The following is a 576,716-nucleotide window of genomic DNA, read 5'->3' as shown; positions in this document are numbered from 1 at the left end:
GAAAGAAGCATTAATCCAAGTGGTCATCGCGCTCATAACTTCCAGGCTTGATTATGCCAACATTCTGTACGCGGGAATCCCCGCCTGTCACCTTCACCGACTTCAGCTGGTGCAGAATCAGGCTGCCCGGTTGATTTTCGGCCAGCCCAGATATGAACATGTCACCCCCCTTCTTCGCACTCTGCACTGGCTTCCTGTCTTGAAGCGCTGCATTTTCAAACTGGCATGCACCACATTTAAGGCACTCTCGAACGCAGCCCCGTTGTTCATATCCTCAACTTTGTCTCGCCACATCCCCTCTCGAGCTCTTCGCTCTGCGTCACTCAACCTTTTGGATGTCCCCCGTTATAAAAGGAAAAAACATGGTGGCCTGAGTTTCTCGGTCCTGGCTCCATCGACCTGGAACTCCCTACCGCCTTCTCTCCGTCTCTGCCCTAAATATGATGTGTTTCGAAAATCTTTAAAAACTTTGCTTTTCCAAGCTGCTTTTGACTAACTCCCCTTCCTAGGTCACCGTTCATTGTTTTTGAGCGCCAAGAAACCTATGGTGATAGTGCGCGGTACAAATAATTTTAATAGAACATCGTGGGCATGCTCCATAAAAACGCTCCAAAAGGGGAGAAGACCCAAGGGATACCGCATCCGAAGGCACCTGTTAGCCCCCAAGCCCAGGACGACGAGTCTGCCCCATCACAAAAGCATTCCTTGCCTCCCTTTTCAACACCCTGAGGGACGACTTCCAGGCCCTGAAGCAGGAATTGGCAGGGGAGCAGCGGGAACTCCGCCGGGATTTGGACGGCCTGGGGGAGCGTGTGGCAGTGGTGGAGGAGGCAGACCAGACTCGCAGCAAGGCGGTGAAACAACTCCAACAAGAGATCATCCGTCTCCAGGAACAACAGGTAGACCTACAGGCGCACTCCGAGGACCTGGAGAATCGCTCTCGGAGGAACAACATACGGGTCCGGGGAGTCCCGTCAAAATCCGAGGGGAATAGCGTGGTCACCTACCTTCAAGAGTTGTTTTGAGAGATCCTTGGGGAGTCGGGTGAATTCGACATCCGCATCGACCGAGCACACAGAGTCGGAATGACGCGGCGGGCACCGCCCCCCCCCCCCCCGGACATACTGGCCTTCCTCCCCGACTTCGCGCTGAAGGAACGCATCTTGAGGGAGGCCCGAGCGAAACACCCAATCCAGTTTCGAGGGGACGCTGTGGCCCTTTTCCAGGACCTCTCGGCCATAACCCTGCAGAAACGCAAGGCCTTTAGAACCGCCACAAACTTTCGGAGAGACAACCGAGTGCCATACTCCTGGGGCCATCCATTCCGCCTCATCTTCAAATGGAAGGGGTCTCTGCATCAACTTAGATCTCTCCAAGACACCTGTGAGTTGTTGGGCATTGAAACACCAGAAGAAAGCGGATCGAGAGATGCCTCACCTGGTAGACTACAGGACGGAACCACGCGACGCATCGGAGGAGGGTGGCAGACCATAAGACGGCGGCGGTCGCCCAGGTCTCTCCCGAGGCCTGACCCCACCACAGCTGCTCAGGAACGAGAGGCGGCGATACAGGAGGTGGTGGACAACACGGCGACCAAACTGTAAGAGGCTGATAAAGGGGAATGTGCTTCTTTTACCATAGCTACACATGGGGGGACGGGCGGGGGGCCGCTGAGTTAGACGCCGCCACGGTACCCACTACATTGACTCTCTACGGACCTGAACATTGTTTGGATAGGCCCGAGACTATGAGTAGCAGTTTTCTGCGGGATTGTTCTATGGGGGTTGGGGGAGGGGGGATGGAGGTTGGGGGGGGAATGGTGAAGTTGGGGTAGGTAGTTGGGGGAACAGACCGGGATTGGGACTGAGGGTGGGACCCAGTGTGCCAGGGAATTTTAAGGGGCTGCTTCGCCCTTCGTTTCGTCATTGGCTCCCTCTGGGAAATTGGCATCACATAGCCCGGGATCTCCGTGCTCTCCCATGATGGAGTCCAGTTTGAAGGTACTAACTCTTAATGTTAAGGGCCAGAACAATCTGATTAAGCGGAGGGCCGTGATCTCATACTTGGAGAATTCCGGTGCCGACATATGCTTACTGCAAGAGACCCATCTCTTACTCAAAGATTGGCATAGGATGCGCTCGCGCGCTTTCCCTCAGCAGTTCTTCTCCTTGCTCCCGACAAAGAAGGCAGGTGTTGCCATTTTGGTCTCCAGAAGCTTCCGCGGCTGCGTGGGGGACAAGGTGGGGGAGATTAAGAGCAGATTGCTAGCACACACTTTCCTCGTGGGGGGACAGCGCTTTACTATTGCCTCATTCTACGCCCCGAATTCTGGTCAGGAATCCTTCTTGAAACAAGCCGCTTCCGAATCCCTTCAATCCCTTAACTCGGCTCTGCTCTTCGGGGGGGACCTCAACTTAGTAATGGACTCAAACATGGACAGGTCAGGCCATCGGTTTGGGGACACAGGAGCCATAACAGCTGCTGGTAGGGATTGGCTACGCGACAAAGGTCTTGTGGACCTATGGCGATCCTCCCACCCCACCGCATCACACTTCACGTTCTACTCTCACGTCCACCACACTTATGCGAGGCTAGACCACTTCTTGGGCTCCTCTGAATTGCTCCCCATACTTAAAGACATAACCATTACCCCTGCGGCGTTATCTGACCATGACGCTGTGGAACTAACACTACAGGTCCCTAGGTCCACCCGCCCTCCTGGTACTTGGCGGCTGCGAGAGACCCTACTACAACGACCGGACGTTACCAAACAACTACACGCACGCCTCACCGACTATATGGCCACTAACGACATTCCCGGGACCCCAGTGACTGCCCTGTGGGGAGCCTTGAAGGCGGTGGCCCGAGGCGATCTCATTGCCATTGCGGCAGCAGAGGCCAAGGACCGTAAAGAGAAAAGAGACGACCTCACAGCTCGGGTCTCTGAACTCGAGAGGGTCCACAGCCGCACCGGCGCCCCATGGAATGGAAACAATTGAAGGCCGCCAGGGCCCAACTGGCCAGCTTAGACACCGACCGTGCGGAATTCGCAGCTCTGCGCCTCCGCCATTCTTACTACGTCGGGGGAATAAAACTGGCCGCTTGCTTGCTGGCGCCCTGAGGGCAAAGGCTCAACGCTCCCAGATCACTAGCCTGACAGATGACTTCGGTCAGGACATCTCAGGTGAGACCCAGATTGCGGAGGCGTTCAAGATGGGACTCTGTCTCATCGGAGGATGTTAGTAACTATCTAGAATCTGCCAATATAACGGAGCTGTCTCAGGACAATGTGGACTCCTTGGAACCCCCTATCCGCCTGGACGAAGTCCTAGCTGCTATCTCCCGTCTCCGCCCTCTTAAATCCCCGGGGCCAGACGGATTCTCATCCGGGTTTTATAAAACTTTCAGCCAGTTGTTAGCTCCGGTCCTCACCCGGCTCTTCAACTCCTTCGAGGGACCGAGCTCTATTCCTCCAGATATGCTGGCGGCCGAGATCATTGTGCTACCTAAACCAGGCAAGAAGCCTACACGCTGCCCTGCGTTCCGCCCCATATCCCTACTTAACCTGGACCTGAAGATCTTTACAGGGATCTTAGCTGCGCGCCTAGGCCCGTGCCTGCCCGGAATTCTGGAGCCAGATCAATCTGGCTTCGTCCCAAATCGCCAATGCAGCGACAATACTAAACGTATACTGCACCTGATTGATAAAGCCCACTTCCAGAACTCGGACTCAGCGTTGTTGGCTATCGACGCGGAGAAAGCGTTCGACCGAGTGGACTGGCTCTACCTCCAGAAAGTCCTGCGACGCTTCCGGGTGGGAGATCGCTTTCAAGCCTGGATAGCGAGCTGCTACTACCGTCCTCAGGCCCGCGTCCGCATAGGCGGTCTGCGCTCCGACCCTTTTGAGATTCAGAGGGGCACGAGGCAGGGGTGCCCCCTCTCGCCCCTCCTATTCGCCCTCTATGTAGAACCTCTAGCGCAAAAGATCCGCGACAATCCCAACATCCATGGGATGTCCTTCGGTCGGGAGCCCCACACGATAGGTCTCTATGCAGATGACATCATCGCCGCCCTGGATAGCCCGGACTGCTCTGTCCCCGCCTTTCTAGCGGAACTGGAAGCCTTTGGGGCCGTCTCCGGCTTCAAAATCAACGAAGGGAAATCCCTTATATTACCCATGGGCAAGAATGCCCAAGCGCACACCACTCCACCTGCCTACGGTGGAGGAATCCCGTCAGCAGCACAGCTTCCCTACCTGGGCGTCACGCTTACTGCTTCCACAGCCTCCACGCTAACTCTCAACTATACGGCCCTGTCCTCCCGGATCCGATCCGACCTTGCACGTTGGGCCAAACAGCCACTCTCCCTACTGGGCCGTGTCGCAGCGATCAAGATGTCGGCCTTGCCCAAGATTCTGTATTTTTCCCAGACTCTCCCAGTGTTCCCCCCTGCGGGCACCATCCAAGCCCTCCAAGCCGCCATCCATCATTTCATCTGGGTGGGCAAACGAGCGCGCCTACACAAACACCTAGCCCGGACGAGGGAGGACTGGGTGTCCACAATCTGTTGCAATATTTCCAGGCTGCGCAACTCCGATATCTGGTAGAATGGTTCCGACCGGAATCGGAGAAGAGCTGGTTATTCCAAGATAGGGCAATGGCAGGCACCTCCCTTTGGAAGGTCCCTTTCCTTCTCAGGCAGCACCGACCACGCTATCTCCTAAAGTCTCCTATAACTCGCACTATCATGCAGGTCTGGGACGCGGTCAAAAGAGGACTTACCACCTTCCCCTCTCCTCTAACGCCTGTCTTGGACAATCCGGAATTCCCGCCGGGCAACGCCCCTGGGGCCTTCCCACAATGGCGAGACATAAGTAGCTTCTTCACTGGTCACCTCTTCGACTTGCAGGGCTTCCTCTCCCTTAAAGACATTACTCAAAGCTATGACGTTGTTTCTCCTCATCTATTTCAATACTTCCAGCTCCGACACTGGCTTACCCAATCCGACGTTGCACCCCTGGTAGGCAGGCCCATGACTGTCTTCGAGAAGTGGCTGGTGACGAAAGACTCAGACAAGCACCTCATAACGGACCTTTACAAAATGCTTACCCCCACTTCCCCACCGGGAAAGTCAGCAGGCCAAAATTGATGGGAGGCAGAGCTCGGGAGGGCCTTATCACCCCAAGAATGGTGGTCTGTCTATTACAGAGCTGCCCACACCACCCGCAACACTGCATCCAGGGAAGCGGCGACGAAGCTGGCCATATACTGGCATCTCACACCGGTCCGGCTCCATAAGGGTAATCCTACACGAAGCGCGCTATGTTGGAGGGGCTGCGGGGAACTGGGCACCCTGACTCACCTCCTCTGGGACTGCCGTGAAGTCCAGGACTACTGGAAGGCTATCTTGGACGAGATTGACTCCACATTCGACACTGAAATCCCCAGATTCCCAGCATACGCCCTCCTGGGCCTACCCAATGCACTCACCTTCCCCCTAAAATCTCAGAGGGGTCGCCAGATGGGGATTGCCATGCAGGCCGCAACACAACACGTCCTTTCCCTGTGGGGCTCCACCACCAGACCCACTCACACGGGTTGGCTACATAAAATATGGTTTACCCTGGGCATGGAGCGCATTCACGCCACGCTCACACATTCCACGGCCGCCTACCAGAAAGTGTGGCTCCCGCTGCTCTCCCTTCTCTCCAAGGAATTCAGTGAGATCACATGTCCCAAGTACTTGCGCATTTTACGACTCACAGAGACTACGAATGACTCCGCAAATTCATCTGAGTGATGGTACCGACCACTACACGAATACGACTCTGCTTATCCCACTTGTTCGGCACACTGGGTGGGGTGGGAGTGGGGAGGGAGGTTGGGGAGGCGTGAGGGGGTTACAGTTGGGGTTTTTCCTTCTTATGATTTCATTGCTGCGCCGGAAGGAGCGTTCTACCTCCCAGCACTACGTTATTGTTTCACCGAATGCAAATAACCATACCTGCGATTACTGGACACTGCATATCTCTCTACCTGATTGCCTAATGTGCCAACTACGTATCTCTTGCAATGTTTTGTGTACTGATGCTCATGAAACCAATAAAACAAATTTGTAATTAAACATGAACTGAGAAACATTCCTGCCCCTGCAATTTTACAATGCTATGAACTAAGAGGCAAGTCAGGGGTCACGTGACCCCATACGTGGGCTAAATTCTTGTTATACGTGGAGCAAAACTACAGTTAATTAAATCAAACAAAAGAGAGGTTTTCATACAGCAAACATCCTGAACTTATGTATTTGAAAGTGCTCTTGTGTATGCTAATGAACAAAAAGCAGGCTCCGTGAAATACAATGTTTGCCTAGGATCACACAATTTGGTCAAGCAGGGAAGCCGGGATTTATCCCAGGTTTTCCAGTTTCAAATGGTGCAGGTCAGCCACCAGATGGTTGTCTCTTTCTGACATCAAATGTAAATGCTCTGCCCTTAATTCTTGGATGCCACGATTAGAGCGGAGGTGTCTAATGTTTTCTGAAATAAGAGCTACTTATGTTCAATGAAAATCATCCTGAGCTATAATATTATTCGTTTTTAGAATTGTGTCCGGTTTATGCCTTAAGTATGTATGCAGGGTCCTAGAACAAATCTGAATACACAAGTCTAGTGTTGCGTTTCTAATATAGTGTTTCTGTATTTATTCATTGCCATAAATGCAGGTGAGCAAAAGAACAGCCGACACATGTTTCACCCTTGTGGCCCGCAAGCGAGGGGCTATCTCAAGACAAATATTCTTAGCACGATAATATCTGTGTGTCGTGAAATAGTGAAAGTAATTCAAGAGAAATGTGGCCGTACCAAGGTACCGGTAACAAGAAAAAGTCTCTGCAGTCAGGCGCCTGACCGCAGGGACTTTTTCTTATTACCGGTAGCTTGTGTATTTGGATTTTTCCCAGGAACCTGGATACATACTTAAGGGTAAACCTGTCACAATGCTAAAAAACATTACCTTATACTCTGGTGGCCTTTGGCTGAAACCACTTAATAGGTTCATGCCATATCAAGAATTGGGTCATGTCCCATTGTGCGTGAACTCTGGCAGCACTGGCCCATCCCCCTGGCAGCACTGGCCCATCAAGACGCCCAAGGGCATTCGCGCGCTATATAAAATTATAAATCAAATCAATCAAATCAATCTTTCAGCTACAATATTATTCGAGTTGTAATACTGGCCACATCGGACAAGATTACATTAGTGGCCACCATGTACAAGATTACCAGCAGTGATTATTTCAGTGCATGGGGTATACGGTTGCCAGCAGTAATGGGTAATACATAACAGCCATAGTCAAAATGCCCAGGCATCGAGCTACTAATATTAGTAATGTGCTACAGGATTTATCATTCAAATATCACCTTTTTTTAATATATATTTCGAAAGATTAAACCATTTTTCTCCAAACATCACCTTACGAGTTCTGAAAATACACACATTTTCACCCGAATACACGTTTCAATTTTGGTATACATATATTATATTGGAGCAAGTAAAAGTTTCAAGTTTCTGATTTAGTAGGCTGGACTGCACACAGGAGAAATACTTACATGAAGCTACCGGTAGTTCACGAGCCACCCTTAAGAGAAGCTTGGATTAGAGCGTGGGGGACAAGCATAATCTACATTTTATTTTTGACAGTTGTCATATCACAAACCTTGCCCAAAAACATAAGAGCGCTTCACAACAGATGGAATGGAATGGAAACGAATTTATAAAGCGCATGGTTGCCCGTGGGTGTCCCAGCGCTGTGAGTAGAGATATCAACAGATGAAGCGGATGCTTAAGGACCCTTAGGGAAAAGAAAAGTTTTCAAGTGCTTGCGAAACTTCTGGAGGCTGGGCTCGGTGCGGATGCTAAGGGGAAGGGAGTTCCAGAGTGTGGCGGCATTGACGGAAAAACGACGTCCTCCTGTACGTGCCTTTTTTATTCTAGGAACATTAGCGAGGTACAGGGAGATTGGATTGGCACAGGGAGATTTGCCAGGATTCACAGGACACTGAGTCGCGGCCAGGATTTGAATCGGGTTCCTCTTCTTACATGGCTGGCATCTGTAGCCACTAGACCACAATGCCTCCTGTGAAAGCTCGGCTTGTTTTGGGCTTGAGGTTCCAAAAGAGTCAGACATCTGGCTCTTGCCTGGCTCGAGCATACGGTGTCTCGTCCACCTATACATATTACTATCTGGGCTCTCCTTTCTACATAGCAAACAGGCCCTTTTAAGGTCGTTGTTCGCAGTCTGCTGCCCAAGGAGAAACTGCAAAGTCCTTTAACCATCACAATAAACTTTTAACGAGCACCACATAGGATCAAAAACAGAGACAGCGCCCTTCCAACCAAGCACAGCATAGCATGCTTTCATGTAGGCAAGTGCCTCAGTGCCCCACGGAGGGGTAGCAAGCACTATATATGTGTTGCAATACAGTATAATACGCTACAACCATGTGGTCGTCAGGGGCGGCTCCTCTCTTTGAGCAGATGAGCGTTGCCCCACAGGACACAGCAAAAAAAAAAAATGCCAATAACGTTTATTTATTACCATTTTATCTTTCAGAAACCGACCGATTGTGAACTGAGTGATAGGATGGAGCATGGCCAGTGATGCCAAGTGGCAGCAGGGAGCTGTGCACTTTAAAATGTGCATGTCACTTTGGTTCTTGAGACAGCTAGCCAGACATGCACATTGTAAACTTCTCTAAGACAGATGGTGAAAGCACAGGCCTCCAGTGCTCTTGAGAGCGCAGAGCGAGGCCGCTCCAACCAACCCTGGAGCTGCTTTCATGCTAGTGAGAGAAGCCCCAGGATTGGTTAGGGGATTTGGATGGGTCCCGCGGAAGAGAGAGGACCGCTGGAGGAGGACGTAGCGTCGCACCTCAAGGTAAGTGTTTTATTTCCACATTTTTTTGCTTCTCCCCTGTCTCCTCCCCCCTATCTCGGTACATGGCAGCTGCCACTGGTGGTTGTGGTCGTTTTACGGTGTTTGTTACGCAGAACACACGTCGTCCTCTCTTGTAAAGCGCTTAATGCCTTTAGTCCAAGGCGCGAGATAGAAAATTTCAAATAGATAAATAGTGCAGTTTGTCAGGAATAACTTTTCCCTGCGCTGGTTTTGTCATTTATGATTTATGATTTTCTATGTCCTTAACAGTCTACATGGCTCTGATAGTCATCAGTCATTTCATAAATAACCGCTAGAGGGCAGCAACACTCCATAAATGACAGACTGCCTTGCAGAAATTGAGCACAGGCTTCAACACAATTAGTCTTGTTCAGTCCCATAGTTTGTAAAAGAATGAGGGCCAAATGTACGACCCTTTTTTGAGATCCTCCCGTTGGCGACCACAAAAAATGGTAATGGCATGTACAAATGCTATTTTGCGAGTCACTGACTCGCAAAATAGCATTTGTGACTCTCGCTATTAGGAAGAGGCGTCCCTTCCTAATAGCAAGTCACCATGCCATGCACTGGTGTTTTGCAAACACATTTGCGGCCGCAAAACACTCGCAGTTTACCCTCTACTTCAAGTAGGTGATAAATCACTTGCAAACGGGAAGGGATCCCAAGGGGACCCCTTCACCTTTATGAGTGTGTGCTGAGCCCAGCAGGCCACCATTTCTGTGAGTGCTAGCCATTCCCAATGGGCTCGCAAATTGCGCTTGCCTCATGAATATTGATGAGACATGCAATTTCCAACTTCATTGGGAATCGCAGACAGTGTCTGAGACACTGTTGTACATTGCATTTGGCGAGTCGCAAAGCGACGCACTTTGCGAGTCGCAAACTGCAATCGTCGTACATCTGGCCCCGAGTGCCAGTAAAAGCTCTCCTCCAGCGGTGCTATGAAAAATCGGCGGGGCGAATACCAGGGGTGCATTGTGTTAAATGCACATCAGACCTCTTTAACCACTACCTGACTCGTCTGCCCCTTTATCTTACTCTTGCCGGTTCCTGTTTTCTTCCCTATGCTAGTTTCTCCCTCTTTCTCTTTCTTTTTCCCCATTTTGTGTTATTCTCTCTCGCTCGTGGGCAATATCTAATTTGGAAAAATAAGTGTCAATCCCCAAAAATGAGTGCTGTGGCCCCCACCGCCAACCCCCGGCTCAAATTCAGCACTGTTGAGTCTACCCTCCGCAACACTCAAGCGCCATGGTTGGGCTGGAACTTGGTCCTGTTTCGGCAACCCTAGATGCCAACAAAACTATAAGGAATTTTGAAGCATATCTTTCAAGCAAGGGGCATAGGTTACAAAAGAGTAAATGCAAATGCTCCCACAAACGACTGCTTATTCTGTCTTCATGCAGATCTGTGTTTACATTTCCCCTCTTAACCCCTTAGCTGCGGCGGCTATTCCGCCGCAGCGCTAGTGGGGAGGGGGGGCCGCACGGCGCTCCCATACTCGTGACGGGACCGCTCCGTCACGAGTATGGGAGCTGTGCTTGTGACGGAGCGGTTCCGTCACGGCCCCGCCCGCTCAATGAAACGCGCCACGCAGGCGCGAAATCAGTGCCGCGCAGGCGCGGCGAGCGGGCCGTGACGGAACCACTCCGTCACCAGCACAGCCCACCCGAGGCTCGTGACGGAGCGGTTCCGTCACGAGCATGGAACGGGTTAAAGGATTTCTTGTAGTGTCAGAGAAAATGGAACCAAATGGCCTTACTTAGAAGTACAAAAATACAATAGGGGTCATAGGAGATTTAGAGACCAGCAAGAGTTGACTCCCTAGTTATTTAGAAGTACACATGGTGAAAAGAAAAAAAAAATTGTAAAATCCCATTATTTTGTGGCATTAGAAGTTTTTGTCCCCCTCTATTTTGATTTTATGGGCCAGCACTCCACTGCGAAAATGGTCCCAGAACCACAAAATGACATAACATTTACTCACTTTTTATTAATGTGAAACTTTAAAAAATATTGCAAGCAAGCAAGTTATAACGTAATGGCACTCGGAAGGGTATTCGTTATTGGTGGTTTAAGGTTACTTCAATATATGCATGAGAAACATTGCACGCGAGTTAAACGTATGAACTAAGAACAGAGTCAGGTGTGGGGGAGTTGAACAAGAACAAAATATACATATATGTTTGCTTTTTTCCAACAATACCACTTAAGGATGTGATTAGGAACAGGGGAGACTGTAAATATACAATATACAAGTAGTGGAGGGTCTAAGGGGAAAATATTTAAAGACCAGGGAACATTATACATTATACCCCCATTCATAATATAGCTAAACAACATAGGCTGTAAATATGCCAGTGTAATTTGCGTAATATCAGGAACTTCATGTAATTTTTGTTACACAAAATTCACCATATTTAGCCATTACAACATGCCATGCAATTACGCCACCATTAGCTGCTAAATTATAGTGCAGGAACAAGGAAAACAAGATAAAGGCCAGCCGCCGTTGTTCTCTGTTCTTTAGGGGCGTATTTACACGCCCCTTTCGCCACCGCAGTGTCGTTTTTTTGATGCTCCGGTGGCGTTGCAACACTCCCCATATTTTTAAGGTGGCGCTAACAGCCAGATTCATGAAGCAAAAATCGGCTCGCAAAATCGGCTCGCAAAGGGCCAGATTCTGCGAATCTGGCCCTTTGCGAGCGCTTTTTTTGCATTTGGGATTCATCATCCCAAATGCAAAATTTGCAAATTCTGAAATCGCTAAATTGCGAAGAATTGCATTTAAGGAATCTCTGTTTGAGATTCCTTAAATGCAATTCATGAACCATTTTAGAATTGCGAATTCACAATTTTTGGCCGCTATTTACCGCGAAGTCTAAATTCGTGGTAAATAGCGAAAACTTAGAAAAATGCACTTTAGTGCATTTTTCTAAGTTGTATGTTACACACACACATGTTCTTTGGACATGTGTGTGCGCAATCCCAGTGTAAATCACCATGTCAGGGGTGCTACAGGGTGTCCTTTGGACACCCTGGCACCCTTGAAATCGCTTCCTTATTTGCGATTCGCTAATAGGCCCATAGGAATGAATGGGGAGTCAATCCTTATTTGCGATTAGCAATTAGTAAATCGCAAACAAGGAAGATGTAGAAATCGCTATAAATTTTGCGATTTCTACATGCATCCCGTTTTGCGAGTCTTTAATAGCGATTCCTTAATAATCGCTATTAAGGACTCGCAAAAGAGGAGCATGATGAATCTGGGGGTAAACCACTTAACGTGGAATAACGCCACCTCATAAATATGCCTATTTCCGCCGCAGTCCGCTACGGCAAAGGGGCGTGCAATGGGTGTTGCAGTGGGCGTTCCACCACAACACCCATTGCTTTTTGTCACTTCCCCAGATTTACAAGGCTAGGGCAGCGCCAAAAGCTGAGACCAGGGAATACCTGGTCTTAGGATGGCAATATGAGGAGAAGTGATTAGTTTCTCCTTGTTTTTTGCTCTTTCTATGTGTGCAGCACACATAGAAAGAGAAAATCGCCATTATTGATTGTTTATGTGCAGGAAGGTGACCCTTCCTGCACATAAACAATCGCCCTACTGTGCCGGCACCCCTGCAACATGGCGCAAGGGTGCCTGCGCTGGCGTTACAAAGCGGTACAAAAGGGGGTGGTGATGGACGGAGCATCTGAACCAATCAAACACTCACACCCAGTCAACAGATCTGGGTTTAACCCATCACCGTTCTTTAGCCCACTCTGCCACCCCAGTTCAGACATGGCCATATGCAAATCAGTCTGACCCTGTGCCTCATGGGAACAGTCCAGCCCGAACCGCCAAGCCATGCCTTCCCTGGACCGGAAACAAGCTTCCGAGGACCGGTTTCTGGCATTTCAGCCGTCTTCAGCCAGGCTTGCTTGAATCCAATGGCAAAGGGAGCAAGGGACTCACGTCTGAGCATACCCTGCACTGGCGTTAGGCAGCTTTTCTTGCGCCAGCACTAGGGGAACACAGGGCTGCGCCTTAGTTTTGTAAATGCCGCGCATCCCTGCACATAAAAACTGTCAGAGTGCGGGCTGCCAAATTTGGCGTAGCACCGCAATCCAGCATTTTCTTGTACATATGCCATGAGTTTTTTTGTGCTATTTTTTAGCGCAAAAAGCACCCTTACATCAAAAATGAACACAAGGACATATTGTGAGGCCGCATTTTTCGCTAAAATTTTCCTCTCAATGACAGATTTACATTTCACATAATTTTCCTGACATTTCAAGAAATTATGTCAAAGCAACATTTGTGAATTTTACACTCCTGTACATAGCACCTCAATCTCTACGGAGTGTGTAAATCTAAACAAAGCATAGTAGAGAGAAATTGTATAATGGATGTACCTTTCTGTGTTTTTCTGATCACCAGCACTGAAGCGCAGTACTCGTGGAACACATGTCGCAAAGTCACGTATACGATGTCGGCGTGCTGAGAGGGCAAGGGCGCTTCTTGGGGTGTTCCCAGGGTACACTGTGTTACCCGAGGCTATTTCAGGTTGGCATACTGGGCAATGGGGGAGTTGTGAAATTGTTTTTAACCCCTTCCATGCTCCCATCGGCTAACGGCCGCCGTGAGCACTACCTTCGAAGTGCTGCGCACGTCCGTTGGCCGACGCGACCCCGCCCACCTAATCAAACCGGCACACGCCGTGGTTAAGCGGTTAATGGTATGATTTTCGGGTAGTGCTGTAAACATGTTCAGTTAAATGTGGACAACTGTAGGCCAGGTATTCTCACCTCCCATTGGCCAACGGGATCCTGGGGTTGTTGGAGGCAGGAATTCAGGCACCCTCAGAAATTAGGTCTTTCCTGATAAATCCACCATTCTGCACCCAATTCCACCAGTAATTGCTCTTGTCTCCTTGATTTTCAACTACAGGTTTCTCCTGCTTTCTGCTGATCTTGTAGTTGTGATAAGGCTGGTACCTCATGTTCTAGTAATTGCTAAAACAAACATTATGAGGGTGTAGCTGTACCAGGCATATCGGGATATATGAGCTGTTGTTGGTACACATGGTGTACAACAACTTCATAGTCTCTTAGATTTTTTCTTTTACTTTCCTGTATTATTTGGTTGAGCCTCTGGGAGGGTGCAAGCTGCCTGGTTGCAAGAGACCTATTGTGGGACTACCTTAAACTTACAAGGACTTACAGCCCTCCATTTGCTTACCATTGGTTGATTTTACTGTCACTTACATTTGCCTGCTTCTTCTTCACGGATTAATTGTCCCAGCTTGTCCATCTTGTGTTTGTCCCTCCATTGAAGCAGAGCCTCTTTACCATCTCTCTGACTGGCAGGCTTCTGTCCTTCCACTGCTCATTTTTAGGAAATAGTTTTTTTTCATTTTGCTTCAGCACTCCATGAGAGTGTATGTGTTTTCCAGCTCTCTTTTTTTATGAGTTTCCATTTGTTGCCATATACCAGCCGCCTGTGCTCCATGTTTCTGTGCCCAGTGTGTTGTAAGCTCTGTCTCCTGTGCTTCCTCTCCATCTTAACTCCCTGCTTCCATTGTGTGCTGCTTTCCCATACTCATGCCAACCAGCTCTCTGTTGCTTTCCACCACCCACTCCTTTTTGGCCCCTCAAACCCACCAACTTTTTTTCAATGTTTTGTTTGGAGAAATCCAGGCAGGAAATTGCTGACAGATGCTCCACCTTAAAAAATGTGCTTCCGCACACCTTCTTTTTCAGTTTTTTTTAAAATGTATTGATCCATCTCAGATCGCTAACTAAAAGAAATTGCAACTGATCATGTTGTAGGTGTGCCTGCACAATGATGCGTCCGTAACATACCCACACATACAAAACGACAGGCCGCGGTGACAGCGTAATCCTACTTTTTTTATTTTTGCTTCTCTTTCATTTACTTTTGGCCATGCTGCATGACGTCTTGCTGATGCTGTGCACAATCCCCATAAGTCATCGGCAAAACCAACAGGTGACATAAAGAAACCTATTGGCTTTGCCAATGTTTGTTTTTCTTTCCCTCTACTGCTGTTTGGATGATTAGCCATGCTCCCTGATTTTTTTCTGGAATTGAAGTTTTTTTCTTTGCTCAAATCTTTTTATTGCAAGCAAGTTTAATCTTTCTTTCACTTTAAAAAAAAAAGAGTCACTTTTCCTAGATTTAAATTTTCAGTTTCTGATGCTAAAGTGACAAGTTCTTTTAGTCTTTGTTGAGCTCCAGGATGCCGCAGAACTGTAACTATCGGAAGAGCGGAGAGGCTTCCAACAAGGGACCCAGCGGAAGGATCCCTGGACTGGTACTACTTTTGTGCACCTCGGAAGTTCGGTTCAGAGAGAAGCATCCACCCCTGTTCATGCAAACAGCAACCTGTTCCAAGGCAATATGAATGTTCCAAAAAACAAGGGAAACCCAATTTAGCAATTGGTCAGGGACCTTGGGTACTTATATTTTTTCTAAAGACAGTGGTCCCTAGACAGTAAAAAATTAAATGTGAAAATAAATAGACTAAATAGTTGCTATATTCTTTGTCCAGCCGGACAGAATTTAAAATATGATATGTCATTTGGGGCCAGATGTAGGTAATTCCAGATTACCGATTCTTAAATACCGAATCATACCGATTCGGTATTTAAGAACTGGCAATCGGGATGTAGGTATTTTTACCGATTCAATTACCGAATCGGTAAGATTCGGTAATTACCGAATCGGTATTTACCGATTCGGTAATTGCCATTGATTCCTATGGGCTTTGAGGCCCACAGGAATCAATGTCAATTACCGAATCGGTAAATACCGATTCAGTAAAATTACCGAATTTACAAGGGGGACAAGGTGTCACTTTGACACCCTGTTGCACCCCTGATTCTGGCTTGTGTGCAATGTGACACACATACATGTATGTGTGCCACATGGCACTGGTGTACATGCACAGATGTGCATGTACACAGAAATTCATTATTTACCACCAAGTATTATTTGGTGGTAAATAACGAATTCCTAAGGGCCTGTGGCACTGTTTTCAGTGCCACCTACATCTGGATTTACAGAATCGGTAAATTTACCGATCCGGTATTTTACCAAATCGGTAAATATACCGAATCTGTAACTTTACCGATTCTGTAAATTCAGGCCCCCTACATCTCAATATCCAAATACCGGTCGGTAACGGCCGAAATCGGCCGTTACCGACCGGTATTTGGCGACCTACATCTGGCCCTTAGAAGTCAGTATATGTACAGATTCAAGTGGGACGCAACCTGCGTCCTATAACCACATTTTAGCAACATGACATACAAGGAAGGGGTTCAGGCAAGGGAAGGTCTGTGAGCATTGAATTATTGCAGACTAGTAAAAACAAAAGTACACTAATGCGACAATATATACAGCGTGGTCAAAGGCATATAGTGTATGTATTGTCGATGGCGTTTCGATCCCTATGTGGGGATAAAGATGGGTTCCTTGCTCCCAGTTGAGTCGATGCTCAAGGTGGCACCTTGAGCATCGACTCCGGCTGGACAAAGAATATAGCAACTATTTAGTCTATATTTATTTTCACATTTAATCTTTTACTGTCTAGGGACCAAGGCAATATGCAGCAGATGGTAATAGCTAGAGGTTATCTAGAAAGATTTTATACCCTTAAGCTTGACTGCTTTTTTGTGGTACCTGCTAAATTGAGAATGGTGGCGGGCGATAAGATTTATATGTTCACTCAGCACATGCTGGCTAAGAATAACTGGAGGCTGGAGCTTCAGATCCTAGGGTGAATGCAATCTGAGTGGGTGAATGCAATCTGAGTGGTTTAATTGTATATACTGACTTCCTGAGTGATTTTCCTTCATATTCAGGAGGAATGTATATTTGTCCCTTTTTTTTAATACTTTTTTTTACTTTTTTAACCTTTTTTTGTATTTTACACAATTTCTTTTCATTGCTTGATGGTGGTGAAACAGCCAAAGTTTTCTCAAGGCCACACCTAATTATGTGTTTGAAAAAACAAGGCTCAAGTGCGCTAGTTCCTTACAGGAGGTCATAAGTCAAATCTTGTTAACAATGAAAATGAGTAAACGAGGAAATAACATAGCTCATATTGATACACTGTCGACCGGGATTAATAATGGTAGTCAGAATCACTAGTGTGCTTTTTTTATATCTCTTTTTGAGAATCTCCCAGTGATTTATCAAAACATTTTCTTGTTGAGCTGTCCACTGGACTTCAGTGATATCAATGTTTGTGATGTCATCAGGATCAAGATCATGTGGCTTAATTGATCGGGTCGAAGCTCTTATGATATCACGCCCTGTGATTCCATTAAGTTCAAAGGGTCTGCAATGTTTCTACCTCTGCCCCTGGCACTTTGGTGAATTGTCATCCATGTATACAGCGAATCTGTAATAACACTTTTATTATAATTTTATTTTCCGTTGACTCGGCTGAGTTTGCTCATTCCGTCGAGTCTGGGGCGGACGGGGCCAGGTTGCAGTCACCAGCAGGGGGAGGAGGAGTAGTGGACACTGAAAGTGTGCATGTCGGTTTGGCCGGCCGTTCATTGCCAGCCAAACAAGCATATGCAGTTGGATATCCCCAGGCTGTTCCTTGGAGATATTTACAGTGCTAAGGTGCACAGGCTCCCAGTCCCTCTTGGACGTGAAACCGGCCCTCTCCGCCCAATCCCAGTGCTTCTTTCATGCTGGGAGGCATAGTATGAGAGAAGCGCTGGGATTGCATGGTGAGCTGGAAGCCTGTGCTCATGGGAACTGTAGTGCCGAGAGCAGAGGAGCAGCAAGGCACAGCGCAGGAGCAGATGGTCAGTGTATATTTATTTATTTTTTATTTATTTTCCCCCACGCAGCCCCCGCGCTGCGCCAGCACGTATAATGGGCAGCAGCCGTGACTGTCTGTGAGATAATATATCTAATGTGTAATGGTTCAGAGTACTTTAGAGATGTAAAATAATTCTTCATGCATTTCAATAATGCAAACACTGCACAGAGTGTAGAATGACATACCAAACAACCAATTGCATGAGCTGAGGGAGACATACTCATCTGGGTGGACCCAAAGCCTACTTGATGCATATATTTCATAATTTGCAAAAATAGGTCTCGCAGAGAGAAACAAAGTCCGGACAGCGACTCGGCACTAGTGCTATTCCGATCTCTCCCTGCAGTCGAGGATTTTAGTGATCAGGCCTACCCGACGAACACTGGACCGTATTCCCACTCTACAATACGGCACCTACTTCCCTTGATGGAATCCTAGGATCCGCTTACATTTATTCCGATCATACATACCCTCTGCGGTCCTGTTTCATTGTCCTTGACATTCGTTTCTGAAAACCCGTCCGGGTTCGAATTATCACCGGCATTGAAATTCGTAGCTCTCTCAGCCTTGAAGAAGTCACGGTATTACTCCCATAGGTGACGAAACACGTGTCGGCTGGTTGCTTTTTTGTGGTTGCATTGATTAAATACATTTCAAATCATGATTCTGGTGTGGACCACAGATTCTGTTCTTGACACTGGATATCCCATGACTACACTTTGACCCCCATCTACGTGTGCCCAGGACTTTATTTCTCATTCATTTGTGTGGGTTCTGGACTCGCATAACTACGGGGGGTTTAGGGTGTTTTGCTCCCCCGACCTGGTAGCACTATACATACACGTAGCTTAACCAACATACGCAGAATTAGCTTGAGCGCCATTCTTCCTGTCGATACTAAAAAATCCTTACACAGATACAAGGTCTCGCAGAGAGTTGCACTGTCAAGCCATACCTAAAAGGGTCGAATGGGTTGGTGGTGGTGCAGAATCCAGGAGTTAATGGTGACGCAACTATATACTATTTACGATCCTATGATCCCCCTTCTGGTCAGGTCTGGTCTTATTTTTGGGGGCCCAACAGGGGCTGCTCAATAAACTGCAGGTTTTGCAGAACGCTGCAGCCCGTCTGGTCTCGGACATCCCTAAGTTTGCTTCCGTTTCCCGGGAACTGGTGAAGCTGCACTGGCTCCCAGTGCGGAAACGGATAACCTTCAAATCCTTGTGCATTGTCTTTAAGGCGATTCATGGACGTGGTCCATCATTCCTACAACAGCACTTTCAGTGGTACAGACCGAACAGACAGCTTAGGTCGGCCAGTCAAGGGCTGATCAGGACCCCACGTAGCAGGAAAGCATGCTGGGGGGGGCAGAAGTTTTGTTCTGGGGGCAGCCACTGCTTGGAATGCTCTACCAATTGCATTGATACAGGTCACGGACCTGTTGGCCTTCCGGAAAAAGCTAAAAACGTGGCTGTTTACCAATTAATAACAGGTTTCATGGCGAGGGGCGCTATCACTACAGCGCCAGGACACCGTTTGGTATCAGCGCGCTCTATAAGTGCCTTAAATAAATAAATAAATAAGGAACAAGCAATTAAAATGTATGCTCCTAAAACATACCACAAAATGAATGAAAAATATATATATTTTATTGAACACACCAAAACAGTCAACAGTGAACGTTAAATTCACAAACATATCCGAATCGGGTACAATTTCGTGAGCATTTGCTGTGAACATCGTCATTTCCGCAGTGCTTCAATACACATCTTATGTCACTGCCTGAAAGTTTTGCCACACACACTTTATGACACACACTTTATATGTTCTCCACTCCATATATTCAAAGTTTCATGTATTTATTGTATATAGTTAGGCCAAGCCGCGGCTCGTGCAGGTATGAGCGGTCGGGCCGGGTGGGAGGGGGATTTTGACAGACGACCACGAGGGAAAATTAAATAAATCATTAATTTTCCCTCATGGTCGTCTGACGAAATAAGCCCCATCACTCTTACCTGCATGGGCCGTGGCTGGTTAGGCGGGGTCTGGTGGCTTAGTGGACTAATGCGTTCACCATAAGGGTCTGTGTTTGATCTCATGGTCATTGATTCAAACTACGGCGGGTCTACTCAGCTTTTCATCCTTCGAGGGTTGATAAAATGAGTACCATTGAATTGGATAACAATAAGCATCTGTTATTCAGCACTAAGATACCCTTCTGGGTGAACGTACATTTTACAAATACACATGTTATGTTATGTTATGTTATGTTATGTAAAGTTATGTTATGTTATGTTATGTTATGTTATGTTATGTTATGAAGTTATGTTATGAAGTTATGTTATGTTATGTTATGTTATGTTATGTTATGTAAAGTTATGTTATGTTATGTAAAGTTATGTTATGTTATGTTATGAAGTTGTGTTATGTTATGAAGTTATGTTATGTTATGTAAAGTTATGTTATGTTATGTTATGTTATGAAGTTGTGTTATGTTATGTTATGAAGTTATGTTATGTTATGTTATGTTATGAAGTTATGTTATGTTATGTTATGCTATGTAACGTTATGTTATGTTATGTTATGTAAAGTTATGCTATGTTATGTTATGAAGTTGTGTTATGTTATGTTATGTAAAGTTATGTTATGTTATGTTAAGTTATGTTATGTTATGTTATGAAGTTATGTTATGTTATGTTATGTTATGAAGTTATGTTATGTTATGTTATGTTATCTTCTCTGCTGTAACCTGTGTCATGGTCTCTGTCACTACCCAGGTGTTGTGGAAACTTTGGAGAGACCTCCGAGCCGTGGATATTCCTTGTTACTAGGAAGTTTTATCTAGCGCTACACATTTCTCCAAAGGGTGGCCTCACAGCGCTTGCTACTGTACAAGACCCAACATTAGCAGAAACAAGCATGAAAACAAATACATGCTGTGGATGTGCAAACATAAGGGGCATGGCTTGGAGGTACTCTTCCATACCCATACTGGGCAACGGTCCGGTCATGACAGGTCAAGGGTCACAGCGAGGCCATGGCAGGTGTCTTTGTTTCAAACAACAGTTGGCCTTCGGAACCATGTCGTTGTTTTCTGATAGGTGCCATACATGGGACAGCAGGGATTGGCACCTCCTTGGGTGAAGTACGATTTGCCTCCATTGCCCTTTCCGCCATCTTGTGCTGCTTGAATGACCAACCTGGTGCCCAGCTGCCAGGGCCAGACTGGCCATAGCGGGTACCGAGCGTTTCCCCGGTGGGCCGCAAGGGTGGGGGCTGTTTTTGCTGCCGTGGCCGGCAATATCGGGCCCCTATGACAAAAACCGGCCGACACCGGCACTAGCAAACAGCTCGGCGGCACCCACCCCCCAACGCTTTCCCCCAGGGGGGCTGGCCAAACAATTTGCCAGGGATCGTTTTTTAGGTCGAGCCTGTCCCATTCCGCAGGAATGGATAGGATCGAATTCAAGTGCTCGATCGGCTAGTGAAACCACTGGCGTTTCTTCACAGTGCATGTGAGGTCACGTGGCCACAAAGCGGGTCACGTGACCACACAAGCACGCGCATCTCCCTAATCTGCCTGCCTCCCCTCGCTCGCATTCACGCCCCAGGCTCTCCCACCCCCATCCGGCTTCCCGGCTTCCCTCCGCGCTCGCTCGCATTCACGCCCCAGGCTCTCCCACCCCCATCCGGCTTCCCGGCTTCCCTCCGCGCTCGCTCGCATTCACGCCCCAGGCTCTCCCACCCCCATCCGGCTTCCCGGCCTCCCTCCTCGCACTTAAAACATCTCGCGCGATGGCTGTAGATCCATCTACGCAGACGGCATGCTCCCTTCCAACACCTACTGCGGTGTGCCTCTCCCAACCTTGTACTGTCTCAGTGTTTGGAAAAATTTGGTCTCACTTGTGAGTACTGTGTTTTTTCAACAAGTCATCAGGGCCATGTTTTAATGTTCCGTTAATTATCGGCACAGTGGTAGTTGGTGTTTGAAACACTGTGTGCATGCCTTCATCATGCTGTGCTCGCAGCACGTGTCCATTGCATATGCAGCTTACCTCATCTTTGGATCCAAGCGGACCAGCTGGGTGAACTTCCGTGACTACATGCCTTCTGTGATGATGAGCAGCTGTAGTCCCAAAGGTGTGGTTGGACGCTTTCCCGCATGGAAGCGCCTTGAGCCACCCGACGAGCGTCACCACTGTGTGCCGCCATCTCGGGTTTGGTGGCAGCACTCAACAAGCATTGGCATAGCCAATAGGTCTCGCTTGTGGGACCTTATAAGTATTTAGTTACAAGGATATTGTGCTGCAAAACAAAATACTTATAAGGTCCCACAAGCGAGACCTATTGGCTATGCCAATGCTTGTGTTCCCAGTCCGTCCCTGCCAGCTGCAGGAGAGCTTTCGTCAGCAGACTAGCAATGCCTTGGTCTACTGTACTCTGGATGAGTTGCTGGTATTGACTTATAACAATATGGCCACTTCTGTTCATCCGCACAGATACATTTGAGGGGGACTAACATACACTACTCCACAAGAATTATTTGGCCCACAATTTGCGCCTTCATTGCAAATCATGTTGTGGGGCATATTTACAAGAAAATGGCGCAGCGCGGTGCTGCAAGCAATTTTGCTGCGCTGAGCTACCTCATTTTCTAAGTTGAGGAATGCGCTGAATTTACAACAATAGTGTACATTCCTGTCATCACCCCTGCGCCGGAGCAAAGAAGACAGCCTAACACCACTGTAGCACCCTTGCACCGTGGTGCAAGGGTGCCTGCGTTGCAGGGATAATTGTGCGGAAAGGGGCACCTTCCTCTATGAAAATAATTATCAATGGCGTTTTGCTCCTTCTATGTGTGTTGCAGAATGCACCACACATAGAAAGAACAAAAAACTAGGGCAAATACAAATATTTTTCCTCCTTGCACCACTCTTACGCATCCCCTGGGGAGGTGCAAGATTTTGCCACTACCTCACATTTACAGATCCTTGTAAATCTAAAGCAGTGTCAAAAAGCAATGGGCGTTGTGTGGGAACGCCCACAGCAGCACCCATTGCATATCCATTGGCCATCAGAAAACTGTGTTGAGGAGGACCATATTAACAAGGCGGCGCTAAGCCACGTAAAGTGGCTTAGCGCCGCCTTGTAAATATGGAGCAAGGCACGGCGCCACTGGAGGATCTCAAAAAGTGATGCTCCACTGACGTAATGCCCTTGTAAATATGCCCCAATAAATGGGAAGGCCATTAAAAGAATAGAGTGCAGAATGTTTGTTTGTTTGCATGACAAAAGAAAGGCAAACAAATTGAATAAAGCAGAGACAACAGAGTGTACTTGGTTAAATGCCTTCTGGTGGTTATTGTGATAGATTTGTAGCCCTGATATTGCATCTGCTTCTGGCAGTCGGAAAACGCGTGAAGTCATTGCTAGGTAAGTTTTCATGATTGGGCACAGTATTGTGTTTTATGTGAGTATTTTGAACTGGACCATCTGTGAGTAACAATGGCACTGATTTCCACCATTTTATTATTTGCATGTACATAGCTGAGGGAGATTTAGAGCGCACACAGTAATCTGTGGTGTTCCACCACAATGGGAAATCACACATTTGTTTTTATTTATGTATCAGTTTTAGGGTGGGGTGAGGGAAAAAGTGCGAAAAGAAAAAAAAGGTAAAAAAAAAAGCGACGGAGAAAAATATGCAGGAAGGGGCAAACGCAAAAAAAGTAGGGAACAAAGGGAGAGCCAGAGGTACCTGCCCCTGTCTGACAGGAGGAAAGAGAAGATGAGTTTGGGGTGTAGGTGGTGAATGGGGAAAAAGGGAGGAATTTTCAGGATCTGTCATAAAAAAATAAAATCTGTGTAAAAGCAGGCATGTCAGATCTGGACTTGGGATACATTACAAATGAAGATTAATATACACAACTCTATGCAAAAAGAAGATTAAAAATGGCAAATAAATAACATAATAATTGTCAAATGGCGAATAAGTGGCACAATGGTTCTCTACGCGCGTTTCGGCGACCAGCGCCTTCTTCTGGAGTTGCCACGTAAATTTCTAGTAGCCTTTAAAATGGCATGTATAGCATCTCAGACTTGATGTTTAGAGGTGCAGGCGCGGTGTATTTTCTCATGTAGGGATAAGATAAAGTAGTTCCTGGTCGCCGAAACACACGTACAGAACCATTGTGCCACTTATTCGCCATTTGACAATTATTATGTTATTTATTTGCCATTTTTAATCTTCTTTTTGCATAGAGTTGTGTATATTCATCTTCATTTGTAATGTACTACGTATGATTTTTAATTTTGTCATTTCATGATTAATTTTCATGTGATTTGAAAACTGTATTATGTTATTGATTTTCGTATTTTTAAATCAACAATAAAACACTCACTTTTATAGTAAATTGTAGCCAATTGTCCTTCTACATTAAGTTCTGTTCAAAGTATCGGTTGCCTAGGTTGTTTTTTGTCAAATGATACCTTTTCCCTGACCTAGGAACTATAGTATCTATGTCTTCAGGGGGTCCTTGTTAAATATACGCCAGAAATAGTTGTTATACCTTCTAAAAAGTCTTTTATCAAAAGAATCGTGAAAAAAGACATCTTGGTAGGACTTTTTCTGGAGCTATAATTGCAGCAACGGGTACCTTAACTATTTCCGTGCGTCGGACGCCCCCCGGCCGTTGGACATCATGGTGGGCTTGTTCGTCGGAGGACCGGGGGTTGTCCGATTTGCGCATGTGTAGAATTCGCCCGCACAGCGGGGAAATGTGCGCCGCAACCAACGGGCTAACTGGTGGGATTCATACCAGTTTGGCCATATACAGCGTATATATTGCGACTGCCTCGTCACAGCTTGTAATTAAATGTCTATGTGTATGTACCAGATGCAAAACCTCTTCCATTACAAAGCCTAGGAATGCCTCCTCGATGGGTATTTCACCTCCTTGACAATATTCATACTAACTTTTAGAAGTTTCAATCAGCAGTGATGAGTGTAGTCAGGAGCCATGTTGCCAAGTTCAGGGATGGTTGGCACAGATGCTGTAGCCTGAAGATTTACTTGACACAGCAACTTCTTGAGGAATAATTTGACCATGTGAAGGAGATCCGTGGTCCTTTACTGCAGCGTCCGCTCCATCATAATCACAATTATTCTGATTTGAAATGTTGCATTTTGGTCAAAACCTTTGGGATCAGAGCAACTGGTGGAAAAGTGTAAAGAAATGTTATTGATCATTTATTTGATTAAAGAATTGCACGATGTCTTTGGTTTGTGTTCCCTGGATGCAACGTTTAAGATTTTCTTATTTTTTTTCTAATTTGGCGAATATGTTTCTTTGTGGAAAACCCCAGTCAGAAAATACTGTTTGAAGTTTATCTTTATATGAGGTCCACTGATGATTGCCCTGAGAGATCCTGTTGAGAGAATCTGTTTGGAAATTTGTAACTTATGCAGAAAGCAAGAAATGCTACTTTCTCTATCTACAGTACTTCCAAATGCTCTAATTGTGTCTTGTGGTACTTGTACATGGGTGTTGCGTGAAGCTTTGCACAGGGAGTTTGGCATGCTTTTAATTAACATCTATCAGATTAACAGATTAACATTAACAATTAACAGATTAATATCTATCCACATCACCAGCCCTACACCGCACCACATGCACCCAAAGAAATGTGGAATGCACGAACCCTCTGAAATGCTAGTAGAGCTGGGGCAAAGTCAGCAAAATCTAGGTAAATCCTCAAACTTCCTAACAGTATCATCTGATAATTTCTCACTTCCTGGGAGGGATGTGGACGTGGGGGAAGGGGAAGGCAAATGTCTGAGCCTTTGAAATGCCAGAAGAACTGGCCTGAATTCAGTAAAATGCCCCCAATCTTTGCAAACCTAGTTATGATCCTGTCTGGCTCTGTTTCAACATGCTCTAACATTGAATATTAATGAAAGAAATAGCTTCATGGCTAGACCAGTTCATCCCACCTGAAAATATAACATCAGGCACTTTCGCAATCATTGAAGCAAGAGCTCCCGGCCTGGCGTGTCAAGAGTATCCTCAAATATCACCGACCGTTCGGTTTGTGGAGCGAGACCCATCCACAGTGGTAGAAATTAATCAACATTACAAATGTAGTGGACACTCAGAGACAATGATATATTGCCTCTGGCATTTCTTTATCTCTCTGTCCTGACTCCTGATCTTCCATGTTCACACACCATCCCCTGAACCCTGAAGGTAGCTCAGTAGAATAATGCATCTGCCGCAGAGATCTGTGTGCACCCCCCATGTCACCCGTTCACAACTGGGCTTCTTGACCCACCCTATCGACTTTCTGAGGTCAATAGTACGCGTGCAAATTAGATACCCAATAGTACACCTGGATTACAGCATCTTGCGACTTAGGTGATAAAGCGACATAGAAGCACCAAGTCAAGAGCTGTGGGCGCAGAAAGCGTCTTTGTGTTCCAGTCATGCGCCACTGTCCTCAGAGCACAGGCCGGCCTGTAATCTGGATGGACGTTCCCCCACGCACCCAATGGAAGGCAAGATGGAGTACTTGTTAAGGGTGCACGGTGCCTTAGTCGGCACGGGAAACTTCATATCCTGAGTGGGCACCTTGGCAGGCTGGACAAAGTTCATATCCTTAGTTTGCAAAGTGGAGCAGGATCCGGTCACCTGTGCTTTTGTGCTGGCACGCGGGCCCTGAGCGCGTCCGCTTCCCAACCTCAAGTCTCGATCAATGGTCTTTGACTTCCAGACATTCTGAGAGCAGGTTCTGTGCTGCGCGGTATCCTCCTTAATCTGAGTACTTGGTCCCTGCTCCATTGACTCGTCTGCGATCTTCGGTGTCAGGGACTCACACCCTAGGGTTCTACGCTGCTGGCTCCCCTGGAGCTGGGCAGAGCTTGGGCGATTTCGACCCTTGGCGGACTTGGGACGAACTAGCCACCTTCGGCTCTCCGGGTCTTCCTCGCTGACCCATGGGGAGCAGTCCTGCAGAGACATATTGGGGGATACTGACTTCACTCTGGACCTATAAGAAAAAAAGTAAGACAGGACAAGTATCAGTCTTGGAGTGTGGAAAATTTAGCTCAGGTTAGTCATGAGATGCAAAGTTACAGGGATTCCTAAAGTACTTAGTGCATGGAGAACCTTCTAGGGAATTTTCACTGTTTAAAACTTAATTCACCAGATTTGGAAGGCATGTAGCGCCAGGCTTCATTTTTGGTCTTTTAGCTGGTTTTGTGTGATTTTTGTGTCCTATTTTTGCAGTTATTAAACAAAATACCACATTCAAATATACATAGATGTCTTATGTTTCTATCTGATAGATGATCATATTCGACCGAAAATGTTTTAAAACTGAAATCCGCGTCCTGATTAGCAAATATTTTACAATATTCGAGGGCAATTGGATAGGTTTAAATTCCGAACATAAACACCTGTGATTGGATGATATTGTAGGGAAAGAGTGCCTACTCTTATGGACTGCACACTAAAATGCAGTATATTGGGACAATTATAGGCCTTGAAACAAGCAGCCCTGCTTTGCAGTTTTGATTCTCCTACTTTGCCTAATTGTTTGATCTTGTGCAAATCCTGTTCTCCCTTGTTCCCTTAAATGCCATTATTTGAGAACTTAAAACCAGCTTAATACTCGAAAAGGACATATCCTCATCGCGATAGACCCCATCAAAATGTGTAATTTCTACACGGTTACTATTTCAACATTTGTGTATATCCATATGTGGGGTAGATGACTGTGTTTTACAGGTTTATACGTGGTTGCCTGCTTGTTTTGGAGGTACTACCCTGCTGGTTCATGGCCTCTTCGCTGCATCTGCTCATATCACTCTGAATTAGCATAACCAGAGGTTAACACAATCCCTCAAAAAGTCAGGTTGGTTGGACACCCAGCAACACTCATCCCAGAGCACACATGTATTTAATGAAAGCACTGCTTTCAGTCGCTAACAGGTTGGGTACGCCCACTTTGCATGTCACTAGTGATAAATATCGCTGACATGCAAAGCGGGCCCCAAACCAGTCGCTGTCGCTAACTGCTGAGGGGAAAAGTCCCGCTAAAGCGGCGATATTGCCCTTGCTAATATGCCACTAAATGCTCTCTTTTGTGGAAGTGTAGGCGAGTAGATATGCTTGTCAGAGGGCTGTGTTAAGCATTTGTTATATACACTCAGGCAGGAATGACTAAATCTGAGACCAATTGTTTGTAAAAATATTATTTTTTGTATGTTTATTACTTTGAACCAAAGATAATCTGTTGCAGTAAAATACGTTTTGCAATATCACAATTTTTCAGTATAAAAAGTGGACACAGTGCATTTTTCAAACAGTTCAATGTTAACCTATGGGAGGAGTACTTTCATACAATATCTACCTGGGGTTGTGACATTATTCACCGAAAAGGATCAGGAGGGAATCGTACAATATAGGTGGAGTGTCCCCCATTCCGCTGAGCACTTCTCCTGCTCTCAAGCATGACATTAAAGATGACATCACAAGTGGTGAATAATATAATGTATGACATCCTATGTGAAATCAACAATGACCTCATCAATGCCGTCATTGATATTGGCACAACTTGCTAAGAATGTGGCATGCAGTTGCCACTTTAGCATCCCCAAAAAAGTTCATGAGATGGACTGGCTTGTTCATAGCTAAAATAAGCATAAGAGCAGCATACAACATGACACCAACAAATATAGGGGCAAAGAACAGCCCATCCAAACAACTGTCTGACCTCCTTTCTATGGAACTCCCTGGCTTCCTGCATAGTCATTGTGCCATATCCATGTCCAAACATCAGATCACTGCAGCAGCATCTGAAGCATCAATGAATTTGAGCCAATGTTCAGGAAGATATAGATAGTAGCATCAGCAGATTCTGCAGGCCTATACATAGAGAAGAATCTGTCGTAGGTTTTCCATAAAAAATCCAGATCCCAACACACACCTCGGATACAGCCGCCTCCCGGATACACTGGGGAGCCCAGGTGGGTCACCTAGGGATACCAGGAGTGGTTTCTCAGAGGGAGAGATCTCACCACATCTATCCTCTGGAGCTCAGAGGTGTCCATCTACCTCTGAGGTGCTTCTTGCCAACATCCAAAACAAGATCTTTACTGATCCACACAGATATTGCAACAAACTTTTATCAGATAAAGCAGGGTGAAATAAGATTGATAACCCTCTTCCTGGATGTGTCATCGGCTAAAGATTGCTACTAACGTGAAATCTGCTCATCATAATGATCCGAGAATGCAGAAACGGAGACCCCCTCAGCAGGCCATTTCAAGAAAACCACAAATGGGTTAACAACAAAGTACGGAACACGCTACCCAATTCTATCCGCAGTATAAAGACCTATCTGCCTTTCCATAAAGCTGTCAAAACATTCCTCTTCCCTCCGTTGTAAGTTGCCTTCTGGCCACTAGCTGTGCAGTTGTCTGTACTCAGCGCCAGAGCGCCCCTTTGCTGGGTAAGCCGTGCGCTCTATAAGCCGTTATAACATAAAATAACATATTGCACCACATCTTCTGTAACTTCCCAAAACAGATCACAAAGTACATAAGTTGTCTCCAGATAATAGCAAGCAGAGGTGAAGGTGGATGCACTTGTTACCGATTGATCAGGCAAATGTCTCAATCCTTTCCCTCCTCCGTCTTTCATCTCGACTGAGCACATAAAATTGACACACTCCAAAGTCTGAATGATCTTGATATTTCTGGAGTGGCCTTGCCAGTGGTGGTACACAGATTTTCTCTACATATCATAGCGTCCACACAGGAGACTGCCGCGCGGACTGGACCTTCTATGCAAGTTTCTGGGACGTATACTCTTTCCCAATTCCCAATCTTCTATCACTAAACTTGGTGACCTAGCCATTCCAAGGCATGAAGTACCTTAAAACACGACTCTTCTAAACTTATGTGTTCCATGAACCTTAGTTGTTAAGTAGATCCTAGTGGAAGGATTACTTTTTAGGGTATTTGTCATACCATGCCAATCCAGAGGAGGCCGGGTTGGCCAATGGGACAAATTCTCCCAACACTGTGCAAAACTACCTGCTAGTCAGGCAAACACCGTTTACCTTTTAGTAGATCAGGACCGAGACGGAAGGCAAATTCAGAGCATTTGTGTTCAGTGTTGGAGACACCAGCACAACTCTTGCATCAATAAACAACCCAGTATATTTCAAAGACCAATTGAGTGAAATCAAAACATATTTTAGGATTAAAATTAGGCTAAAACTACAAAAGTTGAATCAGTCACTGCTAAGGTGTAGGTTCCAAGTAGTTGTCAGATTACACATGGCTTCACCATTCTTCATGTGCAGTCCTCTCAGATGGCCACTGGAGGCTCCTTCCCCATCCAGTCTCATAGCACGACTCTCTATCTCCAGGGTACCTACAGCCTTAAGTGAGGCCAGAGGGGCTGGATAAGAGTCAGCCGCCTTGTGCCTTCAGGCACAGTGAACATCTTCCAAGCTTCAGACACGTCTGGTAGGGGTGTCCTGGCTTGCATCTCCACTGCAAATAGACTCTTGTTGATTTCCAAATCTGACTAAGCCACTCGACTGCCTCCCCCTACTTCTCAGCTACCAGTCCTTGGGGGTTGACCCCAGAATCCTCCCCTTCTTCTGGAATGACCTCGTTCTAGAAACTAGTTCACAGTGAGAGTAAGTTGTCACTTCCTTTCAAGTTCCAACAAACAGTCTTCTCCAAGTACAGTGCCAGAACAGTTGCAACTGGTCGACTGGTCTGCTTCACAAAACAAGCATTAAAAATGCAATAGGGTTCGGCTTTTATTAAGTTAAAGCCATTTGCTTTGCTATACAATACCATTAGCAAAGCAAATGGCTTTAACTTAATCAAAGGCGAGACCTATTGCATTTTTAATGCTTGTTCTGGTAAGGTACCCAGAATGTGGAACACACTCCCTATTGACCTCCGATGCAACCCCTCCTGCTCTTGCTTCAAAAAAGACCTGAAACTCCTTCTCTTCAACCAAAACTTCACTGAGCAAGTCAATTAACCTAGGCATCAAAAACCTAGTGGACTCGCCTCTCACTTGACCTTCAAGGATGGTGGTTATCTGACTGTTTCAACCTCCTGCGTTTTCCTCCCCTTCACTGTATACATAAGTATTATGTCTTTGCTTATATCTTTATGCATCCTCATGTCCTGCGTTGTAATTCATTTTGTTTTCCTTTGTGTATGAAAAGGGCTCTGATACCCACGGGTCTAGCTAGCGCTATATAAAACGTTATAAATGAATAAGGACATCCACTTGTCTCTCTGTGTCTGTCACACTCTCTCCGTGGTGTCATTTTCTTTTTCAACCCTCGTTCTCTCCATCATATCTTCTTTTGCTTTCTGATTTTGTTATTCTCCTCGTATTCCTCCTGCTTCTTCCTCTCTTCTCACACTTTGAACTCATCTTCACGCTCTTCTTCTGTTTCTTTCCCCTCCTTTCACCTTATCCTTCTATCATCCTTCCATGCCCTCTCATACATCCACAGTCTCTTCCTCTTCTCGTTCTTTGCTTTATCGGCTTGTTGTAAATCTTCCTCCTCATCCTCGCTCTTGGTCCCCAACTCGGTGCTTTTATCTGTTTGTGTCTCCCACTCCTCCCCCTTCGGCCGAGTGCCGGTCTCTCTGCTCATACCCTCTCGTCCTCCCTTGGCAGCTGGCAGAGATGCACATGTGACTGTGGTAAGCAGTGAGTGTGCAGGTGAGCCGGTCCAAGGGAGCCTCCTGCAGCTGAAGGGGGCGCCGGGGCGGGAACGGGAAGCTTGGCCCTGGCAGCGCTGAGGAAGGACGGCAGAAGCCCTGGGGAGGGCACTGCGCCTGCAAGCGACCCCGGCTAACCTGAGTGCGGCTGCCGGAGGGTGAGGGGAGCCCCAGGGAGGGAGCCTCCCTGCCTGTCCCGAGTGGGGCTATAGGAACGTGGTAGGGAGACACCTCAACCTGCACCCTGGAGAACGCCCATCTCTCTTCAGGAGGAGAACGGGGGCACCCCACCTTCTCTCACAACACCCACTGCCTGTCCTGACTGAGGCTGCGGGGCAGGATAGCCCCTCACACAGACCCACCGCACTCGCCGCCGGCCGGCAGTGTTGCAGTGGCTGCAGCGAGCATTTATACTTCTCTCACCTTTTCCTTTAAAAAAACCACATATATTCAGTGCCCTGTGGCGCTGGCACTCAGACAACCCTCTCCCATCACCAGCCTGTGCCAGTGCTGGCAAAGGATCCACCTGACCCGCAGCGCGAGTGAAGCCACAGCTTTGAGGCGGCTGCAGTGCATGAGACACCCTGGAGTGCGGACAGTGGGGGCTGGAGGATCTGTGTGGAGTGGGGCGCTCGGTGTGATCCTCAGCAGACCATGGGCAGGGCAATGTGAAGAGAGCACAGTCATGTCACGTCTGTCCATTAGATTCATCAACCACAGGTTGCGAAGCAGTGATCTACCGGCTGTAAAGCACTTTAACACCCTCTCAGTGGTAGTAAATGCTATAAAACTATCACAAGCTGCCCACGTGGCTGCTTCTCATGAACACGCGCTCGCCATGACACAGCCTTTTGTCTTTTAGCCCCGTCCCTTTCAGACTGACTTCCTGCTGACGTAAAAGGTTTCTTATCTTCTTTATGGGGACATCTGTTTTGCCCCATAAAGAAGATAAGAAACCTTTTACACCATCAGTAAGTTGAGGAAGCCAGGCTGAAAAGGATGGGGCTTAAAGAGAAAGAAGAATGTCACTGGGACCTCTTCTCCAATGGCTGGCCACCGTTTAGCATGAACGGTGACGCCAGCCAATGGAAAAGAGGAGTGGGGCTTAACCTTGCTAGTGAAACTCACTCTATGTCATTAAGTCTCGCCAGCGAGATTGCGCATGTGCGCAGTCTTACGCTAGCTGAGACCTAAAAAGACTTCATGGTGCTGTTTTAAGGCCCGGAGGTACCAGGGGACTTATTTACAAGGCCCTTGCACCACTTTTGGATCATTTTTAACTTGGGACAAGTGACGCAAAAGTGGCGCAAGGGACTTGTAAATCTGCCCCTAGGAGTTCAGCTGACACTGATCCTCTTGTTGAAGAAAACATTAGAGGCTTGGTTGGGGAGGGCACACTCCCACCCACAGTTCAGCAATCTCTCATTCACTTCTAGGTCCAGCCACGTGGATTTGCGTGATTAGTTGTCTTTTCCCTGTATTCAGACATCCAGCTCTTCTCTGCCTCTCGGAAGTCTGACAAATTTCACCTCAGTGGCTAAAATGCCACAAATTAATCTTCCACCGCTTCAGGTGGTCTTTGTCCCAGTCTCGTAGTTGACAGCAAGCAGATGCATGCCTGTACCCAGGGCTAAATTTGAGCCTGTGGTTTTCAATGCTCGGCACCAGCACTTAATTGTCAATACCGGCACTTATGACAATCTGGCACACGGTGGCGATGTTTGACTAATTTAGAGAGAAGTAAAACTACAGTTCTTTATTAATTTAATATAATTTAAAAACAAGCATTTAAAATGCAATGGTCTCGGCATTGTTAAAGTTAGAGCTATTGGCATTGCTCATGACATTATTTTTGTTTATGTTTTTGTTTTTAAAACATAAATTAATGGCATTGTCATTTACAATGCCAATAGCTTAATCTCTTGCAAATGCGAGATCTATTGCATTTGCACCCACACACAGAGCCACACAAACAAAGCCACCCACACACACATACAAAGCCACCCACACAGAGCCACCCACAGAGAGCCATCCACACAGAACCACCCACACAGAGCCACCCACACAGAGCCACCCACACCCACACAGAGCCACCCCCACACACACAGAGCCACCCACACACACACAGAGCCACCCGCACACACACAGAGCCACACACACACAACTAATAGTTGCAGTGATATACATTTACAGAAAATAGACTTTATTGTCTGCATTCTTCATCTATTTAGCCCCAGAGGCAAATCAAACAGCAAAATAGGTTAAACCTTCTCTCTTACACCCAACACAGTTCAGATACACCATGACACACAGATTGCTGTCACAGAACATCCAATAAATGTATTCCATTGTATTCAGATTCTCATTTTGCTCTACCCCAACATAACATTTTAGACATCCTGACAGCACCAAGCTCTCAACAGAGCACCAAACGAATGTAGTTGGCACATTCCTCTCTTCACAGGATTATTCACCATATAACGGCTACCTCCAGCATTTAAGCCATACAACTAGAATCCGTGTTGCTCAAGACATTATTGATCAGAATTGGCAAGAAACAACCGTTCACCCCAAGTGTAACAAAAGTAGAAGCAAAATCTACCTTACAATCAGCTCATTCTGAACAGCCATTACTAGATCGGATACATTATATTGTTTTAGATTAACCAAAACAAAATTAACAATCTACTGGGCACACCAATATTAATATACCCCCAAAAAATAAAGAAAAGCTTTACTTTTGCATTACGATGCCCTTCCAATGGTTAAGTGCAACACGGAGACTCCTAACATACACAATTGCAGTGATCTTCGTTATATCGCAAGCTATAAGCTAAACGTTTGCAACTGAAAGTTGTCGTCTCGCCCGTACATATCTTACATACTTAGTGTCCTACTAAAACTCTGCTATATATACCACTTGGACCTCCAATGCCCCCAATTAAAAAAACACATCTATGACCAAGTACTTAGACGTTTGGCAAACCCCAGCCGTTCCCCGAAGAGATCACTCCTAGGAGCTCACAACACCCAGAGCTAGTACACTTTAAGCAAAGTCCCGATCCAAGCCCCTTTATCTCCCCAAAAAAGCACCCGCAAGAGCTTGCTTTACAATCCCACTGAAAACTTTCTCTCATAACTCCAAAGAAAACCAATAATAGTCACAAAACACTCGCCCATGACCTCGCCAAGCCCAATAGCTCCACGTGACTGGGTGAACTTTTTTCGGCCTCCCCACGGGTCATTTGAACTTCAAGAGTTTTCTGAACACCCCCCACAAGGGCCCATAGTCTACCCGTTGCGCACCGTAAGCGTAGACGCCGCGCAGCAGGTCCTCGCGCAGGCCCATTGTGTCTAATGTAGGCGTCACTCCACCTCCTCGCTGGTCTCAAACTCTTCTTTGGTCATGTCCTCGTCCTTCAAAAGTCTCTTCCGCGCCGAGCTGGCGGAGGTGAGGCCCGCGGTAGACGACATGTCTGCGGGATGGTGGCTCCGGACCCAAGCGGAACACCGGCGAGACTAGAAGAAAACGTAGGCGGAGAGCGCATGCGCCTTACACGTGAGTCAGAAACAGGGAGTCTGGGACTCAACCCTCTGCACGTGACCAAGGTGTACAATGCACTTCATGCAAATACGCTGTTCATCTTGCAACACAAACACAGAAAAGGGCAAAAACATTAGTGGGGCTGTATGAAAACCACTGTTTAAAAAAAAGATCTAAAGTGCTACAGTGTTACACAATATTGGGCGCCGTCCATGAGCGCCATGTTGGTAGAATAGTGGCTTTGGAATCCACAGCTATTCTTAAATAGACGAACTTAAGGACTAGATAAAATATGTTTTATTCTACGGACTGGTAACATTTCCTTGCCCGAAAATCGCTCCGTACATCCTGGCAACAAAGACGAAAACGGCTCGTAGTAAAAATGATAAATAAATAAAAAACGCCCACCACTAGAAAAGAGGCGGGGCTTAAAAAAAGAGAGAAAAACGCCCCCGAATCTGCTCAAGACGGGGCTTTAACCGAGTGACGCCCCTCTCCTCCAGTGGCTGGCCAGCATTTACGAGGCCAGCCAATGGAGAAGAGGGGCGGGTTCAAGCCCCACTGTAGAAAACATAGAATCTCGGACTCCGCCCACTGCGTGGGACGCTAGTCCGAGACCTAATGACTAATATCTGACGCACAAACCATTCTTAGGGCTTTTGGGGCCTGAAATAGTCTGATTTATCACTCTTATAGGCGTGTGATGGTTAGTAGTTGTATTGGTACTGTCTACAAATGCCAACAGATCCGGGTCGGGCAAGAGACTCCCGAATTTTGAAGACAAGTGGCTTTTATTTGGCTAAAATTGCCTTTCCTTCTATAGAGGTCAATGGGGTAAATACATTCTTCCAATTCTTATTTTTTTTAATCTCCCAATTTCCTCTTCTAAAATATTGGCATGTATGGTACTATAATTGGCAGCACTGGCAGGGGCAATGAGTGGTGCAAGCTGCAGGGGCCTGCTGACGAGGGCCCTGGCACTTATATTATTACAAATTAAGCACTGCCTGTATCAAATCCAGTGCTTCAATCGGAAAAACCATCAGATATGGCACACAGAAGAATTGGGGAAATACTTCCTTATTGTGAATCTCCAACCCCAGTTTAGAACAGCACCCGCAATTTACATCTAAAAACCTGCTGAGTGAATGGTCAGTTTAAAGCTTTCTAAAGATTACACTTACCCTGGGCTTGTTCGCCCATGATTCCCTTCCATTGGCCACGAGGCGGTTCTCACCTAAGCTCGTTTGCTGACCTCTTTTTTTTTGTTTTTTTAACAGAGTTTTATATAGGCAAACTTGAACCGGTGTCGGGTATCAGAGCGATTTACATAGCACCAGTTGCGTTACATTAGGATACATTTGTTTTTGTTAGGCACCGGGAGATTAAGTGATTTGCCCAGAATGACAGTATGTTCAGCGTCATTGCGGAGACTCGAACCCGGTTCCCCAGATTCGAGGTCGACCGCCCTAGTCGTTAGGCCAACTCCTCTCCCCAAGACCTCTGACCTTAGACTTCATTGGAGCACATGCTGGAACCAAAGGCCTCATTTATGAGGCCTTGCGTCAGTTTTGCGCTTCCGATGCGTCACTTTTTGTGACGCATCGGTGGCGTAAAACATGCCTCCTGTTGCGCACTATTTACAAAGTGACGCATCTAAGCAGATGCGTCACTTTGTAAACCCCTGCGCTACATTATACCTGTGTCAGGTTTAATGTATAAAGAGGGGGCGTTCCCCCACAAAAAGCCTCGTAATAGTGACGCAGTGAAATCTATGAGATTTCACTACGTCACTTTTAGGACGCTGTTGCGTCAAAATCTGACGCCTGCCTCACAGCAGGCGTAAGACTGACGCAAGCCCTTTCACATGGGGCTTTCCCCATGTGAAAGGACGCATTGCTGGAGTTGCGTCACTTTTGTGACACATTCCAGCAATGCGTGACTTTTGCGCTTACAGATACGTCAGAAATACTGACGTATCTGTAACTCCTTGCGACATGATGTGTCATACTGTAAATGTGACGCATCATTGGTGTCGCAAGGAGGGCGCAATGAAAAGTGACGCATCGCTGTTTTCACGCTGCGATGCGTCACTTTTCATAAATGAGTCCCCAAGTGTCTTTCCCCATACTCCAGACCCATCTTTGCTGGTCCTTTGAAGGTTGGGCTCAGCCAGACTCCCTCAGACCTCTCTTACCTCTTCTCAGTGCCTCCTGTCACCCTCTCTCCTCCCTCATCCATCTGTGAGGTCCTTCAAATGGAATCAGCCATTTTGAGGCTCTCCCATGCAATAAAACAGGTTGTTGTGCACATGCAGCAGAAAAACTAAATACAAGGAACTTTTGTACCATAAAGTAAGCACATGCACTGATAAACCAGGTAGTGGTTTCCCAATGCACAGAGTCAAAATACCAGCAGTATCTAGCAGGTAAAAAGGATACATCTTGTGAAAAAAAGCACATTTTCCACATATGGGGGTTGCACTTCTGCAGTGTATGCTACAAAAACATTCCTCTGCTTCGCATGGTACAAGGTTGTGTGGACTTCATTGACTCCTTTAACCCGTTGGCTTCTGCCGTCGGCCAGCGGTCGTTGCGTTCACTTCCTTGGTAGTGCTGCGTACGTCCATTGGCCGACGCTGCCCCACCCGGTTTCCGAACGTTCAGCACTGGAGCTGAACGTTCGACGCAGCCAACGGGTTAAACATATAATGCAGACATTTTATGACTGAGATCCACAAACTCCACCAGTAGAGCCTTCAACATGCCTAACTGCGGCATCACAACCGATTGGTACCCAACCACCTAGAAGGCCTGTGATGCCACAAGAGCATCATTTACAAAGAGCTTCTTCCCATGTACATCAGCTGGAGCCCCTGCTGGGCAGAGGTGTAAGGAGCAGAAAGGGGAAGGAAATGTAGAGAAGAGGAAGGTGACCATGAGAAGAGGGCCTTACCGGCCTTGTCCCTGGTACTAGAAAATTGAATACTTCTATAGAACCAGATTATGTTTCTTCTGAGTCCAGGTCTAGGGATTCACCGAAAGACTATGGGACATATTTACAAGCCCCTTGCGCCGCCGGAGCATCACTTTTTGTGATGCACCGGTGGCGCAGTGTGGTGCTCCATATTTACAAGGACACGTAAAGCCACCCTGCATGGCTTTCTTGCCTTGTAAATACGGCCCCTTTCCCGCAGCACTTAGTGTGAAAGGGGTGTTCCATGGGTGTTGCTGTGGGTGCTCCCAGGCAACACCCATGAATTCTGCAGCATTCCCAGATTTAAGTTTCTTAAACCTGTGACTGCTTCAGAATCCTACCCCTCCCAAGGGGAGGTATAAGGAGGTGCAACGAGGAGAAATATTTATTTATCCTCCTTTTTGCCACTTTCTATGCGTGCTGCATTCTGCAGCACACATACAAAGAGGAAAACACCTCTCTTGATTGTGATTGTGCAGGAAGGTGCCTCTTCCTGCACAAAAACAATCATATCTGCAACACACGCACCCTTGCGCCATGGTGCAAAGGTGCCTGCGTTGGCGCATGGCAGCCAACTGTGCGCCAACGCAGGGAAGAGCTCAAGGATATGTCATATTGTTGTAAATAAGATGCATCCCTTTGCTTTCGAAGTAACACAGTGCAGCGCAGCCAAATGGTTTGCGGTACCATGCTGCGTTACTTCCTTGTAAATATGGCCCTATATTTGGAAATGGCAGTCTTTGCCAGAGGGCATCTTTCAAGTTTGACCTTCTAATGACCGTGCATTAAAAGCCAGCTCCATGTCTGATGACCTCTGAGAAGAAGGGACAAACTGAGCCCCTGGAGCTCCAGGCAGACATGATAGGCAGGTATGGAGCACGGCATAGTGCCTAGATAAGCATCCAGAGGAGCACAAAGACATAATATGCAGCTACTCTAAGGGGAGGTGAGCTAAAATCTATGACCACCATTGATGCGTTGATGGACCCTGCCAACACCAGGATCCAACCACCCACACAACGGAGCTGTTCTTGGGCACTACGGCGGGCTACGCTGTACCTTCTTTAGGGTGGCGAGGCAAGCCTGGATCCTAAACTTGCCCTTCCATGCCACAGCAATATTTGCAAAGCAGGTCCATGAAGGTTTCAAGCAACTAAAGGATCCAAAAATTGGCAAATCACCGAAACCATCTAAGATCTTCTCAATCACCTTACAGGAGGCAGACTTTTGGGGTCAGAGGAGGTTTTTAAGACAGTAGGTTTTGCCCCAGAGGTAAGATAAAAGCTGTGGTTCTTTCCAAACCTATTAGCAAACACCATAGCACAGCAAAAGATATCACACATCACAAGGCCCATTCAGAAATGTGGAGGTGGTCCAATCAACTGAGCACATGACCAAAGACGACATACCTTGCTGGCTCAGCGAGAACTCCCCACCCTCGTTAACTGTGCCAATAGGGGAGAAATGGCATCATTTGCCAACTTGGCAGGACAGTAATACAGTCTTATGAGTGTGAGGTATCATTTGTTGCAGATATTCTTTAGACATCCTGACAAAACCTCCCTGCATGCCTCCAAAACCAAAACAAACTGACACTGCTGATCCCTTCCTGAAAAAATCTTGAAAATGTTACTGAAAGATGCAAAAAAGTTAGAGTCAAAATCGCAAAGAGGCAGAGTGGGTTTACGCATAGTCTTTCCTGGTATGGAAGAAAATAGATGATTGGCCTCTTATTCAAGGAGTAGAGCTTACGCATAGTAACTCTGCAGGAAATCTTTTATGCCTTTCATCTGAATATCAACCTCACATCTATTGACTCACAAGAGACATCCTTCCATATCCATGTCCCCTTATGATGCCTCTTGACCTCCACTTTGTAGTCAACAACCCATCAGTTCAAAGTTCTCCCCTTTGGCCTCGACTACACAGCTCGAATTTCCACAAAAAGCACAGTATGCACATCACTGCTCCTTTGGCCTGTCAGTATGCACACCCTACCTGTAGGTAGGCAGCGATAAATAGACAGCCCTGATGAAGACCCCAGCCCTGGACAGGCTCTTGACGAGGGCCAAAACATGTTAGTGAATCAGGGGCAAGCAACTGAGACACTAATTCTCAATGAAACCCCACATTTTTTATATTCATACCCCCGGTACCCTTGAATATACAAGGAATCCCCTTTGGGTATACCAGAAGGTACTTTAACAGATTTTCACTCCTGAATTTCTGCTTTATCCAGATAAATCCTTTAATAAGAACTCCCAAATTTGGTTGAGTCCGCCCTGGTGGTATCATCCTACCAGGCTGTGGATAGGTGCTGATAAAGCGTGCCACTATTTAGTGGGTGAGGCGTCTACTCCAATTTTCTTTGGAAGTCTCATTTAGACCTTCAAGTGGCTTTTTCACCACCTATTTTCAGTCCCTTCCATCCTAGTTGCCCTTTTGTGTGTGAGATATGCACATATATCTCTAACAGTAACACTGGTCACCGCATCCTCATCTCTGCAAGAGATCAGTGGAGCAGGGACCACATACTACAGGTCATGAATGAAGTGACACCCATCTTCCATGTCATGGTATGAACCATGGGCAGAGAACCTCCCACCAGGCAGGCAGGTGCAGAACGGATGACACATGAAAGAACTGTGAGCCACACCCCCTCACCAGAGATGCCTACAGCTACAACAATCATCTCCAAGGGAAAGGGCTGAACCCGAGCTACAAGGCTCCTGGCTTTCTGGGGGGCAGGGGTGCTTAGGAAGGCTCCTGCGGTACTTTGCTGTCATCGTAAGATACTTTTCGTGGCATAATGGTGGTAATTCCTGGCTAACAGTGGACCCCATGGAATGATGGCATCTACTGCCAGCAGCATATTGCTGGCCTTGGCATTATGTTGATAATTACTGCCCTGATAGTTGTAATTCTAAGATAGTTTGGGCACTTGCGGCACGATGGAGTCCATCTCTAGCACATGTCTGGCTCTGGCTTAATGGGGGTGTTTCTTAGCATTCAGTAAACCCCCGTGATATGATGGTGCCCTCCCCCATCAGTGACATGAGGCTGTCTGAGACATAATAATGTTAACGGTTGGCATAGTGTGGGAATTTATACTTAAATACCCACTCCCAGGAAATGCTGGGCCCGATTCACAGAACTAACTTAAGACAAAATCCTAAACGTACTACTTTTGGTATTCACAGAAGTTAGGATTTTGTCTTAAGTTTGTCTTAAGACAGACTTAAGACAAAATCCTAACTTAAGTCTGTCTTATGTCTGTCTTAAGACAAACTTAAGACAAAATCCTAACTTCTGTGAATGCCACAAGTAGTAAGTTTAGGATTTTGTCTTAAGTTAGTTCTGTGAATCGGGCCCGCTGGGTCTGGCATAACGGGCGTAATTCTTGCTATAGTGAGACCATCCATAGCATTTTGGGGACATAATACTGGGTCTGGTATCCATAGCTAATGGTGGTACCAGCTACTGACGTAAATGATGTGGGTCCCGGGCTCAATGTGCCACCGGATTCAAGCTAGCCTGGCTGATGAGGGGTGATACCCTGAAAGCGGTCCTAGGATGCTTAGTTCTGGTCCCGGGAGGACTTGGCTTGGCAATTCGGACTGGACTGTTCCCATGAGGGAAAGGGTCAAGACTGATTTGCATATGGCTGGGTCTAAACTGGGGTGGCATGGTGAACAAAAGATCAATGGGTTTAACCCAGATCTCTTGACTGGGGGTGAATGTTTGATTCATTCTCATTTCCACCCATCATTTGTGTGTCTTTTGCTTTTTCGCCCTAAGTGTGCTGGCTATGCCCAGACGTGAGTCCCGGGCTCACTGTGCCACTGGATACAAGCTAGCCTGGCTGAAGAGGGGTGAACCCCAAAACCGGTCCCAGGATGAGAGTTTCTGGTCCAGGGACGACCTGGCTGGGTAGTTCGAGTTGAACTGTTCCCATGAGGAGCCGGGGTGAGGTTGATTTGGATATGGCTGAGTCTAAACTGGGGTGGCGTGGTGGGCAACAGAACGATGGATGTAACCCAGATCTGTTGAATGAGGTGAATGTTTTATTTGTTTTGCATGAAGTCCATCAACAATTGTGTGTGTTTTGCTCTGACGTACATGCGGCATTGCTGCTATATTGTGCCCGCCCATCCACAGGCATGCCAATCACATGGGGGTAAATCTGTGGATGGCACTTTAAACAAAAGACGCCCCTTGCCTCTTCCTGTTGATGGCAAGTCCCTCGGAAGCCATTTCAAACCCTTTCATCTATAAGTGTTTGCACTCCTCGCTCATCAACTTGCCCAGCATCCACCTGCCCATGAACTCATCTAGCCACTCATCCACGCGCCGTCACTCACTCACGCATCCATTCCTCCATTCTCGGATCCACACCACCACGCGCACAGACTCGGGAGTAGATGTAGCCGCACTCTCATGTATAAAACAGCCCTAGTGGCGTTGACAATGCTTGTTTAACTTTCTCGCTCCTAGTGGAAATCTGTGAGCACGTCTCCCCTTCAAGCTACAAAATCTCCCTCTTGTCTGATCCAAAATGTTGGCATGTTGACTCACCTGAGCCCGTCGGTGCCAGGGGTGCCCCCGTCCACAGGATGCCAGGGGGTCTGTCACTCGAGGGTCCCTCAGACGCAGGTGCCACGGGGTGCAGGTGCCCCTCCTCTGGGTCTCACTCACCCCAGCTGTGGTTCCTGTCACTGTCACTCCGTCTCACTGTCCCCTGTCAGGACTGTTGTCCCTGCTATGGGCCAGCCAGGGTCGCATACATTGTGCAGGACAGCTCTACCCCTGCACGGTCTCACCCACCCCGGGAAGGGTATCTTGTCTGAGCGTCGGTCACTCCCCTGTCCCTCCTGAGAGTGGCGCGGGGTCTCATACACGGAGCAGCTCTGCTTTACCTCTCACGGTCTCACCCACCCCGGCTAAGGTTCTCTTCACTCCTCTAGCGCCTCGCTCCCAGTCGGCGCTCTGGTGCCAGGGCTGCTACTCCTCCCGTGAGTGTCAGAGGGTCTCAAACACGGAGCAGCGCTGCTTTACCTCTCATGGTCTCACTCACCCCGATGAAGGTTCTCTTCTCTCCGCTCCTCTAGCGCCTCGCTCCTCTCTCAGCGCTTTGGTGCCAGGACCCGTGAGCGGCAGAGGGTCTCATACACGGTGCATCAGTGCTTTACCTCCGCATGGTATCACCCACCCTGGCTAAGGTTCGCTTCGCTCCTCTAGCGCCTCTCTCCTCTCTCAGCGCTTTGGTGCCAGGGCTGCTATCCCTTCCGTGAGTGGCACGGGGTCTCACACTCCGAGGTGCCAGGACCCGTGAGTGGCACGGGGTCTCACGCTCAGAGGTGCCAGGACCCGTGAGTGGCACGGGGTCTCACGCTCAGCGGTGCCAGCGCTGCAGGCCTCGCCTCTGCGCTCTGCCACCAGGAATCACCCACCTCCGTCCGGAGCCCTGTCCTGCTCCAGCCGCTGCCTTGGAGACTCTGTTTGCCCGCTCCCTCCCGGCAGGAACCGCAAACAGAGGCGGGATGGAGGGAGGGGCGGGGGTGCCCAGGAATGCGTGCTCTGGGGAGATGCCAGGCCGCCTCGGGCCTGCAGCAACGCCCACTCGAAGGAGGCTGTGCCCAGCCCCCGGGGACCGTGCCCCCCTGTACCCATCACTTATAAACTCTTCCTGAAGGAGGCCGTGCCCGGCACCCCGGGGCAGCACCCACCCTGTACCCATCACTTATAAACTCGTCCTTATGGAAGCCGTGCCCACCCCCGGGGGCTGTGCCCACCCTGTACCCATCACTTATAAACTCTTCCTGGAGGAGGCCGTACCCAGCCCCCCGGGGACGTGCCCATTCCCTGGAGCTGCCACTCCAGCCTGTTGTGCCATCACTGACAAACACTCCCTGGGGGAGGCGGCTGAGACATACGGGACTTTTGATATCCACTCACCTGCTATGGAAAAATACATTTTATTCCGCTTGCATCTCGGTGAACTATTTAATAGTGGTAATTTATTTCACATGACATCAATATCGCGTGTTTATTCACTGCCATTAGATAGTCTAATGTTCGAAAACTAAACATGGCAGCTAAATTCCATTGGAACCATTTGTACCTGAAAATTGAAATTTCTGGGTGCCTCGCTGGAGCCCACCCTTTAACTGTATCCCCCCTCCAAACCTGAGACTCTTGGCAAATACCAGGCCTAAGGCCCTGGGCCCAGAGCCCCCGACATGTGTGCCCACCCCGCATACCTGAGAACAGAGCATGCCATGGTAAGTGCCAGCCCACATGTGGTAGGGTTAACCCACCCTCCCCCCCCCCAAGCCAAAGGCCTCCTCCCAAGACTGGGCGCTTTCCTAACATCAGGTCAGGTGACCGCCCCACCCCTGACCTTAAGAGCGCACCCCACATCTGAGGACCCTGCTTCATATCTCCCTTCATGTACAGTCTGTCGGCTTATCAACCCCCCATTCTTAGGAGCCTTAACCCCTTGAACGCTGCTCGTCATGAGCCACGGTGCTCGTGTGCTCATGACAAGCTGAGCTCATCATGACCGTTAGAACACTTGCACGCTGGGGAAATTCCCCTGCTGTGCGAACGTTCTACACAAACGGGTGTGGTCATACGAGCTGAGCTCGTCATGAGCACCGGGGCGCTGTGCGCGCCCCCCAGCACAGCCGGGGAATCCGCCCCGCATACAAGGGGTTAAACATGATCATCCTTTCCAAAACTCCAACCCATCCCAAGAGACCTATACCTGTTTTAAACTAATTGTTACAACCACGATAATGACCTAGGTCTAGGGCAATACATTTTTCATCAAACTTGGGTATCTCATGTCAGTCATTTACAACAACCTCCCACCTTTTTTATATGCAGGGTCGGGGATACACCAGTCAATAGCCCATCTTAAAAAGCCCGTCTCCTTATCCAAAACAGTAGAACAACCCACACCAACATGTGATATACAAAATTGTGAGCAGGCTCGATAGCACCTCACGGGCGCACCACCAATGGGACCCCTGGTAGGTACTCACCAGGACGGCCCTGTTATCATTATTGGTGCTATCGTGCCTATAGAATTGGTGTCCAAATGAAAATAACTGTGTTAACAGTGATAAGTGCAGTGGAAACGATACAAACAACACAACTAGTGATGTCACACAACATATAACATATAACATAAAAACGCATACAGCACGAACAGACAACTTTATTCTTGTTCCTTTATGCTGTTTGCAGACATTAAAAAAGTGAATGTGGCTACTACCTATAGAGCCACTTTCTACTTGCCAACATGTTTCATTGCCTAGGTACTTGTCAGGCAATTTCTTCAGGGCATATACTTTTTACGCCACTGCATTGGACACCAGGGTTGCAAGCACTGTTATAAAAGACATAAAACGAGTTTTACTTTACTGCTCAACGTGCATATTCAAATAGCACCACTGCACAGAACGCGCATCCGCCATCATATTTACCCTCTATCAGCAGATATCTCTCCTACCAGCCGAGAGGTGTTAAAAACAAGATCCAGTTAACTCCATTCGCGAGTCACGTGATACCTCCTTCCATAATTTATAACTGAAAAACACCATAACAACATAAAGGTTTCTTGAGCGTTTCCCAGTCAGCCTGTCTCTAGATCACTGTACTTTTCAATATGATTACAACCCTCCCTTTAGCCCTCTCCGTGTACGTTACCGATATGAGGAGTTTCGCCGGCTTTCTCTCGTCCCTCGAGCAAGTTGCCACTCGGTTCTTCTCTATTTACGCCCTTGTGAGAGCTGATTGGTTAGACTAATCTCGCGATATTCAGCGGCCACGCTAGAACTCCTTGAAACCGTTAAAGATCTGGTGGGCAAAGCAAAAGAACAAAAGTGGATAACATCTAAGGAGGCGGAGTTCCTTGTGAATACCAACCCCAGGACTCCGGCCTTCTATATCTTACCGAAAATACACAAGCCGACCCGGCCGCCACCAGGTCGGCCAATTGTGTCAGGAATACAATCGGTTTTGGAGCCACTGTCACAGTTCGCCGACTATTTCCTTCGCAAATCTGTAATCACACAAAAATCCTTAGTTAGAGACACTATGGACATTCTCAATGTATTGAACGACATAACTTTTGATCCAGCAACAGAAATGCTAGTCACCATCGACATCGAGTCACTATACTCATGTATCCCCCAAGATGCCGCACTTGTAGCCGCAGCTCGGGCATTAGCGAAACAGGAGTGGTTCTGTGGGAGAGGTGTGGCGCCGCGGCCAGGGCGACTGACTCCGGAAGCTGGGGACCACGGTTCGATCCCCGGCTCCGGCGGCAGGTTAGCCCAGCACCATGTGACTCTGGCAATAGCTCGCTTAATCTTCCCGACGGCCCCCAGCGCCTAGAGACCCTTACGGGTGATTGTGCGCTTTACAAATGTGGACTTTTATGATGCCCCCCAGAGTTTTGTCTTACAATGCATAGAGTTGGCACTAACCAGAAACTTTTTCTGTTACAAAGATAACATGTTTCTTCAAGTAACAGGCACCTCGATGGGCGCTACCATGGCACCGAGCTTGGCCTGCATCTATGTCGGTCAGTTCGAGGAGCACCTCATCGACTCTAACACCAATCCTTTCAAAGGCCAGATGCGCCTTTGGAAGAGATATATCGATGACGTGCTCTGTGTCTGGACAGGAGATGAAGGATCTCTCCTTGAATTTCTAAACTGGCTGAATATACAGGATCAGAGTCTCCGTTTCACTTGGACATACAGTAAAAGTAAGGCTATATACCTGGATTTGGACATTGAGGCCACAGAAAACGGCTTAAAAACTAGCGTCCATCAAAAACCCACCGACAGAAACTCCCTGTTGTCATATGAGTCATCCCATCCGAGGGCTCTGAGGGATAATCTGCCGGTGGGTCAGTTCCTCAGATATCGTAGGAACTGTTCGTCCACTGAAGAATACAATGAACAGTCTAAAATCCTGAGTGAGAAGCTGCAGGCCAGGAAGTACCCCCAGAGAGTGATCAAACAAGCAAGAAAGAGAGCTCTGAATACGCCGAGAAGTGCTTTATTGGAGACCAATACAAGAAAGAGAGATGACTGCATCCCTGTCATCATGACATTTGATCCTCTTGCAACAAAAGTACGACAATCAATCAGGAAACATTGGTCATTACTATCAAATAATGAATTCAAGATGCCCCCGCCACGCTTTTCTTTCAAGAGAGCTTGTAATTTGAAAGACAAGTTGGTACATACGAGAGAAAAACCACGAATGGATTCTAGGGAGAGTGCAATCCCCAAAGGCCACTATCCCTGTGGAAACTGTTCCGTTTGCCCTCTGACTGTTAAAACATCGACCATAAAATTGCGATCTGGAAAAATGTGGTCGTTGGGCCAATTTAGCAATTGCAATACCACCAATGTGGTATACAGACTTTGTAGTGATCAACTCACAGGCAGGTTGATTGTTAAGATGATTTATTAGAACAAGTGCTGCGCAGCAGCTCTCACAGCCAGTAGATTATCAAATACAGTTGGAAGTTCAAACAACATTCTGAATAGGAATACAGGAATGGAAGAGATAGAACACAGAGCCTGGATAATTCTATAAAGACTAGAAGGCAGACCTAACAAAACACTACATTATCCTCTCTCCTACAAAACAAAAGCAGAAGAAGGAAAGAACAGTAAAAGATCCAGTACAGAAAAAGCATGGAAATTAACGGAACCTGGCAGGAGTGACTCGAGTACGAGAACTCCTACGAGGTAGGACAGTAGCAGAAGTAGAGGGCAATGTAGGAACATCATGAGAAGGTAGAACAGTAGAACTCTTACGAGGCAAAACAGAAGAAGAAGAAGTAGAAGGCAGAGGAGGAACGTCATGAGGCAACATATGAGTATCATGAGAAGACAGAAGATGAGCGACAGATTTGCCCACTTTAACAACCCTGGCTACATTCCACCAGTTTTTCATGTTGACTCTCACAGAATTGCCGCAGACTTTGTCAATGACAAATGGTTCAGAGAACTTAGGGTTACCCTTGGTAGAGTGAGTGGGTAACTTGATCCGAATTCTATCACCCACAACAAATGACTGAGAGACGACTTTGTTCCTAGAGTCAAAAACATCCTTCTGTTTGGACTGGGCATGCAAAACATTGGATCTGGCAACTTCATCAACATTGTCAATTGAATTCAATTTCACCCAACGTGACATCCACCCAGGGCAAACCTTTGAACATGGTTTTCTCCCACGCAGCAGTTCAAATGGGGAAACCTTGGTGGAGGAGTGGGGAGTGGTACGATAGAACCACAACATGGACCTGACTGCGTTCGGGACATGGCAGTGTTGAGCAATGGCCCACTGAATGCAATTGTTGAGCACCCTGTTCATGCGCTCAACGAGACCATTCGTCTGAGGGTGATAAAGTGCACTCCTCAAATGATCAATGCCACTCAGATTAACAAATGAACCAAATTCCTGACAAATAAATTGTGGGCCATTATCACTTACAATGGAGGAAGGAAAACCTTCACGCAAAAACAAGTCTTTCAAAAAATCAATAATATTCTTGGATGTGGCTTCACTTACAAAGCGGACCTCTGGCCATTTAGAGTAGTAGTCAACTGCAACTATCGCGAATCTGGAGGCAGGAGGAAGTAAATAGAACGGACCAACCAGATCGATACCAATCTTTTCCCACGGCCTATCAGGAAACGGGATGGGTTGAAGGGGGGGGGGACGTGTTTTCAAACATTTTTCAGCACTAGAACAAACCACACACTCAGCAACAACAGTGTCTATGTCCTGATCCATCTTGGGCCACCAGTAATGTTCTCTAACCCTTCTTTTGGTTAGTGTTTTGCCAAGATGACCCTCATGCGCACCTTTGACAATCCTAATTCTAAGGTCACTGGGAGGAACTAGTCTATCACCACGCATGAGGATACCACCCTCAATAGAGAGTTCATCAGAAACTTTGACAAAGGTCTGAAGGGACACATGAACATTCTTCTCCCTGGGCCACCCTCCTCTGACAAATTTGATCACTTCACAAAGCAGAGTGTCACTGGACAAATGTTCCCTCCACTCTCTTTCACTAATAGAGCGCATATCATCAACCCCAACAAAAGCTACAAAACAATCCTCCTCATCATAATCTTCCTCACAATCCTTGTCAGGGTCAACGTCAATAGGATTCCTAGAGAGATAATCGGCCCTTATGTTCTTATTGCCAGGTATGTAGCTGACCTCAAAATCGTATTGGAGTAGTTTAGTTGAAAGTCTGGCAATCCTAGGAGAATGGTCTTTAATCCGAACACCAGTAAGGATAGAAACTAAGGGACTATGATCGGTCCTCAGACGAAAGCGTTTACCCCAAATATACGGATTAAATTTCCTAATCGCCCAACAACACGCTAAGAGTTCCTTTTCAATAACTGCAAAGTTGGATTCCGCTCCACGAAGAACTCTCGAAGCATATCCAAGAGTGTGCTCAACACCATTAACCTCCTGAGTAAGGACAGCCCCTAAACCAAATCCACTGGCGTCCACGGTGATAGTGCACAACAAATTGGGATTAAAAGGCTTCAAAACTTTAGACCCGATAAGTTCTTGTTTGATCCAAGAAAAAACTTTTTCACAATTTGCATCCCATAAGAAAGGAACCTCTTTCTTAAGCATGTTGGACAATGGTTGAACTTTTGTGGCATAATCAGGTAAGAATCTAGCGTAAAACTCACAAAGTCCAATGAACGACTTCAAACCACTCTTGTCTCTGGGTGCAGGACTGTCGACGATGGCCTTAACAAGGCCAGGTCTGGGTTCTACACCCTTCTCAGATAATACATGTCCAAGGTATTCTACCTTGGGCGCTCTAAAAATGCACTTTTCTTTCTTTAAAACAACACCCGCACTACTCAGAGCTTTTAAAACTTCCTTCAGAGTTTTATCATGGTCATCACAACTTTTACCATGAATAAGCACATCGTCTTGGAAAACGACCACACCACTGATGTTTTTTAAAATATTGGTCATGATCCTTTGAAAGACAGCTGCCGCAGAGGCCAACCCGAAGGGCATACGGCAATATTGAAAAGAACCTATAGGGGATACAAAAGCAGTACAGTGTCTGGAAGCAGGATCCAGGACCACCTGGTGATATGCGGATGCTAGATCCAGCTTGCTGAACCACCTGGAACCATCAATAAGTGACAACATGTTGGGGATCTTAGGCAGTGGAAAGGAATCGACCCAGATATTCCTGTTTAGGCTGCGTAAGTCGACACAGACACGAAGCTCCCCAGTCTTTTTCTTAGTAACCACCAAAGGAGAAAGCCATAGGGAGGATTCAATGGGTTCAATTATTCCCCTGCTACAAAGGTCATAAAGTTCCGACTCGAGTTGCTCTCGCACACTGAATGGGACGTTTCTCAGTTTGTGTTTAATTGGGATCACATTGTCCTTGACACGGATGGTGTGCATGAATCCTTTCACTTCCCCCAACTTATTGCTAAAAACCTCAGGAAAACCTTTAGCTAAAGTGCAGACAAAATCAACGTTTTGAGTGGAAAGGACATCGTTTGTGGGAGAACTGTCATCAGATTGAACAACGGCAATGGAAATGGGATCTTTGGTTCCAGGGCGGAGAACCATCTTAAATAAACCTTGGTGGAACCAACCAAGGATGTTCAAACCTTTGACTGAGACATACACTTTGCCAAAAATTTTCCTCCCTCTGAATTCAATGGAATCTTCAAAATATCCCAATAGTTCAATCTTCCTGCCCTCGTAATTTAAAGGTAGTCTATCTGGAGGAGAGAGTTTGCGATCACCCCAAACCTCCTCGAAGAGCTCCTGGGTTAGCATAGTTATTCGGGCCCCGGAATCAACCAACAGGCAAACTATCTTATCTCCTATACCAAAATCGGAGTAAGGATCCACACATTCTGACTCAGGATCTTCAATGCTAACCACTGCTACCATGTCTCTCAGATCATCTTGAATACTAGTATCGTCCTGAGGGAAATCAGATACATAAGCAACCGAAGTGGGGGTATAATTACTGTTCCACTGTTTACCAGATTGAGGGAAGGAAGAGTTTCTTTTTACATTTTGGCACACTTTTGCAAAATGTCCCACTCTGCCACAAAGTCTACATGTGACACTCCTGGCTGGACAAGGACGACCAGACTTTGAATGAGGAAAATTGCCACATTTAAAACATACATTGGTTTGTTTGAAGAATTTGTTGTCGGCACGACCTAAAGTGCCCATCTTATTATCAACAACCTTTACAGAACTGACTACAGTTTCATCTTTAGCAATGGACGAGGGAGATCTAATATCCAATTCCTTGACAGAAAGTTTAGAAAATTCAATACTTTTTGCTACTCGCACAGTCTCCTCGAGAGAGGGATTATCAAGTGAGAGCAACTTCTGTTGAATATTTTTATCTAAACATTTGCAAATGTACTGGTCTCTTATCATTTGGTCCCTAAAATTTTCGAACTCGCACTCCGCACTCAATACTCTAAGCGTAGAAATAAAATCCTCCACTTTCTCCCCATGTTTTTGCTCAGATTTGAAGAATTTGTGCCTGACAACAACTATACTAGGTTTAATATCAAAACGCAGTTCAAGCAGTTTTACTGTTTGATTGTAGTCATCCAAATCTTCTTCTTCAGGAGCAGGTACCAAGGGGGGTAAATGTTTAAAAATTGCACGTCCTTCAAACCCCAAACTGTTCAGCAGCAGGTATTTCTTTCTTTCCGCCCTGTACCTGGACGCACCAATAGCCCCTAAGTAAGTGGTGAAAGCGTCAAACCACTTTTTCCAGACGATTGGAGGCTCACCTGGAAGATCAAGAAATGGTGGAGGAGGAGAAACCGCTTGTAAACTCATGTTTGTATGGATGTTAAAGTTTTGCCCAGAGTGCTGGAGGGACACACAGTCAAGAATAAATATTGATGCTAAATGTAAGTAGGAGAAAACAAAAACCGTTTCTTGCTTCGCGATGACAAGTGACTCAAATGGCTACTGTGACTGGGACGGACCAAAACTGTCTCCTCGTTATGTGACGATAATAGCTAATGGCTCTCAATTGGCTCTCAAACACTTTGAAGTGTATAAACTGTCTCCTCGCTCCGTGGTAACAAAAGTGAGATTGCTGCCACTCACCTCGTGAAAGTTTACCTCATGGAACAGTTCCGCACTAGGCAACTGCAATGTCGCGCCTCTGTTTGCGCACTGGAACTCGCTTATCTTCTGCTGCACGTTAGCGGTGTGGCAATAAACATTGAAAAAAAAAAACAAGATGCTCACAAAATGGCCTCCAACGTTGCGTTTCAACGTCAGGACGTCGCGTTCCAGTGACGTTTCTGGAAGTAACTTACGCCAGTTGTGTTAGGAGATACATTTACTCCAGTGGCTGGGCGTAAATCAATACGCCAAAAGCGTAGATAAGATACGCTTGGAGCGCAACTGACGTGCATAAACAAGCTGATCGGAGACTGCTGCTGCTTCCTGTGAGAAGACTTAAAAGCAAGTACAGTACCTTTTACTTATTTTCTTGAATTCGGCGAGGTTGAGGGAAAGAGCGGTTGAACCGGTTCTCACAACTGCTCGACGTCTTCTCGAGAGGCGATCTGGTTCCTCAAAGCGCTCGTCTTCCTCTGGTCTCAATGTACGGCCGAACTTCGGATTCGCCGAATTTCACTCCATGGATGCACGCGTGGAGGCAGACACTTGTTCAGGAATCGTCGCCACGTTTTTTGTAGTGATCAACTCACAGGCAGGTTGATTGTTAAGATGATTTATTAGAACAAGTGCTGCGCAGCAGCTCTCACAGCCAGTAGATTATCAAATACAGTTGGAAGTTCAAACAACATTCTGAATAGGAATACAGGAATGGAAGAGATAGAACACAGAGCCTGGATAATTCTATAAAGACTAGAAGGCAGACCTAACAAAACACTACAGACTTCAATGTCAATGTGGTTTGGAATACATCGGCCTAACCACACGTAAAATAAAATTGAGAATACAGGAGCACCTGAGTACAATCAGAGCTGGGAAGCTCACGACGAAGCTGGTACAACATTGCCCCAGGAACAAACACACTTTTACATGGGTGGTATTGGAGAAAGTAACAGGAGATGCACAAACAATAGAGAGAGTGTTAACAACAAAAGAAGCCAGATGGATCTACAGGGAGAAGAGTGAACAAAGAGGATTGAATGAACTCCTGGAATGGAACAAGCTACATTGAGGCCATCTTGGGTGTTCCTTCTCGTCTGTATGGGTGTCCCATGAACTGGTTTGGAGGTCTGTCCACCCTTTCTTCATATACCAGGTATGTGTCCTGGGAGTGAAATGATAATAACAAGGGTCCCTCTAGAGATCTGGATCACACAAGGAACAGATATGTACACTATATTGCCCTCGAGGTAGGATCATACCAACCCTGATAAATGCTCTAAACACACAGATAATAACAACAGATGGTGTTATTGAGCATAGATAGGTCCTTTGGTCAAGACAGATTGATATGATGTTCGTGGTAACTGTGTCAAATATAAATTTACCGATGTATATAAAATATCTTTTTGCGGCTCTTTAATATAAATATTGAGTGCTGATACAGTTGAGACTATAAATAAATAGTTAATACACAGTAAAGGTCAATAAACACACTTTTAAATACTCTGAGATTTCGGGGAATACTGAATGGCGTGATCTCGCGAGATCATCTTAGTATTCAGTAATCTAAATAGTATGTAATGTGACTTAGCCCGATCTAAGATGGCCGCTGAATATCGCGAGATTAGTCTAACCAATCAGCTCTCACAAGGGCGTAAATAGAGAAGAACCGAGTGGCAACTTGCTCGAGGGACGAGAGAAAGCCGGCGAAACTCCTCATATCGGTAACGTACACGGAGAGGGCTAAAGGGAGGGTTGTAATCATATTGAAAAGTACAGTGATCTAGAGACAGGCTGACTGGGAAACGCTCAAGAAACCTTTATGTTGTTATGGTGTTTTTCAGTTATAAATTATGGAAGGAGGTATCACGTGACTCACGAATGGAGTTAACTGGATCTTGTTTTTAACACCTCTCGGCTGGTAGGAGAGATATCTGCTGATAGAGGGTAAATATGACGGCGGATGCGCGTTCTGTGCAGTGGTGCTATTTGAATATGCACGTTGAGCAGTAAAGTAAAACTCGTTTTATGTCTTTTATAACAGTGCTTGCAACCCTGGTGTCCAATGCAGTGGCGTAAAATTATATGCCCTGAAGAAATTGCCTGACAAGTACCTAGGCAATGAAACATGTTGGCAAGTAGAAAGTGGCTCTATAGGTAGTAGCCACATTCACTTTTTTAATGTCTGCAAACAGCATAAAGGAACAAGAATAAAGTTGTCTGTTCGTGCTGTATGCGTTTTTATGTTATATGTTATATGTTGTGTGACATCACTAGTTGTGTTGTTTGTATCGTTTCCACTGCACTTATCACTGTTAACACAGTTATTTTCATTTGGACACCAATTCTATAGGCACGATAGCACCAATGATGATAACAGGGCCGTCCTGGTGAGTACCTACCAGGGGTCCCATTGGTGGTGCGCCCGTGAGGTGCTATCGAGCCTGCTCACAATTTTGTATATCACATGTTGGTGTGGGTTGTTCTACTGTTTTGGATAAGGAGACGGGCTTTTTAAGATGGGCTATTGACTGGTGTATCCCCGACCCTGCATATAAAAAAGGTGGGAGGTTGTTGTAAATGACTGTGACATGAGATACCCAAGTTTGATGAAAAATTGATTGCCCTAGACCTAGGTCATTATCGTGGTTGTGACTTTTTGAGTGGAAGGCGACCTAGGCCTATATTTCCCTCTTAGCTCCAGTGTTGGTGTGCTTAAACTAATTGTTAACAAAACAGTGAAAAAGCTATCACTAGTTGAAGGCAAGGCGACACTTACAGAAAGAGCCCACGGATGATTTGTGGTCCAGAGTTATGATAAATCCTCTCCACAACCATACTTAGGCACGGGCTTCAATAGAAAGAGGAAAGAAAAATATCTTCACTTTCGTTTGGGCATTTTATCATCTTTACCGCATCTTCCCCCATGGAAGCGACTTCATGGTCAGTCAATATGCCGCTTATGCGAGGACGCCAATGAAAGCGTTTTACATCTGCTATGTATATGCAGAAATCTACAGGCCGAAGGGCGACAGTTACTAAAGCCGCTCTTTGTAAGCAAGCGGATAAGATCCTGCAGACAAGCTGTGAAGGCATGTTTTGGAGGTGGAGATGTACAACTAGCGTGCCGCTTTGTTCAATTCATGGAAGCGGCTGGGGCAAAAGCTCTTGCGTCAAGTAACCAGACTGCTTAATCACTGCGCCACACGGCCCCTTAACACTTTCCATACTCATGACAAGCTCAGCTTAGGGTTCCTGCGGCCCCACCTTATATCTAGGGCCTGCAATAAATCTGCAGGTTCGCCCTAGCTCAGAAAACCCCTTGTTATATCTGTGGGCCCCAATACACAAATGTAGATAGACCCCATTCTTTATATGTGTTCCCTAAACTAGTCCTCTGGACTCAACCTTACATGTAAAGATGCCACAACAGACATGCAGACCCCACAGAGTCTAGATAACTCTGCCCCGTGGCCCGAACCCACCCCAAAATATATGTCTCGTATATCTCACACTCCAAACCCAAAGCAAATCTCTTCTATTTCCACCCCAAACCCAGTGCTTTAAATGGGCCGGTCCTGTCCGGTACGGAGTACCGGCACTTTTTTTTATTTTGAGAGGGAGAGTACCGGCACTTCTCAAGAGAAATACTATACTTTTAATTGGAGAGTACCGGCACTTGCCCGCATGATGAGCCAAGCAGCACTGGGGAGAACGCAATCTGTGCTACACCTTATGGTGTGATCCTCTTTCCGGATCACGTGGCACATTGGTCCCTTTATACTCACGCCCCTTTCAGGGCGGAGCGCAGCAAGGCAAGCCCCCGGTAGTTCAGGCCACAACCCCTCGAAGGGCTAACGGGACACCAACGCGGTTTTCCAGGAATCTCCCATGAGGCTCCTGGGATTTGGCTCTGGCACCCCTATTGTGACCTGCAGAGGTACCCTTTTGTATCCTTTGGTACCTATTTGCTTCCAGTTCGCCCTGTAACTCTGCCTGCAATGAAAAAGAAAACATTACAACCTTCTATGTATTGTGCCTGCCTCCCCACGCCGGGTAAGCGTTAGGGTGGGAGACGGCGTGACCAGGACAACAAAGAGGATGCCAAAATGGCAGGGGAGGTCTTTATAAACCCCTTATCCTCAGCGCACAGGACGTGACGCACCTAGCGCGCCACAGGCCAGTCTGGGGGAACTCCTCCCTCAGTCCCCACAGCTAGGAAGGGGGTGGGTTAGTGCCCAGATGGCACTAGTGGGCCGCCCTCTTGAGTGGCCCCCTGCGTGGGCCACGGGCAGCCGCGTTTCAAATACTGCCCAAACCTAGTCCCAAACCCAAACATTTGTCAGGCCCACTATGGCTGACCTAACAGCGTTTGATCAGCAGGAGTGGAAGCAGACGTGGTCTCTGCACCGAGAGCTGGTCTTGGTCGCAGCTGGCTTCTTAGGGGCGGGTTTGCCACGGCTAGCCAGCTTTTCTCACCACGGGGCCCCCCAGCAGCCGTGTCGTCTGTCCTGGAGCGCATTTACGCCGCACTGGCACTTGGGGCCTTGGTAGGCTATTGTGGCCTCCTCCGGCTGCCCTCCGAATGTAACACCCAGAGACTGCTAGTGAGTGACTGCTGAGACGCGGCTGGGGCGCACTGAACGGGACTGCCGCCATTGACTGCTCTCTCATCAGCCCTCTGTCTCCCTGCTTTCTGCCTCCTCTCCTGATCTCTTTTCCCTCCTTTAGTATTTTCTGCTTTTCTGTCACTTTCACTTTCTCCTTTTTTCTCCTCTTCTGTCACTTGCTGCATTTTGTTTCCCACTGTTCCCTTGTGTCACTTCTGCGCCTTTTCCTCACTGTGTCGCTGCAGCTGCTCGCCCCACTGCATCCCCGATCCTGCCAGCACCGCTTTCCCTTTTTCCACCTCCCAGCTGTCCAGTTATCCCCCTCACGCTACTCCATGGTCGCCGCAGCATGGCCGCACAGTGGGTGTGCTGCTGGTGCACCCAGATCATCCACCGCTATAATGCCAACACCCTCCACTTCTCAACATTGGACACCGTACTGTCTGCCACCTGGGATCCACGAATGACACCCAGGCCCTTTTTCCTGCGGTAACTGCAGCTGCACCATCGCCTGCCACCGCACACCAGCCCCACCTACTGAACAACCGACAAATAGCGGACCCGACTGCCTCAGCTGTATCCTGCTCAACACACGCTCCCTCCACAAACACACCATGGAGATCTGGGACCTTCTCGACTCCATCTACCCTGACAACACCTTCCTCACGGAAATCTGGATAAACTCCACCTCTGTCCCGGACATCGCCACCGGCATCCAGGATGGCTACAAGATCGTCCATAAGCCATGTGGAGGCATCGTCATCGTACACAAAAGCACCCCCAGCCTCACCACCCACTCGGACAACTATGTGACCAACATGGAGCACTTCCAGGTTCAGACCAACCTGAAAACCAACCTCCGCGGCACCTAGATCTACGGACTCCCTGGGCCCCACCCACCCTTCAGCGAATCCATCATAGCCTACATCTTCCTCGGTAACCTAAACTTTCACCTGGACAACCCCAACAACAAGAACACATCGTCCCTGCTGGAAAATCTTGCAACCATCGTACTCAAACAACGGGTCACCTCCCCAACCTACTCAGAAGGACACCCTTGACCCCCATCTTTTCTGCCAGTGATAACCTCACCTTCAGCAACACGTCTGAGCTACTTTGGACCGACCACCGCTGCGTCCAGTTCTCCTTCACCAAACCCACCGTACACCATTATGCAGAAGTTGGAAGAAGGTCACCAAAGAACAGCTCACCACCTCCCTCAGCAAAACCCCACCTCTGACTTCCGCGGACGCTAATACCTCAGCACGCAATCTCCCCCGATGGATCTCCAACTGCATTAACACACTGACTCCCCTCAATAAAGCTCCATGCAAGCCACACTCCAAAAAATCCAGCAGGTTCTCTCTCAACCTTCCTGAGTCCAGAAACACCTGTAGACAGCTCGAGAACACAGTGCTCCAGCAGACCCTGCTCAGCTGGACTCCCATCACCGCTGACAACACCCTCAAGATCATAAAGAGCACTCTTGAACCCCTGTCCGCACCACATTTTCAACAGAGCCGGCTCCTCCGTCACCCCCAAACTCTGCTGCACCATCAACTGCTTCATCAACTCTGCCACTTTCCCAGAAGACTGGAACCTTGCTGAAGAAACGCTTGCAGACCCGAAGGACCTCAAGAACTTCAGAACCAGCTCTCTGCTCCCCTTCACAGCCAAGGTCATTGAGAGGGCCATCAACGCCCAACTCTCCGAGCTCCTCAAAGCGAACCACATCATGGACCTCTCCCAATCCGGCTTCCACAGCAACCACAGTACTGAGACTGCCCTCATCTCTGCCACAGACGATGTCTCCGCACCCTCCATGACGGAGGTGAAACTGCAACCCTCATCCTCCTGGACCTCTTGGCCACCTTCAACACTGTCTCCCACCGCACCCTATGCACAAAACTCCACAATGCTGGCATCTGCGACAAAGCCCTGGATTGCATCCTCTCCTTCCTCACCCGCCGAACACAGAGAGTCAGACTACCACCGTTCCACTCTGGACCAATAGAGATCAGCTGCAGAGTGCCTCAGGGCTTCTCCCTGAGCCACACACCCTTCAACATCTAAATGGCCCACTCGCAACCATCGTCAGGAACCAGGGACTCAACATCGTCTCCTACGCTGACAACACCCAGCTGATCCTCTCCCCCACCAAGAAACTCACAGTTGCCAAAAACAACTTCTGCGACAGGATGAAGGCTGTTGCCACCTGAATGAAGGACAGCTGCCTCAAACTAAACTCAGAGAAAACGGAAGTCCTCATCTTGGGCTCCACTCCCTTCACCTGGGATGACTCCTGGAGGCCCGCAGATCTTGGATCCCCCCCACAGACCATGCACGAAATCTCAGCATCTTCTTGGACTCCAAGCTCACCATGAACTGCCAGATAAACGCCGTCTCATCATCCTGCTTACTCACACTACGCCTGCTTTGAAAGATCTTCAAGTGGATCTCCACTGAGTCCAGAAAGACAATCACCCACGCACTCATCAGCAGCAGACTCGACTACGGGACGCACTCTATGTCGGCATCACCCAGGAACGCCTCAAGAAAAGGCAGAACGGCCTTTTAGCTCGGCTCCCGCAGCCCTCCGGCCTGATCATCTATCCTGTATAATATCCTGTCCGGAGACGACACATTATCGGAGAATTGGCAACGGAACACCTCGCTTGTACTCACCATTTGGCCCGGAGGTTTCGACGTGCAGCGGCTCCGAAGTTGTGCCCTCCGCAATACCGGGGCCTCCGTAGAACCTGGACCGGGACCTAGCCTGTGGGGTCCGACGACTGTCGGCCCCGGTCGAGAGAGTGAACCAATGATGAGAGCCGTTGTGCGAAAATCCCGGCGATCCTGATCCGGGCCTGCCCTGGTGACCGCGCGGCCGATGTGGGTGAGATGCACCGGGGACTGATTCTGTGAAGGGGTCCTCCCCCCGCCGCTGATTGTCCGGCGGCCCTGGACCTCAGCGCCCGGGCTCTGCTTGTTGGGGGCGCCGGTGCTGGTGTAGGCGGAGACCCGCATTGGGCGGACATCATTTCGGCACCAAGGCTGCCATTGCTGGGAACCCCCCGGAGCTCTGTAAAGTCCTACATTTTTGAACTGTTTTTTAGGGGTCGCGGAGGGCGGCGACTGGGCTGACTTCGCGAAATGGCGGCCGACCCTCTGAAACATGACTCGCCTTGTTGCGGCGGGCTTGGATTGCCTAATTGCGCGTGGGTCCGGTCTGGTGAGCGTGAGCTTACGGTCAGAGATATCCTGGAAGCTCTGAGATCCCTGCGCGCATCCCTGGCCCCCGATGTCCCTGTGAGTCCGCCACGATCTGCCGCCATTTTGAGCAGCCGTTTCTTCTTGCCGTCCTCTTGTTTCAGTGACTCCATTGCCTCACCCCCCTCGATTGCTGCAAGTGTTGCTGCCGCTGATCGAAGTTCATTTGGTGTGCCGGTGCCTTTGGAGCTCCCTGTTTTTCGAGGTTCTGACCCCGGAGACTTGGACATTGTGCAGCGGCCCTGTTCGGCTCGGATGTCTAGAAATATTGGTGGACTGCCGCCTGCACCTGCTCCGATGGCTTCGCCTTTGTCTATTACAGAGACCCCCTCGCCTTCCCAAGCGGCGAAACTGGACTCCTGTTCTTCATCACCCGTGCTGCGATTGCTGATGCATTTACACTATCTGCTCGGACTTTTGCTCACTTGCGGACCGATTTACCCCCCATGTCTACATGGTAGTCCACATTTTTTTCGATTGTGTGCTGGTCTTGTATTGAGTATCTCATTTTACACAGTCATGTGCTGGGTGGGATTTGTGGTTCGGAAGGGATGGGGGTGATATGCACGACTCCTGGTTGATTATTGGTATACGACTTAGTGGCGCAGTTGTTTGTACCCATAGAGCGGTGGGAGGTCCCCTCCTCTGTAAGTTTTGTGGCGCTTGATGGGGTGTCGTCCTGGTCTGTTTTTGCTGCGATTGTCTGGTTGGGCGGAGGGCGGCGGCCGACCGTATTGATTTCTGTTCTTATGCTCCTCCCTCCTGTTTTCTTTATTTCTGTTTCTGTTTCTTTTTGTCTCGTTCTTCTCTCTTTCTTTCTTGCTATATTTCGGGTTCTGGTTTAGGGCGACAGGCACGCTGTCTGAAGGGTAGGCCATAGCCTTCTACAGGGGTGCAGGGTGGGATGGGTGGGTTGGGTTCTATTTGTTGTTTGTTTTATGGTTCTATGGCCCTTTTGTATCTCTTTATAGTAATGCCGCGTCCGTCCCTGCCTCCCGTGGTGTGTTCGGGGTGGGGTGTGTGGCGTTGTTAACCCTCCTTTTATGGTTCGGTTGCTTTTCTTCTCGATTGCTGTACCCTCGCTGGTGCTGATACTCCTGTTTTCTCCTGTACTCCCGCCACTGGACGCCTGTGTCAGCGTGTCTTCTTTCTTTCGTTTTTGTATTTCATTTCTTTTTCTCATTGTTCCGCCTTGTCCTCCTCCCCTCCCTCTCCCCCCTTTCCCCCCTCTTCCCCCTCTTTTCCTCGCCCCCGCCCCCCTCCCTCCTTTTTCCTAGAGGTCACTATGACGGGTTAATTTTGATGTAATGTTTCTCCGATCCCTCTGTTCTGGCTTAGCTGTGGTTTGGGTGGTGGGCATGTAACGATGATAATGCTCAAGTGTCGATTATGTCTAAATTATCCTGATCTTCCTGTGTAAATTGTGTTGCCTCTCCTGTATTGCGGCCCCATACCCCCTTATTGTCGCTGAGGCTGGTTCTGGGACTTCGGACGTCTCTATATTGAAAGTGAGCCTGTCGTACGCCTTATCCCCATATTATAAAATTAACCTTTTTTGCTCCTGTGTCTTGGCCCTCTGGTTCCTAGGTATATTCCCTCCTTTTTACGATTGTATTGCCTCTGCTTCTTGCTGATTGACTCTGTAATGTTTGCCTTGGAACTTCTGATTGCTTTACGTATTGAGGCCGGTTGTAGGCCTAGACTTGTATATCCTTTTGACGCTAATAAAGGTTTTAAAAAAAAAAAAAAAAAAAGAAAAGGCAGAACATTCAGTGCGTCTCTGCCAGACTCATTCTCAATATCCCCGCCACAGCCATATCACCAGCCACCTTAGAGACCTTCACTGGCTCCCAGTCAACAAAAGAGTCACCTTCAAGCACCTCACACATGCCGACAAAGCCCTACATTATGCGGAACCTGCGTACCTCAACTACCGCCTCCCATGCCACACACCCACCAGAGACCTCTGTTCGGCTCAACTACCCCTGACTACCGTCCCACATATTCGCAAGACCACAACCGGTGGAAGATCCTTCTCCTACCTCGCAGCAACAACCTGGAACACCCTGCATCTCCATCTCAGGCAATCACCGTCACCACCCCAATTTAGGAAGGACCTCAAGACATGGCTCTTCAACTGAACCACAGTGCCTTTAACAGGTCAGCACTCCCCCACCCCACACCCCAGCGCCTTGAGACCCTTATGGGTGAGTGGTCGTGCCATACAAGTCACTTTATTCATTGAGTTTATTGGCATCTACCACTCCATAAGAGCACTCAGCATTCACAGCTCAGCCAAACACATTTGAAATAAAGGCTCTAAAGCTGTGAATCCTGTCCTCTGTGCTGCATCACCTTAGGCCTGGGATAAAAGTGAATTAAGGAGGTGAAATTCGGGAAATGCAAGCACGTTTCATAAATCATTTGAAATGTCTCGATATTTCGTATTAGAGGTTTTTTTTGTAATTTTTTTCTGCTGTTGACTGGTTTGCACACAAAATGTCTCGCTGAGAGACACCTTTTCTCAAACTAGTTTCCCGTCAATGTCATTCAAGGCTTTTTTTAACGTAGTTTTCAAGCTCCTGTAGATAAAAAAACAAACGCAAGAAACCAGCAAACTACATTTTGCTCTGAAAGTGTAATTTTGTGGCATTTTAATGTGATTTTGTGGGAAATTAAGCAACTTCGCGCACACCCCAGCTATCTCACCCTTACAACAACTTTAAACAGGCATTCCAAGGAGAGCGCTACAACCTTCAGATTACATCTTGTAACTGTAATTAATGGCTCCTGTTGTTGACTAATGATTTTAGGTAGCACTTCTATCTAATTAGCTAGGTTTCTGTTCTTAAGTTCCTCTGGTCGTTTGTAGTCTAATGTGCAATATCCAATTAATCGAATGCTGCGACTGAGTCCAGTAGAAACTCTTTGCGTATCGTGAAATAGAATTTCTACCAAGGTGGAAAACCCAGAGCCCTTGCGTAAAGCCTATTGTTCATGTATGTGGATGCAGTGGCAGCTAGCTTGTACCGAGCGTGGTGAGGCGGGGGCACAAAAACATAAATAAATAAAATAAATTAACTTACCTTCGCAGCACAACGTCCTCCCCCCTTGGGTGTCTCCCATGAAGCTTCCGATGCAGGAAGCTGCAGTACCCAATACGGGCGCTGCTCTCACAGCATGAAGGCAGCACCAGGATTGGATAGAGCAGGCTCTCCCAATGCTCCTAAAAGCACTGGAGGCCTGTGCTTTCTCTAACCCACCTGTCTAAGGCAGCTAGGTTAGAGAACTTTAAAACAAGCATGTCTGTCTGGCCGTTACAAGACGGCTGGCCAAAGAGACGTGCATTTTAAAATAGACAGCACCCTGCTGCTGCCACTCGGATGAAAAATAAACTGGTAATAAATAACACTTTATTATCATTTTATTTTTCATCTCTAGGGCTTGGTTAGAGATGCTCCTCTGCGCAAATGGAGGAGCCGCCAGGTCCGGACTGGCCGTAGCGGGCACTGGGCGTTTCCCCAATGGGCCGCCAGGGTGGGGGCCGGTTTTGGGCCTCTGGGGGACGTTTTTGTTACGGGGGCCGTCAATATCGGCCCTTTGTAAAACAAAATAGGCCGAAACCGGCCCTAACAAACAGCTCGGCCACACCCCACTCCCCCCTCCTGGGGGGCCGGCCGAGCAGTTTGCCAGGGCCGGTTTCGGTCCCCAGTCCAGCCCTGAAAGCCGCCCCTCTCCAGCTGTGAGATGGCGGGTCCCCACTTCTAGCATGTTGCTCTCTGCACAGTACACAGTCACCTGCTCTTACTCTCAGATAGTGCTCTTCCGGGTTTTCAAAGCTATATGTACAAAACAATTTTGCAGTCACAAATGGTCCAATTCGCAGAATCAGGCCATTTGCTACTGCAAAATAGCATTTTGTAATGTAAAACGCCAGACTTCGATTTGGTAACTTGTTACCGAATCGCAAGTTGGTTTAGGAATTCAGTATTTGGAAGGGGCGTGTTTAGGGCGTCCCTTTCATATATCAAATCGCAGTAGTATGTATTAATGTTTTGCAACCACATTATGGTCGCAAAACATGATTTTTTATGGACTACTAAAAGTATAGTGGTACCACAGACTACTGTCAACTCCTAAAAAATGAAGCTTTTTTTTTAAACGCATCCCATTTTCCTTTAAAGAAAATGGGCAGCACTTAAAAAAAAGAAAACAGTTTTCTTTATTAAAAGAATGGTGGTTTGTTGGGCCAAGCACACCACCATCCCAGTGATGGCTATCATTCACAATGGGTCTCAAACTGAGACCTACTTCATTAATATTCATGGGGTAGGTCATTTTGCGACCCACTAGGAATCGCAATCTAATGTACGTTCTCTTACATTAGGAATTGTGATTTCCTAATTTCTATTCGTCAAGGCTTCAAACGGTGCTCTTTGATTCAGAGAGGCGTCACTGGAATGGGGGTTGGACACATTTCAGGAGGGAGATGGAGCTGATAATCATAAAGAGTAGGGCTGAGGCCCGTGGGTAACCTTTTGATATGCATATCACTGCGGCTGAACCCTAGGTGTAAACTCTAGTCCAGTGGTCCCCAAACTTTTTTCGGCGGGGGCCAAATCAACTTTCCTATCTGTGATGAGGGGCCGGGGACATTTTTTTTTTTGCAGCTGCCCTTTGCTGGGCCTTGGCGCCACCTGTTGGTCTGCAAAAAAAGTAAAACTAATAGAAAGTTTTCTCGTGTTTATTTTTTAAACTACCACAGCTACTCCTTGATATAGATTAGATTCGCAAATAAAAACACAAGCTGAAGATAATTCTTTTGCCACACAGTGAAATAAAATTAATACAGAATAATTGTAATAAACAGGCTGACTTTAGGGTGGTCCTGAAAGCATGCAGGCCCTTCAATGGCAGATAAAAAAACACAAGCAGATTTTAAAAACACAATCTCACATACTTTTAACGAATTGGGGGAAACAACAGCAGCCCTTGCAAATGTATGCTGGCTTCGAACCGCACACACTTGTGTCAGAGGTTTATTACATTATTTGCAGTTATTACTGCATTACTACATTTATTGCAGTATTATCCTTCTGTGTTTGGTAACATGTACACGTCACCTTTCTCTTGTAACACACTATTTGCTACCTCTTGTTTGCTTTCAATACTTGCACAAGTGCCATCATTGCCTAAGTAACGTTTGTTCTTGTGTTTGAGTGTCCTTCATTTATTGCAGTATTATGCCTAGTCTACTTGTACTGTGTACGTACGCTTTTGTAACCTGCACATATGTCACTTTTTTCCTCCTGTAATGCACCGTTTGCTACCAATAACCCCCGTAAGCCTGGGCCTACACGTGAGAACCGTAAGGGAGAGATTGTGGCCTAAGGAGCTGGGTCCTGTACCGTAATCCAAACCCAAGGCCACGAATCTCAGCATTTGGGTGGATGAAAAATTATCTTTTCACAAACAAATTTCAGCAGTGGAGGGAGAAACTGCAACGGTTTGTCAGACCTTATCTACCCCAGAGCAACCTCAGATCAGATGGGGAGATGTTGGCTATTTTTCCCAGATTTAGGAAAGTATGTATGGGCGGTAAGTCTTTGGCTACCTATAACCCAAATTGTGGAATGCTATGCCATTAGCAGTTTTTCAGGCTCGGTCGGAAGAACTGTTCAGAAAAAAAAGTAACACTTGTTTTTTTAGTTCAGACATGTAGGAGGGTTTGATAACTACATGAAGGCGGGTAGATGCTGTTAACTAGCGCTGGGACACCTCAAATGAAGTAGCTATGCGCTCTAGAAATTATATTATTATTACTGTTTGGATGGAGCTACGATCTTTCAATAGAAAAGTAGACCCTCTGTCTATGCTACAAACAAAGGCATGCTTCGGGCATTCTGGCTAGGGGACACATTACAAATCTAAAGTGTGGGAGGAACTTCAGTTCACCAAAAATGCCTGGGGTAGCTGACGTGATGTAAATCATGCAAATACAGAAAAACACAAGCGCCCCCAAGGCACCACGGGACGTGACTTGTGTTAATATGCTCCTCGACCTCTATCACATCACAGGAAGTTTATAACCATTAATCCTGATGCTTTCACGTGAAGTTTGAATTTGGAAGGCAAATGTGTTTTCAGCATTCTCTTGTGACGCGTTGTGCTTTTTTCTGGATGGGAATATACTTTATGGCTGCCAAATGTAACGATTAACTTTGTTGTGTCCAAATAGGTATGCATGTTCTTCAGAAGTCAGACATAACATAAATAGCGGCATTTCATGTTAGCGGCATTTCATTTTTCCTCCCGTCGCGCTCATCCTCATTTTAGTTCTCTCATTCCTTGGACCCACTGCCACCCGCTCCATCCACGGTAGCACTCACCGACCCACAAGGCTCCCGCACCGCTCCCCGTCCCCGCGCCTGTCCCGGACACCAGTCTCTTTCCCGCGCACAGAAACGCGTGATGCAAGACGCGCACGTACGCCCAATTCACAGGCGCAAGATGAGCGCATATGCCGTCCAGTGAAGTAGTTGAGGCAGGCTTTGGTCTGCGCATGTAACTAATAACTCAATAACCCTGTTAACCCTGTGTGGATGTGGACGCACCAAGAGGGCCAATCCATTTCATTAGACGGGCCGGATTTGGCCCGGGGGCAGTAGTTTGGGGACCCCTGCTCTAGTCACTCCCATGACCTGTGTTGTGCGGCTATCAGCTTTGGAGTCACTCCTGCTACCAGATACTGTCTTCTGGAGGAAGAGAGAACAGAGGAGAGGGCGCTTCAAAAGGAAGCAGACCTCCACCATAAACTTCAAAGACTCAGACTCTAAATCACATTTTGTGTCTGGAAATGAACCATACGAAGGAGAGCTTGAGACCCCAAAAATTGTAAACTGTCAAGCAGCCAGTTGGGCTGTGCGAAGAGGGGAAGCTCTGCAAGAATTCTGTCTGTCAGCAGGACTGGGGGCCAAGGTTGGGCAGCCTCCCAGCTGGGCAAGGGACCTCACTCAGGGAATCGAACCACACCTGCTTGGAGCACCAGACTCAGGCTGCTTGCTAAGATCAGTGTGTGCCCTGTGAGGAAGAGGAGAGCGTTGGATGGAACGAGGACCAGTGGGGACATCCTAGCGAGTGGATCCACGAAGTGAGGTGTGAGAAGGCGGATGCTGCACTGATCGCGTTGTTGCCCGCTAGCAGGGAAAAGTTGGCGACACCCTTATGCCAGAGGAGGGCCGCCTTAAAGTGAGCCGTGATTTCTGCTGCACCAAGCGGGTCATCACCATTGTGCAGTGTCAAGTCGACATCCCATGTGCTGGGTGGGGCTGCTGTGGAGATTGCTGCATTAGCGATCGTGCCGTAGCCCCTGTGTGGTGACAAGTCGACAATTCCTTATGCCAGGTGGGGCCACCAAGAAGACTGCTGCTGTGCCGATCAGGCCAAAGCCCATGTGCAGAGATGGAACGGTGGCCCTGTATGTCAGAGGGGGCCATTGCGATTAAGCAAGTAGCATGATCTGGTCAAGACAGTCAACGGAGGAATGAGGCCTGGTGGCGACAAAAGTTCCCTCAAATTTTTTTCCTCTGTGTGCGGCAGTGGAGAGTCTCTGTGCGCTGCAACCATGGCTATGTGCGCCAGGAACCAAACCGCGCGTGTCTGCGGCGCCAATTGGCACTTAAAATGTTTAGTTTAAAAAGTGAAAAGATGGTGCATTTCAACACATACAGGTCCACAATAAGGGTCTTAAGGGCAGTTTGCAAATTGGATAAGCAAGCCATGACATAAATTGGTTACACTGGCGAGTACACTTCAAGTTTAGAAAAGCACAAGACATAAGCAATCTGAAACCTTAGTCCAGCCTGAGGCGCATGATATTGGCATGTAATTCATGCAACAAACGTCTTGTAAAAAAATGGCAGACTCACAATTCCAAAAATGGATACCCTAGTGATTTGTACAACTTAAATTACTTTTTAAAAACGCCTTTTGAAGCAGAGGCAATTTCAAGAGGGAGACAGCCCGAATTGGGTCTATTGGCATGGACATGTATGAATACAGCAGTGTATAAATTAGTGGTACGCAAGGGCTTGTGGAAAGTGAGCAATCAGACAGCAGCACGAAAATCTGTGCCCCTTTTTCTTCCCTCTGTTCCCCTCGCTGTCCCCATGCTCTCTTTGCCTGGTCTTTCCTTCTGTACCCCTTGCTGCCCGTGTCTCTGCCCAGTTTTCCCTTCTGTTACCCTCGCTGCCCAAGTGCCTCTCTGCCTGTTCTGCCTTCTGTTCTTAGCGGCCCCTGTATTTCCGTATTTTGCCTCTGTGCCATTAGTTTTTTGTACCCATCTACCCTCTGTGCCACTCGTTTTTCTGCCCCTTTTGCCTTCTGTTCCACTCGTTTTTTGTGCCCATCTGTCCTCTGTGCCACTCGTTTTTCTGCCCCTTTTGCCTTCTGTTCCACTCGTTTTCCCTCGTTTTTTAGCCTTTCCGCCCTCTGTTCCACTCATTTTTTGTGCCTTTCTGCCCTCTGTCCCACTTTGTTCTCCCCTCGTTTTTTTGTGCCATTCTGCTCTCTTCCATTCATTTTTTGTGCCTTTCTGCCCTCTGTTCCACTCGTTTTTTGTGCCTTTCTGTCCAGTGTTCCACTCGTTTTTTGTGCCTTTCTGTCCTGTGTTCCACTTTGTTTTCCCCTCGTTTTTGTGCCTTTCTGCCCTCTGTCCCACTCGTTTTTGGTGCCCTTCTGCCCTCTGTCCCACTCGTTTTTGGTGCCCTTCTGTCCTGTTTTCCACTCGTTTTTTATGGTTTTCTGTCCTGTGTTCCACTCGTTTTCCCCTTGTTTTTGTTGCCCTTCTGCCCCACTCGTTTTGTGCCTTTCTGTCCTGTGTTCCACTTGTTTTACCCTTGTTTTTGGTGCCCTTCTGCCCTCTGTCCCACTCATTTTTGGTGCCCTTCTGCCCTCTGTCCCACTTGTTTTGTGCCTTTCTGTCCTGTGTTCTACTCGTTTTTTGTGCCTTTCTGTCCCGTGTTCCACTCGTTTTTCCCTTGTTTTTGTTGCCCTTCTGCCCCACTCGTTTTGTGCCTTTCTGTCCTGTGTTCCACTCGTTTTACCCTTGTTTTTGGTGCCCTTCTGCCCTCTGTCCCACTTGTTTTTGGTGCCCTTCTGCCCTCTGTCCCACTTGTTTTGTGCCTTTCTGTCCTGTGTTCTACTCGTTTTTCCCTTGTTTTTGGTGCCCTTCTGCCCTCTGTCCCACTTCGTTTTTCCCGGTTTTTGTGCCCCTTTTGCCTCCTGTTCCGCTCGTTTCCCCAGCCGCTGTGGCTTTTGTTTTAGTATTGCTGTTAATCAGAGCCCCTTCACGGGCTCCGATTAACAGCAATACTTAAACAAAAGGCCAGAGTCTGCCCCGCGTTTACTAACAAAGGGGTAGACAGTTTCCAAACACAGCGTGTACTTTAGCACACGCTGTGTTTGGAAACTGTCTACGCTTTTGTAAACGCGGGGCAGAGTCTGGCCTTTTGTTTAAGTATTGCTGTTAATCGGAGCCCGTGAAGGGGCTCTGATTAACAGCAATACTTAAACATAAGCCACAGTCTGCCCCACGCGCTCCACAGCCCATCAGCCATCCCCCGTCTCCTTACCTGCACTCCTTACGCCCGCACCAGATTCAAAAGTGCCTGATGAGTGATGATCGCGCCGCTCGCCTCCTTAAAGCGGCCGGCGGCGCGACTCTCTCGCGGGACGTCCTGTGTGCGCGCTCCACGCGGGACGGTGCGCGGTGACGTCAGGGCAGGTGCGCGCGTGCGCCGCCCTAGAGGGAACGTAGGTGGCGACCCCACCAGGAATGAGCCGTGACTGAAGACCAGTACCTTAATGGTCGAACTCCCCTTCCCCCGCCTGTAAGAGGACCCAAAGAACTGGCCCGTCATTTAGAGAAGCCCCCAGCCAATGTCGTTGCAGGACAGCGTGTGAGGAACTCGATGACAGCCAACCGCAGCCCTCTGGGCAGCGTGTGAAAGATTTACCAGAGATAGCCGCAACAGCTTCAGTTCCTGTGAAAGAGGTGAACTCAAAGAATCCAGTCGATTCAATCCTGTTAGTGCGGGTTTGGGGCCGAACATCACAGGGAAACTCGCTTGCCAGGTGGCACAGGGGTACAGGGACACTTTTGAATATAATTAAGAGTCAGAGTGGAAATCCAGAGATTGAAACTACTAGTGTAGCTCAATCTGAATGTCACCTATATTGAATGAGGAATAACCACTATGCTAGCTTGAGGGGAGTGGGACTCAGGGACCAGCCTATGACATACCAGTGCCCGACCTCAGGGGAATGTATGTATTGTTTGCAAATGGTGTATTTTACTGGTCGTAAATACATACTATTTTTTTTATTTTCATTTGACCTGATAATCATTTATTGCTGCTGCTGCACATATTTTGATTGTAAGCCTTTGTTCACCCCTGTGTCTACCTCCCTGCGAGGAGCCTTGGAGAGTCCAGTGTTTAAGGGGTACTTGGCCCAGTTGTTCAGGATCCATAGTTGGTTGGGACCCAGGACATCAGAAGTGAAAGGCCTCATCTGCCACAGTTGAGCCCAGTAGCCCCTTTTTGCCCCTTTGCCCTCTGAACCTTGTTCTGACATATATAAAAATTGAATTGTGAAATAAAATCTAAAAACATTAATGACATGTTTATTTTTTTTTAATATATTTAATTAATTAAAACATAGGGGCCCATTACGATTTCGGTGGGACTGACACCGAAGTGCTGGTCCCACCGACATTTCTAACCGCATTCAGATAACTGCATTAGGATGCAGTCGGTCAGACCTCATTGGCTCAGGGACCAACTGACAGCTTCCGACTAGCTCAAGAAGCCCATCAGGCAGTCGGTCCAATCGCATTCTCCACAATAGAGGTGATGTCATCTCAGGCACGTTGTGGGGAAGGATTACGATCCACCTTTCTGCCAATCATTTCACGTCGGTTCTTCTGACTTGAAAAGGCTGGTGGAAAGGCTTTTTTGGGCCCCTAGCAGGGCTCCTGTACCCCATGGCCCTCCGCTATGAGTCCTGAGGGTGCACCTGTGGTACCCCCTTAAACATCCCTGCACCATGTGGCAGAAACTGCATGGTGCCTACCATAGGGTGCATGGATGTTTACAAACATGCCTTTTGGCATTGGGGCTTGTGCTGCGAACCTTTCTGGGCCACAGCACAAGCCTCAATGCAAAGAGGCATGTTTCCAACCGCCTCCACGGCGGTCGGATCGTAATTTGGTGGGAGGTACTGCCGACTACCTAACAGCCAGTTCTGTTCCCACAATGATGGCAGTTTGACACTCGGGACATGAAACGTTAACGATGTGAAAAAAGAACACATATTCCATGAAACGAGTTCTCAGTTATTATGTCAAAAGGAGCAATGGCCTGCTGTGCTAAACAGCTTTGTATTTGCAAACCCTGCAAACCATAAGGTTAATGTGAGCTGAAGCGTACTCTGCAATACACTAAATTAATCTTGCGAGCAGTGGCGGTTGTTAAAGTCTGAGAGTGGTGAGGCTGGAAGGGGCAACCTAAGATGGATTGAGACTATTTTTAAATTGGTGGCGATTTACTGCGCAATTTCTTTTTTTTAATGGGATTAAATTAGTTCTCAGACTGATTGACAGAACCGAGCTACACATGTAGGAGACGTGCAAAGCTTTTTCATTTTACAAATGATTGGCAGCAGTGAGGAGTGGCCACTTAAGTTTGCATTGCGCATGTTGGTTTGGGCAGCTATCTTCCTACGGCCAAACTGACATGTGTAATTCAGACCTCCCCAACTCAGTTATCTTGGACAGCTGGGTTGGAGAGCGGCACAGAACTACAGTGCCTTTTGGAGCGTGGAGCCAGCCCGCTCCAGAAAATCAAGACACTTTAGAACAGCGTCTTGATTGGATGTGAGAGTTGGCTGTGGGCTTGGCGCTTGGAGGACGTGCTGCAGAACTAGGACGTACTGCAGAACATCGAGTGGCAGTGTAAGGTAAGTGATGTGTATATTATTGTGTATAGGATATGTGTATTATGTGCATTTGTTATTTGCATCTTTTTTGCGCCCCCAATGTGATTTGCCACCAACCGCCATTGTAAATGACGGCTGTGACTTGGGGCCGACTGCCTTTCTCCCTCCGGACTTGCTGGTTGTGGTGACCCTCTACCTTGAATGTCGGACTTGGACCTTGGTGCTCCCCGCCATTTTCTTTTTATGGCTCTCTTCTTCTACTCCCCTTCTCCTGATCCGCCATTTTGGCGATCTCTGACCTCTTTCTGTATCCCGGCGACCTTTCTGTTGTCTCTCCTGTGCCTCCGAACCACTCCTCGCTGTCTTGCTCGTTTTGTCTCGCTCTTGCTCGCCTGTCCTTTTCTGCCTTCCTTCTCCTTTCTCTCTGTCCCCCCTCTTCCTTCCCCTGCCCCTTAAATTGTTCTTGTCTCTTACTTTCAGCCTCTCTTACAACCATCCCACTGCTTTTCGTTACCTCACCCAGTGCCTTCGTTTTTGCCATCCTCGAGTTTTCTCATTTCCCTATCCACTGTTTTGTAATGTGTAATTTTGTGTAACTTATTGTACTGCTGTGATTACTCTTGTAAAGCGCTCCGATTGGTGTTGTGACTGCGTCCCCCCTCCGACCCCACTTAATGGAACTCTGCTCTCCTGGTTTTTTGGGTCTTGACCTGAGAAAATCTACTATTTGTATATCTTTGTATATAGAGATAACTCTAATCACTAGTATATGTAGTAGACCTTTGTACTCTCTACCATTCCTATGTGACTCTTAGAGTATAACCATTTGTATCCCTTCCCTATGTATATAGAGATCACTCTGATCACTAGTATATGCTGTAGACCTTTGTACTCTCTACCATTCCTATGTGACTCTTAGAGTATATCCATTCGTATCCCTTCCTTATGTATATAGAGATAACTCTAATCACTAGTATGTGCAGTAGACCTGTGTACTATCTACCATTCCTATGTGACTCTTAGAGTATAACCATTTGTATCCCTTCCCTATGTATATAGAGATCACTCTGATCACTAGTATATGCTGTAGACCTTTGTACTCTCTACCATTCCTATGTGACTCTTAGAGTATATCCATTCGTATCCCTTCCTTATGTATATAGAGATAACTCTAATCACTAGTATGTGCAGTAGACCTGTGTACTATCTACCATTCCTATGTGACTCTTAGAGTATATCCATTGGTATCCCTTCCCTATGTATATAGAGATAACTCTAATCACTAGTATATGCAGTAGACCTTTGTACTCTCTACCATTCCTATGTGACTCTTAGAGTATATCCATTCGTATCCCTTCCTTATGTATATAGAGATAACTCTAATCACTAGTATGTGCAGTAGACCTGTGTACTATCTACCATTCCTATGTGACTCTTAGAGTATATCCATTCGTATCCCTTCCTTATGTATATAGAGATAACTCTAATCACTAGTATGTGAGGTAGACCTGTGTACTATCTACCATTCCTATGTGACTCTTAGATTATATCCATTTGTATCCCTTCCCTATGTATATAGAGATAACTCTAATCACTAGTATATGCAGTAGACCTTTTGTACACTCTACCATTCCTATGTGACTCCTAGAGAATATCCATTCGTATCCCTTCCTTGAGTGCTCCTCCTTGTGTGACTATAACTTGTACATTTGCAATTTTTTTCTGTTCGTATCTTTTATGCAACGCACGTAATCATGAGTCCTTATGTATCGCAACTGGTTCTTATGTAAAGCGCTCTGACACCTTTGGGTAATGTTGGCGCTATATAAAATCGCATTAAATAAAAATAAAAAAATTTTACAAAATCTACACGAGCCTGCCGGACTTGGGAAGCCCCCCAACTCTCAAACAAAGTCAAAATGGGAAGACCATAGCCTGCTTCTCCACTCGCAAAGACCGTTGGGGTAAAAGCAACCCTTTCTCCTTCCATTCCCTGTAGTCCCCATGCCACAGTGCATCTGCACACATAACAGCTAACCTGACTTTCCATCTAGTGCACTAACAGCAGGGCAGAGTAGGCATGGTTCTTAATTCACCCTTAAAATTTGGGGAGAGGAGTTGGCCTAACGGCAAGGGCGGTCGACATCAAATCGGGGAAACCGGGTTCGAGTCTCGGCAAGGACGTGCAACGTCCTGTGATTCTGGGCAAAATACTTAATCTCCCCGTGCCTACCAAAAATGAATGTGTCCGTCTGTAACGCAACTGGTGCTATGTAAAGCACCCAGATACCTTTGGGTCACGTTCGCGCTATATAAAACTCTATTAAAAAAAATTGAACTTGTCACTCATGGATATAAATACCTCTCTCAGCCAGAGATACAATCTAATGTTACTTACTGAAGCTATCTTTTTTGCCTAAAACAAAACCCTTTCCTCAAACACGCTCTATGCGCATGTTCACACACTGCCTCTCACACGCATGCATCCCAAACATACAAACGTCTGAACTCATTGCCGTCATATTGCGTAATGGCCCGCTGGGGCAAATTAAGCTATCAGGAAATACTTAACGTTACACAAATTAGGATCTACGCTATTTACTGAACACTTATCCACACTGAGTCGCTGTTTAGTTTAAGCGTGCATTAGAACATTGTGAAATCACCAATGCTGTAGAGATACTCTGAAATTCCTTACATTTTCACTTCAGCTAGACCCTAATTAAGTAACAATAGATTGGGGCGGTTTGTGGTCAAGGGCTTCCGGGCGCCCGCCCCCTTTATCCCCCCCAGGGCAGCTCAAAATAAAATCCTATTTTTTGAAGCTACAGTGCATCCTTTGTTTAACCCCTCCGCTGCGCTGAACGTTCCGCACTGGTGCGGAACATTCTATTGCGCAGGCGGGCCGCGACATTCAGCAGACGTGCGCAGCACTACCGAGGTAGTGCACGCGACGTCCGTTGAACGTGCGCAGCACTTAAAGGGTTAATTTAAAAAAACACTGTTCCTGCACACACTTGCTGAGGCTGCTGCATTTACCCGGGTTATGTTTGTTGTCTTTAGCAGGCCTCCGCATTCTCAATACCTGCCCGAGGCCCAAAGTCTACACTATTTGTCAGGCTGACGATCTTACAACCCTGAGGCCATCAGCTTGGCAGAGACATAGCTTGCAGGACCAATCTCCACCCCATGATGATGTGGTGGTAAAGCTAAGCCTGGGCATTTAATGGCGAAGCCCTGTAGAACCAGGGTTTCCCGTCAATCAGGGAGTGGAGAGCATGGTCACTCCACCCTTTCCCAACTCGTCACATTCTTCTGTGCATCTTTTTGCCGGCAGGCTGTCCCCCCCCCATTAGCCATCGACAAATGTCGACAGTCGGTTTACGATGGGGGCGTGAGAATGGCTGAAATCCAGCCTTACTGCTGGGTCTCCCAATTAGTAGTGGTCAATGACTGGTTGACGTGTGGTTGGATGACCAGGCATATCGAATCAAACTCTCCCACTTCGGCCTAAATAATATTATGTGCTCCTATATGGAGATGCGCTCTCCCAATATCTCCCGATGGTAATAGCAGTGAATTTTTAAATCTGGCAGTCCGCGTTATGCTTCCTTGACTAGGATAAGAAATCCAACCTTTACACCCCGCTGTAGATAGGCAGATGGCACCACCACTCAGCTCAGTTGAAGGGTTTTGCGGCCCGGGACAAAATTGGTATCACCACTCTCGGGGATGTGTGGCACGATGCACAACTGTATTCCTTCAAGGATCTCCAAATGCAAATGGAAGGCGGCCAAACTTCCCACCCCACATGCTTCTGCAGCCCACATGCAGGCTTTGTTCATAGGGTCTTGCCCCCTGATTTTCCGATTTTGGCAGAGAATTGTGGAAACACTCTCGAAGGTGTTGAACCGGCCAATTGTACTGAAACTCGGACTGAGGTTCTCAGAATAGTGGAGGATCTGGGCGGACCTCGTCATGACCGGATGCCACTGGGGGTGGCCACGATCGTTGCCAAGAGAGACATTGCGCAAAAGTGGAAGTTTCCCCAGGCTCCTGCCCTGGAAGAGTGGAGATGGGAAGAGGTCTGCTGTGCTAAAATGGAATGACCGATTAATTAGGCACAGGGTGTCCAGCAGAAACACTCGAAAAAATGGGGAAAGTAGTGGGCGTTTTATGGAATGGATGGAGAGTGACATTGTATGGGATGTTCAAATATGGATGAGTCTCAGAGGATCCGTTGATTGGGCATTACTACAACTACTATATGTGTATAATGTCATCTTGAAAATTAATAAAACTTGGTTTATCAGAAAAATCTAAATGCATTTAATTTAATGTTAATAAATATATCTAAAAAGACAATATATTTATCATTTTATTTTATAATGTTATAATTTTTTAATTTAAAAAGAAATTAACATTGATTTTTATTACAATATAATAAAATCACATTAAAATAATTCTATACATCACTTTTGAACATTTTGTATTACAATATATATATATATATATATATATATATTTACTTTAGGTGGTAGGTGGAGATCTTCGGATGGTAAAGTACGGGAAATAGTAAGAACATGTTATAATTTTTTTTTTTAAATACTAACAATATTTTTACATCAACAATGTATGTCAAATTATATTGGGTATGGATTTTAAATATAAGAAACCAATTCTAAAGCAATATTAACTTAGTTTTGAATTAAATATTTAATTAATTAAACTACATCAAATGAACAATATTTTTTAAGATTTGTTAAAAAAATGCCATCTAAAGTTAAATGATTATACGTATTTATTATGAAATAATTATTCAAAATAATTCTATACATCACTTTTGAACATTTTGTATTACAATATATATATATATATATATATATATATATATATATATATATATATATATATATTTACTTTAGGTGGTAGGTGGAGATCTTCGGATGGTAAAGTACGGGAAATAGTAAGAACATGTTATAATTTTTTTTTTTAAATACTAACAATATTTTTACATCAACAATTTATGTCAAATTATATTGGGTATGGATTTTAAATATAAGAAAACAATTCTAAAGCAATATTAACTTAGTTTTGAATTAAATATTTAATTAATTAAACTACATCAAAGGAACAATATTTTTTAAGATTTGTTAAAAAAATGCCATCTAAAGTTAAATGATTATACGTATTTATTATGAAATAATTATTCAAAAAGTTAGCTATACAAATTTTAAAAAATTACATTTAAATATAATGTACATTTATTTTTAACGTAAAAAGTTCTTAAAATAATTTAACATAAAATAATATTTCTGTTTTAATTATGTTTACATTTTTAACACTCCTATTGTAAGTCCTTGTCTCCAATATTTTCCATAAAAGGGTGTTGCATTATTAGTGGGTGGCCATGTGTGGTGCTGACTTGCTACTGCTCCTTTTTGACAGTAACAACTTACACTTGCAAAGTTGGCTCCACCCTCTTTTTCAAGGGGTGGAGATGTTGGAGTATACACTTTTAAGTAACTTTACTCCCAGATTTTGTGAATATCTAAAAGTCGTAAAGATACTCAAATGTGTAAGACTAAATTACTTATGTAAATTACTCAAAAATGTAAGTTCCTGTTGTGAATAACCTCAGTGAGTCTACGCTTTTGAGTAACTTTGCATTTATAAATGGCGTGTAGCCAAAAGTAGTGGTTACTCAAAAGTGTAATAGTAAACTTACACGTGTAACTTACTTACAAGTTTGACTTACCTTTGAGAATAGCCCTGAATGTATATGTGCATTTGTGCATGTCTGTGTTGCATGCATTAGCACATAAAAGAGACAAACTGGCTTTACCTATACTTGTTATCTTTGGTACACAAAAGCAAGTTGACCAAAGTCAAATAAAAAACGATTGTGCAAATAGGCCTGTGCTTCGGCACTCCCCAGTAACACTCTTAAAGGTGTTGGGGCAACAGCTAGTGGTTGGGTGTTGTGGAAGTCGGACTCCAGTCCCTCTCCTTAACACAAGGCATCTGACCTGCCGTGTCCATACAGCTCACCATTCCCTTGCACCCTCTTCACCTCCACTCCAGTGCCTTGAAGAGATTTTGTGCCTCATTTATGAAAAGTGTTGCATCGCTGATTGAAAAGAGTGCTGCAACACTTTTAATTGCGCCCTCCTGGGATGCGCTGTATTTACAGTACGGCGCTCCATGCCACAAGGAGTGACCAGATACGTCAGGTATCTGGTGGTGCAGTAATGACGCTTTGCTGGTGTGTCTCCCAAAACAGACACAACTCCAGCAATGTGTCATTACACATGGGTGAATCCCATGCAAAAGGGCCGGCGTCAGTCCTTACGCTAGCTGTGAAGCAGACATAAGGATTTGACGGAGTGAACTCCTAGTTCGAGCCTTTTTACGGGGGAACGCCCACCCTGCTTACATTATACCTGACTCAGGTATATTGTTGTGCAGGGGTTTACAAAGTGACGCATCTGACTAGATGCGTCACTTTGTAAACATGGCGCAGTGTGGCGCATTTTTTATACTGCCGCAGCATCACATAAAGCTTCATAAATATGGGCCTCTGTTTATAGCATATGCGTACATTCCAGAGCAACTTCTAAAATATCTGCTTGCAAAGAAGGCCCGGTCTACAAATACTTACTGGGTGAGTGTCACTTTGACAGCAACCAGTTGACATCTGCGGAGTGACTGGCAGCATTTACATTAAGGTTATTGATGCTGGGTTGGGCGAAAATGTGACACGGCTGCTTTGGAGAGACTGGACTTCCGGGTCTGCCTGCCAGGAGATAATTATTTTTCTTCAAACTGGCAGAAGTCCTAAAAATGTAAAGAATGTGTCATGAAAGGAGATCTGATAAGACCAGACAAGCTACAAACATTGACATCGCATCTGTACACACTGCCACAAAGAGCCAGATATGGAATACTGGGCGCCACCAGAACAGGGCATCTTTTATTGACCTCTCTATTGGGCATCTCTTCCGGGGCCTGCCTCAACATGCTTGCTGTAGCCTAGGCTCTCAGTCGGGCTCAGATGCCCATGCCACAGGGCTTAAAGGTGTTGGGGCAACAGCTAGTAGTTGGGTGTTGTGCAAGTTGGACTCCAGTCCCTCCCTTTAACACACGGCATCTGACCACCTGTGTCCTTACAGCTCTCACCATTGCCTTGCACCCTCTTCACCTCCACTACAGCGCCTTGAAGAGATTTTGTGCCTCATTTATGAAAAGTGTTGCATCACTGCTTGAAAAGAGTGCTGCAACACTTTTAATTGCGCCCTCCTTGGATGCGCTGTAATTACAGTACGGCACACCATATCGCAAGGAGTGACAAGATACGTCAGGAATCCTGACGTATCTGGTGGAGCATTATTAACGCATTGCTAGAGTGTGTCCCAAAACAGACACAACTCCAGCAATGTGTCATTACACATGGACGAGTCCCATGCACATGGGCCTGCGTCAGTCCCTACGCCAGTTTTAAAGCAGACGTAAGGATGTGGCGCAGTGAACTCATAGAATGTGCATTTTTTACGGGGGAACGCCCACCCTGGATACATTTGAACTGACTCAGGTATAATGTTGCGCAGGGGTTTACAAGGTGACGCATCTGACTGGATGCGTCAATTTGTAAATATGGCGCATTTTTTACGCTGCCGCTGCATCAAAAAAAGTTTCATAAATAAGAGCCTCTGTTTATAGCATATGCTTACATTATAGAGCAACTTCTAAATTATCTGCATGCAAAGTATGCCCTGGCTACAAATCCTTACTGGGCGTGTCATTTTGACAGCAACCAGTTTACGTCAGTAGAGTGACTGGCAGCATTTACGTTAAAGTTGTTAATGCTGGGTTGGGCAAAAATGTGCCAAGGTGTTCAGGGCTGCTCTGGAGAGTCCGGACTTCCGGGTCTGCCTGCCAGCAGCGGATTCTTTTTCTTCAAACTGGCAGAAGTCCTAAAAATGTAAAGAACGTGCCATGAAAGGCGATCTGATAAGACAGGACAAGCTGCAAACATTGCCTTCCGCGTCTGTACACTCTGCCACGCAGGTCCAGATATGGCATTCTGGGCGCCACCAGAACATGGCGTCTTTTATTGACGTCTCTATTGCGCATCCCTTCCGGGGCCTGCCTCGACATGCTCGCTGCAACCCGGGCTTTCAGTCGGGCTCCCTCGCCCGTGCCCCGGTCTTGTGTACCGTCCTGCATCTCTGGTTACAGACAAGGCCTCTCAGAGAAAGGGGGCTGCCCACAACACCATGGTCCTCGGAGCGGCGCGCCCTGTGCCAAAGTGGCCCTTATCGCGCGCCCTGTGCCAAAGTGGCCCTTATCGCGCGCGCTCCCGGCTGCGCAAACACCCTGAGCCCAGCGCTGCCTTCCTCTCTCCCTCCGGATATGTAAACAAGTTTGAGTGCACGTATTTCATCCGCTCTCAAAAACCTGTCACTGAGTTTTCGGATACAATGGGTGCTTTCTCATCCTGTCTGGGGCGCCAACGGCTGATCCAGCCGGGCACGGGGTTCCTTTCACTTGAAGTGTCGTTGCGCTCTGACGAACGGTGCCCAAGTGTTACCGCCAAAAGCTACGAGCGGGCCGTGGGCTTGCACAACTCTGTACAGTGAGGCAAGGCAGGAGGGACTGACTATACAGACATGCCTTGCTACCCTGGGTAGGCAGAGACGTTTTAAGGCATGGGCCTTGCGGGCTCTGGCCCAGGGCCCCAGCCTTTCAGGCCCCCCCTGACAGAGCCAACTTTGTTCAGCAGTGAGTATTGCCCCCATGACCTTTAATATTTCGGAAACAAATTGTTTTAAATACAGTTTTCCTTATATCTATTTTTAATGTGGGTGACGTGAGAGAGTCTATTTGCACAGAACTATTGGGTTATATTTCATGCAACATCCATAAAAAAGTTCTTTTAGATCAAAACAGGACCTCGCATATGAGAAATGGGAGGGGGGGTCACAGAGATTATTTACATAATACTAGTGAGCTGCTGCTGTGTCCTAATATTGAAAACAGGGGTCACTATCCCTCAGTGTTAGATGTAAACACTTTAAGAATTTGGAGAGTGTGAATGTGCACGGTTAGTGATCTGGCCAAAGAGGGCACGAAAGAGCTGAATTTGGATCATAAATTAAAAGTTTTCCGCACGATTGCCCCCCAAAATGTGTTTGGCCAAGGGCCCCTAAAATCCTTAAGATGTCTTTGTGGGTAGTGTAATGTTTAAGGACTGCAAATGTGCAGTCTAGTTCTTACGCACGTAGCCGTGCGTTGGCGCGGCCGTGACGTATCACGGCCGCGTGATGTATAAATAAAGAGGGCGTGGTCACGGAGCTAGTCCGGACCACGCGGAGAACTGATAAGCGTGTCCTGGGTCCTATGTCCTCGCGCAGCGTTGAGGGCGCTGCGCACCACAGCCAAGGGCCCGACAATGGCGACGAGGGCCTAGAGAGCCCATTCAGTGCCTCTGAAGCACTTTATGCCCCGCTCTGCCGCCGATCCTCGGTGTCCCCGGCCAGGATGGGCCGCAGCTGCCAACCACACGTGGAGTGACGAGTGCCCCGTCGTGCATGGGGCAGTACACGCCGAGGAGCCTAGTAGTCGAGGGTGCGGAGGTGCGCCTGACCCAGTGTGATGCCCTGAAGAGCGCAAGCCACAAAGGAAGGTACCAGTGCCGCCCAGTGCATAACAGAGCCACCTACCCCCTGCACCACCTGCACCGGAGGGCGAAGGGGACAGTGCACGCCCAGGAGGCCCCTCATTCCTGCCCCCTGCTGACGCCACATAGCTGCGGCGCGCCCCGTGGGTGTGATCCACCGGCCCCGGGCGAGGAGGTGCACTGTGCCCGAAATTGTCCACACCTGTGTACCCAAGGCAGTAGGGGGCAGAATCTCCCTCCACCATGGCATCCATTCCGCCTATTGAGCCTTTCACCGTCGACGGTGCACCGACGTCCCTGGCCCCGAGATGGAAGGACTGGGTTGAAAGACTGCAGTTTTACTTTGAAGGGGCGGGTACGGCGAGAGAGAAGCGCAGGGCGCTCCTCCTGCATCTTGGTGGGAAGGATATCTATCGAATTTACAAGACTCTGGTTGAGGCCACCCCCCACACCTATGTTACGCTCCTCAACGCGCTCAATACCCATTTTGAGCCAATGCAAAGTAAAGACTATGAGCGTTTCATCTTCAGGCAGGCGCGACAGGAAGCGGAAGAATCCCTCGACGCATTCCATGGTCGTCTGAAAGAACTGGCGAGCACGTGCGGGTTCCGCGACGAGCAAGAGGAAATTCGCGGCCAGATCATTCAAGGTTGCTACTCTTCCGACCTAAGAGAGAAGATCCTCCAAGAGGACGGGAAACCATTGGCGGACATTCTGAAACTAGGCCGTTCTAAAGAGTTATCCCGCGCGAGAGCGTCCCACATGGAAGCAGCGCTCCACAGACCGATCAAGACGGAGCAAGTCCACGTAGCGGAACACGTCAACGTGGTACGGCCAAAACAACGCCCTGCTGGGAGAGGAAGGCAGCCAGAACGCCGAACGGAATGTGGATACTGTGGAGGCACACCACACAAGGCACGTGACTGCCCAGCGCGCGGGATAAAATGCGGTTCATGCGGACGCATGAACCATTTCGCATCAGTGTGTAGGTCATCCAAGCCCAAACCTGAAGCGGCTCACGCCATAAGGGAGGACCCGGAGAGTGAAGACATGGACGACGATGCTCACAGCTATCCAGTGCACTATGTATTCGCCATTGACCAGCCGCTGAGGAAAAAACGGCGGCTCCCGAAGTGCAGGATAATGATACAACACCAAGAGGTGAGAGCGACCATCGACACAGGGGCCTCAATCGAACTTATGGCGGCGAACGTCTACAACCAGCTGCGAGACAAGCCGACACTGAAAGCAGCCAAGATCAGAGTTTTCGCCTATGGACAAAAGACGCCCATACCGCTAATTGGGTGCTTCCAAACGGAAATACAGCACTCGGACAAGAAAATTCAATCTACCGTCTACGTTACCAAAGAAGGTAGTGGGATGCTACTCAGCGGTCAAACGGCTGAAGAACTTCACCTGATATCCTTTGCCATGGCGGTACTAGAGGAAGAACTGGACACGATCCTCGAGGAATTTGCGGACGCCTTCAAAGGCATTGGATGCCTCCGTGGAAAGGAAGTGTCTCTACATATAGACCGGTCCATTCAGCCCGTAGCCCTCCGCCATCGACGGATAGCATTCCACCTACGGAAGAAAGTGGAAGAAGAACTGGAGACCCTCGAAAAACAGGGCATAATAGAGAAGGTCAGTGGGCCCACCCCATGGGTGTCGCCGATTGTGGTGGCACGGAAACCTAAACAGCCAGGACAGGTCCGCATCTGCGTTGACATGCGCCTGCCCAATGCAGCAGTGAAAAGAGAAAGACACCTGACCCCCACCATCGACGACATCCTGGGAGAATTAAATGGAGCGAAATGGTTCTCCAAGATGGACCTAAGGTCAGGATATCATCAGCTGCCCCTGCATCCGGACTCCAGATACATTACCACCTTCTCCACCCACGTGGGACTCCGGCGCTATCGAAGGCTCAACATCGGGATATCAAGTGCTGCCGAAGTCTTCCAAAATACAATTCGTGAAGTATTGAGTGGGATCACAGGAGTCCTAAACGTCAGCGATGATCTGCTGATATATGCTGATACCGTGGAAGAACATCACCGGAGGCTCAGAAGCGTACTCCAAAGGATCAAGGAATCCGGACTCACTCTGCACCGGGAGAAGTGTCAATTCCTACAGAACACGATCAGTTTCTTTGGATATACGTTTTCCGACAAAGGAGTGGCCCCTGACCCTGAAATGTGAGAGACGTGCAAGCAGCCCCAGCACCGACCAACACGTCAGAAGTTCGGAGCTTCCTCGGGATGGTGAACTTTTGCGGGAGGTTCATCCCCGACCTTTCTAATCTCACCAGACCATTAAGAGAGCTCACAAAATCCACCACCCCTTGGCAGTGGGGAAAGGAGCAAGAGGTGGCATTTCAGAACACTAAGGCGGCTCTGTCAGCAAACAAGACCCTGTCATACTTTGACCCCACCAAAGCAACGAATATAGCCGTCGATGCCAGCCCGTACGGATTAGGAGCGGTTCTGACACAGAGCCGAGGAGGTGAGGACTGGTCGCCCATAGCCTACGCAAGCAGGTCGCTGACGGAAACAGAACAACGGTACTCTCAAATTGAGAAAGAGGCCATCGCAATACACTGGGCCTGCAGGCACTTCCATGTCTACGTCTATGGACACCTGTTCACTGTCTCCACCGATCATAAGCCTCTGCTCCCATTGTTCCGAGGGTCAGTCTCCAAGCCTCCCCCCAGAATCGAAAAGTGGATTCTACAACTCCAAGAATACGATTACAAGCTGGAGTTTAAGCCCGGTGCGACTAACCCGGCCGACTACCTCTCCAGGCATCCCCGAGCGGCAACCACCCAGGAAAAGGAAGATGCCGAAGAGACGGAGGAGTACGTGAAGATCATCCTGGAGCGATCACGACCACTGCCCATGGGCATCAACATGATCGTGGACGCCACCCGCAATGATGAAATCCTCCAGCTAGTGATTACCGCCATGAGACAAAACGACTGGAAAACACTCCAGGCTTCAATGAATCAGAGAACTCCCGAAGCCAAGCGTGCTCTGTAAACCATCCTCAAAGTGAAGGACGAACTGTCAGTGGACAGTCAAGGATGCGTCCTCCGAGGGCCGAGGCTCGTGATGCCAGCAAGCCTGACTCAACAGGCAGTCGAACTAGCGCACCGTGGCCACCAGGGAGTAGTGAAAACGAAGAGCAGACTTAGAGCAAAAGTGTGGTTCCCGGAAATGGACACGAGAGTAGAGCAATTGGTCAAGGAGTGCCGCTGGTGCCAGGCAGCAGGTCCACCCGAACCACCACCCCCAGTGGTCACCGAAGAGAACCCGGAAAGGCCCTGGGAGCAAGTGAGCGCTGACTTCGGGCACCTTCCGGATGGACGCTACATGCTCGTTGTCATTGATGACCTGGCCAAGTATCCAGAAGTAGAGATAATAACCTCGCTTACTGCCAAGGAAGTAATTGCAAAATTCGAGAAGATCATCGCCACTCACGGCATCTTTGAAATGGTCAAGACTGACAACGGACCGCCGTTCCAAAGCCAAGAGTTTGCTGACTACCTCAATGAGTGGGGGATCCATCACAAGAAAATCACCCCCAGATGGCCTCAAGCTAACGGAGAGGCAGAAAGATTCATGAGGACTCTCAATAAAGTTATTCGGATTGCCCATGCTGAAGAGGCAGCGCTGGAGAAAGCCATCTATACGTTCCTGAGGGAATACCGGCTCACGCCCCATCGCACTACTACAGCCGCCCCGGGGCCATCAGCCATGGGCAGAATAGTCCGAGACACCCTTCCTCATCATCACACCTGGACCCCAACTGAAGCAAATCCAAGGCAAACTTTGCTCAACAGAAAACGCTCAAATGAATACGCCAGTTTCAGACGGCGCGCCAGGGAATCATCCATCTGGGAAAGAGACCAGGTCTATGTAAGAGACCGATACCCAGGGAGCAAGTTCAGGCTCCCGTTCGAACCCCGACCCTGGACAGTCACACGACGGTCAGGTACAATGGTGACGGCCCAACGAGACGGAGAAACAGTCACCGAAATGTGTCCTTCTTCAAGCATGCCTCCGTCCCACCTGGAGATCGCCCAGTCAAGGATCGAGCAGGTCGACGCCAAGTACTACGCCACCCAGTACCAGTTCCCCGGCGAGTGGGCACGAAGACACGGAGGGACAACCCATGGTGAGCCCACCGGACCCGGAAAGGCCCAGTAATGAGCAGTCTCATCCCTCGGAGAGCGGGGTGTCACCCATCAGAGCCAGACAAGACACCCCACGAAGAATCCTATTCCGAGGAGAGGCTGCCGGTTATGGACTGAGGAGAAACCCTGCCCCCTCCTCGCAGTTGGCAGACTTTGCTGTAGGGTGAACTCGGGGAACCTGATCGTCAGACTGGTAACAGGCCTGCCGGCCATTCTATTTTGTTCACAAATCTAGAAGAAGCAAGTGACTCTCTTTTCAAAGACTGTTGGTGTTAAGTTTTGTTTTGTCTTAATAAAGGTTGAAAGGAATGTAATGTTTAAGGACTGCAAATGTGCAGTCTAGTTCTTACGCACGTAGCCGTGCGTTGGCGCGGCCGTGACGTATCACGGCCGCGTGATGTATAAATAAAGAGGGCGTGGTCACGGAGCTAGTCCGGACCACGCGGAGAACTGATAAGCGTGTCCTATGTCCTCGCGCAGCGTTGAGGGCGCTGCGCACCACAGCCAAGGGCCCGACAGGTAGGGTGACTAGATCTTCAAAACCAAAAACCGGGACATTTTGTAAACATAGAAGAAGGTCTGCAATTTTACATCAACGGAGCTGCACTGAATGACAACTCTTATCAACATAGGAACACAGAAGCACTTCTATTGCTTGAGCTGCTTGGCCAGTTGTTTTTGCGTCAGTTTTTAAATTTTTTATTGTCTGCAATCTTCTTGCCTTTTTTGCTTGCAGGTCTGTCTTGTCTATGGCACTATGCGAATTGTCTACTTTATCTTTTCCATCACAATCCGTACCCCTGTCTCTCCCCTTTTCTCCAGTTTTAGACTTATTTTTATCTCTACTTTTATCTTTCGTCTTCTCCTTATCCTTGTCCTTATCCTTGTCTTTCTCCGTCTTGCTCTTTAAACCTCTTGTCTCGGGTCGGTTCACAGTATTCCCAATATTCATAGTGTTCGTGGTGTTCATGAAACTTTGCCCTGCAATCTCCCCGTTTGAACCCACAGGACCTATAGGGACTGTGACCTCTGCCCCCCTGAACCCGTTAGTACTACAGTGGTATTAACGTCCGAGACATGGGTTCCCACAGACTCCTCCATTCTACTCCTCCTCCCTTTTTCCCAGACAATTTTAAAGAATAAATCGCCTCTGCCTGATTTCACCCTCCTAAGCAGACTAAGCAGGCTCAGCGATCCGTTAAATAATCTCACTTGCTTGAGTGGTCTGGGTCTGAATCCTTTTTCAAAAATCAGCACGGGCAAAACATGCCCGAGTTGGTTACTAAGATTTGAAACAGCAAGCATCAGTAAACAGTAAACATCACCATTCACAATTTATACAGTGGCTAAATATCAGTATCAATGCTCAGCTCCCAGCCCTCACAGCTCTCACAGCTCTCACAGTCTACGTTCTCTTCAAAGTTGGAGCCCAGCCTTTTTTTAGCGCGGACATGACATGACCCACTGAATTCAAGAGTAAACCATACCCGGGCCGTGTGTCACCCAGTCCAATCCAATTCAATCCTATCTAGCCTGGCGGTTAAATCAGTAACAGTTAAGAGTCAGTAGTATCCAGTAATATCCAGCGCTTCAGAACAGAAGCAAAAAAAACATACTTCACAATTTTTATCAAAACTAAGCAAAAAACCGGCGAAACACACAAACAATGGAGAGAGAGTCAGCAAAAGCAGCAGGTGCAGTGAAAAAAAAAAAAGCACATCGGCTTCATCAGTATTTTACACCTTCAAAAAAGAAATTTTCACAGTAATCACGGTAATCTCTCAATGCCTCAATGTCTCAATGTCTCAAATTGTTCCCATTGTGAAAATATAAAATGTTGAATTGCTACAGTTTTTTTTTCCAATCTTAATCCAGTCAATTTATAATTTTGCTGAATAACAGTTGCTAGGAAAGTCAGTAAAAAAAAAAAAAAAAAAAAAAACGCTGCAATCAGTCAGTCAGCACACCTACACTTTACACTTTTTTTTTCCTCCTCCTGGTGATTCACCGGCTCTCCCCACGGTCCCAGGGCTTTTCTCCAGCTGGTATAATGCAATGAAGCTGCTCGCCGCTCACCGCTCATCCTCACCCTCAGCCGCTTGCTTTTCTGCAGACCACAGCGATTACCGGCTACCCAGGTGCTATCCAGGCGCTCCCGAGCGGCAGTAAATCCGTCTGAAAGTTCTCACAGCACCCGCTGGCAGAGCTAACAGTGCCTCTCCTGACAGCGTTCTCCCGGCACCATCCCAGCACCACCAGCAAGGCAGCGTCAGCCTGAGCCTGAGCCCCGCGAAGGAGGAGAGCGAGGGGAAACCAGCATCCCGTGTCCGACAATCCAAACGTCAACAGGCGGGTCGGTAGCAGGCTTCTCACAGCAGGTACGGTCTCTTTCTTTTGCAGATTTTCTACAGATTCAGGTTCAGAAGCTTCTCAAACACACCTCATCTCGTAGTCGACATCTCGGCGCTGGGTATAAGCACACAGAGCTACAGAGCTACGGGGGTTATGGGCCAGCCAGCCAGCCTCAAGCTCCGCTCACTCCGACGCCATCTTGCCTCTCCGCATATCTCTCACTCTTTCCTAAAAACTGCCGCAAAAACAACTGGCCAAGCAGCTCAAGCAATAGAAGCTCAACCATTGATTTCAGATATATTTAATCCTGTTGCCACTGGGATCCGTTGGAGTCGTAGGCTCCGCTATTGTGAATACTAAACTAGCAAGTAATTTGATGTGTAAAACGAACAAACCCATCTATATGGTTAATTCGATAACAGTACCTGAACATGTTACGACACCAGCTAAGGTGGGGAAAAATATAGTTATTTCCGGTAAGGTGGAGCTTAAATCGAGTATAAAAACAGATTATAATTCTGGTCAAGTCCCAGTGATACCCAGTGTAGAAACAACCCAGATCTTAGCTCAAGAGCTGGGAGTGATACCTCAGTTACAACTGACACAGATGGTATACGACTTCAATCCAGATCAAAACAACAGCAAATATAAACAAGGTTCGGTTATTGATGGTCCGGTCGCAATTGCCGAATCTGATTCAGATTCAGAAATTTATGAAACCGGTGCCTCTACCTCTAGGGAATTGCAGCAGCTAGAAGAGCATGAGCAGATAAATGGCGGATCCCCTGAACCATCGGATAAGGAATTTGACTTATCAGACTTATCAGAACCAGAGCCCGAACTAGAATCCGAGCCAGAATCAGTACAAACACAAGAGTCTGAATTAAAAAAATTGAGTCCTGCTTCAAAGGATAGTTTGTTTAGAAAGAACCAGGAAAGAAGAAAACGAAGACAAAAAAGACAAAACAAATTAACCTATGAGGATACTACGGATCAAGAGAGCAATACTGAACAGATCAGACACAGACCCAGGACTATTCTTTTACAAGATGCTACTGGCTCGGCCTCTAGACAATGTCCTTCCAGAGAATCCAAAACATTTATGATCTCACAACCCGAACTTTGGGATGGTAGGAAGTCACAATCAGAACCTTCTTTGGGTGACATTTTAAAATCAATTAAGAATCTTAAAGAAGACGTGAAGCAGGATAATTAAAAAAAACTACACCGTCGTTCACACTGCCATTCAGAAGCTTCAAGGGGCAGTACAAACAGTGGGAGCTACATGTCTTGAAATTTCGGATAGGATGGTATCAATGGAAACACGAATGGAAAATATCGAACAAGATGAATCGGCTCTACAAATATTGGGGAAAGAACAGGATGGTATTGTTAAAGATTTAATGCAGAAGATGGAAGATCAGGAGAACAGAGCGAGACGTAATAATTTGCGTTTTTTGGGGATACCTGAGAATGCAGAGGGGAATGATCCCAGGGGCTTCATGATAGCACTTTTGAAAGATTCATTTCCAGAGTTACATATGTGGGACTTTACTAAAGAAATACAAAGGGCCCACCGCTTTCCCATGACTCTCTCTAAAAAGTCTCAGACAACTGTACAATATCCTCGGGCATTCCTGGTTAATTTTGGTAACTTCCTACTTCGCGAATCAATTTTTGATTTAGCCCGCCCTACCAGCAAAAGAGAATACAAGGGCTTCTCATTTTTCTGTAGACCGGATTTCGCTCATGCAACTGTGGAAAGAAGGTGGAGGCTGAGACAACTAATTTCTCCATTTGAATCAAAGGGTGCCACCGTTTATCTACAGAACCCGGCACGATTAAAAATCATAATTAATGGCACTACAAGAATCTTCTCCAGCGAAGTACAGGCAGAAGTGTATTTAAAAGAAATCACCAAGGCAGACAAAAGCAAGAATAATAAGTAGATTACTTATTTACAGTCACACACAAAACCATTGTACTGATTCTGACTGTTATTAATTTGTTTTTCTGAGTAATAACAGATGCCAACCAAACACACGATGATAAAGATTCAGGTAGACACGGGGGTTTAGGCGAGTGGCCGCCTAGAGCTACCAATCACACTGGTGCCCATAACCTGGTCCAATTTGAACCAGGTAACCTCAGTAAGGGGTAGTGGGGGGTGGGATGGCCTAAAGGGAGGGTACAGCTTGTTTTTTAAAGGGGCATTAGGGGGAATAGTGTGGGGGTGGGGGTACAGGCATGAAATTAAGTTAGAATATGTGGAATTTATAAGAATTTATTTGCTTGGGGAAAGTGGCATTGTCAGATCCTTTTTTTTTGTGTTTCAATGAGTAAAATCAAAATAATAACAATTAATATTTGTCGATTAAATGACCCTAAAATACGGCAAAGAACTGCAATGTATCTCAATGCAATTGGAGCGGAAATAGTTTGCCTTCAGGAAACTCATGTTGAAGCCTCTCAAAAATCGATTCTAAAAACTTTAGGCTATAGGGTGATCACGGCAACAAGTCAGGCAAATAAAACACGGGGAGTAGCAATTTTGGCACGCGGTAGTGGTCTTCAATTTGGTAAATCAATGGCAGATAATTTTGGAAGATGGGCCATTACCGAATGTCAATATGGTACAGGAAAAAAATTAACCATCTGTTCGGTTTATGGGTGTGTAGATGATGATCCTGCTCCTTTTATATTGTTGAACAATGAGCTGGCACACTGGCCATTACCATTAATTATCTGCGGTGACTTTAACCTGAATCTTCCAGCAGATTGGGGGCAAGGGCCAGGGCCAACCAATTTTATTTATCAAGGAAGGAAACCAAGAGTGTATAAAGCCCTTGAAGAGATCTGTAATACACATGGTATTATTGATTGCTGGCAAATGCACTTTTCAAATAATCCAGGTTTCACTTTTTTCTCTAATCCACATCACAAATTTGCGAGACTAGATTATATATTTGCTACACAGTCAATAGCCACAAACTGCACTATAGATAAATTGCCGAAAGTCTTGTCGGATCATAACCCTTTAATCATAGGTATAGATATAGGCAAGATACAATCGAATCATAAGAGCTGGACTTTTGAAAGGGCTTTACTGCTTAACGAAGAATATTGTCAGCAAATAGAAAAATGGATCCCAGAATTTTTAGAATTTAATATTGGTAGCGCCCCGCTGGAAATCGTTTGGGATACTCTTAAAGCAAGAATTAGAGGAGAAACTATTAGATTTTCTATCAAAAGCAACCAAAATGAAAAATTGTTAATAAAAACTCTACAAAATAAATTAGTTAAGAAAGAGGAAGATTTGGTAAGGGCAATTCAGGGAAATACTAACGTGGACAAAGCGTTAAGAGAAGTAATCATCACCAAAAATCAAATTGTAGAAATTTTTACATCTAAAGCAATTTGTAAAGCCACGCAAAATAAGGAAAAGGTGTACGAGCTTGGTGAAAAAGTGGGGCATCAATTGGCTGTTCGTACAAGGCAGGATCATACCGATAATACAATTAAAGAGATCAGAGACCCTGTGAAAGGCCTCATTAAAGATACTGACTTAATCAGAGCAGCATTTAAAAGATATTATGAGGAGTTATACACCGAGACTTGTAAAACCCAATCACAAATAGAGGAATATCTGGATTCGGTAGATGGTCAGCACCCTCCCCAATGGATCAAGATACTCTGGCAGAGAAACCTCAATGGGTTGAGATACTTTTATCAATACATAGTTTGTCACCTGGTAAAGCAGCCGGGATTGATGGTATTCCATCAGAATTTTATGCCAGGTTTAGTAAACAACTGAAAGGGATTTTCACTAAGCTATTGACCCAAGTGTTTCAGGCTGGTCAACCACCAGGGTCTTGGGCACAGGCAAAGATTATTGTATTCCCTAAGAAGAATAAAGATCCGACCGAGTTAGGGGCTTACCGCCCGATCACCCTAATTAATAATGACTCTAAAATGTATTCTAAATTACTGGCCAGTCGGCTTGCTCCACTAATTCATAAAATCATTTCAGCTAGGCAACATGGTTTTGTTCCAGGCCGGTCAACTATCGAGCACATCCAAAGGGTTATCACACTCTTTGATATAGCCGAAGTTGCGGGGGACCCTATGGCCCTTATATTGCTAGACGCTGAAAAAGCGTTTGATAGGGTCTCTTGGCAATATTTATGGACAGCTATGTCAAGGAGTGGGATAGGGGAAACATTTATTAAGGCAATACGTATGTTATATGTTAAACCGGAAACAACAGTTATGATAAATGGTGTGGCATCGGATCATTTTAAAGTGACCAGAGGGACAAGGCAGGGTTGTCCCTGTTCTCCCCTAATATTTGCCCTATTCATAGATCTGTTTATTCGGAAACTGGAGCAAAATCAAGCTATAAGACCAATGGTGACCCCCAATGGAGCAACTAAAACATTAGCCTATGCTGATGATATTGCTATAACTACAACTAATCCAGAGGAAGCCATTAAATTAATTGAACAAGAGGCAGGGAATTTTGGGGTAGTTTCGGGTTATAAACTGAACTCAAATAAAACTCAAATTGTAATTAATAAACAACTTAATTATTATGATAATAGGGTAGTAACTAATGCAGTTATCTTGGACTTAATATTACCTCAAATCTTGATAACCTGGTTAAAATTAATCTTAATCCACTGCTGAAACAAACGGATCAAGCTTTGAAGAAACTGCACAACTTACAGCTAACCATTATTGGAAGATGTAATCTTATTAAAATTGTATTTTTTCCCAAATTCCTATACTTTTTTAGATCCATATGCCTAATGTTTGATCAACAAATCTTTAAAGAAATTGATGGAATATTTTCTCGTTTCATTTGGGGATATAGTAAATCTCGTAGAGCCATTAAATTCCTCTATCTCCCCAGAGATAGGGGAGGACTTGCCCTTCCAAATTTTAAACTTTATAGGTGGGCGACTATTCTTAATTATAGCAGAGCACTCTTAACCCCAAGCTCGCTATCAGAAGAATTGAATGGGGTCCCGACTCCACAGGAACTTATTCTAGGTGTAGAGACGCGAAATCATCTTTGGCATTTGATATATGATTGCCACTTTAAAAAGGTTCGTTTTAAAACCCTAAAGGGTATCTATATTGCATGGGGTAATATACGTACAATTCTCGGGATTGGTAGATTTTCGCATTATACAACCATATATCGAAATCATAACCTCCCTGAGATTTTTTCCGATGCATGCATGGAACGGTGGGTCAGGCTTGGTATCACGACACTTGGTTCATTTTACAACTCTATCGGGTTTTGTACATTTGATCTGTTAAAAAAGAGATTTGGTCTGGATCATCGTGATTTTTTTAAATACCTACAAATTAGAGATTTTATTTTAAAAAAGGGTGGTGGTAACTCCGCATTTCGAAAAATACAATTAATGGAAACGATTATACAAAATAATACAATTAAAATTGGGGAAATTTATACTAACCTGATTACCATGCTGCCTGGTGATTTGGATAAACATATCCAAATTTGGCAGGATCAATTAGAGATTCCCGAATCCGCCATTCAGATGGGTTTCGATCAGTGTCAATCAATCTTAGTCTCAACAAAACTACAGGCACAATACTACAAGACCTTTTTTCAACTTTATTATACGCCTAAAAATAGCTAAGTGGAGTACAGGCAAGGGGACTCAATGTCCGCGATGTTCATCACCAGAAGCGGATTTAATACACATGTTAGCAACTTGCAGGGAACTTTTTATTATAAAACAGGAGATATCCACTTTTCTTTCTAAAATCTTTCAAGATAAGATAGAGATAACCACCGCCGAAATCGTAATTGGGGCAAGTGTTGACACACGGCCACCGCATGTAAGGGGCTTGATATATGTGGCAATGGCTGTATTTAGAATTTGTCTTGTATCAGCTTGGCTTGATGCATATCCGCCTACATTCCAACAGTGGCAAACACGCTTACTGGCGACTTATAGCTTGGAAACTGCAATATATAAACGTAAGGGTCAAAACAAGTAGAAGTTAGGATTTGAAATTTGGAACCCCTTAGCACAATGGATTGAATATACGGGTTAAATAAGTATGTATAGGATGTAACTACTTTCTTCTTAGATCTGTACAAACCATATTTTTGTTTAATTTGTGTTCTCATTCTGACCTATGCTTATAATTATGTTTATGTTTATATATTTATTTAATGTTCATGCCTGTGCTAGGGAGGGGTGGGGGTGGGGGGGTGGGTTGCTGGATTAATGTAAAACATCAATAAAGACTGTTTTAAAAAAAAAGAACACAGAAGCACTAAGAAAATAAATAAAATGTAATTTCTAAAACCAGCATCATACCTGTTATTTAAATTGGTTCATTTAAACAGCTGCTAACTAGCACAGCTTTAGAACTCCTAATAAGTGCTTCTCACTGGTTTCAGTCGAACCCCTCTAAAAACCGGGACATGAGCCAAAATTGCCCAAATCTGCCAGGACAGCTGGTGAAAACCCGGGACTGTGTGGGTAAATCCGGGACACATGGTCAGTTCCCTCCACAGACACACCACAGAGATCTGGGACCTCCTCGACTCTCACAAGAACATTTTTTATAAAGAGGGTCCAAGGGAAAGTTTATAGACCTTCGCGGATTCAGACCTCCGGTTCCAGCTCTTGTCCAGCCCGGGGTACCAACGGACAGGATGGTGCCTCATGTCCTGAGCTGTGGCCAAGTTAGGTGAGGAGTGCACCTGTCAAATTACGGGTTTTCCTCCAAAAATTCCTGTGACCTTTCATATAAGCACGAAGACACAGGATAATGTAGGTTGTATCTAATCCAACCGCATTGACTCGAGAATAATATGTTGCATTTAGTTATTAAATTTCACATTCAATTTTTGCAGTAGCGATTGATCATCTAGTTCCTGAGGAAGGCCGAGAACATACTTTGATCGACACGGCTGATACCATTAGACCTTACTTTGGACTAATGCAGTTATTTGTTTAAGCTGCACACACACTGTTTTTAGTTTGACACCAGGGTAAATCTAACCAAAGGTGTTTGTCTTCCTGGTAGCCAATTTTAAAGCACCACTCACTCTATCCCTGCACGCACTGCAACCATCACCCTATAAACCATCTAGATTGCTTTGCCTCTATTCATTTTGGTTTTGTTTGTACCTCCTCGACTCTGCCTGGCCTGACATTGCCTTCCTGGCAGAAACCTGGACCAACCCCAGCTCAGCGCTGGACATCGTCACTGCCACCCCCGACGGCTACAAGATCATCCTCAAGGACCGTACCATCCGACCGAGGGGAAACATCGCCTCAGCCACAAAAACACTGTTCTCCTGACCACCCACTCGGGTGACCCAACAACCTACATGGAGCACCTCCACTTCCAGATCCAGACCAACCTGAACACCACCCTCCGCAGCACCCTTGTCTACAGACTACAATGCCCCCAGGCTCCCTTCACCGAAGCCATAATCGACTTCATGGCACCCCAGACCCTCGCATCCACCCACTACCCCATACTCAGCGACCTCAACTTTCACCTGGACAACACCAATGACCAGGACACATGCTCAACCCCATCTTCACCGCCAGTGACAGAATCACCGTCAGCCACACCACCGAACTCCTCTGGGCCAACCACCACTGCATTCACGTCTCCTTTACAAAAGCCACCGTACGCCACCATGCCTACCGCTTCCCTGCTGAAGCTGCAACAAAGTCACCAAAGAACAACTCACCATCTTCCTCAGCAGAACCCTGCATTTAACATCCACAGATACCAACACAGCAGCATACAAGACACTGAAATGTTGCTGAGCAGTCGCCATGTTTCAGACGGACGCTCAGCGAACATTTTTGTTTTTTCAGAAACAAACTTCAAAAAGAGAAGTTTGCTTTAGAAAAAACTGCTCTGCTGGAGACCACCAGGGTTTCACAGGGTGGGTGGACCATCCATTTGGCACATTTGTGACTGAGTACCCTGTCTGCCAAACTGTGAATCACACCCATTATGTGGAGTTGCATGGTGGGCAAAAAAACAGATGGATTGGAATGCGGCTGTAAAAACTGTCAGGCTCTGAGGATCTTTTTTTTTTTCAGCTGAGGCATGACACATACATTGGAAAAGAGATGCAGCGTTAATGTACAATCTATATTTTCAACAACCTGTATATTTACCTGGTAAAGGCCAGCCTGACTTTTAGTGCCAGCAAAGCTAGGGCATTGCTCACAATGGTGCAGCAGGTGCGGTGGCACCGGTGACCAGGTTTGCATGACATACACCAACTATGGCTGGTTTTCACTTCTTAAGATGGTCATGAGGTCATCTTCATTGAGCATTAGGTGCTGGAACTAGGCTATGGTATAGGGTGACCTCAACCGCCCACAATATGTGACCTTCCCATGCCCAAGAAACAGTGCCTACTTTAAGCCAGTGCTTTCCGGTACTCAGCACCGGCACGTAATGGTCAGCTCCGAGCCTATGACAGTCTGCCACGTGGTGGCGCTGTCTGGCTCATTTAGGTATGAGTACAACAACAGCTGTGTGCACTGGTCAGTTTCTGTGTTTGTAATGTCATCCCCAACGGATGGGGGCAATGTGTGGTGCAAGCTGCAGTGGTATCCCAAAAAGAGCCCTGGAACTTATTCCTTTACAAATTAAACACTGCCACCAAGAAAACAGCAAAGGTCAATTGTGGTTTCAAAGCTATTCATGTGGAGGGCGTACGTCATGCTCCCCTCACTATGATTAATGCAAAAACAACAGTTGCTGGACAGAATGCAGAACAATGTCATACATTCACCCCAGTACAGAGATCTGGGCCTAAATCCATCGTTTTTTTGCTGCTCAGCATGCCATTCCAGTTTGAACCCAGCCATATGCAAATCAGTCGTGACCCTGTGCCCAATGGGAATAGTCCAGCCCGAACTGCCAAGCCAGGTCCTCCCTGGACTGGAAACAAGCATCCAAGGACAGGTTTCGGGCTTTCAGCCCTCATCAGCCTGGATGGCTTGATTCAAGTGGCATGGAGAGCACGGGACTCACGTCTGAGCATACCACTCGGGGTGACAAATGCAAAAACAACAGTTGATGGACAGAATAATGTGCGCAAATCTTGTGTTTTTTTAACTCTTCTTCCAAATGGTCCTGATTAAAAAGAGCTTCGATAAAAACTTGAAACTAGACTAATGCTTGGATGTAATTAGGTCTTTGGTGCCCTCTGCTGATATGATAGCTTACCTGCATCCGTAGCTGCACCAATGGCTAAAATGTATTTAGCTATTATCTAATGTTCAAAAGGATTTATTTATTTATTTTGAAAGTTTTGTATAGCGCGAACAAGATCTTCGCAGATATCAGAGCGCTTTACAGCGGAGGGGAGCATGTATACGCAGATACATCAGTCATGTTAACAGTACATGAAGTGATATCATAAAACAATCAAGTAAATCAATTTAAAAGTCAAGAATAACAACTATAAGTGTTCGAACAATTAGTACAGATGAGTAACGAGTCTTTGTAGTTATTCCTCAGTAGTCATTCAAGTGTATTTAGCCATGAGGATCGCTTTTACTTCTCTCTTGAAAAGTATGGTGGAGGTGATAAGCCTTGTTTCAGGGGGGAGCGAGTTCCAAATCCTGGGAGCCATTCCTGAGAAAGAGCGTTTAAAAGTTTTTTCCTTGCGGAATCTTTTAGGCTTTAGCAAAAGGTTGTTTGTGCCTCTAGTGTTTCTGGAGCCTCCAGAAATCGTCAGCTTCTGAGCGAGGTATCTAGGTGAGCTCAGGTGGACCGCCTTGTGGGTCAAACAAGCTATTTTCAGGTGTATTCTGGCTTCAAACGGCAGCCAGTTCAATGATTTGAAGTCCGGGGAAATGTGTGAGTGTTTTTTTGATCCAGTGATAAGTCTCGCTGCGGCGTTTAGAGAGGCTCTTATGGGTGCCGTAGTCGCTAGGGGGAGGCCGCAGAGGGCGGTGCTGCCATATTCTATCCGAGGTATGACTAGTGATTGTACCGCAGTCTGGAAGTCTTTGGCTGGAAGGAAAGGTTTAAGTTTCCTAAGGGTGTTGATTTGGTAGTTTGCTCCCTTAGTTGCTTTGTTGATGTGTTCCTGCATGCTGAGATTGGTGTCAAGTGTTATGCCCAAAGATTTCGCTGAGTCCACGATGGTGGGTTGGACATTGAGCGCCGTTAGGTCTTTAAGCCACATTTGTGCGGTAGTGATCTTCGCTGGAGGTGAGATCAGAAGGAACTCTGTTTTTAGGGCATTGAGTTTGAGGTGATTAGTGGCCAACCAGGATTGGGTGCTTCTGATCGTTGAGTTCAGGAGTGTGATGTCTTTGGGTGATTGCAGTTTGAGATAAAGTTGGGTGTCATCAGCATACATGTGGAAGTGTACATTAGATTCTTGCAGCAAGGTTGTGAGAGGTTCCATAACTAGGTTGAACAAAGTTGGGGATAGGGAGGATCCTTGTGGTACGCCTAGCGATACGGGTCTTGGAGCGGACATCAAGTTGTTGCTCTTGAATTTCTGCGATCTGTTTTGCAAAAAGGAAGTGAACCATTTGAGCACAGTTCCAGATAGGCCCATTCTTGTGTTTAATAGTTCGAGTAAGCTCTCATGTTTGACGGTGTCAAATGCGGAGGAGAGATCAAGGAGGATGAGGAGGCAGGTATCGTTATGGTCTAGGATTTGGAGGGCGTCGTCGATTATGTGAATCATGGCAGTTTCCGTACTGTGATTAGCTCGGAAGCCTGATTGATGAGAGTTGAGAAGATCAAATTGAGTAATGTGTTTAGTCAATTGTATTTGTGCGCATTTTTCCAGCAGTTTGGCCAGAGTCGGAATGTTGGTAATGGGACGGTAGTTGTTTAGGTCAGAGGGGTCGGCTGTAGGTTTCTTTAGCAAAGGTGTTACTTGTCCAACTTTGAGGGAGTCGGGAATGATCCCTTGTTGAAGTGAGCTGTTGATGATTTTGGTCCAGAGTGGAAGGAGCGCCGGGGTAAGGACCTTGACAGCATTAGCAGGAAGGGGGTCCGTGAGGTGATTGGATGGTTTCAGAGTGCTGAGCAGTTTGCCAATTTCTTCTTCCGTGTAGGTGACAAAGGTTGACCAGGTTGCATTGTTTTTTGGTTTAGTGGGTGTTATGCGGTGGGGTTTGGGATAGAGGCTTGCGTCCATAAGGAGATCATTCTTTATGTTGTCAGTTTTTTGGTTAAAGAAAGAGGCGAAGTCTTCGCAGGAGGGAGCTTTGCATATAGTGTTGAGAGGTTGGGGTTGTTCTTTGGTTTGTGTTCGGATAAGCTCAAACAGCTTTCTCGGACGATTTTTGGCTTGGTCGAGCTGACGGCTGAAGAAGTCTGATTTTGATCGTTTTATTTTCCTGAAGTAGGCATTTCTCTTTTTCTTCAGGTTTTTTAAGTTCAGTGCAGAGGGAGCTGATCTCCAGGAGCGCTCTGCCATTCGCATGGCGCGTCTATCGTCATTGAGACTCCCGTCGTACCAGGGATTGGAGATTTTTGTGGTGGCTTTTTTTAGCTGCAAGGGTGCGACTTCATCAATTATTGCGGTCATATTGTTAAGATAGTGATCAGTCAGGGATTGGACGTCCTTAACGCCAGCCGGAGGAAGTAGTAGGTTGCAGCTGTTTGGGGGCAGAGAGTCTGAGTTTAGTTTTTTCATGTCTCTTTTCCAGACTTTGGGCCCGGCGGATTGAATAGGGTTAAATTTAACTTTTTCATTGATGAAGAACGTGATAATATGATGGTCCGACCAGTCACAGGGTTGGATAGATTCGAGTTGGATAGAGGCCTCTTTGGAGATGATAAGGTCGAGGGTAGAGCCTTTCTTGTGTGTTGGACTGTTGCAAATTTGTGTAAGGTCTAGGGCGTTAAGGAAATTCTTCAGGCCTTTTACCACCGCATCCTTATGATCGTTCCAGTGGAGGTTGAAGTCCCCAAGGTATATTTGTGTGAGTTGCCGCCCTGAGTTGGTTGAGATCATGTCCATGATTTGTTGGGAGAAGGTGAGGTTGTCACCGGGTGGGTGGTAAACGCCGTGAAGAGTGCAGATCGGTTTGCCCTCACTGATAATATCTAGGCTGATGTATTCATAGGACGTTGGGGAGGGTAGGGGAGGGGAAGGAACTTTCAGGACAGAGAGGTTGCTCCTGTATATAACTGCGATTCCGCCACCTTTTTTATTGCCAGACCTGTCAAGTCTAGTGATGTGGTAGTTGGGGGGAACCAGAATGTCCATTATAGGTGTAGAAGATTCTGTTAGCCAAGTTTCAGTCAGGATGATTAAGTCAAGATCCAACTTTAGGATGAGATCGGCGATAGCGGTGGAGTGTCTAGCGGCTGATCTGCAGTTTAGGAGAGTGCATTTGAGACGGGGTGTGTCAAGGGTGGAAGGATGTTCTGGAGCGAGGGGGACTTTACTCAGGTTACTGTGGATAGCGACTCTGTTGTTCAGTGTGGGGGGTCTAAGGGGATTGGAGTGAATCGTAGGTATGGCAGTGAGAGTGTCGGGTGTGTTGCTGAGGGGAGCTGAGTCATAGGAGCGGAGGAGGATGAATGTGTCTAGGTCCGAGAGAGGGTTGCAGGAGCGATGGGGGCGGTTTTCACGATTGAGAGCAGGGATTGAGGTCCAGTGCGGTGGGGGTCGAGTGCGAGAGTTCGCCGCCCGGGTGGGGGACCAGTTGGGAGGGGAAGTGATGGTGGAGACGCGTGAGTGATGTCTAGGGTGTGTTCTGAGCAGTTGTTTGATGATGTGAATGTCTTGTTTGATCTGGTGGAGGGTGTTGGGTGGGGGGTGGCTGGAGTGTGATAGACAGAGTAGTTGTTGTTTGATGATGTGCATGTCTTCTTTGAGTTGAAGGAGTGAGGCCGTAATGTGGTCCGCAGTGGGACATGTGTTGGAGGTGGGGATGGGAGGGTCAGGCGTGGATGACATAGGGGAAAGGTTGGTGGTGCGGATGAGAGTATTGGTGGAGGGCGTAGAGTGAAGGGTGGAGGATGTGCACTTATTAGTGGTGGCGGGGGTGGGTGTTGGGTAGTGGGGGGTGAGCCTGGGAGGGGAGTGGGATTGTAGATGGGGTCGAGTTGAGTTGATGGGGGTGGCGTGTTCTGTGTGATTGGTTAGTGGGAGAAAGTGGGGGCTGAGAATGGGTGGGGGTAAAGGGTGGGGTTTGCCTTTGTGTGTGTCGGTCTGATGTTGATCTAGAATAGGCCTGTTGCTGGAGGGATCTGTGGCATCAGGGGTGAGAGGGACGGGGATGAGAGGAACGGGGATGAGGGCTGGTGTGTAGGTGGAAGGGGTGGTGTGGTTGTTGTAAGAGGGAGAGAGATCTATGTCTGTGCTTGAGGGATGTGGGGTATCTACGGTAGGTGGGATGAGGGCTGGTGTGTAGGTGGAAGGGGCGGGGTGGTTGTTGTAAGAGGGAGAGAGATCTATGTCTGTGCTTGAGGGATGTGGGGTCTCTACGGTAGGTGGGAGAATGACTAAGGTGCCGGGAGTAAAGGGGTGGTGCATGTCTTTTTGGGTGGGGGCTGTGGTATCAGGGGTGGTGAAGGGGATGAGGGCTGGAGTGTGGGGGGAAGGGGTGAGGCGGTTGGTGTAAGCGGGTAAGTAATCTATGTCTCTGCTCGACGGGAGGAAGGTAGATACGGTAGATGTGTGAGACACTGGGGTGTCGGGAGTAGAGAAGAGGTGCATGTTGTTTTGGGGTTGGGCTGGGTTAGAATGAATGTGGTTTGAGGCTGTGGTGTCAGGGGTGACGGGAATGGGTGTGGTATGGGAGGGTGACAAGGTGAGGTTGTAGGGGGGGAGAGGGTAGATGGGTGAGTGACTGGGGTGTCGGGAGTAAAGGAGAGGTGCATGTTGTTTTGGGGTTGGGCTGGGTTAGAGTGAAAGTGGTTTGAGGCTGTGGCGTCAGGGGTGACGGGAGTGGGTGTGGTATGGGAGGGTGACAAGGTGAGGTTGTAGGAGGGGGAGAGGGTGCCGCTGGAATGTGTGTGTGTGGGATCTATGTCTGTAAATGTGGAGAGCGAGGTAGCTGCATTGGGTGGGTGAATGTCTAAGGTGCAGGGGGTGGAGAGAAGGTGCGTGTCGATTTGTGGTTGAGCTAGGTTAGAAGTGTTGTTGTTGGGGGCTGTGAATTCAGGGGTGATAGGCCTGCGGGTGCTATGAGTGGGGGTCCGATGACTGGCGAGGTGCTGTTTGAACGTGGGGAACAGCTTGTCTAGTAGTTCCAGGTTCTTGTCAGTGGATTGAATTAGGATAATTCCGTTATTGTATATAGTTATGGTTGTTTTGCCCGGGAAGAGTTGTGATGGAGTGATGGAGAGTTTTAGGCCATGCGCGAAATTCCTGGAGGTGGCGACGGTGAGTAAGGTGCGGAACGTGTTTCTCCATTGGGCTCTGCGTGTGGTGTGGAAGATAATATCAATGTTCAGTGAACCATTGACTGGTGAGAAGTAGGTGTCTGCACAAGGAGTTTCCGGGTGGGACCTCAGGAGGTTGTGTTTAAAGCGTTTAGCGGCTTGTTTGGTGAGTGAAGGTGGGTAGTTGATTTTGTATGTGTGGTTGCCGATAGGTTCCATAATGGGAGGACAGTCTAGGTAGGTGTAGGAGTGAGGGTGTAGGGGGGAGGGTGCACTGTCCTAAACAGTTGCAAGGGCCTAAAGTGATACTAGTGCGTGCACATTAATGTTATGCGCAGAGTACCGCTGCAGACAATAATAGTGAGATAATTGGGAGCGACACTAGTGCGCGTATTTGAGGTAGTAATTGGTACATACAGGATTGACTGACACTAGTGCGTTGGCAAGGTATTTGAGGTAGTACTCGGTGCATACAAGATTAACACTTGAGGTGGGTGCGAGTTGCACAAGTATAGGGTGCGCAATAAGGATATAAGGGTGCAGAAAAATGCAAGCAGATAACACATATGCGGTAGTGGTCAGTGTATACGGGAAGGGACAATGTATGTGCAGGTTACATCAGTGACAGGTCTATGTGAGAATGTAGCACTGAGAAAAATACATGAATAAAATAGACTGTGCAGACCATAAAGAATAACTCAATCGAGGGAGCCAATAGTGCGTAGTCAAAATAAGTAAGGTACAGTGACAGAATACAATTGCACACATAGATTTAGATGACACAGACTAAATGGCACAGCAGGTGGTATTAGCGAGCAGCAAAAGAAAAAGAGAAATGTATGAGGTAGCAAACGGTGCATTACCGTTGACGATAAAGTGGGACGTGCAAACTACAGTTAGGAATATATAGAGTATAATGCTTCTGTACGAGGCAGAAATATATGGGTAGCAATTGCGTTTGCAATTGGTGCAGAAAAAGTGAGGTGTGCTGGAAACAGTTAAGGAATATAGTAATACATATCACTGCGGTCAGGAAAATAGGAAGTATCAGTCGGTGCATTAGCTACAAGTAGCCCTTAGACTAAGCAGGCCACCTCAGTGGATGACTAGTCCAAGATGGTCGTCCGAGTATCCTATATGGAGACAAGCTTCCCTTGTAGTAGTCCTTTGTCTGTTGTGGATGTCTTTTTGAGAGTTTTGTTACCCTTTCTCTCCTCTGGGGCCGATCTGGTTAGTCCCTCATCTAGGATATTCGTCAGTCCACACCCAGACATGTTCACACTCCCAATGGTGCATCTTTACGAATGCCAGCCACCACCAGGCCGCAAATACAACATTGGAACGCCTAGCCGTGATTTTTAGAAGAGTTCATTTGTTTTTAGAAGAGTATTTGTAAAGCGCACGTTCACCCATCGGTCTCTTGGTGCTGAATAACAGATGTTTCTTGTTACCCAACTCAATGGTGCTAATTTTATCGACCTAAGAAGGATGAAAGGCTGAGTGGACCCCCTGGAATTTGAACCTGTGACCATGAGGTCGAAAACAGGCCCCTGCATGAGAGGGACAGCTAGAGGCAGTCAACAGACACACAGCTGGGTGAAATTCAGCAGTGCAGAAGGGAGGTGCAGGCACGCTGATGCCAGGGAGCTGCAGCAAGACACAACGCAGGCAACCATTGGAAGTAAAGCTGTGGCTGTTTCACTACTGGGATGCTATCAAGGAATGACATCTGTCATTTTCTCGCCTCTTCTTTTCCTCTTTAGTGGCCACTGTAGCTTTGGATTTCTGCCCTCTCTCAGTCTCACGGTCATCTTCCAGCTTCTACTATAAAATACTCACCTTGGAAAACCACCTCCAGAGACCTAAGGAAATCCCTGGACAAGTGCCTGGTCACCTTTGACCCGCTTTAAGACATGAACAATTTGAATGAGCTAATATCTAGCAGAAATGTTAATCCACTGCCAAGATGCTAAATGATGTTGCCTGACCTAGCCTATAATCTCTCTCTCTCTTTACTTAATCTCATCCATCTCTTTCTCTTCTCCTACAATACTCCCAGCCTATAAGCTATTGTATAAGCAGCAAAAGGGGGGCATCCGAAACACTCACCATGTACCACTTACCTTGTAACCTTACAAGAAGGTTTTCCAAACAAAGTAAACCCTGTTCACTGTATGTATATTTATAAATGTTATAAATTTAAAATTAAAAAAAAGAAACTGACACTTTAAAAAAAAGATATATTCATATCATTTGCAGAAACATATATAAGCCATAAAATATCCTTGTTTATACAGTCATGATAGTCACTTGTATCCAATGCTGGCTCAGTGATTATTCAGTACAACTGTAAAGAACACAAACCTTTTGAACCTTGGTACACTTAAACCATGCACCCCAATGCCACCCAGCACACTATTCCATCAACATTTCTCTCAACGAAATTTGTGACCCATGAGTGGACTTCGCTATAGTGGGATTCCCTTTCCCCCCAACCGTCTGCCATCGAGAGTGCAGACCCTATGTCAGTTGCGAAGGAAGCCAACGACAGATCAGCGTGATAATCTACCATTTCCATACATCGTGATCTCTCAAACTGACACTTTATTACCTATCCATTTTTCTTTTCATGGTATTTTTCCCAATTTTCCTTTCAGCTCGCTCAAGTTTTTGTTTCTTTCCTCAGCCCTCTCTATTCTTCATGCATCTTTTACACATACTTTTGCATCTCTAGCCACCCTGTCACCTACTCATCCACCATGCACCAAATAGCTCTATTCCTCTCCCCCTGTTTTCCTCCTACTCTCACTTGACCTCCATGTTATGGTGTCCCTCTCATGCTCTTTCCCCCATTATTCACCTTTTCTGTTACTGCCTCTATCCTTTCACCCAAAGAAGATGGGTTATCTTGCCATCTGCTTTGTTTTGTCTTTTTGTTATTTTTCTATCTACAGATGCTTCCATCTTTCTTACAACCATCTCCACATTCCGCATTTCTTTCTTCCTTCCTCCCCCTCCTTTCTGTCATTTGCTCTTGCTGTTTCATATCTTACTTCATTGTATATGTTGCTTTCTTTTGGTGTTCCTCTTATTGCACTTCTTCTCATCCCTGGTATCTTCTGTGATAGTTTTCTTCCTTTACTTTCCTTTCATGGGTCTTTATTTCGAGTATTTCATCATAAAAGACAACATTTAAGATAAATAATCACCATTCTCTAAAACACTTCATGATAATTTAAAAAACATTTGAACAGTGCATTTTATACCTACAATACAATTCGCTTACACAAGAAATACAAAAATACTGAAATATAAAAGTGCTAAGAAGGTGCAGTTATCAACATAATACGCAAATTAGTTAAATATGAGTAAAAGCTTTCCTCGGATTCAATTTTCTTTGGACAAATACGATAAATACCAAATTCAACCCTTATCATCGCGGTTTGGCTCTAATAATCCACATCCAGCCCAAGAATGTTTCTACTGCAATTACCACTGGCTCCCTTGTGTCTGTCCTCATAATCCTTAAGGCCTCTAGCCCCGCCCGCGTACCCAGGTTTTTACACATAGGTTTGAGCCACTTATTTCGAGGGGCTAAATAGGCAGGACATACAAAGAAAATGTGGCCAATTGTCTCCCTCTGTTCAGCACACCAAGGACAGAACTCGTCCACTTGCCCATTCCATTTTTTTGTAAACGATCTTATTGGAAGGGAGCCAATCCTCAACTGGTGATATAGCTTCCTATGACTACTCTTGGTGATGGTGTCCCAGTATTCTTCTAGGGATGGATCTAGTTTATGTTCCAAAAACTTGCCGGACAGAAAAAGAGGTATTAATCTGGTCTATATATTGCTGGCAGACTGTGAGCCAATATATTTCCTTATAAGCTTTTTTAGATGGAAACAGAGCATTTGCCGGATCGGTCCACAAATTGCTCAGACCCATGTTTTCTAATAATAATCTTACTCTTTTAAACCACGGAATGTTACCTGAGCCCACCACAGATCTAACATCCAGGATTTCTTTGGCAAAAGTGCCAGTTCAGGGGTTGTCCAGATTCTCCTCCATAAAGCCACCGGCTTGAAGCGTGCCACGTCATCAATTGCGTGACACCCTAAATCCAATAAAAGAGGCTTTATGGGACTCAAGCTAGGGAGGCCTACTAGAGTCCTAAGAAATTTGTTTTGAAGTCTAACTAACTTGGACAGGTCGGCTAAACCCCATAAGTCCGCTCCGTACAGGATCCCTGAACTTATTTTGGCGTTATAAATTTTTAAGTCAGGGCCTATCCTTTTAGTTAATGAGGACCTCTGTTCTTTGATTAGGCATCCCGTTAGCTGAGCAAATTTAAGAGAAAGCGTATCCACATGAGGCTTCCATCTAAGCCTACTCTCCAGGACAACCCCTAAGTATGTCATAACATTTACCTGTTCTAGGTGTAGTCCATTCATAGTAACATACCCATTCACCGGTCTATTTTTTGTTAAAACCCTAAATTTAGTTTTTGTTATATTAACCTGTAGGTCGTTGTCTTTACAAAATTCCTCAAATTTGTTTAATGCTACCTGCAAGCCCTTCTGAGTTTTTGACAGGATTAAGGTGTCGTCCGCAAATATAAGTAACGGAAACTTCACGCCACCCAAAGCAGGAGCATCAGTTGGACAAGCTTCAAAGTACTGCACGACCCTGTTAATGAACAACAAAAACAGGGGCGGCGCTAGTACACACCCTTGACATACCCCACGAGACACGGGGAATCTCTCCGTGACCTGTCCTTGTTTACCCTATCGAACCTGTGCAAAATTTGCTTCATACAACTTAATCACCAAATTTAAAAGCTCCTGTGGCAACCCCATATTTCTTAGGGCCCCCCACAACTTGACTCTGGGAACTAAATTGAAAGCAGACTTACGGTCTACAAAAGCGGTAAAAATAGTGCCACCTCCTAGCCAAACGACCCTCCAATAAATTAAGATAAATCTAAAAACCTGCTCGATCGTACTAATACAAGATCTAAAACTGGCTTGTAGGGGACTCAGCACTTCCTCCAGTTCCATCCAGGACTGGTTCTTGCCAACACCATCCTTGCAATAATTTTCTGGACTGCATCTATTAAACTTATTGGGCGGTAGTTCCCTGGTATTGAGCGATCTCCCTTTTTAAATATAGGCAGGATCTCAGCCCCGTGCCAGGAATCTAGAATACATGCCCCCCTCACAATTGCATTAGCAAGAAAAGAGATATAAGGCACCCAGTTTGTTAGATCATATTTAAAAAGGTCGGCAGGAATACAGCCCATACCCGGGGCTTTACCACCTTGCACCTTTCTCAATGCATCCTCTACCTCTTTCTCAATAAACAATAAAGTTTGGGGAGATGACATAGGCAAGGGAGATATATCACCAAGAGTGGGGTCGTTCTCCTGTTCCAGTCCCCTAAACTAAGACTGGTAATGCTCTACCCAGTCATGAGGTGACACGTGATTTTCTGGGACTTCAAAGTGCACAGAATTTCCCCATTTTACAATGTGCCAAAACTTAGTCTGGTTTTTCAACCTGCTAGCCTCAAAAAGCTCTTGCCAGTGCTGGTCGTCCCAGTCTTTTTGCGCCTTACTTTGGGCTTTACGATAGTTTAGCCTGGCCTTCCTAATATCTGCAATATTACGGAACCTAATTGCTAACACCAGTGAGCCATGGGCTACACGGCATGATTTGTTGTACCACGAATTCCCAGACTTTTGTGTTGGACATTTTGTAGATTTACAAATTTTAGAAAAATGGGATTTTAATTCCATAAAAAGCTGCTCATGGAATGCTGTTGTCTTCCCTATTATATCTTCCTGAGTGGGAAGTGATCTCAGGGCACCCAAAGTGCATGATACCTCCTGGGTGATCTTTTCTAGTGTCTTGGGGTCACTAATGACCTTGGCCCATCATACCCTGCGCCTATCATTTGTAAGCCGGGCGTCCGCAGTAGCTATCTCAGTTTGTTTATTGGTCTTGGGCCCCCCACCTAATTTAAGACTCAATGCAAGCAGGTTGTGATCGCTCTCTGGTCGATCAAGTATTGTCATATCATCAAGTATAGACCAATGCTCTATCCTTAATAAAATATAATCAATTCGACTTGAACAAATAACATTGTCAAAGGTAGCCCTACCAATCCTGTCGGAAGTTGATCGTCCATTTACTGCTCTCAAGCCTCGCTCCAGGCAGAAGCCCATCCACTGTAGGGCTGCTTCTGTCCACTTCTTTAAAGGTTTCAAGTCAAGGTGGGGAATATTCCATAGAGCATCTTCCTCAGCCAAGAGAGACCCGCCTTCATGGTTTAGGGGTTCAAACGAACAGTTAAAGTCCCCTGCTACGACCACGTGGCAGTCCAACCCCACAGAATTGTAAAAAGAGTCAAACTCCAGAAAGGTTGCCGAACCCCTCCCTCCAGGTTGACTTCTCACATACACATTAATAATAAGCAAATCTAATTGGTTGGGCCGTTTCAGTTTGATAACAAGAATATCAGGGCTTTCTTCCAATACTTCAAGTGGTCTGTAGTTGAGTGATTGTCTAACCCAAATGAATAGGCCTCCAGAGGGTCTACCTTTTTTAGCTCTTACCGCCGATTTGTGAAAATTTAAATACCCAGGGCGGTGGATGGAGTCCACAGCCCAAGTCTCCTGGAAAATCAGGATATCATGATCTTCCACTAATTCCGACCATTCTGCTATTGAAGTTATACTCTGTAAGCCTGCAATATTCCAGGAGATAATTTTGAATATATGTTTGTCATCGGTGGGGTTTACCTTTTTATGGATATTAACCGGGGTCGAGGTCATGTTAGCCAACCCTCCCCCACTTGATGCTCCATAACCCGGGGACTATGGAACCCTCCTTTCGGGGTTCGCTCATCCAATCGGACTCCCATTATATCCACCAAACCGATTTCGCCTAGAGATAATGGGGGTCGGGATGGCAAACTTAGACCCATACCCACCATATGAGGGACACTATCAGAGATCATCAATCCTGCTTCAGTTTCCAGAACCCTACTTTTTATTCCTCCCAACGTTTTATTACAAGGGACTGGACCTCTTTAGACCCTTTGGCATGAATCTTAAGTCAGTCTACCCCTTACAACCCCGAGAGTATTTCATAGCGATTGGCCAGGGGAGGATAAAACTCAGTTCTACCTTCAAGATTCTGTCTATGTGGTCTCTTTTCTTGACTATAGTTGGGGTAACTTATTTGGGAGGGGGATACTCACGTATAAAAATAATTTAAACCTATCGATTGAATTTCCCCCACCCCTCCTATCCCTGCTTCATAGCAAATAAACCTGACCACCCTAGGATCTCAAAAATTTACAATTATGCAATCTCCCTCTATATCTTTTGGTCTACATCCCACCCAGCTCACCCTTCTTACATGTACAATTTCTGCATTTGTGTAGGCTGGGAGTGATCTATTCCTGTTGAGCCAGTGTATAACCTTGTTTTTCAGCTCTCTATGAGATTCCACCTTGTCTTCATTAATCCCCGGGACTCCGGCCAAGATTACCGTGTACGGGACAGATTCAGGAGGGAAGTTGATACGGGGGAGATGCTTTTTCCCACTCTCTTTACCTTGGGCATTAATCCTTTTAGTCGTCGTCTCATCTGCCCGTTCACTGTTTACACGGTAATTACCTTCCTCCCTACCCAACACTTTGTCACCCAACCTAATAGGGTTTGAAGGATCACTCAGTTCAGTGGGACGCTCGGAACTGAGATGTGTTCCTATTTTTATCGCTACCAACAACGCTAACTATGTTTGGAGGGCAGTCCTTAGCATTGATCCTGGGACCAGGATCCTGGTGTTTATAAACTATGGAACTGGGTCCCTGGAAACTCTCCACAACTTTTTCAAGCATGCTAGAGTTCGCTCTAACAACTTTTTCTAGTTTTCCCAAATTCACGTTTATTAACTTTATTCTCTCCAAAAGTGGTAACAACAAGGATTTCACTAGTTGTTCAATTTGATCAAAAAGGCCATCATCTGGTCGTTTAGCAACTAATTGAACTAGCGGTTGATCAAACTTTTGGGAACTTATATCCACAGTGGAGTTAGGAAGGTACTCATTACTAGTTAAGGAGGGGGTCTGCCGAGAGGTTTTGATTATTTTCGCTGTTCTTCCTTTTGGGGGCCACCTCCACGCTATCTTTTCCCCAATGTTTGCTGAGCCTTGATACCTTTACTCGCTTTTGGCTCAGCAGTCAGATTTTTTTTATACTGGGGAGACTAGGTAAAGATGGCACTGTTGTATTCCCCCGCCTAATTTCTATAGAAGGAAAACTCTCTATAGATATATTCAGAGGATTGGCAGCAGCAGATCCCTCAGAACCTACCAATATTAAACTTGTTCTAGGGCTCACATCACCCATGGCGTGCTTAGCTAAATGTTGCTCCGGTGTGACCGCAGACTTATTGGTGCCCAAAGATGAACGTTTGGAGAATAACGGGTCTAGAGAAAGGCGTTTCTCGGTTAAGGCAATCTCGTGTTCCAATACAATAAACTAGTCGAGCGTAGGTACCAGTCACTGAACCCCCAATAGTACTGGGCACAGCCTTTCTTCCTTTCCCGGAACGAAGCGCCATTTGGCTAAAGTGCTCAAAGAATTAGGATGATAATAAAAAAGAGCAGGTATAAGAACTATTAACCAAGTAAATAATAAATATTAAGTAATAAACCAGATCTAATTTTAAAACTTCTAATTACCCTAAAATCAGTAATTTGTAAAAATATTAAATCATTAAAACATCAAGTCTTACAATATAGATCTTGAACTTAGAGGGGTGGCCCAGCCCAGCCTCAATCGGCCTCGGACGGCCTCAGACGGTCCCGCCCTTGTCCCGGGCTTCTCCCGGCGTGCGTCCTGCGCAGCGAAGGTCTGGGTTAGTTATATAGAATCAGGCAGGGGGCGGGAAGAGGCACTCAGCTGTGCGTGGTTACGGGGCTGCTGGTCCTCGCAGTCCCGTCCCACTCACTGCGGCGAAATCCCAGAGCCCAAGCCTTCAGGACACAAGTGCAGGCAAAAACAATAATAGCACCAGAGTCAGGGTCAAAGTCCAGGAACAAGAACACGAACAACCTCTGCAAGCGGCATAGTTTTCATTCCTTTCCCTACTTTTGTCCTTCTCTTTTTTCTATTGTTTCCTCCGTTTTGCCTTTTATTTAACACACCTCTTTTAATACTGCTCCAAAAGTTGGCTGATTTATACCGCAAAATGTGGAGTTTCTTGCCACATAATTTACTCAACCCTGCCACTTAATTTGGCCCTCTCCTGCCGCATTATTCTAGTAGCCCTGCCCATAGTGCATGCAAATATCTGCTGAGGAATTATGATGTATTCACAGATCTAATTGCAAGACTGGCTGAGGAGAACCTTCGTTTAGCAAACGTCTCTATTCTCTTGGATTCCCTGTGAGGGGGAGTAGTAGGGGAAATATTGGGGTTCAAGCAACTAGTGGATGCTTGGACTGTAGGAAAGCTTCCCTTTTTGACATGGTCAACCCCTTTTAATTATTTTTGTGTATTTTAATATATATGTTAATTGTTTATGTTACAAATTGTTTGTCTAAATATTGTTAATGTTTTTAATATAGTTTGTACATTTTTTGTAGTTTTTAAATGTAATGTAATCGTTTTTTGTCATTTTTAGTACAGTAGTAGGATGTGGGGTTTAATGGGGCACAGGGTGGGACGTAAATTAATTATAATTTATTAATAATTAATTTTTAAATAATATTCTTTTAGGTGGTAATAATTTATGTTAATTGTATAATTATTATTTTTTTTAAGTTAACTTTTAGGTTCAGGTTGTGGGTTTTGTATGGGTAAAGGGTGGGAAGGTAATTAATTATAATTATGGCTCCCTGTTTTCCGTTTTTACTGATTTTTACAGATAGATCCAGAAAGAAAATATTTATTTTCTTGTCTATATTTATTTTTAAATGTAGATAAAAACGGAAATTGGGTTGCTTTTTGAGTAATTCTAAATACACTTTGCCATAACTGCCAGGCCTATGGCTGTGTGGATTGATAGGTTAGGGGGCTAAAAAAGAAAGGAATTTTAATAAAGAGGCTGTAACAGAAGTAGATATGCACAAGGTTTGATTCTGAAATTTGCATTTTTCCATTTAAGTGCATTGATTTATATTTTGCAGATGTTTACAGCATTGAAGCATGGTAGGCCTTCAAGTATGAGTGCATATTTACTGGTTAAATAAATGTGGAAATATACTAATTTCAGCTTAATTTTTCCACAAAACCTAAAAATAAATATGGATAAAGACAGTTAAAATTCGCAAACAATAAATATGGATAAATACAGACAGAAATGCCCAAAAAATAAATAACATAAAACCAGGAGCCCTAATTATAATTAGGACTCCCGGTTTTATGGTATTTATATTTTTGTTATTTCCGTCTGTATTTATCCATATTTATTTTTTGCTAATTTCACCTGTATTTATCCATATTTATTTTAGGTTTTGTGAAAAAATGAAGCTGAAATGTGTATATTTCTGCATTTATTTAACCAGTTAATGTACACTCTAAGCCTGAACGCCTGACAAGTTTCACAATATATACACAGTCAGATGATAAAATACGTACTGCTAAGAAAACTTGCACATTTTAGTATCAAGTTTGTGCAAATCTACTGCTGTTTAAGGCTCTTTACTAAAGTTCCTTTATTTTGTTAATCCATTGTCTGTCAATCCGCACAGCTTTTGGCCTGGCAGTCATGATTGACAGTATTCAGAATCACTCAAAGACAACCCAATTTCCGTTTTTATCTGCATTTAAAAATAAATACATACAGTTAAATACATTGTTTTATGTCTGTATTTATCTGTAAAAATGGAAATCAGGAAGACTTATTTATAATTCATTGTTAATTAATTTGTACTTATTACTAATCATTTATTTGATAATTATTTATGTAAATTGTATAATTAATTTTGTTTTAAGTTAAGTTTAAGGTGTGGGTTGTGCATTTTGTATGGGTACAGGGTGAGAAGTAAATAATTATAATTAATTAATCATTTATTTTTAATTATTAATAATTATTTAATTGATAATTATTTATGTTAATTGTATAATTAATACTTCTAAAGTTGTTTTACTTGCGGGTTGTGGGTTGTGTAAGGGTATAGGGTGGGAAGTAAATTAATTATAAATAATTACAAATTATGTATTATTATATGTCATTATTTAATTGATAAATAGTTATGTAAATTGTGTAATACGTTCATCTTTTTTTGTTTTGGGTGTGTTGTGGATTTTGTATGAGTAAAGGGTGTTTGGGAAATTAATTATAATAATAATTAATGTTAATGTATAATAATTAGTTAATTGAAAATTCATTACGCATATTGTGTAATTATATTAGGTGTGACTTGTATTTGTAAGCGTAAAGGAGGCTTCTCCAACAAGTAGCTCATGAGCTACTGGTAGCTCTCCAGCTACCTGTGAGTAGCTCTCCTGTGTGCAGTGCAGCCTGCTATATTAATAGAATTTATTTGGTTGAATTGATGCATGTATACTAAAATTGAAAACTGTGTATTTGATATGAAAATGTGTATTTCAGAACCCGTAATTTTCACAATATATTTAAAGCTGATATTTGAATGATAAATCATGCAGCATTGGGAGACTTATCTCTAATTACTTATTAGTAATATTAATATTAACTTGGTGCCTGGGGCCACCGCAGCTGTGACTGTTATGAATTACGTTGGTAAAGATGTTCCAAATTGACTAAGCCTTTTTCACATTACTGCTGGAAATCCTGCACCGAGGTGATTACGGCTGGTAATCTTGCATAGCGTGGACACTAATGAAATCTTGTCTGATGTGTAAAACGCAAACACTATTAGAAGCTCGGGATGATTGTCATTGAACATAATTAGCTCTTGTTAGTGAAATGGTTGGAGACCCCTGGAGTAAAGTGTGGCCAGTGCAGCCTCGATTAGCCAAGGCCATCACGAGAATGATCTTCTATTTCATCTGGAGCTCGAAGATAGAGGTGAAGAGGTAGATGATGTTCAAGACCCACAATAAGGGAGGCAAGGGAGTGCCGGACATCGCCACCATCCTGAGGGAATCTTTGTGTGCCACTGTATGAGGAGCACCCTGAGAACCGTAGATAAAAGCCATGCCAACTGTTGGATGGCACACTTCTTCCTGTTGCCAACGTGGAGTCGCCTCAGATGGGCAAAGTGGGTGAGTACTGTCCCCTACAACTGGGACACTCCATGATTCTACAAGGAAGTGGAAAAGTTTCTCAAGGAGTTTAGACTGGAGGCTTCTGACCTGGCTGATAGGACTCTGAAGATCGTCCAATGCCAGATACGTACAAGGGACATCAGTGAACCGATCAGTGCTCTCCCCTCTGCCACAGCGGACTACGTGTGGGAGACCATCACCTCCAAGTGCCTGACGTACCACCACAAGGATATCACCTGGATGGCCAGTCAAAGAGGTCAGCCAGTGAGAGCCTTCAAGCATGCAAGAGGGCTCAACTGATACAAGTTCTGCCCAAGAGGGGGCACCACAGACGAGATGACCTACCAAATCTTCTGCGAGTATGCAGAAGCACAGCACCTGCTGAAGGCCCGAGCCATAGAGTTTAGGGCCTCCATACCAACATCATGCATCACCACAGACTCAGTGATGTATGGTCTGTTCCTGGTGACACATGCACTCAGAAATCCCCAGGGCTGCTTGAGGCTCCTGTGCTGCTTCAAATATGTTCTTCTGTTTTCCAGAAACCACCTGGTAGTAGGCAAGAAGGAGACACAGCCCTGGCCTGCCGAAAGATGATCCACAGTCTACTGCAGGATTACGCTGCACTGGACGGATTAGAAGAGGACAGTCAAGACGAAACCTGAAGACCCAAAGGGGTCCCTTGTACCCTCACACAGGCACTCAGGGGAGGCCCTGAAACACTCAGGCAACGACGAAGACAATGACACCTGAGGACCCAAATAGGCCCCCCTGCCCATACCTGGGGGGTGTGGGCCTGGAGCGGCCAGTAACCTCTTTGTACTTTTTTCTCTTTAACGCAGGAACCAGAGGGCACAGGGGAGATGTGAATGCGAAGGAAGACAGGTGTAATAAATGTAAAGTGATTTACTATAATTTATTTGACTAACATGACCTTTTTCCTTAGCAGGTAAAAGGTCAATGGGCTAGCTGGTGCACTTGTTGTCAAGTTTGTTACCAACGACTTACGAATATATGGGCTTTATGGAAAGTGACGATTGATGGATCTGAACCAAACACAAACTCCTGACAAAGAAAAACAATACTGCGGTGGACCTTGGGCGCGGTAAGTGTCCAGTGTGGAAATGGTCAGTTAGTAGATGGAGGCGGATTACATCATTCAGGGACCCCATGGGGTGCGTCCGGAATCTCCCTACTCGCTGCGTTTCATTCATACTGACTCAACTCTGGCAGAACTACTTCACAGCAGGGCAGAAGTCAGTAGTGTGGAACGAGCTCAGGTGGCTGGGTGGTGGGTGCTCCACACACTCCCTCGGGTCAACCATGCTGGGGCAGCCACTAGTAGGCAGCAGAGCAAGAGTGAGGCGGAGCCGGAGACTGTGGTCTGCCAATAAGGCCACGCCCCCACTCCTCACCGAGCTGCTATGAGAGCATGTTTTAGCGATCCCGAAGTACATCATTGTCGCTGGACACCCTCCTGACCTTCACTAGGCACGTCCTACCATGGGGCATTGGAGGCTCCGCCATGGAGCACATTGGAACTACGGCCCGGCACAACCGCGGAAGCTTCACTGGGATGCAGCCATGCTCATTGGTGTCTAGCCACACCATCTGTACAACCTCTTTTAATACCAAGTATACAGCATAAAGGAACTGGTAGGCTCTAGTGCAAGGGAAGCAACTTTAATACTTCCTATGGCTGGGCATTTGTGAGTGATCATGATCCCACACAGTGATGTAATATATTTTTGTAAAAAGGATGTAGCTCCTCACCTACACTAGGTGGCATGCTTCATCCTTGGGGTTACACTTTCATCAGTACCCATGCTTCATCTTTTGGGCACTCCATCATCACCATCCTGGTGCTAGACAGGCTTACCTAGAGCTCTTGAAGTTATTTTGTGGATGTATTAGAAAATCACTACCATCTCTGTAATTGCCGTTAAAATTGGATTATGGTAGGTGTACGCCTGACATGTTTATTTATAGTCCCCAATCACGAATTAAAAAAAGTATTGATTCATCTATAACTTTAAATTTAGATAGTGGACAATAGAAGATTGGGTTCCTTGAGTGTTAAATGTATGGACATCATTGAATATGAGATTGGAAGCTTCTCCGTAATTATATGGGTAACCCCTAAAGTGCTGAACTGATGGTTTAAAAAGAAAATGCTTACAATCTAGTTTGTGTTGAAGAACTGTTAGACAGCAAATGGGGACAGAAATAGATTTCTACTGGGTTTTGGCCATTATTGAAAGTGATGTGGCAGTGCTTATTGCATATTGTTTTTTTTTTAACCATAGGAGACTGCAGCTGTTTCATATATATGTATATGTGTGTGTGTGTGTGTGTGTGTATTTATATATATATATATATTCCAAGAAAAATAGTACCAGTTATACTGGCATGCTTCCATATCGCTGGTGGTGCTTAGAATAGCATCACCGCTAGCTCATTTTAACACTCCCCAAACTTACATAAGTAAGAGAGCGAGCACTCAAAAGCAGGAAGAAAAGAGAGATGCCTTTCGGCTGCTTAGCAGCCTTTCTCAATCTAAAAAGCGCCATTTTGGTGCTCAATTTATACCTCTAAAACCAGGTGCGGCCGGCAAAAGTAAGAGCGGCAGGGTGGGTTGCGATGTGGAGAGCACAAGGTAAGTAATTGAATTTTTTTATTTAGTCTTACCTATCCTATCGTCTGTCGACTTCCCCCCCACCCCGCCCCACCACTCTTACTTGTGCTGGCCAGCCACGCCTGTCTAAAACAGTAAACATAGACAATGTACTTTACACTTCTCGCCCGCAGCAATTCATACAAGTATACCTTTTTCAGTTCAAAATAATTATTGTGCATGCAAAACATTTAATCCTTAACTGCATCTAATTAATTATTTTGAGCAACTCAGTTCAAGTAACATAACATAGAGAAACCTCAAATACGTGACTATCCCATGACGTTTGGCAAGTGCCACTGAGCACTCTTTGTATCGTCATTAAAACTCCACATCCCATAATGCTGCACAACACTTTCAATAACATTTTCAATGCAGAAAACACGATTTGGAATTGCACACAACACCTCAGCTGCAGTGGAAGTGTTTGTTTTTGTGGAAGTCATTATCTGAAAATTAACGCACTTAAACAGCAGCTGTTCTGAAGTATAATATAATCACCCCTCTGATGGTCCCTGTATGAAATCTAGATACATTTCTAAAGCACTTAGGTATATTATTATCCACTGGCATACATTGTGTCACTTTTTGATATGTTTTAAATCAATCAATACTGCAGGACACCTTTCTCTTTAAAATGTAGTTTTAATGGACATTTTGTAATTATATAAAAACAACTGACAATTTAAAAGACAATGAGCTAAGCAAATTAGCATGCTCATCTGTCAGTTTACCCATCAGTTTATATAACCATCACATCTCAAGGCATTCCTCAAGGCACCAGTGGTGTCATTGAGATCCTGGTGGGTGGCCCGCTGGACCACTAAGTCCGCTTAGGCCAAGGACTTGACTTCCATGATGGAGGACCGTCTGCCAGAGTTAGGGGTCCAAGCCTAACAAGAAGGAATGGATAAGAGCCTTGAGTAGACCACCCGGTGTGACTGATCCACTCAAGTCACTGCAATTTACCAATCGGGGGCATTGTCTTTTAAACCCGCTCAGCAAACGTGTTTGCTCAAGAAATAAACTTTCAAAGCAGATTTAGTTTCTTGACGATAAAAATACAATAGCCTTCTTTCTCCCACATTGGGTTCTTGTTTCGATATATCTGCATGGGGAAACATCCTTTACAACAAAACTTTTACAACGCAGTGCTTTTACAACGCAGGTTTTACAATGAAAACCATTACAACGCATTGCGCTAGGGGGCGCTCTAGGATAGGGAATAGATTTAATTTACTATCAAACACCTTCCCTAGTGTCCACGGGACTGGAGTTGGAATAGTAAATTAAACTATTTACTATCCAGCACCCCAAAGCGCTATGCGTTGTAAAGGTTTGCGTTGTAAAAACTGCGTTGTAACAGCATGCGTAGTAAAAGCATGCATTGTAACGTCATCCATCCATACCCATGGGACTGCCATATCTGTTATCAATCAATCAGGGATTTCCAGAGTGCACTACTCACCCGTGAGGGTCTCAAGGCGCTGTTAAGAGGAAAACAGTGAAAGCCCTTCCGCCCTAACTGACATACACTATGACAATATCACCTGATGGCCCAGTGGCAGATGGGAAATCATGTTAGAGGTTTCCAGGGGTGAAAAGAGCTGAAGATCAGCCTTCAGAAACCTTGATTTCCAGCCAGCTCTTAAGTGGTGGAGGAGCAGCAAGTTAGGCATGATGGGAGTACTGTGGTGGCGCTCCCATTCTAACAACATCGAAATGACCCCCGATCTTTGTTATATCAACAGGTCTATCCACACCTGAAGTTTTGCGAATTCTCAGCAGAAATGGTGCAACAACCCTAAAAGAATTCCAGCATATTTTACTTGGTACTATTCACATTTTGTAGGATCCTCAAAATCATTTCTAATTCTGTCTTGTCTCTCCTTCCCCCCAATCACATCTCACTTTGGTCCCTAAACACGTCACTGTGGCCCCAATCTCATGCTACTTTGGTCCTTCACTCACTTCAATTTAAAAACCAATCACTTTGCGCTTGGCAATTTCCTATTAATAATAAGGGATGATCTTTTAACATGCAGACGTTTCATCATCATCATTTTTGGAGTGATTGCTTACTCCCACCAAAGGAAGTTTCACCCTAAAGTTAAAAAAACAGTTAAGAGAAAGAAGCATTGGTAGCATTATAGAGCCGTTATGGGCTCATCGTCACTTTGGCGAGTGTCTTGCCAGCCCACAAGGTCGATGGGGTCCAAGATCTTTTTGCCTTGGCATAAGACCATCTGCCTTACTTAGTCATCCTCACACACATGGGGGATCTATGTGCCTTCAGCATCTGCTGCTGTGGAATATGTACTAAATGCATATTAGAATGCCGCACTGGAGCCATGAAACAAACTCAATGGCCCAACACCTCAGGGCATTTCTCACTGTGGCCAGTGTTTGTTTCCCTGCCTGGGTCCACCATGCCTTGCAAAGTAGACTTGGGCATGGAAGATTTGTGACCTTAGCCATAACCTAAATAGGACAGGGGGTCCATGACTGTGAAGTGGTGAACCTACTGATTTTGATTTATAACTGTGGAGCCTGCTAAGGTGCCAATGTCAGAAATTCAGTTCCCTCACCTCTAAATAATGTTGGGAGCCATGGATTTGAAGGGGGAAGATCACCACCAAGTTATGTCTTCGCTCACTTTCTGTCAATCTCTAAATGAGGCACTTAGTCGATCATCTCCACAGGGCTTCTAAAAACCAAGTCAAGGCTTCAGGGGCCAGGGCATGGAGTCTAAAATCCATTGGGCTGCACATTGGGGAAGATATACCTTCAGCCAGGCTAGGAGATGATCACCCATGGACTGCAAACGTTTATCGACCCAGCACTCTAGAGTCAGGTGGGACTGCAGAAAAGGTCAAGACACTACAGAGCTCTGTACATCAGGGGCCTCCTGTCACAACTGTAGAGGAGCAAGAGGTTTTCCATATTAGAATACACTTGAATAGAATTAAACTAGATGACCATCCTCTACCTAGTCAAGCATAATTCACAAAAGAAGGTGTGAATGAGGCCTTCAAAGAATGTGGTTGGACATCCTTGTTGCAAGCTGGCACAGGCAGCATGATACATATTCAGAACATTACTGGTAGCCAGTGCAGGTCACCTCCTATGTCAACACTGTTTATAATAAGGAACATTGCATAAGACAGTTTATAGGCTTACAACACTAATTGTACAGGCTTCTTCGAATTTTATAATCATAACAGAATTACTCTAATCTGAATTGGAAGACTGAAAGGAAGGCTTCAATGTTTGCGGTGTGGTCCCAGCCTGGCGTGGAATGGCACGGATCCCATAGGGTCGCGGCTTCAATATTGGCCTGTAAACGCAACCTAGGTTTGCATGCTTCACTCCCTCGGGCAGCTGGAAGGTGAAGGACCGAAGAAGGTTGGTGAAAAAGATGAAGAGCTCCATTCTGGCCAGTTGTTCTCCGAAGCATACACGGTGTCCTGCGGAAAGAAGAAAGAGTGTGAGATCTCACAGATGAACCTCCTTGTCTGGCACCAAGATGTGGATCTGACAGTGCTTTAAGAACTACTTCTGAGATCTTGTTCCAAACATTGGTGTTTCAGACATATTTGTTTCAGCTAAGGGAGATGCAGTCAAGGGCTTTCTCAGAGTAAATTCTGAACTCTAAAGAAAGCATGAAAATTGGACCAAGTAATTACCTTTGGCTAAAAGTCAAGCATTTCACCCATCACTTTTCGGAAACAGCGTCATCGTAGATATGTAACATGTTCTTCTGATGAGTACTTCTAAACACAGATGCCTCATCTTTAGGACTCATGCCAAAGCATCACCTCCCAAGGTGGTGGGACTGTGGAATGGCTCAGATCAAAAATCCTGGAGAATGTCCTTCCCAAATGACATAGCTGTCTTAGGCAGTAGTGCTCTGTGAACATGTAAACTGACGCCCACATTGCAGGGTGCCAGATGTTAAGCATTGGCACTCCACATGACAGTGAAGTGGTCACCATCATAAAATGAAAAGCATTTTAATAAACAAATGGTGGTCCCTAATGATCAAGGAACATATAGAATCTGAGTCACAAAGTTATTTGTGTGTGCATGGAGACTTACACAAATAGACTTTTTAGAAGTGAAAAAACACATTTCTAATTCACAAAAGTGGGTTTTGTACTCATAAATGAGTTTAATGAGTGCAAGATTTTCATGTGAGTTAATCAAGGGGCAAAAGTGAAGAGTGAGCATTACAGAGTGGGACTGCCCTGCCAGTTTCTGAACATCCACACACAACTACTGGTTTGTGGAGATACATAAACGTCTCCCAACTCATTCCAAACTAGAAAGGTGGGATGAGGAAGGGAACACCCCTGAAATCAAAACATAGGAATCTGAGACATTGTACTTCAGTGTTACTTAAAATCTGTTCTGACCAAGATGGAACAACCCTTTATCCTCCCCCCGTTAAATCTAAAAGATCAGCTATGATGTCCACAGGGCTCTTTTATTACCATCAATGTTTAATATACACATGTTGGCCATGGTGTATTTGCTACATTCCACGGAGCTCAGTACCATATGTACGGTGATGACACCCAGCTGACATCAAATTTAACTCTATTAACCTCCTCAGTCATCAGCTCAATGTCATCTTAAGGATTTTGGGGGTCCTGAGCAAGACCTATTTTGGGGAACCCTTTTCAGAAAATTTTTGAATTGTATTACCTATTTTGGTATAACTTAAGCCCACATGGTGCCAAAAAGTGTTGAGTTAAATGTTAAACTTTGAGAAACTTTCAAAAGTTGAAATATGTGTGCGTGGGACACAAAGGTCCTTCAGATGACATTGGGGAGAGATATTCAGAGGCGATGATAGGCAGAGACAGGGATAGACAGAGGTCAAATCATGAGAAAGATCATGTTCTCAGGGGGCCCCTTGGATGGTGGGGGGCCTAGGCAATTGCCCACCTTTCCCACTGTGTTAAAGGCTCTCTGCATCAGCTCTATCACATCCAGGGAATCTTACAAATGCCTTTGCCACCATCTGGTGGTTAATACCATCTAACTTCCTGAAGTTTACTCCATTAAAGACTGAGTCCCTCGTTACCAGGAATAACCACAATATATAGAAGCCAACTAACGCCCTTCTGTTCCCGACTGGCTGAAAAGCTCGACATACTGCGAAACCGCCAGCACGATATATGCCACACTACAACCCCCCAGGTCCAGGCCTAAAGACATCATGCAACCCCTCTGTGAATATCTTTCATCACAGGAACGCAGGGATTCAGATGGACTGGGAATGTACTGCACATGTTACCTCTACTACCTTTTCTTTCTTATTGATCCCCTTAATGATTAGTCACAGTTGTAATACCTATGCTGAGCTCACCATCAGTTAAAAACTTGATGAGAAGACAATCATCACTTCTCAGAGAATACCAACTCTGCTAAAATACAAAAGCCCTGACGAGAAACATGGTACCCAAATGCACAGGATTCGAAACGCGTCGGCATATGACAAAAACACAGAGGAACGCTTGAATCTAATTCCAGACTGTTAATTGAGGAAATAATTCCCCTTCCAGAAAAACCAAACAAACTTTTTCCCTGTGTAATTACTGTTACTTGATACAGACATTAGAAGGAAGTCTAGGAACACTAAATCAGTTTTTCCACCAATTTTGGTGTGAGAGTATTTATGTATTGGATGCATTTTTTGTTCTTTTTCAAATAAATGTTGATTGGGATGCATGTTGTATAGTAAGTCTTATCACTGATGTGTATTTAAAATGTTTTGTAAAACGGTTATGTACAGAATGTAGATATGACTAGACGCTTGTCTTTTTCATGCAGAAATAACTAATGAAGAATTAAAATAATTTGTAAAATAAAAAGGTATGAATAAAATACCGGTACAAACAAAAAGTAATGTGTTTGGCCACGAAGCAAAATTATCAATGCTTAAAAAGAAAGTAAGGTACAGGCCTCTTCCCCTTTTTTGAACGTGTTCAAGATATGGGCATAAAGCTCCATTCATCTTTTCCGAGACATGCTGTATTCAGGATATGTGGTACAAAAGGGGGTGGTGATGGACGGAGCATCTGAACCAATCAAACACCCACACCCAGTCAACAGATCTGGGTTTAATCCATCACCGTTCTTTAGCCCACTCTGCCACCCCAGTTCAGACATGGCCATATGCAAATCAGTCTGACCCTGTGCCTCATGGGAACAGTCCAGCCCGAACTGCCAAGCCATGCCTTCCCTGGACCAGAATCAAGCTTCCGAGGACCGGTTTCTGGCATTTCAGCCGTCTTCAGCCAGCGTAGCTTGAATCCAGTGGCAAAGTGAGCAAGGGACTCACGTCTGAGCATACCCTGTTCCCATGAGGCACAGGGTGAGACTGATTTGCATATGGCCATGTACCGCTTTGTTCGCCATAAGTTGGCAGGGTATGCTCAGACGTTGAGTCCCTTGCTCACTTTGCCACTGAATTCAAGCAAGCAATGAAATAGGTCTCGCATTTGTTAAAGTTAGAGCTGTTGGCATTAAAAATGACAATGTTTTTTACTTTTGCTTTTTTATACCATTGGCAATAGGGCTATGCAAATATAATAACGCCCCTGCAAATAAAAAAACAAAGTAAAAAACATTATTATTTTCAATTAACAAATGCGAGACCTATTGCATTGCAAATGCTTGTTTAATTTTCCCATTCTATATGCTTACCTGCCCAAAACGACGGTAAATGTAGTGCTTGACCAAAAATAGGTAACATAGCACAACATTACCTGTTATAACATTACAATGATTGGAACATGTGTATGAAGATGCATACACAAGCCATGGCACAGATTGTTCACGAAAGATGGAATTGCAGTCCTCCTCCTAACCTCGGGGACTTCTACACCTCAGGGCCTTTTCCTCTAGTTATGCACATGAGCTTCATTCATAAAGATAGCCACAGACGCTTTACCCTTCAGCTGTGAAGTGCCTTGGGCTACAAGCCAACTAGCCTGGCATCCCTCCCTTTTCTAACTCACCACAGCCTCACTGGCCATAACCTAGGACAATCTCTAAAAGGGTGCAATGAAAAATCAGGCAACTGCTCTGCAGCTAGGTAAAAGCTGGTTCTGGCTTCATCGGCTTCAATGCTTGACGCAGGAACTACGACTGGCAGGGGGCTTTGTGCCTGCGCTGGGTGGGCAAGGAGCGCAGGCAGCTGAGTGTAGGTAAAGCAATGCTCCACAAAGTTGTATGTGTGCCTACAGGTAAGAGCGTGTGTTTTTTTGTGTGTGTGTGGGTGTGTGTGTGTGTGTGTCTGAATGTTAGTGAGAATGAGAGAATTAGTGAGTGCAAGGGAGTGTGACAGTGAGATAATGAGATGTGTAAATGAGAATACATGAGGGTGGAGGGTGGGAGTGTGTTACAGTGTGAGGGTGAAGGAGTTGAGAATGAGTTTGAGTGAAAATGAGTGAGTAAAACTTAGAGTGTGTGACAGTGAGTGAGTGAATGTGAGCAAGTGCAAAAACTATGCTTTAAAATTACCTATTTTATTCTTTTTTTTTTCTCAGGGAAGCCCCACAATATCCTCTTAGAGGAAGACAAGCTCGCCCACTGGAAATTTCAGCTAATATCGTGCTTCAGTTCACCAAATTTAAATAAAATGACCAGCTCCCACTGCCCTATGGATGCAACTACCTAAAGAACTTCACAAGTGGTGGGTAGTATGGACACTTTCATCTCAAAATCTCAGGTGAGATTGCAGAGTACTTTGGGAGTCAGCATGGAATCGTGGTGGCTGGCTAATTTAGTGTGTGAGGATGGTGCAAGGTTCAGTTACAGTAAGCTAAACTGATATCCATCAAGGAATGTAAAACTCTGGTGCCACTGCTCCTGATGCATTCTGTCCCCAGAGTGGTTCCTCTTTGGAGACTGCTTCTTGCAAAGTTATACAAGTCAACAATGAGGGAGACAACTACCTGCCAAAAATGGTAAGAACGCTTCGTTGTTCACAAACTGTCCTTGGTCATCGAGGAAGTGGTCTGGGTTGAACCGTTGAGGGGTCTTCCAGTGTTCAGGGTCACGCAAGACGGAAGAGATATTTGGCAAGATGATAGTTCCCTGCAAAGAAGAGGTGGGAGAGGTAAAGTTTAGTATCTGCGCTTGTGGAGGATGATTCAATTAATGTAATGCTTAAAGTTATGAATTTAAGAGACATAAAAAAATTTAAGAGACATTGAATATCTACAGAATTTGATTTAACCGCATCAATGCGGTGCATATGTACCGCTGTGCGCTGAAATATGCAAAAACCCATTGTTCATGACGAGCTCAGCTCGTCATGAGTGTACGAGAGGTGTACCTCATGGCGAGCTGAGCTCGTCATGAGCATCGAAGGGGTTAAGATATCCAGCAATTGCCTATGGCATAGCTGTGACCAGGTCACATCTCAAAATGATAACTTTCAGCCAGTATTGATCTTCCAGGCAAGGCGCGAGGACTTGTTTCTTCTTCCCCTTTGCAATCATTGATGCTTGCGTCGTTGAGTGAGAAGTAAGGCATTGACAGTGTATCAGAGAACTATTAACATGACCACTTTGTACCTTAGCGATGGGAATGCCGTGTAGTGTTATCCCCTGTATGCATTGTCGTAAAGGTCCAACGGGTATGATACTCCCATAGCGCTGGATCTCGTGGATCACGGCGTTGGTGTACGGCAGCCTTTTCCGGTCCTCATACTCAATCAGCCGCTTGCATCCAAGGACAGCATCTAACTCACGGTGGACCTTCTCTGTGGGGAGACACCAACATACATTCAATAATGATATTTTGGTCCATGCACCAAGGCTCATAAATCTCTGCTGCTGTGATTTTCATTTCATGTGGTTTCTAAACCATCTTATGTCAAAGCACTGGGATAAGTCCAGACAGTGGGGGAACGGTGGAGGAACATAAGGGACCTTATGGAGACGCGAAAGGATGTTTTCATGTCATCGAACACATAAACTATAAGGCTGCTCATGAAGTTCTGGGTCCACTACAAGAAGCTCCAACTCCAAAGTAAATAAATAAGACCACAGGCAGTTCAGAGCAGGGCAGCCAAAATAGTGTTAGAAATGTACAAGGAATTTCATGAAGAGACAAGCACACGTTGATACCTGGACAGTCTTGAGGAGGGGAGGGAGGGCTCAAATAATAGTCATTTAAAGACCCTAACTGATGAATACATTAGCGGTCACATGAAAATTAAGGCACCGGATAACCACGGAAAGAGAATTCAGCAAGGAGGGATCCAACACTGAAAAGACACGTGCTCCCCTATATTCTTCATTAAACTGACAGTGTCAACAAATAATGTTATATTATATTCTGCATGTGATGTTCTTGAGGGTTTTCTTATTTGGTAAAAAAGACACAGGAGATAATAAACTGGTCTTATAGCATAGGAATCATGCTAGATGAAAATCAAAGAATGAACTACTGGTTGATCATTAAAAGATAAAAAGTACACACAGGATGAATTCTATGGTCCATAAAGGAAGAAGTTGAAGTTATCAACAAGGGTGAGGACATTGGCATGACCATTTCTTTAAGGGAAAGACAGTGGATCTTTGGAACTAGTTCAAGTTGCTAGGGGCCTGGATAAACTTGTTGAGTGGCCTGATTCACAAAAGTTTTTCTATGCACCTAGGTTACCATTCAGTATGTCCTTTGGTATTCAAATGTCTTATTTTGGGAGGGTACGTTTGTGTTTTGTGTTTAGAAAATGAAAATGTACCCTTGAAAGTGATTTACTCACACATACTACTGCATCAGTATAATATTATGTGTGAGCAAATGTATCTTCTTGCTAACAGGCTCTCCCCTGCAATGTATGTGCAGTGGTGTGTAACTCAGAAACTGTGCACAGGGCAGAAGACATCTTATCAAGGACACAGAATGTGTTGTCACAAAATGGGGGTTTACCTTCATGCTGTCTTATCTGTGACCCCCTTCCTCCCTTTGCGTCGTGCTCCATATTGCTTAGAAAATAGGAAACCATAGTGGAAAGGGCCTATTTTCAGCTTAAAAGACAATATGCACACTTTGACTAGTAAATGAGACGCCCTTCTCTGCCTTTCCAGAGTCCTTGGAAGATGCACTTTGTCCTAATTGGAAGACTGCTCCTATCATTCTCCATTTTAATTGGGAATTCGGGGAGTCTAGGCAATCCTTGGGGCCAGTATTGCCTACTGTTTTCTCTGGCACCAGGGGCTGTATTATGAATACGGTGTACTTTCCCTGTTTGCACTATGGTGCGCCTTTCAAAAGGTGCAACGAGTGTGCGCCAGGTGCAAACAGGCATGCTGCTCCTGTTGTAGTTGTGACAATCCTTCTTCAGAATCAAATTCAGAATTCAGATGCCAAATTTTGAAGACCCTCTGCATAGAAATATTATGTAACATTGCACCTGTAGCAATGATTTTGAAACAGATTTCCTGACGGTACTGGAGGGCTCCACCACTTTTGTGGCGACACCTGAACCATCCTTCAGGTATTCCAAATGACCTCTTTATTACAGAGCATGTTGTTTTGTGAGCACGGTTGTATCTCCGCTGACTCCTTGTACCTGGGTTTAAATATGCTGTTTACGATCCAAGGGCCCGATTCACAGAATTAACTTAAGACTAAATCCTAAACTTACTACTTTTGGTATTCACAGAATCCACTTACTACTTTTGGTATTCACAGAATGGATTTACGACTACTAACTTTAAGTCCGCACTAGGGCCGTAAATTCCGGCCCAGGGACGGAGCTTCTGGCCCAGAGGCGGAGCTTGCAGCCCGGAGGTAGAGCTTCCAGCCCGGAGGCGGAGCTTCCGGCCCAGAGATGGAGATTTCAGCCATGGCTAAATCCCCACCTCCGAGCCGGAAGCTCCGCCTCCGGGCCACAAGATCCGCCTCCGGGTCACAAGCCCCGCCTCCCCGCCGGAAGCTCCGCCCCCATGCCGGAAGCTCCGCCTAATTGCATTTCCTAAAAATCCGTTGTGCGACTTGTCGCAATTAGGAAATGCTTCATACATACAATTTGCAATTTTGAATTTCCTATTTGGGATTCCTTGTTTGGAATCCACAAAATAGGGTAAACAGCGTTTACCACGAATCATTTTCCCCGCAGGGAATCACAACGTGGTCGTTACAACGATCGTGTTGTGATTCCGCATACCATTACTCCGCAAGTCGGAACAACGACTTGCGGAGGGGGGGGGGTGTTGAATTTAAAATCCAACACCTTCCCTAGTGTCCGCACTGACTGGAGTTGGAATAGTAAATTATACTACTCCAACTTCCAGCACCCCCTCTCCGCAAGTCGTTGTTCCAACTTGCGGAGTAAAGGTATGCGGAATCACAACGCGGTTGTTGTGACGACCGCGTTGTGATTCCCTGCGGGGAAAATGAATGCGGGAAAGGAACATATATTCACAAAATAGTGATCACCAAAAGTAAGAAATCGCAAACAACTACCAAATTGCCTTTCGTACATAAGGAAAGGGGGATTGACAACTACAAACCGCCAGAAATAATGATTTACACCATTTGCTAATGCAAAAATATTTCATATATCTGGCCCCTGGAGCTTGACAGAAAAAAGTCTGCCAGGGTAGTAGACATAATGTGTCGTCCACCACCCTGACGGATAGAGTGACAGTCGACAAGTTCTAGCCCAAAGTTCTTCACTGCAGGTGAGATGCATATATTTGTAAATGAACAACAACGAAAAAAACCATTGTAAAGTCTTTTAGACCCAAGACCTATCGGTCTCGACAATGTTTGTTTAAACATGGATAGATCCTTCTCTAGGATATACAATCTGTTACATATGGTGCATAATATTTCAGGACTACATCTTGCCAGGAAGACTTTAAACCAGCATCAGGTAATAGCAGATTCTACCTCTGGTGGGAAATGTGCTGGTGTCACGTAGAACATCAGAATGAATGTATCAGATTTCCCTTCAATTTAGAGCAAAAGGCAAAAACGGTGATGCTTTGGTATTTTTAGTGCAAAAATAACACTTTTTTTCAACTTGGCAATGCAGAAGAAATTGTCAGGTTGGAAAGTATATTTTTTCATGTTGTTTTGGAAGATGTATGTATTTGTTCCTCAAAAAACAAGACCCACAGAAGTGGATTGAAATGCATGGATGTACCTTAAAAGAGTCTACACAACCATGAATGGCATCACAGTAGGATCTCATCTGGGAAGCTCAAGAAAGCGTCTCACCTTGGATGTGCGGATGAACCACCATGTAGAGTAAGGCCCAAAGCAGAGTAGTGGTGGTGGCCTCTGTTCCAGCCATAAAAAGATCTGCTACAACCTGAATCAGGTTCTCCTCATTGAAAGTGGAAGTGGGATCGTCTGCAGACTTCAGGAGTAAAAAATATAGTTTAGAAAATCGTTAGTTAAAAAATCAATAGTTAAAATATTGGTTGGAAAATAGAGATTGAAGGGCATGACATAACAGGCTTCCCTTTCTTCTAGGGATGTAAGTTATGTGAAAGTGTGAAGCACCTTTGCCTCCAAGATGTTTTCATTATATGAAGGAAAGCTTCCACCTGTATGTTCAGTTGACATCTAGCTGTTAATTGGCAACTATTTCTGTCTTAGATGACTTGTTGTACTATGATACTACATATATATATATATATACATATATATATATATATATATCAGTCTAGCTTTCTACACACACACACATACATGTGTGCGTGTGTGTATATATATATATATATATATATATATATATATATATATATATATATATATATATATATATATATATACACACACACACACATCAAGAAAAGCGGCTCCACAAACAATGAAGAATGGATCCCACAGCACTCCAATGAGGTTTTTCGTTGCTTCTTTATATAAGGCAGAGGCACAAACACCACAGTGTTTCGATGCATCCAAAGCGCCCCAGTCACTACGCTGACCATGTATTCTCCAACTTTTTTTTATACATTTTGTGCTTCAATTCAAACAATAAAGATAGTAAACATAATCGGTGGACTCATGTCAGCACATTATCGGAGCAGCCATATTGGAGTGTTGTTCAAGCAAAATTAATCAAAATTAAACGCATTCTAAATACATTCTGGCAATACGAATTTTCAGTGCAAACATTCTCGCATAACTAACTAAATTCATTATCAGACCTGCACAAAATTCTACATTAATCTCATATCTGATTAAATTATTGTTGACAATTCCAGAGGTCTGTTATATGTATATTGTTTAACAAAAGTAAAGAAATGTTAGCTTTCAATGTTTTGTTTCGTTCTGCCCAAGTGGGCCTATGATATTCTCAGGTTGCCCATGTGGGCCTACTTGATCTAATGTAAAACTAAAAATATAAGAAAACTAATATCAAACTTGTAATCACTGGTACTCCAGTTTGCTTGCTGTTTCTCAGTCTTGTGACTCAAACTTGCTGCTCTCAACTAGAGTATAAAACTCCTAACACGACGCCCGTTATTGTATCTCTAATGTAGCTCCTCCTGTGGACAATTATACAACATACAGTGTTATTAAAACCTTTCTACAAATTCAAAATAACACAAAACAAAAACTTAACTACTCTATCCAGATTAAGTTTAAAACATTACGTGATCATGGAGCGTGCAACAAGACAGTTTAGAGATGCACAAACAGCTCGTCATCAATATTCAGCCCTGTCGGTTCCATACTGTCTATTTCAAGGATGCTTCTTGATTCTAATCTCCTGAGCTCTTTCTCTCGGTCTCCATCCGTCTTCCCTTTTGGCACGCTGCCAATAGCACTATATTTTAGTAGTTTGTGGTCTCCACAATGGATTTTGTGGAAATTTCAAGCTACAGGGTAGCTTGGGTCATTATTTTTAATTGCTCTCAAATGCTGTAGAATCTGTTTGTGGACTGGCAGTATCGTGCGACCCACATAGTATTTTAGGCATGGGCACTTCAGGGTATATACTGCAAAATATGTTTTACATGTCAGATGTTGTTTAATCTTCAAGGTTTTACCCAGTGGGGGCGTTAATTCCACTAGGTTCTGACCATTCACACAGGCTTTGCACTTGTTGCATTTTTTAAAACCTTTCTTTGGTTTAAGCCATGTTTGCCCTGTTGTAACCGCTTTGCTTTTCACTAACATGTAGCACATTGATTTTGCCTTCCGGAATGTGACCTGTGGTTTCTTAGGGAAACCCTTCACTATAATGGGGTCATTTTGAATTAGGTGACAGTGTTTTGCTAGTGCTTTTCTGAGTAAGATGATTTTGTCATTGTAAGTTGTTATGGATCTGGTTTATTCTTTCTCTTTTTCCCTAGATGTAGTAGGGACCTTGTCTGAAAATAAAATGTCCTCCCTCCTTATTTGTGACACCTTTTGTCTTGCCTCCTCTAGTATTGGTGTTGTATATCCCCTCTGTTGGAGTCTGGGTGTCATATTTCTCTGTGTCTGGTTGTAACTGTCTTCTGTGCTACAAATTCTTCTTACTCTTAGTAATTCACCAAAAGGAATACTTAGTTTTAAGGTGTGAGGAGGAAAGCTTTTAGCGTGCAGTATACTGTTGCCTGCTCTGGGTTTCCTATACACATTAGTAATCAATTTTGAATTTGGTACTGTGATCTGCACATCCAGGAAATTCATCACTTTATTGCTTATTTCGCTAATGAATTTCAAATTCAAGCTGTTGGAATTTATTTTCTCTACAAACGCCTTCGCAGAGATTTCACTCCCCTTCCACAGTCCAAACACATCATTGATTTACCGAACTCACAGCACCAGGGGTTCTATCCAGTCTTGTAAGTCTGGTCCATGTAGCACCTGCTCCTCCCACCAGCCCATATGAAGATTAGCAAAGCTGGGAGCGAAGCAGGTGCCCATGGAAGTTCCCTGAAGTTGTTTATACAGTTCATCATTAAACCAGAAGATCAGAAGATATTGTATTGCAAACACCATTCCATCATTTCTAAGATCATAACATTATGCCTATAGTATTTCATGGCCCTTCCTCGCAAAAAATGCTGTGTGGCCTTCAGGCCATCTCTGTGTTGAATGCTCGTGTAGAACAAGGTTACATCAAGTGTCATCATATACATGTCATCTTCCCATATAACATCAAACATCACTTTAAGGAATTCCGTAGTATCCTTGATATAAGACGGGAGATTGTTGACAGGTGGCTGTAAAAAACTATTTACATATGTAGAAGTATTTTCTAGCAGGCTGTCAATAGCTGCTACTATCGATCTTCCTGGTGGTCTAGTTTTGTTTTTATAGATTTTGGGGATGAGATAAAACACTGGTATTTTGGGGTTCTCTTTCCTCAGGAATTTCCATTCATCCCAACTTAACAAACTGTCATCCCTCCATTTTAGAAATTGTTTAGGGAATTTGTCAATTACCTTCTCATATTCTGGCCTCGCAATTTTTGCATAACAATCATGATCGTTCAGTTGTGCATGGGCTTCCTGCATGTACAATACTTTATCCCAAAGGACAACATTTCCCCCTCTATCAAATAACCTCACTATTAGTTGTCATTATTGTTCCACTTGCTGATCACATGTCTAAATTTAAACTTATACATATAAAACCTACTGGCGGTCGCCAGTATGTAGTTATAGTTAGGACCTAGTTTCCATAGGAAAAGTATTTTTTGAGTTGCCTATAACTTTGACATTGTTTGACCAATCTTCATGAGATTTTCCCCAAAAAGTGTCAAAGTAGATTCTTTGTGTCCTTGAAAATGTGTAGGTGATCCGTGCAGTGGGGACCGAGAAATAGGGGTGTGAAAAAGGGTGCATTTGAAATGTTAATTCCCATTGGAACGCATTGTAAAACCTACAGCCCGAACCGGAATTACACCAAATTTGGCAGAAAGGTAGATGTTGTTACACAAATTGTGCTTTTTGTCATTTGGTGCAAATGCATCCAGTAGTTTTTGAGAAATGTAAGCCGGAATTTATAGATATATCTCTGTCCGCGGATATTTCACAGTGGTTTCGTAATTCATCACGGATGCGCGCGCCATCGGGAATGCTGTGATTGGCTGGACACAACCTGAACAGAAAGTTGCAGCTGCTATTTTATCGCTCGAGAATGGATTCTGGGACTGAAAATTTGTGCAAGAACTAACCTAAGGGGTCAGGGTAGAAATTCTTTGACCCCATGTTTGAGAACTGGGTGTGTCAGTGACACAAGTTATGGGTCCAAAATAGACTTTTTAATCGTATGCAATATTCATGACAACAAGGCGACCGGCAGCATGGCCCCTGTTGGACCCGGTCCTTTGGGCAGGTTCACCCCGAGACTTTTTGCTTTTTCCTAGCCTGTTTCTGGAACCTGGGTTGGTGATTTTAGGCCTCTGCGCACTTTTTCACTGTGGTACAGTGTAAAGTGCGTGTGCTCTCTGTGTATGTGTGGTGAGTGACCTGCCCTCCCATAGGAATGAATGGGGAATAGGTATGCCCATGGTAGTTCCTGATGTGTGGGGAGTGCAGGGTCGAGTTTGATATGTGTGAACTCGTGCGAATGAATGCTGCGTAATGGTGTATGCAGCATTATTGTGTCTAGTCTAGAAGCGCCACTTTTAGAAGTTGGTTTATTTGTGTAGTGAGTCTGCTGGCACGTGATTGGGTGGTGAGCCTGGCCCAGGAGTGCCTGGGCCTGCTTGTGGATTTACTGTCTGGTTTGAGTGGGACAGGGGCTGCAGAGCCCCAGGAGGGGGTCGGAGTCAGGCCGTGGATGAAAGGGCACATCTGCTGCCAGGGAGGCTGGAGGAGATAGGGCGTGATGGTGCAGGGCTGTGCCTGCCTGACCACCCTGCTGGCTCCCCCTCCTGCCGGCTAACTGTCACCTCTGACCCTGATGCTGACAGGAGAAAGAAACCAGAAACACCCAGTGCTCTAGCAACCCCCAGAACTGGTTTAGACCGGGCTCAGGGCCGACTTGCACAAAGACTTCAAGGGACTTCAAAGACTTTTCTGTGTATAAGAAGGGGCTGTGTCCCCTTCCAAAATGTTCTTGTTTCTGACTTGAATCTGCCAGGGGCGTGCTGCTGCTTGGGCTCAGGGGAATCCCTGAGCCCTGCCCCAGCCCCTGGACACTTGATGGACTTTCCCTAGGGATCTTTGCCTATGGACCCCTCCTTGCAGACTCCTGAGGACTTTGTCTTATTTTTGCTAGGGCTTATTATCGCCTAAAAGCGCCTGGAAGCGCTTGGTCTGCTGTTCTAGCGCTAGGAGCGCTGTGGATTGTGCTCTAGCGCTAAAGAGCGCTTTATTTTTGTTCTAGCGCTGGAAGCGCTGTATTTTTGCTCCTTGTGCTGGAAAGCGCTTTTGTGCTTCGCCGGTGCCCACTCGGCATCTGGCCCGTAAAAGAAATCAGCCCCCGCCTGCCTGCCTAAGGAGAAGGGCCGCTGCGCTGCCCGCAGCGACCCGGAAGTGGTTGGCCGGCCGGCCAATCCCAGCGCGGCCGGCTGGAAGTGCCCGCCCCCCGCAGCCCGGGGGGAAGAAAGAAGAAGGCGCCCGAGAGATGGCGGCCGGTGCCGCCGGTGCGGGGCTCCCATTGCTGTGGGAGAGCCCTGCAGGCACCAGCCAGCCGTGAGGAGAGAGCGGAGGGGGCGCAGGGCACATTGTCGGTGCCCGCCCCCGCCGCCAGTGAAACCGAGGAGAGAGGACGCCGGCGGAGGAAGGAGGAGGCAGCCTGGAGCTGCTGCCCCCCCCCAGCAGAGAATCCCCGTGATGCCTGCTGCCCCTGCGGAGGAGCCCCGCCGAAGACAGCCCGGTGAGTGAGAGGGCTGAGGGCTCCGTGATGTGGCTGGCGGTGCCGGTGGGGGCACAAGGTCCAGAGCGGTCCCGTGTGGCAGTGGACCGCCCCCACATAGAGATAGTGGTGCGGGAAGGGCGGCCCCGGTTGGCAGCGGGTCGCCCCAACGTGGGTTGGAGCCCCAGAAAGGCTATGGGGCATTGCGTGTTTTGAGCCCAGCGAGGCTCCAACGACGGGTGCATTTTGTGTTCTTTGAGCCCAAGAGGCTCACAGCGCCCCATTTCTGCTGAGGAGCCCATGAGAGGCTCAGAAGCGCCGCATTCGTTTGGAGAGCCTAGATAGGCTCAGATGGGGCATCTCTTTGTTTAGAGCCACGGAGGCTCAGAGGGGGCATTTCTGTGTGTAGAGCCCCGAGGCTCCCTGCCCCATGATGATTAGAGCCCAGTGAGGCTCTTGGGGGGACACCAGTGATTATAGAGCCTGTGTGGCTCGAATGTGGCTCCAGCGACAGGCGCAGTTTTGGTCGCAGTTTTGGCTGATGTCCCAGCTGCCCAGCAATTAGTGGGCAGCTGCACCGTTTAGGCGCAAGATGGAAAGTGAGTCCCTGAGAGGGACAGAGATGGCACAGAGGTGCCCGGCCAGTCACAGCTGCGCAGCACTTAGTGCCAGCTGCAGCGTTTAGGCCCTTGTGAGTGTTCCCAGGTGCCCAGCAAGTAGTGGGCACCTGCATCGTTTAGGCCCCTGACATTGAGACTCAGGGCGTTCTAGCCCCAACAAGGCCAGTTGGCCTAGGGACTGCCACAGGTGGTGGCTTATGTAAGGGTGCGCACAATTGTATGGTTTTTATTCCTGCACCTCTGAATGTTTTTAGACATCATGTGACTTTTGCGCTATCGTATTGTTATGGTACCTCTGAATGTATTTTTATTGCATCATGTGCTTTATTCTTAACACCGCTGAATGTGTAGGTTTATACATTATGTGTGTCTCTTTACTACTCCTCTGAATGTGTTTCATACATCATGGGTAATGTGTTCTTGCTTAGACCCCTAAATGCTGTGTGATACTTAGGTGGTTGTTCTTTTTAGTACAGGTGGTCCTAGTGAGGTCCTGGTCCCCTGCGTGACAGTCTCCTAAGGGTTTAGGGTTGCGTAGGTGGTACTTACCTGTCCCCAGTAGTTACTGGATGTGATCTATAACTGTTACTTTGTGTTACAGTGATTTTATACACTTTTATTCTAAGTTCTATAAGTACTATTTCTATTTCTAAAAGTGCTGATTATGACAGTGGCCCATGTGGCCCTGTCTTGTAAATAATCCCTTGTGAATATTGCCGTGCCAGTTGGCACCATGTACATGTGTGATTTCTATCTGATGTGATTTTTTTACAATACAGAAGTTATTTTAATATAACCTTGTGTGGAGTTCCTTTTGTGGTGTGCCTAGGATGTTGTTGCTGTTGTGCGCTGGCGCAAATGCTTTACACATCGCCTCCGAGTTTAGCCTTGCTGCTCGTGCCAAGCTACCTAGAGGGTGAGCAGGGGTTATCTTGGCGGGTGACTTCCTTGCCCTGACTAGAATGGTGGTTTCTGCCTGGCTTTGGCGTCAGCCTTAGCCTACCAGAAATAGCCAGTTCTAACAGCCCCCATGTACCATTGTGGGGACATGGCGAAAATCGCAAGGTCATCACAAAAATTTGTGAATATATATATATATATATATATATATATATATCCACAAGAAGTTGCCATTAGCTTTGGGGCGCACACAGTAACACAAGTGAGGCTCTCTTCTTCTTTTACTAAGAGGTCCTTTTTAATTCATTAGAAACCGGCATGCTTCCAAAATTAACTGTGCTAGGTCCTACGCGTTTGGAGGCTCCTGCCTCTTGATCACGGACCGGAACTGATTAGGGCAGCTGCTTTGTTACAAGTTCCGCTTTTTACTGCAATACCTGCCCCCAGGTGGACTGACTCACGTGTTCAGCCTGCAGGCATGCCGGGACTTGTGGTTCATTGTCCATAACCTTGTCTCGTAGCAGCTGACCGGTAATCCTGTTCTTTTAATAGTTTTACCCTCCAGTGAAGAAGAGAAGAAGAGAGCCTCACTTGTGTTACTGTGTGCGCCCCAAAGCTAATGGCAACTTCTTGTGGATATTTTACGGCCAGCCTGGGTCGTGGGAAGCGCACCGCCATGAAATTCAATACATGGACTGCAGCGGGACACCAAAGCCTCGCAATAGCGGAGAAACCAAGACATCTCAAATCCAGAAACCGGCTTAACTTTCATGAAACCCACTGGAGGGTAAAACTATTAAAAGAACAGGATTACCGGTCAGCTGCTACGAGACAAGGTTATGGACAATGAACCACAAGTCCCGGCATGCCTGCAGGCTGAACACGTGAGTCAGTCCACCTGGGGGCAGGTATTGCAGTAAAAAGCGGAACTTGTAACAAAGCAGCTGCCCTAATCAGTTCCGGTCCGTGATCAAGAGGCAGGAGCCTCGAAACGCGTAGGACCTAGCACAGTTAATTTTGGAAGCATGCCGGTTTCTAATGAATTAAAAAGGACCTCTTAGTAAAAGAAGAAGAGAGCCTCACTTGTGTTACTGTGTGCGCCCCAAAGCTAATGGCAACTTCTTGTGGATATATATATATATATATATATATATATATATATATATATATATATATATATATATATATATTACGCTCAAGCTTTTCGAAGCTTCAAAGAAAAGATGCAGCACTCAAGGAGGGGTATGAATCACGGAAGGATTTATTAGAAGGGAAAAACGCACAGACGCGTTTCGGCGTGAGCCTTCGTCAGTGTGTCAATGTGGACTTACAAGCAGCATGTTAATAAAGTTTCTTTGTAATCACTGACAATGACATAGGACTAGACCCTTAAACATCACTGTGGGCGCCATCTTGGAGTGTTGTTATATCCGACATACTACCACATACGAAGATCGATTTATCATATATCGATTATCTTTGTGTTCGTGTTATCAGGGTATATTGTATATACATATCACAAGGTTAAGACGTGAAATAAAGCCGTGGATCGGCTAGTGTCCTATGTACAAGATGTCTCATCATGATTAATACATTTCCTGTATACTGAAAATAACACCACGGTTCGTCAAAAAGTTCATCAAAAGATTGTAACATCACAATTCATCAAAGATCAATATTAGTCAGTTCAAAATTCAGAATTTACAAAATTTACAAAATGCAAAACTCAGATAAAGCAGAGGGCAAAGCAATATAGGACTGAGCAAAATTCATATCAAACAGAATTCCTGTAAGTCAGTGGAAGGAAAGATTTCCCAATTAAGCATTGGAAACTACAAATAGTATACGTCCAGTAGTGGAATAGTAAGGAGGTGCTAATGAGAGATCCCTATTCTTTCATTGAGAAAGGTCATTCCCAGAAAGTGATCAAGATGTTGTAATGTCACTTTCCTAGATGGAATGCCATTATGCCATATATATATATATATATATATATATATATATATATATATATATATATATATATATATATATATATATATATATATATATATATATATATATATATATATATATATATATATATACACATATATATATATATATATATATATATATATATATACCTATTTGTACCCACTCGTTGGTCACTGTCACACACTCATGTATGCACTCACAAACTCACTCAATCACTTATACACCTATTCATACACCCACTCACACACTTATACATACAGTCACATACCCATTGAGATACTCATGCACTCACTAACATACCCATTCAGGTACTTATGCACTTATTTACAGACTCACTCAGAGAGTCACACACCCATGTACAGACCCACTCAAAGACTCATGCACCTGCTTAGAGACCCACTCATAGACTCATGCATACAGTCTCATACCGACTTAGAGACTCTTACACCTTCTTACACACCGACCTGGACATTCATGTACCCACTCACAGACCCACCCAGATATGCATGTACCCACTTACAGACTCACTCAGAAAGTCACGCACCGATGTACAGACCCACTCAGAGACTCATGCACCCACTTACAGACCCTCTCACACACTCATTTATGTTCTCACAGACCCACTGAGTCACCCATACACCCACTTACAGATCCACTCATACACCCACTCACACACCCATACAGTCACTCCCACACTCAGTCACAGACCATCTCAGAGACCTATGAACTCTGTCAGTCACTCATACACTCAGAAACTCACACCCCCACTCACAAAATCAGTCAGATAATCAGACCTCCACTCACCCAGTCAAGGCTCATGCATCCACTCACAGTCCCACCCAGACACTCACCCTCCCAGACACAGACCCACTCAGACACTAATGCATGCACCCATTCACTCACCCACTCAGAGAAGTATGCTTTCACTCACAGACCCATTGAGACACTCATACACCCACTCACACACCCACTCAGAGTCTCATGCACCCAGTCAATTATACACTCAGAGACTCATGCACCCACTCACAGTCATTCTCAGGGACCCACACACACACACACACTGAAAGAACCACTCAGACACTCAGTCATAGACCCACTGAGAGACTCATGCACTCACTCACAGATCCACTCAGACACTCTTGCACACACTCACTCACCCATCCAGACACCAACTTAGACACTCGTGTATCCACTCACAGATCAAAACAGTCACATACTTACTTACAAATGCCCAAAGGCACTCATGCACCTGCTCACAGATTGAGTGAGAGACTTACACAACCAATCACAGTTACAGAAGTATTGATAGACTGATGCACTGATGTCATCAGTGATGTCACAAGCAGTGCATTGCGGCGGTGCGTGTTATTGTTAGCTCAGCTAACTATAACGGCTGAATGTCAAAAAAACAAACAAAAAAAAAAAACTATAACGTCCCTGTAACCTTTGTTTTTTTCAGTGAATTTCTACGTTTTTTCAAAAATTCTATTTCCGAACTATAACAGCCCTGTAACCTTTTTTTCAGTGTATATATATATATAGGCCGTCCTGTATTTTGCACTTTTGCACATGGTGTTTTAAGAAATAAAACTTAATGAATAACTTATCTGCTGCGGTGCCGTGACTTTCTTGCTGGAAGGAGAGGAGGCGGAAGAATCAAAGTTATATATATATATAACATGTGTGGCATGTTTTCTGGGTAATACATTCATGTTACATGCAAACCAAGCATAAGGGGTATGGCACCATTGACAGAAGTCACACTCAAGGAATAGCCTAAAAATGTTATTTGGAATGAGGAGTGTCAAAACACTTTTGAAACCCCGAAAGAGGCTTTGTGATCCTGCACCTGACTTTAGCAAGGAGTTCATTGTTCAGACAGATGTTTCTGAACATGGGATTGGGGCAGTGTTGGCACAGGTGAATGATAAGGGCCAGGATCAACCAGTTACCTTTATTAGTGGGAGACTCCTCCCCAGAGAGCTTTGTTGAAGTGCCATTGAGAGTTAAGCCTTTGCTGTGGTGTGGCCTCTAAATCCCTAAAAGAAGTGAATTTATCCCATAGGCTGCCAGGAAAACGGTCACAGTCACTTTCACCTCTAGACTTGACTATTGCAATTGCCTTTATGCAGGCTCATCCAAGCAGCTACTCCATAAACTGCAGAAGGTACAGCATGCCACTGTTAGATTGGTATGAAACTTCCCAGCCATAGCTCAGCCTCAGGGAACTACACTGGCTACCAATCCATAAGAGGATACTATTTAAGATCCTCCTGCTGGTTTTCAGAGCTTTTCATTCCACCGACCCCAAATACATCACTGCCCGTTTCAGCCACTACAAGACTTCGAGGGTGCTTAGATCATCCAATGCTAATCTTTTAAAACTCCCAACCTCTCGACTTAAAACCACGGTTGGAAACGCCTTCAAGGCACCAGGCACCAGGCACCAAAGTCTGAAACCACCTCTCAATCTCTCTGTGCTTCATGGACACTGAAGCCACATTCAAAAAGAATCCGAAAACCTGGCTCTTTCTGGCCCAGACCCTCTCTGCCACTCCTCAATGTAGCCCGTCTATGACCTCCTGCTCTCTCTCTCACAGTATCATCACTCCGTATTTATCTGGAAACTTAGCTCAGTGCCAGGATGCTCATGTGCAAGCGACAGGGGTGCTCTATAAACACCTCATTAATTCATTCACAACTTTTTGTAAGTATGCTAGACAAGCCGGCTTTAGTGTGATGATCAAGCGCTATACACATTCACTTGTTATACATGTCACCTTATGACCGGTACACATTTTTAAGTCCTGTCTTTGGTATACCTGTGGAGTGCAGGTGCTACTGGAGTAAATTATGTATTTCATCTTTTTGGCGCTTGTGAAATCACCTTATCTCTTGACATCATGACATTAGAAGGCTACCGCAAAGGTGACTAGCAAACGCAGTTAAAATTCATGAAAACTCACCATTTTGACCTGATTTCAAAAAGTTATTTGGGGTGGCAAGCATCACGGGTTTAGGTGGATCGTATGCTGCACTCACTTGCATAGTGAGTTGTTGCATCATTCTGGTACACGTAGCCTTAACTACAGTCCATAGAGAACCTTCATTACCACACTCACAGGAAAAGAATTAGAAGGGGACATTGCTAATAAAGGCAAACAAATGAGTACAACAGAGATGAACAATGGCAACAATATGCAGCAAGAGAAAATTAATTCACTGTTGTGAGGCATGCAAATGTTCACTATCAAAAATATTGTACATTCACTTGTTTACTATGGCCTGAAGTTGTTGCAGTGAATAATCACATTAACCTTCCTGACACAGTGACTTACTACAGATATCTGATGCAGGTAATAGTCAATCAGGTCTTGAGGCTCGTTGGTCATGTTCCTCTGGTGTCTCCTGATCTCCTGCAGGATGAATGCACGCAGGACCTTGGCATCGTGAAATATCCGCTGGTGAGGCCCAGGGAGGCAGTGCATCAGCCAGGGGAAGAGATCGTAGACCTGCAAAGGTTCAAAGAAAAGAAAAATAAATTGAGCAAGTGAATGTGAGGAGATACCAGTGTGGCTGCGTAATGTACATATTGCGCTTTTACACGAAGTGTATGAACAAAGAGAATCATTCAATCTGTTATTACCAATATCTTGTTCTGATTAGTATTGTCACGCGATCCTATTGCAGAACTCATTAGTTGACAGACGCGATTGCCATGAGCAATCATTCGTGTAGCATACTAATCTTTGTTGTATCACAGCAAAAGGGGTGTCTGCATTTTTTAAGGAGCAGGTCTGTTGCGAGAAATCCTCGTGAAAAGGTGCAAGAAGCAAAGAGAAAGAGCAAATACAATGGAAAGAGAAGGAGCAATAGGACTCCTACTGAAAAAGGCTGCTAACTATATTTAATTATCGCTGTAATTGTTGTCATGTGTTGAAAGGAAGCTCCAATACCCCATCTTGCATTGATGTCGCACTCATTTGCATCAATCCATTCCCAGATCTGTGGGTGCTCACAAGTTTTGAAATGTTATTGAATGTTGACTTGTTTTGAATGACCAAATCTAGTGATGAGCAACAAAATCCTAAGGGGATTAACATAGCCCCTGGTTCGTCAGTAGTTCTTCATTTGATTGTAGGGTATAAGTGCTACATCAGTTTGCTGGTAGCAGAGGATGGTTACATCTGGATTGGGTTAACTGAATTTGGAAGGAGCTTTATGGTTTGGATCACAAAACGAAATTGTCCCCAATCTCTTCTGCACTCCAGAATTCCAATGATTCCTTGTGGCTTAATGGCAGTGGTCCTGTGCTCCTGAGGCTAATCTGAGTAATGAGGAGAAATTAGTATAAGTAGGGTGATATGTCGTGTTAGATTGGGCCATTGAAAGCAGTGTATTACATGTTTTTTGCAGTGCATTATGGGATTGGTATGGGGGTTCAGTGTCATGAAATATGTATGAAAGTTGTGAGCACTTCAGCTATGGAGCTTTGATTTGGGCACAGTATTGACGTTGGTCATTGTGATCGTGATGCTTTTGCCTTTTTTTCGAGATGCACTTTAGTGGTGTTCAAATTGTGTGTAAAAGGGCTTTGTGCGACCACTAAAAATGAACAAAAAAAGGATGGATGAATGCTTGAATTAATTTATGCCACTGGTAATTACTCGGGCCGCATCCCAGCGCATTTTTATTTTGCACACCATGCCACCTCAGTTTGGACCCATCTATATGCAAATCAGTCTTGACCCTCCTCCAGGATGTAGCAAGGATGAGTGTAATGGGAGGCCAGTGTTGCTGGATTCTATATTGACCTGCTGTGGTGAGACACTTCAATGATCCTACCGAGATGGTGTGGGATGGTGTAATGTGGGTAATGGGCCTCTTTTTGCGTGTATGTTAAGTTAGCATGGCTTATTAGGAGTTTAAACGCCATTTTACCTTGTGCTGCTTTTTGCACACAACACTGCTTAGCTGTTTTTGCAGACTTCGCTTTCACGAAGGTCTATACATGGGAAAAGGTTTGTTTTTCGACATCTCTAGACATACATCATCACCCCAGTCTGTACAGTGAGTGCTGAGCCGCCAAGGTTATCATAACGTGCAAGCCTGTTTATAGGCGTGTCCATGTAACACATTCTAGACACAACATTTTTGCACCTGCAAGCCGAGTAGGATTCTGGCGCCTTTATCATAGCACACTTGCCATTATTTCAGACACTTGGAAGATTCCAGGCATGCAGAGAGACTAACCGGTCCTGATGTAATTTACACTTACTGAGCGGACAGGTAAATGGCGTTCACCCTAACAAAGCTCAAGAGACCTTCTATAGTTTTTATAATACATAGTCCTAAATAGGGAGGGTGTTTAAACTAGGCGCTTTTATCACCTGTTTGCACTATCATTGTAATATGATTCTTCCTTTTGTATTTTATGGAATTGTAACCATGCTGAACATATTATTGTTAATCATATGTATGTTTATGTTTGCTAAAATACTGCGCTTGAGATCAAGTCATTAAAATAAATATTGTAACCTTATCGTGTCTCTTTTTTACTCCTGTTGTGGACTGTTATGAGAGTATAACAAAAGAGTGTTCTCACTTCCCACCATTCCTGAGATTGTTCTAAGTCGCATGTTCTAGGTTGTCTAATCATTGGTTTCCTTGCTATAGGACGAGGAGCTAATGTGACACTGATTGCTAGTCTGGTAGGGGATTTTGGGTACTAATGTGAGTTTTTGGCACACCCTAATTCACTGAGGTCCTGAGTCTTTGTGCACAGTTCTGTGTCTGAGCAGAATCCCTGCAACATGGCGCCATCAACGAGTGAGGTCTTATTGTGAGACACTTGAGTAGTGCTTATATCAGTCTACGACCCCCTCACTATTGTTTCCAGTTGACGGTAGTGACGGATAAATAACCTACCTATAGTTACATAGGTTTCTTCAAGCTTGATCAAATTAAAATGATTACTGTTTAATTACTACCCAGTGGTGCCTTTTTGTATTGCATTGTTCTTCACTATTACTGTTTCGATAAGGCTGCGGTTGATATCCCAGCACACAGTCGTGTAGCTGTGCGTAATCATTTGCAGGAATACCTTGTTTCTATGGAGGGACAAGCAGTGGTTTTTGTAGTCTCTGCTGACGTAGCGTACCCATTTGAGTGTATTACTCATGGGTCACAATTCCCACGGTTGATGCTAATTCTGGTGTTTTTCACACGTACACCCCTGCTGATGCTCCTGCAGCGTACGCTCCATATCGGACAGTGGAAATTCCAATTTCTGTTTGGCAGCATGCCGTTTGGTTTAATGGCGCCCTCACACACATTATTACAGCAGTTAGACAAGGACCGTTGTCCATTCCAGGCGCTACTTGGCCTCTTTTAGCTGCATACACCCCACATCCTCAGGAGGGTACGATGACAGCTCAGCAACTGAGGCCCCTATATGCCTCTGCAATTGCAGGTATAAGGGGTCTGTTTCATTACGTTACACGCAACCTCCCAAGTGGGGCTCCGGGTGGTGCAGCGCATCCAGTTGGCGGTGGCGGACTCAAACTTAGTCCTGTCATGATTAATGCGGTCATGGGCAAGCATCCCCAAGATAAGGAGGAAATGCCTTTTTGGCTTGCCGAGAAGTTTGAGTAACTGGAAGCAGTGTTCCTTAATACAAGTCCTGTTGAGAAACACAGAATACTCACGGTTAGTTTGCAGAAAGACTTAGTGCCTGACGTAAATGAGTGTACAACTTGGGGGTTGATTTTTGCAGCAGTCTACACTAGGTGCTTTGGCACCCCGTCGATGACTATACTGCCCTCTGTAATCAAGCGTGTTCAGGATGAACACGGACCAGAGGCGGCTGTGGAGTTAGGAATGAGGCTCGTAGGAACGTTTGACATGGTACGTGATCTCGTCCTTGCTACTGTCAAGGGGGATGCGGTAAGTTTCCAAGTGTCTAATGCTCTGCGCAATGTCCCTGACGCCGATAAACCCCGTCAGTTACCGAAAATTATTACGGAGGCTTATAAGACCGTTGGCCGTAATAGTTTAGGTGTTATGCCTTTCGCTAAGAAAGAAAAGCAGCAGCAAACACAACAAGGGTCATCTGATAAGAATGACCGCCCGAAAGTTCAGGAACAAAATTGGAGTAAGAACAAAAAACAGGGTAAGCAGCAGCAACAGAAACAGGGTCCCCGTCCGGCTTCGCCTACACCTGCCCCTGTTGAGCGAAATATGATTTGCGCGACCGCAGTACTATTAAGTCACCTGATAGGTTTCAGGTTCCTGAACAACGTTCTCCTCACTCTTTGCAGGAAACATCGGTAACAGCCACCGGTGGAGGAGGCGGCGGCAGAGGTCAAGGTGCCCAACAGAGCCATGAGCAGCCTCGTAGGGCTGACGGAAAAGGCAAGCAGGACGAGTCACCGCTTCAAAGACCCCAGTTTCAGAAGAAAAAGGTTGCTGCTGTAACAGCGAGATATGCCACAAATAGTGAGAACGCAGCTTCAGAAATAGACATGGGCGCAGGCACTCCTGGTCAGCGTGGCGGAGATTACCATCATTCGAGAGGCTCTGCGTCCACTACTGAGGGTGACAGTGACTGACACATTCGTTGTAGTGGAAACAGCTGACACTAGAGTGGCTCCCCCTGAAAGACTTTATCAAATTGTCACTGTGATTGAAGGAGACATAGAGCGTACCATAAAAGGTTTTTTGGGGGGAAATCTAACAACTACCTATGATATTTTGTTGGAGGAGGTCGACTGGTCCCCACCTTTTGTCTTAGCCACTCCACAAGGGGAGGAGGTGATCCTCCCTGCTTTCGCACACACAGTGCCGAAGGAGCAGGCTCTGCAGTTTGCAGAAGACTGGGCTAAGGTGCTTGCGCTGGCGTTGTACCGTACTCATTGTGGTTGGGACAAATTATCCCCTCGACATGAGATCCCATTGCGATCGATGCCACAGCCTCAACCCCAATACCCCATCTGGCGTGAGGCGAAAGCCTCTGTTGCCGAAATCCTTGAACAATTGGAATATCAAGGTGTAATTGAAACGTCTGTGTCTCCGATGAACCCACTTTTTACTATGACCAAGCCGGATGATTCGTACCGTTTGGTATTGGATTACTGCCACTTAAACTCACATTGTCGTACGTGTCCAATGCAGAATACTCACATTTCTGCTCTGATGTATAGTCTTGTGCGTAAAAGGTTCAAAACCACACTTGACAAATCCAATGGCTTTTTTGCCCATAATTTGTCCTCCCTTAGTAGTCAGTGGATGAGTTTTACCTGTGGTGGCAAACAACACTAATTCCTTCGATTGGCTATGGGCTACAAGAATAGCCCAGGCATTTTTGCCGCCCAAATAGTCTCTCTCCTTGAGAGACTCGACGCAGATGCATGTTCGTATGTGGATGACATTTATCTCACAGACGACGAGTTGTGGCTGCATCTGGGCCATGTAGACCGCATAATTTGCCGTTTTGCGGACTTTAGCTATAAATTTACCTTTGCGAAATCACACATTGCAGAGTACAGAGTACACAGTGTTGTTTTTGGGCTACGAGCTCAACAATGAAGGTGGAGGTTTGGCTCTTCACTTCTTGGAGAAATGCAAACTTTTGCGGGCTCCCACAACACTGAAAAAGCTACAATCTCTACTGGGTTTTTTGAATTTCGGATGTACATACATTCCAGAATATGCCCAGCATATAAAGTCGCTTTATGCGTTGATACAACCTACTTTTTCCAAATCATGCTGGCTGCCAGAACATTCAGCCATCTTGCAATTTTTGCAGGCTGATCTACTTGAATCTAAATTCTTGTCAACTTGTGATAATCATGCTAACCTGGTGATAAGAATCGTACCAGGGTCTGTGGGTTTCACGTACCTCACTTTTAATGAGGGAGACACAGTTCCTATCGCTTACAAGTCACACCTGTACACTTTGGCCGAGTTGCTGTTTTCCACTGTGGAAAAAGTTTTGACAGCAGTGCAAATGGCGATTCTTAAGGAATGCGCACTGTAACAGGGAAAGCGCATTGTGGTTGTTACATTGTATCCTGCCTTGGAGGCAGTAATGAAGGCCAGTGTACCAAATTCCAAGGCCTTGCACCCTCGGTGGATACAATGGGCTACATCCTTGACATCCCAGGATGTAACGTTTATTTTTGAGTCCTCTTTGCAGACTCAGGAGTTCTTGCAGTATGAGTTTGACCATCCTGCTCCTCTGACTATGCGCCCACTTGAGGATTTTCGTTGTATCATTTACACTGATGGAAGTGCTCAAGCGGCTACGGGTTCTAGACACGCGTATTCCGCGGCCTGCGCAATTGTGGTTGGTACTATGGTGGATGGTGAATTCAAGTCCGATGTCGTGCATACACAGACGTTATACCGCTTAGTTGGCAGAACTACGTGCTCTGATGCTTGCGTTGGAGTACGCTGACCCCAGTGTGACTACTCTAGTTGTGAGCGATTCTTTCTACTGTGTACAGTCTTTCAATGACAATCTACCCTTTTGGACTCAAAATGATTATTGTGACTCCAAGGGTCGCACAATAAAACATAAAATGATCTGGGTTTGAGTGGCTGAGCCCAAAGAAAGATTCCCACTCGTTTTTGTAATTCATACTTTGGGCCATCAGCGCGTTGGGGTTCACGCTGTTGGAAACTGTCTCGCGGACGAGACTGCGAAGAAAGCAGTAGCAACATTTGCAGTGGCAGCGGTTGCACGTTCCAAAAGTAAGATTGATGATGAAATCTTGGCAGCTATTGCCGCTACTGAGAAGGGAGGTAATTATCCTAAGGGGTTCCCTTCGAAGTACTCTTATCATTTAAGTGCTGATAAAGTTCCTTATGTGATAATTAACGACATTGGTGACAGGTTGATTCCCAACGCGGACCGCAGACAGGCTTTGATTACAGCAGCTCACCCCGGGATGGCTTCGGCGCATGCCGGCATGTCAGCTACTGTATCTCTCCTCCAGCAACGATATTGGTGGCGGGGTTTGTACAAACAGACTCGTGATTTGTCCTTCAATGTGGCATTTGTCTGCAAATTAAACCTTCTTCTGCTGCACGCCCGTCCCAAACTCAGTTGTACAGATCTAATAAACCACTTGGGTGTGTTTATTTGGATCACTGCGGTCCTTTCTCCTCTGATACTGCGTATAAGTACATCTTAGTAGCAGATGACTCTTGCACGCGCTTTGTCTGGGTGTGGCCTCAAAGGAGCACTGATGCTAGAACTGTCATAAGGGATTTGCGTGTCTTTGTGGGAATTTTTGTGTGTGGTACCTTCCTTTCGGACCAGGGTCCAGCGTTTGCCTCTAAGGCGTACAAGGATGCCATGGCTTCATTGGGGGTCCAGGTCAAATTTTCGTCTCCATACCGACTTGAGGGTAATAGTGTTTTGGAGCGGATGAACCGTGATTTAAAGCAATCATTGACAGTGAAGGTTTTAGGTGCTGGCAGAGATTGGCTCACCCACCTCAATAGCGTACAACGTGCACTAGATAATCTCCCTAGAAGGTCTCTGGGTGGGCAGACCCCATACAAAACGCTCTTTGGCATCAAGATGTTTGTACCGGACCTTGATGGTCTAGACATGGCGGCGGGAGCCGCATCCTTTGACGTAGATGAACATTCTAATGTTTTGCAGAACCTACAAAAAAACAGAGACAGTCTTGCACAGGAACACTTGCCCTCCACAACTGAAGCTGTGTTGCAGATTCCGGTAGTCGACTGGCTACCCCAAGTTGGCGACCTGGTCCGGGAGAAGATCGACAACAAAAAAGAATTTGGTCCTTCCTATCGCGCTCCAGTTGCCGTGCTTGGCATGCAGGGTACAAGAACAGTCATTTTACCTCCTCTTCCTGGGCGGAAGGGGAACAGGTACATTTCCATTGACAATGTAAAACCACACAGGGTGGCTGATCCTCTATAGTATGACGCCTGCGGTTTCATGTCCAGCAAAGGTGCGACACTCTGTTTTGGCCCTGGATCCTGCCGTCGGGCCTGATGTTGAAATGAGTCCACTTACAAATCCTTTATTGAATTAACCTGCTGGTGATCCTCTTAATGACTCTGAATATACTTACCCCACTGACTTGTCTATGCCTAATTTGGAGACCCGTGTGGCTAAGCAATCCCGTTTTTCTTTTGACACTAGCTCATCCACATCTAAGTCCGCTTCGAAAGTAATGATTTTTGCTACCTGGTTTAAAAAACATTTTTTGATTCCTCCTTGGATTTATATTTGGCTGGTGCTGATTGCTATTTTTTTGTTAACGTCCATAGGATTTGTGGTATATTTTTTCCGTTTTATTAATGGACACTATGTTGAGGAAAGAACTTCAATTCGAGTGATTGATGGAACTTTGGCTCCCCACTCCTCTTCGCACATCATGAAAAGGGACCAGACATTTGTGAATATAACTGCTTGGCCCGTTTTAGATGGGATTGCATGGGATGCTGTAAAGTTCCAGATACATGGTAACAAAGAGGTTATTAATGTTTCCAATGAACTCTGTGTTTCTATGGGGGATGTGGTTAAACAAAATATTCGCTCTGATGATTGGGATGTTAAAGCTGTTGAGGCTTTACTTACTGATTTGAAATATTGTGCTGCTTTCGATGCTGAAGATTTATATTTGGAATCTGCAAATTATGGTGATTTGTATTGTTATTAGCATTTTGGCAATCACTTTTTGCATAAAACTAATTCATTTAGAAATATGGTTAATTACACACAGTGGGAACACTGTCCCGCGCCAGTGGAAGGCAGCTCGAAAACGTTTTTGAAAAAGTTTTCCTATTTTACTGATTTTGATCAATCAAACCCTAATGCATTTAATTTTAAATTGACTGAAAAGCCACACTAAATTACTGTCTTCGAAGTCCTTTATTGACCAGTTGGCTGTTGGGGACTATGAGCTGTGGAAAGATACTATTGATCTTAAATCTGTTTGGGGTTCTAAAAGTTAGCAAGTGCAAGGCACTGAGCCTTTGGATCGTGCGTGTCTCATCCCTAACCATATGTTGTTTCTGAATGACACTATTTCACAAACCACCTGCTTTAGATTGGCTACTTCTAAAAAATGAAATGCTCCTTCATTTCCTGATTTGGGTGAATTTCCCCATTGGAATAACTATACCAGTAATTCCCCTGAGTGACTTACTAGCTCTGTTTAGAAATTCCTCTTTTAATGTTTCCAGCATTAATCCTGAAGTCTGGTTGCTATGGCAAAAAAGTGCAGATTCCTGCCAGCACCATTTTCTGGGTCTGACCCCTGGCTATACAGAGGTTAGAGTTGATCCCCACTTTCAGACTCAACATTCAGTCACCACCTATTCTGTAGGCAAATTATGCCAGAGTTGGCTCAGACATTAAATGATTTTGTGAAAGGCCCTGTGGGTGGCAGATCTAAAAGATGGATATATGCTGCATATAATGAGGTTTGGAAACTGTCACAGATTGAAGCTGCTTCTAGGCTTAGATCTATTGATCAAGCCAATTTAGAAAAAGTGCCTACACTGGTAGGTAATAGCATTAACACCGTTTCTTTCCGAATTTACACTCTGGATAATATTGTGTCATCTGTGGTTGATATAGTGCAAGAAGATGTTGCAGTATTGTATCATGGGCAAAATCAATTGCGTTCTGTTATGCAGTTTGCCTGGACTTTGCAAACGTTAAAAAATGGCTGAGTTCCATGGGATTACATGAACACGACTTTGTTATTTCTGCCTTTCAATTTGACTGTAAAACAGCAATTCATGTCGATGAAAGATGCCATGTTTTCACTTGTGCATACTGAAAACCTAGAACCTTTGCCTTTCTCTGTAGCAGAAGCCAATTTGGCAGTATGGCTCATCCATGGGTTAATAACTTTACCGTTCTCACTTTTCAAATTCGAGAATTGCATGAAACATTATGCCATAGGCAGATTTGAACCCCTGGGTGGAGCTTATCTTCATGAAGTATGGAATCTCCCATTCACATATAGATGTTTGAGGGATGGTAAAGAAGTTTTCTTAAATGGCGAAGATTGCACCATGACACCAGATCATTCATTAACATGCAGAAATCTTCAGTTACACGGCTCTTGTAATGTGCTTGCACCAAATTTAGTGTGTGTCCTGAAGGGTACTCCAGTTCCGGCCATTACACCTACATTTACATTGCTTGCCAATGGTAGTTATTTATTATTAAATAATGAAGAGTGTTGTGGGATGCACGCTGGTATTGCTTATATCGTTACCGTTTCCCAGCGTGTAACTTGCTGCAAGAATGTGTTGTTCCCTCCTCCGCATGGCAGGCTTGATGTTTCCATCTGGCCCTCGATTCCGACCTTGAAAGCAGAGTTCAACAAGATGAGCAGAATAAGAGCTCTTTTGTCCCAGAAGGAATTCCCCCTTACATTTGCGCGTGAGACATTCGTCCTTCACGTTGCAAATACTCGTACTAAGGTAAATGCCTTATTAAACATGGACCTGCCCCTGCATTTCGGTGCTTTGATTCACACTATCTTGAATGCCTCGTCGACTACTGGCCTGGCGCACTTTTTTAAAGTAGTATGCTCTGGCCTTGTGATCTCATTTCAGACTGTTTTCGGTGTGATCCCTGCATTTTTTCGAGTGTCTTTGGAGGGTTCCCCTTGCTCCTGGCTTTAGGCGCCGGCATTGTGCTGCTGTTTTGTTTGCTACGAAAAGGATGTGCAGTTTGTGGCTCACGACGTTCTGTCCCGGCTGCTCCATCTTCGTAACCGGATGCTAGAATACTATGGATCGCTGCCTTTGGCAACACTAAGTGTGGCGTATAGGTTAACATTCCGGTTCTCTTCCTTCACTTGCGTGCAGCCTGTTTTCCATTGCCCGGATTGTGATTTTGAATGGGCCCTGGATTTGTATCTCAGCAACACGGTGTCTCCTGACCTGGATTTTAATCTACTAATGAGTCCCTTAGTTGCTCATGAAATAGATTGTTCTAGTTCCGGGATTATGGCCTGCGCAGCGGCACATGAGGTTCTAGGCAATTGGAACATTTGGACTGCGGCCAATGACTTTCTGGATCGCAGTTATCTTAAAATAAGCCCGAGTTGTCCTCTGATGGTGCTAGAGGCTCTTGCAATAGAGGAACATGTATGTTCTTTCCCTTTACTTAATTGGATGGCTGAAATGTTCATGGATGATAACAACGACTTCCTACTGGAGGCGATTGCGACAAATGGTGCTTACACGTTGTTGGACTGAAGTACGGATTTTTTTCTGCTTCATAGACACGTAATTGAACTCGTGAATATTTTCCTTTTTCAAGTCCTCATTTTTTTCATTACATGTTTGGGGTCTTTTTTCACACCATAGCCACCTGTGTTTATTTTCACTGCTTTGATTATTTTCAAGTCTCGTTCCCTGATATCAAGTTTGGCAAAATTTCTGAACTTGGTTCTGTCACATTCTGTCTCGTTCAAACTCGTTCTGTGAAGTTTGCCCTGAGTACTGTGTGTTCCCCGAACATGGGGAGGTGGGTGTAGTGTGGTTTATGGGCCTCTTTTTGCGTGCATGTTAAGTTAGCATGGCTTATTATGAGTTTAAACGTCATTTTACCTTTTGTTGCTTTTTGTACACTACACTGCTTAGCTGTTTTTGCAGAGTTAGCTTTCACGAAGGTCTATGCATGGGAAAAGGTTTGTTTTTCAACATCTCTAGACAAACATCATGCCCCCAGTCTGTACAGTGAGTGCTGAGCAACCATTATCATAACGTGCAAGCCTGTTTATCAGCGTGTCCATGTAACACATTCTAGACACAACATTTTGGCAGCTGCAAGCCGAGTAGGATTCTGGCGTCTTTATCATAGCACACTTGCCATTAATTCAGACACTTGGAAGATTCCAGGCATGCAGAGAGACTAACCGGTCCTGATGTAATTTACACTTACTGAGCAGACAGGTAAATGGGGTCCCCCTAACAAAGCTCATGAGACCTTCTATAGTTTTTATAATACATAGTTCCTAAATAGGGAGGGTGTTTAAACTAGGCGCTTTTATCACCTGTTTAGACTATCATTGTAATATGATTCCTCCTTTTGTATTTTATGGAATTGTAACCATGCTGACCATATTATTGTTAATCACATGTATGCTTATGTTTGCTAAAATACTGCGCTTGAGATCATGTCGTTAAAATAAATATTTTAACCTTATCGTGTCTCTTTTTTACTCCTGTTGTGGACTGTTATGAGAGCATAACAAAAGAGTGTTCTCACTTCCCACCATTCCTGAGATTGTCCTAAGTTGCATGTTCTAGGTTGTCTAATCATTGGTTTCCTTGCTATAGGACGAGGAGCAAATGTGACACTGATTGCTAGTCTGGTAGGGAATTTTGGGTACTAATGTGAGTTTTTGGCACACCCTAATTCACTGAGGTCCTTAATCTCTGTGCACAGGTCTGTGTCTGAGCAGAATCCCTGCAACAATGGAATGGTTCATACCATTCAGAAGTACTGGTTTAACACCAGATGAAGGTGCATAGCAGAGAGTTTGTTTCAGCGATGCATAATATGCCAGCCGTTAAATGCCAGCAGAAGGACAGTTGTGACCATGTGTCACACAAGAAAGTCCGATGTCCCTTTCACTCGCATTCATGTTGACTTTGTTAAAATACCTGTTTGCCAAAACCTGAGGTACATCTTAGTTGTTGTCTGTTTTTTCTCTTGCTGGGTCGAAGTTTATGCAACTAGAAGGAGCCATGGCCTTACAATAGTAAATTGTTGCTGAGGGATTTGGCCCCTCATTTTAACATGTCTGTTTATTTAGAATCAGATTGTGGTGCACCCTTTAAAAATAATGTCATGGAGTTACCCTGTCTACCTCTTGGCAGGCCAGAAGAGTCAAGAATGGCGAAACAGGTCAATGAAATACGTTGAAATCCAGAAGCGCAAAACTGCACGCCTCTTCTTCCCTCAAAAGGTCAGATGTACTCCCTCTTGTCTTGATGAGTCTCAGGTGCTCACTCTCCACCCATGAGGTGTTTATTGGGAGACCTAGGAGTTCCCTTTGTACCCACAGGTGCACTTGTAAACATCCCGGATGATATTGTTCTTGAATATTGCAGAGGGCTTGCTGATGTGGTGTGTCCCATATTTCGTCAGGTTGACTTTGCGACCCCAGCAGCAGAGCAGGGACAGTGCCACAGTCACAATCCCTGAGATGGGATACTGGTGAAGAAGCACATGCGCAAGAACTGTTTGGAGCCTCATTGGAAGAGCCCTGACCAGATAAACCTTGTGACCAACACTGTTGTGAAATGTGCTGGATTGCTGCAATGAAACCAGGCGTCGCACTTGAGGAAGGTGGGAAAAACTCTAGAAGAAGTGGTGACAGCGGCCATTGATTCACCAAGTCACATCCTAGACAGACATGTCTATCCTCTAGAAGATGGATAACAAATTGACTCTCTGCAAGTAGCATCCAAATTGGGCAGTCGGACCGTCCGCATGCTTGTCGGCGATCTCCTGACCACCGTAATAGCGGACGGCGGTCTGACCGCCCAGCATCATAATGTTGCCCTTAACTCTTAACACCAGCACTAATAACAGTCCACCACATGGTAACGCTGTCTGTCTAGTGTTGAGATGAGCACAACAACACTGTTTAATATTTCAATATACAATGAAAATGATTAATACTTCCCACCCATGCCAAATTGAAAGCTTTGGGTGGACTGGAATAGTCAATTATCACACTTGTAGGAGTGCGATGGTTAGTAGTTATGTTAGAATCGTCACTGGCAGCACTGGCAGGGGCAATGGGTGGCCTTCCGAGAAGGGTTGATATCAAGTTATTATATAGAGATAATTCTGTAGGTTAATTAGGTGAGAACATACATTTTAGGTTATCAGATGAATATTAAAAACTTTTTTTAGATCTGTATATTTTTGACCTGCCTCTGAGGGGGTGACATATTACCACCTCAAAGTCACCTATGCATTAGCCTGTAGTGAGACAATAAATGTGTTCTATCCATAGGATTTTCTTGAACTGTATCTTTTGACTTTTGATGTTTCTTTTGAAAATGTGCATCTTGTTAGGACTTTGTATACTTCCTAAGGAAGCAAAAGCATGGGGACCATGTCTAGATATGTCGCACACATTACGCAAATTAACCAAACAATGGAGTTAATAAATTTACATGTAGATTAAATAAAGGCGAGAATAAATTTACAGAAAAGCTCAATGAGTGAAAGGTAAAGTTCAGTGAGAAGGCGGAGGAAAAGAAAAGGGTTATGCTGGAGAAGTGAGAAAAACAGGTGAGATATTCAAAAGTGCACTTAAGGCTTAGTCTTGATAAGGCAAAAAAGGAACACATATGCATGGCACGTGAAAAGAAACAGAAAAAGACAGCAGAAATAGTAGGTTGGAGTAAGTGTGAGAAAGGTATATAGCATATAATACGATGCTTACTGGACGGGAGCCCATTATCAAAGGAAATTATTATGTGTGTGGGAGGACAGCCTATTTGAATCTCACCCGTAACTGGGTGGGTAGCTGCTACTTGGGCTTAATATTTCTTTGTGTTTATCACATGCGTGAGATGAGTGAGAAGAAAAAAAAAGGTTGTGAGGGGGAAGAGATGTAGTGCAGGTCAAGTGCTAGAGTATATATTTGGTTCTATGACTCCTGCAGCAGGTGTAGCTTTAAATGATGTGAAGGTTAGGAAACTGTCTACATGTGTGGGCAGATTGGCTTTTAACATAGCAGGTCCTCTGACAAGTATTAATAAAGAATGAATGGCTATGCGAGCTATGGTTGTGCAAAACAGGCTGCTTTAGGTATATTATTAGCAAAAGACGGTGGAGTCTACCACATATTAAAGATTTGGTAAATATGCACAGGATGGATCTGGAAACATTCAAAATATAAAATTCAGAATGATTATGTCAGGAAGACTTATTAACACCAAAAAAGGCCATATTTAGAAAACCAACTTTTTGCTATGGGGTCAAAGAATACCCCTTAAATAGGTTATTTAGTCAAATTTTTTTTTAGTCCTGCAACAATCAATCTGCATCAAGCTCATAACTTAATTGATTCTTGACGTTTCGACCCACGTATTCTGTGGAAACTGGTCTTCTACAGGACAACAAGGAAAGGATACACCCGGATAAAATCGCTATGGTGAGAGGAGGTATTACTATAAGGCCTTCATCCTGGTAGCCACACAGAATTGGAACCATCCACAGTCCTGGCTTGGAGTCCATTGACTATAAGCTTCAGTGCAGTGCATCATCGAAATAAGTTCTGAACTTGATGTAGTCTGATTGTTATGGGGCTAAACAGGGATTTGACAGCTTGCCCCACATGACAGGCTTTGTATTTAACTCTTCAGAGGTTCTTATTGTTTGAACATGTGCTGTACATTTGTATTTTGTTGTGCCCTAACTTTCACAAGCATACCACCAATCTCACCTTGTGTAACACCTTTATTTATAATACCTTTGAATTCTTAAATACAGTATTTTTGCCAAAGTGGTGTGTTGTTGTAAGTCATTACATAACCTGTTTAAGGGGGATTCTTTGACCCGTAGCAAAAAGCTGGTTTTCTAAGAATTTTCTTTTTATGGTTTTAATATGTCTTTCCAACAGAGTCATTCTGGAATTTTATGTGCATGTTAAAGGTTCAGCAAAGCTGCACATGTGTGCCTAATAACAGTGATCAGATTAACAGGTATGTTACTAACATCAATGATTGTCATGTGCGAATTAAAGATTCTTGAAAAACAAGTGCTTGAGAAACAGTTCAAGGTTTTTTAGAGATTGGAAAAAGTTTTTGAGTGGCTCTGCAACATACAAGGAGCCATTCTATATAGGATACTAACACCTATAATAATTATTTTAATTAGCGTAGTAGATGTCAGATGTCTTTGGTTGAAGGAAAGCTGAATTGTGGAATTAATGAGAAGCTGTCAGCTCCGAGCAGAAGAAAAAGGAAGAGAAGAATATGAACTGAATGATATCTGATCAAAGTTCTTTGATTAAATGAGGAGAAGGAAGCCAGATGGGAGTACCTGAAAGCAGAGAAAACTATAGTAAAAAGATATGTAAATGATGAAGAAGTGTTGTGATGATTTAAAAAATCATCAGGTGTTGTTGGTATTGCAGGTTTACCTAAAACTCATAATTGTATTAAAATTCTGTGATTAACCTATGATGAATTTGAGATATGCTCTTAAGGTGTTACATTTATTTTAACATTGGATTATGTAGGCCTAGATTTCAAAATGGTTGCTGCTGTCAACAACATCTTCCTCTGCACTCAGTCATCTCCCTGTCTCTCCCTTTCCCCACCATGAACTGGACTCAGCACATGATTGTTAGTTTGTACATGAGTTTTGAAACACAATGTGACACTCTCTCATGTACAATATGATGCTTTGTTCTCAGGCTTAATGTTTTTTGCTGTATTGACATCATCTATTGGCACTACAATGTGATTCTAATGAAAACCTGACCTTGATATTGTAGTAATATTTGTACTAACTATAAGGTGTTTCAGGAGCACTGGAGATGGGAACTGCAATATGATTCTGTGGGATAATGCTGACAAATGGGATTTCAAACTCTATTGTTCTTTCTTTAGTATAATTGGATGGGACCATGAAACCTCTGCACATTCACGCAAAATGTATGAATCTTATGGGTGTGGGACTCACTCTACCTTGATCTTTTAGACGGTCCACTGGCGGTCTGACCTCTGATTTTCTGTATTTATTCTGAGCTTCATGCTATTTCATTGAATTGAACAATTGTTACTTACCTGTAAACAGGTGGTTCTCCAGTATTGGTGTCTTTCATAGATTCACATGCTTGAATATTCCCCGTCGTCGAAGTGGGAGTCCCACGGTAATAAAATAGCAATAAATGCTAAATATATATACATATCATAATAATATATAATACAAGAAAAGAAAGGAAATACACTGAAATCCTCTAAAAACCATTCCTACATAGGAATGCAAGGCAAAGAGAAAAATCATTTGTAACACATTAGTGTCATTATGTTAGTCCAAACTGCAGCCAATCAGGCGCCAGCACCCTCTAGAACCTTCTCCTCAGAAGCTCAAGCCCTCAGATTTTCGTAGCACAAAGTAACTAAGAGCGCATGAGGAGAAGAGAGCCTCTGAGGGGAGGAGGGTGGGTCGCATGTGAATCTATGAAAGACACCAATACTGGAGAACCACCTGTTTACAGGTAAGTAACAATTGTTCTTCTCCAGTATTAGGGGTGTCTTTCATAGATTCACATGCTTGAATAGAATAGAAAGCAGTAACCTCCGAGAAACTCAGATTGCTAAGCATAAGAAGCATAGAACCAGACAGTACTATAATAAAAATAATACAGTACATAACAGCAAGCAATCACAGGAGATAATAAGGAGGAGGGAACAGGGGCTCACCTTACTGAAAAAGATGGCGAAGCACTGCCTGCCCCACTGCGGTATCCGCTTCGTTGATGGCATCCAAACAGTAATGTTTGGTGAAAGTGTGCCTGCTGGACCATGTCGCTGCACGGCAGATCTGATGAAGTGGTACACCAGCAAACAGGGCGGTGGACGAAGACATCGCCCTCGTAGAATGAGCCCTCACTGAAGACTGCAATGGTCTGCCCGCTTGTTGGTGGCAGAAAGCAATGGCTGAGGAAAGCCACCTGGCAATCGTCGGCTTGGAAACTGGATGTCCTCTGCGCAGTCGTCCATATGCAATGAATAATTGGTCGGACTTGCGGAATTGAGCAGTCTTTGCAATGTAAAACTTAAGACATCGCCTGATGTCTAACGAATGTAGGCGTTGCTCCGCCGGAGATTTAGGGTCTGGAAAGAAAGTCTTAAGGAACACAGGCTCATTCAAATCAAAATCCGTAGGTACTTTAGGTAGGTAAGAAGGGTTGGTACGCAGTGCCACTCCATTCGGTTTGAACTGTAGATAAGGGGGCTTGACAGTAAAAGCGTGAAGGTCGCTCACGCGACGAGATGAGGTCAAAGCCAGAAGAAGTGCCACTTTCCAAGTGATGAATTTTATGTTGGCCTTATGGATAGGCTCAAATGGTGACTTCATAAGTTGAGCTAATACCACATTGAGGTGCCAAGCTGGCGGAGGGCGACGCACAGGTGGAAACTTGCGGAAGAGCCCTTTGAAAAATTGACGTATAACTCGTGATGAACAGAGGGATGAAGAGCCATCATGTCAGAAGCGAGATATAGCTGCTAAGAAAACTCTCAGAGTAGCATGAGAGAGTCCTGACTGAGCGAGACTCAAAAAGAATGGAAGGAGCTGTTCAGGAGTGGAATGAATAGGATGGATATTGGCTGAAACGCACCAATGACAGAACCGCTTCCATTTAAGTTTGTAAGTCTTAATGGTAGACGGAGCTCTGGCTTGAGCTAGAATGTCTCTGCACTCCTGGGATATGTTTAAGTCCGCAAACTCAAGGTACTCAGGTTCCATGCCCACAATTGAAGCGTTGAGGGATCTGGATGACACACAAGGCCCTTGTCCATCGTTAAGAGGTCTGGACGAGGACGTAGAGGAATGGGCTCGCACTGGGACATCAGAAGCAGTTCCGTAAACCATGCCTGTCTGGGCCAACGAGGTGCGATCAGCAGAATGTGGCAAGGCTGCCTGCGCATCTTCCACAGTACCCGCTGTATTAACGGGAGCGGAGGAAAAGCGTAAGCGAATAGATCGCACCAGTTGATCAAAAGGGCATTCCCGCAGGATCCTGGGTGGGGATGCCAACTTGCATAAGACGGGCATTTCCGATTCTCCGGTGTTGCAAAGAGATCCAGATCTGGGTGACCCCATTGGCGGAACACCAGATCCAGAGTCGGTTGGTGCAGTTCCCATTCGTGTGTTGAGGACGTGGATCTGCTTAAAGAGTCTGCTAGAAGATTTGACACCCCCGGAAGGTGGACAGCCGTCAGGGTGATGTGATGGCGGAGAGCCCAGTCCCAGATTGACTGGGCCAAACGGGACAAAAGTGGAGACCTGGTCCCGCCCTGTTTGTTTACGTAGTGCATACTGGTGGTATTGTCCGTTTGGATCAGCACTGACTCTCCGTGAACAACTGGGAGGAACGACTTGAGCGCTAGAAAGATCGCCATCAATTCCAGCCTGTTGATATGCCACTTGCGCTGTGTTGGTGACCACTTGCCCTTGATAGAGAGGCCCTGGAGATGAGCGCCCCACCCTTCCAGGGAGGGGTCCGTTGTCAGCGTCATTTCCGGAGCGAGGTCGAGGAAAGACACACCCATTTTCAGATTCGCGGGCTGCGCCCACCAACGAAGGCTCATTCTCATGCGTGCTGTGACGGCAACTAGGTCGTTGAAAGACCCGGAGACCTGGCGCCACTGTAAGTCCAGTTCTTCCTGAATAGGACGTGTGCGCAACCTGCAATTTGGGATCAGTGCGATACATGACGAGGCCATTCCCAAGAAGGATTTTAACGTCCGAACAGAAATGGACAGTTTTCGGCGAATGAGTGCGACCAGACGAAGTATTTTCAGACGTCGCTTGTGAGAGACAAATGCTTTTGAAAGCGCCGTGTCCAGGATCGCTCCCAGGAAGGACCTGATTTGCAGGGGTGCAAACTGTGACTTCTCGACGTTGATGGTCAACCCCAGAGACTGAAACACCTGTTGGCAAAGGTGCGTGTCCTGACCGAGTCGAAGTTGGCATTGAGACTTGAGAAGGCAATCGTCTAGATAGGGAAAGATCTGAACTCCCTGTAGACGCAGGTGAGCCACCACCGGGGCCAGCACCTTCGTGAACACACGAGGAGCTGAACGCAGTCCGAAGGGTAGAACTTTGAACTGGAAATGCATGGTTCCCACTTTGAACCGTAGGTACTGGCGATGTTGTGCGATGATGGGGACGTGAAAGTAAGCGTCCTGAAGATCTATGGTGGTCATAAAATCCTCGCTGGACAGAAGACGCAGGACCTCCAGTAATGTCAGCATACGGAATGACTGAGACTTTAGAAACTGGTTGAGAGCCCTCAGATCCAGAATGGGCCGCCAATCTCCGTTCTTCTTGAGTATGAGGAAAAAACGAGAGTAAAATCCCTGTCCTCTTAGATGTTTCGGGACCACTTCGACTGCCCCTTTTAATACAAGAAGACGGACCTGATGGTAAAGCTCCTCGAGATGCGGAGGAGGTGGGCCACGAGGTGGGGTGCAAGGAGGAATCTCTGTGAATTCCAGGGAATGACCCCGTTTGACAATGTCCAAAACCCATTGGTCCGAGGTAATCGAGGACCACTGGGAATAAAACAGAGAGATTCGTCCTCCAACACTTTGAGAGCGGCAAAAGTCATTGACGTTTTTGATTTGCGCCACGATAGGACGACTTTCCTCTGAATGTTTTGGCGGGTTGTTGGCGAGACTGCTGATTGGAGGTGTAACGTTGGCCGCCCTGATTGTATGAACGGTATTGCTGACCACCTCGAAAATTGGAGGAAATGCCGCGTCCGCGCGCACCTCGAAAGGACTGCTTGCGAAATTGTAGCGTGCCTAAGGACTTTGCCGTTTCGGTGTCCTTCTTGATGGATTCAAGGGCATCATCAATATGGGATCCGAATAATGATTCACCATCGTATGGCATATCCAGTATCCTGGCTTGAACTTCCTGCCGGAAGGAGGTGGACTTCAGCCAGCCTTGACGCCGGAGTGCAGCCGCGCTTGCCAGGAGGCGGAAGCCAGTGTTTGCAATATCGACAGCACAGTCGATGATTTCTTCCGCAGCTCTTTGTCCATCGCGGAGGATCTGCTGTGCGTCAGCCTTGGAAGCATCAGGAATGAGTGCCACATAATCTGCAACGTCCGACCACATCTGCCGGTCATAACGACCCAAAATGGCCAAGGCATTGGCTGCTCGGACAGACGTGGAGGCCATGGTCGAGAACTTGCGGCCAATTGCATCCAGGCGCCGACCCTCTCTATCCGGAGGGGCTGTGATTTGGGACGCCGGATTACGTGCTCTACGCTGTGCTGCCTGAGTCACGACAGAGTCTGGCTTAGGATGTGAAATCAGGCAAGCTGGAGAACCTGTAGGGGCCTTGTACTTCTTCTCAAGGCGCGGAATCTGAGCAGGTAAGGAGTTTGGAGCATTCATTAGCTTAACACCCTCTTTCCATACAAAATCAATTATTGGGATTGTGTGCACCTGCTTGAAAGGTTTGTCTTTAAAATTGTATAGAAAACAATCCTCCTCGCGTTGAGAGCGTGGGAGTTTGAAACGTTGAGCCGCTTTATCCATTAAAAGATGGAAGCTGGCGATATCCACAGATGGAGACTCACTCGAGGTACCAGGTTGAGGAGAGGGCGTATGCGCCTGGTAATCATCATATTCAGTCATATCCTGGTCGCCTGCATCATCATCGGTGTTGTCAGCGACTTCACCTTCCTCACATTCCGCATCCGCTTCCTCCGCATCTGCATGGTGCGGATAGATGGTAGTATGGATGCTGACAGACCTATGAACCTGAGAAGGTGCAGGTAGTATAATGGACGGCAATGCAGGTGAAGGTAGCGCCACAGTAGCGGGTGTTGCCTGCTGTGTTGCAGGAAAACGGCGATTATAATCATCCAGCATATGTTGGAGATTAGATATATAAGACAAAGGAATGGTAGCCACAGGAGCTTGATTGAACTGTTGTTCTTGAAAATCTGGGCCATTGTCATCATTAGAATCTGTGTCCTGACATTTTATAATCAAGTCAGAGGGACTACGTGCTGCTCCAAACGTGCCCTCTTCCTGATCCGACTCAGTGCCATGCTCTGTACTTGTTGCAAACATTGGAAATGGTGGCTGAGGCTCTGGATCAGAGATCTGTTGGCAAGGTACCGTAGTGCGAAGGTGCGACGATTTGACTGTCTGCAATGGCACTAACGGGAATGACGCAAACGACAGTGGTTCCGCCGTCGTCGGAACTGTCGTCGGTAGTGTCGACGAGGCTGATTTTGCCAATGTTGATGAAGAAGAAATCTTCGTCGACGGAGTGGTCGTCGACGGTTTTGTCGTCGACGGGCGATCCACTGTAGCTGTAGCCGTCGACGTGTCGATCGTCGACGCTGGCACTGACTCCGTAGACGGAGTCTTCGTCGACGGGCCAGTCTTCGTCGACGGGCCTGTCTTCGTCGACGGGCCTGTCTTCGTCGACGAGGTCTTCTTCGTCGACGGGACCTTGGTCGACGGTGGCTTCGCCGACGAGGCTTTAGCCGACGACGTCGACGACGACTTCTGGTCTTTCGTCGACGTGGACTCTCTCTTCTTCGTCGACGAGATGGGAATCGTCGACGGGACAGGTGCAGACGACGATGAAACCCTCGTCGTTGTGGCTGTCGACGAAACTGTCGTCGACGAGGAAAAAGCTGAAGAGGTAGTCAGCGTCGTCGTCGAAATTGCAAGCAAAGCTGCTCTCGTCGTCGGAGCGCTCGTCGACGCGTCCGTCGACGGTGAAACTTTAAGAGGCGTGAAAACACCTCGAGAGGTTGCCAAAGACGCCTGAGAGCCAGGTCTCGTGGGCGTAGCTGTGGTAGGAGTGGCAGAAGACATCACAGGAGCCACAGGCAAAGCCAATTTAGGTTTCTTGAGGAAAGGAGAAGGAACCTCCTGAACACTACCACGCTTTGAGGCTGCTGAAGAAAAACCAGAATGCAAACTTTCTGCGTCGGACACAACAGAGTCCTTGTCCTTAAGACGCTGCAGCCAAAGGAGAAGACGGCCTTCCCTGTCCTTTAAAGTCTTAGTAGAAAAAGTTCTACAGTACTTGCAGTTGGCAGCCACATGATCAGGATATAAACAGTAAATACACTTCTGGTGGGGGTCCTTTTCAAAAAGGCGCAGCTTCCCACAAGAAGAGCAGGGTCTAAATAAAGACTTCTTACTTGACATGTTGAGAAATATCTGAAAGTAGAGTTTTGAAGAAGAAAACTGAGCAGAGCTCAGGGAGACTCCCTTCACACGACCTGCGGTAGAAAATCTGAGGGCTTGAGCTTCTGAGGAGAAGGTTCTAGAGGGTGCTGGTGCCTGATTGGCTGCAGTTTGGACTAACATAATGACACTAATGTGTTACAAATGATTTTTCTCTTTGCCTTGCATTCCTATGTAGGAATGGTTTTTAGAGGATTTCAGTGTATTTCCTTTCTTTTCTTGTATTATATATTATTATGATATGTATATATATTTAGCATTTATTGCTATTTTATTACCGTGGGACTCCCACTTCGACGACGGGGAATATTCAAGCATGTGAATCTATGAAAGACACCCCTAATACTGGAGAACATTTACTTACTGATTGGTTGTATCTATTGCCCTTTGCATTCTGTTATGATTGAAATCTTTAATAAACCTTCATGGTTTTGAATTTAATACTTGTCCATTCTTATTATGAAGCCTATGTGTTTTAAATCTAATTTTGAAATGTTACGGAATGTTAACTTGTTTTGAATAACCAATGAGGAATAACATCCTAAGGGAACTATCATCGCTCTCGGTTCATCAGTAGCACCCAATTTGACATTAGGGTATAATCGCTACACCATTACAAATAGAAGCTATGCCCAAAAGTCCATCTGTTCGCAATTTGTCTTGGTCAGACATGTTAGCATCTAGGTGTATTCTAATCTCATTTTGGGGCTTTTTTCCTGGTAACCCTCTCACTGGGCGGCTCATGTTGGAGACCCTTCTATTGAGGTGCTAGAGCCAGAGCTGCAAGTCCAATCAGAGCAGCAGGACATGAATGAGGTCATGATACGGTTTCTGATATCCTTAGTCTCAGCTTTGAGAGAATGGTAGCGCAACATGCATTAAATAACTGGGGTCAAGTTTTATGCTGTGGTGCTATGTGCAAGGTATATCTTCAGTTCTGTTGTTAATACTTTATGAAAGAAAAGGGTCTCAGTTTAGTGAGACTTGAGTCCACATGATGGAATGTGCAACTCAGTCAAGAATCTACTTCCCTGCAGCACCCTCCCTACTATTCTCTTATCGCTAATAGCGGGGCATTAACATGAATGAGAAGAAGAAGGCTGTTCTATAGGAGATTCAATTGGATTATCTTCAGGGTGGATGTCTGCTGTTGTATGTTTCAAGAAATAGGTCATCAGCAGATCACTTTAGTGCTTCACTGGAGAGAACAGTGCAACTAAGAAATTCTCAGTATATCTCTATTTGTCCAAGATGGACAAGTTACTTACCTTCTGTAACACCTTATCTGCTAGAGTCATGATCTAGCCGCAAATTCCTTACCTCTGAACATCCACGCGTCAGATTGGATCCGGAAGATTTTTCTTGAGCAGTACCCCCGTGCGCCGATAGGTGGCGTTGGTCGACTCCGCCTGACGTCATCGGCGTAGTCTCTTTCATTGTGACGTCCGAGTTGTTAACAGAGGCGCCACCTTGGAGCCCTGAAATTAGTACTTTTCACGACTTTCCAAGCCACAAGCATAGAACCATGAAGTTGACTGACAATGGTGTGTTTAGACAATCTAGGGCCCTGAAGGGGAAAGCCATGACATGAGGAACTGATCTGCAGTGCAGGGAGGATGACTGGGTCAGTAAGGAATCTGTGGCTAGATCATGTCTCTACCAGATAAGGCATTAGGAAGGTAAGTAACGGGGGGCGTGGCCAAGAGGCAGATGGGAACTGACGCGTGAGCACGGAGCTCCGCGCCGACCCCGATCCTGTAGAGGGGCTATACGAGAGCCCCCCAGTGACTGCTGGAGAATGGTGAAGGTGCCTGGAAGCTCCGGCACTGAAAATTTGGCAACTGCAGGATGCCGTAGTGGGGAGTTCAGTGGTGGGCTGCCCGGGCCGCGGAAGGGACCCAAGATGGCGGCGTGAGGGCTTTAAGCTCCAGCTGTTTGTGGGAGCTGTGCAGCTTCGGGGAGAGCCTGGCGCTGCGGGACTCGCCTAGCGCTGACAAGGATCGTGTCAGACAGCGGGAGTGAGGAGACAGTGAGGCACAAAGGACCCGGGACCCCGACGGCTCTGGCGACCGCATACACCTAAAATGGCGGCGGCGCCGCCTAGATTGAAGCTTGTAGCGGCGAGGACCTGAGGTTGACAGAGGGGCCAGAGGACTCACCTACTGCTGCGGCGTCTGGGGGCGGCTGGCAGGAGGCCTGCGTGGGCGGAGCGGCTGAGGAGGTGAGAGGAGTTCGGCAGCGGGCGCCCCCCTTCCCTCTTCCCATACGTACTGAGAACGGCAGCGGAGTCGCTGTGAGAGCACGGGAGGAGCCGCAGGCGAGACCGGGTGCTGCCAGTGCACACAAGGGAACAAATCACCACAAATGCCAGTACTGAGCTCTATTTGACAATTAAATTTGGCTATAAGGCCAATGTAAGTGTATCATTGGTCCCACGAAAGGTCAATTTCTCAAGTTTGTTTTATTTTCAAACCTTATTCTTATTTTACAATAAATACAAACAGAAAAACATAACTCACCAATAAACAAAATGCAACAATACAACACCTATTATTTAACAAATCCACTACTTAACAAAAGACACCACAAACACTCAATACTCTCTACCAGCCATTCCACACTCTATCCTGATTCATAACCCACTTCACACATTCATCCAGTTAACCCACGGAGAGAGCCCACTTGAATTAGAAAAGGCTCCCCCGGAGCGAAAACAAAGCGCACTCCGTCAAACAACACAGGGATTTGGAACCAATTATAATGAGAGAATTGCACAAAATTACAATCAACACAGTTAGACAAAAAACTTTGCGTGCATTATAAACAACCACTGAATTGGAATGTGTTTGCTTGACTTAAGAGGGCGCAAGGTTGGCGCGTTTCGAACCCTTTAATTATCAGGGCTCTCCTCAGGACCATCAAGATCTATAAGACACAAAAATAAAACACACATACTCTTACTACTCAGAATCATAAAATATACTACCAAAGTATGAACACACCCAACCAGTGCTGAAGCTTCTTACCTTATTCGAAAAATGGAGCTGCCTTTACAGTGCATCTGAAAGCAAATAATACAAAACTAAAATGAAAATCGGACAGTCTTATGGCCCTCAATCTGTCAGAACAAACCGTGACTGCAGAACATAGATGGAAGCCCGCATTCGAGACAGGACTTACATGGTGATGTTGACCACATTCTTTAATATGGCAGTCAGGTGCTTCAAGTGCTGGGTGTGTTGTAGTCGATTGTGTTCATGAATCTGCAGAGTGAGAAGATTTAGCATATGACTGTACTCATATAGGAAAATTATGTAATCCTGAACTCGAGTGTATATACCTGCTGTACGAACCAGGTATGTCCACATTGAAACGCCTAGTGGCACGAGGCAATACAATCAATGACCCAGTTTTTGGAAATCCATCTGAAAGAACAACCGGGGAACTAAGTTCAAGGAGGGATAAATAGGGCATTGTAAACACGATGTTGCCTAACTGACAGTCTAAATCCGAAAATAACAGTTCCTATGTGAGGCTTCACTAACGTGGGTCCCAATCTCAACAAACTAAAGAATACGTATGTGACAAAGACCAATAAAAGCCATGTACCTGAATGTTAGGAGGAAAACACTGTCCTAGTAGTGTTGCGGCGTCTGCAATCCACTGGAATCATCCACGGCGTCAAGTACCGCGAGAAAGTTCGGTAGCAGCAGGTGTTCTGGGAGAGGTGATTCAAGCCGTGAACTTGTGGCCATGGCAACTAATCACCAACTCTAGAATGCATCGCTAACGCTATGGATGCCAATTCCTAAAGCTTGTGCGGGCGATATCCTGAGTCCGATTAAAAAGAGCTGCATTCAAGCAGAGGGATGATACAGGGACAAAAGCAGAGAAAAGCCGACGTTGCCGATAATGACAGGGAATTATTTCCTAATTGCATGTTCTTTGGACTTCCAATGGTTCACCAGGGGGGCATTTTCCACATTCCTCTTGATCCTTGATTTGTGCTGTGTAACTCTCTGACGGATCTCCTGACTTGTTTTCCCTACGTACAATTTAGGATCCCTGCCCCCTCAAAGTCGTGAAAACGGCCAAGGAGGCTTTGACCCCGCATCTCACAACTGTCTTGAACTTAGCCAAATCTTCGGGTCAATATCCCTTGATCTGGAAGGCTGCAGTGATTAGGCCCATCCTTATAAAGCCTTTCTTAGATCCTTTAAATCTAAAAAACTTCTGTCCCATTTCCCTCCTGCCACTCCCTGCTAAAATCCTTGAATCCCATCTGAACTCACACCTGAGTGCCTACCTGAGGGACCACCAGCTTCTGGATGGTTCCCAACATGGTTTCAGACGGGCTCATAGCACGGAGACCGCTCTCACCATGGTGTTGGATAATATTCGAGTTCAGGTTGATACAGGGCATACCACTCTCCTTGTTCTACTCGACCTCACCGCCGCATTCGATACCCTGTCTCCTTTGAGACTGGTGGAGCATCTAAGGAGATAGGGGTTGGTGGCCGGGCCCTGGACCTTCTCGCTTCATTCCTTAGTCAGCGGTCTCAAACCGTTTGAATGGGCAATTTTTACTCTGAGTCCTCCCCTCTTGTCTGCGGAGTGCCTCAGGGCTCCTCCCTGAGCCCTACCCTCTTAAATATCTATGTGGCCCCGCTGGCAAGGGTGGTGCAATCTTTTGGACTGGAGGTGTTGTCTTATGCGGACGACATGCAGATCATGGTCTCTATTACACAAAAGATCAGGGACTCTGCGCAAAATTTTAAAGACTGTATGACAGCTGTCTCATCATGGATGATCCAAAATTATCTTAAATTAAATGGTGAGAAGACGGAGGTCTTGATTTTCGGGGACAACTCTGACATCTGTTCAAGCGAGTGGTGGCCCAATTCTCTGGGTACCTATCCCACTCCTGTCTCCCATGGGAAAAATCTTGGAGTGGTGGTTGATGACTGCCTCTCCATGTCTCGTCAGGTCTCCAGAACAGTGGCCACTTGTTTTGGACGCATTTGTGTCATAATAAAAACTTCCCAGTTTCTGTCACTTGAAGCTCGAAAAAAAGGTGGTCGTGGCCCTCATATTGGCCAGGCTGGACTACTGCAATGCCCTTTATCTGGGAATCAACAAGGGTCAGCTGAGCCGCCTACAGCTGGTACAAAATGCCGCCACTAGGCTGCTATTGAATCTTCCCAAGCGTCACTCGGCCTCTTCTGCTCTCAGTTCGTTGCACTGGCTTCCGGTGGACCGTAGAGTCCTATTTAAGACCTTATGCCTCACCCACAATGGACACAGCCCAATGGGCATAAAGAATATCTTCAATAGGTATGCTCCTTCTAGGAATCTCAGGTCAGCTAATAAAAATCTGCTCGTGGTTCCCAGATTCTAAAAGATGAGATGGGGTGGAAGAGCCTTTTCACAGGCAGCGTCCAGGGCGCGGAACTCTCTCCCTGTTTCCCTCTTGGGTCAACAAGTTCACCCTATCTTCCGTAAGACCCTTAAGACCTGGCTGTTTCCTGCGAGACCAGTCTGAGTATGTATGCTGCTTGTGTCTGTAGGCTCGTTCTGTACAGAGCGCCTTGATGCCCTTGGGCTTAGTTCGCGCTTTATAAATTCTCATTCTTTCATTCATTCAGTTCCCCGGCTGTCCTTTCAGATGGATTTCCAGAAACTGGGTCATTGATTGTATTGCCTCATGCCACTAGTCGTTTCAACGTGGACATACCTGGTTCGTACAGCAGGTATATACACTCGAGTTCAGGATGACATAATTTTCTATGAGTACAGTGATATGCTAAGTCTTCTCACTCTGCAGATTCATGAAGACGATCGACTACAACATACCCAGCACTTGAAGCACCTGACTACCATATTAAAGAATGCGGTCAACATCACCATGTAAGTCCTGTCTCGAATGCGGGCTTCCATCTATGTTCTGCAGTCACGGTTTGTTCTGACGGATTGAGGGCCATAAGACTGTCCGATTTTCATTTTAGTTTTGTATCATTTACTTTCAGATGCACTGTAAAAGTAGCTCAATTTTTCGAATAGGGTAAGACGCTTCAGCACTGGTTGGGTGTGTTCATACTTTGGTAGTATATTTTATGATTCTGAGTAGTAAGAGTATATGTGTTTTATTTTTGTGTCTTATAGATCTTGATGGTCCTGAGGAGAGCCCTGATAATTACAGGGTTCGAAACGCGTCGACCTTGCGCCCTCTTAAGTCAAGCAAACACATTCCAATTCAGTGGTTGTTTATAATGCACCCAAAGTTTTTTGTCTAACTGTGTTGATTGTAATTTTGTGCATTGCTGTCATTATAATTGGTTCCAAAATCCCTGTGTTGTTTGAAGGACCGCGCTTTGTTTTCCCTCCGGGGGTAGCCTTTTCTAATTCAAGTGGGCTCTCTCCGTGGGTTAACTGGATGAATGTGTGAAGTGGATTATGAATCGGGATTGAGTGTGGAATGGCTGGTAGAGAGTATTGAGTGTTTGTGGTGTCTTTTGTTAAGTAGTGGATTTGTTAAATAATAGGTGTTGTATTGTTGCATTTTGTTTATTGGTGAGTTATGTTTTTCTGTTTGTATTTATTGTAAAATAAGTATAAGGTTTGAAAATAAAACAAACTTGAGAAATTGACCTTTCGTGGGACCAATGATACACTTACATTGGCCTTATAGCCAAATTTAATTGTCAAACAGAGCTCAGTACTGGCATTTGTGGTGGTTTGTTCGTTATTGGCTCAGCCTTTCTGAGTGGAGTCAAGACCCTTGGTAGTTCCTTGGTGCACACGAGGGGGCAGGGATCTGCGCGGATCAAGTCACGGATCCCCCCCAGCATGCTGCCTGCATTGCGGGGGGCCCTCCGGAGGAGAGGACGGTAACGGCCATTGGGGGAACTGCCAGGAGCTGAACCCTGGGGCCAGCTGAGGTGTTGGATAGCTGTGGGCATTGTGGAGGCCACCTGCTGGCGGGGACACAGAGCGGCCAGGAGAAGGCAGAGCACGGGAGGCAGCTGAGCTGGTGCTGGGAGCACCTAGCGCCACCCTGTAGAGTTGGGGGTCTGGGAAGGTGCATACCTGCGGAATCAACAGGGCGCTTACGTCTCGACAAGCAGGACCCGGGTGCGTACTTGGCGCTGGGGCTCAAGAGTGGCGCCGACCCTGTGGAGGGTGCGGGGGGACTATGTGACCACAGGTGATGAAGCCTACTCACTGGACATTGGGACTCCAGAGGACAGCTCAGCCACAGCGGGGAATTTTGAAGAATGCAGTGACTGAAGAGCTGGGCGAAGTTGGCTGCTATTGCTGGACTGGGCCTGTGCCCTCCCCATCTTGGCCTTACCAGACAGCAGCATTGAGCAGGGCGAGAGGAGGAAGTGAAGGTATTTGGAAAGTCGGCGGATAGCTGCAGAAGGGCGCAGCAGTCCTGCAGCCTGGAGAAGATGAGAGGGCGGCCATCAGTGAGGGACCGTGGCGGGGAGTGGACCGGGCGGCGCCGCAGAAGGGGACATGGGCTGGAGTAGGCAGTGAGAGGAACGGCGTGGCGGGTCACACAGGTGCGGGGTGACGCTGCATCTCTGGCAGGTGGGCACAACGCAGGAGGGAAGGGCCCGACCACTGCTGATTTATGGGGCGGAGCCTTGCGGGACCCCGCCACGCAGGGGACACAGTGGCCATTGAAGGCAGGCCTTCAGTGAGCCGCACGTCTGGGCGGAGGCCTTGGAGGCCCAGCAGGAAATCGGCCTGAACTAAGAGCTGGACCGGTGGCAGTGCCGAAGACCAGCAGAGAGCAGAGTGCGACTCTGACTGGGGTGTGCCCCTGGAAGGGGGTGCTGAGCGCCGAGGGACGGGCAGATTGCTGCACTTGACCTGGCTGCGGAGTGGGACCCGCTGAAAGGTCGTGACTTTCAGTGGACCTCCCCTGGGGAAGTGCGGGATTAACCACCCGCGGGAACATGAGTAGGCCAAGAGGGAAGCAGGTGGGAGCACCAACGGAACAAGAAGAGGAGACACCTGGAGAGACTTCCAAGGGAATGCAAGTGCAACCGGAGGGGATGCTCCAGTAGCAGGTCGATCAAATACTGGAGGCTACAACGGATACCAGGGAGGCACTGCATTTGGACATTGCGCATGTGACGCAGGGATTGGGGCTGCTTCGGGCGGACTATGCCAAACTGGCACAAGGTAAAACAAACAGAAGTGGCCGTGGAAAACCTGGGGCCTGCTCAGAAGTCGATGTAGGCACGGATGACGGACTTTCAGACCAGGCTGCAGACGCTGGACAGGCGGGCAGAGGACGCAGAAGGATGGAACAGAAGAAACAATATCTGTGTGGTGGGGCTGCCTGAAGGAGCAGAGGGAATCAACATGGTGGACTTCATAGAGGAGTGGCTAAGGAGAACTGTTGCACCGGAGGGTCTGTCATCTTTCTTTACATTGGAGAGGGCTCACAGAGTGCCGGTCAAGCCCTTGTCCACTGGGAGGCCGCTGAGGCGGTGGTGGACAGACTGCTCCATTATAAGGACAGGGATCTCCTTCTGAACAGAGCAAGGACGGCGGGCCCCTATACAGTGGACAACAGCAAGGTGACACTGTTCCCTGACTACATGCTCAAAGTTCAACACCGGAGGGTGTAGTTTGTGGCAGTTAAGAAATTATTGTGGGATGAAGGTATTCAATACTCTCTGACGTACCCGGCCTGTTTGAAGATCATGGTGGATGGCAAGATGTCCTTTTATGGTAGCCTGGAGGGGGCCTGGGACTGGCTGGAGTTGTGCAAGGCGGGTATCGGAGAGCCAGGAAGCGGCGTGGGAGCGGGGACAGAAGGACCGCATCCTCGCAGACTGCGGCGCAACCGGAGACGTCAGGCAGCAGCCCAGAGGACGACAGAGACGCAAACGGAGAAGGAGAGGGCGGCAGCCCTGCAGGCTGTCACGGCCATCTCACAGATGAAGGGGGTACCCCCCGGCAAAGTCGGAGTCGGACGGAGGGTCTCTGGAAGAGGAAGACGTGCATTCGGAGGCTGGGAGCCTGAAGTTGCCACAAGTGACTGCTGGGACGGCGGATGAGATTGTAGATGGGTGATGCAGACTCTGGCTGGACATGGGAAGGGTTCCGGCTGGGGGAGGGGCAGGGAGGGGGGCCAGTAGGGGAAGAGGATGGTTCGGACTGACTCGATGGAGCCCGGAGCACTTTGGGGGGGGCGGTGGAAAATGTCCTGTAAAAGACTAAGAGAAGTGAGGTCCCGGAGGGGACTGGCATTTTATACTGGGGGTTAAGCGCGGGCTGGAGGTCTATTGGGCGTCCGGCTCTCTGAAGCTGAGGGCTCACCTCCCGTAAGTTTGGGTGGGAGTAGCTCCCTAAGAGTATCGGGGGAGTGTTTTGAATGGTAGTTTGGATGGGTTCTAATGTTGTAGCGCCTGTTCTGGGAGAGGGGACTGGTGGGGGGGGCTGGGTTAGGTTTGGGGGAAATTAGGAATACCGGTGTGCTCTTTGACAGAGGGCGGGTGCGGGGGAGGGTCTGCAAGACTCATGGGGACATTGCATGATCTGAAATGTATAACTTGGAATGTACAGGGGCTTCACACCATGCAGAAGCGCCATAAGGTGCATGCATACCTAGTAAGGCGGGGAGTGCAGGTGGTGCTCCTCCAAGAAACACATATCAGCCGTTCCGAGGTGGCGGCACTCAGGAAGAGATGGAGAGGGCAGGTATTTTGTACGACTTATTCGGCATATTATAGCGGCGTCCTGGTGTGGATTAGTGCGGGATTCCATTTCAACCAACGCAGCAACTGATTGACCCAGAGGGGAGGTTTGTGGCGGTGATGGGGAGGCTAAATGGAGTGGATTTGACATTGTGAAGTGTGTAAGTGTGTATGCCCCGGATGTTGATCAGCCGTCCTTTTTTGAGACATTATCGGGGAGCTTGGCGCCCTACTTAACCGGGTGACTATACCGGGAGGGTGGGGATTTTAACTCCATAGCAGATGTGGACAAAGACATGTCCCACACTGAAAGCCTTGATCTTATCGGTGGATATAGAGGAGGCATTTGATAGCCTGGAACGGCCGTATATTTTTCAGGTAACGCGCAAAGTGGGGTTGGGCGAAACGTTTGTGAGGTGGATCCGCATATTGTATGACTCTGCGACGGCCCGGGTGCGGACGGGGGGACAGTGTCGGGGCCCTGTTTCAGTGGGACGTGGGACGCGGCAGTGCTGCCCACTATCCCCGCTCCTGTTTGCATTGGCAAATTAACCACTGGCGATGCAGGCCAGATCGGGGAAGCACTATGCTGTGATAGAGGTCCGCAGGGAAGTACACTATATATCGCTTTATGCGGATGACCTGCTGATGTTTCTGGCTGACCCTGATGAGGTAAATACGGGGGCGATGGAGCTGTTGCGGATGTTTGGAGAAGTGTCAGGGTTAGGTGTGAACTGGGAGAAAATTGCCTTTTCCCGGCTTGCAGGGCAATGGTGGCTCTCGCAGGACTGGAGAGACTGAGGTGGGAGCCTTGTTGCTTACAATACTTGGGAATTAACATCTGCCATGAACAGGCGGATCTCTTGGAGAGCAATGTGAACAGGGCAGTGCGAGGGATCAAAGGGAGTATGGCGTTTTGGGGCACTCTGCCGCTCTCGGTTGTGGGTAGAGTGGCGCTGCTGAAGATGATAGCGCTGCCTAGACTTGTATATTACTTCAGGACGCTGCCGGTCAGGATTTCGGGCTCAGTGTTCAAGGCACTGCGGTCCATGGTGGGGGGCTTTCTGTGGGGAAATGGTAGACGGCGGGTGGTTCTGACCACAATGATGAGGCCTAGGGGCGCAGGGGGATGGGCAGTCCCGGACTTTGAAGGGTATTATTTGGCGGCCCAGTTGCAGTGGCTTACGCAGGCAGTAGCTAGGGAATTTAGGGGGCCGGATGGGCCAGAGGACAGGTGGCTGCCGAGGCATATTCTCTCATTTGTGGTACTTGGACAGTGACTCGACTCTTTGACGAGTGAGGAGAAAATGCTCAGGGCAAGCTGGAACGGATACAAGCGTAGGAGTGGTGTTCCGCGCCCGTATGCGCCGGAGATTCCCCTGGGCATGTGCACGGCCTTCCCACATGGGGGGGACTGGTCTGCGTTGGCGGAGTGGGAGGATTTAGGACTGCAGATGATTGGCTACTTATATGAGGAAGGGGCCCTCCTGCCTTTCCAGGCACTTCAGGACAGATATGGCCTGCCTAGAGGTGGCAATTTGCTGCATGCAGCTCTGGTGGCTGCAATTCAGAAGTACTGGGGGACGGGGCTATTGGAACCCCACACGTCCTTGACGTGTCAATACGTTGTAATTGCAGCGGGGACGGTGAAAACAGTGACATGCCTTTACAGGCGAATGGTGGAGGATGGACTGCAGCCACTGACACAGCTGCGCGAAAAGTGGCAGGTGGACTTGGGAAGGGATATTCCTGAGACGGCATGGACCAAAATAGTGGAAAGGGCATGGAAAGGTACAAGGAATTCCAGGTTTCAGCTCATTCATTTCTACATTGTACTTAGGGCCTACCTAACCCCTGAGCGGATAGCTAAATACTTCCAAGTAGCGAAGGCGTGCTGACCCAGGTGCAGCACACAAGCAACAGATTTCCAGTGTGAGAAGTTGGCCTGATGTGCAGTGCTCACTATTCTAGTGATCACTATATATCAGTCCAAACAACCCTTATTGATGATTGGTTGTAAGTCAACCTTATAGACCAGCTATCCTAGTAGCATGGATACGAGCAGTCTAAGGCTAAGACTCTAGAGGGCGTGTTAAGCCAGCTGTTTTACCATCACATTACCCCTTGAACACCCAGTGAAAGGACACCACACAAGTGTTATGAAAATAAACAATGTATTTATTAGAATCACAACAACCCTGTACTCTTTATGAGGACAGGGTGCTAAGCACACAACAAAACTCTTATGAAAATACTTAAGTTAGCACGTTATACACAAATGCCCGAGGGGCACGAAAAACCATATACTCTAAAAGTGGAATGCGAATTACTAGCAGGTAAGTAACGATTCTCAGAGGCTTTGGGATCGCTAGGACTGGACTACTGAACCTTTAGATTACTAGCAGGAGGCCTAGGGAACTCGGGTGCAGAGTGTGCACTCTCACGCGGGATGCGGGACAAAGTCTATGGAAGCTAGAATTCACAAAGTTAGTGTTTACGGGCGAACCCGACCTGGTAGGAAGAAAACGACAGTGGATCCTGACCCTTGGATAGTGAGGCTATGCTGGGGCACCGAAATGCCGAAGTTACCTAGCCCAGGGGCTGCAGCTGCATAGGTCTGAAAAGACGTCGGGAATCCTCGTGCCGGACCAGGAGCCTGGAAGAAGGAAGTTGCTGGCAGGCGACCAGTGAAGAAAAGTTCGATGGATCCAAGCCTGGATCAAGGAAGAAGAAAACCTGAAAGCAGAGGGGACCAAGTTCTTGAATCACTAGCCAGTGATTAAGTGGGCACCAGGATGGCACCGGGCGAAGTCACCGCAGTCAGGTGAGTGGGCGCTGCTGGGCTCTGCAGTCTCTCGGACCAGGAGGCGTTGTCGGCGACCAGGATGGAGGTGCGAGCTGTCCCACGAAGGTTCTTGCTGTCGACGTCGCTGGACCCAGGATTGGGCAACAAGTCTTGGCAAATGCAAGGCCCACGCGGTGGACCTAAAATGGCGTCTTAGCCGGACCAGGAGGGTCCAGGGTACTTCTCCGATGGAGGGAAGCAAGGGCCAGTCTGGAGCAACCAGACTAGCAGCAGTATTGTCGTCGGGCGTCGTTCGGAAGGCCACAAGCCAGCGGGCTAGTAGCCAAACAACGCGGTGAGCAGCAAAAAGCAGAAGGGCCCCACGCCGATCGTGGAGATGCTGGGGGGCTGCTCTTCGGTGCTGGAGCTGCTCAGGGTGGGGGCTTCTCGGACCCCAAAGCACTCACCAGGAAATTACTCGGTGGGCTTGCTGTGCAGAAGTCGTGCAGTCTTGGTGATGGCCGGTCCCTCGAGGTCTCGTCGCACCCACGGTTCTCAGCTGTGCTGTAGAGGTGGGTAGAGGTCAGAGGTGCCAGGGAAGCCGGGTCTCGTCGAGCTGGGCAGTCGGATTCCGGAGGAAGGACGTGCAGCAGACCGCAGTGTTCTTGGATGGTGCCTGCGGATGCAGGGTGACTACTCCTTAGCCACAAGGGAGAATCTTGAGGAAGAAATCGTGAAGTCCTTTCGTGGAAAGTGGTATCTTGATTCCAAAGATGATCTAATTTGGAAGGGGGCCAGTCCCTACCTTTATCTGGGAAAAGGGGGCTGGCACGCGACTAAGTCCTGCCCTAGGGGTGGGACCAGGAGGGGGGTGGTTACACCCACTTCCTTGGCGGGCTTTTCCCCAGCACAGGGTCTGGAGTGTCCCTGGAACTGGTTCAAGCCAGCCTATGCACAGTGAGCACCGGGGTGCCACTTGCAGTCACCTTCCTCTGAAGCCCTGCCTACCTACAATACACAAAATCCTGTCTGGGACGGTGCTGGCACCGCCCCTGGCAGGAAACCCTTTGTCCTTATCTCCTGCTCTGGGAGGACTCCCAGCAGCAGGAGGGCAGACTTGTGTCTCGGTGGCAGCATCCATTTTGTGGATGCTAAGGCTCTGTCTGACTTTAACCGGGGTTACAGGTTACATACATGTCGTGTCCCTCTAGAAGGGTGGAATGCTAACCCCGTCGCCAGAATTGGCGAGGGGTTAGTATTCCAATTCGTATGACACCTTACTCGACATGTTTTGATAAAGCGATACCAGAGTTGGCATATAACCGCGAGGATTATAATGCACTTAAGAGTATATGGTATGCGATATCATGGAAACGGCTAAGGGATGGATCCCGAAAGCCGCAGACAGGCTCAGCTCATGCCAGAGCACCATCTCACACGATTCCAAGCACTCTGCCTTCAGGATTGTTAAGGCCTGCCATAGGAGTGACTGATAGGAGATCTGTGTGTCCATTTTAAGGTTAGATATAGGTATACTATATCTAAAGCAAAGGGTGATTACACCACCTTGCCCCAGCTGTCGTGCAGCCAGTTGTGTCAGATTTGGATGGTCAGCCAGGGGTGGCATAATACATGCTGCAGCCCCTGGTAGGCCCTGGGTACACCTATGCCCTGGGTACCTAAGGTACACTGTACAGGGACTGATAAGGTGACTCAGTATCCAATTAGATATGTACCTAAGGTACATGGAATCCATTTTACAGAGAGAGCAGTAGGCCTGGGGTCCTGAATAGCAGGGCCCCAGGTCAACTAAGTCAGAAAACCAGCAAAACACCAGGCAAAAAGTTGGGGGCAACCATAGTCAGGGATCTACCTTCCTACATCCAGCATATGCTGTGGAGCTGCCCGCAGCTCGGAACGTATTGGGAGGAGGTGACGGAGGTCCTGAGCGGGTTGACGGACAGACAGATATAACCTGACATGGGTGCATGCATACTGCACTGGTTTCCACACAAAAGCGCACTAAGATCACAAGCAAGTTTGTGGACTTGGGGTTGTTGCTGGCTAAGCGAGAACTGACAAGGCAGTGGAAATTCAGGTAGGGCCCTAGTGTAGAACGATAGAGGGCGGAGCTTGTGAAATGGGCATCCAGTGAGAGCATGGTTAGAATTCAGCAGGCCAGAAGAGTGAATAACGACTTAGCGATGGAAGCCGCACAGGCATGGGAGGCATTGGTGGAGCTGTTGACGCGCCCGGAGGCGGATTCAGACGTAGGCTAACAGGAGGGTTCTCAGGAAACACTCGGACCACAACACACGTAGTTAGGTTTGAGCAGCCCTCGGAAAAGTGGGAGCGGGAGCAGAACCTATGGAACTGGGAGTATGACTGAAGTGAGATCAGAGACCTACATTCCCTAGCACGAAAGGCTTTTGGATTATTCTTGTTTATGTTGTTGGAGCACACCGGGGGGGGGGGTTAGGGGATGAGGGAGGGCAGGGCAGGAACATGCGGGAGACACTAAGTTGAGGGATCATTGCACCATGGGATGACATCAAAAGTGTATATTGGAGAAGACCTTGATTAGTAACGTGAACGGGACGTAATATAAAATGATGCGGACTAATAATGCTGATGTCGTCTCAACTGTGGATGCTGAATACTCATGTAATGTATCTCAAATTGTGCTTTCCATTGGAAATATGCCATGTAAAAGTGGGTTGTGTGTGTTAAAAAATCAAGAGAAATTGTTTTTAAAAAAAAGAAGGTAAGTAACGTGTCCATTTCATAGAGATTCCTTACCTGTGAACAGATACCCAAGCAATACCATACCCGGAGGAGGGAATGCGGAACAATTTATGCTAGAAAGTCCTGTAGGACCGAACGACCAAAGAGGCCCTCCCTATGGACCTGATTGTCCATGCAATAATGCTTGGCAAACATGTGCAGGGATGCCCACGTAGCCACCTGGCAGATGTCAAGAACTGGGACACCACGCTGGAGAGCCGTGGTGGCTGCCTTAGCCCTTGTGGAATCTAGAACCCATCGGGAGATGGCCCTCTTCTCTACAGAACCTCCCTTCTTTGCTCCAACGTACCCCACAAAGAGTTGATCGGCCACTCGGGACTCTTTAGACGGTCAAGGTAGAACGATAACGCTATTTTTTGGGTCCAAAAGATGGAGACATTCTTTCTCAGAAGGCTGCAGAGGAGCATAGAATGTGGGCAAGGTGACAGAGTGCCCTAGGTGGAAAGGTGTCACTTTTAAGCAAAAAGGAAGCCCTAGTGCGGAGCACTACTTTGTCTGGGAAGACAGTCAGGTAAGGAGGCTGAGAAGAGAGGGCCTGCAATTCGCTCACCCTCCTGGCAGAAGTTATTGCCACTAAAAGGGCTGTCTTGATAGTGAGCAGCCAGGGGGAAAATTGTGCAGCGGGCTCGAATAGTGCACACATTAGATACGTGAGGACCAAGTTAAGGTTCCTCTGGGGCATGATGAAAGGTGAAGGGGGAAACAAATGTGTCCGCCCCTTCAGAAATAAATGTACAATAGGGGACTTGAATAGCGACGGTTGGTCTGGCAACCGTAGAAAAGCAAAAAGGGACGAAAGGTAACCCTTCAGAGTGCCCAGAGCAGAGGCCTGTTGGACAAAAGACAGTATGAAAAGGAGAATGTCAAAAAGGGTGGCAGACATAGGGTCGATAGGCCGTTCACTACAATATTTACAAACTTTTTGCCATCGGCCAGCGTATATCAACTTAGTAGAGGGACACCTAGCTTCCGGAATAACATGGCATACTTCTGGAGGCTTTACAGGATCGGATGGAGGACCCTCCCCTGCAGCTGCGACAGAAGATACCCCCGAAGGGGCAGCCTGATCGGAGGATCAGCGCTCCTTTGCAGAAGCTCGGGAAACTAAACTCTCCATGCCCAGTCTGGAGCCACAAGAATGACTTGTTCCTGGTCACTCCTGATCTTCTTGAGCATTCTGGGCAGGAGTGGTATGGGTGGAAATGCATAAAGGAGGCCTGAGCTCCACTCGAGACGAAAAGCGCCACAAAGCGAGAGACGCTTGGAAACTCTAATGCGCAAAACTACAGACATTGCACGTTCTTGACGGAAGTGAACAGATCCAACCAAATCTCTCCCTACCCCTGAAAAAGTTCTTGCACCACCCCAGGATGGAGATGCCCCTCGTGATCTGCTAGGCATCAACGGCTAAGTTCATCCACCCTGGCGTTCAGGGAACTGGCCAGGTGTTGAACCACCAGGGACATGCCCTGTTGTTCCAGCCAAGATGCAGGGCCTCCAGACAGAGGGTCCATGACCCCACCCCGCCTTGTTGGTGCAGTACCACATGGTGGTGCTGTCCATGAACACCTGAGCCAGCCTGCCCTTGAGGGATGGTAAGAAGGCTATCAGTGCCAATCGGATAGCACAGATCTCCAACAGGTTGATGTACAGCCTGGCTTCCGTCCGCGACCAGAGTCCTCTGATCTCCACCTCCCCAAGATTGCCGCTCCATCCAGAAGTGACGTATCTGTCACCACTGTGAGATCTGGGTGGGGAAGGGAGAGGGGTCTGCCTGTGTCCCATTCATGGTTTGTCAGCCACCACTGCAGATTTTGTGAAGTTCCCTCTGCGATCTGGACAAGGTCGTTGAGATTTCCCCAGTGCTGTGCCCCTTGGAACGTCAGGTCCCACTGCAGAGCCCGCATGTGCCATATGGCATGATTCACTAGCAGGATGCATGAGGGCATTAAGCCCAGCAGCCTCAGAGTCAGTGTCATTAAAATCCAGGATAGAGGCTGAAACATTTGGTATCATAGCTTGAATATCTCTGACTCACTGCTCAAGCATGTCCGATGTAGGCGAGTGTCTGGGAGGGAGTCAGGTTTGACTTCAGCACGTTGATAGTGAACCCTTGCGAATGCAGGAGGTTCGCCATAGCCTGGAGGTGGGAGACGACTGCCTGGGGCGAGCCAGCCTTCAACAGCCAGTCGTCGAGATAGGGGAAGACTGGAACCTGTGATCTCCACAGATGAGCTGCAACCACCGCCATAACCTTGGTAAACACCCATGGGGCACTGGTGAGGCCAAAGGGGAGCATGGCAAACTGAAAGTGCTCGTGGCCCTCCGTAAACCGCAGGTAGCAACAATGGGCAGGCAGGGTGGGAACATAGAAGTAAGTGTCGTGCAAGTCCAGTGCTACCATCCAGTCTCCTGGGTCCAGGGCAGGCAAAACCTGAGCCAGAGTGAGCATCTTGAACTTCTCTATTTTTAGGAAGTAGTTGAGGGCTCAGAGGTCGAGCAAAGGACGAAGGCCTCCATCTCTTTTGGCAACTAGAAAGTCATGGGTATAACAACCACAGCCTAACAATGGCACCAGAACCCTCTCTGAGGCTCCCTTGGCCAAGAGAGTCGTGATTTCCTGTCGAAGTAAAGCAAGGTGATCCTCCGTCAGCTGATCATATGTAGGAGGCTTATAGGAAGGGGTAGTCTCAAAGGGGAGGGAGTAGCCCCTTTGAACTATCTATAGAATCCACCTGTCCAAGGCGATGGCCTATTCTGCCACCAACTGGAAGGCCATGTTTGGGGAGGGTTGGACTAGAAGGGTTTGGAGCAGGAGGAGGGAGGGAGTTTGTGGACTGACCTGACCAATAGCCACCCGAGCCACGGGGTCAGGGCGAGCGTTGCCATGGCCACGTAGAGGTTGCTGAACTTGTGCGGTCCTCTGGCTATTATAGTAAGTCCGAATGAGGTCGCACACTGCTTGTCCCATCAGCGTGTGACCCCGGAGCATGATGGTCGATGTAGTCAGTATCAGCGGGTGCGCTTCTACCCGAGTTTAAAGTCTTGAGGGTGTTCACTGGTGTGCTTGCCATCCCTGGACACGTGTTTCGCATTCATTAACGCTCATCAGCAGGGATTAGGCGTGTGCACGGGGTTGCTGCGTGGGCTGCCGAAAATATTCTTAGGTCCAGATACCTCTTAAGGCGCGCAGGTGCGTTGTCTCGAGGTCGTCACCTCCACCGGCTCAAGGGAGCCTGTATAAATAGTAAGTCCGAATGAGGTCGCACACTGCTCGTCCCATCAGCGTGTGACCCCGGAGCATGATGGTCGATGTAGTCGGTATCAGCGGGTGCGCTTCTACCCGAGTTTAAAGTCTTGAGGGTGTTCACTGGTGTGCTTGCCATCCCTGGACACGTGTTTCGCATTCATTAACGCTCATCAGCAGGGATTAGGCGTGTGCACGGGGTTGCTGCGTGGGCTGCCGAAAATATTCTTAGGTCCAGATACCTCTTAAGGCGCGCAGGTGCGTTGTCTCGAGGTCGTCACCTCCACCGGCTCAAGGGAGCCTGTATAAATAGTAAGTCCGAATGAGGTCGCACACTGCTCGTCCCATCAGCGTGTGACCCCGGAGCATGATGGTCGATGTAGTCGGTATCAGCGGGTGCGCTTCTACCCGAGTTTAAAGTCTTGAGGGTGTTCACTGGTGTGCTTGGCATCCATGGACACGTGTTTCGCATTCATTAACGCTCATCAGCAGGGATTAGGCGTGTGCACGGGGTTGCTGCGTGGGCTGCCGAAAATATTCTTAGGTCCAGATACCTCTTAAGGCGCGCAGGTGCGTTGTCTCGAGGTCGTCACCTCCACCGGCTCAAGGGACTAGGAGGGTTTGGAGCAGGAGGAGGGAGGGAGTTTGTGGACTGACCTGACCAATAGCCACCCGAGCCACGGGGTCAGGGCGAGCGTTGCCATGGCCACGTAGAGGTTGCTGAACTTGTGCAGTCCTCTGGCTATGATAGGGCTGGCGTGGCTGGAAGCCTGTTTCATAGCCACGAAAGGAGCGAAAGGCGGACACAGGACGGGATGATACAGAAAGTCCCAAGGACTTGGCCATAGCCCATGTCGCCTTGAAAAGGTCTAACGCCGTATTCGCCCTATCTCCGAAGAGACGGGAGCCATCAAAGGGCATGTCCATAAGGTTAGCTTGGACATCTCCAGAGAAGCCAGACATTCTCAGCCAGGCGTGATGCCTTATGGCCACTTTCAAGGAAATCGCTCTGCCCAGCGAGTCTGTCGTGCCAAGCCACAGCGGATGGTAAACTTTGTTGCATCTCTCCTGTCTGCAACAGCTTGGGAGTGGATAGTCCGGGCCTCCTCCGGGACTTGTGGCAGCACATGTGCAACTGTCTCCCATAACGAATGGGAGTAACGTCCCAAGAGGCATGCAGTGTTTACTGACTGCAATGCTTGGCAGCTGGAAGAGAATAGTTTCTTTCCGAAGCTATCCAGCCTTTTGAATTCCCTATCCAGTGGTGCCAAAGGGAATGCCCCACAAGAGGTAGAAGCTTAGACCATCAAGCTCTTGGGTCGGGTGAGATTTAGAGAAAAGTTGGGTAGCCCGGTGCAGGGCGGTGGCAGCGGGCGATTGTTCTATTCCCAGGGTCCCCTGTGCTGCTGGGCTTGGACCAAGTACCCAGAGTACCATCAGTTAAAGCCTCATTAAATGGCAGCAGGGGTTCCGAAGTGGAGACGCCAGGATGCAGGACCTCTGTCAACACATAGGTCTTGACTGCCACAATAGGAAGCCGCAGCTCCAAGACCTCCGCAGTCCTACGTACCACCATGGCAAAAGAAGCGCCCTACTCTGTAGCCAGGTTAGGAGGGACCTGGAGCATTCCAGGCTCTGGAGAGGTATCCAAGCCACGGGCATCACCCAGTTCCTCACACTAGTCCATTTCTTCAGTGTAAGGCATCATAGAGTCTGATGGCTCTGTTGGCGCCAGCCTCTGCATCGGTGGATGCCCGGCAGGCTCTGTGTCATCAGTGATGAGAATGGGGCTGAGGCGGCAGGCGGGCGCCGGCGACATCGGGATTCTCAGTGTCGAATGCAAAGTCGGGAAGGGTCAGCGTTGCTGGCGTGGAACCCAATGGAACTCCTGCTGAGCCTGCAGGGCCCGAAGGCATGCCAGCATAGTCAGACCACCCACAAAAGGCACACATGGTGTCATAAAATTCTTTCAATTGGGCGGGGGTCACTCCCGGTCCCAGAAAGGGAGGGAAACACAGAGCCGACACCAGCACACATTCTGCAGAATGAGGCCTCGCATGTCAAGACTCCTCTGTCACGTCGGGTGATGGACGAGGTGAAGTCAAACCAAGCTTCGACTTCTCGTGCTTCTGTGGTGCTTCTTGCCCGACCCCTTTGAGGACTTTGAATGGGAGGATGAAAACTTGGAGCCCCTGGAACGGTGCCCAGAACTTCCTCTTGACCGAGACCAGGAACGAGACCTCCAAGGATACCTCCAAGGTGTCTGACACCGGGCCGTGAGCAGCTTTAGGGACCGCTCCCTCATAGCTTTAGGCACCATGGCCCGGCAGTCAGAGTATGACTTGGGGTCATAGTCACACTCCAGGCACCATAGACGGATGAGGTGGGGATCCGTGACGGACATGGAGCGGTGGCCGGCGCCGCACGGTTTGAATCCCGATGTCTTCTTAGACATGATGGAAACCCTACACACCAACAAAAAAAAATGAGATGTGGGGGAGAGAACGTGGCCTAATGGCAAGAGCGGTTGACCTCGAATCTGGGGAACCGGGTTCGAGTCTCTGCAGGGACGCTCAACATCCAGTGATTCTGGGCAAATCTCTTAATCTCCCCATGCCAAACAAAAAAAATAAACGTGTCTGTCTGTAACGCAACGGGTGCTCATGTAAAGCGCTCTGATACCTTCAGGTCAGGTTTGCGCTATATAAAACTCCCCCCAAAAAATAAAATAAGTTTTAAAAATCTGTCAAAAAATGACATGGGTAGCTCTCTTCGACGGATCTGCACTGGCTGGCATGGAAGAAAAAGAAACGGCTTAAGCGTGCCAAGGTGGCACCTATATTGATGACACGGATGTCACAATGACGGAGGTAACGCCAAAGGTGTCACATGGATTCGACCGACACCACCTATTGGCACGCAGGGGTACTGCTCAAGAAAAATCTCCCGAATCCAGTCTGATGCCTGGGAAGTTCACAGGTAAGGAATCTGCGGCTAGATGTCTCTATCAGATGGACTCATTCAGGTACTCCTTTAAGAAATGCTGCAGAACCAGCTTGATTAGTTATGGACCAAATTATCAGTTTGTATCCTAGAAGGCTACCTGTACTCGACTTAATAATACTATTCATTGAGGGTTTTCCAGACACATTGTTCTTGGGATGTGGGGACATTAAAGAGGGGCAAGTACCATACACAGACATCTTTGTGACAAAGGCCAGCTCCTTACCCTGCCCCAGATATTCTGTCGAGTGTCGATCAATACGTCAATGGTAGTGATGAGCTGGCGGAAGACCGGATCCTCGATGGAGAAGTGACGACCAAAAGCCACAGCGCAGATCACATTGGCCATAGAATTGGCGAGCTGGCAGGCGGGGTCCACTGGATTCCCTGTGGGGCGTACAGACACAAACGTATCAAACACACATCATCGATGATATCTAAAAATACAATAATTGAGGGAACAATAATGAAACCTTGAAAATATAGCGCATTTGTATATTGATAACAAAAGCACAGCCTGTGTTTTCTTTCAAATTATATGACCAGGAGTGTTGTGCTCTTTTTGCAACAACCAACCTTATTATGGGAAAATGAGTCAAACTCTTTTATGCTACAATATTTACATTTGCAAGAAGTATTACCAATTACCTACGAAAGCTTAAGAAATACCACAAATGTTTGTTCCATCTAAGCATAATCTGGTAAAATATTCAAGATGACTCTACTGAAAGTTGTCCGCCATCAAGCTCAGACAATTCAGAATTGGCAGTCACAAGGATTAGCTGGGCTATTTTCAGAAAAAGAACAGATCCAAAGTATGTGGGAATGACCAGCTCTCCATGTACCCAAAGGGATCTACCAAGACTTCTCTCACTTGGGTTAAGCATTTGACTTATCTTTGGCACACTTCTCTGATGAGTTTAAATGAGATGCAGTGATTTATTTATTCCAGATTAGCATAGAAGATACTGTGCCTAAAATAGTAAATTAACTTTGATGTTTTCCATCTTGGCATCTTTCTATCTTGCTTGGCAAAAGACTTTCTCACTTTTCGGGTTCACCTTGGATAACCATTGAACTAAAGTTACATTACGGTGAAGGGGGGTCCTAGCCTGGGATTATTTTAAAGACCTGCGAGTATAGAGTCCCTACCTATAACGCTTTACACACGAAATATCCTTGGGTCAGACCCGATGATATTTCGTGCGTTAACCATTAAACTAAACATATGTTTAAAAAGCTGCTAGAGAACCAACCATTTGAGGTGGGCTTTTATAGAGTGTTATTGGGGTATGTATGCATAGAATATTGAGCGGCTGAGAGGGGAATTGATGGCCAGACTTAAACAGGATGTGGGGGTTTGGTTCAACTATCAGGATCAGAGGAACCTTTTAGTTCTTTCTGATAAAAATGAGTGAGCAGTTTGATCCAAATAAAAGGAACATATCTGCTTCCTTCCATGATGGCATACCAGAAAGTTGCCCTTATTTTTGAGGTGATAAGAGTCACCTGAAACAGATATTGTTCTTCCACTGTTTCTTATAATGGTAATTCACATATGGCTCTTTCAATAGTACTCTTCCTTACAGATATATTTATTTCATATATGGCCAAATGTACAAAACCATTTAGCGGTTGAATATCCTGCTATTTGCAAAATCGCAGGGTTTGCGACCGCAAACTGGTTTACTGACTTGTAATTAACCTCTCTTGCAGTTTGGGAAGGCTTTCCAAACCACAAAAGGGGTTTTATGACTCATTCCTCATTGCAGTTAGGAGAGGGATTAAAAAAGGTATCCCTCCTTAATTGTTTTGTGATTCACAATGAGATGTATCAGTGACGTATGACTGCAATTGTGGTCACAAACCATTGAAAAGTTAGCGACACCTCAAAGGAGGTGGTAACTCATTTGTAAAGGAGAAGCACCTGCCAATGTCTTCTAATTTTTAAAGGTGACACAACGAAGAATGCAAAAAGTGATGGATGGAATGCTTGAATTAATCTCAGCCACTGGTAATTACTTGGGACGCATACCAGTCCGTCGTTATTTGCACACCATGCCATCACAGTTTAGACCCAGCCATATGTAAATCAATCTTGACTCTGCTCTAACGGGAACAGTCCAGCCTGAACTGTCATGCCAGATCCTCCCAAAACCACAACACAAGGAACCTAGGACTGGTCTTGCCCCGATAAGGGCTCATCAGCCGGGTACAGCTTAGTTCCAGTGGCACAGTGTGCACAGTACCCACTTCTGGGCATACCTGACCCACTTAGGGGGACACATTGAAGCATAGAAAAGTATACAAAAAGTGATGGATAGAATGCTTGAATGAATCTCAGCTACTAGTAATACCAGTCCATCAATATTTGCATACCTTGGGGAAAGGCAAGAGTGAAAGCTACTGACAGTAAAGGCCCTTGCATCCTGTTTCTTTTTATACTGCCACTGACTCCTTGACCCCCTAGAATAGAGGAAGAAAGGACAGTGCCAGGGATATCAAAGGGCAGGCCAGGAGTAGTAGGGGCTACCCCCGGCTACCCCTAATTCAGGTCCATGCCTTAATGCGTATTATCAGGCAAACTCTTTAAAGATGGCTGGTGTAATCAATAAAGGCCATTGAATTTTTAGTGTTCTCTTTACTATTAACTTCATTACTTCAGATGCCTAGGCTTTCGGCTCTATTTCTACTGCTCGTAGACCTTAATCAAAATGGCGGCCAGAGATAATGCTGTGTTTCCTTTTCTGAACACTAGTTATACCTATGGACTGTAAGCAGCCTACCTCCCTCCTCCTTGAAGAACTGGAGCAGATGCCATGCCTCGTGCTGTACATGTCCTTCCAGGCTTTTTGTCTGTGTAAGAGCAAGATTCCGCAACGCCGTCAGCCCAAACCGCCGCTGTTGCCTCCAAGTCTCACCATTGGAGAAAATAATTCCTAGAAATAGTAGTGATAAATGGTCGAACTTTTAAAAACAGGAGAAAAATGCTTGAACATTCCCAAACATGTATGTGCATCCACATTTCACCACTCACCATCTTGCTTCAGTTTGTAGGCACATGATAGGCGGTCTATAACAATTCCAACTTTCATAGTACAGAAAAGTTCTAAATGAGCAATACGATTCATTGTGTTTTTTACTCCTGTTAACCTGTTTTTAGATTGTTTTATTGAAAACTAAACACTGGACGCACGATGCAAATCAAAGTAATTTAATCAAAAACTGTGGGCCATATTTATGACCCGGTGTGCGTCGCTCGTGCACTACGCAATGTGGTGCAAGAGTGACGCAAACCTTAATTTAGATTTTTGAAGACATGCAAAGCCACTTTGTATGGCTTTGAGTGGCTCCAAAAATCTTGAGTAACGAAATGTATCGATAATCTCTGCTTTACGTTACTCTGCCCTGGGTAGGTGTTCCATGGGCAATGCGGATAAGTTACTTACCTGTAATCCTAGTTCTCTTCCAGGGGTATCCTCATCAAAGTCATAAGCACTGAATATTCCCGCCGACGTGCGGGGACCCCGGAAATAATATAAAAATATATATGGAAATCACATATATCTAGCTCCACATATATGTATGTTCATATATCATTTTTTCTCACACCAATGCAGCCCCAAAACTGAGACTGAACAATGTAATTACCCATACATAGACTGAATTAGCAAGTATATAAAAAACACATTAGGTCAAATAGCACTTGAACTCTGTGTTTTAATGAGCAAAACACTCATAAATCCTGAAAATTGCTAATAAATAGACATTGTTAGCCCACAGGCTGCATTGTAAAGCAATAGCATAGAAAATGAAAGCATTTTCAACAAAAACATGGCACCGTGCCTTTAAGGCAGCCATGACCCCTGGCTTCCCATCATGGCTCAAGGGTGACAGTTAGGTCAGTTGTTCTTTGCATAACCCTGAAGTCAGGGCTCAACAATAAACTATAAACACATTGACCACATCTCATTTACCTGGGGAGGCGGGTGGGTTGCTTATGACTTTGATGAGGATACCCCTGGAAGAGAACTAGGATTACAGGTAAGTAACATATCCTTCTCTTCCAGGGGATCCTCATCAATAGTCATAAGCACTGAATAGAATAGCAAGCCCATCAACCACCTGCAGGTAAATGAGAAACACATGACCCAACCGAAGATTGTAACAGCCGAAAAATCAGCCGTTAAACAGATTCCGCAAGGAGGCCTGGACTACCTGGGTATCTACTCTAGTGTCTGAATCTAGAAAGTAATGTCTGGTAAATGTATGGACGGACCTCCAGGTCGCCGCCTTACAAATCTCAGACATGGGCACATTATGAAGAAAAGCTGTAGTAGCCGCTTTCCCTCTAGTGGAATGTGCCTTGGGAGAAAACCCTAGGGTCTTCTGCGCCAATTGATAGGCAATCTCGACACATGAAACTATCCACCTTGAAATAGAACGTTTCGAGGCTGCATAACCTGGTCTGATCGATCCATAGTTGACAAACAGTTGATCAGACTTACGTATAGATTTGGACCTATCAACATAGAATTTTAAAACCCTTTTCAGGTCCAAAGAATGCAAGGCCCTTTCAGCTTAGGTGAACTACAAAAATTAAACCATTACAGAAAATAGTGTTTTGAAAAGCAAAAAAAGGTTCTTGTTAGAACCACCTTTCTTGGTTACAAAATAGAAACAGTTATGTTGTTTGTCATATCTATATCCAAAAGTTAAAGTTTGTTTGTATATTTTTAAGTGAAGTGAAATGTAATACAATGTTGTGTAGCATCCAGACATGATGCACTGCATTCTGTCAAAATCAAGAGAAAAAAAGACTATCTCTACCACACTATAGTGTTATTTTTCTCCCCCTTCCCCCCCAGAACCAGCAGACTTTTCACAGTCAAGCACACTTTTCACAGTCAAGCACTAAAGCTAAAACAATGCCACCTTACTGCAAGTGTCTGCATTGTGTTCAGAACATTTGGTTCTACTGTACAAGGACCTTTCTAGTACACAAATAATGTTTTAACACTTTTCCAACTGCACAGTAGAATACAGTATACCCCCACTATGCGTGCCTACGGACAGGCCGCCTCACCCAATCCCGTGACTTGATCAACACCCTATGGAGCGGCCAACCCCCGTTATTGGTAGACCCTACACTGGAACCACCATGGGCACCCACCTTCTCTGCACACAGTGTGCAGCTAGCCCCTGCGCTCAACCCGCCATGCAGCGCACAACACTCCATGGAACGTTCTCCCTAAATGAACCCCTCTTGAAATGCTAATTTCTCGACACTGGCTTAGCAGATTTATACCAAATCACAAAAGCACTCTTTCTGAGCAAAATTCAAACTTTTTGCCAAATTACTTGTAATTCCAGATAGCCATTTTCCTGTATTGGTGAGTAGAGGGTCTCATGAAAATTAACAAGGAAAATCAAATTGTTTTTAACCTTTTATGTTGGATCCCCCATGGCCAAATTGGCACCAACCTTTCCAGGTAAGAGTCAAGTAGAATGAACTTTATTTTTAGGAAAGTCACATGCAGATCCGTCAAAAGGCAACAAAGTTCTTATAGAAACAAAAAATGCCTTTCCTTTAGACAGGCTGACCTAACCATAACTAGACATAAATTAACTACACCCAGTCGACCACCACTGTGTAATAGTTGTGCATATACTCATAAGTATATCTATATATATTTGCCTAACTGCTTTAAATGTGCACATACCGAACCATGTGCAGTTTTCCAGCTCTGCCAACATTAATATAAATAAACAAAATAAATGACAGTACTCCATCAAAAAACTGATGTGTCTCAAGCTGTCCATTGCATTTGAAACATGTGAAATGTTTAAATTCCACTAGATGTCAGCGTTGTCTAGTGACCAAAATCACCTTGTATCAAGCATTACAGGGTGACGTCTGAATGACAAGATATTAATAATGCACGTTGAAAACGGCGGCACGCTGAACGTCAGGAGCAGAGAAGTGGGAAAGGGGAAATTGGTTCAGGTGCGGTAGGGGGTAGCGTTGACATTTCGATCCGGCTTATCAGCAAACGAGGGAATTTAATACCTCAGCTACCGCGATGGGTTAAGGACGTCGATCAGATCATCTCCAGTTAAAATTACGCTGTACCCTGGATTGCCTGATTCATTCAGTAAACTTTCGCCACAAATACGGGCCTGAATATTAAGTTTCATGGATGGTCTGGGCACCACCGTCATGGTCTATATCTACTGAATAACGGGATTTGTCCTTAGTTGGCCCTTGCAACTTTACGGGCATTGGTGTAACCAGGTTTTGGACTCCAATTGAGCATTGCAAGATTGATGAGGGTCACTCCACCTGTCCCCTTGTCCTGAGGAAGATCTGCATAGCTGAGGTAATAAAGTCCCTTGTTTGCCGATAAGCCGGGCCGAAAGGTCGACGCTACCCCCTACCACACCGCGACCAATTTGCCCTTCCCCATTACCCCTGTTTACAGCCTTAAGGGAACTCTCCTTACAAATTCAAATTAATAATTTGCATGTGGCCAGGTTGCATCTAACTGTTTATTGGATATCAGTTTTGTACAGTCTTGTAAATATATGTCCTTTACTTTTCTACACACTTTGAGCTCTCTTCACTCCTATATATACACTTGAGCACTCTTTCTTACACATTCCCTAGAACATTCTCCTACCTTCCCTACCTTCTTGACCCTCTAATGATTGTTCCTTTAAATGACTAAATAAATATATTGTAATTATACTTAGTGGTTTTTCTGCACATTTATTTTCACGATTTACAGACGTTTGGGAGCTGATTAATGCAAGCTCAAATAAATTGATAATTCTGTTAATCTAACTCTTCCTTGAATAATTGGTCCAGGGCCATTGTTTCTTTATAATTACCTATACCCAGGTCCAGGGACCATTTGGGAATCCCCATTGTTTATAATGGGGTTTGAACTTGCAGCACCTTTCAGGCATGAACATTATTAACTCATTGCACAATTCTGGAACCAAAATAAATTGGCGCTAACATGTGCTATGCAAACAAGGCTCAAACCACTCATATTACTGCCTTTAAAAAAAAAATTTCAGTTAGTAGTACAGAACAAGTTACTTACCTTAGGTAATGCCTGTTCTGGTGGAGTCTCTATCCAGCCGCAGATTCCTCACCTTAGAATATTCCTCAGACGTCACACTGGATCCAAATAACTACCCCTGGGTGCCGGAAGATGGCGTCTCCGGCTCCACATGATTATCGTCCGCGTCGGATGTGACGTGTACTGGTCTATATTGGTGCAACCCAAGCATACTGACATCAGTTACTTTCGTAACTCTTCCGAGCCAGCAGACGTGAAGCCAAAATCAGATTGATCGTGAACAATATGCAGATTCCTAGATTGGGATCTTTCTACTGGGAAAATGGGAGGGTCGTGAGGAATCTGCGGTTAGATAGTGTCTGTACCAGAAATGACGTTACCAAAGGTAAGTGACTTGTTCTTCTGATAGAGACTTGCAACAGCAGATTCCTCACCTTGGAATAGATATCAGGGCAGTACCTCCCAGGAGTTGGGTCTGTGAACTGGATCAAACCAGAAAATCCTGGAGGACCCATCGGCCAAAATGCCAGTTGCGCTGGACCTGGCTGTCACAACAGTAGTGCTTCATGAACGTATGAAGGGAAGTCCACATCGCTGCCCAGCAAATGTCCAGGACAGGCACTAACGGTGTGAGCCTCCTCTGAAACAAGTGGCAAAACCTAACTCAACGAGTCCCATAACGCCAAGCTGTGGCGACCGAGCAGGCAAAAGGCAGAGTCTTCTGTGGCCAGCCCAAGGGGGCGGGCGGGGGGGGGGCAGAACAAGACACTATCAAGGGATGTATCTGGACAACTGGCTTCTTGGAGCTCATCATACCAGTTGTCTCCCTGATAGGACCGGTCAACGGCATCATCATAAGTGCCATCATGGGAACCCGTGCCAAAAATGTACTGAATTAAGTGTTCCCTTCTTGAAGGCAAGGTAACCGTGTAAGAATCAGGGGCGAAGAAGCGGCATCGAGCTCAATGTCGGAAGGGGGTGGGTACATTGCCAGTTGAGAATCAGACACCGGTTGATCTATCAGCACCAGTAAAGCAGGCATCAGAGGGTTGCATGTCAGCATGGAGAATGGCGCAGGTATCGGTATCGGTGCTGTGCTCAGCATGGATCAGGGAGTGGACCCAGTGGGTCCAACTGGCACCGAGGGAGGTCCGGCCAGTGGAGTCAGACACCTCTAAATTTAGTTTACATGAGTGGCTGGACAATAGTCAATCTTGAACAACTTAGCCAATAGTGACAACCATTCACCCCATATCATCCCCCCTTTTCCGCATCTCTTTATCCGTATCCGTGTTTCCTCGAACCCCAGCTGCCTCACTTCTGCCTGCCTCTCTTCCCACTTGATGAAAGAGAGGCCTCACATCCATACAGACATATAGTCTTTCAGCAGAACAGGAACCGAAGCTCCAAACAACCAGCAATACAACAATTAGACTATGAATTCAACACAGCAAAACACCAGAGCAAATGTATCTCCTATAACATTCTGAAGACCATATACTTAACTGCTTAACCCCCTCACCAGACTATCCCACTCTTCCAGCCTCCATCACCAACGCAATTTTAAATTAATGAGTCCCAGTTTGCAGACTTAAGGATAACCATCAAAAACTGGAAACTATTTTTTTTTTTTTGCAGAGTTTTATATAGCGCGAACTAGAACCGAACCGAATCAGTTATCAGAGCGCTTTACATAGCACCAGTTACGTTACATGAGGACACACTTTCATTTTTTTAAGTGATTTGCCCAGAATCCCAGGGGGTTTTTGGCGTTGTTACCGAGACTCGAACCCAGATCCCCAGGTCCGAGGTCGAGCGCCTTAGCCGTTAGGCCAACCCCTCCCTAGTAAGCTTTGACCCATCCTTGTGCCAAAAGACATTCTCCCTTCCCACCAAACGCCCAATCACATACCACCTCTACCAGTAAACTGGACAGAGCCTCACCACTAGATACCTTATCAAACTTACTACCCTCCCTTTCGCCCTGTCATCTGTTTTCGACTTGTCAATCCATATCACGAAACCCCATCCGGTGTACACTCCAAGTCCACCCTGATTAAACCTCCCACTTTCCGTTCCCCTAACAGTTATGAAACCCTAAAAGCTCAAATAAAATCCCTATCGTCCACATGGAAAATATCACCACCTCAGACCCATCAGAACCAACCCTTGGAAGCACCACCATCACTTTTTGTTGTGTTGTTAATGATGACAATCTTGGTAACCTCCTGCCCCTCTGGCCTAACCATCCAGTGTAAGCCCACATACTCTACTCCACTCTGAACAAGTTAATGCTTTCCACAATTTCATTGGGAACTCCTGGGACATATCTTGTCTTAAAGATATTATTATATTTCAGACAGCTCAGGACAGGAACCCTCAACATTTGCAAGACCTTCAAATCCCTAGTCGACTGCCTGTTCACAGTACTCGCCACTGCCATGTTATTCACATTGAGCACTTTCTTGTTCCTGAAACTTTCGACCCTTGGTGCCAAAGGAACAACCCATAGGAAAAAAACAAAAAAGGCAATGCTACGTCCTTTCTGCCTCAACCATGCAGGCAACTACTCCACGCATCATTTTCCCGGGGAAAAAAGCTCAAAGCCATCTCCATCTGATGCATCTCAAAAAATGTGGACTTTCCACTCTGCCTCTTCTCCTACGCCAGACAGAAAATGTTCGACTAAGAGCTCTACCAACACATACTACACCGGCAAGTCTGTTCACCCTACGATGGGCAGTGATAAGCCTAAGTGGGACAAACCAAGTCTCCTGCAAAAAAGTTTGGCCTGCTTGTACCACTCTACAAGGAAAATGTAAATGCCCTAGTAGCACATACACATCGTTCACCTCTACCTTGATCTTTGACAACATCTCTTCCAGCACATTCCCCATTACCCTTTTCTTCTCCTCTGGAAATCTCGCTTTCGTTCTCACAGAATCAATCTCAATTCCTAAAAATGATAGAACTGTGTCTGGCACCACTGTCTTCTCCGCCAAGGGCACACCCAAATCTGCCATCAGTGCCTTAAAACTTGCCAACATCTGCTCCGCTGGAGGACAGACTACTATTGTACCCCATGATCGACAAAGCGATCTCACTCACCTATAAAAAACTCATTAATAACATCCTGGACATGTTGGGGCCCCTTCGGGAAAAGTGGGAGTCAGATGTGGGGCTGCTGGAGGACGATGACTGGGGGGAGGCCCTACAGTGCCCCCGGGAGGTGGCGATTCGCGCCCGGTTCCGGCTGGTCCAGCTCCGCATCCTGCACAGGTCATATACTCCGAGAACCACACAGTACCGCATGGGATATGTAGACTCCCGCTTCTGCGTACGGGGGTGCGGGGAGGAAGGGACCTTCTTCCATGTTCTGTGGGACTGTGCGAAGATCAGGGCTTACTGGTCCAGCTTGACAGGCATCATGTCGGAGGTGGTGGGAGCAGAGGTCCCGCTGGAGGCCCGATGGCATGTGTTGGGGGTTACTAGTGACATCACCTGGCCGAAGGGGGCTAAGATTTGGCTAGCCCTGGCGAGTATGATAGCTAAAAGGAACATTGCGAGGCTGTGGGGTAGCGATCTATTACCAACGGTGGAGGAGTGGGAGCGAGACCTAGATTGGTGCCAGCGAGCGGAGAAGGTGATTTACAAAAGTAGAGGTTGCCCGAAGAAATGGGAGAATATATGGGAGGCCTGGAGGCGCTATAGAGGGGAATGGCGGGATTCGCAGTCGACTGCGGAACCAAAATGAGGAGGGCTCAGGGTGGAGCCGCATACCGTTAATTATGCACCAATAACAACTGGGTCTAGCTCCCCAGGGCCGTAACTGTATTATGGTAGGGCGCTAAGGTCTGCATAGAGAGTGGGGTGTGTGGAAGGGGGTGTTCTATCCTTACATGTATGTTTTGGGGGATCAAAATTGGGTTGTTCTAGGGGTGGGTCGATGCTGGGTGGGAGGAATGGCCGTAGCGGGTGGGACTGATTTTCTTGATATGACTATGGTTGATTGTGTCAATGCTTGCCAATGATTTTCTGCTGCTACCTGATGTGTACTGTTGCGGAGCTGGTTTGTTCAATAAAAAGACTTTAAAAAAACAAAAAACTTGCCAACATCTGCTGGCAGTCGCTGAGCTGGCCGCACCCACAAAAATATGATCCAGGTTAATTAGTCATGGATGTTACTCCTGCAACAAATTGAAACAGCAACTACAAAAAAATAAGTAAACTATTTTAAAAAAGCTTAAGACATTGAGCAACCCATCAACAAACCACCAGCCTTCAAATTGCATGGCCGGCAGTTCAGAATCATCTGGGTGCACTGCCAGCAAATGAAATGCTGATTTGATGATGCTCATTCCCTCTCTCACCACCGCACTAACAGCCCTTACAAGCTCAGTGGCTACGCCTACAGATGAGTAAGTCACAGACGTCAACTCTTCCAAGATTATATCATTAAGTGGCTGGCCCTCTGCCCACAATAAATGCTAAATCAAATGAAACTCTACCCTCTCTTCCTTAGGCCACACGCCTCTTGGTGGGAAAACTGCCTTAATGACGTGGGCTGAGGCACAAGTGCCATTTTCCTGCAAGCCGAACCACGCTTGCGTTAACCACGTATATGCCTTAACAATGCACATGCGTGGTTAATCAAAGCAAATCAAATCATTTCATTTGTAAAACGCGCTACATACCCATGAGGGTCTCAAGGCGCTGGGGGGAGCTGCTACTGATCGAAGAGCCAGGTCTTGAGGAGTCTTCTGAAGGCCAGCCGGTCCTGGGTCTGTCGTAGGCTTGTAGGGAGAGTGTTCCAGGTCTTGGCGGCGAGGTAGGAGAAGGATCTGCCGCCAGTGGTGGTTTTCCGGATGCGTGGGACTGTGGCGAGGGCGAGGTTGGTAGAGCGGAGGCTGCGGGTGGGGGTGTAGAAGCTCAGTCGGTCGTTGAGGTATGCTGGTCCGGCGTTGTGTAGGGCTTTGTGTGCTTGGATGAGGAGTTTGAAGGTGATCCTGTTGTTGACGGGGAGCCAATGCAGGCCTCTCAGGTGCATGCCTTTACAACGTAAGTATTACAACGCAGTCCATTACAACGCATAGTGCTTTTGGGCGCTGGATAGTGAATAGTTTAATTTACTATTCCAACTCCAGTCCCCGTGGACACTAGGGAAGGTTATTGGATAGTAAATTAACCTATTCCCTATCCTAGAGCGCCCCCAGAGCAATGCGTTGTAATAGTTTGCGTTGTAAAAGTTGCGTCGTAATGGTAGTGCGTTGTAAAAGTTTCATTGTAACGGCTGTTCACCATCAAGGATCAGTCGTGCCGAGGCGTTCTGGATACGTTGCAGCCGTCTCAGGAGCTTGGTTGTTGTTCCTGCGTAGAGGGCGTTCCCGTAATCCAGTCTGCTGGTGATGAGGGCCTGGGTGACTCTTTTTCTCGTGTCGGAGGGGATCCATTTGAAGATCCTGCGCAGCATTCAGAGGGTGTTGAAGCAGGAAGCGAAGACGGCGTTGATCTGCTTGGTCATGGAGAGGGCGGAGTCGAGGATGACCCCCAGGTTGCGTGCGTGGTCGGTGGGTTCTGGGGCTGGTCCTAGCGCTGTTGACCTCCAGGAGTCGTCCCAGGCTGAGGGGTTGGGGCCGAGGATGAGGACCTCCGTCTTGTCAGAATTCAGCTTCAGCCTGCTGTCCTTCATCCATTCGGCGAAGGCCTTCATTCCTCTGTGGAGGTTGGCTTTGGCGGTGTGGGGGTCTTCGGTGAGGGATATGATCAGCCTAGTATCGTCGGCATAGGGGATGATGTTGAGGCTTTGTTGTCGTGTGACGTGGGCGAGTGGTGCCATGTAGATATTGAACAGCGTCTGGCTGAGGGATGATCCCTGTGGAACGCCGCAGATGATGTCGGTGGTCTTGGAGCGGAAGGGTGGGAGGCGGACGCTCTGGGTTCTGCCGGAGAGGAAGGATGTGGTCCAGGCCAGGGCCTTCTCTTGGATTCCGGCGTCATGGAGGCGTGCAGTTAGGGTGCGGTGGCAGACCGTGTCAAAGGCTGCTGATAGGTCCAGAAGGATGAGGGCGGCTGTTTCTCCTTTGTCCATAAGGATCCTGATGTCGTCGGTGGCGGCGATGAGGGCAGTCTCGGTGCTGTGGTTGCTGCGGAAGCTGGACTGGGATGGGTCCAGGATGTTGTCTTCGAGGTAGCGTGTCAGCTGTCTGTTGACGATCTTCTCCGTGACTTTCGCCGGGAAGGGTGGCAGGGAGATGGGCCGGAAGTTCTTGAGGTCGTTGGGGTCCGCCTTGGGTTTCTTCAGTAAGGCGTTGATCTCTGCGTGCTTCCAGCTCTCTGGGAAGGTTGCTGTCTCGAAGGAGATGTTGATTGTTTTCCGGAGATGGGGTGCGATGGCTGTGCTGGCTTTGTTGAAAACGTGGTGAGGGCATGGGTCAGATGGGGATCCGGAGTGGATGGAGTTCATGGTCTTGATGGTGTCTTCATTGCTGACGTTGGACAAGCGGTCAGGCGATTGGTGCGGGTGTTGGTTTCAGGGGAGGTGGTCTCGGCGGTGGGGGTGGTCTCGGCAGTGGATGTGGGGGTGGCGGAGTCGAAGCTGTAGTGGATGTCAGTGATCTTGCGGTGGAAGAAGGTGACCAGTGAGTGGCACAGGTCTTGTGATGGTGGAATGTCGTTGGTGTTGGAGCTGGGGTTGGAGAGTTCTTTCACGATGTTGAAGAGCTCTTTGCTGTTGTGTGCATTGCTGTCTAGGCCGTCCTTGAAGGCGGTCCTCTTGGCGGTCCTGATGAGTTGGTGGTGTCTGCGGGTGGCGTTCCTGTGGGCGGTGTAGCTGTCTAGTGTTCGGTCATGGAGCCAGCTCTTCTCCAGCTTCCGACAGGTGCGCTTGGAGGTCCGGAGGTCTTTGGTGAACCATGCGGCTTTCTTGTTAGTGTAATTGGTGGCTGAGTTCTTGAGTGGGGCGAGGGTGTCGGCGCAGTCGTACATCCACTGTTTGAGGTTGATGGCGGCAGTGTCGGGGTCGGTGGGGTCGGCGGGTTGTCCCAGGGCGAGAGTGGTGGTTAGTTGGTCCTCGGTGACCTTTCCCCAGCAGCGGCGTGGCATCTGTTGAGTGTAGTGGTCTGTGGTGGGTTTCCTGAAGGTGAAGTGGACGCATCTGTGGTCTGTCCAGTGGTGTTCGGTGGTGTGGTTGGAGGAGACGTGGGGACTTGCGGAGAAGATGGGGTCCAGTGTGTGTCCAGCGGCATGGGTGGGTGTCGTCACGAGTTGTTTGAGTCCGAGGTTGGCGAGGTTGGCGATCAGGGCGGTGGAGTTGGCATTGTTGTTGTTCTCGAGGTGGAAGTTCAGGTTCCCCGAGGAGGAAGTAGTCCGTGGAGGCGAGGGCGTGCGTGCTGATGAGGTCAGCGATGGAGTCGCTGAACTGTGGTCGGGGACCGGGTGGTCTGTAGACGAGTGTTCCTCTGATGGTGGTGTTGGGGTCGGTGTGGATCTGGAAGTGCATGTGCTCAGCGGTGGTGAGGGTGTCATTGGTGATGGTTGTGACTCAGAGTGTCCTTGTGGATGATGGCGATTCCCCCTCCCACTCTGTTGGTGCGGTCTCTGCGGGATATCTTATAGCCTTCTGGGATGGCTATGGCGATGTCTGGTGCCGAGGTGGTGTTCAGCCAGGTCTCCGTCCGGAAGGCTACGTCGGGGTGGTTGAGTCTAGGAGGTCCCAGAGTCCAATGGCGTGCTTGCGGGCGGAGTGGGTGTTGAGGAGGATGCATCGGAGGTGGTTGGGTTCTCTTGCTGATGGTTTGGAGGGCCGAATGCTGGTGAAGCTGCAGTTCCGGCAGGTGAAGGGCCCTTGGATGCGCTTCGGGGTGGCCCGGTAGCAGGAGTGATCTCGTCCGGGTTGAGTGTGTGGAGGGTGCTGGGGTCGTAGTGCAGTCTGGTCTTGTGGTTGTTTCGGGGTCTAGGGGTTCTGGCGCTGGGCGCGGTCCAGGGGTGGACCAGGCGCAGACGGGCGCAGACGAGCTTGCCTTTGGTGCGCCTTCAACGCGGCCTCGCAGCGGCCGCCATATAAGCGGATGTGGGAGGGAGGGGCAGCTGGGAGGTGGGAGCGGGGCGGCGAATGGGAGTGCGGGGGGGCGGGGCCGCAGGGGGGCCGCGGCGGGAAGAGCAGGACGAAGGCTAAAGGGGGCGGGGCAGGGGCGCCACACAACGAACGCAGGGCAACAATGCAAAGAAAAATAAACAAATGGCACAGTTAACAGAGAACAAAAGAAAAACAAAACGAAAAAGACAAAGTACAAACAGGAGCGCAGAACGAGACCAGCAGGCACAGAGCACCGATACCAGCGGAGGGGGAGGGGGGGGGGCGAACTTTCGATGCGGCAGCAGCTGGCCAGGAGCCAGGCAATGTGCGGTCTAGATTGTTATTGTTATTGTTAAGGTTTTTGTAGAGCGCGCAGTAACCCTGGGGCATCCCGGCGCTAGAACCTGGTAGTCATGAGGGAGAAGCAACGGGAGGGAAGGGGAGATCAGGGGAACAGATGGGGTTTCAGTGCTTTCCTAAATTGGAGGAGAATTGGTTTGGTTCTCAGTTTCCGGGGGAGACTGTTCCAGAGTTTTGCCGTGTTCACTGAGAAGCGGTGGCCTCCCGTTCGGGCTCTTTTGACTTTGTGGACCGTGATGAGGTTCTCATGGTTTGACCGGAGTGCTCTGGTGGCTTTGTAGGGGATAATACAGTCTTTGAGAATGGGTGGTCCTTTGTTGTGGAGAGTTTTATGTGCCAGGCAGAGGGCCTTGAAGACTACCCTTTCTCTGACTGGCAGCCAGTGAAGCTGTTTCAGGGCTGGCTTGGCCGAGGATCTGGCCGGGGTGTTGGTCAGAAGTCGGGCGGCCACATTCTGGATTCTCTGAAGGGTGTTGAGTGTGACTTCCGGTGCTCCCAGATAGATTGCGTTGCTGTAGTCCAGCCGAGACAAAATAAGGCCCTGAATCAGCAGTTTTTGGGAGGTGAAGGGGAGTAAGGGAAGCACCTTCCTGCATGCCCTGAGGAGTCCAAAGCATGTACCGGCCACTTTTTTTGCCTGGATCTTTTTCCATCCAAACCCCCAGGCTTTTGACTTCATCTTTGGGGGTAGGGGGATCGCCCAAACAGGTAGGCCACATGTTGGGCGGCAGGGAGGGCCCTTTTTGTCCGAGCAGCAGGATTTCGGTCTTAGACCCATTAAGTTTTAATGCCGAGGAGTTCATCCAGTCGTGGATTTCCGTGAGACACTCGTGTAGATTGGAGGGTTCTTGGTCCGGGTGTGAGAGGGTCACCACCAACTGGGTGTCATCGGCATAGTTGATAATCGTCACACCAAACGGAGTGACCACCTCCTCCAAAGGGGACATGTAAACGTTAAACAACGTTGGGCTTAATGAAGAGCCCTGCGGTACTCCGCAGCGGAGGGGGACCGCCGGGGAGCGACCGTCAATCTCCCAGACCTGGAAGGAGCGGTTATTGAGAAATGACGTTAGCCATTTCAGTGCCATGCCCTTCACTCCAATACCTCTCAGACGATGGATCAGGACCTGGTGGTTGACAGTGTCGAAGGCCGCACTGAGGTCCAGGAGGATCACTGCCACTGATCCTCCTGTATCAAGAATGCTTCTAGATGCAGAGCGGATGGGTGGGCACAGCAAGACAAAGAGGAAGGTTCGGGAGAGGACACTGTTAGGTAAGTGGGGCCAAGGGTAGTTTTTCGGTGGGGGTAGTTTTTAGGGCTCGGAGGGCCGGGGTTGTTTATAGGGCAGGGAGCAGTTTTAGGGCTCAGGGCAGGGAGGGCTGGGTTGGGGTAGTTTTTAGGGCGTGGAACAGTTTTTAGGGCACTCAGGGCAGGCCGAGGAAAAGGGACTGTTTTAAGGGCTGTGGGCAGTTTTAGGCCTCAGGGCAGGGGGGGCAGTGCTGGGTCGGGGTACTTCATCAATGTAGGGGGGCAGTTTTTAGGGCTCAGAGCAAGGGCGCTGGGTCGGGGTAGTTTTTAGGGCATGGGTGAATTTTTAGGGCTCGGGTAGGGGAAAGGTACAGTTTTCAGGACTGAGGGCAGAGGTATGATCTTCTGCACACACGTCACTTTACCAATCATGTCTTTACCACGATATTGCATGGTAAAAGGCATACGTGGTAAAGGCATGAGTTGTTCAGGCATGCATTGTTCCATCATACAACCCTCTTGGTGACACAATCAACCTGTCCATGGGCCACTTCTGTAAAGGCCTTCAATCCTGCCTTTCTTAATTCCTTAGTCTACTTGTGCAACACCACCACCGGGTGCTCCCTGGCTGACAAAGCTGCTGCCCACCTCCTACCTAAGACCTCTGTAACCAAATCTAAAATCAGCCCCACAACTCCTAGCACTAACTGGGTATCAAATTTGTTTCCATAAAGCTGTAGCCAATAACTTAAGAGTTCTAATTTAATTGGACTACAAGCATCCCCATTTGCCACTGGCCTTCCCTGCCACCTCATCTCTGAGTCTGCTGCTGCCAACAACCACCCTGTCTCCCATGTCCCCACCCCCATGTTATCTTTACATTGTGTGTGGAAGTGTTTTGCTCCACCATTTGAACACTCACACTTGAACTTACAATACTACTTGCCCACAGACACCCTTATTGTAGGACCAGCAAGCCCTAACTGGTCCTGCTGCTCCCTGCCTGCTTCCCCTGCCCCTCCCTGGGTGGGACACCTTTGAAAGGGTTGATATAACACTGGCAAACACTGTCTGTATATCCTGTAGGCACCGGAGTAGAGGGTGCCATCCACTGCAGCCACAGATCCATGTCCACCTCTCCCATTTCCATTCATCATCCTTTGCCACCCTTGCTCAAAACTCCTCATCATACCTTACTCATGCGTAACCCCCAAATATAATATGTACCTTCCTTACCACATCTATATATTTAAAGAGGCTGACACATCTATCTGGATATATGTCATAGTAAACACGAGCATATGCTAGAATAGTCAATGTCCAATTCTCAACAGTGACCAGTACTTTTGGTCTTCTTCCCAATTCATATTCCTCCTCCTTCGATCCCTCTTTGGACCTCACCTCCCTCTGTAGTATACTAAAAACTTCTATGTACTGCCCCTCCTATCTTATCTTTCATCGCCTCCATCAAGTGAGCGCCCAGAGTCTTTGTAATCCCCATGTAAGGAAACTTCTTATACGTCTTAACTCTCCTTTTCCTAACCCTTCTCCCCATCTTTTGCCTACTTACCCACACCTCGACCTGCCACATACCCTCCCCTCTATAACTTCCATAATGTCCTTTGTTGCATCTCTGTTGACCCTGACACCTTCTGAAACCATTTAAGTTTTTGTACCAACATCAGTCTTCTAGCCTGGCCTTATGGACAGGACCTACACCGAAGCCTGCTGTCCTGTAAGCAACCTTGTTTCCAGCACATAAACGACTTACTTTGCTGCTGTCATGTTACTTTTTCCCCCTGTTTTCCGGCCTCTCAGGTACTCAAAACACCAATGCAATTCATCCACTTGCACAAAGAACAATTGATAGACAGAATACTGAACAATTTCAAACACCATAGAATGATGGATTAAACCCAGATCCTCGTGACTGGGGGTGAATGTTTGCATTGTTCAACATTCCGTCCATCGATTGTTCCTTTTGTCGCCCTAGTGGGAAGAGTATGCTCAGAAATGGGTCCCATGCTCACTGCACCACTGAATTCAAGCTAGCCTGGCTGACGAAGAATGATGCCATGAAACCGGTCCCAGGATGCTTGTTTCTGGTTCAAGGAGGACCTGGCTTGGCAGTTCAGGCTGGGCTGTTCCCACAAGGAACAGGGTCAAGACTGATTTGCATATGGCTGGGTCCAAACTGGGGTGGTGTGGTGAGCAAAAGAATGATGGTTTTAACCCATATCCTTGTGACTGGGGGTGAATGTTTGCATTGTCCAGCATTCCGTCCATCAATTTTTTCATTTGCATATGTCTCCCCAAGTGGGAAGGGTATGCCCAGACGTGGGTCCTGTGCTCACTACACCACTGGATTCAAGTTAGCCTGGCTGATATGGGGTATTACCCCGAAACCGGTCCCAGGATGCTTGTTTCCGGTCCAGGAAGGACCTGGATTGGCAGTTTGGGCTGGACTGTTCCCATAAGGAACAGGGTCAAGACTGATTTGCATATGGCTGGGTCCAAACTGGGGTGGCATGGTGAGCAAAAGAACAAAGGATTAAACCCAGATCCTTGTGACTGGGGATGAATGTTTGCACTGTCCAGCATTCCGTCCATCATTTGTTCCTTTTGCATTCCTCCACTTACTCCTCATCCTCACCCATCAGTTCCACTAGCTCACCCTCCTCCCGTTCCTCTTTGTCCCCATAATCCAACATGGTTCTCCTCCCTACTCTCCCGTCTTCCCATCTCAACACCACTTGGCCCCAGCACTTCCACATCCCCAACATCACCATCACAGGAGGCTGACTACCTCCCTGACAAGGAGGCCACCCCAGACTTTCCCTGCCCTGCTCCTTGCCTGTCAATGTCAGCTGTGGACCAGCCACCCTGGACCATGCTATCTCTTCGGGCCGGGGTGGGTGCGCCACACTGAACTCTCCCAGTTGGTTGTCTCTCTTTGAGCTGGTGAAGCTTCTTGAAGCTGCTGGGAAAGCCCAAAGTGCTGTCCTCTTTCTCAACCTCCCAGTCTTCACTCTTGCTCCCATACTCTTCATCATTAGGTGCCCTCACCCACTTGCCTTTTCCCCATACACTTGCCCTTCACATCACCTCCGCCTTAAGCCCGCTCTACTCCTACACCACCACATACAAGCTCTCTTGCCTTACCCCCTACAGGCTGCTGTATGCTCCTCTTCTGGCTCATTCCCATCCTGAGCCTGTCCTCCCTGTCCTCTGGCCATCTTATTGCCGGGCTCTGTTCATGCTGCTCTGCTGCCTCCCCTTCTATTGCTCCATTCCAGCAATACCACTACTACAGTGGACATGCTGCCTTAGTGCAGGCATGTCGAGATGCACTGAGGTCCTTCCTTGCTTTCCAATATTTGGCAGACCCATCCCTGTGCTAATAATGACATAATCATGAAGTCTGATGCCATGCACTCGGGGGCCAAGCTCCTACACCTTCAGCTGGCTCCCCAGGTAAGGGGTCCGTGACTCCTGCTGTCTCACCGCTCCTCGCCGCCATCCTGACACCCGGGGACCCACCTGAACACAACCTGTGAAGGGCACACCATTGGTACCCCATCCTTCTTATGCCGCCCACTTTAACTGGTACCTCTTTGCCAATCATTCCTGCTAACTTTAGTATGTGGCGGTGAGCAGGCTACGACAGCTGCCACCACCTAAGATGACCTACATAGAGGATGAGTGCAGCTAGGCCCTCATGCATTGTCGCATGCCTCTGGGCACCAATAAGTCTTCCCTCTCTGCTTGCCTGAACCCCACAACCCCCCGGCCTTCACTACTCTTTCTTCCCTATCCCCTATATCCTACTCAACTAACCTCTTTCTGAACCTGGCCTGCCTCAAAGACTTCTTCATTGACATTACTGGCAGCAGCTGAGCACCATTCCCAGGAAAGAGGACCCACACTCCCTGTCTCTGATTCCCTGATTACCTTAATGTGTTCATCTTATGAGAAATAAAACATGATGTACAAGAAATATCCCATACAAAATAAGAATTTTTTCATATTGTTGTGTTACTAGTCGAGTGTGCGGTTTAAATGAAGGACCTTGCATGGAGTGACTGAATGGTTGTTGTTGTATCGATAAAACAGTTTCAAATTTCTAAGGGGAGATTTAATTCAGTAGTTGATAACGGTGCTCTGTCCCGATGTTTGTGGGGCCCTCTCTAATATCTTACCACCCCAGGGCCACCCCAACAAGCCTCTACCAATCTTGGGACTTTGTTCCCTGGGCAAAAGACACACAAATGATGAACGGAATGCAGAAAAAATTAGACATTCACCCCAAGTCAAGAGATCTGGGTTAATTCCATTGTTCTTTTGCTCACCATGCCACCCCAGTTTAGACACAGCCATATGCAAATCAGCCTTGACCCTGCTCCTAATGGGAACAAGCCAGCCCGAACTGTCAAATTACGTCCTCCCTGGACCAGAAACAAGCATCCTGGGACAGGTTTTGGGGTATTATCCTCATCAGCGAGGCTAGCTTGAATCCAGTGGCAGAGTGAGCCCGGGACCCGTGTCTGGCTATACCCTGCGTACTTAGTGCAAGAAAGCAATAGACACACAAATGATGAATGGAATGCAGAACAAATCACACATTCACCCCCAGTCAAAACCAGTCTTGACTCTGCTTCTCATGGGAACAGCCCAGACCGAACTGCCAAGTCAGGTCCTCAGTGGACCAGAAACAAGCATCCTGGGACTGGTTTTGGGGAATCAACCCTCATCAGTGAGGTTAGCTTAAATCTAGCGGCATAGTGAGCCCTGGACCCACGTCAGAGCATACCCGGCGCACTTAAGATGAGAAAGCAAACAACACACAAATCATGGACAGAATGCAGAACAAATCAAACATTCACCCTAGTCAAGACATCTCGGTTAAATCCATAGTTCTTTTGGTTCCCATGCCACCAAAGTTTGACACCGCTATATGCAAATCAGTCCTGATGCTGCTCCTCATAGGAATAGTCCAGCCCGAACTACCAAGCCAGGTCCTCCCTGGACCTGAAATAAGCATCCTGGGACCGGTTTCGGGGTATCGCCCCATATCAGCCAAACTAGCTTGACTCCAGTGGCACAGTGAGCCCTGGACCCACGTCTGGGCATACCCGGCCCACTTTAGGGTGAGAAAGCAAAAAACATACAAATGATGGGTGGAATGGAGAATACATCAAACATTCACCCCCAGTCAAGAGATCTGGGTTAAACCCGTTGCTCTTTTGCTCACTAAGCCACCCCAGTGTAAACCCAGCCGTATGCAAATCAGTCTTGACCCTGCTCCTCATGGGAACAGTCCAGCCTAAACTGCCAAGCTAGGTCCTCCCTGGACCAGAAACAAGTATGTTGGGACCGGTTTTGGGATATCACCTCTCATCAGCCAGGCTAGCTTGAAATCAGTGGTTCAGTGAGTCCGGTACACACGTCTGGGCATAGCTGGTGCACTTAGGGCGAGGAAAAAAAAGACACACAAATGATGGATAGAATGCAGAACAAATCAAACATTCACCCCTTGCAAATAGATTTGGGTTAAACCCACCATCCTATGGCTCACCATGCCACCCCAGTTTAGACCCAGTGATATGCAAATCAACCTTGACCCTGCACCTCATGGGAACACTCCAGCCCGAACTGCCAAGCTAGGTCCTCCATGGACTAGAAAAAAGCATCCTGGGACCGGTTTCGAGGTATTATCCCTCATCAGCCAGGCTAGTTTGAATCCAGTGGCACAGTGTGACCGGGACCCACGTCTGGACATACCCGGCACACTTAGGGCGACAAAGCAAAAGCACACAAATGATGGACAGAATGCAGAACAAATCAAACATTCACCACCAGTCAAGAGATCTGGGTTAAATCCATCGGTCTTTTGCTCACCATGCCACCCCAGTTTAGACCCAGCCATATGTTTTGTGTCTGTCGCCCTGTGTGGGAAGTGTATGCCCAGACGTGTTCCCGTGCTCGCTACGCCACCAGATTCAAGCTAGCCTGGCAAATTATGGTTTGCAATGTACAGTATATAAAATATTAAAAAAACAAGTGTGTGTGTGCGTGCATGTGTGTGTGTGTGCTAGTGTCTGTATCATGCAGAGATCTGGGCTCCATGGTTGCCCTGAGTTTTTATTGACATGTTTTACTCAGCACTTTTTGCAGATTTAACTTGCTTTATGGAACAAGAACACTCATCAGTAACTTAAACATTAGCTGTATGTCTGTGTCAGAACATATGGCTTCTCAGTGCTCTAGGCACACATACCATTACACCCCATGATAGCCTTGAAGAGAGGACTAGTCGGCCGACCAGACATTTCTTCTGAGTGAGAGATCAATGCTTCTTTCACCGCTTGAAATCCATGCAGGACCACCATAGGAGTCTTTCCAAGCCACAAGGTGAAGATATTCCCATAGGTCTTTGCCAGCTGTGGAGGGAGAAGAAATGGAAGAAAGACTCAGACATGGCTTACAGAGTGCAACAGATACCGGCCAATGTATGTATGTATTTATGTGGTATTTGTATAGCTCGAAACTAGCCAACAGGCAGTGGAGTGGTGTACGGGGTCAATGTCCAGAATAAAGTCAATGGAGCCCGATTCACAAAAGTAAAATGAGAGGAAAGTCTAACTTTACGATTTTTGGTATTCACAAAGGCATTTACCAGCAGTAAAGTCAGACTTTTGTCTCAATTTAACTTACGTTTTGGTTTTAAGTTTAATTTAGACTAGACGTTTGGTCTCAGTTAAACTTAAGACCAAAACTTAAGTTAAACTGAGGCAAAAATCTAGCTTTACTGATCTGATCTGCTCAGAGGCGGCCGCTCCTCACGCTGCTCCCAGCTCCCTGCTGATCGGTATCGTAGCGCCTGGCTGCCTTAATATTTCCTGCTAGACCACACTGCTGACGCAATTAACAGTGCTTAGCTGCGCATTTAAATTGTATTCGAAGCGCTATACTGCGAGAGCACGCTTTGTATGCCATTGCGCTGTGCAGTGCTGCCTCTGCCTAGTTAAACGCATTGTGCCTGATTGTGCCGGCGCCATTAGCTAATTGTGAGCGTTTTTGATTATTTGTGCCCCAATCCTCGATCGCTTTTGCCATCCATTTTGTTGTTTGTTTTCCTGCCTCCCTGCCCGGCTCTCGACCCCGCCCCCCGCCTCCCAGCTGCTCCTCCCTCCCACTGATACTACAGGCCCCACTCCCCCGTGATAGCGCTGTGACCGTCCTGATCTGCTCAGAGGCGGCCGCTCCTCACGCTGCTCCCAGCTCCCTGCTGATCGGTATCGTAGCGCCTGGCTGCCTTAATATTTCCTGCTAGACCACACTGCTGACGCAATTAACAGTGCTTAGCTGCGCATTTAAATTGTATTCGAAGCGCTATACTGCGAGAGCACGCTTTGTATGCCATTGCGCTGTGCAGTGCTGCCTCTGCCTAGTTAAACGCATTGTGCCTGATTGTGCCGGCGCCATTAGCTAATTGTGAGCGTTTTTGATTATTTGTGCCCCAATCCTCGATCGCTTTTGCCATCCATTTTGTTGTTTGTTTTCCTGCCTCCCTGCCCGGCTCTCGACCCCGCCCCCGCCTCCCAGCTGCTCCTCCCTCGCCCCTCCACCATCCACATATGACAGATGCTTTTGCGCGCAGCGTTTACGCGCAGCGATTGCGCCACATGCGCGCCGAAGGTGCGCCAAAGGTAAGCCCGTCTGCGCCCGTCCGCGCCTGGACCGCGCCCAGCGCCAGACCCCCTGGTCCCCGCACCACTCATCCCTCCCGCATCACATACGACGCCTCCACCCTCTTAGCACTTAACCCCGGCCGACTCCCTAACTGCACCCAAGCAGCACCAGGACACACCCATGGACCCGTCAGCTGCCTCTCCTGCAAATTCACCTGCGTCAAGACCCACACCAAACCAACAAACACCAAACAGAGATCCAGCCCCAACCACCTTAAATGCATCCTTCTCAACACCCGCTCGGTTCACAAACACGTCATCGACCTTTGGGATCTAATCGACACCACCGATCCAGACATCGCCTTCCTAACAGAAACCTGGATGAAAGCCTCTTCAGCTCCAGACATCTCCATAGCCATCCCGGAAGGCTACAAGATCATCCGTAAGGACCGCCCCATCCAAACAGGAGGAGGCATCGCCATCGTCCACAAGAACACCATCCGCGTCTCAACCAGCTCAGATGACAACCTCACTATCGCAGAACACCTTCACTTCCAGATCCACACCGACCCCAAGACCACACTCAGAGGCACCCTCCTCTACAGGCCACCAGGACCCCGTACAAAATTCAGCGAAGACATCACCGACTTCATCACCCCACACGCACTCCCCTCGGAAGAATACATTCTACTGGGAGACCTCAATTTCCATCTGGAAAAGAGCAACGACAATAACACCACCACCCTTCTGGACAATCTCGCCAATCTCGGACTCAAACAACTTGTTAACACCCCCACACACTACGCAGGACACACACTCGACCCTATCTTCACTGCCAGCAAGCATATCTCCTTCACTCATACCACACCCCTCCACTGGACGGACCACAGTTGCATCCATTTCACCTACAATAAGACCACGATCCACAACCTCCCTCAACCAACTCTGCGAAGAAATTGGAACAAAATCACCATCGACCAAATATCCACATCGCTTCTTCAAAAACCCCCTGCCTATTCAACTAACCCTAATCAAGCCGCCATCAACCTCACACAATGGTTAACCCAAACAGCCGACAAACTAGCACCCCTGAAAAAACATCAAATCAAGCAAGGAAGCAAGAACGCCCCCTGGTTCAACGACGACCTTAAGAAATCCAAGAAGATCTGTCGTTCCCTTAAGAAAACTTGGAAAAAAGACCCAAACACTATCTCCCAAGCCGCCTTCAAAAACGCCACCCGCAAACACCACCAACTCATCCGAACAGCCAAGAAATCAGCACTCAAAGACCGACTAGACAACAACGCCCATAACAGCAAGGAACTTTTCAACATCATCAAAGAATTCACCAACCCCACCGCCAGCTCAAACGACATCACCCCCTCTCAAGTCCTCTGTGACTCCCTTGCCTCATTCTTCCATGACAAAATCGCCGACATACATAACAGCTTTGACAACCAACACGTAAACCAGTCCACCCCACTCACCTCCGAACATGTACCTCCTCCAAACAACGTTCTAGACTGGAACCCAATCACCACAGAAGACACCATTCGCCTGATGAACTCCATCCACTCAGGATCCCCCACAGACCCATGCCCCCATCACATCTTCAACAAAGCAGACTCCATTATCGCACCCCATCTCCGAGACGTCATCAACTGCTCCCTTAACTCCGCCACATTCCCAGAAAGCTGGAAACACGCCAAACTCAGCGCCCTTCTGAAGAAACCCACAGCTGACCCCACTGAACTCAAAAACTACCGCCCCATCTCGCTCCTCCCATTCCCTGCCAAAGTCATTGAGAAAGCCATCAACAATCAGCTCGCCGCCTTCCTCGAAACAAACAAATCACTTGATTCCTCACAGTCTGGCTTCCGAGCCAAACACAGCACCGAGACCGCCCTCATCGCAGCAACAGACGACATTCGAACACTACTGGACAACGGAGACACAGTCGCCCTCATCCTCCTTGACCTCTCCGCAGCCTTCGACACAGTCTGCCATAGCACCCTGATACAACGCCTCAGAAACATCGGAATTCAAGGAAAAGCATTGGACTGGATCATCTCGTTCCTCGCTGGAAGAACTCAGAGAGTCCGACTCCCCCCTTTCAAGTCAGAGGCCACTGAAGTCATCTGCGGCGTCCCGCAAGGATCATCACTCAGCCCCACCCTCTTCAAAGTCTACATGAGCCCCCTCGCAACCATCGCACGTCAACACAACCTCAACATCATCTCCTACGCTGATGACACTCAGCTGATCCTCTCACTCACCAAAGACCCAACCACCGCCAAAACAAACCTACATGAAGGGATGAAAGAAGTAGCCGAGTGGATGCAACATAGCCGTCTGAAACTGAACTCGGACAAAACGGAAGTCCTCATCTTAGGTGCATCCCCTTCCACCTGGGACGACTCTTGGTGGCCAACGGCCCTAGGAAAAGCCCCCATACCGACGGACCACGCACGGAACCTGGGCATCATCCTGGACTCCTCACTCTCGATGACCAGACAAGTCAACGCCGTCTCATCATTATGCTTCAACATCCTCCGCATGCTCAAAAAAACATTTCGCTGGATCCCCACCGAAACAAGAAAAACGGTCACCCACGCACTGGTTACAAGCCGTCTTGACTACGGAAACACCCTTTACGCCGGTACCACCGCAAAACTGCAGAAAAAACTCCAACACATCCAAAATGCCTCAGCCAGACTCATACTAGACATCCCTCGCAAAGACCATATCTCTGGTCACCTAAAAGACCTGCACTGGCTCCCCGTCAACAAAAGGATAACGTTCCGTCTCCTCACCCAGGCACACAAAGCCTTATACGAACTTGGACCTGATTGTCTCAACACGCGCCTTTCCTTTTAAACCCCCACCCGCCAGCTGCGCTCGTCCAACCAAGCCCTCGCCGCTGTTCCGCGCATCCACAAAGCCACCATGGGGGGAAGGTCCTTCTCCTACCTAGCGGCCAAAACCTGGAATTCCCTTCCCATCCACCTCCGCCTTACTCAAAACCACCTAGCCTTCAGAAAACAGCTTAAAACCTGGATATTCGATAAGTAAACCTCCCCCCCCCCTTCCTCAAGCGCCTTGAGACCCTCTGGGTATGTAGTGCGCTATATAAATTCTGACTTGACTTGACTCTTAAATGCCCTTTGTGAATACTGAAATTTGTAAAGTTAGACCTTCCTCTCAGTTTAACTTTGTCAATCATGCCCAATGAGTGGTAAGAGAGGTAGTTGGTTTGTAGACTGCTCATGCTGCCTGCTGTAGTGTTCTTAAAAGAGGTGAGCCTTCCTCTCTTTCTAAACTGGAACAGGGTTGGGGCAGGATGTCCTTCCAAGTCTGTCCATACCACTGTGTCTGCACTGGCTCGATGGATAAGGTGCTGGCAAGCATATTTACAACAAATGTCCACTACAACATTAAACTGGAAAACCTTTCATATTTGTATTAATTGTATTTGCAAAGCATTAGCATGAGACACTGCTCCACACAGTGTTCTTTGGTCAGGACATGATGGTGTTAAAGGTAGCCCTCTCTACATCTTCCTCATATCAGGGCCTGGTTCTTCTCCCTTCAGCTACAGGAACACAGAAAATGTGCGTCCCCTGCCTGGAGGCACAGTCTTCATCCTCCATCTTGTGCTATACATAACCAGACCAGAGGCATCCAAGATGGATCCCACTGGCCTCCATTACTAAGGTTCACTCTTACAAACAGCTTACCACCACAGATGTGTTACACACGTTGCAAACGCGCATGTTCTTGACATACACATGGGATGCCAGCACGTGGTTCTAGTCATACAGTGAGCCTGTGGGCCTCACACCCAGTGATACAGATAAAAACATCTAGTCACACTCCTGGTGCCCGATTCACAGAACTAACTTAAGACAAAATCCTAAACTTACTACCATTTTGGTATTCACAGAAGGCACTTACTCATTTCGGTATTCACAGAAGTTAGGAGTCCTAACTTTAAGACTCCTAAATGCGTTCTGTGAATACCGAAAGTCTTAAAATTAGGATTATTCTCAATTTAGTACTAGTAAAGTTAGGACTCCTAACTTTAGGACTCCTAAATGCCTTCTCAGTTTAGTAGTAGTATTAGGACTCCTAAACTGAAAAAAATCCTAATTTTAAGACTTTCGGTATTCACAGAAGGCATTTAGGAGTCCTAAAGTTAGGAGTACTAACTTTACTACTACTAAACTGAGAAAAATCCTAATATTAAGACTTTCGGTATTCCCAGAAGGCATTTAGAACTCCTAAAGTTAGGAGTCCTAACTTACTACTACTAAACTGAGAAAAATCCTAATAGTAAGATTTTCATTTTCGGTATTCACAGAAGGCATTTAAGACTCCTAAAGTTAGGAGTCCTAACTTACTACTACTAAACTGAGAAAAATCCTAATAGTAAGATTTTCGGTATTCACAGAAGGCATTTAAGACTCCTAAAGTTAGGAGTCTTAACTTTACTACTACTAAAGTCAGAAAAATTCTAACTTTAAGACTTTCGGTATTCACAGAAGGCATTTAAGAGTCCTAAAGTTAGGACTCCTAACTTCTGTGAATACCGAAATTAGTAAGTGCCTTCTGTGAATACCAAAATGGTAGTAAGTTTAGGAATTTGTCTTAAGTTAGTTCTGTGAATCGGGCCCCTGGTGTTTAGGGACAGACTAATTTGCATATAGCCAGGTTCTGAGCTGGGATGGGGCAGTGAGCTAAATAACGGTGATGGATCAAGCCCTGATCTTTGGACTGGGTAAGAGTGGTCTGCTTAATTCAGACACTCTGTTCATCACCACCCCCTTTTCTGAATCCACCTGTATACCAAGCAGTGGTAATTCCTGCCCCCAACAAATAACATTAAACAGTTTAACATTGCAGGAAAAATGAGACACATTAATGCTCAACTTTCAGAATACTTTGAACAGAACAAGCTCTTGAATGTAACCCATTGGGGCTTCAGACACAACATAGAATAAAAACTGCTAGAAGTGTCAGAATCCATGAAAATCACGTCGGTATCTGTGTCCCAGTGTTAAGATGGCTGCTGTCTTTTCTTTGTGACAGTGAGCAGTCGTTGTCGACTCCTACCTTCTAGCTGTTGTTGATGGATCCTCTGCACTTGATCTGAGACACTTGTCTCCCAAAAATCACAAGATGGAGCTGTTGGGTGGGGGGGGGTCAATATGACAGCCCGAAAGGAAAAGAGCTAGGGTAGGGGAGAAGGGAGGGATGGAGAGATGGGTGGATTGATGTAGAAAAAAAAGGATGGGTGTATGAAGGAAAGGTGGATGCTAAAACAACGGATGAATGAAGAGAATAAAGGATGGACGAAGAGATGGATAAAAAGAGAGAGGAAAAGGATTGATGGATGCCTAAATTCTTTAAGAAGTGAAGTGTTAAAGGCACATTTGGCCATATTCTTTTCAGAATGACGTTGTGGAAGCCATCCAACACATGATGGCCCACTTGCCTCACTCACTCACTCACTCACAGTCATTCATAACCTTGTTCAAAGTGGGGACATTTTATTTTACTGGCCACTTCCTTGACCCAGTCTTCCAAACTATACAACAGGCCCATAAGAAAACTCCCAGCTTGTCAGGGTCTTTGTTATTTTTTCAGAATCAGCCCCCTGCTTTGAGTGTTTGTCGTGCGGGTAGATCATTGTCTTGGCCACACTCATTAATTTTTTTGTTTTTTTACAAAGTCTTTTCTGCAACATCCAAACCGGAGATACACAAAAGGCAGGTGAGATTCACACCAGGCAGTTGGGGCTCTCAAAAAGCTATTGAATGGACCTCTGCCGGTGCAAAACACACAACCATAGGTTGCCTAGCTCTAGTCTTAGATTGTGAGCCCGTTAGTGCCAGAGTAAAATCAAAGTCGTATTACTTTTAAGATTATGAACCCATTCGCGCCAGTAATTTCATAGCATAATTTTTACTATTTATATAATTTCTTAATTTTTAAACAGAATTAAATTGCCTCGGATTACTTGTGAGTCCTTTTTTTCAGGTTTTAGATCGAATTTGTATGGGACAACTACATATTTTTCTATCTTTATAACAAATTACCTATATGAACAGTGTTGTTTTTTTCTTCCTGTTTTCTTTTTAAATCAACAATTTTGAAATAAATTTTTGATTTATGTTCTAACATTTACAATTCTTTGATAGCCTTCATCATGACGCCTCCCCTACATGTGGATCGTGACCATAATATTTATTGTTGTTCTATGTTACGCAGGTGTTCTCAGTTGATACTTTTTCTTGGAGAACATAGACACTTACTTGAGGGCCAAATTTGATAAAACTCTCATGCAACACAGTGCACCAACTAAAAGTCAGTCACTTAAAATATATAGTTGCACCTGCATTTGTTGCCATCCTACATCGCAACACATATCTTATCTTTCACATTGCAATTTAACATGACATCAGCATAAACCATCATGTCACCTCCAAAGATAGAGCCTGATTTAGAGTTTGGCGGACAGTTTACTCCAGCAGAAACGTGATGGATATCCCATCCGACGTATTACAAGTATCATAGAATACAGTAGCGGCTGCAACGGGGCAGCTGTGGTGTGGCGGAGAGGTGGGGTTAAAAAAAAAGAACTTTTAAACTTAACTTACCGACGGCCGTCTCTCCTCCATCTTTCTTGCCACGATGCTGGAACAGGAAGCACCTAGGCTTCCAGGCTCCTCTAGCCAATCACAACGCTGCTGATAGCAGCATCGTGATTGGTCTGAGCGCCATAGTTCGGTGCTCAGATGGAGACTGGGAGCCTGTGCATGTTCTCTACTCAAAAGACACACAATTGATGGACGGAATGCAGAACAAATCAAAACACATTCACCCCCAGTCAAGAGATCTGGGTTAAATCCATCATTCTTTTGCTCACCATGCCACCCCAGTTTAGACCTGGCCATGTGCAAATCAGTCTTGATTCTGGGCCTCATGGGAACAGTCCAGCTCGAACTGCCAAGCTGTTGTTTTTGCATTGTTCTCTACTCAGGCTGTGCATTACAGCAGGTGGAGAACATGCAAAGCGCGCATGACTGTTTGGCCGGCCTAAAAAAACTGGTCAAACCGTCATGCGCACTTGGAGAGTGCCTACCACTCCTCCCCTGCTCTGTGGACAGCCGCCTGCACCTACAGAGCCGCTAGGGAAAAGTAAAATGATAATAACATGGCATTATCATATTTTTTTTCTTGTGGGGCGATACTCCTCTGCCTTAGCGGAGGAGCCGTCCCTGAAAGAATATAATGCACGTATAATACAGCTGGCGGGAGATCCTTCACGTTTGTGATGGGGAGAGGAGTTGGCCTAACGGCTAGGGCAGTCTACCTCGAATCTGGGGAACTGGGTTCGAGTCTCGGCAATGACGCCGAACATCCTGTGATTCTGGGCAAATCACTTAATTTTCCTGTGCCTAACAAAAATAAATGTGTGTCCACATGTAACGTAACTGGTGCTATGTAAAGTGCTCTGATACCCGATTCGGGTCAAGTTTGCTCTCTATAAAACTCTGTTAAAAAAAAAACGTGCACCGAACTCTAAGGGCCCCAAATGAAACATCAGCTTATTGGTAAGATCAAGTCAAAAATGATTAACTGGTCAGTAAACATTGTGTTAGCTAGGTGAAATCCTACAAACAAGCTATAACTAGAATGGTAGAAAGTCCTTGGGACAGAGCCTGAGGGTGAGGAGGACACTGTACCAGGGTTGCTGAAAGCTGCAGATTACCCTAAAGGTCATGGCCTGCTGGGCTTCAACTATCCAGAATAGGATGGCCATTGGCTTGCATTGATAGGAGTAGGGTGTAAAGAGCAGCCTGGTTGAAGTTACTGCAGGCCAGTTGTTCTTAACATTTTAGATTCTGTGGACCAGCCGCGGCCTGTGCAGGTAATAGCGGTGGTGACGGGTGGGGAGGATTCTGACAAACGACGATGAGGGAAAGATATTATTTATTTATTTTCCCATGTGGTCGTTAGTCGAACTCACTCCGTAACCCGGCCTTACCGCTCTTACCTGCACGGGCTGTGGCTGCTGTAAACCCCTACTGAAGTTTATTACAAGACACAGAGGCTCCTATAATGCAGTCTCTTCCAGTCGCGGCTCGTCTGACTCACGGGTGGGGGGGCGGGTGCAGGGGTCTATGAAGGCTGCATGCAGCTACATAGAGAAAATGTAGAGTGTGCATGACTGGTTTAGTCGGCCCCAGGAGGCTGACCAAACAGTCAGGGCCACCAGTGGGCAAACCACTCCTCCTGGACCCGACCACCTGCCCGCCCCCAACCAGGCATACCCTGCCTTCTGCTTTCTCACAGCGCGAGAAGCAGAAACATAAAATGGAATTTAAAGTACAATTTTCATGTTTCTGCTTCTCGCACTGCAAGAAAGCAGTGGGGCGACGCTCCTCCGCCCTAATGGAGGAGTCGCCCTTGGTCTCTTCTCTTCCTATGTTTTACTCACAGCCCTTTAACACAATCCTGTAGGTCCAACAGGAAGTGGTACAAAAATTATAGCGAATAGAGCCCAGTATACATAGGACCAATTAAAACAAGGCATCCTCTTTTCTTGCTGCAGCAGGTAAGTTTTTGGTGTGGTGCTGTGGGCAAGCTCAAGATTATAGCGCTGGCTTCGCGTTGGCACGGCTGTGTTGTTTCAGAATGCGAATGTTGGCCCCAAGGCAAAACTGAGCTGGGAAGCTGTTTATTTAACCCCTTCCATGCTGATGACGGCCCCCGTCCGTCATGTAACACGGTGGGCGTGTGCTGATGACGGCTGGGGGCCGTCATGAACCCGCCCACTGTCCAGAAGTGCCGCACAGGTGCAGAATCGCGGCCGCGCCCAAGGGGTTAAGACACCAGAGCTAAGGTGCACACGTGTGTTCTTGCTGATTCATTGCAGCTGGAACAAAATTCAACACAGTTCAAACAGACATGACTTGCTCACCTCCTTCGCCCCCAGCTACGCCACTGATGTGCGTATATATATATATATATATATATAAGACAACATAGTTTCAGGATTAAGAATAACGATTACGAATAAGTTATGTAAAAAAGTGAAGCAGGGAACTTGGGGTAGTTCCGAAGATTATGAGGAGAGCAGATCCTTTATGTGGAGAACCTTACAAACCCAGAAACGCTCTGAATATGCTCACCTCAAATGTCTACCAGAGTATCTAGGTATAGGATTAGCACATTACCATCTACGCCGAGCTACGTATAGACGTTATAGTTAGGATCACATTTTACACACACAAAACCATAGAAATTCAGCAGTCATAGTTACACTTATCTGAAGAAACTATAACTCGTGCTGTAAGTTAACCATAACTCATGCCCCCGCCATGCACAGTTTTCTCATTAATAATTTTACTGCAAATGTTTAACTGATATTATCAATGATGTCAAAGAAGGTATTATGAGTGATATAATATGTGGGGTAATTAGCAGTAGTCTGATGGGTTTGTGTGTGTAAAATGTGAAACAAACAATAACATCTCTGTAAACTTTGGGTTTTTATGAGAATTTCAAATTTTTTTAAAATTCTATTTCATAACTATAATGTCCATGTAACCTTTGTTTTTTTAGCAAATTTCTGTGGTTTTTTTCTAACAAAAAGTAATATTTAATTACCATCCAATAATCCAACTACCGCTGCTCACAGCCATCTTGGCTCCGGGGATCCCATTTCCCGGGCCCGCTCACGTAATGAAGTGCCCTCCTTGGGCCAATATTGGCCTCGTGACCCCATCCCCAAGGGCCCAGATAAATAAAAGAAGGGAACGGGGGCCACACGACCCCACACATAAGCCGATTTCGGCCCCAGGGACCCCATCCTGGGACACCAATAAAGAGAGGGTGCCCTGAAGCCCACCCAGGGCACTGACTTCACCATTGTTGGGGGCTGCAGTGAGAGCCTCAATGTCCCTGTGGCCACAGCTATCTCCCCACCTCCAGTGGGAGCCGGCATTGCTGCCACCAGCAAGGAGCAGCTAAAAAAGCTGATCCCTGCAGGTGGGAGCAATTTTTTTCTCTGTTTTTCTGTCCGCTTTAGTGTGGGCAGGGAAACAGATGAAAAGTCCGCACTCAACTTCCGGGAGCATTTTTGATGCTCCCACCTGCTGGGAGCGGTCTTAGTGCTTGCTCTCGCCCAGTGGGAGCTTTAAAATTGCTCCTGTAAAGTGAGAGCAAACACAGTTTTCCCTGACCCCACTAGTGCGGCAGGGGCGGCTCTAAGCTTATGGCGGCCCTGGGCAGGGAGCGTAGGTAGGAGGCCCCGGAAGAGGGGGTCCAGGCGGGGCAGAGCCCCCCCGGAGCTCAGGAGGGGGGGTCAGGGTGTTAGGAAGTGGAACAGAGCCGGAGGCCGCCAAATCCCTGCCAGGGGCCGCCACACAAATATGTATCCATCCTCAGAGGATTATTAGATTAAGGATATATATTGGCGTGGAGCCCCTGGAGTTTGGTGGCCCTGTGCAGGTGCACAGCTTGCACATGCCTAAGGCCGCCCCTGAGGGCGGGCAGGGAAACAGCAATGTCCTGGGGGTGGGCACCCAGGACATAGCTGGGTCCGGCGGATGGGCTCCCCAGGGCCACTAGTGGAGCTGGGAGGAGGGGGCAGGCGGCCTCCCTCCCATTTCTTCACACTGTTGGGCCCGGGGGTTGCGGTTCCCGGGGCTGAAAACAGTCTGGGGAGGGGAGCAACTCAGGCTCTCTCCCCCCTTTTTTCATTGGCGGTCCCTGGGGCCGAAATCTATTATTCACCAAGTGCATGTGATTCATGTTTGAGTAACTTTATTTGTCTATTCTCACCGGGCACCACGCCTGGCACCATGTGACACCTTCATTCAGCAGCACGGAAAGAGCAGACTACAGCAAGTCATATGTGTGTGTGTGTGTATATATATATATATATATATATATATATATATATATATATATATATATATATATATATAGAGAGAGAGAGAGAGAGACTGAGGAATAGATTTTTAAAATAAGTTTGTGTGAATTTCTAAACAATTCAGTCTAAAGGTTCATTACAAAGGCGGTATCCCCTTCTTTTTAAAAAGTTGCCTCTGATATTGGCAACTCTGTTGCTACCACCATACATAAATCATTGATAATGCCCCGGTGGCACGAAAATGTCAAAAACATAGCACCTGATGCTGCAAAAAACGAGATATGGCTAGTGGCGCCCAGGCACGAATCCCATTACCCCTTCGGTTGTGGTGGTCTCTTCAAATGCACTACTATGTAGTGATGCCGAATATAGGACTATCAAAATCATGGGGTGTAGGACTCTCGTGGGAGCGAGGGGGTAATCATGCTTTTGTATAATTGTAGTTTTATTTCGTACCTACCTTTCATCAGCAGAAATGCCTGATTATGTCAGTATTCTTGAGATACACACATGACGGTATGTTGTTTGTTGTTTACAAATGGGAATAGAAATGTATTAAAAAGACAGAGACATTGCTGGTGGCAGGTCAATTCCATAAGGACTAACAAATCAGGGTTCTGGTTGGTATGACCTGTTTTCGGCTCTATTAAAAAAGACCCTATGATGATATAGGTAACCTATGTTGGAATGATTTGCATTATGATGATACAGGATATGATAAGTAGGATACTTCTAATGCTTACAACAAAGCAAAGATTCATAAACCCGAGAAAAATATCCTTGAATCTGAAGGGAACCCTGTGTTCGACCCCCATCATGTTACAGATTCCACACCCTGCTGAGTGGTTCCCAACATCATTTGTAGAGGAATATATTATATCCAAGACTACATTTCCGATGGATCGGGCCACTAAAAGTAAAATATCTTAAAATCTCATATAAGATGGCACTGATTCCTTCAACAGTTGCAAAAATGGTTACATTACTCAGTAAGATTTCTAAGGATTCTAAAAATGATGAAGAAAAGTAATGGGATTCTTGTCAAGATAAGGTGTTGGACATTTTGGGTCCATTGGCCACAATATTGTGCACTGCTGAGCAGACCAGACCCTCAGGGGGAATCCCTGGATCCAGAAATGTTATCTAGACAGGTTGAAAGGGCAATTTGCTTTCTGGGGAACGCAAACACTGGTTGATCTTTTGGAAGGAGGAAGGTTGGTAAAGTGAGCTAAAGAACGATGATGGATTCAACCCACATCAGTGACTGGGGGTGAGTGTATGAAATGTTTCAGCGTTCCATCCATCATCTCCCTGTGTTTGCTTTGCTCGCCAGAAGTTGGCAGGGTATGCCCAGACGTGGGTCCCTAGCTCACTTTGCCACTGGATTCAAGCTAGCCTGGCTGATGAGGGGTGTTACCCTGAAGCCGGTCCCAGGATGCTTGTTTTCAGTCCAGGGAAGACCTGGCTTGGCAGTTCGGTCTGGACTGTTCCCATGAGGCACAGGGTCAAGACTGATTTGCATTTGGCTGGGTCCAAACTGGAATGGCGAAGTGAGCTAAAGAACGATGATGGATTCAACTCAGATCTGTGACTGGGGTTTAGTGGCTGAAAAGTTTCAGCACTCCGTCCATCATCTCCTTGTGTTCAAATTGAGCACTGCGCCTGCTGACCTATTGAGTTTCAGACAGGCAATAACTAGCTGAGCGACATATCCCTATTTTGACCACCCACACGAGGCCAACATTTGCTTTAATAGGGCACTCATGACACCCGGAAGTAATCTAAATATGGACAATACAATGGAATGAAACAGAATATCAGAGGAATTATTCAGCAACCTATGTAGAGGTAGTACTATTGAGGAGGCAGTAAGGATTGGTAACCCACAGCACGAAGGTTTGGGGGATAAATTCATGCGACTCAAAAGATTGAGGAAAAATGAAATGTCCAAATTGTGGGATGGAGCTACACCTAATATGTGAGACTAAATAGGATCCCAAGAGGGTTAAGGTCACGAATCATCCCACACTATGATGATTTGGATGAGACTCTTAGGATAGCCTGGGAGAAGGAGTTAGCATCCAACTCTATGAATCTAATGGGCAGCCGCATTGAAAAGGCTGACAGAAAGGTAAATAAATTACAGACAGAAATTGTCGCACTTGAAGTAGAGATTTAAGATCTCAATCGTGTTGAGGCAACTTAGAAGAACTATATAGGTTTGAAGGAAAGGGTGCACAATATTGATTTTATCCGGGTCGGAAGTAAAACCAGCAACAAGATACGGATATTCTTTTGAAATATATAGCCCTGAGGAAGTCATGGGTTAATTCCCATTAACGATGAAACACGTCTTGGCTTTGTGGCTTGAAAGAAATAAGTGATCAACAGGCTGAACTATTAAAAAACAACTTGGAAATACAGATTGTCATTGTTGGATATACTTTTGTATGTGCTTGAGGCTAGGTTAAGGTAGGTTAAGGTATTGATAGTGATCTCTTGATCACATGATTGGGGAGTCGAGTGAATGCCTTTGAGAGCACTGCAACCATACTAACATAGTGTCAGATACTGTGTGCAATAACTAGCTGCGCACCATATCCCTATTTTGATCACCCGCACGAGGCCAAAACAAAGTGTTTGGTGACAGGGACTGCCTAGTCTCCTTCCGCGATTACCGTCCTCCAGCCCTACTCAAAGATGTAATTAAAGGATGCCACCCGCAGACAGACAGGCTCCAAGTAGATGGCAATGATGCAGGGAGCAGCTTGAGCTAAGAGCAGGCCGCACCTCCCCGCTCGGGAGGCTGGGAAGCAAGAGACAGAATTCACACACCTCAGAGCCTGGGGCAACAAGAAATGTGTTTTTGAGCTCAAAAAACATGTACGTTACACAACTTCAATTAACATGTCCCTAATACGTCAACGAGAAGCATGTCTTAAACGAACGACAGAAAGTAATACGCTCTGCCATAATAAACAAGAATTTGCAATGCAATAGGTCTTGCATTTATGAGACTTTGAGCTATTGGCACTGTAATTGTCAAAACATAAATTCTCGCAAATGCAAGATCTATTAAATTGCAAATATTGTTTGTTTCCAAGCGCTCCATGCCGCGCCTGCACTTAATAGAGGCCACGCCCCTTTCTTTAGGCGAGCCGCGTCTAAAGAACGGGCCGTGGCCTCTATTACGTGCAAGCGCGGCATGGGGTGCTTGGAAACAACTCACACAAAAAATATTTGTAAAGCAAAAGGTGTCACATTTGCGAGAATTTAAGCTATTGCCATTTACAATGCCAATAGCTCAAACTCTTCTAAATGCGAAACCTATTGCATTGCAAAGAAGCACCCCCCATTGTCCCGGCTGCTTGGAAAGTGAAAGCACGCATGGCGCGCTGAACTTTGCTGCAAAGCACGTCGGGGCCGATTCACAGAACTAACTTAAGACAAAATCCTAAACTTAATACTTTTGGTATTCACAGAAGTTAGGATTTTGTCTTAAGTTTGTCTTAAGACAGACTTAAGACCAACTGTTGCTGGTTAGAAAGCAAGGACTGATTAAAGATGCCCATGTGATATTGTACCCTTGACCGCTTGTATATGCATTACGTATATGTACCTTACTCACTGACCCATGAAAATCTTTGTCATACTGATGATATAAGATCTTCACAACTTTTAACTCTAATTGTATTGTATTGTATTGTATTGTGATTTGTAAAGCGCGATTGCTGCCCAAATGGGCGTCCAAGCGCTAGAGCATGGATAGCCGAGCTGAGGGTGGCGGAGACTGAGATTTAAGTGGGCCTGGCAAACAGAAAGGTTTTCAATTGTTTGCGGAATGAGAGTAGGTTAGGGTTGGACCGGATTTGTAGTGGGAGTGAGTTCCACATTTTAGCGGCCTTTAAGGAAAACATCCTTCCTCCGGTCCTAGCTCTCCGTACTCTTGGGACTACGGCCAGAAAGGCCTCCGTGGACCGAAGGGGTCTATTAGGGTGGTATTGAGTGACCAGTTTGTTAATGATCGCTGGACCTGACTTCCAGAAAGCTCGGTGGGCAATACATAGTGCCTTGAAAGCCACTCTCTGTCTCACTGGGAGCCAGTGTAGGCTGCTCAGTGCGGGTTTAGCAGACTGTGTCCTTGGAATCTGTAGCAGGGCGCGGGCTGCGCAGTTCTGGACCACCTGTAGCTTTCGCATGGACGTCTCAGGGGCTCCCACATACAGGGCGTTGTTTGAATCCAGCCGGGACTGAATCAGGCCCTGAACTGCCACTTGTTTGGCTTCCATTGGGAGGAGGGGGAGGACTTTCCTTAGAGTTCTGAGTAAGCCAAAACAGATGGCGGATAGTTTTGTAGCCTGGGTGGAGAAGGAGAGGTTTTTGTCCAGCCATACTCCTAAGCTTTTTACACTTTCTTTGGGAGTGGGAGGGGTGCCCAGACACCCAGGCCACATGGAGGGAAGTGACGTGGGTGATGCGGGACCTAAGAGCATGAGCTCGGTTTTGTCTCCATTAAGTTTCAAAGAGGAGCATGTCATCCACTTTTTAATGTCCTCTAGGCAGTTCGTCAGACTTCCTGAGGTGTGACCGGCGTCTTCCTGAGTCATTGAAACCACTAGCTGGGTATCGTCAGCATATGATACGATTTTTATACCCGAGGGTTCGACGAGTCCAGCCAGTGGTTGCATATAGACATTGAAGAGCGCGGGGCTTAGTGAAGAGCCCTGCGGTACTCCACAGTTCAGGGGTTTTCTGGCTGATATTGTGTCCCCGTCAAAGATCTGGAAGGATCTATTGTGCAAGAATGAATCAAGCCATCTTAGAGCATCGCCTCCGACACCGATGTTGCGCAGACGGTTCAGCAAGGTGGCATGGCTGACCGTGTCGAAGGCTGCGCTTAGATCAAGGAGGATCACTGCCACTGATCCTCCCTGGTCTAGTATCCTTCGGGACTCTTCGGTGACTGCCAGCAAGGCGGTTTCAGTACCGTGTTTGGGCCTGAATCCTGTCTGGGATGGGTCAAGGAGTGCATGGCTTTCTAGAAATTGTGTCAGTTGGGTATTTATGTACTTCTCCAGTACCTTGCTTACCCTGGGAAGTAGTGAGATTGGGCGGTAGCTGGAGTGATCTTCTGGGTTGAGGGTGGGCTTTTTCAGCAGAGCCCGTACCATAGCTCTCTTCCATCCATTGGGTACTGTACAGGAGGATATGGATGAGTTGAGGAGCTCTAGCACCACGGGAAGAATGGCTTGGCTTGCTTGGAGCAATATTTCTGGTGGGGCAGGGTCAAGGGGAGAGCCAGATTTAACTTGGCGTGCCAGTTGTTGCAATGTCTCCAGGTTTAGTGGGCGGAAGTGGTCCAGCGTTGGCTGTCCTGGGGAGGGGGAATTAGTCGGAGAGGTCTGATTGGGTGTTATTGAGTTGTTGGCAGCTGTAGGGAAGGCGGAATAGATCTGAGTGACTTTGTTATGGAAGAAGTCTGCAAGTTCATTGCATTGTTCTAGCGTTTTCGGGACTGGGGGGGCAGTGTTGACGGTAATGCATTTTTTGACCAGGTGGAAAATTTCCTTGGGTTTTGATTTTGCTGCCATTATTTGGTCTGCGAAGTAGGAGGCCTGGGCCGCCCTAACCCCATTTCTGTAGGCCTTAATAGCCTCTTTGTATTGGTTTTTTTTTTCTGGGAGAAAGTCTAGTCGCCAGGCTCTCTCTTTTTTCCTGCAGAGGCGTTTTAGGTCTCTCAGGGAATCTGAGAACCAAGGAGCAGATTTGTGTGACCTCTTGGGAATGGATTTCCGTATGTATCAATCAACCAGGTTAAAAAGGCGGCCACAGGTTGGACAGAATGATTACGCAGACTGGCATGACCCTCCACTGTTCCTACGTATCATTCATTGTACATTTTGCATAAACCCTTCAGGTGTTTTAACATCCATTCTAGAGCATTACATTGCACATAGGCGAGCCATTACTGAAATCAATCTCGTTGCATGTACAGAACTGCTTTATTCTATTAACTGTGAAAGTGCCGCAGCTCAACTATTGAATTGTGACACATAGGAACACTGCACACAAGGAGTATCGCACATAAACAACCTGAAAACATGGCAATTTATCCCAGTTTAAAATCCGTAACAGGCAAAATGTTATGCTCACCTCTCTCTACCACCTTCATTTGCAGCCACATCGGATGCGCTAGGTTCCTGATGAGGTAGCTTTCTCCTCGCGTCAACCCTGTTGCCCCAGAGATGAGCTTGGAGGGTGATAATCTGACGATCTACAGCGACACTCCTCGGGACGCGGAGCTGGATACTGCCCACCTCCTGCAGGCCGCACCCAGTGGTAAAGTCATACTGACCCCGGAGAAATCCATCCACTGTATAAGTGACAGAGTACTGCCCTGAACACCTGAGGAATTCAAACCAAGGAGCATTTGACCAGAGCGAGGATACCTGAGATCCTGGCTACCAGTAAGAGCCCAACAGGCAGCACGCCAAGAGAGAGCAACACGCCACCTTGGTGAATGAATTTAGCACGCCTGTGGCAGAGTCTGGCATAGTTAGCGAGCAGCTGGTACCATACACAGCAGAGCAATGCAGTGGGGGGAAGCGAGGGAATAACTGAAAACTCCTGCACACCTCCCCAACGATCTCAGACACACGTGAGGAACCTCGGTCGTCACTCGTCTTTCTCAGCACAGCCACCCCACTAGGCCCAACAGGAGGATGGCGAAATCACATGCTGGAGTTCAAAGCGGCACCTCCATCAGAGACCTACTTCAAAGTCAGAGACCCGTGCCCTGGGCTAGCACCCTGACTATAGGAGAGTAGGACCCCATGACAATTCCCCACTAGAAGGTAGAAAGGAACCAAACACCCATGCTATAAGGGGATATTCAGCAAATGATTGCAGCAGTCAAGGCGGAGATTGGTCTGCTACGGCAAGATTTTGTGAAATCGCTTTTGATCAGCACAAGATCATGCGTTACAGAAGCTGGACAATGAGAAAAGACCATCTATAGGTTTCAGTTACATAGGAGGGACAAGAGGTTAACTGGCGCTATGCATAGATGAGACTGAAAAATGATACCAGTGGCTGACGGACAACGTTGAGGACAAGGAAAACCGACCCAGACGGAACAATGTACGCATAAGGGGCATCCCTGACACAATATCAGATCATGAATTACTGCAATATGTTCAAGACTTATTCAAATCAATACTTCAAGGTCCCGATGTTACGATAATTGAACTCAACCAGACACACAGGGTCTACAATACATACCAAACCAAGAATAATTTGACGCCAGACGTGCTAACAAGGGTCCACTACTTCAGACAGATGGAGGAGATCATGAAAGCTGCAAGGCAATCCAACTCAATAATGTTTCCGGGCTCGTCCCTTGCACTGTTCAAGGACAAATCATCTATGACAATGGCTTAATTGAAGTACAATCAGGATACAAGCATAATAGGGACAAATCAGAGTGCAAACCCCTCAACATTCACACCACAAGAGAGGCACTGGGAGGGTCTGGACTTACCTGGCAAAAAGGGTTCATAAAATACCTGGGGATCCACTTCAGTAACAGCCTTATGAACACACTTAACGAAAATGAAAAAATCCTACTAGGGAAAATAAAGGGACTCCTAGAGTCCTGGACCCCCATATTTATAACATGGTGGGGCAAAATAGAGACAATCAGGATGATGATTACTCCAATGATCAACTACCTGGTGAGCATGCTCCCCCTGATGCTCATGGATGACTTCCTTCGCAGAGTGGATAACTTAATCACTAACTTCTTATGGCGAGGGAAAAAGGCACGCATAAGCATTAAAAAACTAAGACTAGATAAGAAACTGGGAGGTTTAAACCTAGCAGACTTTAGATCCTACCAAACGTCATTCTTAGCAAAGTAAGGATCTGTGTGGCTGTCACATCCCCAAGCCTACACTCCAGCAAGGCTGCTAGTGGAACGGGCCATACTAAACAACCTCAACCCGCTGTTGCTACTGACAGTGAATAAACTCACACATGCTTCCAGTCCTATCTTCAAGAATACGAAATCTGCCCTGCTAAAAATAGACAACAAAATGGAGAATAGGGTAAAGAACTCGAAATGGGAATCCCTCTGGGCCAACAGTAAGTTCAAATACAACGGTCAGTGTCTTCACCTCGAAGCATGGATGGAGAAAGGCATCTCGCACCCAGCTCAGCTAGAGGAGGAAGGCCAAACCTATACTTTCAAAACACTAAGAGGAAAACACAATCGCCCGACAATCGAGTTCTACAACTTTCTGAAAATCAAGACAGCCCTATCAAAAGCCAAACTCTCGCCAGACACCCCCTCAATCATGCAATACATCAGGAATATCAATAAAATAGGTCATCAAGTATCATACCTCTATAAACTACTACGCCCAAATGCCACCAAACTCAACAACAAAACAACTAACTACTGGGTAAAGCAGATTGAGACCCCACTCAGCGAGCAGGAGCTAGCTCTCCTTTGGTCTTCGCCCTCACGTAACAAAATTACACCAGCACTATCACAAACAAAATTCTGGCTCCTCCACAGAACCTTATGGACCCTCACCTGGTTGGCCTCGCTAGGACTCAGAGACGACAACCTATGCTGGAACTGCGCCAAGGAAAAAGGGGATCTAGCGCACCTTATATACTACTGCCCCAATCTCAAAGAGTTCTGGGAAGAAATCTTTGACTTCCTAAAAAACGCGCTGGGGTGCACACTAACCCCGTTTTTCTCTTCCCTCACCACAGCTTTCATAACCGCACATCTCCCTACACAACAAGACAGAGACCTCCTTCTGACCGCAGCCGTCAAGCTGGTCCTGGCCAACTGGAAGGATACCGCTAAGACATCATAAAAATGCTGGTTTTACTGGGTGACATACCTCAGAGGTGCAGATAGCACTGCCCTGCACAAATACACCATGGAAACCACCATCTAGGGGGATGTGGAAGTCACTGGGCATTTTCCTCGAATCATATGATCCACCCTGAATTCACCGGGGTTCCCCCCGGCGTAGCAGCACCCCCACACCAACCCAGACTAGGCTCTGAGCGAAGTATCACTTCTTGTACCTTATCTCTCTTTTCTTCTATCTTCTTCCTATACTATCCTATCTCTAATTTACCCCTGATGGACAATACAGAGGGCTCCAGATGGACGAGTTCAAAACAGCTTTTTTTGAAAAAGTATACACCCAGGCAGACTTCTGCTACAAGGAACTGGCTATTTCCAGTTCCTTGTAGCAGAAGTCTGCCTGGGTGTATACTTTTTCAAAAAAACTGTTTTCCCTGACCCAGGAGTCGATCCTTAACAGGGGGTCCCTGATACTCACACGAGTTCAAAACAGCACCATGCAATGTTTGTAGCACCATCTACGCTTTCATGTAATTCTTGCAACGCCATGTAATGTTAACCTGGAACTCATAACGACAAAGCGAATGTACCTGTTTTGTGAAATAATAATAAAAAACACCTTGAAATAAAAAAATTAATAAAAGAAACTCCTGATATCAGCCACGGACAGTCTGAGAGAACACAAGCTTCCATCCCACTGTGGCTTTCCCACATGACTCTTGTTCCGCTACAAAGACAAGTAAAAATCTGCCATGATCACAATCAAAGAAAATGCAATCATAATGTTAGGTCTTGTGGATGACCAACACCCTACATAGGAGCAACTGGACCAACAGCGCCCCGAATGGAGGCGATGACACTTGAGGAAAGCCAAATGGTGAGAAACTCTGAAATACCAACGAGAGCCCTCACCCCCTCAGGAGATGAACCGCAATACCAGAACACTTGACTATTCTCCCAGCAGGGATCCCAGACTCAGTATAAGAATCTGAAACCGCCCCTAAATACCCCCAAAGGCTGAACAAGGTACTGCAAGCTCTTTCTACGAGAACCAAAACAGACACTGAAGAGCTGCAACGCGAGAGGGTCTACATGGAGCCAGCTCGGGGAGAATAAGCTCTTCATTGGCCCCAAGGAACTGGCCCCACTTTAAACGCGGACCTGAAGTTTGCTTCACTGTTTGTATTGTAGGGTCAGCGCGGCCCACCAACGGCTCGTAGAAGAGTGAGCAACGCTCCGTTGGGGTGCCTTTTGGATTCAACCGTCATTATTTAGTTTCCTGCTTGATGTTTTTTATGCTGTCCTCCAGGTACAGTCATGACTCTGACATCATGCTATATCAGTGGGTCCCCATTGCAACCCACTTTTTAGAACAACAAACTTTTGCCACCCACCTACCTTTTATGGGCATGAGTAGGGGCGATTATTAAATGTAGCTAAAGCATTATGTGGTAGTGCATTGCCATTTAGAGACAGCACAGTTTCTATTGAAATGGCCACTAACTTTGCACAGACATACAGTTGTACTGATAAAACTATATACCACACAAATGAAAATCTGTGATTATCAGGTATCTGTCAATATTTTAAATTTGTTTGACACTAAATAAAGTGTCTTGATATATTTAGAGCCTATTACAAACAAATGTACTTCATTTTTGCTTTCCTAGCATACATGATATTTAATAGGTATTCACGAATATAAGATGTTACATCGCGGTCTTCACACTGCGATACCTTTACAACGCAGGCATTACAACGCAAGTCGTTACAACGACTTGTGCTGGAGGGCACTGGACTTAGGAATAGTATGATTTACTATTACAACTCCAGCCTACGTTACAGTAGGCAAGGTGTTGGAATAGTAAATCATTCCATTCCTTGGCTTAAAACGCCATCCAGGACAAGTCATTGTACTGACTTGCGTTGTAATGCCCGCGTTGTAAAGGTATTGCGGTGTGAAGACCGCAATGTAACCGATGTTTCCCGGTATTGAAATTTTGTTGTGTGGTGCAAAAAAACAACATGCTATAGTCTTTTGTTTTACACTCGCGTGGTTCAGCAAGACTGTCAAAAAATTCCCTTTAAAGAAGCACCTCTCACTTTTCAGTCAGAGAAAGAAAAGTATGATGTGGACGGAGTGCTCTGTTGTTGCTGTACTGCCGCCGAGACTCGTGAACACGTGACCCCGACGTGACGCGAGAGCCAGTGCGCGAGGAGAGCGAAGAGTGCGAGGTGAAGCCGGCTGCTGGAACCGAGCGGCGGACCTTCGTAAAACCCGCAAATCTCAGCGTGTGTTGAACGCTGAAGAATATTAACCCCTAAAGAAGGAGCAAGGTCCGAGAGGAGCGAGGAGACCGGCACCTGTGGGACCCGTGTGTCCAGGCTGCGTCCTCGCCCTCGGAGCGTAGATCCCGGAGTCCTGGGCTAAAGCCGGGTTGCCAGGAGTGGCAGAACCAGTCCTGGTAAAGCCAAGTAAAGCCCGAATTAACATCTATAAAACCGGCCACAGCCCAGAGTGGGCAAGTTGGAAAACATCTCCCCCCCCCCTCCCACCTGAGTGCTAACTGTGTTGTGGAGGCAGAGAGGGGTTAGAGGAAGCCGGTGGAAGCAGTGGCAGGATAAGAGGAGGTTAAGGGAGTAGACTCCTGGGCCAAAATTGTAAAGGAGGAATCCCTTCAGATTATATCCTTGGTAATCCCTAAAAAACCCTCATGTGAGTTAAAACTGAGGGTGTGGAGGGAGAAAACTTGGACTAACTGGCAGAATAAACTACCCAAGCCAGGACTAATAACTTTTTTAAGGAAAAGTGGAGAAGGTCACGGGGCACGAGCGTAAGTGCAAGGCACAACAGAGGTAAGTGGAAGTAATTTTTGTTCTAATATCTAAGTTTAATTAAATTAAACTGTTTTTAAATTGAAGCACGTGAGGGAAAGTGCTTAAGGACTAAAATGGCCCCACGGAAAAATAAAAGCACTTTAGGAACAATAAGGAAAGCAAAGCCTAACAGCGAAAATAGACAAGATGACCAAGAGAGCCTGACATCACCAGGAATCAAGGAAAAAACCACACGTTCTCAAAAGAATAAAGAGAAAACTCCCAAAGAAGCCCAACAGGGAGGAAGTAAGGGGAGTGTAGCGACCCATTCAATCAAAGAATTCGTGGGAAAGCATTTTAAAATGTTTTTTTCACCGGCTAAAGCCATGGCTACCGAAGAGGAGGAGGATCTATGGAAAGGGGGCACGTCGTTGATTTTTGATGACTGCTTGGCAGACTCAATAGATTTGGTCGACCGATCGGTTCAGTCCCTGCTAGGCCAAAAGGGGACAATAATGTCACCGCGACTTTCTTCCTCCCCGCGATTATTACGACAGACGCCGGAGGAGGTAGTTAGCCTGAGCTCGAGACACAGTGACGAAAGAACCCCAAACCTGGGCGGAAGCCTTGATGGATCAGAAAAGCTGGAATTAAAAAGAAGCAATGACCCTGTGGGCCTGGATAAAAACGGTGACACAAATGGGGAAAACCAGCACTTTGAGACAAACTTGGAGTCGTCTGAAACTCCAGTATCTTCAATCCTGGAACTGTTGATAATGGAGCAAAAATCGTTACAAGGATTATTAGAAGTAACAATGCTAAACCATGACATATTGAAAAGTCAAAAAATGCACCTGTCCAAATTTGAGGGAGAATTACATGGTATTAGGGAGCAAATGCCCTAAATGTTAAGACCCGTCGTAGATTTGGTGGTTACGAGTCTTGGGAGGGAAGGGGAAGAGGAAGGTGGAATTACTAAACCCCCTTCATTAAGTCAAGTCGATATAGCCCATTCCGGGGAAACACAAGTGTATGTGTCAAGATGGCCAATGCTGGTAAAAAGAAGATGTGAATTTAGGAATTATGGCTTACCAAAAAGAGTAAGAGTGGTAAGAAGGGGTCTGAAAGCAAAGATACGTAAAAGAGTGACAAAAAATTATGAAGAAAGGCATGAGTTAACAGAAGCAGTAGTGCATGATCCCAAGCCCCATCCCCATAAAATGGCGAGAGAATTCAGAACAAGATCAGAGAATTGGGGCGGGAGCCTAGTAAAAGAGGAAAGCAGCTGCAAGAAGCAAACCCACCAGGCAAAGGTAACAAAAAATATGAGACAGGTGGTCCTTGAGCAAGTGAGTGCACCCGCCCGGAAGGTCCCAGCTAAAAAGAAGGTATACTGGGAAAGTAGCCTGGAGGAGGGTTGTAGAATTAACACAGAACTACATCAGGGAGAGAGTAATTCTGGAGAAGAGATGGATAAAGGGAACAAGTCACTCTATTTCGAATGAGTAAAATTGGGAAGGGGCGGAAAAAAAGCTAAAAAGAGCGCTTATTTAAATAGGTCCCACCTTCTTAACATATTTGTACATTGTCCAAACTTAAAATGTATAGGCACAGAAGACTTGAAACAGGTGGGATTTCAGGTAAATGGTGACGGTAAGGAGGTTACTAAGGTACAGTTTTATTCTGCTCTGGCCTTAACGGCAATAATAAACGCAGAGCAGGGGATCCAAAAAGAGGGGATTAGACTAGTGCCTAAAGAAGAGCTAGTACAGGGCCTGATGGGTGCCCCAGCAGAGATCTTTTTTAAAGTACCATGCAGGGTTAGGTAAGAGACAAGTGAAGCTACCAGGAAAAGAAATGGACCAAGGGCGGGAAAACATCAATATAGTGATAAATAATTCGGACCTAGAAAAACTGGAGTTATATTGAAAGCCCGGCAGGCCCCTCACAAAGCTATAGGGAAGAATCAGAAATAAATGATCCCCTGAGCGATGTAGAATAGGTAAGGGGGCAATCACGGAGCACACATATGGTCTCTTGGAATATAAATGGGATGGGTACCCAAATAAAACAGGAAACTCTGAAAGAACTCGCAAAAAAGTGTGAAATCATTTATATACAGAGACCTGGCTCTGTGGAGAACCCCCGGTAGTGGAAAGGTTTTAAACAAATTTACTGCCCAGCAGAAAAATCTACCTCTGGCCGCCCGGCTGGTGGCTTGCTGACCTTGATTTCAACATGTTTATTAACAACGGTTTTTCAGATACCCGTGACGTCTAAGTGGCTTTTGGCTTGTAGAATACAAACATCATTTGCTGATAAAAAATATGAAAATATGCTGATCCTAAATGTGTATATGCAGTGGAGCTCACGGAAGGAATATGGGGATGAATTGTTATATTTTAAGAACGATATGGATACACTGTGTGATAAGTATGGAAATGATTTGATGCTGTTATTGGGAGATTTTAATCACAAATTAAACCCCAAATTGTCTGATCAGTGGTATATTGAAATTCTAGAGGCTTGTGAAGTGAAAAAAGCAGAATTTCTGGAAACTAAAATAACGACTGATGCGGCCAACCTGGGCAACTTTTTGGCGACAAAAAGTTTATTTTGTCTAAATGGGAGGATAACTCAGGACTGTCCCACAAAGAAAACTTTTAAATATGGGACTCAAAATTGCCCGATAGATTATATTTTTATGTTGGCTTGGAATCTTGAGTTGATAAAAGATTTTAGGATTGCCCCTGCGGAATGTAGTGATCATAAAATGTTAAAACTAGAGCTTGTAATTGCCCAACATTTAGCAGGTGATATAGTTATCCCTCAAAAGATGGATTATCCAAAGCGGATAACCACTCGGTTAACTGAAAAATATATCGAAAGGTTAACTAGACTGCAACAAAAGGTGCAATTAGGTAACTTGTGCGGCAAAAATGTACCTTGGTATGTTGAGAAAATAACTCAAGTAGTAAAAAGCATAAGCGTAGAATTAAGGGATGAGGCAAGCGCCAATAAGAACAATGAAAGGTCACAAGCAAAGCGAGGAACTTGGTTTAATCAGGAATGCCTATTAAAGAAAAGAGAAGTTAGGCGAGAGAACGTAGCCTACAGAAAAAATTTGTGCAAACCAGGGCAGAAAACCTAATAAAAATAAAGAGGGAGTATATCACCCTAATCCATAATGCAAAAAGGACCTATAAAGAAATGTGTTGGTGCAAATTATTGGAAGCAATCGAAGCCAAGAATACACGGCAGTTCTGGAAGTTAATCCAGTCAGCAACGGGACCTCCGGTTGCTCCGATGATTTGCGTAGTGGAAGAGGGGGCGTGGGCAGAGTATATATAGCATTTATATGCCCCGAGAAGTGGGACTGGAAATGAGGCATCTGGGGATTGGCGAGGATCTAAAACAAGAATGTATAACAATTAATGTCCTTAGAACAATAAAGACACTGAACCTAACTAGAGCTGCAGGCCCAGATAACCTACCAGCCCTGATATTGAATTCAAACCAGACTTGGTGGGCGGAATTCTACGCGAAAATGTTTGCTTTAATTTTAGACCAAGGGACTATGCCCCCAAACTGGAAGGGAGCCATAATAAGACCTCTACACAAGACCCGAAGAATTACAGGCTAATCAACCTATTGGATGTAGGAGAAAACAATTTCTCTAAAATAATCCTCAGTAAGCTAAAAGCTTGGGTGGAACATAGATCTATCATACCGGTGGAACAAGGGGGCTTCAAAGAAGGCCATTCCACGATAGATCATTGTTTTGCACTGTGGGCTCTGGCCAGGAAATAGATGGAACAAAACGGAAAATTATTTTGCTGTTTCGTCGATTTCCGAGCGGCATTTGACACAGTAGACCGAAATAGCCTTTGGGAAGTACTGGAAAACTATGGAATGTCACAGGGTATATTGAATATCTTAAAAGAATTACATAGTGGCAATTGGGCCCAGGTCATTAGAGATATAAAGGGCTCACTAACCCATAAAATCCCAGTAAAGAATGGTTTGAGACAAGGGTGCATTTTGGCACCCTTGCTTTTCTCAATCTTTTTGGCAGACCTTCCAGCGACCTTGGAAGTTGAAAAAAGTGCGAGCCCGCGAATGAATAATAATAAAGTGTCATGTCTCTTATACGCTGATGACCTTGTGATCTTGGATCGAACTGAAATGGGCTTCCAAAGAAAACTAAATGTGTTCAAAAAGTATTGTGATAAAAAGCTCTTAAAAGTGAATATGGAAAAAACAAGATCCTATGTTTTGGAAAGAGGGTAAACAATTTTAATTGGTTTTTAGGACAGGATAAATTAGACGTAGTATGTGAATATAAATACTTAGGCCTCTGGTTTAATAGCGCTTTAAAGTGGAATACCCACTTGGAGGCACAGAGGCACAGACAGCAAAGGCTTACTCTTCGGTCTGTGGGTTGAAAAAATGTAATGTAATGTAATAAAGATTATGGCGATATGTCACACAGACCGCTTCTGAAGGCTTTTGAAGTTAAGATCCCCCCACAAGTGCTTTATGGAGCAGAGGTGCTTTTCCTGAGTGGTAAAAGAGGGTGGGACCGGGAAAATGTTGCTGTCCCTACCAAATAGCTCCATGATTCAAGCTATTAGAATGGAGGTGGGCTTAACATCATGGGAAGTAAAGACCCAATTGTCCCTAATAAGATTTTGGAATCGACAGGAGCCTGGTGGTGATGAGAAGGTATCAATTTGGTGTAGAGAGGAAATTCGAGCAAGCAGCTTACGCTGGGCGCGAGATGTAAAGAAAACCCTCCAGAAGGTAGCCGCACACTTGAAATTGAGCCTCTCCCCTCCACTGATGAATATAGTATGCACTAAAAAAATGCTTAGAGACCAAGGGTTTGAATACTCTAGATCAAAAGACATGGACTATCTGAGGCTAAAAAAAAATCGGTGAATTGGGTAAAGAATGATTGGGAAAAGGAGGCCCGGTTCCCATACCTGGATTTACTGCCTAGTAGATGGCTAAGACATGAAATCTTGAAGATTCGGGTGGGCCTAAATCCATGGAAGATCGAAAGAAATATAAGAGTGGCCCTGATCCATCCGGACGGTACTTGTAAATGTGGTCTAGGAGTAAGAAATGATATTTTACATATACTGCTTGATTGTACTTGTATTTTAGTAATTCGGAAAACAGTTTTTCGTCCAATTTTTTCAAAATATGAGGTGACCTCTCGTGCTGATGCTATCGCCCTCCTTACAGAAATGCCTTTTCTGGATATAACAATTGCGTTGGGGAAATTTCTGAAAGCAACAAGAGAATATGTAATGGAGGCAACAAAGGAGAATGGGAGAGTTTAAAATGATAGAGTATCCCAATTTTATGCTTATGGTTTTATAAGTGTTGTAAATGTGTAAAATGAATTGTGGTTTTAAAGATTTTATCCTTATGGTTTTATAAGTGTCGTAAATGTGTAAAATGAATTGTGGTTTTAAATATTATCACAAGGTGTGATCCATTGTATTATGTATGGTTTATAGACTATTGTCTAAATAAACTTTGTTATCATTCAATTCAGTCAGAGAAAGAAAAGTAAACACCAATCCCATGTTAAAAGAATAAGCACCAATTTGTCAACAGACATAGCCTGACATTGGACCTCTGTCTTTGAAATAACAGAAAATTTGACAGATAAACAGAATTTAAAGACATCTTTATTTATTGCTGGGATTTTCCCGACCCCACAAAAATCATCTCACAACCCACTCTTGCCCTTATTCTAATATGGATAAACTGAGTGGTGTTCATTTACAAGCCCCTTGCGCCGCTGGTGCGTCACTTTTAATATGTGAAAAAGTGACGTACCAGCAGCGTAAGGGGCTTTATAAATAAGCCCCAGTATCATTAAATTGGGTAACAACTGTGCCTGTTCTTTACTGATATTTAAGAGCTGCAATAATAAAATACTATTATGAGTTAGTTGAACAATCCACCCCTGCCCAGCTGCTCTTACCCGCACAGGCCGCTCCTGCTTACAGCTACACATTAGAGGGGAGGGAGGACATACCTTTAAACCAACAGGGTGTGGAGCCCTGTGTTCAACCGGTGCGTGGATGTGCGCAGATGGGCTTGCCTATGGCACTTACTTCGTGCACCACTGCCGCCTTTTTAGGTACCATTGAGTGAGCAGAGGGGTTGAGCATAAGCCCAGCGCAGATGGTATGTAAAGAAAAGGAAGAAAACGTGCTATGGAGGGAGAAGGGCAAACTGGCACCCAGATGAGCCTCACTTGTGACTTCTTGGAAATAAAAGGTAAGTAAAACAACAATGTTAGCAAAACAGCAGAAACATAATAAAAGACTACCCACAATGGGTTAAGGATGCAATACAGTGGTCTCAAAGTCTACACAAGGAGCCCTGAGGCCAGCCATCCCCAATGAAGAAAGGCTGCACGCTACACCGAATGTGGCATGGTTTAGGGGCACAATGCTCTATAAAGAGCTGAAGGTCACGAGGGTGAGTCACAACAAGGCATATTTATCCTTCCATGATGGCATAAACCAATATAGTTAAAGTATTACTATTAGTACACATAATTCTGCAATGGAGGGATTCCTCAGATTAAAACAAAGCGTACTGTTCAACTAACTAATAGTAACATTTTATTATTGCAGCTCTTAAATATCAATAAAGAAGAGACATAGTTGTTACCCAATTTAATGATCCTCAGTTTATCCACATCAGAATAATTGCAAGAGTAAGCAATTAATTCGTGCCACCTCCCTGCTGGCACATGAAAAGAGACAAGTATATTAGTTACATACTTGCCCACAGGCATTGTAATCCTCAATGTCTCTCTCTATTAATTACATAATTATAGAAAATGCGCAGTACAAGGTACTGTCATTAGAGGATTGGCATATTCAGCATCAACCTATTTAGCAGCACTTTCAGTAACAATAAGTCTAACAAAAACTCCTGGTTAAACCCGTAAAATGTTCTTTTGATCAGACTTCTATAGCTTAGTTGGATTTTTCCTGCCCACAGAAGGGTTACCAATGGATAAACATTAGATAGAAGCTATTTTAGAAAGGAAGGCTCCAATTTCAATTAAGGAAACTCAATCCTCTCTTGGAATTACTACAGGTTTTTTTTAAACACATGGACGTAAATACTGTAATATTTATTTATTTTAAAAAGTTAGAAATTTCAGTTAGTCCACTGTAGCCAACAAGATCTTTAAATAATTAAAAAAGAAATTCCTTAAAGCACTGGGTCTTCTTCAACCTTCAAGTCTTCTATTTTGGAAACAAATGCTTCCGACCAGGCCTTAAAAGCTGTGTTCATTGATGACTACAGAAAGGAAGAATATCATCTCATCACCTTTTATTCACGGATTTTTACTAAAGCAGAAAAAAGTAATCTGTGTTAGTAAATGAAAGAAGCATTTAATGAGTGGACTCATTTTTGATTAGGAACCCAACATCAAATGACTGTCGGAACAGACAATTATTTTTTTACAAGATCTCCAACAAACAGAACGTAGAAACAGTAGTCGAACTAGATGGGCCTTCTTTTTACGCTAATATGATTTCAAGATCCATTTTTTCCAGGAATTCAAAATTTTGTTGCAGAATGCTTATCTTGATAATACCATGAATGTGAAATCCTTGACAGTGAAAAGATTCCATAACCACTATTATCTCATCTATTTTAGATCAAAATAAGAAAGACCCCATTACATTAAAAAAGTTTCTTTTTGTCAAATTCTCTTTATTGTGTTTTTTTCAACGTATGTGAAACGTTCACACATTGGATATGACACTTTAAAAGGTATTCTAGGTTTTCAAAGAAAGAATGGGGCTTGTTATACCAAGGTGGCTTGACTGTGCTTGACTGTTTAGATCCCTGTGTATTTCTTCTCGTGTTTCCAATCTTTGATATTTCCATCCTGGATTTCTTATATATTTGGTTTTGACAGGCCTAGGTTTTTAGAACCATTACTTTTTTTATATTCTTAGAATTGTGTTTCAGACGGTAGATGTATGCAGAGTGCCAAATATGAAGGACTACCCAGAGAGAGGGCTGGGATGAAGCAACAGAGAGTATACTGAAGCTACTGCAGCAAAACCAAACGACACCAGGGGCAGAACTGATGTCTGGGCTTTCTGAACATATCGGATGCACTCTGTAAGCATAGTGTGCGTGGAGCATTGGCATATCAATTTTCCTGAAGGAGAGTTCAATAGAATTGATTTCTACAAACCATTTCCGCTAGCTTTGCAGTGACCTCTAGTAACAGTCTGAAGCTATTTTAAGGCAGCTCTACTATAGGCTGATGGAAAGGCCAAGCAGACGCCATGTTGTTTTGGCCATGCGTTCCCCCCCCTCCCCCGCCACACACACACAGCTCGTTACCAGGGCCCTGCCTACAGACGCGGTATTAAAAAACAACACCAGTAGCCATGGTCATATAGAAAGCAAGACCCCTGAATGCTGAATTCTGGGTCTAGATTGTAAAATTACTATAAATTGTAACAGGCTGGATGTAATGCGTATTGCACCAACATAAGACTCAAAAGGGCAACAATAGATTTTTTTTTACTTTAAAAAAAAGGTAACAGGGGAGGAGGAGCTACGCAAGCAACCAAGATGGCCGCATAAGCTCCCGGCTCCGTCGACCTCCGTCGCTGGCGGACTTATCCTGAACTTCATCCTGACCTTCCGCCAGACTCCCGTGTGTCTGAATCGTTGCTGAGCCCAAGGGGGCAATCCCGGAGTTTTTATCGCCTTTCTTGACAAAGTTACACCGTCTTTCATTTTTGGGCCTACTCCAGTGTGTAAGCCGGGGCCTCGAGTACTGACCCAGCCGGGTTTCAGTTGAACAACATCGCCCGCGGGCACCCGGCAGGGTCCGGTCTCATCGAAGTGGAACATATTCTCTATCCTGGTGGTGGTCTTTGGTCCCTGTGAATACTGGACGAACGGCGACGAGACGTGGTTGCCGCAGTGGGTGGGGGGCCAGGTCCCGGGACCCTGCTGCAGCCCTCGGGGTCCGCGGGTGGGCCCCCGCTCTCGGTAGCAGTGTAAAGAGGGCATAGCCTGTGAGTCGCCAGTCGCTTCCGTCCACTCCGCGCCTGTTGGTTTCCCCGGAGTAGCCGGCCTCCGGGGTTGAAGATCTGCTTTGTTATCGTTCACGCGGAGATGGATCGGACGCTGTGTGGACCGACCCTGGGGACCGTAATGGCCGCCATCGGGGCTCTTCGACTGCAAATGGAGGCTGCTCTCCCCAATTTGACTGCAAGCCTCGAGACTGTTTGTTTGAGACCGGACTCCAGCCTTGTGTCAGACCTGCAACATACGGTGACCCCCGCGGAGCTTGATCTACCTTGAGAGGAGAACCCCGAATATGATCAGAAACTGGTGCCAATTGTACCCGCACAATTACAGAGGTACGTTACTGGAGCCCCTGAACAACTAGCCAGATCGGCAAAGTCATCGCCCGCACAGGACTCATTTCTTCCTTCTCTTCTGGAGACCTCCACTAATATTTTTTGGATTGACTTTCGTGTATCTGATAGACTTCGAGACTTAACCTTTTTGACTCTTTCAGGCTATATTGATCTCCTTTTTCAACAAAGCTTTGACTCTTTTGCTACTATACTGGTCCGACTGGATGGGGTTTGTGCAATGGATCGTAAGGGCCAGGGCTGAGTTCGACTGTTGGAATTTGGTACAATTACTTTCTTTTGGCTCTGCGGGGTTGTATCTGTGGGAGTGAGGGCCAGATGGAATTCGGATTGTCTGGGTTTGGTGTGACTGCTATGATCGAAAAGGGATTTGCTGCCTCTGTGGTGCCGGGGGCTGGGCGGGACGGTCTTTTCTCTGTCGGTGGCTCCCCTATTGGCTTGCTTATTAGTCTGTTATAACTCGCTTAATACCGCGGTAGGGGATGTCTGCTTTTGGCGGGGGGGGAGGGGAGTCCGGGAGCCCGTATCGTTTTGTAACACATTTCCTCCTCCATCTTTTCCCTTCCTTGGGGTGTAGTTTAGGGGGCGACAGGCACGCTGCTAGTGGGGTTAGGTCGTAGCCATCTGCAGAGGTGCAGGGTGGGGGGTTGAGGTATTTATTTTTTTTCCTTTATTTTGTTCTATGACCTTTCTATTTCCCTTTTCCCTTCTTCACAAGAGATGTGGCATATTCTCCTGATCCTTTTGTTCCTCATATCTGGGTGTCGAATGTCCAATCTTCATACCCTGTATCCCTGGTGGGCGGGTTCTGATAAGGTTTGCTTATGGTTATCTGTATCGTATTGTTTTGGCTCAGCTCTAAGCTGGTATTGATATTTGTCATATGCCTATGATTATAGTGTATTTCCTCACTTCATTTGCCCGTTCGCCGCTGTAATATGTTTCACCAAATGACACCCGATATGTATATGTTTACTCTTGTGTTATAATCAATAAAAATATATATAAAAAAAAAAAGGTAACATTAACCCCTTAACTGCTTAGAACGTTCCGCGCCATTGTGGAACGTTCTATTGAGCGGGCGGGGCTGCGACGGCCAACGGACGTGTGCAGCACTACAAAGGTAGTGTGCGCGATGGCCGTTGGCCGTCAGAAGCAGCGATGAGGTTAAACCTATGTTTAAGATGCAACTAACTAATCGTGATGCCTCTTCCCGGTTCAGGAGGGAGCCATGTCAGGATTCAGTCGCAAACCTATGATGGCTTGGGGTTGGACAGAGTGGTGCTATTGCCTACATTTGAAGTGTCATTTATCCTCAAAAATTGAGGGGCAGATTTATGAAGGCCTTGCACCTCCGGTGCGTCATTTTTAACATGGGAAAAAGTGACGCACCGGCGGCGTAAGGCCTTCCTAAATCTGCCCCTGAGTTTTTTAAAGAGGTGAGTAAACAGGACAAAGGCATGGGGAGTGCAGTATCTGTCCTGAGAACAGAGCTTTTAATTCCACACTGTACAATTGCTATATGGTCTCACCCTGCATCATGTGCCCTGTTGGGGACAGACTGCCTTGCCACTCACCACTGCAAAATGTGTAATTGCACAACACTCCTGTGAGCTGTTTCACAATGTGAAAACCAAGAATCAGTGGCTGATAGGGGTGACTCATAACCAACCCATTGTATCTGTGAGTGTTGATGACATAACCTCTTACAGAAAGATCTAAAAAGGGGTGACCTAAGGTGCATAGTTCATGACCCTCAAGTATGAAATAAAGGTAACACTTACTCCTTACAGAAGAACTTTGGGTTAAATGTGTCTAGTTCTAGGTCTCTTTTTGTTCACCAGAACTTTGAGGTGATTTGACTTGCTAGATACACCTTTTAAATATTAAAATGACTGCAATACTCTTTGTCTACCTCCCTTGTTTCCTTCCCTCTGTCGCCCGAACTTCTCTCCCCTTGTCAGTTTTTCCCTTATATCTATGCTTTGCTTTTGTAACTCATGTAACTCTTGTAACTACGCTCTAGCAACTGATGTAACTTTGTAACTATGTTCTGAAATAATGTTCTTCCTCATGTAAAGCGCTCTGATACCTCCGGTTCTGGCCAGCGCTATATAAAACTTTTCAAATAAATAAAGAAAAGAAAATTATATAAAGTACGCCAGTAGTATCAACTGAGTGAAACCAAAGGAATCTATGTCTACTGACTAGCCACAGCCACCAATGTATTCCTGTTACGGACGAGTATACACAACATTGCATCATACAATTATTTTTGTCGAAAGATCCAGTATCAAAGATACTTTATTTCGGTCAAATGATCATAAAAGTGCAAATAAGTACATTTTAAAATTGCAAACTACTGTTTACCTTTTTTTATTCCTTGGGGAAGGCTGAGATACATATTAAGGTATCAGAACTAGGGCTATTTTATCCCCAACACTGTACTTCCGGACAACACTCTGGAATCATATTTGGACTCCCTGTGTACAAGAAGGATGTAACTCATTATGAATTTTACATCTATTGATCTGATAAATGAGCTCACCGATGCAAAAAGAGATGTGACTATTTGAATTCAATGCATATGAGCCCTGATGAAGTTCATGAGACATACTGTGAACGAAACGCGTTGGCGGGATGCTTTTGTACATATATGGATTTAAAGCAAACAAGGAATACAACAGATATCTTGTGGATCTTTATGGACTATAATTCTTTCCCGGGTGCACCTTTCCATTTGTGGTATTAATTTGTTTCTGCTCGACAGTGGTACCAAACAACGGCAGGTACCGTAATAGTAGTGCACGGGACCCTAATGTATTGAAACTTACAGTGAGGTGCAGTATCTATTTTTATTTATTTTCGTTTTATTTTTATTTTATAAAGTTTTATATAGCGCGAACTTGACCCAAGAGGGCTTTCATTTAGGATCGTTACGTTAAAAGTTACATCAGTTACAAGAGCATAGAAAGGTACAGTACACAAAAACAATGTTGCAAAAATTCGTAGGAGGGAGGGAAGGAAGGAGTCAGTAGCAGGCAGACGAGGAGGAACTGTGCCCAATGTCCGGCTGGGTAGGTGACGGTCAGGGGGAAACCAAAAAATAATGTTGCAAGAATTTGCAGGAGGGAAGGAAGGAGTCAGTATCTATGGTCCGCCGTTGTTATATTTTGTCTTGTGACCTTTAAATATTGAAATACATAGATACAGTATTACATATATAGGCATCATATAGTATGACACAACTTGTTCCGACTCAGCAAAGCATTAACAACAAAAACCTCTAGAAAGAACCAGTACTTTACCCGGGAGAGGGTCCCATCATGGAGCTGGAAACTCAGTTCCCACAGGTTTCCAATGAAGGGAAGTGGACGGGGTCCAGGCGGGAGGTGTTGGCCAATGCATCGCAGTTTACGAAGCCAGGCGATAAGGACAGCAGCCACCAGTGTGAGCAGGAGAACATGTAGCAGCTGCATCTCACCTAGGCAAGCCTGTTCCAACTCCTGCAAGACCGGGCGGTTGCAACTGTAGTAAGGGCTGCCAGGAGGGTGGCAGAAGTACTCCAAGAACAACAGGCGCTGGGCGGTGTCAGTAAAGGGCGGGGAGCCTTGAGTAAGTCAGTGTCTTGGAAACCTGCTCTGTCCTAGTGAACGTATGTGTAGGAAAGTAGATTGTTATTTGGGTTGGACACCTGCTAGATGACACACAAATTAAATAAACTTGTGATCAATCCCCGGTAATGTGACGCAAAGCAGTCGAGATTAAATCAAAGGCATTGTGTAAAGTATGTAAGTAGTGCAGACACAGGCCTCGAAAAATCATGACAATGTTAACAGACTTGCCCGACTAGTGAGTTAAATAATCTCTCAACGTAATTGTAATGCATATGACGCATAAACTGCGCTCAAATTGTGTGATCCTAGGCAAGTATTTTACTCCACCGAGTTTGCTTTGCGTCATTATCACATATGAGAGCACCTTCAAATATGGAAGTGTAACATGTCTGCTGGAGAAAAACGAATTTGTCTGATTTAATAGACAACATGTTTGCAGGAAACTCGACTTACCTCTTAGTTTACTAAGAGCAATATCATCAGAGTCGAGGCAGGAATGTTTCTCAGTTCCTGTTTAAAAACGCTCACTTTTAATACATATATTACTAAAGCATGATGTGGGAGTGCACTGTCATTGACAGACAGCACATTTCCATTGAAATGGCTACAAGCTTTCCCACTGACATGCAGTTTTACTGATAAAACTATACAGAGTTTTCCCCCAGAGACCCACGTGGCCACTATTGTGGTTCTTCCGAAGACATATCTGCCTTCACTCGCCTGTTTAAACTACCATCCCATATCCCTCATCAACACCGAGGTGAAAATCTTTGCCACTGCCTTGGCTCAATGTTTCCGTCCTCTTTTGCACAATTTGGTCCACCCAGACCAATGTGGCTTGATGCCTGACCGGGATAACCGGCATTGTATACGCCGTCTCCACCTCGCCTCCGTACTTGGCCTTGCTTTTCATTGATTTTGAAAAAGCATTTGATACTGTTGACTGGAGCTATTTGGAAGACGTGCTGGAGGTGTTGGGATTCTCCCTTCCATTTCGGCGCCTAATCCGAGTTTTATACTCCAGTCCTAAAGCAAGGGTCCTAATCTCTGAGGCATTCCCTATCCAGAGGGGCACTCGCCAAGGTTGTCCGCTCTCGCCGCTTTTATTTCCGCTAGTGATGGAGCCCCTGTCCTCTCTCATACGCCAAGATCCCCGCATCCGGTGTTGAGCTTGGGACCCCTATCCGGTTGCCCTTTACACCGACGACGTCCTCCTATCCTAGCGGACCCCAAGAACTCCGGCCCACGGTGCTTGGACGCCCTTTCCGCCTTTGAACGGGTCTCTGGCCTTCAGCTCAACCAGGCGAAATCCACTCTCGTTCCCCTCCACCCGTCCCGTGCCTGCTTCGATTGACAAAAAACCATTCCTCTGCGAAGGCAGTCCTTCAAATACCTGCGGGTCTGGGTCACCCTGCTTCCAGAACTTGAATGGGGCCTCAACATTACGCCCCTGGTTACCAAGGCCAAGGCGGACCTCAGGCAATGGCAATCCCTTCCTCTTAATCCCCTTGACAGAAGAGCCCTTTTTAAAATGATGTTTCTCCCCCATTTTTTATATATTCTACAAAATATAACCTTTCACCTCCCGGGGAGGTCCGATCCAGCATACCAGGGTGAGCTCTGATCGACGGACTTTCCACAGCTCCAAGCCTACTTGTACGGGCCCCCATACCACAAGTCCTGCCCCCATCACTAGGACAGTCCTACTGGCTTGGCGCACTGCCCTCTGCCACACTAAATGGGATGGGATGGGATGGGAAACTTACCCAACATACACCCCTGTGGCATGGTACTTGGCTGCCGAGGCCTCGACTCTCCGGGATTTCCGTCGGTGGGACCACATTGAGATCTTGCTTCTTGGGGAGGTTGAAGTAAGATGGCGGCCGTGTGAAGACGGCCGAAGGTGGCTCCCGCAGGGCTGACATGTAAACGAATGGTGTAGAAGATAAAACCCCCAGCCCCTATCCCTCGAAATGCGAACGTGCCAGGAGCAGAGAAACCCCCTCATACCGGGCATCGGAGAGTGGGTTGCGGCGTTGACGGCAGCTGCGGAGGTCCTGATTGCCGGCTGCACAGCATTTGAGAGCGGACTCTCTGAAGTTCTGCAACGGGACCCGGCGCTGGGGGAGCAGATCCTGATGCCGCCGAAGGGGGCTGCGAAGGGCACGGGGGGCTCCGTGCAGGCGGGCCCCCTTGGCTCTCCTCGAGGGGATGAACAAGAGACGACTCCCGTGGCCCAGGGGCAAGAAAAAAAATGAAAGCTCCGGACGGAGAGCCTCCTCGATGGGAAGGGGAGGGGCCCGGCTCCACAGCCCCAGCCATAGCGGACCGTCATCGATCTGCTCCGAGGTCAGCAAGCAGCGCGGATAGAGGAGCAGAAAGGGACTGGCGTCCAGAGAAAGAAAATTCTGGGTAAGCCACCGTCAGGGGCAGAGGAAACGGGGCTTGAGGCCGACCCAACATGGGGGGGAAATACCTGTGACTGTGCGGACACCCGACCGAGAGCAATGGGGGGGACACTGAACCTACTAGTGAGCCAGAAGATCAGAGGTGTACTACAACTGAAAATGTAGGGCTCCCTGTTAGTGTTGTCGATGCACTTATCGCCTTAACCTCCCCAATCCCCACTAACACCCATATTATTTATTTATTTATTATTTATTTAAAAGTTTTCTATAGCGCGAACAAGACCCTTAGGTATCAGAGCGCTTTACATTACATGAGGTAGATACAGACAAGAGTTAGTAAATTCGTTCAATGTAAAAAGGTAGGTACATTTAATAATACTGACAATATAATCTCGGCTGCTTCCAATGCAGAAAGTGAGGGGGGAGGCTCCCCCATGAGTCTGGAGACGAGCTGGATGCACAGAGAGGACTCACAAGCGGGAGGGAGGCCCAAGAAAAATCCGGGGAGGGGCCCACTAAAACAGGAGCGGATTTGAGTACCCCCAACAGATGGGAGTCAAGGGCTAATGGCCCGGAGAAGGGAGTAGAGAAGGATCCCATTGGGCCCAAAAAAATACATAGGAACCCCGGGGAGAAGGATGTTGACTCTGAAGCAAATGACTTATACTCCCTATCAGACGCCACCTGGTCTGGGTTGGATACAGAGTCAGGCTCCAATTTTGAATCGAGTGAGGACAGTGGCTCAGATAAAGGTACTAGCGGCAGACAAGCTTCTCAGGCCACTCGAAAGCCAAATAATAGAGCCCAAAGAGCCGATAGCCTGAAGTCACAGGAGCTAAGGTGGGACTACTCCCTTGGGGACCAATTGGTAGGGATTGAAAAAAGACCAGAGAAACAATCGATTAAAAATACGTCAGCAGCCCCGGCCCCTCCAACTTTGGAATCAATCCTTCAGTGTGTCGTGGCGCATCGGGAGGAAGCTCGAATGGAGAGCAAACACGCACAAAATGTTGCCAGGAAATTACAGGGGGCCGGGAGAAAAATTGGAAGAACCTGTAGCAATATTTGCGATCGGATGTCTGAAATGGAAACAAGTACAGCAACCCTTGAGGAGGTTCTCGCAGGATCAAAGGAGGGGATAGAAAACAAAAAAAATTCAGGAAAGTAAATCAATGTTTTTTTAATAGTGCTGCAGCTAGAGATAAGGCTCAACGTAGTCGGATGGTATGGTTCAAGAAGCAGAGTAGGCGAAGGGAGTACCAACGCAGATATTGGGATGGGTACGTTAACTGTCTGCTCGATTAATATTGGGGGGCTGAATGAGCGAGCTAAGAGAGATAGGACGAGTGAAGCACTGCGAACTCTGGGTTTGGACGTTATCTGCCAGCAGGAGACCCGCCTTCCGTGGCAGAAGAGAGGTCTTAACTTTATCCCTGGCTTCACACAAGTAATCTGCTCTACACAGACCGTAAATACGAGAGGAGTGGCAATACATGCTTCCTACCGGCTTCCTCCAAGCAATCGCACACTATCTGACAAATGGGGCCGGTGGGCAATTGCTGTAATTCCCACCCTTGGTACACTTTGCACCATATACGGGTCAAATTTAGATGATGCTGATTTATTGGTAGAACTAGAGGTAGAGCTCGCCTCTTGGCCCACTCCATTGATAATATGTGGAGATTTTAATATTCATATGGATTCAGGGGGGCAAGGGAGAGCTGGGTACCAAGGTAGGAAACAACGAGTTTTCATGCAGTACAGACACTGGCCGCAAGCCATGGGCTGGTAGATATCTGGTCTATAAATAAATCTGGGGACCCAGTTTATACATATTACTCGTGCCCACATAGAAAGTATGTTAGGCTGGATTATTTTTACACCCCCAGTTCACTTGTAAATAAAGCCCAGATAAGGAAGCTACCGAAGGTTCTTTCGGACCATAACCCCCTCGTCCTGGAGATTGAGATTTCAGGGTATCTAAAACCCCCGGTAAGGTGGACCTTCGATAGAAAACTACTGGTTACCAATGGGTTCATCGATCACATCAAAAGCTGGACTATACAGTTTTTTTTATATTAATAGGTACAGTACGACAAGGGAGATGGTTTGTGACGCATATAAATCTGGGCTTAGAGGGGAAGTAATTAGCTGGGTTTCATAGGAAAAAGCAACAAGAGCTTATTAGATCAGTGATGCAAGACCTGAGTAGACATGAGACAGAACATATGGCTACTATTGTCCAAAAACAGATGCAGCGGCAGTCAGAGATCGAACTAAAAGTAATTAGCACCAAAGTTAAGATAAATGGGCTGTTTAATCAATCTATAGCCGAAAGATTCCAAACTAGCAGACATGAACACTATGAATATGGGGAAAAAACAGGGAAACACCTGGCTCTGCGGAGCAGACAAAAAACAGCGACAAGTAGTATTACGAAGTTAAAAAGAAAGGATGGTACAGTGTCCTCTGATCCTCATGAGATAGTGAATATTTTCCAAGACTTTTATCAAGATCTCTATAAGTCCAGGCATCAAACCACGGTGGATCCGGGGACTAGGTTCCCGCCTGTGATACAAGAGTTAGAGGGAGATATCTTAATGGAAGAAGTTAACGAGGTATTGCTATCTATGGCCTCCCGGAAGGCGGCAGGGCCAGATGGCCTACCCATGGAGATCTATAAGATGTTGCATACGGAACTTGCCCCTTTGCTGTGGGACCTGTTCTTAGCAGTCCAGCAGAAAGGCATTCCTCCTAAGTCATGGGAATAGACCAGCATAGTTATTTTCTTGAAAAAGGGGAAGGCGGCAGACGATCCGGCCTCCTATAGGCCTATTACATTAATAAATACGGATGAGAAGATCTACTCCAAAATCCTAGCGAGGAGGCTTTCAAAGGTCATCGATTCTTTAGTAAGCCCGTGGCAACACGGCTTCATACCCGGTCGTAGTACAACTGACCATATTAATAAGGTAACCTCATTATTTAACATCGCAGAGAGTTCTGGGCAACAAATGTCATTAATATTATTAGATGACCAAAAAGCGTTTGACCAAGTGGAATGGGGGTACCTCTGGCAGAACTTAAGATCAAACGGCTTTGGACCCCCCATACTTACTGCCCTAAGAGCAATGTATGTACAGTCATACGCAAAAATACAATTGATAGGGCAACATTCTGGACAGGTAAAGATTGCAAGGGGGACAAGGCAGGGCTGCCCATGTTTCCCAATCCTTTTCGCACTATACACAGATCCGCTAATTAGAGCTATTCTAAATGACCCAGTGATCCTACTGGTGGTGGTAAGGGGATACTGTACTAAAGTGCTAGCATACGCAGATGACATCGCGGTAGTTATCCCTGACCCCCAGGCGACAATTGGTAGGATAGAAGATCTAGCTAGGGAGTTTGGGGAGGAATCCGGTTATGGGTTAAACGCAGATAAAACCAAGATCATCTGCTCTAGCTCAATCTTGTTGCAGGATCCCAGGAGGGCAGAGGCAGCAACGTATTTAGGGATGGCAATTGCAGCTGACGTCGATACCATCTGGAATATTAACGTAGACCCTCTTCTGATTAGAATAAGTGCAGACCTTAAGAGGATGAACAATCTACATTTATCTATCATTGGAAGGGCAAATCTTATAAAAATGACTATGTTCCCGAAAATACTCTATTTATTTCGCTGTATACCACTAGAACCCCCTAAGTCTATGTTTAAAAAAGTTGAAGCGATCTTCTCACAGTTTATCTGGGGATATGGGAAGGTAAGGAGATCGCTGAGATTTATGTCCCTTCCTCAAAACCGAGGGGGGCTGGCAGTGCCAAACATCCTATATTATTACTGGGCTATTATGTTTCAACAAATGTCTATATTGTTTAGACCAATCTCGGTAATTTACTCCACCATCTATCTTTGAATTAGCTATGGGAAATCTAGCCCCAGGCCTTCTATTCAGACAATTGGATAATAGCTACTACAAAAGAACTCGCTTCAAACCTCTCAGAGCAGCATGGAGGGTGTGGCAGAAAAACAGTAAATTGTTGAATATTCCTAAAATTCATTGTCACCTCTATGGCAGTCATCATTCTTCCCAGATTTTCTGTTTGACAAGATCAGTAGTAAATGGGAACAGGCGGGAATTAACTCTGTCGGTGACATCATTAATTCAACTGGTCTTATGACATTTGCAGAGATTCAGGACCACTTTGAGATAGACCCTCGAAGCTTATTTAAATACTTGCAAATCCACTAAAACAGTTATGATTCACCTTACTTCTCATTTAAGCATTCCGCTTTTGGATATTTTGGTCCGGAAACATCCCCAAGTGAAGGAAGTATATGCGCTGATGATCAAAGCTAGCGAGGATGATATAGTTAAAGTGGAATGTGCATGGGCAGCTAAACTTGGAAACCAGGATGTGGATTTATGTAGGTCCCTTGAACTGTCCAAAACGGTTCTTTTATCGGCCAACTTAAAGGTTCAACATTTTAAGACCATATATAGTTTATATTTTACACCGGCCAAACTTTGGACCTGGGGGAAAAGGGATTCGAACGAATGTCCAAGATGCGGGCAAGGTCCGGCCAACATGATTCATATGTTCGCTGAATGCTCTGAATTGGGGCTGGTTAAATTGGGGATCAAATCCTTCCTTAGTAAGATTATGGGATGTACAATCACACTTACTCCCTCTTTAATAATGCTGGGATGGGATGAATCCTTGCAGTTAGAAATAACACAGGTTTATTTTTGTTTCATGGCAACAGCAGCTCTCCGTATAATGATAGCCTCTAAATGGAAGGATAAAGACCCCCGACATATCAGGCTTGGTATGCTAGACTGTTTCATATATTTAATTTGGAGATCGCGTTGTACAAATGTAAGGGGAGCAGAGCTAGGAAAAAAGTGCAGCAAATCTGTGGACCCCTGCTGGAGTTTCAGACACAGGGATGAGGATGGGGTCGGGGGGAGAGGAGAGGAGAGGAGGGGAGGGGGAGGGGGTAAAGGGGGAGAGAAGGCAGACTTAAATGTTTATGTTTAGTTTTCTTCTTCTTCTCCCTGTGTCTCAGCCTCAACTCCCTCCCTTTAGGTGCTTTTGTTTCTCTCATACTCCTCTCCCTCTTTATTTTCTCTGGGCCCCTTCTTCTTTTTTCTAGCTCCTTTATGCTTTTTCTGATTCAAATAATGTTCTAATTAATCTATGCTGTTGTTATTACATATGGGTCTTTATGTATGTTTATGTACTTGATTTATCTTTCCTGAATTAATAAAAAAAATCAAAAACAATCTCGCTTCTTACAGTTTTGAAAAAAAAAACAATCTCGCTTCTTGGGGATGTCTGGGTTGGGGACCACATCCGAACCTTCACAGATTTGCAGCAGCGCTACTCCCTCCATTCCACCCAATTTTACAAATACCTACACCTTAGGCATGCCCTCAAAGTGCACATTCCGTCTCTCACCTCCCTCCCTGAATTTAGTCTCCTCGAAGCCCAAGTGATGATGGGAACCTAGGTATAGGGAGGTGTCGTGGATTTACTGCTCCCTAGTGAACAATGGCCCTGCAACCCAAGATTCACTACGTGCCCGCTGGGAGGGTTGGCTGGGCCCCTTAGAGAATGCGGACTGGAGAGACGCTCTTATGGCCCCCAAGAATTTGACAACCTCCTCCAAACTGCGTCTAATCTACCTCTATTATTTACCTTGCGTGTCTATATAGAGCCCAACTGCGGCCCTCCCCAACCTGTACACGATGCAATCACGCTCCAGCTGACTTTTACCACATGATCTGGCAATGCCCTGTTCTTGCACCATTCTGGGCGGGTGTGGAACTGGAACTTACACAGACCCTGGGGAGGACGGTTCCCCACAACCCATTAGGTCTGTTTCTAGGTGTGTTTGATGGCCTGGATGGCTCTTGAGCTGACAAGCACTTTCTTGGGACTGCAGTGGCGGTGGCGAAACGTGACATTGCGGCACTCTGGTCTCAGGCCAAGTCCCCTACTGTATGGAGCTGGAGACAGGGGGTAGACTGGTGCAGAACTCAAGAGGAACCCCTCTTTGAAGCCCAGGGCTACCGTGAACTATTCGAAAAGATTTGGTGTAAATGGTTCAATCTATTGCCTGAGGGGTGTGTGTGTTCTTATGTATCATGATAACCTCGCGCAAGACTCTATTCTAATGAATGATTTACAGGTCTGGTCTCTCTCATCTTCCTTGTGGTTGTATACTATCCAGACACTGTGCTTGATTTTGCTGCCAATGTAAATGTGTGGTTTGTTTTAAAAATCAATAAACTTGATTATCAAAAAAAAAAAACTATACAGAGTACAAACGACAATGTGTGGAATATGGTTTCAGCAATTTTTTTATCATTTGCACATCAGCAAGTAAAGTGTTCTGATTCATTTTGATCCTATTAAAATCTATGATTCCATCACATTCAGAATTTAAAAAATGTGCTGTGCTTTCCAAACTACTGAAATATATTTTGAAATATGTGCATGGTTCACTTACAAGATATTTAAATGATGTGTTGGAGAAAAAAACATCCTACAGCCTTTACCCCAGCACAATTGTCAGTCAGTTCAGGTATACCTTTGAACACACAAATGTGACAAGATAAAAACAAGATTTAAAGGCATCTTTTCTTTCTGAATGAACAGAACACTTAGGGGCCGATTACGATGCGGCGCATGGAGCCTTCAGGGCCGCATCGTAATGGGCCGCTCAGTTCACTTTCCAACTGCCTCATTATGATGTAAGTGAATATAAGTGGGTGACCCAATAAACCCTTGCGAGCTTGGGCTGAAATCTAGTCGATGCAAAAGTGCTTGCAAGGGTTTTTTTTTGTGTATATATTTAAACTAATTTGAAAACAGGAAGCTGATCAAACTTTACTGCTAGTGATTTTGGGATCAGTTTAAATTAATTAAAACACCTGTTTAACATCTGATACAACACTCACTTGGTAAACAAAGTGGTAATAACTCACTGAAGTGAAAAGCTACATGGGAAGTAGTTTTTGTAAAAAGCGTTTTTATATATCAAATATGCATTTCATGGGGTACAGTGTTTTTTAAAAAGCAAACAAGAATATTCAGTAATGTACAAGTGGACAAGACATATATCAATTGTTCTTTGAAAACCACTTGCGTTGTAGTCCACTCTTTTTAAGTTATAATACAACGTAATTAAGCCAAAATAACTAAAATAACATGGTGCAGGATTAATCGCACGAAAAAATGTGGACTGATGTGTCGACGTTTCGGCCTTATGGTTGACTAATCTTCAAGGCCATCCTCAGGACTTTCAATCTTAAATCTAATAAGACCCCTGTAAAAGATACAATAACCATATTGTTACCTTTTTATTTTACATATTTAACTTACAGTTATCTACCCGTGTGCTAAATGAAAAAGTGAGATCAAAATATGTTGTTCTATACAGTGACAAATTGTTATTTAACTGTGTAGAGGAGTTTACAATTAAAACATTTCTCAAAGATTACAGATTTCAATTTGCAAAGAATTACAGAATAATCGAATAACTCTAAAAGGAATAATCAATGTTCCATGCATTTATAAATAATGCTGATATTCCATAGTCTGTGTAACTCAAGTAGGTAATGTATTTTTTTATACTCCCTTTAGGAGCATCTATGACTTTTCTATAGGCTTCTGCTTAAAAAGTACTTTTTTCGAACTTAGTAATCAGGTTCAACAAAATATATTGTGGACAGCAAGAAGTTACAAAGGATTACTTAAAGGTTACCTGTGTCTCCTAATGGACAGCTTCAATAACGTTTTTTGGTACAGGACCCTTATTTCTTTTGTATATATCTTGTCCTGTTTTCCAGGCATTTACAGACAGAGGTCAAATTTCAAGCTGTGTCTTCCGAGTGAGCTTGGTGTTTACTTTGCTCTAACTGACTTCAAAGTGAGGGCGTTTATAGGAAAGAGGAATTCAGTTTATTCTCCCCTTGGAGCCTACTCGTACCCCTCATATGCCCCGGTTTACAAGGCTGCAAAAGAACCCTTAAATAGCATATCATGTAAAATGTGGATGACAGATTTTTATTTGAGCTAGATAGGTAAGTGGGTTACTGCTTTTAACACATACATGTTGTTACTTGCAGTTAATAAATTGTAATCTTTCTAATATAGCACATTGAGCACTGAAGGACATGTGACTCTAACATCTTGTAACCCTCCCTGTTTTATGCTTCAAACATTTTGTACATTGATTTACACACTTTGATGATTTAGTGACTTTGTATAAAATCTATGTTATGCAAAGCGCTCTGACACCCTGAACTGGGTTGAGTAGCGCTATAAAAGATATAAAATAATGGTATGTACATTGTTATTTGGGCAAATACTGGGACAGACCAACATATATGACTGAACAAAGTCAAAAGCATGCCTCTCTTAAGAATATGTGAGGTGACTAAAAGCTGTGAGCCTTTCTTCCCCTCCTTTCCATTTGCATCTAAGTATGAGCCTCCAGACCGCACGGAGCGGTATGCAGACAAAATATCGAAATTTAAATATCAATATACGATAATATCGATGTTTAAATATCGAAGGGACATAATATAGAAGGTAAGTAATATCGATAGATTTTAATATCAAAATTAGTAATATCGATGTTTTAAATATCGATGTTAGTAATATCAATGTTAATAATTTTTTGTATATTATTATGTGTTTATTATGTTTTTAATTTATTTTTATGTAATGTAATTATTTTTTGTATTTTAGTACTGTAGCGGGTTGTGGGTTTATAGGGGAATAGGGTGGGAAGTAATTTAATTATATTATATTAATTATTAATTATTAGGAATTAAAAATTAATTTTAATTAATTGGTAATTAATTTTAAATAATTGATTAATTGATAACTATGTTTTGTAGCGGGTTGTGGGTTTATAGGGGAATAGGGTGGGAAGTAATTTAATTATACTAAATTAATAATTAATTAGTAGGAATTATAAATTGATTTTAATTAATTGGTAATTAATTTTAATGAATTGTTAATTAATTTTTATTAATTGATTAATTGATAATTATGTTCTGTAGCGGGTTGTGGGTTTATAGGGGAATAGGGTGGGAAGTAATTTAATTTTACTAAATTAATTATTAATTAGTAGGAATTATAAATTGATTTTAATTAATTGGTAATTCATTTTTATTAATTGATTAATTGATAATTATGTTTTGTAGCGGGTTGTGGGGTTATAGGGGAATAGGGTGTGAAGTAATTTAATTATACAAAATTAATTATTAATTATTAGGCAATATAAATTAATTTTAATTAATTGGTAATTAATTTGTATTAATAGATTAATTGATAAATATGTTCTGTAGCGGGTTGTGGGTTTATAGGAGAATAGGGTGGGAAGTAATTTAAATGTAATTAAGTAATAATGTTTTTCAATTAATTATTTTGTTAATTGTATAATTGTTTATTAATGATTAATTGGTAATTACATATTATTAAATGGTATTTTTATTAATTTTTTTAGTTAATTATTTATTGCTAATCATGTTTTTAATAATTATGTATTGGTATTTGTAAATGGTTTATATTTATTTAATAGTTATGTTTTTTATTATTTAAAAATAGTTTTTGATTGATAAGTATGTCATTTTTACTTCTACGCTATCCAACACTTTCCCTACTGTTGCACTCTTTGGAGTGGGAATAGTAATTTTTACCCCTACGCTATCCAACACTTTCCCTACTGTTGCACTCTCTGGAGTGGGAATAGTTATTTTTACCCCTATGCTATCCAACACTTTCCCTACTGTTGCACTCTCTGGAGTTGGAATAGTAATTTTTACCCCTACACTATACAACACTTTTCCTACTGTTGCACTCTCTGGAGTGGGAATAGTAATTGTTACCCCTACGCTATCCAACACTTTCCCTACTGTTGCACTCTCTGGATTTGGAATAGTAATTGTTACCCCTACGCTATCCAACACTTTCCCTACTGTTGCACTCTATGGAGTTGGAATAGTAATTGTTATCCCTACGCTATCCAACACTTTCCCTACTATTGCACTCTCTGGAGTTGGAATAGTAATTGTTACCCCTACGCTATCCAACACTTTCCCTACTGTTGCACTCTCGGGAGTGGGAATAGTAATTTCTACCCCTACGCTATCCAACACTTTCCCTACTGTTGCACTTTCTGCAGTGGGAATAGTAATTGTTACCCCTACGCTATCCAACTCTTTCCCTACTGTTGCACTCTCTGGAGTGGGAATAGTAAGTGTTACCCCTACGCTATCCAACACTTTCCCTACTGTTGCACTCTCTGGAGTGGGAATAGTAATTGTTACCCCTACGCTATCCAACACCTTCCCTACTGTTGCACTCTCTGGAGTTGGAATAGTAATTGTTACCCCTACGCTATCCAACACTTTCCCTACTGTTGCACTTTCTGGAGTGGGAATAGTAATTGTTACCCCTACGCTATCCAACACTTTCCCTACTGTTGCACTCTTTGGAGTGGGAATAGTAATTTTTACCCCTACTCTATCCAACATTTACTTACTTTTTTAAATTTGTTTTACATTTTTATTAATTGTTATTTATATTATTATTTTATGTATATACATTTATTTGTAATTTATTATATTTACATTTATTGATAAGTTATTAAAATAATGTATTTGAGTTATTATTAATGAAGTATATACTATGTATTATATCTTTAATATTATTTGTTTTTATTACATAATTTATTAATTTTAAATATTATAATATATTTTAACTATGTTTATTACATTTATAAGTATTATTTTATTAATATTACATTTGTTTTTATTAAAAAAACGTTTTTTTTAAACGATATTTTTGACATCTATATATTTTTTACGATATTTTTGTACTTACCTTGTTAGAGATAGGATGTCGATATTGTTGTAATCGATATTTTTGTTGCGATATGTTTGTATGTAGATATTTTTGTACTCGATATTTTGTCATAGATTCCACACAGCCAGGGTCAGATTGGAGCAATAGGAAGGCTGATGGTCCCTTAACTTCAGCCTTTATCTTTGGCCCAGCTGGAGGTGAAAATAAATAATAACAAGCATTTGCAAAGCCAATAGGTCTCGCCTATGCGAGATCTATTGACTTTGTCATTTTCTTTTAGCTATTGCGTACAGCAGCACTGGCTTCAGTACAGCATGGCTGAAAATAAAAAAATAAAAGCTCTATGATGCAGTCAATGCTAGCTGTGTCATAAAGCTTTTTAGTCGAGCCTAGGCACCACATGCGCTGTCTCTTTCGAAACATGCAGTATCTGCTTTATGGGCTTCAACTACACCCACCGTTTGTCATTTGTTGCATTAAGTGCCATTGGGAAATCCTTGCTTTTCTGTGGTGAATTGCTTTAATTTGTCCCGCCTTTACGTATGATGAAGGTGTGCCTGTCAGCGGTGGGGTTTGCTTTGCACAGCCTGACTACGCTAGGGACATGTCAAGCAAAATGAAATGTTTGCTGAGCCTGCGCGTTCACTGCTGACATGCACTTTCAATGATGTCTGCAGTTGGCAGACATGCGCATTCAACAATGCAGGCGGGTCTCACAAAGACGCTGTCGACCTGCGCATATGCACACAGTAGCTCAGCTTTCACACTACCACAGTCCCGACGGTAGCTCTACACAGCAGTACACTCACGGAGCCACCTGTAATAATTAAAATATGACTTGAGTCTGAAATTAGCATCACACCCACCTTGCCACATACGTGTAGCACAGCGATGGTACTTCCTTCCAGTCCTCTGCAAAATTACTAGGGATTAGGAAGCCAGCACAGCTAAAAGTTACTTCATAAATATTTATTCGAGTCCAGGTTATAAATAATACAGGCAGCCGCTCGCCGACACCAGAAGCTCCTTACCACCTCCAACCATTTCTCATTTGCTCCACAACATTTGAACCTAACTGTCCACCCACAAGCGACGTGAAGCGGAGGTGTCATGAGCTGGAGGCATTAGGAGCAAGCTCAACATAGCAATACATTAAGATATAACACTCACCCTTGATAAAATGCTGACCTCGGTATAGTAGAAGTAATTTCTGACATTACATTTGAAAAAACTGGGGTCTACTACTAGGAAAGGACCGCTCCCCTGGTGCACCATGAAAGTAGTCGAATATTTAATGAATCCCCTTTAAGGTCCTGAGGCGGCTTTGCAAATTTGACCCCTAAAGTAAAAATAATTCTCTGCGGAGAAGCCCACTCTCCCTGAAATCACCTACAAGAAGAAAACAAGTTACTTACCTGTAACTTTAGTTCTCCAGTATTGGAATCTTTCATAGATTCACATGCCTGAATCATTCCCCGTCGTCGAGACGGGAGTCTCCAGTATATAAAAAAGCAGTGCTTAGTAGTATAGCAAACTGAAAAGAGGCCTAGGCCCATTTCCCTTTTGCAACCCATAGCCTTTGTTATGTAAAAAAGGCCCAAACTTTTCTCTGAACCAATCAGAGCTCCTCACCCTCTAGAACACTCCTGAGAGAACCTTCTGCCCCTCAGATTTTTCGCGCACTTGTGTATATAACACACTTCTTGTGCTAAATCCGAGGTGAGCCTCTCAGGGGAGGAGGGTGGGTGCATGTGAATCTATGAAAGATTCCAATAATGGAGAACTAAAGTTACAGGTAAGTAACTTATTTTCTTACTCCAGTATTGGAACTTTCATAGATTCACATGCCTGAATCAGAATAGCGAGCAGTGAAAAAACAAAGCACATTTCTCTGATACATTTCATAATCATGCAATACAATTAGAGAAAGAAGCATAATTCCATATATATATATATATATATACATGTATAAAAAATGTGACTTTGTAAACAAGAGAGATTACGGATGGAGGGATGGAAAAAAGTTACTGGATGATATTCCGCAGTACTGCCTCTCCCACCGCCGCATCCGATTCTTCGGCTGCCTCCAAGCAGTAGTGCCTGGTGAAGGTGTGCGTAAATGCCCATGTCGCTGCTCTGCAGATATCCTGGATTGGCACTCCTCCAAACAGTGCAGTGGATGTGGCCACCGCCCTCGTGGAATGGGCACTAACTCGTGCATTCAAAGGCTTCCCAGCAGCTTGATGACAGTAGACAATCGCACTAGAAATCCATCTGGCAATTCCCCTCTTTGACAGCGGGAAACCTTTCCTTGGTGCGCTGAAAGCGACGAATAACTGAGAAGACTTGTGAAACGGCTTAGTTTCTTTCAAGTAAAATTTCATACATCTCTGAACGTCCAGCGAGTGCAATACTCGCTCTGCTGCTGTTGACGGATGAGGATAGAAACGTTTCAACACCAACGGTTCGTTCAAATGAAAATCAGTTGGCACTTTCAGAATGAACTTCGGGTTTGTCCTGAGAATCATTCTATCCTCCTGAAACTTTAAGAAAGGCTCCTGAATCGTGAGCGCTTGTAGTTCACCCACTCTTCTCACTGAAGTCAATGCAATGAGAAGAGCCACTTTCCAGGACAAGAACTTCAGGTCTGCCCTGTGTATCGGTTCAAATGGTGGTTTCATCAATTGAGAGAGTACAATATTCAGATTCCATAATGGTGGTGGAGGCTTTACTGGAGGAAAGACCCTGAAGATCCCCTTCATAAATTGTTTGATAATCCTTGATGACCATAAGGATGGGCCTGACGATGACCTCCTGTAGCGGGATAACAGGATAAATGCACCTTGATGGAAGCGTGTGCTAATCCTGACTTTGCCAATAGCAGAATGTAAGGTATAATTTGATGAGGTGCAGCAGTAAGAGGGTGAACGTTATGCCTTTTACACCACAGACACAACCTCTTCCATTTCATTCTGTAGGTTTTGTTGGTACTCTCCGCTGTGGCCTTGGACAGTATCTCCCTACATTCATGTGAGATGTTCAGATGGCTAAACTCACAGTGTTCAGGAGAAAGGCTGCTAATCGCAAGGATTTCGGGTCCGGATGGAGCACCTGCCCCTTGGACATTGTCAGAAGTGATGGAATTGGACGCAACCGAATTGGACGGTCCTCCGACAGCAGCAGCAGCTCCGTGAACCAGTGTTGTCTGGGCCACCACGGGGCTACTAGGATCAGTCTGCACGGCTCTTTCTTGATCTTCACCAGTACGCGGGGGAGAAGAGGAATTGGAGGAAAACCGTAGGCAAAGATGCCGGGCCATGGGAAACGCATTCCCCCAAGATCCCTTCTGGGGAAGGCAGCTTGCGAAGTACTGGCATTTTCTGTTCTCCCTTGTAGCGAAGAGGTCCACTATCGGTGTTCCCCATCTCCGAAATACGCTGTCCAGAACCCCCTGGTCTAGCTCCCATTCGTGGCAGGACGATTTGAGCCTGCTGAGAGTATCCGCCTTGACATTTTGATCCCCCGGGAGGTGTTCTGCTGCCAATGATATTCCTTGCTGAAGAGCCCATTCCCATTTCTCCTGGGCTTCCTGAGACAGGGAGAGAGATCTCGTTCCCCCTTGCTTGTTCACATAATGCATCGCCCTAGTGTTGTCTGTTCTTACCAATACCGGAGAGCCCCTTATCCTTGGTAGAAAAGCCAGCAATGCCAAGAGGATCACTCCAGCAGATTTATGTGTAATTGCTGCTCGTGCGCCTTCCAACGACCGCTGACTTGAAGGTCCTGAAGGAAAGCTCCCCATCCTTCTAACGACGCATCCGTTGTTACCACTAGAGGAGCCGCTCTTGCCAGAAACATCAGTCCTTGAGACACATTTCTTTTTTGTGTCCACCACTTTGCTGCCTGTACCATCACTGGTGTCACCCATATTGTATCGTCGTAGGATTCCTCCGCTTGATGCCATTGGAGATCGATCTGCTCTTGCTATGGTCTCATCCTTAGCCTGCAGCAAGTTACCAGGGGAATACAAGATGACATCGTGCCCAGCATGGATTTGTACCTGCGGATTGAAAGAGACTTTCTTTTTACAAAGTCTTGAAAGAGGGACACAATCCTTAGTTGCCTTTCTTCGGAGGGAAATGCTTTGTTGCATTCCGTGTCCAATTTTGACCCCAGAAATGTGATCACTTTTGCTGGGTGGAGGTTTGACTTTCCCTAGTGGAGAATCAATCCTAGTTTGGCGAATAAGTCTATGCAGGCCTGTGTTGACGCTGTGGCCTGTACCTTTGATGGCGCTTTGACTAACCAGTCGTCGAGGTAAGGAAATACTTGATGTTTTTGCTTCCTCAACACAGCCGCCACTGGAGCCAGGCATTTCGTGAAAACTCTCGGCGCTGACTTCAAGCCGAATGGCAGTACCCTGAATTGGTAATGTCTTCCGGCTACTAAGAACCGAAGGTAATGTCTGTGTGCAGGATGGATCGGCACGTGGGAATACGCGTCTTGTAGGTCCAATGTGGTCATATGATCTCCTGGGTTTAATAACGGAAGGATGTCCTGCAGAGACACCATCCTGAAAGATTGTTTCTTGAGATAGGTGTTTAAGGATCTCAGATCCAGAATGGGCGCCACTGGAGCATGTTTTTCTTGATAAGAAAAAACCGGGAGTAAAACCCCTTGTTTTCCTGGGCTTTCGGTACCGGTTCTATTGCTCCCTTTCGGAGCATTGTCCGAATCTCCTGCCGGAGTTGATGCAGATGGTTGGCTCTCTGGTGCATCGGTGGCGTACAAGGGGCCGTCTGACGAAATTCTAGGGTATGTCCGAATTGAACTACTTTGAGGACCCATTGGTCCATTGTTATTTTCCGCCAATTGTGAAGATAGTGAGCAATCTTTCCACCCAGGGGAGCATCTGACAGAGCCGGAAGATGGAGGTCGTCATTGTCGACGGGTGTTGTCCTTTCCACGGCCACCCCGTCCTCTTGGAGTTCATCTTGTATATCCTCCTGATTGACGCTGGCTGTACTGTTGACGGTAAGGTTGCGATGAGGACGGATAAGAAGAATATCTCCCGTGTTGGTATCCTCCTCTATACGAGGACTGCCCTCTACCCCTGGAGCCACGAAAAGGGTTTTTTCTGTATTGCAGTGTCCCCAGAGCCTTTGCCATATCTGTATCCTTCTTGATACTCTGCAGAGTATCATCAATATGCTTCCCAAACAACTCTTCTCCATTGAAAGGGAGGTCTAAAATCTTGTTTTGTACCTCCGGTCTAAGCGCTGTTGCTCGCAGCCATCCTTGCCTGCGCAGGACCGCCGCTCCTCCCAAAGATCTAAACGCTGAGTCGCTATATCCATAGCGCAGTCTATGACTTCGGCCGAAGTCCTCTCTCCTTCCATGAGAATCTTCTTCGCCTCCTGCTTCTCTGGTTCCGGTACCTGGTTAATGTATGGAGACAGGTCACACCACATCTGCCTGTCATACCTTCCCAAGATAGCGAGGGCATTAGCTGCTCTCACTAGCAGAGCCGACATTAAGGAAAACCTTTTTCCCGCATTATCTAACCTTCTGCGCTCTTTGTCCGGAAGTGTTGCAATCGGAGCAGATGGGTTCCTGGATTTCTGTTGTGCCGCCTGAGTAATAACAGAATCCGGTTTGGGATGACCCAAAAGGCAAGCTGGAGCATCAATAGGTGCCTTATACTTTTTATCTAGTCTGGCCAGAACCGGCGTTACCGTAGCTGGCGTCTCCATGACCTTTAATCCTTACTTCTAAATATGAGACACTATAGGCAGGGATTGCACAGATTTCCGATTCGAGTCCTTGAAATTGTATAAAAAACACTCCGTCTTCTCCTCTGTCATGGTTAGTGCAAATCTCTTAGTGGCTCTTTCCATCAAATCTACTGGTCTCCGCATAGGAGATGAAGGGGAGGCGGTGATATAGTCATGCCATTCTGCACTTGTGTCCGCAATTTCCCCATCCTCATAATTGTCATCAGAGGTATCGTGGTGTGACGTTGGCGGTGGAGACCTAGCAGTAGGCTCCAGCAAAATCTATTTCCTTCGAACCGGTGTCCCTGGTACCGATCGTGGACGTGGAATAACCTCTGGGGGCTGTTGAGCGACTGGAGTCCTATAATCCTCTAACATGCCCTGGAGGTCCTTCAACAAAGAGGATGGCACACTTGTCATCTCCTTGCGTTGTTGTTGGCGATATCGGTGCTGTTCTTGGGGTTGTTCCTGATAACCCCCATATTCCTCCTCAGAATCCTCCTCCTGGTTCTTGACCTGCAATTGCGAAGGGCTACTCGCAATTCCATACTCGTCATCTTCTTCATCTGAATCTTCCTCTTCCAGCAGGTGAGATGACAGCAATGAAGAGACCTTGCTTGGAGATGTAACCTCTGGTGTTATAGGTTTTTTCCAAAACACCAACCTTTTTTCTGGTGTTTTTTCCGACGAGATTCCCATCGCCATCTAAGTCATCGTCGTCGACGCTACCGTCGACGTTGTAGTCACCGTCGACGCTGTCCTCGTCGACGTCGTAGTCCTCGTCGATGCTGCCGTCGACACTGCCGTCGTCGACACAGTCCTCGTCGACGCTGCCGTCGTCGGCGTCCCCGTTGACATCGTCGACGCTGTTTTCTCACCAGCTTTAACACTACCTTTCTTCGTCGACGACGGAGGTGTTTTTGTCGTCGTCGATGATCCCTTTTTTGTCGACGGTCCCGTCGACAGTGCAGAAACAGTACCTTTCTCCTCAGAAGGCGTAGAAGAAGACCGTTTGATGGTAATCTTGATTTTCTGAGGTGACTGTGGTGGATCTGAGGCGGATTTCACTAGTTTCACCTCACAAGCAGAACCCTTCTTCCCCTTAGGTGTAACTGAAGGGAATTTTGAGGGACTGGGCCCTGAAGACCCTGGAGTGGTCTTTTTTGGGGCCTTCTCAGGTCTTTCCCCTGAGGAATGTGTCTGAGGAGATCTACTTCTCTTTTGAGATCTCTTAGACGCCAAAGATTCCTCTTCACTCTCACTTGAGAGGATCTCCTTCCTGGCTTTAACCTTCTGAAGCCAGATCAGTAGCCTTCCCTCACGATCTCTCAAGGTCTTATTCGAAAAGGTACAACATACCTTACAATCTGCTGCCTTATGGTCTGGATAGAGGCAGTAGATGCAGTCTTTGTGAGGGTCATCTGTATAAAGTCTCTTCTTAGAGCAGGTGGAACAAGCTCTAAATAATCATTTCTTCTCCTTCTCAGACATGGTAGATGAAAAACCTCAAATCTAAGTCAAAATACTGTAAAAGTAAAGAATTTGAGCAGAGCTCAAAGGAGACTCCCTAGCACAACGTGCGGTAGAAAAATCTGAGGGGCAGAAGGTTCTCTCAGGAGTGTTCTAGAGGGTGAGGAGCTCTGATTGGTTCAGAGAAAAGTTTGGGCCTTTTTTACATAACAAAGGCTATGGGTTGCAAAAGGGAAATAGGCCTAGGCCTCTTTTCAGTTTGCTATACTACTAAGCACTGCTTTTTTATATACCGGAAACTCCCGTCTCGACGACGGGGAATGATTCAGGCATGTGAATCTATGAAAGTTCCAATACTGGAGTAAATTTGTTTACTCGTTTTCCTCGCTGGTATTTGGGGGGGGAAATATCACCCCTCACAACTAAAACAGATCTTTAGCCTGCACCAGTGAGCAGAATTTGCAGGGTAGAGAGGGGACAGTTTAAGAGTTGAGTGCACACTTTTTCTGCAAAAAGCACTGTTAAATCTTATAATTGTTTTAATTTTAAAAATGGCCAAGCCTGTTATTCTCTTCTGTAATTTTTCCCAATTTATAGTCAAAGTAGATGCAGTCCAGGCCATCCCAATAACTGTGACTCTGGCTCCCATGGTTTAGGGGAGCTGCACATGTGCGGGCGGCTGCAGTAGGCAGAGCAAACTGCATTGATGCAGCAGGGACAATCAGCATGAGGCATGTGGGGGCTGCAGCTACAGGCATGTCCGTCAGAGTAATAGCATGGAAGGGCAGAACCAATTGCTTATTGTTGACAGCACAAACGTAAATGGGGAGGAAAAAAACCTGCACAGACGCCTTTGCAGCATTAATGTGGATGACACGGCCATTTTGAATGAGGGAACATCCTTATTAAAAACCTCTATGCACTAATTTCCCAAGGGAATTGACGGGAAAACAAGTTTTTGGAACTGCCCCCTTTTTCTTGGTCTCCGCCATGAACTCCAAGAGCACCTCTTTAAACACAAATTTCACCTAAAAAAAACACAGCTGACTTGATTTACACCAAATAATGAAAAGCACACTTTCTGACTAAAGTTCTAACTTTCTGCCAAATTTTGTGTAATTCAGCTGTTTTCCTGTATTGCTTCTCAAAATTTCCGATGGAAATTAACAGAGGAAAACAAGGTTTTGGAACATCCCACTTTTTCTTGACCCCCGCTTGACAGATCACCCTGCAACTTTCCAGAAAGGAGCTAATGTCGATGAACATTTACTCCGGAAAGTTTTGGGAAGATTTCTCAAACTGTGCTAAAGTAATTAGTAAAATTAAAACGCTCTCCCTATGGAAACGCTGACTTAACTATAACAACACAGTGGCGACCCCAACTGTGTAATGTATATACACAAAACTTTCATTGCACCTTTTAGGCACACCTACCACTTTTATCTGTGGCCCCAGGGGCCCTCCTTAAAAACACTTCCAGTGACGCCACCAGGAAAGTGTAACTACTCTGAAACCCTGGGGTGGTCTAATCTGTCATTTAGAATCAGGTGCTTTCTCCTTCGATCTGTTTCCTCTCTCCAGGGTGCCGTCCACTCATTGAAGTTTTGTACTATACTTCTCGCACAAGCCTAGCTTGAAGGAGCAGCATTTTTATAGGGAACATTTTTACTGTTGTGGGAACATGTCTGACACAGGGGACCTGATTACAAGTGGCTCTTGTTGTTTGTAATAATTATCACATCCAATAAAATACAACACAAAGACGTTCATGATTTATGGATGCAATAATTATCACCTCTTCTGACTTTTTGGGGATGAACATGAAGATTTTGGTGCTGACTGTACCAAAACCCACATGTCCCAGGATACACTAGGCCTTCCCTGAATGGTAAATTCAATCAGCTTTTGGCCTGCCGAAATTTAAAAGTGTGCAAACACTTTTTTATTTGTTAAAATAATTAATTAACTAAATAAGCACATTTACTAAATAATAAATAATTAATAACTAAGGAATAATAAATTAAAAAAGAATACAATAATAATAATAATAATTAAATAAGAATAACAATAAATAAGAATAATAAGCCATAAATTAATTAATCACATATTTTGCTTTACAAATAATTAACACTGCATCACTAGTAGTGGAGTCCCCGGAGCAAATAAGTGCTTTCGCAGGGTTTGCAGTTTTAGAGGCCACTAGCCCTATAATGTCGTGCAGAGAACAGGGTGGAATTTGGAGACCCGATAAGCCCAATTTTTAGAAACCAAGATGTGATGGGGAGTGTGGGCATGTAATTAGGATAGAAGTAGAAGACACACACTGTGCATCTCATTGGTATATATTTGTTGGACACAATTACCATTTGAGACACAGGAATACCAAGTTATTTTCACAGAAGTACATTATTACGATATTATGTGACAAAGCCAGGACTGCAGAGCAAGCTCCAAGTTTAGCCTCTTAGGTACTGCACCAGGCTTCTCCAACAAGTAGCTTGTGAGCTCCCGGTAGCTCACCTGCTACCTGTAAATAACTCTCATAGCTGTTCTTTCGTTGAATTCATATGTGTATACCTACATTGGAAAGTGTGCATTCAGGACGAAAATGTGCATATTTTCAAAAATCATAAGCTGATGATTAGAGAAAAATGGCTGAATTTTCTAAATACATTTACAGCTGATATTTGAGTGATAAGTAATGTCACGTTGGAGAGACATTATGAATAGTATGAATTTTATTTGTTTACATTACCCATGGTAACCATGCCTGATACACTGAGGTGATCACTTCTGGTAATCCTGCATATGGTGCCCACAAATATAATCTAGTCTGATGTGGTCACTATTACAACACTTAGGGGTCGATTAGGATCGCGGACGGACTTGAGTCCGTCCGCGACCCCTGAGGAGGAGGGAACGTCCGCATGGGCTGCGGCGTTCCCTCCGATCAAATTAGGATGTGACCGCCAGTGTGGCGGTCACATCCTCCATCTCTAACATTGCGGCGGGTGCAGCTTCAAGCTGCATCCGCCGCAATGTAAAAAATCCATGCACAGCATTTGCGTGCACAAAGCGGCAGGCACCGCGCGGTGCCTGCTGCATTGTGCACGCAAATGCAGGGGGGTACCATAGGTACCCCCCATGTGCACCCCCCACCCCACCTTCACCCAGGGGGCCCGCAACGGGCCCCCGAAGTGAAGGTCCGTATGCTTTTCCACGGCGGTAAAGTCGCCGCGGAAAAGCATATATTTTCAGACATACTAATATGCCTGGCGGTGTCTGATAGACACCGCCAGACATGTTAGTGCTTTTCCGCCGCGGTCGCCTTCCGACCGCGGCGGAAAAGCGGCGGACAGATTATCAGACCCACCAGCCATCCTAATTTGGCGGTGGGTCTTTGGAGTCTCCGCCGCGGTTTTTCCGCATCCTCCAGGCCGGCGGACACTTCCGCCGGCCCGGAGGATGCGGAAAAACCGCCATCCTAATCGACCCCTTAATATTAGTAGCTAAGGAGGATTTTAATTGAACATGAGTAGCTCTTAGTACAGAAAAGGTTGGAGACCTCTTTACTAAACCGTATCTCTCTGTTTCTTTCCTTCCAGATCCCCTTTTTAGGCTACTGTGTCACTCTCCCTTTCGCTTTCCTCTGTCCCTTATGTCAGTGCAGGGTGAGCTCTCCAAACCCCCTCTATATCTTGATGGTGCTCTCTACCCAGTGGCGGCCGCCCGGATCTTGGGCGGGGGGCAAGGGGGTAAGGAGTTATATTTGTAAAAAAAAGAAAAATTCACTTACCTCCTCGCCGCTCTGTCCCACGTCGTCTCTCCTTCGCTGAACAGGAAGCAGCTAGGCTCCCCTGAGCCAATCACAAGGCTGCAATGCAACGTTGTGATTAGCTCCCCATAACCAATCACAACCCTGCAATGCAGCGCTGTGATTGGTCTGAGCGCCGTGGTTCGGTGCTCAGAAAGGGACTGGGGGCCTGGGCATGTTCTCCATGCAGGCTGTAATGCAGTCTGCATTCAGAACATGCTAAAGTACGCATGCCTGTTTGGCCCACCACTCCTACCCTGCTCTGTCAGTTGAGGAGCCCCACTCTCATGCTGCAGCAGGGCAGAATAAAATGATAACATTGCGTTATTATCAATTTATTTTCCTTTCTTTTCCTGCTGCACAGCAGCAGTAGGGCAACGCTCCTCCTCCTTAGAGGAGGAGCCGCAACTGTCTCTACCACAGTCCTGTCCCCTGGGTAGCCTGTCTATCTTCCACCTCTTCCCTCAGTGACAGGAGCTGTATTTATCTTCCTCTCGGTGCTCAATGTTCTTGTAGATCCTGCTCTTCCTTCTGCAAGATGCTTTCTACCTCATCAATGCCTCGAGTATAGGGACTGCCCCTTCCACCCTACCTCTCTCCACTCTCATACAATCTCGTCTGTGTATGGCGATTTCCTTTTCCTTTCTTCTGTGTCACTATTACAATGTAATTATAATTGGAATTGTATATCGTTTACTATCCCTCGACAAGGCATCAAAGCACTTTACTGTGGGTAGCATGCTACTCCGGAACCCAAGGTTAGTGGTTAGTCCATGGTTGTTGTTGGTTAATGTGATTAGTAATGTGCTCTCAAGAGAACTTGCATCCATTTACTACAGTTACTTTGTGATCTATTAATATCAGTTAGGTGTGATCATTAGTGGGGACTATCAGCTAGATTCATCAAAGTCCCGTTTGGGAGTCTGTAATAGCGATTCATAAGGAATCGCTATTAAGGACTTGCAAAACGGGATTCATGAAGGAATTGAAAAAAATATTGCGATTCCTACATCTTCCTTATTTGCGATTAGCAAATTGCTAATCGCAAATAAGGAATAACTCCCCATTCATTCCTATGGGCCCAAGGCCCATAGGAATGAATGGGGAGTTATTCCTTATTTGCGATTAGCAATTTGCTAATCGCAAATAAGTAGGCGACTTCAAGGGTGCCAGGGGTGTCCAAAGGACACCCTGTAGCACCCCTGAAAAACAAATGTAGCCAGATGTTGCGCACACACATGTCCAAAGGACATGTGAGTGTGTGTAACATACCACTCAGAAAAATGCACTAAAGTGCATTTTTCTGAGTTTTCGCTATTTACCACGAAGTCTGACTTCGTGGTAAATAGCAGCCAGAAATTGCGAATTCGCAAATTGAAAATGGTTGATGAATTGCATTTAAGGAATCTCAAATAGAGATTCCTTAAATGCAATTCCACGCAAATATGCGATTTCGCAATTAGCGATTTTTGCATTTGGGATGATGAATCCCAAATGCAAAAATTGCACTCGCAAAGGGCCAGATTCTCAGAATCTGGCCCTTTGCAAGGCAAATTTTCTTTGATGAATCTAGCTGTATGTGGTTTCGGGTGAATGGTTGGTGGGGTAGATAGGCTGGTGGAGATTGGGTACTCTTTCCCACAATTTTTCTTTCCTTTAAGTGCATCTTGCCCGAACCTCTCCAGAGCCAAAACCATAGTCAGCCTTTGAACATTTTTTCGAACCAACCACAACATTCAGGAGGTCGCGACAAGACTAGGGTAATGATACTTTTATATTTGGATCATTACAGCCTATCCTAGCTCTGAAAGCAGCCTCCTATCCTGCAGCAGAACTGCCAACACAAGCGGTGCCACCATATGTCACCACATAAAATGTTTCCCTCATAGCCTATAATTACTTTCCTTCAAACATAGATTACATTTCTTTCAACTCTTGTTAAAATACAACAGTAACACATATAATCATTTCATTTTTCTTTTTTTATTTTATCAAAAAAGTATATTTTTGTATCCATTTTTTTCCTTTTTTTATTGTATATGGATTTGATAACCGTGATGAAAGAAATAAGATAACAATGTATATGTAATGTGTCTTTGAAGGAAACATTTTTATAAGGAAAAAAAAGGGGAAAAAAAGATACTTTTTTGATAAAAGAAAAAAGAAAAATGAAATGATTATATGTGTTACTGTTGTATTTTGACAAGAGTTGAAAGAAAGGTAATCTATGTTAGAAGGAAAGTAATTATAGGCTATGAGGGAAACATTTTATGTGGTATAGTTTGTAATTCCCCTCCTTTCCCTAGCCTCAATCATCACGAGAGGGGGTCCCCCATTTTTTGCATTAGCCACCATGTGTCACACAATATCAGCTCTCTGCACACTGTCTCCCAGTGGCAGCAACTACCACCTGGCGAAGACAAGGTGAGCTTGAAACCTCTGTGTGTGGAGGCTCTGCACAGTTGTTTCTAAACAGGGGTTTTGCAACTTCCCAAGCACAGGGTAGTCTGCCCCATTCCCCCAGGGGGAGAATGGCGAGGGCGATCCGCCCGCCATCCTAATGGGCCCCTTAGACTGGGAAACTACGCTGATGCACCCCCGGGAGGTGGCTATTAAGTCCCGCCCTAGACTGATTCAATTTAAATATCTGCACAGGATATATTATGATAGAGCTCGACTCTACATTATCGGAAGGGCTAACACACCCAACTGCCTCAGAGGCAACATGACCAATGGCACTTATTTCCACATGATCTGGGAATGCCAACACATACAGAAATATTGGGCGACTCTACTGAAGGAGTTAGAAGACATCCTAGAAGATAAGTGAACCCCAAGTTTATTTTGCTGGGTATACATACAGAAGTAGATCTCCCCCCAAAAAAGCTAGCACTGCTTAATTTGGGACAAGTGGTGGCCAAACAAGACTTGGCACGTAGATGGTGAACAGCCCAAAGTCCCTCAATGGATGAGTAGAGGAGGGGAATGGACATGTATATGTCAGGGGAGAAAGCAACGCACATATCTCGTCGCTGTCCCAAAAAGTTCCAGAAAATATGGAAGCCGTGGATAAAACATTATGGTCTCCTGATAGAAGACTCGCAGTCAGCCACCAGGGACATGTAGTGGCAGGGGGGGAGGGTCGAGGGGAGGGGACCTGAGAGACAAGGGAACTAAGTTACCCACTTAAACAACTTATTTGTGACTGTCATGTATATCACTGCCTTCGAATAACAATGTTAATGTAATGCTGAACGGGACCAGTCTTTTTGGAACTATCAACTGTATCCGTACTGAAATTTTAAAAAAATGCCAATAAAAATGTTTTTTTTTAAAAAAGAAATGAAGTCTGAAAGCTTAAGCTTTAAATCTGAGCTTTAATTGTGACAATTCTGTCCTGTACTGAGCACCTGCACTTCTTTAATTTGAAAGGGAGAGTACCTCCCTTTCAAACAAGTACTCTAAATAGTGAGTACCTGCACTTATCTGTTTCCTTTTAAAGCACTGTTTAAATCAGAGAATGAGATGGGGCCAGACAGGCACAGAATCGAAGGGAGGTATCCGGTGTGGTTTGGGGGAGAGTGGTGTGGTGTCAGCTGTGCACAAAAGCAAATACAAAAGAGAACCAGACACTCAGTGGGGTATACAAAATAAATAATAATCGTTCTAACACGACTTATCAGCTGGAGGACATTCATTGTTATGTTTTTATATTATGTTATCTGGATTTGTAAAGTGTGTGGCTTATCCCCCTTGGGGTGTCTAGGCGCTGGAGCAGGTGTGAAGGTCGTCTGTTGGGTGCTTATTGAAGAGCCAGGTCTTCAGCTTTTTGATGAATTCCAGAAACGAGGGGGTGGTCCTTTTGTGTTGAGGGAGGTTGCTCCAACATTTGGGTGTGAGGTAGGAGAAGGCTAGGCCTCGTGTTATGCTTTTGTGGATGCAAGGGTTGTGTGTGAGTGAGGCAGAGCGTAGGTGTCTGTCGGGCTGGTGGAAGTGGAGGCGGCAGTTGAAGTATGCTGGTCCGATGTTGTGCTATGTCTTGAATGGATGAATAAGGAGTGTGAATTGATAGCGTTTGTGCATCAGCAGCCATTGGAAATGTCAGATGTGAGGCATGTTGTGGGTACGCCGGGGGGCGATCCAGGACGAGTCTCACAGTGGCATTCTGGATGGTCTCAAGATGGTGGAGGAGAAGGCTGGAGATTCTGGCATAGAGCTGGCTGCCGTAGTCAAGTCTGCTGGTGACTAGGGCTTGAGTGACCGCCGTACGTCTGGTGCTCTTGGGAATATGTCTGAAGATTGTTTGGGAGATGCATTGGCAATGAGTGCTGTCCCCATACTGTGATTGCCACAAAAACCGGATTGGGAGTGGTCGATAGGATTGTGGAGTTCCAGGTGGCTGGTAAGTTGATTGTTGATTGCTTTCTGATTCCCCTTTGCTGGGTATAGTAGTAGGGAGATGGGTCAGAAGTTGCTAAGGTTGTTGGGGTCAGACAACGGTATTAAGGAGGGTTATAACAGCAGCATGCTTCCACTTCTCAGGGAAAGTTTCGGGCTCGATGGAGGAGTTGATGTAAGCGAGGAATTTGCTGATCATGAGTCCTCCTAGGGACACTGTTCATTCTAACATAAATAACACAACAGTCCCATTAGTTTACAGCATACTCCCTGAAAAGTAATGCTCAACGTACACTGAATTTTTAACAAAAGGATAGTAATACTTGACTCAGATTGACAATGAATAATACCATTACCAAAATTTAACCTGACACCCAATTTCAAAGAAGTTTTTTTTTCACTTTCCTCAAGCATATTGGCAAACAAATCCCCAAAACATCCTTAGTTGAGGATTACATGTCAAAAAGTAGACTGAAGTAGCAGTTAAAAAAACAAACTTAATTATGCTTTGGGCCTCGTGAGTGTGTGGATGAGTTCTACACAGCAATTACAGAATCAGATTACTATACCCAAATGAGGAGAAATTGGCCCCACTACTAAATTACTTTGAAGTCACTTGGATTGGCCATCTAAGCAGATTGGGTCACAGGAGGAAGTCAGGGCTTCCCATTGGCTGGTGGAACTGGTACGCGACCTGCTCAAAGACAAACAATACAATCGAGGAACGGCACAATTCCTTCAGCAAATCAATTGGTAGACCTCACCCAAACCTTTAATAATTTTTGGGGAAATTTTGAGGAAGGAACAAAGTTTCCTAGAAATGAGAATTGCCCAATCATTGACAGGCAGTCTGAACCCACGAGTTTCCCCAAAAGGTAAAGAGATGTCCGAGAGACTATTGGCAAAATTCAACAATTTTCATTTATGGTGGCTTCAGACTACCTGGACAATCTTGCATACATACTACATTTCTAATGCACACTAATACCTTTTCTAAATTATTGGCCTGTTTCCACAACGCTATCTAATTAATTTGACATTTTTAAAAAAAAAAATTTGTCAAATTAAAAGAATGTTGTGGTTCCTACCTGAAGTTGCTTTTTACTTCAATTCTTGGTGACTTTTTCAAACCATCTGTCACCAAGAGCCTCCAGTACTCCAATAATCCATACAGGGAAACCAACATCCAAAGAAAAGGCCACCTCACAAAAATATTGTTATTAAATTAAAACCATGTCCTACAATCCAGTTGTTAGTAATCAAAATAATTGGATTACTAAAAATGCAATAACAAAAAAGCTAAATCCCAATAAGCTAGGTTTTTTTAAAAAAAACACAAAAGCATGTATTCTCCAAAAAGAAAAATTCCAATACAGATCCATGCATGTGAAAATCAGCAATACCGAAATCAAAATCAGAAAAGGAAAGTCTCATTGTTAAAACATAGTCTAACTGCCTACCCCTCTCTTCTTACAAAAAATTTACACAGCTATACAATAAAAAATGTAAACTAAATTGTTCTTAGCTGCCTGCAGCTTTTCCTTGCTTCCAATCTTGACTGCAACACTCCACCGACTGTAGAAAAAGAAGCACAACTGCAGATTTCAAGCCTGAAAGCAAAAATCTAAATAACGTGAGCCAATTTTTGTTGCTGTGAAAGCGCGGGGCAGGAGGATTGTGCTCAAACGACGCGAGCCGTGCACGTGCACTTCGCCTGTCCAGGCGTGCGCCGTGCACGTGCTCATCGCCTGTCCGGGCGTGTAACATGTCCTGTCTCTGGGACAGAAGAAGCTTTCTGTAGCCAGACCTAAACACAAAATTTGAATACATGCGATTCACAAAGATCTGTGCACATCCACGAGGCCTTTGGGTGTCCAAATAACATACTTTATGAGTGCAAAATGCAAATTAAGTTTTTTGCTGAGCTTGTAAATGGATTTTCTGATTTACAAAATTAAATCTATGGGGCATTACGTTTAGTGCGGGTACATACATGTCCTAGGGGTGATGTCGGGATATTTCTGGACTGAGGCATCTGCAGAGGACCGGGGAAAACCCTTCAAGTTTGTGTGTATCCCCAAACCATTTGCTGTTATCTTTCATCAAATAATGTCCATATACTCTCTCTTGTGGTTTCAGGTAACTTCCAATAAGTGGTTTCACCTAATAAACGTTTAATTAATATTTTATCACATTTACTTGTGGCCTTGAATATTGAGACTCCCCTTTGTCCACTGCTTTGAATGTTACATTAGTATTGCCCCTCAATTTCCAAGTAAATATTATTTTCTCCAACCATAGGTTACTCAATCAAAATCTCCTTCAAAAAGAGCTCATAGTTTTTTGGCTGTATGTGATTTAAAAACCAATTTTGGTTTGAGGTCCTTAAATATTGTTCTTTATTATGTTCAGCAATGTGGATTTGAGATGTACAATAATGCTCCCTTATGCAATGCAGGCACTCGGTAGGTGGCGGGATGATACACCGACCAACCAATAGCATGATGGGAGAGAGTGCCTCATATTGGCATGAATCAAAGCCCATTCTATATATATTTTAAAGAATCGCTAAGGATGGATATCGCAGACAGCTACATTGACCTTAAAAGTGAATCTAATAGGAAATGGATATTTTATTTTTAACTCTAGAGAATACACGACTGGAAAGCGTTATCTGTCAGTAAAGGGATTTCACCACTCTATTTTGAGCTCTCATTTCCATCTTTCATATTGACCCCTTCACAATCCTCTAAAAAGTAATTCAAAAGCGACTTTTCAGCACAATACACTAAAGTGATGGGGCAAAGTCAACAGTGTTACAAATGAAGTACAATTCGAACCTTAACTCTGCCCCTCTCCCTGTGTAATGCTTCCCCTCTTAAGTATTCAAGCTACAGATTACCTGAAAGGAAAAAAATGCCTCAATGCTACATTCGGTGTGCTTTTTTAACCAATTTTATCCCTTTCAATTGTATGCTATTATATTCCTTTGAAGTCTCGCCCGGGGCTAAGATGGCGGCTGTGGATGCAATACTACCTGTTGAGCAGAATGCCGAACCCGATGACCTCATGCTCATAAATGATTTAGCGTGCAGGATTAGTGTCTGTGTAACGTCCAGCTTTAGTCATGCAGGTTTCACAGATCTGCATCTTGTTTCAGGAGAACTTTTCGCAGGTTCGAAATAGGATATTTTTAAGTGCAAAATATCATCGGAAAGATAAAGCAAAACCTTTAAAATGCGTACCCCGGTGACCGTATTACGTACTCTGCGCAAGGTGACCCAGTTTTCCCACGGCTGTCAATTATCACCATATTAATAATGTATTGGGGATTCAGAATAATATTTTGCTCCATTTGTTTTCCAGGTGTCAGTACTATTTTGCGGACGGGATTATCAATGTCAGCCTTTTGTATCCGTAAACAATAATTGAACATTGTTTAATTTGCCTATTTATTTCATGTTTTGGCTATGCATTTAAAGTATGAGAATTTCCTTTTGCTGATGCAAAACAGCGCTGACCACTGAATAAAATTTAGCAAACAAGCACACGCGGACCATACCTAAAAATATGGTGTTAATGTCAAACAGTGTTTTTGTTACATTCAATTAATTTATTGTGATGCTCAGCGGTGTTTTGTGGCACCAAATATCAATGTTCACCTTGTCATTGTGACTCTGTATTTACGCAATAGAAACAATAATTTTTTTCTGTCATAAAACAGCGTGGATCACCACAAAAAAGAATGGGAAAATGTGACCTCACTCGGACAGCTAATACAACTCGTTCCTTGGTGGGCACCTCTCTAAGCAAAAAATGCCTATTATTTACATGACAATTGTTTAAATGCTTATAATACATTGTCTGGACATTTCCTTTACCTCAGGAAAGAACGTAATCAACTTACCCGGGCGGTGAGTGGGATTTGTGTTGTTACAGCGCCCAGGGGCAGGACAGGAATGAGAGGCTGGAAGTTGCCAGCGCCAATGGTAAGTTTGTGTTTATCGATTTCGGCAGCCGTGCATTACAAAAGAAATGTGCGGCTGCCGTTCTCGAACCTGAAGGTGCCTCGCACACCTCTTAAAAGCATAGCGCTTTGAAAATGTATATATAAGTTCATGAGGAGTGTTAATGGCTTGCCTGCCATTTTTAAAGCAAAACACGCGCAAAAGCTACATCGGGGCAGGAGATGTACACACGCACGCCGCGCAAGTGCACATCGCCTGTCCGGGCGCGTGCCACCTCCCGTCTCCCTTCGGGACATAAAGCGGCAGCGATAGAGCCTTGCAAGCGAAACAGCACATGCGCTGCGTTCGCACGCGAGACCTAACAAGCAAAGCAGCGCATGCGCTGCATTCGCAGCCGAGACCTAAAAATGAGAAAAGGACATTTTTCTCCATTGAAGTCAATGGACAAGTGTGAGGAAAATACTCATAAAAACTGCAAAAAAATAGTCTATGCATGTTAACAAAATCTGCTATATTTTTGTAAAAGAAGATTATTTTAAACTATTTCATAAAATGTTTTTCATTGTTTTAGTCTATATATTAATAAATACATTAAAAAGTAAACATGGTGTGATTTTTTGTCTTTTACATTTTTATTATTAAAGTTTGGTTTAATATCGGTAAAATAGATTTTTAAATTGTTATGTATTTTAGAAATATTTGTAGTGTTTTACTGATTATTTTCACTATGTTTTAAATTGACTATCAACTTTTTAAAGTAATTAATTTATCTTTGGTAATTAATACTTAGGTAATAAAATAAATACCTGCGTATTGATACACTTCCCCACCCAAAACAACTATATCCCTAGCATCCCATCCCTAAAAGTTAGTGTTACGATCATTACATTAAAACAATTTTTTTATATTAATTGGCATATATTATAAGGTGTTATATTAATAGTCAGGTATTAAAATGAGTACCTATGTATTAATATACTTTCCCACCTAATACCCCTATACTCCTTGCATACCATCCCTAAAGGTTAGTGTTACAGATATTATAAACATTTTAAATAATTTATATTAATAAGCATACTTTATAAGATGCAACTATTAATACGCAGGTATTAAAATTAATACTAGAATATCAATACACTTCCCCAACCAAAACCTCTATATCCTTTACATCCCGTCCCTAAAGGTTAGTGTTATAGTTATTATAAATATTTGAAATAATTATCATTAATAGTCATTAGCACATATTATAATATTTATATGTTAATACTCAGGTATTAAAATGAATACACTTCCCCACCCAATAACTCTATTTTTCCCTTGCATTTTGTCCATAAATGTTAATGTTTAAACATTATTGTAAATTAATAATAATAGTGGTAATATTAGTTATTAATTCTAATTTTAAAAATATCTGTAACATATACTTCCCTATATACTCACACATTCATTCGTGGTAAAGGTATTTGTGGTAAGTGTGGACACATATAATGCGTGATAATGACATTCTTGGTAAAGGCACATGCGTGGTAGTGACATGCGCGGTAAAGCCTTCTGTGTAGTTAAGACTTTATGGTAGAGGTATTGCGTGGTTAAGACTTCGTTGTAAAGGTTGTTTCCGGGCATGGAGATATTGAAATGGATAATGTAGTGGTCATTCAATTGAGTGTTGAGGTAGAGCCATTGCTGATGCTGTTGCTGGAGGCGAAGAGAGCGTCTAAAGCAAGTCCTACAATGTGTATGTTGTCCTAAAGAGTTCGGAAATTCATATGTTGTGTAGACTATTGAGGAGGTAAGAGGAGCAGTGTAAGCTACCTTGGACAGCTTTCTGGGACGCCGCCACCACCAAGAGTCACTAAGGGCCATACGGAGACGCAGAACCCACGCCGCCACCGGCCGAGAGTCAGCTGCACCAGTCTTCGCGCCGCCGCCCCGGGACCACAACTCCCGGCAGGCTCAGCGGCGGCGCGCACCGCTGAACACGCGCCCGCACCAGGAGGTACTTAATGCCGGCGCAGAGGGAAAGGGAAAACTGACACTGTTGCATTCACTGGAGCAATGGACCAATTCATTAAAAAGATGAACTCTGTTGTTGATGAAAGTATTGTCATCATGGAGAGACGAGTTTCCCAGGAACTGGCCATTGCAAGACGATCTTCACTAGGCCAAATAGCCAACGCACAAACTCCTGTTTCCTTGGGCAGAGTTCTACCTAATGGGGGAGTTAATGTTTCACCCATCTTAGAAATAATCCAATTGCAGGAAATTAATAGTGATGCACTACATGTTACAGATGGGAGCTCCTCTACTGTTTCAGAATCACTCTTACTTTCACCAAACAAATTGCCCACTGTCCCCAATGTTGCCAAGGTGCACAATATCAGACAACAGAAAGGAGCTAATACAGGGACTATTCCCAAGGTAAAACCGGGCCCACCGATTAAATATGGTGGAAGGAAAAAAAATAAGGGTTCTAAAAATATTACAACAAGCCCTGGCATCATGGAAATACCTATTATCAGTGATAGCACAAACACGGAGCATGATGCATTAGACCATGGGGACACGATACAACGGACAGGGGGCCACTTAACTAAAGGGGTTAAGGAAGGGATTGCGAACATTGAGTCAAACATTATTTTTGACACACTAAAACTCTTATTACGTCCACTTGAGGAGAGGTTGAGCAAGGTAGAGACCTATCTAAAACGGATTGAGAGGTACATTAAGGGAATCGCTGAATCCTCCCTAAAAAATGTCAACCCCAGTGCACCTCATACACTACCGAAGGCCAAGGTCACTAAAACTGCAGAGGCATCAGCGGCACCGAAGGACCCACCGGTACCGAAAATTACTGAGGGGATTTCTGAGGCAACCAAAGACAAGGATGTAATGGAACCCAAAATAAGCGAGCCAAATAAAAATAGTGCACCACAGGATAGTAATGGCAAAAATTATAGCGCAGAAAACACTACAAAGACCATTAATCTCCCCCCAGAGGTTTGCCCATTTGTGGTTATTCTGGCTGGAGTGCCAGAATTGGGCAAACATGAGGTAGAAACCTCTGCAACCCTATGGAACAGGGTTGTTCAATGGTTGGATGTAAATAGACCACTACCCCCGCATATGATGGGCAGAATCCTTACCATCAGGCGAGGGCCTTGGGTGGGGTATTTGGCAAAAAATATAAACGGGGATTGTATAGTAATCAATTTTGACAATCCTAGAGTAGTGAAACATATCTGCAACTGGAGGTACCCTAGTTTGGGCACCACTATTCGTCCTTTTCAACTGACCTATTTCTATCCACCAGGCCACTTCTCATCTAGGGCAGATGGTTGGACAATGGTGCAACGAAATGGGAGGGGGCCACGAGGTGGAGGCTGGTTAATGCCGCCACTACATTTAGATTATATTTTCACCAACAATCGCTTTAATTGCTTAGATGCAGTTGATTGACTGCAAGACACCCTTTCCCCTCTTCCATCATTGTCACCACGCCAAGAGACTGTAGAACAGGTACTAGAATATCATATAGTACCCAATTTAAAAGTGGTAGGAATCAGGGACACTAAAGGAGTAGTATGTCCTAGTACAAACCAGGCAGTTGATCAAATGTGGATCACTGACACTACAGATCAGCCCCAAAGTGAAGGTACAGTAGATGAGGTCATAGTCTTAAAGACAGGAACAGTCTGTACAGACCCACGAGTAGTGGGTAGGTATGACAGTACTCGAATAGGGGCAATTAGAAGCACAACTACACCTCCACCATCGAGTAGTAGTGGCACAAACGAATGGTTAATTTTAGTCAAAGTAGTCTCATGGAATGTAGCAGGAGTGAGTACAAAAACAGGTGACCCTGAATGGAACAATTACATGAATACCTTTGATATCTGCGTTTTGCAGGAAACTTGGGCTACAAACCAAATACACAGAGTTGGATATAAAACATATCAGATAGACGCGGTTCCATCAACCAGAGGACGGGCCTCAGGGGGTTTATTAATATGGGTCAGTGTATCTATTAATATCGGCATAACATTTTTTCATATTGACTCTCTTGATTTACTGGGCCTGGAAATTACTACTGATGATAAAAGGGTGATTTATCTTATTAAAGTCTACAATAGACCATGTCCATCCTACAAGGAGTCATCATGCATTGATAAATTAGAGACTCTTATGGACACTTTGGGTCCAGAAGCAAGTGTAATTATATGTGGGGACATGAATTGTAATTTCGAACCTATTATAGGCATGTATAAATTGTTTGAAGAAGAGGATGCTGCTAATGGAATACCTTCTTTAGTTAGTAATGGGGCGGCTGCCGGAACCACCCTAGCTCTTCAGATTACAAGGTTACTCACAAGTCAAGGACTGAGGGCATGAAATGGGTGCCTGCCATCTGATAGCCTGAAAGCACCCACTTTCAAGAGGCGTACATGTGAAAGTAAAATAGATTATGTCATTGTCTCATTTGATCTATGGCCATATACAAAAGACCTGAGGGTTAAGGAAAGATTTGATAGCGATCGCCGCCCCCTTGAAACTAGCTTTTTACAGAGTTTACTAAAGGGGTCGGAAGTTAGCGAGGGAGGTCAAAGCCAAATACAACCACCCACAATAGACAACATTATTCTTAGCAATAATCGACGGTCTGTGAAATGGGCATATATCTTGGGAAAAGAAGAGTTATTGGTCAATATTTATTGTTCTCTTGCAAATACATTTGATTCATATAACCCTGTTGAATGCGAATCAGGTGAATTTATTAAACTGCACAAAGCCTTTTTTAACAAACTATTAGAACTTATGACAAAAAAGCCAAAAAAAGGGACTGGTGTAGTGAATGCAGTGCCTGCTGGCAAACCCTGGTTTAGTAAAGAATGCCGTGTCGCAAAATCCATACTGATTGATGCACTTAAAACAAAGGGTGCTCTAGAAGTAAAAGAAAAAAGAAAATTATATAATAAAGTACTGGCAAAAGCAAAGTCTTCCTGGGACGAAGAACTCTGGTCCAGTATGTTGTCAGCAGCTAAGACAAAGGACCAGAGGTTATTCTGGGAAATAGTAGCTAAGGGAAATAAAAGAGAGAAAGGCTCCAGAGAGGTCTTCCTAGATGAGGCAACGTGGAAAAAACACTTTACTAACCTATATGCGGCGCAAGGGCCTGGGGGAGTAGTGCAGGAAGAGAAAGCTCTACCTGTTGTAGATGATGCACATCCACAGGTAGTTTTTAACTTACAGGAGACAGAGCTAGCTATTAACTCGGTCAAACAGGGGAAGGCCCCTGGTCTTGACAAAATCCCCGGTGACCTCTTTAAGCATGACTTGGCTGTATGGGCACCATATTTAAATCATCTGTGCAATACAGTTGCGGCTGGCGAACCAATCCCGGATACATGGAATGGCGCAGAAATTATCACAATTTTTAAAAAGGGGGACAGAAGCGATCCAGCTAACTATCGCCCCATAAGCCTTTTAGATATACCCGAAAAAATATATGCCAGGCACATATTAAACCGTATTAATGCATGGTTGGAACAAGAATCAGTTTTAACAAAATATCAAGCGGGCTTCAGAGAAAAAACAGGAACCATAGACCAGGTACTAAGGTTATGCTGCTTGTATTGGAAATATGTCATCATTCGCAAAGGCCACTTGTATGTGGCATTTGTTGACCTACGAGCAGCATTTGATCTTATCCCCCGAGATCTACTATGGGAATCCTTGAAATGCCAGGGACTCCCAGGGGATTTGTTAAATTTGGTGATGGGTCTCCACAAGGAGAACTACGCTAAGGTTAGGTGGGGCCCAAACGGGGAACTTTCACAATCTATCCCTATAAAAAGGGGAGTACGCCAGGGGTGCGTGCTGGCTCCTACACTCTTCGCCCTCTTTGCTAATGACATCCCGTCCTACATGGAGAAATGTGATAATGATTCACCTAGATTGGGGGTGAACGGGTTCCGTCCCTCCTTTTTGCAGACGATACCATCCTTATTTCACAAACACCGCGGAGTCTCCTGAATTTATTAGGTTCCAATCATATTGCAATCTTAAAGGGTTAGAAATTAATATTAAAAAAAACTATATATATATATATATATATATAAAACTATATATTTATATACTAAATTTTTGACCCTTCCATTTTCTGATAAATCTCTTTTTACGATACACCTTGGTGTTTGTTATTTATGTTTTGTGTTTTCTATATTTTATTTATGACTATATATCAGTTATCCGATTGGTAATGAATTAAATTCACAAAAGGATTATTTATTCATCCTACTAAGTGAGTCTAAATTCCTAATTGTCATTTAAACAAATTCCCTTGACGGCACTTTTACCCTTTACAGGAGGAAATATGGAGGCACAACAGAAAGAGACACAAAGAAATGGCAAAGAGTGAGGGAAAGAGGCACGAAGTGTGAGAAAAAAGAGAAAAGAAGCCCAGAGGCACGGAGAGTGGTGGCCGCATGGAAAGCGAGGCCGGGCCTCGAGGGTGCGAAAGGGCCTTAGACTGGTCAGAGGTCCAGTCCCAGGTAAGTGGAAAGCTGGGGTCTAGACACCTGCTCAATGGGGTCATGCAGCGGCCATCTTTTAGTAGGCCGTGGAAGGCGGGCAGGGAGGAGGTGGGCAGGGCTAAGGGGAGGTGGGAAGAAGACGCTGAAAGAGAACACAGGAGAGCAGTTAAGAAGCTGGGTGAGGTGGGAGGAGGAAAAACGGGGCAGGTGGTTGGTGTGAAGGGGAAAGATGGAGGCAGAACGGAAGGAGGCACAAAGTATAGGCAAAAAGTGAGCAAAGAGGCACAAAGTAAAGACAGAGAGTCAGAGATATAGGCACAGAAGTGTGAGAAAAAGAGAAAAGAAGGCATGGAGAGCGGCATCAGCGGGGAGGGATAGGATGGGCCTCAAGAATCCAAAAGGGCCTATCACTGGTGGGAGGACCAGTCCCAGGTAAGTGGGAAGCCGGGGGTGTAGGCACTAGCTCAATGAAGTAGCGCAGCAGCCGCCATTAAGTAGGTCCTATGAGGGGGAGGAGCACAGGGGGCAGGAACAGGGGAGGCGGGAAGAAGACACAGGAAGAGCAGGGTGGGCGTGGCTAAGGGTAGGCGAGCAGAAAACGAAGGAGAGAAGATAAGGAAGCACAGAGAGTGAGAAATACAGTGACAGAAAGAGGCACAAAGTAAAGGCAAAGAGTGAGAGAAAGAGGCAGACAGTAAAGGGAGAGAGAAAGAGGCACAGGGTGTGAGAAAAAGAGAAAAGAAGACACAGAGGCAAGGAGAGTGGCAGCTGCAGGGAGAGAGAGGCCGGGCCACGAGGGTCCAAAAGTGCCTTAGATTGCTCGGAGGACCAGTCCCAGTTAAGTGTTGAGCTGGGGACTTTGAGAAGACGAGCTCCAGGGGCCCCCCTCAGCACAGTATCCCAGCCTGAGACCTCTTAACTGAGTGCGGAGTGGGGCCCCTCTCTGTACATTGAAGGGGCGCCCCCTCAAGTTTTGTTATGCCACTGCCTATGAACTGAGAGAGCTGCAGGTTTGAGAGGGGCAAGCAGGTACAGATGCACAGGGAGGTCACACTTAACCTGTATAAACCGAGAGTACTGCAAGTTTGCGAGTACCCAGCATGTACGAATGCAGAGAGAGGTCATACTTAACCTGTATAAACCGAGAGTGCTGCAAGTTTGCGAGGACCCAGCATGTACGAAGGTAAAGAGAGGTCATACTTAACCCGTATAAACCGAGAGTACTGCAAGTTTGCGAGGACCCAGCATGTACGAATGTAAAGAGAGGTCATACTTAACCCGTATAAACCGAGAGTACTGCAAGTTTGCGAGGACCCAGCATGTACGAATGTAAAGAGAGGTCATACTTAACCCGTATAAACCGAGAGTACTGCAAGTTTGCGAGGACCCAGCAAGTACGAATGTAAAGAGAGGTCATACTTAATCCGTATAAACCAAGAGTGCTGCAAGTTTGCGAGGACCCAGCATGTACGAATGTAAAGAGAGGTCATACTTAACCCGTATAAACTGAGAGTGCTGCAAGTTTGCGAGGACCCAGCATGTACGAATGTAAAGAGAGGTCATACTTAACCCATATAAACCGAGAGTGCTGCAAGTTTGCGAGGACCCAGCATGTACGAATGTAAAGAGAGGTCATACTTAACCCGTATAGACAGACAGTACTGAAAGTTTGTGAGGACCAAGCATGTACGAATGTAAAGAGAGGTCATACTTAACCCGTATAAACCGAGAGTGCTGCAAGTTTGCGAGTACCCAGCATGTACGAATGCAGAGGGAGGTCATACTTAACCTGTATAAACCGAGAGTGCTGCAAGTTTGCGAGGACCCAGCATGTACAAATGTAAAGAGAGGTCATACTTAACCCGTATAAACCGAGAGTACTGCAAGTTTGCGAGGACCCAGCATGTACGAATGTAAAGCGAGGTCATACTTAACCCGTATAAACCGAGAGTACTGCAAGTTTGCGAGGACCCAGCAAGTATGAATGTAAAGAGAGGTCATACTTAACCCATATAACCCGAGAGTACTGCAAGTTTGCGAGGACCCAGCATGTACGAATGTAAAGAGAGGTCATACTTAACCTGTATAAACCGAGAGTGCTGGAAGTTTGCGCGGGCCTAGCATGTACCAATGCAGAGGGAGGTCATACTTAACCCGAATAAACCGAGAGTACTGCAAGTTTGCGAGTACCCAGCATGTACAGGTGCACAGGGAGGTCACACTTAACCCGTATAAACCGAGAGTGCTGCAAGTTTGCGCAGACCCAGCATGTACGAATACAGAGGGAGGTCATACTTAACCCGAATAAACTGAGAGTGAGGCAGATTTGCGTGGACCCAGCATGTACAAATGCAGAGGGAGGTCATACTTAACCCGTATAAACCGAGAGTGAGGTAAGTTTGCGAGTACCCAGCATGTACGAATGCAGAGGGAGGTCATACTTAACCCGTATAAACCGAGAGTGAGGCAGATTTGCACGGACCCAGCATGTACGAATGCAGAGGGAGGTCATACTTAACCCGTATAAACCGAGAGTGCGACATGCTTGTGAGGACCCAGCATGTGCAAATGAAGAGGGAGGTCACACTTAACCCGTATGAACCGAGAGTGAGGCAGGTTTGCGAGGTGCAAGCAATTATGGAAGCACAGGGGGGTCACACTTAACCCAGATGAACTGAGAGTGTGGCAAGTTTGCGAGGAGCAAGCATGTACTGAAGCACAGGGAGGTCACACTTAACCCATATAAACCGAGAGTGAGGCAGGTTTGCGAGGTGCAAGCATGTATGGAAGCAGAGGGAGGTCACACTTAACCCAGATGAACTGAGAGGGTGGCAGGTCTGCGAGAAGCAAGCATGTAGTAATACACAGGGAGGTCACACAGCCTATAAACATAGCGCAGCAGGTATGCGAGGTACAAGCATGTACAGATGCACTGTGAGGTCACACTTAGCCCCTATAAACCAAGAGCACAGCAGGTTTGCGAGGTGCAAGCATAGACAGATGCACAGGGAGGTCACACTTAACCCCTATAAACTGAGAGCGCACGTATGGATACACAGGGAGGTCACACTTCAGCCATATAAACCAAGAGTGCGGCAAGTTTGGGACGTGCAAGCATGTACGGAAGCACAGGGCGGTCACACTTAACCCATATAACCAGAGAGTGTGGCAAGTTTGCGAGGAGGTGGCATGTACGGATGCACAGGGTGGTCACACTTAGCCCCTATAAACGAAGAGCACAGCAGGTTTGTGAGGTGCAAGCATGTACAGATGCACAGGGAGGTCACACTTAACCCCTATAAACTGAGAGCGCATGTATGGATTCACAGGGAGGTCACACTTAACCCCTATAAACTCAGAGCGCGTGTATGGATTCACAGGGAGGTCACACTTAAACCCTATTAACCGGGACGGTGGCAGGTTAGTGAGAAGCAAGCATGTACAGATGCGCAGGGAGGTCAAACTTAACCCCTATAAACTGAGAGCGCATGTATGGATTCCAAGGGAGGCCACACTCAACCCGTATAAACCGAGAGGGCGGAACGTTTGTGAGGTGCAAGCATCCACGGATGCACAGGGAGGCCACACTTAACCCATATAAACTGAGAGCGCAGCAGATTTGCAAGGTGCAAGCATGTACAGATGCACAGGGAGGCCACACTTAACCCATATAAACTGAGAGCGCAGCAGATTTGCAAGGTGCAGGCATGTACAGATGCACAGGGAGGTCACACTTAACCCATATAAACCATGATGGTGGCAGGTTTGCGAAAAGCAAGCATGTAGTAATGCACCGGGAGATCACACTTGGCTTGTATAAATGGAGCGCCGCAGGTTTGCAAGGTACAAGCATGTACGGATTCACAGGGAGGTCACACTTAACCCATATAAACTGAGAGTGCGGCAGGTTTGCGAGGAGCAAGCATGTACGGATGGACAGGGAGGTCACACTTAACCCCTATAAACCATGAGGGTGGCAAGTTTGCGAGAAGCAAGCATGTACAAATGCACAGGGAGGTCACACTTGTATAACGGAGCGCCGCAGGTTTGCAAGGTAAAAGCACATACGGGATGCACTGTGAGGTCACACTCAGCCCCTATAAACCAAGAGCAGAGCAGGTTTGCGAGGTGCAAGCATGCACGGATGCACAGGGAGATCACACTTAACCCATATAAAGTAAGAGTGCAGCAGGTTTGCAAGGTGCAAGCATGTATGGAATCACAGGGAGGTCACACTTAAGCCGTATAAACAGAGAGTGTGGCAAGTTTGTGAGGTGCAAGCATGCACGGATGCCCAGGGAGGTCACACTTAACCTGTGTAAAGTGAGAGTGCAGCAGGTTTGCCAGGTGCAAGCATGACGGAGGCACAGGAAGGCCACACTTAGCCCTTGTTATCCTAGAGCGCAGCAGGTTTGCAAGGTGCAAGCATGACAGGGGTACAGGGAGGTCACACTTAACCCATATTATCCTAGAGTGCAGCAGGTTTGCAAGGTGCAAGCATGACAGAGGCACAGGGAGGTCACACTTAACCCATATTATCCTAGAGCGCAGCAGGTTTGCAAGGTGCAAGCATGACAGAGGCACAGGGAGGTCACACTTAACCCATATTATCCTAGAGCGCAGCAGGTTTGCAAGGTGCAAGCATGACAGGGGTACAGGGAGGTCACACTTAACCCATATTATCCTAGAGCGCAGCAGGTTTGCAAGGTGCAAGCATGACAGAGGCACAGGGAGGTCACACTTAACCCATATTATCCTAGAGCGCAGCAGGTTTGCAAGGTGCAAGCATGACAGAGGCACAGGGAGGTCACACTTAACCCATATTATCCTAGAGAGCAGCAGGATTGCATTGCAAGGTGTAAGCATGACAGAGGCACAGGAAGGCTACACTCATCCCATATTATTCTAGAGCGCAGCAGGTTTGCAAGGCGCAAGCATGACAGGGGTACAGGGAGGTCACACTTAACCCATATTAACCTAGAGCGCAGCAGGTTTGCAAGGTGCAAGCATGACAGAGGCACAGGGAGGTCACACTTAACCCATATTATCCTAGAGAGCAGCAGGATTGCAAGGTGCAAGCATGACAGAGGCACAGGAAGGCTACACTCATCCCATATTAACCTAGAGCGCAGCAGGTTTGCAAGGTGCAAGCATGACAGAGGTACAGGGAGGTCACACTTAACCCATATTATCCTAGAGTGCAGCGGGTTTGCAAGGTGCAAGCATGGCAGAGGCACAGAGAGGTCACACTTAACCCATATCATCCTAGAGAGCGGTAGGTTTGCAAGGTGCAAGCATGACAGAGGTACAGGGAGTTCACACTTAGCCCTATAAACTGGGAACAGAGCAGATTTGTGCAGCTCTAGAACACATTTAAAAGTGTTTTTTATTTATATTTGAGGTTTGAAGTAAGAACAGATGAAGGGTAAAAGTACCAGCTTTAGGTGATTTTGCTTATTTTTGTACCGGTGGTGCCGGGAGAAAACTGGTCAGGTGGCAACCCTAGGGGGCATGGATGGTCGAATGCTTCTTATCAACTTAAGGGGATGTCAAAGGTATGGAGGAATGTGAGGTAGAACGTTAGAGGAGAGTTTAAGAGTGCATAGAACTCCTATGCATTTTTTTCAAGATCCAAATGAATCTCGCAGTGGCGGTTTTCCCAATAGGGCTTCAGGGCTACGCCCCACTTGTTATACCAAAAGTGTATATTAATATTTTATGCACATCGAGCAACACCCTAAAACAGATCTGCTACAGAGAATGTCTGATGTCTGGGTAGTTGCCCTAAGGTGCCCGCACCAGTCATCTGAACCCTGGCACGCCTCAGTGGCTCCCAATCTGTGACGTGTGTCACAGGCTTAAGCCCTGCAGTGCCTGTGCCTACAGGTCAATCAGGCAGTCGCCCCACCCTTTCCTAACTTATCACACAGTTGGGAAAGAGTGGGGTGAATGAGCAGAGATTGAAAACTCGAATCTGGACTGCAGCAGGTTTCTGGTGTCCAAATCTGAAAGAAGCAGCAGGGGTCCAAACAAGACCCTGCACAGACAGCAAGGTAGGTAAAAAATGCTTTTAAATACTGTGGATGTATGTGTGAGTGTGTGTGTATACGTGAGTGTGTCTGTGTGTCCTTTGTGTGGACGTGTGAGTAAAAGTAACATTGTCAGTTAAGGAGTGAGTCAAAGTGAGGGCAGTGAGTGATTAGAAGACTGTGAGTACAACTGAGAATGAATGAGTGATGGAGAATGACAGTGAGTGTAGTTACTGTGTGTGAGACTGAGTGAGTTAAGTCTAAGTGAGTCTTAGTAGGTCAGAGAATGAGGGAGACAGAGTGAGGATGACTGAGTCACACTGAGCGAGAATGACTGTGTCTGAGTGAGTTTGAGTCAGAATGAGTGAATATGAGTGGGCCAGAATGAATCAGAAAGAGTAGGTGTAGTAACCACGCAAGCAGTGGTTAATGGATAAAGTACATTTATTCAAGAGTACATCTTCATAAGTGTACAGCGACCTCCAGAGTCTTCAACTGACTGTCTTTCACAGAACCACTCAGTAATATCATTCTATTACATCACTGAGTTCTGCAATGGAAAAATGAAAACTCCACACATCTCCCCCCTTACAAGGAATTTCAACACAAAATTGATAAACTATACATCCTAAAAATAGTAATAAGTAAGGAAAATTTTAACATACGACTAAGATAAAATATCATCAAGCAATGGAAATAAAAGAAAACAACATATTATCATAAACAATAACAAAAGAGTCATTCAGTTGAATTAGGAACATTAATTTTGCACAGGTTACCCATGCTCCACTTTTTTCCATCATCTAGAGTAACCACAGAGTTCATTACCTTTACTACTCTTCGTGGTTTAAAAAATGTGCTCTCTCCCTTTTTCACTAATCCCATTTTCCTAGTGACCACCCAATCACCATAAACAATTCTAACATTCTTCAACCCTTTTCTTCTGTCATAATCATCTTTATTTCCTTCTTGAGACTCTTTAACTCTTGCTGCAATTCGTTCCCGGTCCACCCAAACTTGGTCCTTCTTTTGCAACCACACAGGAGACTCTTTGGTTGCTGGTTCTCTCCCTTTTAATGCCACAAAACGTGACATACCTGTAATAGAGTGTGGCGTCACCCTATGAGTCCACATCATCTTAACTAACTCCTCCTTCAACCTGAGTGAATCAGTAAGAATGACCGAGATTGTGTGAGAATGACTAATGACTGTCAATGAGTCACAGTGAGACTGAGTAAGTCAGAATGAGTGAGACTGTGAGTGAATGAGTGAGACTCATTGAGTGAGTATGAATGAGTCACAGTGATATTGAATTTTGTTAGTGGTGAGTGGATTCACGGGAATACCTCAACGAGAGTGTCTCCTTCCACATACTCAAGAGGAACCTGCGCTCCGCCGACCTCGCCCTGGCAGAGGTCCCCCGCATCCGCAGAAACAGAGCAGGTGGGAGAGCTTTCTCCTACATCGCAGCCAAGACCTGGAACGAGCTCCCTGTGAACATCAGACGCTCCCCGACCCTGCACATGTTCAGGAAGGACCTCAAGACCTGGCTCTTCAACTGACCCGGAGGTGCTCCCCCCCTCCACCCCCCAGCACTTTGAGACCCTCACAGGTGAGTAGCACGCTTTACAAACCCTTGATTGATTGATTGAATGACCGGTTATGGGACCCCGAGTGGCCGGTTTCATCGTTCCTGCTGCATCTCTCTTGTGCATCATGCCAACTACATGCTCATTGTGTGCGGTGTCTGATTCACAGGGTGCAACCCTCGGAGGTTGGGATGTAGCCGTAGTAGTGGCTCATTCTGCCTCATGTGGCTCTGCTGAACTTACGCCTGTGTGTGACCGGACTAGTCTGGTGTAACCCAAATCAACCGTGCACCGGACGTTGTGCCTCATTTCCAGGGAGGTACGAAATTTACAACTCTTTGTTTTGAGTAAGGATTAGTTACTTACCTGTAATCCTAGTTCTCTTCCAGGGGTATCCTCATCAAAGTCATAAGCACATGAATATTCCCGCCCATGTGCGGGACCCCGGAAAACATATATCATATATATGTAGCTCTACATATATGTATAAATACATATATAAAAACACCCAATGCAGACCTCTCTGGAAAAAGCTGAACAATGCTGCAATAAAATACTTTGCACATAAATACATTCCAATTAAGCAGGGAGAAAGAAAACCTTTGAAAACTGCTTTATTATACAGTAGAAAAGGTAATCCTGCAAGGAAAATGAAATCATTGTCAGCACATAGGCTGCATTGTAGAACACACCATAGAGTAGAAAGCTGAAAAGCCAACTCATGTAGATAGTAACAGAAACACTGGCACCGTGCCTTTAAGGCAGCCATGACCCCTAGCTCCCTTCATGCCTCAGGGGTGACAGTTAGGTCAGTTGTTCTTTGCGGATAACCGCAGACCATTTCTTTTAAAAAACATATGAATATATTTCATATGACTACTTGCACTGGGAGGTGGGTGGGTTGCTTATGACTTTGATGAGGATACCCCTGGAAGAGAACTAGGATTACAGGTAAGTATCTAATCCTTCTCTTCCAGGGGATCCTCATCAATAGTCATAAGCACATGAATAGAATAGCAAGCCATCCCCTCATGCTGCGGGCAAGTAGACAGGGAACTATTCAGACATCAGATAAAAAACGCCATCAGGCGAACACAGACTCCGAACTCTCAACACTTAAACAGATTCCGCAAGGAGGCCTGGCCCTCTTGGGTATCTGCTCTGGAGTCTGAATCCAGACAGTAATGCTTGGTAAATGTGTGAACCGATTTCCAAGTTGCCGCTTTGCAAATCTCGGCCATCGGTACGTTATGCAAAAAAGCTACTGTTGCCGCTTTGCCCCTAGTTGAGTGAGGTTTAGGGGTAGCGAGCAAAGGTTTATTTGCCAACTGGTAAGATAACTTTATACAAGAGCCTATCCATCTTGCGATGGTCCGTTTAGAAGCAACAAAACCCGTTCTGACCGAACCATAGTTTACAAACAAATGGTCAGATTTTCGCACAGATTTCGTGGCTTCTAAGTAAAATTTGAGAACCCTCTTAAGGTCCAGCGAATGCAAGGCTCTTTCAGCTGGAGTCGTAGGGTTTGGAAAGAAAGAGGGCAAAGAGATTGCCTGATTTACATGGAACTCCAACACCACCTTAGGTAGGAAGGAAGGGTGGGTTCGCATAACCACCCTATCATGGTGGAACACTGTATAGGGCTCTTTAGATGACAAAGCCTGAATTTCGCTAACTCTGCGCGCAGAGGTGATTGCCACCAGGAACACCACTTTCCACGACAGGTGCTACAGAGACACTTTATGAATGGGCTCAAAGGGAGGGCCCATCATCTTGGACAATTCTAAATTCAACTCCCAAGGTGGAGAGGGAGGTCTCAAAGGAGGGTAAACCTTCTTTAGCCCCTGTAGGAAATCCTTAACCACCTGAAGCTGAAAAAATAAAGGCTGGGTAGGAGACTTGCGATAAGCCGTAATGGCTGCCAAATGTACCTTTATAGAAGAGTATCTTAAACCAGACTTGGCCAAATAGAGTAAGTACGGTAGGATGACCTCCTCTTGACAAGTAATCGGACTCCAACCCTTTTGAACACACCACAGATAAAACCTCTTCCACTTCATAGAGTATGAGGTTCTTGTGGAAGGTCTCTTTGACTCCCGTAGGATGTCCATGCAGTCTGCAGGAAGGTTTAGGTGTCCATACTGCAGGACTTCAGGAGCCATGCTGTCAGGCTGAGTGAGGGGAGGCTCGGATGGAAGATCTTCCCCCCCATCTTGGAAAGAAGGTCCGGCCTGCATGGAAGTCTCCGATGCGGACAAATTGACAATTGGAAGAGATCTGGGTACCACCACTGGCGAGGCCAATCTGGTGCTATTAGTATAATTTTCATCCTGGATCTCAGGAGCTTCGCCACTACCTTCGGAATGAGAGGGAGGGGTGGAAAGGCGTATGCAAACGTCCCTGACCAGTTTATCAAAAGTGCATTCCCCCTCGTTCCTGGTCGGAAGAACCTGGATGCGAAGGTGTGGTATTTCTTGTTGCCTTCGTCTGCGAAGAGGTCGATGCTGGGATGACCCCACTGCTGGAAAATGTTGTTGTACAAAAAGGGGTGGTGATGGACGGAGCATCTGAATCAATCAAACACTCACACCCAGTCAAAAGATCTGGGTTTAATCCATCACCGTTCTTTAGCCCACTCTGCCACCCTAGTTCAGACATGGCTATATGCAAATCAGTCTGACCCTGTGCCTAATGTGAACAGTTCAGCCCGAACTGCCAAGCCATGTCTTCCCTGGACCGGAAACAAGCTTCCGAGGACCGGTTTCTGGCATTCCAGCCGTCTTCAGCCCGGCTTGCTTGAATCCAGTGGCAAAGTGAGCAAGGGACTCACGTCTGAGCATACCCTGCCACACTTATGGCGGCCAAAAGCGGTACAAAAGGGGGTGTGATGGACGGAGCATCTGAATCAATCAAACACTCACACCCAGTCAAAAGATCTGGGTTTAATCCATCACCGTTCTTTAGCCCACTCTGCCACCCCAGTTCAGACATGGCTATATGCAAATCAGTCTGACCCTGTGCCTCATGGGAACAGTTCAGCCCGAACTGCCAAGCCAATATCTTCCCTGGACCGGAAACAAGCTTCCGAGGACCGGTTTCTGGCATTCCAGCCGTCTTCAGCCCGGCTTGCTTGAATCCAGTGGCAAAGGGAGCAAGGGACTCACGTCTGAGCATACCCTGCCACACTTATGGCGGCCAAAAGCGGTACAAAAGGGGGTGGTGATGGACGGAGCATCTGAATCAATCAAACACTCACACCCAGTCAAAAGATCTGGGTTTAATCCATCACCGTTCTTTAGCCCACTCTGCCACCCCAGTTCAGACATGGCTATATGCAAATCAGTCTGACCCTGTGCCTCATGGGAACAGTTCAGCCCGAACTGCCAAGCCATGTCTTCCCTGGACCGGAAACAAGCTTCCGAGGACCGGTTTCTGGCATTCCAGCCGTCTTCAGCCCGGCTTGCTTGAATCCAGTGGTAAAGTGAGCAAGGGACTCACGTCTGAGCATGCCCTGCCACACTTATGGCGGCCAAAAGCGGTACGAAAGGGGGTGGTGATGGACGGAGCATCTGAATCAATCAAACACTCACACCCAGTCAAAAGATCTGGGTTTAATCCATCACCGTTCTTTAGCCCACTCTGCCACCCCAGTTCAGACATGGTCAGTTGACTGGGGGTGAGTGTTTGATTTGTTCAAACGCTCCGTCCATCATTCTCTTTTGTATCGCTTTGTTCGCCCTAAGTGTGGCAGGGTATGCTCAGACGTGAGTCCCTTGTTCACTTGGCCACTGGATTCAAGATAGCCTGGCTGATGAGGATTATGAATCCGAAACCGGTCCCAGGATGCTTGTTTCCGGTCCAGGGAAGACATGGCTTGGTAGTTCGGGCTGGACTGTTCCCATAAGGCACAGGGTCAGACTGATTTACATATAGCCATGTCTGAACTGGGGTGGCTGAGTGAACTAAAGAATGGTGATGGATTAAACCCAGATCAGTTGACTGGGGGTGAGTGTTTGATTTGTTCAAACGCTCCGTCCATCATTCTCTTTTGTATCGGAAAATGTTGTTGAGCACCCAGTCTTCTTGCTCTTGGAAGTGACGACTTAGGGAGTCTGCTTGAACATTCTGCTCCCCCGGCAGATGGGCTGCCGTGTTTGACAGGTTCCAAATTGCTTGGGCCTCGAGAGACAGAGGACGAGAGCGTGTTCCACCTTGTGTGTTTGAATAGTACATGGTGGTTGTGTTGTCCGTTTGAATCAATATTGAATCTGACTGAATGGCTGGTTGAAAAGCCTTGAGGGCTAAGTGGACTGCCCGCAGTTCGAGCATGTTGATATGGTAAGTCTGCTCGTTGGGGGTCCTCTTCCCCTGTGGTTGAAGGGAGCCCAGTTGAGCCCCCCAGCCCTGAAGAGAGGCGTCTGTGACCAGGGATTGTACAGGCGTAGGCTGATGAAACGGAACTCCCACCATGAGATTCTGTGGATGCATCCACCAGAGGATGGATTTCTTCGCATTGGGGGATAGAAGAATCCGGTCGTTCCACTGACCAGAGGACTGACTCCATTTGTCTTCCAGGTCCTGCTGAAGTGGTCTCATCCTCAACCTGGCGTTGGGTATGAGAAAAATGCAGGAGGCTATGGAACCCAGTAGAGAAGCCACCTCTCTCACCAATGGCTGAGGAGTTTGAAAAATCATGTTTCCTTTGATCTTCATTGATGATAGTCTTTCCGCCGAAGGAAACACTTTTCCTTGGACGGAGTCGATAGTGGCTCCCAGATAGTGGATCGATTGGGTCGGTAGAAGGACTGACTTGGCCAGATTGACATGAAGGCCCAAACGATGAAGAAGGTTGAGACACATGTGAAGATGCTCCTGTACCAAGAGAGGAGATGATTCTTTTAGCAGCCAATCGTCTAGGTATGGGTAGACGTGCAGGCCCTGACGATGTAAGTATGCCGCTACCACTGCCATGCACTTCGTGAATACCCTTGGGGCTGACTTTAGGCCGAAGGGCAAGACTTTGAATTGGTAATGTTCCTTCCCTACAGTGAAACGTAGGTACGGGAAAATTTGATGGAGAGATAGCATCCGAAATTTCTCTTTTTTGATGGATTTGTTTAGAAACTGCAGATCCAGAATGGGTCTGTATTTGTCCGACTGGTCTCTTTTCCGGACAAGGAAGTATCTGGAATAGATTCCTTTTCCTCTCTGCATCGATGGGACTACTTCTATTGCTTGTTTTTTAGGGCTCGGCTATAACGCGCTGAAAGCGCGTTCTCGCCGAGAACTATTGTCGGCGTCTCAGCAGTCTGAGACGCCGAAGCGAGACAAGACCTGGCCGCGCGCAGCGTTTTTCCATAGGATAACGTTGTGCGCGCGGCCAGGTCTTGTCTCCACGGCATGCATGACAGGCCGTATCGCGTCGCGCGCCTCTGTGGAATGCAGGGGGCGTCTGCATACCAGCGCGCGGCGCTGATCAACAGGCAGGGTCAGGGTTTTCACTAGCAGTATCTAGCCAGGTCTCCTTCCCCTGTGCTGCCTGCACAGCTTTACTCAAAGCACCTTGAATTCCATGGATATAGGAAAATGGCACAGTGGCTTGTTTACATGCCTATGGCTTTCTCTCTCAGTGCTCAAGTGATCGTACAATGTGTGCTGCTTGCCCATCTTTGACGTCATCTATTTGTTTTGTTCATACCCGTTTGCCTAACAGAACAAGCAGTTGGTCTGGAAAAATTGATGTGGAACGCTAAGATAATTATATCCACACTTTATTCCGATTTGTAATAATATGTCAGCATCCTATGTGCTAATTAGGTGGTGGTGTTATTTATGAAGTTAATAATGTGTCACAGGAGAAATACACTGGATAAGAAACACCTATTTTAAAAATACGAAGTGAGCCGAAAACAAAAAGTTATTGAAAGTAAAAAAGCTGGTTGCTTTTGTGCTGTGAGACTTTGGCCTCATCACTTCCTTCATTACACACACGGACACCACCACTCCCATGCACACACGGACACCACCACTGCCATGCACACACAGACACCACCACTGCCATGCACACATGGACACCACCACTGCCGTGCACACACGGACACCACCACTGCCATGCACACACGGACACCACCACTGCCGTGCACACACGGACACCACCACTGCCGTGCACGCACGGACACCACCACTGCCGTGCACACACGGACACCACCACTGCCGTGCACACGGACACCACCACTGCCGTGCACACACGGACACCACCACTGCCGTGCACACACGGACACCACCACTGCCGTGCACACACGGACACCACCACTGCCGTGCACACACGGACACCACCACTGCCGTGCACACACGGACACCACCACTGCCGAGCACACACGGACACCACCACTGCCGTGCACACACGGACACCACCACTGCCGTGCACACACGGACACCACCACTGCCGTGCACACACGGACACCACCACTGCCGTGCACACACGGACACCACCACTGCCGTGCACGCACGGACACCACCACTGCCGTGCACACACGGACACCACCACTGCCGTGCACACGGACACCACCACTGCCGTGCACACACGGACACCACCACTCCCATGCACACACGGACACCACCCGTGCTTAATTTGTAAAAAAAAAAGTGCCAGGGCTTTCATTTGTAAAAAATTAAGTGAAAGGGCACTCGTCAGGAGGCTACTGTAGTTTGCCATACACATTAGGCGACTTTGAGCTATTGGCATTGTAAATGACAATGACTTTTATTTATGTTTTGGTTTTTAAAACATAAATAAAAGACCTTGTCATTTACAATGTCAAGACCTTAAACTCGCGTTCATTTACAATGTTAATAGCTCTAACTTTTGCAATGCCGAGACCGTTGCATTGTAAATGCTTGTTTAGAAGGGTCGCCACTTCTTGACGCAGGAGGACCAAATGATGTTGTCTGGATTTTATCGGAGGATAGTCTTTTTTGCGAAAACGTAGCGCGTATCCATTGGTTAGTATATTGTGCACCCACTGGTCCTTTGTTATTGTGCGCCACTCTTGAGCGTAGTGTGCTATACTTCCTCCGACTGGAGTGCGCAACGATGCTAGAGGAAGCATTAACTCAGTGCTTCCCTCCTGCTTTGGGCGTACAGGAGGATTGCTGCTGGCGTCCTCCTCTTCCTTTGGATGAGCACTGGCCTTGATATTGGGATTTCCCCTGTTTATTTTGTGACCATTGAGGGGTTTGAACCCTCTGCTGGTTACCTTTGCGATTGTATGACCTGTAGCGCTTCTTGAATTCCTTCTTTTTTTCAAGGCCCACTGCCTTCAAAGTGTCCAATTCTGACTTCATTCTTCCCATCTCTTCGTCTGGAAGGGCGCCAAACAGAGAGGTACCCGAGAAGGGCAAATTTAGCATGCGTTGTTGGGCATCAGGCTTCAACGCAGTGAGTCGCAACCAAGAGGAACGGCGTGCGCAAACGCCATGCGCATAAGAATGAGCCGCCAGAGATACTCCATCAGCTGCTGCGCTTATTACTTGGTTAGACACCAAAGCCCCTTCCTGGATAATTTCTGTGAAGTCCTGCTGGTCTTCCTTCGGGAGTTTAGCCTTAAAACGCTCCAAAGAGTCCCACAGGGATCTGTCGTATCGCCCTAACAGGGCTGCAGCATTGGAAACTTGTAGAGTGGATGCAGCTGAACCACAGGCTTTCCTCCCCCAAGAATCTTGGGCTTTACTGTCCTTGTCAGGAGGGACAGAGGATGAGAATGCCACCGAATGTGACTTCTTCGCTGTGGCGATTATCACTGAGTCAGGGGGAGGATCTGACCTTAAAAACAGAGGATCTGAAGCCGCCGGCTTGTATTTCTTTTAAAATCCGTGCGGGAGCTGCTTTTGCTGATGCTGGGGCCAGAAAAACATCCATCACCGGTTCGATGACTCCCGGTGCCAAGGGGAGCAACGTTCTTGCTACCGATCGTTGGTGCAGCAATTCAAAGATGATGGACGTGGTCGTTTGAGTTGTGGCGATGGTAATGCCCAACTTCTGCGCCCCTCTGGATAACACATAATGGAAAGTGTTTATGTCATTGATTGGTGACACTCTGCCGGGAGGACTATCCGTGAGTGTGGGAGAATAATCCCTTTTAGAGGAGTGCGTTGACGGTGAAGACCAGGATGGTGTGCGCAACCTTTTATGATGGCCATGTGCAGGCCTTCTGTCAGGGGACCTGCCCCGGTGCTCTCTGGTGCGCGTGGTAGGCGATTTGTCTGCTTCTTGCACCAAGCGCTGCAAAGGAGCCCTATGTAGAGGGCTTGAGTATTCAGCCTCCCTACGTGCTCCACCCGTTGCTGCTGGCTGCCATACATGTAGTGGTTGCAGCCACCCCGGAGAAAGGTGAATCAAAGGGGATTTCTGTCTCCTATGAGGGCTTCTGGAAGGAGAGCCTACAGGGCCTGCGGAATGCACAAATGCACTGCGAGACAAGGCAATTGTCTGTGGGGAACTTCAGACTGAATGAGAGGAGGTCCCATGTGTTCTTGAGCGCCATCGTGAAGAGCGGTGAGACGTCTGTCTTGACGTGGACCTGCTCTGCGTTACCATATTAGGGGAGACTCTGTGTCTCGAACGTCTCCTCGACGTCGATCTTGAATGCCTCGACGTGGTATGATCTGACGCCGAATGACTGGAGCCTCTAGATCTTGCCTTAGGAGAAGAACGTGCCTGAGGCCTCCCCGATGACTTGTTCGACGGAGAAAACCTTCTCGACGTCGAACGATCCCTCGACGTCGACTCCCTTGGTCTCGACGTCGACTTCTGCCTCAAAGGGGATCTGGACCTGGACGTCAACTTGACGCCGACGGAGGGGATGGTACTTGTCTCGACGTCGAGCGCCTTTTGGACGACGTCGACGGAGAAGTATGCTTCGACGCCGGTCGCTGATGGTCCTGCGACGGCGGAGCCTGACTCGACGTCGACAATCGCCATGTTGACGTCAACGGAGTTCTACGCTTCGACGACGATCACCGGTGACCCTGCGACGACGGAGCATGTCAAGACATCGAACGCCGCCTCGACGGCGACGACGGAGACCTATCTCTCGACGTTGTGCGAGCCCGCACCAAGGGAGATCGTTGCCTCGATGCCGATCGTCGCCCGGTTGACGACGGCGGAGGTCTCGACATACAAGGGATCCTCGGCGACGACAGATCTCTCGACGGCGAGCCCGCTGCCGATTGTCTTTTTGTCGCTGTTTTCGTCGGTGAAGAAGGGATTTGAGGCGCCGAGCCCGACGCCGATGTTTCTTTCTTCTTTCCCAGCGGTGACCTGCCTCTAGAGGATGATCTTGTTCTCTCTGCAAGGCCATAGAGGTGAATCCTTTCTCTGTCCTTTAAAGTACTTTTGGACAGGAGTTTACAATGCTGGCAGGTATGAGAATCATGGTCTGAAGGCAAACATAAAATACAGACTGAATGAGAGTCTGTTTTGCCTTCTTTTTGCCACAGGAAGGGCAAGCATCAAATAGGGAAGGCATTTCTGAATGGAAAATAATGCCAAAAACCCTCCAAAAACAGTAGAAAAATACTTCAACACTGACAAAACGTCAAAGTAAAGAGGTTGAACCTCAAAAAGTGAAGTATTTCTGACAACCAATCAGAAAGAAGTAGAGCTGTAGAGACCAGGGTCCTGTCAGAAGGAGCCGGAAAGAACAACTGACCTAACTGTCACCCCTGAGGCATGATGGGAGCTAGGGGTCATGGCTGCCTTAAAGGCACGTGCCAGTTTTTCTGTTACTATCTATATGAGTTGGCTTTCTACTCTATGGTGTGTTCTACAATGCAGCCTATGTGCTGACAATGCTTTCATTTTCCTTGCAGGATTACCTTTTCTACTGTATACTAAAGTAGTTTTCAAAGGTTTTCTTTCTCCCTGCTTTATTGGAATGTATTTATGTGCAAAGTATTCTATTGCAGCATTGTTCAGCTTTTTCCAGAGAGGTCTGCATTGGGTGTTTTTATATATTTTAATTACTTATTTATTTATTTATTTATAAAGTTTTATATAGCGCTAGCTAGACCCGTGGGTATCAGAGCGCTTTACATACACAAAGTAAAAGAAAATTGCATAACATCGCAGGACATGAGGATGCATAAAGATATAAGCAAAGACATAATAATTATGTGTACAGTGAGGGGAGAAAGACGCAGGTGGTTGAAACAGTCAGATAACACCATCCTCGGAGGTCCAAGTGAGGGGGGAGTCCATTAGGTTATTGTTGCCTAGGTTGGTTGACTTGGTCGGTAAAGTATTGTTTAAGGAGAAGGAGTTTCAGGTCCTTTTTGAAGCAAGAGAATATTTAGAGTATTTATACATATATGTAGAGCTACATATATATGATATATGTTTTCCGGGGTCCCGCACATTGGCGGGAATATTCATGTGCTTATGACTATTGATGAGGATCCCCTGGAAGAGAACTGGAATTGCCTGGTGCAGCCCATGTCAAAGTGCAAAGTTCACTGTGCCTCGTTTCCCGGGAGGTTGTGTGTGTGCCCTAAAGTATACAGTGCAACCCATATCAACGTGCACCAGACCTTGTGCCCGGACTGCCTGGGTACGACCATGATCAATGTGTACCTAACAGGGTGCCTTCTGCATCCGAGAAGCTCCCCTGCATTATTGCCCATTCATCTTTGCTCCCTTCCTGACCCTCACCACGGCGGACCAACTGGCCTCTCCTCACCTGACCCCTCCCGAAAACATTGTGGCGCCAGGTAGTAGTGGGAGAGATTGACTGGGCTGGAGGAACTATTCCAAGACAGTTCGGAAGCAGGTCTAGAAACTGTGTGACTCCCTTGTGTTTTGAAACCTGAGGGTGAACTTCCTGAGTGGAGGCCAAACCCCCATTGTTTACGTCTACCTTTTAATTAAAATTGTTACTTTCTCCACCTGCTCTCAAGAACCAGAGTAAGTGTGACCTGGGGCTCTTCTATCCGGGGTTTTAGGACAACTAGAGTGAACTGGACGGTGGAGGGAGGTTTGGGCTGCAGAGTCTGCAGAGTGTTATCAATTGAGTATCAGAGCACCGCATTAGGATGCTGAGTGCGTATGAGTGCAAGAACCTTCCGTACGGCCTAGGCAGGTATCAGTGACACCGCATATCGGTGTGGATTGAGTATGAGTGTATGGGAGTGACACTATGTGCACTGCAGGTGTTTCACAACATTGGCTGGCAATGTTGTTTTCTATGTTGATTTTATACCAAAGAATGAGAAAAACAGGGGTTGGGCCCACTGGGAAAGAGGGTAGGTCGGGCCTCAATGAACTGTGAAAATGGGGGGGTTTACCTAAGCCTCTATTGTGAATTAAACAATGAATGTATACTGAGGATAAACAAAAATGTATTAGTCTATCCTGACATTAGATTCTGTCAATTTCTTTCAACTGAATCTTCTGATTCTTTCGTATGTAGACAAGACAAAAATCGTCATCAACTTCATGTATTGCCATATAATAACACATTGCACAAATAGAAAACCAATCATAAATATTTACAGTGAAATAAACACATTAGTGAACATATAATTCAATGGACAATTACAGTGTGCTCACAATTTCGCTAAAACATGGAACTATTACTCATTATTGAAGTCTCAGTAATCAATACAAGACCAACAATTTGAAGACAATCTTGGAAAATGTATCTACCCGATACAATATCAATCCGCTTATATACAAGTCAGAAGGATGTGAGCTAATTAATATACATGAATCGCTGGCATTGAATGTCATTGAAGGGAAAATGCCGACGCGTTTCGAGTCCTGTTCTATAATTCAAAGGACTCTCATCAGGGCGGTATGAGTCTGGTCCATGGGAACTATTTACAAAACAAAAAGAACAAAGGGGAATTTTTAGCTAAAGAGTCCTCGATCCATTAGCTATTTACAATAATTGCATCATGGTGCAGCGCACCTTGTTTTTTCATGTCCAAGGCTGCACTTGTTGTAGAATGTGGTCGCTGCCGTGGGTGCAAGCTGCAATAGAGTGAGTTTTTTAGGGGATTGTACTACGAACTGGTACTCGGTTAGGCGGGGAGGGGGAACACAATTCTTTACCTTTAGTCGTTTTGCTCGGGCGGCGTTTCTGCCGTCGTGCTGGAATTTGATCTCTTGTTTGGGATCACATTTCTGTAAAAATATGGACATGCATTGCAGGTGTTGTTTGTTTTTAGGTCGATTGTAAGTTTATGGTGAGTTAGAAACTTACTTGTGTGTCGCCCCAGAGAGCGCGGAATTAACTGCCGCTGCTTTGACTCAAATGGGGTTTGTTCTGTGGAGACATAAAATCGATACAGGGACGTGTGAAGGTCACTTCACGATTTTTGCAAGGAAAAGAAGAAGCCTGAAGCTACCCTTTCTGTGTTAAAGCCTACCTTGGTTTAGCACAGTTGGAAGCGTATCTCATTTGCACACGGACGCGGAGTCAATCTGCTTGCGATGATCGCGATCGTCTCAGCGAGTTTGAAAGACGGTCATGTGATGTTCATGTGACCTATCACAACGTGTGGGGCCAGAAAGACCTGAGTGGTGTCTTATGGGATTAGTAGTTATGCCAGGCTGGTGTTATTATGTAGGGTTCTCACGCTCTGTTGATTTCACTTAAGCAGTTGAGACCTTTGTTCACACTGTCGAATTTCATGATAAGATAAGCCTCTTTTTGAAGTAGAGCTGTTTCCACATTAGTATAATGTTTTGGGTCAATCCAAAACAATGTAGTCCATTTGAAATCATTTTCACTATGATTACTGTTCATGAAGTGTTCCACCATTGGAGCAGTCAGGACTTTTTTCTTTATTCGTGAACGGTGTTGTGTGATCCTGATATTGACGGCCTGAGTTGTCTTCCCAATGTACACTCTATTGCACGTGCACACCACAGCGTAGACCACATTCTTGGTTCTACAATTTGTAAATACATCATGTTTCCATGTCACACCATCATGGGAAAAAACATTTCCTTCCAATGTCGCTGCACAAGAAACGCAATTGCCACATTTGCGATGCCCACATATCGGTTTTAAATTCCACTGTGCTATAAGATCACTTTTCTGCTTTGGAATATAGCTGTCTGCTTTTATTAGCTGTTGTCCTATGCTTGTGTTTTTCCGCATGGCGAAAATTGGTTTTTGAAACGGGGGTTCTAAAGTTTCCAACAAATGCCAATTGTTAAGAATGATGCGCTTGAATTGGTTTGTATGCTGACCGAAGGTCGTCACACAGACCAATTTGTCAAGCTCTTCCTTCCTTTTCACTTGTAAAAGAGTCTCCCTAGGGATAAATCTGGCTCTTTTTTTGGAGTGAGTGAGCAATTTTTTTGGGTAACCCCTTTTCGCCATTTCGCTGCAGAATGATGTAGCATGTGTCTCAAAATCCGACGTATTTGTGCAATTACGCCTTATCCTTAACAATTGCCCATAGGGCAAATTTTCTTTTAGGCATTGTGGATGTGAGCTCGTGTAGTGCAGAATAGTATTTCTGTCTGTTTCTTTTTTGTGTATAGTTGTAGATAGCATTCCATCGCAAGTGCCTACTGTGACGTCTAGGAAAGTAATTTTTTGTTGGCTGGAGTTCAATGTGAATTTTATATCATTGTGCCGAGAGTTTAACCATGCATGGAACTGGTCGAGCTCGGTCTGGCTCCCCTGCCACAGGAGCCAGACGTCGTCGATGTATCGTAACCATTGATTTATGTGGCCAAAAAATGGATTGTTGTTATATATGAATCTTTCTTCATATTGGGCCATGTAAAGCACTGCCAGCTCCGGCGCATAAGGACAGCCCATGGCTGTCCCTTTGATTTGTATGAAGAAATCATTTTCGAATTTGAAATAATTACTCCGTAAGGTAATTTCTGCCAGTGACACAATGAATGAAGTAGGTACCTGGTGGGGTCTGTCACGCTGGTCAAGATATACTTCTATAACCTCTAGTGCCTCATCTTGAGGAATTTGGGTATATAGTGAGGCGACATCAAGTGTGACCATCAGTTGCGTTTCTTTGTCAAATGTTTGCCCCTCTACTTTGGTGATGAAATCCGTCGTGTCTCGGGTACATTGAGTTCTTTTTAAAACCTTTCATAGTGCAGGTGAAGTCGTATCTCCGAGACACGACGGATTTCATCACCAAAGTAGAGGGGCAAACATTTGACAAAGAAACGCAACTGATGGTCACACTTGATGTCGCCTCACTATATACCCAAATTCCTCAAGATGAGGCACTAGAGGTTATAGAAGTATATCTTGACCAGCGTGACAGACCCCACCAGGTACCTACTTCATTCATTGTGTCACTGGCAGAAATTACCTTACGGAGTAATTATTTCAAATTCGAAAATGATTTCTTCATACAAATCAAAGGGACAGCCATGGGCTGTCCTTATGCGCCGGAGCTGGCAGTGCTTTACATGGCCCAATATGAAGAAAGATTCATATATAACAACAATCCATTTTTTGGCCACATAAATCAATGGTTACGATACATCGACGACGTCTGGCTCCTGTGGCAGGGGAGCCAGACCGAGCTCGACCAGTTCCATGCATGGTTAAACTCTCGGCACAATGATATAAAATTCACATTGAACTCCAGCCAACAAAAAATTACTTTCCTAGACGTCACAGTAGGCACTTGCGATGGAACGCTATCTACAACTATACACAAAAAAGAAACAGACAGAAATACTATTCTGCACTACACGAGCTCACATCCACAATGCCTAAAAGAAAATTTGCCCTATGGGCAATTGTTAAGGATAAGGCGTAATTGCACAAATACGTCGGATTTTGAGACACATGCTACATCATTCTGCAGCGAAATGGCGAAAAGGGGTTACCCAAAAAAATTGCTCACTCACTCCAAAAAAAGAGCCAGATTTATCCCTAGGGAGACTCTTTTACAAGTGAAAAGGAAGGAAGAGCTTGACAAATTGGTCTGTGTGACGACCTTCGGTCAGCATACAAACCAATTCAAGCGCATCATTCTTAACAATTGGCATTTGTTGGAAACTTTAGAACCCCCGTTTCAAAAACCAATTTTCGCCATGCGAAAAACACAAGCATAGGACAACTTCTGTAAATATAATTTAATGCAGAACTGTCAGTCTTGGTGTCCATGGTGTACTAGGAATTCAACCATTTTTAAACTAATTATAAAAGGTGATAAAATGGGGATACCATAAAATAACACAACACAACATAAGGTAATGTAAGGCAACATATTAATGTAACGCAACATAAGGTAATGTAACGCAACGTAACATAACATAAGATGGGGCTGGAGTGCCTCACATCACCTCATAGAGGTTGAATTAACATGTGCCTGAGATATGGGACTGAGCAAGACTTTGGCATCACAACACACAGGATGAGAAGTAGCTTTATGAGGAAGTCGGATAGTCACGGTATTTAGGATGGCTTCCTCTCTAAACATTAGAATGTTGAAACTAATCAATGGTGTTGGTTGTTTTTGGATTAAATTCAGAAATTATGTTAAAGTTTCTTGCTGAAATTTGATAGACATCAGTGTAGATTTTCAAATATCTTTCCTCAGGCTTGTGCAAGTTTTGGTAAATTGCAAACCAGCTGCTTTGCGATCTGAGTTTAAAAGGTTCTAATGGACGTGTAACTTCAAATGTCTCTTAAAGAGAAAACATGGAAGACAAAACCAAAGGTGACCGTCAAACCCTGTGTACACGACTCATGCATCACACATGAAGGGTCTGGTGTCTCATTGCAGTAATGTTAAATGAAAGTGTGTCCTCATGTAACGTAACTGGAAAATATGTAAAGCGCTCTGATACCTGATTCAGTTCGGGTCTAGTTCGCGCTATATAAAACTCAGCTAAAAAAAAAAAACAGCTAATAAAAGCAGACAGCTATATTCCAAAGCAGAAAAGTGATCTTATAGCACAGTGGAATTTAAAACCGATATGTGGGCATCGCAAATGTGGCAATTGCGTTTCTTGTGCAGCGACATTGGAAGGAAATGTTTTTTCCCATGATGGTGTGACATGGAAACATGATGTATTTACAAATTGTAGAACCAAGAATGTGGTCTACGCTGTGGTGTGCACGTGCAATAGAGTGTACATTGGGAAGACAACTCAGGCCGTCAATATCAGGATCACACAACACCGTTCACGAATAAAGAAAAAAGTCCTGACTGCACCAATGGTGGAACACTTCGTGAACAGTAATCATAGTGAAAATGATTTCAAATGGACTACATTGTTTTGGATTGACCCAAAACATTATACTAATGTGGAAACAGCTCTACTTCAAAAAGAGGCTTATCTTATCATGAAATTCGACAGTGTGAACAAAGGTCTCAACTGCTTAAGTGAAATCAACAGAGCGTGAGAACCTTACATAATAACACCAGCCTGGCATAACTACTAATCCCATAAGACACCTCAGGTCTTTCTGGCCCCACATGTTGTGATAGGTCACATGAACATCACATGACCGTCTTTCAAACTCGCTGAGACGATCGCGACCATCGCAAGCAGATTGACTCCGCGTCCGTGTGCAAATGAGATACGCTTCCAACTGTGCTAAACCAAGGTAGGCTTTAACACAGAAAGGGTACATTCAGGCATCTTCTTTTTCTTGCAAGAATCGTGAAGTGACCTTCACACGTCCCTGTATCGATTTTATGTCTCCACAGAACAAACCCCATTTGAGTCAAAGCAGCGGCAGTTAATTCCGCGCTCTCTGGGGCGACACACAAGTAAGTTTCTAACTCACCATAAACTTACAATCGACCTAAAAACAAACAACACCTGCAATGCATGTCCATATTTTTACAGAAATGTGATCCCAAACAAGAGATCAAATTCCAGCACGACGGCAGAAACGCCGCCCGAGCAAAACGACTAAAGGTAAAGAATTGTGTTCCCCCTCTCCGCCTAACCGAGCACCAGTTTGTAGTACAATCCCCTAAAAAACTCACTCTATTGCAGCTTGCACCCACGGCAGCGACCACATTCTACAACAAGTGCAGCCTTGGACATGAAAAAACAAGGTACGCTGCACCATGATGCAATTATTGTAAATAGTTAATGGATCGAGGACTCTTTAGCTAAAAATTCCCCTTTGTTCTTTTTGTTTTGTAAATAGTTCCCATGGACCAGACTCATACCGCCCTGATGAGAGTCCTTTGAATTATAGAACAGGACTCGAAACGCGTCGGCATTTTCCCTTCAATGACATTCAATGCCAGCGATTCATGTATATTAATTAGCTCACATCCTTCTGACTTGTATATAAGCGGATTGATATTGTATCGGGTAGATACATTTTCCAAGATTGTCTTCAAATTGTTGGTCTTGTATTGATTACTGAGACTTCAATAATGAGTAATAGTTCCATGTTTTAGCGAAATTGTGAGCACACTGTAATTGTCCATTGAATTATATGTTCACTAATGTGTTTATTTCACTGTAAATATTTATGATTGGTTTTCTATTTGTGCAATGTGTTATTATATGGCAATACATGAAGTTGATGACGATTTTTGTCTTGTCTACATACGAAAGAATCAGAAGATTCAGTTGAAAGAAATTGACAGAATCTAATGTCAGGATAGACTAATAAATTTTTGTTTATCCTCAGTATACATTCATTGTTTAATTCACAATAGAGGCTTAGGTAAACACCCCCATTTTCACGATTTTATACCAAAAGCACCTTACATTTGACACTGGTTTTACACGTGTGGCCCCGGCTATCGTTGCCTCAAAAAAGTGGCTACATTTCCTGAATGTGCATGTTTCTGATATCGTTGTGACCCAGGGTGCCCCCTATAACTGTGTGGGATTGAATTGTAAGGACTGTTGGCGTGTGCCTGGGGTATATGGCGTGTTACACCGCATAAGGGTGCTATGAGCTGGGTGGGGGTCTAGATTAGAATTTTCCCCAGTGTGCATATTCTTGATATTATCACAACACAGGTGGGCCTAGTACTACCAGTAATATTTCCAGGTGTGATTTATTCCCAAAAGTACATGATGTTCCTGTTGAAATGATTATATACATGTGTTGAATACAATCTTTATTTACATACATCACGTGTGAAGTCTCTTTTGTGACACTCAGTATATTTATTGTGAGTTAGTGCTGTGCCAATGCATTACACGTTGCCTCTGTGGTAAGCCTGATTGCTAAATGCCGAGCTACCCAACCGTGAGCACAGAGTATACATCGAGTGTAATCACCTGTCCTTGACGGGGCGGTAGATTCTGCCGGGCAGGGTCATCGTCACAACCAACCAGAAAACACCGCTTCTAACAGGGGGCCATTGAATCCTGATTATTGCTGTATTTCACAGTTCAAACCGCAGCCAGGGAGCCCATTTCCTCTCATGGTCTAGGACCCATGACACACTGGGGACACCACAGCTGGTGTTCCTTTGTGCTGTAAAACTTGAACGATAACATCATCAAAGTACAATGAATATTCACCACCCAACCGGAAAAACTATCCAACGCGAGGTTGAGCTCTCACCCCATAACACACTAAGGCCTTCACCAAGAGTGATCCATTAAATTATGAGATGTACAGTAACCACATTGTATTGCACATTTTAGTAAAGCTTGTAATAGGTGTTATCTATCAATCAGTCAATCAAGAGAAGTGTAAGCGCACTACTCACCCATGAGGGTCTCAAGGCGCTGGGGGGGAGGGGTAAGCAACTCCGTTCAGTCGAAGAGCCAGGTCTTGAGTGTCTTCCTGAAGATGGTCAGGGAGGGTGAGTGTCTGATGTTGATAGGGAGCCCATTCTAAGCCTTGGCCACGATATAGGAGAAGGCTCTTCCACCTGTTCTGGCTCTGCAGATGTGTGAGATTTCGGCAAGGTTGCTGGATCGGAGGTTTCTCTTGGGTAGGTGGAAGGAGATTCTTTTGTTGTGGTATTGGGGTCCGGTGTTATGTAGACATGTGTAGGCAGGGGTGAGTGTCTTGAAAGTAACTGTCTTCTCAGGGGAGCCAGTGGAGGTTCCGGAGGTGTTGGGTGATGTGTTCATGTCGAGGGATGCCGAGTACGTGTTTGGGTACAGTGTTCTGTACAGACTGGAGCTTGCGGAGTAGAGACTTGTTGATCCCGGCGTAGAGGGCATTTCCGTAGTTAAGTCTGCTGGTTATGAGTGCATGGGTGATGGTCTTTCTTGATTTGGGGGGGGGGTCCATTTGAAGGTCTTTCGGAGGATGTAGTGGTTGTTGAAGCAGCTGGAGGCAACATCGTTGACCTGTCGGGTCATGGAGGGGGAGGAGTCGAGTACGATGCAGAGGTTTCTGGCGTGATCAGTGGGGGTGGGAGGGATGCCGAGGGAGGTGGGTCACCAGGTGTTGCCCCATGCAGAGGGGAGAGGGTCTAACAAAAACATATCCTACAATATTGTCATTCATCAGGTGCAGTAAATATCACACTTAAAACTGGCCGACTCGTAATGAGGGCCAGTTTACTGCCTTACCGGCCAGATGGCTCAGATATATTATCTCTTTGCTGACATCTGCAGTGATCGGTAGATTTTGGTCTTGAGTTGGCCTTCTGAGGCTTGTTAATTTATTAGCATTAAATTGTGTAACAATAGCTACCGCTCACTGACACCAGTTCACTGACCCCTGCGCACTGACACCAGCTCACTGACACCAGGGCACTGACACCATCAGACTAACACCAGCTCACTGACATCAGCACACTGACTCCAGCTCACTGACACCGGCTCACTGACACCGGCTCACTATCACAGGCTCACTAACACCGGCATACTGACACTGGCTCACTGACACCGGCACTCTGACACCAGCACACACACACCGGCACACTGACACCAGCTCACTGACACCGGCTCACTGTCACAGGCTCACTGTCACAGGCTCACTGACACCAGCACACTGACTCCAGCTCACTATCACAGGCTCACTGACACAGCTCACTGACACCAGCTCACTGACACCAGCTCACTGACACCGGCTCCCTGGCACCGGCTCACTGACGGTTAGGGATATGACCTAGTCAGATAGGATACATCCATATCCCTATTCTTACACTGTTTTTAAATTCCATCCATTGGGGATATTGAATAAAGTTATTTTCCCCATATTAGGTGGTTTTAATACACACATATTATTTAGCCCTCTGCCCCTCACTCACACATCACATTGGCGTAGATAACACCTCACACTCTTCTTCTAAGGGAGAGTTGTAGGCACTGTGTGTAAGAGGGGACCCAATGATGAAGCATGTCACCCTATGGGTGAGTGAGGGTTCTCGTCTTTAAAAAGCAAATACCCTTTGTCTTGTTTTAGTTCATTTGGTGCACAATTCTTTTTCTTTGAATAACCATCTGGTTACCTTTTGTGAGAAATATATGTTGGAGTGGTACCATGGATGGTGTTAATTCTCCATAAGAAACCCTGTTGTGAATTAATAATAACCATCACACTGACACCAGAACACTGACACCAGAACACTGACACCAGCACACTGAAACCAGCTCACTGACACCAGCACACCGACACCGGCACACTAACCCCAGCAGACTGACACCAGCCCTGTGTGGTAGACTTGATGGCTGACAGGGGAGCAAGAAGAAGGTCAATAAGTCCCAGGGATGCGAGGGCACAGTTAGCCTGGCCTCAGGGTAGGGTGCTCTCCCCTTCCTTTTGTCCCCTTCGTGCATGGTGCTCTCTCTTCCTTCTCTTCCCTCCATGGTGCTCTCTCTCTCTTCTCTCCCCTCCATGGTGCTCTCTCTTCCCTCCATGGTGCTCTCTCTCCCTTCTCTTCCCTCCATGGTGCTCTCTCTCTCTTCTCTGCCCGCCATGGTGCTCACTCTCCTCTGCCCTCCATGGTGCTCACTCTCTCTTCTCTCCAAGGTGCTCTCTCTCACCTCCATGGTGCTCTCTCTCCCCTCCATGGTGCTCTCTCTTCCGTCCATGGTGCTCTCTCTCTCTTCTCTACCACAGTGGCGTAAGGATACCCCCCCCCCACGCGTGGGGGTGGCGGGGGCCGGGCACTTTTCTATATATAAAGGGCCCCTCCACTTGTCTGTCCAGTGTGTGTCTATTGTAAAGCAGGTGCGGTTTGCAGCCTGCTTTGAGCTGCTCTGAGCTGACCGGGCTGACTCAGAGGTGAAGAGAAACATAATAACTTTTGTTTCGTTTTCCCTCGGAGCCTGACAGGCCCCTGCAAGAGCAGATAACCAACCCCACCCCCCTTAGAAAGGGTCTTCAATAGGGCACCGCTTGTCTGAATGAGGCAGAGGCTGCACAGAATGTATTGGGCCAGAGGCAGGGGCGGTTTGGCAATGCGGGCATTCGGGCATCGGCCGAAGGGCCGGTGTCTTTGCCCTCTGTGGGCCGTTTTTCCCCATTTGCCAGAGGGGAGAAAAAAACCTGCCCAAAGAGGGCACAGAGACAGAGACAGAGAAATGAAAGCAGCCTCGCTGTGGGGCCGTACAGCAATCATCAGTTGTGGCCTCTCCTTCACCCCTTCCCTGCCAAGCAATCACGCTGAGGCTGGGCTGGGGAGGGGTGATTGTTTGCAAGAATCGGCCTCCCTGGGGGCCAGGTGTTGCTCAGGCCTTAGAGCCATTTTCACCTCGGGCCCCCTGGGGCCCACGCAGCCCAGAAACAGTGTTAGTCTTAACACCTCACCCACAGCCCTTCACATTCAGGGCATAGTGGGCAAGGAAGAATGGGTCTCACTGTGGGGGCCAGGTAATGTTTGGAACTCGCACCATCTTCACTTCAGCCTCCCCCTGGCTACCTGGCTACCATGGATGACCCAGCAGCTGTGTTTTGTGCTCCCCTGCCAGGGCATTGCCCTGAGGCCTGGAGGGCTGATTAATTTACTAATTGCAGGGGCCTTACCTCTGTTTATGTGCTCCTCAGCTGAGGGTTTGGGGAGGGCTAAGTAGGCTAGTAATAGCAGGGGCTTCACTGCTTTTCAGGTGCTCCTGTGCTGGAGGGCTCGAATAATTTTGTGACAGAAAGGGGCCTTGCTGTTTTTTTTAGTTGTTCAGCATGTAGGCCATTGTCACCTTGGTCCTGTGTCCTGCACAAGAGCAGTATCCTCCCACTTTCAATCCTTGTCTGTGCAAATGGTGTTTGATTTTTCTTATGCAACTAACAACCATTAACAAAGCCAATAGTCCTGGCTGCTTGTAGGTGTAATGTTACTTGTTTTATATATCTGGATGCAATGACAGAAGCACCGTATTACCAGTTGGGAGCAGGGGCTGCCGACTGGTATTACGAAAGGGCACGCCCCTTGAATGTCGGCCACGCCCCTTAAATGTGGGCCACGCCCCTTAAATGCGAGCCACGCCCCTTAAATGTGGGCCACTTTTTTCGTCAGTGCCTGGGCCAAATTGTGATCCCAATCCGACCCTGGCCAGAGGTAAGGTTGCTACCTTTCCAAGAGACATTTTATGGCCATGTGTTCACACTTTGACATTCTGCAAAGGCCCCAGGATGATTCTGAAATAGCACTTTATAAGAAATCACCATTATTCATTTGAGAATGGCGATTCTGTGTTTGTCTCTGTCAATTAGGGGTCACCCGGGCAGCTAGCTGTACAACACATTTAAAGTGTTTTCTTCTTACATCACCTGTTTAAAGTATGAACTAATAAGGAGAAAAAAACACCAACCTGATTTTTCGACTTGTTGTACGGGCTGGGCCATTAAAATAGCGCTCATGCCCATATAAAACCAGTTAGGTGGCAACCCTAGGAAGAGGATGTGTGCAACCCAAGAAACATAACCAGGACTCTGCTTTGGGACAGTGGAGGGACAAAATATAGCTAGAATGCTGTATGAATGGTGAAGGGGGTGAAGGGGTGAGTGCATATGAGTGATTGTGGTGGGTGAGAGCTAAGGAAGAGCACCCCCTGCCCCAAAAGGCTCTCCTACAACACCAGCTTTGTTTCTCAATGATAACACAGTTGTGCCTTGGACAGCGATCTTGTTTTGTTAAATGTCTCCTGCAAGGGGACAGGGATAGGATTTATAAAATAGTTAAATGCAGGCATGGTGTCCTCTCTGCACATGCAATCAACCAAGGAGAGAGAGGTGTGGCGCAGCAGTCAGAGCAGCTGACTCCGGAGCGTAGGGCTCACAGTTTGATCCCCAGCGCGGGGGCAACTCAGTTCCGCATCATGTAACTTGGGCAATAGCTCATTTCATCTCCCTGACAGCCCCCAGCGCCTTGAAATCCTCACGGGGTGATATGTTTGTGCTTTCTAATTATGGATTATTTAAGGGGAGGTGTTGTGCGGGGACATAATATATTTAATTCCATGCAGGTAAATTGAAAAGTTAATTCAATTACAAGTATTTTAAATGTGTTACCCAAATCAGCAATGACCCATGCCTGCGTGGACTTTAACATACATCTGCACTATTTTCTCTGTGTGTTTTTTAGTGTGTGCATCGTCTAGAATACCACTGGTGGAACTATATGTAGCATCCTTAGAAGCGAATTGTAGGGGGACAACACATTAGGCCACAGTTAAACTGGTGGGGGCAGGGGGATAAAGTACCCCCTGCTGTACCTTTTAAGGATATCGCAACTCACTAAGGACCTCTGTGACCATACAGAGGAATAAAGCTGAAGGCCAAGTTAATTTATAAGGTTATGGAACTCCAGAGTGACTTCCACCATCTGTATTATGTGCTCCAGGGAGTACATTACTCCTTATAATATGTGGTCACACCATCAACTTTCCCACAAACCACTTAAATCCTTGGTGTGTAACAATAGCCCCCGTGATGCCGGGGGGGGGGGGGGGGGCTACCTCCACCATACCCCCTCCGGCACTGTGCACGGGCGGTGCGGTCCCTGTCCTTAAAGCTCCTGACTGGGTCCAGAGCATGGGGCCCCCTTTATGAACTTTGCAGGGGGCCCCTTACATTTTGTTACACCACTGCTCGGCTCTCCATGCAGGGTGCTCTCTCTCCCTTCTCTGCCCTCTATGGTGCTTTCTCTCCCCTCCATGGTGCTCTCTCTCTCTTCTCTGTCCTCCATGGTGCTCTCTCTCGCTTCCCTACCCTCCATGGTGCTCTCTCTCTCTCTTCTCTGTCCTCCAAGGTGCTCTCTCTCCCTTCTCTGCCCTCCATGGTTCTCTCTCTCTCCCTTCTCTGCTCTCCATGATGCTCTCTCTCTCTTCGCTACCCTCCCTGGTGCTCTCTCTCCTTTTTCTGCCCTCCATGGTGCTTTCTCTCTCCCTTCTCTTCCCTCCCTGGTGCTCTCTCTCCTTTTTCTGCCCTCCATGGTGCTTTCTCTCTCCCTTCTCTGCCCTCCATGGTGCTCTCTCTCCTTTTTCTGCCCTCCGTGGTGCTCTCTCTCTCCCTTCTCTGCCCTCCATGGTTCTCTCTCTCTCCCTTCTCTGCTCTCCATGATGCTCTCTCTCTCTTCTCTATCCTCCCTGGTGCTCTCTCCCTTCTCTGCCCTCCATTGTGCGCTCTCTCCATTTTCTGCCCTCCATGGTGCTCTCTCCTTACATTGCCCCCCGTTGGTGCTCTCTCTCCCTTCCATGGTGCTCTCACTCTCTCCATCTCTGCCCTCCAATGTTCTCTCTCTCTCTTCTCTCCCCTCCATGGTGCTCTCTCTCCCTTCTCTGCCCTCTATGGTGCTCTCTCTCCCTTCTCTGCCCTCTATGGTGCTCTCTCTCCCCTCCATGGTGCTCTCTCTCTCTTCTCTCCCCTCCATGGTGCTCGCTCTCCCTTCTCTGCCCTCTATGGTGCTCTCTCTCCCTTCTCTCCCCTCCATTGTGCTCTCTCACCCTTCTCTCCCCTCCACGGTGCTCTCTCTCCCTTCTCTGCCCTCTGTGGTGCTCTCGCTCCCTTCCATGGCACTCGCTCCCTCTTCTCTCCCCTCCATGGTGCTCTCTCTCTCTTCTCTCCCCTCCATGGTGCTCTCTCTTCTCTCCCCTCCATGGTGCTCTCTCTTCTCTCCCCTCCATGGTGCTCTCTCTCTCTCTTCTCTTCCCTCCATGGTGCTCTCTCTCTTCTCTGCCCTCCATGGTTGTCTCTCTCTCCCTTCTCTCCCCTCTATGGTGCTCTCTCTCCCTTCTCTTCCCTCCATGGTGCTCTCTCCCTTCTCTGCCCTCCATGCTTCTCTCTCTCTCCCTTCTCTTCCCTCCATGGTGCTCTCTCTCTTCTCTCTCCTCCATGGTCCTCTCCCTCCCTTCTCTTCCCTCCATGGCGCTCTCTCTCTTCTCTGCCCTCCATGGTTCTCTCTCTCTCCCTTCTCTCCCCTCCATGGTTCTCTCTCTCCCTTCTCTGCCCTCCATGGTGCTCTCTCTGCCTTCTCTGCCCTCCATGGTGCTCTCTCTCTCTCTTCTCTCCCCTCCATGGTCCTCTCTCTCCCTTCTCTTCCCTCCATGGTGCTCTCTCCCTTCTCTGCCCTCCATGCTTCTCTCTCTCTCCCTTCTCTTCCCTCCATGGTGCTCTCTCTCTTCTCTCTCCTCCATGGTCCTCTCTCTCCCTTCTCTTCCCTCCATGGTGCTCTCTCTCTCTCCCCTCCATTGTGCTCTCTCTCCATGGTGCTCTCCCTCCCTTCTCTCCCCTCCATGGTCCTCTCTCTCCCTTCTCTTCCCTCCATGGTGCTCTCTCCCTTCTCTGCCCTCCATGCTTCTCTCTCTCTCCCTTCTCTTCCCTCGATGGTGCTCTCTCTCTTCTCTCTCCTCCATGGTCCTCTCTCTCCCTTCTCTTCCCTCCATGGTGCTCTCTCTCTCTCCCCTCCATTGTGCTCTCTCTCCATGGTGCTCTCCCTCCCTTCTCTCCCCTCCATGGTTCTCTCTCTCTCTCTTCTCTCCCCTCCATGGTTCTCTCTCTCTCTCTTCTCTTCCCTCCATGGTGCTCTCTCTGCCTTCTGTCCCCTCCTCGCAGTGTGCTCTCTTTGTATGTTCCGCTGGAAGCACACACGTGTTCTTGAGGTCATGGGAGCAGGGAGCTGGACGCACGCGGACCAGCACGCTTCGCGAGGTCACGCAGAGGTCAGATGACATAAACCTGTCACCAAGGTCCTTTGGCACTAATCCCAGTAACCGGGAAACTGCGATAGTTGGGTGGCAGAGGGGTCCGCAAAGCAGATCTGCGGGGCTGGAAACATTTACTTTATATACGGTCCAATGTACAGGGAAATAAAGGGGTTCTCCTTAATTAGACGATTCTTTTTCCACCTGTCAGAACTGGGAGCAGCGCAGGCTTGCAACAGGAAGTCAGCCACTAACCCACCTCTCTCTCTCTCTCTCTCTCTCTCTCTCTCTCTCTCTCTCTCTCTCTCTCTCTCTCTCTCTCTCTCTCTCTCTCTCTCTCTCTCTCTCTCTCTCTCTCCCTTCCTGGCACGCTCTCCACTGCTCTTTGCTGTACTCGGCGCCTGGCACTCCAGCCCTCTCCCCTCGCAGTGTCCTCGTTCCCTTTGTGGGCCATCGCCTCGGCGCTCTCTCTCTCTCTTCTTCCTTCCTCTCTCCCTTCTTCTCAGTCTCTCTTTGCCCACCGGTTCTCTCTTACATATCTCTATCTCCCTCTCTGTCTCTCTCCCACGCTCTTTTCTCTCTCTCTCTCTCTCTCTTTTCCTGGCTCTCACTCTCTTTTCTCTCCCTCTATTTTCCCGTCTCTCTCTCTCTCTTTCTTTTCCTGGCTCTCTCTCTCTCCCTCTATGTTCTCCCCCCCTCTCTCTTTTCTTGGCTCTCACTCTCTTTTCTCTCCCTCTATTTTCCCGTCTCTCTCTCTCTCTTTCTTTTCCTGGCTCTCTCTCTCTCCCTCTATGTTCTCCCCCCCTCTCTCTTTTCTTGGCTCTCACTCTCTTTTCTCTCCCTCTATTTTCCCGTCTCTCTCTCTCTCTCTTTTCTTTTCCTGGCTCTCTCTCTCTCCCTCTATGTTCTCCCCCCCCCCTCTCTCTTTTCTTGGCTCTCACTCTCTTTTCTCTCCCTCTATTTTCCCGTCTCTCTCTCTCTCTTTCTTTTCCTGGCTCTCTCTCTCTCCCTCTATGTTCTCCCCCCTCTCTCTTTTCTTGGCTCTCACTCTCTTTTCTCTCCCTCTATTTTCCCGTCTCTCTCTCTCTCTTTCTTTTCCTGGCTCTCTCTCTCTCCCTCTATGTTCTCCCCCCCTCTCTCTTTTCTTGGCTCTCACTCTCTTTTCTCTCCCTCTATTTTCCCGTCTCTCTCTCTCTCTTTCTTTTCCTGGCTCTCTCTCTCTCCCTCTATGTTCTCCCCCCCCTCTCTCTTTTCTTGGCTCTCACTCTCTTTTCTCTCCCTCTATTTTCCCGTCTCTCTCTCTCTCTTTCTTTTCCTGGCTCTCTCTCTCTCCCTCTATGTTCTCCCCCCCCTCTCTCTTTTCTTGGCTCTCACTCTCTTTTCTCTCCCTCTATTTTCCCGTCTCTCTCTCTCTCTTTCTTTTCCTGGCTCTCTCTCTCTCCCTCTATGTTCTCCCCCCTCTCTCTTTTCTTGGCTCTCACTCTCTTTTCTCTCTCCCTCTTTTCCCGTCTCTCTCTCCCTTCCTCTCTCTCTTTTCCTGGCTTACTCTTCCTCCCTCTCTCCCTCTCTTTTCTCTCTCTCTCTTTTCCTGGCTCTCTCTGTCTCTTTTCCTGGCTCTCTCTGTCTTTTGCTGGCTCTCTCTCCGTTGTTTTTTGCTGCACCCCCCCCCCGCCCCGCGCCGGGTTCTCCATCCATCTCTCCTCCACACCTACAGCCGTCCCCCCTGCCCTCTCCCCTCGCAGTGTCCCGAGCTGCCAACAACTCTTTCTTCCTCTCTGTCCCCCATTCCCTCCCTCCCACTTGCTCCGTCGTTTTCATTACTCTTCCAACTTGTCTGTCTCTTTCCACACTCTTACTTCTCTCTATCTCCCTCTCTTCCTTCCCTCTCACTTCCCACCGTATCCGTCTCCCCGTCCCCCCCTCTCTTCCTCCTCCTCATCTTGGGGTGTCATGGAGCCCCGGGACACTCTCTGGAAATGCGAGCTGGGGTGACTTCAAGTGTGAAAGCACCAAGGTGTGAACCGTACAACGAGGCCGGGGAGGGGGTGGGCGCCAGGTAGAGGGTCAAAGGGCTCTCGGAGAGGTGAGATGGGGCGGGGGGGGGGGGGGGGGGGGGGGTCAGTCTCAGGACAAAAACAACTCCAGGGCAAGAGGCAGACGCTCCGCGGGGGGCCTGGTGTAAACTGAGGAAACGCACACTTCAAAGCACTACAAAGCAGCCGAGGGGGGGGGGGGCTGTCACTAGAGCCAAGAACCAGACCCACCACGAACAACCCATCAACCACCAGACAAACCAGGGATGCGATCAAAACAACAAAGGACAGAGACAGACGACTGCCACCGAAACCTGGAAGTGCAACTTATACATTTAACAAAAGGCAATTCCAGATGCAAGCACCATTCTATATGTCTTTCTACCCGTGCAAAGAAGAAACGGGGAAGGGGGGGGGGGGGTCAAATACAAGGCGGACGAATTGGGTCAAAGAAAGCCATCTAAGAAGAAGTAAGCAACTGACAGTGACAATAAATGTAACCCCTGGTAATCTCTGTAAAACCATATAGATTCTTGTAATAGGTCATTTGCCATCACACAGCCTGTGTAATCTGGTAGGCTCGACCTACAAAAGTCCAGACCTTCAGAAGAGCATTAAATCTACTAAATCTAAACAAATGGGGAAGGAGGCAGAGGTTAAGGGGCTGGACACCTTGTGACAACATACAGACAACCTGAAATAAAGTCGTGAAAGCAGGAACTGTGTGTACACCATGGCACCATTGTAGGAGGAAATGGAAGTCTGCTTTGTGTATTTTGCAAATGATCATTCACAAATGCAGTTTGTTTTATGTGTTGGGTAGAACGATCAACAAAAGTAGTTATTCCTTTTCCTGAAAACAGAATTTATGTTACAAGACAGACATTTATAACAGGTGGAGCAGCCACAGACCACCCGTTGTACCACACGTCCGTGGCAGGAGTAAAGCATGAGCGCAGCCATGCACGCGCCTTACACACACGTGCACGCTTCCCTCGCACACAGTGCACATAAGGCCCTTAGCACTGCACACTTCCCTCACACACAGTGCAGGTAGGGCCAGCAGCGCTGCACACTTCCCTCGCACACAGTGCATGTAAGGCCAGCGCTGCACACTGCCCTTGCACACAGTGCATGTAAGGCCAGCGCTGCACACTTCCCCCGCACACAGTGCAGGTCGGGACAGCAGCGCTGCACACTGCCCTTGCACACAGTGCATGTAAGGCCAGCGCTGCACACTTCCCTCGCACACAGTGCATGTAGGGCCAGCAGCACTGCACACTTCCCCCGCACACAGTGCAGGTCGGGACAGCAGCGATGCACACTTCCCTCGCACACAGTGCATGTAAGGCCAGCGCTGCACACTTCCCTCGCACACAGTGCATGTAGGGCCAGCAGCACTGCACACTTCCCCCGCACACAGTGCAGGTCGGGACAGCAGCACTGCACACTTCCCTCGCACACAGTGCATGTAGGGCCAGCAGCACTGCACACTTCCCTCGCACACAGTGCAGGTCGGGCCTGCAGCGCTGCACCCTTCCCTCGCACACAGTGCAGGTCAGGCCTGCAGCCCTGCACACTGCCCTCGCACACAGTGCATGTAGGGCCAGCAGCACTGCACACTTCCCTCGCACACAGTGCAGGTCGGGCCTGCAGCGCTGCACACTTCCCTCGCACACAGTGCAGGTCGGGCCTGCAGCCCTGCACACTGCCCTCGCACACAGTGCATGTAAGGCCAGCAGCGCTGCACACTTCCCTCGCACACAGTGCATGTAGGGCCAGCAGCACTGCACACTTCCCTCGCACACAGTGCAGGTCGGGCCTGCAGCGCTGCACACTTCCCTCGCACACAGTGCAGGTCGGGCCTGCAGCCCTGCACACTGCCCTCGCACACAGTGCATGTAAGGCCAGCAGCGCTGCACACTTCCCTCGCACACAGTGCATGTAGGGCCAGCAGCACTGCACACTTCCCTCGCACACAGTGCAGGTCGGGCCTGCAGCGCTGCACACTTCCCTCGCACACACTCTCTGCCCCCTCTGTTTCACTTTCCTGCGGTGTCCCCCAGGGCTCTGCCCTGTCCCCCCTCCTATTCAACTTATATATGCAGCCTCTTCTTGTCTCTCTCCGTCACTCCCCTGTTACTGTTTTCAACTATGCAGATGATCTACAACTCATTTTCCCCATCGATCCCTCTCCCTCTTCTTGTTTCAATTTCCAAACCATAATGCTTACCATTTATGAGTGGATGAATTTCAGCCAGTTGAAACTTAATCCTAGCAAGACTGAGCTGGTATTGATCGAGGGACCCCTGAATTCCTGGAGCTCCAATTTTTGGCCTTCGGCCCTTGGCCCCGCCCCTTGTCCCGCGACCTCTCAATGAGGCCCCAAATCAACGCTGTTACCTCGGCCTGTTTTTACCATCTTCGGAGAATTGGGAAAATCCGAAGATATCTCTCCCCGGAGGCTCTCATTCTAGTTATTATGGCCCTGGTCACCTCACGTATCGATTATGCCAACTGTCTGTACGTGGGGATCCCTGCATACCACCTTCATCGGCTTCAACTAGTACAAAACCAGGCTGCCAGACTAGTCTTCCAACAGCCGAAATACCAACACGTTACACCTCTGTTGGAAAAACTTCACTGGCTCCCGGTAGCGTACCGTTGCATTTTTAAAATGGGCTGCACTGTTTCCAAGACTTTGTCTACTCTTGCTCCTGCTTTCATCTCCCTCCGCCTCCACCCTCATGTCCCGTCACGACTCTTAAGGTCATCTGCCCAAAACCTCCTCACCACCCCCAGGTTCAAACGCAAGAAACACGGCGGTGCCTGTTTTTCTTTTCTTGCCCCTTCCACTTGGAACTCCTTTCCTCTCCCCATCCGCCTCGCCCCGGACTACACCACCTTCCGCAAACTTCTGAAAACCCACCTCTTTCGCCTTGCCTATGACTAGCCTCTCACCCCAGTGCCCTCCCCCCACTGACCTGTCCTGAGCGCCATGAAACCAATTGGTGTACGCGCGCGTTACAAACACTTTTAACATAACATAAATGTAAATGTAAATGTGGGATACTTGTAAAGCGCACTGTTACTCTACCCGAGTGTCCTGGCGCTGTAGACCGCTGGGGAACCCGTCCTGGTTTTCCCTGTGAGATGGTCCCTTTCTGGGTATCTCCAGGGTGAAACCAGGCATCCCTGGCGTCTGTGGGGGGCCGTTGTAGAGATGAGGCAATCTTAATGCCCAGAGTTACCGAGTGTGTTCCCTGGTTAGAGTAGGCACTGAGGCGAGAATTATCGAGTCCAAGACCCTGCCGCGTCGGGAATTGAACCCTGGTCCCGGGCCGTTCTCTGCTTACAGGTCTGCCGCCTCTAACCAGTGAGCCACACCTCTCCACTAACATAACATAACACAGTGCACATAAGGCCATTAGCACTGCACTCTTCCCTCGCACACAGTGCATGTAGGGCCAGCAGCGCTGCACACTTCCCTCGCACACAGTGCAGGTCGGGCCTGCAGCGCTGCACACTTCCCTCGCACACAGTGCACATAAGGCCATTAGCACTGCACACTTCCCTCGCACACAGTGCATGTAGGGCCAGCAGCACTGCACTCTTCCCTCGCACACAGTGCAGGTCGGGCCTGCAGCGCTGCACACTTCCCTTGCACACAGTGCACATAAGGCCATTAGCACTGCACACTTCCCTCGCACACAGTGCATGTAGGGCCAGCAGCACTGCACACTTCCCTCGCACACAGTGCAGGTCGGGCCTGCAGCGCTGCACACTTCCCTCGCACACAGTGCAGGTAAGGCCAGCAGCACTGCACTCTTCCCTCGCACACAGTGCAGGTCGGGCCTGCACCCCTGCACACTTCCCTCGCACACAGTGCACATAAGGCCATTAGCACTGCACACTTCCCTCGCACACAGTGCATGTAGGGCCAGCAGCACTGCACACTTCCCTCGCACACAGTGCAGGTCGGGACAGCAGCACTGCACACTTCCCTCGCACACAGTGCAGGTAGGGACAGCAGCACTGCACACTGCCCTCGCACACAGTGCAGGTAGGGACAGCAGCACTGCACACTGCCCTCGCACACAGTGCAGGTAGGGACAGCAGCACTGCACACTGCCCTCGCACACAGTGCAGGTAGGAACAGCAGCGCTGCACACTTTCCTCGCACACAGTGCAGGTCGGGCCTGCAGCGATGCACACTTCCCTCACACACAGTGCAGGTCGGGACTGCAGCGATGCACACTTCACTCGCACACAGTGCAGGTCGGGCCTGCAGCGTTACACACTTCCCTCGCACACAGTGCAGGTAGGGCCAGCAGCACTGCACGCTCCACTTGCACACACAGTGCAGGTAAGGCCAGCAGCACTGCACACTTCCCTGGCACACAGTGCAAGTCGGGCCTGCAGCCCTGCACACTTCCCTCGCACACAGTGCAAGTCGGGCCTGCAGCCCTGCACACTTCCCTCGCACACAGTGCAGGTCGGGCCTGCAGCAATGCACACTTCCCTCGCACACAGTGCAGGTAGGGACAGCAGCACTGCACACTTCCCTCGCACACACAGTGCAGGTAAGGCCAGCAGCAGTGCACGCTTCCCTCGCACACAGTGCAGGTAGGGACAGCAGCACTGCACACTGCCCTCGCACACAGTGCAGGTAGGGACAGCAGCACTGCACACTTCCCTTGCACACAGTGCAGGTCGGGCCTGCAGCCCTGCACACTTCCCTTGCACACAGTGCAGGTCGGGCCTGCAGCGTTGCACACTTCCCTCGCACACAGTGCAGGTCGGGCCAGCAGCACTGCACGCTTCCCTCACACATACAGTGCAGGTAAAGCCAGCAGCACTGCACACTTTCCTGGCACACAGTGCAGGTCGGGCCTGCAGCCCTGCACACTTCCCTCGCACACAGTGCATATAAGGCCAGCAGCACTGCACACTTCCCTCGCATACAGTGCAGGTAGGGCCAGCAGCACTGCACGCTCCACTTGCACACACAGTGCAGGTAAGGCCAGCAGCACTGCACACTTTCCTGGCACACAGTGCAGGTCGGGCCTGCAGCCCTGCACACTTCCCCTCGCAAACAGTGCAGGTCGGGCCTGCAGCGCTGCACACTTTCCTCGCACACAGTGCAGGTCGGGCCTGCAGCCCTGCACACTTCCCTCGCATACAGTGCAGGTCGGGCCTGCAGCGATGCACACTTCCCTCGCACACAGTGCAGGTAAGGCCTGCAGCCCTGCACACTTCCCTCGCATACAGTGCAGGTCGGGCCTGCAGCGATGCACACTTCCCTCGCACACAGTGCAGGTAAGGCCTGCAGCGATGCACACTTCCCTCACACACAGTGCAGGTAAGGCCAGCAGCAGTGCACGCTTCCCTCGCACACAGTGCAGGTCGGGCCTGCAGCGATGCACACTTTCCTCGCACACAGTGCAGGTCGGGCCTGCAGCGATGCACACTTTCCTCGCACACAGTGCAGGTCAGGCCTGCAGCCCTGCACACTTCCCTCGCACAAAGTGCAGGTCGGGCCTGCAGCGATGCACACTTCCCTCGCACACAGTGCAGGTAAGGCCAGCAGCAGTGCACACTTCCCTGGCACACAGTGCATGTTGGGCCAGAAGCACTGCACGCTCCACTTGCAAACACAGTGCAGGTAAGGCCAGCAGCACTGCACACTTCCCTCGCACACAGTGCATGTTGGGCCAGAAGCACTGCACGCTCCACTTGCAAACACAGTGCATGTAGGGGGCCAGCAGCACTGCACACTTCCCTCGCACACAGTGCATGTAGGGGGCCAGCAGCGCTGCCCACTTTGCTCACACAGAACACTTGCCCCACAGAACTGCAACCTTCCAGCTCACACCTGCATGAACAACAAAAGCAGTTGCAATGCAAGAAAAGTTAGAGAGCAAGCTTCCTTAACAAACATAACTTAGGTTGCAGATGCAGCAATACAACCGTAACATGCAGCCTTTTACAACAGAGTGACCTGAACTACCAACCACCCACCTACTAAATAGAGATCAAGCGAGAACACTGGTAACAAAGATAGACCGGCATAAAACACACCAGAACTTCAATGAAAACCGCACCAGAGTGGGTGCCAAGTGGCCCCGGGGGACATCAACAGGCATCATTTTCTTTGAGCTCATATCTGCATATGAAACGGTAATAAATGGTGCACTACAAGTCCCAGAATGCATTACGTGAGGCAAAGCATCCTGGTCAATAACCGCCTGTAACTTCTGCAAGGCAAATAAACCCTACTTTGGCAAATGGTGGCTCAAAGATGGATGGATTGGACTAGAGGTGGGTTAAAGGCTGAGGTTTGTTTCAGGGCGCTACGGAAAGCGCCATGACAGGCGGTGCCGGGCACTGCCCTCACAGGGCTGACCCGTGCCAGGAGGACTCGGCAGAGGGCGCAGGCCTAGAGAGGAGATGTGCTGATCTGAGGGAAGGGGCGGGGGCAAGAAGGGTGAGGTGGGAAGGTGGTCCAGGGGGGAGGAGGCAGCCCGGGGAGGGGCGATCTCTTGATAAAATGCGGGGAGGGGGCATTGATGGGGAAATCCGAGTTCAACACGCATCGAAAGGAGTTTTTATTACTTCACACTGCATTCCAGCCCGAGAGAAGCAGCAGCAGCAGCAGCAGGGGCGTCCACCGGAGCCAGGAGGTCAACACAGACAGGGTAAGTGCCTACCGATGCCAAGCGCTATATAATGTCCTCATGTGCCTACCGATGCCAAGCGCTATATAATGTCCTCATGTGCCAACCGATGCCAAGCACTAGATAATGTCCTCATGTGCCAACCGATGCCAAGCACTATATAATGTCCTCATGTGCCTACCGATGCCAAGCACTAGATAATGTCCTCATGTGCCTACCGATGCCAAGCACTAGATAATGTCCTCATGTGCCAACCGATGCCAAGCACTATATAATGTCCTCATGTGCCTACCGGTGCCAAGCGCTATATAATGTCCTCATGTGCCAACCGATGCCAAGCACTAGATAATGTCCTCATGTGCCAACCGATGCCAAGCACTATATAATGTCCTCATGTGCCTACCGGTGCCAAGCGCTATATAATGTCCTTATGTGCCTACCGGTGCCAAGCGCTATATAATGTCCTCATGTGCCTACCGGTGCCAAGCACTAGATACTGTCCTCATGTGCCAACCGGTGCCAAGCACTAGATAATGTCCTCTTGTGCCAACCGATGCCAAGCACTATATAATGTCCTCTTGTGCCTTCCGATGCCAAGCGTTGTCTCTAGAGTTCCCTTGTGCCCACCGATGCCAAACAGTGTGTTTAGTTCCCTTGTGCCCACTGATGCCAAACGATGTCGCTGAATGGCGTTCCCTTGTGCCCTACGATGCCACGTACTGTCTCTGGCTGTGTTCCCTTGTGCCCACAGATGCCAACCTCTAGATAGTATTCCTTTGTGCCTACTAATGCCAAGTACTAGCGTTACCATGTGTCCTACCAATACCAAGCCCCCTCTCTTCAGTGCACCTCGTGTGCCCGGCGCCTCTGCTCCCGGTGCAATCTCCGGCTCCTCGTGTGCTCACTGCGACTTAGATAGAGCTACACACCTGTGCCAAGCACCGCTTGTGCACAGCAGCACTGCTCCTGGCACCTTGTGTGTGTCCACATCGCTGCCAGTGTGCCTGGTACCTTAAAGCGTAGTGCCCAAGTGGGACCAGATTCTCGGGATGTTGCGTGTCCTTGCCCAGACTCGAACCTGGTTCTCCAGATTCGAGGTCGACCGCCCCTGCCGTCAGGCCAACTCTCTACTCGGTGTCTCCTTAACAAATACTTTCCTGAAGAACGTCAACTAACATAGACCTCAATATTCCGAATTGACTCCCATTCAAGGATTGTTGGTGAACGGACTATGCTATTCACCTTGTTTTTTTGCACAGTTATTTATTGTTCATGCTGTATTCTTTATCCGTGGTTTGCTTACTGACTGTCAGCCTTCTGGGTAAGGCAAGGCCCTTCTGTTTTTCACAATGTGTATGTGAAGCGCTCTGATACCTACGGGTCTAGCTAGCGCTATACAAACTTTAAAAAAAAAAAAAAAAAAAAGTGTCCCCAGCACCGCCTTGACATACGGGTATTTTCAGCAACCTCCCGCGAATCACCCACCTTTTTTCACAGGAAATATAGTTTCCTCTCGTGGTATGTATCCGTTCAGTAACACTGTTTACATGTAACCCCCATGGTGTGCCTCGGCACTCGCACACGTGGCATCCGAGCAGTGCCCAGCGCCCTCTTTAGATAGCGAATGTTGCCCTGTGTGTGGCACCCCCGTGTGCCCATACCGCTCTAATAAGACCTTACACGCCAAGCAACTTCCATGTACAGCCCCTTTTCCACATAAGGCTCAATATATCCACCCCCGCCCCCTTTCATGTTGCTAGCGCCGCTGCATAGCGCCTCAGCGAGTGGCCTGCACCCTCTCCGCACTGCTCCCGCGGGTCTCCAGATCTTTACAAAATTCCACCCCACAATGCCCACTCTATGTACTCTGGGCAGTGATCAGCGCCTTCTATGCATAGGACGCTCTTTTCTGCATAGCGCTGAGGGCGTGGATCCGTGTCACCACAGCTCTCGGCGCTATGTTCACTGGTCACCGAGGATAGGACGGCTCTTGTGGCTGAAGTGAGGCATCGCTGTGAGGCAGGATTGTTTCAATGCCAAGATATTAAGAGCAGGAAGGACCCGCCCCACTTCAAGCCGGTCCCGTCCACTGAAGCCCCAGCCTAAGGTCCATCCATTAATGGCCACGCGGCCTAGTGCCGCTGCCCCGTAACTTGTGTTTGAAATGGAAAAATAAAAGTGCAGGTAGTCTATGACAGAGAACATGCTTGTTTCTGAGAAGTGCCGGTACTCTCAAATTAAAGGTATTGCATTTCTCATGAGAAGTGCCGGTACTCTCTTCCTCAATAAAAAAAAGGTGCCGGTACTCCGTACCGGACAGTACCGGCCCATTTAAACCACTGCCCGTACCCTCCTAGAGCCTCATCCCGTGCACGCCCCAAAGCCCCACCCGATCCTGATGAACCAGCCTAGGGGCTCCTTCACCAAGGCAGAGCGACCCAGTGCTCCTGACCCCCCCCCCCTCCAGCGAGCGTTACCCCCTTAGTGACCCCAGGGGCTGAGCTGTCAAGGTGCGGCAGGTGCAGTGGGGCTGCACCTACCGATTGTAGTTTTCACCCACCCACCAGGCCATTTCCCTTTCTTGTACGAGGGACCACCAGGGCACCCTTGCTACCCCACTGGATGACCTGGCCTAGCGCTCCTGCCCGCTTCTCACCCCCCTGGATCTTCACCCGTCTCCAGGGGACCCATCCTCGGGCCCCTCGCTGGCCCCTGAGCTCACCACGCTCCAAAGGACCCTTGTATTTGGATGTTGCTCCACTCTCATACCAGCTCCACCCGTGCCCTCCCCTCAGTCGCCCCCACCACTTACCGACGACTAGACCAAGGCTCTGCATCAGCATCCAGGCCTGGCATGGCCCCAGGAGGCGGGCATTCCCCGTGATAACGGCAACGAGGGGAGTGCTTACGCCTCGACAGCTCGGACACAACCGTAAGAGCTGCCTTGTTCGCCAGGGATGATCCCGGCACACTTACTGCAAAGAACAATGTGTGCCGTGGCACGTGTGGCGTTTGGTCTCACCGCCTGCACACTGCAGGTGCGCACAACTGATTTCATTTCTTCGCCACCACGAGGTGTGCTGATCGAAGCCAGGACAGCATTTACAAAGCACAACTATATGAAAATATTAAATTAAAACAACTAAAACTTGTTTAATTACAGGGAAGTTTTCTAAATAAGTGAGAGTCTCTGCTACTCACACAGACGCCTGCTAAATGTATTTCTGGCATTGATTTATATTGGACCAACATAGCGCCTCCTGGCCCCATCAGAGCGCCCTGCAGCGCATTACTAAAACTGGTAGTTTCTGCTTGACGGGGAGGTTTTTAGTCGGCCTCAGTGTGGTTTGCTGAAGACATCTGGGGAACTTCTGAAAGTTGACCTAGGAATGCATTCCACATGTTGCTTCCCATTGGCTGTGTGGGTTGTAACTCACATTGCCTGGCTTTCTATTGGCTGGCTTTATTTGCTTTAGGCTGCCCAGCTCGAGTTCCTCCCTCCTGTTGCCCAAACTTTACTGTATTCTTCCAAACTGGCTTTCTGTAAACAGGCCTTTGCATCTGGTTCTTATCTTGTCACATTTGCTGTGCATTCAAAGATAGAGGTCAACTGTCAAGCTCTCACTTCCAAGGAGCTTGGTGTTTACTTTTTTAGACTTAAACGAGAGAGAATTTATGTGCCAATCCTGCCCAGTATCCAGGGAAGAGGAGAGGGTGTAGATAAAAAAAAATTCTAACACACACAAAAAATAAATTAACTGATGTTTCAGAACATATCAGAATTAGTAGAAATCAAGCACATTTTGTTCCTTATTCTGAAGTGTTGGGGGAACCCACTTCACTCCAATCTACTCCTCCCCACTTTGCTACAATCTACTCCACTTCAATCTACCCCACGCCACTTCACCCAATCTACCCCACTCCACTCCAATCTACCCCATTCCTCTCTACTGCAATCTAACCCACTCCACTTATTCCAACCCCTTCAACCGCACCCAACTCCTATCTACCCCACTCCACACCAATCAACTGCACTCCACTCAAATCTACCCCACTCTGCTTAAATCTACTCCACCCAATTTCACTCCCCTCCAGTCTACCCCACTACACCCACACCAATCTAACCCAAAACTATCTGCTTCACTCTGACTCCACTCCAATCTACCCCACCCTAATCAACTCCAGTCCAGTTTACCCCACTCATTCCAGTTTACTGCACTCCAAACTCCACAGCATCTGTCCAACTCCTCTCCACTCGAATATACCCCTCTTCAATCTAGCCACACCACTCCAACCTACAACACTCCAATATACCCATATCTACCCCATTCCATTCTAATCTAGATCACTCCACTACAACACTACACCCAAATCTACCCCGCTACACTTCACTCCAATCTAACCCACTGAAATCTACCACTCCACTCCACTCCATCCCAATCTAATCCACTCTGCTGCAATCTACCTCATCTACTCCAATGCAATTTACTCCATTCCTATCTACCCCACCCCCTGTAATCAATTCCAACCCATTCTACCCCAATCCAATCTACCCTACTCCAATCCAATCTACTCCACTGCCAACTAACCCACTCATCACCCCTCTTCAGTCTTCCCCACTCCAATCTATCCCACTGCACTCTAACATGCCCACTCTACTCCCATCAATACACCCTACTCCACTTCAATCTACCCTACTCCACTCTACCCCACTCTAATCTACCCTCTCAAATCCACCAATTCTACCTCACTCCTCTCCAAACCAATCTACCACTCAACATTCCACGTAGCCAATCTACCCCACTACACTCAAATCTAACACAAACCACCCAAATCTAACCAACTACTGTTCAATCTAACCTACTGCACCCCCACTCTATCCTTAAATACCTTACTCCAATGTTACCCATCAAACCAGCCCCAATCCAATCTACCCACCTTCAATCTATTCCAAACTACTCCACTCCACTCCACCCCAATTTATCCCACCCTAATTTAAGCTACCCCACCTCATCCCAACCTACCCAACTCCACTCCAAATCGACGCCACTTCAATCTAATCCACTCCAAACTATCCACTCCTATCTATCTCATTCCAGTCTATCCCACTCTACTCAAGTCTACCCTACTTCACTCCAATCTACCATACCATAATCTACCCAATATACTCCACTCTACCCCACCCTAATCTACCCAACTCCAGTCCAATACTCTCCTCTCCACTCCAATCTACCCCACTCCACCCCAGTCTACTCCACTTCACCCCACTCTATCCCAATTCAATCTACCCCACTCACATCTGCCCTAACATAATACACCTAATCGATCCCAGTCCAATCTATTCCACTGCACTCTAATCTGCCCCTCTCCACCCCAATCTATGCCTCCCCGGTCCTATCTACCTCTACTCCACTCCAAACTACCCCATTACAAACTCCCCCATGTCTAGGTTAACCCACTACATTCCAAACTCCACAGCAATCAATCCAACTCCTTGCCACTCCAATCTACCACAATATACTAAATACTATATCATTTCAGATTTGTTCCCAAACACCATCTAAATAGTACATAATCACTGCTATTTATTTGGCCAAACGCCTGCTAAATACTTCAGGAACACTGCAAAATCAGTTTTGGCTTGACCGTACCGAATATCTGTTTACCACTGGCCACACAGTACACAATCTCTGGTGTGTACCCCGAAGTTGGATAAAAGATACCCCCACCTCATAGCCAGCATCTACCACTGACGTGCCCTAGTAGCACTGTAGGCTGTGGTGGTAAACGTCAGCCTAAGCATAGCATAACAGACGTATTACTATTATAATCATTTTACTATATTATTATTAATTGGGTTATTATAGAGCCAACGTACGCTCTAGTCTAGAGTGTCTCTTGGCGCTAATGGGTGTTGGTTCTTGGTGCTGACACAGAGCCTCCTTATTCCACCAATGGGGAGGTTTTCACCAACGGAGCAACACTGCCATCTCTTTCGATGGCTAATATTGTAATCAGCAGCTGAAGATGGACAACATCTCATAAAGTGTCAGGCGTGGCACTGCACCCGTGGTGTGGTAATGGGAACAACATTTGCGCTGTTAGAGCTAAAAAAAAAATATTTTTGTATAATCTGCAAATTGTGCCACAAAGGATGGTTTATGTGGCCAAAGTGGCAACATATTTATGTGAATAGAGCCTTAGCAGCATAATCACAATTTCCAGTTGCTATTACTTGCACTAAGCACAAGCCCTTGCCCGACTCTATATAACCTTCACCATACAATTATCATGTCCAGTACACGAAGGTCTACCGATGCATCTTATACACCCACTGTTTCTTTAGCACCTGTGTCCAATGCCAGTCTCCAGCTCTGTAGCATCCCTCCTACTTCAGTACCAAGGGGTCAATGTAATTCCCAAATGGAGTCAATTACTCCATCCACAGAGACTATTGCCTCCCTCCGTCGTGCTTACGCCCCACCAAGAAACCTGGGGCCTGTCTTCAGCAACTGTAATGTTAACTGTACTTTGTATCCTTCCATCCCTTTTGTACTCAGCACCCCCCACCCTCCCAATTTATGGTATACTCTTGTGATTCCATGCCTCTTGTACAACTCTATGACTCTAAAAGCGCTCCGAAACCCTAACGGGTCAATTTTGCTCTCTATATAACACAAAAATAAATAAATAAATAAAATCCACCTGGTGGCTGGGCTGCCCACCAGACTTATAAATGACCTCCAGGCTGACGGTCATTTCTAAAGCATTGCCAGGAACCACTGTCACAGCTGTGCCTGTCAATTCATTTTGCTTTTTGGGGCAGGTCTCCATCAACAGGACAGAGTCTTGCCCGTAGATGGTGCATTTAGCAGTTTGCACCGCCCTTTACTGCCAGGGTTTACCTGCTGGTGATGGATAGTGAAACAGACCTTACTTTACGGGGCGTTGTCTCCGCCCTGATTACCCTCATCTAAATCGAGAGGGCGGAGCAGTATCTTGGTGGTAACTATACTCTGTCACCGTTGCGAAAGAGTATACTTACCACTAGGATACAAATCAGGCTCAAGTACCCTACACAATGGTAAGCTTGTGACACCTCAGCCATGATATTTGGCAATCCCACTATACCAGTACAATTATATGCTGGGTCTGGTGGCTCAGAGGACTAAAGCAGCCACTGCAGGGGCCTGTGTTCGACCTCATGGGCACAGGTTCAAACCCTGGCGGGTCCACTCAGCCATTCATCCATCTGAGGTCGATTAAATGAGTACCATTGAGCTGGCTAACAATAAACATCTGTTATTCAGCGCCGGTTCACCTACGGGTAATCGAGCGCTGTACAAATACACGTGTTATTCCTGACCTGCAGCATCCGGGCATTGGAGCCCTGATGTCCATCAGACCTTTTCTAGTAGAAACCTCATGCCTGCTCACAACCAAGGGTACTGCTGGATTGGGATGCTTAAGGGGCAAAGCCCATATCTTTAATAATGGAGTACCATGAAAGGCTGCACGGATGAGGTGCACTGGTAGAGGTGTGTAAGGGACACTGTCCGGCTCCATCTTGCAATCCCTTAGGATTCCCTCTGTTGATCTTAGTCATCATAGGCCCTTGCATCTTAGTAAATAATCCTCCTGCCAACCTACAGCAGTGAGCAAGAAATCTTCATCCATTGCCAAACTCTTTTCCCATCCCTGTGGCGTTCTGCAGGCAGGACACTGAAATAATCAGGGAACCGACATATGTTTAGGGGTGTTGGAATATATTTTCATACTAGGACATCTGCATGACATTCAGGACTTTTGAGGCAATTGGTTTCTCAAGTGTCCCTAATTCATTGTAAGAATTTTTTTAATTTTTATATATCACTGTTGTAAGAAATCCTCTTTTTCGATGGCTTCTGGCTTTTTCTCTGCTAGACACTGCTGGTATTTTGACTCAGTGCACTGAGAAACCACTAACTGGTTTTCAGTGCATGCGTTTATTTTATGGTGTTTAAGTTGACAGTATTCAGTTTCTCAGCCACAGGTGCAAAACCTGCCTGTTCTTTGCAGACGAATGCTGCAGATGTGCTCGTTTCCCTTTGCTTGACCTCTCAGGGGTCTGCAGTGGAGGAAAGGGAGAGGGTGAGCACCTTCCTAGGAGGCCTAGTTGAAGATAAGAAAGGAGTGTATGTCAGTGAATCTTTAAAGGTACTAGCAGGGCTGGGATTTGAGAGGAGGACAGATTTATTTCCATCCTGTCTTTCACTAAAGCCTAAGAACAGAGGTCACCAAACCAGTTTATTTGAGACCTGCCTTGGTATTTAATAGAAGGAAACCAATTTAAATTAACTAAAAAAATAAATGCGGCCCAGTGAAGGGGAATCCCCTGAGAAAGAGGGGGCTCCTGTCTGCATCCAGGGGTTAATATCTCCACCGCCCCCAAAGGCACAAGTTACACTCTAAATGTATGACTGGGTCACGAGTCCTCCTAGTGAAACCAAGTACATTCCCTGCATTCTTTGCACCAACCCGGGCTCTGTTCCCTGGGGTGGCCTCCACCGAGGCCCTCGGTGTATCCATATCCTCTCCCCTTCGGGAAGGGGGGCTAACCCAAGGGGCACAGCGGAGGCACCCCCACTTGGTCACCCTCCCAGATCCAACAAACTCAGACCACACTGGTTAATCATCAAGGAAGAATTGAGGCTGCAGTTTATTTAGACAACTTTCAAGTGATCCTTACACACCATTTATTTCCTTACTCACTGGGCCTGTCCCTTCCTCAACATACCCACAAGCACTATGCCGTACATTCAGTGCCCCATACCATACCCATGAGCACTGTGCCCTACATTCAGTGCCCCGCACCATACCCATGAGCACTGTGCCCTACATTCAGTGCCCCGTACCATACCCATGAGCACCATGCCGTACATTCAGTGCCCCGTACCATACCCATAAGCACTATGCCGTACATTCAGTGCCCCATACCATACCCATGAGCACTGTGCCCTACATTCAGTGCCCCGCACCATACCCATGAGCACTGTGCCCTACATTCAGTGCCCCGTACAATACCCATGAGCACCATGCCGTACATTCAGTGCCCCGTACCATACCCATAAGCACTGTGTCCTACATTCAGTGCCCCGCACCATACCCATGAGCACTGTGCCCTACATTCAGTGCCCCGCACCATACCCATGAGCACTGTGCCCTACATTCAGTGCCCCGTACCATACCCATGAGCACTGTGCCCTACATTCAGTGCCCCGCACCATACCCATGAGCACTGTGCCCTACATTCAGTGCCCCGCACCATACCCATGAGCACTGTGCCCTACATTCAGTGCCCCGTACCATACCCATGAGCACTGTGCCCTACATTCAGTGCCCCGCACCATACCCATGAGCACTGTGCCCTACATTCAGTGCCCCGCACCATACCCATGAGCACTGTGCCCTACATTCAGTGCGCCGCACCATACCCATGAGCACTGTGCCCTACATTCAGTGCCCCGTACCATACCCATGAGCACTGTGTCCTACATTCAGTGCCCCGTACCATACCCATAAGCACTGTGTCCTACATTCAGTGCCCCGTACCATACCCATAAGCACTGTGCCCTACATCCAGTGCCCCGTACCATACCCATAAGCACTGTGCCGTACATTCAGTGCCCCGTACCACACCCATGAGCACTGTGCCGTACATTCAGTGCCCCGCACCATACCCATGAGCACTGTGCCCTACATTCAGTGCCCCGCACCATACCCATGAGCACTGTGCCGTACATTCAGTGCCCCGCACCATACCCATGAGCACTGTGCCCTACATTCAGTGCCCCGCACCATACCCATGAGCACTGTGCCCTACATTCAGTGCCCCGCACCATACCCATAAGCACTGCCCTACATTCAGTGCTATGTATTGCCTCCCCCGATGTGGTCAAGCGGGTGCTTTGAGCCCACTGGGTGACCATTCACTTCCAGCATAAGATTTTACCTTCTACTTCCGGGCAAGCATCTGCTTCCAACCCGCAGGGTGACCCAGTCACCTATGTACCAACTTCTTCTGGCCACAGGCTCTGACATTTGGAGAACTGGTTAATGCCCAGTAATCTCTGACTGCCCTGGGCTGCCAAGAAAAAGCCTCACAGGGACCAAGCTCCCAATATGCCGAAGAAGAGGCGTAAACTTATATTTGTACCCATAACGCATCTGAAGTGACTAAATAGTTTTGGAACCAAACCTATGCTTCAAATGTTAACTCTCCAGGTGGCGATACAAATGGTATCAGAGGTAGAACTATTGATGACTCTAGATCCCCAAGAGGCTTACTTTCATGTCCCAATTCAAGCAGAAAGTCATCCTCTCTTGTGATTTGCAGTGGCAGGGGACCATTACCAGTTTTGAGGTTCTATCTTATAGCTTGACAGTAAGTGTTAACAAAGGTAATAGCTCCAGTGGTGGCGCTAATACATTTGAGAGGTGTACAAGTCCTACCTTATTCAGACAAATTGTCTCTTCTTGTCTTCCTAAGGCCTTCGATTTGGAAAGGGGGTAACTTGCCTCAAAGAAATGGGCTTCCTACTCAACTTCAAGAAATCCCACCTGGGGTAATCACAGCAGATACCTCTGATTGGAGTTGTTTTTTTCAAAAAGGGTTAGCTTGTTCCACATTGCCTTCCCAATGGGCATCAATAAAGGGGGAGGGGTGATTCTGTTTTTAAATCTAGCACAGATTGTTCCTCTAGTAAAGAGATTACTGAAGTCATTTAGATTAAAAACACCAGTGTTGTCCTCAGTGGTTCCTCCATGAGATTTACCAACAGTCCTACAGGGCCTACAAAAGTTTCCTTTGAACCGTTAGGAACTACATCTCTTTAATACAATAAATATTTCTAGAAGCAGTTAGGTCTGGGAAAAGTGTTTCTGCCTCTTGAGCAGAGCAGCAACCTACGCTTCAGAAGGTACTTTTGTAAAGCAGTACCAACTTAATTTGTCTGATTCACATACATTTGGTTTGGGTGTTCTGAAATCTGCTGTGGATTAATAGCAGTTGATGTTCTGCTTAAGGCAATTTAAAAAGAGATTATAAAATGACATGTTCTTGTTTTACTCTCTTATTTGTAAACATTGTGGAATTTAACCTTAGCTTATGTATATCCTCACCTAGCAGTGCTTAATTGAGCAGGAGCTTTCAGGGGGGAACGTCCTTTACAACGGAACTTTTACAACGAAGTACCGTTACGAGGCAGGTTTAACAACGAAAGTCATTACAACGACTTTCACTGGAGGGCGCTCTAGGATAGGTAATAGTTTAATTTACTATCCAACACCTTCCCTACTATCCACGGGGACTGGCGTTGGAATAGTAAATTAAACTATTCACTATCCAGCGCCCCCCCAACGCAAGTCGTTGTAACGACTTGCGTTGTAAAACCTGCGTCGTAACGGTACGCGTTGTAAAAGCACACGTTGTACCGTCATATATCCGCTTTCAGGTGCTCAGCACCTGAACTTCTTTCACAGGGCCGGGGCTACAATTTCTGACCCTGCAGGTGGTGGTCTCAATATTAATTGTTCAAATTCAAAATAAAAAGAATAACATACATTGCATGGTTTCTGGCTGGTAAATGTTCCTAGACAGGCCAGCATATGCCTGTCCAGGCAGGCATGATTGTGTATCACCAAGTTAGTGATGATGTCATCTCGCCGATCACAAATCCAAGAAGTCATCGACAAACTATGTTTAGCATTCTTTTCCCAGAGTCTGCTGCACCATGCCACTGCCTGAGCCTAAGCCTCCCATTGGATAAGAAAACAAGTTACTTACCTGTAACTTCAGTTATCCAGTATTGGTATCTTTCATAGATTCACATGCCTGAATCATTCCCCGTCGTCGAGGCGGGAGTCCCACGGTAAATAAAAAAGCAGTGCCAAAAGCACCTTGTAGTAGTAGGCCCTAGAAAAGGCCTGAGGCCTAAATTATAGTAGCCTATCTACATCATTATGCTAAAAAAGACCAAAGTCTTTGCTCCAACCAATCAGCTTGCAGCACCCTCTAGAACCTTCCCTGCAGAGCCAGTTCTCCTCAGATTTTCGTAGCACAAGTGGGAACAAGCATCCCGAACTTAGAGAACTAAACTCTCCGGGGAGGAGGGTGGGTGCATGTGAATCTATGAAAGATACCAATACTGGATAACTGAAGTTACAGGTAAGTAACTTGTTTTCTTATCCAGTATTGGGGTATCTTTCTTAGATTCACATGCCTGAATCAGAATAGCAAGCAGTAAGCCAGGCAAAGTCGGTTGCGGATGGTGGGAGACTTATTGTAGTGCACCCCCATGAATGTATAATAAACAACCAACAATCGCCTAGAGAATGATCTATTAATAAATCATGTCTATATTCAACATAGAAATTGTGCAATATCCTTCTTGAAAGGAACTTTAAGCATCATAAAAACACACAATATGTTAACATATGTTTGTATATTATAAACAATCTACTGAATTGAGAGTACATTATATGAAATAAGCCAACATTAGTACCTGAATATACTTCTTATGGAAACAGGTGACGTAAAACAGCTTGGCCCACTGCCGCATCATCCTGATTTGCCGATTGTAGGCAGTAGTGTCTTGTAAACGTGTGGACATTCTTCCATGTCGCAGCACGGCAAATGTTCTCAAGCGTCACTCCTGCAAACAAAGCTGCAGACGCTGCCATAGCTCTTGTGGAATGAGATCGAACCGACCTTGTCAACGGTCGATCAGCCTTGATGTGACAGAACTGAATAGCGGATGCAATCCATCTTGAAATTGTGGCCTTAGTGACCGCTTTCCCCAATGTAGTCTGGCCATAAGCTACAAACAGTTGATCTTATTTTCTTAAAGTCTTGGTTCTCTGAAGATAGAACTTTAAGCATCGTTTGATGTCTAAGGAATGCAATGTTCTTTCAGCTGGGGTTGAAGGATTTGGAAAGAAGACTTTCCGCTTGACTGGCTCATTCAGATGAAACTTGGAAGGCACTTTTGGTATGAATGTTGGATTCGTTCGTAAAGTGACATAGTCCTGGGAGAAATGCAGAAAAGGCTCCTTTATAGTGAAGGCTTGAATTTCTCCCACCCTTCTGCGCTAATAACAAAGCAACCTTCCATGTTAAAAACTTTAGATCAGCTCTATGAATGGGCTCGAACGGGTGCTTCATCAGTTGTGAGAGAACAGTGTTGAGCTCCCATTCCGGTGGTGAGGGCTTTACTGGAGGATAAGCCCGGAAAAGACCTCTCATAAATTGCTTGATCAGCGATGAAGAGCAGAGCGATTGAGTGTTAGCCATCTTCCTGTATCTGGATAAGGCCGCTAAGTGGACCTTTATTGACAAAAAAGAAAGACCAGATTGTGCCAAATGCAATAAATAGGGTAACATTTTCTCTGCTGGTGCCTCTATAGGGTGTAAACGTGCAAGAAAAGGGGGATTTGCTGACCCTCACAATGATTTATTATCCCAAAAGATTATTTTGATAACACAAACAAAGATGAATCATCTGTTTGTAAGGGTGACTTTATTTCGACCCTCTTGAAATTTATCAATAATTTTTATATGAATTTTCATGGGTAAGAAAAACACTTTAACATTTACACATATTTACAACTATTATACAACTAACATATATACAAATACACAAACATTTTTACACAAACTTCTTTTACAAAAAAAATATAGCGATTGTATATCCACAAATAATTACTCTTTGCGAAATTTCGAACCACTATAGTACCCACAAGGTAAAGAAAAATGGCAACAAGACTTCAATTCCTCATTGTACAAAAAATCAGTGATAATGAATAATCAATAAATACAAGGGCTAGTTATTTATGATGCCTGTTTGCCGTTTGCCGACGCGTTTCGAATCTGTCAAGAATCGCAGATTCTCCTTAGGGCTCTTTCAATGTAGATAATGTTCGTGAATGGGCGGTGCGGTCTTGCGGTCCAATTATTCTCAAAGGGCTGTGTGCCACGATATTTCAATGTGACAGAAACCTTGATACGATGTGGCGTTAAGGCTGTAAGTTTACACTCTGTATTCAGATTACTCGTGATGCAATTCCTGTGGTATCTGTTGATGTTTCAATGCAGAACGGAGATGGTCGGTCCATTGCCGTTTCTCCTTTTGTTTACAACTGTAATGATTTGTTCACCCGCGCAGGACAAGATTTAAGCTCTCCCGCGGCGTTCGTTTAGGCTTTTTGCAGTCGCGCTGACTCTTGCAAAGTCAGTCCAGGAAAAGGTAGGAGCATACCTAACAGATTGCCGCTCGACATCTTAGTTGAGACAGTAGGCTTGCTGAGGTTGGACATACCTACAGGGTACGAACAATAATAAATATGTAGGCATTGGATAAAATTACACTTGGATGCCCTAAGAAGTTAAACTGGTCCATAGTGAATGGAAGAGACTAGTATAATAAAGGGACTTACACGTGAGTTGAAGTCAACCGCGTTCAGGCGGGGATTTACGTTTCTGTATATCTGGGGTGAATACACTAACCCGGTTCCCCCATTGATTCACAGTTTCGAGAATCTCCTTGTGCCCCACGTCCCTGGGCCGTCCCTGATCCCCGCCTACATAATTATTATTGTTCGTACCCTGTAGGTATGTCCAACCTCAGCAAGCCTACTGTCTCAACTAAGATGTCGAGCGGCAATCTGTTAGGTATGCTCCTACCTTTTCCTTTTAACGTGTGCCTCATTAATATTGTCTCTAACAGCGATCTGTAGACCACTTATTAATACACACCTATTGTCAACATTAATAGGTTGATAGCCCCTCTCCCGTCCTGATGAAGACCCCGCCGCAAGGGTTCTACGAATTCCTGCACATAGTGGGTCGAAACGTCGACAACCAATCCCCTGGATTCCAGCCCCTATCTCCGCAAATTGTAACATTGATGTACTGTTCGGGGCATGTGTTGCTTAATTGACTTGATGTGATTAATGTTCATATGTGCTTTCCAAATTACGATACAGTTTTTCAGATTACTTTCTGTTTTTATGGTCACCTTCCCTACCTACACCTACCTCACTTTACCACCTCCCCTTTCTGGGCACCAATCAACCGTCTTTATAATGAAAAATGCTGGATACTATATCCTAACTGTGTCTGCTGTGTGAATTAAACATTGCAGATTCTTTACTTGTGTTATTATTATTTAATTGTGTGTTAAGTAATTCTGTTCTACATTGGGACCCCCTCTTTCTAGTACATACTCACAGGCAGCAGCGGTGCAAACTTCTCACACTCACACGAAGGACATCACAGGCAGCAGCTGTGCAAGCTTCTTACACTCACAAGGAGACCACAGGCAGCTGAGGTGCAAGCTTCTCCCACTCACAAGAAGGACATCACAAGCAGCAGCGGTGCAAGCTTCTCACACTCACAAGAACGACATCACAGGCAGCAGCAGTGCAAGCTTCTTACACTCACAAGGAGACCACAGGCAGCAGAGGTGCAAGCTTCTCACACTCACAAGAAGGACATCACAGGCAGTAACGGGGCAATATTCTCACACTCACAAGGAGATCACTGGCAGTACACACCACATGAACACACTCCATAACACATAGCAACAATACATTGGCATTTACAATGCCATTAGCTCAAACTCAAATAAATCCGAGCCCGATTGCATTTCTAATGCTTGTTTTTTTTTTGTCGTAGCCCAGGTGGGCGTCGACGTCCCACCATTTGGTGTACCTTCGGTGACGTCAGCGTGCTTCCGGCGGAAGCTACCACCCTTGGGCGCCATCTTCAGATTCTTTTTTCCACCGTTGGGTCTGGATCGTCGCGTGAAGCTCCAGAAGTTTTGGAGGAGGAAAGAAGAAAATACAGCAAACATTCACAGGTGAGGACCTGAGAGGGGAGACGACGAAGAAAGGAGAGAACTTCGAAATCTTCGTCCTTGAAGGAATACGCACACAGCGGGCCCCCTGAGCGCAGGGATGTACAAGACGCCGTTTAAATTCTGCAAGAACTGCCACCACAAGTTCGCACAGAAGGACCAGCACCTAGTCTGCAACCTATGCCTGCCAATCGACCACGAGAGCAGAGACTGCAACGCCTGCTCCGTCTTCAAGCCGAAGACACTCCGAATTCGAGAAGGACAGAGGACGGCTCACCACACGATGCAGGGCAAGGGCCAAGCCCAGACGCTTTATGAACTTGGCCTCTCCACCGACGATGAGGACAACATCGCCGAAGGACCAGATGACTTCACGGTCGCTGAGACCGATAAGAATACGCCTGATAAGGTAGGAGAGTCTACGACCCCGAAAACTCCCACAGGGCCTCGAAAACCTGAGGCAGACTCTCGAAAGTCAGAGCACAGAGCCTCGAAAGGAGCACCGGCGCCGAGCAAATCGACGACCGAAGCTGCATCCTCTGAAAAAGAGCCCAGCGGATCCTCCGAGAAGGACTTCCGGAGGCAGAAGACCAGCGAAATGCAAAGGTCATCGAAGCAAGCCCCCGAAAAAGGGCCTTCGACTTCGACGTCGAAAGAAAAAGAGCCGAAGAAAGCTTCGACGCCGACGCCGAAAAGAGCGGCCGAAACGCTCGACGACGAACATGCCGCAGAAATGCAGAGAAAGAAGAGAAGGCTCGAGGCCGAAATGGAGAACATCCTTCAGAGAAAGAAGGACTTCGACGAAAAAATGAAAAGTTACAAGATCCCCCCGAAGCCGGCACTGACCGTTGCTGAGGTACAGGAGCTCGAGGAGTTCGATGTCGAAGAGCCGCCGAAAACTCCTGAACCTTCGGAGCACGAAGAGGAGGAGAACCTCTACTACACAGAGGGGGATTACGGGGAACAGCAGTCAAGCTACGGTTCAGGTTCCTCGACGGCCCAAGACCAGGAATGGCAGGACATCGAGGCCGAAAACCCAGAGGAGGCGGTGGAAACATACCCCTCGAGGCCTTCGCCACCGGATTACATTGGGGCATACAATGAGGTGGTAAGAAAGGCGGCAACAGCTTATGGGATTAAGCTGGAAGAGGAGAAGCCAAAAGCAGACTTCCTGCTTGAGACATTGCTCCCCATACAGACAAGGAGCCAGTTCCTGCCCATGCTCAAGAGTATCACAGACCAGGGAAAGGAGGCCTTCAAGGACCCGGCTACATGCAAATCTGTAACGCCGAGGACCGAGAAGAAATACAAATTCTCCTCCGAAGACCCAGCTTACATCAAGGGATCCGTCACAGCAGATTCTATCATCGCTGCAACAGCCAGAAAAAGGGCAAACGTCCCAACAACGTCCGGACCACCACCTGACAAAGAAAGCAGGAGGATGGATCTAACTGGCAGGAAAATTGAGAGGAACGCTGCAACGCACTGGCGGATGGCGAATTCCAACGCCCTCCTGAATAGGCACCAATACCAGCACTGGGATGAGATGGGACAGTTGCTCAAGCACCTCCCGGAACAATACCGTGAGAGAGCAGCACACCTGGTGGAGGAAGGGAAGAGCATCGCCAACTCATGCCTGAAGACAGCCTTGGATGGGGCAGAAACATCCAGCAGACTGATGGCTATAGGCATCACAGAAAGAAGGCAAGCATGGCTCAGGATCTCAGGATTCAAGGCTGAAGTCCAGAACAACATCCTGAACACACCCTTCAGCGGTGAAACATTGTTCGGAGCCCCAGTTGATGATAAGCTCACCCAACTGAAGAAGGACAACGAGACGGCAAGGTCCATGGGAGCCCTGCAGTTCAGGGGGATGGGAAGGGGCACTCCTTCACGGAGGCCGAACGGCAGAGGTGGAAGCCAGCGAGGAGATTCTCACCAGAGTTTCCATCAGGGGCAACAGAGTGACAGCCAAGGCCACCAGGGCCAGCAGAGGCAAAACTGGAACTACCAAGGCAGAGGCCAGTCCTTTCGGTCGAGAGGAAATGGACGGGGCCAGAGAAGGAGAGGCGGTGAACAGCCCCCCTCTTAAGTGACTTCACACGAGAGGTGCTCCACCACCCACACCCTCCGGGGGAGGAGCACGGAAAAATTAATAGGAGAGGGCTACACGGACAAGACACAAAGGAACATGCAACGCCAGTAGGAGGAAGATTGAGATTTTTTCTCCAAGAGTGGAGAAAAATAACAACAGACAAGTGGATACTCAATATTATGCAGTTCGGGTACTGCATAGAGTTGGAAAAAAGGCCACCAAACAGAAAACCAAAGAAAAGACAGCACTCAGGAATAGAGCTGCAACTACTGCAAGAGGAAGCCCAAGAACTCCTCCTCAAAGCGGCCATAGAAAGGGTCCCCTTCAAAGAACGGAACATGGGAGTGTACTACTTCCTAGTGCCAAAGGTGGACGAAAGCCTAAGACCCATCCTGGACCTACGGTTCCTAAACAAATACGTCAAAACCCAAAAATTCAAAATGACGTCCCTACAAGAGGTCATTCCTCAGATAAAAGCAGGGGACTTCTTGTCCACCATAGACCTCAAGGATGCATACCTGCACATCCCCATGAACAAGCAGCACAAGCACATGCTAAGGTTCACAGTAAACAAGGATCACTACCAATTCACGACCCTAGCTTTCGGCCTAAAGTCCGCACCAAGGGTGTTCACCAAATGCCTCGCGGCAGTGGCCGCACACCTAGGGAGAAAGGGGATACACGTGGACCCCTACCTCGACGACTGGCTGGTGAAGGCAAACTGCTACAGGACATGCAAAGAGCACGCAGAACAGGTGACAGGAACGCTAGCAAACCTGGGTTTCTCCATACACTGGGGCAAAAGCTCGATGGAACCAGGGCAAGTGAAGATCTTCCTGGGAGCCCAGATCGACACCATACAATGCAGAGTCTTACCGAGCAAAAAGAGAACGCTCAGTCTACTGAGGGAGAAACGTCACTACCAGAAGGGGCGATCTCTGACAGGGAGGACTGTGAGCAAGATCTTGGGGATGAGGGCATCATGCATTCACCTGGTCCCCAATGTACGCCTAAAATTGAGACCACTCCAAGAGTGGCTGCAACAACAATGGTCACAAGCCACAGGAAGTTGGGAGGATCTAGTGGTTGTAACGCACAGGGTGCAGGAAGAGATAAGGTGGTGGACCAAGGAGAGACTAACAGAAGGGAAACCTAACACCACCGGACCCAACAGTGACCATCACCACAGACGCATTCCCAGAAGGGGTGGGGCGCACACATGAACAGGCTCAGAGTGAGGGGTCTGTGGAGCCCTTCAGATGCAGTCAGGCACATCAACTACCTGGAACTGAAAACTGTGTTGCTAGCCCTCAAGGCCTTTCAGAAACACCTACACAACCAAAAGGTGCTAATACAAACAGACAACACCACAACAATGTTTTACATAAACAAACAGGGGGGAACTCAATCGTTCCCGCTGTCAAACTTGGCACAGGAGATCTGGAAATGGGCCATACCACTAAAAATAGACCTGCTAGCCATACACCTGCCAGGGAAGGACAATGTAGAAGCGGATTGGCTCAGCAGGCAGACTTCAGCATCCCACGAGTGGGAACTCAACAGTCAGGAAACAGAGAGTCTATTCAGGAAGTGGGGCACCCCAACAATAGACCTATTTGCAACACACCGGAATGCAAAATGCCAATACTTTGCATCCAGACCACCAGAGGCACGGTCCCAGGAGAATGCCCAATGGATAAGCTGGTCAAAAACATTTGCCTACGCTTTTCCCCCGATACCACTGATCCCCAGGGTTCTCAACAAATGCATGAAGAGCAACATGACGCTCATCCTTGTGGCACCACAATGGGCCAGACAGACGTGGTATTCTCAGATAATGGAGATGGCGCAGGGGCCCCCCACAAGTTCTCAAAAAGAAGAGACCTACTCTCCATGGAAAACGGAGGAATTCTACACCCAGAGCCAGAGAGCCTCAACCTCTCAGCCTGGCTCCTGAGGACTTAGAATTTGCACACCTAAAACTACCAGAGAGCACCCTGCGGGTGCTGCGAGAGGCAAGAAGGCCCAGCACACGCACGTGCTATGGGGAAAAATGGAAAAGATTCACTCAATGGTGTTGCAAGAAACAGCTCCAAAGGAGACTGACCAAGGAGTCCACGGTGCTAAGGTACCTCACACACCTAATTAAGGCAAAGCTAAGCTCATCCTCACTGAGAGTGCACCTAGCAGCGATTGTGGCATACACAAGAGGAGAAACAGGGAAAAGCTTCTTCACATCTCAAGTCGTGAAAAGATTCCTGGAAGGGGCTAAAAGAATAGCGCCGCCAAAGAGAATGCCGCCACTGGCCTGGAACCTAAATGTGGTACTGACGAAGCTCATGAAAGCACCTTTCGAACCCAGACACAAAGCATCACTGCAAATGTTGACAATGAAGACGGCCTTCCTGGTGGCAATCACCTCACTACGAAGGGTGAGCGAACTACAGGCACTCACACTGCAGGAACCCTACATCCAGATACACAGTGACAGGGTCATGATGAGAACTGACCCACACTTCATGCCAAAGGTGGTGTCAAGGTTCCACATGAATCAGAGTATTCAGATCCCTAGCTTCTTCCAAAACCCCACTACAAGCGCTGAGAGGTCGCTCCACACCCTAGACGCAAGAAGGGCTGTGATGCACTACATTGAAAGAACGAAGGACCACAGGAAGACGAAACAGTTCTTCGTGTCCTTCGCTAACAGTTACATGGGCAAACCAGTTACTAAAAACACCATAGGCCGATGGATCGCACAGACAATTCAGTTCTGCCACAAGCAAGCTGGCCAGGAGCTAACAGGAGGGGCACAAGCCCACTCCACCAGGAAGAAAGGAGCAACAATTGCCTTTCTGGCCAACACACCGATTCAGGATATATGCCTGGCGGCAACATGGGCTTCAGTACACACTTTCACGAAGCAGTACTGCGTGGATGTACAGATGAGCAAGGAAGCACAAGTAGGACAAAAAGTGCTTCAACATATTTTTAACAACCAACGCTCATCTTCCACCCAACCACCACAAAAGTAACGAAAACCGCTACAAAATCTATGCACAGCATAGTGAATCCAGAAAGATTCACGCTGCAAAACGAATAGTTTCTTACTTGTCGGTGTAGTTTTGCAGCTTGAAGATCTTTCTGGATTCACTAGCGAACCCACCTGCCTACGCCAGAAAGATGAGGCTGGAAAAGAGGGTGGAAAAACATGGAAAAGAAAGCAAGTTGGAACAATTACAAGATACGTGGAAAGACTAACGTTGAAAAAACGATTAACAAACATAGCCATGGATTCACTATAAAGACAAAAAAGGAAAAGAGACAGAAAAAAGAATCCGAAGATGGCGCCCAAGGGTGGTAGCTTCCGCCGGAAGCACGCCGACGTCACCGAAGGTACACCAAATGGTGAGACGTCGACGCCCACCTGGGCTACGACAAAAAAAAAAAAGAGAAAAAAGACTACGATTCCGGACCCAACCACCAGATTGCGGAATATGCACAGCATAGTGAATCCAGAAAGATCTTCAAGCTGCAAAACTACACCGACAGGTAAGAAACTATTCGTTCCTGTATATACTTTCCTAACTCCCATAGTCTATCTTGCATGGTTCTGGAAATTTCCGATCTTATGAGAAAGCTCCACTCTCCTTTCATGTAACTTCCCACCTTAAGGGACTCTGTCAGTATGTTTGATAAATTGATCAAAATATTTCCAGGCTGTCCCTTTCGAGAGGATCTAGGTGGATCCGCTGTATGTCTTCTTCCAGAGCAACTACATCATTGCCAGGAATAAATCCTTCAGTAGATTAATCATAAAAACCTTTGTTCTCGCCCTCTAATCCCTCTGGTACTCTGATATTATTACTTCCTGCTTTATTTTCGAGTACCTCCATTTTATCACAGAGATCTTTGTCCCCCATTTTTAGAGTCTAAATGTCCTTTTGATTAGTTTTGATCTCCCTATTAAGCGCCTATGGAGGTTTCCATCGCACTCATCCTTTCCATAAAGGAGTTCATCTTGGAATCTAGAGCATCACATCACTCCCTGAATTTTTTCTTGGCTCTACTCCGATCTCGCGAACTTTTCTCTGCCTTCGCCAATCAGAATGGTAAGCATCTTCTCTTCCCCTAGCTGGCTTTCTTCTCCACCCAGCTGAGAGCTCAGATTTTGTATACAAGAGTCATGTGGCAATGCCTGCTCTTGCTCGTCATTTGCTGCTAGAATTTGGAATTAATTCAGTCTACACTATCCCATTTGCTGGAAGAGATTTCTTTCTCTCCCCCGACTCCCCCATGTTGACATCGTTGCTTTTTGGGCTCTAACCAGACCCTGCCTTGTGATCCTGAGGGGGTAAAGAGATATGGCACTCTTCCCCTATTGATTGAACCTTGAAATAGGAGCGGAAAGAGGAGGTCATCGTGATGCATTCTACTGCTTTCCCACCCTTCCGCCCAGTCTCTTGTGGGTTAACCTGTTCTCCAGGATGTTTTTGGGACTAATCCTTCTTTCCACTTCCTGGGGTCCCTTCTATTATGCATTTTATTGTTCTACATAATTTTCAAAGTTGCAGCGAAGCGCATCTGGCTGTGGCTCCTAATAATCTAAGTTCCTGAATATACTTTCCTAACTCCCATTGTCTATCTTGCAAGGTTCTGGAAATTTCCGATCTTATGAGAAAGCTCCACTCTCCTTTCATGTAACTTCCCACCTTAAGGGACTGTCAGTATGTTTGATAAATTAATCAAAATATTTCTTGGCTGTCCCTTTCGAGAAAGGATCTAGGTGGATCCGCTGTATGTCTTCTTCCAGAGCAACTACATCATTGCCAGGAATAAATCCTTCAGTAGATTAATCATAAAACATTTGTTCTCGCCCTCTAATCCCTCCGGTACTCTGATATTATTCCTTCCTGCATTATTTTCGAGTACCTCAATTTTATCACAGAGATCTTTGTCCCCCATTTTCAGTCTAAATCTCCTTTTGATTAGTTTTCATCTCCCTATTGAGCTCCGATGGAGGTTTCCATCGCGCTCATCCTTTTAATAAAGGAGTTCATCTTGGATTCTAGAGCATCACATCACTCCCTGAATTTTTTCTTGGTTCTTCTCTGATCTCACAAACTTTTCTCTGCCTTTGCCAATCAGAATGGTAAGCTTCTTCTCTTCCCCTAGCTGGCTTTCTTCTACCTCGCTGAGAGCTCAGATTTTGTATACAAGAGTCATGTGGCAATGTGTGCTCTTGCTCGTCATTTGCTGCTAGAATTTGGAATTAATTCAGTCTACACTATCGCATTCGCCGGAAGAGATTTCTTTCTCTCCCCTGACTCCCCCATGTTGACACCGTTGCTTTGTGGGCTCTAACCAGACCCTGCCTTGTGATCCTGAGGGGGTAAAGAGATATGGCACTCTTCCCCTATTGATTGAACCTTGAAATACGAGCGCAAAGAGGAGGTCATCTTGATGCATTCTACTGCTTTCCCACCCTTCCGCCCAGTCTCTTGTGGGTTAACCTGTTCTCCAGGATGTTTTTGGGACTAATTGAGGGAGAGCTCTGAGGCAGAGCTCCTTCTTATGATATTAGGGTTTTCCTGACTATCGCTTTGGTTCATGGAGGCCAGGCTGATGGTAGTGAGCTAGAGCGCCTGACTCGGTCTCGCCCAGAATATGCTTAGTTCTTAACGCATACCTGTTTGTTTGCCCTTCGAGGTTGCTTTGTTCCAAATCTGCCTGCCCCACCCTGGCATGAATTCCCCTTTTACCTGCCTTCCTTCCTGCAGCAGGAGAGCTGGAGGATATGCATGGGTTTTTTATGCCACAGCATGTTCTCCTTGTCGAATTCAAACATGTTCCGCAAACATTTTTCCCTTCTCTGGATCCAAAATGAGCTCCAACTGTTGGCCGAGATGAGGGCAGCTAACTAACCTCAGCTTTCCCAGCCGATGTCGGCTCTGCCGGGAATGCCCCTGAAACAGATCCTAGCTGAGGCTCACCAGTCTCTGCAGAGCCTTGATGCTGCCTCCGCCCACAAACCCGCTCCACGCTGTCAAGTATTGACCAAAGCTAATCATGGGCTTGGCATGAGTACTCCACAGGACCAAGACCACTGCCGAAACTTCCCTCTCCTTGAAGTAAGAATCCCTTGTTTTTTGTCGTGCGCACTCACATAGCGTGCTTTAATTCACCAAAGAGGTAAGAGGGCTCCTGGCCAGCACTACCTGCCGGCCGCCATGTTCCCTCCAGCCTGTGTGCTTAAGCTCCTTGCTATCTTGTTGTTTAATTTGAAAAAAGTACATTTAAAAATAAAAATAGTTTAAGTATTTTTAAAACCTCTGACAATCTGGTACTTTCTCTGTTGATGTCAATTAGTTGTTCTTTATGAGCTACTGTATAATCTTTTCTAAAGTTTCAGGTAATGAAGATTACCGGTAAGTAATGTATTCAATAATGTACATGGTTCTTTCAACCCATAAGGAATAGTTAAAAATCTTGATTATTCCTTGCTATCTTGTTGTTTAATTTATATTTTTTTTAAACGAATTAATTTTAAAACCTGACAACCTGATGCTGTTTATAGAACTATGCATTACACAGCTGTGTCCTTTCTCTGTTGATGTCAATTTGTTGTTCTTTATGAGTTCCTGTAATCTTTTCTAAAGTTTTAGATTTCTGTTTTCTTTGACAGAATTACCTTGAACAATGGGCCGCTCTGCAAGTGCTGCCTCCAGAGGGGGAAACAGATCCTCATTTAAGGGTGCCAGGGCCCCAACATTCAAACCAGGCTCCATGAGCTCTAACCCAACTTCAGGAAGGGCAAAGACGACAGGCATGCACAGTGCTCAGGTTACCCACTCAAGGGGTGCCACCAGGTCTGTTCCCTCTTACACGGCCGCCAGAAGTGCTCAATCCCATCAAACAAGCAGAACAACACCGTCCAATATAACCCTGGGGAAGGCAGTCAAAGCAATAGAGAAGGAAACGCGTGGTCAACAAGACAACCCAAAATGGCATGAATGGCGAGAAAACCGCATCACGGCCTCTGTAGCGCACAAGATTGCCAATAGCCATTTTGTGAATGACAAGAGTTCAGAGGTGCCACAGTCTTATCTCAAGGCAGTTGTGGGTCAGAGTCGTGTCATACAGACCCCAGCTACGTCCTGGGGAATTCAGAATGAAAAGAGGGCAGTCCAGGAATATGAGCACCTCAAGTCCAGGAATTCAAGAGGAGGCATCAAAGTTGAAGACTGTGGCATCTTCATTCACCCAAAGAAGACCTGGCTGGCTGCCACTCCAGATGGTGTTGTTACGAACAGCTCTACTGGAAAGCCCATTGGCCTCCTGGAGGTCAAGTGCCCGTACAAACACAAAGACCACACAATAAGAGAAGCTTGCAAAGATGACAACTTCTGCTTGACCCCAGCTGGTGGTTCCTACACTCTCAAGAAAGACCATCCATACTACACACAGGTGCAGACACAGATGGCAACCTCAGGCGTCAAGAAGACTGACTTTGTGGTGTACACCGAGAAGGAGACCACCTATGCTCCTGTTAAGTTTGATGCTAAGTTCTGGAAGGCGACTGAGCCCAAGCTGGAAAAATTCTACAATGATGCAGTTGTTCCGCATTTGGAGAATAATAACCACTGAGCATAGAGTAAACAAGAATACAACATTGGAGGATGCACTGGGTTCCATCAATGTCAGAGTCATCAGATGTCAATGTCAAACCAACTAGGATGCATTTCCATAATACACATGAATCGCTCGACCCACATTCTACAGTAAAGTAAAAGTATAACTTTGTGAAGGAACGAGGTGCATACCCCTGTTGAAGTTGTTTCCATTGCAGGAATTTTATTAAAGAAGATATCATTTTGCATGCAAAACCTGTAGAAAAAAGACTCTTGCTAAAATACCTTTATAGACGTGTATATATGAGAGGAAAAATACTTCTCAATAAACGTTGTTCTTTACAGTTGTTATATATAAGACTAGATTGTTTCTTTGTTCATGTTTTTCAGAATTTTTGATATTATCAACAAGGTGGCATCATACACTGCTAGAAATGTATTAAGTTCCATAAAATGGCCCCATGTTAAAAGGTAGTTTATTTCTTGAAAATGAAGAAACGGCCAATGTCTCTTCTTTAAGTTGCATTTATTCTTGAAGTCAAAAGGTTAACAGCTCATCCACCCAACTGACAGCAAGCTCTTCAAAGATACAAAGGAATCTCAAGCAGAGCAGGTTCTAAGCATTCTAATCTAGAACTACAACTATGTTATTGTAAGAACTTCTGTACAAGAAATAAATAATAATAAAAAGAACATTACAACACCCCACCTGTATTCATATATTCATATGGAATTATTAATGTTGCTATATATGTACAATGGCGACCCGCATACATATTGCTAACATGAAGGTCCACCTGCCCGATTTCAATGCTCGCCCTAAAATGTAGTCATCTTTTACTGTTCCTTTTCACCAAGCAAAATCTGGTGGTAAGAAATATTAAAAACATAATGCTCCCCCCGCCATGGGAGAAGACTCTCATAGTGAGGGGAGCTTTATATTTTTTCTTAAAAAATAAAATCCCATTTTGGGATTTTCTTCTTGTAAAAGGGCGGCAAGTTTGTGAGGTGCAAGCATGCACGGATGCACAGGGAGGCCACACTTAACCCCTATAAACTGAGAGCGCAGCAGGTTTGTGAGGTGCAAGCATGTACAGATACACAGGGTGGTCACACATAACACCTATAAACTGAGAGCGCATACATGGATTCACAGGGAAGTCACACTTAACCCCTATAAACTGAGAGCGCAGCAGGTTTGTGAGGTGCAAGCATGTACAGATGCACAGGGAGGTCACACTTAACCCCTATAAACTGAGAGCGCATACATGGATTCACAGGGAAGTCACACTTAACCCCTATAAACTGAGAGTGCAGCAGGTTTGTGAGGTGCAAGCATGTACAGATGCACAGGGTAGATCAAAGGTAACCCCTAGAAACTGAGAGCGCATGTATGGATTCAAAGGGAGGCCACACTTAACCCCTATAAACTGAGAGCGCAGCAGATTTGCAAGGTGCAAGCATGTACGGATGCACAGGGAGGTCACACTTAAGCCGTATAAACTGAGAGTGCTGCAAGTTTATGAGGTGCAAGCATGCACGGATGCACAGGGAGGTCACACTTAACCTGTGTAAAGTGAAAGTGCAGCAGGTTTGCAAGGGTCAAGAATGACGCAGGCACAGGGATGTCACACAACCCATATTATCCTAGAGTGCAGCAGGTTTTCAAGGTGCAAGCATGATGGAAGCACAGGGAGGTCACACTTAACCCATATTATCCTAGAGTGCAGCGGGTTTGCAAGGTGCAAGCATGACGGAGGCACAGGAAGGTCACACTTATCCCATATTATCCTACAGCGCAGCAGGTTTGCAAGGTGCAAGCATTACAGATGTACAGGGAGTTCACACGAAGCCCTATAAACTGAGAGCAGAGCAGGTTTGTGCAGCTCTAGAACACATATAAAGTGTTTTTTATTTATATTTGAGGTTTGAAGTAAGAACAGATAAAGGCTAAAAGTACCAGCTTTAGGTGATTTTGCTTATTTTTGTACCGGTGGTGCCGGGAGAAAACTGGTCAGGTGGCAACCCTAGGGGGCGTGGATGGTTGAATGCATCTTCCCAACTTAAGGGGATGTCAAAGGTATCGAGGAATGTGAGGTAGAACATTAGAGGAGAGCTTAAGAGTGCATAGAACTCCTATGCCTTTTTTTCAAGATCCAAATGAATCACAAGTATACTGGGCAGTGGCGGTTTTCCCAATAGGGCTCCAGGGCTACGCCCCACTTGTTATACCAAAAGTGTATAATAATATTTTATGCACATCGAGCAACACCCTAAAAGAGATCTGCTACAGAGAATGTCTGATATCTGGGTAGTTTCCCTAAGGTGCCCGCACCAGTCATCTGAACCCTAGCACGCCTCACTGCCTCCCAATCTGTGACGTGCGTCACAGATAAAGTTAACCATGGGCGTTGCAGGCTTAAGCCCTGCAGTGCCTGTGCCTACAGGTCAATCAGCCAGTCGCCCCACCCTTTCCTATCACAGAGTTGGGAAAGAGTGGGGTGAATGAGCAGAGATTGAATCTGGACTGCGGCAGGTTTCTGGTGTCCAAATCTGAAAGAAGCAGCAGGGGTCCAAACAAGACCTGCACAGACAACAAGGTAGGTAAAAAATGCTTTTAAATACTGTGGATGTATGTGTGAGTGTGTGTGTATACGTGAGTGTGTCTGTGTGTGAGTGAGTCAAAGTGAGGCCAGTGAGTGATTAGAAGACTGAGTACAACTGAGAATGATTCAGTGAAGGAGAATGACAGTGAGTGTGGTTACTGTGTGTGAGACTGAGTGAGTTAAGTCTAAGTAAGTCTTAGTAGGTCAGAGAATGAGGGAGACAGAGTGAGGATGACTGAGTGAGAATGACTGTGTCTGAGTGAGTTTGAGTCAGAATGAGTGAATCTGAGTGAGTATGAGTGGGCCAGAACGAATCAGAATGAGTAGGTGTAGTAACCACGCAGGCAGTGGTTGATGGATAAAGTAAATTTATTCAAGAGTACATGTTCATAAGTGTACAGCGACCTCCAGCGTCTTCAACTGACTGTCTTTCACAGAACTACTCAGTGATATCATTCTATTACAACACTGAGTTCTGAAATGGAAGACGAAAACAAGTTACTTACCTGTAACTTTGGTTCCCCAGTATTAGTAACTTTCATAGATTCCCATGCTTTGCATTATTCCACCGTCGTCAACCTGGGAGCCTCGGTAAATAGAAAATACCATAGCAGTATGTACAAAAGAGAAAGTAAGGCCTAGGCCTCATCTCATTTTGTAGCCTATTTTCCTCTTTGTGTAAAAGAGACCAAAAGTTTGCAACAACCAATCAGATTAGCCTCACCCCATAGAACCCTCAGGAGAAAGCCTCAGAGCCTCAGATTTTCGCAGCCGTTGTGTAACAGAAACCACTCTTGCTGAAGGCTGAGCTTTTCCCGGGGAGGAGGGTGGGCGCATGGGAATCTATGAAAGTTACCAATACTGGGGAACCAAAGGTACAGGTAAGTAACTTGTTTTCTTGCCCCAGTATTGGAACTTTCATAGATTCCCATGCTTTGTATCAGAGTAGCTAGCAGTAAAATACCCATACACATTTTGTTACCAGTGTATCACAATATTTCAGCATAAATATACTCATGTAAGCAAATATACTTTGTAACAGTACATGCAGAAAACTTATGCAATACAAAATGTGCAATCATAGGAAGGAGGGATAGAAGGGAAAGCTCACCTCTCATTGGAACAGATTCCTCAGTACAGCTTGTCCTACTGCCGCTTCGCTCTTCATGAAAGAGTCCAGGCAGTAATGTTTTGTGAAGGTATGACGCTGCTCCCTGTGGCCGCTCTACAAATGTCCTTTATAGGGACACCAGCAAAGAAAAATGCTGAAGACGAGACAGATCTTGTGGAGTGAGCTCGAACCTGTCTCTGCAGTGGCTTCCCTGTCGATTTGTGGCAGTAATCAATTGCGCTTGTAATCCAGTATGAAATGCCTTGCTTCGAGAGAGGAAGTCCTTTCCGGGTGCACTAAAAGCCACAAATAGCTGAGATGATTTCCTAAAATCTTTTGTTCGTTCAAGATCAAATTTGAGACATCTTTGGACATCCAAGGAATGAAGAGAACGTTCTGCTGGTGTTGTAGGACGAGGAAAAGAAAGATTTGAGAACTACTGGTTCATTCAAATGGAAATCTGAAGGGACCTTCGGTATAGATTTTGGATTGGTCCTTAAAAACATAGAGTCCTTCCTAAACTGTAGAAAAGGTTCCGGGATGGAGAGAGCTTGCAACTCTCCTACTCTCCTAGCTGAGGTAAGAGCCAGGAGGAGAGCTAATTTCCATGATAAGAATTTTAGATCTGCCCTGTGAATTGGCTCGAATGGGGGTCTCATTAGATGAGCCAGCACCAAATTAAGATTCCAGGTCGGAGGTGGCGGCTGCACTGGCGGAAAGACTCTGAAAAGACCTTTCACGAATTGTTTGATAAGAAAACAAGTTACTTACCTGTAACTTTGGTTCCCCAGTATTGGTAACTTTCATAGATTCCCATGCTTTTGTATCATTCCCCGTCGTCGGAATGGGAGTCTCGGTAACAAAAATATCATAGCAGTAGGTACAAAAGAGAAAGAAAAAGGCCTAGGCCTCATTCCCTTTTGTAGCATATCACCCTCTTTTTGTAAAAGAGACCAAATTCTAGGCGTCAGCCAATCAGACGTGCCTCACCCCTTAGAACCCTCCAGAAGGAACCTCAGAGCCTCAGATTTTCGTAGCCGTTGTATATCCGACACCATATCTGCTAAAGGCTGAGCTTTCCTTGGGGAGGTGGGTGGGTGGGCGCATGGGAATCTATGAAAGTTACCAATACTGTGGAACCAAAATTTCAGGTAAGCAACTTGTTTTCTTGCCCCAGTATTGGAACTATCATAGATTCCATGCTTTTGTATCAGAATAGCAAGCAGTTAGACACCACAAATACATTTTGTATAATAATACATTGCAACAGTCAATACAATACAAGAAATACAACTGTGCAATCAACGGAAGGTGGGATAGAAGGGAAAGCTCACCAATCACTGGAAGAGGTTCCTTAGGACAGCCTGGCCCACAGCCGAATCGTCTTGCTGTGAAGAGTCCAAGCAGTAATGCTTAGTAAAGGTGTGTATGCTGCTCCAGGTAGCAGCCCTGCAAATGTCTTTAATTTGAACCCCCGCAAAGAGGGCCGTTGAAGATGCCACTGATCTCGTCGAATGAGCACGAATCCTGCCAGCCAGAGGTTTCCCTGCTGCAGCGTGGCAATGAAGAATGGCACCTGTGATCCATCTTGCGATCCCCTGTTTAGACAGTGGAAGACCCTTGCCTGGACCACCAAAGGCAACCAACAACTGTGAAGATCTCCTAAACCCCTTAGTGCGATCCAAGTAGAATTTTTTTTTTTATATTTCTTTTTATTAACAATAAACATGAAATAAACATAACAATGCATTGGAAATAAATTGACAGTAGTACAAAGTGCTGGGAGCAAGGGATGTCTGGCAACAGGATATAAGCAGAGTATAAAAAGCTGGGGCTCAAGGGGGATCTAGGGCGTCGGAGTTAGTCCGCCTGGCTGGAGGAACACAAATATCTCCCCGATAAGCGTTCCATGGTCCCCATATCTTTGTCCATTTCTCAGGGCAGCCCCTCGCCACGTAAACCGCCCGCTCCCTGAACATACACCCTGCGACCACTTTGCACGCCGAGGCAGCTGAGTGGCCCCCCACAGCTGTGCTATGTTGCGTTTCGCGATCATACAGGCAAGCGTGACCCATTGTTTCAGGTACTGATTAAGGTCTGTAGGCTCCCAAATGTTTAAGAGACATCTACGCACTTCCAAGCTCACGTCACAACTCAAAACAGACCTCATGACCTCGTGTATATCTCGCCAATAGGCCTGGATGGAATTACAATGCCACAGAATGTGGAGAAATGTAGCAACCTCCCCACATCCCCGCTTGCAGTCACCATTCGTCGTCCACCCCATTCTCACCAACCCAGGACCGGTCACATAAGACCTATGCAAGATCTTTAACTGCACCAAACGCAATCTCATTTGCACCGCTACAACCCTCGGGGAAGAAACCGCCTCAACCCAGTCTTCATCGTCAATTTCCAGCCCATCAGCCATCCAAGCCCCTCGGAGAGACTGCAGCGGATCATCCATGTGATTAATTAGTTTACGGTAGACCAGGGAGATTGTCTTAACTGGTAGGTGTCCATCTAAGACACGATCCTCGAGAGGGGAGGCGTCTGGGAGGGAATCCCCCAACGGAATGTGAGACGTGAGGGCATGTCTGACCTGCAAATAGCGAAAGTGTTCCCTAGCGTGGAGGTGGTGGCTCCCCTGTAGTGCTTCAAAAGTCAGTATCTCCACCTTCCCCCAAATATCTTTTATTTGACTGAGCCCAATCAACTCCCACTTGTCAAAACCTTTGGTAGTCCATAAACCACCCAATTTGGCAGAGTCGAAAAGAGGGGTCGCAAGGGTCAGCCGTCCCTCCCAACCCAGGCACTTATTAGCTGCATGCCAGACTCTCACTGCATGCAAAGTAGGGCCCGTGAGGGAAAAGCGCCCCGGCCGATTATATAATGTTCGGAGAAAGTTTCCCCCAGGGGACAGGCTACGATCCATAGCATATCCAGGGTCATTAGGAAGACCATAAACTATGTGGTTAATAGCTGCAAGTTGGGAAGCCCAATAGTATTTCCGTAAATCGGGAAGACCAATACCGCCATCATACCAGGCGAGGGTAAGTTTAGTGTAGGCAATGCGGGACCTGCCACCCCAAAGGAGGGATCTCTGGAGTGTCTCAACCTCCCTAAAGTACCTGGTAGGCACCAAGTCCATAGTGTTTTGGAGAACGTACAAAAAGCGCGGAAGAGCTAACATCTTGAAGAGCACTGCTCTACCCAAAAGAGACAAAGGTAACGCCCGCCAACGTTCCACCTCGGCGCGCAATCGTACCAAGGTCGGTTGCAAGTTATTTGTGTACCTTGCTTTGGCGTCAAGGGAAATATAAATACCTAGATACACAAAACAGGTAGTAGTCACATGGAGTGGACAGTTCTGCGGAATCGCCGGTGGAGCGCCCGATAACATCAACATCACAGATTTTGACCAATTTATAGTGAATCCCGAGAATTCACCGAACACCCTAAGAATGTCGAGGAAAACATCAAGGGAGGAACGGGGCGTAGATAGATAAAGAAGCACATCATCAGCATATAGAGAGATCTTATCCTCCCACTCAGGGGACCACCGCAAGCCGCGTATCATCCTTTCCCACCGAATCCAAGCCGCCAGGGGTTCCAGAGCTAATGCAAGCAGAAGGGGCGACAACGGACAACCCTGCCGCGTCCCCCTCTCTAACTCAAAATCGCCTGATTGACAGTTGTTCAATATCACTCGAGCCAAGGGAGCAGTATAGAGTAAACGTACCCATCCGATAAATTCAGGTCCGAAACCCAACTTTTCCAACACAGCGAAGAGATATGACCACTCAATCCGGTCAAAGGCCATGGTGGCGTCAAGGGACACCAGGGCCGCGGATTGTGTCAGTGTATGTGCTCTACCTAGGACGCCATGCAGGCGTCGCAGATTGAGGGCGGTGTTACGGCGTGGCATAAAGCCCGACTGGTCCGGATGCACTAAAGTAGTAATCACCTTGACTAGCCTGATTGCCAGCAGCTTAGCCAGTATCTTAGGCTCCGCGTTCAGTAGAGAAATAGGACGATAAGAGGAGGGAGAAGCACGGGACTTACCCGGTTTGGGAATCACAACAACGTTAGCAATCCGTTGATCATAGGGGAGAACCCCGACCTCCCGGCTTTCCAGAAACATAGCACGCAGGTAAGGCGCTATCTTCTGTGCATTTAATTTGTATAGTTCAATGGGGATACCATTGGGGCCCGTCGCCTTACCCGAGTTAAGACTCCTAATGGCTCCCCCAATTTCGTCATCTGTAAGCGGGGAATCCAAATACTTCCGATTATCTTCCGACAATACCAGCATAATAATATCTCGGAGCAGCTCCGCGTGTTCAGAACAATCATGCACATCCGACGAAGAATAGACGTTCTTATAGTAAGAGCCAAAAGAGTCAGCTATCAACTGCGGATCTGTCACGGTCACAGGACCATCACTCTCAAGCTCAGGGACCAACCGGGACGGGCGATCACCCCGTTCTAGCCAGGCTATGAGCTTACCGGCCCTGTCCCCATGCTCGTAAATTCTACTCTGAACATCATTATGTTGCGTCACCGCCGACTCTCTGGATAACTCACAATACTCGTCTTGTTTAAGACGCAAGTGATGTCGGACCTCAGCCATCGTAGAAGTCGCGGCCTCCCTCTCCAAACGTATAACCTCCGCCTCCGCCACCGTTATATCCGCCAAACGCCTCCCAAGTAGAATTTTAAGCACTGTTGCACATCCAGAGTGTGAAGTGTTTTCTCCGCCGGAGTAACTGGGTTAGGAAAAAACATTTTCAGAATCACCGGCTCGTTTAAGTGAAAGTCCGATGGTACTTTGGAAATGAATTTTGGGTTCATTCTCAAGATTACAGTGTTTCTCTTGAATTGTAGGAATGGTTCCTGGGTAGTGAGGGCCTGTAACTCTCCAACTCTCCTAGCTGATGTGAGGGCCAAGAGGAGAGCCAACTTCCAAGATAGGAATTTCAAGTCAGAACGATGAATCGGCTCAAATGGAGCTTTCATGAGCTGAGAAAGGACTACATTTAAATGCCAAGTCGGTGGCGGAGGCCTCACTGGTGGGTAGATCCTGAACAAGCCTTTAAGAAATTGCTTGACTATCCTGGACGACCATAACGAAGGTCCAGATCCAGACCTCCTGTACCTCGAAATGGCCGCTAAATGAACTTGAATTGATGAAAGGGCCAGATTTGATTTAGCCAGTGACAACAGATAAGGCAGAAGTTGATGAGGCTTTGAAGTAAAAGGGTCTATCTTTTCCTTCCTACACCAAACACAAAACCTTTTCCATTTCAATCTGTAAGTTTTGTTTGTAGAAGGGGCTCTTGCCTGGGAGAGAACGTCTCTGATCTCACTGGAAAGGGGAAGATTCATGAACTCTCGCTGCTCAGGAGCCATGCTGTCAGGTGTAACGACTGTGGATCTGGATGCCAAACTTGTCCTTCGGACATTGTGAGGAGATCCGGAATATCCTCCAGCGGCAACGGAGGAACTCTTCTCTCCGAAGCAATCACCGTCGACGGCTCCGTCGACGATGGTATTACGCTCGTCGACGAGATTGGCTTGATTGATGTCATCGACGATGAAACCGTAGTCGAGCCTGCCGTCGTCGTTGTCAAAGTCGTCGTCGTCGACGCGCTCGTCGACGAGACTGCCGTCGTCGACGGTGATGTCTTCCTCGTCGACGATGTCATTGTTCCCGTCGACGAAGCCTTCATCGACGATGTCGTCGGCATACCTCCCGTCGACGCTGAAGAGTGTTCCGTCGACGCTTTCTTCTTCGACGACGATATCTTCGTCGACGACTGTAGGAGAGTAGGGTCTGCAATCCTATGATCACCCAGATTTTTGCTTTTTGCTGCACTGGTTTACGACTTTCCCTGGCTGTGGGCCTGCTAATCAGACCCACAGCCTAGCTGTTCTCTCTATCCAAATTGTACTCAGGTACTGAATTGGCACTGGGCCCTCTCCAAGTCCCTGTACCCAGGGCTGAGGTGCACCCAGAAGTCTCCCAGGGGCTGGAGCATGTATTGTGCCACCCCTGGACTGACTAACTAAACTGACACAACTGGCTGCACGACAGCTGGGGCAAGGTGGTGTACTCACCCTTTGCTTTAGATATAGTATACCTATATCTAACCCTAAAATGGACACACAGATCTCCTATCAGTCACTCCTATGGCAGGCCTTAACAATCCTGAAGGCAGAGTGCTTGGAATCGTGTGAGATGGTGCTCTGGCATGAGCTGAGCCTGTCTGCGGCTTTCGGGATCTATCCCTTAGCCGTTTCCATGATATCGCATACCATATACTCTTAAGTGCATTATAATCCTCGCGGTTGTATGCCAACTCTGGTATCGCTTTATCAAAACATGTCGAGTAAGGTGTCATACGAATTGGAATACTAACCCCTCGCCAATTCTGGCGACGGGGTTAGCATTCCACCCTTCTAGAGGGACACGACATGTATGTAACCTCTAACCCCGGTTAAAGTCAAACAGAGCCTCAGCTCCACAAAATGGATGCTGCCACCGAGACACAAGTCTGCCCTCCTGCTGCTGGGAGTCCTCCCAGAGCAGGAGATAAGGACAAAGGGTTTCCTGCCAGGGGCGGTGCCAGCACCGTCCCAGACAGGATTTTGTGTATCCTAGGTAGGCAGGGCTTCAGAGGAAGGTGACTGCCAGTGGCACCCCGGTGCTCACTGTGCATAGGCCGGCTGAAACCAGTTCCAGGGGCACTCCAGCCCCTGGCCTGGGGAAAGCCTGCCAAAGGAGAGGGGTGTAACCACCCCCCTCCTGGTCCCACCCATAGGGCAGGACTTAGTCACGTGCCAGCCCCCTTTTCCCAGATAAAGGTAGGAGCAGGCCCCCTTCCAAATTAGATCATCTTTGGAATCAAGACACGACTTTCTGCGAAAGGACTTCAAGATTTCCTTCTTCAAGATTCTCCCTTGTGGCTAAGGAGTAGTCACCCTGCATCCGCAGGCACCATCTAAAGAACACTGCGGTCTGCTGTAAGTCCTTCCTCCGGAATCCGACTGCCCAACTCGACAAGACCCGGCTTCCCTGGCACCTCCGACCTCTACTCACCTCTACAGCCAAGCTGAGAACCGTGAGTGCGACGAGACCTCAAGGGACCGACTATTGCCAAGACTGCACGACTTCTTCACAGCAAGCCCGCCGAGTAATCTTCTGGCGAGTGCTTTGGGGTCCGAGAAGCCCCGACCCTGAGCAGCTCCAGCACCGAAGAGCAGCCCCCCAGCATCTCCACGATCGGCGTGGGGCCCTTCTGCTTTTTGCTGCTCACCGCGTTGTTTGGCTACTAGCCCGCTGGCTTGTGGCCTTCTGAACGACGCCCGCCGACATCACTGCTGCTAGTCTGGTTGCTCCAGACTGGCTCTTGCTCCCTTCCAGAAGAGGAGCACCCCGGACCCTCCTGGTCCACTCAAGACGCCATTTTGAGTCCACCGCCAAGGCTTTGTTGCCCAATCCTGGGTACTTCGACGCCGACAGCTTCATCCATCGTGGGACAGCTCGCCTCTCCATCCTGGTCGCCGACAACGCCTCCTGATCCGTGAGATCTGTAGAGCACAGCGTCGCCCACTCACCTAGTCGAGGTGACTACCATCCGGTGCCCTCCTGGTGCCCACTGACTACTGGCTAGTAGTCACGAACTTGGTCCCCTCTGCTTTCAGGTGTCATCCATCTTCCAGATCCAGGCTTGGATCACTTCGAACTCTCTTCACTGGTCGCCTGCCAGCATCTTTCTTCCAGGCTCCTGGTTCGTCAACGAGGATTCCCGACGTCTTTTGAGACATATGCAGCTGCAGCCCCTGGGCTAGGTAACTTCGGCATTTCGGTGCCCCAGCATAGCCTCACTATCCAAGGGTCAGGATCCACTGTCGTTTTCTCCCTACCAGGTCGGGTTCGCCCGTGAACACTAACTTTAACTTTACTAGCTATCATAGACTTTGTCCCGCATCCCGCGTGAGAGTGCACACTCTGCACCCAAGTCCCCTGGGCCTCCCAGAAGTAATCTAACGATTCCATAGTCAAGTCCTAGCGATTCCAAAGCCTATTAGTACTGTACTTACCTGCTAGTAATTTCGCATTCCACTTTTAGAGTATATGGTTTTTCGTGCCCCTCGGGCATTTGTATATACTGTGCTAACTTAAGTATTTTCGTAAGAGTTTTGTTGTGTGCCTAGCACCCTGTCCTCATAAAGAGTACAGGGCTGTTGTGATTCTAATAAATACACTGTTTATTTTCATAACACTTGTGTGGTGTCCTTTCACTGGGTGTTCAAGGGGTAATGTGATGGTAAAACAGCTGGCTTAACACGCCCTCTAGAGTCTTAGCCTTAGACTGCTCGTATCCATGCTACTAGGATAGCTGGTCTATAAGGTTGACTTACAACCAATCATCAATAAGGGTTGTTTGGACTGATATATAGTGATCACTAGAATAGTGAGCACTGCACATCAGGCCAACTTCTCACATTGGTGAGCAGCGGTTGGGATTTGAGCTTGCTGTTGTTTTACCACACATATCCTAAGAATATCTTGTGAAAGATCACATAAGTACTAAAGGTACATATAACTTAGCTTAGAATACTCTGAGTTCTACTGAACCAGCTGTTGTAGCTCCTAGGGCTTAGCACACCCTAAACTACAACTCTAGCAAGGGATCAGTAGGCAAACATATAGTGTAGGTAAGTGCACCACTTAAACCTCACTAGAAAAGCATGTCTAACCATGGAGAGTCCACTGAGACTCCCCAGGTAAGTGTTGATCCTCCACAGGTCACTTCAAGATATGCAGCTCTCAGTTTCCAGGAGATGAGACAAGTCTGTACCTCCAGGAAACTGAAGCAGGGGTCTAACCCCACCATTCCCTTTCTGATAGGTCTCTTAGAGACATATGATGTCAGAAAGATTTCTCAGTTACATGAGAATATGCCAGCCTTAGAGGGAACCTCTGGGGATCCAGACCTCCCCAACACTGCTACTGCAGTTGAGGAGGAGGATCAAGAGGAACTCTCTGGGGATGAGGTAGACAAAGGTCTTGAGGTAGTCAGAAGGCTAACTAGGGCCAACTTAGACTTACTTGGGCTAGGATCTGGGGGACCCCCAGTACTAACCCGAAGTGGGCCTAACCTTGGAGTTAGGAGAGATAGATCTCTTTCTAGGGACTCCAATAGATCTCTGCACTCTAATGCCTCTTCCCAGAGGAGGAGGAACTCTCCACAGAGGAGAGTGACTTCCCCTCAGAGAATAGAGCATGAAGCTAGAATGAGACAGGCTGCTCTGAGGATTGAAAGGGAAGAACTTGCCCTGGCCACAGAAAAGCTTGCCTTTGCTAGAGAGCAGCAGATGAGTGGGCTAGCTCCCAGTGATGGCAGCAATCTCCCAAGAGATAGAGAGAAGGGTTTAGATACTAAACACCTGACTAAGATAGTGCCCCCCTTTAAGCAAGGGGATGACATCCAGAAATGGATGGCTGCTTTGGTGAGGGCCTGCACTGTGCAGTGCATTCCCCGAAGTCAGTGGGCAGCTATACTGTGGCTCTCCTTTGATGGTAAAGGTAGAGATAAGCTCCTCACTACAAGAGTGGAGGATGCTAATGATTACCAGGTCCTGAAAAATGCACTGGTTGATGGGTTTGGTTTAACCACTGAGCAGTACAGGTTGCTGTTCAGAGACACCCAGAAAACTCAGTCTCAGGACTGGTCTGACTTTATGGATTGTGCCACTAAAGCTTTGGAGGGCTGGTTGCTGGGTAGCAAGGTTACAGATTACACAGGATTGTATAATCTTATGATGAGAGAACAAATTTTAAACAATTGTCAGAACCAGTTGTTGCACCAGCACCTTGTTGATTCAGATCTGACCTCTCCCCAAGAATTGGGAAAGAAGGCAGACAAATGGGTCAGGACAAGGATCAAGCAGAACCAGAACCAGAACCAGGGTGGTCAGAAGAAAGCAGACCAGAAGGGTAATGTTAAGAGTGAACAAAATGACCAGAAGTCTTCACCAGGTCCCCAACAAACCAAAGAGGGTGGGGGTCAGGCTTCCCAGAAGAAGAAGACTCAAGAAGGCCAGTCAAAAAGGTGGTGCCAGTACTGCAAAAGTAAGTCTCACTGGTTTAGTGAGTGCACCAAAAGAGGAGGACAAACTCCTGCCACTACAGCCCCTAAGGCAACTGCACCCCCTAGTACAGTCAGTAGTGGTAGTGTACCTCCCAAGGCATTAGTTGGGTTAACCTTGGGTACTGAGGGGTCTGACAACTTAGTTGGCACACTCACTCAGGCTGTCCTTGTCTGTACAGGGGATATGGATATGCCCCCTCATATAAATCCCAATACTTTGGGCAAATACAGTCAGACACCTTTGATTAATGGCAAGATGGCTCAGGCCTATAGGGACACTTGTGCCAGTGTCACCATGGTGACACCTAACTTTGTGGACCCTGGACAGATCATGCCAGGTACAGATTTCCTGGTGACCAATGCCAGCAACGTCACTACCAGTCATAGTATGGCGATTGTGGCTTTCTCCTGGGGTGGAGTGAAGGGTCAAAAGAAAGTTGTAGTCAGTTCAGACCTCCCAGTTGATTGTTTGTTGGGCAATGATTTGGAGTCATCACTATGGTCAGAAGTGGAGCAGAGGACTCACATGGAAATGTTAGGCTTGCCAGCACATGTGCTTGCTGTGACTAGGTCACAGGCCAGAAGATGCCCCACTGAACAGGTGCTGGATCCTGAAATTATGGACCAGACACCTTCCAAGAAGAAGAGCAGTAGGGTTAAGGCTTTGCCTTCCCCCTTGCCCCAGGTTGAGGATCAAGTCTCTGAGGAGGCTGATCTGAGAGAACTGAGGGAAACTGAGCCTAAAGAGCTTGAACTTGATCAAGTTGAGTTTCTGGGCTCAGGGGGACCCTCCAGAGCAGACCTGGGGAAGGCACAGTTAGACTGCCCTTCCCTTGAACCCCTCAGACAGCAGGCTGCTGCTGAGGCTGCAGGGAATGCCACAGGTGCCCACAGGGTATACTGGGAAGATGGACTCCTGTACTCTGAGTCAAGAGACCCCAAGCCTGGTGCAACCAGGAGGCTGGTCATCCCCTTGTCTCTGAGAGATTTCCTTCTCACCTTGGCCCATGAGATTCCCCTTGCAGGTCACTTAGGCCAGACAAAGACTTGGGACAGGCTTGTCTCACACTTTCACTGGCCCCACATGAATGAGAATACCAAGGAGTTTTGTCGCTCCTGTGTCACTTGCCAAGCCAGTGGTAAGTCAGGTGGCACAACAAAGGCCCCCCTCATACCACTACCTGTGGTGGGGGTTCCCTTTGAAAGAGTGGGGATTGACATTGTTGGTCCAATGGAACCCCAGACAGCATCAGGGCACAAGTTTATACTGGTGGTGGTGGACCATGCCACCAGGTATCCTGAAGCTATTCCACTTAGGACCACTACAGCACCTGTAGTGGCAAGGGCCCTAGTTGGAGTGTTCTCCAGAGTGGGTTTCCCTAAGGAGGTCGTTTCTGACAGAGGTACAAACTTCATGTCAGGATATCTGACTGCAATGTGGAAGGAGTGTGGTGTGAACTACAAGTTCACCACACCCTATCACCCACAATGCAATGGGCTTGTTGAGAGATTCAACAGGACCCTCAAAGGGATGATTCATGGGCTACCTGAAACTCTTAGGAGAAGATGGGATGTCTTGATCCCCTGCCTCTTGTTTGCTTACAGAGAGGTCCCACAGAAGGGGGTTGGCTACAGCCCTTTTGAGCTTCTGTATGGGCATCCTGTAAGGGGACCCCTGTGTTTGGTGAAGGAAGGATGGGAGAGACCTCTCAAAAAGCCTGCAACCAACATAGTGGACTATGTACTTGGTCTCCGCTCCAGGATGGCTGAGTATATGGAAAAGGCATCTAAAAACCTGGAGGCCAGCCAAGAACTTCAAAAAGCTTGGCATGACCAAAAGGCTGTTCTGACTGTGTACCAGCCAGGACAGAAGGTGTGGGTGCTGGAGCCAGTGGCCCCAGCAGCTCTGAAAGACAAATGGTCTGGGCCCCACACCATCATTGAGCAAAAGGGAGAGGTTACCTACTTGGTGGACCTTGGAACTCCCAGGAGCCCTCTCAGAGTGCTCCATGTAAACAGGCTCAAGGCATATGTTGACAGGAAGGACATGAGCTTGCTCATGGCCACAGATGAGGGACAGGAGGAAGAGAGTGACCCTCTCCCAGACCTGCTCACTCAGAATCCTGATGATGGATCAGTAGATGGTGTTGTCTTTTGTGGCAGCCTCACGGAACATCAGCAACAGGATTGCAGGCAAGTTCTGCAATCCTTCAGACATATGTTCTCTCTGACACCCAGCCAAACTGATTGGTGTACCCATGATGTTGACACTGGAGACAGTCTGCCTGTCAAGAGTAAAATCTACAGACAGCCTGATCATGTTAGAGACTGCATCAAAACTGAAGTGCAGAAAATGTTGGAGCTGGGAGTCATTGAGCCCTCAGATAGCCCTTGGGCTAGCCCAGTAGTTCTAGTGCCAAAGCCTCACACCCAGGGTGGTAAGAAAGAGATGAGGTTTTGCGTAGACTACAGAGGCCTCAATGCAGTCACTAAGACTGATGCCCACCCAATACCAAGAGCAGATGAACTTATAGATAAATTGGCTTCTGCCAACTTCTTAAGTACATTTGATTTGACAGCTGGGTATTGGCAAATCAGGTTAGCTGAGGAGGCCAAACCCAAGACAGCATTTTCTACCCCTGGTGGGCATTATCAATTTGTGGTAATGCCCTTTGGTTTGAAAAATGCACCTGCCACCTTCCAAAGGTTGGTGAATCAAGTCCTCACTGGGCTGGATGACTTCTGTGCAGCATATCTTGACGATATTGCTGTCTTTAGCTCCACCTGGGAGGATCACCTGGTCCACCTGAGGAAAGTGTTAGAGGCTCTGCAAAAGGCAGGCCTCACTATCAAGGCCACTAAGTGCCAGATAGGGCAGACACAGGTTGTATACCTGGGCCACCTTGTAGGTGGAGGCCAGGTTCAGCCACTGGAGAGTAAGATACAGGCCATCAAGGACTGGACTCCTCCAATCACCCAGACTCAGGTTCGAGCTTTCTTGGGCCTGACTGGGTACTATAGGAAGTTTGTCAGAAATTATGGGTCCATAGTGACCCCTCTTAATGACCTGACAAGCAAAAAGATGCCAAAGAAAGTTCAGTGGACAGCAAGCTGTCAGAAAGCATTCAATGACCTAAAGCAGGCCATGTGCACAGCACCTATCCTAAAGAGTCCAGATTACTCCAAGCCATTCATTGTCCAAACAGATGCTTCTGAGTTGGGTGTGGGAGCTGTTCTGTCTCAGCTGAATTTTGATGGTAATGATCAGCCTATTGCTTTCATTTGTAGGAGGCTGACCCACAGAGAGAAAAATTGGTCAGCTATTGAGAGGGAGGCCTTTGCTGTGGTTTGGGCCCTGAAGAAGCTGAGGGCCTACTTGTTTGGCACTCACTTCACCATTCAGACCGACCATAAGCCCCTCTTGTGGCTAAATCAGATGAAGGGTGAAAACCCCAAACTGCTTAGGTGGTCCATTTCCCTACAGGGGATGGATTTTACAGTGGAGCATAGACCTGGTACTGATCACAGCAATGCTGATGGGCTCTCCAGGTATTTCCACTTAGAGCAAGAAGACTCACCTGGTCAAGGTTAGTTTATTGTCCCAAAGTTTGGGGGGGGGTCATGTAGGAGAGTAGGGTCTGCAATCCTATGATCACCCAGATTTTTGCTTTTTGCTGCACTGGTTTACGACTTTCCCTGGCTGTGGGCCTGCTAATCAGACCCACAGCCTAGCTGTTCTCTCTATCCAAATTGTACTCAGGTACTGAATTGGCACTGGGCCCTCTCCAAGTCCCTGTACCCAGGGCTGAGGTGCACCCAGAAGTCTCCCAGGGGCTGAAGCATGTATTGTGCCACCCCTGGACTGACTAACTAAACTGACACAACTGGCTGCATGACAGCTGGGGCAAGGTGGTGTACTCACCCTTTGCTTTAGATATAGTATACCTATATCTAACCCTAAAATGGACACACAGATCTCCTATCAGTCACTCCTATGGCAGGCCTTAACAATCCTGAAGGCAGAGTGCTTGGAATCGTGTGAGATGGTGCTCTGGCATGAGCTGAGCCTGTCTGCGGCTTTCGGGATCTATCCCTTAGCCGTTTCCATGATATCGCATACCATATACTCTTAAGTGCATTATAATCCTCGCGGTTATATGCCAACTCTGGTATCGCTTTATCAAAACATGTCGAGCAAGGTGTCATACGAATTGGAATACTAACCCCTCGCCAATTCTGGCGACGGGGTTAGCATTCCACCCTTCTAGAGGGACACGACATGTATGTAACCTCTAACCCCGGTTAAAGTCAAACAGAGCCTCAGCTCCACAAAATGGATGCTGCCACCGAGACACAAGTCTGCCCTCCTGCTGCTGGGAGTCCTCCCAGAGCAGGAGATAAGGACAAAGGGTTTCCTGCCAGGGGCGGTGCCAGCACCGTCCCAGACAGGATTTTGTGTATCCTAGGTAGGCAGGGCTTCAGAGGAAGGTGACTGCCAGTGGCACCCCGGTGCTCACTGTGCATAGGCCGGCTGAAACCAGTTCCAGGGGCACTCCAGCCCCTGGCCTGGGGAAAGCCCGCCAAAGGAGAGGGGTGTAACCACCCCCCTCCTGGTCCCACCCATAGGGCAGGACTTAGTCACGTGCCAGCCCCCTTTTCCCAGATAAAGGTAGGAGCAGGCCCCCTTCCAAATTAGATCATCTTTGGAATCAAGACACGACTTTCTGCGAAAGGACTTCAAGATTTCCTTCTTCAAGATTCTCCCTTGTGGCTAAGGAGTAGTCACCCTGCATCCGCAGGCACCATCTAAAGAACACTGCGGTCTGCTGTAAGTCCTTCCTCCGGAATCCGACTGCCCAGCTCGACAAGACCCGGCTTCCCTGGCACCTCCGACCTCTACTCACCTCTACAGCCAAGCTGAGAACCGTGAGTGCGACGAGACCTCAAGGGACCGACTATTGCCAAGACTGCACGACTTCTTCACAGCAAGCCCGCCGAGTAATCTCCTGGCGAGTACTTTGGGGTCCGAGAAGCCCCGACCCTGAGCAGCTCCAGCACCGAAGAGCAGCCCCCCAGCATCTCCACGATCGGCGTGGGGCCCTTCTGCTTTTTGCTGCTCACCGCGTTGTTTGGCTACTAGCCCGCTGGCTTGTGGCCTTCTGAACGACGCCCGCCGACATCACTGCTGCTAGTCTGGTTGCTCCAGACTGGCTCTTGCTCCCTTCCAGAAGAGGAGCACCCCGGACCCTCCTGGTCCACTCAAGACGCCATTTTGAGTCCACCGCGTGGGCTTGAATTAGCCAAGGCTTTGTTGCCCAATCCTGGGTACTTCGACGCCGACAGCTTCATCCATCGTGGGACAGCTCGCCTCTCCATCCTGGTCGCCGACAACGCCTCCTGGTCCGTGAGATCTGCAGAGCACAGCGTCGCCCACTCACCTAGTCGAGGTGACTACCATCCGGTGCCCTCCTGGTGCCCACTGACTACTGGCTAGTAGTCACGAACTTGGTCCCCTCTGCTTTCAGGTGTCATCCATCTTCCAGATCCAGGCTTGGATCACTTCGAACTCTCTTCACTGGTCGCCTGCCAGCATCTTTCTTCCAGGCTCCTGGTTCGTCAACGAGGATTCCCGACGTCTTTTGAGACATATGCAGCTGCAGCCCCTGGGCTAGGTAACTTCGGCATTTCGGTGCCCCAGCATAGCCTCACTATCCAAGGGTCAGGATCCACTGTCGTTTTCTCCCTACCAGGTCGGGTTCGCCCGTGAACACTAACTTTAACTTTACTAGATATCATAGACTTTGTCCCGCATCCCGCGTGAGAGTGCACACTCTGCACCCGAGTCCCCTGGGCCTCCTAGAAGTAATCTAACGATTCCATAGTCAAGTCCTAGCGATTCCAAAGCCTATTAGTACTGTACTTACCTGCTAGTAATTTCGCATTCCACTTTTAGAGTATATGGTTTTTCGTGCCCCTCGGGCATTTGTATATACTGTGCTAACTTAAGTATTTTCGTAAGAGTTTTGTTGTGTGCCTAGCACCCTGTCCTCATAAAGAGTACAGGGCTGTTGTGATTCTAATAAATACACTGTTTATTTTCATAACACTTGTGTGGTGTCCTTTCACTGGGTGTTCAAGGGGTAATGTGATGGTAAAACAGCTGGCTTAACACGCCCTCTAGAGTCTTAGCCTTAGACTGCTCGTATCCATGCTACTAGGATAGCTGGTCTATAAGGTTGACTTACAACCAATCATCAATAAGGGTTGTTTGGACTGATATATAGTGATCACTAGAATAGTGAGCACTGCACATCAGGCCAACTTCTCACAACGACTCTCCCGTCGACGGGACCAATTTCAATTCCGGCTTCTTTTTCTTCGTCGACGGGACCCCCGTCGACGACGTCTTCGTCGTAGAGGATTTAGAACTCCTCTCTGAAGATTGTGAAGAGGGTTTTTTGAAGGCTGGGTCTGTCTTCTCACCCTTAAAAGCCGTAGCTGGTCCTGCCTTCTCCTGTACACCGAGGTGAGGAGATTTTTCTGGACTTAGGCTCTTAGACTCTCTGGGGGTCTTTTTAGAAGCCTTAGAGGGGTGTTCCACAGAGGAAGATGGAGAACCTCTAGCCCTTTTGACTGACCTTTTTGAGGAAACAGCTGAAGAAGACTCCTCACTGTCACTGGAAACTCCATGCTTCCTTTCCTTTTGCCTCTGCAGGCAGGTCAACAGCCTACCAGCACGATCTCGGAGTGTCTTGGTAGAAAGAGTGCGACAAATCTTGCAGTCTTCTGCCTTATGATCTTGGTACCAGCAGTATATGCAGTCCTTGTGTTTGTCTTCAACAAACAACCTTTTCCTGCCACAGGTCGAACAGGGTTTGAAAAGGGGCTTCTTCTCCTTGTCATCCATCCTGAAGTCAAACTTAAGAGATCCTGAAGAAATTCTGAAGAGAAAAAGCTGTAGAAATCCTTTTTAAAGAGTTGAATAGAGCAGAGCTCAATGGAGACTCCCTAGCACAACGTGCAGTAGAAAATCTGAGGCTCTGAGGTTCCTTCTGGAGGGTTCTAAGGGGTGAGGCACGTCTGATTGGCTGACGCCTAGAGTTTGGTCTCTTTTACAAAAAGAGGGTGATATGCTACAAAAGGGAATGAGGCCTAGGCCTTTTTCTTTCTCTTTTGTACCTACTGCTATGATATTTTTGTTACCGAGACTCCCATTCCGACGACGGTGAATGATACAAAAGCATGGGAATCTATGAAAGTTCCAATACTGGGGCAACTCTAGCTGACCAAAGTGATGGACCCGTCGATGACCTTCTGAACCTCGAAATGGCCGCCAGATGAACTTTGATGGAAGAATGAGAAAGGCCTGATTTAGCCAGCGATAGAATGTAAGGCAGTATCTGGTGAGGAGCTGAAGAGAATGGATGGATGTGCTCTCGTTCACACCACAGGCAGAAGCGCTTCCATTTGGCACGGTAAGTTTTATTTGTACTTGGTGCACGAGCTTAAGATAAAATGTCTCTACACTCTAGAGGAATATCTAGAGAGTGAAATTCTCTGTACTCAGGAGCCAGGCTTTCAAATGGAGAGAGATCGGATCTGGATGAACCACCTGTCCCCGGACATTGTCAACAGAGATGGGATGGGACAAAGGTGATAAGGATGATCTTGGGACAGTAGGAGGAGTTCCGTGTACCAGAACTGTCCTGGCCACGCCGGTGCTATTAAAATCATCCTGCAAGGTTCCATCTTCAACCTCCTGAGAAGCCGTGGAATAAGGGGAATTGGAGGAAAGGCGTAACAAAATGCGCCTAACCAAGACATCGAAAGCGCATTCCTCAGCGATCCCTGATTTTTTTTTTTAAACAAATTTTTATTGATTTTTTGCAAACATCATACATTCACGCTCCATATGTGTCTCGATCATCATGATGTACAGTAATGCAACGTCGTGAACATTCCCAACCAACGAAGCCCTATCCGCTCATTCCCACCTCCCCCACTACCCCCACCCCCCCACTTGTCAGTGTGCCTCTTCCGCCCCTCCTACGGCATGTCATAAACCTTCCAGAAGCAGCGGGTGACCTCCCGTAAACATTTCCATTCACGGTTCCACAGCCAAATGGAAGTCCAGGCGCTGTGCAGACAGAGCAGTGTGTGTTACCCATTCCGTTCATGATCGTATGTGACACATGTAATCCCTCTTCGTACGCTGCTGGTCATGCTGCCTAGGGCCCCGCCTCCTCAGCCAGTGCCCCCCCGCTCTCTACCCCGGTCGTCCCCTCCTGGCTCACCAGCGCGCCATCCTCCCCATCCTCATCCACTTCTGAAAGAGACTGTAGGTCCGTCACTAGCGCGCTCCACGCCCTGGCCGCATCTAGTGCTGTATCGTTAGCGATGCGCCTAGCTAATTGTAATCTAAGAGTCCCTTCACTAGTAGCCCATTGCAGGAAGCACCCCCGCCATCTCAGGAAGTTAGGCCCCCCTCTAGATTTCCAATGCAGTGTGAGTTCCCTCTTGGCCAGAATTAATCCCAGGTCGAAAAATTTGCTGGTAATCTTCGTGGTTGGAGTTTGCGGAAACCAGAGTAAGAGGCAAGTCCCCATATCTGTGTCGATCTGGCGTCCCGTAACCGCATTCAAGCAAGACAGAACGTCAGTCCAGTAAGTGCCAAGCCCAGCGCACGACCAGAACATGTGCCCAAAGTCAGCACCCTCCGTAGCGCAGCGGGGACATACCGAGTGCGCGCCACCAAAGACCCGTTGGATTTTGGCCGGCGTCCAATACGCCCTATGTAGAGTGAAGTACTGAACCAGTTGGAACCTAACATTGCGCGTGCCCTTCCAGGCCCTACGTACAAGCTGAGGCCAGGTCGTCTCCGGTATCTGCCGGACGAGGTCAGCCTCCCAGCGTTCCCGCAACTTGTCTAGGGAAGGAGGTCCATCTAGCGCCAGTCTCCGGTATAGACAGGTGATGGCCTTATATGTGCCAGCTGCCATCACGACGTACTGGCAGCCCAGCGACGTGGGGGGCTCTACCAGCCCCATCTTCCAGCGCTTCTGAATCCCAGTCACTAGAGCCGCATGGAGCAGGAAGTCACCCCTCGGGAGATCGAAGGCCTCTTGCAGGTCATAAAACGACAGCAGGGCACCATCCCTATACAAATCCCCTATCATGTGGACCCCGCGATCCTCCCAGGTGGCTAGTGCCGACCAGTCCCCACCATGTGGGAGGGCCGTACACATGCCCAAAGGGATCTCCGGCGCATATGGAACGTGACATCCTGCCCGCTTGTGGCTACGAAGCCAGCACTGGCGGAGGGTGCGCTCCTCCAGAGTCAACTGATCCAGCCGAAGCCCTTGTTGGAGCACGATGAAGGACAGGACATGGCGCTGCCCAATCCGACCCTGCGGGCCGTCCGGGCCTCTAAACTCCCGCGCCACAGCTTGCGTGAGCCACTGTAGCTGCGCTGCCAGATAATACCACTCAAAATCCAGTACCGCCAGGCCGCCTTCTTCCCGGGACCTAAGCAAGGTATTCAAAGCTACACGTCGCCTGCCAGAGTCCCAGATAAACCCTATCACCATCGACCGCAACGTTCGGAAAAAGGAGGTCGGGATCCACACCGGCAGCGTGCGAAAGAAATAAAGCAGGCGCGGAAGGGCCACCATCTTCAGCAGCGCTATTCGTCCGGCCACAGACAGTGGAAGAGTGCGCCAAAACCCCATGCTGCCTCTGATGCCCCTCAGGGCCCTGCCCACGTTCCGCTCATGTAGGAGTGAGTGGGTATGATAAATGTGGACTCCGAGGTATGGCAGGCAATCTGGTTCCCAGCGCAGTCCCTCAAGCTCCTCAGGCTGAACACAGCGGGGGGTCAAGGGGAATAGACAGGTCTTAGACCAGTTAACACGGAGCCACGACAAGTCCCCGAACTCTTGGAGCAAGGCCCGTGCACCCCGCACCGGCGCCTCCACATCAGCCAAATACAGCAGGAGGTCGTCGGCATACAAGGAAATATAATGCGAGACGCCGCGCAGTGAAACCCCCTCATAGTGCCGACCTTGTCCGGCCCGTGCTGCTAGGGGTTCAATCGCCAAGGCGAAGAGGAGCGGGGATAAAGAGCAACCCTGTCGGGTGCCTCTTTCCACCGAGCATGCCACAGATATTGAGCGGCCCGTGCGGACCCTAGCAGTAGCGGACTCATACAGCAACCGCGTCCAACGGACGAAGCCGTCCCCCAACCCGAACGGACGAAGCACACAGAACAAATACGGCCACTCCACACTATCGAACGCCTTTTCGATATCTACCGAGAGCACGGCTGCGCCCGCGGGGCCCTCCCCCTCAACGTCCATGACCCGTATCAGGCGCCGTATACACGTCGAGGTGTTCCGGGTGGGGATGAAGCCCGACTGGTCCGGGTGTACCAGAGAACACATATGGACAGATAACTACGTCGCCAGGATCCTGCTCAGCACCTTATAGTCCACAGTGAGCATCGAGAGCGGCTTTCTAGCCGTGGGAAGCCCGCCCTTCTTCAACAACGGCACTATAATCGCCTCCCTTGTCGACACCGGCAGCCTGCCCTGCTCCCACGCCTCTCCATACACCTGTTGTAGTCGGGGTGCCAGGAGATCAACATACGCGGCGTAGAACTCCACCGGGAGGCCGTCACCACCCGGCGTCTTCTTTCTGGCCATGTGTTTAATCGCCGCTCTGATCTCCCCCAGTGTGATAGCTGCACCCAACGCGGTGCCCTGCTCCGAGTCCAGCCGCTGTAACTGAGCCTCTTCAAGAAAGGAGTCCAGTCCAGCCGGTTGCACCGACATTCTGCTCCGATAGAGTTCCGAGTAATAAGCCAGGAACTGATCGTTGATTTCCAGTTGCGAATGAACCAAATCCCCGGTCGGAGTGGTCAGCGACAGTATTGGCGTACCCCTAATTTGAGGGTTGGCCAGCCACGCCAACAACGAACCGACCCGATCCCTCTCAGCGTGCGCTCGGACCATATACTCCCGGTAATCATGGCAGCGGAGCCTCTCCACCTGGACAGCAACCCGCTCTCGAGCCGCCAACACTTCCTCCCTATTGCCCCCCGCCGTGTGTCCATTCTTCTCCGCCCGCCGCAGCGTGGCCTCCTCCCGCTCGACATCGTCCAGCAGTGTCCGACGCACCCCCGCCGAAGACGAGAGGCACGCGCCTCGTATCACCACCTTAAAGGCGTCCCACTCGATCGCTCGAGTGGTCGCAGTACCCGATTTCTCATGGAAGTAGCGCTCAATGCACTCCTGCACTGCAGCGTGAAAGATCGGGTCCTCCAGCGCCAGCGGATTCAACCGCCACGTGGGGACCGGCTGCCACTGTCTGGACCAGAGGATCGTAAGTAAGCAAGGGTTGTGATCCGATATGGTCCTCGCCAGGTACTCGCAGTTGCGCGTGAGTTCCTGGGCCCCAGTCGAACAAAGAATAGTGTCGAGGCGCACATGTAGATCATGAGGTGCGGAATAGAATGAATAGTCCCTATCGGCGGGGTGATACGTCCGCCAGGCGTCCATGAGCCCCCACCGCTCTTGCCAGTCCCTCCGAGCCTTGGCCACCCTGCGCACTACCGACTGAGCCAGCGGAGGGTGGGAACGGTCTATCGCCACATCCACCACCGAGTTAAAGTCCCCCCCCAATGAACACCGTGCCCACTAACATAGGCGCCCACCTCCTCGACAACACAGAGAAGAACGCAGCCTGATCAAAGTTTGGGGCATAAACGCAGCAAAACGCAACATCTCGGCCATCCAACCGCCCCAATACTGCCACAAACCTCCCATCCGAGTCCACCCTCGTCGTCAAGGGCTGAAAGGGGATACCTGCCCGCACCCAAATCAACACCCCTCTAGCATGCGCAGAATAGGTAGTATAGAAGAGTTGCCCCCTCCATCGCCGCTGCAGCGCTTGCCCCTCTGCCAACGTTAAAGGCGTCTCCTGCAAAAAAGCCACCTGAACCCCCCTGCGAACTAGGTATGCATGCACTTTGTATCTCTTCCTCATAGAGTTGAGCCCCCGCACATTCCAGGTAACGCACTTCAATTCTAATCTAGCCGCCATCAATGGGCCCATATCGGAGTCCAATCCCTGACAGCCCCAGCGGCACACTGACAATCCCCTGTAACCTATAACAACCCCAACCAGCCCCAACCCCACCCACCCCCAGAACAGGCACCAAACAGTAGTTACCCATCCAAACCCTATCCCCGTAAACGAGGGATACTCTGGGAGTTACCAGAGACTCACAAGTTATGTAAGATCGAGGAGGTGGCTCCCCACCAGCCGGCCGGACAGCCAAAGACCCACCGCACCAGGAGAGGTCGATCCCGACTAAGAATAGACCACCCCCCTTGCCCCCCCCCAGCAGCACCACCGCCCCATCAAAGAAGCCAGGGTCCCTGCGTACACCGGCACCAACCCCATAAAGCAGATGACAACGTCAGTCCCAGCACCCCAGACTGCAAGACCCCATCAACCCCGGCAATGTCATCCCCACAGGCCGAGCACACCCCCTTACTGTACTTCGCTCAGCGTCCTGGAAATCATTCGTCCATCAGTCCATCGGCAGTCTGTGGGGTGACCTGAGGCATTTCCCCAGGGTCCTTGTCCGAACCCCCATCCGAACCTCCTGGCTCCGCCTCATCAGAGCCCAACCGGGAGCCCGAGTCCACCGCCGGAGTCTCCGTCACTGCTCCTGAGATGATCGACACCGCTTGTAGGGCAGCCTGCCTCTCCAGGTCCGTCTGTGACGCCGACGGGGACCGCTTGTTCTGCTCTCGCCTCCGATTACGCCTGTTCCTGCGTGGTTTCGGCCGGTCCTCCGCGGTCTCCGTCCAGGTGCCCGTGCCATCCTTGCCTGCTCGATACCGCTCCAACCACTGCCAAGCGTCGTCCGGTGTGTCGCAGAACGTCGCCACTCCATCCACCAGCACCTTCAGGCGCGCCGGGAACAGCAGAGAGTACTGCACCCCCTCGTCGCGGAGAGCTCTCTTGATAGCGACGAAGGAGAAGCGGCAGCGCTGGACCTCCTGGGAATAGTCGGGAAATATTGACACCGAGGCGTTGTCCACCTTGTATGGGCCAGCCGACCTAGCCTGCCGCAGGATAACATCCCGGTCCCTGAAATGTAGCAGCCGGGCTATCACTGGCCGGGGGGACGGCCCGGGGCCGGAGGGCGAGCCGGGACCCTATGGGCTCTTTCCAGGGTATAGAAGTGCGTCAGACCCTCAGGGACCACCACATCACGCAGCCAGGTCTCCAGATACGAAACCATGTCGCCCCCTTCGACATTTTCGGGCAGACCCACCACTCGGATGTTATTGCGTCTGTTGCGCCCTTCCGCGTCGGCCGCTATCCTTTCCAGTTGCTGCACCCTGCGTGTTAAGTCCTCCAACGTGGCGTCCGACGCCTTCTGGGCCGGTTCTAGCGTCTCTAGCACCAGCTCCGCAGCCTTGACTCGGTCAGCGAGCTTGTTGTGGTCCGCCTTCAAGAGGCCAAGGCCCGTGGAGACCTGAGCGATGTCCTGGCGCAGCGCCTCTCTCGTGTCCCCTATGGCCTTGAGGATCTGGTCCATCTGTTGTTGTTGCAACCCTGTCGCCTGGCCATCCGTCGACTGCAGTTCATGGGCCTCAAGGGAGTCCTCAGCCTGGTCCGGCGGCGCCGCGCCCGCTCCCTTCCGCGGCTTCCCCATGGAGAGTCACCGGCTCTCGCACTTATGCCAAGCGCTGCAGGTCCGTCCCGATGCGCGCTCCGGGTGGTGACGGGAGCTGCCGTCCCGCAGTCCGGCCAGGCAGGGGATCGGGGTCGCACACCCAAAAAGGTTCCAGGAGGTGCAGTTGGGCCCCAGGCACTCGGCGCTCCTATGGGGTCTCTTCTGCGCCAGGCCCCACGGCCGTCAGCAAGGGCCACCAGTGTCGCTGGGCCACTCCGGACCCCCGGCAAATGCCAGGATATCAAGATGGCAGATCCCGGGAGGGCACCAAGTCGTCCCCAAGCCCTCACTCAAAGTAAAAGGGCCGCGCAGGAGGGCCAGCAGTGCTCCCAGAACCCGGAGTTCAATGGCGTAGGCACCAGAACGCCACCTCCTGCTTCACGCTGGGCCAAGGGTGGGGCCCCCTCAGGCCGATCCTGGGCACTCTGCTAACACGGCGGCCTCCAGCCGCCCAGCACCTACACCGCTTCCCCAGTAGGCCAGGCGCCCCTCCCAGCTGCTGAGGCGGCTCCACACTCCGATGGGGATCCGCAGGGCCGGTACGCCAGTCGCGGGGTGCGAAGCAGAAAGGCGCCTCCAAGGGGCAATCCCGACGGGACCGCCGCGCGCAGGGCCCCCCTCCGGAGCTGCTCCGCTCCTTGGCTCCGTGGCGATGACGTCACAGCCCCCTCTCTCCGGCGCCTCCGCTTGTCTCCTCCGGCCAGTCGGGCACCCCAGCACGCGGCCCCCAGCTCCAGGCGCCAGCATCCGTCCCGGCACCGTCCTCCGGTCTTCCACGAGGATCCGGTCGCCGAGCAGCCCCTATGTAATCGAGGCCGGGGATTAGCAGTTCGTTGTAGGCCCCGGCAAGATGGCCGGCCGCAGCCGTCCCGGCGCCCTCCGACGTGCCGATTTCCAAGCGGCCGCAGGGCCCCGTTCACGACTGACCGACGCCGGGATGCTCCGCGTCGGTCAGGTACCAAGCCTGGTCAGTGGCGCCGCCGAGGGGGTCCTCAGTCAGGATAAATACCGAGACCGACCCGGAGCTCGGGGCTCAGGCGACCATGCTCGGCAGCGTCGAAGCCACGCCCCGTTCCTCAGCGATCCCTGATGGTGATGTCTGCTTGCATAGAATCGGCATTTCCTGTTTTCTGGAGTCGCGAACAAATCTATCGTTGGAGTACCCCAACGCCAAAACACTTTCTCCAGAGTCTTTCTCCCTTTTCTTCCCCTCCATGGTGCTCTCTCTCCCTTTTCTCCCCCTCCATGGTGCTCTCTCTCCTCTCATGGTGCTCTCTCTCTCCATTCTCTGCCCCGTTGCTGTAAGGGCACCCCCGGCCCTCATCCCTCGTAGTGTGGTGGGAGTAGCGAGGGGGGGGCACTCTTCAGCTTGTCTGTCCAGGGTGTGTCTCTTGTAAAGCAGGTGCACTTTGCAGCTTGTTTTGAGCTGTTCTGAGCTGGCAGGGTCTGAAACAGAGGGGAAGAGAAACATAATAACCTTTGTTTCGTTTTCCCTCCGAGCCTGCCAGGTCCCTGCAAGAGCTGATAACCCCCCCCCCCCCCCCGCCCCCCTTTCAAACTCCTAGAAAGGGTCTTCCATAGGGCACCGCTTGTCTGAGCGGTGCCCTAAGAAATCACCATTATTCATTTGAGAATGGCGTTTCTGTGTTTGTCTCTGTCAGTCAGGTCAGGGGTCACCCGGGCAACTGTACAACACATTTAAAGTGTTTTCTTCTTACATCGCCTGTTTAAAGTATGAACTAATAAGGAGAAAAAAACACCAACCTGATTTTTCGACTTGTTGTACGGGCTGGGTCATTAAAATACCGCTCATGCCCATATAAAACCAGTTAGGTGGCAACCCTAGGAAGAGGATGTGTGCAACCCCAGAAACATAGCCAGGACTCTGCTTAGGGGCAGTGGAGGGACAAAATATAGCTAGAATGATGTATGAATGGTAAAGGGGGTGAAGGGGTGAGTGCATATGAGTGATTGTGGTGGGTGAGAGCTAAGGAAGAGCACCCCCTGCCCCAAAAGGCTCTCCTACAACACCAGCTTTGTTTCTCAATGAGTAACACAGTTGTGCCTTGGACAGCGATCTTGTTTTGTTAAATGTCCCCTGCAAGGGGACAGGGATAGGATTTATAAAATAGTTATACGCAGGCATGGTTTCCTCTGCACATGCAATCAACCAAGGAGAGAGAGGTGTGGCGCAGCGGCCAGTGCCGCTGACTCCGGAGCGTGGGACTCATATTTTGATCCCGGGCGCGGCGGCAGCTCAGCTCAGCATCATGTAACTCTGGGCAGTAGCAAAAACACAGGAAGGAGGTAGAGCCAATCGTTGGATTTATGCTCCACTAGGTATTTAAATAAACAAAAGAAATCCAACATATAATGGGGAGGGCGAGTGATCAATGAATATTGAAGCACTCAGTGTTTGTGAAAATACCCCTCACACACCAACAGGCCCCTTGGTGTCATGCTTCATCATCGGGGTCTTCGCACCCCTCTATCGGGATGCGGCGTGCTGCGACCGACGGCTACGTGGGAGCACTTAAGGTATTGGCTATGTGTGGTGTACAGTGTGTGGGTTATGTTTTAAAGTGAGTAGGGTGTGTGGTGAAAAAAGTTAAAAAGTACCTGGCGCTAGAGTGGAAAAGAAAAAAAGTTTTTATTCTGTACTCTGGCTGGTACCGTTAAAAGAAAGTCCAACATATAATGGGGAGGGCGAGTGATCAATGAATATTGAAGCACTCAGTGTTTGTGAAAATACCCCTCACACACCAACAGGCCCCTTGGTGTCATGCTTCATCATCGGGGTCTTCGCACCCCTCTATCGGGATGCGGCGTGCTGCGACCGACGGCTACGTGGGAGCACTTAAGGTATTGGCTATGTGTGGTGTACAGTGTGTGGGTTATGTTTTAAAGTGAGTAGGGTGTGTGGTGAAAAAAGTTAAAAAGTACCTGGCGCTAGAGTGGAAAAGAAAAAAAGTTTTTATTCTGTACTCTGGCTGGTACCGTTAAAAGAAAGTGGGCAATAGCTCATTTCATCTCCCCGACAGCCCCCAGCGCTTTGAAATCCTCAAGGGGTGATATGTTTGTGCTTTATAAATATGGATTATTTAAGAGGATGTGTTCTGTGGGGACGTAATATATTTCAATCCATGCAGTTAAATTGAAAAGTTAATTCAATTACAAGTATTTTAAATGTGTTACCCAAATCAGCAACGACCCATGCCTGCGTGGACTTTCACATACATCTGCACTTTTTTCTCTATGCAGCTTTAATGTATATATTGTCTACAATACGACTAGTGGAACTATATCTAGCATCCTTAGTTGCGAATTGTAGGGGGCCAACACATTAGGCCACAGTTAAACTTATGGGGGCACTTTATGGGATAAAGTACCCCCTGCTGTAACTTTTAAGAATATTGCTACTCACTGAGGAGTTCTTTGACCGTGTAGAGGTACAAGGCTGAAGGCCAAGTTAGTTTATAAGGTTATGGAACTCCGGAGTGGCTTCCAACATCCGTACTATGTGCTCCAGGGAGTGCAATTCTCCTTATAATATGTGGTCACACCATCAACTTTCCCACAAACCACTTAAATCATTGGTGTGTAGCCAGTTGTGGCGTAACAATAGCCCCCGTGATGCCGGGGAGGCCTACCGCCACCATGCCCCCTCTGATACTGTGCACAGACGGTGGGGTCCCTGTCCTTAAAGATCCTGACTGGGTCCGGAGCATGGGGGCCCCCTCTCTGAACTTTGTTACACCACTACCCTGCCCTCCATGCAGGGTGCTCTCTCTCCCCTCCATGGTGATCTCTCTCTCCATCCTCTCCCCTCCATGGTGATCTCTCTCTCCCTTCTCTCCCCTCCATGGTGCTCTCTCTTCTCTCACCTCCGTGGTGCTCTCTCTCTCTTCTCTGCCCTCCATGGTGCTCTCGCTCTCCCTTCTCTGCCCTCCATGGTGCTCTCTCTTCTCTCCCCTCCGTGGTGCTCTCTCTCTCTTCTCTGCCCTCCGTGGTGCTCATTTAAATCACTTTATATCTGCATGAACAGAGAGCTAAGAATCCGCAGTTGCAATGCTATGTTGTGTGGGGTGGGGATTTTAATGTCTATCTGTGCAGCAACTATAAAAAAGGTATCTGCGGGCTCCAAGATGAACATGATTCCCCTATCACCCACTTTATTCACTCCAGCACTGGGAGTCTTTTAAACTACTGTCTTTTTTCATTAGAACTTGAGTTTGCGAACGAATCAGTGTGTCCTGTTGTCGAGTTTAAACCGACCTTTCATGGTAGAGGCCTCTCCACCACCATTGACTACATTCTGTGTTCGCAAACCCTAAAGAATCGTTTAAAACACTTCATAACAGGTACTGATCCTTCAAGTGATCACTACTCTAATAGTATTACCATCACATTTAACACAGTTTCTTTAACTAACAGTAAGTCCAGTCTTTTAACCCAGCAATCTCTGGCGATGGATAAAATCAATGGCTATACAGTAAAATGGTCAAAGATCAACCCCAAGGAGGTCACCAATAAGATTATCCAAAAAATCCTTCCCTTAATATACATCTGTTTAGAGGAGACCTCACCTCCTCATATGATCCTTTCTACTTTTGGTAATATCTTAGAAGCTATCCGGCAGGAGCTCACTCGCCAACATAAGGCACATGATAAGGACTCCCGGGGATGGTTCGACTCCCGTTGCCGCAAAGCCCTTAGTGCGCTAAAAAGAGCACTCCATAGTCAAGATAGGGACACGGCCTTAATAGCCTCATTAAGAAGGAATTATAAACTGGCCCAAAAAACCCGTAAAAAGGAAATAAAAAACAATCTCTGGGCCCAACTCCATGAGAGCACAAGAAGTAAGGATAGCTCGCTATTTTGGCGAACAGTCAAGTCCCCCTTTTTAGCGGACGCTACAGCTGTTCGACACCTTGATGTGGCTGTACCTGCTGAAAAATGGGTCGCTCACTACTCACAGATCTTCGGGGATTTCTCCTCTGCAACTTTGGCCTCTCGAACCGGTGAGGAGGTCCTTACCACGGATAATATCTATCCTATTGACCTCCACTTCGACCTCACAGAGGTCACTGCTGCACTGACTTCCTCGAAGACCGGAAAAGCTCCCGGCCCAGACGGAGTTCCACTTGACATCTTCGTGAGTAACCTAGACTTATGGTCCCCAATTGTTACGCAAGTTATGTCCGCAGCTTCACAGGCCGGCTTAATCGACTCCTGGTCTACATCTGTGCTTTTACCCATTTTTAAAAAGGGAGAACGCGACAACCCAGCCTGCTACAGACCCATCTCCCTCTTGGACTCGCTGGGTAAGGTCGCTGGGAGGCTAATCCTGGAGCGTCTCCAGGATTGGGCCAAAGAGAAGAAGATCATAACCGACCTCCAGTTTGGGTTCCAGGAGGGATTGGGTACTGTAGAACAGGCCCTTAATTTGACACTACTTATGGGTAAATATGCTAGGGCTAAAGGCGGAAACCTTTACCTGGTCTATGTGGACCTAAGTTCCGCATTTGACTGCGTAATCCATATCAAATTATGGGAGATTTTGAGCAATCTGGGAGTAGATCCTCCACTTTTGAAATTTCTTCGAGAGCTCTACACGGATGCCAAAGCATGTGTGAGGTATGGCATTAATGGAGAGCTATCGGATACATTCAGCATTGCAAAAGGCGTCAGACAGGGGTGCGTCCTTGCTCCATTCTTATTTAACATCTACACTAATGGGCTGGAGCAAGCTATGCTGGTAGGCAACAAGGATCTCCCCTGCATAAACACCCGACCAATCCCAGCACTACTATATGCTGACGATTCCGTCATTCTAGCGAGAACACCAAATCAGCTCCAACTCCAACTGGACAAGTATTGTCAATATATGCTTTCTCTTGGCTTAAAAGTAAATAAATCCAAGACTTTCGTTATGCATATTGGCAAGAAAGCTCAGAAATGCAAACCTCTCTATATCAACAATACTAGATTAGAAAACGCCAGGAAATACCCTTACTTGGGAATCCTTATCGATGATCAAATCTCCTGGAAACCTGCCATTACCAGTAAAAAAATGCAGTTTCAGCGCACAACAGCAGCGTTGACTTCTTTTTCCAGGAAGTTGGGTAAGCCCGCTCCTGCTGAGATACTTAAAATCTACCAAGCCAAATGCTTAAGTGTGGCTATTTATGGAGCGGGCGTATGGGGCTATGCTCCTGCTGGAGAGCTCCAAGTAACCGAAAACGACTTCTTGAAATATGTATTAGCTCTCCCTCGAAGTGCTCCTAACTACGGCAGTCATATCGAGCTCGGTTTGGATTATCTATCTGACACCATTAGATACCAACCGATCCTCCTTTGGCACCGTATATGGACCAAAGAGCAATGTCATCTTTCCCGATCGCTAATAACCGACTGTCTGTCATTGACCCACTGGAAAAAGATTCCATGGCTATTTTACGTTTTTAATTTTCTGAATGATTTGAACTGTCTAGCTATTTTCACCAATCCTCCCTCACTAATGGACATACCCAGAAAGACCTTGAAGAATCTATGTGTCACCCATTTAAGAGACCTTCGCATGTGCTCAGAAATTGGTAAACAATCAAATACCCAATTAATGGCGATTCAATCCTTCCCTGGCATACAACCTTATCTGACTTTTTATTTGTCAAATTATGACAGATATGTTTTAACAAGATTTCGTTTTGATTCTTTTTATCGTCTTGTCTCGTTTCCTGAGCCCTTAGACTGGCAACGTGAATTAATTAGATGTCCCTGTGATGACTGTACCCCTCAGTCTACATTGCATGTAATTTTATTCTGTAGTTTCTACGAGACCCCGCGTAAACGCTGGTTGGTCCCACTTCTCCGACAAACAGGACTGAGAAGATGCAGACCTGCTCTTTTGGCACTACAGCTTTTAGACACCCAATTTGTCGCAAAATGTATAGCTTGCTTCTTAAAGGCATGTCTGAAAATTCGATCTCAATTAGCGGTTTCTGCATTGTAAATTTTATGTGCATAATTTCTATGTATATAGCCTTTATCCAACTGCCAATTATGGCATCATTGTATAGACGATTCATTTTAAATATTAATTTAATGTTTTCGTTATGTATTAGTTAATATTGTACTTATGAAAATTTTTATAAAATTGTTGCAAATATTTTCTATAATGTACTTTTATGATTGTAAAATCAATCGAAATAAAGTTTCTTTTGACTTGACTTGAAGAATATTGCTACTCACTGAGGAGTTCTTTGACCGTGTAGAGGTACAAGGCTGAAGGCCAAGTTAGTTTATAAGGTTATGGAACTCCGGAGTGACTTCCAACATCCGTACTATGTACTCCAGGGAGTGCAATTCTCCTTATAATATGTGGTCACACCATCAACTTTCCCACAAACCACTTAAATCCTTGGTGTGTAGCCAGTTGTGGCGTACCAATAGCCCCCGTGATGCCGGGGAGGCCTACCGCCACCATGCCCCCTCTGATACTGTGCACAGACGGTGGGGTCCCTGTCCTTAAAGATCCTGACTGGGTCCGGAGCATGGGGGCCCCCTCTATGAACTTTGTTACACCACTGCTCTGCCCTCCATGCAGGGTGCTCTCTCTCCCCTCCATGGTGATCTCTCTCTCCATCCTCTCCCCTCCATGGTGCTCTCGCTCTCCCTTCTCTGCCCTCCATGGTGCTCTCTCTTCTCTCCCCTCCGTGGTGCTCTCTCTTCTCTCCCCTCCGTGGTGCTCTCTCTCTCTTCTCTGCTCTCCATGGTGCTCTCTCTTCTCTCCCCTCCGTGGTGCTCTCTCTCTCTTCTCTCCCCTCCATGGTGCTCTCTCTCTCCCATCTATGCTGCTCTCTCTCTCCCCTCCATGGTGCTCTCTCTCTCTTCTCTCCCCTCCATGGTGCTCTCTCTCTCCCATCTATGCTGCTCTCTCTCTCTTTCTTCTCTCCCCTCCATGGTGCTCTCTCTCCCATCTATGCTGCTCTCTCTCTCTCTTCTCTCCCCTCCGTGGTGCTCTCTCTCCCTTCCGTGGTGCTCTCTCTCCCTTCTCTCCCCTCCATGGTGCTCTCTCCATTCTGTCCCCTCCACGCTTGGTGCTCTCTCGCCCCTGAGTGTGCTCTCTCTCTCTTCTCTCCCCTCCATGGTGCTCTCTCTCTCTCTTCTCCCCCCTCCATGGTGCTCTCTCTCTCTCTTCTCTGCCCTCCATGTTGCTCTCCCCCTTCTGTCCCCTCCACACAGTGTGCTCTCTCTCTTCCCTCCATAGTGCCGTCTCCTTTCTCTCTTCTCTCCCATTCGTGGTACTCTCTCTTCTCTACCATCCGTGGTGCTCTCTCTCTCATCTCTCCCATCCGTGGTGCTCTCTCTCTCTCTCTTCTCTCCCATCCGTGGTGCTCTCTCTCTCTTCTCTCCCATCCGTGGTGCTCTCTCTCTCTTCTCTCCCATCCGTGGTGCTCTCTCTCTCTCTTCTCTCCCATCCATGGTGCTCTCTCCCTTCTCTCCCCTCCACACAGGCCTTCTCTCCCCTCCATGGTGCTCTCTCTCTTCTCTCCCATCCGTGGTGCTCTCTCTCTCTTCTCTCCCATCCATCGTGGTACTCTCTCTCTCTTCTCTCCCATCCGTGGTGCTCTCTCTCTCTCTTCTCTCCCATCCATGGTGCTCTCTCCCTTCTCTCCCCTCCACACAGGCCTTCTCTCCCCTCCATGGTGCTCTCTCTCTCTTCTGTCCCCTCCTCGCAGTGTGCTCTCTTTGTATGTTCCGCTGAAAGCACACACGTGTTCTTGAGGTCATGGGAGCAGGGAGCTGGACGCACGCGGACCGGCACGCTTCGCGAGGTCACGCAGAGGTCAGATGACATAAACCTGTCACCAAGGTCCTTTGGCACTAATCCCAGTAACCGGGGAAACTGCGATAGTTGGGTGGCAAGAGCGGTCCGCAAAGCAGGTCTGCGGCGCGGAAACATTTACTGATATGAATACGGTCTACGCCTCAGGGACAGGGAAATAAAGGGGTTCTCCTTAATTAGACGATTGTTTTTCCACATGCCAAGCCCGGGAGCAGCGCGCAGGTTTCATGGCTAGGAACACGACGTCAGCCACTAACCCACACCTCTCGCTCTCTCTTTCTCTCTGTCCATCCCTTTCTCTCTCTCTCTCACACACCATCTCTCTCTGACTCTCTCCCTTCCTCGCGCTCTCGCCCCCCTTCTCTCTCTCTTCATGGCACGCTCTCCATTTACTGCACTCCCCCTCTGCTGGAGGTGTGAAAGCACCAAGGTGTGAACCGTACAAAGAGGCCGGGGAGGGGGTGGGCGCCAGGTAGAGGGTCAAAGGGCTCTCGGAGAGGTGAGAAGGGGCGGGGAGCCGCCTCAGGACAAAAACAACTCCAGGGCAAGAGGCAGACGCTCTGCGGGGGCCCTGGTGTAAACTGAGGAAACGCACACTTCTAAGCACTACAAAGCAGCCGAGGGGGGGGGCTGTCACTAGAGCCAAGAACCAGACCCATCACCAACAAACCATCAACCACCAGACAAACCAGGGATGCGATCAAAACAACAAAGGAAAGAGACAGACGACTGTCGCCGACACCTGGAAGTAAAGTGCAACTTATACATTTAACACAAGGCAATTCTAGATGTAAGCACCATTCTATTTGTCTTTCTACCTGTGCAAAGAAGAAACGAGGACGAGGGGCGGAGTGGGGGAGGGAGGAGGATGGGGGGGGGGGGGGGGTTGGGGCAAATACAAGACGGACGAATTGGGTCAAAGAAAGCCATCTAAGAAGAAGTAAGCAACTGACAGTGCCAATAAATGCAACCTGGTAAGCAATGGGTGCTCTGTAGGACCCAACAGATTCTTGTAATAAATCATTTGCAATCAGACAGCTTGTGCTATCTGGTAGGCTCGACCTAAAAAAGCCCAGACCTTCAGAAGAGCATTAAATCTAAACACATGTGGAAGGAGGCAGAGGTTAAGGGGCTGGCCACCTTGTGACAACATACCGACAACCTGAAATAAAGCCGTGAAAGCAGGAACTGTGTGTACACCATGCACCATTGTAGGAGGAAATGGAAGTCTGCTTTGTGTATTTTGCAAATTATCATTCACAAATGCAGTTTGTTTTGTGTGTTGGGTAGAACGATCAACAAAAGTAGTTATTCCTTTTCCTGAAAACAGAATGTATGTAACAAGACAGACATTTATAACAGGTGGAGCAGCAACAGACCAGGCGTTGTTCCGCACGTACGTGGCAGGGGTGCAGCACGGCCATGCAAGCTCGTTCCACACACTTGCACGCTTCCCTCGCACACAGAGTGCAGATAAGGTCTTTAGCACTGCACGCTTCCCTCGCACACAGGGTGCAGATAGGGCCTTGCTGCACACTACCCTCGCACACAGTGCAGGCAAGGCCACACACAGTGCATGTAAAGCCTGCAGCGTTGCACACTTCCCTCGCACACAGTGCAGGTAAGGCCCAGCATTACTGCACACTTCCCTCGTCACAGTGCAGGTCGGGCCTGCAGCGATGCACACTTCACTCACAGACACAGTGCATGTAAGGCCATTAGCACTGCACACTTCCCTTGTCACAGTGCAGGTAGGGCCTGCAGTGATGCACGCTCCACTTGCAAACACAGTGCATGTAGGGGGCCAACAGCGCTGCACACTGTCCTCACACAGAACACTTGCCCCACAGAACTGCAACCTTCCAGCTCACACCTGCATGAACAACAAAAGCAGTTGCAATGCAAGAAAAGTTACAGAGCAAGCTTCCTTAACAAACATAACTTAGGTTGCAGATGTAGCAATACAACCGTAACATGCAGCCTTTTACAACAGAGTGACCTGAACTACCAACCACCCACCTACTAAATAGAGGTCGAGCGAGGACACTCTGGTAACAGAGACAGACCGGCATAATACACACCAGAACTTCAATGAAAACCGCACCAGAGTGGGTGCCAAGTGGCCCCGGGTGACTTCAACAGACATCATTTTCTTTGAGCTCATATCTGCATCTGAAACGATAATGAATGGTGCACTACAAGTCCCAGAATGCATTACGTGGGGCAATGCATCCTGGTCAACACCCACCCGCTTGTCTGTAGCTTCTGTAATCCAAATATAAACCTACTTTGGCAAATGGAGGATCAAAGATAGATGGTTGGACTAGAGGTGAGTTAAAGGCTGAGGTTTGTACCAGGGCGCTACGGAAAACGCCATGGAAGGCCGTGCCCTCACATGGCTGAAATCGGACCTACGGGTTGGGCTGACCCATGCCAGGAGGACTCGGCAGAGGGCGAAGGCCTAGAGCGGAGATGTGCTGATCCGAGGGAAGGGGCGGGGGCAAGAAGGGTGAGGTGGAAAGGTGGTCCAGGGGGGAGGAGGCAGCCCGGGGAGGGGCAATCTCTAGATAAAATGCGAGGAGGGGAGCATATTTACCAACGATATCCCCACAGACTTAAAGAAGACAGATCTGGCTCTTTACGCTGATGATGTTGCAGTCATCTCCGAATCCTTCAGCGAAATAGAAGTGGCTAAGAACCTTGAGGCATCACTCAACAGTCTCTCTGAATGGTACAGCGACTGGCAGATCACCCTCAACACAAGCAAAACCACAGCAACATTATTCACCAGGAAGCTGAACAGGAAACATCCACAGATCCTCCTCAATGGGGATGAGATCAAATGGGAAAACAGCAGCTCCTACCTAGGGGCGACTCTGGATTCTAAACTCAGCTGGAGAAACCACATAGAGAAGACCTGCCAGAAAGCAGCAGCCAAACTGGCTGCATTATACCCACTCCTGAAGACCAAGTTGATGCCCATGCAGAGCAAGGTGCGAGCAATCACCGCAATATTTCGACCAACTATGACATACGCTTCACCAGTTTGGAGTGGCTGCCGCCCGCAGCTTCAGGAAGACCTACAGAGACTACAGAACAAGGCTTTACGGATTGCAGCAGGTGCACCTATGTTCACACGAACAGCAGACCCCCACGGAGACTTAGGCATTGAGATGTTGGACGATCATCTCCTCAAACTCAACAGGAAATTTTACAAAGGATTAGATCAAAAGGAAAACCCACTGATAAGGAAACTCGCAGACATCTCTACAAACCCATTTGACCGCTACCCGCTTCCCATTCAAGCGCTAACCTTGCGAAACTGAAACAGCAACGCAGCATCCAAAAACTCATCACTGCTGGAAAGGCAAACGTGGCAGGTACGCAAAACTCACCGCTGCCAGATGGCATAATCGCCTTGACAAGCAACCAAAATCCTTTCGCTGTCTGATGGCATAATCGCCGCGGCAGGCACCCAAAACTCAACACTATCAGAAGGCACTAGATAGACAAAGACAAGACTCTCTGAGGAAACATGCTGACAATTCTGCAAACTCAATTGACTGCTACCCGCGGCCCATCACTGAGCTGACCATGTGATACAACCTCAACTGTGACAAAGAGTCACACATCAATAAGACAACCTAAACAGCGACTAAAAAAATCGAAATGAATGTGGAGTAATGAGGCTACTGCCTCGGTATCCAAAAACTCATCACTGTCAGAAGGAATCTGACAGACGAAAACAAGACAGCGTCGTAGTGAGGGGGAAATCCGAGTTCAACAGGCATCGGAAGGAGTTGTTATTACTTCACACTGCATTCCAGACCGAGAGAAGCAGCAGCAGGGGGCGTCCACCGGAACCAGCACAGGTCAACACAGGGTAAGTGCTTACCCGGCCAAGCACTAGATAATGTCCTTATGTGCCAACCAATGCCAAGCACTAGATAATGTCCTTGTGTGGCAACCGATGCCAAGCGCTGTCTCTAGAAGGTATCTTCTTGTGCCAACCGATGCCAAGTGCTGTCTCTAGATAGTATCCTCTTGTGCCTACCCGGCCAAGCACTAGATAATGTCCTTATGTGCCAACCGATGCCAAGCACTAGAAAATGTCCTCATGTGCCAACCGATGCCAAGTGCTGTCTCTAGATAGTATCCTCTTGTGCCAACCGATGCCAAGCGTTGTCTCTAGATAGTATCCATTGTGCCTACCGATGCCAAGCGTTGTCGCTAGATGGTACCCTCTTGTGCCTACCGATGCCAAGCGTTGTCTCTAGATAGTATCCTCTTGTGCCTACCGATGCCAAGCGTTGTCTCTAGATAGTATCCTCTTGTGCCTACCAATGCCAAGCGTTGTCTCAAGATATTATCCGTTGTGCCTACCGATGCCAAGCGTTGTCTCTAGAGTTCCCTTGTGCCCACCGATGCCAAACAGTGCATTTAGTTCCCTTGTGCCCACTGATGCCAAACGATGTCGCTGCATAGCATTCCCTTGTGCCCTACAATGCCACGTACTGTGTTCCCTTGTGCCCACCGATGCCAACCTCTAGATAGCATTCCTTTGTGCCTACTAATGCCAAGTACTAGCGTTACCTTGAGTCTACTACCGATACCAAGCCCTCTCTCTCTTCAGTGCACCTTGTGTGCCCGGCGCTTTCTTTGCACTGACTCAGCCCTGACTCTGCTCTTGGTGCAATCTCCAGCTCCTCGTGTGCTCTCTGCGACTTACACAAAGCTACACACCTGTGCCAACACCGATTGTGCACAGCAGCACTGCGCCTGGCACCTTGTGTGCACATCGCTGCCAGTGTGCCTGGTACCTTTTATGCATACAATGCCAATAGACCCGATTCAGGCGGGAGACTACTGATTTTCCGAGCCAAAAGAGGCTTTATTTTAGCTGTCTCTCGCCTGAAATTGCATTTTCTACAATAGAAGTAAATGGGAAATTTTCGTTCTCCCGATTATTTATTTAAATCTCCCACGTCCCTGTCCTAAAATGTTGGTATGTATGCGAAAGCGTAGTGCCCAAGTAGGACCAGATTCATATGATGATGCGTGTCCCTGCCCAGACTCGAACTAGGTTTCCCAAAGTGGAGGTCGACCGCCCTAACCATTAGGCCCAGCACCGCCTCTGCATACGGGTATTTTCAGCAACCTCCCGCATGCAGAGGCGGTGCTGGGGACAGCGATGTGCACACAAGGTGCCAGGAGCAGTGCTGCTGTGCACAATCGGTGTTGGCACATGTGTGTAGCTCTATATTTCGGCAACTCTTTTCACAGGAAATATAGTTCCCTCTCGTGGAATGTGTGCGCCCAGTAATAATAATAATAATAATCCACATTTGTAAAGCGCACAATCGCCCGTAAGGATCTCTAGGCGCTGGGGGCCGTCGGGAACATTAAGCAAGCTATTGCCCAGAGTCACACGGTGCTGGGCTAATTTGCCGCCGGTGCCGGGATCGAACCGTGATCCCCAGTTTCCGGAGTCAGTCGTCCTAGCCGCTGTGCCACACCTACACTGTTTACATGTAACTTTCATGGTGTGCCTCGGCACTCGCACCACGTGGCATTTGAGCAATGCCCAGCGCTCTCTTTAGATAGCGACTGTTGCCCTGTGTGTAGTACCCCGTGTGCCCAGACCGCTCCAAATAAGATCCTACACTCCAAGCACCCTCCATATACAGCCCCCTTTCCACATAAGGCGCACTATATCCAGTCTCCCCACCCCCTTTCATGTTGCTAGCGCCGCTGCATAGCTCCTCGGCGAGTGTCCTGCACCCTCTCCGCATGGCACCCGCAGGTCTCCAGATCTTTACAAAATTCCATCCCATAATGCCCACTCTAATGTACTCTGGACAGTGATCAGCGCCTTCTTTGCACAGGCCGCTCTTTTCTGCATAGCGCTGTGGGCGTGGATCCGTGTCACCACAGCTCTCGGCGCTATGTTCACAGGTCACCGAGGATAGGACGGCTCTTGTGGTTGAAGTGAGGCATCGCTGTGAGGCAGGATTGTTTCTGTTGTGTTCATTATACGTGTGTCCCTCATGGGACACCTTACCCTGCGTGCGCGTTAGTGTCCCTGTGAGGACACCGTACCAGCAGTGAGGTCACCAGCTGATAACTGCCAGAATTGACAGTTACCAGCTGATCGCCGAGCTGACTGCAGCTGCGCTCCATGTTACGGAGCATGCGTGTTGGCCTATTAATAAAGGAGTTAAGAACTTACATCTTGTCCTCGTATTTTTAACAAAACTGGCGACGAGGGGCCAACACGCAAGAACCCACAGAGAAAGAAAAATAGAAGCAGTCACCTGAGAAATACTTCGCTAGCAAAAAGGATAAATAATACAATCATAATAATTGAACAAGCGCGACAAGCTGATAATCGGGAAAAACTGAGAAGTAGGAAAAAGAACTGTGAGTGAACTTACGCGTCGGCTGGTGTGTGTTAACTAAGGCACAGTAGATAAATGTTATGCAGTTATCAGCTACGAAAATGAATGGAAAGCAGAATTTAGCCTAATATTGTGAAAGAAAAGAAGTGAGCGTTCAACTGCAAAGCAAACGGACAGAGAAACGGCCGTATGCAGTGAACTGACAAGGAGCAGCTGAAGTAATCGGAGCCGGCAACCACGTCATCGTGTCAACACGAATAGTGTGTGGAACTAATGCGCTGAGGAGAAGACCCATAAGCAGCAATTAGCGGAGAGAACGGGTGAAAAGCTGTAAAATCAGGCACTTTGGGGATAATAATACTTGAGCGCCTGAGGAGCAAAAGTACAGCCGCCTAGTCAACTGACAAAACCAACGGCCGCAGCTGTGAACTGTCACAAACAGCAGAGGAGAATCGGAGCCGATGGCAACGTCATCGCGTCGTATGGAATTGACGTGGCGGCCATTTTAGGTGTCATATAAACACACATTGAACTCAGCGTTCTAGTGCACCAAAACTTAAACTAGGAAGTAACGCAGAGGGCAAACACGACGCGATCGAGCAGATCTCTTCAGTGACCAAAGTAGTAGCTGTGCACCTAAGCAACAACAAGAACCGGGAGAAAAACGGTAAATTCAAAATAATATTTACTTTGAACCTTTCAGCAACATACAGTGACTTTGAATTAGCGGTTTGTGACGCTTATTGATTTCAGTTCAACCAAACTAGCTACAGAATAAGGAAGGTGATATTGGTGCAGCAGCGCATTAAATAGAAAAGCCGCATTTACTCAGGCAATTACAAATATAAGCGTACTACGCTCATCTCTGAAGAAAAAAAAGGTATACCTGTGCTTCTGCGCAATACTATAACCAGAGGAGAAACGGTACATTATTATAAAAGAAAAAAACTAAAATAATAAATATATAGACACTTGCAGCAAATTTCAGTGACTTAAACTTTAGCAATTACAAAACGAACATGGGACTTTAGCAGATAAACCTTGCAACAGCTAAAGAAAGGTCTCACGGGTAAAGTATTGGCATTACATTGAGAAGTCACAACTTATAGAAGTCATTAGACCGAATCCCCAGAATGAGTGATTTAGCTACAGGATGTATATGGACCCTCTCACCCCCTGAGGCATTTCTGCGTGCAGGTTGTGTACCAGTTTTAAAATGGGAAGAGTGGAGGGACTATTTCCTCAACTACATTTCTACAATTGAAGAAGATGCGGAGTTGAAGCCCGAAAAGAAGTACAAGATGTTAATGCATAACTTAGGTGCAGGAGGAATAAAGGTGTATAATTCCATAAACAAAAAGACTTGGGGCGGAAATGATGGTGACGTGTTCTCCAACGCAATTGAAGACCTGAATGCATACTATAAGCCTACAGTTTGTGTTGGGGTAGACAGATACAAATTTTTCCATAGGAAACAAGGGAAGGAGGAGACAATAGATGACTACGTATCTGCCCTTAAGGATCTAGCGATTAACTGTCGTTTTGGAGGACTACACGATGAACTAATAAGGGATCAAATAGTGATGCAAGGCTCAAACGAGAACATTCAAGACAATCTTTGGGCTAAGGGGGAGTACCCACTGCAGAACATAATTGATATAGCGAGGAAAGCGGAACTTACTGGACGATGTGCCAAAGCTGTGTTAAAAGACGAAGAAATAAAGAAAGAATCTGGCCAGGTCAGCAAGGTTTCCGATCAAAAAAGTTGGAAAGTCAGCAAGCAAACGGTAAGAAAGGAAGACAATATACAACCAGAAAGAAGACAAGAGAAACGGGGTAAGGGATATTGTTACCGATGCCTGAGCACTGCACACATGGCTTATGATTTTAGATGTCCCGCCCGTGAAGCAAGGTGCACATTCTGTGGCCTAATTGGCCATTTCAACAAGGCATGTAATAGAAAGAAACCACAACATGTAAAAGCAGTGGTTGACGAAGAAGATGAGTTGGATGACGACACGGATGAAGACATCAACATGTACATCCTCAACATAGACGATGAACAAGAAAAAGAAATGGAAACTAGAAAAGGAGCTAAGACAAGAAAACCGATGTGTACCATGACGATTGGTGGGGTGGAAATAAACATAGCCGCAGATTCAGGCTCACCTTACACCATTGTGAATGAAAAGGTGTGGAAAGCAAAGTTCAAGGAGGTGATCGGTGAGAGACTCAATAAACCGGACATATTTATCAAATCTTTTGAGGAAAAAGCTATTGAAATAATAGGGTACAGGACTCTCAGGTTCATATTCAAGAGTACAGAGGCCCAATGTAAAATCTATGTATCGGAGGTAGGACCATCCGTACTTGGATGGATGGACCAAGGAAGTCTAGGAATCAAGCTGGATCCCAACAGCCGTGAGCCAGTGTCCAGTATGACAGACGCAGACGACAACGTAGGAACTCAAGGTAGAATGCCAATCAGAACTGACAATGATACTAAAACAAATAGAATGGTTGAGTCACGCATATCTAATGTAAGAGAGTCTTCCAGCAAGATAGCAAGAGATGAATGGTTGGAGGAACAAATGGAGAACAAAGACATAGGAATACCATCCATGCCTTGGGAGATGATTGGCATCGACGTGATTGGACCGGTGTCTGATGGAAATGAATTACAATATATAATGGTTATAATAGACCACTACACGAAATGGCCAGAAGTAAGGGTCAATAAAAAAGCAGATTCTCTGCACGTGGTCCAATTCTTGGAAGATACATTTACGCGTGAGGGATTACCAAAAAAGTTAATAAGTGGTAACAGGGTACAATTCACCTCAGACATTTTCAAAGGATACATGAAGAAGCGCCACATTGAACACATAACAACGTCAATGTACAACCCAACGGCCAACGGAGCCGTAGAGAAATTTAACAGAATACTTGAAGGTAACATTCTGGGATCCACTTCAGACCAACTGAACTGGAAGAGAGAAATATTTAAAACTGTGTGGGCTTACAGGATAACGCCGTGCAATTCCACTGGCATCAGCCCACTTGAACTCATGCGCGGACGGACTCTACTTGCAAAGGACAATGTGGGTTGGGTTGAGGCTGCCCGCAGGGTACACTGGTCTTCAGCGGTGGTGAAAGAAAGACTAGCTCAAGCAAAATCTAAGGGCAAGAGTCATGACGACAAGGAACCCTGGTGCAGGGTAGTGGAAACCGAGGCAGGAGATGTGGCGAAGGCAAGAAGAAGCAGATATGTCGGCAGAGGTCAAAAGAGATACACCAAACCTCTTCCCGTTCGCAAAGAGTACTGCAATTCTGCACGCCGGAGTGATGGTAAAGCCTGGCGTTTCTCAGCATTGTCAACTCGCAAACATCCAGCAAACGATACAGTGGGCAACACACTGTTTAAAACAACTCCAGAGCAATGCGGAACGCGGGAGGGTAGTATGCCAAGACAATACGTTTCTGACACTGAATCTGACATTGAACTTCCTGCAACCCTGGGGCGGAGAAGTGATGATGGTGAGTACAAAGGTACCCGGCCAGAGGACTGTTTGGCCTCTTCATTCAGACCTGCAGGCGCGAGGCGCAGGCTACCCGCCATCCCGGTCTGTGACCTTGCGCAACCTATGGACAGAAGCAAGGCTGGTAGACTGTTGGGACCGCCAGCTAAACTTAAAGACTTTACATGTGGGTAGCGGAGCCTTATGCTTACCTCCTGTTCTTGTGGTTCCAGTTCTCACCAAGGAAGGGGGATGTGTTGTGTTCATTATACGTGTGTCCCTCATGGGACACCTTACCCTGCGTGCGCATTAGTGTCCCTGTGAGGACACCGTACCAGCAGTGAGGTCACCAGCTGATAACTGCCAGAATTGACAGTTACCAGCTGATCGCCGAGCTGACTGCAGCTGCGCTCCATGTTACGGAGCATGCGTGTTGGCCTATTAATAAAGGAGTTAAGAACTTACATCTTGTCCTCGTATTCTTAACAGTTTCAATGTCAGTTTTTAAGACCAAGAAGGACCCGCCCCACTTCAACCCTGTCCCGTCCACTGAAGCCCCAGCCTAAGGCCCATCCATTAATGGCCACGCGGCCTAGTGCCGCGGCCCGTACCCTCCTCGAGCCTCATCCCGTGATGAGGCCAAGTGGCTCCTGCCCCAAAGCCCCACCTGAACCTGAGGAGCCAGCCTAGGGGCTCCTTCACCATGGCATAGTGAGCCAGTGCTCCTGCCCCCCTGCAAGCGTGACCCCGCAATGACCCCAGGGGCTTAACTGTCAAGGGTGCGGCAGGTGCAGTGGGTCTGGGGGCTGAGGGAATCGTACCAACTGTAGTTTCCACCCACCCACCGGCCCTGCCAGTGCTTAATTTGTAAAAATAAAAAAAAGTGCCGGGGCCCTCGCCAGGAGGCCACCACGGCTTGCACCGCCCATCGCCTCTATACGTGCTGCCAGTGCCAACACCTGGCCCTCTCCCCTCGCAGTATGTTTATCGCCTCTGTGCTGCCAACAACTCTCTCTTTCTTCTTCTCTGCCCCATTCCTTTCCTCCCACTCGCTCCATCTTCTTCATTCCTCTCTCCAGCCAGCACCAAATTAAGATTCCAGGCCGGAGGTGGCGGCCGCACTGGCGGAAAGACTCTGAAAAGACCTTTCACGAATTGTTTGATAACTCTAGCTGACCAAAGCGATGGACCCGCCGATGACCTTCTGAACCTCGAAATGGCCGCCAGATGAACTTTGATGGAAGAATGAGAAAGGCCTGATTTAGCCAGCGATAGAATGTAAGGCAGTATCTGGTGAGGAGCTGAAGAGAATGGATGGATGTGCTCTCGTTCACACCACAGGCAGAAGCGCTTCCATTTGGCAGAGTAAGTCTTATTCGTACTTGGTGCACGAGCTTAAGATAAAATGTCTCTACACTTTTGAGGAATATCTAGAGAGTGAAATTCTCTGTACTCAGGAGCCAGGCTTTGAAATGGAGAGAGCTCGGATCTGGATGAACCACCTGTCCCCGGACATTGTCAACAGAGATGGGATGGGACAAAGGTGATAAGGATGATATTGGGAAAGTAGGAGGAGTTCCGTGTACCAGAACTGTCGAGGCCACGCCGGTGCTATTAACATCATCCTGCAAAGTTCCATCTTCAACTTCCTGAGAAGCCGTGGAATTAGGGGAATTGGAGGAAAGGCGCAACAAAATGCGCCTAACCAAGACATCGAAAGGGCATTCCCCAGCGATCCCTGATGGTGATGTCTGCTTGCATAGAATCGGCATTTCCTGTTTTCTGGAGTCGCGAACAAATCTATCGTTGGAGTACCTCAACGCCGAAACACTTTCTCCAGGGTCTTTCTCCCTTTTCTTCCCCTCCATGGTGCTCTCTCTCCCTTCTCTTCCCTACATGGTGCTCTCTCTCCTTTTTCTCCCCCTCCACGGTGCTCTCTCTTCTCTCATGGTGCTCTCTCTCTCCCTTCTCTGCCCCGTTGCTGTACGGGCACCCCCGGCCCTCATCCCTCGCAGTGTGGTGGGAGTAGCGAGGGGGGGGGGGCACTCTTCAGCTTGTCTGTCCAGGGTGTGTCTCTTGTAAAGCAGGTGCACTTTACAGCTTGTTTTGAGCTGTTCTGAGGTGACAGGGGCTGAAACAGAGGGGAAGAGAAGAACTATTGTTACTTACCTGTAAACAGGTGGTTCTCCAGTATTGGTGTCTTTCATAGATTCACATGCTTGAATATTCCCCGTCGTCGAAGTGGGAGTCCCACGGTATATAAAAAATAGCAATAATGCTAATATAACATAAATGATAATATCATATAATAATAAAATAGAGATAATACCCTGTAAAAACCTCTACAATGGTAACTTCCATAGGAAGACAGTATAAGAGAAAAAACTCATTTGTAACATATCAGTGTCATTATGTTGGTCCAAACTGCAGCCAATCAGGCTCACGCACCCTCTAGAACCTTCTCCTCAGAAGCTCAAGCCCTCAGATTTTCGTAGCACTAGTAACAATAGCGTATGAGGAGAAGAGAGCCTCTGAGGGGAGGAAGGGTGGGTCGCATGTGAATCTATGAAAGACACCAATACTGGAGAACCACCTGTTTACAGGTAAGTAACAATAGTTCTTCTCCAGTATTAGGGGTGTCTTTCATAGATTCACATGCTTGAATAGAATAGATAGCAGTAACTCCTTAGCACTGGGATTGCAAGCATCTTCACAAGAAGTAAACACATAGCTTAAAAGCATATAGCAATCACAGAAGAGAAAGGAGGAGGGAACAGAGGCTCACCTTATTTAAAGAGATGGCGAAGCACTGCTTGCCCCACTGCGGTATCCGCCTCGTTGATGGAATCCAAACAGTAATGTCTGGTAAAGGTGTGCCTATTCGACCACGTTGCCGCCCGGCAAATCTGGTGCAGAGGCACTCCGGCAAACAAGGCGGTGGAGGACGCCATCGCTCTCGTCGAATGTGCCTTCACAGGACCCTGTAAAGGCTTGCCAGCTTGTTGGTGACAGTAGGATATGGCTGCTGAGAGCCATCTTGCAAGTGTCTGTTTTGTCACTGAATGTCCCCTTCGCATTCTTCCATATGCTACAAAAAGCTGATCTGATTTGCGGAAGGGGGCAGTTCTTGAAATGTAAAACTTTAGACAACGGCTGATGTCTAAGGAATGAAGGCGTTGTTCTGCCGGAGACTGTGGATTCGGAAAGAAAGTCTTCAAGAAGACAGGTTCGTTCAGATGGAAATCTGTAGGCACTTTTGGCAAAAAAGAGGGATTGGTCCGAAGAGACACCCCATCTGGCTTGAATTGCAAATAAGGAGGCTTGATTGTGAAAGCATGAAGATCGCTGACACGGCGAGAAGACGTTAGGGCCAAAAGCAAAACGACCTTCCAGGTAAGAAACTTGTTGTCTGCTCTGTGGATTGGCTCAAAAGGAGGCTTCATGAGCTGTGACAATACCACGTTGAGCTGCCATGCCGGAGGCGGGCGTCTGATAGGAGGAAACTTCCTGAAGAGACCTTTAAAGAATTGTCTGATAATTCTGGATGAGCAGAGAGAGGTTGAGCCATCATGCCTGAAACGTGAAATAGCTGCCAGAAAGACCCTCAAGGTGGCATGAGAGAGGCCAGAGTGAGCAAGGCTTAGAAAGAAGGGCAACAGCTGTTCTGGGGCAGAAGTGAGTGGGTGGACATTTGCTTCTGCGCACCAATGGCAAAACCGTTTCCACTTTAGTTTGTACGTTTGAACCGTTGAGGAAGCTCTAGCAGAAGCCAGAATCTCTCTGCATTCCTGGGGCATCTCTAAATTCGCGAATTCGAGGAATTCAGGTTCCATGCCCATAACTGAAGAGTGGTCGGGTCTGGATGGCAGACTTGGCCCTCGTCCATGGACAGAAGATCTGGACGTGGATGCAGACGAATGGGCGTGCATTGGGACAACAGAAGAAGTTCTGAGAACCAAGCCTGTCTGGGCCAACGAGGTGCGATCAGTATCAAGTGGCAGGGTTGCCTGCGCATCTTCCACAACGTCCTCGGCACCAATGGTATGGGAGGAAACGCATAGGCGAACAGGCCGCTCCAGTCCATGAGAAGGGCGTTGCCGCTGGACCCCGGATGAGGATGCCAGCTCGCAAAGGCGGGGCACTTCCGATTCAGTGGAGTGGCAAAAAGGTCCATCAGGGGACGACCCCAACGGCGGAACACCATGTCCAGAGTTTGTTGATGAAGCTCCCACTCGTGGGTAGACGATGTGGACCTGCTCAACGAATCCGCTAGGATGTTTGAAACCCCCGGCAGATGGACCGCCGTCAGGGAGATTCGATGATGAAGAGCCCAGTTCCAGATCTTCTGAGCTAGCCGAGACAAGGGCTGAGATCTTGTGCCGCCCTGTTTGTTCATGTAGTGCATGCTGGTTGTGTTGTCCGTTTGAACCAGCACGGACTCTCCTTGCACTACTGGCAGAAAAGATCTGAGAGCAAGGAAGATCGCCAGCAGCTCCAATCTGTTGATATGCCATGTTCGTTGTGACGGTGTCCACTTCCCTTTGATTGAAAGGTCTAGGAGATGAGCTCCCCAACCCTCCATGGATGCATCTGTGGTCAGCGTCAGATCCGGAGGAAGGGCCAGAAAGGAAACTCCTTCGTTTAGGTTGGATGGTTCTCTCCACCAAAGGAGACTGTCTTTCATGCGAGACGAGACTCTCACTAGATCGTTGAAGGATCCTGATACTTGGCGCCATTGCAGGTCTAGTTCCTCCTGAATAGGGCGAGTGCGGAGCCTGCAGTTCGGAAGCAGAGCGATGCAGGACGACGCCATCCCCAGAAAGGACTTCAACATGCGCACAGAAACTGACTGTTTTGAACGGATGAGGGTGACCAGACGTACTATTTTCACCTGTCGTTCTTGGGAAACGAAGGCTTTTGATAATTCCGTGTCGAGAATGGCACCCAGGAAGTTCCTTCTTTGTGATGGTGTTAAGTGTGACTTGTCCACGTTGATGGTCAACCCCAGTGACTCGAAAGTCCGCAGGCAGAGACTTGTGTCGTGAGCCAGCTGAAGAGGAGACGGAGATTTCAGAAGGCAATCGTCCAGATAAGGAAAAATCTGCACTCCTTGAAGACGTAGATAAGCCATGACTGGGGCCAGGACCTTCGTGAAAACACGAGGTGCCGAACGCAGGCCGAAAGGCAGCACCTTGAATTGGTAATGGACAGTGCCCACCTTGAACCTCAGAAATTGGCGATGTTGTTGCAGAATCGGCACATGAAAATAGGCGTCTTGCAGATCTATCGTGGACAGGAAATCTCCGCTGCAGAGAAGCCGCAAGACTTCTGACAATGTGAGCATGCGGAAAGACTGCTGTTTCAGAAAGAAATTGAGCACCCTCAAATCCAGTATAGGCCGCCACTCTCCCGTCTTCTTGGCAATGAGGAAAAAACGTGAGTAGAAACCTGTCCCTTGTTGTGATATAGGAACCACTTCGACTGCACCTTTTAGAATGAGAAGACGAACTTGATGTTGCAATTCTAGAAAATGGGGAGGTGGCGGGCCTGATGGCGGAGAATGAGGAGGAATCTCTGTGAACTCCAAGGCATGACCCTTGCGAACAATGTCCAATACCCATTGGTCCGATGTTATCAGAGACCATTGGGAATAAAACTGCGAGATTCTCCCTCCAACTCCTTGCGTGACATGAGAGTCACTGGCGTTTGTTGTTGGCACCCCTATAAGTAGGTTTTCCTTTATAGGGTCGTGACTGATTTTGGCGATTAGACTGTTGAGAGGAGTAACGTTGATTGCCTTGGTTGAATTGGCGGTACTGAGTGTGTCCTCCTCGAAAATTCGTGGAAGATGAACCTCTTCCACGGGCGCCACGAAAGGGCTGCTTCTTAAATTGTAAGGAGACTAGCGATTTTGCTGTATCGGTGTCCTTTTTAATTGACTCAAGCGCCTCGTCAATGTGAGCGCCAAAAAGAGATTCACCGTCATAGGGCATGTCGAGTATCTTCGACTGGACTTCTTGCCGGAAAGAAGTGGATTTAAGCCAGCCCTGGCGGCGGAGAGCCGCAGCACTGGCGAGGATGCGAAATCCCGTACTCGCCACATCAATCGCGCAGTCAATCATTTCCTCTGACGCCCTCATGCCATCCTGGAGAACTTGCTGGGCTTCCGCTCTGGACGCTTCTGGAATTAGAGAAACGAATGCGGAAATGTCCGACCACATTTGCCTGTCGAAGCGACCTAGAATGGCCAACGCATTTGCAGCGCGTACCGATGTAGAGGACATGGTGGAAAATTTCTTCCCAATGGCGTCCAAACGTCGACCCTCTCTATCAGGTGGAGTAGTGAGAGGAGTCGCCGGATTACGGGATCGTCGCTGTGCCGCCTGTGTGACAACCGAGTCCGGTTTGGGATGCGACAGCAAACAAGCAGGTGAACCCGCAGGAGCCTTGTACTTCTTTTCCAGGCGAGGGACTTGTGCCGGCAAGGAGTTAGGAGAATGCATAATTCTTATCCCTTCTTTCCATACAAATTCTATGATTGGTATGGTGTGAATTTGTTTGTATGGTTTGTTTTTGAAATCGTAGAGAAAGCAATCTTCTTGCCGTTGTTCTCTCGGCAATTTAAAACGGTCTGCCGCTTTATTCATTAGCACATGGAAGCTTGCTGTATCAATGGTAGGCGCATCACCCGCCTCTGGCTGTTGCGGAGAAGGTGTCTGTATCCGATAGTCGTCGTAATCCGCCATATCTGGATCCTGATCATCGTCAGTATCCTGGTGTAATTCCCCTTCTTCACTGTCCGACTCATCCACCCCGTGCGCACCAGGTTGCGGAAGAAGAGGGGGGTGAGGGCGGGGAAGCTCTGTCAAAACAGGCTGCTCCAAAGACTGTGGATGGGTGGCAGGGCCGGAGTCCTCCGCCGGAGCGTGGCTTGGAGTACCCTGAGGGGTAGGCGGAAACCTTCTGTTGTAGTCATCCAGCATATGCTGGAGGTTTGAAAACAAAGAAACTGGAAAAGATGCCATAGGCAACTGGACAATTTGGTCATCCGGTTGGACCACTTCCTCCACGTCCTCCTGGTCAGAACTGGAGTCTTGACATTTTATAATCAATTCTGATGGACTGTGAGCTTCATCGTCATCATCTTCCCCCATAGATCCAGTCTCGTGATCAGTTGCCATCAAAGGCGAGGGTAATTGAAGATCAGGAGGCGGCAGCTGCATAGAAGAATCCCTGCCAGAGGTCAAGGAAGGCAGTGGTACCAGAGGCATGGTGGCAAAAGAACCCGATCCTGACGAGGATCCTGAACATGCCGCTGAAGAAATCGCCATCGTCGACGAGATAGGGCCCACTGAGGGATTCGTCGTCGACGGTATCGTCGTCGACGGAACGTGCGTCGACGGAGCCGTCTTTGCTGGAATCTGAGGAGACGGAAGCCTCGTCGACGGTGTCTTCGTCGACGGTATCTTCGTCGACGATACTTTCGTCGACGGTATCGTCGTCGACGGTACCTTCGTCGACGGTACCTTCGTCGACGGAACCGGCGTCGCCTTTTTCGACGACGACGCCGTCGTCATGGAGCTGGTCGACGGAGCACTCGACGTCGACGGGGCTCTCGTCGTCGGAACCATCGTTGCCTTCTTCGCCGACGATGCCGACGTCGACGAGGTGGTCGACGGAGAGGCCGACGTCGACGGGACCTTCGTCGACGATGAATTCTTCGACGTCGAAGAGGTTTTCTTCGTCGACGGCAACTTCGTCGCCGACGAGACAATAGGGATCGTCGACGGGATCGTAGTTCTCGTCGACGTCGAGGATGTCGACATCACCGTCGTCGACGACGAGGAAGCAGACGTCGTCGTCACAGAGGTCGTCGACGAAGACAGCAAAGCCAATCTTGTGGACGGAACGGTCGTCGACGAGCCCGTCGACGACCTGGGTGTCAGGACTGTCAGAATACTGATAGAGCCTGGGCAAGACGCCTGAGAGCCAGGTCTCGTGGGCGTTGACACTGAAGGCATAGAATGTGAAGATTGTGCCACAGGCAAGGCCAGCTTTTTCTTTTTCTGAAGAAAAGGCGAAGGCAAGTCTTGAACACTCCCACGCTTGGAAGGAACAGTGGAACAGCCTGACTGAAGACTTACTGCGTCTGACAGAACATCTTCTTTATCTTGGAGGCGCTTCAACCATATAAGAAGGCGACCTTCCCTGTCTCTGAGAGTCTTAGAAGGAAGAGCTCTACAGATTTTACATTCATCCACCTTGTGGTCAGGGTACAGGCAGTAAATACACTTTTGGTGGGGGTCCTTCTCAAACAAACGTAGTTTCCCACATGAAGAGCAAGCTCTAAACAAGGACTTCTTACTTGACATTCTTGGAAAAATAAGTTGAAGAGACAAACTTTGAAGAAAACTGAGCAGAGCTCAGGGAGACTCCCTTCACACGACGTGCGGTAGAAAATCTGAGGGCTTGAGCTTCTGAGGAGAAGGTTCTAGAGGGTGCGTGAGCCTGATTGGCTGCAGTTTGGACCAACATAATGACACTGATATGTTACAAATGAGTTTTTTCTCTTATACTGTCTTCCTATGGAAGTTACCATTGTAGAGGTTTTTACAGGGTATTATCTCTATTTTATTATTATATGATATTATCATTTATGTTATATTAGCATTATTGCTATTTTTTATATACCGTGGGACTCCCACTTCGACGACGGGGAATATTCAAGCATGTGAATCTATGAAAGACACCCCTAATACTGGAGAAACATAATACCTTTTGTGTCGTTTTCCCTCCGAGCCTGCCAGGCCCCTGAAAGAGCTGATAAAACTCCCTCCCCCCACTCATAGAAAGGGTCTTCCATAGGGCCCCGCTTGTCTGAATGAGGCTGAGGCTGCACAGAATTTATTGGGTCAGAGGTAAGGTTGCTACCTTTCCTCGTAGTACTCTACGTGACACAAGGATGCTGTCTGATGCAAGAGGGAAGGGGCAGAAGGGGGAAAGGGGGAGGAGCGCTGCGGTATAGTTGTACTTATGATTTGGGGTCGCTGCCTGGGGCTCATTATAGTTTGCATGTTGAGGGGTGGGCGGGAGGGAGAAATTAAAAAGTGGACACAGGAACCTGCTGGTGTTAGATTGCATGCGTTTGTTCGCTCATATGCATTTATTTTGATTGATGCCGCCCGACATCAGTAGAAGCTGATGCAATACGATTACTGGAAGCAAGAGAAACCAACGAGCGAGATGTATATGTTATTTTTCTGTGTTTGCAATAAAAATATATGACAAAAAAAAAAAGGTTGCTACCTTTCCAAGAGACATTTTATGGCCATGTGTTCACACTTTGACATTCTGCAAAGGCCCCAGGATGATTCTGAAATAGCACTTTATAAGAAATCACCATTATTCATTTGAGAATGGCGTTTCTGTGTTTGTCTCTGTCAATCAGGGGTCACCCGGGCAGCTGTACAACACATTTAAAGTGTTTTCATCTTACATCACCTGTTTAAAGTATGAACTATTAAGGAGAAAAAAACACCAACCTGATTTTTTGACTTGTTGTACGGGCTGGGTCATTAAAATACCGCTCATGCCCATATAAAACCAGTTAGATGGCAACCCTAGGAAGAGGATGTGTGCAACCCAAGAAACATAGGCAGGACTCTGCTTAGGGGCAGTGGAGGGACAAAATATAGCTAGAATGTTGTATGAATGGTGAATGGTGTGAAGGGGTGAGTTCATATGAGTGACTGTGACAGTTGAGCGCGAAGGAAGTGCACCCCCTGCCCCAAAAGGCTCTCCTACAACACCAGCTTTGTTTCTCAATGAGTAACACAGTTGTGCCTTGCACAGGGATCTTGTTTTGTTAAATGTCCCCTGCAAGGGGACAGGGATAGGATTTTATAAAATAGTTATATGCAGGCATGGTGTCCTCTGCACATGCAATCAACCAAGGAGAGAGAGGTGTGGCGCAGCGGCCAGAGCCGCTGACTCCGGAGCGTAGGGCTCACGGTTTGATTCCCGGCACGGCGGCCGCTCAGCTCAGCATCATGTAACTCTGGGCAATTGCTCATTTCATCTCCCCGACAGCCCGAGCGCTTTGAAATCCTCAAGGGGTGATATGTTTGTGCTTTATAAATATGGATTATTTAAGAGGGTGTGTTCTGTGGGGACGTAATATAATTCAATCCATGCAGGTAAATTGAAAAGGTAATTCAATTACAAGTATTTTAAATGTGTTACCCAAAGCAGCAACGACCCATGCCTGCGTGGACTTTCACATACATCTGCACTTTTTTCTCTATGCACCTTTAATGTATATATTGTCTAGAATACGACTAGTGGAACTATATCTAGCATCCTTAGTTGCAAATTGTAGGGGGCCAACACATTAGGCCACAGTTAAACTGATGGGGGCACTTTATGGGATAAAGTACACCCTGCTGTAACTTTTAAGAATATTGCTACTCACTGAGGAGTTCGTTGACCGTGTAGAGGTACAAAGCTGAAGGCCAAGTTAGTTTATAAGGTTATGGAACTCCGGAGTGACTTCCAACATCCGTACTATGTGCTCCAGGGAGTGCAATTCTCCTTATAATATGTGGTCACACCATCAACTTTCCCACAAACCACTTAAATCCTTGGTGTGTAGCCAGTTGTGGCGTAACAATAGCCCCCGTGATGCCGGGGAGGCCTACCGCCACCATGCCCCCTCTGGCACTGTGCACTGGCGGTGGGGTCCCTGTCCTTAAAGATCCTGACTGGGTCCGGAGCATGGGGGCTCCCTCTCTGAACTTTGTTACACCACTCCTCTGCCCTCCATGCAGGGTGCTCTCTCTCCCCTCCATGGTGATCTCTCTCTCCATCCTCTCCCCTCCATGGTGATCTCTCTCTCCCTTCTCTCCCCTCCATGGTGCTCTCTCTTCTCTCCCCTCCGTGGTGGTCTCTCTCTCTCTTCCATGGTGCTCTCTCTTCTCTCCCCTCCGTGGTGCTCTCTCTCTCTCTTCTCTGCCCTCCATGGTGCTCTCGCTCTCCCTTCTCTGCCCTCCATGGTGCTCTCTCTTCTCTCCCCTCCATGGTGCTCTCTCTCTCTTCTCTCCCCTCCATGGTGCTCTCTCTCTCCCATCTATGCTGCTCTCTCTCTCTCTCTCTCTCTCTCTCTCTCTCTCTCTCTTCTCTCCCCTCCATGGTGCTCTCTCTCTCTTCTCTCCCCTCCATGGTGCTCTCTCTCTCTCTTCTCTCCCCTCCATGGTGCTCTCTCTCCCTTCTCTCCCCTCCATGGTGCTCTCTCTTCTCTCCCCTCCATGGTGCTCTCTCTCTCTTCTCTCCCCTCCATGGTGCTCTCTCTCTCCCATCTATGCTGCTCTCTCTCTCTCTCTCTCTCTCTCTTCTCTCCCCTCCATGGTGCTCTCTCTCTCTTCTCTCCCCTCCATGGTGCTCTCTCTCTCTTCTCTCCCCTCCATGGTGCTCTCTCTCTCTCTTCTCTCCCCTCCATGGTGCTCTCTCTCCCTTCTCTCCCCTCCATGGTGCTCCCTCTTCTCTCCCCTCCATTGTGCTCTCTCTCTCTTCTCTCCCCTCCATGGTGCTCTCTCTCTCCCATCTATGCTGCTCTCTCTCTCTCTCTCTCTCTCTTCTCTCCCCTCCATGGTGCTCTCTCTCTCTTCTCTCCCCTCCATGGTGCTCTCTCTCTCTCTTCTCTCCCCTCCATGGTGCTCTCTCTCCCTTCTCTCCCCTCCATGGTGCTCCCTCTTCTCTCCCCTCCATTGTGCTCTCTCTCTCTTCTCTCCCCTCCATGGTGCTCTCTCTCTCCCATCTATGCTGCTCTCTCTCTCTCTCTCTCTCTCTTCTCTCCCCTCCATGGTGCTCTCTCTCTCTTCTCTCCCCTCCATGGTGCTCTCTCTCTCTCTTCTCTCCCCTCCATGGTGCTCTCTCTCCCTTCTCTCCCCTCCATGGTGCTCCCTCTTCTCTCCCCTCCATTGTGCTCTCTCTCTCTTCTCTCCCCTCCATGGTGCTCTCTCTCTCCCATCTATGCTGCTCTCTCTCTCTCTCTCTCTCTCTTCTCTCCCCTCCATGGTGCTCTCTCTCTCTTCTCTCCCCTCCATGGTGCTCTCTCTCTCTCTTCTCTCCCCTCCATGGTGCTCTCTCTCCCTTCTCTCCCCTCCATGGTGCTCCCTCTTCTCTCCCCTCCATTGTGCTCTCTCTCTCTTCTCTCCCCTCCATTGTGCTCTCTCTCTCTTCTCTCCCCTCCATGGTGCTCTCTCTCTCCCATCTATGCTGCTCTCTCTCTCTCTCTCTCTCTCTTCATTCCCCTCCATGGTGCTCTCTCTCTCTCTTATTTATTTATTTATTTTGAAAGTTTTATATAGCGCGGACAAGATCTTTGCAGATATCAGAGCGCTTTACACAGAAAGGGTACATGAGGGAACATATTCAAAACAAATAAATCAGAGGAGCATACAGTACAAATAAGTGAGGGCAAAACCAATCATGTAAATCAGTAAATCAATCATACAAGTATTACAAATATGCAACAGGGTCAAACAAGTAATATTCTTTCTTAAAGAGTGTAGTGGAAGAGATGAGCCTAGTTTGGGGGGGGAGTGAGTTCCAGATTCTGGGTGCCATTCCTGAGAAGGAGCGTTTATATGTTTTTTCCTTCCGGAATCTACGTGGTTTAAGGAAGGGACAGGCCCAGTGAGTAAGGAAAGAAATGGTGTGTAAGGATCACTTGAAAATTGCCTAAATAAACTGCAGCCTCAATTCTTCCTTGATGATTAACAAGTGTGGTCTGAGTTTGTTGGATCTGGGAGGGCGACCAAGTAGGGAGTGCCTCAGCTGTGCCCCTTGGGTTAGCCCCCTTCCCGAAGGGATGAGGATATGGATAGACCGAGGGCCTCCGTGGAGGCCACTCCAGGGAACAGAGCCCGGTTGGTTCAAAGAAAGCATGGCATGTACTTGGTTTCACTAGGAGGACTCGTGGTCCTGCTCGGTGATACATTTAGAGTGTAATTTGTGCCTTTGGGGGCGGTGGAGATATTTAATTGCTGGATACAGGCAGGAACCCCCTCTTTCTCAGGGGATTCACCTTCACTGGGCTGCAGAAGTTGGATAAAAGGCACCCCCTCCTCATAGCCCTCATCTACAAAAATGGTATGTTCTGATCTGCATCGCCAGCATCTACCACTGACGTGCCTTTGTAGCATTGTAGGCTGTCTGGTGGTAAACGGCAGCCGAAGCATTGTGTAACAGGCTTATTACTATTATAATCATATTTACTATATTATTATTAATCACAATTTCCAGTTGCTATTACTTACACTAAGCGTAAGTCCATGCCTGATACTATATAACCTTTACCTAGCCTTCTACTTCCAGGCAAGAATCTGCTACCAGCTCACCAGGTGACTATTCACTCCAGAGTACTATTTTACCTTTCACTTCTTGTCAAGCGTGTGCTTCTAGCCCACTGGGTGAGCATTCACTTCCAGCGTAACATTTTTTTTTTTCACAACAAAATTTTTATTTTATTGATCAGGTAAGGCATATACGCAGTTCTCCACAGTCAGGAGATCCCTGCCAAATATCAAAACATGTATGAGCATCTCACAAACCCAATCACAAACAACCCCACCTATCCCCCCTCCGCCACCCGCGTCCACCCAGTGACCCACCTACCCACCCCTTATCCCTCGCTAACCCAGTACACGTAATCACAGTAAGCCTTAAGTAACTGTCTGTAGAAAGCCAGTAAACATGCACTTCCTCAAGCCTGGATTCCATCTTCCAAATCTATACCGTCGTCGGGTTCCACCGGAGGCACTAGAGTTAACTCCTTATATTCAGCCCACCTCTTCGAAATTTTGCAATGTTTTCGGGGACATCCTCGGGCCTCAAATACTGGGCGCTCCAGCCCCATATAGTAATCCATCCCTGCCTTCCATACGATCAGCGGGGGGCTCGATCACTCTTCCAGCGTAACATTTTACCTTCTACTTCCGGGCAAGCATCTGCTTCCAACCGGCAGAGTGACCCAGTCACCTATGTACCAAATTCTTCTGGCCACATGCTCTGACATTTAGAGAACTGGTTATTCAGCTTGAGTGCAGCAGTATTGTGGCCTCAGGACACCACCAGAGGCAAAGTGTATGTTACAATCAATACCAAGTAATCTCTGACTGCCCAGGGATGCCAAGAAAAAGCCTCACAGGGACCAAGCTCCCAACATGACGAAGAAGAGGCGTAAACTTCTATTTGTACCCATGATGCATCTGAAGTGACTAAATCGTTTTGGAACCAAACCTATGTTTCAAATGTTAACTCTCCAGGTGGCAATAAAAATGGTATCACATGTATATTTATTGGTGACTAGATCGCCAGGACGCTCACTTTCATGTCCCAATTCAAGCAGAAAGTCATCCTCTCTTGGGATTTGCAGTGGCAGGGGACCATTACCAGTTTGAGGTTCTATCTTTTGGCTTGACAGTAAATGTTAACAAAGGTAATAACTTCAGTGGTGGCGCTAATACATTTGAGAGGTATGCAAGTCCTACTATATTCAGACAATTGTCTCTTTTTGTCTTCCTAAATTCTTCGATTTGGAAAGGGTGGTATCTTGGCTCAAAGAAATGGGTTTCCTACTCAACTTCAAGAAATCCCACCTGGGGTAATCACAGCAGATGTGTGTAACAAAGGGTAGGGGAGGACAAGGATCAACTGTGATCCAGTAGGGCTTTGATTACCATTCAGAGAAAAGAGAATGGAAGGTCCGGCCGCAGTCGTAGCCCCAGATATCAAGACAACAAGAGAGATGACTGGGCTGTTCCTAGGGGGAGAAAGAAAGAAGGAGAAGGTCACTAAGGTATAAGGGCTAGTGCTCAATGGAGGACCGCCCCTGGGTATCCAATTTGTTGGATATAATGGCCTCACACACCCTTGCGAGTGTCATGCTTCATCATAGGCAATGCTCCTCGTCTGGCAGGCGGTGCAATGCCCAACGGGCTCACCTCAAAGAGGGGCTCTTTATCGGAGATCTTTTATCCAACTGCCTATGGGTGAAGTGGGGGTGAGGGGCTAGGACAGAGTAGATAGTGCGGGTGAGGATAAAATGTGGTACAAGATACCGGAAAACAATTTTATTCTGGTGGTCCTCTACCACAATTAAAATCAAGGGCAGCCGGTGTTCATGGGAACTTTGGTTTCCCAGATTGGACCGGGGCTAAAGTGCAAGTGGTGTGGTCAACATGTTTCTCGCTTCTAGTACATTGACTGCGATTCTTCAGGACCTAGTAGAAAAAAAACTACAATCTACAAAACATGACCTAATGATTAGTATCAGTGTTAAATACAGCACATAAGTTGTACTACCTGTTTGACCCTGCTCTTGCCTAAAGAGGGGGAGACAAAGGAGAACATTACCACAGGTAAGTAACAACATCTGACCCTGTAGTGACCGTGAACACACTGTGAAAAAGTGACATACTAGTGGAGATAGTGACTAGTATGTGGTTAAAAACAAGTTAAACAAGCATTGGAAATGAAATCGGACTCTGATTTATTTGAGTTTGAGCTAATGGCATTGTAAATGGCAATGTCTTTTCGCCATGTGTTATGGAGTGTGTGCATGTGGTGTGTAGTGGAATTATGTGAGTTAGATTGGAATTGTAGCAATGGTGGCATGCTGTGCTTTACATGAATATGTTTAAAAGTAAAGTGTACCATACTGAGATTGCTACAATAGTTAATTGTGGATGCATTAACAATTGATGCATGCACTGAAGGCTGGTGGTGTGTGTGACTGCCTGTAGAAATTGTGCACTGATGGCTGGTGGTGTGTGTGCTTGGTAAAAGACTGCACTGCCGCCTGGAGGTGTGTGTGCCTGGTGGAAGGGTGCACTGACGGCTGGTGGGTGTGTGGTTGGTAAAAGCGTGCACAGATGGCTGATGGTGTGTGTGTTTGGTGAAAGCGTGCACTGACGGTTGCTGGTGAGTGCGCCTTGTAAAAGAATGCACTGACGGCTGGTGTTGTACGCCTGGTGGTGTTTGTGGTTCGTAAAAGCGTGCATTGATGGCTGGTGGTGTTTGGCCCTGGTGAAAGCGTGCACTGACGGCTGGTGGTGTGTTGTTGTGTGTGTGGTTGTGTGTGTAGTGGTGAGTGTGTGGTGGTGAGTCTGTGGGGGTGAGTGTGTGGTAGTGAGTGTGTTACACCAATGTGGCGCACTGGTGCCACTGCACCTGCTGCAGCAATGGTAGCTACGCCACACTGGTACCACTGCACCTGCTCCACCAAAGATACTTACACCACACTGGTGCCACTGCACCTGCTGCACAATCATAGCTAAGTAACACTGATAACACTACACCTGCTACACAACGCCATCTACCACACACTGGTGCCACTGCACCTGCTGCACAATCATAGCTAAGTAACACTGATAACACCTCACCTGCTCCACAAATGGTAACTACGCCACACACTGGTGCCACTGCACCTGCTGCAAAATCATAGCTAAGCAACACTACCACTGCACCTGCTCCACCAATGGTAGCTACCACTCACCCGTACCACTGCACATGCTGCACCAATGATAGCTACGCCACACTGGTGCCACTGCACCTGCTGCACAATCAAAGCTAAGTAACACTGATAACACTACACCTGCTACACAACGCCATCTACCACACACTGGTGCCACTGCACCTGCTGCACAATAATAGCTAAGCAACACTACCACTGCAACTGCTCCACCTATGGTAGCTACCACACACTGGTACCACTGCACCTGCTGCACTAAACTGGTACCACAGCACCTGCTCCACCAATGGTAGCTACGCCTACGCCACACTGGTAACACTGCACCTGCTCCACCAAATATACTTACACCACACCGGTACCACTGCACATGCTGCACCAATGATAGCTACGCCACAATGGTGCCACTGCACCTGCTGCACAATCATAGCTAAGTAACACTGATAACACTATACCTGCTACACAACGCCATCTACCACACACTGGTGCCACTGCACCTGCTGCACAATCATAGCTAAGCAACACTACCACTGCACCTGCTCCACCAATGGTAGCTACCACTCACCGGTACCACTGCACATGCTGCACCAATGATAGCTACGCTACACTGGTGCCACTGCACCTGCTGCACAATCATAGCTAAGCAACACTACCACTGCACCTGCTCCACCAATGGTAGCTACCACTCACTGGTACCACTGCACATGCAGCACCAATGATAGCTACGCCATACTGGTGCCACTGCACCTGCTGCACAATCATAGCTAAGTAACACTGATAACACTATACCTGCTACACAACGCCATCTACCACACACTGGTGCCACTGCACCTGCTGCACAATCATAGCTAAGCAACACTACCACTGCAACTGCTCCACCTATGGTGCTATGCCACACTGGTGCCACTGCACCTACTGCACAATGGTAGCTAGGCCACACTGGTGGTACTACACCTGCTGCGCAATAATAGCTAAGTAACACTGATAACACCTCACCTGCTCCACGAATGGTAACTACACCACACACTGGTGCCACTGCACCTGCTGCACAATCATAGCTAAGCAACAATACCACTGCACCTGCTCCACCTATGGTAGCTACCACACACTGGTGCCACTGCACCTGCTGCACAATCATAGCTAAGCAACACTACCACTGCACCTGCTCCACCAATGGTAGCTACCACTCACCGGTACCACTGCACATGCAGCACCAATGATAGCTACGCCACACTGGTGCCACTGCACCAGCTGCACAATCATAGCTAAGTAACACTACCACTGCAACTGCTCCACCTATGGTGCTATGCCACACTGGTGCCACTGCACCTACTGCACAATGGTAGCTACGCCACACTGGTGGTACTACACCTGCTGCGCAATCATAGCTAAGTAACACTGATAACACCTCACCTGCTCCACGAATGGTAACTACGCCACACACTGGTGCCACTGCACCTGCTGCACAATCATAGCTAAGTAACACTGATAACACGGCACCTGCTACACAACGCCATCTACCACACACTGGTGCCACTGCACCTGCTGCACAATCCTAGCTAAGCAACACTACCACTGCACCTGCTCCACCAATGGTAGCTACCACTCACCGGTACCACTGCACATGCTGCACCAATGATAGCTACGCTACACTGGTGCCACTGCACCTGCTGCACAATCATAGCTAAGCAACACTACCACTGCACCTGCTCCACCAATGGTAGCTACCACTCACCGGTACCACTGCACATGCAGCACCAATGATAGCTACGCCACACTGGTGCCACTGCACCTGCTGCACAATCATAGCTAAGTAACACTGATAACACTACACCTGCTCCACGAATGGTAACTACGCCACACAGTGGTGCCACTGCACCTGCTGCACAATCATAGCTAAGCAACACTACCACTGCACCTGCTCCACCAATGGTAGCTACCACTCACCGGTAACACTGCACATGCTGCACCAATTATAGCTACGCCACACTGGTGCCACTGCACCTGCTGCACAATCATAGCTAAGTAACACTGATAACACTACACCTGCTACACAACGCCATCTACCACACACTGGTGCCACTGCACCTGCTGCACAATAATAGCTAAGCAACACTACCACTGCAACTGCTCCACCTATGGTAGCTACCACACACTGGTACCACTGCACCTGCTGCACTAAACTGGTACCACAGCACCTGCTCCACCAATGGTAGCTACGCCTACGCCACACTGGTAACACTGCACCTGCTCCACCAAATATACTTACACCACACCGGTACCACTGCACATGCTGCACGAATGATAGCTACGCCACACTGGTGCCACTGCACCTGCTGCACAATCATAGCTAAGTAACACTGATAACACTGCACCTGCTACACAATGCCATCTACCACACACTGGTGCCACTGCACCTGCTGCACAATCATAGCCAAGCAACACTACCACTGCACCTGCTCCACCAATGGTAGCTACCACTCACCGGTACCACTGCACATGCTGCACCAATGATAGCTATGCTACACTGGTGCCACTGCACCTGCTGCACAATCATAGCTAAGCAACACTACCACTGCACCTGCTCCACCAATGGTAGCTACCACTCACTGGTACCACTGCACATGCAGCACCAATGATAGCTACGCCATACTGGTGCCACTGCACCTGCTGCACAATCATAGCTAAGTAACACTGATAACACTATACCTGCTACACAACGCCATCTACCACACACTGGTGCCACTGCACCTGCTGCACAATCATAGCTAAGCAACACTACCACTGCAACTGCTCCACCTATGGTGCTATGCCACACTGGTGCCACTGCACCTACTGCACAATGGTAGCTAGGCCACACTGGTGGTACTACACCTGCTGCGCAATAATAGCTAAGTAACACTGATAACACCTCACCTGCTCCACGAATGGTAACTACACCACACACTGGTGCCACTGCACCTGCTGCACAATCATAGCTAAGCAACAATACCACTGCACCTGCTCCACCTATGGTAGCTACCACACACTGGTGCCACTGCACCTGCTGCACAATCATAGCTAAGCAACACTACCACTGCACCTGCTCCACCAATGGTAGCTACCACTCACCGGTACCACTGCACATGCAGCACCAATGATAGCTACGCCACACTGGTGCCACTGCCCCAGCTGCACAATCATAGCTAAGTTACACTGATAACACTACACCTGCTACACAACGCCATCTACCACACACTGGTGCCACTGCACCTGCTGCACAATCATAGCTAAGCAACACTACCACTGCAACTGCTCCACCTATGGTGCTATGCCACACTGGTGCCACTGCACCTACTGCACAATGGTAGCTACGCCACACTGGTGGTACTACACCAGCTGCGCAATCATAGCTAAGTAACACTGATAACACCTCACCTGCTCCACGAATGGTAACTACGCCACACACTGGTGCCACTGCACCTGCTGCACAATCATAGCTAAGCAACACTACCACTGCACCTGCTCCACCAATGGTAGCTACCACTCACCGGTACCACTGCACATGCTGCACCAATGATAGCTACGCCACACTGGTGCCACTGCACCTGCTGCACAATCATAGCTAAGTAACACTGATAACACTACACCTGCTACACAACGCCATCTACCACACACTGGTGCCACTGCACCTGCTGCACAATCATAGCTAAGCAACACTACCACTGCAACTGCTCCACCTATGGTGCTATGCCACACTGGTGCCACTGCACCTACTGCACAATGGTAGCTAGGTCACACTGGTGGTACTACACCTGCTGCGCAATAATAGCTAAGTAACACTGATAACACCTCACCTGCTCCACGAATGGTAACTACGCCACACACTCGTGCCACTGCACCTGCTGCACAATCATAGCTAAGCAACACTACCACTGCACCTACTGCACCAATGGTAGCTACCACTCACCGGTACCACTGCACATGCTGCACCAATGATAGCTACGCCACACTGGTGCCACTGCACCTGCTGCACAATCATAGCTAAGTAACACTTATAACACTACACTTGCTACACAACGCCATCTACCACACACTGGTGCCACTGCACCTGCTGCACAATCATAGCTAAGCAACACTACCACTGCAACTGCTCCACCTATGGTAGCTACCACACACTGGTACCACTGCACCTGCTGCACTAAACTGGTACCACAGCACCTGCTCCACCAATGGTAGCTACGCCTACGCCACACTGGTAACACTGCACCTGCTCCACCAAATATACTTACACCACACCGGTACCACTGCACATGCTGCACCAATGATAGCTACGCTACACTGGTGCCACTGCACCTGCTGCACAATCATAGCTAAGCAACACTACCACTGCACCTGCTCCACCAATGGTAGCTACCACTCACCGGTACCACTGCACATGCAGCACCAATGATAGCTATGCCACACTGGTGCCACTGCACCTGCTGCACAATCATAGCTAAGTAACACTGATAACACTACACCTGCTCCACGAATGGTAACTACGCCACACACTGGTGCCACTGCACCTGCTGCACAATCATAGCTAAGCAACACTACCACTGCACCTGCTCCACCAATGGTAGCTACCACTCACCTGTAACACTGCACATGCTGCACCAATGATAGCTACGCCACACTGGTGCCACTGCACCTGCTGCACAATCATAGCTAAGTAACACTGATAACACTACACCTGCTACACAACGCCATCTACCACATACTGGTGCCACTGCACCTGCTGCACAATAATAGCTAAGCAACACTACCACTGCAACTGCTCCACCTATGGTAGCTACCACACACTGGTACCACTGCACCTGCTGCACTAAACTGGTACCACAGCACCTGCTCCACCAATGGTAGCTACACCTACGCCACACTGGTAACACTGCACCTGCTCCACCAAATATACTTACACCACACCGGTACCACTGCACATGCTGCACCAATGATAGCTACGCCACACTGGTGCCACTGCACCTGCTGCACAATCATAGCTAAGTAACACTGATAACACTGCACCTGCTACACAACGCCATCTACCACACACTGGTGCCACTGCACCTGCTGCACAATCATAGCTAAGCAACACTACCACTGCAACTGCTCCACCTATGGTAGCTACCACACACTGGTACCACTGCACATGCTGCACCAATGATAGCTACGCTACACTGGTGCCACTGCACCTGCTGCACAATCATAGCCAAGCAACACTACCACTTCACCTGCTCCACGAATGGTAGCTACCACTCACCGGTACCACTGCACATGCTGCACCAATGATAGCTACGCTACACTGGTGCCACTGCACCTGCTGCACAATCATAGCTAAGCAACACTACCACTGCACCTGCTCCACCAATGGTAGCTACCACTCACTGGTACCACTGCACATGCAGCACCAATGATAGCTACGCCATACTGGTGCCACTGCACCTGCTGCACAATCATAGCTAAGTAACACTGATAACACTATACCTGCTACACAACGCCATCTACCACACACTGGTGCCACTGCACCTGCTGCACAATCATAGCTAAGCAACACTACCACTGCAACTGCTCCACCTATGGTGCTATGCCACACTGGTGCCACTGCACCTACTGCACAATGGTAGCTAGGCCACACTGGTGGTACTACACCTGCTGCGCAATAATAGCTAAGTAACACTGATAACACCTCACCTGCTCCACGAATGGTAACTACACCACACACTGGTGCCACTGCACCTGCTGCACAATCATAGCTAAGCAACAATACCACTGCACCTGCTCCACCTAAGGTAGCTACCACACACTGGTGCCACTGCACCTGCTGCACAATCATAGCTAAGCAACACTACCACTGCACCTGCTCCACCAATGGTAGCTACCACTCACCGGTACCACTGCACATGCAGCACCAATGATAGCTACGCCACACTGGTGCCACTGCACCAGCTGCACAATCATAGCTAAGTAACACTACCACTGCAACTGCTCCACCTATGGTGCTATGCCACACTGGTGCCACTGCACCTACTGCACAATGGTAGCTACGCCACACTGGTGGTACTACACCTGCTGCGCAATCATAGCTAAGTAACACTGATAACACCTCACCTGCTCCACGAATGGTAACTACGCCACACACTGGTGCCACTGCACCTGCTGCACAATCATAGCTAAGTAACACTGATAACACGGCACCTGTTACACAACGCCATCTACCACACACTGGTGCCACTGCACCTGCTGCACAATCCTAGCTAAGCAACACTACCACTGCACCTGCTCCACCATTGGTAGCTACCACTCACCGGTACCACTGCACATGCTGCACCAATGATAGCTACGCTACACTGGTGCCACTGCACCTGCTGCACAATCATAGCTAAGCAACACTACCACTGCACCTGCTCCACCAATGGTAGCTACCACTCACCGGTACCACTGCACATGCAGCACCAATGATAGCTACGCCACACTGGTGCCACTGCACCTGCTGCACAATCATAGCTAAGTAACACTGATAACACTACACCTGTTCCACGAATGGTAACTACGCCACACACTGGTGCCACTGCACCTGCTGCACAATCATAGCTAAGCAACACTACCACTGCACCTGCTCCACCAATGGTAGCTACCACTCACCGGTACCACTGCACATGCAGCACCAATGATAGCTACGCCACACTGGTGCCACTGCCCCAGCTGCACAATCATAGCTAAGTTACACTGATAACACTACACCTGCTACACAACGCCATCTACCACACACTGGTGCCACTGCACCTGCTGCACAATCATAGCTAAGCAACACTACCACTGCACCTGCTCCACCAATGGTAGCTACCACTCACCGGTAACACTGCACATGCTGCACCAATGATAGCTACGCCACACTGGTGCCACTGCACCTGCTGCACAATCATAGCTAAGTAACACTGATAACACTACACCTGCTACACAACGCCATCTACCACACACTGGTGCCACTGCACCTGCTGCACAATAATAGCTAAGCAACACTACCACTGCAACTGCTCCACCTATGGTAGCTACCACACACTGGTACCACTGCACCTGCTGCACTAAACTGGTACCACAGCACCTGCTCCACCAATGGTAGCTACGCCTACGCCACACTGGTAACATTGCACCTGCTCCACCAAATATACTTACACCACACCGGTACCACTGCACATGCTGCACCAATGATAGCTACGCCACACTGGTGCCACTGCACCTGCTGCACAATCATAGCTAAGTAACACTGATAACACTGCACCTGCTACACAACGCCATCTACCACACACTGGTGCCACTGTACCTGCTGCACAATCATAGCTAAGCAACACTACCACTGCACCTGCTCCACCAATGGTAGCTACCACTCACCGGTACCACTGCACATGCTGCACCAATGATAGCTACACTACACTGGTGCCACTGCACCTGCTGCACAATCATAGCTAAGCAACACTACCACTGCACCTGCTCCACCAATGGTAGCTACCACTCACTGGTACCACTGCACATGCAGCACCAATGATAGCTCCGCCATACTGGTGCCACTGCACCTGCTGCACAATCATAGCTAAGTAACACTGATAACACTATACCTGCTACACAACGCCATCTACCACACACTGGTGCCACTGCACCTGCTGCACAATCATAGCTAAGCAACACTACCACTGCAACTGCTCCACCTATGGTGCTATGCCACACTGGTGCCACTGCACCTACTGCACAATGGTAGCTAGGCCACACTGGTGGTACTACACCTGCTGCGCAATAATAGCTAAGTAACACTGATAACACCTCACCTGCTCCACGAATGGTAACTACACCACACACTGGTGCCACTGCACCTGCTGCACAATCATAGCTAAGCAACAATACCACTGCACCTGCTCCACCTATGGTAGCTACCACACACTGGTGCCACTGCACCTGCTGCACAATCATAGCTAAGCAACACTACCACTGCACCTGCTCCACCAATGGTAGCTACCACTCACCGGTACCACTGCACATGCAGCACCAATGATAGCTACGCCACACTGGTGCCACTGCACCAGCTGCACAATCATAGCTAAGTTACACTGATAACACTACACCTGCTACACAACGCCATCTACCACACACTGGTGCCACTGCACCTGCTGCACAATCATATCTAAACAACACTACCACTGCAACTGCTCCACCTATGCTGCTATGCCACACTGGTGCCACTGCACCTACTGCACAATGGTAGCTAGGCCACACTGGTGGTACTACACCCGCTGCGCAATAATAGCTAAGTAACACTGATAACACCTCACCTGCTCCACGAATGGTAACTACGCCACACACTGGTGCCACTGCACCTGCTGCACAATCATAGCTAAGCAACACTACCACTGCAACTGCTCCACCTATGGTGCTATGCCACACTGGTGCCACTGCACCTACTGCACAATGGTAGCTACGCCACACTGGTGGTACTACACCTGCTGCGCAATCATAGCTAAGTAACACTGATAACACCTCACCTGCTCCACGAATGGTAACTACGCCACACACTCGTGCCACTGCACCTGCTGCACAATCATAGCTAAGCAACACTACCACTGCACCTACTGCACCAATGGTAGCTACCACTCACCAGTACCACTGCACATGCTGCACCAATGATAGCTACGCCACACTGGTGCCACTGCACCTGCTGCACAATCATAGCTAAGTAACACTTATAACACTACACCTGCTACACAACGCCATCTACCACACACTGGTGCCACTGCACCTGCTGCACAATCATAGCTAAGCAACACTACCACGGCAACTGCTCCACCTATGGTAGCTACCACACACTGGTACCACTGCACCTGCTGCACTAAACTGGTACCACAGCACCTGCTCCACCAATGGTAGCTACGCCTACGCCACACTGGTAACACTGCACCTGCTCCACCAAATATACTTACACCACACCGGTACCACTGCACATGCTGCACCAATGATAGCTACGCTACACTGGTGCCACTGCACCTGCTGCACAATCATAGCTAAGCAACACTACCACTGCACCTGCTCCACCAATGGTAGCTACCACTCACCGGTACCACTGCACATGCAGCACCAATGATAGCTACGCCACACTGGTGCCACTGCACCTGCTGCACAATCATAGCTAAGTAACACTGATAACACTACACCTGCTCCACGAATGGTAACTACGCCACACACTGGTGCCACTGCACCTGCTGCACAATCATACCTTAGCAACACTACCACTGCACCTGCTCCACCAATGGTAGCTACCACTCACCGGTAACACTGCACATGCTGCACCAATGATAGCTACGCCACACTGGTGCCACTGCACCTGCTGCACAATCATAGCTAAGTAACACTGATAACACTACACCTGCTACACAACGCCATCTACCACACACTGGTGCCACTGCACCTGCTGCACAATAATAGCTAAGCAACACTACCACTGCAACTGCTCCACCTATGGTAGCTACCACACACTGGTACCACTGCACCTGCTGCACTAAACTGGTACCACAGCACCTGCTCCACCAATGGTAGCTACGCCTACGCCACACTGGTAACACTGCACCTGCTCCACCAAATATACTTACACCACACCGGTACCACTGCACATGCTGCACCAATGATAGCTACGCCACACTGGTGCCACTGCACCTGCTGCACAATCATAGCTAAGTAACACTGATAACACTGCACCTGCTACACAACGCCATCTACCACACACTGGTGCCACTGCACCTGCTGCACAATCATAGCTAAGCAACACTACCACTGCACCTGCTCCACCAATGGTAGCTACCACTCACCGGTACCACTGCACATGCTGCACCAATGATAGCTACGCTACACTGGTGCCACTGCACCTGCTGCACAATCATAGCTAAGCAACACTACCACTGCACCTGCTCCACCAATGGTAGCTACCACTCACTGGTACCACTGCACATGCAGCACCAATGATAGCTACGCAATACTGGTGCCACTGCACCTGCTGCACAATCATAGCTAAGTAACACTGATAACACTATACCTGCTACACAACGCCATCTACCACACACTGGTGCCACTGCACCTGCTGCACAATCATAGCTAAGTAACACTGATAACACTACACCTGCTACACAACGCCATCTACCACACACTGGTGCCACTGCACCTGCTGCACAATCATAGCTAAGCAACACTACCACTGCAACTGCTCCACCTATGGTGCTATGCCACACTGGTGCCACTGCACCTACTGCACAATGGTAGCTAGGCCACACTGGTGGTACTACACCTGCTGCGCAATAATAGCTAAGTAACACTGATAACACCTCACCTGCTCCACGAATGGTAACTCCACCACACACTGGTGCCACTGCACCTGCTGCACAATCATAGCTAAGCAACAATACCACTGCACCTGCTCCACCTATGGTAGCTACCACACACTGGTGCCACTGCACCTGCTGCACAATCATAGCTAAGCAACACTACCACTGCACCTGCTCCACCAATGGTAGCTACCACTCACCGGTACCACTGCACATGCTGCACCAATGATAGCTACGCCACACTGGTGCCACTGCACCTGCTGCACAATCATAGCTAAGTAACACTGATAACACTACACCTGCTACACAATGCCATCTACCACACACTGGTGCCACTGCACCTGCTGCACAATCATAGCTAAGCAACACTACCACTGCAACTGCTCCACCTATGGTGCTATGCCACACTGGTGCCACTGCACCTACTGCACAATGGTAGCTAGGCCACACTGGTGGTACTACACCTGCTGCGCAATAATAGCTAAGTAACACTGATAACACCTCACCTGCTCCACGAATGGTAACTACGCCACACACTGGTGCCACTGCACCTGCTGCACAATCATAGCTAAGCAACACTACCACTGCAACTGCTCCACCTATGGTGCTATGCCACACTGGTGCCACTGCACCTACTGCACAATGGTAGCTACGCCACACTGGTGGTACTACACCTGCTGCGCAATCATAGCTAAGTAACACTGATAACACCTCACCTGCTCCACGAATGGTAACTACGCCACACACTCGTGCCACTGCACCTGCTGCACAATCATAGCTAAGCAACACTACCACTGCACCTACTGCACCAATGGTAGCTACCACTCACCGGTACCACTGCACATGCTGCACCAATGATAGCTGCGCCACACTGGTGCCACTGCACCTGCTGCACAATCATAGCTAAGTAACACTTATAACACTACACCTGCTACACAACGCCATCTACCACACACTGGTGCCACTGCACCTGCTGCACAATCATAGCTAAGCAACACTACTACTGCAACTGCTCCACCTATGGTGCTATGCCACACTGGTGCCACTGCACCTACTGCACAATGGTAGCTAGGCCACACTGGTGGTACTACACCTGCTGTGCAATAATAGCTAAGTAACACTGATAACACCTCACCTGCTCCACGAATGGTAACTACGCCACACACTGGTGCCACTGCACAATCATAGCTAAGCAACAATACCACTGCACCTGCTCCACCTATGGTAGCTACCACACACTGGTGCCACTGCACCTGCTGCACAATCATAGCTAAGCAACACTACCACTGCACCTGCTCCACCAATGGTAGCTACCACTCACCGGTACCACTGCACATGCAGCACCAATGATAGCTACGCCACACTGGTGCCACTGCACCAGCTGCACAATCATAGCTAAGTAACACTACCACTGCAACTGCTCCACCTATGGTGCTATGCCACACTGGTGCCACTGCACCTACTGCACAATGGTAGCTACGCCACACTGGTGGTACTACACCTGCTGCGCAATCATAGCTAAGTAACACTAATAACACCTCACCTGCTCCACGAATGGTAACTACGCCACACACTGGTGCCACTGCACCTGCTGCACAATCATAGCTAAGTAACACTGATAACACGGCACCTGCTACACAACGCCATCTACCACACACTGGTGCCACTGCACCTGAGCTAAGCAACACTACCACTGCAACTGCTCCATCTATGGTAGCTACCACACACTGGTACCACTGCACCTGCTGCACTAATGATAGCTACACGACACTGGTGCCACTGAACCTGCTGCACAATGGTAGCTACCACACACTGGTACCACTGCACCTGCTGGACTCATAATAGCTACACCACACTGGTGCCACTGCCCCTGCTCCACTAATGATAGCTACACCACACTGGTGCCACTGCACCTGCTGCACAACTGAAGCCACCGTCTATATAAACACAACTGTAGTCAGTAAAGAAAACAAGATCTGCATGAAAAGAAGAAACGCGAGACACAGAACAAGCACGAACGCGCGCCAGTCACTGCAGACTGGTGAACGCGCCCCGACCATCTGGATTCTATTACGGCGGCACCCTGACAGCTCCTAATTGAAATTTATAACACTCCCCTGCGCGCGTAACCACACAGAATACGGCGGAAGTGCCATAAATGATTTACACATGGCCTATTGCGTGAAGGCTACTAGAAAGACAGCACAGCGAAGACGAATCACTATGCAGATGGCAAAAAAAAGGACTGAAAAAGCTCGCGCACTGAGGAATTTTTCCTGCACGATTCAAAAGCCCTTAACAAAAGGAGCTCGGAGCTCCGCCCCTGCTGACGCTGAGGGGGCGTAGGCCGAGCCCTAACAACTGGTAGCAGCAGTATCCATTAAAAGTTAATCGCAGTCCCAGGGGATCGGAAATACTGTTACTCACCTAAAGGTTAGAGTTATGGGGTGCTGTTGACTTATGTGCTGTATTTAACACTGATACTAATCATTAGGTCATGTTTTGTAGATTGTAGTTTTTTTTTCTACTAGGTCCTGAAGAATCGCAGTCAATGTACTAGAAGCGAGAAACATGTAGACCACACCACTTGCACTTTAGCCCCGGTCCAATCTGGGAAACCAAAGTTCCCATGAACACCGGCTGCCCTTGATTTTAATTGTGGTAGAGGACCACCAGAATAAAATTGTTTTCCGGTACCTTGTACCACATTTTATCCTCTCCCGCACTATCTACTCTGTCCTGGCCCCTCACCCCCACTTCACCCATAGGCAGTTGGATAAAAGATCTCCGATAAAGAGCCCTTCTTTGAGGTGAGCCCGTTGGGCATTGCACCGCCTGCCCGACGAGGAGCATTGCCTATGATGAAGCATCACACTCGCAAGGGTGTGTGAGGCCATTATATCCAACAAATTGGATACCCAGGATCGGTCCTCCATTGAGCACTAGCCCTTATACCTTAGTGACCTTCTCCTTCTTTCTTTCTCCCCCTAGGAACAGCCCAGTCATCTCTCTTGTTGTCTTGTAATCACAGCAGATGCCTTTCATTGGAGTTCTTTTTTTCAAAAAGGGTTACCTTGTTCAACATTGCCATTCCAATGGGCAGCAATAAAAGGGAGGGGTGATTCTGTTCTTAAATCTAGCACAGATTGTTCCTCTAGTAAAGAGATTACGAAAGTCATTTAGATTAAAAGTTAGGTCTGCAAGAAGTGTTTCTGCCTCTTGAGCAGAGCAGCAACCTATGCTTTCAGAAGGTAATTTAAATGTAAAACACTACCAACTTAATTTGTCTGATTGACATAAATTTGGTTTGGGTGTTCTGAAATCTGTTGTGGATTATTAGCAATTGATGTACTTCTTAAGGCAATTTAAAAAGAGATGATACATTTAAAAAGAGATTATACAATTAAATGTTCTTGTTTTATCCTCTTATTTGTAAACATTGTGGAATTTAACCTTAGCTTATGTATATCCACACCAAGTATGGAATGGGACGGGGGTCCAGTTTTGGGATAATGAATACATTACTTATTGGTAATCTTCATTACCTGAAACCATAGACCTCCCTGTCCCAGTCCAGGATCCCTCCCACGACCACACTGTTGGTCTCTTCCTCAGTGCAGCTATCTAAAAAGCTATCCTTGATGTGTGGAGGGGCCTTTTGTGGGAATCTTGAATATTCCTTGCTGTCTTGTTTTGGTTTTGTTCTTTTACTTTTTATTTGTTTTAGCACTCATCGTTCATCAAGAAGGCAAAAGAAGCTTAATATGTAAAAGTTGCAGCATCAGCAGCCTCCCATCTCTCAACGGCGGCACTCCTACAGACGGGCTCTTATGCCTCATAAGCAATCAAGCAATCCTGTTTGAAATGTTGGAGTTCTTTATGAGAGCCTTCGTTATCGACTCCCTTTCAAAGTCACTGCATTGATGTATAATCATTGGACCTATTCATTTCCGCAACTCGAGGTGTTTACCTCACTTCCTATTTTGCCAAGTATTATGCCAATGTTCCCATATGTCCCAAAACGTTGTTTTCTTGGTAGGAGGGCTGCTGCAATCTAGGCTGTTTACTCTCTGAAGTGATGTTAGCCATTCTCACACCGTTGGAGGGCTGGGAATCACCCACCACAAACAGATCTCCCTTCGTGCCAACAATATCGATACAAAGAGTAACGACTTCTGTATCTTAAATCATTTCAAATGTCACACTCCTGCGTTAATGACCCCTAGAAATCACCAGTGCCAGCCTTACCATGGCTTCTTGACCCATTACTTCTGTGAGCACCTTACCCACTTCTTGCCAGTAGTTCTCGATCAGGGGGCACTGCCAGAACATATGGACGTCATCTGCCTTTTCCTTGCAGCACTTCAAGCACTTTCTCGCCCCCCCTCCTCCTAATTTAGACAGCTTCTTCGGTGTCCAGTATGCCCTGTGTACTCTAAAAAGATGATTTTTCCTGAGAGAAGCAGATTTGGTAGATAACCAAAGAGAAGTCATCGATACTTGCCATAGGGTTTCCTCGTCCAGCGTTGGCAGGTCGCTCCTCCAGATCTCCATTGGCCAGGTGAAAACTTCCTCCTCTCATCCACTAGCATCTAATACCACTAGGAGTCTTCCTTTGCCTGTGGCAATCTTCTCTATAGTTTATCCTCTCAAGGTCGATCACCTTTTCGGTCTTTACCTAACCCTGTGCCCAGCTTGCCAATTGATAATACTTAAATTTCAACTGGTTGACCGCCGTTATTTTTCGACAAGGCCTCCTAGGAGATCAGTAGATTATCCTCTATAACTTGTCCCCATTTATGTACTCCACCTTCCATCGGAGGGGTTGCCAGGTTGTCTAGAAGACATTCTGGTGTCCTGGGAGAGTTCCATATTGGCACTGAGCTTCTATAGTAAGGTATTCCTAGTATCTGTCTAACCTGATACCATAGTTTGCAGGCAGCATTCAATATCTTTAGCCTAACATGTTTGAAGTACTTGGGATGGCCAAATTTAAAAAGAGAATAGTCCCCCTTCATGGGCAAATTTCTAATAGCCTTAAACAACGTAGTTATTCATAAGTACAGATCTTATGTTCTTCAATTGGAAAGCTCAGCAGTATTGATACAAATCTGGGTGTGTAATGCCCCCCATGTTCCTTCTTTCTACATAGTTTTCTCCACTCTATGCTCACCCCTTTTGCGGACCATTCAAAGCTACTCAACTACCCCTGCAGTTTCTTAACCACTTGGCTGCTAAGGGGTTTTCCCCTCCCGTGCTGCAGATTTATGTTTCCCATTATACATGACGAGTTGACCTTGTCATGAGCACAGATTCAGTGTGCCTCATGATGAGTTCACCTTGTCATTAGCATGCAAGTGGTTAAAACCCTCAGACTTGAATTCTAGGGGTATTGCGTTGAAGATAAACATAAATTTCTGGAGGAGGAACATTTTTAGTAAATTACATCTTCCTAGAAAGGAGAGATGGCGACCACCCTCAGGCCATGAGTAACCTTTTAGTTCCTGTCGCTGCCTTATTAGAATTTACTTGGCCAATTTATCTAAATCTTGTACCTCCTGGATTCATTCCTAAATACCTTATTTCCCGCTTTACCAATGGGCTGTTTTAATTAGTGTTCCACTCCATAATTTCAGTTTTTTGCTTGTTGGGCAAATAACCTGAGAATTTACCAAAGTTTTCCAAGGTGGCCAGGATCACGGGGAATGATCTCTTTATATTCTTTATATTTTTGCTTAATCTAGTGTCCACAAGAAAGAAATCAATTATGGAGATAATGTCCTTCGTATTTTTTTTAGGAAAAGTAAACTTTTGCCCTTTACTTCCCTTATCCTTCCAAATGTCGCCAAGGCCTAGATCCTACATTGTTTGTTTTACTAGGGATCTAATTTAGGATGAATTTGCCATGCTTCTAGTGGTATCTAGGAACTGATCTATTGTTACATTGAAGTCCCCTTTTAATATTATTGGGAATCTGACCTCCAGAAGCTGATTGTATAGTGCTTGGAGGGGGACAGGGTCATCAGTGTTTGGCCTATAATGCTCTGCAAAAACATGTCGGTTACAATGTATTTTCGCCTTCACTATTACCCATCTCCCTCCTGGATCCACAATAAATTCTCTCAGAGTGGCCCTAATAGTTTTTTTTAAAGAACTGCCACCCCTTAGACACAGCAAGACTGGTTAGTGCATATATATCACATTTTATCTTTATAGGAAATCCTCCCATTCTTCTTTTAACATGTCTCTTGTATAATTATGACTTCACTGTCTGAAACTCACAGGTATTTCAAAATTCATCTTCTATTTTTGATCCTGAGGCCATTGACATTCCATGTTAATCTAGACATTGACGTCTCTTTCATGAGTTAACTTCAGAGGAGGTGGCTGGGTCATATCTAGCTGAGTTCCTGATCTTTCTCCACGGTATCTCCTTGTCAATGGGGACTGATTTTTTTATTTTCTCCAACATGCTCTCACACCGGTGATTTGAAAAATAAAAGGCATAACTCTTGTTGCTACAGTGAACCCTCCCACCCCTCCCTGAAAGTATTTCTAGAAGAGCTAACTCTCTTTAATCTTCTGTGATGTTCAAATTTTATTTATGGTCTGCTTTCATTTGTTCCACTAGCATTCCCACTTCCTGGGGTCCCTTCTATTATGCTTTTTATTGTTCTACATAATTTTCAAAGTTGCAGGAAAGAGCATCTGCGTTGTGGCTCCTAATAATCTAAGTTCCTGAATATACTTTCCTAACTCCCATTGTCTATCTTGCATGGTTCTGGAAATGTCCGATCTTATGAGAAAGATCCACTCTCCTTTCATGTAACTTCCCACCTTAAGGGACTATGTCAGTATGTTGGATAAATTGATCAAAATATTTCTTGGCTGTCCCTTTCGAGAAAGGATCTAGGTGGTTCCGCTGTATGTCTTCTTCCAGAGCAACTACATCATTGCCAGGAATAAATCCTTCAGTAGATTAATCATAAAAACCTTTGTTCTCGCCCTCTAATCCCTCCAGTACTCTGATATTATTCCTTCCTGCATTATTTTCGAGTACCTCAATTTTATCTCAGAGATCTTTGTCCCCCAGTCTAAATCTCCTTTTGATTAGTTTTGATCTCCCTGTTGAGCTCCTATGGAGGTTTCCATTACACTCATGCTGCCCATAAAGGAGTTCATCTTGGATTCTAGAGCATCACATCACTCCCTGAATTTTTTCTTGGTTCTTCTCTGATCTCGCAAACCTTTCTCTGCTTCGCCAATCAGAATGGTAAGCATCTTCTCTTCCCCTAGCTGGCTTTCTTCTCCTACCCCGCTGAGAGCTCAGATTTTGTATACAAGAGTCATGTGGCAATGCCTGCTCTTGCTCGTCATTTGCCGCTAGAATTTGGAATTAATTCAGTCTACACTATCCCCTTCGCCGGAAGAGATTTCTTTCTCTCCCCCGACTCCCCCATTATTATTATTATTATATTTATTTTTGTAGAGCGCGCAGCTACCCTGAGGTTTCCCGGCGCTAAGGACATAATGAGCGAAAATACAGAAGGAGACAGAGGGATTATGGGAAGATTATTGGTTAAACAACCATGTTTTTAAGTTCTTACGGAATTGGAGGTAGCATTCGTCTGTGAGCAGCTGAATTGGGAGAGAATTCCAAAGAGAGGGGGCCAGGTAAGAAAAAGAACGCACGCCCAGTCTTACTCGGTTAATCCTGGGTATCTGAAACTTATGTTGGCTGGAGGAGCGTAAGGTTCTTGGGGGGCAATATTGATGGACAAGGGTGCTCAGATAGGATGGTGCTTTACCTGCCTTAATTCTGTGCATGAAACACAGAGCTTTACATTTTGTGCGGTTTTCGATACGAAGCCAGTGAAGACTCCGAAGACCAGAAGAAGTTGGAGATTTTTTGGGTAGCTTGCATAACAGCCTAACTGCTTCGATTTGCACTGTTTCAAGTTTCCTTGTGACTTCTTTACAGGCTCCCAGATATAAGATGTTGCCGTAGTCCAATCTAGATGTAATTAGAGCTTGGACTACGGTTTTTAGTGTGTTCTGGGGGAGCATCCACCTGATTTTCTTGAGCCACTTGAGGATGGTGAAACAAGTGGCTGCCACTCTGACCGCTTGTTGTTTCATAGACATTTGGTCATCAAAAATGATGCCAAGATTGGGAGCGGTCTTGGAGGGATTGGGTGTAGGTCCCATCTGAGGTGGCCAATGTTGGGGGCCCCATAGGGTAGTGTGTTTACCAAACAGAAGCAGTTCGGTCTTTCCTCCATTGAGTTTTAGTTTGTTATCATGCATCCATTTGGCAATGTTGTTAAGACCGGAGCAGAGGGAAGACGGGTTAGAATGTGCGTTAGCGGAGAGTGAATAAACGAGCTGGGTATCGTCAGCATATGAGTAGATCGTCAACCCAGATTTTTCGGCTAAAGTAGCAAGGGGACTGATGTACAAATTAAATAAGATGGGGCTGAGAGTCGAGCCTTGGTGAACCCCAAATAGTGAGTTATGAGGTTTTGAGGAGGATGTGGAAGAGAAGACTTGGAAGGTTCTATCGGTAAGGAAACTTTTTAGCCATGCCAGGGCAGGTCCGGTTAAGTCACAGGTTTGCAAGGTGTTAAGGAGGATGGTGTGGGAGACCGTGTCAAACGCGGCACTGAGGTCGAGTAAGATGAGTGCCACGGTCCCCCCATTGTCAACTTGCCGGCTTATAGTTTCGGAGACCCCTAAGAGGGTTGATTCGGTTGAGAAACCTGCCCTAAATCCCGACTGGGATGTGTGAAGGAGGTTATTGGTTTCTGTAAAGTGAGTAAGTTGGGTAACAATATGTTTTTCCCAAATTTTGGAAAATAGGGGTAGGAGCGAGATTGGGCGGAAGTTAGAGGGGTCATCTGGATCTGCGGTAGCTTTCTTCAATAGTGGTGATACCATGGCATGTTTCCATGCCTTAGGGACTTTGGCTTCTCTTAAAGAGGAATTGAGGAGCTCCAGAATGAGCGTGAGGGAAGGGGTGTCAAGTGTAAGAAGGATTTGTGGGGGAAAGGTGTCCAGGGGGGAGCCAGATTTGATAGTTTTGATGATTTCACATAATGATGACAAATTGAGCGAATCCCAGTTGGCTAGATGCTGAGGGGAGCCACCTAAGGAAGGATCTGGTCTAGCATCGTCAGAGATGGAAGTCATTTTGGGAGAATCCGGAACTATTGTAGAAGAAGTTGAATCTTTGAAGTTTGCATAGATTTTATCTATTTTGTTTATGAAGAATTCTGCCAGAACATTGCACTGTGAGGAGTCCAGACAAGGGGCTTTCGGTTGGCAGGTAGAGCCAGAGAGTTCTTGCACAATTTTAAAAAGTGCTTTGGGACGGTTCTGAGCATTCTCAATGGTTGCTTTGGTATATTCAGCTCTAGCTGATGTACATTTAGCATGATATTTCGATAGGGCAGCTTTATATAATAGCTTTATTGAGGGGTCGTAGTGAGCACGCCATCAACGCTCTAGATTTTTGCAAGCCGTTTTTTCAAGTTTGAGTGCGTCTGTAAACCAAGGGGCCGGGGGATGATGTGAGCTTTGTTTTTTATTTCTTTGTGGAAGGCATACATTAATGGCAGAACTGAGCCAGTTATGCATAACTGCGGCTTCCTCGATGTTTGTTATGTTAGTGAGGGGCCTGGTTTCGTTAAGATGTGCATTCAGCTGGGCAGTATCAAGTTTTTTCCAATTTCTCATTATCCTTGGTCCGGTAGGAGCCTTCTGAGAGGTGACAGGTAGGGGCACGGTTATGGTAAATTCCACCAAGTAATGGTCGGACCAAGGGATAGGTATAGGTGGTTTACATACAATATTATCATGGTTGAAGAAGATCGGATCAAGTAAATTGCCGGCCTTATGGGTTGGACCAGAGTTGCAGAGGGTGAGGTTTAGAGCAGCTAGATCCGCTATGAGATTAGTACTGGTGTAACAAGAGATGTCATTGAAATGGATGTTAAGGTCTCCGACTATCAGAAAGTTAGTAGCGTCTAACAGGAACGGGGCGATGAGCTCAGGAAAAGAGGTTGCCCAGGTGCTGGCTGTGCCAGGAGCACGATAAATTAAAGCACCGGATAAAGTGAAGTTTGGGGATAATAGGAGCTTGAAAGATCCAGCTTCACAGTTAGGAATGTCTAGATCTATCCATTTACAGGTGTATGTATTTTGAAAAATAATAGCGATTCCACCTCCCTCTTTATGAAGTCTGTTTTTGCTAATGTAGGTGTAGTTCGCGGGTAGCGCTGCTGCTATGTCTGGTCCCGAACTATTGTTCAACCAGGTCTCAGTGAGGAAAAGTGCAGCTGGTTGTGATGTCGTGAGTAAATCAAAAATGTCCATTTTATGTTTTGGTAATGACCTGCAATTCAGGCTGATGAAAGAGAGATCATTTAGGGGTGGAGTAATATTTTGTATGTGCCGTGACGGTGGAAAGTCGGCAGTTTCCAAATTAATTGCGGAGGATATGGAAAGAAGGCTTAGATTGCAGTTGGTACATGAGGAAGGGGTGTACATGCAATTAAGGAGCGTGCCTTGGGAGCATTGAGGGAGAATACAGGCAAGAATAGTCTCTCTGGAGTAGGTAATGGGGATGTTATTGGTTGTGACATAGGTTCTGGCCCCTGGTCCCATATGGTCGCGGACGGGCGCAGACGGGCAGGACTTTGGCTTGACTTCGGCGCGACAGCGGCGCGCCCGCTGCGCGGCCGAGGACACATGGGATTATATGGATAGGGGCGGAGTCAGCTGCTAATTGCTGATTGGTTGGGGGTCAGGAGTTGAAATCAATTTCTCCGTGGTGGGCGCGTCGCCGTCCCTCCACACAAACCAAACTTTTGGCGGTGGACCGGGGACACGAGCGCTGTGCAAATAAGTCAAGTGAGTGCTTTCAAATGTTTAAAATCACATTATTTTCACAAGTTAAAATCGTGTACATTACGTTTTTCCCAGCGCTCGAGATAGCGTCGTCTCCTTGCTTGTCTCTGCGCTCAAAGAGTCAACAGAGCGATGGTGGGAGCGGCTTATAAGCCTGTGGGGAGTCAGCTGCTAATCGCTGATTGGTTGGGGGTCAGGAAGTTGAAATCACTAACTCCGTGGTGGGCGCGTCGCCGTCCCTCCACACAAACCAAACTTTTGGCGGTGGACCGGGGACACGAGCGCTGTGCAAATAAGTCAAGTGAGTGCTTTCAAATGTTTAAAATCACATTATTTTCACAAGTTAAAATCGTGTACATTACGTTTTTCCCAGCGCTCGAGATAGCGTTGTCTCCTTGCTTGTCTCTGCGCTCAAAGAGCATGTTGACACCATTGCTTTGTGGGCTCTAACCAGAGCCTGCCTTGTGATCCTGAGGGGGTAAAGAGATATGGCACTCTTCCCCTATTGATTGAACCTTGAAATAGGAGCGCAAAGTGCAGGTAATCTGGATGCATTCTACTACTTTCCCACCCTTCCGCCCAGTCTCTTGTGGGTTAACCTGTTCTCCGGGATGTTTTTGGGGCTAATTGAGGGAGAGCTCTGAGGCAGAGCTCCTTCTTATGATATACAATTCAATTCAAATTTGACTTTATTTGGTTTTTCACAACCTTAAAGTATACATATAAAATAACCATAAATGTAAAAACAAGATAAAATTACATAAAATCACCAAAACTTTACAGTTCCTAAAACACAATCGCTTTCTAGATTCAAAATTTGATCCGTTTCAATTTTTGATAGTAAAGTCTCTACAAGGGTCATAAATTTTACTCCACGGCATATTAGAATGTTCGAAGATGCACCCAACCAACTTGTGACCGCCTGCCTACAGGTGCGGATTCCTAAGGCGTTTAGAACTGATTTCAGCATAGCACTTCTTTCGGCTTTTAGGGTCTCGCAAGTGCACAATAGATGATACAAACTTTCTGTGTGGTACCCACAGAGGCGGCATGTCTTTTCTTGCTTTTTTACTTTCCAGGTTGGGATTAGGTCCATTGAGCAATGATCGCCCAGTCTATATGCCATGAATTTCATTTTTAGCGATAGCCGGAAGTGAGCTTCTAGATAAAATTGTGGTTTTAGTCTTTTATATGAGTTAATTACTGTCCAGGCATGTCGGCGATTAGCCATGGTTCTTTTGTCCTCTACCAGGGATAGTGACTTTGCATTTAATTTACAAATTTTGTTGAACGATGCTCGTTCCAACTGGCTGTTCCAAACTTCCTTGATGTTTAGTTCTTCGAGGGCAGTTCGCAAATAGGTGCCCCAGGTGTTTGGTTCTTTTTCCTCGTATTGTTTCTTGATTTCTAGCCAACATAGGTTGTTTAGTGTACCTATTTCCGACGCTCTAAGTTTCCAGCACCATTTTGCAAAGATAGCTTTCCTCTGGTAGACTTGGTTTTGTAGGCCGAATTCCAGGCGTATGTGTGCTGGGGATGCTCCTTTGAAAAGATTAAACACAGATTTGTATACTCTTATCTGTAATTTATTTAGGATGTCGATTTCTTTCCCGTGCCATATTTCTAACCCATAAGACAAGGTAGGTAACACTTGAGCTGCCATTACTTTTAAAATGTGACCATATGAGGGGCATTGTAGTTTCTTTTGGAGCAGTTTATAAGCAAAAAGGAGTGATTGGGCTTTGGCCGTGATATCCCGATTTTGATCCACCATGGACATGTTTCTGCACAGTTTAATGCCCAAATATTTATATGTGGATATCTCCTCGATTTGAGTATTCTTTGTGTACCATTTAAAAGATCCTCGGCTTGGGCCCGCTAATCTCACGACCTTTGTTTTTTTATCGTTAAGTTCCAAACCTACTAGGTCGAAGTACTCTATTAATTTATTTATGACCCTCTGCAGGCCAATCGATGTATAACTTAAGACCACAATGTCATCTGCATATTGCAGAAACTGAATTGATTTGTTTCCCAATTTTGGTGGATGACCATTTACCTGTTGAAGGTGGCTATTTAAGGCGGCTAAGTATACGTTAAAGAGACTTGGGGAGAGTACACAGCCTTGTTTTAGGCCATTTCTTATGTGTATTTGTGATGATATTATTCTTCCATCTCCCAGTTTTACTTTAGCCCATGTTCCACTATATAAGGCCTTTATTTTATCTGTAAGCTTCTGTGGGAGTCCCCAAGCTTCTAACTTTTTCCATAACCGATCTCTTGGTACTCTATCGAACGCTGATTTTAGATCGATATAGCATGCCAGTAATCCTACCTTCTTTTTTGCAGCTCTTTCTGTTAACAGCGCCAAAACGGAAAGATTTGTAGTGCATCCCATACCTTCCCTAAAACCTGTTTGGAACTTCGGGACTATTTTGTTTTTATTTATCCATTCCTGAAGATGCCGTAATATACATGATGAGAAGAGTTTTGCCTCTACATCAATGAGGGCTATCAGCCTGAAGTTCCCGGGTTCCATTCTACTCCCGTTTTTGTAAATAGGGTGGAAGATGTTGCCACACCAGGATCCTGGTATCTTTTTGTCACTGAATAGTTGATTGAAAAGTGGGGTGAGATAATTTTCCCAGAAGTCAGGATCTTGTTTAAATATGGTGTTTGGTAGCCCGTTGGGGCCTGCTGCTCCTTCGGCTTTAAGTTATTTTATCAACAAGGTTGTTTGTTTCACTGTTGTTAATGGTGTTTCTTTTTCCCATTTGTCTATTACATGCGTAGTTTCTATCTTTCCCGAAACTGTCCCCTTAGTTAGGTCATTTCTTACTTCTATACTCCGGATATTCGGTGTGTGGGTATTGTATAGGGTGTCTATGTATTGTAACCATGATGTTTCACTTATTCCTATGTTTTGCTGCGCCCCAGTTCCTTTTGATAGATTGTTAATCAAGCTCCAGAATTCACTGCTATTTGGTAATTTGCTTGTCCTAAGCAGGTCTACCCATATTTTCCCGATATGTAGCCTTTTTGCCTTTCCACATGCATCTTAGTATTCTTTTCGCAATTTCTGTATCCCACTGTTCACTATGTCTTTTCCCTGCCTATTTATTGCAGCCTTTTGTCTTAATTTTCTTGCAATTTCCCTTTTTTTGTCTCTTAGCTTTGAGGTGTACCATGGCTGTTGTTAGAAAGGCGATCCCAGGGGAGACAGAAGATGTCTGACTGTCCGCCCCGAGACCCACCTCTCTATGGAATAGGCTGAGCGCCGTAGGGAGGCCTCCTTGGCGAGGCTCCTCTCCTACAATCGTAACAGCTGAGCAATCACACTACTACAGATGGACACCACACGAAGGAATATTCACAAGTATCTTTATATAATAAAATGAAGGCACGTTCTTGGCCGGTTAGTAGGCAGGGATCGAGGGAGCCGTAAAGTCTTGGTTTCGGGAGTAAGGGGGTAGCGGGACAGTCTTGGCACCAACTGGTGCGTGGATAGTTCATGGGGTCAGGCCGCGACAGCGTCAGCAGGGCCGTGGTATAGTTCAGCGTGGGTTAGGCCGCGACAGCGTCAGCAGGGCCTCGAAGATGGTTCAGTTCGGTTAGGCCGCGACAGCGTCAGCAGGGCCTCGAAGATGGTTCAGTTCGGTCAGGCCGCGACAGCGTCAGCAGGGCCTCGAAGATGGTTCAGTTCGGTCAGGCCGCGACAGCGTCAGCAGGGCCTCGAAGATGGTTCAGTTCGGTCAGGCCGCGACAGCGTCAGCAGGGCCTCGAAGGTTGGTTCAGCTCGGTCAGGCCACGACAGCGTCAGCAGGGCCTCGAAGGTTGGTTCAGCTCGGTCAGGCCGCGACAGCGTCAGCAGGGCCTCGGAGAGGGTTCAGCTCGGTCAGGCCGCGACAGCGTCAGCAGGGCCTCGAAGATGGTTCAGTTCGGTCAGGCCGCGACAGCGTCAGCAGGGCCTCGAAGGTTCCAGGGCATGAGTTCGGATCAGGATCAGCCGCGACAAGGTCAGCAGGGCTTCGAATCCAAGATACAACTGGAGTCCTACTCCAGGGCTGGCCCAGATATAGGACTGGAGTCCTTTGATGTCCGGACCCTCGTGCCTGGGGGTCAGAGGGGCCGGGATGAAGGTGTCCAGACACCCAGCAGGGGGGTGGAGCCAGCGCCCAGGGAGGCTGGAGGGTGATCGATACCAGGCGTCCGGGGACGGCTGGAGGCCCATCGAAACTCCCCTCCTCCGGGATCCGTCAAGTGGCCACTCTACCACCTGGGAGGATCTTGGTGACTCGATGTCGGGGCTTCGCTGGGGCCGGGGCCAGGGATGGCTGCGGCCACGTGCTCGGGACGTGATGGGCCCAAGATGGAGTCGGGCCGGAAAGGGTGGCCTGACATGGTCGCCAGACCGGCAGTGTTGGCGAGCAGGGTCTGCCGGGGTCCCAGAGGGGAGAGCCGTGGGTTGCCAGGGCGGCTGCTCTCGTCAATGGTTCGTGTTCAGGGGGGTTGACGGCGGGTCGACGGAGGCCGATGCCGTCCTGGGCCCGCCATGCGGGAGGGGTAGGACCACGCCACGAGGCCTGGCCCAACACACGTCCCCTCCAGCTGAAGGCGGGGAGAGTCACCCATCTTCCTGGGTATTCGCCTCGTCGAGGCGGAAGAAGCGGGACAGGCCGTCAGCGTTGGCGTGGTCGTTGCCAGGGCGATGCTCCACAGTGAAGTCCATCCCTTGGAGGGAGATGGACCATCGTAGCAGCTTTGGGTTTTCGCCACGCATCTGCATCAGCCACCGCAGGGGCCGGTGGTCAGTCTGGACCCGGAAGTGGGTGCCGAAGAGGTAGGGCCTGAGTTTCTTGAGGGCCCACACAACGGCGAAGGCCTCTCTCTCAATGGTGCTCCATCGCTGCTCTCTGGCCAGCAGCCGTCGGCTGATGAAGGCCATAGGATGGTCAATCCCCTCGGGGTCAATCTGAGATAGGACCGCCCCAATGCCGTGCTCCGAGGCGTCGGTCTGGACTACGAACTCCCGGCTGTAGTCAGGGGCTTGGAGCACAGGGGCGGTGCACATGGCTGTTTTCAGAGTCTCGAAGGCCACCTGGCACGCGGGTGTCCATTGTACTTTCTGTGGCCGCTTTTTCGAGGTCAGTTCAGTGAGGGGACCCACAATGCTCCCATAGTTCTTTATGAAGCGCCGATAATATCCAGTGAGCCCCAGGAAGGCTCGGACGGCTGTCTGGCTGACTGGGGGCTCCCAGGCCACGATGGTGTCAATCTTGGGTTGGAGGGGAGCCACGTGGCCGCTCCCCACTTGGTGTCCCAGGTAGGTCACGGACCCTTGACCTATTTGGCACTTGCTGGCTTTCACAGTTAGTCCGGCCCGCCGGAGGGCCGTCAGGACCTCCCAGAGGTGCTTCAGGTGCTCGGCCCAGTGGAGGCTGTACACTGCAATGTCGTCTAGATAGGCGGCGCTGAATTCTTCTAGCCCCGCCAGCACCTTGTTCACCAGTCTCTGGAAGGTTGCTGGGGCGTTTTTCATGCCGAAGGGCATCACCTTGAATTGGAAGTGGCCATCGGGTGTGGAGAAGGCCGATCGCTCCTGGGCGCCAGGGGTGAGGCCGATCTGCCAGTACCCGGCTGTGAGGTCGAAGGTACTGAGGTACTTGGCGGCTCCCAGGCGGTCGATTAGTTCATCGGCCCGGGGGATGGGATGTGCGTCGGTTCTGGTAACAGTATTTAGTCCCCGGTAGTCGACACAAAAACTGAGTTCTGGAGGGGTGCCAGGTGCGGGGGCTTTGGGGACCAGGACAACTGGGCTGGCCCAGGGACTGTCAGAGGGTTCGACCACCCCCAGGGCCAGCATTTTGGCAACTTCTGTCTGGATGCAGGCCCGAACTCGGTCGGGAACTCGGTAGGCCCGGTGTCGCACTGGCTGGCTGTCCCCGGTGTCGACATCGTGGACACACCACTGGGTAACCCCGGGGGTGAGGGAGAACAGGTCCGTAAATTGCCCCAACAGCTCTTGGCAGTCTCGGCGCTGTGCGGGGGTCAGGTCGGAGGAGAGAGAAATTCCCTCGACGGAGCCGTCTTTCTCCGCGCACCTTAGGAGGTCGGGCAGGGGCTCGGAGTCGTCTTCGGCCCCATCATCGGTAGCTAGCAGCAGGCTCAGTTCTGTGTGGGCGAAATGAGGCTTGAGCCGGTTGGCGTGCAGAACCCGGAGGGGGTTTCGGGGTGACTCCATGTCCACGAGATAGGTGACGGGGCTCTTGCGCTCGATCACTTTGAAGGGGCCCGACCATTTGTCCTGGAGGGCACAAGGTTCGACCGGGGACATGACCCAGACCTGCTGGCCCGGCTCGAACTCGATGGATGAAGAGTTCTGGTCATACCAGCGTTTCATGTCCTCCTGACTGGCCTCAAGGTTGGCCTCGGCAAGGGCCCGGAACTTCCGAGTCTGGCTTTCGGAGGGTCAGGAGGTACCGGTAGACATCCGGCAGTGCGTCTTGGACGGTAGTTTCCCAGCCTTCTTTGACCAGGCTGAGGGGACCTCGGACAGGGTGCCCGTACAAGAGTTCGAAGGGGCTGAACCCCAGGGATTTCTGTGGTACCTCCCGATAGGAGAACAAGAGGCAGGGCAACAGGACGTCCCATTTGCGGCGGAGGGGTTCTTCTAGGCCCTGGATCATCCCCTTGAGTGTTCGGTTAAACCGCTCCACAAGTCCATTCCCTTGGGGGTGATACGGGGTGGTGAACTTATATGTGACCCCGCACTGTTGCCACAGGGACCGCATATACTTTGATATAAAGTTCGTGCTCCGATCGCTCACGACTTCTCGGGGGAACCCCACTCTGGAGAAGATCCCCATCAGTGCTCGGCCCACCACGGGAGCCGTTATAGTTCGTAGGGGGATGGCTTCGGGGTAGCGGGTGGCATGGTCCACCAGGACGAGGATGAAGCGATGCCCTTGCGAGGTTCGGGGGTCCAGGGGCCCCACGATGTCGATCCCCACTCGCTCAAAGGGAGTGGTCACTACTGGAAAGGGTTGGACAGACCCTCCAGAATTTCGCGATTTCGCGATTCACGAAAAAATCCCGAAATCGGGCAACTACCGCGATAGCCGCGATATTTACAATTATTGCCGCGATATTTGCCAAAATGTGTCATCAAAATAAACAATGCCTGTTTATTGGCTGTGCGCGCGCACACGTCACTACGTGCCGTCGCCCAGCCGTCCAATACCAGCTTCCTCGCTGCACTACAGTTTCAGCGCTGGTATCCAACCCTGATGCTCTGCAGGCGGGCCTGTTTATCCATATTAGCACGCCGAGGCCAGGCTTCATTAATCAAGTTCCGGAAACTATACAGCTTTGCAGCAGATAAGGTTGCTTCGGTCAGTGTGTATGACGAAGAACTTGGACACGATTACCTTTTGATGCTAAGATCAAAAATTCAGACCTTGACTGTAACAAGTTTTTCGTTATATTCCTCCCAAAGCTGACATCAGATGTAAACTGTCTTACTTAGACAGGGCTCGAGTCGAGTCACTTATTTTACCAGGCGGACGCTCTGAATAGATTCCATTAGGGATGCGACTTTGCCTGGCAGGTATGGTGTTATCACGGCGAGCGGTGGGAGGCGAGCTGGAAAGAGTGCAGTGTAGATAATCACCCCTCACTCAAAGACAACTCACTTGGCATGGGCGGCTGTTTGGAATAAATGAAAGATTTCAGGGGAACCGAACTCCTCCACCAGGCAGTCAAGTGCTTGGAAGAGATAACGGGGATGAAAATACGACTGCCAGACACTTTCTCCAAGTTCATGAAGATGTGGGGTCAGATTTTACGTTTTGATCGTATGAGACAGTTTATTTATATTTCCTTGTTTTTGTTGTTGTTTTTATTGGCAAATAAATCAGTTTCTCCCTCTGACCATTAAAGAAGTGCTGTGAAGTGACATATATGCCATTATAGCGCTACCGAAAATAAATAGGTATACAGCCTTCACATCTTCCCAGATGCAATCGCATCTAAGGGGTGAGCGAGGGGAGGCAATGAGCCGATGGCGCAAGCCACCTTTCGTGACGTCACTTCCTGTAGTGACGTCACTTCCGGTGACAGCATCCCCCCACTTCTTTTTTTAGGACTTGTGCCATGTACTTAGATCCTTCATTCATTCATTCAGGACAGTTCTGGCACTGTTTCACTGATTTTTGGGATGGTGTTGCATGCCACTTGGTGGAGGATTGAGTGCCATGGATATCTGTCATACCGTATCAAAATAGATGGTTCTCCCCATGTTGAGCATGCTTTGCCTTTTGCGGAACAGTTTGCCTCATTCATCATTGGCCTGCTGCAGTACCCACAGTGTTTGGGAGTTTCCTTTGCTGCCATCTTGAGTCCCCAGCTGCTCAGCACATTCACAGATTCTCCTGGCTCTGTTTTAATTGAGCAAGTTCCTACTGGCGCCTCGGTGTGGGACACTTGTTTCACTGACAGCGCCTGATGGCTACCATATCGGAGTAGTTGTCATACATCCACTAATCGGATGTATGACATTACAACGCATGCTTTTACCACGCATGCCTTTACAACGCGGTTTTTACAACGCATAGTGCTTTGGGGCACTGGATAGTGAATTGTTTAATTTACTATTCCAACTCCAGTCCCCGTGAATAGAAGGGAAGGTGTTGGATAGTATATTAAACCTATTCCCTATCCTACAGCGCCCCCCCAGTGCAATGCGTTGTAATGGTTTGCGTTGTAAAAGTTGCGTCGTAAAGGCACTGCGTGGTAAAAGTTGCGTTGTAAAGGATGTTTCCCCCACTAATCTTGTTCACAGGGGAATTAGCCAGAGGGTATGCATTTACCAATTAAAATAACGATACAGGGTGAAATGAAAAAATGTAATACACGGACTACAGAAGTGTTCCCAAGCTTCTGTGCCTGCACTTTTGCCAACAAAATTAATACTATCCATGCGGGTATGGGGAAAGAAGTAACCCGAAAAACACTCTTGTCCCTGCAGATCCAGCCGAATGCTTGAGAAGCACGCAACACAAAAATCAAAAAAGGATTTTTTTTTTTAACGGGTGATTGTCACAACCAAAGCTTTCCAGTTTGGAAGTAACACAAAAATTAAGCACTAAAAGCTCTGTCCATGTCATTCACACCAGTTCATGTCACGAGGTGCCGATTGGAGCTGTGCTTCCGTAGAGCCGCAGACACTTTAAACATGCCAGTTTCACAGTGGAATACCCTGTTAGATCAGTTTACATTGATTTAAGGCTGAAAAAGAATGATTACAAATAAAATAAGGTGCCGCAATAATGCCGCTAAATTTCCACTTTTGTGCCGCTAAATTTCCATTTTTGTGCCGCTAAATTTGCAAGTGTATGCCGCTATATCCTGGGGGGTCTGGTTGGAGCGGGGCCTTCCTCTTCCCCCCGCTCTTTCCGCTGACTTGGCATGTCGGGCAGGTGCGGCAGTGGTTATGCACATCGTTGCGCATTTTCAGCCAGTAGAAATGGGTCACCAGGCGGCTGTAAGTTTTGTCCTGTCCCAGGTGCCCGGCGAGGGGCACATCGTGTGCCAGGTTCAAGAGGAAGTCTCTGAATCGTAGGGGGACCACCAACACTCGGCTGGCCCCCAGCTCGGCAATTTTCTGTTCACTGTATAGGAGGCCGTGGTCCAAGTATACCCAGTGGGACCCCGAGGTGTCCCCGGCGGCTTGGGCTGTGGCTTGCTGCCGGGTCCCCTCGAGGGAGGGGCAGGCCTTCTGTTCCTGCCGGAATTGTTCTCGGGTGGGACCACCCTCCTGGCGCCATTGGGCTAGTTCGGGTATGTCGCTGAGTTCGGCGCTGCCTTCTCGGTCATGCTCCGATGGCTCGGATTCTTCACTGACTGCGGGCGGTGGTGGCGCGGTCCACTTCGGCTCTTCAGTCGGGGGAGCCTCGGTTGCCGCCGGGGCCCGGGCAGTCATCGATCGGGTCGTAGCGCAGACCCACTCTGGTAGTCCCATCATTCCTAGATGTTCTCTCCGCTCGACTTGGGCCCAGGGGGAGCTCTCGAGGTCGTTTCCGAGGAGGCAGTCCACAGGGGCGTCGTCCCGGACAGTCACCTTGAGGGTGCCCGACACCCCCCCACTCGAAGGGGATTCGGGCCATCTGACACAGAGTCTCGGAGTTGTCGGCGGTCCTCACGGGGCATCGCACATTTGGTATGATCTGTTTGGGGGTCACCAAGTGGCAGCGGACGGCCGTCACACTGGCTCCCGTGTCTCGGAGGGCTTCGGTCCGCCGTCCATTGATGTGGACCCACTGACGGTATTTTTGAGTGTTGCTCGGTAGCGGGCCTGGGGGACCATGTCTCTTTCGCCCAGGCAGGCTAGGGCCATGGCGGCCGGTTCATACTCGGTCTGATCTTCATTGTAGACCTCTTCGTCTTCTTCTCCCCCCTCCCCCAGGGCTGCAGCAGCGAACTGGCGGGTCGGAGGCCCGGTGGTGCCGGGGCGCTGGTTCATGGGGCAGAGGGGGTCACTGGCATAGTGACCGGGCCGCTGGCATCTGTGGCAAGTAATGTTCGGGCGGGGCCCCGGCCGTGCTGGAGGGGGCCCTCTTCTGGTCAGGGTTGGCGAAGGTTTATTCGGGGGGACCCCCGAGGCGGACTCCGGCCCGAGGCCAGCGGAAAGTCTCGGCTCCTGTTCTGGCCTCCTCCGCCGCCACGCTGGCGGGGGTGCCCCTGGCCGTTCCGTCCCGTTTCTCCTATCAGGGTCCGGGGGACCCGGGTGCTCACCCATCGATCAGCCTCGACGGCGAGTTTCCGGGGCTCGGTCAGCTTGCTGTCGAGGAGATGCTGTCTGAGCTCGACAAAACAGTTGTTGGAGAGGTGTTCCCAAACGATGAGGTCGAACAGCTGTTCGTAGGTGGACACCTTGCTGCCTTTGATCCATCCTTCCAGGGCCCGGCTATAAAAGTTCACGTACTCCACCCACGTGGTACCGGGGATCTTTTTGCAGTCTCTGAACCTCTGTCGGTACATCTCGGGGGTGAGGCCATACCGGGTGAGCAGGGCGTCCTTCATGTGGTCATAGGAGGACATCACGTCCTCGGCCAGCTCGAGCAGGGTGTCTCTTCCTTCGCTGACAAATCTCCCCCATAAGCCGGCACCCCAATCTTTTCGCGGGATGCGGTGCGCGGTCATGGCCACTTCATACGCCTTGAATCATTGCTGGATATCGTCATTCTTGTAGTATTCCTTGACGATATCCTTGGGAATGTGGACCTTCGGGTCGGCAGGAGGTGGAGGGTCCCGGGTTATCGCGGCGCCAGCCTCTTCGATCTTGGCCTTGATTTCTAGTTCTTTGAGGCCACGCTCGTGTTTGTACGTGAGCTTTTTTTCTTCCAATTCCCTTTGCCTCCGCCTCTCGTCCAGATCTCCTTCTAATCGTAGTTGCTCAATGGCCATTTTCTTTTCTGCTAATTGAAGTTCTCCATCCAGCCGGAGTCGGGCGAGCTCGAGTTCATGGAGCCGACTCCTCTCTCGGTCCCGGGCGTCTTCGTGGGAGAGGCCCGGTTCTCTGTTGGCGGTTCTTTCTTCCACTGGGGCTATGACCGTACTCAGGGGTACTTCTAGGATAATGTCATCGTTAGTCTGGGGTGGGGTCGCTCCGGTCTCCACCCACGTTTGCAGCGCGTCTTTGAAATCGTCTTTTGTGCTTAGTCTGGTGGTAGCGATACCCAGGGCTTTGCAGAATTGTTTGAGTTCTTTATGGGTGTACTCCTCTAATCGTTCCTTCTGGAATTCTGTGGTCGTTCCGGCTTCCTTAGTAGTCATCGTGGTTGTGGGTCTCTGTTAGTAGTGGCGAGTTACTCGCTGTACGATTTGCGCGGGCTCAGATCCCGTCGCCTGCCACCAATGTTAGAAAGGCGATCCCAGGGGAGACAGAAGATGTCTGACTGTCCGCCCCGAGACCCACCTCTCTATGGAATAGGCCGAGCGCCGTAGGGAGGCCTCCTTGGCGAGGCTCCTCTCCTACAATCGTAACAGCTGAGCAATCACACTACTACAGATGGACACCACACGAAGGAATATTCACAAGTATCTTTATATAATAAAATGAAGGCACGTTCTTGGCCGGTTAGTAGGCAGGGATCGAGGGAGCCGTAAAGTCTTGGTTTCGGGAGTAAGGGGGTAGCGGGACAGTCTTGGCACCAACTGGTGCGTGGATAGTTCACGGGGTCAGGCCGCGACAGCGTCAGCAGGGCCGTGGTATAGTTCAGCGTGGGTCAGGCCGCGACAGCGTCAGCAGGGCCTCGAAGATGGTTCAGTTCGGTTAGCCCGCGACAGCGTCAGCAGGGCCTCGAAGATGGTTCAGTTCAGTCAGGCCGCGACAGCGTCAGCAGGGCCTCGAAGATGGTTCCGTTCGGTCAGGCCGCGACAGCGTCAGCAGGGCCTCGAAGATGGTTCAGTTCGGTCAGGCCGCGACAGCGTCAGAAGGGCCTCTAAGGTTGGTTCAGCTCGGTCAGGCCGTGACAGCGTCAGCAGGGCCTCGAAGGTTGGTTCAGCTCGGTCAGGCCGCGACAGCGTCAGCAGGGCCTCGGAGATGGTTCAGCTCGGTCAGGCCGCGACAGCGTCAGCAGGGCCTCGAAGATGGTTCAGTTCGGTCAGGCCGCGACAGCGTCAGCAGGGCCTCGAAGGTTCCAGGGCATGAGTTCGGATCAGGATCAGCCGCGACAAGGTCAGCAGGGCTTCGACTCCAAGATACAACTGGAGTCCTACTACAGGGCTGGCCTAGATATAGGACTGGAGTCCTTTGATGTCCGGACCCTCGTGCCTGGGGGTCAGAGGGGCCGGGATGAAGGTGTCCAGACACCCAGCAGGGGGGTGGAGCCAGTGCCCAGGGAGGCTGGAGGGCGATCGATACCAGGCGTCCGGGGACGGCTGGAGGCCCATCGAAACTCCCCTCCTCCGGGATCCGTCAAGTGGCCACTCTACCACCTGGGAGGATCTTGGTGCCTCGATGTCGAGGCTTCGCTGGGGCCGGGGCCAGGGATGGCTGCGGCCAGGTGCTCGGGACGTGATGGGCCCAAGATGGAGTCGGGCCGGAAAGGGTGGCCTGGCATGGTCGCCAGACCGGCAGTGTTGGCGAGCAGGGTCTGCCGGGGTCCCAGAGGGGAGAGCCGTGGGTTGCCAGGGGGGCTGCTCTCGTCGATGGTTCGTGTTCAGGGGGGTTGACGGCGGGTCGACGGAGGCCGGTGCCGTCCTGAGCCCGCCATGTGGGAGGGGTAGGACCACGCCACGAGGCCGGGTCCAACAGCTGTTTATAGATGTCATATGTAGGATTTACTACTGCTTTTGCGGGGAATATTTCTAGCAAGTGTGTGTGTGTAGGTTCTCCCAATTTTTTGCGAGATTGTGGTGTTCCAGGGCCGCTGGGGTTTCTGCGAGTGTGTACACAAATTCCATTATTTCGTTTGTTATGTTGCCTCTCCATTTGAGTTTCCTGAGATTGTTAACTTCCGGGATTATAGCTAGCGACACGATACTCGCTTTATGTTCGATGTTTAAACTCAGTATTGTTTCTTGCGGAAAGTGATCGCTTTCTGGACGAGGTATGATGCAAAAATGATTGACCTGCTGTGAGAGCTCGTTGCTAATTAGAGTGAAGTCTATTGTGGATTTTTTATTTCCGCATATGTAGGTGTTTTTTGCGGGTTGGTCGCCCTTTATGTTTCCGTTCAGCGTCAGAAGTCCCAAAGAATCTAGATCGTTCCTTATTTTTTGGATATTTCTTTTATTATTCTTGACTCTGGTCAGGTTACTGTTGAAATCACCTGTAATCAGCATCCTGTAGGATTGGTGAGTTATTTGTAATGTTTTTATTAAGTTTATTAATTCTGTTATTAATTCTTTTATTAAGTTTATTAATTTATTAATTCTGACAGTTTTTTGATTTTTGTAGACTTCTGTGGGTGGATGTAAACGTTTAGAATCAATAGCTTCCACCAGCCTTCTTTTGTGAGTTGTTTATATCACCTTGCCTGCTTTTCCCCTTTCGTATTTGTGCTTATTGTTTATCTCGACCTTACAAGTTACTATGTGGCCATGCTGTACTAACTATGTAACCTTTGTAACGATGTAACCTGTAACTATGATCTGATGCTCATGTAAAGCGCTCTGATACCTCCGGGTCAAGCCAGCGCTATATAAAACTTTTGAAATAAATAAATAAATAAATATATTCTAACTTTATGATTTGTATCCAATTTTCCCCTTAATCCATTATCTCGGACTTCCAGGTGAAGTTGTTAGTTATATATGTAGACAAACCCCCCCTTGGATGTCCATATTTTGCAGTTTTTTCAGCCATCACATGGTGTTCTTCATATCCTATGATTTGTCGGGGGGAAACATTCCATGTTTCTTGCAAGAATATTAAATCGAATGTTCCCAGAAAGGCAATTGTCTCTTGATCTTGTTCCATGTTTTTAAAACCATGTACGTTCCAAGAGCAGATACTTATTTTCCTTTCAGTTTTCTTACATTCATCGATGTTTCTTTCTTGCTCTATGTGGCGTGGACTGATTCCATCAAGAGCGATGAGAATTCAATGCTTGTGGAATCCAAGACCAATCCTGGTCATTCTCCGCTGATTAAGTTGCCCTGTTGTTGTCTTGTTAGGCACGGTTTCCCTCCTTATTTGTTGGATGATTGTCTCATTTCTCGCTCCTCTTAAGATGGAAGATGTTTTTCCTATTCTGTTTGTTACTAGGGGGGGCCACACTGTTTAGTAGAGGGTATGGATACTTTATTGGAGTTGGGTAAACTAGTGTTATACCCCATGCTGCAAAGTCTGTTCGTGTGGAAAAGATGAGGTCCGTTATCTCCTTTGATGCCCAAGTTGTGCTGCTCATTTCACATTCTGTGTCCTTGTTCGTTTGAACGAACTCTACTTCTTATGATATTAGGGTTTTCCTGATTATCGCTTTGCTTTTTGGAGGCCAGGCTGATGGTAAATGAACTAGAGCGCCTGACTCTCTCTCGCCCAGATATGCTTATTTCTTAACGCATACCTGTTTGTTTGCCCTTCGAGGTTGCTTTGTTCCAAATCTGCCTGCCCCACCCTGGCGTGGATTCCCCTTTTACCTGCCTTCCTTCCTGAAGCAGGAGAGCTGGAGGAGGCACGAGTTTTTTTTTTATACCACAGCATTTTCCCTTCTGGATCCAAAATGCGCCCTAACTGTTTGTCGAGATGAGGGCAGCTAACTAAGCTCAGCTTTCCCAGCCGATGTCTGCTCGGCTGGGAATGCCCCTGAAACAGATCCTAGCTGAGTCTCACCAGTCTCTGCAGAGCCGTGATGCTGCCTCCGCCCACAAACCCGCTCCACGCTGGCAAGTATCGACCAAAGCTGATCATGGGCTTGTCATGAGTACTGCATAGGACCAAGACCACTGCCGAAACTTCCCTCTCCTTGAAGTCAGAATCCCTTGTTTTTTGTCGTGCACACTCACATAGCGTGCCTTAATTCACCAAAGAGGTAAGAGTGCTACCGGCCAGCACTACCTGCAAGCCGCCATGTTCCCTCCAGCCTGTGTGCTTAAGCTACTTGCTAACTTGTTTAGTTTGAAAAAAAGTTTATTTAAAAATCTTTTGGCCCTTTCTCTGTTGATGTCAATTAGTTGTTCTTCATGAGTTGCTGTATAATCCTTTCTAAAGTTTCGGGTAATGAAGATTACCAGTAAGTAATGTATTCAATAATGTACATGGTTCCTTCAGCCCATAAGGAATAGCTCAAAATCTTGAATATTCCTTGCTATCTTGTTGTTTAATTTATATTTTACAATGTTAAAACCTCTGACAATCTGATGCGTTGTTTCCTTTCTCTGTTGATGTCAATTAGTTGTTCCTTATGAGTTGCTGTAATCTTTTCTAAAGTTTGAGATTTCTGTTTTCTTTGACAGAATTACCTTAAACAATGAGCCGCTCTGTAAGTGCTGCCTCCAGAGAGGGAAACAGATCCTCCTTGATGGGTGCCAGGACCCCAACATTCAAACCAGGCTCTACAACGTCTAACCCAGCTTCAGGAAGGGCAAAGACAACAACATCATTCTCAATGGTCACGCGCAGAGCTCTGTATACCCACTCCAATGGTGCCACCAAGTCTGCTCCCTCTTACACGCCTGCCAGAGGGGGAAACAGATCCTCCTTGATGGGAGCCAGGGCCCCAACATTCAAACCAGGCTCTACAACGTCTAACCCAGCTTCAGGAAGGGCAAAGACAACAACATCATTCTCAATGGTCACGCGCAGAGCTCTGTATACCCACTCCAATGGTGCCACCAAGTCTGCTCCCTCTTACACGCCTGCCAGAGGGGGAAACAGATCCTCCTTGATGGGAGCCAGGGCCCCAACATTCAAACCAGGCTCTACAACGTCTAACCCAGCTTCAGGGAGGGCAAAGACAACAACATCATTCTCAATGGTCACGCGCAGAGCTCTGTATACCCACTCCAATGGTGCCACCAAGTCTGCTCCCTCTTACACGCCTGCCAGAGGGGGAAACAGATCCTCCTTGATGGGAGCCAGGGCCCCAACATTCAAACCAGGCTCTACAACGTCTAACCCAGCTTCAGGAAGGGCAAGGACAACAACATCATTCTCAATGGGCATGCGCAGAGCTCTGTTTACCCACTCCAATGGTGCCACCAAGTCTGCTCCCTCTTACACGCCTGCCAGAGGGGGAAACAGATCCTCCTTGATGGGTGCCAGGGCCCCAACATTCAAACCAGGCTCTACAACGTCTAACCCAGCTTCAGGAAGGACAAAGACAACAACATCCTCCTCAACGGGCATGCACAGAGCTCAGGTTACCCACTCTAAGGGTGCCACCAAGTCTGCTCCCTCTTACACGCCTGCTGGAAGTGCCCAATCACATCAAACAAGCAGAGCAACACCGTCCAATAAGACCCTGGGGAAGGCAGTCAAAGCAATAGAGAAGGAAACAGGGGGTCAACGAGACAACCCAAAATGGCATGAATGGCGAGAAAACCGCATCACGGCCTCTGTAGCACACAAGATTGCCAATAGCCATTTTGTGAATGACAAGAGTTCAGAGGTGCCACAGTCTTATCTCAAGGCAGTAGTGGGTCAGAGTCCTGTCATACAGACCCCAGCTACATCCTGGGGAATTCAGAATGAAAAGAGGGCAGTCCAGGAATATGGGCACCTCAAGTCCAGGAATTCAAGAGTAGGCATCAAAGTTGAAGATTGTGGTACCTTCATTCACCCAAAGAAGACCTGGCTGGCTGCCACTCCAGATGGTGTTGTTACGAACAGCTCTACTGGGAAGCCCATTAGCCTTCTTGAGGTTAAGTGCCCGTACAAACACAAAGACCATACAATAAGAGAAGTCTGCAAAGATGACAACTTTTGCTTAACCCCAGCTGGTGGTTCCTACACTCTCAAGAAAGACCATCCATACTACACACAGGTGCAGACACAGATGGCAACCACAGGCGTCAAGAAGACTGACTTTGTGGTGTTCACTGAGAAGGAGACCACCATTGCTCCTGTAAGTTTGATGGGAAGGCGACTGAGCCCACGCTGGAAAAATTCTACAACGATGCGGTTGTTCCGCATGTGAAGAACAATAACCACCCAGCATAGAGTAAACGAGAATACAAAATTGGAGGATGCACTGGGTTCCATCAATGTCAAAGTCATCAGATGTCAATGTCAAACCAAGAGGCATTTCCACAACACAAAAAACTTGCTCGGCCCACAAAGTGTAACATTGTGAAAAAACGAGGAGAATACCCCTTTGGATTTGTTCCCATTGCAGGAATTTTATTAAAGGAGATATAATTTCTCATGTAAACACTGTAGAAAAAAAAACGCATGCTAAAATACCTTGATAGGCATTTGTATATATGAGAGGAAGACAGAATATAACATTAAAATACTTCTTAATAAACTTGGTTATTGGTGGTGGCAAATGATCGAATTTTAGAGCAATTATACTTTGTTAGTTCTTTAAACAGTAGGAGTACGACCAAAGACGTCATTTTAGATACATGTTTAGACTCTTTAGACCCGTAGGGTCTCAACAAAAAGATTAGACCCCTTGTCCATTATGATGTTTTATAATTTGAATTTTGGAACTGCAATGTATAAGAAAACTGGAATTTGTGGTATGTTAAACGGGCTTCAGGTAGGAAATTGGGAGATTAAAAATTCTTGTGGGAACAAATTGATAGCGCATGCTTTCATCCGGTTGAGGTTGGTTTAACTGAACTAATTATATATCAGACTAGATAGTTTATTTGTTCTTGTTTTCCTCACATTTTGACATTATCAAACAGGTGGCATCATACACTACTTGAAAATGATTTAAGTTCCATAAAATGGCCCAACCTATATTCATATGGGATTGTTAATGTGGCTATAATGTGATTAAGGGGAGGACAAGGAAGAAACACTGAAGAGAGAAGGCATTGAACAAATGCCTTAAAATCACTATTGACATTGAGAATAAAAGTGTGTGAAATGTAACCTGAGGCAATGCTTTTATTGTGATTATCAAATCAGTGCAAATCGGTTTTCAAGAAGTCTGCTAGGAAGCAGTCTCGCAACTCAAAATTAATTCTAGCCATGTATGTTGCAAATGGTTGGCAGCCATTCCTTCCAGTCCACTACATCCCATTAGACATTTGTTTACATGAAAAGGCAAATGAAGGGCCAACAAAAGCTAACCTGCCACATGTTCTTTCTAGTTACATCTTGTTGTAATACTTTATTCGATTAATATATCATAAAAGTACAGACATAAAAAGAATGCATAAGACAATTTACCAAGTATTACTTCAGTTTCATTAAAAAAATCATCACTACTAACAATTTAAAAATAGAGGAGGGTTTACACAGAATTAAAAACTCTCAGTGGGTGGGGTTTCATTCCTCCAACTGCACTTACAATGTGGCATTGCAAAAAGGTGGCAGTCACAGTCCATGAAATCTGTCGGTTTTAAAGCAGACTTTGTGGGTCTTTCCTTCATTTCTAGGATTCAGACACCACTGGCACCATCGAGTGCCACCAAAGCTTTCACCAAAGGGACCATTGAGCCTGCAGACTGGGTGATTAGTAGACTTTCTAGAACTAAGGGCTGTATTTAGAGTTTGGTGGACAGGCTACTCAATCAAAACACAGTGGATAGCCCATCCCCTGTATTACAAGTGCCAGAAGCTATAATGTATTTGTAATAAGGCAGCCGGACATCCAACACATTTGTGAAGGAGTATCCCATCCACCAGACTAAATAAGTCCTTATTATTACAGGTGCCAGAGCTATAATGTATTTGTAATACAAAACTCAGGGCATCAATCACATTTGTGAAGGAAATCCGGACAGTGGTATTAGGTTTAGGAAAATGGCGCCACTAGGAAGAATCACACAGTACAGTATCAGGATACGATTAGTTCACGTGACAGTGCAGCAAGGTGAGAACCACCAACCTTCCCAAGATAGGCCTGGGCCAACACAAACAACTAGCAGCCGCCAGCACACGGCGAGTACAAGTAAAACTTTTCAATTAAGCAGTTTACTTAATCAGCACAAGTAATCAGACCCCCCAAGATATTGTGGCATAGATTTGCAAATTTATCGGCAAAAAAATGGAAATTTAGCGGCATTATTGCGGCACTTCATTTTACTTGAAATCATTTCTTTTCAGCCTTAAATCAATGTAAAGTGATTTATCTGAGTTTTCCACTGTGAAATAGGCATGTTTAAAGAGTTTGTTGCTCTGCAGAAGCACAGCTCCCATCTACACCTCGGGAGAGGGGGCCCTATTACTTTTAGCACCCATGAATGCACCCCTGCCGGTGCACTGCTGACTACTGGACCCATCCAGAATGTGCTACACCTGTGGGCCAAGAGGAGTGTTTTCCTCGGAGCCGGAGTGACTGTTCTTTACCAATCTGCACGTCTCCATCTGCACGTAACTTAGGTTTTGAATGAAGTCCACAATTAAGTAACAGCAGAGGGGTGTGTACAGGGCTTTAAGTAGGATGGAACACCTGGGGTGGGGAGGAGTTTTGTGCAGTGGGTGCATAAAGCAAGCCATCGATCTTTCTGCAGCATGGGGTTACTGCAAGACTGTCTTAGCATTCACTGTAATAAACCCCCTACCTATGCCAACTGCCCCCCCCCCAGACCTCATGTTTTCCCATGCCCCCCTGCCTCTCCAAAATGTTTGTGTTCCACTCCCCTCTTACCAAATGGCAAACTGGAACCTATTGCTTCTAGGATTGAAACCTTTCACCTGCCGGACTTAAGATTCTTTCTAACAAAGCCCACCCCTCATCGTCACTGTGACACATTCGGCTTCCACAGCCAAGGCACAAGTGCAAGATATGTTACCTGTGTGCATTAATTTACTGGGGCAAATAAATGCTCAGAAGGGACATGCAAACTGCATCCCAGTGGGCCGCGTTTGTCAGTTTCCTCTCAATTATCTTGATGATCTGTGAGGGTCAGCTTGGCATAGGGTGGTACAGTGATCTCCAACCACTCGTTTCCCCTGTGTAGGACAGTCTGCTCATTATGTCTATGAAAGCGTTTGGACAAAGCAATTGACAGCTCTTTATGTGTGCCAAGCCTATTTTCCATAGACAGAATAGACTTTTCCAGAGGTAAGTAGCGAGAGCTCTGAACAGCTGAGAGATGGCCTAGGTCTGTCCTCTCCCACAGGATCTTAGAATTGTTTTTAAAAGTCCTGAACCGCACCACAAATATGAAAAACGTTTGTTTCTAAAATTTGTAGAGAAACCCACGAAAATTCACAGGTCTTCTCCAAGAATATTTTAACGTGGCCTATTATTCAGAAATTGTCACTACTATCTTCAGAAAATTTAGAACAGGTGTTTAGAAATACACTCTCCACCATCTCTGCATTTGAATAGTTTTACACTTTTCAACTTTATTAGACCATGAGAAAACTGTTTGAAGGAGCGCACTGAAGCAACTACGAGGATGAGCGATTCAATGTAATAAAATCATAAATTATGTGTCGAATAAAACACATTACTTGCATCTAAGCGGCAAATTAAACTTATTTTCATTATATAGAAGCCCAAAACATTGACTTTATCAATGCTTATTGAACTTTTCACCAACTCTACAGCCTTTTTACACTGCACGCTGGCAGAAAAGGTAATGCGTTCATACTGTCTGGCTTCAGTCCCAGCAGCTCGTAAAGACTTTTATTTTCAGTTATCTCCGACCTGTTCCAATCTGCCTCAGAGACAGCAAGAGAAGTGGGAAGAAGTCTAGTAAGAGGAGGGATGCCATCACGGCGAGGGGTAAAACAGAGAGGCATGCGCAGCTGAGAATGCAGCCTCTTAATGTGTACAATCGTGTCAATGGGCAGGGCCCAGTGACAAGAATGTACTTTGCATTTCTTTTCTGCAATCCCTAATGCTGGCCGCAGTAAGAAGCAGGCAGGTATTTACAAGCTGTACGGCGCCACGTAGTGACGTGTGCGCATATAGCCAATAAGATGTAAGGATTTTTTTTTTATGCCTCCTGGAGACCTTTTTCGCGGCCAGAAAGGTAAAAATCGCGGTAATCGCGCTCCTCTGCCGATTTCACGATTATTTTGCGAATCGCGAAATCGCGATAAGCTGGAGAGTCTGAGTAATATACAATAAACAAGATTCTTTTCTCTCTTCTCGGTTGTTTAATAGCGTACATCTTCAACCAGCCTCAAACAGCCAACGCGCGTTTCTTCGCATACAGGGAGGTTACCCCGCGACTTGTTCAAGGCTGTATGAGTATAAACACATAAAAATACACCATTGTATTCCCCTAGATTCTGTAGTGCATGGACTACACCATCCAAAACCAAAGATATTTTAGGAAAGTCAAAATGCATGCACAAGGTGGAATTGCCATGCAAAGCCGATGAATATCAATAGTTAAGGAAGAAGAGGGTACCTAAATGTGTCTATAACCCAAGAAAAATGGAGACGAAAACCTATTGAAACTGATATGCAAATGCACATCACACCTCACCAAAACGTGATAATTCAAAGATCATGTGAGTAACTAGAAGTGGTGAAGGTAAATCCTAGTTTAGGGATTGAACATGTGTCCAACCAAAGATTATTAGAGCAATTTTTCATATATATCTATATATATATAGAGAGAGAGAGAGAGAGAGAGAGAGAGAGAGAGAGAGAGAGAGAGAGAGAGAGAGAGAGAGGAGAGAGAGAGAGAGAGAGAGAGAGAGAGAGAGAGAGAGAGAGAGAGAGAGAGAGAGACGTGTTGGTGAGAAAATCACGATGTCGACCATATAAACCCTGGGCACGCAAAGGCGCCATAAATACCTATATCTTCTCAGTAGAAGACCTGTAAGTCAAGACAAAAACAATTTTGCAAGTAAGAAAACAATTCATCAAACCACTGCATTCATATTCTTTATAAGTGTAGATCCAAAATGTACCTACTGAAATCGTGGTGACATTTCTAACCCACAAAGGGTTTCAGTCCTGGCGGCGTCCCAAATTTCGTATTTCTATAAATGTCCAGGAATCTCGGTATGTCCCGTCTCCAAAAGCTGTAAAAATATCATGAACAGAGATAAGTAAATCACTGTTGCTGTGACAAAACCATGATATATTAAATCATGTCCAACCCTACCCGATATGCTCATGGTGCCCATTCATTACTATTATTAGACATGATAAAATCCTGTTCTATAAGGTCACATAAAGTATTTCCCAACTAAAAAACCATGTGTCAAGTCAACCCCACGTTGATCCTTTTAAAATACTTTCAACAGGGATTCACTATCGCGTCTGTGGTCAAATGTTAACCGTTCAGGCATCTACGCTATTAAACAACTGAGAAGACAGAAAAAAGAATCTTGTTTATTTTATATTAATTGTGCTGATTAAGTACACTGCTTAATTGAAAAGTTTTACTTGTACTCGACGTGTGCTGGGGAGTGTTAGTTGTCACGTTTGTGAAGGAGTATCCCATCCACCAGACTCTAAATAAGTCCTTATTACAGGTACCAGAAGCTATAATGTATTTGTAATATGGCAGTCGGACGTCCACCACGTTTATGAAGGAGTATCCCATCCACCAGACTCTAAATAAGTCCTTATTACAGGTACCAGGAGCTATAATGTATTTGTAATATGGCAGTCGGACGTCCACCACGTTTGTGAAGGAGTATCCCATCCACCAGACTTTAAATAAGTCCTTATTATTACAGGTACCAGAAGCTTTAATGTATTTGTAATATGGCAGTCGGACGTCCACCACGTTTGTGAAGGAGTATCCCATCCACCAGACTCTAAATAAGTCCTTATTATTACAGGTACCAGAGCTATAATGTATTATAAAAACATACATTGTAAAAAAAGCATGGTAAAAATGCGTGGTTATGGCTTGCAACCTGTTTCCCTGCGTTGTTCCTTCGCCAACCTTTGTAATATGGCAGTCAGATCATCCATCATCTTTGTGAAGGAGTATTCCATCCACCAAAACTAACAAAAAAGACCGCATTATTACTGGTGCCAGAAGCTATTCTGCATCTGCATTTGTAATAAGGCAGTCGGACATCCACCAGGTCTGTGAAGGACTATCCCAACCACCAGACTTTAAATAATTGCCAAATTTCTACTTGGCTTGTGATTAAGCCACGAAACCTGTGGTTAAATTCAATTAACTGCCATGCTCACACAGCTCATGCTGTTTATTGGCGACCTAGGAGGAGTGACAATTTGCCATATAGCCTTTCCCCATCAATGGGTCCATATTTGAGGCTTCTAAGGAGAGGTAACTGGTGCAGATCAAAATGGCAGCCTGTAATTGGACTGATAGTATAAGCCCCATGTCACTAAACCACAGCATATGAACATTATACATTCTTAATCCAAAGGAAATTTCTCCCTACACGGCTGTGGTTAGGAGAAAGTCAACCCCAATTGTTAAGCAGAATCATGTGATCGTTCCAATAACCAGCTCAGCACTGGTGACCGGCCATCAGGTTGTAAACCCTTTTCCAGTGATTTGGAGAACTATTTTTTTATCCATGAGTCGTAAACCCTTTTCCAGTGATTTGGCGAGAACTATTTGTTGCGGAAGCTAATGCTTCCATAACTCAGCACTAACATTAAAAATATGTCAAATAAACCGGTAAGCATTTATTTAAAGGTTAATTAAAATTAATGAAAGGAAGGAACACCTTCATATATAAAGATATCTTGCAGCAAAATGAATGATAAAGTCTGTTAATAATTCATTAACATGCAGAACCGTTTCACCTTAGTACATCAGATTATCAGTGCATTGAGAAGGAGTAGTTTCTGTCCTGTAACTCCAGTTCTGTAGTAGGGGTATCTCTGTTATAGTCATAATCTAGTGAATAGTCCCGTCCATGTGCGTGGACCCCGGAGCAATCAAAAATAATCTCTTACAGTGTCAAAAAATGCAGACATGCATAGACACTTAAGAGAACATTTTAAAGACAGATAATGCAGCCTAAAAAGGCTACACTGTCCAGTACTTCAACTAGAAATTCCACCATAAAATCCACAAAACAGCACAAGCCTGTACAGATTTCCATTGCTTTAATAGCAAAACTCCCTCAGGAATGATAGAGAGAAGAACCTGGACAGACAAGCCCCATAGGCTGCCATTATGTGGCTCAAAACAGGATACTGTGCCTTTAAGAGAATCTTCCAGAACCTTCTCCCAGTATCCCAGAATGCATAGCAGGTCCAACTTACTTTCAGTTCTTTTTGGAGGCGTAACACGCCAGACCTGTAGCATTCCTTAAAGGAATATGTCTCTCTCTCTCCACCGGGGAGGCGGGAGGGCGCTTATGACTATAACAGAGATACCCCTACTACAGAACTGGAGTTACAGGACAGAAACTACTCCTTCTGTAGTAGGGGATCTCTGTGTATAGTCATAATCTAGTGAATAGAATGGCAAGCCCATCCCCACACCAAAGCGGCGGTGGAGAAAAGAGAATCAACACCACTATTGCGCGAACAGATTTCGCAGCGAAGCCTGTCCAACCTGAGCATCTGCCCTAGCATCAGTGTCCAGGCAGTAATGCCTAGCAAAGGTATGAACCGACTTCCAAGTGGCCGCCTTGCAGATTTCTGCAATCGGAACATTACGGAGCAATGCTGTCGTGGCAGCCTTGCCCCTGGTGGAATGAGCCTTAGGCTTACCTCCTAAGGTCTTATTAGCTTTTTGGTAACACAGCTGTATGCAGGACACAATCCACCTAGAGATAGACTGCTTAGAGGTCGCAAGACCCGTCCTGACTGATCCATAATTGATGAACAATTGGTCTGACCTACGAATATCACTGGTTTTATCCAGATAAAATTTCAGCACCCTCCTAACATCCAGGGAATGCAAAGACCTTTCCGCTGGAGATGAAGGATTCTGAAAAAACGTAGGTAAAGTTATAGTCTGGTTGATATGAAAATCAGAAACAACCTTGGGAAGAAACTTAGGGTGAGTACGCATAACAACCTTAGCAGCATGAAATACAGTATAAGGTTCTTGGCAACACAACGCCTGAATTTCACTCACCCTGCGGGCCGATGTAATGGCCACGAGGAACGCCGCCTTCCAGGACAGGTGCTGCAACGAAGCCTTATGAATAGGTTCAAAAGGCTCCTTCATCAACCTGGACAGCACCACATTCAAGTCCCATGAAGGCGAAGGAAGCCTGACAGGAGGGAATACTTTCTTCAAGCCTTCCAGAAAATCTTTGATCACAGGGATCTGGAAGAAGGAAGTCTGTGAAGGGCATTTCCTGTAGGCAGTCAAAGCAGCCAGATGAACCTTAATGGAATGGACATTAAGGCCAGACTGCGCCAGATGTAGCAGATATGGAAGGATGACATCTTCCTTGCATGTCGTAGGGTCGTAGTTCTTAGACTTGCACCAGATGCAAAACCTCTTCCACTTGTAAGCATAAGAAGTCCTAGTGGAAGGTCGCTTAGCCTCCTTCGGTATGTCCATACAATCCTCTGGGAGATTCAAATGGCCATATTGCACTATTTCAGGAGCCATGCCGCCAAACTCAAAGACGAGAGGTTGGGATGCACCATCCGCCCCCCGAACTTCGTGAGAAGGTCCGGCCTGCACGGCAGCTTCATGTGAGGAAGGAGAGACCGGTGAAGCAGGTCCGTGAACCACCACTGTCTGGGCCATTCCGGGGCAATCAGAATCATCTTCGCCCTGGATTGGGAGAGCTTGATGAGAACCGCTGGAATCAGGGGAATGGGTGGAAAAGCGTACAGAAAGCTGTTCGACCCGTTGATCCATAACGCGTTCCCCAGCGTCCCCGGCTGGTAGTACCTGGAGGCGAAGTCTCGGCATTTGCTGTTTTCGGCGGTGGCGAACAGATCTACGTCTGGAGTTCCCCACCTTGCGAAGACTTCTCCTAGTACTTCGTCGTTTAAGACCCATTCGTGGTTTTCCTGAATCAGTCTGCTCAGCTCGTCTGCCTGAACATTCTGCACACCTGGCAGATGAGTGGCCGTTATCGAGAGTCCTCGAGCCAGAAGCCAATGCCAGATCGCCTGCGCCTCCTGAGACAGAGTGCGCGATCTCGAGCCCCCCTGCTTGTTGAGGTAATACATCGTGGTCGTATTGTCCGTTTGCACAAGCAGAGAGTTGGTCCGGAAGGACGGTTGAAAGGCCTTCAGCGCCAAGTGAACAGCCTTGAGTTCCAGGAAATTGATGTGGTACGTGGACTCCGCCGGGGACCACGTCCCTTGAATCTGTAGGTCTCCAGAGTGCGCTCCCCATCCCAGGAGAGAAGCATCCGTCACGATAGTCTGAGTGGGAATGTCCTTGTGGAAGGGAACCCCTCTGAGGAGATTCTCCGCTGAACACCACCACTTCAGAGACTGAAGAGCATGTAGAGACAGTCGTATCCTGTTGTCCCAAGATCCTCTCCTCTGGTCCCACTGATCTTCCAAGCACTCCTGCAGCGGTCTCATGTGCAGCCGCGCATGTGGCGTCAGGAAGATGCAAGAGGCCATCGAACCCAGCAGAGAAGACACCGTCCTCACTGTCGTGGATGGAGTGGACATGAGAGCCTGAGCCTTCCGAAGGAGTGATAAACGTCGCTCTTCCGAAGGAGACACGCTTGCCGACAGCGTATCGATGGAGGCTCCCAAGTACTGGATGCACTGGACCGGAGTTGGAACAGACTTGGACATGTTGATGTGCAACCCCAGCTTGTTCAAGAGAACGCACGTCTTCTGGAAGTGTGCTTGAGCTTCCGAGAAGGAGGAGGCCTTGATCAACCAATCGTCCAGGTACGGGTAGACAAACACCATGTTCTTCCTCCGGTGCGCCGCTACCACTGCCATGCACTTCGAGAATGTCCTGGGCGCAGACTTCAGCCCAAACGGAAGTACCGTGTACTGATAGTGATTGGTGCCGACTTGAAATCGCAGGAACTTCCTGTGTTTTTGTGCAATGGGCACATGGAAGTACGCATCCTGTAGGTCTATGGCACAAAGCCAGTCTCCCCGTTGCAGCTGAGGATAAATCTGATGCAACGACAGCATGCGAAACCTTTCTCTGCGAATCCATTTGTTTGCCTGTCGCAAGTCCAGAATGGGCCTGAACTCGTCCTTGTCCTTCTTGCGGACCAGAAAGAACCGAGAGTACAGACCTTTTCCTCTTTGAGACAGAGGTACATCCTCTATCGCCCTTTTCCTCAACAGGATGTCGGCCTCCGCCTGAAGCTCGCACAGTTGATACTGCGAGCTGACCGGAGGAATCGATGGAGGAGGGCTGGTGAAACGAAGACTGTATCCATTGCAAACAATATTCAGCACCCACTTGTCCTGAGTAATTTTTCTCCACTCTGCCAGAAAAAATTGAACGCTTCCCCCCACCGGAGCGGGTAACGGACGAAGGGGAAGTAACCGCTCAGGGTCGAGACCCAGCCGGGCCCTTGTCCGCGGTAGAGGACTGCTGTGCACCTCTACCCCTCTGACGTTTTTGGAAGGGTCTTCTGTACTGCTGCTGTTGTTGCTGCTGCTGATGTTGCCCAGAAGACTGTCCCCTTCCTCGACCCTGCGACCCGAACCGTCGTTGGAACTGGCGGTAGGGTTTCTTTTCTTTGGGCTTCTCCAAGCCCACCGCCGTCAGGGTTTCAGCCTCGGCCATCATCCTGGCCATTTCGTCATCTGCGTGTTTCCCGAAGAGGGTGTCTCCGGAAAACGGCAGATTTGCCACTCGTTGTTGCGCTTCAGGCTTAAGCGACGTCAACCGGAGCCAAGCATGGCGTCTCTGATTGATACCGTGGCAGTATCCATGCGCGGCCAGCAGGGAGATATCCGCCGCGGCGCTGATGGCCTGGTTAGAAACCAGCATCCCTTCCTGGACGATCTCCATGAAGTCCTCTCTCCGGTCGCGCGGAACGAGGTCCGCAAACTGTTCCATGGAGTCCCACAGTGCACGGTCATATCGACCCAACAACGCCGAGTCACTGGAAGCCTTCATCGTTGTGGAGGACGTCCCACACGCCTTCCGTCCAGCAGAGTCAATCCAGCGGCTCTCCTTATCCGGAGGCACAGTGGAGGCAGGAGAGGTGGCATGGAGCTTCCGAGCCGCCGTCACAATCACCGAATCCGGCGCCGGCTCCTTTCGCAAGAAAGCCGGGTCCGACTCTGGAGCCCTGTATTTCTTGACGAGCCTGTAAGGCGCAGCTTTCACCACCGCCGGCGTAAGGAAGAGCTGTTCCGCCGGCTCAAGTAGCCCTGGCACCAAAGGCAGTAGGGGGCGAGACAGGTGTTTCTTATGCAATGTCTCAAAGATCACAGAAGTAACCTTGATCCCCAACTTCGCCGCCCCGCGCAGGAGAACCTCCTGGAACGTGCCAATGTCATCTATCGGGGACACCCTCGTCTCCGGTGAATCTGACAACGTAGGTGAGTAGGAACGGGTCCCAGAGGCCGAACGGGACCTGGACCTATGCCTCCTATGGCGATGCCTGGATCTCGAGGAGGATCCGTGTCCAGTCCTAGACCTGTCCCTTCTCCCTGAGCGTGACCTCGATCTCTTGGGTCTGGGACGCTCCGTCGGCCTCCCCGGGTTGGACGTCTTGGGCTTAGGAAGAACCTTCGACTTAGGAGTCTTCTTCGGAGGTGTCGGGAGCCTGGGCATCGACACCGATCTCGGTGGAACCGGGGGAGGAGGAACAGCCGGCACCATGGCCTGTGGAGCCGGTAGAGGAGGCAATGGAGGAGGGGTCGAAGCCCTCGGAGGCGGGCCCCTAGGCAAAGGAGGCAAAGAAGATGGTGCCGCAGGCTTCTTCGGGGTATACACCTCGGAGTACGCCGTTCCCGGCGAGCCACCATCCTGTCCTGACTGCGGGGAGCCCCCCACAGTCCTGGGCCTGTCCTTACGACCTCCTGACGTCGAAGATCGGTGCTCAGACGTCGACTCGGCGTCGACCGGCTTCTATGCCTCGACGTCGACCCCGACCAGATGGACGAACCTCTAAACCTCGACGACGGGCGATGACGCTTCGACGGCCTCGACGACGACCTCTTCGATCGCCTCGACGTCGATCTCTTCGATCGCCTCGACGTCGACCTCTTGGATCGCCTTGACGTCGACCTCTTCGATCGCCTCGACGTCGACTTCTTCGGCGCCGGAGACCTCTTCCGTCTCGACGGCGACGAGGATCCCCTCGACGACGACGATGTCCGTGCCTTCGACGGCGAACGGCGGTGTCGCCTCGACGGCGAGCACCGACGCCGGGCCCTCCGATGCCGTCCACTCGACGCCGACGGCGAGGAAATCGACACCGGGTTCGACGGCAGCCTGTAAACGTCCCTCGACGTCGACGGGCGACGTTTTCTCGACCCAGAGCCCTGGGGAGACCGGGAACTTCCTCTCGACGTCGTGGTCATAGCAACTGAACCAGACGGAGACCTTGGACGTTTGCTGGACTTCCTGCCCCTGGGGAGCCCCCCAGAGGCCTCAGCATGGGCAGCAGAAGCCCCTCCAGACCCACCTTGAGCCTTCAGTCTTCTTTCTTCAAGTCCCTGAAGTCTGATCTTCCTCCTGTCCTTCAGGGTCCTGCCAGAGAAGCCTCTACAGATCACACACTCCTCTGGGATGTGGGAAGAGGGAAGGCAGAGGATGCACACCTCATGGGGGTCTGACTTGGCCTTCTTCCTGGAGCACTCTGGGCATTTGTCAAATAATGCAGGCATTATGGACAACAAAAGAGTGCAGAAACCCAAGAAGAAAGTCACCAAAGTACTTTAAAAGTACACAAAATCGAAATTAGTGAAAAAACACCAACAAAACCCTTGAAAAGGGAGAGCTCAATGCTCCAGGGTCCTGCTTGCAGGAGCCGGAAAAAAGAACTGAAAGTAAGTTGGACCTGCTATGCATTCTGGGATACTGGGAGAAGGTTCTGGAAGATTCTCTTAAAGGCACAGTGTTACAAAATATATATGAATATCCATATAAATTCATTTGCATGTACTTCCAAAGAGTTCATGATTATATAAGATCACATTAACATGAGGCCTGGAGCTCAAAATGGCTTCCTATCTGACCTTGACTGGACAAGCTTCAACAAGCTATTCTGTACACCCTTACAGGTCACCTTGCTTGTCTTGACTACATGATATGCAAATGTTACACAGTGCAGAGCCTGCCTTTCTGGTCTGCCCATATCTGGCTGTTTTGCATGGTGCAGACATTGCACATCCATGTCAGCCATATTTGGCTTGGTGCCTTATTCTAAGTTCCACTGACATGGCATTGAATACAGTATATAATACCTAGAAACCGGTCACTCTGGGAAGAAGCGGTCTGAGAGCCCCTAAGGTGGCAGATCTGACTTCTTCCTTGCTGATTAGCAATGATGCATGCTTTTGGTACCATTTAATAAAGTTCACTTTGTTTCTGAGCAACCTGCTATGTCTGGTGAGTTTCATTCATGATATGCTCCTGGGAGGGTGCCAGTATTTCCCTATCAGAATGGTGTCAGTAAAGTGGGACATATTGGAGGGCTGTGATGTCACCAGTTGATAAGTGAGATGTAAGTTAAATAACTAACTTGCCTTGCTGCAAGTGACCTTTCAGTCTTTCAAATATGTATTTAACTCATAGTATTAATAAAAAGGGATATTGAATGGCATTTAAAATAGACAGGGGACTGTAGAGAATGTTTTAAAAAATAGTCTCTGTATCAATAAACTAATTGGTATGATACACTGCAGGAGAGCCTGGTATAGAGAATAATGTATGTGCACCTACACATATAAGAAGTAGTGAAGCAGGTGACTGATAAGTAACTAAGTTACTTTATGTCAATAAATATTGACAAATGGCTAGACTCTTTGGGAGTTTTATAAAATCCATTTCAGGAGAGCTCTGCTAGGAGGAGGTATTAATTTTACCCACAAAAAGAAACACTCCCAGAATATAGTGAGTGGAGCTACAGATTTGCTGGTTGCACCGGAACACAGGGAAATAATTTTGAAATAGGCGTAGTAATGTCATGGATGAATGACTGCATTTGAATAGGGTATTGATTTTCAGTACTGAATATCTATGTTTCATGATTTATATAAAAAAAAGGCACATTAGTGCATAAAAGAAAGAAATTGCCCTAAACACTTTTTCTTTGCAGGAGATATTTTGAATTTATCTTTCAGGGTACGAGCACATTGTAAGTACAAAGCAGACATCACAAGACAGGATCTTAGATGAAAATCACGGTAAGCGCACTAGAAAGCTGTTTAAAAAACTGTCAGGAGAGAAAAATTCAAATGAAGGTAAGAATATTAAGTATAGAAAATATGTTAAGTACTATGAACAGTGAATAAAGTACAAAGTAGGGTTGGAATGCCCTTTTGAGTCTGTGCAAACCTAGTGACTTGCGTATTTAAGAGTTTGCACCAATTCTTCTAAAATACTCTCATAATGAGAGGGGTTGTAAATTTACTCTTGACAGATGGCAGACGTAAAACTTCTTCCAGGGTTAGGAAAAAGTGGGTGGAGGAAAAGTGAACTTGGAAATATTTAGATTTTCACATGAGCAAATCTACATATGCAGATTTGCTCATGGAAAAATGCAGTTCACAAATGTTTTCTAGGAGTACTATTTCTTGGCCTATATATGCAAGGATAAACACCATGCATGCACTTTTTGAGACTTTGGTTAATAAGTGGGCTTTTAATTAGGCCTGGCGTTAGCCATGACTTTTTGTGTATATTAAAAGTATGCCTGTCACTCTCTCTCTCGGCTGGCATCACTGTGAGTGACTGTATTCTGCTCTTGCACAAGGAGCATATTGACCCACAAAGTAGTTTTGTACAGTGCACAGAATTCCTGTTGCAATGAGTACTTTTTGAGACCAAAAACGATTTTTGCTTTTGCCAATGCTTGTTAGAATGGTGAGATGCCAGTAGCTCCAACACTGATATGGGTTTTAAAAGAAAATGCTTAGAAAAAGTCATGCATTGAAAATAAATAAATAAATAAAAAGGCCTCCAATTTCAGACCTACTGGCTTTGGCAATGCTTATTAATATAATTTTTTTTATAAATATATTTAGACTAGTTAAACTGATTTTCCAATATAAGTATTTTGGGAAATACTAGCATACATCCTCATGTTACTAGGAGCATTATACATAGCCTCACTGGAATAACCTTCTGTAGAATAAGAAGATTTGGCAGCAGCTGTTGGCCCAGGACGTGACAGAAAGGGCAGTGCAGGGCCTGGGGTCAAGCTTTAATAGATTTGTGAAGGGAGGGGTGTTTAGGAGCACGGAGCAAGATAGTGCAGAGGAGAATATGGGATTGATTCACTTTGCTGATGCAAACATATAGATATATTTTTCCCCTCACTATCCCTCCTTTTTTATAGCAATATCTATAACATTGTGTATTGTATATCTATGACAGTTAATTGAAATGTTTCTTTGTGTGCTTTCTCTACATCCTGTTGTATTTGGAGATATTTGTAGACTAGCTACCGCTCTGTAGGAGGTAGAATTCTAACTATGGAGATTGAGTGGGTGCTTTTGCTGCACCACTGCTGTGCCATGGAAAAAGGCAATAAATAGGAAAAAGTAGGCCTCATGGAGAAAAACGAATTTGTATGTTTCTACAAAACTAGAACATAACAAATATAAAAAATAGACATTGATGTGGAATAGATTTGACTATCCTTAGATACATGATATTACATATTAAAAGGCATTCACATTAACTGGTGGCTGGTCAGGGTGGCTGCGCAGAGGATGAGCTACTGTAAAATAAAAAAAAATGCTAGTAGATTTAGACTGGTTTGGAATATTTAGCACTGTTAAAAAATATTCTGTGCAAAGTATATCAAAGTATATATCCAGATTTTGAATGTGCGCATTAAAATTTATCTCCAAATGGTTAAATTATGTTGTTGCACCACATGAAAAGTGTGGATATTAAGTTATCTAACAACACCAATATTACAGTCTCTTAGTGACAAACTTAAAATGTAATATGGCGTAATGGCTGCAGTGTCAAATACAAAGGTTTTCAAAAGAAATGCAAAGAATAGCTCTGATGACCTGAATTACATTGCAAGCCTTTTTGCAATATTTTGCTTTGATGCACAAGAATACTGGGTGAAAATTATGGCATTCTGAAAAATGAGATGTTTTGAGCCACCTTTTGGGGTGCTGGAGGGGCGTAGTGCTCAAGAATAAAATAATAATAAAGATCCTACCTTAAAAGTGCGCTGGCGCGGAGCAAAAATATTTTTCAGCCATGCTTCTCGAGAGTTACTTGAACAGTGATGGCCACATGCGGAAAGCCTTGGGACAGCCAGCTGCTAATAGGTTAAAAGGTCGAGGTCCACATTTAGAAGCCTAAAAGGGCTCAAGAGCAAGGGGTGTCTTTGACATTTTGACCTCTGATTTTTTTTTAAGAGGAGATGGCAGCACAGGGAGAGAAAACGAAAGGGTAAGACAAAAAGTGGTTGCTCTCTCCTTTTCTGAATTTCTTTTCAGCCTGTCTAAAATGTCTATGAAATAACTATGAGACCTTTAATTGGCTATTCAGTAATACTGTTTTAAGAAGTATTAGCATTAATAAAATGAATATATATATGCTATTTTACTGCCCATTCTGTCTGATGTTTTAATGAGAGGATGAGTAGTCTACATTGCTTTATTAGCTAGTCTGTGTCCATAAGCTGACCGTGCTTATAAGAGCTGATGTTGCATAGTTTGGATCATGAAAAGTAGAATGCAGAAAAAACCCATTTGTTCCTTAGCAAAACATAAGTGCATGGTCCTAAGCAGGTGCTTTTATTAACAGAAATAATTTTAGAAGTGTCTGCAGTCCTGTACAAGTAATGTAAAGTCTGTCCATGCAGGGAGTTTTGAGCATTTTGTATCTGAGGTTAAGCCACTGTGACAGTATGTGTTTTCTACATTACATTATGAAAGCTTGTAATGTTGAAGAGTAGTTTAAACAACTTAAAATTTCTTTATATTAATTAAATATACTGATTCTACCATTGTAGGGTACACCACTACAGGTAAATGTACATTTTGCTCTAATGATGTCTAAATATATAATGTGCCTATGGAAATTAGGGTCCAAATTAATTCTCAATGCATGGTAATAATATTAGGGATATCACATTAGCCTTCCTGGAACTACATTGGACACCAAAGATCTGTTTAGGTACCATTAGCTAAAGGATAAATTACATTGTTTTAGGAGCAGATGGGGATATAACTGTTTTTTGAGAAATAATAAATTTGCAGGAGATATACAGGGTGGGTTTATTCCACTGAATAACATTATCAAGGGGTGCAGCGTAAATACCAGAGAGTAGATAAGAGTATGGTATCAGTTTTATTGTTGCGCAGTGTATCAGGATGAAGATATCAGACATGCCCAAGGAGAATATCATGGTTCCACTAAAGTGGAAGGTGTTTCCACTAATGTGGGAGATAAAGGGATACATTTCACAACTTTAATATAAATAAATATAATTTTGCAACAGTATATATATATATATTTTTTTTTTTTTCACAAATGCCTAATGATTGGTTAGAACAAGGCAAGTACTGCTTACAGCTTCAGTAAGGATTCTCTGTTGTATACAACCTCTGTAGTGCACGTATGGATGTGTTGAGAGATGATGAATGATGCTGTTAGACTGCAGTTTGTTACATTTGAAAAGGAAATGGATGGATGTACACATAACTAACAAGAAGTTTATAGATATAGGGAACGGCGAGGTTTTAGATAAATGTATTTATGCCTGGAAGGTGGTACATTGTCTTGCAGTATGCTGATAACCTCCGTGTGACCTCTCCGTCACTTGAGGCCTGTGAAAGCCTGTGACAAGAGACACTGTAGCTCTGCTGAACTACCTCCAGGAGAGAAGAGAAGCCTCATTGTCAAAATGCCAGTGCTGCCAAAAAGAGATGACTTACCTGGGTTTTGTGATATTCCAAGGTACCCACACCATATCACCTGACAGAATTACATTGTTTCTGGGCATTCAGCTCCTGCCCACCAAGAAAGGAATGATGTCCTTCCTGGGGATAATGAACTGCTGCCATCAATGGATAATGAATGCAGATGCTATGACTAATGAACTTGCAAACTGTTTCAAGAAATTGAAAGAGACATTGTGTACTGCGCCATCATGGGACTGCCTGACAACAAACTGCCTTTTCATCTCTGTTTCAGAGCAAAATAACATTGCAAATGAAGTGATGCAGCCAATGATGTGCTGACACAGCTGGAAAAGAAAGGCCTGTGGGACACAACTATGTGACTTTGCTTTCTGCAGTGATTGGGGGTCAGCAGCTGTGATGGTGAAGAGGACGGCTCTCATTGTGTTGGACTATACCTGTATTGTCTAGGTGCCATATTGGGTGCAGTTGTTGCTGTATGGATCGACACAACATTTTTCTGCTAGCAGGCACACAGGTTATAATGGCACCATGTAAAATGCCCACCTGTTAATTTGTCAAAAGTATTACCTGTAATAAGTTATTCTGATTAGATCCATTCTCTTAGAAACAGATAAGAACCCCAAGTAAGTCGGTGTTGAGATTGTAGAAAAGGGCACCACGCCAAGATTAGACACCATTAAAAAAGGTAGACTATAGGAGCGGTACACTGATGGTTCCTCCAGCAGACTGATAGACACTGATTTCCTGATATACACTGATTTCAGAGCAGGGTATGCCATAGCAATAGCTGAGGTGCAGCTCTGACACGTGGAACATCTACCCAATAAGATGAGCTGTTTGCTGTGACAAAAGCATGAATACTAGTCAAGGGTAAAACTGTTAACATTTAAACTGGTTCACATTATGCTTTGCAGTTCTTATTTGTGGAAGTATCACAGATTCATAACAGAAACAGGGCGCCTTATTAAAAATGGTCCTTTATTAAGGATCTTGTTCAAGGAAATACTATTGTACACTAGGATAGCGGTAATAAAATGTGAAGCATACACAGGAGCTAATACTAAGTTAGCCAAAGATGATGCCATTGCTGAAACAGCATTAAACGAAAGCATGTTACAGCCAGTGCAGATGGGACTAATGAACAAACATTCCAAAAATACAGCTCATTCAGAGACAATTGTTGTAAGCTAATGTAAAGGAAGCACAATGGTCTGCAACAACAGATGAACATAGAGGGAGGAGTGATGATGGATGTGAGCCGGATAATGAAGAGAGTATGGGCCTACCAGGATGAGATAGAGGCCTGTGTCCCCACGCAGTATGTAACTTTCCCTTACAAGACTGGGGCAGGGACCCTCTGATATTGCACAAGGGAGGATGAATGCGCAGATGCAAGTTGCTTCCCAGTGAAAGGGAACCTCTGATATTGCACAAGGGAGGATGAATGCGCAGATGCATGTTGCTTCCCAGTGAAGGGATTTAAAAATTTGCTGGTGTGGGTGGATATGTTTTCAAAATGAATGGAGGTGTATCCAACAGGGAAGAATAATGCAGCAGCTGGGGTGCAGTACTTCAGTAAAGCCATCTCTCCAAGGTTAGGACCCAATAGGGCTTAAATAGCGATAAAAGGGGATCACTTAGTGACTACATTTATGCTGAAGAGGTTATATCTGGGAATAAAGTATAACATGCATACCCCATACCACCCTCCAACTTGAGGCCAGGAGGAGTAAATTAACTCCAATAAAAATAAAGATAAAGAAATAAATTATTAGTACAAGCAACTGATGGAACATTCCTGAAAGGGCCTGGTGCTCTGAATTTAGGACTGCCTGCAATGTGGCAAAGACTTCTAAAGTGATTATGGATACATGGTCATTACGAGAAAAATAAAAGCTGTTTCTTTTAGTTCTAGGTGGACTGGACCACAGACGGTGAACAAACGCCATGAAGGGATTGAGGGGAGAAGATGCAAGGCAGCGCCCCAACGCCTGAGAGGACGGTAACAGAAAGAGATGACCATCTGTCACCAGAGGACCTGAGCAACACAGCAGTCAAGAAGAGGACAGACCAGACCATTTCCACGATCCATGAGGGCCCATCATAAAGTGTCAGAGGGACACAACATCGACATCTACTGATGCTGTTGGGTGAAGTACACATGATGGCCTGCACCTGCACCTGCAGAAATATAGACTGAAGAGGACAACGCAGGGCAGGTCTGTGACACTGCCCCTGAACAAGACGACTGCGGACCAGGAGGAGAAGCAGATGACCGCTTACTGCGTGCCTTTAAACTACTGACACTTGCAAAAGGTGCCCAGGAACTGAGTTAGAAGTGTCACTGTAGCACTATGCATTGCACAGAGACAATATTTGTTGGACACTTACTGCTGGTATCACAACAGCCTGCTGATATAATATTGATATCATCAAGATGTATCAATGTGACAATATATGCATTTTATGCAAAGACTGTAATGCCATCCAAAGTTATGTAACTAATGACATATATATATATTTTGGTTTTACACTAATGTTGGATAGGTATATCCAAAAGGGGGGATTGTTACAAAATATATATGAATATCCATATAAATTCGTTTGCATGTACTTCCAAAGAGTTCATGATTATATAAGATCACATTAACATGAGGCCTGGAGCTCAAAATGGCTTCCTATCTGACCTTGACTGGACAAGCTTCAACAAGCTATTCTGTACACCCTTACATGTCACCTTGCTTGTCTTGACTACATGATATGCAAATGTTACACAGTGCAGAGCCTGCCTTTCTGGTCTGCCCATATCTGGCTGTTTTGCATGGTGCAGACATTGCACATCCATGTCAGCCATATTTGGCTTGGTGCCTTATTCTAAGTTCCGCTGACATGGCATTGAATACAGTATATAATACCTAGAAACTGGTCACTCTGGGAAGAAGCGGTCTGAGAGCCCCTAAGGTGGCAGATCTGACTTCTTCCTTGCTGATTAGCAATGATGCATGCTTTTGGTACCATTTAATAAAGTTCACTTTGTTTCTGAGCAACCTGCTATGTCTGGTGAGTTTCATTCATGATCTGCTCCTGGGAGGGTGCCAGTATTTCCCTATCACACAGTATCCTGTTTTGAGCCACATAATGGCAGCCTATGGGGCTTGTCTGTCCAGGTTCTTCTCTCTATCATTCCTGAGGGAGTTTTGCTATTAAAGCAATGGAAATCTGTACAGGCTTGTGCTGTTTTGTGGATTTTATGGTGGAATTTCTAGTTGAAGTACTGGACAGTGTAGCCTTTTTAGGCTGCATTATCTGTCTTTAAAATTTTCTCTTAAGTGTCTATGCATGTCTGCATTTTTTGACACTGTAAGAGATTATTTTTGATTGCTCCGGGGTCCACGCACATGGGCGGGACTATTCACTAGATTATGACTATACACAGAGATCCCCTACTACAGAAGTATATTTTTTAAAGTGATAGTTTTCAAACATGATTTGAGAAACATTCATTCTTCCCTACACATTGATAACAATGGCAATAGTGTACGAGGAGTCAAGTGAGTTGTCATGGGCACCTTTTGGGGGCTGGGGTTTCAATTATACATGATCAACATATAGTTTATTAAATCAAGCACTGGGGAAGTCTTTGTACAACACACATCCTGCAGTCATGTATTCCGAGGTCCTTATGTGCTAATGAAGAAAAAAGAGGGGAAGTGAAATAAAATAATTACTCAAGATCACAGCTTGGTTAAGCAGAGAAACGGGGATTAATCCCTTGTTTTAGGTTTCACATTGTGCAATTCAGACACTAGATGTATACGCCTAGCTTTCCTTACACCCACCTTACTGCAAACCCCTACCGCCACCTTGCTGTGACCAATGCGGCCCACGGTCACATCAAAGACTAAATTTGTGGCCTCTGAGAAAATGTTTGTGAGCACCCATGCTGTACAACATTAAGGATCACACATCCTGGAATCTCAGCTGTGTTCCATCAATCATCACATCTAGAATCTGGAGAGACCCAAACACCTACTGAAATCCCTGAGTCATATAACATGAGCTGCATAGCCAATAACTATAAAACATTAGCGCTTGACACTAAGGTTCTACAAAGACAGTCGTTGTAACACTTATATCCCTAAAGGTGCTCAGCCAAACGAGTTAATGTTTTTCCACTTTCCCAAAATCCTATAGCTACATATCTCAGACAGCAGATTAAGACCCTCCAACCTTTGTACTCACAACGCTGAACACTGATGTTCTGCTCTGTCTGAGAGCCCAGCTGAGAGGGCCCCCTTTAATCCTTTCAATTACCCTCGCGCAAGGGCCCTTCAACTGATAACTTTCTAACACTTCACTTGCCTTCATTGAAGTATGGCTGGGCAGCCCGGTGAAACATCTCCCGCACCCAAACACATCTTAGCTGCACCTTCTTTGCTGGCCAGGGGCGGCTGAGGCTGCTCCTTTCACCTCTAACAATTTTCCAGGGGCCTGGCACTACCTAACCTACCTCATATTGAACTCTTATATCTCCGCGGCCCTATACCTTTATACCCACATCCCAACTGTGATCTCTGTGTCTGTGGACTGCAAATGTGCCACACTCCTAGGGAGGGAACCGAGTAGTTTTATTCCTATGGTGTTCTACAAAGTTTACTGCACTATTGACCTGAACCCGGCTTATCCACATGTGGTGTGAATAAATTCAGTTTGTTCGAATCATGTTTTCTCTTAATGTCTTGTTCTCTTGGTGTCTAACAGTCGTGTACCAATTCAAGTGTTGTCTTCCCTTTCAGGTGTCTATTTAATCATTTAGCCACAGCTAGTTCATCTCTTTGTTGGAACATTATCTTTTGTAGTGAAGCACACACATTTTGTCGGCATACATACTCTGTAGCAACAGCGACAGAGTATACCGCCAACATGGAAGTTCACCGCCCAATTTAAACAGAGAACATATTATAATGCTCCCATCCCCGTGGCAAAAGACTTCTATGGCAAGGGGAGAACAATTAATTTACAAAATGACAATCTCATTTTGCAATTTGTAAAGAATGTTTTTTACTGCTACAGGGCTGCTTTCTGCCGAAGCAGCACCGCAGCACACAGCAATATGCATTGCTAGGAACTGCGGTGACCGCGGTTCCTAGGAATGTTTAGGTCTTGCCTGAGCCAGCGTATGCGCTGCTCTGGCGAGACATTTAGTTAGTGGGCTTTTAAAAGTCCTACCATGTGTGGCATACTACGTGCGGTTACGAGCACAAGCAGAGGCGCCATCTGGCTTTCCTCTCGCTCTAACGCGCGCGCCTCGCTGTGCCTCTCTGTCTTGCTCGCCCCTTCCCCACCACAGAGAGAGTCTCGTGAAATCGGCCACACGCCTTTATTTTTTTATGTTTTTGCAGTACAATGGCGGCTGTGCAGCTTGCCAAACTCTTTGCTGCTCCCTTAAGTGAAGCCGGCTTTATAGATGTCGCGATGCAACTTTTTAATATGCTCCGCTCCTTCCAGTAACCTCCCTCCGCTTGTTATTCCTGTGGCCTTTAGACTTCAGCCGGTTTCACAGCAGCTGCACTGATCTGGTCAGGTCATCACCGTGACCCTACCTTTTCATCGTCCGTTGCCTTCCGGCTCGGAATTTGTTTGCAGTCAACCTAGCTGCTGCACTAACAATCAGACCGCATAAGATTATTCGACGCATCTCGCACGGGGACGTGCCTTCTCAGGATTTATCCTGTTGCAGTGAGTCTTGCCACATTCAGTCTGCCGCCCGTAGTATGCTCTTGCTTATCTACATTTATCAATCACAGACCTATCAATCCATTTACTTTGCAGACTCGAGTACGCTTTAAGCAGTTCTAGTTATTATACATGTTATCACACAACTTGGGCGCATCTTTTCTTTTTAGGTCTCTCATTTACGTTCTCTGCACATTTCTCAGGCTTTTGTTATCTTGTTTTCTGTATATATCGCGAGCTTACTCTGCTAGCATTCGTGACCCGATTTCACGCTTAGACTATGTGTCAGTCTCATTGATTATCCCCCTCTCTGGCATTGAATATCCCCCTCTCTGGCATTAGCTCCACCCGCTGACGCCTCGACGCTGCTCCCCAGCGAGAGTTCACGCCCGCAGTGACTGCTGCCACTGCTCCTTTGCTGCATCTCATGTCGTCTTCTGTTATGCTGTACTGCTGCTATCCTAACTGTGCATCCTTTTTAGGTCGAGACCTGCGTAGGCTGTGCTTGCGCAGTCGCAGGGAGAGATCTTAAGTTACATATGGTGGGGGCTTGAACACGCCCCTCTTCTCCATTGGCTGGCCTCGTAAATGCTGGCCAGCCATTGGAGGAGAGGGTCGTCACTCCATTCAAGCCCCATCTTTTTCGGATTCGGGGGCGTGTTTTTTGCAGTTTTTAACTCTGTGACCTCATCCGTCACTCAACTGCAAAAACCACAACCCCGAATGTGAAAATGGCGGCGCTTTTCTGATGCCATTTCTGCCCGACCGCCGCCGGAAGAAGTCGAGAAGCTGCCGAGTCCTCCGCCCCAGCCGGTGAGTGCTTGCTTTTCTGCCCCCCCCCTGTTCCTCGTTCTGCTCGCTTTTCTGACCCCCACCCCCGTTCCTCGTCCCGCTCGCTTTTCTGACCCCCCACCCCCCTGTCCCTCGTCCTGCTTGCTTTTCTGACCCCCCACCCCTTGTCCCTCGTCCCGCTCGCTTTTCTGACCCCCCACCCCCCTGTTCCTCGTCCCGCTCGCTTTTCTGACCCCCATCCCCCTGTTCCTCGTCCCGCTCGCTTTTCTGACCCCCACACCCTGTTTCTCGTCCCGCTCGCTTTTCTGACCCCCACCCCCCTGCTCCTCGTCCCGCTCGCTTTTCTGACCTCCCACCCCCTGCTCATCGCCCGCTCATTTTTCTGACCCCCCACCCCCTGTTCCTCGTCCCGCTCGCTTTTATGACCCCCCACCCCCTGTTTCCTCGTCGTGCTCGCTTTTCTGAACCCCCCCCCGTTCCTCGTTGTGTGTGGGGGGGGGCTGTGGGTGTGTGGGGGGCTCTCTGTGTGTGTGTGGGGCTCTGTGTGTGTGTGGGGGGGGCTCTGTTTGTGTGTGTGGGGGGCTCTGTGTGTGTGGGGGGGCTCCGTGTGTGTGTGTGGGGCTCTGTGTGTGTATGGGGCTGTGTGTGTGGGGCTGTGTGTGTGGGGCTCTCTGTGTGGGACTCTGTGTGTGGGGGGCTCTGTGTGTGTGTGTGTGTGGGGGGGGTCTCTCTGTGTGTGTGGGGGGCTCTGTGTGTGTGTGTGTGGGGCGCTCTGTGTGTGTGTGTGGGGCTCTGTGTGTGTGTGGGGCTCTCTCTGTGTGTGGGGGGCTCTCTCTGTGTGTGGGGGGCTCTCTGTGTGTGTGGGGCTCTCTGTGTGTGTGGGGCTCTCTGTGTGTGGGGGACTCTCTGTGTGTGGGGGGGCTCTCTGTGGGGGTGTGGGGGTGGGGGGCTCTCTGTGTGTGTGTGGGGGGGGTGTAGGAGAGTAGCGTCTGCTTTCCTATGGTCACCCCACTTTTTGCTTTTTGCTTCACTGGTTTTCGACTTAAATGTGGCTGTGGGCCTGCTAATCAGACCCACAGCCCAGCTGTTCTCTCTCTAAATTCATACCATGTACTTTAGGTACATCACCAATTGGGAAATGGGTCACTCGTGAGTCCCTGTACAGTGTACCATAGGTACCCAGGGCATAGGTACACCCAAGGCCTACCAGGGGCTGCAGCATATCTTATGCCACCCCTGGCTGGCCATCCAAACTGACACAACTGGCTGATCACTCAGCTGGGGCAAGGTTGTGTAATCACTTAGGTATAGTATTCCTATACCTACCATTATATATAGACACATATGCACCTATAGGTCACTCCTATGGCAAGCCTTAACAATCCTGAAGGCAGAGTGCTTGGTTTTATGTGAGATGAGGCTCTAGCATGAGCTGAGCCTGTCTGCAGCTTTCTGAACCATGTCCTTATAGCTGTTCTATGATATAGCCATACCATATACTCTTAAGTGCATTATGAACCTTGCGGTTAAATGCTAACTTTGGTTTGGCTTTATCAAAACATGTCGTGTAAGGTGTCATACGCTTTGGAATACTACCCCCTCGCCAGTTCTGGCGACGGGGGTAGCATTCCACCCTTCTAGAGGGAGAAGACATGTTGTTCCTACTCATCCCGGTTAAAGTTAACCAGAGCCTCAGCATCACAAAATGGATGCTGCTGCCACAGACACAAGTCCTTCCAGCGAGGGAGGCTTGGAAAATAGGTTTCCTGTCTTGGGAGGTGCTAGCACCGCCCCAGACAGGCCATAGTGTATTGGGGCAGGGAGGGCTGAATGAAATGAGACACTGCCTGGGGCACACAAGGTGTCCCATGCATAGTCCGGTTCAAACCGGTGCTGGGGCACTCCAGCCCCAGCTCTGGCGCGAAACTGGACAAAGGGAAAGGGGTGTAACCACCCACTTCCTGGGTCCCACCCATAGGAAGGACCTAGCAGGTAATTCATCCCCTAAATTTGGTATATAGGTAGGAGCTGAGTCCCAAGACTTTAGATTTATCCTGACTGAAACTTGAAACGAAACTCTGGACCTTCGACGTTCTACCTGAAGATAGAAGACTGGAGAATCTCCTTTGTGGTCAAGGAGTGACCACCCTGTGTAAGAAGGCACCATCAAGTGATCAACAGTTTGCTTTGTCGACGCTCCCGCCGGAGCCCGAGCACAGAGCCTGACAAGACCCGGACTTCCAGACTTCCTTCAGCCCGATCCACAGTCACAGCAAAGCTGAGACCCGTGGAGGCGACGTGAGACGTGGGACCGGCCATCTTGGAAAGCCAGCGAATTGCTTTCCGTGCAACTTTTGAGGCACCCTCGAAGTTGTGCATTGGGGATTGAGAAGCCCCAGCCCGGAGCACCAACTGCACCAAAGATCAGCCCTCCACACTCCACGAGTGCCGCGTGGGGCCCTTTTGCATTTTCCTGCTCTACGCGTTTGTCCGGTCACTTGCCCGTTGGCTAGTGGCCTCTGTGACGACGAACCTTCGAATTTACACCACTGGTCTGTTGCTCCAGACTGGCCCCTGCTTCCCTGAAAAGGAGAAGCCCATCAGACCTTGCTGGTCTGATCCAGAAGCCATCTTCGATTCCTGCGTGGGTTGCCTTTGCCAAGGCTTGTTGACTCCAATCCGGAAGCTGATACCGCTGACAGCGAGAGCCTTCGTGGTACAGTCCGTATCCAGCTCCAGGTTGTCGTCGACACCTCCTGGTCCACGTGGCTGCAAAGTCAAGCTTCACGACATCACCTGATCGCATCCTGACATCGCCTGGTTCCTTCCTAGTTCCTTCCTGGTCACTGGCTAGTGACCAGACTCTGTCCCCTCTGCTTTCAGGTACTCTTCATCCTCGATCTGCCCTTGGATCCACGCGGACACTTCTCTCCTGGTTGCCTGCAGCATCTTTCTCCAAGTCTCCATAGGAATCAGCGACGAAACCCGACACACTTTGACACCTAGGCACCCGCTTCCTGTGGGTGAGGTAACGCGAGTACTTCGGTGCTCCTGTGGGTATTGACTATCCCAGTGTCTAAGTTTTAAGTAGCTTTCTCCTAGTCCATCCGGAAGTGTCCTAAAAGAACTAGTTTCCAATTCTTTCGTTCCCATTCTAACTCTATGGTAACTCGCGTGTGTTTAAAGACACTGCACACGCATCCCTTGGGCCTCCTGCTCCCTATCCTTTGGTAGTACAGCATAGCCCCAGCGATTCTCCAGGCCCTAGGCCTATCCTTTGTTTGTGACGTGGTTCTTATACCACTATTTTAGTATATGGTTCGAAGTGCCCCTAGGGCATTACTGTATTTTGTGCAACTTATTGTATGATAATTAAGTGTCTTGTTATGTGCTTGTGCCTCTGACCTCATAAAGAGTTCAGAGGATTAATTTAGTAATAAATACATATATATTTTATATATATAACCTGTGTGGTGTCCTTTCATTTGGTATTAAAGGGGTTACATATGGTAAAACAGCTGGCTTCACATGCCCTCTTGAGTTTAGCCTAAGGCTGCTTTGTCCATGCTACCACTAGGATAGCTGGTCTAGAAGGTTGACTTTACAACCATCACCATAAGGGTTGTTTGGACTGGTGCAAGGTGCTCACTAGAATAGTGAACATCATATACCAGGCCAACTTCTCACAGGGGGCTCTCTGTGGGTGGGTACAAATGCAATAGGTCTCGCATTTGTGAGAGATTAAGCTATTGACATTGTAAATGCCAATGCCATTTATTTATCTGTTTTCAAAACCAACACATAAATAAAAATGTTGTCATATACAATGCCAATAGCTCTAACTTTGGCAAAGGCGAGACCGTTGCATTGTAAATGCTTGTTCCACCTGTTATTACTGTAATTTCGCCTGCCTGTTTTTACTGTATTTTTCGCCTGCCCTTCTGTCGCCCACCCCCCCTTCTTGCCTTCTGGATCCCTGTTTCTCCCGCCACCCCCTCCTGAGGCCACGCCCCCTCGCCAACACCCTCCACGCCCACAACACTGGCCGAGACCACCGCAGCTTCCAGGCCCCCCCGAAACACACCCACGGGCCCTTCTCCTGCCACACCTGCAACTTCACCTGCGACAGAACCACCAAGCCTCCAAGGACCGGACCCAACCACCTTCGTTGCATCCTCCTCAACACCCGCTCCGCACGCAAACACGCCGTCAAGCTCTGGGACCTGCCCGACACCTCCGCCCTGGACGTTGCCTTCCTGACCGAGACCTGGTGGAACGACTCCTCAGCTCCGGACATCACCATAGCCATCCAAGACGGCTACAAGATCTCCCGCAGAGACCGCACCAACAGAATCAGAGGAGGAATAGCCATCGTCCACAAGTCCACCCTCAAGGTCCACAGCCTCACAGACGACTCCCTCAACTCTGCCGAACACCTCCACTTCCGGATCCACACCGACCCCAACACCACCCTCAGATGAACACTCGTCTACAGACCCCCCGGGCCACGGGCCCTGTTCAGCAACTCTATCGCCGACCTCGCCAGCACCCACGCACTCGCCTCCACGGATTACATCCTCCTCGGGGATCTGAACTTCCACCTCGAGAATAACGACGCCAACTCCACCGCCCTGATCGACAACCTCTCCAACCTCGGCCTCCGACAACTCGTCACCGAACCCACCCACTCCGCCAGCCATGCGCTCGACCCCGTCTTCTCCACAAGCACCCACGTCGCCTTCAACAACACCACCGAACTCCACTAGACCGACCACCGCTGCATCCACTTCACCTTCATGAAACCAACAATGCACCACCGCACCCAACAGCTGCCCCGCCGCAGCTGGAGCAAAGTCACCGAGGACTAGCTGACCTCCACCCTCGCCCTGAACCAACCCACCGACCCAGACTCCGCCGCTCGTATCTTCAGACAGTGGATAGACGACTGCGCCAACAAGAGACCGTCCATCAACCGCCCCAGCAAGAAAGCCGCCTGGTTCACCGAAGAACTCCAGACCTCCAAACGGTCATGCCGGAAGCTGGAAAAGAAATGGCTTCACGACCGCACACCAGGCAGCTGCGCAGACCATAAGGACGCCACCCGCAGACACCACCACCTCATCAGAACAACCAAGAGATCGTCCTTAAAATCCCGACTGGAGAACAACGCACACAACAGCAAAGAACTCTTCAACATAGTGAAGGAACTCTCCAACCCCAGCGCCAACACCAACGATATCCCGCCCTCCCAGGAACTGTGCCACTCACTGGCCACCTTTTTCCATCGTAAGATCGCAGACATTCACAATAGCCTCAACTCCTCATCCTCCCAGACCGCAACATACCACCCCCCGAACACCACCTGCACCAACAGGCTGGCCGCCTGGAACCTCGTCAACGACGAAGAGACACGCAAGATCATGAACTCTATCCACTCGGGATCTCCATCAGACCCCTGCCCACACCACATCTTCAACAAAGCTGACGCAACCATCACACCCCAACTGCGAAGAATCATCAACATCTCCTTCGACTCCGCGACATTCCCAGAAAGCTGGAAGCACGCTGAAATCAACGCACTCCTCAAAAAACCCAAAGCGGACGCCAAAGACCTCAAGAACTTCCGGACCATCTCCCTGCTCCCCTTCCCGGCGAAGGTCATCGAGAAAATCGCCAACATACAGCTGACCCAGCACCTTCAGGACAACAGCATCCTAGACCCATCCCAGTCTGGATTCAGACGCAACCATGGCACGAGACTGCCCTCATCGCCGCCACAGACGACATCAGGCGCCAGCTGGACAACGGCGAAACCTCAGCCCTCATCCTCCTGGACCTATCAGCCGCCTTCGACATGGTCTGCCACCGCACACTCTGAACACGCCTCCAAGAAGCTGGAATCCTGAAGAAGGCCCTCGACTGGACCTCGTCCTTCCTCTCTGGCAGATCCCAGAGAGTTCGGCTCCCGCCCTACCGCTCCGAAGCCACTGACATCATCTGCAGCGTACCCCAAGGCTCATCCCTCAGCCCGACATTGTTCAATGCCTACATGGCCCCCCTCGCACAAGTGGCCCGCCAGCACAACCTGAACATCATCTCCTATGCGGACGACACCCAGCTCATCCACTCCTTCACCAAGGACCCACACACCGCCAAAACCAACCTCCACGAGGGAATGAAGGCCGTCGCCGAATGGATGAGGAGCAGCTGTCTGAAACTGAACTCGGACAAGATGGAGGTCCTCGTCCTAGGTCCCACCCCCTCAGCGTGGGACGACTCCTGGTGGCCGACCGCATTGGGAACAGCTCCGACACCCACGGACCACACGCGCAACCTGGGATTCATCCTCGACTCCTCCCTCTCCATGTCGAAACAGGTCAACGCCATCTCCTCCTCCTGCTACAACACCCTCCTCATGCTCTGCAGGATATACAAGTGGATCCCGACCGAAACAAGAACAGTTACCCAGTCCCTCGTCAGCAGCAGGCTGGACTAAGGCAACGCATTCTACGCAGGAATCCCAGCCAAACACCTGCAACGACTACAACGCATCCAGAACGCCTCAGCCCGACTGATCCTCAATGTTCCCCGCCACAGCCACATCTCCTCCCACCTAAGAGACCTGCACTGGCTCCCCGTCAACAAGAGGATCAACTCACGCACACAAAGCACTCCACAACGCCAGACCAGCCTACCTGAACAACAGATTCAACTTCTACATCCCCACCCGCCAGCTCCGCCAGCCTCGTCCTCGCCGCCGTCCCGCACATCCAACAAACTAACTCAGGCGGCAGATCCGTCTCCTACCTCGCCGCCAAGACCTGGAACACCCTCCCCACCCATCTACAGCAGACCCAAGACCTGCTCACCTTCAGAAGGCTCCTCATGACCTGGCTCTTCGAGCAGTAGCAGCTACCCCCCCCCCCCTCCCTTGAAACCCTCACGGGTTAGTAGAGCGCTTTACAAATCCCTGATTGAGGTTCTGGTTAATCATGCTCGGTTTAAGCTTTCTGTAGCTTTAATTTTTATGGTTGTCTTTTGAGCCATCCTGTTTTCCAAGATGGTTTAAATTTGCTTGGGATTGCAAACCTTTTTTTAATTGTTTTAAAAAATGTAGTCACCACTTGTGTGTGGTCAGTGATATCAACAAGCAGTATCGTTAAGCAACATTTATTAGTGTGTACTCCAGTCCTCACTACATAACACCACAAGCAGCTCGCGTGGTCATCTGACTGATTGCCCGCTATGATGCCCTTTCATTTCCAGTGTTGCACAGAGAGCCCAAACCCAGAAGGTGTAGCATGCTGTCCCCATCTGCCGCTGCCTTTGTTGTTTTGGTAACATTAGGGGAGGGAGGGCTAATACCCCTCTATCCCATGTGATTCCAGGTAATTTACAGCATTAGCTCCGTTTGCGGTACACAAATACAAGGTGTGCAAATAACAGCAGGTAACATCAGATTGAGAGGGCGCTAAACTCTGTTTTCCCATGAACAGAGAACAGTAAAGCTGAACTATTATTGCTCAGTATTTGGCCTTGCTTATTATGCAGGTAAAAATAGATACATACCTTGATTTAACACACTATTCGCAATACATCCCTATTGCAAGAAAAACTGCAAGTTACTTATGCCTGAGTTTGTCTTGTGATACGGGGAGAGAGAACCATTTAAAAACTAACTGACTCGTTTTAGAATCTGCAAAAACACATAGGTGACAGTCCAGCCTGATGTTAAGTGCAGTGCAAGCCTGGTTCTTCATTCTTTTCTAATTGGTAAAAAAACAAACAAGCACTGGCATAGCCAATAGGGCTCGCCTTTGGGACCTTAAAAGTGATTAACCATGCAACAGTTGATGTTGTTGCACCAAGGATATTGTGCTGCATAACTAAATACTTATAAGGTCCCCAAACCCAGACCTATTGACAATGCCAATGCTTGTTTTATAAATGACCGCTTTATAAATTAGGTGGGCAGCCTCTCCACCATGGTTAACAGTGAATTACTGGGATGTGTTTCACCAAGGGATTATTCCGAGTGGTATCAAATAAGACAACGAGTGTGAAGCCCGAGGTGAAAAACATCCCTGTAATTCACTTTTTACCCATCTATAATTTTATGTTATGTAGGACCCCTCAAAATCATCTGTCCCTGCTTGCAACTGTTATACAGTGGCAGAGGAGCAATGGGGGAGCCATACATAACATGGCCTGTTATGTATCTTTGTCCCAAAGGATACACGAATCTTACCTGCCATCCTTGACCAACCACCACCACCTTCCCAACCCCTCCAGAACACATGCAAAGTTGAGGACCAGTGCAGAGGTGCAATTTCTTACAAGATGCTACCAGAGTCCATGTTCAAAGAACCTGGGTGGATTGTGCAGCTAGTAAAGCAGTCAGTATATTAAAGTACATTTTCCTGGCTGCTGATGTGCGGATATAGAACCATAGTGCAGTAAAAAATGGCTTAGAAATTTGCTGCTACTGAGAGGTTTAGAAGTAATGTACTAGGCTGCTTTGCGGAGATCCCGAGAAGCAGATGCAAGGTTCGCTTACTGCACTGTAAGCAGGCTGTATTTAGGACAGTGTGACAGGTGCAGCCACATCTGGAGCTTACAAGGGGGTGGGGGTGTCGCTGTGTTTAGAAATAACATTTATTTAAAAACACCTGCTGAAGAGTTCCTTCTATTCAGCAGTTTTCAGGCAACAATAAAAATGTCACACTAACTCAGGTGATTAATGTTCCTGCTGAAGAGAGATCGTTTATCTATGATTTTATGTGGATAGCTCAGTGGGTTACCGCTTTTGTCACAGAGATAATTTTGTTACTTCCGAGTTCACAAGTGACAACCCAAATATAGCACAGTGACCCATGAACTATCATTAAAGAGCTGCATGCAAACTGCATAGTATAGGTAATAAAGTTATGTTTATTTCCCCAAGCTTTCAGTAACCTAATGTTACTAAATAGAGTTAGTCTGAGTAGAAATACAGTCTTCTGTGTTACATTTTACATCCTGAGTTTGTGCTTCTCCGGATCAGCTCCTCTACACTGCCTGCCATTATGGATGAGATGTGACTCCTACACCTTGTAATACTCATTGTCTTAGGTCCCATTTCCTATAGACTGATTTACACAGGTATGATTCATTGTCTCTGTATAATGTGTGAGTGATGTAAAGTGCTCTGACAGAACATGGAGCATCCTCTATCTATGGTCCAATACTGGTGACACCATTAGTGTCCTACCAACATTTCCAAAAGTCAGCCCACTCCTCTCAAGCTATGGGATTCTCTGCTCACTGAAGATTTTTTTGCTGCAACCAAGGCACTCCACTCTACGACATGCCTCCCCACTCTACGTCCCTTCCACTCAAGGCACCAGAATGAAAAAGGATTCCTGGTCTAGGGTATGCACAAATCTCTTCTGACTGCCTACAACTAGGAAGGCCTAAACTAAAGCCTGCAGATTTGTGATATCTAAGGCAGTTGTTCTGAAGTGTAGCTTGCCTAGAAAGACTGGGGCACAGGGGGAGCATCATGTCACACAAGTCTCTTTAGGTCACTCCCTCCTCAAAGGGATCTGGGTGCCTCCCTGGACTCCCAAGGGTAGATCTTAATAGAGATTGCTGCATATTAAGGATATTACAGAAATTGATACTGCAAAGCTGTGAATAAAATGTGCTTTGAAAGCATGAATGTATTTTTAAAAGTTTTTATTTTGGACTAGCTTACCGGTCGCGCATTGCTGCGATCTCAGAAGAAAGGAAATTCAAGTAAACTTTTTATGATAACATTCAATTTACATTGTGTCATTTTTATTGAAAATTATTCATTTTAATATGGAAAACATTTCAAAGTGTCGTTTTAATTCTAATTATTTATTCGAGTGCTTGTGGATTCACGATATTTTTTGTTTTTGCGTCTGGTGCGTTCACGAATAAATCAGAAGTATTTCCGACGCGTGAACTGGCCACATACAGTTGTCCATGTGAGAAGCACGGATTCTCCAAATCTAGTCCACACACTTGCAGCGACTGTCCTTGTGCTTTGTTGATGATCATTTCAAAAGCGAGTCGCACCGGAAACTGTAAACGTTTGAATTCAAATGACATATCTGTTGGGATCATTGGAGTACGTGGCAACAGTACATCTTCCCCCTTGAATTTCCCATTCAAAATTGTAGCTTCGATGACATTGTTCATCATCTTTTTCACCGAAAGTCTTGTACCGTTGCAAAGTCGTGGTTGCAAATTCAGTATTCGAAAGATTATGAAGGCCCTGGGGGGCCGATCTTTAAAAAAAATGTTATGCCAGAAACCTTCGCGGGAGTGTACTCAACAACTTCCCAAAGTTTCATGGCGATCGGATGAATGGTGTAGTAATGCATAAAGGACAAACAGACAGACAGACAGACATTTGTTTTTATATATATATAGACCCCTAAAAGAACTTTCAAGTGACATTCAGAATGTTATTTTCAGCAAAGTGATATCTATTTTCTATGTTTTAAAATGCTTAATTGAAATAAATAAAAGTATACATGCAATATTACAACCTGAATAATCACCAGTGTGTGTCTATCCAAAATACATATGCTTATCTTCATAATCAATAAATAGAATCCAACTATTGCATAAACATAATATATTGGAAACAAAAGAAGTTAATGAGACAATTTAGCATTTTTGAAGGGGAAAAGATAGAGAAAACAAAAAAGAGATAAAGAAGAAAGAATAACCATAAATTGTGTGAATTACAAATTAACAATTGATTAGTTGAAGCCTATAAGCAAACAACCTTCAGGAGATATATATAACAATTAAGGTGGTTTAAACGAGAAATTTGAAGTAGTGATTGATTGTCTTGATAGGAAGGATGTAAATGGTAACCAAAGCAAATTTCTCTTAATAAGAAGCTGAGTAGAATGTATAGTAGCTCTGTCTAATCTATGAGTTTCATCAGAACAGCCCTAGGTATATCCAAACCAGGCTCAAAATACATCTTCCTTTTAGGGCACTTCATTCGGCCAAACTAAATCTGTTGTGCATCCCTGAAGTGAGGAAAACTAGATCTGGCAATATATCTTTTCCTTTTCTAACTCCCAGATTTTGGAATGCGCAACCATCCCATGCATTTAAAGCATAGGAGGAGGACAAATTACATTTATGTTGTAATTAGTGGAGAAGTGTGGCTCAATGGTTAGAGCAGGCAGACCTTGATGCAGAGCTCTGGCCAGGGACCAGGGTTCGATTCCCACCTCGGCGGGTCTCCGGCTCATTAATTCCCCCTGACTGGATATTCTCGCCTCAGTGCCTGTTCTGATCATGGGTCCCATGCTGCAACTCTGGGCAATAGCTTGCTTTGTCTCCACAACGGCCCCAAAAGCGCTGGGATGCCTGGCTGCACCTGGGGGGTGCCCAGGAAAGCCAGGAAGGGTTCCTATGCGGTATACGGACAGCGCCGGGACACCTCCGGTGGAGGTAGCTGTGCGCTTTACAAATTCCGACATTTATTTATCCCACTTTCGATATATTCCCAGTGAGGGTCTCTTTGTGGCCCAACCGAAGAAGTTTCTATTCCTTGAAGTGTGATTTATGTTCTTTCTTTCATCATAATCATAGTGCCAGGTTGCTTTTAATGAAGCAGCAGCTACACTTTATACGTTTTGTTTCATTCATGACTATGACATAACATATTCCACTATCTGATAGTGGTTATATTTGCAGTGTACTTCCAGGTAGAAGTAATCTGTAAAGCAATGGCAAGGAGTTAGTCAACAAATTTGCCACCCGTAACATTATGCCAAAAGGGTGAAGTACCACCTAAAAATATATGAGTTTTGTCAACACTATATGAGTAGAACAAATATCATTAACTTTGCCCCAAACTTTTGGGCATAAAAAAAATGTATATATATATGACATTACTACTCTCCCAGCATCAGAGGGTCAGCATTTCTTATCTGATGATAATTTAAATATAAGCAGCAGAGTTGAAGTAAAAAAGTAATCTGTTATAAAAAAAACTAATGGAGTTTGCATGGTGCTAGCTGAGCGGAATGAATCTTAGGCAAAATCTTGGTCCAGGTTTGTTGCTGTTGGACCTGTCAGCAGCATTTGATACTGTGGATCATAACATCTTGCTGTACAGGTTAGAGCATTTTGGGGATGAAGCCATATGCCTCAGGAGGAAAAATGTTGGGGGTCGCAAGGCTCGTCCCTTAGTCCCACTCTCTTCGACATTTACAAGTTCCCTTTGGCACATTTGGTGGAATCCTATAACAACAAATACATAATCTCAAATTTAGATGCCATTCAACTCCTGCTCACCTATGATAGGGATTCTGCGAGGGTTGCATTTGATAGTTGCATGGTGGCCCTGCCCGACTGGCTGAAGACGAATAGATTGCAGTGCAACCCCAAAAAGACGGAGGTCTTATTGTTTGGGTAGAATCCCCTTGAGGAAGAAGAGAGGTGTAGGATTAAATGCTTTAATTGTTCATATTTTAAAGCATAGGAGGAGGACAAATTACATTTATGTTGTAATTCGTGAAATGTAAGGAGGTGATTATTTGAAAAAAAGCTGGGTTATATTTAAAATTCCTTTGAAAATGTAGTCTTTTTACACGAGAGCCGTCTTATTTATTTTTGTTTATTATGTCATATGGGAGGAAAATTTAAATCAACTAGGAGCAGGTGCATGCAAAGAAATATGAGTTTGGCTAAGGATAAGGAATGTGTAATTTGAGAAGAAAAAGATTTGGTAGGTTGTTAGAAGTAAGCTACACCTCAAAAGTAAAACGAAGTAAGAATAGAGTTTTCAAGTTTTTGGCAGATAGTGGAAGTGAGGTCAAGTCTACTCGATAAAAAAGTCCAGATCTGAAGAGTAAAAGCTGAATGACATTTGGAAAAATTTGGAATCTATGGGTTGTTGGAGATTATACAATGATACATGCACTATCCTTTTGTTCCATAAAAATGTGATCAATAGATTGTTTATAGATTTTTAAAAACTTTTGGGAGCTGGATCAGAAGCATGGATAATGTAAAATGTATCATCACCAGCATCATCTTAATGGTATCAAGTCTACCCCACCAAGATAAGAAAGAGGTGAACTTTCCTTAAGATAGCGTTATTAATTTTTTTTAAACTTACGCAAGATTGATAGAAATAGTGTATTTTATGGAGTTGTTGTATAGGATACCAAGACATTTAATATATTTGGAATTCCATTTAAAACCAGTTTCATTAAACATCTGTTTGAGACAGTACTTATTAAGGGACAAGCCTTCTGATTGATCAATGTTGAGTAGATACCCCTTATAGTAGAGTATTCAAGCAGTGAATTTGACCTCAATCTCTTTAATTTTATATCCCAAAAACTGACTGAAGCAATGGATTTTATTTTTGGGTGTCCAAAATAATGTGTACTTGATGAGGATTGTAAAAACTTTGGGAGGTTGAGGAGTGCGCTTTTTATAGAAGAATATGGTTTTCTCTTAAGAGGTGAAAGGATAAATCTGCAAGCACTTTGAAGAATAAGAATCTGAATTTGATAAATGAAGATCATTTTGGGGATAATCAAATGAAAAGTGAGGCCTAAAGCTTCAGATTGGTGGCCTAGACTTGACCTAGCCTGGGGTACAGAGGTTTATTGGTGACTGTATTAAATTTGCCAATGCTGACAAAAGTCAAAAGGTATTGCAGTCACCATTTTGTCCTAGAGTATGACCTGATGGTCTATGGTAGTTTGTGACCTTAGACATTTTAGGATAAACGTTACATTTCTATGGTACACCAAAGTATGTGGTGGTGCTAATGGACCTTTTTTTCAACATAGCCGGAGGTGGAAACTTTGACTAAAGTGGATTCAAAAGCTGTCATTGCTTTTTTTTAGGTTTTCCTTAGAGAAGGGATTCTGAAAGTGTTGTTGCACAATAATGGTCCACAAGTTTTGTCTGATTGAATGAAGGATTTGATGACTTCTGTAGAAATGTGGTTCCTTATATGGTATACCAAAAAGAGGAATACTGTGCAAAGAGTCTGAGTATTCCCTTAGTCGTGGACAAGACTTCCTCTAGCTATCCCAAGGCACTCTTCTATAGGGTAGTCCGGCCAAGCAGCCTTAGGCTTCTCAGAGAGGAGCATTAGACATCTGCAGCATAAACACAGTCAATAAATGATGCACACGACTCAATAAGATCAACACCAATTTAGAAAAAGACAAGCATCTTTATATAACTTTAGGTACCAAGATCATCATCACAATCGGGTAAGTACTTTTTTTTAAATTGCTGGTTAGAAGAAAACAGGTTTTTGATACTTTAAATCATAATTTAAGCACTACAAGGCAATGTTAACTTAGGAAGAACACCTACGCTGCATAAACTCACTTAACAACGACTTACGGGACCATTCCCCAGGCCTTGAGGTGAGTATGGGGCAAGGTCCCAGGAAACACCAGCATACCACCTTGGGAGGCACTGGGGCGTCTGAGTGCAGAGGTGTGTTTTTTGGCATTGGGTGACTTTGATACTCTAAATCGGAATTGAATTACTTTGTGGTAATGTTAACCTCTGAAGGAAAAACATGTATTACATTTGTGCACTCAACACCGACTTACGGGACCAATCTTCTAGACTTAAAGTAAGCATGGGGCAAGGTCCAAGGCAGCACCAACAGTTAGCTTCGGGCAGCACTCGGGCAGGCAGGTGCATAGGTGCCTTACAGCGCTGAGTGCCTGATTCAAGTCTATAGAGATCGGTCTGTCGAAAAAGAGGCTGCAGGTTCGGACTGGGGGACCAGTCGGGATGAACGAACAAGGAGGCTCAACTCTTGAGATGCTCAGGGACGTGGGGACGCCTTTGGTCCTTTTCTCCAGGGGCGACAGGTGCAGAAATGTCTTCAGGCATCAGATTTTCGTCACCGGGAGCACCTGCAGTAGAGGAGGCCTGAAAAGAGAGGCTGCTAGGCGGCGTCGGGAAGTCCACAGTAAGCAAGTCCAAGGTGGACTTTGTCTCTGGAGGGCTGGGGGACCACACTGGCACTGCTAGCCCACTTCAACTCCGCTAGGAAGTGCAGGTGCAGTATTGCTTTGCGGCGCCTGTTTTTTTGCAGATCCGGAGTCTCAGTCTTCTTTAGATTGCCTACAAGATGCAGGCACACAGGAGTTCCCGAGTCTTGGAAAAAGTCCTGGCAGTCCTCCCAGGCTCTGGAGGATCAGCAGCTTGCAGGACGAGATGACTTTGGCGCAACTGTTGAGAACATGCGAACAGGCTGGCAGGACTGGTGCCCAGTCAGTTGCTTCGTCTGCAGTTCTTGCTTTTGTGGCTCTTTTGCCCTTCTTCTTTTGGTGGGCAGGATCTAATTTTCTGGTGCCAGGGGTTCTCCTAAATACTGAATTTTGGGATGTTAGGGGAGTGCAGGATAGTAGCCACTGGACTATCTACCCTTGGGTTCACTATGCCCCTATATGACCACTTCCTGGGGAAGGTGGTCATAACCCTGTCCCAGAATGGCTGATTTTGCCATCACCAAGGTTAACTTTGAAAAGTCAACTCCTCTTCACGTAGGCCACTTTAGGGGTGGCAGTAGCCTGAGGGTAGGACATGCCTGTCTGACTAGCTAATTTTCCTGCCTGTCCAGGTCCCAAGTGGCTCTGGACAAAGGAGGGTTCTTCTCTGGGGAAAGAAACTAGATTTGCATACCAAAGGTGGTAGGGCCTTTGTAGTTCCCCTGCCTTGGAAAGCTAATCTGCGGGTCATCCTGTGGGAGGAGGTGTAACATACCCCAGGCTTGGTTTATGGCCCCTGGAGGGCAAAGGACCTCACCCTTGGGGGTCAAAAACTCCTCTCTGGTGGCAGGCTGGTTAGTAACAGTCAGTTAGCACATCAGTGGCTGGCTGGTTTTCAGAGGGCACCTTTAAGGTGCCCTCTGTGTGCATGTATTACTAAATCCAACACTGGCATCAGTGCGTGTTTAATACAAGATGTTTGATACAAACATCCCTATTTTCAGTGAAGTCATCACGTAGATGGGAAACTCGTTTTCACCAGTATCCAGCACATTCTTTCAAAATGGCTTCCCTGATCACTTATCCTGGCAGCAATGGTACTGACCAGCACAGGGGCATATCTTCTCAAGCAGTTATGGCCTCACATGTAGCACAGAGCATTCAGCCTTAAGGTGGTAAAGCCTCGGGTAGGGGTGACTTACTTATACTGCATGCAGTGTCGGTGGGCATGGCACACAGGATTTTCACTTTTGTCTGCACTAACACATGCAGTCTGCAGGGGTAGTTTCCATGAGCTTGGTGCGTGGGCCCTTGGCGGGCATAATTCATGCTGATTCCCTTGGGGACCCTCATTACTACCTCGGGCCCTCGGTACCAGGGGTACCATTCACTAGGGACTTTCAGAGAGTACCAAAGGCATTACCAATTGGGAGAAACAAATGTACACTTTTTTTTTCAGAACAAAATTTTATTATTTTCTTTTGAGAGAGATTGCAAGAAAAACGCAGCACTCTGAACACCGGAGGAGCTGTGAGCATGTAAGCAAAATGCATTGAAAAGCAATCAATACAACAATTCAAAGGAGCGTAATTACCACAACTCTCCCACCCCCCTGCCCCCTTAGCAACTTCTCCCTCCCGGATCCCACCCTATCCCCTTGCACGATGTCAACATATTCCTAAGAAAGAAATCAATTATGAAACATTCAATGAATACTCTCCCTCACCCAGGATCAAAGCGCATCTGTCCTGCGTCCATATCATGGTGCGCTGGCGGCTCTAGCCACAGTCCCCTGTAATCTGCCCATCTCTTCCAAATTTTATAGTGCATCCTGGGGCAGCCTCGGGCCTCAAACACTGGACGCTCCAGCCCCATGCAGTAGTCTAAGCCCTTTTTCCACACTCCCACTGGGGGGGCCCTGAGGTCCTTCCAGGCTCGAGCTACATCTCTCTTGGCCACGGTAAGGCCCAGAAGCAGTAAATGCCGTTTATAGACGTCACCACCCACTTGCTCCATTACATGGAGAAGGCCCAGCTGCGGCGTACGGGGAAGCTCCCAACCCAACACCTCGGACAAACATTCCCAAACACCTGTCCAGAATCTTTCCAGTGCTCCACATGACCATACTGTATGCAGGAAAGTGCCCACCTCCTGACCACATCTCAGGCATCCAGGGGACGCAATCAAGCCAGCTCGCCATAGCCTCTCTCTAGTATAGTAAGCTCTATGCAAATATTTGAATTGGATAAATCGTAGGCGTACGGCAACGGCCGCTTCCCTGGGGGCAGCAAGGGCTTCTCTCCAGTCCTCTTCTTCTAGCTCACCCACGTCCCCTTCCCACGCGGTCCGCAGCTTATCGAGCGAGGGGGAACAATGTGTAACCAACGACTGGTATATGCGGGATATCTTCTTATCCTCCAATTCTCCCATGAATACCTTAGTCTCCAGGGGGCTGAATTCAGGCAAGGAGTCTAGGCCCTCTAGGGCGGGGGAGATGGCATGTCGGAACTGTAAATATTTAAAGAACTGGGTCGGGGCATATCATATTCGTCCCTCAGCTCTTGGAACGATTTAAGGGTCGTGCCTTTCATAACATGGCCCAATGCCGAGATTCCTATCGCGTCCCAGACGCGGAACCCCTGTAGGGACGCCAGAGCTGGCACAGACCACTCTGCCACAATGGGGTTTCCTCCGTCAGTCTGTTCCACCACCCCATACAGCGTAGCGCCTGTCACCAAATCTGGAAGACCACCTGTGTGACCACTGGGAGCACAATTGTACACTTTTAGGAAAGAGATCTGACACTGGGAACCCAGTTAGCAGGAACCCTGTGCACTTCCAGTCTAAATCACATCATATACCCGGTAAAAAGTGAGGGGTATCCATGTCAAAATGGGCACCTTCCTACAACTACAAATGGCTTTAAAGCCAACATACTTCGTTAATTCACCCAGCCAGTAATGAAGCTGTGGCATGCTTCAACAGAGTGATTATGGGCAGTGTACAAATTGCCATTGGTAGTGGTGGGAGTTGGCAGGGCTAACTCAACAAATTGGTGTGGGCTTACAGAATACTTCCCACGCTTACTGGTTATAGTCCTTTCAAAGTACTTAGAGGTAGAGAGCCATTTACTAAGGATAATACTGCATGGTTGTCAGTTGATCAGAAGGAGTGGTCATCAGTAGTGGAAAGGCAACAATGAAAAAGCGCAGTGGTTCTACAAGGAATATTATGATCGTTACCATGGTGTGAAAAATGTTGATATGAATTTTGGTTATTGGGTCCATGTTGAAAAATCTGTTAGGGCCATGAAGGGAATGAGTATGTTCAGTAAACCACTCATGAAGAGAACGAGTATGTTCAGTAAACCACTCAAACTTTTTCCTAATGCTGCAAAGGTGAGTGATGATAGAGTGTGGTATTTTAGCCAGCTGGCTAAGTCCAGTAAAATTTTCTTGTGGAAGGAAGTGTGTGGAACCTCTGGTTCCTTAAGGAATTCTTTGTTGTGGGATGATACTGATTGCATGGACAAAGTGGCAGTGAGAAATAAGAGTGTACCAGATGTACTTAGTTTGGATGTGGCACCGGAGGATTCCAATCACAATTCTGTTCTACCCATGAGAGTTACTAGCAGTGCCAGGATGGAAGTACAACTAGAGAAAATGAAGGACTGTGTTATAGAATAATGTGTGTTCTTGGTAATTGTTTTTATACAATGCACAATGGATACCACTGTATTTTGTTGTTTTGTGTATCTTAAATCATGTTTTCTTTCAAAGGCATTGTTAGGTTTTTATTTGTATTGTGTATTTTGAACAGTTGGAGCTTGAAATCAGAGCAGGACTCTCAGGACATGGGCTCTTGCGCTTGGAGAATAACTACCTCTTACACGTCTCACCTATGGTGTATTGTCTCCTTACAACACCTTTCACACAAATCTGCACAGAATACCATTTTAACTGGAATACGCGGTCATTGCTCTGTACACTCTGCAGAGAGGCCAAGGATTGGATGGTCATGTTTTATGAACACCTTCTCTGACCCACTGAGAGGCTCAGTAAACTCCCTCCCAACTCCCAAGCTTTCCAATTGTTGAGCGTAATACAAGCCTGGAGGTGAATCTGTTCCAAGTAAGCACTATACTAGAGTAACATGCTGCACTGAAAGATAATACAGAAACACTGCATTTTAGAAATAGCTTACACTCTTACAGAATGCAAGATTAAGTAAAACATGGAGAAACGCCAACAGGAATTAAATGGCTAACTTGGACTACCGCCAACCTTTTATACATTCGTTGTTCAAAAATCGGTCTGCTTTTGTCATAATGGGAATTTTATTTGTTTGGTTTCGAATGGAATGTTTACTGCTTGTTTTCAAGATGTGCTTTACCTGCACGCGCCTTGCATTCTAGGTTATGTTCCATATTCCTTTCTGGAGTGTTATACTTGCAATGCATAGGCAGCTGGGCTCTGGCCACCGCCTCTGCTGCTTGGGACATATATATGAAGATTAAAGTTCCTTTAATACTTACCTCGTCATCACCACAGCGTTTTCTCTCACAAAACGTAAGGTTCAAGCACCACACAACTCTCGGAACTCGGCTCGAGCCGTAAACCGCCGCCTTAGAACCTTGCAGAGCACAACGTTCTAAGACATACCAATGTGCAGGAGCAAAACAGGGGGGAAGGGGTGGGGGGTGCAGGAAACGGGTATAACATTTTTTTTTTACAAGAAGTAAAATTAATGAATGTGACGCGCGCCCCCTACTCTCCTGTGCCGGGATTTTCCTCTTCCCTCGGGTCTATTGTACTTTGGTCTGCCCCGCCCCCCCTGTTATCTCGGTGGATTGTTCCGCCCCTTTTCTTGCACGCGCAGGGCGGGCAGTGGCGCGAGCAGAGAGCTGAGAGACAAGAGGCTGAAGCTGAAGCCTGAAGCTCGCAGAGTCAGGAAAGGAGGAAGAGGAAGGGTAGGCCGGGAGGGACCTGGGAGCGCAGACATGTCCGACTCATGTTTGGGAAGTGAAACTTAGGGAGGGGAGCTCCAGCATAAAGAGGAGGGAGACTCTCTGGGGCTCCAGACAGCCGCAGAGGAGGAGCACAGAGGCAGGACACCAGCAGCAGGGCAGAGGGTGTACAGCACAGCTTTCCAAACTTTTCATGTTGGTGACACACTTTTTGGAGATGCATCATCTTGTGACACAGTAAGGCAGTGTAGTGAGTGAGCGAGCCCGAACCACCTAAGGGGAGGGGAGGGGAGGGGGTGGGGGGGGGGGTACTGGGGTCTCCCCCCTGAAGAACAGGGGGGAGGGCGGGGGTCTCCCCCCTGAAGAACATTTTGAAATAAAAGGTGGGCAAATTGTCTCCCTCGGTCTGTCTCCCTCCCTCTTGTCTCCATCCCTCTGTCGCCCTCCTCCCTCGGTCTGTCTCCCTCTCTCTCTGTCTCCCTCTGCCTCCCTCCCTCTGTCTGTCTCTCTCTGTCTCCTCCCGCTCCCTCCCTCTCTGTCTCTCTGCCTGTCTCAGTCTCTGCTCCTGTCTGTCTATCCCTGTCTCTGCCTCTTATCTGTCTCTCCCTGTCTCTCCCTGTCTCCCTCCGTCTCCCTCTCTGCCTCTGTCTGTCCCTGTCTCTGTCTCCCTCCCTCTTTCTATCTCTCTCTGTCTACCTCCCTATCTCTCAGTGTCTCTCTCTCAGTCTCCCTCCCTCTTTCTAGCTCTCTCTCTCTCTCTCGTCCTCTGTCTCCCTGTGTCTCACTCACTCTGTTTCTCTCTCTCTCTCTCTCTCTCTCTCTGTCTCTGTCTCCCTCTCCCTCCCCCTCCCTCTGTCTCCCTCTCCCTCTTGTCTGTCTCCCTCTTGTCTGTCTCCCTCTTGTCTGTCTCCCTCTTGTCTCTCTCCCTCTTGTCTCTCTCCCTCTTGTCTGTCTCCCTTGTGTCTGTCTCCCGCTTGAACATTCTCCCTCCCTCTGTCTCCATCCCTCTGTCTCCCTCCCTCTGTCTCCCTCCCTCTGTCTCCCTCCCTCTGTCGCCCTCCCTTTGTCTCTGTCCCTGTCTCCCTCTCCCTCTCTCTCTGTCTCCTCTCTCTGTCTCCCTCCCTCTGTCTCCCTCTATCTGTCTCCGTCTAGCTGTTTCCCTCTCCCTCCCTCTGTCTATCCAGGACTCCCTCTCTCTGTCTGTTCCCCCCCCTCTGTCGCCCTCCCCCCTCTGTTTGTCTCCATTTATCACCCTCTGCCTCCCTCTCTCTCTCCCTCCCTCTGTTTCCCCTCCCTCTGTCTCCTTCCCTCTGTTTCTGTCTGTCTCCCTCGCTCTGTTTCCCTCCCTCTGTCGCCCTCCTTCTATCTGTCTCCCTCCCTCTGTCGCCCTCCTCCCTCTGTCTGTCTCACTCTGTCTGCCACCCTCTGCCTCCCTTCCCCTGTCTCCCTCCGTCTTCCTCACTCTGTCTGTCACCTCACCCCAGCTTCCCGGGCACACACGCAGCCGCACCCGAGCACTTCACAGGTCTTTAAAAGACCATGGAGCAGAGTGTCTAGGAATGCCTCCTAATTAGCAGCAGGTATGTGCTAAGTGCCCGCGACACACCCACCCTTTGCAGGCGACACAGTTTGGAAAGCTCTGGTGTACAGGAACAAGACACAGGAGGCTATCCTTAGGAGGCAGACAGGGTGCACTGAGACAGGAAGCCGCCAGCAGCAGATGTAGAGAGTGTACATAGCAGTTTTTTCCTTCCCTTGTTAGGGCCTCGTTTCTCGGTCAGATACATCAATCGTCACCTTCCACAAAGCCCTATTCTAATCGTAAGTCGTTGGTAACAAACTTGACAACAAGTACAAAAGCTATCCCATTGACCTTTTACCGGTGAAGGAAAAAGGTCACTTTAGTCAAATACATACAGCAAATAACTACATTTAATCCACCTGTTTTCATCCGCCTTCTCCTCTCCCCTGTCACTGACCGGTTCCTGGGGATGAGGAAAAAGGACAGAAGACAGATTAGTGGCCCCTCCGCGCACCCCCCCCTTCCAGGTAAGGGCTGGGGGACCCCTTGGGCCCTCAGCTGTCGTCTTCTTCGTTGCCTGTGCCTTCCAGGGTCCCCCCCATGTGAGGTACTCCTGAGCGCCACCCGCGCCCAGTGCTTTAAATGGGAAAAAAATAGTGCAGGTAATCATGTAAATGTGGCGAGTGGGCCGGGCTAGGGCGTGGCCATAGGCAAGACATGAAATACTTATTGACTTCTATACTAGTTGTAGCACATACCAAAACACATGAGAAATGGTTTCTATGAACAAAATAAGTTTAAACGTTACACAAAACAAAAGACAAACACATTGATATTTTAACACTTCCGGGTTTTGTAATATTTGCAGCTTGAATACTGTTATTTGCTGTTACTTGGCACATTACTATATATTCTTCAGCATGCAGACACACAGAGAAAGAAACCAACAGATGTTCACACACAAAGCATTCTACACATTTCCTTTAACATTCCCCCAATAGTGTCTCGATTTCCTCCCTCTTTTCTCTCACATGAAAACACGCACAAGTAAGCAGACAAACAAGCAGACACTTGCACAAAAGAATCAGGTGGGATTAAAGCCATTTTAACCACTTATCTCCCATGGCTTTCTTAATTGCACTGTCACCGGGCTACCTCGATTCCTTTCAACACAGCATGATGGTGAAAACCCAGATATCATGCAAATGAGCCCACACTGAATAGTTCAGCTGGGGCTCAGCTCACAGCTACACAAGTGTTTTGACTGTCAGAGACAGGTTACCAGCCCTGGTAGCAATGCGCCTATCCTTTAATGAGTACCGGTACTCTGCTCGGCAGTAGAGAAATGCAGGTACTTGGAGTGATAAAAATGAGAAGTGCCGGTACTCGGTACCTGTGAGTACCGGCCCATTTAAAGCACTGCCCGCGCCCCAATCAAATAGTGAGTTCCAATAAGGCAGCGCTGGTTTACATACCCTCGCCATCCCCATTTCCTCCTGTCCAGGGTGCTGCAAACGGCCTTTGAAGTGACCAATCCTGGCCCAGAGAGGTGAGAACCCTTCCTGCGCCAGGGGTCAATCCTGGCGCCAGATCCTTATCTTGGGGCAGCCCTGCCCCTTCCTCTAATGTGTGAGGTATCCTCCCCCAGTGGACCCCTGGTAGTACCCTGGGCCTTTAGGGAAAACAGTGAGTTGTGTTTTTCAAGGAAAGGATGGTTCTGAGTCAGCTTAAGATCACCAATCAGTCCATAAAGTAACATGCATATTACATTATTTGCCATTATGACCCAGGGCTCGTGGAAACTAGAGTATTGTGTCGCCAGGTTCATTTAGAACTGCACTGCTTGCTTCACCCTCACCTGCGAGGTTTCCACCCTTGGCTTGGTACCAACACAATCTTGACAAGCAGTAGGACCTCCTAGCATTGTATGTTGCTGGTGTAGTGCATGGGTACTCACAAACATTTTTCCAGGGGCCGTAAAGTTGGTGTGACGGAGGGCTTCATTGATGTCAGTGGGAGAGGGGGATGTAAAGTGGGTCTGCTGGCTGAACTCTATTGCGCAATGTGGAACCAGAAAACCTGGGATGAATCCCGGCATCTGCACTTGACCAAATTGTGTGACCCTGGGCAATTGTTTCATTTCAACTTACCTCATTTTTTCTTCATTGTTGCATATAAGAGGACTCTGAAATATATGATGTTAGGATGCGTGCTGTACAAAACTATCTCCTGTGCTTGAATGTAATCACTAATGACATTGTTGTCAAGGGGGTGGGGGTATGAACGTTTCTAAATTCATGTTTGAAAACCATCACTTAAAAAAAACTTCTGAATGCATCGCTATAATTTGATTTACTAAGGTGAAATGGTTCTACAAGGCAATTAAATACACTTTTGGAATTTTTGATAGGACTATCGTATTTTTTACACGTTTGCTGGCTTTAAAAATTAAGGTGTTCCTAAACTTAAGGGCCTAGTAACTTTCTTTTTGTGTAACAGCAATTAACCTTTAAATAAGTGTTTTCTGTATATTCAATTTTTTTTAAATATTAGTCCTGAGTCGAGTAAAGAGCAGCCCAGTGCTGCTGCTGCTCAGGGGCTACAGAGGCCCAAAATGCAAAGCAAAACAGCTGGTATGGCCGACTTACTCAAGAATGGAAATGGGAAACGTACTTCTAAAGGTTCTAAATTGATGTGTGCCCAGTGCTTTTTTTGCACTGACTCAGCCTCTGCTCCGAGTGCAATCTCTGGCTCCTCGTATGCTGACTGTGACTTACACAGAGCTACACACGTGTGCCAAGCACCGCTTGTGAACAGCAGTTCTGCTCTTGGGCCTGGCACCTTGTGTGCACTTCGCTGCCAGCGTGCCTGGTACCCTTTATACGTAGCACCCAGGTGGGACCCACACGGTCTCTACATACCAATCTGTGCTACCCTACTGGCACCCCATTGGTTTGGCAAGAACCCTTTCCTCATTAAGTGGCAACTTCCCACATGGCCAAAACCGACCTGTATGTTGCCCTCCATAGTACTCGGGGTCCCCAGCACCGCCTCTGCATACGGGTACTTTCAGCAACCTCTCTCCACAGCACCCACCTCTGTGCCCCGCAGATAGTCCCTCCCTCGGTATGTGTGTGCCCAGTACACTGTTTACATGTAACCCATATGGTGTGCCTCAGCACTCGCATGATGTGTCCTCTTGTGAGTGCCCAGCGCCTCTTTAGATAGGCCTGCTGCCCTGTGGTCCCTGTGTGTGGTGTAATGTGGTCACGGACGGTCCCGCACCCGGAGGGGTGGATGTGGACCACTAATTGAATATAAACCCAGGTGACCTAAATGTGTTAATTGGGGGAGGGTTTTTTGGGTGTGAATAAAAGAGTCCTGGTGTAACTAGGAAGGTGAGCAAACTACTTCCTGTGTCTACTTACTACAACATAACATTTTGGCGACAAAGGTGGCCCAGTTTTCTTCTTTGTTTGATGGGATTGGCTGTTTAAAAGATCGTATGATCAAACTTTATATTGATGATTCCATCCAGTCAGTCGCTTTACGCCATAGGAGAGTGGCTTTCCATCTTCAGCCGAAGGTAGAAGCTGAACTGGTGAAATTGGAAATGGCGGCTATTATTGAACGGGTGGATGGTCCCACTCCTTGGGTGTCCCCCATTGTGGTGGCTCGTAAACCTAAGCAGACTGGTGAAGTCCGCATTTGTGTGGATATGCGGATACCTAATCTTGCGATCAAACGTGAAAGGCACCTCACCCCTACCGTGGACGATATTGTGGTAGAGGTGAGGGGGTCACGTTGGTTTTCCAAGATGGATATTCGTGCTGGTTACCATCAGCTGATGCTTGACTCAGCTTCCCGTGCAATTACCACGTTCTCTACACATGTGGGTTTGCAGAGGTATAAGCGTTTGAGTTTTGGGGTCTCCAGTGCTGCAGAAGTCTTTCAGGACACCATACGGGGGGATTCTCTCTGGCCTGGATGGTGTGATTAATGTCAGCGACGACATTTTGGTGCATGCCCCTACTTCGGATAAGCATTTCTGTCGTCTTAAGGGTGTGTTTCAGTGTTTGGTGGACAATGGACTCACACTTCATAAAGAGAAATGTGTATTTCTGAAGACTGACATTTCGTTCTTTGGGTATCGTTTTTCACAGGATGGTGTGTTGCCGGATCCCATGAAGGTGTGTGATATTCAGACTGCTCCTGCTCCCACTAATGTGTCAGGTGTGCGGAGCTTTATGGGGATGGTGAACTATTGTGGCCGTTTTATTCGCAATCTCACTGATCTTACGGCTCCTTTGACAGAACTTACTAAGGCTAATGTTGTGTGGGATTGGGGCCCGGCGCAGGAATGTGCTTTTCACGCTACGGAGCAGGCCCTTTCTGCGGATACCACCTTGTGTACTTCAATCCTGAACTGGACTCTGAGTTGTCGGTGGATGCCAGTCCCTTGGGTTTGGGGGCTGTGCTTTCTCAGCAGCAGAGTAATGGGGAATGGGCCCCAGTGGCGCATGGCAGTCGTGCACTTGTAGTGTAGTTCCTATTTCCCTTGTAGGTTCTGCGCATTGGAATAACATACACAATAGGCTTGGCATAGGACTGAGGTCTGTATGCCCCTATTATGTATATTAAACTTAATTACTGTGTACCAGCTAGCTCAGAGGCCACTAGAAACTTCTTGAAGACAAGAAGGGAATAGCTTCTAGCAACCACATAACATAAAACCCTGATCCCTCAGGATCGTGGAAACAATATACTACTTTTCACTCATCAAAGAGAAGTACATAGAAGAAACAGTCGGTGTGTTTACAATAAAATTAATTGCACAGTTGTTATTCTAGTACTGGTTATATGTGCTGCGACAACTGTTGGACAGTAGCAGAGAATTATGGGCAGCATTGCAGTTAAATAAAAAGGCATTGTATAGTTCTACCATTTTGTAATAGTAATGAACACATACATGAAATACAGAATGCATTAAGATAAAGCCTATACCCCTATGATGCCTAACTAGATGTACCTAAGTGTACCTAGCATGTGTGTAGGTCTTAGAGAGCCAAGAACCCCCCCTAGGATTTAGTCTAACCCCATTACCTTAATGGGACTTCATCCTGATTCTCGAGCTGGACCCTCCAGGGTGGGTGAGTGACTTCTGCCAGCTGGAGCTGTGGCATGACGCAGATTGCAGCGTCTCCGGTCAGAGTGTCGGCATGGAAGTCTCGGTCTCCTCTGCCTTGCTTGGGCAAAGGGAGGTATATTTATACCAGATAGGTGCCTAAGAATGTTAGTATTGACGTAAGAGTGGTTCATGCATATTTAATGAGTTCTTGGAGAAATCAATAATCCTGTGCTAGGGAAAATCCCAAGAGCTAAGGGTCTGTTTCTAAGAATTCCTGGTGACTTAGGTTAGTCACTGTTGGACATGGAGATTATGTATTTAGGATGGACCGTCTTCAGCAGCCAGAGCACACATCAGATAAGGGACAGCCTCTGTTGCTCGTTATTGTAAAGGGAGGGCTAATGTAGGTGAAAGGGCCTTAACTGGGTGAAAGGGCCTACCTGTCTCTGTGGCATGAAGGATTTGTGCCTCTGAAACGGTGCACCTATGTTAGGGCCTCAATTTAACATATAACACACTGACTGCAACTGAACAACGGTATTCTCATATCAAGAAGGAGGCTATCGCCATTCGCTGGGGGTGTCGTCATTTCCATTTGTATTTGTATGGTCAGCCGTTTGCTGTGCATACGGACCATAAGCCACTCATTCCGTTATTCATGGGTTCCTCATCTAAGCCTCCCCCACGGATTGAAAAATGGATCCTGCAGTTACAGGATTATTGTTTTTCTGTGGTGTTTCGTCCTGGGACTCTAAATCCTGCTGACTATCTTTCCCGGCACTTTCGCCCTGCTACTCCTGGTGAGGAGTCTGATGCCGAGGATACCGAGGAGTATGTACGTTTGGTGGTGGAGCGGTCCAGACCTCTTCCTATTTTCTTGGAGGTGATTTTGGCATCTACAAAACAGGATGAGTGTCTCCAGCTTTGTATCACTGCTGTGTGTTCTGGAAAATGGGATGTGCTGGTGGGTTCCGCTAAATGTCGTACAGAGGGTGCTAGATCAACTTTGACGTCTCTTTATAATGTGCGGGATGAACTGGTTATGTCCCCGGAGGGGTGTTTAATGGGGGGTCCACGGTTGGTGATCCCTGGTTACCTCCAACAAAGAGTGGTTGATCTGGCCCATTTGGCTCACCAAGGGGTTGTGCAAACCAAATCCAGGTTGAGGTGCAAGGTTTGGTTTCCTGGCCTGGATGCCTTGGTGGAGACTGCTGTATTGTGTTGTGCACTCTGTCAAGCTGCTGGGGCTGGTGATGTTCCAGCTCCTATAATCATGGAAGATATCCCTTAATTCCCTTGCCAGCCAGCAAGTGCCGACTTTGGGTGTTTGCCAGATGGGCGTCATATGCTGGTAGTTATTGATGACTTTTCTAAATATCTCGAGGTAGAGCTGCTGGACATTACAACTGCTTGCCGCACGATTCCTTTATTTGAGAAGATCATGGCAACTCATGGTTTGTTCACTGAGCCAGGTACTGATAATGGTCCTCCATTTTCAAGTCAGGACTTTTCAGCCTATCTACGATCCAGAAGTGTTTGTCATAGAAAGGTTACTCCCTTGTGGCCTCAGGCCAATGGGGAAGCTGAGCGTTTTATGCGCACCCTGAATAAAGCTATTCGGATTGTTGTGGCTGATCGTCAGGATTTGGACTGTGCTCTGTATGATTTTTTGAGGGAATATCGGATGACTCCTCATTCCACTACGGAGGTTAGTCCGGTGTCCTTTTGCATGAACAGGCCAATGGGTGATTTTGTCCCACAGATGGGGCGGTGTCCAGCAAACATGCTTTGGTTGTAGATGAATTACGGAAACAGAAGGTGAAGAATGATAGGGTCTCTTTCAGGCGCCGGGCAAGAACTGGTTCTATTTAGGTGGGGGACACTGTGATGGTGCGGAATCGGCATCCAAAAGGAAAATTTAGTCTGCCCTTTGAGCCTGAACCCTGGATTGTCCAGTCCATTCATGGGACTAAAATTACTGCGGTGAGAGATGGAGTGAGCATCTCTCAGGATGTGTCCTTTTTTCAAAATTGCCGGACTCCTAGTGATACCCTGGTGGAGGACAATGTGGCACCAAGTAGTGGTATTTTGTTTTTAGATGATGAATCCGGGGATGACGTGGATCCGGATAGTGGGGGTCTGTCTCCTGAGCCAGTGGTGGACAGCGGTGGTCTTCCTATTATGGGTCATATGATGCCTGAACAAGGTGGTGTCATTCCTTCTGTATTGTCTCCTGGTGTGTTACATGAATCTGCACCATTACCTTGTCCTGCTGGATCGCAGGGGCCTGAGTACAGTTCCCAGCGAGGGGGTGTTGAGAGATTCCAGCTTCGTCCATGCCCTGCCAGATCCTCAAGGTTGAAGGGTTATGTAACCTGTTTAAATCAAATGTGGATAGGACACTTGTAACCACTTTGCCAGAAGATATACATTGAAAAACCCTCATAAACGCCGTGTATTCCGAATAGCGGTTTATCTTATTCTCCGCCCCACACTGGCGTTGTGGCAATAGTCATAGGGTTTGACAATTTGTACTGTGCCAGCCTCGCCCGAGGCGATCTCTGGTGTATCGTGGCAGTATCCAGAGAAAAGGTTTTACCCCACTGGTAAGTATTCAAAGAAGTAAAAATAGTCTCCAATCTACAAACTCAAATGTATTCACGTTGTTGGGCAACTATAGTAAAATTGATAAGTGGGTATGCTCTTAGGACTGGGTAAAGGGTCCTTCGCATATCACTTTAAGGAGTACGTCAAAGGGTTATGTAACCTATTGAAGTGGAACTTGAATTGTATTATAGTCTTTGGGGATTATGTTTTGGGTGGATTTAGTTGTTTGTTTTGATTTTTCTGTATTATTGTTTTTCCTTTGTGGGTTAAGGAGGAGTGTAATGTGGTCACGGACGGTCCCGCACCCGGAGGGGTGGATGTGGACCACTAATTGAATATATACCCGGTGACCTAAATGTGTTGATTGGGGGAGGGGTTTTCAGTGTGAATAAAAGAGTCCTGGTGTAACCAGGAAGGTGAGCAAACTACTTCCGGTGTCCTGTGTCTACTTACTACAACATAACATGTTGTACCTGTGTGCCCAGACCACTCTAAATAAGGCATTACAAGTCAAGTACCCTCCATATACAGTCCTCTAGGTGCCCAGTGCCTTCCCACATAAGGTGCATAATATCCAGCACCTGCTCCCTTTTATGTTGCCAGGGCCACTGCATAGTGCCAACGCGATTAGCCGACACCCTCTCCGCAAGGCACCCGCGGGTCTCCAGGTCCTCTTTACAAACTTCCACCCCACAATGCCCATTCTCATGTGCCCTGGACAGTGACCAGCGCCTTCTTTGCCCAGTACACTCTTCTGCATAGCGCTCTTGTGGATATGGATCCCTTTCACCACAGCTCTCGGCGCTATGTTCACAGGTGACTCACAGAGGATAGGACGGCCCTTGTTGCTGAAGTAAGGCATCGCTGTGAGGCAGGATAGGGGCTCATTTCAATGTCACTTTTTAGGTCTCGCCCTGCGATTGCAGGCCAAAGGCCTGCTGTCGCAGAGCGAGACTATTGTTATCATTCCGGCTTTCAAGGACTCAAAGGGAGCCGGAGAGGACAAGAGACTGGCACGCGCACACAAGCAGCAGCCTGCCAGGATCAGGTCGCGCGCGTCAACACGCGCTCCGATTCCGGCAGGCTCTTCCCAACACATGCACAACACACATACAGCCCCCCCCACGCATACACACACACATACATACAGAACCCCCGCATACACACACGCACGCACACACATACACAGAGAACCCCCGGCACTTACACACACATCCCCTACCTCATCTCGGCGTCTTCGCGCTCCCTTGCCCCCGCTCTTCTGGTGCGCGCGCACCACTAGTTTCGATTCCCGCGTCGGCTCCTCTGTGGTGCGCGCGCACCACAGGTTTCTATTTAAACAGCCAATCAGGAGGCAGAACTCCTTTTAGACATGCTCCCTCTCTGGTCCGCTATCATTTTTTAACTGCACGGTGCGTCGTGGCCCCAGCAAAAACGGCAGCATGGGCCAATCACCTTTGTTTTTGCTTATTATTTCCGTAGGCAGCTTTTGGTTATGCGCAGCCCACGTCACTAAAGAGACACTTTGTAATGAATAAGGGCAATCATGAAGATTACTGGTGAGTAACCGAGGGATTTTAGCTATAGCTAGCTTTACCCGTGCATAAGACATTACGTTACCATCCCTTAAAAATGAAAAACACATCTGAGCAGAGAGATTAGCCTTTGGCTCCGCCTTTTTTGTAGCTGAAGTTTTCGTTTTTCTAGTGTCCCATTTTAGGATGGTATCAAGCACATAGCTTTTCTATTAAAGACGGGTGCTGTGGCCTGGCAAGACTGTCTCCGGGTACAGCTCTGGATTCATGCCATAACACTAAAAGGTGTATCTTCTACCGCCAATGTTGAATCTTCTATGTAAAATAAAACGTCCGCTATTTTTTCTGCCTTTTTCTATTACCTCCGAATATCGAGCTCACTAACTCTAAATCAAATCATGTTTTGAAGCGGCTATGATTTTGAAATGCAATCAAAACTGTTACGGTAAAAAATAAAAATCCCAGACTAATTCAACGTTGGAAGCCGCTTTCTTAGAGGCGTCTCTCAATAAGTAGAACTATAAGTTACGAGAAAGTGAGATGGTCAGGCCTTTGTTAAAGGGACAGTGTATCTTGTTTTCTCAGCGGGGAAAAAGTAATGTTCAACACATTTTACGTACACTTGTAAGAACGCAGCAGTTTGAGCTTTTACTTCAATTGTACGGAAGCTGTTAGTACAAATGAGCATTGGTTACGAGAGCTGGCAAGAACTGGGACGCCATATTGAACAAGCATTTGCAATGCAATCAGTCTTGCATTTACTGCGAGTTTAAGCTATTGGCATTGTTAATGACAATGCGTTTTTTTTACCAAAACATAAATAAAAGGCATTGTCATTTACAATGCCAATAGCTCAAACTCGCGTAAATGCGAGACCTGTTGCATTGTAAATGCTTTTTTTTGTGCGTGTGGTTTTCTGTCTTTTTTACCTCGTGCTGGACCGTTGCAGGTGCTTAGCGGTTTGCTGATTCCATTATAGAAGAGGGAGAGCGCTTCCACAATGTAAGGCCAGTTTTTTTCAGGATTTTTTCTTTTGTGTTGTTGTATTATATATGCGTTTCTTTTTAAATGTGTTTTAAATATCTTTTTGCTGGCGGAACGGGGTTGGGTACCATCATGGCCATACAGGCTGCTCTAATTCCCCATTCCCAGCTGGTGCCCCTGCAGTCGCGGCGCTCTCTGTGTGCTCCTCCAGCTCTTCGTCCTCGTCCACCGCCTCTTCCTCGCCCTCCCCGCGCCTGGCCACTCCGGCCACAGCCCCTCCGACCGCCTCCAGTGCAGGACTCCTCCTGCCAGAGCCCTTACTGCCAGCAGCATCCAACCCTGGCAGCGGCGGCGCAGGGAGCAGCATTAGCACCAGCTAAGGCAGCAGCAGCCCCAACCTCCTCCCGGGCAGCTGTGGCATCAGCGGTGGAGCCTGCACCCCCGGGCTGGCCGTGGCCATCAGCACCACCTCTGCGACCAGCATCGCGAGAGTACTTTAAAACTCATGCTCACATCGGTCTTCTGAAAATCAAATTATCCTGTCGCACATCCCCCCTCCCCACTTCCCGAACACTTACTGTACAACTGATCCCCATTCCCGTCTGAAAACGTACCCTGCAGCCATACCTCTCTAACGCTCCCACCCTAGAGCGAAACTTTCCTGCAGCCCGGCCCGAGGACACACATGCGAAACCACAAAAAACACAAAACTCAACTCACTTGTGCACCCCACCCCCCAAAGCTGAACACACCATCGCAGACATTTAACTGTCTCCGTCCAGTCACGTGGCACCACTTTGTGATATTATGTTGTGTGTGTTTGTGCAGCGCTAAATGAGGTGATACAAGTGCACTTGTGATCAGAAACTTGGGCTCACACTTCTCAGGGCATGATTAAAAGTGTGCACCTCGTCGTCCGACTCTTCAGATCATGTTTGGACATTGTCACGTACATACATGATTCCCTTTAGTCTGCAACTGTGGGCCGTATACAACTTAAAAGATAAACAAGCACAACTGGCAGCAAGCTCTCCACCCGAGGATCACGTTGTATGTGTGTGTGTGTGTGTTGGGGGGGGGGGGGTTGTTGAGCCTGCCCGGGATTCGGCAGCGAGCATGCAGGCGCGTTAAATTGCTAATCGGAGGCCGGGGAGTTGGGAGAGGTGTCTGGAGGGAAATCCTGAGCAGGGAGAGCACAGAGTAGCGAAGTGGGTCAGAGAGGTGCATCCGAGCTAAGAGGCGGGAGTGGAGGCCCGGGGAGGGCTGACTGACGGTGCTGGAGCCCTCATAGGAGGGCAGGCGGTTCTGCCTCACCCGGGGAAGGCTGTAGTGTGACCGGGACAGAGAGAGGCCAGGGTAGACCATGCACCCCATCCTCTCAGGACTGGTGTACTTTCAGGGGGGCTGGGGTGAACTGATAAGATGTTAGATTGCAGAGCCCTCATACAGTTGGTCCGGATTCATGGCATCACCAAGTAAGCAGGACTTGGGAAGGGTTTAAACCCACTGCCTCCTTCCGTGCAGCAGAGACATCCCCTAAACTCTAGAGGACTTTGGTCAAAGCGGGGGGGGGGGGGTAGTTGGGGGGGGGGACGGCACAACTGACGCCATCCGAATCTTTGAACGAGACACGTTGGAAGATCACCGAGATGCGAGTTCCCTTCATGCGGGGAAGTGCAGGGCACAGTTAGTATGTGAAAGAGATTGTGGGAAAGGTGCAGGAAACACCCGATCATGTAGGCATTTACAGGCTATAGCTGCATTTGCCTACTTAGTAGTAGCAGCCAGCAGTAGATATCACAACTCATACGCACACACTACATTGATGTGTTTTTAGGGAGTAGTCACGGGGTGTTCTGTGTGTGGTGTCAAGTGAATGACAACACAGCTGGTCTGAGGGTATATGAGTGCAAACTGATTCCCGTACCTTGCAGGTTGCCGGAGTGAGCGCTGCGGGCTCTTCCCAGCACCACCACCTCCCCCCCCCCCCACCCCAGGGGCTGTGTGGAGACGTCCCTCCCTCTGCTAGCTTTAGATTCGGCACCAAGCATTTATATGAAGACGTCTCTCTCGGGTAGCCAGCATGGCTGCAGCCGGGCTGCGCATGCCGTGCAGTGTACTGATATCAAGGACACACACTCCATGGAGTGCTGGAGCCTCCGAGACGCCTGCCTGACGCCACTGCATGGCTGAGGGTTTCCGTTCCTCGAGGGAGTCATTCCCCTCGGGGTGTCCTGACGAGGTTTCCTCGCTCCTCCTGTGGGAGAGGGCCGTTACAGGTGCAGGGTGCATGGAGTACGGGGCTCCCCAGTCCCTTCTGGAAGAGTAGGTGGAAACAAGAGCAACGGTGAGCTCCTCTCTTCCAAAGGTGGTTTTGTTTAAGGAAAGGGGGTTTCTCTAGCCCCCGAGGACCCCAACTTAAAGGTCATTATTGAAGGGAACTAAACAGTTACCTTTTTGCCACAAAGTCACGAACACACCACTGAAGTGCTTCCAAAGACCAACAGGGCTGATGTTCATGGTGGGCACACTTCGGGCGTGTAATCCAAGCCTGGATGCGAGGAGTACCTCGGGCAACATCAAATGCTGGAAACGAAAGCACCAGACGCAGTAATGCTTTCAGCATTTAAAATAATAATAGGGTGTACTACCAAATCAAACATACCACGCAGTTTGCAAGCAGTCCCCACCGGCTATAGAAAATGTCTCGGGTAGAATCGTCTCTGAAGTACACGTGCACCAGTGACCCGGAAGGAACACGCAGAAGACAGAGTGTCTCTTTAGATGTAACCTTTCCTTCTGAGGGATCAGTTCCATGGCCCCACTCGGCCTCCATACACTCTGCCCCATGGTGGGCGAGAATCAGTGGCCTCCGAGAGGTGACCCCCTCTCATTCGGAGCCAGAAGACACAGTCACTCGGTGGGGTGAACTTCTGTGCCTTCTGACAGGCCAGTCACTTGCTCCCCACAGAGCCCCGAGACACACATCCACACAGTGGGCAAGGTTCCAGGCCTCTGAGAGGCCAGTCTCCCTCCCACACGTCTCATAGCCTTCTGGGGGCAAGTATCCCCTTCTGAGAGGTCATCTCCACAGACACGAAATACAAGCACGCATGCACACACAGTGAGTAAATACCAACCACCTTGTCACTGAATTGATATGAAAGAGCACAATTTCGAACCTAGTTTATCACTTTCATTAGTTTCTTTTGAGAGTTTATCTCACATATTTTGCACCAAAAAAGTTCTAATCCATTTCAGCACTACTGCAGGTATGTTCGAAGTCCTCATGTTTAGGGTGTGCATTCGAAAAAAAGATACAACTGGTAGGATTCCCACTCCTGGTCATGGCATACTTTCCGTCAGGCTATACAAGGTACATAAAGGACCCTTGATTTTAGCAGGCCTCAGAATGCCGAAATTCTAGGAGTGTGACATGCCATCTTTAATTCTTTCCCACAAGTGCAACAGGGACTGACCCCTCAGTGTTCGAATGCCCCTCCCCAACCCCTCCCAGGCACTCAGGAGTTTAAAAGACGCGTAGCTTTAGATAATGGATAGTGACAAATGGCGGCTCGTTCTCAGATTGCAGGCAGAGTGCGGTCACCAGCTCCATATGTGATGCGATTGTCAAGCACACGTGGTGTCGCCACTGTGAAACACTGAATATTCACACAATTATTATATCTACATTAGTTGTTTCCGCTACAAGGCAAACCCGCTGTTTGCCTGGCCTGAGTAAACTAAACTAGATTGTTTCACATAATTAATCGTACAAGCATTAGGTAATCGTATTCCATAAGGCTGTGGCACCTTCCTGCCACTGTACACCAGTGATGGGGGTTGTGATCCCAGTCTTACAAAACTGATAACAAAAAAACACTGCAAATTTCACGAAACAAAAGATGATATTCCATATTTTCCATGAAGGGGGCACCAGAACTAAAATACCCAGAATAGGTCAGGTGCTTGAATCTTTAGATCATAGAGTAATGTAACATAGAGCAGCCTAACATCACATAAAACATGCCACAACAAAACCTAACACATAACTTACCACAAGGTAATATAATAAAAACGTTATATTCCATAACTGACCAGGCAAAATTTATATAGCTTCATGTTAAACTATTGCATTTATGCAGTTCGAGCTATTGGCATTGTAAATGACAATGCCCTTCATTTATGTTTTGGTTTTCAAAACATAAATAAAAGGCATTGTCATTTACAAGGCCAATTGCCTAAACCCGTGTAAATGCGAGACCTACTGCATTGCAAATGCTTTTTTTTAATAGGGTTTTTTTTTTGTGCTCATCCTGTCAGACTTTAATCATATTTATTTTGGTATATGAAATATAACATTGTAGCCAATATAGTTCGACATATAGTTAATTAAAGTGAACTCCCATGTGGAGCAGAGGTCAAGTAATGCAACCCATTTCATGTATACTACAAATACATGTTGATATCTACAATTATTTAAGATTTCAATTATTTTTTGATCATGCATGCTGTTTTTGTGCAGAGATATTAACTGACCTTGTACAAATGGTATGTTAGTGAAGTCATTTGTTGCACAGGAAAGTCTTGCAGCTATATATATATATATAGATATATATGTATGCACATGCCTTGGAAAAGTCATATCAACCTCTCATTTCCCTTGGTACAGAGGGAACATAGGACATGTTTACTATTTCACTTGGGGATTATCCCCTCTCTAATTACGTTTCACCGGTAATCTCAAGGCATAAAACGCTCAATCTTGAAACAAATACTCTTTCGCTTTTACATTTTATGTCGGACATTTTTTGCAAAGGTGTATTTACGTTTTCTTGTAATGATCAGGTTTCTTGTAATGCTAACATGAATATATTTGCTAGGCATCTAAATTATCTAGCATACACGGAGAAGGTCTTGGCAGTTGATGGGATGCTCAATTTTTCTCTAGTTATGATAAAAGCCATTATCTTGCATTTACGAGAATTCAAGCTATTGGCATTATAACTTACAATGCCATTTATTTATGTTTTAAAAATGAAGACCAAAATAAAAGGCATTGTCATTTACAATGTCAAAAGCTCAAACTGGTGTAAATGCGAGACCTATTGCATTGCAAATGCTTGTTAATCGCTTCAGGTCTAAGACCAGGAAGGACCCGCCCCACTTAAAGCCTGTCCCGTCCACTGAAGACCCAGCCTAAGGCCCATCCCTTAATGGCCACGCGGACTAGTGCTGCTTCACCGTACCCTCCTCGAGCCTCATCCTGTGATGAGGCCTGTGGCTCCTGTCCCGAGCCCCACCCGACCCTGATGAACCAGCCTCGGGCACCTTCCCCAAGGTAAGGTGACCTAGTGCTCCTGGAAACCTGCCAGCTCACACGGTGGCACAGTGTCCACATGATTTTTTCTCCCTTCACACGGTCACCCGATGAGGAGCCGAAATTACATGCTGCGAGGGAAATGAGCTGAAATTCACTGTAAACAGTAGATTTCTAGCTCCTTTTTAGGTCTCGCCTGTCGATGCGCATGCGCATCAAGCAAGGCGAGAGTATTGGGACTTATCCGCTCTTTATCCACACTGCAAGGAATCGTGGCGATTCCTTGCAGTGCCCGTGACTTTTAAGCTCAATGCGCATGCGCATTGAGCTTAAAAGCGCGTGCACGTCCGTCTTTGTTTACCCGCTCCGCCCCCTCCCCTTCCCGCCGTCTCGCATTTCCCCTGTCGCACTTCTCCTCCCCCCTCCCCTCTCTTCCCTCCGTCTTGTTTATTGTACCCGCTCCGCCCCCTCCCCTTCCCGCCGTGTCGCATTTCTCCTCCCCCCTCCCCTCTCTTCCCTCCGTCTTGTATTTTAGAGCTGCTGCTTGCACTTTTAAGACCTTTAAAATGCTTCCAGGTCACAGCTAAATTGCATCATGCCTCAGCTTGCATTGTAACTTTCCAGTTGTGCTATCTGTCCCCGTTTTCTTTGCTCCTTCCCGTTATCCGTGTTCACTTTGCTACGGCCCTCTCCCCTTGGTAGTTTGTGTTGCCTTTCCAGACCCCCACCGCCCGTTGTCCCCGTTCAATTTCTTCCCGCACCCTCCTGTTTGTGTTTTTACCCCAGTACCCCTCTACCCCTCGCATTTTCCATGTTGTCTTTACTCCCGCCCATCTGGTTACCTCACAGCGCTCGAAGTTACCTCGTAGCGCGATTTTTGTGTAATACGAGTGCGTCTGATAAAAGTAGCCCCTCTGCAATATCACGTTTATGTTGTTTTTTGGACGGAACAAAATATTGTGTAGGTATGCGTGTGTATTTGAAGATACGTATATGACCATTTGTAACTGCGCTTTTATCTTTCTGCTTTTGAACGCACTGATGCTTACAGTTACATCGCTGTTTTTCCGTCTGTTACTGGCATTTCTTGTTGTTTATTTTACCTGCCGTGTCTCCGATCCTTTCGCTTGAGGAGAAAATAACGCTAATATACAATTGCGGCACAGTACACGTGAGCCTCGCCGAGCTCAAGCGCCCCAATGCTGACAATCAATGCATCACTTCACTCGAAATGGCAGAGCAAACACCCGCCCCCCAGCACGCACCACCAAAAGGAATGCTGTGACCCCCAACGGAGCACCACAATGGCAATTACCTCGTACAAACAGCAGCCGCCAACACACAACTCTGAACGTAAACCCGAACAACACGCATGTGCCATCACCAGGCTATCAAATCCACCCGTCATAAGTCAACCAGCAAAGGCCAGAGCACACTGACAAAAGAGAAGGCGGCTGCTCCAGACTGGGACGAGTCTGCACAAAATGCTCCAATGTCCGACATCCCATACAGAACCGCACCACCGTCAGCTCAGCCGAGCTGGTCGAAAAGGGCGAGCTGGTCCATAGAGCCCCACGACAGCGATGCAGCCGCCTGGCTCCATGGAATTAAATGGCCAGCAGGACTGCAGTGCACTAGCACACGACAAATGCTCTTAGACTGTCGTGTCTCCGATCCTTTCGCTTGAGGAGAAAATAACGCTAATATACAATTGCGTAGAATGGTTTGGTTTTTCATTTTTACTCACAGGTTTACTTTACTGGTGGCACTGCCTTTATAAGAGGCCTGCTAAATACTGCTGCTGCTCCAAGAACAGTGCCCGCCTCCACGTCGTGCTGAACTCTGGCGGAAATGACTCTTGCGGTGCGTGTGCCGGGGCGTGGTCACGTGGAATTTAATTTGGAAAAAAAAGGTTACGCAGGCTGTTGTAGACTGCCCCTACCCCCCACAGGACCAAATGCAGTTATTTACTTTGTATGACGCCACATGTAGTGAGTTTGGAAGCGTCCTGCTTAATGTGAGTTCAAGTTGGCAGACTAGTATAGTGTAGACCCGGCCCAAACTGAGTTTTAAAATGACGTTCGGAAGCCCCCCCACCTTTCACTTCTGAAAGATATTGAGTCATTTGACACACAAAAATACTGACTGGAGCACAGAAGTGTGTTTTCACAACAAAGAACAGACGTTAATTGTTACAGCACTGTAGTTTTGCAGCAAAATTGAGTTTGCGATGCACTCGCTATTTTGGAGAGTTGCACTACAAAAGCAGAAAAGCTATGTTAGTGCAGAAACTGTAGCTGTAAAATTAGCTTGTTGTTCACCCCACTCACCCACACTGTACTAGAAACAATTCCTCATTAAAACATGAACTCCAACAAGCAATGTGGCGGCAGAAGGCAAGGCAAGGTGTGGACTACAAGATTACTGGCATGGCAGGCACAAATGATGCGTAGGTCTTTGAGTCTTTGCACATACATACCTAGAAGATCACCTCACACTCACTCACCCTCACCCTCTCTCACCCTCTACCCTCACTCACCCTCAATAGCTCACTCACCCTCACCCTCTCTCACCCTCTACCCTCACTCACCCTCAATCCCTCACTCACCCTCACCCACCCTCACCCTCACTCACTCTCACCCTCACTCACCCTCACTCACCCTCACTCTCACCCTCACTCACCCTCTACCCTCACTCACCCTCACCCACCCTCACTCACCCTCACCCTCACTCACCCTCACCCTCACTCACCCTCACCCTCACTCACCCTCTACCCCCACTCACCCTCAATACCTCACCCTCACTCACCCTCACCCACCCTCACCCTCACTCACCCTCACCCTCACTCACCCTCACTCACCCTCAATCCCTCACTCACCCTCACCCACCCTCACCCTCACTCACCCTCACCCTCACTCACCCTCACCCTCACTCACCCTCACTCACCCTCTACCCTCACTCACCCTCAATACCTCACCCTCACTCACCCTCACCCACCCTCACCCTCACTCACCCTCACCCTCACTCACCCTCACCCTCACTCACCCTCACTCACCCTCACCCTCACTCACCCTCACCCTCAACCCCTCACCCTCACACAGTGCAATAGGTCTCGGAGCATTTGAGTTAGAGCTTTTAGAAATGTTTATGGCTTTTTTTTTTTAATTCTTTAGCATTGGCTACAGGAAACAAAAATGCTAAAGATTTACAAAAAAACCCATAAACAATTCTAAAAGCACTAACTCTAATGCTGCGAGACCTATTGCATTTCCAATGCTTGTTTACAGGCAAGCAGTCAATCTCCATTAAGAGGTGTGAAAACACCCCAGGATATTGGGGGCAGCCTCAGCGACCTTTGTTTTTTTGGGGAGGGGGGGAGGAGGGGCTTGGGGAGGGGCAGAGTGCCTGCCCCCTCCAAGGCCACGCCCCCTCCTCACACAGTGAAACTTGCTTGTAAGTTGGCAGGTGTGCTCCTGCCCCCCTCGCCCACCAGCGTGATCCTACAGTGACCTCAGGGACTTAGCTATCAAGGGTGCAGCAGTTCGGAAATCCCCCAGACCACCAGGGACACCACTGTGGCAGATAGAAGTAATGAAGTGGGGAAGAGCAGAGGGGACAGCTCTCTGAAGGAAGGAGGTGTGAGGTCAGAGGAAATATCCTATATCACAAGACTGGGAGATTATGTTAATGGCGCTGGAGGGAATGGACCTAGTCCCGGCACGTGGGGATGGGGAGTAGGGACCGTACATTGTGGAGGTCATTCTGACGAGATCGGTTAGTACCCGAGGAAGCGCACGGGTTATCCTTATCAGGACTCATTGTCTGACAGTGTACATATCAGATATAGTTGGCTGGAGTTAGCTCAGGGAGGATTTTGTTACCACCAGGAGGAGGGAGGGTTAGAGTATGGGAGGTTTATTAGGGGTGGGGGAGGGTCGTTGGGTGTTTCATTTTGTTCTCTTCTTATTGTAATACAGGACATTATTGCAGGCATACTGCTGATCCGCATTGGAGCCGGAAATGTGAAATATGTCAGAGACATTCGAGGACATTATATTACTCATTCCATTGTACATGACTCAAGTGTTACCCTGTGATTAAGAAAAGACATGGTTGGGGTGAAAACTGAAAAGTTGGCTGTTGTATGCATATGTCGTTATGTAACTGTGTTCTTATGCTCTCACAGCTATGAATAAAGTGTGTTTAAAAAACAAAAGGGTGCAGCAGGTGCAGTGGGACTGGGGCTAAGAGAAATTTTGCTACTATAGTTTTCATCCACCCAGCAGACAGAGGCCCTGGCCCATTTCTCTTTCTTGCATGAGGGACCAGGACACCCTTGCTATGCCACTGGATAACCTGAGCTAGAGCTCATGCCCCTGATCTCCCTTGATCTTCACCATCTTCAGGTGATGCAGCCTAGGACCCACCACTGACCCGAGCTGTTCCCCTGATCTCCACCACACTCCTAAGGACCCGGTATTGGGCTGTTGCTCCACTCTCATACAAGCTCCACCCATGCCCTGCCCTCAGTCTCCGCCCCCACCATTTTCTGACAACTAGACCTAAGGCTCTGCTTCACCACCAGGCATGGCATCACCACTGAGGTATTCCCCGTGATAACTGGAACGAGGGTAGTGCGTACACCTCGACCGCCTACCCTCAGACTCAACCTTACGAGCTCCCTTGTTCAGAGGTCACCCATAAACACGTCCTGCAGAAGCTCCCTTGTTCACCAGGGGTGACCCTCAAACATCCTGCAGAGCTCCCTTGTTCACCAGGGATGACCCTCAAACACATACTGCCGACCTCACTTGGTCACCAGGGGTGACGCTCAAACACATTCTGCAGAGCTCCCTTGTTCACCATAGATGAATGTCAGAAGCGTCCTGCCGAGCACACTTGTTTACCAGTGGTGACCCTCAAACGCGTCCTGCAGAGCTCTGTTGTTCACCAGATATGACCCTCAAACACATACTTCTAGGCTCACTTTTTCACCAGAGGTGATCCTCAAGGACATTGCTCAGAGCTCCCTTGCTCAACAGGGATGACCCTCAAGCACATCCCTTAGAGCTTTCTTGCTCCCCTGAAATGATCCTCAAACACATTCTGCAGAGCTCCCTTGTTCACCATAGATGACTGTCAGAAACGTCCTGCCGAGCACCCTTGTTTACCAGAGGTGACCCTCAAACATGTCTTGGCGATCACTCTTGTTTACCAGTGGTGACCCTCAAACACGTCCTGCAGAGCTCTGTTGTTCACCAGAGATGACCCTCAAACACATACTTCTAGGCTCACTTTTTCACCAGAGGTGATCCTCAAGGACATTGCTCAGAGCTCCCTTGCTCAACAGGGATGACCCTCAAGCACATCCCTTAGAGCTTTCTTGCTCCCCTGAGATGATCCTCAAACACATACTGCCAAGCTCACTTGTTTCACCAGGGTTGACCCTCAAACAGAGCCTGCAGAACTCCCTATTAGAGGTCACCCTCAGACACGTACTGCCGAGCATCTTTTTTCACCAGAGGTGACCTCAAACGTGCTGCTGAGCGCACTTGTTCAACAGTAGTGACCCTCAAACATGTCCTTCAAAGCTCCCATGTTCATTTGAAGTGACCCTCAAAAACATACTGCCGGGATCCTACGATCCGGTATGAGCGAAACCTTCTTCCTCCATTGGCTCGGCTGAAAAGTGACGTGGTTGGGTGGCAGAGACTTCCACTTTCGATGTTGGGACGAGCGGCCCTTTTTAAAAATGATGTCCTTGCCGCGTTTCCTTTATGCCTCCAAAACACCTTAGATGTAGTACCTGCAGGCTATTTCCGCAAAGTGGAGGGTTTGCAGCGTAAACTACTCTGGGACGGCAGGCCACGTATAGCGTTGGGCAAACTAACGCTCCTCTGGTATGACGGAGGGATCGCCCTCCCCGACATCAAGAGATATTATTGGGCGTCGCAGCTAGGGGCTATAAATCATGGTACGTATGGATCTGCGACTGATCCCGGCTATGCCATGGGTAGGTGGGTACTTCCGGGTGGCAATTATAGCAGAGCACTGTACACTAAATCAATGGAAAAAACCCTGACAGGGTCGACTAGGGTGGCGGTGCGCATATGGCATGATGTTACTACTTCGCTTGGTTGGAAAGACCGCTTGACTCTGGCTGCCCCACTCTTTAGTTCGGATAGATTTGGCAAACTATGGAACACAAAGGGTTTTGATAAATGGGAACTGATTGGAATAACCACTGTAGGTGATCTCTGGCTGAAGGGAAAGATTAAATCATTTGCTGACCTACAAAAGGAATATGAGCTGAGTGGTACAGAGTATTTTCGTTATGCGCAGGTCAGACATGCACTGTGTTCGGTGTTCCCCGAGGGGGAGAAGATACCGAGCCATCCTCCTTGGAGGACCGTATACTAGATGGACATATGCCCGATAGCACCATTTCCCTGGTATATAAAAAGCTGATTAATCACAGAGTTGATCTTTTGATAGATCTGAGGGAGAGGTGGACCCGAGATGGCCTTGAAATTGATGATGAGGACTGGCAATCGGCGATCTCCTCTCCAAAGGAGGTCGCGATCCCAGCAAGATTGAGACTTGTCCAGCTTAAGATACTCCACAGAGTCTATGTCACGGGTCCACGTTTGATTAAAATGGGTCTAGCGGAGGAGGGTTTGTGTAAGCGGGGATGTGGCCTATTGGCGACGTTCCTTCATATCATCTGGGAATGTCGACATATGGTGAATTATTTGGGCTCTGTTTATAATGTAATGCCTGAAGTTACAGGGGTGGCTCTCTTGCCGGAGGCTAGGAGATGTCTGCTAAATATCTGGGAGCCCACGGATCTAAATACTGCACAAACCCAATGGGTCAAGTTGGGGACCATGATCGCTAAACAAAATGTAGCACAACTGTGGGGTTCTGATAGGCCGCCAACGATCGAGGGATGGAAAGAAAGTATGTATTGGTGTATGTTCCGTGAAAAAACTGTTTACCTGGCAAGGGGTCGTCCTCGGAAGTGGAATGATATTTGGGGCCCCTGGAATGAATACAGAGGGAATATTTGTGTACCACCTGCAAATGTAGTCCTGGATGTTCCAACTTCCCCATAACCCGATTGAATACGCGTTTATGATATTGATGTATGGCTCCCCTCTCCCCCCCGATCAAGAATTTTTGTATTGAATATTGACGTTGATTGACCCCCTTCTGTACTATGCACCGGTGTATTTATTGATGCCTTGTTTTAATAAAAAGAAATATAAAAAAAAAAACATACTGCCGAACTCACTTGTTCACCAGGGGTGACCCTCAAGCACATTCTGCAGAGCTCCCTTGCTCACCAGAGATGACAGTAAAAAACTTCCTGCCGAGCACTCTTGTTTACCAGTGGTGACCCTCAAACACGTCCTGCAGAGCTCTGTTGTTCACCAGAGAAGACCCTCAAACACATACTGCTAAGCTCACTTTTTCACCAGAGGTGACCCTCAATCACATCGCTCAGAGCTCCCTTGCTCAACAGGGATGACCCTCAAGCACATCCCTTAGAGCTTCCTTGCTCACCTGAGATGATCCTCAAACACATACTGCCAAGCTCACTTGTTTCACCAGGGTTGACCCTCAGAGCCTGCAGAACTCCCTATTAGAGGTGACCCCCAGACACGTACAGCCGAGCATCTTTTTTCACTAGAGGTGATCTCAAACGTGCTGGCGAGCGCACTTGTTCAACAGTAGTGACCCTCAAACATGTCCTGCGAAGCTCCCATGTTCATTTGAAGTGACCCTCAAAAAAATACTGCCGAACTCACTTGTTCACCAGGGGTGACCCTCAAACACATTCCTCAGAACTCCCTTGTTCACCAGAGATGGTCTTCAAACATTTACCACCGAGCTCACTTGTTCACCAGAGCACCATTTGTGCTGTGGCACGTTGTGGCATTTGGTGGTCTCACCACCTGCATTCAGGTGCAGCCAACTGATTTTATTTCTTCGCCACCTCGGTAGTGAGAGGTGTGCTGATCAGAGCTAGGCCAGGGTTTACAATGCACAACTATATATGAAAACAACAAAAAGTGGCTATTTATAGGGAAGTTTGCTAAATAATTGAGAATATTTGCTACTTACCCAGACAATTGCTAAATGTATTTCTCGCATTGTTTTATATTGGACCAATGTAGCACTCTCTGGCCCCGTTAGATCGCCTAGCAGCTCATTAGTAAAAGAGCGCTGTGCACTCTGGCTTTTTCTGCTTGACAGGTAGGTTTTTATATCTTGGCAGAGCTTTTATGGTCTATAGTAATTGTTTGCGTGATCAGCAAAATATGTAAGTTTCCTCCATATAAGGCGAAGGGTGGGGATTGAGGCTTCAGGTGATATAGCAAATGTAGTGTATTCAGCCACTAAACTAGAATCCTAGCACAGGTTAAGAATTACTGTAGTTTATCCAACCACTGGTTAAATAGCACAAATTCACAGTTATTTACCCTAACACCGTCTAAATAGTACAGATTCACAGTTATTTACTCAAATGCCAACTACATAGTACAGATTCACAGTTACATACCCAAACGCCAACTAATTATTACAGATTCACAGTTATTTACCCGAACACCGACTAAATAGCACAGATTCACTGTTATTTACCCAATGCCACCTAAATAGTACAGATTAACTGTTTACCGAAACAGCAGTTAAATACTACAGATCCACTGTACCTACCCAAACAAAGAGTAAAGAATACAGATTTACTGCTATTTGCCGAAACACCAGCTTCATAGTATAGATTCACAGTTCTATGAAGTGCTTAAGGTGGGCGTTGTAGAATTCAGTGCCCACCGCCCACCCAATCAACTGAGCAACTTCCGGCCCATCTCCCTGCATCCCTAACCAGTCAGAGTGATTGAGAAGGCCATCAACTAGCAACTCCAGCCCACCTTGAACTTCATTATCTTCTAGACAACACTCAATCAAGATTCAGAAAGAACCAAAGCACCAAAATAGCACTCATCGCAGCCACTGATGACATTCAAATCATTCTGAACTGAGGAGAAACTGCGACCCTCATACTGTTAGACCACTCTATGACCTTCAACACTGTCTATATAACACCAGAAAACAGAGGGTCTGCCAAATCTATTATATAGCTTCACTGTCAAACCGAGTTATCAAAATCACGGAGCGTATAAATCGCATGGAGACAGCGTGTTATAATGAAGAGTGAACACTGTGTATAGAAAGACCCAACACCATTCGAAAGGATCACAGATGGTTAACAAATCCAAACACTGTAGCAATGGGTTACCATCAAATTGACTCAATGATCAGTCCTATCATCTGGCCAAACCCAGGTGTAAATCCGGCTGGTCCCCTGATCATTGGGACATCAAGCACCACACCATTTGTTGCTGGTAAAGGATTTGGGCCACCACTACAAATGAAACGTCAGTAATGGCTGATCTATGATGGTCAAGTGAAAGATAGTGCAACACAAATTATAAAGTGACATTAAAATAGGATGGAGTGTTCTCCTATAGAAAACTTTATTCTGCGGACGAACTCCACCTCCTAATTTAAAACCAAGAACAGTGCAAAAGAGACAGTCAACAAATATCTGTCTTGTAACGGGCCAACATGTTTCTGCCTACCGGGTAAAAAATCCCATGGCATTCGTCAGGGCCTTTGTTCTTTTATTAGTTGCACTTAAATAGTAGTGAAAAACAAAGCAAACACCACCTTCACCCAGTGAATAGGCTTAGAAAAAGGTTGAATACGGTACGACCTGTAGCAACCTGGAAACATTACACCTCCATGGGAAATGCGATTTCTGAAGATGAAAAATATATACAACATATAACATTATCATAGCGAACATTATTGTGTTATATACCTATACACTGTGTTTACACTCAAATCACTTTGAAATAAAAAGATAAAGTATTGAAGCTCACCCTTCATGGTAGGGGAATAGACCTCACCTCACCGGATCTTGCTCAGGTATTATGAGGCCCCGCACTACATAGATATAAGAAGTAAAACAGAAAACAAACACTGTAAGGCGTAAATATACAACCTTTAAAAGTGCCCAAAAAAATCTTCCTGTGTATCCCATCAACTTATATCTAAAAACCAACAATGTGGAAAACCCAGCACTCAAACTGCATGGGCCCAATCTCAAAGTGACCCAGAGTTATCACTCAGCACATGCACACATGGATAGAATGAATGTTCTACATAGAACTAGTAATGAACAGCAGAATCCAACCATCTCATTCATTACCTCTATATTAACTCTGCTTAACTCTATCAGACCATTAGTCTGTTTTAGTACAAGGAGACTCACCTATCCGTCGGTACCTCAAGCACTCATCTGAGTCTTGGGGGAGGTATCGAGCGGTTGATGATCTGTTCTTACATAGTATCATGGAAGGTGGTTTGTATGGTATGCCTCCACCCTAAGTAGTTCAAATCGCGACAGATCTTAAAGTAATTTTGGTTCATTGTTACTTTTCTTCAATACATTGATGCATAATGACCTCAAACATCTGCTTATCTTCTCTATTTGTTGTAAAATATAGAGTGCACTCTTTTACGCTCGAAATCTCGCGTGAGCTGCCACTCGAAACTACAGGATGACATAAACAGCACCATTTTGGTAGTTACTCTAAATATCATGATTGCCAGATACGAAATATCAACGGGCACCTTCCCTGGTTGTGACCCCGATTTTGTACAAAAGGAAACAGCCATCTATACAATCTACCTGATTACGTATGAAGTAGCACTAACATAGGGAGCCCCGTTATGGAGTCACGAGCGCTTTCTCATTTCTGCTCGAACTCTCGCGTGATTACACGACGAACAACACAATTACATCATACCGGCCAACATTGTAGTTTGTTCGTGTCGATAATCACAGAGAGGCTATCAAACACATGCCCTACTGCCCGTTTATAGTCTTAAAACAGAGCAAATAGTATGCAATTCAGGGTTTTATAAGGGAACAGATCTCTTGATTGATGTTGTGAAAGCATAATTCCTGTTGTAAATAAATGGCAAAATACCCCGACTGCTGACTGTAAGGGCGAGCAAATCCAACGTTTGAGGTACAAGAAACTGCTCACGGTATGGCGCTTCTAAATACACAAAATCCTTGTTATAAAGTGTTGGAAACCGGCTATTTCTGGTAGGCTAAGGCTGATGCCAAAGCCAGGCAGAAACCACCATTCCAGTCAGGGCAAGGAAGTCACACGCCAAGATAACCCCTGCTCGCCCTCTAGGTAGCATGGCGCGGGCAGTCTAGGCTAAACTCGGAGGCGATGTGTAAAGCATTTGCGTCAGCGCACGACAGCAACAACATACTAGGCACACCACAAAAGAGACTCCACACAAGGTTATATTAAAATAACTTTTGTATTGTCAAAACAGATCAGATAGAAATCACACATGTACATTGTGCCAACTGGCACGGCAATATTCACAAGGGATTATTTACAAGACAGGGCCACATGGGCCACTGTCTGAATCAACACTTTGCAGATATAGAAATACTTGTCAGTAATTAGAATAAAAGTATATAAACTTCACTGTAACACCAAGTAACAGTTATAGATCACATCCAGTAACTACTGGGAACAGGTAAGTACCTCCTACGCAACCCTAAACCCCTTAGGAGACTGTCACGCAGGGGACCAGGACCTCACTAGGACCACCTGTACTAAAAAGAACAACCACCTAAGAATACAGCATTTAGGGGTCTAAGAAAGAACACATTACCCATGATGTATGAAACGCATTCAGAGGAGTAATAAAGAGAAACACATGATGTATAAACCTACACATTCAGCGGGGTTAAGAATAAGGCACATGATGCAATAAAATACATTCAGGGGTGCAGCGCAAGAAGACACATGATGACTAAACATTCAGAGGTGCAGCGCAGGAAAAGAAAGACACATAATGCATAAAAACATTCAGAGGTGCCAGAGCAATACAATAGCGCAAGAATCACATGATGTCTAAAAACATTCAGAGGTGCAGGAATAACACATGATGCAAGAGAACACATTCAGAGGTGCAAGAACCATACAATTGCGCAAAACCTACATAAGCCACCACCTGTGGCAGTCCCTAGGCCAACTGGCCTTGATGGGGCTCAGCTGCCCGGTGTCCAATGTCAGGGCGCGCTGCCATGCAGCGCCAGTCCAAAAGTACAAAAAGCCTAAACGTGGCAGCTGCCCACAAAGTGCTGGGCAGCTGAGAAACAACAAAACTGCGCCAGGGCCCTCACCGGCCCTTCGGCGCCAACTGTGCCACTGCTGGAGCCACACAGGCTCTGCTACTGTAAATAGCCAAACGTTGGAGCTCTCAGGCTCTAAATAACTAGGGGCCCCTTAGAGCCTCCGTGGCTCTAAACACAACTGGGCCCGCTGGGGACGGGCAACGACAATCTGCCCCGATATGCCCCCTTCGTTGGAGTCCCTCGGACTCATGAACACGGAAATGCCCCCGGAGCCCTCTCAGGACTCGTGTCCACAGATGGGGCCTTGGGAGCATCAGGCTCCGCCGAAACGTTGGGGCGGCCCAATGCCAGCTGGGGCCGCCCTAGTGCTCTCGCCCCCGGTGCCACTCTCCGGCACCAACACCAGCCGCATCGAGCCCCCCCCAGCCCTTCCAACTCACCGGGCTGTCTCCGGGGCGGGGCTCCTCCGGGCGGCGGCTCTTCCTCGCTCGCGGTGGGGGGAGGCACCGACAATGTGCCTCGCGCCCCCTCCGCTACCGCTCCGCCATCCAGGGCTCCCTCAGCATGGGAGCCCTGCACCGGCGCCACCAGCCGCCATCTCCTGGGCGCCTTCTTCCTCTTCTCGGGCCCGGCGGTGATCACTTGGCCATTCTGCGGTCCCAAGGACGGGGACCAATCCCGTCGCGGCGTTTGGGGCGAGCCCCCTGATGAGGTCACAGCTCCTCTCTCTCTCTGCAGGGCTCCCTCGGCACACGGGAGCCCTGCCTATCGGTCGCTTTGTCTCCTCGGGGCTCCCTCAGCCGAGAGGAGCCCCGCCACGGCCGCCATTGTCCGCGCCTTCCTTCCTCCTCCTCTTCCCGCCGACTGCGGGGGGCGGGACTTCCGGGTTGCTGCGGGCAGCGCGGCGGCCCGATCCTTAGGCAGGCAGGCGGGGGCGGATTCCTTTCTACAGGCCAGATACCGGGGGCACTGGCCACAGGAATAGAGCGCTTCTAAGCGCTAGGGATGAGGAGCAGAGCGCTATCAGCGCTATAATCGAAATGACGCGTTCCTCAGCGCTAGGAAAAGTCCAGACAAAGCGCTCTCAAGCGCTTGGGGAAAACGAAGCGCTCCAAAGCGCTAGACAACAGGCAGAGCGCTTCCAGGCGCTAGGAGTACAGCTCCAGCGCTCCTCCCCAGGAAAATGCAGCTCCTCCATGCTGCCAAAGCCCCAGAGCTTCCCAGGGGGGCAAAGCTAAATCTCCCCATCAGCCCAGGCAGGGCAGAGGGGTCCCCCCCAGGAGTCCAGGTATCCAGGGGCTGGGCAGCGCCCACCCCTGATAGATTCTAGTCCAGCAAACAAGAACAAGACAAGAAGAACCTTTTGGAAGGGGAACAGTCCCTTCTTATCCACAGAAAAGGCTTTGAAGTCGTTTGAAGTCTTTGTGTAGGCGAGCCCTAAGCCCTGGGTGTATCTGGTTTCCCTCTCCTGTCAGCCTCAGGTCAGAGGTGACAGGGGGCCATCCGGAGGGAGAGGCAGCAGGGTGGGCTGACAGGCACAGCCTGGCACCCCCAGAGCTCTTCCCTCCCATCCGTGACAGCAGATGGGGGCCTTTCATCTACGGCTGACTCAGACCCCCCTCCTCCAGACAGTCCATCTACCAGCAGGCCCAGGCATGCCTGGGCCAGGCCCATCAGCCAATCACGTGCCAGCAGACTCACTACACAATTATGCCAACTTCTAAAAGTAGCGCTTCTAGACTAAACACAGCCATGCCGCATACACCATTCTGCAGCATTCCTTCTCACGAATTCATACATATCAAACTCGACCCTGCACTCCCCATGCATCAGGAATCTACCATGGGCATACATATTCCCCATTCATTCCTATGGGAGGGCAGGTCACTCACCATCCATACACAGAGAGCACACGCACTTTACACTGTACCACAGTCCACAGTAAAAAAGTGCGCAGAGGCCTAAAATCACCAATCCAGGTTCCAAAAACAGGCTAGGAAAAAGCAAAAAGTCACGGGGTGAACCTGCCCAAAGGACCGGGTCCAACATAAAGTATTCGTTGGTATAATAAAACTGAACCAGAGACTAATGTGTACTGATAGTGCAATGAAGTTAACGACTCCCTACTTTGATGCATAGCATCTGTCAATGAGCTACTCTATATATCTCAAGAGGGGCGAATACCTTAGATAAGTTTATCAATGTCATAGTATAGTATATATCCCTATAGTGAGGTCCAAGGGATGTCATCGTTTAGCCCAATGGTATTAGTCTGGAGCTTGTAAATCCATTTTTGTTCCTTAGCGAAGAGGTAACCAGACACGTCCCTTATATGTCCAGGTATAAAAGGTTTTTCCAAGACAGTCCATTGGAAATCAGTTTCACGATGTTGTTTCTCCAAAAAATGTCTTGTAAGTCTTGTATGGGACTTCTTACAGCGAAAGGAGCTCTTATGCTCGAGCATTCTTGTACGAACTTTGTGGGTTGTCATGCCCACATATTGAATCGAACAAGTGCAAGTCAGCAAATAGATGAGGTTGTTACTATTGCAGTTGCTGAAATTGCATTGCACCCAAGGTCTGCTGGTACCAATGTGTATCGTGCTTGTGTGTTTTGTCTGGAGGCAAACAGAACAGATGCCACATGGGTGATTTTGATAACTCGGTTTGACAGTGAAGCCATATAATAGATTTTGCAGACCCTCTGTTTTCTGGTGTTATATATATTGAAGTAGCTGGGGATAACAATCAGGTACGGGTCTTCACACTATATATCCCTTGGACCCTCTTTAAAGAGTTTTGTTGTTTGATATCTTCAACACTGTCTCCCATAACACCTTCATCAAAATTCTCCATGAGATTGGCATGCAAGTATTCACTCTCAAATGGATCTGTTTCTTCCTTACGAGAAGAACCCAAAGGGTCAGGTTGATACCCTTCACATCAGAGACCAAGAAATTGATATGCGGATTCCCACAAGGATCGACCCTCGGCCCCACCCTTTTCAATAAATATATAACGCTTGCCAACATCATCCGATCACAAAACATCAATGTCATCTCATACTCCAATAACACCCAACTCATCCTCTCTTTGATGGACAAAACAACCAGTGCCAGAACCAACTTCACCAACTGCATGATCATGGTAGCAGACTGGATGCAAACCAACCGCCTCCAGTTCAACTCCAACAAGACGGAAGTACAGGTCTTCGGCCACAAGACCTCCCGACCCTATGGGACTCCACCTGGTGGCCTTCGGAGCTATGCCTTACACCCACAGACCGTGCAAGAAATCTAGGAATCATCCTAGATGACAAGCTCAACATAATGGATCAAGTCAATGTAGTGTGCATTTCCTGCTTCCACATCCTAAGCATGCTGCAAAAAATCTTCAAATGAGAACACCAAATGAACCGTCATCCAAGCACTCATCACCAGCAGGCTGGACTACGGCAACACTGTGTACGCCAAAATCTCCAAGCAAATCCTACACAGACTCCAGACCATCCTGAACAGCGCTGCAAGACTCATACTCGACCTGCCATGTTGCACCCACATCACACCGCACACCAGGAAGCTTCACTGGCTCCCCATTCACAAGCACAGCCAATTCAAACGTCCAACGCACACATACAAAGCCCTACACATGGTAATAATATTTGTCAGGTGCTGAAAGTAATCAATAATATGCTTATGAGTTCATATTTTCTTTTATTTTGAGTCTTAATCTCATTTTTTTCAATATCCATATCAGATTACATAATAGAGAAACACAAATAACATGACAAGCTTATTATAATTATATATATTAATGCATGAACATCAGTTCTAAATGGTTACTTCTATAGCTGACTTCAGCTTTAGCAACCTTCAGCCAGCTTTAGTAATCTTCAGCCAACACATGTTTCCCGGCAAACTGTGCCGCTTCTTCAGGGCTAATAGAACACATATCAGTCTTATTTTCCAGTTGGTATGATGTTAGTATGTTCAGTGTATTCTAAATACAGTTGACATTTGGATTAATCAATTTAATATCCTATTGTTATCATTCAGTCACCTTACGCGGGTTAAGACAGGTGTATATCTACTAGTCTCAATGTTTATATTTCAGCATTTCCGAATGGTTCCAGAAAGATCAGTTCAGTTTCCTTTTTGAAAATAAAAAATACAATGCTCCTGTCGTAATGAGAGTCTACTCCCACAGGGAGGGGAGCATTTAGCAGCATTCACAGCCTCTTGAACTGCCAGGGTTTACCTGGCGGTGACAGGTAGTGAAAACTGACCTCTAATTCTGCCCATGTAAATCAGGTGGTCACAATTACAAGTCGGCCTCCGATGGACTTACTTCACAGGGCCATCGGAGGGGTTTAATCACTGCAGAGACTTAGTAGTCTCTGCCATGATTGAACTTATAGCCCACCCACATCTAAATCGGGAGGGCAGAGCATTATCTTGGCAGTAAGCATACTCTGTTGTCGTTGCAAAAGAGTATGCTTACCACTAGGATATAAATCAGGCTCTAAGAACCCTAAACATTGGTAAGTGTGTGACACCTCAGCCATGATATTTGGCAATCCCATTATAACAGTACTGTGATTCCATTAGCTCTGCAAACAAACAATTCCTGACCTGCAGCATCCGGGCATTGGAGCGCTGATGTCCATCAGACCCTTTCTATTAGAAACGTCATACTGCACACAACCAAGGGTACTGCTGGATTGGGATGCTTAAGGAGCAAAGTCCATATCTTTAATAGTGGAGTACCATGAAAGTCTGCATGATTGAGGTGCACTGGTAGAAGTGTGTAAGGGACACTGTCCGGCACCATCTTGCAATCCCTTAGGATTCCGTTTGTTGTTCAAGGATGTCATATGCCCTTGCGTCTTGGTAAATAATCCAACTGCCAACCTACAGCAGTGAGCAAGAAACCGTCTTCCATTGCCAAACTCTTTCCCCTTCCCCTTGGCATTCTGCAGGCAAGACACTGAAATGAATCATTGCACAGACATATGCTTAGTGGTGTTGGAAAATATTTTCACTAGAGCATCTGCATGAAATTCAGGACTTTTGAGGCAATTTCTTGCTTCATTCTAAGATTTTTTTTTATAAGGCACTGTTGTAAAATATCCACTTTTTCACATTCTTCCTGCCTTTATCTCTGCTAGAGACTGCTGGTATTTTGACTCAATGCATTGAAAAACCACTAACTGTTTTTCAGTGCTCTGTTTCTTTTATGTGACTGTATTCAGTTTCTCAACCACAGGCGCAGAACCTCCCTGTTCTTTGCACGAGAGCTGCAGTTGACGTCACAGGGGTCTGCAGTGGATGAAAGGAAGGGCTGGCCACCTTCCTAGGAGACCTAGTTGACGATAAGAAGTGAGTATGTCAATGAAACTTTAAAGGAACTAGCAAGGCTGGGATTTGAGAGGAGAAAAGAAATGCGTTACTTACCTGTAACTGCAGTTATCCAGTATTGGTGTCTTTCATAGATTCACATGCCTGAATCATTCCCCGTCGTCGAGACGGGAGTCTCCGGTACATAGAAAAGTAATGTCCTATATACATACATAGAGAAATATAGGCCTAAGGGCCTCACCTTAATAGCCTATCTATGTCCTTTTGTAAAAAGGACCGAACTCTAGAAGAGAGCCAATCAGCTAACACCTCCCTCTAGAACCTTCCTGTCAGGAGCCTCAGTCTCTCAGATTTTCGTACGCACTAGGCTAAGTAGGCGTAGCAATGATAGAGAGATAGGTGAGCCCTTCCAAGGGAGGCGGGAGGGTTGCGTGTGAATCTATGAAAGACACCAACACTGGATAACCGCAGTTACAGGTAAGTAATGCATTTCTTATCCAGTATTATGGGTGTCTTTCATAGATTCACATGCCTGAATCAGAGTAGCAAGCAATATCTTGTGCACATTTCTGATGGAGCATCATACATAAGTCAGTAGATAATACAAATCATGCGACCATGAACCATCAAAAGACATGAATAAGAAACAGTAATAGTGAAATGTGCATACCAGAAAAGGATGGAGGGATGGAGGAAGGCTCACCTTATTGGAATAGATGACGTAGCACTGCTTGTCCCACTGCTGCATCCTTCATCAGCTCTGTATCCAGGCAGTAGTGCCTGGTGAAGGTATGCGGCGACTTCCACGTTGCCGCCCTGCAGATGTCGAGGACTGGCACTCCTGAAAACAGTGCCATAGAAGTCGACATGGCTCTTGTAGAGTGTGCTCTGATTTTAGAGTGCAATGGATGTCCGGCTCTGTCGTGGCAGAAGGCAATTGCCGAAGAGATCCATCTGGAGATGCTTTGCTTGGTAATCGGTAGACCCTTTCTAGGTCTACTGAAGGCAATGAAGAGCTGGTTAGATTTTCTGAAATGTTAGGTCTTATCAATATAAAATTTGAGACATCTTTTAAGATCCAATGAGTGCAGCGATCTCTCAGCTGTAGTACTGGGATTCGGAAATAATGATCTGAGGATCACAGGCTCATTCAAGTGGAAGTCCGAGGGGACCTTAGGAATAAACCTAGGATTGGTCCTTAAAATAACTCTGTCATCTCTAAACTGCAGGAAGGGGTCGTGGATGGAAAGAGCCTGCAGTTCACTGACCCTCCTTGCTGAAGTAAGTGCCAGGAGTAGAGCCGTCTTCCACGAAATGTACTTCAAGTCTGCCTTGTGAATGGGTCCGAAAGGGTGTTTCATTAGTTGGTTAAGAACCACATTTAGATGCCATGTTGGAGGGACCATCCGTGGTCGAGGAAAAGATCTATAGAGACCTTTAAGGAATTGCTTTACCAGTCTACTAGACCAGAGAGAGGGTTCTTTAGGTGTCCTTTTAAACCGTGAGATAGCCGCCAAATGTACTTTTATGGAGGAGTGGGCAAGGCCCGACTGCGCCAAATGAAGCAAGTATGGTAATATTTGTTCTGGGGAGGCGGCGAAAGGACGTAAACCTTTGTCCGCACACCAGATGCAGAAGCGTTTCCACTTCAGGGAATAAGTCTTATTAGTGCTGTCCGCTTGTGCCCTGGCTAGAACATCCTTACAATCCTGCGGGATGTTTAACTTGCTGAACTCTCGGTACTCAGGAGCCAAGCCGATAACCTGAGAGATCTCAGATCCGGGTGCTGAATCTGTTTGTTGCTCATCGTCAGTAGAGATGGATGCTGACGAAGCCGTATTGGCGGCTGCAGTGACAGGCGATGGAGGTCTGTGAACCAATGTTGTCTCGGCCAGATGGGGCTATCAGAATTAAAGTGCAAGGCTCCGCCTTCATTTTCCTGAGGGTACTGGGTATCATCGGAAATGGTGGAAATGCGTACGCAAAGACGTTGCGCCATGCGATGGAAAATGCATTTCCGAGAGACCCTGGTTGGGGATGCCAGCTTGCGAAGTTTTGGCATTTGGCGTTCTCCCTGGTTGCAAATAGGTCGATTGGCGGTGTCCCCCATCTTGAGAAGACCTGAGCAGCGGTCGCTATATCTAGCTCCCATTCGTGTAAGGAAGACTTCTGCCTGCTTAGGGCGTCTGCAATGACATAGTCCTTGCCTGGGACGTACTCCACTCTCAACAAAACGTTGTGGAGAATGAGCCAGTTCCAGATCTTCTGCGATTCGCAAGAGAGTATTAGCGAACGCGTCCCTCCCTGTTTGTTCAGGTAGTGCATCGTCGTAGTGTTGTCGGTCCTGACGAGCACTAGGGAGTTCTTGATCCTTGGCAAGAAGGACTGCAAGGCTAGGAAGACTGCCCTCAACTCCAGTAGGTTGATATGGAGTTGTGTCTCCTGCGGTGACCATCTGCCGCTGATCCTCAATTCTTGTAGGACTGCTCCCCAACCCTCCAGAGAGGCGTCCGTTGTAATGACGGGGGGCGCCGCCGGAAGCAGGAACGACAGCCCTTGCGAGAGGTTCTTGAGCGACCTTCACCACTGTAATGCCTCAACGATCTGCCATGCATTGTGTCCACAGCCTGGACAAAGCTTCCTGGAGCGGACGCATCCGTATACGACAGTGTGGTATAAGTAGAATACATGAGGACATCATTCCCAAGAGGGATTTGAAGGTCCGGACTGTCAAAGTCTTCTTCGAAGACACTGATGCGGCCAGAGAGATAAGCTTGCGTGTTCTCTCCTGAGAAGGGAAAGCCTTTGCAGCTGTTGTATTTAGTGTCGCTCCGAGGAAGGTAATGACCCAAGAGGGATGCAAGGTGGACTTGTCTTGATTGAGCTTAAGACCCAAGTTCCTGAAGAGATTGAGACAGGCGTTGGAGGATTTGATCGCGCCTTACAAGGATGGTGCCTTCACCAGCCAGTCGTCCAAATACGGGAAGACTTGATGGTCATGCTGTCTGAGGAATGCTGCCACCGGGGAGAGACACTTGGTGAAGATCCGGAGTGCAGACTTGAGACCAAAAGGGAGGACACAGAACTGATAGTGTTGGCCTGCCACTGCAAATCGTAGGAATATCCTGTGATTCTTGTGGATTGGGGCGTGAAAGTATGCGTCCTGTAGGTCCAAAGACGTCATGACGTCTCCCTCCTCCAGCAGACCCAAGATCTTCTGAATCGTGACCATGCGGAACGATTGCTTCTTTAAGAATGTGTTGAGCGCCCTGAGGTCTAGAATGGGCCTCCATTTCTTCTCCTTCTTTTGAATGAGGAAGAAGCGGGAATAAAATCCTCTTCCCTTGTGGGTTGATGGTACTCGCTCTATTGCCCCTTTTTGGAGCATGATTGAGATTTCTTGAAGGAGCAATCGTAGGTGTTTGTGGGGCAGAGGGCGAGGAGGGGTGGTCGGAGGGATAATTTCGAATTCCAGAGAATGGCCGAATTGAATTAACTGGAGGACCCGCCGGTACGTTGTTATCCTCCTCCAGTTGTTGAGGAAATGGGTCAGTTTTCCTCCAAGTTTGAAAGAAGGAGATGAGGGATGGACTGGCTGTAGTAATAGGTCATTGGCGTCCGCCAGTGGGTTTCCGCTGGGACTTTCCACGAAAGTTGGACCTTCCAAAAGAGGACTGCCTGCTCTGTTGCTGTTGGCGTGGTTGGTATTGAGACTTGCCTTGTCCATACGAATACGAGGGTCTATTTTGATAATTGCCTCTGTAAGAGGACTGGCCTCTGCCCCTGTTCCCACAAAAGGACTGGTTTTTAAATTGCAGCGTGCCGAGTGCCCTCGCTGTATCTGTGTCCTTCTTTATCGCTTGTAGCGCTTCATCAATTTTAGCGCCAAACAGTTGTTGCCCATCGTATGGCATGTTCAGGATCTTAGATTGTACCTCCTGCCTGAAAGAGGTAGACTTGAGCCACCCCTGCCTTCGCAATACAGCTGCTCCTGCTAGTTGTCTGAAACCAGTCATGGCAACGTCTAGAGCACAGTCTATTAATTCAGAGGCCGAAGACTGACCTTCTAGAAGCAAAGCTTGAATCTCTTCCTTTGTGTCTTCCGACAGGTCAGAAAGGTACGGAGCAATGTCTGCCCATAATTGCCTGTTATATCTTCCTTGCAGCGCTATAGAATTCACCGCTTTTATTGTCAAACCAATATAGTGAAGCCTGCATGGGCATGTCAAACGGTATATAACGTTGGTGGTGTTGCAGTTGGTAAATTTGTTCAAATACCACGTTCTCCAGTTGCACATTACTGACTTTCCCCGTCAGGTCACATACAGAGCATCCACCGCATGGGTGATGCCGGCAAGGGAGTCCCGTAGTCTTCATCTCCTGCCTAGGGCGAGTATGTACCAACTGATCACGCAGGTTTCTAGATCTTTTAAAAGCAAACCTGGGGGGGGCATAACAAAGCAATCTGTGCTCATAATCCTCAGCCTGACAAAGATTAGCTCATGCGGCCAGGAGCCTGTGCATTTAGCGCATGTCTAGCTCCTGGCTGCCTGACCTGAACAAGAAGAGTGGCTATCCGGTTTTCCTTTGCTCACCCTGACAGACACTCTTCTTCACTGGAAAAAGATGAGGGTCAGGGCCTCTTCGACTGTACGGACAGGCCGCAGCTGGAAACCTGGGCTCAGACAACGTTAACGTGTAAAACTGTCAAACTAATGAAGTAACAGTATCACAAAATGTGCCGCATTATGCTACATAATGTATCATTTCTCACTGCATAATTTACTCCACTCCACCACATAATTTGGCCCGCCTCAGCACCCCCACCCCTGTTTCATAATTCCAGTGGCCCTGGCTCTGGTAAACCACACACCTTGAACACCTCTTCATAGAATGAGTCTGAAAAAGCAAGATAGGTTGACTTTCCTGGACAGCATTTGGCTTCCATGTTCATTTATTTAGTTTTCTTATATTGCGCAATAGCACTTTATTTCATTTGATTATCCAGAAAATCTGTGTCCGCCTCCCATCATGCCACTCATGTTGATGTCTTTAAAATGGAAATCTGTTTTTAGTGCTGGCTGGGTGGTGGGCAGGGCATATACGGTGTTCTCAAACTATGAAAAGTGAGCTTCTTCAAAAATAAGCGACTTAGAGTGCAGTGAGGGTACAGGTGCAGACAAATTCCACAAAATGTATTTTATTTCCATTTGTTTGGAGATTTTGTTGGACTACGCTGTCGCCCTGTTTATTCATGCACCATTTATGCGGTTTCTAAATACAATTCTCTGTTTGGGTGCCTACCGCACTGTTGTGAATTTGATGTGTTAGTGCAGGTAATATATCCAATAAATGTCTCTACCAGTTTGTAGATAAAAATATTTCAACACATATAAAAGTCAACACATCCCACCACTTTACTGAGTTGGCTTCAAGGCTAAAGGTAGTTAAACAATTGTATTCTCTATTATGTTGTTAATATTTTCAAAATTTACAAGCAATCACATGCTCATAAGAAAGTGTTTCTATTTTATAGCATGCTGGTGCTTAACATTTTTACATTTTAAGCCATTACTTTATAGGACGTAAACTGAACACTCCCGTTATAGATAATCTTACAAGCATTACCCCAAAACCTGTCCCCCTGTCCAGGTACATACAAAGGGGCACATTACGATGGAGGATTTTCCGCATCCTCCGGGCCGGCAGAAGCCACCGCCGGCCCTGAGGATGCGGAAAATCCTCTGCGGACCCACCAAAGACCCACCACCACATTAGGATGGCTGTTGGGTCCTGGTTTCTGTCCGCCGCTTTTCCGCCGCGGTTGGCTTACAACCGTGGCGGAAAAGGCCTAATATGGTGGCGGTGTCTCTCAGACACCGCCAGACATATTAGGATGGCTGTGCAAACATGCTTTTCCGCGGCGGATTCTCCGCCGAGGAAAAGCATGTGGATCTTCACCTCGGGGGCCCGTAGCGGGCCCCTGGGTGAAGGGGGGGTGGGGGGTGCACATGGGGGGTACCTATGGTACCCCCCTGCCTTTGCGTGCACGAAGCGGCAGGCACCGCGCGGTGCCTGCCGCTTTGTGCATGCAAATGCACTGCTTTCATTTTTTACATTGCGGCGGGTGCTGCTTCAAGCAGCACCCGCCGCAATGTAAAAAATACAGGATGTGACCGCCAGGGTGGCGGTCACATCCTAATTACTGTGGAGGGACCGCCGCTGCCCATGCGGACGGTCCCTCTTACGCAGGGGTGCCATCATAATAGGGCCCTATGTGCGGAGGGCCTCCTCGTCAAAAGAGCTTGAAAAGTCTGGTTTCTTTTTAGGTTTTGCCTGCACAGCGCTAGTGCTGTGCTTGAGAAATCTATTGTTTTGTAATATAAACTTAAAAGGTCCTTCTGTGGGTGCCATTTATCTTTTCTCCATTTCTATTGGCTGTAGCATATTTTCCTGCATTTACCAATGCTTGATCCTCATTTGCTTCTCTTATCAGTTTCCTGCATCCGAAATACTGTTAACAACCGCTTTGGTGGAACTATATTTTCATAAAGCTTTGCCTTTTACTCTTGCAGCATATTTATATAACAATTTATCACCCAGTGAGATTAAGTGATTTGCATAGAATCACAGAATGTTGCGCAGCGCCGCAGAGACTCGAACCAATCGCCAGATCTTGAGTCAGCAGCTGTGGCCACTGCGCCACATCCTCTCCACTTCCGTTTTATCTGTCAGGGAGCTCTTTCCTTCCTCCGGACAATGATTGATGAAAAAATCTCTTTATTCATTACGTAGGCGAAACCGATGCATTACCAGTGCTTGTTTATATCACTAAACCCTTATCCTACCCACAAAAGGTCCCTTCTCCCATCAAGAATTGCTTTTTCCTGTTGTGTCTCGCACAGAAATGGTAAGAAACACAGAAGTTTAATGTATGATGAAATTCTGGGATAAATCGTGTTCAAACAAATGTTTTATTCATACTTGTAGATGCTTGTTAACACGCATCTTCGTTTTAACCCTTTCTGCTAGGGGAAGATTTTTCGGGTGTGGCCAGCAGGCCCAGTCCCCACGTCTAAGTGCAGTGCTGGGACGCAGGGTTCTAAGGCTGGGCAGCCAATCTATACTGCAGTATTACTCCTCTACAGTGGGGTAAATTAAGCTGTGACCAGGCCCGTGGGAGCATGCTAGACCATAGCTTGCAGAGCACTGGAGGTGTTTTTTTCTACCGGGACGAAATCTGGCGAGATGAGATTTCGTCTCTATAGAAACCCCTTATAACCAGGAAGTGTTTGCTGTCAGAGCAGTGCTAACACTATCTTATAGGCAGCTATGGAAGGCTTAAAGGGTGAATGAAGATAAGAGACAGCATGTGGACTTAGAGTAACAATGGGACTCTGAAATGGTGACTTCCAGTCTCTTTTCGAGGAGGCAGTGTCATCTGCTTTGGGTGATCCTGCTGAAAAAATACAGGCAATGGACTCTAAATAAAGAGGAAGAAGATACTAGCCTAAAAGGGAAGTGTGTACAGGGAGTGCATTTATGACATATGATCACCCACATTCAGGAAGTTCTTGGGTTTGACCAAGCACCAACCCTTGAGGAATACTTTTCGCCAATATGAAGAGCGCAATCTAGAGCAGACACCCTGGTGTGATGTTTTGAGGCAAATGGTGCTTAAAGAATGAAGTGGATGTGGACAAATGATCGGTTCCACAATTTCTGAATAAAAAATATTCAGTGAAAACATTTAAAATAGGCTTTCCGCTGTTTGAAATGGGGTCTGTAGTTGGCAGTGGTTCGCACCCTGTCCAACTAGGGACCCTCTCTCTAGACAGGGTAAGTTACACCCTCAGAATAACCCTGCTCACCCCCTTAGTAGCTTGGCAGGTTTATCTTGGAGGCGATGAGAAAAGTACACACAAGACACACACAAACAGACACACACACACTCACACAGTGAGAACACTACAAATGGATTCCACACCAGTTTAGAAAAATAGCCAATATGTATCTGATTAAAACAAGAGCAACCAAACTCCAACATGCACAAGTCAAGAATTTTCAAAAATTAAATAGTTATAGCTTCTAGAAATCAATGCTTGCCCTTGACCAGGACAAAGTACCTTCGATGCATCAAAAATCAAAGACGATGCATGGAGCAGGGGAGGTGACACGCTGAAAAAGCAGGTGTAGCATCAGTTCCTTATGGCTAAGCAGGTCGTTGGCACATTGTCGCTCGGGGACAGTGCATTGCGCAGAGGAGGTGACACCCAATGTAGATGGTGATTTATTGGTTCCTTAAGGCGGTGCAGAGTCGTTTAGCAACTAACTTCCAGTGACGATGCATGGCGCAGGGGAGGTAATGCGTCATTTGTGGGTACGGTAACTTGGTCCTTACTGCGTTGTCAATGATGAAAGTGACGCTTAGCGTCAATGATGCGTCGAAAGTCAAGTCGTGCTGCATCGAATCTACGGTTTTGAAGCTGGTGGTGCGTCATGGACTTCGGTGATGCGGTGCTCGAGACTCACTCAGCTGTGGTTCTTTAGGGGCTCTGCGGTGAAAAGTTGGGGCCTGCTTTAGAAGCAACTGTCGTTGTGTCGAGCGGGACCATGCTTCGGTGCAGGCAGCTGAGATGCGTCAAGGTTTGTAATGATGCGCTGGTTCCGAAATGACGCTTGGAATCAATGCAGTGAATTTTCTTCTTGTTGCACCAGATCTCACTTCCAAGGGCCCAGAACTGAAATTGGCACCACTTTGCAGCAGAGGAGTCCATGTGCTGGCAGATGAAGTCTTTGATGACCCTGAGACTTCCAACGGGGGAAGCTCAACTCAAGCCCTTGGAGAAACTTGGAAAGCAGAATGTAGAAAGCAAAGTTCAGTCCTTTCACTCCCAGGCAGAAGAAGCAAGCAGCAGCCCAGTACATCAAAGCAAACAGAAAAGTGGCAGGCCCTGCTGCCAACAGCACAGATCTTCCTGGCAGAATGCCCTCAGTCCAGAAGTGTTCTTAGTATATGTGTCAGAGGTCCAGCAGTACATATATCCAATTTAGCCGTTGAATTAGGCAAACTTAAAAGAAAGATCTTTGTAGTGGCCAAGACCATGCCCTTCCTGGCCCTGGTTGCAGACATGCTACAGGTGGATGGAGACGTCTTTGTGAGGGGACAGGCACAGCCCTATTTAGGTGCAAGTGTCAACTCCTCCCACCACTCTAGTTCAGGAAGACCCATCAGCCTAGTAATGGGCCATCAGGATATGCAGGGCACATCTCGGCTCCTTTTGTATGACTGTGTGAATGCACAAGAGCCCAACTGTCACTCTGACCCAGACGTGTATTCAGAAGCACAGAATGGTTAAAAAAGAAAATGCCAACTTCCTAAAAGTAGCATTTCAGACCTGCAATTTAGAAACCAACTTCACTAAAAGATGTATTTTTAAAGTGTGAGTCCAGAGACACCAAACTCCAATTTCTATCAACTCCCAATTGGAAGATACACTTGTAAGATATTACAAGGCAGCTCCAATGTTAACCTATGGGAAAGATAGGCCTTGCTGTAGTGAAAAACTAATTTAGCATTGTTCCAATTCAATAGAAAAAAAAGAGATCATAAAATTTAATTTCCTTGTTTTATTCTCGTTTGTAAACATTGAACAATTGAACATTAGCTTATGTATATCCTTTTCTAGTATGGGATGGGACGGGGGCTGAGTTTTTGGATAATGAAACATTACTTATTGGTAATCTTCAATACCTGAAACCTTAGTTCTCCCCGTCCCTGTCCAAGATCCCCCCCCCCCCCCGACAGCCCTGTTGGTCTCTTATTCATCAATGCAGCTTCCTTAAAAGCAATTCTTGATGTGAGAAGGAGGGGTTTGTAATACAAATATACACAGGTCTTTGCAAACTGTGTTTATAAGGAGGCCATCCTCACATAGCATGGACTGGGATGGGTAGGACTAAGGTTTCGGGTAATAAAGATTACCGGTAAGTAATGTATTCAATAATGTACATGGTTACTTCAACCCATGAGAAATAGTTCAAAATCGTGAATATTCCTTGCTATCTTGTTGTTTAATTTATATTTTAAAAAACTATTTTAAAAATTTCTGACAATCTGGTGCTGTTTATAGAACTATGCATTACACAGCTGTGTCCTGTCTCTGTTGATGTCAATTAGTTGTTCTTTTCTAAAGTTTTAGATTTCTGTTTTCTTACACAGAATTACCTTGAACAATGGGCCGCTCTACAAGTACTGCCTCCAGAGGAGGAAACAGATTATCCTCCGTGAAGGGTGCCAGGGCCCCAGCATCCAAATCAGGCTCCACGAGCTCTAACCCAGCTTCAGGAAGGGCAAAGACCACAACTACATCCTTCTCAACGGGCAAACGCACAGCTCAGGGTACGCACTCTAAGGGTACCACCATGTCTGCACCCTCTTACAAGGCTGCCAGCAGTGCCAAATCCCTTCAAAAAAGCAATTCTAGTAGAACATCATCATCTAATATAACCCTGGGGAAGGCAGTCAAAGCAATAGAGAAGGAAACACGGGGTCAGCAAGACAACCCAAAATGGCATGAATGGCGCGAAAACCGCATCACGGCATCTGTAGCACACAAGATTGCCAATAGCCATTTTGTGAATGATAAGAGTTCAGAAGTGCCACAGTCTTATCTCAAGGCAGTTGTGGGTCAGAGCCCTGTCATACAGACCCCAGCTACCTCCTGGGGAATTCAGAATGAAAAGAGGGCAGTCCAGGAATATGAGCACCTCAAGTCCAGGAATTCAAGAGGAGGCATCAAAGTTGAAGATTGTGGCACCTTCATTCACCCAAAGAAGACCTGGCTGGCTGCCACTCCAGATGGTGTTGTTAAGAATAACTCTACTGGAAAGCCCATTGGCCTCCTGGAGGTCAAGTGCCCGTACAAACACAAAGACCACACAATAAGAGAAGCCTGCAAAGATGACAACTTCTGCTTGACCCCAGCTGGTGATTCCTACACTCTCAAGAAAGACCACCCATACTACACACAGGTGCAGACACAGATGGCAACCACAGGCGTCAAGAAGACTGACTTTGTGGTGTACACTGAGAAGGAGACCACCATTGCTCCTGTTAAGTTTGATGCTAAGTTCTGGAAGGCGACTGAGCCTAAGCTGGAAAAATTCTACAATGATGCGGTTGTTCCGCATTTAGAGAACAATAACCACTCAGCATAGAGTTAACAAGAATATAATATTGGAGGATGCACTGGGTTTCGTCAAAGTCATCAGATGTCAATGTCAAACCAACTAGGATGCATATCCATGATACACAAGAACCGCTCGGCCCACATTCCACAGTAAAGTACAATTGTAACATTGTGAAAGAACGAGGTGCATACCCCTGTTGAAGTTGTTTCCATTGCAGGAATTTTATTAAAGGAGATATCATTTTGCATGCAAAACCTGTAGAAAAAAGAAAAAAGATTCTTGCTAAAATGCCTTTATAGACATGTGTATGTATGAGAGGGAAATACTTCTTAACCGCTTCAGCGCGGCGCAGATTCCTGCGCTGTGCTGAACGTTCCATTGGGCTTATGGAACCATGACGGAACGGTTCCGTCATGAGCACAGCTCAACCGACGCTCATGACGGAACCGTTCCGTCATGAGCATGGAAGGGGTTAATAAACGTTGTTCTTTAGAGTTGTTATTATATAAGACTAGATTGTTTCTTTGTTCATGTTTTTCAGAATTTTTGATATTATCAACAAGGTGGCATCATACTCTGCTTGAAATGTATTAAGTTCCATAAAATGGCCTTACCTGTGTTCATATGGAATTGTTAATGTTGCTATGTATGTATTATGGCGTTAGCATACATATTGCTAACATGAAGATCCACCCGCCCGATTTCAATGCTCGGCCAAAAATGTAGTAATCTTTTACTGTTCCTTTTCTCCAAGAAAAATCTGGTGGTAAGAAACAGTAAAAAGATTATAATGCCCCCCGCTACTGTCACTTTGTCATTGCCAGATTGGTGAGCAGCACCGCCATGGGAGAAGACTCTCATATGAGGGAAGAACAATAGTTACTTACCTGTAATCTGTGGTTCTCCAGTATTGGTGTCTTTCATAGATTCACATGCCTGAATCATTCCCCGTCGTCGGAGTAGGAGTCCCACGGTATATAAAAAAGCAGTAATAAGCCATTTGTACATAGCAAATAACAGTTACAATAAACCAGGAAGTGAAGTAGCCTCAGCTACCAATGAAAAAACTTCCACATTAGTGACCATCCAAGTCATTATGTTAGACCAAACTGCAGCCAATCAGGCCACAGCTCCCACCTAGGTATTCTCCCCAGAGACCCAGGCTGTCAGATTTTTGTAGCACTGGAGTGTACCAGAGTATATACAGCTATATCATAACAGTCTGGGTGAGACTCTGAGGGGAGGTGGGTGGGTGCATGTGAATCTATGAAAGACACCAATACTGGAGAACCACAGATTACTGGTAAGTAACTATTGTTCTTCTCCAGTATTTGGGGTGTCTTTCATAGATTCACATGCCTGAATCCGAGTAGTTAGCAGTAATACAATATCTCGCTCTTATACGCCAAAACATAGTTATCATGCATAAACAGAAAGCAATGCAACATCATAAGAAAGCGTAAAGAGTGGAAAGGAGGTGGGAGAGAACACCAGAGGCTCACCTTACTGAAACAGATTTCGCAGGACTGCTCTCCCCACCGAGGCATCGGTGTCGCTTGAAGAATCCAGACAGTAATGCCTCGTGAATGTGTGCCTGCTGGACCATGTTGCTGCTCTGCAAATATGCGGGAGAGGCACACCAGCAAATAACGCAGTTGAAGAGGAGACTGCTCTTGTAGAATGGGCTCTAGGTAAGGTCTGTAAGGGTTTACCTGCTTGTTGATGGCATAACCCTATCGTGGATGAGACCCACCTGGCGATAGTCTGTTTTGAAACAGCACACCCTTGTCTTGGTCTGCCATATGCCACAAATAGCTGATCCGTCTTCCTGATGGCAGCTGTTCTTGAAAGATAAAATTTAAGGCATCTCTTAATGTCTAATGTGTGTAAAGTCCGCTCAGCTGGTGACTGCGGATTGGGAAAAAATGTCTTAAGTATCACAGGCTCATTGAGATGAAAATCCGATGGTACTTTGGGCATGTACTTCGGGTTGGTGCGTAGTATCACAGAGTCAGGTGTGAATTGCAAGAATGGTGGCTTAATGGTGAATGCTTGCATGTCACTCACTCGTCTGGCCGATGTTAGTGCCAGCAGCAATGCAACCTTCCAAGTGATGAACTTGAGATCGACCTTATGAATAGGCTCAAAGGGATGGCGAAGAAGCTGTGCTAGGACTATATTTAAATGCCAAGATGGAGGTGGCCGGCGTACAGGTGGAAACATACGAAATAAGCCTTTAAAGAATTGTTGTATTATCCTTGAGGAGTATAGAGAAGTCTTACCGTCTTGACGGTAACGTGATATGGCGGCCAAGAACACTTTAAGTGTTGAGTGCGCCAAACCTGATTTAGCGAGCTGCAAAAAGAAGGGTAATATCGCTTCTGGCTTCGCAGTCATTGGATGCAAATTCATAGTTTGGCACCAAACACAGAAACGTTTCCACTTTAGTTTGTAAGTTTTGTTTGTGGAAGGCGCCCTAGCATTGGCCAGGACTTCCTGACAGTCTTGTGGAATGTTCAAGTGCGCAAACTCGTGGTGTTGAGGAGCCAAGCCGATAATTTCAGAGATTGAGGGTCTGGATGAAACACCTTGCCTTCTTGGATTGTTAGAAGGTGTGGAATTCTGGGCAGTTGAATTGGCTCGCATTCTGATAGAAGGAGAAGCTGCGTGAACCAATATTGTCGTGGCCACCGTGGAGCAATCAGGATAATTCGACACGGTTGCTTTCTCATTTTCTTGATGACTTTGGGTATGAGCGGAATTGGCGGGAAGGCGTAGGCAAAGATCCGTTCCCAATTGAGTGAGAGAGCGTCCCCGCAAGAGTCCCTGTGGGGAATCCAGCTCGCAAAGTGAGTACATTTCTTGTTCTGATAAGTTGCAAACAGGTCCAGATCGGGGAGACCCCATCTCTGGAAGATCCGATCCAGCGCCGGCTGATGCAGTTCCCATTCGTGAGTGCTGTTCTTGGATCTGCTCAGCGAATCTGCCAATACATTGGCTACTCCCGGAACATGCACCGCTGACAAGTTGATGTCGTGATCCAGAGCCCAAGTCCAGATCTCTTGAGCCTGTTGAGACAACCGGGCTGATCTTGTGCCCCCCTGCTTGTTCAGGTAATGCATGCTCGTTGTGTTGTCTGTTCGAATCAACACTGTGGAGCCTTGTAGGATTGCCAGAAAGGATTTTAGGGCGAGGAAAATGGCTCGTAACTCCAGCAGATTGATGTGCCATTTCTTCTGTTGAGCGTCCCATTTGCCGCTGATCGTCATCCCTTGAAGGTGAGCGCCCCAACCTTCTAGGGAGGCATCCGTGGTCAAGATGAACCTTGGGACTTCTGCGAGGAAGGCACAGCCGATTTGTAGGTTGCGTGCCTGACTCCACCACAGGATTGTGTCCTTCATTCGAGGCGTCAGTGTAATGAGATCCTCGAAGGACCCCGATACCTGCACCCATTGGTGACTGAGTTCCTCTTGTAATGGTCTCATCCTCAGACGACAGTTTGGAGTGAGAGGGATGCACGAAGAGATCATCCCTAGGAAAGATTTGAATCTCCGAACAGAAACGTACTCTTTTCTGAGGAGTGTGGTTGCCATCGTTCTGATCTTTTGCTGCCTTTCGTTTGAAATGAAGACCTGGGCGAGCTTGGAATCCAGTGTTGCTCCTAAGAAGGACTTTCTTTGAGATGGAATTAGATCTGACTTCTCGAAGTTCACTGAAAACCCCAGGCTTTGAAAGAGGCAAAGGCATTTTTGGACATGGTCGTTTGCTGTGGCGTAGGAATTGGCCTTGATAAGGCAATCGTCCAGATAAGGGTATATTTGAATTCCCTGTAATCGTAGGTGCGCCGCTACGGGTGCTAGCATTTTCGTGAATACTCTCGGGGCTGAACGTAGTCCAAAGGGAAGCACCTTGAATTGGAAATCCCTGCCAGCCACTCTGAACCTTAGGAACTTCCTGTGTCTGGGGAAGATAGGGACGTGGAAGTAGGCATCCTGAAGGTCGAGTGTTGCCAAGTGGTCCCCTTCTGCCAAAAACTGTAGGATCTCCTGGAGTGTTAACATTCTGAACGTCAATTTTTTGATGAATTTGTTCAGGGCACGCAAATCGAGGATTGGGCGCCATTCCCCTGATTTTTTGCGTATCAAGAAAAAACGAGAGTAGAAACCTGTCCCTCTCTGGTGTCGAGGTACTCTCTCGATTGCCCCTTTTCGAATCATGGAATTGATTTGGATGAAGAGTTCCTTGAGATGTGCTGGGGGCGGCCCTTTTGGAGGAGAATTTGGAGGGGTTTTTACAAATTCTAAAATGTGTCCCTTGGATACCACATCCAGCACCCATTTGTCTGTAGTAATCTTGGACCATTTTGAGTAATGTTGGGATATTCTTCCTCCAATTTGTTTTTGGCGGGGACACTTTGGCGGCAGGAAGTGAACTTCACTTCTTGTTGGTGTTATCTCTTCCACGATATGTTGGTTTTCCTCGGGGCTGTGTGTAAGAGTTACGTCTTTGGCCATAAGGCTGTTGCTTATATGGCTGGTACCTCTGTGTGTTTTGAGAAGTGGTGTAGTTACGCTGTTGGTAATATCCTCCCCTATTGGAGAAATTTCCCCTTCCTCTTGCGCCACGAAAGGAAGATTTACGAAACTGCAGAGTGCCCAAAGATCGTGCAGTTTCAGTATCCTTTTTGATGGCCTGCAAAGCTTCATCCACGTGCGAGCCGAATAGGAACTCGCCATCATAAGGCATATTTAAGACCTTGGACTGTACTTCATGTCTAAAAGATGTAGATTTCAACCATCCCTCTCTCCGAAGGACTGCGGCTCCTGCCAATTGTCTGAAGCCTGTAGCTGCTACATCCACTGCGGCGTCAATGATCTCTGACGATGCACACTCCCCTTCTTGTAGAATTTTGATCGCCTCAGACCGGTCCGGTTCAGGCAGTTTCTTAATATAAGGTGAAATGTCAGACCACATTTGCCTATCGTATCGGCCAAGAATCGCCATAGAATTAGCAACCCTGACTGTGGTTGCTGCAATCGTGGAGACTTTTTTGCCAATGGTATCGAGTCGTCTTCCGTCTCTATCTGTAGGCGTGGAGATTTGAGATGATGGGTTTTTCGCCCTCTTTTGAGCTGCTTGTGCAATGACTGAGTCTGTCTTGGCCTGTCCAATCAGGCAAGCCGGTGAAGAAGCAGGCGCTCTGTATTTTTTATCCACTCGTGGCAAAACTGGAGGTAAAGAGTTTGGAGTGGCCATGATTTTTAGACCTTCTTTCCAAATAAACTCTATGATCGGTATCGACCAGCTCTGTCTTTGGGAGAGATTCTTGAAATCATACAGGAAACAATCATCCTGTTTTGTCTCCATGGTAATGAGAAATCGTTTGGTAGCGTTATCCATAATTCTATGGAAATTTGCAATATCCACCGGTGGTGATTCAGCCTTCGGCTGTTCATCTGGAGCAGGGGAGTCAGCCTGATAATCTTCATACTCCGACGAATCCGAGTCATCCAATTCTCCTTCTTCCTGAGCCTCCTCTTCAGAGTTGTCGTCCACCGGTTGAGTAGATGGTACCGGCATGGATGGGGCATGTACCGATTCTTCCCTGTTAGGAGGGACCGAATGCGGAGTACCTCTAGGCGGGGGGGAAGTGATGTGTGATTCGCCCGATTCCGAGGGCGGAAATCGTTGATAATAATCATCCAACATGGACATCAAATTTCTAAATAATTCCATGGGCATTTGTGTCCCTGACGGGGGTGCAGGATCCAACCCTGTGTGTTGCGTCACCTGCTCCTCTTCCTCTTGTTCCTTAACGTGTATGAGCAAGTCAGATGGACTTGTAGCCGCCGGAAACAAGTCTCCACCAGAGTCCTCGTCGGAATCCAAAAGCCTGTCTGGCATCGTGAGTGGCGACATACATGTAGACTCTGATGGGCGTTGTAAAATCGCCGCAGTGGTGGCTGGAGAAGGCAACGATATGGTGCTGCTCTTTGCAGACCATACTTGAAGATCTGTGCAAGTTGACAGTTTTGGCGTCATTGGATTCCCTTGGGCAATCGAGAAGTCCTGTGGCATTGACTTTGCTGTGAGGGACGAACTCGCCGTCGTCGACGACTGTGGCTGGAGAGGTCTCGTCGACGATCCATTTTTCGATGTCGACGACGTCGTCGTCGTCGACGGAACAACTTTCGTCGTCGACGGAACAATTTTCTTCGTCGACGGGGCCGTCGACGGGACCGTCGACGGGGCCGTCGACGGCGTTATCTTCTTCGTCGACGAGGCCGTCGTCGACGACGACTTCGTCGACGGGGCCGTCGACGGTGTCTTCTTCGTCGACGGTTGGATCGTCGACGGAGTCTTCCTCGTCGACGATGAGTCCGTCGACGGGTGCTTCGGCGACGGTGAAGCCGTCGACGGCAAGGCTTTCTTCGTCGACGGTAGTGTCGACGGGATGGGATTTTTCGACGCTGAGGAGGGCTTCGTCGACGGAGGCTCGTCGACGGTAGGTGACATTTTCTTCGTCGACGAGATGGGACGAATTTGAACATGCACATAAGTAGGTGAGGACACCGAGGACACCACTAAAGAGGGTTTTGGTGAGGAGTAGGTCACAGTAGAAGTGACTGTAGTGGCAGTCTGACAGGAAACCGGCAGAGAAGGTGCTGCCTTGGTTGTAGGCCTCTGAGGTGACAATAAAGGGACAGTTTTTTTAATGACAGGCTGTTTGACAGATTTTTGACAGGCTTTCTTCACCTTAGAAGTTGAAGGTTCCTCAGCAGCGTGCTGGGCCTGTTTCGCCACCTTAGCCTTAGGGGTAGTTACTGTACCCTCAGCTATTCTCTTCCTAGATCCCATAGAAGACATAGAGGCCAAACTTCCTACCTCAGAGAGTGGCAAGTCCTTGTCCTTATTCCGTTGTATCCATAGTAGGAGGCGACCCTCTCTGTCCCTGAGGGTTTTAGTTGGAAAAGTGCGACAAATCTTGCATTCCTTAGCCTGATGGTCTGGATACAAGCAGTAAATGCAGAGAGAATGAGGGTCTTCCTTGAAGAGCCTTGCCTTGCCACAAGAGTCACAAGCCCTGAAAAGGGACTTAGATGTGGACATGTTGGAAAGAAGAAACTTTCAAAATTTCAAAGTAGAATAAGAAAAAACTGAGCAGAGCTCAGAGAGACTCCCTATCACACGACGTGCGGTAAAAAATCTGACAGCCTGGGTCTCTGGGGAGAATACCTAGGTGGGAGCTGTGGCCTGATTGGCTGCAGTTTGGTCTAACATAATGACTTGGATGGTCACTAATGTGGAAGTTTTTTCATTGGTAGCTGAGGCTACTTCACTTCCTGGTTTATTGTAACTGTTATTTGCTATGTACAAATGGCTTATTACTGCTTTTTTATATACCGTGGGACTCCTACTCCGACGACGGGGAATGATTCAGGCATGTGAATCTATGAAAGACACCCCAAATACTGGAGAAGAAGAAATACTTTTATTTGATTTGTTAAAATCGTAAAAGGGTGGAACATACCACCATGTGGTAAACAACAACATATAGAATAAAACATGCCAGTGTGCTGGGCAGTATTGCACAAATATACATGATGAGTAAAAACAGGGAGAGCGCTTTTAAATATACAAGAAGAATAAAAACAGGAGTAGCACTTTATAAGGTAATGGCCCTCTCATTAGAAGATTGGGGCCAGCAAATTACTGTTATAACAAGGGATGCAGCACACGTTAGGGCTTATATTTGATTAAATGTGTCTGTCCCCCCTGTCTCAAGTAAAGTGCTTGCAGTGTCTTGGAATAAAAGAGAAGAGGGAGGAGAGTAGGCTGTGAAGTGCATAAAGGATGATCTGGGTCCGGTGCGAAGTGTCCATATGTCCTAGTTCCTGTTTTGCTGCTGCCTTTTTTTCAAGCTCTTGAGCCGCAAATGTCAGGAATTTTATTGTTTTGCAGGAAAGTTGTATTGAAGACCCACTGAGGCATTTTATTACAGCCGCCCTGCAGGTCCCAACTTGTGTTTCTCTTAGGGTTTGGCCTCAGGAGGATCTTCCTTAGATTGTGTAAAGCTGGGCAAATACATAATAGATGTAATAGCTACTCTTTTTCCTTGTCACAGAGGCGACAATCCAGAGATGGCCAAGTCCGTAACAATTTTGGGGTAAGGTCTTTGATATGAAACCACCCCAATCTCAGTAAGCTTAGTTTCCTCTTATAGTGATCCCTGAAGCATTCTCGTAAATAGGATTGTTGTTTCAGTTGTTTGTACGTTGGCATCACAATCCAGGCATGACTTTTGCCAGCCACTAATGCTTTGTCTATTTGCAACAATGCTTGTTTGATGGCTTTGTTAGTGATTTGTTTAAAAGCAAGATATGACATTGGTGAATGCCAAGCTTCGTCCAGGTTTAGCAATAGAAGCGCTTGCCTAAGCGTCTTGCATGTGGAATTGGCCTGCCTAGCCTGTTTTTCAACCTCTTCCCAGCAGTGATGGGCTAGCGTGTTATCTTCAGCGGCCCTCATTCACCAGTAATATTTGGCCAGGACCCCTTGTCTTGTCGGTATCTGGTTTGTTAATCCGTATTCCAGGCGTATTTGCGCTTGGGAAATATGGCGCGGAATTAAGAACAGTTTTTTTAACAATCTTGATGGTGAGTGGAGCTTTATATTTTTTCTTTACAAAAATAAAATCCCATTTTGGGATTTTCTTCTTGTAAAGAAAAAACAAGCATTTACAATGCAACGGTTCCGCCTTTGCAAAAGTTAGAGCTATTGGCATTGTAAATGACAAAAATGTTATTTATGTGTTGGTTTTGAAAACAGATAAATAAATGGCATTGTAATTTACATTGCCAACAGCTTAATCTCTCGCAAATGTAAGACCTATTGTACCCTACTGGACGAGCTCAGCAGACAGCAATTACTACCACACACACACACCCAGAGCCAGCCACACACACACACACACACACACCAAGAGCCACACACACACACACACACACACCCAGAGCCACACACACCCACACACCCAGAGCCACACACACACCCACACACCCAGAGCCACACACACACCCACACACCCAGAGCCACACACACACCCACACACCCAGAGCCACACACACATACACACACACCCAGAGCCACACACACACACCCAGAGCCACACACACACACCCAGAGCCACACACACCCAGAGCCACACACACCCACACACCCAGAGCCACACACACCCACACACCGAGAGCCACACACACCCCCACATCCAGAGCCACACACACCCAGAGCCACACACCCACACACCCAGAGCCACACACACCCACACACCCAGAGCCACACACACCCACACACCCAGAGCCACACACACCCACACACCCAGAGCCACACACACCCAGAGCCCCACACACCCACACACCTAGAGCCACACACACCCACACACCCAGAGCCACACACACCCAGAGCCACACACACACACCTAGGAGAGCAAGCACAGCGAGGGGGCAGGGAAGCAAGCACAGCGAGGGGGCAAGGAAGCAAGCGCAGCGAGGGGGCAGGGAAGCAAGCGCAGCGAGGGGGCAGGGAAGCAAGCGCAGCGAGGGGGCAGGGAAGCAAGCGCAGCGAGGGGGCAGGGAAGCAAGCACAGCGAGGGGGCAGGGAAGCAAGCGGAGCCAGGGTTCAGGGAAGCAAGCGCAACCAGGGGGCAGGGAAGCAAGCGCAGCCAGGGGGCAGGGAAGCAAGCGCAGCCAGGGGGCAGGGAAGCAAGCGCAGCCAGGGGGCAGGGAAGCAAGCACAGCCATGGGGCCGGGAAGCAAGCACAGCCATGGGGCAGGGAAGCAGTCACAGCACCCCCTTGTGTCTCTTCCACAGAACAATTGTGGAGAAGTCGTCATGCGCCCAGGCCCTGGGAAGCTCTCCCTAATCTTGACATTGCAAGTAAAAGAAACGTCAGCAATCTCGCTGCAAAAACAAGTGAGTGTGTGTGAGATTTTGTGTGTGAGAGTGAGTGAGTGTGTGTGTTTCCACCCGTGGCCTCGATGTTGTTCACGCTTAAGATATGTTTTGTAAGTGCTGCCCCATTATCTCCTCACAAAGGTGCTGGTCACTCCTACACCTGCCTAAGTGGCACAGAGAACAGAGTTACATCCTAACGAAACAAGCCTTGATGCTGGGCATTTACGTTCACTTGTGTATTAACATATTCTTCTTCAAAACTTTATCTCTTATGTTAACGTCGCCAGTTAGCAGGGGCGTAGCTTCGGGGAGTTGGGAGAGTTACACCCCTAATAAATAAATTTTCTGGAAAATGGTTGGGAACAGAGGTTTTCAGTCTGGTATGCTTAGGTGAATGTCGGCTTTTACAAGGAATTGTTACAAAAACACAAAAGCACACTCTCCCTCTGCTTTGAAAATCTGAAACCCACCCCCATCACCCTAATCTTATGTTTAAAATTGTTTACTGTCTTGTGCCACTCCTCCCTCAACATTTCCAAAGTAAAAAGCAAATTCGTATTACATCTAACGCCTCATACAATGTTATATATACGCTCAAATTAATTACCCACTTCGCTACCAATTTGATCAAAAACATTCTCTTCAAATTGTATTGTTAGGGTTTCATTAGCCACAAATAACACGTCTCATTATTCAAATAAAACAAAATACAACGAAACAAAAAGTTTAACTTAAAATCCAATTGGATCGCATTCCTAAGTCGCTGGTACAAACTAAACTTCCCCATGCCCTTAAAAAATAAAATCATTTGACAAACAAACCGTATTCACGTTTGCGAGCGGGCGCTAAATGCGCCCTGACATCTGTATTAACCAGGTGTTCTATAATCCACTGTCCCCCATGTGGCAATGTCCCCTCATCGTTGTGCGCATGCGCACTAATGGTGCGCATGCGCATTTTAATTTTCATGACGTCTCACTACCCCGCCCATCAGGGACTGTACCCCCTGTTTGTGCACACATTTACGCAAGTGTGGGTGGGGCCAGTTGTACGTTGCCATGTCGCGCGCGCGATCTCCTACGCCGCTGTGATTAGTCAGCTCTGGCAGGCGCTGCGATGGCGCTTCCTACCAGAGGCAGCCTCGGCGGCAGAGGGGCAGCGCTGCGGGCGGACGCGGCTAAGGCGACCCTGCTTTGACCGGTGGCAGCAGCAGCAGCATGTCCCGCTGCGGCTGACGGGGGAGCCCGGGGCTGCCTCCACCTCTCCCCCACCCGGGAGCATGGAGCCCGCCGCCGCCGTGCCCCCGCTCAAGGAGGTGCGCTGGGATTCGGCCTCGCTGCCCCTGGACCAGCTCACCAGCCCACCAACAATCAGCTCCTACCGGCTGCCCCAGGTGGTGCGTCTGGACACCGATGAGTGCAGCGGCGCCGCGCCGGGAGGGGCCTGTGGGGAGCGGGGAGCCATGGTCCGACGCACCGGCTACGGTCACTGGCTGTGCAGGCGGCACCGGGCGCAGACAGCAGCTCTCCTGACTGACCTCAGCCTCCCCTTCAAAGGAATGGCTGCGGCATCAGCTCGGGAGATTTTAATTCACATAGTAGAATCCTCCTAAACCAGACTTCGATCCCTGAATCAATTTTAGACTCGTAAGTGTACCCAATCTAGAAGAGCTTGTGTGTGACGAGGAACAAGCATCCTTCCAGCCCCCCACTCCTTCACCTGACAAGACATGGCTGAATTACATCCACCATTGTTCAGACCAAAGATAACTATTTTCAGTTATTCTTACTGATCATATGTGAATCATTTACCTCCCTTTCTTCATAAAAAAGACTTTACCTCTGTGATACAACAGGCATAAACTTTTGCAAAGTACTTATTTATTAAGTCTAGGGCATTGGCTCTGTGAAGAGAAGCTATCTCTTGTGCCCAGCTGCATAACTATGATATTTTGAATGAATGACAGACTTCAGTTGGTCATGTTTTCATTAAAGCCTTAATCACAGTTAAAAAAAAAAAAAAAACAACAAAAATAGTAGAATCCTTTCTTAGGTATTACAACGTTCAACAGAAGTGCAGGTGACTTAAATACCAAGGGGCAGATTTAAAAGCCCCTTGCGCCACTTTTGCGTCACTTTTCCTATGTTATAAATGACGCAAAAGTGGCGCAAGGGACTTGTAAATAAGCCCCCAAGTTTGGGGGCGGTCAAGGTTGCGAATTTGCCACCGAGACACGACCAACTTTATTTCTCCTTGGACTCCAATTAGGAGTGATATTGTACTTGGGACAAGTTGAGGATGGTTGCTTGTCTAAAAAGAAGCCGATCTCTTGTTCAAAACGAAGACAGACTGGTGTGCAGTAGTTACCGTCCCACCGTTCTCCCTACCTCCTTGCTGTTGTGAGTACCAGTGTTCTGAATATGATGGGTCGCTGAGGAGTCCTGGTGCTGTAATTATGCCATACATCCCCACCGGACGCTTGTGTGGCATGGATCTCTACCTGGCATGCCCCTCAACTCTGCTTCATTTTCTGATGATTTGTTTGTTGGGCTAAAAGAGAGGAGTAGAATTGGGGTTCTTGAATATTCATGTGTTATACCGCTTTGTTTGTCTATTTTGTATGTCAATTACACAAAGGCATTAATACAGAAAACATACAGAATCACGTCTCGGGCTTACAAATTGGAGCACATCCGCATTCAAATTAATAAACTACTGTGTTTTCGTGATTAAATAGAATACTCCAGGGCCCTCCCTTCCTCTCTATCGCCCTCCCTTCCTCTCTATCGCCCTCCCTTCCTCTCTATCGCCCTCCCTCCATCTATCTATCGCCCTCCCTCCATCGCCCTCCCTCTCTATCTATCACCCTCCCTCTCTATCGCCCTCCCTCCATCTATCGCCCTCCCTCTCTATCGCCCTCCCTCTCTCTCTCTATCGCCCTCCCTCTCTCTATCGCCCTCCCTCTCTCTCTCTATCGCCCTCCCTCTCTCTCTCTATCGCCCTCCCTCTCTCTCTCTATCGCCCTCCCTCTCTCTATCGCCCTCCCTCTTTCTCTCTATCGCCCTCCCTCTCTCTATCGCCCTCCCTCTCTCTCTCTCTATCGCCCTCCCTCTCTCTATCGCCCTCCCTCTCTCTATCGCCCTCCCTCTCTCTCTCTATCGCCCTCCCTCTCTCTCTATCGCCCTCCCTCTCTCTCTATCGCCCTCCCTCTCTCTCTATCGCCCTCCCTCTCTCTCTATCGCCCTCCCTCTCTCTCTATCGCCCTCCCTCTCTCTCTCTCTATCGCCCTCCCTCTCTCTCTCGCCCTCCCTCTCTCTCTATCGCCCTCTCTCTCTATCGCCCTCCCTCTCTCTATCGCCCTCCCTCTCTCTCTCTATCGCCCTCCCTCTCTCTCTCTATCGCCCTCCCTCTCTCTCTCTCTATCGCCCTCCCTCTCTCTCTATCGCCCTCCCTCTCTCTCTCTCTATCGCCCTCCCTCTCTCTATCGCCCTCCCTCTCTCTCTATCGCCCTCCCTCTCTCTCTATCGCCCTCCCTCCCTCTCTCTATCGCCCTCCCTCCCTCTCTCTATTGCCCTCCCTCTCTCTCTCTATCGCCCTCCCTCTCTCTCTCTATCGCCCTCCCTCTCTCTCTCTATCGCCCTCTCTCTCTATCGCCCTCCCTCTCTCTATCGCCCTCCCTCTCTCTCTCTATCGCCCTCCCTCTCTCTCTCTATCGCCCTCCCTCTCTCTATCGCCCTCCCTCTCTCTCTATCGCCCTCCCTCTCTCTTTCTCCCTCCCTCTCTCTCTCGCCCTCCCTCTCTCTCTATCGCCCTCTCTCTCTATCGCCCTCCCTCTCTCTCTATCGCCCTCTCTCTCTATCGCCCTCCCTCTCTCTCTCTATCGCCCTCCCTCTCTCTCTATCGCCCTCCCTCTCTCTCTCTATCGCCAACCCTCTCTCTCTATCGCCCTCCCTCTCTCTCTCTATCGCCCTCCCTCTCTCTCTCTATCGCCCTCCCTCTCTCTCTCTATCGCCCTCCCTCTCTCTCTCTATCGCCCTCCCTCTCTCTCTCTATCGCCCTCCCTCTCTCTATCGCCCTCCCTCTCTCTCTCTATCGCCCTCCCTCTCTCTCTCTATCGCCCTCCCTCTCTCTCTCTCTCTATCGCCCTCCCTCTCTCTCTCTCTCTCTATCGCCCTCCCTCTCTCTCTCTATCGCCCTCCCTCTCTCTATCGCCCTCCCTCTCTCTATCGCCCTCTCTCTCTCTATCGCCCTCCCTCTCTCTCTCTATCGCCCTCCCTCTCTCTCTCTATCGCCCTCGCTCTCTCTCTCTATCGCCCTCCCTCTCTCTCTCTATCGCCCTCTCTCTCTCTATCGCCCTCTCTCTCTCTATCGCCCTCCCTCTCTCTCTCTATCGTCCTCCCTCTCTCTATCGCCCTCCCTCCCTCTCTCTATCGCCCTCCCTCTCTCTCTCTATCGCCCTCCCTCTCTCTCTCTATCGCCCTCCCTCTCTCTCTCTATCGCCCTCCCTCTCTCTCTCTCTATCGCCCTCCCTCTCTCTCTCTATCGCCCTCCCTCTCTCTCTCTCTATCGCCCTCCCTCTCTCTCTCTCTATCGCCCTCCCTCTCTCTCTCTATCGCCCTCCCTCTCTCTCTATCGCCCTCCCTCTCTCTCTATCGCCCTCCCTCTCTCTATCGCCCTCCCTCTCTCTATCGCCCTCCCTCTCTCTATCGCCCTCCCTCTCTCTATCGCCCTCTCTCTCTCTATCGCCCTCCCTCTATCGCCCTCCCTCTCTCTCTATCGCCCTCCCTCTCTCGCCCTCCCTCCCTCTCTCTCTCGCCCTCCCTCTCTCAATCGCCCTCCCTCTCTCTATCTCTCTCTCTCTCTCTATCGCCCGCCCTCCCTCTCTATCGCCCTCCCTCTCCCTTTCTATCGCCCTCCCTCTCCCTCTCTATCGCCCTCCCTCTCCCTCTCTATCGCCCTCCCTCTCTCTCTATCGCCCTCCCTCTCTCTCTCTCTATCGCCCTCCCTCTCTCTCTCTATCGCCCTCCCTCCCTCTCTCTATCGCCCTCCCTCTCTCTCTATCGCCCTCCCTCTCTCTCTCTATCGCCCTCCCTCTCTCTCTCTCTATCGCCCTCCCTCTCTCTCTCTCTATCGCCCTCCCTCTCTCTCTCTATCGCCCTCCCTCTCTCTCTCTATCGCCCTCCCTCTCTCTATCGCCCTCCCTCTCTCTCTCTATCGCCCTCCCTCTCTCTCTCTATCGCCCTCCCTCTCTCTCTCTATCGCCCTCCCTCTCTCTCTCTATCGCCCTCCCTCTCTCTCTCTATCGCCCTCCCTCTCTCTCTCTATCGCCCTCCCTCTCTCTCTATCGCCCTCCCTCTCTCTCTCTATCGCCCGCCCACTCTATCGCCCTCCCTCTCCCTCTCTATCGCCCTCCCTCTCTCTCTATCGCCCTCCCTCTCTCTCTATCGCCCTCCCTCTCTCTCTATCGCCCTCTCTCTCTCTCTCTCTCTATCGCCCTCTCTCTCTCTCTCTCTATCGCCCTCTCTCTCTATCGCCCTCTCTCTCTCTCTCTCTCCATCGCCCTCTCTCTCCATCGCCCTCTCTCTCTATCGCCCTCTCTCTCTCTCTATCGCCCTCTCTCTCTCTCTATCGCCCTCTCTCTCTCTATCGCCCTCTCTCTCTCTCTCTCTCTAACGCCCTCTCTCGCCCTCTCTCTCTCTCTCTCTCTATCGCCCTGTCTCTCTATCGCCCTCTCTCTCTCTATCGCCCTCTCTATCGCCCTCTCTCTCTCTATCGCCCTCTCTCTCTCTATCGCCCTCTCTCTCTCTATCGCCCTCTCTCTCTCTCTATCGCCCTCTCTCTCTCTATCGCTCTCTCTCTATCGCTCTCTCTCTATCGCCCTCTCTCTCTCTATCGCCCTCTCTCTATCGCCCTCTCTCTCTATCGCCCTCTCTCTCTCGCCCTCCCATCTCTCTCTCGCCCTCCCATCTCTCTCTCGCCCTCCCATCTCTCTCTCGCCCTCCCTTCTCTCTCTCGCCCTCCCTCTCTCTCGCCCTCCCTCTCTCTCTTTCGCCCTCCCTCTCTCTCTCTCTATCGCCCTCCCTCTCTCTCTCTCGCCCTCCCTCTCTCTCTCTCTCGCCCTCCCTCTCTCTCTTTCGCCCTCCCTCTCTCTCTCTATCGCCCTCCCTCTCTCTCTCTCGCCCTCCCTCTCTCTCTCTCGCCCTCCCTCTCTCTCTCTCGCCCTCCCTCTCTCTCTCGCCCTCCCTCTCTCTATCGCCCTGTTCTCTTCTCTTCTCACGTGCTGATCTGCTGCCCTCTTCCACCCTGCCTCCTTCTCTAACTCCCTGTTCTCTTGTCATCTCACGTGCTGAACTGCTGCTCTCTTCCACCCTGCCTCCTTCTCTAACTCCCTGTTCTCTTGTCATCTCACATGCTGAACTGCTGCTCTCTTCCACCCCGCCTCCTTCTCTAACTCCCTGTTCTCTTCTCTTCTCACGTGCTGATCTGCTGCTCTCTTCCACCACACCTCCTTCTTTAACTCCCTGTTCTCTTTTACTGTGCTTATCTGCTTTTCTCTTTCACCCCGCCTCCTTCTCTAACTCCCGGTTCTCTCAGACACAACCACACCACACACAACCAAACCACACGCGCAACCAGACACAACCACACACATGTTTATAAGCATTTTATCTTCTTTATTTCTCAAGCTCACTAATGCAAATGGAAACCTGTACAGCAGTGTCCTTACTGCAGTTTTCAGAATTGTAGCCAAGAAGTATCTACACCTACCAGAATGGCAACAATTGCTGCTTAGCCGACGAATTCCTTGACCACCCAACATTGGTTCTTGGATTATGCCTGCCATTATTATAAAACTGTTAACACATTTTTGCACACCATGTAACTTGCCTTATCTGCATACTCTCTGCTAATTTTATGTTATCAATTTGCAGGATTATGGCGGTATGCAGAGACCTGGAATTGTTGTCGACTACCAGACAAATCTGGTATTTGGTCGGCCTGCTGGAAGGTGGATGAAAAGAAAGATGATGCAATCGCTTGATAAACCCATTGGAGGGGCGTTTGTCGACAAAAAACCTAAATTGAGAAAACCTGGATCAAATGGCAATGCGGTCAAAAAAGGTATGTTTCTAGATAGACAGCTTCTGTGTTTTAGGTTTCGCCTCTCACCCCTGGACCAGAGTACCCCTACTCACCCCTAGATCTGAGCACCCGCTACTCACCCCTGGACCTGAGCACCCGCTACTCACCCCTGGACCTTAGCACCCGCCACTCAGCCCTGGACCTGAGCACCCGCCACTCAGCCCTGGACCTGAGCACCCGCCACTCAGCCCTGGACCTGAGCACCCGCCACTCAGCCCTGGACCTGAGCACCCGCCACTCAGCCCTGGACCTGAGCACCCGCCACTCAGCCCTGGACTTGAGCACCCGCCTCTCACCCCTGGACCAGAGTACCCCCACTCACCCCTAGATCTGAGCACCCGCCACGCACCCCTGAACCAGAGCACCCGCCACGCACCCCTGGCCAGAGCACCCGCCACGCACCCCTGGCCAGAGCACCCGCCACTCACCCCTGGATCTGAGCACACGCCACTCATCCGTGGACCAGAGCACCCCCCAGTTGAAAATTAACTTGGGTGAATCTGAAGGAGCTACATTTTAAGGTGTATTTCAGAGTGCAAAGTCTGTTACGATGAGACCCAGGGGCTTATTATGTCTGTGGTGCATTGAACCTAGGGGGCAAGTCAGAAGTGCTCACTATATCCTAGTTGGCTATTATTACTAAACCTTAGGCTTCCATTAGAGTCTAATGGGCCCCTTTCACTTGGACGCAACGTGTTGCTTGTATCTGATTTAGGATATTACATAAAATGTGACAATCGTGGCAGATCAGCTCTTACCTGTGCCCTCAGCTCTTACCTGTGCCCTCAGCTCTTACCTGTGCCCTCAGCTCTTACACCTGTGCCCTCAGCTCTTACCCCTGTGCCCTCAGCTCTTACCCCTGTGCCCTCAGCTCTTATCCCTGTGCCCTCAGCTCTTACCCCTGTGCCCTCAGCTCTTACCCCTCTGCCCTCAGCTCTTACCCTGTGCCACACATTGAATTGGAGATCTCTGCCTCGTTCACAGTTGATAGATGGACCATATCAATAATATTCATTGGCAGTCTGGGATGGGACAAAAACCTGACTGGAGGTGGTAGGGGGGTTTTGGGGAACTTGGACGATCACATTGTTTAAAGTTTGTCACTGTTAATGTGTACTCGCCAGCCTGGCACGCTGCTGCAGCCGGTGACTGCTCCTCTGAACTCTTCTCTCCTTCCCAGAGCTTAACACCAAGATGATTGGCTTAGACGAGTTCTTGCCCATGCTGCAGACAATTGCGAAGAACAAGGACTAGGGTACCTACGATGACTTTGTGGAGGGGCTGAAGGTCTTCGACAAAGAAGCCAATGGCTCTGTGATGGGCGCTGAGTTGCGACATGTACTAGTCACTCTGGGTAAGAGGCCATTTTGGCACAGTACTATTTTCAAGGCAGAGTATAATTGACTGCTGAACTCCCCAGCCCCCCTGCAGTGTTCAGGGCCCCCCTTTCTGATTCCGAGCTTAGATTTCTACCCGCGTCTGGATATTACAGTTAATGTGCCCTGTTTCAGCCTAACAAAGTGTCCTATCAATCTCATTTAACTGTACATTCTTTTGGGGCGAGGGAGGACGGGGACACGGTTGGGTTACAAGTGGTTTTTGGATTGCCCCTTCTACAGGCTAGAGCTTTGACTGACTAATAGTTAGTCTTGGTGAGCCATGTCCTGGAAATTGGTGGCCTCCTTGTCTTGTGGGTAGCGGCCACTTCAGAACATCTGCTCTGTCTGGTTTTACCCTGGTGGCTGGCTAGTCTCAGCAGCCAGTGCTGCTTCTGTGGCGGAAGTGTATTTGGTGGGTAAGTGCTGGGTCTGAAGCTGTGCGTGCTGCTGCATTCTGGGCAGTTAATCTGGAAGGTGTTTGATCGAAGCCTGTGTGCATTTTTGTCCTTTCCATTGTGCAGGTGAGAAGATGTGTCTGTATGTGTGGCTGTGTCTGTGTGTGTGTGTCTGTGTGTGTGGCTGTGTCTGTGTGTGTGGCTGTGTCTGTGTGTGGCTGTGTCTGTGTGTGTGGCTGTGTCTGTGTGTGTGGCTGTGTCTGTGTGTGTGGCTGTGTCTGTGTGTGTGGCTGTGTCTGTGTGTGTGGCTGTGCCTGTGGCTGTGGCTGTGTCTGTGGCTGTGGCTGTGTGTGTGTGTGTGGCTGTGTCTGTGTGTGTGTGGCTGTGTCTGTGTGTGTGGCTGTGTCTGTGGCTGTGTGTGTGGCTGTGTCTGTGTGTGTGTGTGTGTGGCTGTGTGTGTGGCTGTGTCTGTGTGTGTGGCTGTGTCTGTGTGTGTGGCTGTGTCTGTGTGTGTGTCTGTGTGTGTGGCTGTGGCTGTGTGTGTGTGTGTGGCTGTGTCTGTGTGTGTGTGTGTGTGTGGCTGTGTCTGTGTGTGTGTGGCTGTGTCTGTGTGTGTGTGGCTGTGTCTGTGTGTGTGTGGCTGTGTCTGTGTGTGTGTGGCTGTGTGTGTGTGGCTGTGTCTGTGTGGCTGTGTCTGTGTGTGTGTGCGGCTCTGTCTGTGTGTGTGCGGCTCTGTCTGTGTGTGTGCGGCTCTGTCTGTGTGTGTGCGGCTCTGTCTGTGTGTGTGCGGCTCTGTCTGTGTGTGTGCGGCTCTGTCTGTGTGGGGCGCTCTGTCTGTGTGGGGCGCTCTGTCTGTGTGGGGCGCTCTGTCTGTGTGTGTGTGTGTGGGGCGCTCTGTCTGTGTCTGTGTGTGTGTGTGGGGCGCTCTGTCTGTGTGAGAGTGGCTCTATATGAATGTCAGTGCAATCCATCACGTCATTAACAATTACAGACCTTCACATCGCCAACACCTTGGCATTGGTTTGATAGTTGAAATAATTGGGCAGTGTGGTGGTTATAATATTAATTATGGGTATCTCAAAATAAAGGCTTTGTCAATGTGAAGGGCATGTCTTTGAAATTGGATGGCCTCTTCTCCCTATTTCATTTTTTTCCAAATCCTTCGGCTCTCTCATTGACCAATCTGTGTCCTTCAAAGGGCATGTCCAGAAAAGAGCACAGACTTCTGAGTCCCAGCTTACATTAAAGCACATTATAAAGCTTGCCCTTCATCTTAAACATTTGTGGTTCACGTTCCAGGTACTTGTCTTATCATTTGCCCAATGAGGCCCCACACTACTCTCCCACAGTTCTCATTAACACCTGTCAAAGTTTCTCTTACGCGGTCGCTTTTCTAATCGCCAACAACAGACAATGTGAGCTTGTTTGCCCTTCTTTGAAATAATTACATGAGTTCCCTCTCCATTTCATAATCCACCTCGAAGTGTGTTGTGTGAGCTACAAGGCACTTCTCTTGAGTAAACCTGAATACATTGCCTCTAAACATGGCTGGTGGACCAAACACTGCTGGCAGTTCATCTCTGGCTAGGTTCTGTTATCTGCCGACATTCCATTAAATTCAGAGGCTGCTGTTTCATGATACTTTGATTTGCATCTCTGCACCACCACTGCCATGCACACACACACCACCACTGCCATGCACACACGGACACCAAAAAAGAATTTATGCAAAGCATTGTCATTTACAATGCCAGTAACTCAAACTTAAATGCTGCGAGACCTATTGCATTGCAAATGCTTATTTTCTATAGCTTTGCTTTTGAAGCAATTGCACCTCCTTGTCTTTATCTTACGACGTTTACAGCTAAAGCACGAGTGCGTCAAAGGTCTCGCATTTGAGAGACTTTGATCTATTTGCATTGTAAATGACAATGTTTTTTTATTTGTCTTCAGAAAATCTACCAGAGGTTTTTCAAACCATTCAATGAGACTCGGTGTAACACGTTGCCTTGCAGTCTGCCTTGGAGTCCTGCTCGCCTTGTCTCTTGGCTGTGCTCTTTTCCCTTGAGGGTTTCAGGTCACGGCCTGCTTGGTGGGGTTTGATTGCTTGCTTGTGGAGGGAACGAGATTGCGGGTCATTCCCTAATAAGAGTCCCTGGTGTTTTTTAAACGCTTATCTGGCACACCCTGGTGGCAGAGTAGTTTCTAAAGGGTTTCTGTCCACATTGAAGGCCTTCTCTTCTAGGTTCCAACCAAGTTATTGTAGTTGAACTAGCAGTATGTGTATAAATTAACGTTTATTTATCTAAAAAAATTTCCAGGCTTACAAGGAACAAATAAAAAGGGAGAGCGTACTCATTGCTACAAGTATCCTAAACAACCCAACAGTCAAGTCCTGGTGCGTTTCCAGCTTGCCCTCGCGGGTGACTGGGATACCGAGTCCTGAGAGAGAGATACCAGCCCTCCAGCATTCTAAATCCCAGGTACTGAACTGACTAAAACCTTACAGAGAATTCTTGAGTCAGATTCTTGGCAAAACAAACTTAACTTAAACTGCTACTTACTTACTCCCTCCCACGTATTAGGCTTAGGTCAGGTACACCGGGGTAGGCGTAGTTAGAAGCACCATTGACGATTAGTCAATGTATATATGTATGTATATCTTTTATCCATTTTAAAGTATCATATGGCTAAGAAACCATATCAATGCTTTTACAGTATTATTTTATAATCCTGCTTTTACTATATGCATTCTACTTAACCCTAAGTATTGCAATTGTAGCGATTCATTTCTCTTGTATGAGAAAAGAGACTGATCAATAAATAACACCTTTTATTGAAAACGCCCGTCTCTTCTTTTCTCTACAATCTGGTGAAACTAAGAATGCACGTATTGACTGAGTAAAATAGCTGTCTTTTGTTTTCACACGACTCTAGAGATGTACTCTTGATCAGGGAGAGCAAAGTTGTCATGTTCTATGGTTGTCAGAAACTAAATCCCTTCTTGTCTATCCAGGGAGGTTAAAATCCTCCTCGCCTATTCGAGAAAGTTTCTAGTGAACTCTGAGCTAGCTGGCACACAAAACTTAAGTCTAATATAGTCAGTAGAAGACCTAGTTACCCTCTGTCCTACGTCTATACTATTGAAGATATTATTCCAATGCGCAGAGCCTATTGGGAATATAGGAACTACACTACACCCCACTGACCCCACTGGTGCGGCCCTCAGACACAAACCACAGTGTAAATTTGGCCCCTGAGAGAACGTTTGTGAGTACCCATGACCTATGCTGTGCTTCCAAGCGCTGAGATACCCCCCTGGGGGTGATTCAAGCGCTATACACATTAAATAAAATCATTAATTAAATCAAACAGGTACACATGCTGCAAACGGATAAGTTAGTTACCATCAACAATTAGCTTGCAGCCTGTAATGCTGTGGATGCACTTGCACCCTTCCTGCCACCAGGGCTCACACTGCATATTGAATGTTCAGATCTGTGTACTCCTTCCTCAGCTTTGCAAATAACACTTCTTCCGTCCTGAGTTTCACCCAAAAAATTGTAGTTTCGCAGGAAATGAATTTCTTGGAAATGTGATGCCCACCCTCAATATTCCAGTCATCGCCCCCTCTGTACAAGGACTCCTCGGAGCTCATGGGCGTTCATAGACCTGGCATGGATTTTTCCATCCTATGGTCTGTCTGGACATACTCTAAAATTTAGAAGTCCTGCATATGTTCTCCCCGTTGTAAGATGCCTTTTCTAATAATATATTCTTTCTGCTTTTTTGTGATCTGAAATCTGAGTTCTTTACTTGCACTGTACACAAGACTTTTGCTGTTACTTTTGTAATAGTTAGTGTGCATTTGTTCTTGAGAATTTTGCTAAAGATGGTTTAAAACTTGTGTTTACTTTTAGGGTGAGAATCCCTTTGAAATCGTTGAACAAACGGGAGAATCGGTAGTTGAGGAAACAACTGATGCGAATGATGAAGACAATGACCAAAACGAAAAGGAGGACATTGATGGTGAAAACGATGAAAATGAGGAGCAGATAATGTGGAGGCAGAAAGTGCAGATGCGGATGATGCTGCTGACCCAAATGATTACTCTGGGGACTTAACAACCACTGATGAAAAGTAGTTGAGAAACTGCCCTGAAAGACCAAACACTTTAGCACACTGCATTGGTGGACTTTAAGAACAATTTTCCGCAAAGTTGAGCAGTTCGTTCACCCTGCATGCATTCCACTTCTGTTTTAATTGCCTATGGGCAAACCGGTTTTAAATTTTGTTTTTTTATTAAACTAAAGCTTGTATTAAGCACAGCAAATGCGTCAGTATTCTTCCAGTGTAAATTGATTTGTTCATGGTTACGTTTTGAGTAATTTTGAGCAGTTTGGGTTCTAAACATTCCAATGTGATTTTTTTTTTCAAGTTTTTAGCGCCCAATGTAGTGTTGTATATAATTCAAGCTGTTGTAGCAAAGAAACCCTGATTATGTCCTGCAGTAATAAAGGCTTACAACAAGATTATACACTTATTTTGCACCTCTCCTATATGGTACTGTCTACCTCAAAGAACGGGTACACTCAAGGTGGTGTATAATGTGTTTTATGCCCGGAGGTAGCGCCCCAGGGGGGAGCACTCGCCTGTTTAATGCTGATCAAAGGCTCTTTGCTGAGGTGTGAGATTGGAGAGGGGGCCGAGGGTATTCTGGGTGACGAGGTGTTACTGTAAGGCCTGGTAGCCTCTGGATAATGAGCAGAGGTGGGGATGGCAAGAAATATCCGCTCTGCCTATGGGGGCCTTGTGACACCAGCTGGGTGATTCACCCACCGAGGTGTTCCTTTCTTGCTTTAAAGTGTTCGATTTGTCTTGTGTTTTTTCTGCACTTTTATTTAGCGCGAACCCTATCGGAAGGTATTGCAGCGCTTTAAATGAACACTAGTTACATCACACAAGGTCACTTTTTAAACCAGATAAACAAGCATTTTCGGAAATTATGTAGAATATTCCTTTTGTGGAGTGCTGCAGTCGGGGCCGGAGCTGAATTTTAATCGGGGGGGGACTGCAGTGATGGACTGCAGTGTGTCTGCTGTTATACCAATGGCATAAATCACGCCACGCCAGACTCTGTACCCACAGGCACCAGCTCCCGACTGTCAGGGTGGTCGGGAGGCAGCTGGAAAGGTCTGAGGTACCAGGGAGAGGGGGCTGGACACAGACAGGGATGGAGGAACAAAGGAAGCAAGAAAGAGCGGGAAAGACGAGGAAGGAAAGGAGAGGAGGAAGAAAATTATGATAAGGAAGAAGGAGGAGGGGCGAAGAGAGGGATAAACGGAGGAGGGGGTTATGAGGGAGGAGAACAGAAGTGGATTGACAGAATACAGACTACGGAAATAAAGCGCGAAAACGAAGGAAGCAGTTGAGGCAGGCATGCAGGGTGGAAGGAGTAGAGGGGAAAGATCAACAGGATAGAAAGAAGAGAATGGAAGGAATAAAGCTGGGAAGCTGCACATTGGGGACACAAGAAATAATGAGCAGAAGTAGAGACGGAGAAAAGCAGAAGCACAGAGAAAGAGACTGAAGAGGATGGGGCAATGTTGGAAAGAACGAGGAATGAGGTAAGAAAGAGAAAACCGGAGCGAGAACAAGGAAGGTGGAATGAAGAAGAGGAAATCAAATAAGGAAGGCAGTAATAAAGAAGATATGAGAATACAGGTGATGAAGTTGTAGAAAATATGGAGGAAGGGGAAGAAAGGAGAAAGTACACCAAAGCATGTAAGAAAATAAAAGATGCATCGAAGATGAAGAATGGGAGACGGAGATTGACAAAGAGGAATACATGAAGGAGGAGACTGAGGGAAGGTGATAGAAATGGGAGGAAAGTGAACAAGTCAGTGTAAAGTGGTAGGTGGAATGAAGCATGGGCCGCAAAGAACACCAAATAAGAAGCGAGAAAAACTAGCTCTGGCATTGCGCGGAGTGGGGCGGGGGAGCGGCTTCCTTTCAAGTCTGATGCCGAGGCATGGTGTGGGATGTGGCTGGTGATGTGCACGCGCCTGGCTCACATGAACTGAATTGAATCCGCAGTTTGGGGAGACTTTTCGGAACAACTACACAAACACAATTAGGAGGGGACCCAAGGGAAAGTTTAACGACCGAGCTCTGGATACATTCCCTACAGTATACTCATAACAACAAAGGTACCAGAGGGTCAAATAGTGGCAAGTGTACTCGGACTGGGACTAGATACTGATACCAGCAGCTACACCCTGACTCTTATAAAACTAGTAAGATAAGCCAAACCTGTGGATGGTCTTGAACACCCATCAGTCACCACTCGGAACCGCCCTTCATCATTTGGGGTTCCGTGAGAGACCCACAGACACACACCAAGATGTCTTATCACAAACAGGAATGGGCCGAGCAGATGACCATTGGTCCCTCCCCAGTCGGCACAGATGCCGGTTTGAAGTACCGACTGAAAGAGCGGTGCTTCACTTTTGCCCTGAGCCGCTGCCAGGTGGGGTGAGGTCTTCACACCTTACAATTCGGTGAATAACTGAAATTGTAAGAGGAGACGGGACATTGCACCTAGGAGTTCCAGGTGATATTTGTGCCAGTCTGTCTATTGATTCACTATTTGTTTATTTATTTCACAATTTGATTACACGTTTTGGTATTCATTTGCTGCAGTAGCCATAGTCGTCAAATAGGTCCTGAAGAAAGCAAGGCATAATGGCCGTGAATTGCTGAAACATGTTGACCACGTTCCACCATTAGACCGTGTATATCTTTACCTGTCTTGACTATTTTTAATGTTGGAAGAGGAAGCATTATCCGAATAAATTTGTTCTTCACTTCCCAATCCAATTTTTTTTTTCACAACCGATTTTATTAAGGAATTCAAGCAAGGCAATCAATGTGGCACCCCACAATCAGGAGAAACCACCAAGCATTTGGATACATTACATCTAGCAGGATCGAAGGTCGAAATGAAATCATCACAAATCTTATTTATTTGAAACAACCCCCCACCCCATCCCATCCCAACTCCCCACCACCCTCAACTAATTCCACCCCGCAGTCCCACCCTAACCCTGTGCACTTGTAAAAAGGGGGAAACAGCGTTGTGTGAGTATAGTGTATCCGGCAAGGCGCAAGGCGCAAGACAGGCCCATGCAATGGGGGAGCTTAGGGCTCCTCTTCGGGGTCGATCGGGGGGTCCAGTGGCAAGTCCCTGTAATCGGCCCATCTTTTCCATATCTTAAAGTGCTTGCGAGGGCACCCTCGCGCTTCAAAGATGGGGCGCTCCAGACCCATACAGAAGTCTAGTCCCGCTTTCCATACACACAAAGGAGGTGCCCGTTCGTCTTTCCATGGTCTCTTGGCTAGGTCTCTTTTGGCTAATACAAGTCCCAACAGCAATAGATGGCGCTTATAGCAATTCCCCCCCACTCCTGCAAGAATATGGAGCAATCCCAGCCGGTGGGTGCGGGGTAGATCCCAGTGTAGTACCTCAGACAGGCAATTCCACACACCTCTCCAAAAGCCAGCTATCCCAGGACACAGCCACACCGTATGAAGCAGCGAGCCCATCTCCATCCCACAACGCAGGCATTCCGGCGTTTCAATCAGTCCCGCCTTCCAGAGGCGTTCACGGGTAAAATAAGCCCTGTGGAGAATTTTAAATTGAATAAACCTGAGCCTCATTGCGATGGCAGTGCCTCGTGGGGATTCCAGGGCCTCTCGCCAATCATCCTCGTCCATGGGACCAACATCTGCCTCCCAGGCCGTCCGCAGGGGAAGTAAATCAGAAGCGCAATGAGTGACCACCGTTTGGTATATCCGGGATACTTTTTTGTCACCGAGATCACCCATGAACAACTTCGCCTCAATAGGGCTGAATTCGGGGAGCGAGTCAAGATCGGCAATGTATGGTGTTAGCGCATGCCGGAGCTGTAAATACCGGAAGAATTGGGACCGTGGCATGTGGAACTCCGCACTGAGGTCCTGGAACGATTTAAGAGCAGTGCCAGTCATTTAGGATGAGCAGGTGAGCTGCTTGGTAGTAGGACAGGAGGTCCGAGGTGGCGAGGCCCCCACAGTACGTAGATAAAAAGCACGTACGTAGCGCCACCCGGGCAGAACCCCCAGCCCATAGGAACCGCCCCAAGACCGAATTCACCTGCCGAAACCACGAGGTCGGGACCGGATGGGGATAATTTTGCAGTTGATACAGAAGGCGTGGAAGCGCTACCATCTTAAAGATGGCGGATCGGCCAAAGATATTAAGGGGCATTCGGGACCAAGTTTTCACGTCGGCTTGCACCCGCTCCCAGACCGGAAGTACAGAACGTTCCCACGTGAGGGTCGCAGATTCCGACAGGAACACTCCCAGGTATTGCAAGCCAGTGGTCGCCACCTGCAGCTCCAATGGTCCGACACTGTGCCACCTCCAAGGACCCACAGGGTAGATTTACCCATGTTCAAATATAGGCCGAGACCTCTCCAAAGACCCACATAATTTCCAACACTCGCGGCCCGGAGCGTCGCAGGTCCGTAAGGAAGAAGAGAACGTCATCAGCGTATAACGCGATCCTATCAGAGAGGCCCCAGGGCCACACAAAGCCACGCATCTGCGCGTCCATACGGACCCAGGCGGCCAACGGCTCCATAGCAAGGGCAAAGAGGTACGAGGATAAAGGGCATCCCTGCCGGGTCCCCCGGCCAATGTGGAAGGTCTCCGACACCGCCCCGGCAACACACACAGTAGCTGTGATGTCCGTATAGAGCAGCTTAATATATGATAGAAATACGGGGCCCAGGTTAAGACGGGGCAGGAGCGCGAACAGAAACGTCCAGCTCACCGAGTCAAACGCTTTGTTAATATCAGCAAGCAACAAGGCCGCCTGCTCACCTGTGGCCCCCATGGCATCAATCGCAGCCCACGCGCGCCGAATATTATGGAGTGTTGCCCTGCCGAGCATAAAGCCCGATTGATCGGGGTGTACCAGTTCCGTGATATACGGAAGCAACCGATTAGCCAGGGCCTTGGCCTGTATTTTGGCTTCTATGTTAAGCAGCGAGATAGGGCGATAAGAGTCGTGCCTATCAGGGGGTGTGAGAAGTTGGCCTGATGTGCAGTGTTCACTATTCTAGTGATCACTATATATCAGTCCAAACAACCCTTATTGATGATTGGTTGTAAGTCAACCTTATAGACCAGCTATCCTAGTAGCATGGATACGAGCAGTCTAAGGCTAAGACTCTAGAGGGCGTGTTAAGCCAGCTGTTTTACCATCACATTACCCCTTGAACACCCAGTGAAAGGACACCACACAAGTTGTTATGAAAATAAACAGTGTATTTATTTATAACAAGACTACCCTGGCTCTTCATGAGACAGGGAGCTAAGCACACAACAAAACTCTTACGAAAATACTTAAGTTAGCACGTTATACACAAATGCCCGAGGGGCACGAAAAACCATATACTCTAAAAGTGGAATGCGAATTACTAGCAGGTAAGTAACAGTTCTAATAGGCTTTGGAATCGCTAGGACTGGACTAGGGAATCGTTAGATTACTACTAGGAGGCCCAGGGGACTCGGGTGCAGAGTGTGCACTCTCACGCGGGATGCGGGACAAAGTCTATGGAAGCTAGAATTCACAAAGTTAGTGTTCACGGGCGAACCCGACCTGGTAGGGAGAAAACGACAGTGGATCCTGACCCTTGGATAGTGAGGCTATGCTGGGACACCGGAGTGCCGAAGTTACCTAGCCCAGGGGCTGCAGCTGCATAGGTCTGAAAAGACGTCGGGGATCTCGTTGCCGGACCAGGAGCCTGGAAGGAAGAAGTTGCTGGCAGGCGACCAGTGAAGAAAAGTTCGATGGATCCAAGCCTGGATCAAGGAAGAAGAAAACCTGAAAGCAGAGGGGACCAAGTTCTTGAATCACTAGCCAGTGATTAAGTGGGCACCAGGATGGCACCGGGCGAAGTCACCGCAGTCAGGTGAGTGGGCGCTGCTGGGCTCTGCAGTCTCTCGGACCAGGAGGCGTTGTCGGCGACCAGGATGGAGGTGCGAGCTGTCCCACGAAGGTTCTTGCTGTCGACGTCGCTGGACCCAGGATTGGGCAACAAGTCTTGGCAAATGCAAGGCCCACGCGGTGGACCTAAAATGGCGTCTTGGGCGGACCAGGAGGGTCCAGGGTACTTCTCCGATGGAGGGAAGCAAGGGCCAGTCTGGAGCAACCAGACCAGCAGCAGAAATGTCGTCGGGCGTCGTCAGGAAGGCCACCAGCCAGCGGGCTAGTAGCCAAACAACGCGGTGAGCAGCAAAAAGCAGAAGGGCCCCACGCAGATCGTGGAGATGCTGGGGGGGCTGCTCTTCGGTGCTGGAGCTGCTCAGGGTGGGGGCTTCTCGGACCCCAAAGCACTCACCAGGAAATTACTCGGCGGGCTTGCTGGAAAGAAGTCGTGCAGTCTTGAAGATGGCCGGTCCCTCGAGGTCTCGTCACACCCACGAATCTCAGCGTGACTGATGATGCAGGTAGAGGTCAGAGGTGCCAGGGAAGCCGGTTCTCGTCGAGCTGGGCAGTCTTGATCCGGAGGAGAGACTTGCAGCAGACCGCAGTGTTCTTAAGATGGTGCCTGCGGATGCAGGGTGACTACTCCTTAGTCACAAGGGAGAAATCTTAGGAAGAAGTCTTGAGTTCCTTTCGTGGAAAGTAGTTTCAGGATTCAAAGATGATCTGATTTGGAAGGGGGCCAGTTCCTACCTTTATCCTCTAAAAAGGGGCTGGCACGCGACTAAGTCCTGCCCTAGGGGTGGGACTAGGAGGGGGGTGGTTACACCCACTTCCTTGGCGGGCTTTTCCCCAGCACAGGGTCTGGAGTGACCCTGGAACTGGTTCCAGCCAGCCTATGCACAGTGAGCACCGGGGTGCCACGTGCAGTCACCTTCCTCTAAAGCCCTGCCTACCTACAATACACAAAACCCTGTCTGGGACGGTGCTGGCACCGCCCCTGGCAGGAAACCCTTTGTCCTTATCTCCTGCTCTGGGAGGACTCCCAGCAGCAGGAGAGCAGACTTGTGTCTCGGTGGCAGCATCCATTTTGTGGAGCTGAGGCTCTGTTTGACTTTAACCGGGGTTAGGGGTTACATACATGTCGTGTCCCTCTAGAAGGGTGGAATGCTAACCCCGTCGCCAGAATTGGCGAGGGTTTAGTATTCCAATTCGTATGACACCTTACTCGACATGTTTTGATAAAGCGATACCAGAGTTGGCATATAACCGCGAGGATTATAATGCACTTAAGAGTATATGGTATGCGATATCATGGAAACGGCTAAGGGATGGATCCCGAAAGCCGCAGACAGGCTCAGCTCATGCCAGAGCACCATCTCACACGATTCCAAGCACTCTGCCTTCAGGATTGTTAAGGCCTGCCATAGGAGTGACTGATAGGAGATCTGTGTGTCCATTTTAGGGTTAGATATAGGTATACTATATCTAAAGCAAAGGGTGATTACACCACCTTGCCCCAGCTGTCAAGCAGCCAGTTGTGTCAGATTTGGATGGCCAGCCAGGGGTGGCATAATACATGCTGCCGCCCCTGGTAGGCCCTGGGTACACCTATGCCCTGGGTACCTAAGGTACACTGTACAGGGACTGGTAAGGTGACTCAGTATCCAATTTAGATATGTACCTAAGGTACATGGAATCCATTTTACA

At 47.2% G+C, this 576,716-nt stretch overlaps 4 protein-coding genes across 12 annotated transcripts; 3 read left to right on the top strand and 1 right to left on the bottom strand.

Annotated features, from left to right (window-relative positions):
* Nucleotides 1-118,372: 118,372 nt before the first annotated feature.
* On the bottom strand, nt 118,373-499,867 carry LOC144791017 (cytochrome P450 2J2-like). 3 transcript variants are annotated; one of them, XM_078665646.1, is made up of 11 exons: nt 499,784-499,867; nt 460,697-460,806; nt 340,915-341,735; nt 209,629-209,791; nt 189,367-189,519; nt 186,807-186,967; nt 142,361-142,534; nt 129,994-130,135; nt 126,333-126,520; nt 125,709-125,850; nt 118,373-121,208 (listed from the first exon to the last, which is right to left on the bottom strand). In XM_078665646.1, the coding sequence occupies exons 3-11, from the start codon at nt 341,020-341,022 to the stop codon at nt 120,973-120,975; spliced, it is 1,467 nt and encodes a 488-aa protein (XP_078521772.1). In that variant the 5' UTR covers nt 341,023-341,735; nt 460,697-460,806; nt 499,784-499,867; the 3' UTR covers nt 118,373-120,972. The 3 variants fall into 3 exon arrangements, with proteins under 3 accessions (XP_078521772.1, XP_078521773.1, XP_078521774.1); XM_078665647.1 differs by lacking the exon at nt 340,915-341,735; XM_078665648.1 differs by lacking the exons at nt 340,915-341,735; nt 460,697-460,806; nt 499,784-499,867 and adding an exon at nt 246,455-246,655.
* On the top strand, nt 328,302-354,687 carry LOC144791018 (uncharacterized). Its single transcript, XM_078665649.1, has 2 exons — nt 328,302-328,393; nt 353,043-354,687. The coding sequence occupies exon 2, from the start codon at nt 353,057-353,059 to the stop codon at nt 354,002-354,004; it is 948 nt and encodes a 315-aa protein (XP_078521775.1). The 5' UTR covers nt 328,302-328,393; nt 353,043-353,056; the 3' UTR covers nt 354,005-354,687.
* LOC144791690 (uncharacterized) lies at nt 454,949-455,833 on the top strand. Its single transcript, XM_078666432.1, has one exon. It carries the CDS (start codon nt 454,949-454,951, stop codon nt 455,831-455,833), a length of 885 nt encoding a protein of 294 aa, XP_078522558.1.
* A 256-nt stretch (nt 499,868-500,123) lies between the features above and the next one.
* Nucleotides 500,124-569,375, top strand: LOC144790811 (uncharacterized). Of its 7 annotated transcripts, XR_013602255.1 has the most exons (7): nt 500,136-500,218; nt 534,817-534,929; nt 545,131-546,284; nt 562,988-563,177; nt 564,379-564,552; nt 567,294-567,455; nt 568,893-569,375. XR_013602255.1 is itself a non-coding variant. In XM_078665490.1 (3 exons), exon 3 carries the CDS (start codon nt 545,145-545,147, stop codon nt 546,126-546,128), a length of 984 nt encoding a protein of 327 aa, XP_078521616.1. In that variant the 5' UTR covers nt 500,136-500,218; nt 534,817-534,929; nt 545,131-545,144; the 3' UTR covers nt 546,129-546,480. The 7 variants fall into 7 exon arrangements, 1 of the variants encoding a protein (XP_078521616.1); XR_013602252.1 differs by lacking the exon at nt 567,294-567,455 and having other exon boundaries at nt 568,893-569,367; XR_013602253.1 differs by lacking the exons at nt 500,136-500,218; nt 567,294-567,455 and adding an exon at nt 500,359-500,452 and having other exon boundaries at nt 568,893-569,367.
* The last annotated feature ends 7,341 nt before the right edge of the window (nt 569,376-576,716 follow it).

The sequence above is a fragment of the Lissotriton helveticus genome, chromosome 11, assembly GCF_964261635.1.
Source record: "Lissotriton helveticus chromosome 11, aLisHel1.1, whole genome shotgun sequence".
Classification (NCBI taxonomy): domain Eukaryota; kingdom Metazoa; phylum Chordata; class Amphibia; order Caudata; family Salamandridae; genus Lissotriton; species Lissotriton helveticus.
Note: the sequence above shows the minus strand (reverse complement) of the source record. Positions and strands in the feature narration are given on the sequence as shown.

Excerpts from the sequence above, each read along its gene's own strand:
- LOC144791017 (XM_078665648.1), bottom strand. The coding sequence starts at position 246,625 with ATGCAGCTGCTACATGTTCTCCTGCTCACACTGGTGGCTGCTGTCCTT. Across the intron at positions 189,520-209,628 it reads GGCTATCATGGGGTGTAATG|GAATTATTTTCTCCAATGGT; the intron begins GTATGTGTGCCT and ends TACTATTTCTAG. Across the intron at positions 186,968-189,366 it reads GTTCTTCAAGGAGGAGGGAG|GGAATCCAGTGGACCCCGCC; the intron begins GTAGGCTGCTTA and ends TACGCCCCACAG.
- LOC144791018 (XM_078665649.1), top strand. The coding sequence starts at position 353,057 with ATGGGCCGCTCTGCAAGTGCTGCCTCCAGAGGGGGAAACAGATCCTCA.
- LOC144791690 (XM_078666432.1), top strand. The coding sequence starts at position 454,949 with ATGGGTGCCAGGGCCCCAACATTCAAACCAGGCTCTACAACGTCTAAC.
- LOC144790811 (XM_078665490.1), top strand. The coding sequence starts at position 545,145 with ATGGGCCGCTCTACAAGTACTGCCTCCAGAGGAGGAAACAGATTATCC.